Below are 576,716 nucleotides of genomic sequence, written 5' to 3'. Positions count from 1 at the left end.
GGGCACATTCTTCTGAGGCATGGGGAGGGGGGCAGTGGCGTCGGGGAAAGTCAGGACTGGCGCAGAAGCTGGGTGAGGACCGAGGCAGGCCAGCGGGGAGCCGGGATGGGTGGAAGGTGCTGGCACGTGGACAGGCCCAGCTTGTTCTGGGAGTGCAGAGAGGTGCAGGGCGGCGGGGGGAGCGAGGGGGGAGCTGCTGAGGCCCGGGTGCCAGCTCGACAAGTGTCTGGAGTTCTCTGCCCTGGGCTTTGAACTTTACCCCGTAGGGCATTTACTTGCCTTCAAACAGATGAGTGACACTGACGTGAAGACTCCGAAACGTCTAGTCTTTCAGAAGCTTGGAGGTTGCCCAACCAGGGCGAGGTGGACCCCTTTCCAGACTCTGAATGGCCCCGGGCACGGAGGGCACGTGGCCACCTGGAAGAAGGGGCGGGAAGTGGACAGTCGGCCCCTGGTTGGGAAACTCTGAGCCTGAGGTCTTTTCTCCCGCCATCGAGGTCGCCTTGGTCCTATTCTGATTTCGAGGGGGTCGGTGCTGACCCCGGGATCTGTATTTGGGACTTGGCTGCACCCCCTGCTGACACCTCAGAAAACGCGGTTGCTTCGCTGTGTGTTCCCCATGTGGCCAACCGCCTCCCCCAGGGAACCCAGAAGGAGGCTGGCCTCTGGCTTGGGGGTGGCGGCAACGCTCGGCGGCCCGCCCTGGACGCGCCACCACGTCCGCGGCCGCAGCCCATCTGCTCCCGGCTCCGGGCACGCCTGCCACGACACAGAGCTGTGGCCGTCTCGCCGTGGATGCTTCAGCCCCAAATCCACGCACAGGGACCAGCTCGAGATGGAGGCCGAGCGTCCAGTCGAGAGGAGCCGCGCGGAGGACCCCAGGGCCTCCCCGAGCCCTGTCCTCACCCTCGAAGTTCATCCACGTGCTCTCCAGGGACCCAGAACTAACCGGCCGCGGCTGCTGCGATAACACGATGAAAAGTGTGCATCTTTCTGTAGAATGGAGGGTTCGTGCCAATGTCGCTAAGGCCCAGCCTCGGATCGAGAGAGAGAGAGAGAGAGAGCGGGATTTATGGTGTTTTTTTCAAACGCAAGATTTGGGAAGCAGGTGCCAATGTGGGGAGGGAAGATTAGAATTCATAACTGTGGAAGATTTTCTCCTCCTTCGATCATTGCTTTCGTCTTTCCTTGGCGCCCCTCACCACAAGACCCAACCTCTTGGTCTCCGGCCTTCCAGCAGATGCGGAGGCTGCCTCCCCCCCTTTGCCCGACAGTCCCTGGCTGGATGACAGAGCAGCGCACAGAACAAACGAGGAGAGGCGGCCCAGGGCTGCACTCAAGTCCTGTCTGACTGGAGACTTCGCATTCCCGCGAGGACTCTCACATTTACTAAATCTGCCAGAGGAATACCTGAGCTTGGCCGTCAAATCTGATGACAAGGCGCCTTTGCAGACGCCCTTTCTTGAAATGAAGTGTCATGAGGAAGGCACGCAAGGCCAGGTTCCAAGTGACGCCTCTGTGGAGAATGTCTTCCTCTTTCAGCTTATAAGCCAGTCAACTACCCACGACTGAAGATCCCAGGTCATTCTCTGAGCAGATCCCAATTAGACGCTGTGTCGGGGAGTGTGGTGGCTAATTTTACGCGTCGACTTGGCTGGATCCTGAGACCCAGATGTTTTGGTCCAACATCAGTCCAGATGTGGCCGGGAAGGTGTTTAGATGAGATTGGAATCAGTAGACTGTGAGTAAAACAGTTTACTCCCCATGCTGTGGTGGGCCTCATCCAATCAGGTAAGGTTTTAAGAGAATAAACTGAGGCTCCCTGAGGCAGGGGGAACGCTGCCTCCTCTCTGCCTTCAGACCTGGGTCTCCCGCCTGCTGGCCTGCCCTGTGAATTTCACACTTGTCAGCCCCCACAGTCTCTTGAGCTAATTCCTTAAAACAAATCTTTTTACACACACACACACACACACACACACACACACACACACACACACTGACACTGGCACCCTATTGGTTCTGTTTCTCTGAAAAGCCCAGATTAATGCAAGAACTAACCAATCACTCCATCCCCCCAGCTAAATAGACACCGGTGACCAAACATAGCAAAGTGTTCTCTGTTGGGCAGACCGGTAGAATCTCAGGGGACTCAAGGCTTTCTGAAAAGTCAGAGGGGGCGCCTGGGGGGCTCAGACGGTTGAGCATCCGACTTGGGCTCAGGTCATGATCTCACAGTTCATGGGTTCGAGCCCCGCGTCAGGCTCTGTGCTGACAGCTCGGAGCCTGGAGCATGCTTCGGATTCTCTCTCTCTCTCTCTCTCTCTCTCTCTCCCAAAAATAAATAAATATATTTTTTTTAAAGCCACAGAACCCAGAAGTCATTGGTCTCTCAGACAGAAAATACAGAAAATACTGCGACTTCTCGACTTTGTCTTCAGACACATGTGCTCCTCCTTCCCTTCCGTTCCACCAGTAGCGCAGGCTGAGGTCCCCACCCCGCACCCTCCACTCCTCTCTACTCTGCCTCTCACCGCAGCGGACATCCCACCTTGAGGGAAAGGCCTGGCCCCCGGCTGGTTCGAATGCGATGACTACATCTTAGTTCCGGGAGCGCAGGGGAAACAAAGGCCACGGTCCCATTCTAGAAGAATGGCCAGATCGATTCTCTCTGAGGGGAGCCTCTGCATGAAAGCCCCCGGCTGGCCTGTATTATTAGACATGCAAAAAGGTCTACAGTGTGTGATCTCAACCGGCCGAGAGCCACGGGGTCCTGTGAATTCGCCTGTCTCCTTGGCAGCCGGGCAGTGGGAAGTACTTGAGTGCAAGAGGGTGACGCACAGAAAGAGCCCGAGGTCCTCGGTGACTCAGAGACAGCGTCCGAGCAAGAGCCTCGTCTTCTATGCTTCTCAAGTATCGTTTCGGTGACTCCAGTAGAAACTTGTTCCCCAAGACCCAAAGCAAGAAGTCCCTGCAGGCCAAACTTCTTCCAAAGAGCCGACCCCACCTATATAACCGTCTGAGTCCCTCCCGAGGGAGCTCTCTGTTTTCATTCTGAACACAGGCTCTGCATTGCTCTCGGACTTGGGGACTTGGGGTCCTAGGAATGGCATCTCCAGGACGTTTCTCTCACTGACTTAAAGGTGCAGCATGCCATTTCTTAGGTCAACAAATTCAGTTGCTGATTTCCAACGCTTCTCGAAACAAATGATTGATTTTGTTAGTGGAGACCGTGAGGCTGAATTTTCGAAAAATCATACAGGAAAAAGTACAGTGGAGAGGCATCTGGGTGGCTCAGTTGGCTAAGCGTCCGGCTTCGGCTCAGGTCATGATCTCACGGCTTGTGGGTTCGAGCCCCGTGCCGGGCTCTGCACTCATAGCTCAGAGCCTAGATTCTCTCTCTTCAGTTTCTCTCTCTCTCTCTGCCCCTCTCCTGTTCATACTTTGTCTTTCTCTCTGTCTCTCTCAAAATAAATAAACACAATAAAAAAATTTTGTAAGTAGAGTGGAATCTGTCACACAAAACAAGCTCATAGCACGTCCAAGGTATTCCTCACTTTTTTGAGACAGAGTGGGCCGTGGGTGCACATGAGCAGGGGAGGGGCAGAGACAGAGAAAGAGACAGGAAATCTTAAGCAGACTCCCCACCCAGTGAGGAAATGGACTCAGGGCTTGATCTCAAGACTGAGATCATGACCTGAGCTGAACTCAAGAGTTGGACCTTTAGCCGACCGAGCCACCCAGGCATCCCCAAGGTATTTCTCATTTTTAAACGTATTTATCTAGCTTGCTGTGCCCCTATATTCACAATCTATAGCTTTCTGGGTATAATTACTAGTTTTTCACCAAAATTCAATCCAAGGAATAAAGAGTTACCACAACAAAGGATATGCCAACTTTGGAGACAGCTTCAAAAGATACATTTCAAAGAAGTCTTAAGTAACAGTAACATTATCAGAATAACAAGTTGCCCAGCCAAGGGACCTCTTTGAAGTTAATAATACTTATCTGGATATTCAAGGCTTGTTTGTTCGTTTGTTTAAATCCTAATACTTGACAGCTAGACCTTGTACATTGGATGTTTCTGTCAGGGTGATGAATAAACTCAAAACCAGATTCCTCACTTGGAGATCCGCTGACGATAGTGTGTAACATTTGAAAACAACTCGTCTCTTACTGAGCACTTTGACACCATTATTCCATTGGATTTTCACATCTTCCCATGAGTACTGTCATTAGCTTCATCTTCCAGATGAACAAATGAAGATTCAAGGAGATAAATAACCAGGCTTCAAGTCAGGAAACAGTAGAAATTGGTAGAAAACACGTTTAAAAAAAAAAAGAGTTTTCAGCCAGCAAGTGGTAGGGCTGGGATTTGAACCCTGGACTTCTGACTCTGTAAGCCATGATCTTTCTGCCATACAATGCTTAACAAGCAACTTTCCACACTCAAGTGCAATGAGAAGAGATTCCATGTTTCATGAGCATGCTTGTGCAGAATGAAGGCATAAGATTGAAACAGCAGAGCCCAAGCGAGGCTCCTTGCTTTGCCTTATAGCCCTAACATAGAGCCGGAAGGAACCTTAGCAACTGTCTGGACTAGCGGTTCGGCATGGTGGTCTGTGGGTCCCCAGATCCAGAGCTCTGAGGAGGCTGCCCAGGGAGGGAGAGAGAGCGAGCGACACCTGGGCTGGGAAACTGGCGCTGCTCTAAACACAAGACGATTCACCTCTTCGGTGTACACATGGAGATACACGGACCCAGAGAATCTCAACTTCATCCTTGGTCTCCTGGCTCCAAATTCACCGATCTTCCTCCTCGTCCAAGCTGGACTCCACCCTAACTTCTCTCTTTTCGGGCAGGAGACCGAACTGGAGAACCACACCACCGCTGCCCATGGCTTGCTAACGACTATGCTATGATTACATCCCTCCTTCCCCGACCCTCCCGTGCCTCCCCAGCCTCACAATGCCAAGTCCTGACTCCTCAGCAGGACAGCCAAGGCTCTTCAGGACCTGGCCTCAGGTCACCAGCTCAGCTTCATGTCCCTCAGTCTCCTGTGCATCTCAGTCTCTCCCTCCACCCCACGCCCCAGGTCTCAGCTCTGGGCTCACTGAGGCGGCCGAGCTCCCAACACGCCGGGTCTGCTCTCGGACCTTCGCACGGCACTCCAGCAAGGTCGTGCCTCCTGGTCTCCTGGGGAGTTCAGACTTCAGTCTCAAACCATTAGCGCATCCCTGGTAATGTCCCTAAGCTCCTTGCACACTTTAAAATATTTTCCCCTAAGGATTCCGTTGTTCTGCCCTGATTTTAGCAATTGTTATATTACTTCATGATCGCTTGCGTGAATTATCTTTCTTCTCACTAGGCTGCCAGCAAGGAATTTTGTCTTTCCAGTTCTACAGTTCTAGCCTAGAATAGTGTTTGGCACAAGATGGGTGTTTATGTACCCATTTACTATGATGCATATTTATTTTTAATTTTTGTCAATTTAAATAATTATTAATAAAATAATAAATAGTATAATAAATATTACACCAATAGTTACGGATAGACAGTAATTGATGGATTACTTCTTAATTACAAAATTAACTATAAATGTTAATTAAGTACAATTTTAATATCTTTTTCATAAATATGCATTTATTGTATATGGATTAAATAAATAAGTACATTTACTTCACAAATGAATGACTCTCAGATGCCTGAAAGCCCTACAGCCCTTAGAATAAATTACAAATGCTTTATCCTGGCCTTCAAGGCCCTTTCTGATCCAATCCTTGCCCACCCCTCAATCATCTCACACTACTCTCCCACTGGCTCCCTTCTTTTCTACACCTGGGCATTTGCACGGTTCTTCCCTTGAATTTTGATGGCTGATTTAGACTTATCCGAGGACTCAGCTCAGGTGCACTCCCCCGCAAGAACTTTTCCCTGATCACTCTCATCTAAAATGCATATACCCTCATTACACACACATACACACACACACACACACACACACACACACACACACACCTAATTTACTTCCCTCCTGATGCTCAGCGTTTATTAATGTACAACATTTACTGATTTTTTTCATCATCTGCTTCCCAATATAATGATCAAGTCCCAAATAGGGAAGGACATTGTCTTTCTCATTCATCATTAAATCCCAAGTCTGGAGTATCATGGGCACATAGTAAATGCTTAAATGTTTGTTGAACAAATGATAAATGGGGTCAAGCATCTGTGTGTTTTATACAGTTGCTGGTTTCCTGCGACGTCCCCCTGACTTCTGACGTATTTACTCTGACCTTCGGTTCAGCATCAGACTAGACAACATGTCGCGGCTCATATTTGGGGACGAGGCAGTGACCTAACAGACTCATGGGGCTTTTTCCCCGGAAGAAGGGATAGATTTACAGAGGCAATACAATGTAGTGGTTAAAAGCCTGGGCTCTGAAGTCAGACTGAAAAGAATCCTACCCCCACACTCAACAGCTGTTGAGTGTTACCTGGTCCCCAAGCACCAGGTTCCTCCATTACCAAAAGGAGACAATAATTGTCCCTACCTCACCGTAGAGTCAGGAGAATTAACTACGAGCTTAATGCACAAAAGCCCAGAGTTAATATTCATCTATTATTATTATTATTTTCCAGGTCCCCCAAAGGCTGTATAGTCCAAATGTCCAAGAACAGAGTCAGTGGCTTGATGAAACTTGACACAAAGACAAAAACAAAGAGACCAGATCCTGGGTTTCGCCACCCTGGGCACATCCCTTCTCTGGACCTCATTTGTCTTATCCTGTAAATAAATGGATCTGATTTCATAAGCTCCTCCAGGCCCTCGGGTTCTGCGATCTGAGATCTTGGCTTACGGAGACTCTAACGTGCCACACGTGCGCCGGGGTGGGGAGAGCTGTGACGTCACCCAGCTGTCCCTGCCGTCTCCCCCCCGAGCTCACTTCCATACCCGTCATGTCCCCATGGGTGGCAAGTGTCCAGTTCAAGCCCCAGCATCCCCTCCTCCCTCCACGTCATCTCAGGGAAGTAGCAGGACCTGGCTGTGACCACCCCCACGGCCTCCCGCTGCCACATTACTTCTGGCTGCTGTTGGAGCGGACACACCCCCCAGAAAAAGTTTGTAGACCACAGAATGCAGGAGCTGCCACGGGTCTCTGGGAGGTCATCTAGCCCCCTTTTCCTCTCTCAAAAATATCTATCCATCCACAGATAAATGGGCAAGCAAGATGTGGCAAATATATCCCGTGGAATATCGTTCAGTCATGTACAATACGGATGAAGCTGGAAGACCCCATGCTCAGTGAGATAAAGGATAAATATCGTATGGTTCCATCGATATGAAGTAGACCCAGACTGGGCAAATCCACAGAGACACAAGTAAAGTAGAGCGCGGAGTTTCTGCTGGAGAAGACAGGAGAGTTTCGGGCATAGACGGTGCTGATGGGTATATGACATCGTGGATGTATTTAATGCCGCTAATTGTACACTCACGAATGGATAAGATGGTCAGTTTTATTTTATAAATTTTGTACCACAGCAATTTTTTTAAGTTTTTATTTATTTAGTGTGTGTGGGGGAGAGAGAGAGAGAGAGAGAGAGATTGAGAGAGGACAAGCTGCGGAGGGAAAGGGAGAGAGAGACAGGATTGCAAGCACAGTTTTTTAAAATTTTGTTAATTTTTTAACCCCTAAGGGTTTAAACCCCTAAAGGGTTTATTTATTTTTGAGAGAGGGAGAGATACAGAGCATGAGCAGGGGAGGGGCAGAAAAGGGGGGGGGGCACAGAATCCGAAGCAGGCGCCGGGCTCTGAACTGTCAGCACAGAGCCCGAAACAGGGCTCGAACTCACAAACGGGGAGATCTTGACCTGAGCCGAAGTCAGATGCTTAATCAATTGAGCCGCCCAGGCACCCCACGAGCACAATTTGTAAAACCTTAGTCTATTGCCAATATCAGGACTCCCAGGGGCTCAGCCCAAACCGTCTGAGACTCCCAAAATGGGTCCCAAGAAGCTGGGACAAGCCTCCAGGTGATTCTAACAAAACAGGAGTCCGAGGACTTCTCATCCAATCTGCTCATTTTACAGCTGGGAAGACTGAGGCCTAAAGCCCCCCCCCCTTCTAAAACCACATAGCTGGTAGGAGAGGAAGCACCCACTCAGCCACAGGATGTTGTCCCCAAAGACCCTTGTCACAACATGAGTGGCCTTGGGGACACTCTCCAGGAAGGGGCAGGAACAGTGGGAGGTGGAGTGGAGCCACGTTAGGCGTGGCAGTTAGACTTCAGCTCAGGCCGCGATCTCGTGGTTCGTGAGTTCGAGCCCCACATCGGGCTCTGTGCCGACAGCTCGGAGCCTGGAGCCTGCTTCGGATTCTGTGTCTCCCTTTCTCTCTGCCCCTCTCTCACTCACACTCTGTCTCTTTCTCTCAAAAAATAAATAAACATTAAAAAATTAAAAGAAAAGAAAAGAAAATTAGGGGACTGGAAAGTAGATGTGAGGAAATGGAAGAGACCTACGATAGAATGCATGAAAAATAAAATCAGAAAGCCTCCCATATAGCTAATTAGGAGTTCCAGAAAGAGCGAACATAGAGGGGGAGGGAAAGAAAATGTTCAGAGACCATTTTCCAGAACCACCTGTTATATCTACAGTTCCAGCCTTAGACCCAGGCGAGCAGGTGCCCGGCCGTGGGTCCTGCACCTCAGGGAGCATCCGTGCTGTGAAGTGCCTTCCTTGAGGTTTTCTATGTTCCCCTCCAAAGGCAAGGTCTGAGCAGGGCTGGCGGTGTTCACACAGGAGCCCAGAGCCTGGAACAAGGCCATCCGTACCCTGTGAGGCACTCTCTGACTATCTGGTTTAGGGGGTCAACCAGATGTTCCAACAGACCTCAGGTCTTGTCCCTGTGGATTGTCCTGGGGTCCCCAGGGCCAGATCCTGGAGCCACGGTGGCAGCCTCATGAGTGGGATCCCTCCCATTTGTCAAAGCAGGTGTATCTTTCTGAGGATCACACGTGACTCAGCTGCCAGAATGACGCTGACATACGATTTTGTTGACACAAATGGTTTCTAGGGACTAGGACCCACAAAAGTTATTTGCTCCGGGCCCTACGCATCTTATCATTTATCAGCAATGAAAATTGCTGTGAGTAAAACCGTGAGTGTGAGTCTGTATACTGCAAAAGACAGAGAACATCTTTAAAGCCACCAGAGAGGAAAGACGGCTGGCCACAAAGGCACGGCAGCAGCCTGAGCCTGGAGCACAGAGGTCATGGGCTTTGGAAAGGTATTTTCAAAATGCTGAGGAAAACCCTCAATTCCGCATGCAGATTAAAATCTTGTTTAAATGCAAAGCTAAAATAATGACATCTTAAGACAAAACAGAGAATTTACCCACTAATGGAGCCTCACTGAGGAGCCAAAATTTTTTATTCAAGAAGAAAAAAGGGGTGCCTGGCTGGCTCAGTCAGTAGACCATGAGGCTCTTGATCTCAGGATCGTGAGTTCAAGCCCCACATTGGGTATAGAGGTTACTTTAAAAGGAGAAGGGAAGGGGAGGGGAGGGGAGGGGAGGGGAGGGAAGGGAAGGGAAGGGAAGGGAGAAAAGGAAAGAAAAAAAAGAAAAGAGAAAAGGAAAGAAAAAGAAAAGAGAAAAGAAAAAAAGAAAAGAGAAAAGAAAAAAAAGGAAAGAAAAAGAAAGAAAAATGGTGGCCAAACAAAAAAATAATAAAAATAAATATCTGGATAAATCTGTTATAAGATAAAACTGATAACTATGGTTGAGAAGGGGGATTGAAAACAAAATGGATGTTTTTTTCCTCTTCATTTTGGGAAGTGTGTAAATGTATTAAAATATAGAAAATTTTATACTTTATATGTCAATATCATTCTTGTCAATTATACCCCAGTAAAGCTTTTGAATAAAGAAAGAGAAGTAGAACTAAAATTCACAATGGTAATAACATGAAGGATGGGAAAAGGAATCAGGGTTAAAGCTGTTTGTTTTCAGAAGATCTCCATGTTTTTAGAAGGTTAAAGATATTCACACTAGACTCTAAGGCAAATATGTATTTTTAAAATGTAAGTGTAACCCACTTAAAAAAAAAAAAGGAACAGATTACATAACTTCCAAACCACTAGTGGGAAAAAAATTGGCATGAAGAAGACTGCAAAAATTTTTCTTTTGAAAAACCCAAGAGAAGGCAGGAAGGAGAGAAAAGAAAAAAGACGGTAAGTAGAAAGCACAAAATAACACTGTTAATATCTCAGTGACCACAATTAACATAAATTGTCTAAACTCGACGGTAAAATGCGTAGACTAGCAGACTGAACAAATAACAAAATCCAGCTATGGGTTTTTTCGTTAAAAGAAACATGCCTGTAACGAAAGAAGGAAGAATAAGCAGAAGGAAAAAATACCCAGGTACGTACTGCTCAAAGAAAGCTAGGATAAGCGATATCAATACAAGAACAAATGAACTTTAACGTGAAAATAAATGTATTAGAGTTACAAAAGAGGACCATTGTATAATCGGAAAAAAACAACAGGAAATATAGCAACATATAAACCTAATGGGATAGGCTCAAATATAGAAGTGGACAAATAAAATACGGACAAGATATAGAATATGGACAGAATTACACAGTGAAATTATTTTTTAATAGTTTTTTTTGGGGGGGGGGGCGCCTGGGTGGCTCAGTTGGTTAAGCATCCAACCTCAGCTCAGGTCATGATCTCGCGGTTCGTGAGTTCAAGCCCCGCATCGGGATCTGTGCTGATGGCTCAGAGCCTGGAGCCAGCTTTGGATCCTGTGTCTCCCTCTCTCTCGGCCCCTCCCCCACTCATGCTCTGTCTCTGTCTCTCAAAAACAAAGAAACATTAAAAAAATTTTTTTTAAATAAAATAAAATAGTTTTGTTTTATTTTTAATTTGAGAGACAGAAAAAGAGAGAGAGTGCAGTGGAGGAGCAGTGAGAGAGAATCTTAAGCAGGCTCCACTCTCAGCACAGAGCAGGACGCAGGACTCAATCTCATGACCCTGGGATCATGACCTGAGCTGAGGTCAAGAGTCAGACGCTTAACCAACTGAGCCACCCAGACGCCCCAACAGTGAAATTATTGAATTGACCTTTCCAGTGGGAGATTTCAACACATTTCCCACAATAAATTCAGTGATGGTCCCATCAAAATCCTGACAGTTTTTTAATTGAACTTCATTGTGCTGATTCTAAACTTTTTCTGGAAGAGCTAAGGGTCAACAATAGCCAAACATTTCTGGAGACGAATAAAGCGAAGACACTGTAAAGAGAAGGGAATCATGCCAGTGCAGTGGGCACAGCAGAAACCAGAAAGAAGTGTAAACCAGACGTGAGAATATGACACAAGACAGGCAGCACTGAGGGTCACGGGGGGTGGGGGAGCGCCCAGGACCATCCGTTATCTGTAGGAGAATTTTAAATAAAGTCGGAGACCTAGCTCGTGCCACGCACAAAAATAAATCCCATGTAAATTAAAGATCTAAACGTTCAAAGCAAAACTCGAAACTTTTAGGTTAAAATCTATTCTGGTCTCGGGTGGGGAAAGATTTCTTTAATGAGACATAAAAAAGAAAACCCACAAACCATAAGGGAGAAGACTGATAAATTTGACTGTAATAGACCCTTGAAAAACTCGGGGTTGGGGGCACCAGCCTCCCAGCCCTGAGCAGTCGAAAACCCACGTATAACTTTGACCACACCCCAAAACTTAGCCTACCATTGACCAGAAGCCTTACTGATATATACTGTATTCTTAAAATAAAGTAACCTAGAGCAGAACAAAACCCCAAAAACCAAAAACGATGTTATGAAGAAAACCATAAGGGAGAGAAAGTACATCTACAGTCCTGTACCTATATTTCTTGAAAGAAATCCTTGTAGGAGTAGATCTGTGCCGTTCAAACCCATGTTGCTAAGGGTCAGCTGGACATTCAAATTCAAAACTATTCTATCAGGGAAGTCACCAAACACAAGTTGATAAACCAAATCACAGGCAGGGAGAGAGTACCAATCAAGGATTGACTGGTAGCCTGATTGATGAGAAAAAGAAAAACTAAGCTCCTACGCGATGGGACCCGCGCTCAGAAGGGCCCCCGTCCGGTTTCGCGGTCTGCTTGCAGTCGCCCTCTTAAAACCATCAGTCACTTTTTAACAAGGGCCCCCATGTTCCCATGTTGAATTGAGTTCCCCCACCCTGGACCTGAATTGCAGTGTTTTCATCGCATGGCAAGGTGAGGGGCATGACGAGACAACGGGAGGCAGAAGGGATACAGGTGAAGTACAGGGGTCCTGGGAGCAGCCGAAACATGGCTTCCCCCCCTGGCCTCTCCTTCCCCTGCGTCAACCCTGTCTGCAGCTCTCATTACAAGATCCCCACCCAGCCTACTAGGACCCGCTGTCTGAAAGCCCCGTCCTGTGAGCTGAGTAACCCCCTGTTCAGGGTGCCAGGTAGTGGACACCTCTGCCTCTGTTTTCACGGGGTTAGAAGCATCTTGAATCACTGTAACTTGAAGAGGAAAATGAAGAGGAAACCTTCAGAAACCCTGCTGTAACTGATCAGAGAAAACCAAACGCCTTCCTAAGTACAGCAAAAGCATCTGACGATGGCTTTAAGTGAAGAACCGGGTGGCATTTGTCATGCCCTGGGGTCTGGGGTCCAGGTTCTCTTGAGAAAGCCCAACTGGTGACTTCCTTTCCCTGGTTGCGGATCTATGGTTATGTCCATTTGTGGAGAAGAGTCGGCTCGTCTTTACTTCCTGTGCTTGACAAAGGGGCTCCGACGATCTGTGCTGTGGGGAGCTGTGGTGGTTCTAGAAGGGAGGTATGGAAACTGGGGGAACCTCCAAAAAATAGCCAAGGGAACACTAGATTCTGAGCTCTTTCTCAGCCCTTGTGATGCCTTAGTTCATTCTTCCTCAAACTTTTTCTATAAAAAGGCTGGAAAAGTAGCACTTTAAAGAAAGTATAGAATTTTGACCAATCGACCCCATTCTATGAAAATCCACCCAATTCTATGAGCCTTGGTTGGGCAGGGGTGAGGTGTTCTGCCTCACCATCGCAGGCCTGGAGAGTCACTGAGAGCTGAAAAGAACCTTATATGTAACGAAGTCCTGAATATAAATATATCAATATGGGAAAAGTGTGACTCAGGGAAAACCACTGACTCGGGCTCATTTCTGCCATCACGTTTTCATCCCCAGAAACCGCCACCACGTTGCTCCCCCACTCAGTCTCTTTCAAGCACTGCTTTTCCAATTTTCCCACCACGACCGGTAGCAGGCCACTGGGCATCACGGTTAAGAAGCGTCAGCAGCGTAGGACCCAGTTCACGTGGTCCCACAGCCGAGCCCCCTCCCAGAGTTACTGACTGCCAACATGATGGATTCTGAAGCCATCAGTTCGAGGTGGGGTATGAGATCCGAGTTGAGCAGCACATGTAGGCCCTTTACGTGTAAACCATTTTCAAAGTGTGAGATGAGGTTCATGGAGATCAAATGAGTCAAGATCATGGAGTCAAATAGGGTCAAGAACGCCTATTGTGAACCTGCTCGTTTGCAGGTTATAGCATGCTCCTACACCCACAGATAACGGAGAAAAATGGTTCGCATAGAACAGAAGGAAAGAACATCACTGAGAACCACGTCCAAAGGACTGGAATCAAAGCCGGGAGATGTTGATAGAGTTTAATGTACTAAGAATCCGCTTTTACAAGGGCCAGGCTGGAGCCCTTCTGGGTAGAACAATCCCCGTTTTATTTTCAAAGATCACGCAGGAGGAGACTCTTACCACCCCCGGCTCCTGCCCTTGAGAGCTCTTTCTTGGCCCTTCTCCGCCCCATGCCTCACGATTAGCTACGCAAAGCGTTTTCTCGAATCTAAATGCAACCCGTTCTTCTAGCACTAACCCACTGACATCATGTAAAAGAGACGGAAAATAGAGCTGATCTCTGTCCTTAATAGAGTAATGCCTCCCCCACAAGAACCCTTTGGTCGTTGGGTCTAGTTCCCCGTGAAGAAGTCCCAGTTATTTTATGCTTTCATCACAGGTCGTATCTCTGGAGTCTTTCCATCAACTGCCATGATGGGCCCTGGTCGGCCAGAGGAGTCACTGAGTAAGTGACAGTCTGTGAGGCGGGAGAAGGCGGAGCGCCTTCGGCTACGTGAGAAAGTTAATTCTCTTTGCCGTCGCCTCCCTGGTGAGAAGACCAGGGGAGGGGGTGGCCCATCAACTGAAACTAAATAAGCCTCCCACTCAAGGATGAGAATAGGATACCAGTAGCAAGAGGTGATAATTAAGGGCAGCAAATAAAAGGCGGTCCAATGTGGAAAAAATGCAAGCTCTTGCACTAAGGGGGACGGGAATCCCACATGTAGTTATTAATGGCAAAGAGATAAAGTATTTGGAAAATACAAACACTGAAGGAGACCTCAGGGGAGTGAGAAAAGGCCAAGAAATTATATGTGAGCTGGTAACGTGATACAGCCGAAACAACCACGCAAAACACAAGTCATTCTGAGCCGCATAGTTGAGGTATGAAGTCATGGACCGAGGAAGGGAGAGACTGCTCCTTGAGCCCTCGGAGACCACATCCAGGGCCCTCAGACAGTAGAGAGATTTAGATGAGAGGGAGGGGATTGGAAGGCGAGCAACCACAAAGGGCGACGAGTGGGAGGGACTGGTTTCGGAGGGACAAACCCACAGCCTGTGCAAGGGGCCACTGGGAACAGTGAGGGCCAAGCACCGGGGCCATGGACGGCCCTGCTGAGGGCGGGAAGGCCAACTAACTGAGGCATGCAGGCTGCTGGGAGCCAGACAGCTGTGGAGACAGCCGTGGGGCAGCAGAAGGCCACGGACCGTTGGCCAAAGCGGTTCTTCTGAGCGTGCAGAGGCCAAGCGTATCACAAGCCACCAGAGCGTCTGCGTGGCCGCGTGGCACGGGTCCCCAAGAGCCTTGGGTGTACTCAGTGGGAAAGGCCCTGGGCGTTTCCTACCAGCCTTTCCAGAGAACCAAAGGGTTTACACCGTCAAAGGGCAAACTTCTCAAGGACGAGCCTGCCTGCTCCACCTCCACTCGCCAAGACCCTGACTTCTGTGAGAGGCCGCACGATAGAGATCACCTCTCACTGGGTCGCCCTCCTGCCATGCCTGGCCTTTCCCTGACTTCTGGTGACCTATTTCCTGCCTGCGTTTTCACAAAAAGCCAAGGGAAGAGCGAAAAGCAGAGGGGGACAGAAAGGACCAAAGCGTGTGGCAGAGAGGGCGGGGAGGCTCCTGGGGCGGCCGCGGGCCCGCGACGGCACAGGAAGCCGAGGGGGAGAGCCACGTGGGAGGGCAGCCCTGCCTTCCAGCGCCCACGGGTCAGCGGCCTACCGGCCTGGGGGGCCCTGGCAGAAGAGCCAGCTCCCCAGCGGCCTCCAAGGGCACCGGACTGCAGGCCGCAGGCAGGTAACCGTGACCGGGGGCCTTCGTCAGCTGTATGACTCACATCAGCCTGTCACGCTTTCGGCGGACCTTTCCCGAGCCTCACGGGCCCAGCGCTTGGCTAGACCCGTACATGCAGAACGAATGGCGCAAACTTCAGCGGGACGAGGACACGGGGGAACTGGAAGTTGAGTCGCCGCTCCCCGATGTCATATGGTTTCAAATCTGTAAATTAGAGGGGCCCCCGCGTGGCTCAGCCGGTGAAGTGTCCAACTCTTGATTTGGGCTCAAGTCGTGATCTCACAGTTCATGAGTTCGAGCCCGGCGTTGGGCTCTGTGCTGATAATGCAGAGCCTGCTTGGGATTCCCCCTTCCCCCTTCTCTCTGCCCCTCCCCACTCGCATGTGTGTATATACGTGTTCTCTGTCTCTCAAAATAAAAACACAAACTTAAAAAAATCTATAAATCAGAAGTCATTTCTCCTCTGATTCTCTGAAAGTCCCAGGGGCTTGTACCTCTCTGGTGGCGCCTTCAAAGGCCTTGGCCTTCCTGTTAGAACCCCTCTTCCAGCCCTTCTGCCACTGGGCTCACTGTCTGTCTGTCTCACTCCGACGTACTGAATTTTCCCAAGTGCTTTGAACCCATGATGGAAAAGACAATCACTCATACTTAGGAAGTACTAACTCTGTGCCGTCCAGGGTTCTAAGGCTTTACTCACATTAACACGTTTAATCCTCAGAATGACTCTGGGAGGCAGGTACTCTCTTTCATCCTTATTTCATGGATGAGGGCACTGGGGCACAGAGAAGTTAGGTAGCTTCCCAGAGGTCACACGGAGCAAATCAGCACCCGCGCTATTCGTGCCGTGGGACGCTCTCTCTCAAAAATAAAGATTAAGAAACACTTTTTTGAAAATGCAATACATCTTTTTCCATCGTATGTGAAACCATGCTCCCATCACATGACCTACGAAACTAAATTTAAAACGCTTTGGTGTTTTTCTATTGCGTAATTCAAGAGCTATCGCTTAAACATGAATGTACTTGTGGCTAAAAGACCAAACAAACAAAAAATGTCAGAGACTAATTATTTGGCTCAAGAAAATACATAACGCTGGGGCAGCTTGGGAGGAAAGAAATGATTCCACAAAAACTGGTTTTACCAAAAATCATAAAATTAGTGATCGAAATAAAAATAGTTAGCATTTGATGCTTATGGGGTGCTGCCCCTGAATGAAATGCTCCAGTGGCCGGCCAGCCTCTCGGGCTCTCGGTCTGGAAATTTACAGCTCCCTTTGAGGCCCCGGGAGAAGAGTGACCGGGTTCCTACACTCAGGGGATCTCAGTAAATCTTTTAGGTGATGAGAGAGCCACTGATTTTTAAATGAATTTATAATGCCATCACCTGTGTTTCTTAATCTTTTTACAATGTTTATTATTGAGAGACAGAGAGAGACAGAGCATGAGTGGGGGAGGAGCAGAGAGAGAGGGAGACACAGAATGTGAAGCAGGCTCCAGGCTCTGAGCTGCCAGCATGGAGCCCGACGCGGGGCTCGAACTCACGGACCGGGAGATCATGACCTGAGCTGGAGTCGGACGCCCCAACAGACGGAGCCACCCAAGCACCCCAGTCACCTGTGTTTCTTAAAAGACTATATATCCCTTGGGGCACCCGGGTGGCTCAGTCAGTTAAGTGTGTGACTTCAGCTCAAATCACGATCTCACGGTTCATGGGTTCAAGCCCCACATGGGGCTCGCACTGAGCACTGACAGGAGCCTGCTTGGGATTCTCTGTCTCTCTGTCTCTCTGTGTCTCTGCTCCTACCCCCCTTGCAAGTGCTCTCTCTCCCAAAAATAAATAAATAAACTTAAAGAAACACACACACCTCCCCTCCCCAGAAGCTACATTTCTACAAGCGAGGGATCAAAGGGCAGGCCTGGGCCTCCCCAGGTCTTGCATGAAGGAGCAGGACGGCAGGTGGGGCCAGGTCTCTGTCGGCCCACAGGTCCTGGGGAGCAGGGTGTTGCTGTCCGAAGTCCTCCACCTTCCTCCCGGGCCCTGTCCTGTCCTCATCCCTTTCATTTATCCCACTGGCTACGATTTGGGGTAAGGCTTGGACAAAGGAAGCCCCATCTGGCCCGAGGCCTCAGCCGTGTGCTTTAGCCCGGTTTCCAGAGTCTTTCGAAGCCTAGCATGCAATGGCGTGCCACTTTGGCTTACTTGGCCGCTGTAGTTTGGGTCGAGGCCTCCATGTCAGAGTCCCTGGAGCCCGGACAGGGCTCCGTATTCCTCTGGCCATGACAGCCTAGAAACCACCAGAACCATTCGAGCTGAAGGACACCTAGGTCCCCAGTCACAACTGGACACTCCGGCACTGGACAGGGTCCCTCTCCCATCACCTGAATGCTCACGATGGGGACGCGGAAGGGACATGGTGACTGGGGACCCAGACTCGAGCACCACCCGGCACCCTCTCTCCCCCGCCCCAAACCAAGTGCTTCCGGGACTGACCCAGAAAACTCAGCCCTGCCCTCTGACAACCTTCTAAAACTTGGAGCCAAAGCACTTTCTAACGGGCCAGGAGTATCACGAGGCATCACGAAGACGAGTAAAGGGTTCTGAACACAGGAAGAGTGAGACAACGGACGTTCTCAAGGCCTGAGGAAGGACGGTTCTCACCAGGGGCCCAGGGCGGCTTCAGCCCGGACCCCGCGGAGTCTCCAGCTGGTGCGTCCGTGAGAAGCGGGCCCCAGGCCTCCAGTATAAGCAACGTGAGCTCCCTCGGGCCTCTCCTGTACCACTTTCCACACAGGCTCGGGCCTCATAAAAGTTATAAGCTACTTTCCCAGGGGTTGCTGGGAAATTCTTGAGGCCTCTTAAAATGCCGAGGTTGGGAGCCGGGACTCCAGAAGAGCGGGAGGTGTCTGCGGGAGTAATTATCAAACCGGTGACCTCCAGGCAACGATGCTGGCCGTCCTGACCACCTGCCGGGTAGGGGGACAACTGAGGAGCGTCCCTCCTTTGACCGCAGCAGCCGAGATGTAAAGAGTTAAGAAGAAAAGGCTCAAAGGTCAGGAAATCTGACACTCGATGGCAACAGTGGGAGGACTGGAGACACTCTTCAGCACACACACACACACACACACACACACGCACGCAGCCGGCACGGTGACCCGTTGCCGTGTGCCCAGCTCTCTGCTGAAGGCCTGCTGCCTGCTGCCCGCGCAAGCGCTGGGGATACAGCGAGAGAGAAAACAGCGCTTTTCCACCGGAGGGCTCGTGTTGCAAGTGAGGGGGGTGGGCACCCGGGGAAAACCGGGCTCATCCGTGCCCGACGGGGTCGAGTCAGGGGAAGCGTCACGGGGGGATCGAAACCCGGCGCGGGGCCAGTCACGTGCCGGGAGGCGTGTGACAACCGGTCCCTCGCGATGAGGCCCCGGTCTGTGGCGCGGCTGACCCCCGGGGCGCGGACGCTCCCTCCGTGGCGGATCCCACGTTACCAAAGCGAGGCCACCGAAGGTGGGGCTGGGAAGAGGGGCACACAGTTGGCTCCCCGGACTTGGTCTGAGCCGACTCAGGCTCCCCACTGGGAGGGGAGGTGTCCCCGCGGGAGGCTGCACAGGGCGCAGCCAAAGGGGATGAGCCCCAAAGCTGGACAGCTGGGCTCAGATCGCGGCTCTGAGGTTTACAGGCTCTGTGATCTTAGACTCCCTGTCCCTCGGTCTATCCCCCTGTTAAATGGGCACAACAAAAGTATCTCAGGATGGTGATGGGAATGAAGTGAGTTTTATTTATTTACTTAATTTTTTTTAAGTGTATTTACTTATTTTGAGAGAGAAAGAGCGTGAGCGGGGGAGGGGAGGAGAGAGAGAAGGAGAGAGAGGATCCCAAGCAGGCTCGGCACTGTCAGCACGGAGCCCGATGGTGGGGCTCGAACTCACGAACCTCGAGATCATGACCTGAGCCAAAAGCAAGAGTCGGATGCTTCACCAACTGAGCCACCCAGGAGCTCCTTATTTACTTATTCTAGAGAGACAGAGAGAGAGAATGAGCAGGGGAGAGGGGTGGAGGGAGAGAAAGAGAGTCTTAAGCAGGCTCCTCGGTGCAGAGCTCGACATGGGGCTTGATCCCATGACCCTGGGATCATGACCTGAGCCGAAATCAAGAGTCAGGGGCCCAACCCCCTGAGCCACCCAGGCGTCCATGGGTTTATATATTTAAAGTGTTTAGAAAACATCTAGCATGCGGTAAGCGATAGGTAAATATTTTCCAAATAAAACCCAGAAGGAACAGGAGGACAGGGGTCCGAGTTCGCGTCGTGGTACCTTTCTGAGTCCCAGAACCAATCACAAACAGGGGGTGTGTCCTAGGAACAGCAAGATGTCAGACAACAGTGTGAAGGAAACTTTCGGGTTTTGAAAACTGTACTGTTAGTCTTTAGCGGAGCTCAGTGCTTCGAGATAGACATCTACAGCCTTCAAAGGGTCAGGCTCCTTTCCAGCGTGTGAAAACACGCTGTTTCCTCTGCTCTTCTCGTGACAACTGCGGCTCTTTCACTGTCCTCTTAGAAGTCATTTTCCCAGGGCGCCTGGGTGGCGCAGTCGGTTAAGCGTCCGACTTCAGCCAGGTCACGATCTCGCGGTCCGTGAGTTCGAGCCCCGCGTCGGGCTCTGGGCTGATGGCTCAGAGCCTGGAGCCTGTTTCCGATTCTGTGTCTCCCTCTCTCTCTGCCCCTCCCCCGTTCATGCTCTGTCTCTCTCTGTCTCAAAAATAAGTAAACGTTGAAAAAGAAAAAAAAAAATTAAAAAAAAAAAAAAAAAAAGAAGTCATTTTCCCGATGGGCCTGCCTGTGACCAACCCGATTTCAAATTGCATGCTTCCCCAGATCCCGCCTTCCTTTCCCTATTTTCCCATAGAAGTTGTTGCCCTTGAACCTATTGGCTGCTTATTTTATTTTCTGTCACGTCCTACCAGAACGTAAGAGCCACGAGCGTAGAAAGCGTGGACAGTTCTGTTCGCTGTTGCCTCCCTAGTACCTAAAAAGTACCAAAGCAGGGGCTTAATAGGTATTTGGGAAATGAACGGAGGGCCAAGTCTTGTTTGGGCTCAAGCTAAACTTTCAGGGTTATTAACTTCATAATATTCATGCCAAACTGTGCCAAAGTCTCGGCTGTAAATTTTAGCAGTGTCAGTCTCAACCCAAGTGTCAAGGTAGCTCAGTGAGACTCAGCAGTAGGCGTCCCCTCGTATGATGCACTCATTGCTTCGACTCGTGACCCTCCATCTGTGTCACACGTTCGAACATTTATCTCACAGACTTTTCTTCATGCCTCCCCCTCCCCGCTGGACCCAGACAGGAGGTACTGAGAACTGATATACCAGGCAGGTGCTGAGTAAATAGACTTTCTCTACCTGTGAAGGTGGGCATCACAACCCCAGTGTTCTAGACAAGGAGCCTGAATCCAGCAAGGGTGGCACAGCTATTAAATGGCCGATCCAGGAATTTGCTCGGACTATCGAGCTTCCAAACCCGTGCTTCGGCTGATGCGTCATGTGGCCTCCGAGTGAGTTCTCGCTTTCTGGCTTATTGGCTACGCGTCCTTCTCTTCCACAATCACGCTGAGTTGATATACTCAGAGCCCAATGTAGATCTAGTCCTGGAGAGGATGCATTTTAGGCACTGATATCAATTAATTGGGGAGATGTCATGCTCTTTTCTCCCATTTTTCATAGAGCTCGTGGTCTTTCGGTCTTCATATTTTAAAAGTTTTCTATTTTTCTCGATCACTAGTTTATCTGTCCCCATCACTCACCCGAGTATAAGTGCGTGCAAGGCATTGTTCTAGGAAGGAGGCTGGCGATAACGAGCGACACAGCCAAGTTCTTACGGCGCTTTCGTCGGAAGGTAAACAAAAATTTCCCTAACATTCATTCAACAAAGTTTCGCTGAATGCTCTTGGTGGGTAAGCCGCTGTTAGGTAGAGGAGCGACAGAGATATTCTCTTTATCCTCAGAAGAGTGAGTGCCCCACCCAGCAGGAGACGTATGTGCGAAGATTTTAACAGCGTATTGTAAAAAAAAATTCTGCAGATGCCCCAAATCATCACGTTGATAACAAGTGTTAGGTCATTACTTACCACTTCGGTAATGTTTTTTCTGCAGCAGAGTTCTCGGGCAGTCAGAGCCCCTGGCTTTGAGCTAACAGGAACACTTACACATACACGCACACACGCGAGCATCCCAAATTAAATCAGCATTTCATTGAATCAAATGAACCATGTGCACGTTACACGTCTGCGCATATGCTTTCTGCTAACACTTTCTGAAGACATTTACAGTGCCCATAAAACACTGTGGCTGTTACCCTAAGATGTACGTGAGCACGATGAACTCTTTCCGTAATAACCGTGGTTAATTCACAGTCATCATAACTCATTCACGACTTCCAAGAAAGTCAGGCTCACACTCTCCACGGTACGTTTCAGGATGCTTTGGCAAGATTCGCATAACCTAACACGACAGCCACACGTAAAAACCAGGACCTGAACGGAAAGCATACCTGACGGCTTAAAATGATGGAAAACTCTCACCCCGACATCTCTGTCCTGGGTGCGTTCGGGCATTAAGAGATCCCTATCTTTGCACTGGCGCCCCTCAAATGCAAGAGTTCCAGGAATCCCTAACACATGGCTGGGTGGTCCTTTTTTTTTTTTTTTTTTTTTTTCAAGGTTTAGGCAGGGACAGGCCACCCCCCTCCCTCGTCCTCCCACCAGGTCACCTAAGGGCTGCTGTCACCGCCACAGCCTTGCTTGGCTGTAAAGGCGCCCTGAACCACTCCTTCGAGAGACTTTTAATGGCAAGAGCCACCTCTTTTGTTCTTGACAAGCCAATAGGGTTTTTTCTAAGAGTTATCCAGAAACTAAGGTTAATTAAACGTTGATAGAATTGCCATTGTGTCCATAACACGTATGGAGGGGGAAAATTTCAGGACAGCAGCGTTTGGCAAGGAGATGGAATGATGCTTCGCAAATAACTCCTGGCCCGAAACTGTCCTACTATGTTCAGAGCTGGTGGAAATTTCCAGTCCAATTCTAGGTATGAGGCACTCGACTGCGCGCCACTGTCCCCCCGGGGATCTTGCCTTGCCCAGGACCTGTCACCCACCCCGGGACTTGGGCGTCCTGTCTGTCCGTGTCTATAACCTGGCTTCTCTGTCATCCAGTCCTCTCCAATCTGACTGGTGTGTCAGAAACCCAGTCAGGCTGGTGTCAGGACGGTTCAGCCCCTCCGTGGTAGCTCACGTCTAGTCTACAAACCTCAGCAACATTGGAAGCATCAGTGCCTTCGGCTTCCAGAGGCCAACTCAGGCCCTCACCTTAAACCAGATCTCTCAGTCCTCTGGTCCACCCCTAAGTCAGGACTTACGACTCTCTCATCATCTGCAGGGGACAGGAAGGCACGTGCCTTGTCCTGAGCTCGGCGAAGGACCTGTCCTCCGGCTCTGACCAGCGGCCCCCATCCCCTGCCTTGGTTCGTTCTGATGTCTCATCCCACAGGGAAAGCAACCACCTCTCCTTCAGTACCTTGATGCACATTCTCACACTTGATGAGTGTTAAACACACAACAGAATAGCAGCCACACGTGTGTTTGTCCCACCACGAGAAAGAGTGCGAGCACTTTGCACAGGAAGGTCTCCGAAAGGGCTAGCTCACAAGTGGCTTTATTTTTTAAATTTTTTAATGTTTATTTTTGAAGGGGAGAGAGAGGGCGGGTGAGAGTGAGCGAGGGAGCTTGAGCGGGGGAGGGGCAGAGACAGAGGGAGACACAGAATCCGAAGCAGGCACCAGAGCCCGACGCGGGGCTCAAACCCACAAGCCTCGAGATCATGACCCGAGCCAACGTCAGCCGTTTCACTGGCTGACCACCCAGGCGCCCCTCAAATGGCTTTATTTAAAATGAATGTACAGGGGAGCACCTGGGGGGCTCGGTCGGTTAAGCATCCGACTTCGGCTCAGGTCATGATCTCACGTTCCCTGAGTTTGAGCCCCGTGTGGGGCTCCGTGCTGACATCTCAGAGCCTGGAGCCTGCTTCGGATTCTGTGTCTCCCTCTTTCTACCCCTCCCCTGCTTGCACTCTGTCTCTCTCTCTCAAAAAAAATAACCATTAAAAAAAATTTTTTTATAAATAAAATGACTGTATAGGGGCACCTGGGTGGCTCCATCGGTTAAGCATCAGGCTCCTGATTTGGGCTCAGATCACAATCTCATGGTTCGTGGGAATGAGCCTCACGAGGGGCTTGGTGCTGACAGTGCAGAGCCTGCTTGGGGTTTTCTCTCTCTCCCCTTCTGCCCCTCCCCTGCTTGTGCTCTCTCTCTGTCTCTCCAAATGAGTGAACATTCAAGTAAAATAAAACGAACGTCTGAAAAGGTCTGCGAATGATCTAGTAGCAAGATACAAAAGTTCTTACAGGACGCATAACGTGAAAGCGAGACAATAAAGAGGAATGCAAGCTTGTGGTCGTGATTTCATACTCTTTGCGCTATGGCGTCACAAATCCTTGTTAGGTAGGGCGCAAAACTAGGCGGTATCTTAACCCCGTCGCCCTCGGAAACGCACTGCCCGTTTGTTGTGCCCCGTCCCTCCTCCCCAAGCGGAGACTGAGGAGCCGCCAAAGTGAGTTAGAGGCGCAAAAGGATGAATTCTACACGCTTCTACTTATAGGGGCGAGACTCACGCCAGGCGGATCCAGAGACAGCAGACCGGTGGCCTCCGGGGCCCGGGAGGGGCTGGGGGTAGTCAGCCAGCTTCGCTGGGCAAGAGGCAAAGTTCCGGGGGTGGGGGGTGGGGGCGGGAATGTCCTTAAAGCTACAGAACCTTACACCGAGAAATGGTGACAACGGTACATTTTCACGTTATGTATATTTTCCCGCAATTTGTCAAGTACGAGAAAATCGCGCTCAGAACTCAGAAGGGTTCTCTTCCAATGGACCAAGCCATTTATGTCATTGATTTTACTTCAGCTTAAGAAACAACTGAGGCTTGTTTGGATGAGGCGCATCCTCACCGGATGCAGAGCTTGGTGAGGGTGGCCAGGTGCGTGGTGTTGAACCAGGTGCGTGGCGTTGAACCCCACTGGGTCCCCGGAGGGTGATGTTCCCCGGGTATTGTCGCCTGCGTGGCCCAGGCACCACTGCTCACCCTGACCCCCTGCACCCATCTCTACTCCCTCCCCTCCCCGCCCCCACCCCTAACCACACCTCCACCCCACCTTTCCCTCTTACCCCCCCGCACCCTGGCTTGCGTGGGCCTCTGAGCGGGCCCGTGACTTAGTGGGCGGCAGAGGGAGGCCCGAACCCCACACACCCCAGACAGCCCCCCACCCTGACGGCGTCTGTTTGCAAACGTGTGGTTCACCTTTGCGTTTCCTTTTTCTCGTATCCCCCAACATTCATCTTAAGGTAAGGAGTGTTGGGCCAACTTTATTCTTTAAAAAGGACTGACTACCTTAAGTGGAGAATATTTTACTTAATTTCATCCCCAATCTCTTTGAGGGAAGAAAGAAAGTTGGTACATTTTTATTATGGGGTTTATATTGGAATTATCTAAAGACCTGCTAACATAGCAAATGGTTATGGCTAATAAATTTGCTTTTGGAGTGCTGATTGTGTTCATGGGAAATGCCCAATATGGGGAAAATCTGTTTATATTCGAACATTCACCATTTTGTACGCAAAGTCCTTTGAATTTTACCACGAAAAGCCTCCCCACTTTTTAAATGAGTAAATAATTCAAATCGGAATGTTATCACCTTGGAAAGAAAGAGTTCTTTCTGAGTTCTACGAGGCAGTGTCTTTGACACAATTATTAACGTTCCTGGAAAGGACATCTTATACGTAAAAATGTGGTTGTGACTGTGTCTGCGGAAATAAAAAAAACCTGCTTGAAATCGATTAAGACGGGTCCAATTTAGGAGCTCGTGGACCCCGTGAGGCCCATGCACCAGAGTCCCTGCAAAATGGTCTCCTTTGATGGAGCACGTTCATCCTGGGATGCATGTGAGACACGTTCGAAATCAGTCCTCTGAGCAAATATCTTCTGGGCAATCGCCATGAGTCAGGTTCTCTTCCAAATGCTGGGGATTCGACAGGGACTTCGAGAAGTCCACGCCATTAGAGACCTTCCATCTTAGAGGGGAAGAGACCACGGAAACAAAGAAATGGCACGGTAATTTCATTCTGATAAATGAATGAAAAGGCGATTCTGTGAGTGAGACCATGTCAGAGCCCCCACGGGCACAGGCGGAGAGGACCTCTCCAGGAGATGCCATTTGCGCTGATACCTCGGGGAGAGAAGAGCTGACTCCTGGCAGAGGAAGCCGCAAGAGTGGAAACAGGTGGAGGGAGCTGGTTAACGAGGAGAAAGCGAGAAAGCGACTGTACCCGGGGGGCCGTGCTAGAAGGCACGCTGGAGGGGGTGTGGTTTATTCCTAGTTTAGAGGGTATGTCTGGGTCTCGGTGGGGAAGGACAGGAGCACCCTGCCCCCAGGCACCCACATAACCAGCCCGGTGCCGGCCTGTCCCTGCCGCCCTATTCGGATTTGCTCCTCCCAGGGGGCACCTCCCAGAACTGGCCTCATTCTGGTCCGCGTCTTCCCTCCTTGGAGGGGAGGCCACACCTCACCTGTCTGTGTGTTTCCCATGGGGCTGCACACAGGGAACCCGTCCATTGCTGGTCCCCAGCACTGTTCGAAAGAAAGCAGCCCGCATCCATGCGGCCCAGGCCTTTGGCCGTGTCAGGGCTGGAGTGACTTCTGACCGGCTGAGGTTGACCTCAGCTTACTTTACCTTAAGACGAATACCAAGCAAAGAGCCCCGCTCTCTATGTGGGCCCCCGAAGGCCTGGCTCTTTAGTAGGTGATTTATTTACAGCTGTAGGGGACGGGGGTTTTAAACACATGCTTGTGCCGGGTGGTGAATTTCATAAGCCAAACTTACTAACTATGCAAACCATTAAATGCGTAAGAAAATAAACATTTGGGGCTGCTTGTGGCAGAGATTCGTCATTTTGAGAGATGAAAACTTTGCTCCTGGCATTTATGAAGATCCTACCTGCGGCCAGGACATTTCTCTCCATTTTTCTGTTTCTACCTCTGTCTGTCTCTCACACACACCCCTGTTGTTGATGGAGAGAGCACTGACCAGAGGACATCAAATGACATGGAACAACTCAGTGAGTCCCTGTCCCAGAGACCAAGGCTGGTTAATTCTCTGGCTTGGCACCCTTTGCTTTCAGAGGGTGGCCCGACACCTTAGCTGCTTTGATCTGCCACCTGTCTTGGTACTGGTCTTCCAAAGGGACAGTTGTATGCTGGTTTCCTATCTTGTTTTCCTAACTTCCGGAAAGAAACAGAAAGGATTCTAAAACTCTGAGCCAAGCAGCTCCCAGAAAGAGGTGTGCCCAGAATAACGGACAAGGTGCCCGAGGCTGGCTCTGGGCCTAGGCCTGCCTCCTGCCGCGGGGACGCCCATGGGCCACTGGCGGTGGAATCCAAGACCTCTTCTAGGGTGCCTGTCTGAGGACAAAGGTGAGTTGTAGGTGGGGAGTCAACGTCGAACAGAGGGCAGCAAGATGGCTGGGCACTCCCTTCCCTGGCTTGGCCTTTACTGGTGCGGGTGGGGATGAGGAAGAGTTCACTTGGCAAGAGTTCACACGGGTATGGGAGCACACCCTGAAAGAGCCTGAGAACATCTCTGTCAGCTCCAGGTGTGAGGGATACAGGGCGTGGAGAGGCATGGGACAGGCTGATGGGCCGACCACCAGCTGCTAGAAACCCTGGTGGCTCAGGAGAGTTACCAGAATTCAGAATACCCGAATGCGGTATTCTGGTCAGAAGTCCTGGGCGTGCCCAAATCGTTGGGTCCATCACCCCTCTTCCCTGCGGTTCAGCTGAGCCAGATATATATACGGACGAGAGGCAGAAGGGGCGTTGCTATCAGATCGATTCACCTTCCACCCTCACCCCAGATGCTGTAAGATGATTCCAGAAAGATTACAATTCATTCATTGCCTACCATGGGCCAAGCAGCGTCCATGTGACTGTCATTCAGAAAGCAGGTGCTATTTCGTCCCATATTACGTTGAAAACACTTAGGCTTCTCCTGCCCCAAGCCCCAGAACTATTAAGGAATTGTATTTTCCCAGAATCATCCTCTTGTGACTTCACTACGATGTCCCCAGGGTTGGAAAATACGATCTATGTACAGGATAGGTGTAAGGATCAATTTCAGGGGTCTGTGCCTCTGGAAACATTGTCCAGTCTATTCAAGAAGTTTCTCTCACTTTCTATCCCCTTGTCCACCAGGAAAATTCCTCTATTAAGATGGCTCAAAGTTGAAATAGCACTGAAACTACAGATATGTTACCCAACAAATTCTCCAAGATCAACACAAAAGGACTAATCCAGAATGGGTACACGTTAAGGAAATATGCTCTCACATGCAGTTGACCCTTGAACTATGCAGGGGGTGAGGGGTGCTGACCCCTCCCCCTTGCAGTTGAAAGTCTATGAATAACTTAAAAAAATTTTTTTAATGTTTTTATTTATTTTTGAGAGCGAGAGAGAAGGGGAGATGGGCAGAAAGAGAGGGAGACAGGATCTGAAGCAGGCTCCAGGCTCTGAGCCATCAGCACAGAGCCTGATGCGGGGCTCGAACCCATGAACTGCGAGACTATGACCTGAGCTGAAGTCAGATGCTCAACCGAGACACCCAGGCGCCCCAGTCCATGTATAACTTTGACTCCCCAAAGCTTAACTACTAATAGCCTACTGTTGACTGATAACATAGTCCATGAACACATATTTGATATGTGTATTGGATACCATATTATGATAAAGTGAGCCAGAAAAAAGAAAATGTCAAGAAAATCACAAGAAAGCGAAAATATATTTGCAGGCATATTTGTTGAAAACAGTGTGCATGTAAGTGGACCCACACGGGACAATGTGTACTGATACAAACTTTCTAGAAGGAAATGGGGCAAAATGCACCACGAGCTTCAATCACGCTGATACTGTTGGGCCTGGGAATTTCATTTCTAGAACTTTGAATGAAATCACCGTAAGTGGTCACAGATTAATTAGCAAGGTATTTAACTTCAGTGTTGTCTAGCAACAACCTAAATGCACAATAAGGGTACTTGGTTCAATGAGCCAGGCCCTTCTCTTGTCAGCAGGGAATGCGTCTTCATACTTATAGAGTTGTGGGCTTTCCCCCAGTCCTACCCACTGCTTTCCCAGAGAGTCCTACTGGTTGGTGAGTTACAGGCGCTGGGGGGTTGTGGGGGGCATCAGAGACCCCGTGCTTGGAGCCATCGTTTCCTTTCTTCCTCACTGTCCACCTGGGCCAACGCAGGAGCTGGGGATCTGGCCGGTTGTCTCCTTTAAACTCTCCCTGAGGTGGGTTCTTCCAGTGTGTGAACAGAGCGATAGAGTTGGCCAGCCCAGTGTGTCTCTTATGGTGAATTACGCTTCCCAATTTAGCTTTAATTAGGAATGGGGGAGGGGGGTGGTGAGATCTCCACAGCAGGTGGAGAACCAATCTCAATTGATTGGGGTGGGAAAGATGGGCGATGCTTACTGACTTCTCTCAAAAAGCCTCAAACACATTCATTACAACTATATAGCCATTAAACTGGTATAGAAAAATACGTGGGACTCAAATGGTTGGATTTTAAAGCAAAAAAAGCAGCTTACAAAACAATAGGTAATATGTTGCTGAGAAAACTGAGGGGACACCAACATCCTGTGGTTATTTTCTTCTTATTCTGTGTTCTCTAGGTTTTTTTGTTTTTGTTTGTTTTTTCACAAAGTGGTGTCGATTTAAAAAATAAGAATAAAATCTGGGGCCGCCTGAGCGGCTCAGTCGGTCAAGCGTCCGACTCGATTTTGGCTCAGGTCGTGATCTCACGATTTGTGAGATCAAGCCCCACATCAGGCTCTGCGCTGACAACCCGGAGCCTGCTTGGGATTCTCTCTCTCTCTCTCTCTCTCTCTCTCTCTCTGCCCCTCCCCCACTCACGTGTCCACCCACACTCTTTCTCTCAAAGTAAATCAATTAAAAATATTTAAAACTAAAAATAAGAATAACATCTATATGTAACAATTTACTCTGCGAATCATGATCTCTGAAGCCCTCCTCATGCCCCTCCAGGCTCCCTGGCATCACTGCGCCCCTCACTGTCCTCCCAGCCCTCATACATCCTGTACCAGGGCAGTTCTGGTACCTCACTGTGTATGATAATCACTTATTTACGGATCTCTTTTCCACTCGATTTCGAGCTCCTTCGGCCAGGGAGCACGTCTTTCCATCTCTGTGGCCACAGCAACCAGCAGGACGCTCGGCTCATAATGGACGCTCAACAGATGTTTGACCAACGTATTGCTGAATGGAAGGATAAGTGACATTTTAATAAGGTTCCCGGTACCTCAAGGGCAGTGACGGGGGAAACAGTGAGCAGCTAGGTGTTCTTTCAAGACTGAAGAAACGGAGGTGGGTTGGATGAACTCGGGAAGGCCCTCTCTATCCTAGGATGCCAAGGTTAGGCAAGTGAGACCTCACTGCTCTATCGTGGAGCAGCCCCTGCCTGCAGCCTGCACCACCTCTCACACGATGGCGAGCACCTGAGCCCGGGGAACTAGCGATCTTGCAGGTAAATTGGACAGATGTGTGTGGAATCTTGCACCTCCACTCTCCTCCTCTGCCAGGCTCTAGGGGGGCTCACCACCTTTGCCTCAAGGGTACAGAAGAGCAGCTACAGTTGGACAGCTGTCCATTCTGGTGGACTCTGGCTTCCGGCCATAGCTCTTAGCACCTCACTCTGCCCCACAAAGCACCATAATCCCTCCTCGGTGGTGGTTCTTCTATTGTTTTCATCTGTCCAGGATCCTCTTCTGCTGACAGTCGACCTCCTGTGACCATTTCCCTCTGTGTAGCTGCCCTCCTTCTTGCTCAAACCATGCTTCCAATTGAGTGGCCCTCTTCTATGTCCCGGGTTGAGTAATGACCCAGACTTCATGTGATCCTCACATGACCCATGCATCAGAGCTCCCCTGTAGCTACAGTGCCTAGCTCAGGGCTGAGCATGTGACCAAGATGGGTCCAATCAGAATCAACCCAGGGATGTGCTAGGGCCATCGTGAAACAGGTGTCCTTTCCCCATTGGGGTTACTAAGCTGTAGCTGATTCTCGCTGCTGCCGTGTGGGACGGGGGTGACCACCAGGGAGTGAAAACCACGGAACGTAGACAGCTCTTTGGGAAAGAATAGAATTTGGACGTTGGTAACTTCTTTTCACTGGCGTTTTGGTCTTGGACAAATTTAAATTCTGTAAGCGTATCCTTGGTTGATAATAATTATGATGGGGCATCTGGGTGGCTCAGTCGGTTAAGCGTCCACTTCGGCTCAGGTCATGATCTCGCGATCTGTGAGTCCGAGCCCCGTTGTGAGCAGATTTTCCCCAGTCCCCAGCACGGCATCTGATTCACAGCGGGACACAGAGAATTGATGTCTGTTAAACGAGATGCCAGGCAGAAGGACTCATTGCAATAGCACAATGCTTTCTCTGAAAATAACTTCATGCAAATTTGATGGGACTGTCCGCGGTTTCTGTGGGCGCTGTGGAAATGTACTGTTTAGATCTTCCTCAAGAGAGCCTGCGCTGGGGATTACAGTTGACTGACAGCACCAGTGGCTAAGCCTTGGGGTCCAGCACAGCAGGGTTGGTGGGCTGGGCTTCCCCTGGGCAGGGGACTCCACTCAGTGACGGACCGTGGCGAGGGTACTGGTGCTGGACCGTTTCTGGCGCTATTTTTAACAGCCTAACTGAAGTGTGATTCATATGCCACAAAATTCACTTATTTAAAGCATATACTTCAATGGTTTTCAGTATAGTCACAGAGTGGTGCGGCCATCACCACTAATTCTAGATCATTTCCATCATCCCCAAGTGAAACCCCACACCCGTGATCACTCACTCCCCATTGCCTCCAGCTTCCATTTCCGAGGTAATCACTAATCTACTTTCTACCTCTCTGTATTTGTCTACTCTGGCGATTTTATATAATTAGGATCATACAATTCTTGGTCTTTCGCTTAGCATCATGTTTTCAGGGTTCATCCACGGTGTAGTATGTAACAATGCTTTGTTTCTTTTTACTGCCGAGTAACATTCCACTCTGTGGCTATACCACTTTTGTTTCTCTGTGTATCACTTGATGAACTGCGGGTAGTTTCTACTTTTTGCGTATTATGAATAAAGTTTCTATGAACATTCATGTATGCATTTTGGGATTTATGAAGATTTTACATTTACATATGAATGTGTTATACGAATATATATTCAGATAAATATCCAATAGATCTAATATATTTAATATATTCCTATTTCATTTCACGGGTATATACCCGGGGGTAGAATTGCTGAGTCATATGACAACTGTATGCTTAACTTTTTGAGTCATTACCAAACTGTTTTCCAAAGAAGCTGCACCATTTTATATTCCCATCAGCAATGGGAGAGTTCCAGTGTCTCCACATCCCCACAGGGCTTGTTACTGTCTTTTTGATTTGCATTTCCCCAATGGTTAATGACGGGAAGCATCTTTTCATGTGCTTCCTGGCTGTATGTGTATCTTCTTTGGAGAAATATCTGTTCAGCTCCTTTGCCCATTTTTTAATTGGGTTATGTTGCCCTTTTATTGTTGAGTCATAAAAGTTCCCTATATTCAAGTCCCCTATCAAAGATAGGATTTGCAAATATTTCCTCCCATTCTGTGGGTTGTCTTTTTGCTTTCTTGTTAGTGTAATTTGCAGCAAAATGGAAAAGTTTTACATTTTGACACAGTCCTATTTATCTGTTTTTTATTTTTGTCTCTGGTACTTTTGGTGTCCTATCTAGGAACCCATTACTTAGCCCAAGGTCATAAAAATGTACACCTATGTTTACAGTTTTAGCTCTTATACTCAAGCCTATAATTCATTTGTAGGTATATGGGGTGAAGAAGTAGAGGTCTAATTTCATTCTTTTGTATGTGAATAGCTATTCCTGAACCGTTTGTTGGAAAGAGTATTCCTTCCCCATTGGAAGGAAATCAGCATTCTTGTCAAGTCAATTGACCATAAATGTAAAGCTTTATCTCTGGACTCTCAATTTTATTCCAGTGGCCTGTATGTCTATCCTCATGCCAGTACCACACTGTCTGGATTACAGTAGCTTTGTGGTATGTGTTGAAATTGGGGAGTGTGAGTCCTCCGATTTTGTTCTTTTTCAAGATGGCCTGGGGTATTGTGTCGTTTACATTTCCATATGAATGCTGGATAGTTTCTGTGGGGGGCAGGACCCCTCTGGTGAGCAACTTTGACTTGCAGACTCCCCACTGGCCTGCCCAAAACCTTCTCAGAGTTCTGAGTTGCTTCTTCTTGCCTGATATTCCTTCCCCACCGCTCTCCTTTCATGGCTGTCTGACCTTCATCAGTGTCTAAGGGCTCTCCCTGCAAACTTTTCCTACCTCCTCTTTATCCTTCACATGCATTTCCCCCAATTAATCTCCTGTGCATCTAAGCCTGTCTCACCATCTGCTTCTCAAAGGACCTGAACTGGCTCTGTTTCCCTGGCTTGGATTTTCTAAATCCCCTTTCAAACCTTTCTGATACACTTGGAGCTGTATCAATCCCCAAGCAGGACTTCCTTCTGAAGCATCCCTGCTAGGCGCTTATCAGCTTCTGCTCAAACATTTCCAGTAATGGAAGGGCCCTGTGTCATTGTTAGCAGCTCAAGTTATTAGCAAGATATCCTTTATACTGAGTCAAAACTAGACGGCCTCTGTGGCTTTAGGTCACTGATAGTTTTGCCTTTCTGGGGACTGTAAAGGCTGTCCCTCCTCCCACATAGCAGTTTTTAAAAATGTCTGCAGTCAGCCAGCATGTCTTTCCTCCAGGCTCTGTCCAGTTCTTTTCCTTATGCCTCACTTACCATGACTAATAGGCCTTCCATTTGACTGTCTCCCTTGGATGAGACCTGCCTTGTTAAAATCTGAAATAGGGTTCTCTAGGGAAATAGAATAAAAATACACTGGGGGTCAGGAAGAGAGAGAGAGAGAAGGAGATTGATTGATCGTAAGGAATTGGTTCACATGATAATGGAGGTTGGCAAGTCCAGATCTGCAGGGTGGGTGGGCAGGCTGGAGACCCAGGAGAGCTGATGTTGCAGATGAAGTCCAAAGGTAGTCTGCAGCAGAATTCATCCTGGCTTGTAGAAGGGTAGTCTCTTGTTCTATTCAAGGCTTTGACTGATTGGGTGAGGACCACCCAGATTATTGATTAACCTAGACATTAATCTCATTGAAAAACATCCCCACAGAAACATCCAGAATGATGTTAGGCCACCTATCTGAGGGGGCCCGGCCAAGCTGACACATAAAATTAGCCATCATGATGTCTATCTGGAGAATGTGACGCATAAGCCAGCCACAACACTGCAAAGCCCTGTGATTGGTGACGGGGGTGTAATACATCATTTCACACTCTTCACACACCTCTGGGGACAATGTGGACTCATCCAACGCTACGCTCCTCAGAGGCATGTGATCGTGAGATCTGATGCCATCCCATCGCCCTTGCCATTATCCTGACCAGGTTTCTTGACAGAATGACCTACACTCGTTGCTTCTGGTTTCATTTTTCATCTGGTTTCTCTCTCCGCTCACATTCTCTTAGTCCCCAGGTGTAATAGGAGCTATGGCCCGCCCTGCCCCTGCCCCTCTGCGGCCCTGGACGCTATCACTATCCCCACTCTGGCAACCCTTCCCTGCCTTAGCCAACATGATCCACACTCTCCTCCCATTTTGTTCAGTTCAACAACTGGTAATGGCTGTGTGTCACCCACTGCTGGGTGCCGGGGACACAGAAACTGCTCAGACCTCCTTTCCCCTCAGTTCTCTTGACTCTCTCTTCAGGCTCCTCCCATTCACGGTATGGAAGAAAAAGCACAATAATATATGGATTGCGCAGAACTCCATAAAACACGCAATATCCATTAGGTAAATACTGAGCTACTACAACGTGCAAGACGTCGTGAGGGACCCACCCCAAAACAACAAAAGATGTAGCCTTTCCCCTTGGGGAATTAACAATCTAGCAGCAGGGGTGATAAACATGTTCACAAACACATACATTATCAAGTAGAAAGCACAAAAGCTCTTTAAAAGGTTTAATTATATGCCATAAGTTAAGATCAAAAAAGGGAAACCAGGTCTCAGGCAAGTGGCCTCTGAGTTGCAACCTGATGTGCGTGTAGGATTTGGGCGTGTGGAACAGAAGGAAGGACGTTCCAGGCAGAAGCAGCTGCCTTAGGAAGGCACAGGTGAGGCGGAAGGCACACAGGGCCCGGGATGCCACCAGCTATCAGTTTGCCCAACAGTTTGCTTGGCATTTTTTTCAAACGTTCAACAGGGACTCCGTGCAAGGTTCTTTGGTAGCAACACGGTGTGGTAAGCAACACGCTTTAGAAGTGTCTTCTAGGGGCACCTGGGTGGCTCATTCGGTTGAGTGTCTGACTCTTGATTTCAGCTCAGGTCACGATCCCAGGGTCGTGGGACCGAGCCCCGAATTCTGTGTGGAGCGTGGAGCCTGCTTAGGATTTGTTCTCTTTCTCCCTCTGCCCCTCTCCCCCACTAGCACTCTCTAAAATATAAAATAAAAATCCCCTTAAAATCAGCATCTTGTATTTTGTGGGGGGAATGGATATAAAATAATCTGTCTAGGTTTCAGTCTCTCTGGTTCTTTTGGGGCGGCGGTCACCTCTTTGCTCTGGAATCCTTTGCTCATCTGTTTCACGGAGGCGTCCTTCACTTCAGTCCCTTTTCTCATTTCGGTCCCTTTTCTCGTTCCTCCCTGTCACTTCCCTCAAGACCTCCCTGAAGACGTACTTGCTCTTACATTCTGGTCTAACCTGTAACCACACACTAGAAGTCCCTTCATTCTTCGGCACCTGTTAACTACACAGGTGCTACACCTGCTAACTACACAGTTAGCAGTGTTGAGGGCAGAATTCAGATTTTAATCATCCTTGTTATTTAGAGCACCCATCACAGGGCTTAGAAAGCTGTAAGTGATTCAGTCTGAACAAATACCAACCGTGCTGACAATTCCCACACGGATAGGCGTGAGAGAGACAAACATACTACACGTCACACTTCCTATCGTGCGTGTTTTTGTGTGTTCCAAGTGGTTCTCAGGACCTCGGCTACTGTATGTACCCGAGTGACTGCATAGTTGTGTCCCTCACCCCCAACAGGGTGCTGATGTTGCTCTCACGTAAGGAGACCAACTCATGTTGTCATGATTAAATTCCCCTGGCCTTTGACCTCTCAGGAGCTCTAGGACTTGCTAAGTGTTCTAACCGTGATGTATCCCAATCTTCCTTAATGCAAGTCCTTGGCTTTCCCGGTCTGATGTTGTAACATTATATCATATTCTGCTGTGTCTTCTATCTGTCCATGGGCCCCTTGGCCTCCTCAATGGGTCATGTGACCATACAACACTGCATCCGTGTCTACGTGTACACTTGAGAGCCTGCAGAAAACACGCATGTTCCCCTGAAGACGTGTATCAAGTGGGAAGGGTAGTGAAGTTGGCAAGGAACCCAAGAAGCTGGCTCTGGTCCTGCGTCTGCCAGTGACCAGCGCTGTGCCACCAGACAGGTCACCAAGCCTGCCTGCCTCAAAGGTGAGGAGCATCCCATGAGATAACTACACGACAAAGTTTTCCGTAAACTGAAAAAGGGCACACGAATGTCGAGCACTGTCGTTGTTTAGTGTTTTATCTCAATCACTTTTACCAACCAGACTAGACCTTGGGTGTGAATACAACGTCTGTCTGCACAAATTGTTGCGCGAACGTCCCAGAGACGTTTTCTGAATTTGCTTCCAGCAGCCAAGCATTTCTTCAGCATTGGAAAAATTCTTTAAATTTGGCTCTCTCATGATTATTAAACTTTTTGTAAATGTTCAATGATTAACATATCGCCTACTTTTTTCAAAGTTTGGGAATAGAAGAAGAAGAATGGAGAAAAATAAAAGGCCAATCTCCAAACACTAAAGATAACCACATTAACATTTTATTCATTTTCCTACAGTTCTTTTTCTACGTGATTTTTTTCGTGCTTATATATTCATAAGTACTTCGAATTGGATTTTTGGAAGCTGGTGGTATATCGTGATTACAGGACAGAATTTTTCCCCTGAGGAATTGCTGTGCGCTTACGGGTTTATTCCCATCATAAGGAAAAGCATTCATAATAAAATAATTTGCTTTTATGATTTATCCAGCTGTTATTTTGAAAGAGGCAGTGACCCCTCTGCATTCTTAGAAGCTCCGTAGGGATTTCCTTTCCTTTGATGCTTGGCCTAAAGTACTTTTTCTTTTAGCAATTTTTAAAGAAAGGTACAAAGCTTAGATGTTTCCTGAGCCCTTATATATCTGAGAATGCTATTTTGCATCTCAGACTTTACCTCTCAAAACTTTTTTTCGTTGTCCTTTGGCATTTAATGAAGATGAACAACTGCATTCTGGGGTCACCATAATTTTTTGTTCCTTTATGCGTAAGCCTGTTATTTCCAGCTGAATGTTTTTAGTAGTTACTTCCCAGCTTTGTGCAAAATGTCATCCATAGGTACTCCAAAAAAGGGGGTGAGGGTCCTATGATCAAATGTGTTTGGGAAATACTGGTTCCTATATGCAATGCTAGAGATGTTCTGTAATTGCAGGATTGCTAACTTCCCACACTTAGTTAGCATTTCCCAAATGTATTTCACCACAGGACCCTTTTGAGTTCACAAGTAACAGCTACTGGGAAGTGTTCTGCAAAGCCCAATTTGGGATACACTGGCTTAGAATTTTAATTATATTCGTAATTAACCTCTCAAAGGACAGGCAGATTGCGTCTATGCAAGGGTCTCTTTTCACTATTTTATTTGTTTTGGTCTGGAATGCAGGATTCTTTTCTTTTCTTTTTTAATTAACAAAACCTAAAATACACTAAGGTATGATTTACTGTTTTAACCACTTTTAAGTGTACAGTTCAGTGGCATTAAGTACGTTCACATTTACTGGGCAAACCATCAAAATCCCCTTGTTAAACTGCACACTTATTTTTTTCTTCCCGTCTCAAAAAAGTTTCCTTAAATCCCCTGAATGGCATGTATCCACCAGAGCAACTCCAACATGCTGGAGGCTGTTTTGAGCCGTGGGAATGCAGAAGAATTGATCTTTTGCTCTTGCCTTTGTTCCTCAGAATTCTGTCACCCAGAGGAGGTTGGCTCCCCTCTCGGCCACCTGGCCGTCGGTCTCACCACATCTCTCTGAGCTGCGTCCGGAGATGCTTCTCAAGGTTGACCTTGACAGTCTTGCTCTTTTCTGCTTGGATCACGTTTTAAATCACTGTACTCACGTCTCAGTTTCTCTGCCTTTTTTTTTTTTTTTTTTTTTTTTTAGCTTATCCTATTACCTTATTTTTGCTCAGCTTTTCTTTTATGGCTTCATTTAATAGTGTGTTTTCTCAAATCTCATTGAGAATACCAGAGAGGTTTCCTACAATGTGCTTTATTTACTTCCTTTAAAACATAATTTTCAGGGGCGCCTGGGTGGCTCAGTCGGTTGGGCATCCGACTTCGGCTCAGGTCATGATCTCACAGCTCGTGCGTTCGAGCCTCGCGTCGGGCTCCGGGCCGACAGCTCAGAGCCTGGAGCCTGCTTCGGATTCTGTGTCTCCCTCTCTCTCTGCTCCTGCCCTGCTTGCTCTCTCTGTCTCAAAAATATATAAACATTAAAAAAAGTTTAAAAAATAATTTTCCAAGTTATTACCTTCCAAGTAGTCTTTCCCTTTCCTTTTTCTTCTGTTTGTACAGAGGCTCCACACAGAGTCTCCTCCTCCCTCGCCTTCGGTGAGGAAAAGACCCGGAGGCTTCGTTTCTGACCGGCGGGTTGATGTCAGTGTCTTCGAGTCCATTCCCAGAATGGAGTTAGCGTTTGTGTACTGCGAGTTTGTCCGGTAAGATCTTTCCTTTCCTTGGCTCAGAGACTGAATAAACGGGGTGGAGCTTGGACACAGTTGCATTCCTCCCTGGGCACCAGGATCGGGGCTCTTCCTGTGGCCATCACCCCGCCAAGCCTAGCCCGCCCTTCCCCAGTGTTGTTCTGGGTATAGAGACGGCTCCCCTGGCAGGCTTGCCCTATTCCCTGCTTCCTGCCCAAGTATTCGCTGTGAGATGCAGTTTCCAAGTGTTTGCAGACGGAGAGATTGAAATGCGGAGGAGGTGGAAACGCGATAAATGGCAGCACCCTGGCCAATGTAAGCGTCCCGCCCTGGTGGTAGGCCAGCGGCTCTGCCTTCTGGCAGGTGCACACTTCGGGTTTCTCAGCGCGAGCAGGAGGTGGGGGCAGAAGGGAAGGTCTGTCAGCCTCGCGCCCAGGGGGATCCGGGACGCGTGGGCCACTGACATTTCTTCATCCGGTCTCATCTGTTTCCGAGCTTGTAGAAATTCCTCCAGATCCTACGAATAGGCTGGACATGTGTTCTAGCTGTGGGAATTTTAAATTTTGCCGTTCGCATCATCTTTGGTCATTTAGTGAGAAGCAGAAGAGGGTGTTAGCGGATGCCATTTTAAGCTCAAGTCTATAATTAAATTCTCGACTTTGATGGTAGGAAAAACCTGCTGAAGAATTTCTCTCCTACTAGTAACAGGCAGTGATACAATATGCAAGGATGCAAAGCAGATGGGTTCAGGATGAAGGCAGACGTGGCCTGAATCCCACTTTCCTTGTTTACCAGTTGCTGGATCTTGGCACATTGCTGGTTGATTGCCCTTCCCTTTGTACCTTCATAATCAAGCCCGAAAAGCATGGGTTCAAGTCCTCTCTGTCCTGAGTCCACCTGTGCAGTGCCCAAGCACTCAGATGAACCCAGCGCAGTCAACTACAAGTACTTTGGAAACCATAATTACTCCACGTGCATTTTCAAGTGGCAATCATTCAAAAGAACTACATGTATAACTCTTCTCAAGACTGTTTCAAACTAAATAAGTTTGCTTTTAATTAAGTCTCTAATTGAACCAATTAGAGATCAATGCAAGGGGAAAAGTTCAACAGGAGACTGGTTGGATTAAGGAAATGCCCATACTTTGCATTTAACAACGCTAGGCTCTAGTTTTTATTAGCTCATTGAGTAGATTTCCATATGTTCAAAAATCTGCCAAACAGGCTAAAAGCCAGAATAATTAAAACAAATTATTTATTCCCAGTTCCATCCATTTAAGCTTTCTCAGAAGTTATTACAGAAGTGAATACTGAAAGCAGAAACGAGAGTTCACAGCTGTAACATTCACAGCAAAGTTCATCTCTACAATGGCCTTGATTTACAAGATCCAAGGTGCTTCCATCACTCAGAATCCATGAGGAAAGTTTCGAAGTCCGGATCCAAGTCAGAAACAAGGGCACTTACAAAGTCATCAATGGAAGGACATTTCTGAAGCATACCTGCAAACAAAGAAAAGATCAGCCAGCACACCCACCTGCAGACAGTAAAGAGGAACAAAGACACTCTACACTAGGGGAACATTCTGGCTTTCTGAAATGAGAGCTTGGCTCTATGACCTATGTGAACATTACAGAAAGTCATGAGTAAAAAAAAATTCATTGTCAGTATGTGGGCCCTGAAGCTATTTATGATTTTAATATATTTTTACTATCTAATAGCAGTTAGAATAGAGATTTAGGACCAAATAGGTTTCCCCAGAGTTAAAAAAAAATTTTTTTTAACATTATTTATTTTTGAGAGACAGAGAGCGGCAGAGCATGAGCAGGGGAGGGGGAGAGAGAGACACACACACACACAGAATCCGAAGGAGGCTCCAGGCTCTGAGCTGTTTGTTAGCACAGAGCCCGATGCGGGGCCCACACTCACGAACCGCGAGACCATGATCTGAGCCGAAGTCGGACACTCAACCGACTGAGCCACCCAGGCGCCCCTCCCAAGAGTTTTTATATTGCAGATATTACTATATACTTAGAGTGATGTTAGAAGACTGAATTGTTAGTTATCTTTGAGTGCATTGGTTCAGAACTTAATACGTTTATTTGCTTATCAAGTTTTACTGTGAGGTTCTATACACTTTAAAATCAATCAAGTGTAACTCTTTCGTAGAAATCTCATATCAGAGTCAATTTATTGGCTTCCCTCCAGATTTTCCCATTTTGGAGAACTCCTAGATTTGCAACTTTCTAATTGTATAATGAGGAATCACTTAAAATATCTGGTACTCAGATTTCATCATTTAACATTTGAGGTGGCTATAAATATAAAACAAGAAGATGTAATAGAAAACAAGGAGGCATCGTGTCTAGCATGTCTTAACAATTCGGTAAAAAGCTAAATTTATCACCACTCTTCACTCTCAAAGAAGCCAAGATTCAAGCAATCAACGTTGTTGTTTTGACCATTATTCTTGGCAGATAATTCTTGGCTAACTCAAGGGTTGCGCAGGGCTCTATACACTGGCCTTTAATTTGGGGGTGGATCCCATAAAACTCATTCCAAAACAGAGACATTAAAAGATTGACAGAGACCTCTATTATCATCTCAGTCTTTAATGCAATTCAATTAAGATGTCTTGAGTATTTACTGTGTGTAAAGGATGAGGCCAGGTCACAAGCATTCAAAGACAAGCAGGCTAAGTCACAATATGACTAACTGTGAAAGCTAAAATTATGAAGGGTGTAGAAGAAAAAAATACCTTTGTGACTTTGAGGTAGGCAAAAGTTTCTTAGACAAGAAAGTAACAATAACCATAGAAGAAAAAAAACGATATGCTAGATCTCATCAAAAACAACAACAACAACAACAACAACAAGATCTTAACTTCTTTTTTTTAAAAGAAACCATTAAGGAAATGAATAGGTAAATGACAGAATAGGGGAAAACACTCAACATAATATATACCTCATAATGGATTGGTATCCAGAATATATAAAGGACTCCTTCAACTTATAGAAAGTATTTTTAAAAGGCACCTGGGTGGCTCAGTCAGTTGGGTGTCTATTGATTTTGGCTTAGGTCATGATCTCCTGGTTCATGATATGGAGCCCCATGTCAGACTCATGGTGACAGCAGGGAGCCTGCTTAGGACTCTCTCTCTCCACTCTCTCTACCTCTCCCCTGACTCGTGGGCACTCTGTCTCTCAAAGAAATAAACATTTAGGGGCGGCTGGGTGGCTCCGTCGGTTAAAATTCCTCCAGATTCTCCTATTTTGGAGAACTCCTAAATAGAGCTTTGCCTCAGGCCATGATCTTGCAATTCATGGGTTTGAGCCCCACATCAGACTCTCTACTGTCAGTGCAAAGCCCACTTCGAATCCTCTGTCTCCCCCTTTCTTTGTCCCTCCCCTCCCATGCGCACATGCGCTCTCTCACAAAAATAAACATTAAATAAACATTCTTAAAAATTTTTTTTAAAAGGGACAACAGGTTTGAGTAGACCTTTCACAAAAGAAGACAAGCAAATAAACACAACAGGCACTGAGAAGACACGTCATCATTGTCATCTGGGGAAAGAAAACTAAAGAACACAACCACCAGAAGGGCTAAAATTCCAAAGACCAAACGTAGGCAAGACTCTGGGCCAGCCTGCATTGTCACATATCAGTGATGGAGGGGTGAAGTGGTACAACCACTTTAGAAAAAGATCTGGAAGTTTCTTCTAAGATTCGCACACACGTACCCCACGACCCAGCCATTTCCTCCCAGGTATTTACCCGAGGGAAATGAAGGCATGTCAAAAAAAAAGGATTTTACAACCCCCAACTGGAAACGACACAAGTTTCCACCGATAGGACGTGGATAAAGAAACACGGTATATTTGGAAAGTGGAATACCACTCAGCAACAAGAACAACCACCTACTGATGAGTGAAACAACAACATGGCTGAATGTCAAAAGCCTTCCACGAAGGAGTGCATCCTGTTGGATTTTATTCACAGGAAGTTCAAAGGTGGGCCAAAGGAGTCTCTGGTGAAAAAACATCAGAAGGGCTGTTGCTTATGGGCGTGGAGAGGACAACTGACTGAGAAGGGACACAAGCCAGCTCTCTGGTGTGATGGTCATGTTCTATAGATGGGCAGTGATCGGCGTTATTAAGCGTATATATGCCTCAGAATTCATTAAACGGTACATTAAAGATGTATGCATTTCACTGTCTATAAATATTACCTAAAAAAGAGAAATAGGCATATAATAGTGTCTAGGGCAAAATGTACTGCTGTCTGACACTTGCTTTTAAAAATTATATATATTATATACACATGACGTCTTGAGGGGTGGATAGAGGAATGGATGGTTGGATGTGTGACAGAGACAATAAAATGTTCATTGTAGAATCTAAGTGGCAAGTGCGTGAGTGTTTACTGTTCTTTTCATTCAACTTTTCTGAATGTCTGAAAAGTTTCAACACAAAACGTTTGGGAAAAAGTCAACTGTGGGTGTTAACAGCATGCAAAGTGCAGTTGGTGGGAGAAGAGAGGGAGGAAGATGAATTCTGATGGAGAGATTCAGATGGCTTTGTGGAGGGATGGGATCTGAGTGGAAACTTGAAGGACAGGGAAGGGTCAGGGTCAAATTAGGCCCTTCTCGGTGGAGAGGACGATGTAGGAAGGCACGAAGGTGGGAAAAGGAAAAGAATGTATACTGACCACTAAGTGGTCTGCTGGGGTCTTGGAGGAAGGGTGGAGGCTCCGGGAGACATGTTTTATGAAGACTCTAGGGCTTGGGACGACAGTGACCAGGATGAGAAGGTAACTGGGCCAGAATGTGAGAGGAAAGCCAACACATTTAGGTGCCGGGCTGGGGGGCGGGGGAGCCATCAGGCCTCAGTTGGCCGTGAGACCAGAGAGTTTGGGGGCGGGTCCAGGACGGGACACATGGCCACGGTCATTCCCATCAGGGGGAGCGGCCACGTGGGAAACTGTCCAAGGACTGGCTTGCGTGGCGGACATAAAAACAGTCGTGCCAAACACATACTTGTAAGCCACGGACTAGACCTGCAGTAGTTAAGAAAATAAGACTGTTGTAATATTTTCAACTGCAGATCAAAATATTCTCATCCTCATCCAAGTTCAATTCTACTATCTTCACCCAGGAAATATCTGAGAAATAAGGAGAAGCTACTGAGGGGGGAAGTTCATTGCTTTGTCTTTATTTACAAAACTAAAGTTCAAAACATAATTTTCCTTTCCCAGTCAAATAATCTCTACGGTGAAAGAAGGCCTTTCCTCTGACCCAGCCGCATCACTAAGGATGGAAATGGTTGAGTCTTTGATGGTTGCTAAAGTAGCCCATTTCACATTAGATTTTTAGATGTAGGTCGTTGCTTAAGTAGAAGCAATCTGATTAATAAATCAGGTTTCGGGCACTTCCTACGCGCCAAGTTTCTTAATGCAGAGAACAGCTGTAGGGAAAACATCTAAACGTGGCTCTCAATCAAACGTGTTAACCTATTACACCCTTTTCTTCCCTTTAGTATGTGAAACATTCTATAATTAAATGACTGGTCATTTATAATTAAATGCCTGGGCCTGTCAGAAGGTAAAACCCAGTTATTCAGAGCCAACCTGTTCAGTTAAGCATAGCCTCCTGTCCCTTTGAAGTGGTTCACTTTACTCAACAAACTGCCAATATAAATATGACCTTGCTCTGTCCTTCGCGGGACATGGACCTAGCTAGGCCATGTCCTTCTCCAGTCTCCCATCCTCCACCATGCCTGCGTCTCAGGGAATGGCAATTCTAGCGACAGCACAACAAAAACATACACGCTCATGGCATTTTTAAATAAAATCTGGTCAGAAGTGGTTTGGTCATTTTTGTATGTCATGTGACTGCTAGAGACGAAGGTCCCCAGAAGAGGAAATCAGGACTCACTGGGATAAAGAATAGTCCTGAGGCAAGAATTCCCTTGGCATATCGTGATGGTATCCTTGCTTTAATTAGATTTAAATGTTTGGCAAGTGTCGACACGAACTAGCTTCTACACAGAGAATTAAAAGAAAAACACGACGTTTGCAGGCAGTTCCTTAAATAAGAAAAATTGAAATTAGCTTTTATATGTGTGTATGGCCCAAAAAGTTCCAGGAACTCTTTGATTTTTTAAAAAGCTGACAAAGACGTCCCCCTTGTCTTCAAGTCGTAATCTTAAAGGGTGATGATTAGACCCGCGGTCTCTTGGGAGCCCCTGGGAGCCAGGTTGGAGCTGTTCAGTCCCTGAGTGGAATTTCCAAACGTGTTTCACCGTGGAAGTTACCTAACTGGGGGCGGTGGGGGGGGGGGGGGCGGGGAGGGACAGACGGATTTTGCCAAAAGAAGACTGAAACCTCACAACTAAAAAGAGGGAAGTGTTGACAGCCATGTGAGAAAGACAAAGTTGCATTAGGACAGACTCCGCACATATCAGTTCATAAAAAGGAAACGAGGGAGTTGACTTTCATCTGTCCTAGAGGAAGAGACAATACATAATGAGTAGTTGAAGAATGATGATTTAATTTATTTTTCTCCTCATTTTACCTGAGGGGCAAATGGGCTAATAAAAGCCGGTGCAAGCCAGGACGTTTTCGTCTCGACCGCTCCGCTCCAACTAGCATGTTTCATAACCTTGCAATTATTCTGGGCCCGACTAAAATAAATTATGATATCAAAAGGATTCCAAGACTGACTCTTGAGGCAGGGGGGTTTCCAAATTGTACTCTGTGCTATTCTTTCCAGTGCCTGTTGGCGTAGAGCTGGGAATAAGTGAGGGTGAGGACAGCAGGCATGAGGACCTGACCCCACACACGGCTGGTCGAGAAGGGGTTCATCAGAAAACAAAGTGCCTATAGCAGGTATCTGCCGATCATATACTATGGGCCAGGCACCTCGCTAAGAGTATCAACTCATTTGAACCTTAAAGCACATCTGTGAGGAACCTACCTTGCTAATAAAGCAGAGCAAAGAGAGATCGCACGATTCTTACTTTGTTGTTGTTGTTGTTGAACCCTGGAAACCTGGTGCCAGAGCCCATGCTCTCGGAGCGCAGGGACATACTGTCTCGTGCCTTGGAATTTTGTAAAACAACACATTCTCAAAAGCTCCACATTTAAAAACCGGCATCCCGGATACGACAAAACCCGTATGTGTGGGGACATTCTGGACGGGTCGGGGGAGTCTGATAGCTGCCTGATGCCACCGCGGCTATACGGACCCAACCTATTAACTGTCCCCTCGCTGCCTTGAAGACGGAGCCAAAATGTCCATTGTCTTTTGGGCAGCTCGGTTTTGGCGCCACAGTTTACCCTTTGCAAACGGTCACAGCTACTTAACTATCCGTGGCGGTGGAGTGCAGAGGACCCTGGGAGCAGGCTCTACTGAAAAGGCCGTACGGGGAACGTGGCTTTGCCCGGCCGTGACCGGGACCCGAAGCTCGGCCGTGCTTGGCCGCTGCTACTGCAGTTCGAGGCATGACACTGGCAGAAGGAAGTGCCTAGGAGCTCTGCGCTTAAGGACGTCTTCTGGGTGGCCTCCAAGTATCTGTGGTAACTCCTTGCAAACAGAAGCCCTTACATGTTTAAGGGGCTCCCAGCTCTGCATATTTCTACGCTTTTACTGAGAACAAATTCTGTCAGTTCCAAGATGAGTTCAGTGCGTGTATGAAGCTGCCAGTTTACGCCCTGTTAGTTTGTAATGTATAATACATAATCTAACCAGGCCATTATTTAAATATCAACATATTCTTGGCAGGAACTCTTTAACCTCTTGAGTGCCCATCTGGATGTCCAAGTAATACAATTATTTGAAAAAAATGACAGGGCAACTGGTTGGCATGTCGATTATGCCTCTAAGACAACCTGGCAAAGAGGGAATCTTGTTATGGTCCCCTTTACTAAGTGCCCCGGGAACACGGGAAATGACTGGGGCACTTGAAACCACTGTATATGTACATTGAGCTCCCAACACGGAGCTCGAGCCCATGACCCTGAGATCATGCCCTGAGGCAAAATAAAGAGCCAGATGCTTAAATGACTGAGCCACCCAGGCACCCCTAGAATTATTCTGAACCTTGGAAGGGAAGAGTTAACGCCTCCTCTTTGGGTCTATTTCACATCTTGCTTAACACCAACCAAGGGTGCCCAAATAAAGCTGTGGCTGAGTATGACCAAAGTTTAGTGAACGCAAAGCAGGGTGACTGAAGTAACTATAAATAAAATCTTTGTAGGGGCGGCTGGGTGGCTCAGTCAGTTGGGCGTCCGACTTCAGCTCAGGTCATGATCTCGCGGTTCTTGAGTTCGAGCCCCGCGTCGGGCTCTGTGCTGACAGCTCAGAGCTTGGAGCCTGTTTCAGGTTCTGTGTCTCCCTCTCTCTCTGCCTCTTCCCCACTCGTGCTCTGTCTCTCTCAGAAATAAATAAATACTACAAAAAAAAAAAAATCTTTGTGAAGTTTTTTTTCTTTCAGTCATTCACTTATTCACTCACTCACTGTGTATCTGAGTGCCTAAAGTCAACTGAAGGCAGGCAAAAAGATCACACAGTTATTAGGAAGGTATAGTATATACACTATGTATAAAAATGATTAAGAATCTGTTTTATAGGAATATAAAACGGCGTAGTTCTCAGACAAACATCATGGGTATTACCTGGGAACCTGCTAGAAATACAAATGTTTGGTCCCAACCCCAGACCTACTGAATCGGGAACCGGGAGGGAGCTTGGCAGGCAGTGATTCTGATGAAGTGTGAGTGCCGCAACCCAGATGGACACGTGGAAGCTGAGGAAAGTGGAAAATGCGATCGGGCTTCTCTCCGTTGGCACCTCTAACTCACACAGGACGGGGCAAGGGAGATGTATTCCTGTTCTATTCAGCTAACCTAGAAAAAAATATTTGTTTCTCAAGTGACATAGGAAACAAAAGCAGGATTGGCTTGGGACACCGTTCGAAGTTATGACTGCCAGGCCTCAAGAGAGAGGACACAGCTGGCTGGACAGGCCCCTGAAAGGATCCAGTGGACTTGGCATGAAAACAGTCTGAAAATCTGGGGGCGGAGGAGGCGGGAAGGAAGCCGAGGGGAGCGTGGCGCAGTGGGAGGGGGGTGCACCGGACTGGCCTGGCTGAGAGGGGTCCCAGACGGCAGGCGAGCTTCGGAGGCGGGAGGCAGGGTTTTTGCTTTAGGAAAGGAAGCAGAGTGTACTTTGATCCCTAGCAACTCCCCGGGAGACAGCGCTTGGTGTTTCTCGATGACTGACTCTCTGGTGAGGACGGCTCAGAACACATCTCAGAGGCTTCCTTCACGTAGCGATTCTGACCGTTCGGAGCTTGAGAACTGCAATCAGTTCTGTCCTTGAGAACTGTCCTCCGTGGACAGGAGCCCAGAGGGCCCGGCAGGGGCGCCTTCTCCAGGGAAAAGACAGGGAGGTCCATACAGGAGCCCGTGGTTGGCAGGAATGTCGCGAATTCTGTCAAAATGGGGTCCTCCTAGGGTGACTCAGAGAAGGGGGGAGGCGGGGGGAGCTGGACGTTGGTGAGGTCGACTCCCCATAGACTTGACAAGCTCCCTCCTTGAAGGGGTTCGGAAAGGACACCCCGGCCTGGATGTTCCACGCCCCACGGCAGGGAGCAGGCGTCCTACTCGAGACGGAAAGTCTGTGCAAACATTTATAAAAAATTAAATGCTCCGAGTACCTGCGTGCTAGAGACACTAGGCACATGGATATGGGTGGGACACGATTTCTGCTCTTGACAAGTTCATTATCTGGGGAGAAAACCACGGAGATACGTAATAGTGAACATAGAACAAACGTGTATATGAGGTAAGACAGGGTCGGCGCAAAGGCGGGAGTGATTGAGTCACGAGCTCATCGTGGCGAAAGCCCCCTGGGACCATGTCGTTCTTTCTCCCGAGACCCCGGAAACTGCACCTTCTGAGCTCTGCTGTGACTTCCCCCTTTGATTCTGTGGCCACCTGCACAGTATCCCAAAAAAATTCTGCTTTGGTAAGCCAGAGTGGGTTCTATTTTTTCAAGAAGATTCCTACTTGATAAGAAGATCAGTTCACAAGTTATTAAAAGGAATTTAAGGACACCTGGGGGACACTGATATTTTTGTTTGATTAAGGATCAACTTTCCAGACCCAGGGCTTGGACTAGAGGCAGGTAATTTTTTTTTTTTTTTTTTGCGCATTTAAATAAGTCTGTCTTTCCTCAGATTCAGAAAGCCTGAGTGATACACAGCAAGCTTTATGTCGGATTTCCTCTCTCCAAGTTCACCAGGGAGGAAGGGAGAGTCTTCCTGGCCAAAGAGGAGAGACAAGCATCCCACTGTCTCACAGTCCTGGCCAGGTGTGCTGGGAGGCGTAAAGGGGGTCTAAGAAGCAGGTAGGATTGTCTCAGGAGTGTTTGGGTCCTCCTGAAGTGGGTTCTCTCCCTGTACAATCAAGGGAAAAAATCGCCTTTACGTTTTGGGTTTCAAAGGTGCAACAAAAGTTCGAGGATTGGCTGTTGTCCGAGGCTGGCCAGGAGAGATGAGGCCTGGGTGGTCCATATTCGGGGGCCAGGTGGAGGTAAGCCCGACACCTATCGGACTGGCCACGTGTTCAGAGCCCAAGATAGCCAGGGAAAAAGAACTCCTCAGTTCTTTGAAAATCAAAGCTAAAGGGCAATCATATTCTGACCTTTCAGACACTGGTATTTGGCTTAAATTATATCAGTCAAGTTTACAGTTAGGGCCTACAGGTACCATTTATTTAGGGGTCAGGCTGGTGGACCAAGACAAGCCGTAGGCCCCCAAAAGGGAATGTGCTGGGGAACCCCTTCTGGGAACACAGCCCACTCTGTAAAAACCAGCCAGGTAACTACCATGTGGTCTGATAAACAACCTCGCGGGCAATGTGCAGGTGCAGGTGAGGATTTTAGGCTGAATGGACCATTATCTGGCTTGGCATAGCGTTCTATAACTTAACATTTCAGTGTAATTCTCCTCTTCTGACTATACCAAGGTTCTCCTTTGCAGGGATGCCCAGGGGAGATAGAGAGGAAAGATAAATTCTTCCTTTTCTAAACAAAGCTTCAGAAGCCTCTAAACAAGGTACTATATCCTGATGGTTAAAGCGAGGGTTTGGTGAGCGACCACCTGAATTAACCAACTGGGTAAGGGACCTTAGAGCAGTCCCTTAACTTTCCATACCTCGTTTCTGCTCAGAGCAATCGGAAGTAAAGGTAAAATGTTAGAGTGGAATATAATGTTTGAAAATCATAAACCTGACAGAATGTCACCTTCTCTGCTAGACTGTTGCAAGAATTAAATAAGATAGTGCGTTTCCGACAGAAAATGCTCCGTAATTGGTAACAATAACAACCAGATCCAAAGGTTTATAAAGACCTACTTCCCAGTTCAGTGAATTGAAGAATGAGGTAGGTTGCTTACTTATTTATTTGCACAAGGTGAATTCCAAAACATTGGTCTGTGATTAAGAATTTAGGATAAGCTCATCAAACTCACAGTCCCAAGCGAGTTACCCAACTTGGTGTACTTTTTTCTACTTTTTGCCGTATCTGCTTTTTAGGAGATAACTGTTTCTCAGCTAAATGAAGAAAACTAAAATGAGGGAAACAAAAGATGCAACGAAAACCCTTATTAGGAGCTGTGAGAAAAGGTTTGTCAAGAAGAGATCACCGGTAGGGGTGCCTGGGTGGTTCAGTTGGTTAAGAAGAGATCACCGGGATGATGGGAAAGTTCTGGAAATGGACAGGGGTGATGGTTACAGGATCGGGAATATAGGACATTGTGAATGCCCACTGAAATGCATATTTAAAAATGGCTAAAATGGTAAATTTTATATTGTATATACTTTACCCTAATTTAAAAAACAGTGAGGACGAGGGCCCAACGTACTAAGATAGAGCCTTTGATTCCCCCAGATGGTCAGGTGGCCCTGCCACCTCGGGGCTCTGCTGGCAAACACAACAATAACCAGGACGTGCCGACAGGCAGCTGAGCCCTCCAGATCTGAGAATGAGGGAAAAGGCCGGTCTGCGTCCGTTCTAAAAAACCCATCGTAACAGTAAATGGCTGTCTTTCGTGAAATCATCACATGTGCCAAACGCAGCTCCGTCTGATGAAGAATTACAGTACAAAGGCTGGCCTGGCAGTTTGAAAAGCCTGAAGTGAATTTTATGAGATCAGAACTCTAATTCCAGATCTGGCTCTCCCAAGCCTAGGGCAACCGCACTGCTCACCTTGTGCACTTTGAAGTTTTTCTCTGCTACAAGGCTGTGGTTACCCACACCTTTCTCTAAAGGTGGATTCCCACTATCTCCGATCAGTTCCTGGGAAAATCAGAACATCAGCCAGAAAGTGAAATTCCTTTCTTCCTTTGAACTGAGAAAACCCGATGCCCCCCCACCCCCACCCCCAGCTCGGTTAATGTCTGTCTCTGGTCAAACGGGAGGTTCTGTCTACGGGGCTGCTGACTGGACGGGTGCAGAGGGCCTGAGCTTCCTGCCGGACAGACGCCGATCCAGCCGGAGCCCCACATACGCGCTGTGTTTACAAACTGGTTTCTTTTCACTTTATCGTCAGACGGAATAATTCCATTTGCAATTACACTTCTGGGTCACAAAACATTTTGCCTTTTGAAGCTCCACGTCTTCCTTAAACAAACACACCCACATATTAAACGTACACACACCCTCTTCAAAAATCAGTGCGTTTACAAAAGGGAGGTCTTAGCCTTGAGAACGCAGGTGCTCTCTTCTCTTCCAGCTCTTTCTTCCAAAAAGCTCTCAGCTATTTCAGAGGCCACGTTGAGTAAACAGCCAAACAAGCCAGAGATTAGGGATTCTGTTTCCTTGGCTCTCATTCCAGGCTTGCCATTTACCTCTATTACTGCAACTATGTCATAATCCTGGAGCCACTAAATTCTAAGTCTGCTTCCAGGACATGCTTCCCTCCTTTATCCCTGTTACGCTGTGCAAGGAGACAGGGTTGCTGCCAATGAGTGTGTGGTGAAGTGCCAAAACCTGCTGGGCGTTCTCACTCGACAAATCTTATTTGGCTACGCGCAAGCCAGTTGATATCTCACCGACTCTGGTTAGCACACGTCACCTTTTGCCACTGTCCCTGGGGGGGGGGGGGGGTGAATCTCACTCCGAGACCTCAACGGTACCTTCCTTGAGCATCAGTGTATTTGTGCCCAACATTACAAAAGAACGAACGGGAAAACACAGTGGAAGGGGCACACAGGCACTTCTCAAGCCGAAGCTTCCTGGTAGGACCTGAAAAATCAGTGGAAGAGACTACCGGTCCTTCCGAGATGCGTCCGGGTGCCCGAACCGGAGTCGCACCCCCACCAGGTGCTACGCTGTGACCTTGGGCAGTAAACTTGGGAAGCACCACAGGACTGCTCAGTGCGTGAAGCGGGGGCGGGGGGAGACACAGGACAGCGTGCTCAGCACAGCACCTGGCACATCAAAATCTCCCCACCGATGTTTCTAGCAAGTAGTTACAGGTATAGTTACGGTTTTCGCTCTCATTCCTGTGGTTGCTGCCACTGCTACTCTCTCCAGTCCACTCAACTCCAACAGGTGTAAAAGCAGGAGAAATTAGTCTGAACTGGTTAATGTTCAACATAAAGCACTACTTATCTTAGGAAAATCAGCATGTGAGGCTCCTGCAGCCTTTTAATGACATTCCTATCCTAACGTGAAAAAGCACGTGCATCAGAAGGAAGACCCAGGGGAATGGCGTGCTAGAATTCCAATTATTTTGAGGGTGTGATTTAAGACTTCAAGGATTTTTTTTAAAGCTCTTTTAAAATTTTTTTAAGGTTTATTTATTTTTCAGAGAGAGAGAGAGAGAGAGAGAGAGAGAGAGAGAGAGAGAGAGGGAATGAGAGGGGGAGGGGCAGAGAGACAGGGAGACACAGAATCCAAAGCAGCTCCAGGCTCCGAGCTGTCGGCACAGAGCCCGACGCGGGGCACCAACTCACAAACTGTGAGATCATGACCTGAGCCGAAGTCGGACGCTCAACCGACTGAGCCACTAGAATTCCAATTATTTTGAGGGTGTGATTTCAGATTTCAAGAATTTTTTAAAGCTCTGTTTTCTTAAACTGCTTGAAGGGAAAACATAAGTGGAGTTTAGCTGTCCTCCTGACCCTACAGCTTATTCAAACTGAACATACCTTTAGTTGTGTACGGAAAAAGACTGAAAGTGAGACACGTGTTACTTGACATTCCCTACCTTGTATGATGAGGTAGAAAAAGAACTCGATAATCTTATTCAAATATTTGCGATGTGAACTCTGGGATGAAAAGGGATCGATCATTCCATATTTAAAAAAACAAAAAAAAAAAAACAAAAAAACTTTAATCTCAACATAAACCAGTAAGTAAAAGAGAAAATTAGGTTTTGGCTTGATCGTTCCTTGATCTAAGTTTCGTCATTAGTAGTGTTCCATAATCATCAAAAGGAAAAAGTTTCTCTTAGAGATAGTCGAAAACACTCAAGTAAACACTGGAAGATATCTCGTAAAACGATCTTGCAGGAAACGAGCCAATTAAACCAAGAGACATCTTCCTGTCTCTGCGCTCGCTGGCAGCATTTCAAACAAGAGTTGGTTAGCAAATGCCAGTTTCAACTGCCCCCCTAAAACCTGCTCTAAATCTGTGCCACTGCTATCATTATTTACCTTTTATCGGTATTCCTGCTAGATGGAAACGCAGCAGCGCACCCCGATATCAGTCCCACCTGAGGTTAACTGAGGGCTCCTAACTTGCTCAGCCCTTGGTGCTTGAGGCCTCCGGGTGTCACGCTAAGAATCTAGATCAAGAGCTTTGGGGCGACGACACCTGCTTTGCTAGCCTGTCTTTAGCCCACTGCTAACAGCGCACGTTTGTAACCGCATGTTAAGAACACCATCCGTAATGACTATCTTTAAAGAAGCCTTTATAACATTTCCATTAAGCAATCAAAAAGAGCTGAAAGAGCAATATCTACATTCTGTTTAGAAGGTAGTGCGGTTGATAGCATCTAAAAGTGGAATTGCTGGTGTACTTCCTGGGAGGAGTCTACCACAAGTTATTTACTTGGGAACAAAGAGACGCTCACGTCTCAAGTAAAGCCGACCTCCAGGGGCACTGTCTCAGACGGCGACACAAATGGCGGGGGCTCCGTCACATTTACACGGCAAGGGGAAGTTACGTGAACGCAACTCGCCGAAAGTAAAAGGCCACAAAATGTGTATCAAGACCTACACCTTCAAGAGCGCAGGGGTGGAGTGTTGTGAGCCGGCAATGGGCCCCTCAAAGGCTTTCAAGACACAACGGCCTGGGTCAAATCCTGACAATGCCATTTAATAGCTTTGCAACACTGAGTTAGTTCCTCAGGGTCTAGGCTTCATGTCCCATATATGCGAAGTGCGGATAACACCACATAACAAATTAATGTTATGTGGATTACAGACACTGTGTCCGCACCTAACACACTTCCGTTATGTCACTGTCCCTTGTACTTCTGCAAAACAAATCACCTTCCTGCGTGCTGGCTATCTGAAATCATTGAGTAGGAACTTGGGATGCCCAGGGTTTAAGAAGAGGTGCTCTACACCCTGAACGCCAGTGAACACGCAGGGGCCATGGTCTTTTGTCTAAAGGGATTCTCCACCCATCCCTTCTATCCAGCTGTCGGATTATCAATACTCATTCGCCCCGTAGGTAGAAGCAAGGAAGTGTATTGAAATGAAAAGTGCCACAGAGATATATGCAAATAAAACCATGGATTACGAGTAACTTGTTCTGTGAGTGTTCTACCAGACAAGCAAACGTTTCTAATAAATTCTAACTTGATACACGAGCGATGTCTTGCAATACAAGTAACATATGACTCCGAACAACACATGATCACAGCGGAGCCAATGGTTCCTCTCTCTCTCTCTCGCTGTGGGATGGTGGGCGATCACCTCCCACGCTCGGATGTAGGTCTCAGGTGTCGGTGTTTGGCAGAAATCAGTGATTTTTCAGAACGCTTGGAAGGCGCCCACAACTGGCACTAGTCTATTTTTTGTCACTTCAAAGCACCTATAAACAGTCCTTTGCTTTTCCAGACAAGAGAAAGCTTAGGAATGCTTTGCTTCATTCTAGGTCAAGCGCCTGCAGATATAGACCCTTTCCTCTGCTGCCTTATTGCCAGTTACATTATATACAGTGTATGACAAGAGTTTATGAATACTGCACTGTAGTCAACATCTGTTGGGCATATACAATGGCCCCCATGCAGGAAAAGATTCCATTGGGCCAACAGATAGCGTTGATTCCATTAGTGATAGTGAAAGTTGTCCCACACAATAACCCTCCTGTCTCTTGTCTCCCTCGTACCAACCATGAAGGTTTTCAAACGTAAGTGCGGGTTAACTTATTTTTCTTTACATTTTGTATTTTCTTTATTATTTTGTATTATATTACAGTATTCTAATCGTTACAACATTGTAATCAACATGAATATCTTTGGGTTGTGGAACGAATCATCTGACTTTCCATTATTTTTTATGGACAAATTCACTTTGATATACAAGTGCTCTGGATTACAAACATGTTTCTGGAATGAATTATGCTCGCCAACCAAGGTTTTACTGTATGTATGTGTATGTATGTACACACACACACACACACACACACACACACACACACACACAGTATACACTGATAGGTTAAAAGTTAACATCCTGAAAAAAGTTAAAATTCTATTTAAAAGTTACCTCCCCAGAGGCTTTTCATCCTCTTTGCTAGCAAAAAATTATGTTACTGAATTCAGTCATTGGAACACTGACAATAAAATAGGGGGGAAAAATCCAAGGATAGGAGATGCTTCTGGGTTAAGTTTTACAGAAGAAAAGATCTGTCATTTCCTGGTAAAGGCTGATTTCTTTTTATCGGTGCAAAGAGATCGATAAGTCATGTGGTTTCTATTACCCTACACTGTAAAAGTTATACAAAATGCTCATCAGTTTCTAGTATGATAGTATGCAGTTCTCTGCCTGATATGTTAACAAAACACTGTAACCCACAGGAATGACTTATTCCTGGTGCTCCAAAGTCAATTTATTTAGAAAGTAAAAAAAAAAAAAAAAAAAAAAAAGGAAAAAAACCCACTCTTTCCATGAAGGCATTCCATTTACAACACCTACATATTTTCTCTTTTAACTTTCACTGGAACGCTGACCTTGTCTTTTTACACGCAAAGAGCATCCGAGTGGCTATTCCAAGGGTGGGTGCCTCTGATCGTTATAAAACGCTCCAGGAATAGACTCAGTATATTTTGCATGAGAGCATCTGGTGAAATCAGGCTGCGGATCCCCAGACGTGCTGCCCATTAATACGACAGGTGTGGAGAGAGCGGAGGGTCAGCATCGTGTCACATTTACTTATGTTTACACCTTCAGCCTATCCCCTCCCGGGCCACCTCACCTGGCTGGCCAGTCGGTGCCCGGTATGCAGGTAACCAGCCGGTGGGAGCGTGGGGGGCAGGAGTGGCTGAAGCCCAGGAACCCTGCAGGCCCCCAGCCTTGTGTCCCAGGGTGGGCTGCACAGCCCCAGCGTGGGCGCCTGTCTACAACTCCACCTCCCAGAGGGCGCCTTCCTGTAAATCTGACAGGATGCTCCAGGGTCTGCAGTTAGCTTACTGGTTTATTTCTGTGTCCCTCAAGTGCCTGCTTAGCAATATTCAGTAAATACTCACTGAGCTTGAGTGAATTAACATCATCAACAACGAACAACACTTTCCTTCATTCTGTCAGATTGCTTACTGGTCACTGCCCTAAGGATATTAAAATAATACATTTTCACGAAAGACTGTACAGGGACAGCTCCTCAGTCTTACGCTACGGAGGTTGGGTGGCTAAAAGCAAAGGGGCCTGGCTGCCAACACACACAAGGTGGCTGTCAGGAGGGAGAGACGTCGGAGGGAGGTGGCGGCGAAGGCCAAGGCCTCTGGGACCCCCTGTTCCCAGGGAGAGTTTTACTTCGAGTTGGCCCTACTTTAATGAAGCCCCAAGAGTTGACTCACCTCGTATAACAAAGCCCGCTATGTACTGCCGTAAATCAAGTTGCGGAATTTATCTCTGACCTCCCACGGCAGTGGAAACACATTCCACTTTAATGCCTGTTTCTTCAATCACTGCTAATTCACCAGACTGACTTGGTCGTGCATTGTGGGAATTATAAAGCACAAGGTGGGATCTATGTTCTTCTAACCTTGTAGAACACCGGTTATGTGGCGTAATAAGTATACGTAGTGCATAGCGGAAAAGCTCTACGAAGAACACAGATATGACGAGGAGCCAAATGGATGGCAGTCTCTTAGGAGCCACGGGTCCCTTCTCCCTCCCGACGAAGGCTCTTTGATCAAAAAGGGATTGAGGCCAGCGAAGCTAGGGTCCCGGTGTGGGTACGGCCGGTGGGGCAGGTGGAAGCCAGAAAGAGTGGCAGGACTGACAAAGCAAACCTGATATCCGGACAGCTGGGCAGACACGGTGACACGAAATCAGAGAGGGAGACGCTGAACAAGCAGGGGATGAAACTTTCACTGCCCGTCTTTCTCTTTTATGTTAGAAAAGAGCTTTCACAAAAATATTTGGGCCCATAAAACCCTTAGAAATATCTCTGTGATATAAAACTTCGCAGACAAGGCGAATAAAAACCTGTCCCCTTTCTAACAGTCCCCACTTTTTTATGGCACAAGAAATAGTTCACCTTTTCAGCATATTTCAAAATTGATGTATTTGCTCATTTAACGTATCCTTACCGAGTGCCTGTTGCAGGCACTGGAGACATGGCAGGTGCAAACATCAGTCCCTCTCCTCTGACGGGGCTTAGAGTTTATGCGAGAGCGCAGATGACAAACCGAGAAATGAAATAATACATTACACGTTATGTCAGGAAGTAAATACGTGCTATGGAAAGAAAAAAAAAAGACACAACAAAGCACAAAAAGGAGGTACCGAGAGACAGGGAAGGCCTTCCTGACAGCGAGAGGGAAATAAAGATCTGTATTTTTAAACATCTGAGCAACCCATGCAAATTCATCTGGTTTACTTCAAACAGCATAGTTTTGCCTGGCATGCCGGTAGTTTTAAATCGTCTTACCTTCCGATATTTCATATATCTGAGGGCTTTCCTCACAAGCCACAAATGGAAAACACACTCTGGGGTGGGCACTCGTCGGCCACAGCGCACGTCTTGCGAGCACGTCCTGGCATTTCTTTACCCTGAGCCCCTACACGCCCAGGGGACACGGGCATCAGCTAAGTCAGGCAGCACCTGGCACGTGTGAATCTCTCCCTTGAAAATCCCACTTAATTAGAAACAGAGAAAGCAAAGAGGCACATTTACAACGACGACGACGACGACAACAACTCAGGGGTAAGCATCCAACGTGACCGTACATCCGTTCATTCTCCCACAGCGTCCAGCCTGCCAGCTTTGTGCCAGGCACGGCCACGTTCAGGGATTAACTGGACGGCACGATTAGAACGGCAAGTGACAACCACAACTGGTTGTTAGTTCCACGAAACGATGCAAAATGCCTCCTCTCGCGAAGTCAGCGTGGATGCGTTTGGACAACAGGGGAAGGCAGTCAAGCGAGCGGCAGACAATGAGTGCCTCTGTAGCCTCCTGGCTTTTGTGTGTCAGCTCTACTTCGGCCGACAGACAGCGCTTACCGCTCCCGGCGGCCGTCGTGTTCGTATCGCACAAACAGCCAACGGGAAAGCCTCCCGCTAAGCGAGAGGGGCTTCTGGACACCGGGTCCCCGCGGTAACCCCGGAATTAAATCCCCTGGACTTGGGAGCTTCTAGCGCCAAATTCCACACGTGCGCTGAGCTGTTCAGGGCAGCGGGGCTGCTTGTCGGGCCTGTGTTTCTCTCGTTACCTTTCTTTAAAGTTTATGGACGTGTTTTGGGAGAGACAGAGAGACAGCGCAAGTGGGATAGGGGCGGAGAGAGAGGGAGAGAGGCAGAATCCCAAGCAGGCTCTGTGCTGTCAGTGCAGAGCCCGACGTGGGGCTCGAACCCCCGAAACCGCGAGGTCACGACCAGAGCCGATCGATTCCAAGAGCTGGACGCTTAACTGACTGGGCCCCCCAGGTGCCATCCCGTAGGCCTCCTGATGCCTTACACTGCAGTCAGCCACGGCTCCACCGCTCCCCTCAGTGGGTCCCCTGGGCTCTCGAGAGCACGGCCACCTCTCCTGCGGCCAAAGTTGGGAACTTGGGAGTCATCTCTGGCATCCCGCCCACTGACTCACTTCCACACAGAATCGATTCCACGGCCAGCGGCTCTTACTTCATAAATGGTCTTAAATCAGAAAACCTCTTCTCATCCCGACTGCCGACTCTCCCAGGCTGGTCGCCCTCGGCTCTCACCAGGATTACTGCCAGCAAGGGGCCTCTTCGAACAGGGCGGCCCCTCGTCAGCAGGCGGCGGATACCGGAAACCATAAACCTGATCTTGTCACTACCTGCCTTGCAAACACTGTCGGTGCTTTCTCTGGTCCTTAGAGTAAATGCCAGAAGTCCTTCACAGCATCTACAATGCCTGCGTGATGCCCACTTCCCCTGACCGCACGCTGCGCCAAGCAGCCCCTCCTCCAATGGTCCCCAAGGGCTCCCCCCGCACCTCCCCCCCAGGTGACAGTGGCAGGAGAGCAGAAAAATACGACAAATGGAGTTGGGGAGCAGGGAGGGGGACACTGCGAGCAGCAGCGTCATTACCAGAAAGCTTTCCAAAGAGGCTTGTTCGTGTACTGGTAATTTTAGGATAGTTTTACATTTACTGAAGAATTGTGAGGATAGAGAGTTCCCACACACCTGCCCCAGTTGGTCGGTGCGTGTCGTCCACTGTTAACGTCTTCCCTTGGTTGGGCACGGGCGTCACAACTAGTTAACCGATATTCCTTCACGGCTGCTCACTAAAGTCGGCATTTACTCACATTCCCTTCGTTTCTACCTAATGTCCTAGTTCTGCCCCAAGGTCCCATCCAGGACACCACACCGCACGTAGCCCGTCACCCCTGCTTAGCTTCCCCTGCACACCTTGAAAGTCTCTTCAATTCCCTGACCTTGACACTTCTGAGGTGGGCCGTTTGGGTATTTTGTACTCTGTCCCTCAGTTTGGGTGATGGGTTTGGGAAGGAAGCCCACAGAGGTGAAGAGCCTTTCTCGAACATCATCTCAAGGGCACATCCTATCAACATGGCTTCGCTGTCGATGCTGACCTTGAACACCCGACGGGGGGAGTGTTTCTCAGCTTCTCCTCTAGAAAGTTCCTGTAATTTCTCCCGCCCCTTTCCACACTGTATTCCCTTGGAAGGAAACCACCCTGCACATTCACACTTAAGTTACGATCCGTTTCCTGGAGAGCGGAGCATCTGTCTGCATACATGGTTGAAATGCTTCTGCATGGGAGGTTTGTTTATTCTCCCCGTTTATTTATTCAATCATTTACATCACTGCGAACTCAAAGGCAGAAATTCTATACTTTCTGTTATATTCTAGTAACTGCCTCATTTACTCGGTTGCTCAAATTGCCACAACTTTGGCCACTGGGACCTCTTTTCAGTTCGCCTCCCTTTGACATACACACCCCTCCTTGGATGTGTTTCTGGGCACTTTCTTATTTCCTGGAGCTTCTGGCTCGTACTTTACACTCAGCCCTGGAATCAACCGTCTCTCCGAGGAGCCTTGCTGTGAGTTGGCGTGAAACCGAGATCTGAAAGCCGGCTGTGTGCACAGCTACTACGACCGAGATGGTTTTTAAAGAAAAGAGGAGTCATCACTATAGATGGTTTGCATGAATCTCCTCGGGGCACAGGGATGACCTTTTGGAATAGAGACCACAATTCTCTGGGTTTTTTTCTTGGACAAAAATGATACATAGCAAGTTAGAATAGATGACACAGGATAATTATGGCAAAAACGATTGTGCCTGGAAAACCATAAAGCTCGGCAGAAATGTAAGGTATTATGATTTTCATCAGCTTCAAGTGAGGCCCTGTGGGCTCCTAGACTCTGGTTCCAGGAGTCAGTTTGGCAACACACACTGAAGGGAGGGCCACTGAGAGTAGACTCATGTACCTAGTAATTCTTTCAGTCTTCTCTGATGTTTGGTCCTTTTAAAAACTCTGCCAGGTTAATACTTTGTGTCTCTACTGACATGACTGACGGCTTTTGACCACAGAGACATAAAAATGAAGCTAAGGGTTTCTCCTCTGGCAACAAGCACAGAAGTAAAGTGGTTGAGTGTTCGCAACAGCCTCCTGGAATGCGAAAGTCTTGGACTTTAACCTTTCCTTCCCCCCGCAAAATTCTTGGTGCAAAGGTTGAAGGGTAGAGCACAGGGAATGCTCTAACCAGAGGCAGAAACACGACACTTACTGGGCATCGAGCTCACTGGGCTGCGGCGGGGACCTTTTCTCTCGGAACCACCATGACTCAGAATGATTATAAACTAAGTTGATAGCTTTACCACAAAAGTCTAAAGGAGCTCCTACAAAAACAGATGAAGGGAAACCTTATTGCTGATGGCTGGATGGCAGGCAGGCCTCTCCGATGTCAAGGGGAACAGTTAGGATGTGAGGTTAGAAACAACAAACCGCAGACTCCTGGGGATCGTGCAGGCCTCAGGGCTCGCTCCACTGACATCTCCCGTGTTCTAAGGAGCAGCTCGATCTCAAGTCAGGATTTAGAGGTCAACCGAGGAAGACGCGGGAGTCGGGAAGAGAGGCGGCACAGAGAGAGAATGAACTCCTGACGGTTTCGTTATCTGTGCAAATGGGGACCGTCTGACCTGAGCTTTGGGGACTAAATCGGGCAGCGCAGCGGAAGGTATCGGCACGTAGCAGTGTCTGCAAATGTTAGGTGCTGCTGTCGTTGTCTTTCCTGATCATCGGAATGATAAATCTGAACCTAAAAACAGGGGCCATTCACCCAAGCTCGTAGAGGACATAATACGTAGAGGACAGAAATACAGAGGAAGCTATGCGTGAGGACTCCCTCCGTCATCCACAAACTGCTGAAATCACGCAACTTCTATCCCGCGGGGCCGAATCATTCCACCCTCGTGTCTGGTGTGGTACGACACGATCGCGCTGCCCAGTGGGTACAAAACGGTGCTCCCTTGCTACGCACAAGCCTTCCTGCATGTTTGCGTTCTAGCAACCCGTACATTTTCTGGAACGGTTGTGATGGACACTGAACCCACGGCACCCTTAGAAGCATTCTAGTCTAGGCTTTGAAAAATAAGAAAACGAATGAAAATATCACGTTATCATCGTTTCTTTCCGGCAAAACCTTGACGTGCTCTTATTACTCAGAAATGGGGTACTTAACATAAACCAAAAAAACACTGGCGGGTAGGGGTAGCGTATGGCAAGAAGGGGAGAAAAACTCACCACCGGCAACTGAATACAAAGAGTTCAAGCTCAGCCCGGAATTCTTGGCAATTAAGAAAGTTGGTTTCCATCAGGTGTTGCCAAACGGTTGAGTGGCGGGGGGCGGGAGGGGGGGTGTTAAGAAAACAAATGCTGTGCTTATAACCTGTATCTTTGCACGTGCCATGGATGTGTCTAAAGGCAGGTAAGGACATACGGAGGGAGGGGAAGTGACTTTCTCCTGGAAGCCAGAGCCAGCAAGGGCACATCCTAGTACAGTAGGCTGTGGTACCATGTGACCTCTTTTTTTCCCCGAGGGGGGACATGCCGTTTTAACTACTATTTAACCACTACGTTGTTTTCAAATGGCATTTGGAGTGTTGAGAGGAAACAACTATGGGCTCTGACTCTACCAAAGCCTCCTGTTGCCACGGTTGCACGACTTGGGATTTATTTCCCCCCGGGGCTCCCTCAGTCAGGGATAGAGAGTCCCTGACTCTATCGGGCGACACAGCCACTCCCTCGGGCTAGAGTCAGCACCGGGACAGGGCTGCGTGGCAGCACCCTTTAGCTGATGAATGGGGGGGGCGACCAGTGGGAGACAAGAAAGAGGAATGCTGTGTTCTCTGGGACTTCCTTCAGACCGGGCTCTGGCCACAAGGAGGCTCATCCGTCAGTGGGCCCAGAAAAGGTCAAGGGATTCAGAGCCGATGACGACTCATTCTAAACACAGCTCACCTGTGTGGTTTTTATTATTCAAAGGTCAAAAGCATGATGTATTTGATTTCTGTGACTAGGTATCATTCGGAGAGCATCAGTATGAGGCAGAGGTATTCTGACTCTAAGGAATGGCCTGAAGTTCATCCGCCATAGAAGTCTTAAAGTAAGGAGGTTAACAAAGTTGTCATTTGGCCAGGGAGGAACGTCATTTGAAGGGAGGTGTTCTCCTCATCTTTTGCTACTTAATATAACTCTTTACGCTGACCTAGTAAGTAGTTAAATAACATATTTAATAAACACCTGGTAAAAATTACACTTCCAAACAGGAATAATGCCTCCCAGATCATTTACGCTTTTACATCACAACTCTTTTTTTAATTTTTTTTTTTTTTCAACGTTTATTTATTTTGGGGACAGAGAGAGACAGAGCATGAACGGGTGAGGAGCAGAGAGAGAGGGAGACACAGAATCGGAAACAGGCTCCAGGCTCTGAGCCATCAGCCCAGAGCCTGACGCGGGGCTCGAACTCCCGGACCGCGAGATCGTGACCTGGCTGAAGTCGGACGCTTAACCGACTGCGCCACCCAGGCGCCCCTACATCACAACTCTTAACAATTTCACCAATCGCTACTCCTAGGGGTACCCTAGTGTTCGGCTATGAGCCGTCCCCTAAGACATTCTGTTTTGGGGTACAGGCTGGCTGCATACAAGAAAATGAGAAGCCACTGCTGGTCTTGTCTTACAAATCCAGCCCTATAAAGCGACGACAGGCGTAACTTCTCCGCACGTCCCCCATTCGTCTTTGACATGTAACAAACCATGTGAATTAATGAGATCAGACAGAACCACATTAAGAAAAATACTGAGGTTTAAAAGCAGAACCATTCTATTGTTAACTGGAATCCGAACACTTTCTCATCCCTGGTTTGAACCACAATCTTGTTTTTCTCTCCCAAGTGTGCGAATTCCAGTGTGGAAAATATTAGGTTTCTTAACACAATGACGTTTCATATAAAGAGCAGAATTTTTAGAGAGGTTTCTTACAACATTCCTGGAGGCAGGGTAGACCAACACACCGGCCAAAAGACAAACACAGAAAAGGATTTACTTTTTTTCCCCCTTTGATGGAACCATATGGAAGCTAATACTTATGTGCAGACACCATTTAGACCTTGGTCTCAAAAAGGAGAAGCTGAGCACGGCTACTGGGAGAGTATACAGAAGAGAAAATCTACGGGAGAAAGCCATCCTGCAGCATCTCTTCTTGGAGCACAGTGGGCTTTTCGTGCAGGACCACAAACCACTGGCTACAAGCACACAATTTAACCTCTTGGTGGCTTACTATCATGAGCCAAGCAATCTGCCTTTCACGCGGGTCCGTAGGAGACCCCTACCCCAGTGTCGTGTTCCGCAAACACGTGAAACAGCACAGACTGCCGACGACCTCGGTCTCTGCAGCCAGAAGTCACAGGTTCAAATCCTGACTGTTCTACTCACTGCCTCTAACATGGACCAAGGACTGACCTGTTTCAGCCTCGGTAAAATGGGAATAACCATCATTCCCACCTCCTAGGGTTGCTAGAAGATTGCATCAACCAACGCGTGCAAACCATTTTAAACCATTCCCTGGATGTGGCACAGTTCACGAAGGGCCAGTAAGGCTCAAGTGGGAACTGAGGCGCCATCAGCGTGCCCTCTGCACCGCAGGACGGCTCCGAGGGCAGTGCACTGATGGAAGAGCAAAGCGTGGCTGTGGCGGACTTTTGTCATCTCTGGTTCGGCGGGGCCCCATGAGACTGCAGGCTTTGCAGGCGGGCAGATTTGTTTTCTAAACCCGCGGCGGCATCGGGCGGATTGTGCCCACGAGAGCGCCCCCTCCCGGCAGAGCTGAAGGAGCGCGAGCCGCACAAGGACCCTATGTTCGTCTTCGCCTCTTCCGCTCCTGCCCTCCGCACAGGGCAACACAACACACAAGCACAGCGGTGCCCCGGGCAGAGTGAGCGCTCAGCAAGTACCCGCTGAACACACAGCTAAAGGGAAGGACCTGGGGCTCCGCGAACACCCGCAACAGGTGTTAGACCGAACAGATCTAGGCAAGGAAACCTTGACGTCAGACCCGCTGTGACCATATTTCTCCAATGCTGGATGGGATTTCCTAAAAGCAATTTTTATCAGCTAGTTAGGGAGATCAGCTGCAAATAAAATTGTCAATACATTGAGATCCAATAACATTCACATGTTCCTTAAAATATTTGTGAGAACATTTTATGAAAACCCATGATGGTCACTTCCATTTACAACTAAATTTTCAGTGCAAATACTTAAATGAAAAAACGAACCTCCCAAATTACATAAGACAACAAGCACTGTAGTACCTCAAAGAGATTTACTTAGGTTCTAATTTTTCAATGGGTAAAAAAAAATGCCTTGGAATTTGTAGCAAAGGCATAGCTAAGCTTTCAGAAAAAGCTTACAGGACTTCTTTAAGCTAAAGAAATACACTGGGACCTATTAAAACCAATTTTTTTTTTGATAATTTATGACAAATTTATAAATTTCCTACATTTTAAAAGTTAAACCCTGAAATTTTTATCCTGGCATCTAAATACATCACAGTAACTAAAAATTAATTTGTTTGGGATACAATGAACTAGATACATGCTCAGAACAAAGGACACAGCTGACGCATCATCTCTAAAGGCAAAAAAAAAAAAAAAATGTATGGAGGAAATATGAAACAGCTTTCACTATAGACGGCGCAAAAACATAACTCCAAGAGCTTAATATTAAAACCTAACCCATAAAACGGGAGGGTGGTGAGGGGATGGGCGAAATCGATGAAGGGGACTGAGGTACCAACTGCCAGTTATCAAATAAATAAGTCACAGAGATGGAAAGTACAGCATAGGGAGTACAGTCAATGACACTGTAATAATAGTGTTCGGTGACCCATGGCAGCGACAATATGCTGGTGACCCTGGCGTAATGTACAGACCTGCCCGATCACCGTGCTGTGCACCTGAAACTAATATAACGTTGTATGGCAACGTTAAATTATATTATAATTTAAAATATCGGGGCGCCTGGGTGGCGCAGTCGGTTAAGCGTCCGACTTCAGCCAGGTCACGATCTCGCGGTCCGTGAGTTCGAGCCCCGCGTCGGGCTCTGGGCTGATGGCTCGGAGCCTGGAGCCTGTTTCCGATTCTGTGTCTCCCTCTCTCTCTGCCCCTCCCCCGTTCATGCTCTGTCTCTCTCTGTCCCAAAAATAAATAAACGTTGAAAAAAAAAATTAAAAAAAAATATATAAAATATATTTGAAAGAAAGAAGGTCGCACAGCAAAGTTCCCAATCCTCGTTTTGTTTTACCTTGCACCATGAGCATCGGTTCCTTGCCCCCGCCGTGTGCCAGCATCTCCCTGCGATAGCGCTCCCCTGCCGTCCTGGTGGGGGGAGAAGAAGAGACCGTTACAGGCACTGACACGGGCAGCCCGCCCAGCCCCCGGTCACCCGTGTCTTAGTTTCTTTCTCCAAATGAAGCCACGCTGACAGAAAAGCCGCCACCATGAGATAGCTCAGCCCTCGATTTTCCTGCTTCTAAACATCGAATTCCAATTTCTGAATTACTCTAATAAAGTCAAACTAGGTGTGAAATATTTACTGTAAAAGGAGAAGTGTATTTTTAGCTTTGTTTCACAGCAAGCAATCTCTCTTCAAAGAAAGGATTATTTCGTTTATGGATCATATACTAAGTGGAAGCTATCCTATTCTCCATCGTCTTTGGGATGATCTTAAAGTGAGGTGTTGGAATTATTTACGCTGAGATGAAACAGAGAGAGAAAAAATAAGACTGTGAAATAAAAGCGAAGGAGAACAAGCTGGCAGGAGAGGGTTAATTACACCCGGAGACCTTGGCTTAGGGTAACAGCTAATGGAACAGGAAACTGACTCTTGAGTATACAGGTGGAAAGGGCAAAGTTCAGAACGGCCCGTCTGTATCTTCTGATGCTCTTTGTCTGCTGGATTCTGCAGGGAACACCGTCTGTGATGATACTCGCAGGCAGATTTTGGAGAACTTTTATAGATAGAAATTCTCCAACTTAATGGCACCCGGACACAAGGCTATTTAGAGCTACTTTTGTGTATTATGGAAAACGCAATTCCTTTAATGCCAGATGACTGACACCCATGATGACATAAGTTACATAAATCATGATGTTTTCACTGCGCTATTTCTGGAGCATCTTTGCATACGGGCAATTTTGCAAACGTGGTTTCTAATCAGAATTTCTGATAGTGTCACAGTATCCAACATAGGTTGATGTCAAACACGAAGTGGGTGCTAAGCCAAAGCGTGTCCTGAATTAGGAAACATGGACAGAAGGCTGGGCCCACCCAGGGAGGGGACAGGGTGGCTGAGAGGCCCTGCCTGACCTCTGGCCTGGGGGAGGGGTGTACCTCCTCCTGGCCCCTGGCTTTCTGGTGAGGCATCCAGTCTGGTGATTTTTTTTAGGAGTGGGATCAAAAAGGATCTTTTGACATAGGCAAGAAATTTTCTAGCCTTATGAGTATTTTTACTAGCTTACTTTTACATGTCTATAAAAGTGTGGCAAACTACATGTCTAGGCAAGAATGCACACATAAACAAGATATAAATGCAAGAAATATATGTACTTAATAGTATGTGGTCTTCTAGTAAAGTGCAGTTCCTTTAAACAAGGTAATATTTTGCCTGTTTATAGAAATCTCCAGTGAAGAATCGTAATTCCCCGAAATGATTTATTATAGTCAATTTTGGCTTTCGGTCTTTTGAAAATAACAAATTCTGAAGAGCAGACCGAATGTCTGCAGCATGCAAAGGGCAGGAGACAAAAGAACATGTGGCTACGAAGCTGCAAAACATTTCAACATTCTATGACATCAGACTCAAGTTCCAAAGACTTTGGAACTGAATGTGATTATTAGATGCTACGAAAATCCCAACCTGCATCAAGCTGCATGAAAAGCTGGAGTTGTGCAGGAGACGGGGAGGGGGAGGGGGCTGGGAATCAGCAGACCTGTTTAATCATCTCAGTCCAGTCTGAACTGTGAGGCCTCGGACAAACCACTTGCCCTCTCCGAGCCTCAGTTTCCTCTCGTAAGAAGTACGTGCTCTGCCAGGACAACCGTGAATGCAAACTAATGCGCCGTACGGAAAATTTCAGGGCACTCCGAAAATCCAAGGTGCCATTCATCTTCAACCACATGAAAGCGGTGAAGACACCAGTCATCATCCACGGCTGCCTGACAGGTGTTTGGAGATGCGTCTGTGTGGTGAGGAGACAAGATGTTTTAAACGCGTATGAGACCAGATCATCATTCGTGGTTTGCTTTCAAGGAAGCACCTTCCAAGGACTCTGAGACCAGAACTCAACTTCCCCAAGGCTGCGGTCGAGAAGCATCCTGTGGAGGCCCACTGGGGGCACGACAGGATACTCCTGTGCTTCTGATCCTGGGGATGCGGGGCTGCCCAGCCCAGACCCCGCTCTCCGTCCTCTTCCAGCCCACCGCCACCTCGCACGGCCTGTCTCCACGGCGGGGAAGGGGTTGGGCATCGTACGTCCCTACCTGAAATCCACCTACCGGGATTCCCTCACTGAATCACTACAGGCTCCCGCGGTCACCAGCTAGCCCGAGGCCCGAGACTCAGCCCACAGTCATGTTCGTGAGCCTTCCGCTGAGTCGGCCGCGGATTCTCCCGTCTGAACCACTGCCCATCCCGATGGTGGAAATGGTGAGCAAGGCTACTCGAGAGGGCACCCAGGAGGCAGGCCGCGGGAAGCGATGTGGGGCAGGGGTTCTGCAGCTCCCGGTACTAAGTGGCGGTCAGCGGCCCCCATGAAGGGGAGCTGTGGAGGAGCCGTCAGGGGAGCGGGTCCCCTTCTTCAGACCGCCACCGTCTTCCACGGGGAGAAAGCGTTCCAAAGTCGGGCAAAGGGGGAACCTTCCGGAGCAAAGTGGACCCTGGCGTCGAGAGTCAACGCTTCCAATGGTGCTGCTCCCAAATGGCTGAGAGTAGCGAGTCCTTCGTTGGGCAACAAAGAGGAAATCAGGTGTTCCGTGTGACTGACTCCTCGGAAGCTTGTGCCGAAAACAAGGAAGGCCGTCTCAAGTAACGGGAAGCACAGAGCAGTGGGGAACAGACAACAAGACAGGCTGGAACAGCCACACAAACCCACAGGGGACGCACGGGAACACAGCAGTCTAGGCCCACTTTGGAGGCGCAAAGAGCCCTCACGCAGAGGTCCCTGCGGGCGTGACAGGAGGGTGCCACACCATCGCCGGTGTGTGACGGCCGTGAGTGCTGCGGGGCGAGGTGGAGGCTCGGGGCCCGGCCCCGTCTCGGGCAGTCGGTCGGAAGGGCCTGGCAGTGGCCTGCACCGCGGGGCAAGCGGCTGAGGTTCCTGGCCTGGCTTCAGACGCAGGGGCGTGGCAGATTACTGGTGTCAGAGAAGAATTCCTCCCCCTCGTTACCTGTTAAAAGGGTCTCGTCGAAAACACTCCTTCCAGACCATGGAAGCTACCGCCCTGGACATGAGGTAAGAGTAATACTTGGCACCGTAGCCCACGAGGTGGCTGAATCGAAGCTGCCAGGCCTGCCAACACGGAAACAGCACAGGAAATAATTACGTCTTTGTATCTCCAGGTATCATGCACCAGAACGCAATGGGAGCACAGGAGGAAATCCGCAAATGTCTGCATTTAAATTTAACCCTCGAGGGCCACGTCGCTCACCATAGTAACATTTTTCCATATTTTATACACTGTTATGGACTGAAGGGTGTCCCCCCGCCCCAAAATTCGTATGTCGAAGCCCCCACCCCGATGCCGCAGAATGTGACTGTATTTGGAGATAGAGCCTTTCTTTTAAAAGGGTGGCCAAGCTAAAATGGGGCTAATGCAGGGGGACCAGAGTCCTTCTAAGAAGGGAGAGACACCAGGGTGGGCTCAGAGGAAAGACCACGTGAGGACATGGCCAGAAGGCGGTCGTCTGCAAGCCGAGGGGAGGAGCCTTGAGGAAAGCAAACCTGACACGCTGAACCGTTTTGTACAAGTTCGTCACTGCTGGGGCTCAGCTCTGTGACAGACGTGGAAAGCGGGCAGCCCGAGCTCAGCAGGACAAGTGAGGATCGCGGAGGGGCTGGGCTTTCACACCTGTCGTGGCCTGCGGATGCCTGGTCATCCACGCCAGAGGGAACCATGGGTCTGGCTCTGAGTGCCTCCGTGCTTTTTGAGGACAATCGTGTAGCTCTTATAAGAAAGGCCGTGTGAGTTTTCATGGAAGAGTGCTCTCCCACTGGAAAATTCTCTTCCTGCCAATACCGTTCTTTCTTGGGACCTAAAAGCTAAAACACCTACCTCCTGATCGGTCAGTAGGAGGAAGGGTATCCAAGTGCCAACGCATAAACTTACCAGGCCATACTCACGGTGACATCACGACGACAAAAGCTAGAACTCTAAAAACTGTCCTCAAAAGACGGATTTGTGACTTAAACATGACATCCACTGTCTTCTAATGTATGCTTTAGTTGAACATTAAAACTTTTTGAGGAAAAAAAAAAACTGCAGCCCACGTATTTTTTAAAGATGTAACCAAAAAACTAAGCCTTATTCATGACTGACAGATGGATATGTTATACTTTCATTTGTAATTTTTCAACAAAGGCATAATTGATATATTACAGAAGTTTTAGGTATACAACATAATGATTTGCTATTTGTATATATTGTGAAATGATCACCACAGTAAAGCCTAGAAGCCTGTTTTTTTTTTTTTTTAAATTAAGATAGTCATTAACAAATCTTTTAATTCCCTGGAAAATAAAGTATAAACTGTAATCCTTACCGCAAACCTGTAAGCTAGATAAGCAAATTCTACCTGATTGAGAACAAACATTGAGAACACAGACAGTTCCTTGATCACAGTGTGTGGCAAATTTTCGAACATCGTCTAAGTCCTGTATCTACTCCACAGGGGCTTATGATGAGGTCCCAGTGCTAGTTATTCTCTGGGCGTGTCCGACACTTTCAGACAAATAGTTTGCCTGGATTGGGCAAAGGAGCTGTTACAAAAGAGGGTGTGCTAACGTGACGTTGTCAGCTATGCTTCGATGTTTTAGCAGCACTTAAAAAAAGGAAGAGCACAAATATGGAAAATGGCCAATGGGAAAAAAAAAGGAAGGTATGCTGAGGCGTCCCAACTAATTTTGAACGTGAGGCTATCATGGCAGAGAGAAACAACTACCCTCCGTATCCACTCTCCCCATTTTTCAAAATGGCTACGCTGGGAAGTAAAGTGAGCACCTTGTGAGTCACGTTCTTAAAGGAAACAGATGTGCCCCTTGCTCCTGAGGTCTGTCACGTCGGGCCATCTGGGAAGGTGAGCCCCCCGCGAGGGGGAGCTGGAAGCCGGGAGCATGGTTTCGGACTCCGCGTGGCCACCACCAGCACCGGGTGGGTGCGTTCACGAGGCTGCCGTCTGGGGTCTGTTACAGTCACCGGACCTGGATCCTGCCTAACTTGCCCCAGGCACAGGTGCCAGCACCGTAACAACATGAAGGGCAGCTGGACTGAGGCCCAAAGGCTCAACTGTGGCCTCGCCCCGGATGGGAGAGAGTGACTGCACACTGTCCAGTCAACAGGTACCCTCAGGGGGACGTGGGGGACATGGAAAATTCAGACAGGCTACCTTTCGCATCCCGTTTCTGTGCAAGGGGTGTTGAAATTGAAGGCAAATTGTCAAGGACCATCTATGGGTCAAAATCCATTACGATAAACTTTGAGTGACTAAAGTTTGAGTCAAAGGGTTAGGTCTTTCAGAGTTCAATTATAACCCATACAGTTCTGGATACTCTGTCTTATTAAAAAAAGGGGAGGGTCTATGCCAATTTTTGTGGTATGCTGGCATCTTAATGGGCCACTGGTAATCTTTCTCACATGAAGCCGCTGGGATGCGATGATATCTTTCGTAACGGAGTACGGCCTGCTGTTTTAATCTGGCTCTTATGCGATGGATTATATAAGCCTTTCTCAAGGTGGAAGTCTCGAGATCAGAAGCACACAATTTAAGGTGCCCCGTCTGAAGCTTCTTCTCGGTGATCTGCCGTAACTAGTTCGGTAGCCTTTGTAATGCAGAGCCAAGTTTAATTTTGTTTCGATTCCAGCTGGATACGCTTTCGTGTTGCCTTGAATGCAGGCCTACTTCCATAAAGGCATCTGATTTGAGCCAAGGGATTTCTAAGTTCGTTCACGTTATCAGCTCATAACTGAGTCCTCACATAAACAGAGTAATAAAAATCAGACCTTTCGGAAGCGTAGAAAGAGACATCGGGATGTGTGCAATCCCGATGCGTGCAATTCCTGAGCTGTCACGGTGTCTGCTGAACAGCAACATGCCCGCCGGGATGCAGATGCTCTGGCACAACACACACCTCGTCGCGTCTTGTCCTTTAATTACAGGCTTGAGTCCGGTACTACACCCTTCTCATACCCAAACATTTCACACGCCAAAGAAATTGCACCCACCTGCCACCTTTCATCAGAGGCCTGCACGTTTATGGTAGACTAAGACCTAGGGTTCCACTGCTGTTTGACCACAAATAGTGAATTCCTGCTGATTCAACCTCATATTAAGACCTTATTATAATTTCACTCATTCATCAGGAAAAGGAAAAGGCAGCATTTCATTTTAAGCTCAGGAGTTAACGATATGACTCTTCCTTTGAAGTCGAATGTTTCATGTCCTAAGGGACAAGGTCAGATGGACAGAAGTTTCTACCCTTCCTTTGAAGTGTAATGTGCGGATCTGGTCTTAAAAACCAAGGGCTCCAACCCCTTCGCTGCTTCTCTTTTATTCTGTGCAGACCTTCTTCTAACCCTGCCCCTGTCCCACGGCTTGGTTATGACAAACCTCTTGGTCAGACACGCCCAGGGATCCCACATAAAAGACAGGAACGTGGAGCAGGTGAAGAGTGAGTGTTCCAGGAACTCTGTGGAAACCGTCACTTGCTTTAGAACTCAGGGAAGCGGGGCCCTTTGAGGCTTCTCATTCGCTGTAGCTCCTTCCTAACAGCGCAACTTTCCTCCGTCCGAGTTAGAGACCGGACCGGGAGGCCAGGAACGGAAACAACAAAGCATCTGGTGACCTACTATCTCAGTTTCGAACCCAGAAGAGGGGCTAGTGCAGAGTAAGCACTCATCAACTACACGTTAAATGTTCAATGACTGAACTAATCACCTCTTAAAAAAATTTTTTTTTAATATTTATTTTTGAGAGACAGAGTGTGAGCGGGGGAGGGGCAGAGAGCGAGGGAGACACAGAATCCCAAGCAGGCTCCAGGCTCCGAGCTGTCAGCACAGAGCCGACGTGGGGCTCGAACTCACAAACCTCGAGATCATGACCTGACTGGAAGTTGGACGCTTAACCAACAGAGCCCCCCCCACCGGCACCCCTCATTTCTCTTAATTATACTCTCAGCACACCATTTCTTCATTTCTAGCTATATGTGGATAAACGTATTTAGCTAAAATTTATTTTAAAACAATCTTTATCGGTGACACTCGAAGTTGCATGAGCACAGGGAGCGACACCCATCGCCTCCTTGGTGTGTGCCGTACGAACCGAGATTTCCTTCAGAGCAAAGACCACAGTGCTGTGTCTACGTCTGAGTTCAGCACGGCATGGGGACCATGAAAGGAAATCAACAGCTGTCTGCTGGCTGGCTGAATGGATGGACAGATGGACAGATACTAAAGGCTTCGTTTAGGATGATGCTCAATGTTCCTGAAAAATTAGCCTTTGATTGCAAGGAGGAGGCGAGGAACAACATTTATATCACAAACAAGAGGATATCACAGAGCTAAAAGCAAATGTTGGATCTCATGCTGACTATTAATAGTAGGTTTTTTTTACCTACATTTTTTTTTTACTATTATCTGAAAAATGACATAAGATTTTTGAGGCTAATTTCGACACCAGATCTCCAGGTCTGGACTCTGTGTAGTGTTTTGTCTTCACGGACAGACCATTCTGACTTTTCACATGAGGCACAATCTTGCTGGTTTGTGGAGGACTCTTAGGGTATCAAATCTGTGCCATCCCAAAGTGTTTATTTGGCCGCCACGGAAAGCAGAAGGACATATTTTCCCATCTGCCTTCTCATGTTTATATTCTCTCGTAAGGTATGCATACGTATACATTTTCCATGAATCAATGTAGACTAGTTTTTCTAGTTTGATAAAAACTCCCTATGGACACTTTACCAGAACCTGAGAAATGACAGTGCCAAACAAACTAGAATTCTCCATTTGAAATACAAAGGAATTTAAATTTTTTTAAATCTTTATCTTAGAGAGAGAGAGAGAGAGAGAGAGCGCGAGCAGGGAGGGGGCAGAGAAACAGGGAGACACGGGATCCGAAGCAGGCTCCAGGCTCTAAGGTATCAGCATGGAGCCCGACGCGGGCTCAGACCCACGAACCGTGAGATCATGACCTGAGCTGAAGTCAGACGCTTAACTGACTGAGCCACCCAGGAGCCCCAATACGAGGTGATTTTATTTTTATTTTTTTAATTTTTAATTTTTTTTTTTACTTTTTAGGTATTTCAGCTATACGAGGTGATTTTAAATGAAACACAGCTATCGTGCTTGACACACCCCCAGGTAGTCCCTATGTTCCCATTCATGCCTTAGGGAAACATCCTCCCCTTGAGTGTGGGCAGGACGTGTGCCTTGCTTCTAACCAACAGACTATGGCAACGGCAATGGGATGTCACCCTCATCGTGAGTTGTGTTAGACACAATGTCTCGTCTGATGAGCAGACTCTCCGTGGTGGCCTGAGGAACTCAGCGGCTATGTTGGGGAAGCCCATCCGGCAGGAAGCCAGGTGAAGCCTCTAGGATCTGGGAGGAAGGATTTCAGACACAGGGGCGGCCTCTCGGGCAGCACGGTGTCCTACAGTTGACGGCAAGAAGTTGGGGCCCTGGGTCCCACCACTGCAAAGACACGAACGCTGCCACTGACCTGGACCAAGTGGTCAGGCCCCAGCTAAGCCTGCAGCCAGCCGACCCCTTGGCTGTGGGCTTGTGAAGACCCCGGGCACAGGACGCAGCCACGCTGTGCTCTGCCTCCTGATGCACAGAAACTGCGAGTGCACTGGTTTGAGCCAGCAAGCCTGCGGTAATCTGGTCCACAGCAACAGAAAGCGTGCGTCACTATTTATTTTTTTTTTTTATTTTTTTTTTCAACATTTATTTATTTTTGGGACAGAGAGAGACAGAGCATGAACGGGGGAGGGGCAGAGAGAGAGGGAGACACAGAATCGGAAACAGGCTCCAGGCTCCGAGCCATCAGCCCAGAGCCCGACGCGGGGCTCGAACTCACGGACCGCGAGATCGTGACCTGGCTGAAGTCGCTTTTTTTTTTTTTTTTAATTTTTTAAATTTATTTTATTTATTTTATTTATTTATTTATTTATTTATTTATTTATTTATTTATTTTTTTGCGTGCGTCACTATTTATACCAGAAAGTGAGAGCTGTACTCAGAAACGCCGCTGAGAGGAACTAAGAAAACATGGAAGGGATACCTATATTTATCAAGTGTCTCTTCAACAAAATGTTGTGAGAGTGACGTCTTCAGAGTGATTTCATTAATTTTCATGAATAGTTATGTTTTACAAGTAGGATCAAGCAAGAGTGATTTGGTGGAGGCCATGGGCGCAGATGGTTGAAGAGCCCCTCCTCATTCCCCTCTTCCTCCTAGGAACAGAACCGCACCCCTTCCTTAACGTGTCTGAGCAAGGCTGCGGTCGCGGCGGCCGAGACGCCATCTCCCAGGCTTACATCCGAGCAAGCACAGGTGACTGGAAGAAATGTGTACACCCATGGCCTTCGAAACAAAGTGGTTCATTCTCCTCCTCCTCTTTCCCCCAGCCTTGAGAAGTGAACACCAGCCACCGCATCAGACCCTGACTGAAGCCGTGTGTTGAGGGGCCACCAGCCCAACAGCCCTATCTGCCCATCCTTGCCTTGTCAGGCGGGAGGAAACGAACTCTACTGTGTTGAGGTCACTGTATTTTGTATTTCCAGCTGATGACCACCGAATCCAAAGCCAGGGGTCTTTCTAAATTCAAAGCACATGCTCTCGGGCTGTTCCATACCACACATCCTAAAGTATCAGATTATGGGACCTACTTGCTTTCCACAAATGGGATAATTATAATCACCCTGATTTCAAACTCTGGACCCTTAAATCATATTCCTATGCATGATCTGTGTGTATTTGACACCTATGACTTAGAACTTAATTTCTATCGTACTAGCTTAAACACATCAAAACATACCAGACAGCTACTTTTATAGCTAAAAAGGAAAGACCTTTACAAGTGATAGTAAGTGCTACAATTAAGTTACAATGTTAACACTGCTGGACTTGGGGAGGCCTCTGGGACCTACGAGTCGCTTGACAGCCAGGGGAAAGCCGTCTCATGTATATTAATACTAAACCTAAGTATAATAATAAGAGTAAGTTAAAACGTTAACACTGCTCTCCGATACGTAAAAATATTTATCCACATTACATAAGTCCTTCTCCATACGACCGTTCAAACCTGAATAATCTCCCAAAGTGCCATTATGAGAATTTTCTAACCCCAAAAAGACTCCTATGCCATATGTGTGTGTTTATGACACAAATCCTAATGACAACTAGAAGAAATTTTTTGTGCTCATGGCAGAATTCTGGCGTATTTTAAGGAGACAAGACCGTGTCAGAAGAAAAAAAAAGTCATTCCTAACAAACGGACCAAAGGTCTTCAGGCAGTGAACACTAACATCAGGCAGACCATTACGGATGCACCAAATATTAACTAGGAGTGCGTCTCTTCAGTATGCCAACCTCAATTATCAGTTTTATTTATAGGTGGACATTGCGGGGGATAAAGCTTTCACCAAACAAAAACAACATCCCTGGAAATGCTGGACTGTGCCTATCGAAGTCAGTCTATTGGCGGAGAAAAGGTGTAACTGATTCAAATGTTTAAGTTGTTAAAGTGTTCGTTAGATGAAATACGGGTGGTGACGTTAATCTAAGTAAATGAGATAATAAATGAAAAACAACAAGCATGGAACTGGAACCAAGACAGGCTAGCTTTCTTCTTCTTCTTTTTTTAAATTTTTTTAAATGTTTATTCATTTTTGAGAAAGAGAAACAGAGTGCAAGTGGGGGAGGGGCAGAGAGGGAGACACAGAATCTGAAGCAGGCTCCAGGCTCCGAGCTGTCAGCACAGAGCCCGACGCGGGGCTCGAACTCATGAACTGAGAGATCATGACCTGAGCTGAAGTCGGATGCTTAACTGACTGAGCCACCCAGCCACCCCTAGCTTTTTTCTTCTGAATGAAAGCTCTTTAACACTGCTTCTCCCCTTGCCTCTGCCGTCTCAAGAGAAAAAGTAGGTTCCTCTCCACTCTAAAGGAACCCAGGGTCAAGTAATGAGGACTGCCATGAAATAGGAGGGCTTCTGTGATCAGGAGGGCACCCAGGAGAGCAAGAGGGACCCCTGTAGGAACAAGACACCATCTCTGGTGTTAATACAGCCACCAAAAGAAGAGGGATGTTAAAACACCAAAACGAAAACCAGAAACCTGACAAAAATGGCAATAGTAATTCCATACCTATCGATAATTCCTTTAAATGCAAATGGACTGAATTCTTCAGTTAAAAGACACAGAGGGGCACCCGGGTGGCTCAGTTGGTTAAGCATCTGACTTCGGCTCAGGTCATGATCTCACGGTTCATGACTTTGAGCCCTTCATTGGGACCTCTGCTGTCAGTACAGAGCCCACTTCAGATCCTCTGTCCTGCTCTCTCTCTCTGCCCCTCCCCTGCTTGCACTTTCTGCGTCTCTCTCAAAATAAATAAGTAAACTTAAAAAATAAAAATAAAAACAAAAAAGACACAAGGTGGCTGGCTGGATTTTTTTTTTTTTTTTTTTTTTTGAGAGAGACCCAACTATATGCTGCTGACTAAAAACTCACTTCAGCTTTAAAAACACACAAAGGCCTAACGCGAAGGGATGGGAAAAGATATTCCATGTAAATGGGAAGCACAAGAGAACAGGGATAGCTACACTCACATCAGAAAAAATAAACTTAAGACAAAACAGTAACAGGGACAAAGAAGGTGATTACTTAACGTCAACAGAGTCAATTCATCAAGAAGACAGAACAGTTGTAAATATACATGTACCCAACATGAAAGCACCTCAATACGTTAAGCAAATACTAATAACCATTCGGAAGACTAAAACACACAACCATACAATAAGAGCAGGGAACTTCAATACCTGACTTTCAATAATAGACAGATCACCCGGACAGAAAATCCACAGAGAAACTTTAGACTTGAACCATACCTTAGATCAAATGGTCCTAACAGACATATATATACAGAACATTCCAGGAAAGCCTAGGGGGCTCAGTCAGTTAAGTGTCCAACTTTTTGATTTCGGCTTGGTCGTGATCTCACGGCTGGTGAGTTCAGGCCCCACGCTGGGCTCTGTGCTGACAGCAGGGAGCCTGCTTGGGATTCTCTCTCTCTCTCCCCTTCTCTCTCTGCCCCTCCCCCACTCACGCTGTCTCAGTCTCCCTGAAAATACATAAACTTAAAAAAACCATTTAGAACATTCCATCCAACAACAGCGGAATACATATTCTTCTCAAGCACACACAAAACATTCTCTAGCATCGATTGCACGATAGGCCACAAAACAAGTTGTACTAAATTTAGGAAGACTGAAATCATACCAAATATCTGTTCTGACCACAATGGCATGAAATTAGATGTCAATAACAAGAAGAAAGATTGAAAAGTCATAAAGATGTGGAAATTAAACAACACACTTCTCAACAACTACCAGGTCAAAGAAGAAACCAAAAGGAAAAATCAAAAACTCTCTTCAGACACAAGAAACTAAAACTCTACCAAATGTAAATCTATGGGATACTGCAAAAGCAGGTTGAAGATGGAGAACCTCAAAAAAGAAAGAAAAAAAAATCAACCAAATTTATACCTTAAGGAACTAGAAAAAGAGGAACAAACTAAGCCCAAAGGTAGCAGAAGGAAGGAAATAACAAAGATCGGAGTGGAAACAGATGAAATAGTGACTAAAAAGACCATAGAAAACATCAGTGAAACTAAGAGCTGTTTTTTTTTTTTAATTTTTTTTTTGTTAACGTTTATTTATTTTTGAGACAGAGAGAGACAGAGCATGAGCAGGGGAGGGGCAGAGAGAGAGGGAGACACAGAATCCGAAACAGGCTCCAGGCTCCGAGCCGTCAGCACAGAGCCCGACGCGGGGCTCGAACTCACGAACTGTGAGATCATGACCTGAGCCGAAGTCGGACGCTTAACCGACTGAGCCACCCAGGCGCCCCGAGCTGTTTTTTTTTTTAATAAACAAAATAGATGAACCATTATCCAGATGTACCAAGAAAGAAAGTGAAAAGATAAAAATTAGTAATATTAGAAATGAAAGAAGACATTACAACTGATACCACAGAAATATAAAGGATCATAAGAGACAACGAATAATTACACACCAACAAATCGGATAACCTTGAAGAAATGGAACATAGATCAATGGAACAGAATAGAGAGCCCAGAAATAAAACCACTTGGAGAAAAGTGGTATATCCCCACTTCTCGGGATATACCCAAAGGCAATGAAAACATCATCCTGAACAGATGTCTGTACTCCCACGTTAACTGCAGCATGATTCACAAGAGCCTAGGTATGGAAATGACCTAAGTGTCCATTAACGGATCGATAGATAAAGAAAATCTGGTATGTATATGGAATATCTGGCCTTCAAAATCAGGAAATATTTGTTCGTGACAACATGAACGAACCCAGAGGGCATTGTGCTGAGTGAAACAAGCCAGACGGAGAAAGACATACAGGATGGTATCATTTATATGTGGACTATTAAAAAAAAAAAAAAAGCCAAACTCACAGAAACAGAGAATAGAAAGTGGTTACTCAGGGGTAGCAGACACAAGGGATTATACTTTGCATAATACAAGAGTACAAACTTTTATTATAGGATTGATAAGATCTGAGGATCGAATGCATAATACGATGACTATAGTCATACTCGACTCTGTAATTGAAATTTGCTGAGAGTAGATCTTAAATATTCTCATCAAAAAAAAAAAAAAGACAAAGGTAAATATGTGAGGTGATGAATGTGTTAATTAACTCGGGGGAAAGGGATCCTCTCACAGTGTATACGTGTATCACATTACCATGGTTTTATACTTTAAACGTCTTACAGTTTTGTTAATTATACCTCAATAAACAGAGAAAAAAAGAGCACACACATATTTTGAAGGAAAAAAAAAAGAAGGGATACTGCTTCTGTCTTCATCGTGGTTGTGAACAGTTCGAGAAAAGAAGTCGGTGTCTGTACAGCGAGACAAAAACCATGAAAGCAAACACGGAAAACATGAGTGCTCCTTGTAGACAGTGGGGTTTTCTGCTCACGCGTAAAGAAGTGATGCAGAACGGACGGCAGCTTCTCTACGTGGGAGAAAATCCAAGAGCAGGTGCATCACCCACGGATTCCACATAGGAACTCAGAGGAGTGAACGCACACAGTCGGGCCGTGTGGGCAACCGCCTGACTCTCACTTCCCTCCTCCGAGGGACCGGCTGGTCTACAGGTTTAGAACCAACACGTCCAACCTACCTTCGAGCAGGCAGACAAGATCCCCAGCCTGGGACGTAAAGGTCAAACACGGGCTTGTCTACCTCTGGCATTAAACAGACAAGCAGAACCCTGGAATCTCTTCCTCAGAGCCCTTACCTGTTAGATTTCAGGCCAATCACTCTTCCCTCCTCGCTCTGCTGCTTGGCCCACCAGAGAACACAACAGGGAATTCCTGCTCCTGCAAGTCTTTGCCCTGGCTCTTCCGCTTGCCTCAGATACTTTCCCCAGAGATATGCGTACGGCTCAAGGCCCGCACTTCTCTTCAGTTTCTGTGCAAATGATCTTTCACTGCCCAGGGCTTTTCTGAGGTTGAAAAAGGGACATTTGTCACTCAGTGCTGATCGTGGGCACAATCAGGAGGCTGGCAACGAAGGCCACTCCTCAGTTGTACTGCTGCCCTCCTGCCCCTGGTAGCTCTGGGCCCTCATGGCCAGAGGGGCCCGCTCGCCCCCTGGGTCCCTGCTCATCCTAACGCCCAACATGGAGGTCTTTGCTTGACCTTCCACGACACGCCCTCGCACGTGGTCGGGGCCCGGTTCCCCGCTGCCTGACGCCTCAGCCTCACCCCGGTGCCTTCTGGGGCGGCGGATCTCCGTGAGGTTGGACCCAAGGGCTCGGCCACAGGGCCACTTTACCCCGCACCACAACCACACCTGGCCCTGTCCTCCTTCACTTCACTGGTCAGCACCTGGGAGGACTGCCACTGACACCAGGAACTGCAAAGGGGAGGACGGTTTATGGAGGTGAAAGGTGAAAACACACGTGTTTAATATTTTCAAAGTATGATCCCAGGTACAAAAGAGTTTTTATTGTGCTTTTAAAGTCTTCATAGAGAAACCTGGAGAGGCTGTGTGTGTTTCCCTCCCTGAATCCCCAGAGCCCTTGGGATCTGTGCTAGGAGCAAGGGTCCGCATCACTCCTTACAGACGCCCACATTCCTCTCCTCCTCACCTAGGGCACAACACCCAACAGTTAAGCACACAGGCTGGAAAATCACCTATCTTTTCAAGGTTCCCCGAACGCTCACGGTATGCCAGGGACTGCTATGAAGGGGAGCATTCGTGGACACGGCTCCCCTGGCCACACAGCCTACTGGAGAGACAGACGCTAAATAGTGTCACGGGAATGATTACAATGTGACAAGGGCCATGTGACTCCAGGCCAGGCACCGACCAGCCGTATGGTTATCGCCAGATGCTATGACCTCCCTAAAGCTGCATCTTGAGCACATGACCGTGATCACATCTGCCTCATGGGATTGCTGTGTGGGTTAGATGAGAGAAAGTAAGGACAAAGTCTGGTGCTGGCCTTCATGGATGACTCCGTCTGTCAGCGACTAATACAGGCCTTCGCAAGCAGGGAGAATACCATGGACCTCTTTGCATCTTGTGCCTAGCACAGTGTCCTCGAAAAATATTCACAAAAAGACGAGAAAAAGAGTAGGGAAACTAGAATCAAGCTACTGTAATTTAGACACAATAAACATCAGTAAGTCTAAATTCTCTTTCTATAATTAACTAGTTTCAATAAACACCAAAGTCATAACAATGTCAACAAACAGGTAAAAAATCATTTACTGATTACACACACACCCTTCTGAATTTCTGGAGTGATAAAACACAATTAAGATTGCCACCAAAAAAAAAAAAAAAAAAAAAAAAAAAAAAAAGACTGTCACTAGCCTTTATTAACTTCTCATAGGATTGAACCAATGGATATAGTTCACACTGAAGAATTCAGGACCCTTATGCAGGTAATGCGCCCCAAGACCTAATACTTCATCCCTGAAATCTGTGAAGTCTTCCGTCCGCACAATATCATCTTCATTTCACTGGCGTTTACCTATTAGCCCTTACCTAAGAACTTCAAGTGATATTTACTCGTCTTCCTTGATTTGAGTACCTGTGGCCTTCCAAACATATCTTCTAATTCACATGGCGGAAGATCCCTACAGATCACATGAGAAAGGGCATCCTATGAACTTTATGTTGCCTAAGATGCACACAGCTAGACACGTTCAATGAGGAAATGTGTCTTACTGAGGGCCATGCTCCCGGTAAGGTGAAAGTGAGTTAACACAGTTGGTGAACACCTGCACCTCCAGGAACACACGGTGGCCACCTCCCGCACCCCCTGTGCAGATACCGTGAAGGCACCCCAGCAGTTCACGAAGTGACGGCATGTTCGGAAGTGTAGCCCAGGGCCTGGGATAGTAGGTCTATGGCAGGGTCGTGTTACTACCTGTGTTTTGTTCAGAATAACTGACAGAAATAAAACGTGGCGGATCCGCTGAAATTGCGAGGGCTGCCTGCTTTCTGTCGACACGCCGTCAATCCTCTCTGATGATCTCGTCTCAGGAATTTCCAAAATTCCTGGCGTAACAGCTTTTAGCAATTTCTTACAAAAAAGGAACTGCCAGAGTTATGGCTGAAACATATGGAAAACTTGGGTAATGACAAACAGTACATATCACTGTAGTTCAGAAAAAGGGTTCGATACAAAGAATCGGGTAGCCGTTAATTAAAAGTTGTAGTCACTATAAAAAAGCAGCACCTAAGTATTATTATAACTTCGTATAAAAATAGCATGAACTAGCATTATCTTATAATGCTATAATAACAGGAGTTATGTACTGACTTTCCTCTTCTCACGTCTCCCAAGGTTGAAAGTTCAAGGTGTAATCTTCAAAAGGGCCGGCCCGAAGTGACAGCTTAAGGCTGAAGTGAACTGATGGCCTTCTATTTCCTTCTAAATCTACACGTTACTAAGTTAAGCCTTACTCCATATAACAATAGCCAGAACACGTGTTGGAGGCAAGCTGGCCAGTTCAGTCTCCTCCTTCCCTGAAAGGACTAGAACCCATCTGGTATGACCTTCGCAGCCCTTCCCTGTTCCAAGGCTGCATGATGCCAACACCCGCTCTTCTCTTAAAAATTCAGGTAAAATTTGGGGCGCCTGGGTGGCTCAGTCGGTTGGGCGTCCGACTTCGGCTCGGGTCATGATCTCACACTCCATGAGTTCGAGCCCCGCGTCAGGCTCTGTGCTGACAGCTCGGAGCCTGGAGCTTGTTTCAGATTCTGTGTCTCCCTCTCTCTCCGCCCCTCCCCCGTTCATGCTGTCTCAAAAATAAATAAAAACATTTTTAAAAAAAACAAACAAAAACAAACATATAGGTTAAAACATACAAATAACTTGAGTGACTGATTTATTTCTATCTACCCTCTAATTCAGATGCTAAAAGACTCCAGGGCTATTGCTTAGAAATATGTAAACTGGGTTAAAACTATTAAAAATATATTGGGGCACCCGAGTGGCTCAGTCGATTGAGCCTCCGACTTCAGCTCAGGTCATGATCTCACAGCCTGTGAGTTCGAGCCCCACGTTGGGCTGTGTGCTGACAGCTCGGAGCCTGGAGCCTGCTTCGGATTCTGTGTCTCCCTCTCTCTGACCCTCCCCCGTTCATGCTCTGTCTCTCTCTGTCTCAAAAATGAATAAACGTGAAAAAAATTTTTTTTTTAAATTCAGGTAAAATTCACACACCATAAAATTCATCCTTTTGAAGTGTACAGTCCAGTGATCTTGAGTATATTCAAAGCTGTGCAACTATCACCACTAATTCCAGAATATTTTTATCATCCCCAAGAGAAACCCCTTACCCCTCAGCAGTCACTCTGCATTTCTCTCCTCCCCCCGAGCCCCTGATGACCACCAATCTATTTTTTTTTTAAGATTTTATTTTAAGTAATCTCTACACCCAACATGGGGCTCGAACTTACAACCCTGAGATCCAAAGCTACTCCACCAACTGAGCCAGCCATGCGCCCCTCCAGCTTACTTTCCGTACCTATGGACGAGGCTGTTCTGGACACTTCATATATATGGAATCACACAATAGATAGTGTTTGTGCTTGGCTTCTTCACGTGGCATAATGTTTTCAAGAGTTATTCATGTTGGGGAGCGCCTGGGTGGCTGTCGGTTGAGCCTCCGACTCTTGACTGTGGCTCACGTCATGATCTCACGGTTCATAAGGCCGAGCCCCGCGTCAGGCTCTGGAGCTGCTTGGGATTCTCTCTCTCCCTGTCTCTCTGCCCCTCACCTGCGCGTGTTCTCTGTCTCTCTCAAAATAAATAAATAAACTTTTTTTTTTTTTTTTAAGTTATTCATGTTGTAGCATGCGTCAGTGCTTAATTCCTTTTTATGGCCGGATATTTCATGGTATGGATATTCAATTCTTGTTTATCCATTCACGCAAATGTCAACTAAAGGACACCTGGGTTGTTTCCACTTGTAGCTATCATGAATAATGCTGCTGTTAATATCTGCCTACCAATTTTTGTGTGGACGTGTTTCCAGTACTATTGAGTGTCTAACTAAGAGTGGCATTGCTCAGTTACATGGTAACTCTGTTTAACTCTTTCGGGAACGGCCAAACTGTTTTTCAAAGTGTCGTACCATTTTATATTCCCACCAGAAGTGTGCAAAGTCCCAGTGTCTCTACATCCTTGGTAATACTTATCATTGCCTATCTCCTTTATTATATCCATCACAGTGTGAGTAAAGAGTATCTCATTGTGGTTTTGATTTGCATTTTCCTAAGGACCAATGATGTTGGGCATTTGTTGTCTCTTGTCTTTTGGTTGATAGCCACTCTGACAGGTGTGAGGCGATATCTCCTTGTGGTTTTGATTTGCGTTTCCCTGATAATTACTGATACCAAACAACTTTTCGTGTACCTGTGGGCCATTTATATGTCTTCTTTGAAAAAAGTTTATTCAGATCCTCTGCCCATCTTTTATTTATGAAAAAAAAATTTTTTTTTTAATGTTTATTTATTTTTGAGAGACAGAGAGAGAGACAGAGTGCGAGCTGGGAAGGGGCAGAGAGAGAGGGAGACAGAATCTGAAGTGGGCTCCAGGCTCTGAGCCTTCAGCACAGAGCCCAATGCAGGGCTCGAAGCCATGAACTGTGAGATCATGACCCGAGCCGAAGTCGGACACCCAACCGACTGAGCCACCCCGGCACCCCAAGATCCTCTGCCCATCTTTTAATAACATGGTCTTTCTATTGAGTTATAGGAGTTCTTTATATATTTTGGATATTAACCCCTTATCAGATATATGATTTACAAATATTTTCTCCCATTCTGTAGGTTACCTTTTCATTTTGTTGATGGTCTCCTCACGGTGCAGAAGCTTTTTAGATTAATGTATCCTCACTTACTACTTTTTGCTTTTGTCGTTTGTGCTTTTGGTGTCAAATAAAAAAACTGTTGCCAAGACCAGTGTCAAGGAGCTTTATCCTGTTTTCTTCTAGGAGTTTTATGATTTCAGTTCCGATGTTTACGTCTTTAATCCATTTCAGGTTAATTTCTGTGAGTGCTCTAAGAGGACGGTCCAATTTAACTCTTCTGCATGTGGCTATCCAGCCTTTCCAATATCACTTATTCTTTCCTCATTATTGACTCCCTTGTCAAATATTTGTTGACCATATATGTGGAGGTTTATTTCTGGGATCAATTCTGTTCCGTTGGTCTATGTGTTTGCTGTTATGCCTGTACCATACTGTTCTGATTACTACAGCTTTTTTGTTTGTTTGTTTGTTTGTTTGTTTGTTTAGAGAAAGAGAAAGAGCGACTGTGAGCAGAGGAGAGGCAGAGGGAGAGAGAGAAACTTAAACATCGTCCATGCTCAGCATGAAGCCCGACACGGGGCTTGTTCTCACCGTGAGATCAAGACCTGAGCCAAAATCAAGAGTTGGACACTCAATCAACTGAGCCACACAGGTGCCCTGATTACTACAGCTTTGTAGTATAGTTTGAAACCAAGACATGTGATGCCTCTGGCTTTGTTCTTTCTCAGGAAGAACTTTTGACTATTTGGGCCCTTGGAATTTTCACAGGAATTACATTAAATCTGTACATGGCCTTGGGTATTTATAGACATTTTAATGACATTAATTCTTCTAATCCATTCATATGGTGTATCTTTTCCATTTTTTTTTTTGTGCCTTCTTCAATTCCGTTCATCAAGGTTTTGTAGTTTTCAGTATATAGATCTTTCACCTCCTTGGCTAAACTTATTCCTAGGTATTTTATTCTTTTTGATGCAACTGGAAATGGGATTATTTTATTAATTTCTTTTAGTTCACTATTAGTATATAGAAATGTAATAGATTTTTGTATATTGATTTTGTATCCTGCAACGTTACTGAAGTCATTGATCAGTCTAACTTTTCGTAGTCTAAAGACCGGCGAGGACTTCTAGTATGTTGAATAAATGTGGTGGGAGTGGGGTATCTTATCTTGCTCCTGAGCTTAGAGAAAAAGCTTTCAGTTTTTCATCAAGTATGACATTAGCTGTGGGTTTGTCATACATGGCTTTTATTATGTTGAGCTGCATTCCCTCTATACTCCTTTATACTCAATTTATTGAGAGTTCTTACCATCAAAGGATATTGAATTTCGTGAAATACTTTTTCTGCATCTGTTGAAATAATCACATGATTTTTATCCTTCCTCTTGTTAATGTGATTTGTTACACTACTTGATTTGGGGATGTCAAACCATGCTTGCATCCTGGAATAAATCCCATTTGACTATGGTGTTATGATCCTTTGAATGTACTGTTGAATTCAGTTTGCTGAATTATTATTATTCTTAATGTTATTTTACTGAGGACTTTTGCATCAATGTTCATCAGGCATAATGGCGTGTAATCTTCTTTCCTTGTGGTGTCCTTGTCTGGCTCTGTTGTCAGGGTAATGCTGGCCTTAAAGAGTCTGGAGTTTGGAAGTGTTCCCTCCTCTTCTGTTTCTTTGAAGAGTGAGAAGGATTGATATTCTTTATTTTTAATTGAACTAAAGTTGACATGCAATATCATATTAATCTCAGGTTTGCAATATAGGGATTCAACTACAGAATCCTCGCCAAGCTACGTATAGTTATCATCTGTCACCATAAAATATTATAACATTATTGCCTATATTCCCTGTGCTGTATTTTTCATCCCCTTGACTTACTTTATGACTGGAAGTTTGTATCATCTATTTCACTCATTCCTCCCGTCCCTCACCCTTCTGGCAACCACCGGCTTTGATCTCTGTATTTATGAGTCTGTTTCCTTTTGTTTGTTTGTTTGCTTGGTTGGTTGTTTTCCACAGAGGCTGTACCAACTTATGTTCCCACCAGAAATGCATGAGAGCTCCCTCTTCTCCACATCCTCCCCAACACTTGTTACTGTTTTTTTGACACTAGCCATTCTGACTGGTAGGAGGTGGTATCTTCTTGTGGGTTCGATTTGCATTTTCCCTGATGATGAGCGATAGTGAGCACCTTTTCATGTGTTTGTTGGCATTCGCATGTCTTCTTTGGAACAATGTCTATTCAGGTCCTCCTCTGCCCATTTTTCATTGGATTATTTGCTTTTTGGTGTTGACATATATATAAATTCTTTATATATTCTGGAGATTGACCGCTTATCAGATACATCATTTGCGAATGTCTTCTCCCATTCAGCAGGTTGACTTCATTCTGTTGATGGTCTCCTTTGCGGTGCAAAAACTTTCCAATTTGATGTGGTCCCGATTGTTTATTCTTATATTTGTTTCCCTTGCTGGAGGAAACAAATCCAGACAAATATTGCTAAGGGCGATGTCCAAGAGCTTCGGGTATATGTTTTCTTTAGGAGTTTTAGGTCTTACATTTAGGCCTTCGATCCATTTTCAGTTCATTTGTGTGTATAAGAAAGTGGTCCAGGGGCGCCTGGGTGGCTCTGGGTTAAGCAGCCGACTCTTCATTTCAGCTCAGGTCATGATCTCTTGCTTCGTGAGATCGAGCCGCATGTAGGGTTCTGCACTGACAGCACAAAGCCTACTTGGGATTCTCTCTCTCCTGCTCTCTCTGCCCCATGAACACTCCCTCACTCTCTCTCTCTCTCTCTCTCTCAAAATAAATAAATAAACTTAAAAAAAAAGTGCTCCAGTTTTTCCAACACCATTTACTGAAGATTGTCTTTTTCCCATCGTGTATTCTTTTTTCATCATAGGTTACATGGCCATATATTCTATGTGTTCTGATCCATTGATCTTTGTGTCTTTTTTTGGGACCAGTACCAACCATTTGATCGCCATGGTTTTGTAGCTTGAAATCTGGAAGCTGATACCTCTAGCTCTGTTCTTCTTTCTCAAGACTGCTCTGGCCGTCCAGGGTCTTTTGTGGTTTCATACAAATTAATAGGATTATTTGTTCCGGTTCTACCCCAGCCCATCTGTTGGCAACGACAGGCCATGGTTACGGAAGGAGCACTGGTGGGCTGGGCTGGCCCCCAGCAAGGCTGGCTCAGAGCCCCGGCCACAGCCGCTGCTGGCAAGAGGGGCCAGCCCCTGGTGCAGCCGGCTGAGAGGCCCGGCCGCAACGGCTGTGGCTGTGCCGGTGGGCAGGCTGGGGGGAGGGCTCCCCCTCCCCAGGGCGGAGGTCACTTTGGAGAGGTGCCAGTCCTGACTGAGGCGGTCCACCAGGTGTGGCAGGGTGGGAGGCGGGAGGGTCTGAGGTGGCTGTGGGGGCCCTCAGTGGTGCTTCCAGATCCACACTGGCTAGGCAGTGGTGGCCCGACCCAAGCCAGCGGCAGCAGTGGCCCGACCCGGTGGCGTGAACTCCAGGTCACAGGGAGCAGCCGCAGGTGCCAGTGTGGTCACGAGGGCCGGACGCGGACACGCGCAGCAGCAGGCGGCAGGGCAGGCAGAAGGGTCGGGGCCGGCTCTGGGCTCACGGGCAGCTGTGGGGGCCCTGGCCGCTGGCATGCCGCCCCCGGCCGGCCGGTCTCTCCGCGGGCACGTGCACCGCAGTGGAGACTGGTCACGGGGGCCCGGGGCACGCAGCTGGCGGCCCTGCAGGGGCGGCGACCTGCAGGTGAGCACGATCGCGAGGCCGGTGACAAAAGACAGGGCCCGGTCTAGGCCTGCGGTAACTGCGGAGGCCTGGATGTCTCACCCCAGGCAGGTGCGCACAGCGGAGGCTGGCGACGAGTGCCGCACACAGCCGTGGAGGTCGGCGGCGAGGGTCGGGGCTGGCGTGCTGCCCTCACGTAGCCTCCGAGGCCCAGGCTGGTGGAGTTCTAGGGCTCCAGTCGGAGAGGGAAGGGAGCGGGGAGATTCGGGCGGCTGGTGTCCACAGACACGAACACCCGTGGGGCAAACGCTGGGGACACCTGCAGGGGGCCCACGTCTGGGCCCTGTCTTGGTGGCAGAATATGCTGGATCTGTCTGCAGGGAAGGTCACGGTTACCCACCATCGCTCCGACCGCCTGGCTGCTGTCGGTAGCCCGTTGTCCTTCCTCGGGCCTTGCTGTTTCTACACGCCTCGGTTTTGCCAGCGCAGGTGGGGCACACCTGACACGTGGCCTTCGTGTGGTGCCCCGCGAGGCGCAGGAAGCGGGCCGTTCACGCAGCTCTTGCTTCTCGGGTGTGGCTGGGGAGCTCCCTGCGGGCGCTGAGCGATGCCCGCAAAGCCAAGCCGTTTTCCTTCTCTTCGGAGGCGATTCTTCTCAGGGCTCTTTTGTTCCACTGCGTTGCCAAACATTCTGAGGTGGACTCCAAGCCTTTCCCAGGTCCGTTTGTGTTTGTGGGCAGCTATCTAATTGCTGAGATTTGTCTCTTACGTGGCTGGTCGGGCGAGGTCACTCCTGGAATTCTACAGCCTTGATAACTGTAGATTTTGTAGCAAGTTTGGAAACTGGGGAGGGTGAGCCCTCTGACTTTTCTCTTCTTTTTCAAGATCGTTTTGGCTCTTCTGGATCCTCTGCATTTCAGTATGATTTTTTTTTTTTTTTTTTACCAGCTTTCAGTCTTGGTGCACCCCCCCCCCTCAAAAAAAGAGGCAGTTGAGATTTCATGATTGTTTTGAATCTGTAGATCAATTTGGGGATTACCACGTTCATGACGAGTCTTTCAGTCCATGAATGGGAGACGTCTTTCCATTTCTTTTGGGCTTCTTTAACTTCTTTCAATAATGTTTTATGGTTTACAGTACACAAATGTTGAACATTTTTGTTAAGTTCACTCCTGAGTTCTTTATTCTTTTTGATGCTATTACAAATGGAATTCTTTTCTTCATTTAATTTTGGACTGTCTGTTGCTAGAGTATAGAAATACAGTTGAGTTTCATTATTACTCTTCTATCCTGCAACCTTGTTGAACCTGTTTATTCGCTCGAATAGTTTTTTATGGATTCCTTGGGATTTTCTATATACAAGCTCATGTCATTTGCAACAGAAGTAATTTTATTTCCTCCTTTCCAGCCTGAATGCCTTTCTTTTATTCCTTCTTCTTGCCTAACTGCTCTGGCCAAAACCTCTAGAATAATATTCAATAGACGTGGTGATGGCAGCCAATACTGTCCTGTTCCTGTCTTAGGAGAAAGCTTTCAGACTTTTAGCACTGACTGTGAACTGTGGGTTTTTCCTAGATGCTTTTGTTCTGGTTGAGGATCAGCTCTGCCTCGTGATTCCTCATCTCCAGTTATCTTCGATATACCCTCAGGTCCTGAAAATTTGTATCCCAATAGATTTCTTGTATTTCTTCCCTTATGCAGATGCCTAACATCAATGCCTGGATTTAGACCTTTATCATCTTCTGCCTAGACTGTAAGACCTTTAAGGCAGGAGCTATGTGCGTGTGTGTGTATATACACATATACACACACTGACGAAAAGAATCAGATTCGTTAAACAAGATCAAGGTGCTATGAAAAAGCAGCAGCAGCTACTGGGAATAAAACCCTAATTGTGAAAAGCAAAAAACAAAGCTAACACTAAAATAACAGTAGTGAAAAAGGTAGCAAGGAAAAAAAACTGCAAAGTAATCTCCCAGAATGGAACACAGAGCAAACACTGAATAGGAATAACTGAAGGAAGGAAGGAAGGAAGGGAGAAGCCGGACAGAGGGGCTTCAGTTTGATACTTCAAGTAACGGTCCCAAATGAAACAACTAAGATGCTGGGTAAAAGATATTAATGAAAAGATCTGTGAATGCACTGCTGAAGCAGGAGAGAGTGAAATGTTAGCAAAATGATCAAGGAGATCATTTTTACAAATAAAAATGCATGTTTTTCAGTATCTTCTCTGGTAAAATCCACGATATTTTTTGTATTTGTTCACATCTATTATTACCCCTGCCTTCAATGTTTCTGCCCTCCAACCCATGCTCGATACTGAAACCTTCACTCTCCCCTATAGCTGATCCCTGCCTGTGTCACTACTCTGCTTACAAACTTCAAACCTCCAGGATCTCCCCTTTCCCTCCAGGATCATGTATAAGCCTCTGTGCAGACACATAGGACTCCTTAGTTGTTTGATCCTAGTTTCATTTTCAACACCCAGCCCCCAGCCCCTGCTCCCATACCTCCCATGCCTGTCGTCAGGCAACCCGAGACAAGCATATTCCCTCACCATCCTCTGTCCCCATCATACTTCCCCTGTCCCCCTCTCCCTCCCCGCTACACTGCCTGAACCTGAGGTAAAACCTGACTTGGAGTGAACTAAGCAGAGATAAAATGCCATTTCTGACGCCAGGAGGCACGATTAAACACCTCTGTGTCTGTAACAGAGTTCTCACAGCATCACAATGCATCGTTTTTCACACTAGCTTATTTATACACACCCTTCTTCCCCAAAGACGATGTCTGTCAAATGAATTAACCCCCGTGAGGAGAGATGATACTGTTGGGCTTAAATAGGAGCTGTAGTTTTATTTCTCAGTAATTTAGTTGCAAAATCTCTGTTTCTAAGAAAGGTTTTATGGTTGATTTGGAAAAGGAGGGTAGAAGAGGCAAAAAAGGGGAGGGGGCAAGATAAATGAACGTGGTGTTTCTCAAACTGTGGGGCCCTTATCTACTAGTGGTTTGTGAAACCAACAGAGTAGGTTGTGACCAGTATTTAAAAAGTGAAAATGCAGAACAGAAAATACTGGACCACCATGCACATAGTTAGGATAACTTTTAGTCTGTGGTACTTTGCTTCACTTTTACACACACACACCCCTAAACGTACATACGTATATTTGTATCATCATCATAATACAACGCATTCCTTCCTGTGGGCTTGGTCAAAATGATTGAAAGTCAATACGTTAATGGTTCAAGGACGCAGGTAAGGAAACCAGCACTACTCTAAGTAGAGAGAGAAGCCAAGGATACGCCAGCAGATGAGAAAGCTTAACATGGGTGCTTTCACAGCCTGTGCTAGATTTTACCTGCAGGGAAGTAGTTTGTGAAGAGATAAATCACCTCTGTGCCTCTCTGCACTTAGCACTTTGATGTGTTTTCTAGCATTATGTATAATCAGGACGCAGGCTCTCAAATGATGTGCCAGTCTCTACTGACTCTGCTTCTGCCGGTCCTGTGTTCACGGAGCTCGTGAACTCTGCTTATCATCTACACAGAACAAAAGGAGTCGTAGGCTGTAGATTAGAATTATGAACTGCTTTTAGCTAACCACTCTGAGATGTCCCCCCCCCGAGAAAGAAAAGACAATAAGCTTCAGAGGTACTCATCATGAGCAAATACAGGATGTCGAAGTAACTCACGACACGGAATAAACAGCACGGTGTCTGTACTCGTTTCTTGGATGCAACCGTGTGCTCTCTGGTTATGGGGGATACCGTCCCTGGGGAAGCTGGCTGGAGGGCACATGAGAACTCTGTTTGCCACTCACGAATATGTGCAATGAGTATTATGAAGCTTTAATTCAAAATAAGAGGTTATTGGGGCGCCTGGGTGGCGCAGTCGGTTAAGCGTCCGACTTCAGCCAGGTCACGATCTCGCGGTCCGTGAGTTCGAGCCCCGCGTCGGGCTCTGGGCTGATGGCTCGGAGCCTGGAGCCTGTTTCCGATTCTGTGTCTCCCTCTCTCTCTGCCCCTCCCCCGTTCATGCTCTGTCTCTCTCTGTCCTAAAAATAAATAAACGTTGAAAAAAAAAATTAAAAAAAACAAAACAAAATAAGAGGTTATTAAACATAATTAGGATTAAAGTGCCCTGTGGATTCTTAGGATCGGTGCCAGCAGACTAATCTGAGATAACTCCATCACGGTGACTGTGCTGATTCCTCACGATGGAGACAAACCCGCTCACGGCTGAATTCTCTTATTTAAAACGAGCCAGCTCGGCAGCGTCTAGCATTACTCTACTCATTTTCAATACTGTGCCTTTCTAAAACTGTGGCCATCTATTATTCTCCAAAATCTTTTTGTACATTTCTTTGTTCACTTTAATTTAATCTCAATATTGGACTGGCTGAACATTTTGGAGAATATACTAAGTTTTAAGAGGGAAAGCAGGTTGCAAAAAGTGGTTGTGAAACAAATGTAAACTACCGTTTGATTTATAGACCTCCACTGCTCTCGTTTAAAGGACTTAGCAGTGGGGAAGGGTTGTTTAGACTGTACTTGGGCTTAAGTGGAAAAAAGTTATTGCTGAAATTGTATAAATCATCTCAAATATTGTTTGATTTTAGCTTTTAAGAGTCTGAGTTTTCCTAAGTGTGCCGAGAAAGTTTGGTTGAGTTTTCACTCTCCATAAATCAGCAAGTATTTCAAAGCCTCCCCGAGACACATAAAAATATACACGTGTAAAAAGAATGACTACACCATCAGTAAGTTAAGGATCTGAAAATAATGCATATTAAAGCGAGCAACGAGCTGGGTCCTCGCTTCTGTCATTATTAAATACATAAAGAGGTGGAAAAGACACCAAGATAAGCTATTCTCACACGTCAATAACCACATGTGGGCATGGAGAGCAGCTAGAAGGGCACAAAGCCACCAGAGCGCTACTCAAGCAGCCAGCCGCGCCTTACCTCGGGGGGCCTCCGGCTGTCTTTCGGGAACAGGGATCACCCTCAAAAGTCACCGACAAAAGAAGGTGGCCCACACACGAGATTCCCATCTATTTTCATGGGTTCATTTGCCTTTCCTATTACCCATCCTACATGCAAGTGATGTGATTTTCTTCCTCAAATGCCATTTTTGACCATTTAAATCCCTCCTTTTGAATAAAAAAGCCAACGAAGGAACGCAGTCGATGGTACGCTCGTAGTGTCGTATGGTGACAGGAGCTACACTTGTGATGAGGACAGGGTCACGTACAAACGCGTCGAATCACTGTGTTGTCGTACACCCGAAACTAACGTAACATTCTGTGTCAACTACATCCTAATTTTTAAAAAAAACGTCCCGTTTCAGTGATCACTTACTACACTCACAATACTAATAACGTTTAACATCTGTTTTGCATTTACTATGTGCCGGGCATTGGGCTAAGCGCTTTTGACAAATATTCTCTCACTCTTATGATAACCATAGTGGGTTCGATATCACCATCTTACAGATGAAGATCTGATGCTTAAGACTGGCTCTAGGCCATCTGATCCTGAAGCCTCGCACCCACCTTATTCCTGCATCGTCTCCCAGGCAGAGTCAACCTGGCCCTCCACGGGGGAGACGCCTTCACTCAGACTCCTTCCCTACACAGAACCTCAGCTGCGGACTTCCTACTTCCTCACGGAAACTTCTCACTCCTACCTTTGTAATCTGAAGATGTGACTATCCTGGAGTATTCTTTTCTCTGGCCCTCACATGCTCTGGCCCTCTTTCAAATCACAGGTGAAACCTAAAACGTTTCGTTAAAACCATAAACCAAACAAGTGTGCTCAACTCCCCTATTATTATTTAGCATTATTTTGAAAGTTCAGCCACCGCACCAGTCAAGGACACACGGACGCATAAAAATTGGAAAGGGGCGGCAAAAATATTACTTACATGTGCTGTGGGATATGTATCTATATAAATATGTATCTATATGTATATCTGTCTATGGCTATATAGATGTAGATAGATAAACATATATAGAAACATATCTGGAAAATCCCTGAAACCTGGTAAATAAGTATTGAAAACAGTCAGTTGTTCATCAAGACTGTCAGCCACAAAAGTAAAAAACGAAAATAAATAACTTCTCTGTACCAATGGAGACTAGCTGGAAAAAGGTGCTGGGGGATATATAATATCCATTCACAACAGAAAAAAAATCTTAAAACAGGAATTCATGTAGTAAGATACAGGAGGGACTTCCAGTAAGAATGTTCTAAATGTGCAACGTGGTGACGGGAATAGGTAGATGACGTAAATAGAGGAACAAAGGCATCTCTATTAATAAGCAACCAACAACAAACACCCAAACTTCCACAAATGATTACCCAGTCTGGGCAAGAACCCCTGAAATGGAAAGCCTAGAAACAAACCTTGTCGTGCAGGAAAACTTCGCGTCTCACAGAGGGCATCTTTTCAAGTCAGTAGGGAAAAACGGGTTATTCAAAAACCAACTAGAGAAACGAAAGCCGGTTCCAATCTCATCCCTTAACACTGCCACAAACTTAAACAGTCAAAGATTGACACATGAAAAATAAAACCACAAGAGTACGAGAAGAAAATGTGGACAGAAAGTTGAATGCAGTTAGGCCAGAAGGCTCTCTTGAAGGCTGACAAAAAACTGAAAGAAAAGTCTAAAAGATTTAACTCAAAACAACATTTATTGCCATCAAGCTAAGTAACAAACATAAAACCTTCTAAGTGTTAAAAAAAAAAAATCATAAAAGAAGCTGAAAGATAAATAACAAAATGGGAGGACAAAATTATGACAAAAAGACTAAAAGGCTGACGACCCTATGAAAACGACGAACAAAAAGATGAATGTAAAGACGGGAAAATGACAAAAATAGACAAAATTCAATTCCTACTGGATGGTAAGACACCACAGGGGAAGCTGTTGGTTTCACCAGTAATAAAAGAATTGCAAGCAAAAATAAATTAAAGTATGTGTGGTCTATCAGATTGGCAAAAATTAAAATCAAATCCATAACTGGGGTCATCAAGGAAAAGCCATCTGGATTTTAACTTTGCGACGTGCACCAGAACATAAACTCTACACGTATCTTCTAGCTACGCAATTTCACCCTTAGGGATTTATTTTAAGGCTACAATAGTCAAATGGACAAGACATATGCATCCATAGTTAACTGTAGTTCTTCTACGATATTGAAAACTGGGTTCAGAACCTTGAACAAGAGCTAGGGATAGGAGTTAGGGTTCTGGGGCACAGTCTCAGAGCAAGAGGAGAAAGGGCGAATACCAGACGGAGCCTGGGAAAACACAAGGGGCGGGCGCGGGGGAGGCCTCAGTTTGGCACGTAGATAGGAGTCCAGCCTACTGTCTGCTCTGCACGTAGGATCGACACATTGTGCCTGGCACACAGCAAGAAAGGCCCTTGGAAGATGATGAACAAGAATGAGCCAAGTCTAAACTACATTTTATCAAGGATTGAATTTAATCCTAGTAAAGACACCTGGGACTTCAAGGTGATCTGGGAAAGTAAGAGAATCACATTACGGACTCGGTTGCAAAGAAATCCATTCATTTCCATTTATTAACGTCCGTGTAACTTTTGTCCAGGTGAAGAACACACTTTCTCTCTCTTTTACGTTCTCTGCCATGGTACTTTCGCACAGTACCCTGCAGTGAAAAACTACTCGGTGCTGTGAAGACGCTGGGCATCACCTCGAAAGTCATCTCTTTTAGAATGTACCTTTTCCGGGACAAGAGAGTCTGCATTCCCAACCTCCAACATCTCTCGAAGAAGGGAGGGAAAGTATTCAGGCTCAGGTGTGGTGAATTTTATATCCAGAACTCAAGCCATGGGGAGAAGGAGCTTCTCTTCTGAACCTAATCCAGGCTCAGCCCTGCTCCTTCATCTCAGCTGGGCTCTGAGGAAAGGAAGGGCCATATGGTCACTGACATTTCAATGGCCTTTATGTCTTCAATGGCACAGAAAGAACTGAATGAATGCCTGTGTCACTGGAAGCCAACTGAAGCTATGTGTGTCTGTGTGTGTGCATGTCTGCCCTTCCAACTTTACAAGGAGTCTGTGCTCCCTAAAGAAAAATCGGAATGAAAAATACAAAAAGGAAATTGACACTCACTTGTAATCCGTGACTGTGATAAACAGTTGTTAATGTGAAAGCTCCCTTTGGTTTTCAAAAGACAAAAATCACACTATCTATGATTTTATTAGATGCTTTTCACTAACCTGATATTAAGAATTCTTTGTGAACGTTAACGGCTGTATATTATTTCATCGTGTGGCCTCTGAGTCAGGATATACTAAGTGACGATGACAGTAACATGAATCCTACTGTCTCAGTGGCTTCCAACAGCAAAGATCTGTTCCTTGAGCAGATGACACATCTCTCTCGGGTGAGCGGACTCCTCTCACGTCAGCAGCACTTAGGCACCCAGGCTTTCTGAGTCTCCACCACCCAGAAGGTCATTGGTTGCTGGGCCAACAGGGAGGAAATGTGGACAAGTGCGCAGTGGCTCTTAACTGCTGCAGCCCAGCAATGAGCCCCATCACTTCTGCCCGATTTCTTTGGCCAGATCAAGTCACGTGGCCACAACTAACTGCACAGAGCAAAAAGATGTGCAATTCTACCGCATGTCAGAGATAGCGCAGTGCTAAGTGGGCAGGCCTAATGACAAGCACAGCGTACAATACGGTCTGCTTAACCTTTCCTCCAATGTTGGACTCCAATTTCTTGTAGATGTGCTAATTATCAGGTGTTCCAGCTTTATTGGGTTTTCTATGTATATCTTCAGAATAAATTCCTCAGTGCTACATTAATGGCTTTTGTAGACTTCCATGTTCTTGATCCCTCCTGCCAAACCCATTCCTCCTCCTAGAAACAAAAATAAAAATACCTACATCGGCGTATCAATACAATCACTAGTGTTGTCTTTTAACAGAATGTGGAGTCATATGATAAGTGAACGTGTCATTTTGCTGTTATTTCCATTTGCATACTTTTGCGCGCCAAGGAAGTCAAACAATTTTTTGCAGATCTATGTTAACTATTTGCGTTGTCTTCTTTTGTGACTGACTTCTATCCCTATTTTCCTTTGGGGGGGAGTGTCGGGATTTTGTTGTTGTTCTGCCCGTTTTTTATCTGTATCTGTATGCGCTCTTTATGCAGCAACAATATAAACCACTTGTCATTAAGTGTTGCAATTTTTGAAAACCAGTATGCTTGTCTGTGAATTTTATTCATATTTCCTGAGAGAAATTAAAATTTTTGCGGTCAAATCCATTCATCTGTATTTTCATTTGTAATTTCTTCCATCTCTTTTTAACCTACTATCCTTCTCTAAACGGAAGAGAAGATAAGAGGAGCTAAAAGGAGGCAGATGATGGCTTATTTTTTTCTATTTAAGTGTTGGCTCCATCTGGTATTTATTTCATGACAGTAAATATGCGTAGAGTGACGCAACATGTACACCACTCTTGCTTGGAACATCTTGGGTAAATTACTTAATCTTCCCTCTTCTGTCCCTATAACGCAACTCCAAGGTTTGGAAAGCTTCTTAGCTTCAGTACGAAAGTGAATGGGCGTCCCGGCCCCGCCCCCACGCAGAGTCCCAGGAACAAATAAACAAACAGAGACGCTGCCCGTCCATTTCCGAACTAATGTGAACCCGTGTCACATTTCCTACTCCCCCCGTTCATCAACTCCCAGGTTCTTCAGTACCACTGGTTTGGAGCTTACCCCATCCAACTGCCATACGTTCCAAATGAGACCACTGGTTTCCAGGACAGCGTGCTCTTACATTTCCCTCCTAACTCATTGGTTTCTCTCTCTCCTTCTTTGTTGGTCCTTCCTCATTTTCCAGCCCTTTAAACGATGGCCCAGGGCTCATCACTCCTAAGGGTGATCTCACCCAGCCCGTTGGCTTTGATATAATCTATATGTGGATTACTGCAAATCCCTATCTCCAGCACAGACTGCTCCTCTGAACTTTGGACTTGTATATCCACCAGCCTACGTGACAACTTCTCTTGCTTGACTAGTGGCATCTCATACTTAGTACTCCCAAAACTGGTTTCCCGATTGCCCCAAGGACCTAGCCTTCCCACAGTCTCCTCTCCACGTTAAAGGCAACGCTTTCCTTTTGGCCACTTGGGCCAAAACCCTCGCAATCACTCTTGACTCTTCTCCCTCTCTTATGCTCCAAATTCTATCTGACCTCTACCTGAAACCTTCGGATGGCTTCCTACTCATCCACATCCGAGCCAAAATCCTTACACAAAGAGGACATTCAAGCGGCCCGTAAACATACGAAGAAGTGCCCGGAGTTCTTAGTCATGAGAAGAAAACACATTAAAACCACAATGTGATATGGCTCCATCCTCCCAAAGTGGCTAAAATTAAAAGGACTGACAATATCAAGTATTGGACAGGACGTGGAACAAACGGTGCATCCGAACATTGCCTGTTGGTGTGCAAACCCCGGAGCATTATTTTGAAAAACTGTTTGGCGAGAGCTGCAGTAAAGCTAAAGTATACCCCAAACTACTCCTAGCTACATACTCAACAGACATGAATGCTTGCATCTATCAAAAGATATATACGTGACTATTCGCAGGAACTTTATTCACAATAACCCCAGAAGGGAAATAACTCAAATGTCAGTCAATAGTGGAACACATTAGTACACTGTGGCATATTAAAAATGGAATACTTCGGGGCACCTGGGTGGCTCAGTCGGTTAAGCGTCCGACTTCAGCTCAGGTCACGATCTCGCAGTCCGTGAGTTCGAGCCCCGCGTCGGGCTCTGTGCTGACAGCTCAGAGCCTGGAGCCTGTTTCAGATTCTGTGTCTCCCTCTCTCTGCCCCTCCCCCGTTCATGCTCTGTCTCTGTCTCAAAAATACACGTTTAAAAAAAAAAATGGAATACTTCAAAGCAATGGAAAAGAATAGGTCACTAAACCCCGCAACAAGATGCATGGATCTCACAGACACGATGCCGTATAGAAGACGCTACGCTCAAAAGAGTACCTAACACACGGTGGTACTTAGCTCAGGTTCGAAACAGGCAAAGCTGGTGGTTACCTTGTGGGGAAGGTATATCGAAGGAATACTGACTGGCAGGTTGCAGGGGCCTCCTAAAAGCAGATGCTGAAAACGGTGTATATCTTGACCTGGGTAGCAATTAGACAGGTATACACCGATGTAAAATTTCCTGGAGCTGTGTACTAAGATTTGTGTATCTCATGTAAGTTCCGCCTCAATAAGACGCTAACAAAACAAAACACCTTCTATTAACATTTGTTGGGCACTACCATGCACAAGTGACCTGAAGGAATAATGAATGGATCAGAAATGGGCCCTGCTGCTATGTGAATGTCACTCCCCTCGGGAAGACAGAAAGTAATCAAATGACCTCGAGAAATCAGGAACCGGGATGATCGACACGCAGGGAAAGAACTGGGTTCTGTGAGGGTGTGCGACAGAGGAACCGGCGAGCTCTGGGGGAGTGACATTCCCAGCGGAGCAGAGCGAGAAGACAGGAGAACGTGCTCCAGGCAGAGGGAAGTGAGTGCCAAGAACCTGGAGCCAAAGAAAAGGAGGCTGTGTTCAGCTGGACAAGGCTGGGCTGACCAGGCCCCGCGGGAACCCGTGGGCGGCCAAGGTCTTCGGCCTTTGGCTCAAGAGCAGTGGAAGGCACTGAGGGGTTTTAAGGGAAGGGGGGTTATAAGCGAATGTGCATTTAGAAAAGATCTCCCAGATAGCTGTGTGGATTTGAGAGAGGGAAAGTCGGTCAGGGGACACTCGTTAAGAGAACTGTAACTGCCCAGGCTAGCATCCACCCATCTGGGAGACAGGGCAGGAGACGCGGTGAGGGAAGGTCGTCACCGAGACTGCGGATTCGATGTATCTTTATATCTCACAGAAGCGACTTCCACTCCAGGTCAGTATGTGAGAGACAACAGGAACACCAGGGACCCCTATGGACAGAGGCGGAGGGCCAGGGGGACGGGAGCACAGGAGGGTCGTTACACATGGACCCTTTCACGTTTTTACATCTTACGGTTTTCAGGCATGTGCATATACTCCTACTCAAAATATAATTAAAACGTAAAATTAATATCACTCAAGGGGAGCCTTCCTTACCTTACTAATGTTGCCCTTGGCTTCTCTGTTGGTCACAAGGCACAGAGGTAAAGAGACATTGTAGCAAGCCCCTCTGGGTACTGTCATTTCATGAATAATAGTGAGGTCCCCGCGTCCTGCTCACAGCTCATATTTGCCATGGAGGAGAACATAATTTACTTAGAGAATCACCAGAGAAGCCACTTCCTGAAACGTAAACTGCCTAAAATCTAAAAGACACATGTGCATCATTTAAAATATACAGTTTACTTGCTATAGGAAAAGATCCTAATATCCTGGATTTTCATTTCATTATATCTAACGCATGTAAATTTGCAGGGGGTTAAAAAAAACAAAAAAAGTATAGCTCTATTCGTGAAAACCAAGACAAAAATGAAAGCCGGTGACTTGGCCCAAAGAGCTCTATTATAAAAACAACCCGGGTAGTCCTATAATTTCCCCGTGTTTTAAATCAGTGAAATCTAGAGTTGCAGCTGTCCCACAGACTGAAACCTTATAAATTTTTAGAAAATGAGTCAATCATGAGATTAAAGTTTCAATTTATAACACTTCTGTGTTTTAGTTACAAAGCCGTAAATAAATCTAGCATGACAGAGAAGGTAAATATTTTCTCAGTTGTTTATGCAGCCAAAGAGGAAAGGAATTTAACATGCAATTAACTACTTAGGTTTTTTTTTAGATACGCACCACATGGTCTTTGTATTCCAGATAAGCAAAAAATAAATATTGTTTTGTTTAATCTAACATTTGCTTAGCAACAACAAATACTCCAAACTAGTGTGATACCTGGCTAATACCTTCGCTTTCTGGAACTGTTTTTCCACTTGCAAAAGAGCTAGTGCGTAAGAAAAGGGAGGAAATAGAACTGCTTCCCCAGGAAGAAGAAGAAAAAAAAACTAAATAGGAGGAATGAAGATTTTTATTAAATAAATGAGGTTGAAGTCTCTGGAGAGAGAATGATGGACTTTCAACCACTCAGGGGCTCTACTTCTATTGTTTTCAGGTAGTATTTTTTTCCCCCCACATTAAAAAGAGAGACCTTTATGCCATTCTTTTTTTTTTTTTTTTTTAATTTTTTTTTTCAACGTTTATTTATTTTTGGGACAGAGAGAGACAGACCATGCACGGGGGAGGGGCAGAGAGAGAGGGAGACACAGAATCGGAAACAGGCTCCAGGCTCTGAGCCATCAGCCCAGAGCCCGACGCGGGGCTCGAACTCACGGACCGCGAGATCGTGACCTGGCTGAAGTCGGACGCTTAACCGACTGCGCCACCCAGGCGCCCCCTTTATGCCATTCTTTAAACCAACCTCTGAACAGGTGTGAGGTTAAGAACAGGTTGAAAGCAGACCTCAGATTTCTAAATAAAGCCTCCCATATGATCAGTTTCTCTTTTCGGCCTTACTTTAAAAGTAACTGGAAAAAAATGTGACTGCCATTTTAATCGAGATGGTAGAAATCACTTACGAGCGCTATTATTTCTTACCGTCATGATTTACCAGTTTTTCTAAAAATTAAAGCTTTTAAAATAAAATCATGAACACTTGAGTCTATGTGAGGTCACTAAGCTGTAATATAATTTTAAATTAAAATTATGTAATCTCCTCTGGAAACTTCTGAAGTAACTTCTGAAGGTTAAAAATTGGACATTTTTAAACATGATTTTTAATCTGGATGCACAAGTGTCAGCTATCCTCAGGGATTTCTACACAAATATACCGACTCACTCACTTACTTATTTTGAAGAAAGAAGCCCTTCGAGACTGCCTATCAAGTAAACAGGAAAGAGAATGAACTCTAATGGCAATAAATCAGTCTTCACACCCAAACCGTGTGTAGCAAGGCCGTTTTCTCATTGTGTTTCTGCTTATTTTTCTTCTTTTTGAGACTTAAAAAAAAAAAAAACTCCATACAGTAAAATAAACACGTAAAAGTACTCTCAAAATCTCTCTGTACTCTCCCACTATGTTGATTTCATGTCCTTCCACATGGTTAAGAGGTCAGTTTGAAAGTTCGTCTGGGATGAGCCCGTTGTGCGAACAAGTGGGTTTACCACTGGTTGGTTGCACACCATCTCCCAACTGATAAATTACAGGTTACTTTTCTTTGCACGAATTGTCATGACATCAGCAATGTCAGGGTAAGAATCTGCTCTAGAAATTGAGCAATTTCAGGAAGGGAAGCCCTCAAGTTACACATAAACTGTATGCTAAAAGTTCATTTATTAGCCTGTTTATTTGGGAATGCAGAACACACACCCAAAATAGATGTTCTATAAAGCATGTTCTAAGCTACTACAGTCAACGTAACCCTAAAATAATAGAAAAGAGCAGAGCATTATACTGTTTTAATAGTAGCAGAAACGGAATATAGTACGTTTAAAATTTTGGTTTTTGCTGGTACTTGAAAAAAAACTGTTCGGGGTGGGGGGGGGTCTGGGTGGCTCAGCCGGTTAAGCGTACGACTTCAGCTCAGGGCATTGTCCCACAGGTCGTGAGTTCCAGCCCCGCATCAGGCTCTGTGCTGACAACTCAGAGCCTGGAGCCTGCTTTGGATTCTGTGTCTCCCTCTCTCTCTGGCCCTCCTCCACTTGTGCTCTGTCTCTCTCCCTCTCTCAAAAATAAACAAACATTAGAAAAAAAAAAAAAGCTGTTCCAATTAGAAGATCTTCTCCAACCACACTGGCTGATCCACTGTGTGCCCACTGCTTAAATATTCCCCTCAGTTGTCTTCTAAATTTCCCTTCATCTTACTCAGCAAATTCTCCCTGCTCAGTGCAGTCTGTGATTACGGCTTATAGTTCCATCTGTATCTGTATTTTAACTAAAAATTAATTTTAACTAAAACTAATTAACTGAATTTTCTTTTTTTATTTTAGAAAGAGAGAGTGCAAGCAGGGGAGGGGCAGAGAGAAACGGAGCATTTCAAGCAGGCTCTGTGCTGTCAGTGCAGAGCCCGACATGGGACTAGAACTCATGAAACTATGAGAAAATGACCTGAGCCCAAATCAAGAGTCGGATGCTTAACTGAGCGACCCAGGCACCCCCCTAAAATTTTTTTTTAGAGAGAGAGAGAGAGAGAGCATGAGCAGAGGAGAGGGGCAGAGGGAGGGGGAGGGAGACGGAGAGGGAGGGGGGGAGGGAGGGAGAGAGGCAGGAGGGGAGGGGGGAGAGAGACAGAGAGAGAGAGAGAGAGAGAGAGAGGGAGAGAGGGAGGGAGGGAGGGAGGGAGGGAGGGAGGGAGGGAGGGAGGGAGGGAGGGAATATCTTAGGCTCCACGGTCAGCATGGAGCCTGATATGGGACTCGATCCCTCGACCCTGGGATCACGACCTGAGCCAAAATCAAGAGTTGGATGCTCAACCGACTGAGCCACCCAGGAGTCCTTTCTTTTCACATTCTTTGTTGGTGTTTGTTCTAACAAGAATAATGAGCGGATATCAACATGTCATTCAATCCCAGTAAGTGCTTTCCTAGAATAAGTCTTGTATATTTTAGCTTTATTCAAGATAGCAAACTTTAAATTATGAATGGACAAGAAAGACAATCTCCTCAGATATACTTATTGTGACGTTTTCAGGTGCTCAGGACTTTCTTATTCTGTACTCATCACTGTTTTCAACATGAGGTGGTAAAGGACAAAGAAGGCCTCACTGGCGGCAAGAGTTATTCAGAGAATTCTTTTATTCCCAGGATAGCTGCGTGTGAGACACAGCTTCACCGACAAAGTCCACAAAGGTAGTTCAACCGAGCGAGATACAAACGAGTCGTTAACAAATCTTGGAAAACTGCGGTCTGTCAGCAGAGTCAGTTGTTCATGCTTTGAACTTGAAAAGTACTCACAAGGACAGAACTGAACGGTCACAAGGCTAGAGATAGGTTTTGACCCAGACGCTCCCAGACATGACTGCCTCTCAACTGCTTCAGAGGGATGAGCGACAGTGTAAAAACATAAACTTGGAATCCTATAAAAATAAAAATGCAGCATCTTCCACTCTCTGAGTAAATAATGGAGGTGATACACAATCATCTAGGAACAGAATGTTCTGAGAAGAGATGGTCATTAATATCAAAACCAAACATCAGGCTCCGAATAGTACAAGACTAGCCCGTTGGATACGCTGTAAAACTGCTCTCTGTTTACAACCAGCTTTTGGGCCCCTAACTACTGTAACTACTGTTACAATAGCAAGAAAATTACAAATCACATTTGTCTATACATTATATACAGCACTAGAGCTAGGTCGTAAGTATCAATAAATTGCTGACGTAATAAGTCTGTTCACTCGAAAAATAAGCACCCGTTATTTATTGCGGGATACGGCTGGAGCTGCCCGTGTTCAATAATCGCGTATCAGAAGAGCAGAGTTTGCCAAAACATGATCCTCACGGGGCTAATGTCTAGGAATGAGCCAGGCAGAGTTCTGTGGTCATTAGTAAGCTTTCAAACAAAGCACGAGAGACTCAATGTTCATTAGCACATCACAGATCCTGAGAAGCCCGCTCAACATTATTTAAACAAGTATTCCTCAAACGTAGCTGATGGGACACTTTATTCTCAAGGTATTAATGCGCCTGGAGAGACACTAATACAGACACATACATAATCACCGTCTAAAAGTTTAGACCACATTACATGCATATAATCCGTGCAGTTCTATCAACATTATGAATACTCTGTAGGTTGGTGTTCAAATTATATTCTCCTGTTCTCATGGTTTCATTGGAGGGAATAAAAGGATTCACTGCAGTGAAACATCCCTAGAGATAAGTCTGTAGGGAAACCATCCCTCTTCCAGCCTGCATGGCGGGATGCTCTCAATCCCCCTCCCGGGTCAATGCTCGTGACGAACTCACACTCATTCTCCACCCCCTGACCTCCGCGTCCAGCCGACCACTGCGCCTCATGGAGCCTGCCTTCTACACTGTTCTCACACCCATTTCAATCTTTCCATCTCCACAGCCACTTCCCTGGTTCGAGCTACCCACTCTACCCCAGCACCTGAATAATTTCCCAACTGTTCCCCCTAAATCCATTCTTTACCACATGTGGCACAGCCAAAATAACCTCTTAACGTAGAGAAATCTCTTCCACATACCAATTTTCTACTATTTCTATAAACTACTAAGATAAGGAGAATGACAAAACTATCAAGGTTATATGCACTATCAGTTTAAGAAACAAGACACTTCCAGGACGTGTATAATCCCATTCCTTGTTCCAGAGGTTAGCACCCTCTGAATTTTGTGTTTATTGTTCCTTCACTTTTCGTTAGAGTTTTACTGCTTATGTGTTTACCTGTGAGAAGTCCATTATCTGTGCCCCTCAGTTTCAGCTGCATGAATTCCAGACAATGAATATGGCACAAATTATTTATACATTTTTTTCCACTGACAGTCACTTGGGTTCTTTCCCGAATCCCACCTCTTCCTTTTTTTCCACTTTTACAAACAGTGCTGTTATAAACCTTCCAGTTATTATTATTTTTTTATGTTTCGAGGTTTTTGGTTTTTTTTAACGATTATTTATTTTTGAGAGAGAGACAGAGTGTGAATGGGGGAAGGGCAGAGAGAGAGAGACACACAGAATCTGAAGCAGGCTCCAGGCCCCGAGCTGTCAGCACAGAGCCCGACGCGGGGCTCGAACCCACAAGCCGTGAGATCATGACCTGAGCCGAAGTCAGATGCCCAACCGACTGAGCCACCCAGGCACCCTTAATGTTCCAAGTTTTTATTAAATTGTAGTTAGTTAACAGGAGTAGAATTTAGTGATTCATCACTTACATATAACACCCAGTGCTCATCATAAGTGCCCTCCTTAATGTCCATCACCCATTTAGCCCCTCCTCCTTCCACCTCACCTCCAGCAACTCTCAGTTTGTTCTCTATAGTTAAGAGTATCTTTGGGGCGCCTGGGTGGCTCAGTCAGTTGAGTGTCTGACTCTTGGTATCGGCTCAGATCATGACCTCATGGTTTGTCGGATTCTCTCTCTCTCCTTCTGTCCCTTTCCCCTGTTCATGTTCTCTCCCTGTCTAAAATAAAATTTAAAAACAAAACAAAACACAAACAAACAAACAAAAAAATACAATTTACTCAAAGAGCCATAGCTACTGCCAATGAACAAGGGAGACAATCCCAGTGAAGAGATAAGTCTCTGTATTTTCTCAAAAGGAAGTAGGACAAGGATAGTGGGCTTAATAACATCATCCTTTCTTTTAAATTCAAACAATTCACTGATAGTTGATTCAGAACTTGTTTGCCACTGTTACTTCATCTTTGTATATTTCATCATTGCGCAGAGGAATCTGGATGGTAGGGAAGTTTGGGTTCTCTTCTAAGGACAGGTACAGCTACGTCACCATACAACTGGAGATAAAGAAAGGCAGAGGAAGCAGCTCGGCCAAGCTCAAGTTCTGCAGCTTTAGAAAGCTTCCCGCTTCCTCCTAATTTTTGCCTTCCTATGATTTAATCACCTACTGATCACGTTATAACTACATGGAATTCACATCACGTCCATCTGTAAACTAAGCAAAGAATAGGGCGCCTGGGTGGCTCAGTCGGTTAAGCATCTGACTCTTGGTTTCAGCTCAGGTCATGATCTCACGGTTCGTGAGTTCAAGACCAGTGTTGGGCTCCGAGCTGCTGACAGTGCAAAGCGTGCTTAGGATTCTCTCTCCCTCTCTCTCCCTCTCTCTCTCTCTCTCTCTCTCTCCCTCCCTCCCTCCCTCCCTCTCTCCCTCTCTTCCTCTCACCCCCACCGTCTCTGCCCCTCCCCTGCTTGTGCACACTCTGTTTCAAAATAAACAAACTATAAAAAATAAATAAAACTAAGCAAAGACTAAAAAATGAGCACAAAAAACACACGAGCACAACAGCACATGAATCAGGCAGTGTTCTGCAAACTGGAAAAACCTATCAAATCTAGGCAACTGTTATGGTTTGTTCCACTGATGAATATTCTCATTGCCACAAATTTTCACTAACACAGACAATCCAGGGCTCAATAATACACAGCATTAGAACAGTAAATTACACATAAAGTCAAAAACAGGTACGTAGTATGTCTAGCATTATATACTGGAGCAGATGATTAAGTGTCCAGACGACCAAAACTATTGATAACAAGTATTATGATGATAAAATACACTATTATTTTACTTGTGTGGTAAATGTGAACTATTCCAATGTATGTTTGAGTGTCAGGACCTGAACATCCCCTGGACAATTACGGTTCACTGACGAGCCTCTTAGCACAGGTGCTGGCACCCAATACTGTAACAACATGTGTTCGGCATTGTTCAGATCACAGAGCGCCTCCAAATGTGCTATCAGACTGGCTAAGCCGGACGACCTAAACCAGGCCCTCCCGGCAGCCACCGCCCCACCTAGTCAGGGCAGCCCGCCTGAGGACGAAATGAACCCCAAGAAGGACAAGCCTGAGAAATGGAAAGAAAGAGAAACTTTTCGAACGGTATTTTGTAAGCACTAACCAGATCCAACTTACCTGAAACCAGATATACCCTTGCATCTTTCAGTGATGAGATTCCATAAAGCCTCTTTTCTGCCTAAGCGCTATGAGAGTGAAATCAGAGGTTCTCTTGCAAAGCAGCCAGCTGGAGTCTGGCACCGCGTTCTCGATAAATGGTAACAATACCCCTGCCTTCTATGCTGACAGACCACACTAAATGAGAGAAGATACGCAAAACTTCTATCATAATCCCTGATGCAAACAAGGTACTCAATAAATGTCAATTCCCTTTGCAGTGAAAATGATCAGGGGCTGATAATCACATTCATCTCGCATCGTTAACCATTGTTCTCATTGTAGGAAAATGACAAAAAAGAACTATAGACTAACTCCAATGACCTTTTTCACCGCTTACCTTCCCAGGCATCCAGAAACACATTGCTAGCAGGAAGAAAATAAGCATTATAAATGGATGGCGAGAGATGTTAAATGAGCCAGGCAATTGCTAGCATTTGCCCCATACAAAACCTCGGCATAAATGTAGCGATTTCAGGTTCTGCAAGGGGTAAGGGACCACAACCTACTCCCTCTGACGGAGACACTTGCTGAACCATTCGATGGCACACGGCAGGATCAAAATGCGAGACTCACGGTATTTGGAACATATGGTAAGCCATAAAATTTCTCCTGGGTTTCCCTGAGAATGTCTGTGGTCGATGCCGTCAGGGGGTGCTTCCCATGGTAGATCTGATCCAGGGCGGCATAAAAGACCTAAGAAAGATGAAAACGTCCACTTAGTTCTGGCAGTCCAGCCTTACATCTAAGACGCAATGGGCCAAAGGTGTTAGAAGTGTACCAGAATAAGAAGTACATGTAAGTTACGTATACGTAACATTCACAAATATAAACGTATATGGCTTGAAATGTAATTTGAACCACAATTCAGACCATGCTAATGATGAAAAGGAAAGCTGTCAACCTTTTTGTGATGAAGGATATTAAAATTTTTTGAACCGTATCTATAAGGTACTCTTTACGTACAACGTAGTAAATTAAATTTGTGACCACAAAACTGGAGGTTGGCCCATTGCTATCTATAGATATATGCAAAGTATATAGTTGGAAATAGGAGAAAAATAATAAAGTTCCAACTTGTGACCCTCTGGATCTAATACATCCTGCGTGGTTTCTTCCTGGAATCCTGATATATCTTAAATGAGAGAAATGAAATGGTCCGAATCCACGTTTTGTGACGAGAAGGGACGGAACGTGAAACAGATGGGGCGAGGTGAAGGAAGAACGACTCTCTTGCGACGGGTGAGTAGGGACGGTACAAAGAATTCTGGCGCAGCTGTTGGGGAGTCTGGAGCCCGGGTCCAGCCAGCTCCCACACCTGGTGTCAGCAGATACCAAGAAAACAGCTGCTGTGCACGGGCAGTTCTGGGCCACGAGGTGACCGGGAGAGAAGGCTCCCTCACCTCTGAGTGGAGGACACAGGCCATCGAAACACGACAGGAGAAGAAAGCGTTAGTTTGCACGTGAAATCGGCAGCTCACAAAGTTCCGAAAAACTAAACTTCACGTAGAAAACCTAACGTAAAGATAAAAGTGCTTTCTCCCCGGGACATCTGGCTCGAATACTAGTGTTTGCGTGGAGTTCACCTGAAGCAAGAAAGTAGAAAAGGCTTGATTTTAAAGGAAAAATTCTGACACGCAATTATGTTTCTGATATGTATCTTTCTGACTTGAAAACGGAATTTGCAGAGAATGTGCAGCTGTTGACTTAAAAGAACTGAGGATTAGTTTGGATAAAAGAAAAAATTTAAATGACCTCCAGCTTTTGGCTTCCTCTAGATATAGAATTATGGTTCCAAATTATAAGTCAAGCTTAAACCTCCCCTAGAAAAATATAGACATCTCCTAAATATAAATATTGCTTCACTCTAAGTGGTAATCTAAGCATATAGCTAACTACAGCTCTTTCAATTCCATATTCTATAATGAGTAATCATGCAGAGAGAAATCAGAGGAGCCTAAATTACTCACCCACGTCTTGTCCATATTCCAACAGAATAAATTATCAGGAATCGAAAGTTAAATTCTAACCTCCACTAAGGTGTGAGGGGTTTTTTTGGCCTCAATCTACAAACAAATCTGAATTCAGAAGGTTCATTCCTACAGCCATGCCTTCCATACGCGAGTACGAAACGACTTTTTTTAATGACAAAAGCAGAGCAAAATAAACGCAATGCGCGTGTGTCTCACCCTCACCTGCTGCTCACCAAACAATTTGAGAGTGATGAGTCTATCTGCCTACCCAGCGAGTCATGCTCTCCTGGGACCAAGAACCTCAGAGCCACAGAAAAAACAGGAGCCCATTTTTAAAACAATGCGTAACACACAAAAAAAAAAAAAAAAAGAAAAGAAAGAAAATTGCAATTTTCAGAACACTTTGTATGCCTCCCTAGACACCAGACCCAGTTCATTTCCTTTCCAGCCTCGTGTGTCTGCAGCGTGCAAGGGGACTGCTGCGGGACAGGAAAGCCTGCAGGGGCAGCTGTCTGGCAAGCACTTGCCTCCCTCTCTTTCTCTCTTCCTCTGCGTCTCTCGGTGGGTGTTACTCTCTTTGGAGGGTGGAAGGAGGGAAAGGTTGGTTTTCCTTTTGAAAGAAATCCCTTGGAACAATTACTCAGAAAGAAAGCCACAAGGGCAGAGCTTCCACTATAGATATCGGCAAATCAAAAGACTTGAAGTTGAGTAACGCAGAAATTTTCAAATAACTTGAAAATGTTTCGAATAACACAGAAATCCTTTTAAAATTATACTGATAGGCATGGGCATTAAATAACGTAAGTTCAAGTGTAAGGCCATGGCTTTCTCGATAGCATGCATTTTCTTCGAATGTATATTTGAAAGTGCAACATAAACAGAGTTCGTAAAGGCTGAATTCTACAAAGCCATAAAGCAATTAAATGGTGCCCGCACTTTGAAATAGGTAGCTGGACCATTATAAAAGCGAACACTGCCTGACATGAAAGACGGGTGTTTGGGTTGTGTTTATAGAATTCTCCAGATCTGATGAAGAGCAAGAATGCGATAAACAATCTGAGCAATTAAAGTAACCTGAACATCTGGTATCGTGTAGACCTGACATCCAGATGGTTCATAAAATTTTTCTAGTCTCTATCTGGAAACCGAGAAGACTGCCTTTGAATATTATCTAAAACTAACAATCCTCACTGTTTAAACTTCACGTCAAAACCACCAATTTTTAAAAAGACAAAGTGACTAAAAACGTAACTTGCAGGCTGAAATGTAGGAGTTAGAAGAAGTCACGTGACTCCTCCGCGCTTGGACTTTCCCAGCTGAAACTGGGAAATAAACTTATTCAACGTCCATTTCCCAAGGACAGTGCGAGGCCTGAATGAGTCGGGTTTGGTCAAGTTCTTCGAACTCGGGTGAAAGATGTGTTAGAAGCATAATTATTATAATCAAGGTGGCGCGCTGGCAAGAATTTAAAGTTACATATTTATTTTGAATAACTGCTCTGGAAAACGTGAGAACAAAGGGACATACATACCTGAAGTTGCATATCGGCTGCAGCACCCACCTTTTTGGACTCACAAAGCCGAGACACCATATTTTTGGGCAGTGACTTGAAAAACAAAAGAACACATGTGTGAGTCAATTGCTTCCTACGTCACCGCACTGGCTGCTTATCAGGCAAGAGAGTTAAAAATGACATCAGACGCAAAAATTCCTAGAATTTAATCGCAGTGGCTGTCAAATCAAGGTCTGTACACGCAAAGATAGCGCTGTAGGCAAAGAGCGTGATAGCGTCGACCTCTAAACGTCTATTTAAAGCCTTAGTAAAAGTTGATGCTTTTTCTGTACCGCTGTTACCAGTGGAAGCCTGTCCAAGTGCTCTGTTGGCTAAGTGCACACAATAATGGATGACAGGAATAAAAGAGTGAAGTGTCAAAAACAGATGACAATTCTCGGGTGTCAGCCTGCACTGAAGCTGACTGGCTGTCCCAACAAATGACCATGACAGTGAATTGCACATTCTCTTATTTTCCAGCCTGAGAGAGGTGCAGAACTTGGAAGCTCAGTGTCATGGCCCTGTCTGCTTTGGGGCTTCCTGCCTGAGACCGATTAGGCCTCATCACACAGCAGCACATACTCACGTAGAAATAAAATAACAATCTGGTCGAGGAAGCACGTCGGTCAACTGGCTCTACTTGAAAGTCACTAATACTGACGTTTCCTGAAAAAGGTGACCACTCTGTGCAACTCTACTTATAATCTAAATGACGTGAGAAGCCTCCCTGCAGAGAAACACATCAGGGAGGCACAAGGCGGGTTACCAGCACTCCAGCGGTGCACACGAACCACCGAAGGAGGACAACGGAAACGGTCTGCTGGCAGGGGCACCGGGCACGGCGATTCAGGGGTGTGTATCTCCTCGGAGTGCCCGCCCCACAGCAGATGCTCAGTAAATCTTTCCGGAAGAAATGAACGAACACGAGAACAATCATTTAAAAGGGCTCCTTGAGTGAAAGACTACACCGGGATGTGACGGAGGCTCAGACAACAAAGCCTGTTCTCTCCTCTTTCTGTCTGGCCGTAAGAAAGGCAAACAAGGCAAAAGAAAGAAAAGAAAAAAAAGGAAAGTTTAAGGCTGTAGAGTACACATTCCAGTGCAGGTGAAAGGCCTGGGGCTTTCTCACACCAGGGGCGGCCATCCTGAGTGAAACAAAAATTTCCTCAGACGGGATTTTAAAAGGTCAAGACTCAGTTAAGTCACGTATGCCAAGAACTCGTACCAGAACGTTCAGGTTTCCCTACACCCTTACTTTACGTGATACCTTCCGCTGACGGGACTCGCGCTACACTTGGGTTTTTTATGAGTCACAAAGCTTTAAGAGTTTCGTTTCCATTCTCGAAAAGTCTATGTGGCGGGATGGCATTTTCTCATTTACCCAAAAACGAAGAGTACTGTGGACGAGCACTGTACCGGGCATCGGGGACACAAAAGGGCCACCAGACAGGGCCCCGGCCCCGCAAGCTTCACAAGCTGGCATTACCCACGTAGGCACGATTTTTAGGAGTCACCGACTGGTGCGAGTGCTGAGATGGAAAAGCATGCAGGTCGGTATGAGAAAACAGCGCAGACAGGCTTAGGTGAGGAACTCACGTAGAAGTGCAATGTGCAAAACGAACGGGCGGTAACGAGACAAGGGATGGGCGGCCGGGAGCAAGGAGCATCCCAGGCAGAGAAGAGGGGGCTGCCGGCAGGAGGTGAAAGAGCCGTGGTCAGGAAAAGCGGGTCCCACCGGGCTGGAGAGGCAGGCAGCAGCCAAGCGGGGACACTGGTCTCCACCCTCGGGAGTCCTCGGGGTAAGCCGCTGGGGAGTTTAAAGCAAAGGAGTCACAAGGTCAGGTCTGTGTTTCTGAAAGATCCCTTTGGCTGCAGTGGAGACACTGGATAGGAGGGCGGAAGTGGATCAGGAAAAAACAGGAGGCTATAGTTAGTGCCCCAGTGACGCACGTCAGCAACCTAAGCAACTGCCGGAATGACAGGGGCGGGGGCACCGCTCTAGACGGCTTGAGCTGAGTGGGAGGTGAGACCCAGAGACGGTGAATACACATGACCCAGCACTGTTTCCAGAAGTGTGCGGAGAGGAGCAGGGTGAGGGCAGTAGGGGCAGAGGGGAGGAAGCTTTTGTTTGAGGTTGGGAAATGCACAAGCAGGCTCAAGACAGGCTGATGGTAATGAGGCCTCGAGGGACACAAACTGGAGAAGAGGCCACGGGAGCCTGAGGTTCTTGAAAAAGAAGGGGACACAGGCGAGAGGCCGCTCGGGTGTAGGGCTCCCTGGACGGGCGTCTCATAGGCGACGAGGTGGATTCTGAGGCTTAAGGAAGTGAGAGAAAGTTGGGGAGAGTGGTCCATTGAATCATCAGCCCTGGGGGAGCTCTGGGATCACAATGGGGCCTGGGATGCGGCAGCACCGGGGATGGGGGAGTGGACGGTGGATGAGAAGGAGCATCCAGTCAGCAGTGGGAGACGCAGGGGTGGCAAGGCCCATGGCGGGGTGCCCCCGCTGGAGGGGGTGTGGGGAAACGAGGAGCCGGGGGCCCCACAGCAGGCCAGGCAACTTTGAAAGGTTTACTCCTTCTGCTCTCTAGACAACGATATGGAAATGCCAAGTTCTGGATCCCAGACCCAAACCCAACATACCCCTTTCCGTTCGGAAGTCTTGACAGGCCAACCCCTCGGGGACAAACCCACATAGAAATGGCACACGTTAAAGGAACAAATTTAATGAGGCTTCATTCTTTCCTCGTCGGGTTTACAATAAAACAAAAGATGCGAAGAAAGACACCATGTAAGAACAAGGACAGCTAAAAACAGTTAAACTACATCAAAACTCATGTAGTAAAAAGGAGACACGTGGGCTGCTGTAGTGACACAAAAAGTCACCGCTTGAGGAAGTGAGTACCACTGCTGGTGAAGGTGACATGGGACCTGCGGGTCACTTTTTGCCGCTTCCCGTGAATCTGTGATTCTTTCAAAATCCAGGGATAGGTCCAAACAAACCTCCCAAAATTATGTCTTCAAGGCCCACTCTACATTCCGTAGTAAATTCAAGGAACGTTTTACCAAAAATGTGAGTAGAAGTTACGTACGATGGGGGTAGACGATGGGGGTAGAAAAGAATCATAAATCCACCAAGTCGCAAATTAAATAGGATGTTTATAGCACGTGAGGTGTAAAGAGATTTTTTAAAAACCTAGTTTGGGGGACTAGGGATTCCCTCGTGAGGACCACTGGGCACTGGACGGGAGTGCTGGATCACTGTTTCGTACACCTGAAACTCATACTGCACTGTACCCCAGCCAAGTGGAATTTGAATAGAAACTTAAAAATGAATGAAAATCTAGTGTGGCTCTTGATCAACGGATTTTGGCTCTTCGTCTATTGAAATTAATCAGCGCATTTCAGCGGCTGGAACGGACGTAAGCTTGTCACCGCTGCTGTATCTCCCGCAGTTTTCGTTCAGACCTCCACACCAAAGTGAGTATCACAATAAAGCCAGTTAAATGAATTCTGGGGTTTCCCGGTGCATACAAAAGTTACATTTACACTATGCTGTAGCCTATTGAGTGGGCAATACCATTATGCCTAAAAAAAAAAAAAAAACAAAATATATATACCTTAATTAAAAAATACTTCATTACTAAAATATGCTAACCGTCCTCTAAGCTTTCGGTGAGTTGTAATCACCGATCACAGCTCACTGTGACAAATTCAATAAGAACGAAAGTTTGAAACACCGCAAGAATTACCAAAATGTGACACAGAAACACAAAGGGGGCAAACCCTGTTGGAAATGCGGCACCCGCACACCTGCTTGGTGCAAAGTTGCCACAAAACATCAATTTGTAAAAAATGTAACATTTGAAAAGCACAATAAAGCGAAGCACAAGAAAATGAAGCATGCCTATGTTTATGTTATTCTCTTAGAAAGTACTTCCTTTTTTTCTTACAAGAACAAAAATAGGACAAAACTTTAAATACCATACAAATTGATTTTCAAGTTATATGAGAATCTTTTTAATAAAAATATTTAGAAGTTAAATCTTAAATGTCAAATTAGAAAAATGTTTCCTGGCGGCGCGTGGGTGGCTCAGTCGGTTGAGCGTCCGACTTCGGCTCAGGTCATAATCTCAGGGTTCCTGAGTTCGAGCCCCACGTCAGGCTCTGTGCTGATGCCTTGGAGCCCGGAGCCTGCTTCCGATTCTGTGTCTCCTTCTCCCTCTGCCCCAGAGTCATGATAATCAACACTGAAATCAACCAAATTTTGCTGTCCTTCTGGAAGTGGTTGTATCTACCGAGTAGCACAGATATTTCAACGGTCTCCTAATGTGAAGACACTCACATTTGATATACTGAAGAAACAGAATTCAAATGCATCCAAGCTTCAGGTAAATGCATTTAAGACACCCGAGCCTCAAACAGTACTGCAATTAGTTTTCATTATATTAAATTAAAAATTTATAAAAGCCCATAGCATCAGAAATAACTGTTTCACCATATCATCAACTGCATTTTTTTTTTAATTTTTAAGTTTATTTATTTTGAGATGACATTGACAGCACAAGTGGGGGAGGGACAGAGAAAGAGAGGGAGAGAGAGAATCTCGGGCAGGCTCTACACTGTCAGCACAGAGCCCGACACGGGGCCCGAACCCACGAACCATGAGTTCACGACCTGAGCGGAAACCAAGGGTCAGACAGACACTCAACCGACTGAGCCACCTGGGCACCCCTCATCCCTTGCATTTTTTAGCAGATTCTACTTCAATCTTCATAATTTCCAAGGTAGGAAGTACGTTCATGGACCACTAAGCCTCCGATCCCAACGATGACATGTTATTCCCAGTTCTCCTTGGGATCTGGACGCTGCCATCAGCATTCAAGATTGAAAGGAATCCTACTAGCATACGAAGAATGCTATAAATCAAGAATAAAGTTCAGATCGACTAATTCGGGTAAGCAATGATGTCATGAGACACCTGGGTGGCTCAGGTGGCTAAGCACCCAATTTCGGCTCCGGTCATGATCTCATGGTCTGTGGGTTCAAGCCCCACATCAGGCTGTGCACTCACAGCTTAGAGCCTGGAGCCCGCTTTGGATTCTGTGTCTCGTTCTCTCTCTGCCCCTCCCTGCTTGTGCTCTCTAAAAAATAAACAAACATTAAGAAAAAAAATTTTTTTTTAAAGAATGATGTAAGAAATGGCACAACGGGACGGCTGTCTTGGGTCTTTCAGGCTATTTCCAGCATCTTTTTTTTTTTTTTTTAACATTCAAGTTAGTTACACAGTGCAGTCTTAGCTTCAGGAGTAGAGCCCAGTGATTCATCTCTTACCTATGACACCCAGTGCCCATCACCCATTTAGCCTATCCCCTCACCCTTCCCCCATCCAGCAACCCTCAGTTTGTTCTCTGTATTGAAGAGTCTCTTATGATTTGCGTCCCTCTTTTTTCCTTCCCTTCCCCTTCGTTTATCTGTTGAGTTTCTCAAATTCCACATATAAGTGACATCATGCGATATCTGTCTTTCTCTGACTGATTTATTCTGCTAAGCATAATACCCTCTAGTTCCATCCACATTGTTGCAAACGGGAAGATTTCATTCTTTTTCACTGCCAAGTAGTATTCCATTGTATATATACACCACATCTTCTTAATCCATTCGTCAGTTGACGGACATTTGGGCTCTTTCCATAATTTGGCTATTGTTGATAGTGCTGCTGTAAACACTGGGGTGCATGTGTCCCTTCGAATCAGCATTTTTATGACCTTTGGATAAACTCCCAGTAGTGCAATTGCTGGGTCGTAGGGCAGTTCCATTTTTAATTTTTTGAAGAACCCCCATACTGTTTTCCAGAGTGGTATTTCCAGCATCCTTAACTTCTGCCTGCTAAAATGGCTACTCCACATCATCCCATATCCAGAAATACCATTCCTTCCAGGAACCTTCTTCTTAGACTCGTTAGAGGAGAGCTGAGAGCATGGTCTGCCTTAAACCAACACCTGCCTCTGAACTCCCATTATTATGATTCACTGGAGCGTAAAGGAAAGAGAACAGGTTTCGGAGCCAGATGAAACCAGGTGTGAATCCTAACTGCACCATTTACCAGCACAGCGGCAGAATGTTGGACGATGTACTGAACTTCTCTAAGACACGCTTTCCTCACTGGCAAGATGTTAATATTATCTTTTGGCGGAATTAGACGAGGACTGAACAACATAATGTAACTTAAAACCATACTATGTTCGACTAGATGCTGAATAAGTGGTAGGTAGTATTATTCCCTATTACACTAGCCCTGGGTAATACAATCATCATGGATTTCGACAAATTTTATTTACGTGTTACTGTTTTGTCTACGTATCCTGTAAACACGGTCTGTTTTAGAGTCGTAAACTCTTTGGAGACAGGAATTTTGGCTGAACAGTCCTCTTCCTGTGGCACCCAGTGATCAAGTTCTTCATAAGGAAATGTAGTCTCATAGTTTCCTATCTATATTTCTCTTCATTTGTGAACTAGTCCAAACACGTGTGATAAAACACACGTGCCTCCTCAGATTGCCCGGCTTGAGAAGAGGATACTTTCTCCACCGTGGTGATTATTTTAAGGTTTTTAGGACCCTGAAGTCCACCAACATGTCATCAGCCTATCTTCCGGATCTCAAGGTCTGCCGCAAAACGTGGTCATCAACGCTCATTCGGAAAATCACTTTAGGTAGAACCGGTTATCAGACACGGAGTTCTTCATCTGTAGGGTTCAGCTCTCACTTAGAAAACACTGCTACTAAACAGAAAATATTCCCTTGTCTGGTGACATTTTAACCAGATGTATCTCATGCTACGGATCTTGATAGTTCAAACTTCCATAGTTTCTGGTGAGGAGTCTGCCGTAATTTCTATCTGTTGCTGTCCTTATTTTTTCCTGTGGCTGCCTTCAGAGTTCTCTCTTTATTTTTGACTATGGAGTCTCTAAGTGTGTTCTCTTTGTTACCCGTCCCGCTTGGGGTTCTCAAAGCGTCCTGGATCTCTGGCTCGGTTTTCGTTATTTTGGGCAAATCCTCAGCCGTTATCCCTTCGAACAGTTCTTCTGCCTTATCAGCGCTCTCTTCTCCTTTGTGGAGCTGCATTTGCCCTGAAGTTCTCGGATGCTCTGTTCTGTCCCTGTCCCTACTCCTTCCTCCCCCTTGTATTTCAGCTTGGGTAACTTCTACTGACCTCCCGTTGAGTTCACGGAGCTCACATTCTTCCCTCGGCTGTGTCAAGCGTACGGATGAGCCCCTCAAAGGAATTCTTCTCATATGACCTCATGGCTTTACTTCCTGCATTTCCATCTGGGCGGGTCGCACACTCACCACCTCCTGTTTCGTCTGTTCATACAGGTTGCCCACCTTTTCCTTCAACAGACTGATTGAAATCCCTGTCTTCTGACAGTTCCTTTACAGCTGTGCTAGTTCTTAGTTATTCTCAAGTCCCTGAGTCTGATTCTGTTGCTTTCTTGATCTTTGCCCAAGGAGGCAGGGTTCTGTGCTGTTTCTGCACAGCCGCCAGTCACCTCCTGTAGGCCTGCAACACTGAGGGTGGCCCCATGTGGTCTCCCACCCCGCACCCACAGGTTCTCAGCACACCTGGTGACGGCCGATGGAAAAGAGCCTACAGGGGGGTGCGAACTCCCTCTATATCGGGGCCCTCAGCTCTTCCGGACTGACAGGCCAGCCCACACTTGGCCCCCAACAACCTGTGAAGATGTTCTCTGGTTTTTCCTTACCCCTCTGCAAGGCAGCCTAGCCTTCCGCCATGCTTCGCCACAGGTGAACCAGTCTGCATCTCCGGGATTCAGGCCACCTCACGGGCCTGTGACCTCAACTCTCGTAAGAGCTCAAGAAAAGTTAGGGTTTTATCTTTTGCCTGTGGTTAGCTTGGAAGCGGTGCCCTGTGTACCTTCGACATGCCCAACCGTTCAGACTTTCATCACTAATACCACTTAGGCTTTTAGCTCCCAAAGGAAAAAGAAAGGCAGCACAGCTTTGTAAAGGGTGAACTACTCTCCACTAAGTCAGGCACAGACACCGTTAAAGATTATTATGAAGAAACTTGCAATGCAGGCATCTACGAGTATCAGTTAGTAGGTTTTAGCCGAAAGACAGTTCACTCAACAAGTATTTATTCATTGCCCATCATGTGACAGGCAAAGTTGATATATCAGTGACTAAGATTGATAAAAATCTCAGTTCTCAAGGAATTTATATTCTAGGAGACCCTGGTAGTATTATTTTTACATTTTTTAAATGTTTTTTTAATTTATTTTTGAGACAGAGAGAGAGCATGAGCAGGGGAGGGGCAGAGAGGGGGGGGGGGGGAAACAGAATCCGAAGCAGGCTCCAGGCTCTGAGCTGTCAGCACAGAGCCCAACGCAGAGCTCGAACCCATGAACCGTGAGATCATGACCTGAGCCGAAGTTGGACGCCCAACCCACTGAGCCACCCAGGTGCCCCCTGTTAGTATTTTTTTTTTTTAGTATTATTTTTAAATTACCAATGAGGGGATGGTACCTAGAATGGCACCTTATACTAAGAATTTGTTGAGTGAATGGATGCTTTTAATATATATTGAGTGATCATTATATATATTGGTGCTTTTAGTATATACTGAGATCATGTATTTGTGTATTTTACCATTTCATTTCCTTTGGAAGTCTATGAATGTGAATCACATGCAGTATCTAACCCTCATTGACTATCTGTTGACTACTGCTGTTATTTAAATATAAGGTAAGCAAACTCACAAAGGAACTTAAAGTGTATAAAGACCGCACCCGTAAACAGCATGGGAATCCACGCAGTTTGACCCTTTTGGTCAACCTAAAGGAGATGGTGCTTTAAATCTCTGTCATTTTATTCTTTAAGCCACAGGATTTAAATTTATTTTCAGTTCACTTAGGTATCTTTCCTCATTCAACACCGTAATTCAGGTATAATGCCGCTTGGCGGTAAAACTAACCCTTTGCAAAATTTTATTAACACTCCAACAAGTTCCTCCCAAAAAAGGATGAGCAGTGATAATAAAAATTTCAGTGAATATTAATTAGCGTTTAATTAACAGATGATGAAGTTAAGATGGGGAAGGAAAGACAGGAAGATAAAATGAGGTCAGCATGGAGGTTAGGCCTGCAATCCCACAGTTTTAGATAGAAAAACGATGAATCTCCGTGTGGTGTATACTTTGCCTGAGGTACACAGTGAACTTTCCACTGAAGAGAGAACAGACGAAAAAACAGACAAATAAAGCTTTTCATTCAAACTGTCCCACAGACAGCACCATGCACATCTCTTCCTGAAGGGAATTATAGATGTGTCCTTAAAAATGAGTCAAATAGGGGCACCTGGGAGGCTCAGTCGGTTGAGCGTCCGACTTCGGCTCAGGTCACGATCTCACGGTTTGTGAGTTCGAGCCCCACGTCGGGCTCTGGGCTGACAGCTCGGGGCCTGGAGCCTGCTTCGGATTCTGTGTCTCCCTTTCTCTCTCTGCCCCTCCCCAGCTTGCACTCTGTCTCTCCCTCTCTCAAAAATTAATAAACATTAAAAAATTTTTCAAAAAATGAGTTAAATAACCAAACAAGTGAGAGACTCTTCCTACAGTCGTCATTTCGTATCTAGGGAATCCAACTGCGTGTGAAGTTCCTCGACCTTCGCTGGGCACTGGCCGAGTCCCAGGCCCGTGTTCACTGAGGGGAGGCCCTGCTTTGTGGCGAAAGACACAGTGATAAAAGCAGGTCAGACTGGTCCATGAGATTCCCCCCAAATACATCTCTTTCCTGCAGATTCCCAATTCAAATCAGCATATTAAAAGTTATGAGCAGTCCTCGCTTCTGAGGATAGAAATCTTAATTAATTTCTACATTCATTTCCCCAAGTTATTTGAGCACAGAACATGTTTCCACTCCCTAATACATCTTTACAGAAGCAAGAGATTTAATATACCGGACACCAGTTGGGAAATAGTTTGCTACGGAAATTAAACGTAAACCGTATGTAAAAGAAAAGTCATTACAAATAAAGCTTCTTTAAAAATGCACAAATGCAGCTGTTATCATGCTCATTAATCTTTACATTTCCTGCCGATCCTAACTTTATACACACTTTCTTCGGAAAGCTTCTTTTCAGTTCTTTAAATCCCGTCTTGGCACTCTCCTCTCCAGAGGCCAGCAGGCCCCCCAGGTTTTCTGGACACTGGTCTCCAGCAGCCCCCGGCTGCTTCCTCGGCCCCACCGGTTGAGTGCCGTGGTCCGAGCGGTGGTTTCGAACTCATGCAAGCTGATGGAGCTCACGAGCGCGAACACACTACTGATGTGCCAGGAAACAAACGGGCCGAGTTCCAGAGGGACACTTTTCTCTAGCGTCCTCCCTGCATTAGCACATCCTGAAGCCCCTCTGCCTTCTCGGCTGCTAACCACCTGCCGTTCTCCGCCAAGCCGCAGACGGAAGACGGGCCAGCCTCGCACAAGAGTCCACACTGGAAATGCCAAACAATCCCGGCCCGAACCCCACGCTGCTCCCCTGCAAAACTCTTTTCCTACAGCAAAAAGAGGCAAATTTCTACTTTGCTCCTTTTCAGGTATGTCCTGCTCTCGGTACTGTTTTCACAGAGCCATTTTCATTAAACACAACAGTACATCTAGTCGTACCCTTAACAAAGCTTAGCCGTCTGCAGCCTTTCGAGCGATCTTAGTGTAGAGCTGTTCAGACATGGTGTTCTAAAGCCATCGATATCTCGATATCTCAAGGGCAGACTGTTTTGAACAAGGTTACAAAACACCAATGCAGATTGATTTCAAAATGACATTTACTGGATGAATGTTATATGTCAGATAATTTAAGCCCTAGCCTGGGTTTCTTTTACAGACACACCTGCAGGGGTTTTGTCTCGTATCAAGGGTTGCCAGGTCTGAAGCAGCCCTGGCTTGACGCTGGCTGATTTCCGCGTGTACAGAGCAGAGCTCTGCCCAGGGAAGCGGACAAAGCCGTGAAGGCAAGTCAGGTTTGGGAGGGAGACCGACCCACTGGGCTCATCTTCGCCGAGCATCCCGCTGTGCACGAGGGACCCTACTAAGCAGCTGGGGACCCTTCCGGCTCCCGCTACCAGGAACAGGAAAAGGGATGTATGCGGACACCAACCATGCAAGGGGAAACGCCCCAAGAACCACAGAAGAGGTACAGACAGAACAAGGGAGGAATGAATTGAGAAGACGGTCGTTAATAAAAGTGTCCAAGAGGGGGCGCCTGGGCGGCTCAGTCAGTTAAGCATCTGACTTCAGCTCAGGTCCTGATCTCCTGGTCTGCGGTCCATGGGTTCGAGCCCCATGTCAGGTTCTGTGCTGACAGCTCGGAGCCTGGAGCCTGCTTCAGATGCTGTGTCTCCCTCTCTCTGCTCCTCCCCGCTACTCTCTCCCTCTCAAAATAATAAATAAACGTTAAAAATTTTTTAAAAAGTGTCCAAGAAGCAATTACTCTAATTATTATTCTAATTATGCCTCCTATACTATTAGTGTGGTGGTATTTCTATTTCAAAGATTCACCCTCGCTCTAAAATACACAAAGACACTGTGGGTATTTATCCCCGCTGGTAAAGAGGAAAACGGTAGAAATGTTGTTTCTACAATGGGAGCCTAAGATGCCAATAATTAGCTATGGTGACCTAATGCATCTGAATAATTCATTATGAGTTTTTCCACAACTATCTTTGATCTTTATTTAAAAATAAGAATCCTTGTGTTATTTCTAAAGAAATAAGATCTGGCTTGGCAGGACTACAACAAAGACAAAGCAGTCGGTCTCATGACCAATGCCAAGCCCCCTGTAAAGTACAAAACCGTGGCCCAAGTCTCAGAGTCTGGGAGGCTACCCTGTCCCACCCGAGGGTTCAGCTATGTATAGAGTTCCTATTTCTCGACATTAGTTCATTCACTCATCCTTTATCCATTGATGCATCCGGTGGTTTAAATTGAAATTTCTGGAGCCCCAACCAGACTCTGAGGCACAGCCACCACGGTGTGAAAGTTCCCTTGAAAGCACCCTAGGGACCAGAGGGCCCATCCTTCTCGGTGCACCCAAAGCACACGGCTAGCCTAGAGCCTGGTCCCACATGCATCTGTTCTTTTTAATTTTTTGTTAATGCCAGAACAGAACTATGGCCAGGAAGAGAAGACCATAAAATTGATCCTTCCTTCCGTCAAGAAGGTGAAGTCTGGTCTCCTGCTTATAATTAAAATATGAATAATAAGAACAATAATTACCCAGCTACATGAAGCCCAAAGCAAGTAAAGACCAGCAGTCTCAGCATGAATCGGGAGCTTCTCGGAAATACAAATTCTTGGGCGTTCCACACCCACTGAATCAGAATCTACATTTCAACCGGATCTGCAGGTGATTTTATGCATGTTAAAGTCTGAGATGTTCTGACTTCAAAAAACATCATCACAATTAGCCGCGTGACAAAGGTGGGTAGAATTCAATCCTCCTGGTTTTACAAGCGGAACTGTCTACAGGGAGGTAGCACCACGAGAAAGAGGACACCTCTGAGGTCGGGCACCTTGCATTTGCCATCGCAATTAGTAAGAAGACTCAACGCGGTAGGAGTTATTCGGTCCACCTGAGCACAGGATTAACTAACTGGATGAAATTCAAGTCCCGGCACCAAATGCATCTGTCTTGCTGAGCGCGGTCATCGCGACGGTGACCACGCACGCAGCGCGTGGCCCTGACCGTCCCAGGTTAGGCTGTCTGTTTGGGTGTGATTACGAAGGGCGCCCCTCTTCCCTCCCAGCAGTGGCTTGGCTCGGACAACAGGTTACATCATTGTCCCGGTAACAACTGAGTTCCTTGAGAGCTTCAAACACCATCAATTGTGCAGTGAGCCTTACCTACACCGCCTCCCCAGAGGAAGGAAGGCGCTTACTGTGTTCTCGGGATAGACACGAGCCGCACTGACGGCTGACCATACGCGGAACAAAACTGTTAAAATAACAATAGCTTTTCTGTTATATTAAGAAAGCACAGGGGCACCTGGGTGGCTCAGTCGGTTCAGCCTCCGACCCTTGATTTTGGCTCAGGTCATGATCCCACGGTTTGTGGGTTTGAGGCCCGCATCGGGCTCCGCACGGTCAGTGCTTAGGGTTCCCTCTCTCCCTCCCTCTCCCTCTCCCTCTCCCTCTCCCTCTCTCTCTCTCTCTCTCTCTCTCAGCCCCTCCCCCACTGGCTCATGTGTGCTCTCCCTCTTCCTGAAAAATAAATAAACTTTGAAAAAAAAAAAAGCACAACATTTTTGGAAGGTTTCAGACTATCATCAAAAAATGCAAATGTCTTAGGGAACTTGGCATTACTTGAATTCTCTGGATGCTTCTCCATGAACTCAACTTGTAAGCATGTAACCTCATCAATTTGCCAGACATTTTCTATCACTTCACAATCTCGCCAGTCCAATTTAAATAACATCTTGCTAAAAGTTTTGGCATCAAATTCTTCCAGGGCCACATCACCATGATAAAATATCTTGTTTTATTTATGACCACTTACAAAATTTATTATGGTAAAAGCTGCATAAATATTAAAAGTTCAGACATCCTCTGGTACAAATCCTCGTTATGGTAATAATTCAACTCTTCCCGAAGCAAAGAACTCCGGCCATTGATATCCTTTGGGAACATGCTAGATCTAATGACATAAACTTGTTGAGACATGGCCATCCAGAGCAAGAAAAGCCTTCGGAGGCAGAAAGCCAAGCGTCAAAGCGGCTTGAGTTCTACAGCTTGAGCCCATACCAAGCGCTAAATCTCTGCGCGTGTCTGTGGTGGGAAAACAACTAGATTCGGCACGCAGCGACTAGTCTGTTTTGCTATTGACCCGTAATCCAGATGGCATATAATCGATGTAACGAAAAAGCTGCCTCGTCCCAAAGAGACAAAATCTCAGATCTAAATCCACAGGAAGTAACATTGCTATCAACTTACATGAGTTTTAGTGTTGTTTTCTGACAAATTGAGATGTAATGAGAAGAAAGAACCTTTAGAAATACTTACATGTTATCACAGACTCGCTGATGGTTCAGAGAAAAAAGCAGAAGTATTGTGACATTTTAATGTGTGACAGAGGTCTCAATTCCATTTTTTTCTTTAAACAATTCCGATAATATTGGTCTGCCTACATTACTAAATTTGACAGAATAGAGTTCTTGAGGTAAGTATGGAGGCACAGTTTTTAACTTCTAAATTTTTAGTTTTTATTTTATATAAAAGAGCAGAAGCCTCAGACAAGTTCAGCAACTGACCAGAGGTCAACTGTGTGTGGGGGGCACGGCGGGGGAGTGGGGGACAGGCAGGGTCAGACCCGCCTCTGCCTCCCAGTTCCATGTTCCTGTCTAGACATAACTGAAAGGCATTAACGCTGAAAATAAGAAAAGTTTCAAAACAACTGAAACCTGCCAAAACTAATCTAGTTCCAGTTGCACTATAATTTTTACCTTCAATCCTTGTTCGTATCTCCCGAAAGAGAAAGACAGAAGAAGATTTATGACGAGCCTATCTGTCTCCTTGGAAATAGATCTTAAGCAATTTTGGCTTTGGGCTGACTTTCACAAAGTAAGGGAACAGAGTAATCTTACGGTGACGCAGCACAGAACGGTTCCAAAACGAAAGCACTGGATTTCTACGTTCTAAAAATAACACCTACAATGGAAACGGGTCTGTTATTTTCTGAGACAGATTGTGTAAGAAGTAGAAACCATTTTCTACCACAGCAAAACTGGGGAAAGAAAACACCCACATTGTAATACAGATTTTAGCAACTCTGACAGAACTTTGAGGAAGTTCTGATGTGAACCTAACAGACCTACTAATAGATCACAAATGGAAACTAAGAGACCAACCCCGATGTTACTATTGTGTGACCTTTGGCAAGTGACTTAACCTAAGTCAGTTTCCATAAAGTGTGGACAGCCACGTGGCTACTTCATACATTGCTAGATAGGATTAAATATGATAGAACTTAATAGTAAATGCTCATTCCCATTACTTACTGTCTGATAAATATTTTGTGACAAAGATGACTCAAGCAACAAGCGTTTTAGTGGTTAATGGGCAAAACTGTATAAAAATTGTGGCTTCTCTCAAAAATCAAAAGACTATACATTTTTTACTTTTAAGTAATCTCTACACCCAGCACCCAAGGCGGGGCTCAAACACACAACCCCAAGATTGAGGGCCGCATGCTCCACTGACTACTAAGCCAGCCAGGTGCCCCTCATATGACTATATTTAATGCTTAGTGACATAGCTGGGTTGAAAAATGATCAGAATAGACTTTAAGATGAAGCATTATGAAAATTAAGAAGACAACACACGAGGAAGAAAGAAGGAGCTCCTCAGAAAAATATAACAATTCTGTATGTTTATGATCTAATAAAATATGCTCTAAGGGCGCCTGGGTGGCTCAGTCGGTCAAGCGTCCGACTTCGGCTCAGGTCATCATCTCAGGGCTCACGAGTTCGAGCCCTGCATCGGGCTCTGTGCTGACAGCTCGTAGCCTGGAGCCTGCTTTGGATTCTGTGTCTCCCTGTTTCTCTGTCCCTCCCCCACTCTCGCTCTCTCTCTCTCTCAAAAATAAACAAACATTAAAAAAATTTTTTAAATATATGCTCAAAGTACATAGAGTAAAAAGAAACAGAAAAATTTCCAAGGCAGTGAAAATACTGGGTATGAGGCCATAATGACACATACCTGTTATTATACACTTGTCCAAACTCACAGGATGTACACAACCAAGAGTGAACCATACCGTAAACTGTGGACTTGGGGTGATTACCATGTGTCCGTGTAGGTCCATCAATTGTAACAAACGTACCACTCTGTTGGGTGATGCTGATGACGGGGGAAGCTGTATACCTGTGTGGGGCGCGGGGTATATGGGAAACCTCTGTACTGTCCCCTCAAGGTTGCTGGAAACCTAAACTGCCCTAAATAAATCAAGTCCTAATTTTAAAAAATAGGTAAAAGTAAGGTGAAAAGGTGATCTACACATCATCCTGGAAGATTTCCACCTCTCAATTTTTGTTAGTTCAAAAAAACTAGTTACATATAAAAAATCTAAACAACACAATTAAAAGACTGACTTAATAGACTTAATATGAAAGCCCAGATCCAATAATTAGAAAATATACAACGTGCTCAAGCACACACAAAACATTTCCAAAAAACCGATGATCCACTAAGATGTAAACTACCAACAACTGCAAACAATCAAAACTGGTTAGACTAACTAGTTACATATTGGTAAACAACAACAAAACAAAAAAATCATAACTCCTCTGCAAAGGTTTAAAAATTTTAAACTTTACTTCGAACAACTTGTTGCTCGAAGAGGAAATTACAATGGAAATCAGCAACATTAGAAATATTTTGTATTGAAAGCATGGCATGCAGCTAGAACACCGTATCCGCACAATTTATAATTATAGCACTGGGAGCCTGGGTGGCTCAGCTGGTTAAGTGTCCAATTCTTGATTTCGACTCACGTCATGATCTCACAGGTTCATGGGACTGAGCTCAGATGGGGCTCTGCAGCTGACAGCCAGAGCCTGCGTCGGATCTATCTCTCCTCTCTTTTTGCCCCTTCCCCCAGCTTGCGTATGTTGCACGCACTCTCTCTCAAAATAAATAAATAAACTTAAAATAAAATAAAATTATGGCGTCAAAATTTAAACAGGTATGTTAGATGTACTGAAATTTAATTAGGTCAGTGTGTACCTTGATTGAGAGATATAAACAAAGAAGGAGGAAGGAGAGAATAATAAAACAGAAACTAATTAATGTTAAAACAAACAAAATAAAAAGTATAAACAGAGTGTGCATTAGTTCTTTGAAAACAGTAAAAAGACCAACTTCTGCCAAAATTAATAGAGAAAAAAACAAGAGAACAATATGAGGAATGAAAAGGATATAACTTAACTACACATTGAGCAGGGTTTGAAAGATGAAAGAATGCCATAAATAACTTTATCCCAATAAACTTGAAAACTTGGATTAAATGGGTGAATTTCCAGAAAATTACAACTTAGCAAAGCTTACTTAAGAAGAAAAGAAGGCCCAAAGACTCTTAGGACTATTAAGGAATCAGTCATTTAAAATATCTTCCCACAGAGAAAATAACAGACCCCGAGTGGCTTTATAGATGAATTCTGACAAAGTTTCAAGAAACAGATTATTACAATTTTATAAAAGCACTTCTAAGGAACAGGAAAAAAAAAAAAAGGAGCATCTGGAAACTCATTTCGTGAAATGGTATATTCTTATTACCAACACACAGCAAAGAGCAAGGGGACAAAGCGAAATCACAAGTCAGTCTCTCATAAGTACAGATGCAAAAATCCTCTGTATTAAAAACATCAGCGGGGCACCTGGGTGGTTCAGTCGGTTGGGCATCCGACTTCAGCTCAGGTCATGATCTCACAGTTCGTGAGTTCGAGCCCCATGTCGGGCTCTGTGCTGACAGCTCAGAGCCTGGAGCCTGCTTTGGATTCTGTGTCTCCCTCTTCCTCTGTTCCTCTCTCACTCACACTGTCTCGCTCTATCTCTCAAAAAAGGAATAAATGTTAAAAAAAAAAAATTAAAAAACATTAGCAAACTGAAGCCAGCACTGTGTTAAAAACAGTAAGACAAAGCCTATCTAATCCTGCCATACAAAAATAGCTTAACATTCACTATATGAACGGCTCAAAGAAAAAGTACAGCCCGATTACCTGAAAAGATGGAACGTGCACACGTGCGCGCACACACACACACACACACACACACACACACACATCTGATAACATGCAATACCTATTGATAATTTTTAAAAAGTAACTAGAAATAGGAAGGAATCTCCTTTTCCTGCTATCTCCACCAAATCTACAGCAAACATCTTCCTTTATGCTAAAACACTGAAAACATTTCCTTTAGAAATCAGGACAAAGGCAAACCATGCCCATATCACAGCTTCTATTCAACATTGTACTGGAGGTTCTAGTAAGTCAAACAGGGCAAGAAAGAGAAATAAAAAGATGTAGGAGTTGAAAAGGGAAAGTAAAATTACCATTTTTGCAGAATTAACTGGTTGAAAAAGTAACAAAGTCTACACGTAAGTTATCTGAATTAAAAAGAAAGTTTGCCAAAGTGTCTGGAAATATGATCTATATATAAAAGAAGGATAAATAACACCTTTAAGTACCAGCAACAATTAGACAATATAATTTTTAAAAATATACTATTTATAATAGTATCAAAAAGGTCGGGCATCTAAGACTAAGCATAACAAAAGTTGAGCCTTAGGGAAAAAATTTAAACTTTATTAAAAGGGGCGTCTGAGTGGCTCAGTCGTTGAGCGTCCCACTTTGCCTCAGGTCATGATCTCGTGGTTTGGGAGTTCGAGGCCCACGTCGGGCTCCCTGCTGTCAGCATATAGTCTGCTTCAGATCCTCTGTCCCTCCCTCTCTGCCCCACCCCCACCCCGCCGCTTGCACAGGCTCTCGCTCTCTCTCTCTCTCAAAAATAAATAAACATTTAACAAAGACTTAACAAATGGAAGAATATATCACATTCATGCATCTGAATGTCAATATGGAGAGATATCAGTTCTCCCCAAATTGATCTTCACATTTAATATAATGTCAACCAAATTCTTCTCACAGTTTTTTTTTTTAAAAATAGGCAAGTTAATTCGAAATCTATATGAAAGAACACAAAAGCCCAAAACCGGACAAGAAATCTTTTAAGAATAAAGAAAGCCTTAATAAAGTTTACTACAATAAAGACAGCATGGGTACTGGTTATCAGGGCAGACGATGTAAACAATGGAATAAAAGAAAAATCCCGTAAACAGATTATTGCATATAACGGGTACGTGCTTTATGACGGGTCCCTGGAGAAAGAATAAATGGTGCTGGGATGATGGTTACTATAGGGAAGAAAGGATGTTAAACTCTACCTTATACTAAACCAAGGAGAATTTCCAACTTGATTATAGAGACCTAAAAATAAAGAAAAAACATGAAACATTTCTTCTGTTTTCAGAAGAAAACAATATTGTATGGCTTTTAAGGAAACAAACGTTTCTCAAATAAGATCTAAAAAGCACGAACTGGGGCGCCTGAGTGGCTCAGTCAGTTGAGCATCCAACTATTGATTTTGGCTCAGGTCACGAACTCTTGGTTCGTGGGTTTGAGTCCCTGCATCGGGCTGGGCACTGACAGTGCAGAACCTACCTGTGATTCTCTGTCTCCCTTTCTTTCTGCCTCTCTCTCTCTCTCTCTCTCTCGAAAATAAATAAACTCAAAAAAAATTTTTTAATTAAAAAATAAAAAGCACTAAGTATACAGAAAAGATTGCTAAATTCAACAACATTAAAATGAAGGAATTAAATCCTTCCTTTAATACCATAAAGAAAGTGAACAGACAAGCCATAAACTGAGGGAAGGCATATGCCTAACACAGGGTTATTCTAACATATCAAGAAAGGGGAGAAATCAGTAAGAAAAAAGTAAACCGCCATAAAGAAAAACGCTCGTAAGACAGACAGACACATGACAGAAAACAAAAGCGAGCAATAAAAACATACGGGGTGTGGAGCACCTGGGTAGCTCAGTTGGCTAAGCACCCGACTTCGGCCTAGGTCATGATCTCTGTTTCTGTGTTTGAGCCCTGTTTCAGGCTCTGTGCTGACGGCTCAGAGCCTGGAGCCTGCTTCAGATTCTGTGATTCCCTCTCTCTGCCCCTCTCTGCCCCCCTCTCAAAAATAAATAAAAATTAAAAAAAAAACAACATACAGGGTGCTTGGGTGGCTCAGTCGGTTAAGCGTCCGACTTTGGCTCAGGTCATGATCTCACGGTTCATGGGTTTGAGCCCCATGTCGGGCTCTGTGCTGGCAGCTCAGAGCCTGGAGCCTGCTTCGGATTCTCTCTGCCCCTCCCCCACTCATGCTCTGTCTCTACCAAAACTAAGCATTAAACACACACACACACACAAAAGATGTTCAACCTTAAAAAGTAGCCAGGGAACGTTGCTGCCAATCAAGGCCACAACAGCATTCCATTGCTTAACTACAAAACTGGCAAAATTCAGACTCTGACAATATCAAATGTTGATGAGGATGTGGTGTGATGGGAACCGTCGCTGAGAGGAGGGAGAATAAGCAGAAATATTTTGAAAAGCAATCTGGCATTGTTGCGTAAACTTAAAAACACGCATCCCCTCCCAAACCCAGCAATTCCGGTCCTGCACACAAATATAAAACGCAGAATTGTGTGGACTAGCACGAACCCGGAAGGAGCCGTGTGTCCACTGACAGGAGAAGAGCTTCGTGAGTTATGGGACGTCACCACGGACCGAAAGCGAAGACACTGCAGCTATGTGCACACCTGACGAGTTCAGGCACACAGCTGGCAAAAGCTGGTCACAGATTACAAACAGTAGAATACCACTTCTGTACGGCTCAAAAACAAAACGAAATAGCACATGGCTTACGAACAAATAACTTGGGTGGCAAAAACTATTTCTAAGCAAAAATTAGTGAGAATTCAGGACTCCGAGAGGAGCCTATGGTAATGTTTTGCTTCTTAAGTTGGATGGTGGGTTCACAGCTGTGCCTTCTAGAAATGTTATTCTGCAACATTAAATATTAAATGAAAGGTTTATTACTTTCTGAGTAATAAACTGATCAGAGGCACTGCCTTTCTGATCAGTCATGAAAAGAATCTACTGAACTGAAATCAGCTGCAGCATAATCCCCAACCACTGTTACCAGTAACATCGTTTTTTTTTTTTTTTTGCCGGAGTGATGTCGAACGAATACACTTTCTACCTTTACATGGCATCCTTCAGATATTCTGCAACAGACTGCAGTTTATTTTTTCTAGTCTTACACCATGTCTAACATGAGGCGGTTTCCAATTTTATACAAATGTTGCAGGCCACTCTTCAGAATGCTTTCTTGCTTATCAATGTCACCTGCAGAACATAGCGTCCCACGCTGAACAAAATACTCGAGTACGCTGAAATACACTGGGGTCTGCCACCTGCTCCACGCAACAGGCAGACGGGATATCGTGGGAAAAGTGGGAGCAAGGCAGGTGTGTGTGGGAGAGGAAGAAGGGGTCAGAGATTATTGGTTGGAAATGGGACAAAAGGAGAAAGAGGCAGATACTGCTGAAGGGAAATAGGGTGGTGTGATGTTGTGGTATAAAATATATATTTGGTCTTCATCCCTGCCTGCATAATAAAAAAAATGAGAAAAACTCCGCATACTCTAAATAATCTGAGAGTCAGGGACAGCCTAACCTCCTCATAGGGATATATAGGGACGAGGGTCAAGGGTCAGGCTTTTAGACGACATTATGGAAGTGCTTAACATTTTCAACTTTGGTGTAGGGGCTAAGACTATCTTATTTTCTTGAATCTAAGAGTACGCTAATTGTTAAAAAAGAAAAAAAATATATACCTGTGAGTTTATAATAGCTAGGAAGGGGGCACAGTTACATCATTAAACAGATAGCAAGAGATATGTTTCAGAATTATTAAAATAAGAAAAAAAAAAAACCGCTGCATCATCTACTAAAATTAACCCAAAATGAATCAATGATCTAAACCTAAGACTTAGGGGCGCCTGGGTGGCTCGGTCGGTTGAGCGTCCGACTTCAGCTCGGGTCATGATCTCATAGTCCATGAGTTCGAGCCCCGCATTGGGCTCTGTGCTGACAGCTCACAGCCTGGAGCCTGTTTCAGATTCTGTGTCACCCTCTCTCTGCCCCTTCCCCGCTCATGCTCTGTCTCTCTCTGTCTCTCAGAAATGAATAAACATTAAAAAAAAATTGTTTAAAAAAATAAATAAATAAGCATAAGACTTAAAACTATAAAACTCTTAGAAAAAAACATAGGGAAAAAGCTTCGTAACATCAAATTTGGCAATGATTTCTTAGATCTGACACCAAAAGCACTGCCAACAAAAGAAAAAATAGATTAACTGGACTATATCAAAATTAAAAACTGTGTATCAAAGGTCATAATCAATAGACTGAAAAGGCAAACCACACAATGGGAGAAAATACTTGCAAATCATATGTCTGACAAGGGATTAATATTAAGAATACATAAAGAACTCCTATAACACCACAACGAAAAAACCAGACAAGCCAATTAAAATATGAACAAAGGACTTGAACTGATATTTCTTTGAAGATATACAAATGGTCAAAAAGCACATTAAAAAATGTTCAACATCAATATGGAGGTTCCTCAAAAAATTAAAAATAGAACTAACCTATGACCCAGCAATTGCTCTACTAGGTATTCATCCAAAGGATACAGGAGTGATGATTCAAAGGGGCACGTGCACCCCAATGTTTACAGCAGTGCTTTCAACAATAGCCAAAGTATGGAAAGAGCCCAAATGTCCATTGACTGATGAATGGATAAAGAAGATGTGGTGTTTATAGACAGATAGATACATACATACATATATACATATAATGGAATATTACCTGCCAATCAAAAAGAATGAAATCTTGCCATCTGTAAAAATATGGATGGAATTAGAGTGTATTATGCTAAGCAAAATAAGTCAGAGAAAGACATGTATATGATTTCACTCATATACTTGAGTATATCATTCAGAAAACAGATGAACATAAGGGAAGGGAAGCAAAAATGATATAAAAACAGGGTGGGGGACAAACCATAAAAGCCTCTTAAATACAGAGAAGACACCGAGGGTTCCTGGAGGGGTGTTGGGTGGGCAGATGGGCTAACAGGGTGATGGGCATTTAGCAGGGCACTTGTTGGGGTGAGCACTGGGTGTTACAGGTAAGTGATGACTCACTAAATTCTATTCCTGAAATCATTATTACACTGTATGTTAACTAACTTGGATTTCAATTTTAAAAAAATGTTCAACATCATTAATCATTAGGCAAATGAAAATCAAAACCACAGTGAGACACCACCTCACACCCAGGAGGATGGCTACTATCAAAAAATCAGAAAAGAACAAGTGTTGGCAAGGATGCGGAGAAAAGTGGAACTTTATGCTCAACAGTCCGCAAGGTAGGAAGGTAAGATGATGCAGCCACTGTGGAGAACTGAATGGCGGTTCCTCATGAAATTTAAAATGGAATTTCTATACAATCCAGCAATCCCACTTCTGTGTATATATGCGAAGGAACTGAAAACAGAGACTCAGGCAGGAATTTGTAGACCCAGAGCAGCATTATTCACAACAGTCGAAAGGTGGAAGCAACCCAAATATCCATCAGCGGACGAAGGGACAGACGAATGTGGTATACACATACAATGGAATATTATTCAGCCTTTAAACAGAAGGCGACTCTGACATTGGCTACATGATGCGCCTTAAAAACATTGTGCTGGGGCGCCTGGGTGGCGCAGTCGGTTAAGCGTCCGACTTCAGCCAGGTCATGATCTCGCGGTCCGTGAGTTCGAGCCCTGCGTCGGGCTCTGGGCTGATGGCTCAGAGCCTGAAGCCTGTTTCCGATTCTGTGTCTCCCTCTCTCTCTGCCCCTCCCCTGTTCATGCTCTGTCTCTCTCTGTCCCAAAAATAAATAAACGTTGAAAAAAAAAATTAAAAAAAAAAAAAAAAACATTGTGCTAACTTACAACAGGGCGAATACTGCAGGATTCCACTAATATGAGGTACTTGGAGGAGTCAAATTCATCGAGACAGAAAGCAGAAAGGGGGCCAGGGGCCCGGGTGGGAGAAGAAGCAGGGAGCTGTTTACTGGGGACAGAGTTTCGGTTTTGCAAGAGGAAGAGTGTTCTAGAGACGGATGGTAGGGATGGCAGCAAACAATAAGAATGTACTTCATACCATTGACTGGCACACTTAAGCACGGTTAAGATGGTAACTTTTTTTTTTTTTTTTAATTAGAGAGAGAGAGCGTGTGCATGCACACGCATCCAAGGGCAGAGGGAAGAGAAAGAACGAGAGGGAGAGAATCTCAAACAGGCTCCCTGCCCAGCACGGAGCCCAACATGAGACTCGATTCCACGATGCTGGAATCGTGACCTGAGCCAAAATCAAGAGTTGGACGCTTCACCGACTGAGCCACCCGGGCGCCCCAAGATGGTAACTTTTATGCTGTTCTTACTACAACGAAAAATAAACCGCATCTTACAATGTTTAACGGAGAACGAGGATCATGCCTCCAGAAGCGCGGGGCCACCTGCAGATAATTTTCCACTTACTGGGAACAACTGGAAAGGGGGCAGGCTCAAGGCGGGAACCAATAAGCACCGAGGAGAGCGACAGTACCCTTCAATTCCTTGGACGGCACGGGTCCGAAACGCCGCCTGAGCCGGAACGAGGTCTATGGGGAAACTCCATCAGACAGTTGATTCACGTTCAGTTTACCACGGCTAAAAACCCGGGAGTTTTTCCCACGACCTGCCACCAAGTCTGTACTCCTTCTCTACGTGTGCTATCAACTCGAAGACCTATCGACAAGAAATTCCGCGTCAGCTTTGATGTTGTAGCTTGTCAAGGCAGTTCTGAATCTCAAATGATCACCTCTGGCCCTGCTTACCTCTGACAGCCGTATGGCCCCTGCAAATCTAATACGCATGCTTCTCATTCCTCAACCGCAAGGAATTCATTGGCCACGCCATGCTCTGGTTCAGATAAAATTCTCGTAGGTGTTAATAAGTCACTGATATATTATCCTTACTCTGCGAGTTCTCTCGGATACACCCCACGGTGTTCCAAGAAAAAACAATCCTTTCCGAACATGTAGCAGAATAAGAAATGGAGCATAAAGATGCAACCCTGTCATTCTTCTTATGGGCTTTAATGCCATTTTTTTACAAAGCCTTGGGCTTTAGGGAATTAACTCCTTGTCCTTAAGGCTAGAAGTGCCCTTAAAATGAAATCATCTAGCCACTTGGTATCTTAATTAGTGGCAAGAAGAGGCAAGCCCTTTGTGAAAGTCAAGGCATTCTCCCGTTTCTTGCCTTCTGGCACTCCTTCTGTTCTCTATACGACTTGCAAAATTATTTTAAATTCTTTCGAGACTGCGTCTGCAAGTCCCCTTAGCTCAATGCACATGTCTGCTTGTGTCTGAAACTTGAATTAATTCAAAGCAGTTTTGGACTCAATATTGTTTTCTTGCAACTCTCTTGTTCAAAATGGCTCTTACAGAAGAACGCCATATTAAAATAAGAATTGTCCTGTTTGGGGACATTACACTATCCTCCAAGCAGTGGCTCTTTGCTCTTCTTTTTGGCCCTTCTTTGCTCTTCCGATTGTCCTGTAAACAGGTAATAGTTTAAAAACCAACTTCATAATTGTGGTACATTTTAGCCTGAGATTTAGCTTTTTGCTTTAAGTATTGCTCTGAGAGGATCCTGGCGCTCTCTTGCGCTAACCCTTACCTCAGGGTTCAGATCCCCTGAGCAATCTAAGCTCAGCTCCTTTCCTGGGGATGCTGCTTCATCAGATACCTCCCGCTTTTCCCTCACGGGTCATGCCTAACCTCCCTATACGTTAGGTGCCAGCTCTATGCCAATTACCCCTCACCCCGCAGGGTCTATTTGATTCTGTATTTCAGAGTTGTGTCACTCACGGCCCCATGGACGCAGCCAAAAAAGAGCTGTCTTCCTTCCTCATATTTGGACCTCTTCCAGAATTCTCTGTTCATGGAGCCTCCGTCTTTGATTTCCCTCTCTCACCCCTGTTATCCAACTGGCTTCAAATCCTTCCAGTTAAGTCTCCAATAGCTTCTGGAGTCTGCTTCTCCGAGCCCCCTAGGGCCAGGACCTTTGTTCTGGCTCTCACTATCACTTGACTACATATTTTCGGGGCTGAGCAAGGACACAAGTTCGAAGATGGAACCCAGAGAAGCTGTCTGCCAAAGGCTAATGAGGAAATGGGTTGGGGCAGAGCTGCCTGAGAGCCAGGAGGACTAGACTCAACTCCTGAGAGGAAGTGTGGCAGCAAAGCCCAGTGTAAACACCGCCAGTTAGGGGCGCCTGGGTGGCTCAGTCGGTTGAGCGTCCGACTTCAGCTCGGGTCATGATCTCACAGTCTGTGAGTTCGAGCCCCGCGTCGGGCTCTGTGCTGACAGCTCAGAGCCCGGGGCCTGTTTCAGATTCTGTGTCTCCCTCTCTCTCTGCCCCTCCCCCATTCATGCTCTGTCTCTGTCTCAAAAATAAATAAACGTTAAAAAATTAAAAAACAAAAACACCGCCAGTTAAAACTACTCAAGTCACAAACGGTGGTCTAGCAAATGAGCTGGGATCAAAAAGTGTGTGTCGGCAAGAGGACTGCAGAAACTGGGAGCGAATTCTAGAAACAAAAACGTTCCAGACTCTTTTTCTCGCTCCCCTTCCTCCTCCTCCCGTACTTACCACTGCCAGCACCTTGCCACGGTCTCAGACTTTTCCGAGACTCTACAGGCTTTTCCTTCTGGCTGGAATAACCTCGTCTTTAGTTTTGCCTTAGTTCCCCTGGGATTTGAAGGCCTTGAGGGCTAGAATGTTGTCTCACTCACTCCCGGCTGTTTCTCAGATGCTGAGGACAGTTCCTGGTACTTGATAAAAACTCAATAACTACTTCTGACTGAAGGACCTGTGAGCGTCCTTAGCGTTCTCGACAAATATATTAAACGAGATGGAAAAGGGCTGCCGAAAGCTGACAGGCAAACTGCCCCTTTTATGTATTTTTTCAAACCTGGCTCCTCCGGGACTCCCTGCACGAAGCCTCTCCCAGCGTCCCCAGCCAAGGTCCAGGGGCTCTCCCTCATGGGCCCCCGCTGGGCGTGTGGCTCTGCCCCAATATGCCTTGTGCCCTACCTCCCTACGAGATGGGCAGGGCACAAGTTCCGAAGGAGGGATTTAGTCAGGTCTTCCCGGTCATTCCCAAACCCCAAAATGTGGAAATGTGGACCCGCAGACCCATGCTCTCCTTCCGTGGCTTACGCGTTTCCACGTTACTGGCTGGGTCTAACTTCTCTGAAGGTTAATGGAAAGACAGCTAATTGATCGCCAATATCTCAATTCTGTCATCTTAATAACCGAGACAGATTATGATGAAGGCCCAGTCAGACTGGTTATCCAGAAACTCCTCCGTTATTCTGCAGCTGACAATAACGGTGAGATGAAATCAAGTCCAAAAACCAGAAATGACCAAATCACGTTAGAAAAAGAGTCACAAATAAAGGTGGGTTTGGAGCCTTTTCTCATTCCATTCATTCCTTCTAGTGCTTCTCAGGTGCTAGGCAAGATTCTAAGTGCCAAGGATACAAAGATGACTGTAATTTGACACCTGCACTCAGGGAGGCACAGTCTCAGGGAGAAAGAAATCGGTGACTGACGTGGTATTTATAATCAAAGTTCTCAGAGAAGGAAAAGAAGATATTTCGCAAAGTATGTGTGGACAGTTCACTGCACAACATCGACAGTCACGCTTACGGCTAACTCATTACAGAGATCTCTCATTGTCCTCCTACTTCACCGATTTTCTTAATCTTGAAACTCATGCTTCGAATCCAACTATTGAAATCGAAACCTTTTCAGACCTACAGTGCAGGGCACGATGGGAAAGATGGGCAACGCGGTTCGGCTTTGACAAAACAAAGGAACAAACAGAGGCATAAATGAAAGACGAAAGGAAGAGCGACAGCTTTTCTGAAGCGAGACAGGTTGGAAGGCCTGTTGTACAGTAATCTTGTTTCCTCCTCCAGAAAACAGGGACCAGGCACTTTCCTCAAGGGATGGTTGTGAAGGCAGGATAGGCTCTCACTTAGCTGATAAGAGAGAGCTTGTCGACACTGTGGTCCTAGTGGCTGGCAAAAATAAAAAAATAAAACGAAGACTAAAAATAAAGTGGAAGGACTCCGGTACTGAGAGGGTGACAGTCCTGAGAGGTCCACGCGATGCAGGTCAGGAAAGCCACCTCCCCCCTCCCCGCCCCCCCACCCCCCCCCACCCCCCCAAGGACACGACGTAGCACTGTGCTCCCCTACCTGCCCCGTCTGATAATGTCTGGCAAACTGGCTAACCACTCGGTGGTCATTTGCAAAGTACTCCATCAGAATAGAAGGAACTTCAGCGAAGTCAGTGGGGCACCTGGTCCCTAAAATGGGGGGGAAAAGAAAAAAAAAAGTTGGCATGAATCAAATCAACATATTTATCTTTCTTTTTATGTACTCTTTTAAAACTTTTATGTGTACTTCTGATGAAGGTATGATAAGATTTAATTCATTAAATCAATATTTTACTTCTATAAAATTATTGTACATATTTGCAGAAAAGTTTATTATAATCCCATATATTTTCCTATATATCAAAAGTAAAACAAAATATTTGCACAGCTGGATAAAACACCTTGTAAAGCCATGGCTCACACCCTCTACAAACAAATCTGTCTTCAGCTCTGCTTGGCGATACAGGAGACAAAAATTAAAACATTCTTACAATTAATGTACCATTTGTATTTAATTTGCTGAATTCCACCACCAAATGATTTTATCCTTCACTTATTTGTTTGTTGGCTGGTTCTATTCCCTATGCTGTAATTTTCATCTCCATGATTTATTTATTTTCTAAAATTTTTTTTCATGTTTATTTTTGACAGAGAGACAGAGAGAGAGAGAGAGAGAGAGAGAGACAGAGTATGAGCGGGGGAGGGGCAGAGAGAGAGGGAGACACAGAATCCGAAGCAGGCTCCAGGCCCCGAGCTGTCAGCACAGAGCCCGACGCCAGGCTCGAACTCATGGACCGCGAGATCATGACCTGAGCCGAAGTCGGACGCTCAACCGACTGAGCCACCCAGGCGCCCCAATGATTTATTTATTTTCTAACTGGAAGCTAATACCTCTAATCGTTTCTCCTATTTCGCCCATCCCCCCACGCCTTCCCCTCTGGCAACCACCAGTTTGTTCTCTATGTTGAAAAGTCTATTTGTTTTGGGGCGCCTGCGTGGCTCAGTTGGCTGAGCGTCCGACTTCGGCTCAGGTCATGATCTCACGATTCGTGGGTTCAAGCCCCGCATCGGGCTCTGTGCTGACAGCCCGGAGCCTGGAGCCTACTTCGGATTCTGTGTCTCCTTCTCTCTCTGCCCCTCCCCTGTTCACGCTTTGTCTCTGTTTCTCAAAAACAAATAAAGGTAAACAAATTGAAAAAGAAAAGTCTATTTGTTTTTTAGATTCCACATATAAGTGAAATCATCTGGTATCTGTCTTTCTGTGTCTGACTTATTTCACTTAGCACAACACTCTCTAGTTCCAACCATGTCGTTGCAAATGGCGAGTTCTCCTTCTTTATGTCTCAGTAATACTTCATTGTACACATATGTATATACCACTTTTTCTTTATCTATATGCTTCATTTGTTTTAGAAGTATTTTTTTAAACCACTGTTTGCTCCTTGTAACAAAGTCAATCCTCAGTGAGAAAAGCAATGTTTTAAACTTAAAATTACTTAAAGCAACAAATCCCGTAAGAACTTTGTGGTGACATTTTATGATGCCGTCCAGCTCAACTACAGTTTTTTCAAATATCCTCTCCTTCCCCCAAATACTGTATTTACAAAGTTAGTTAATAAACACTGAATGACAGGGGCGCCTGGGTGGCGCAGTCGGTTAAGCGTCCGACTTCAGCCAGGTCACGATCTCGCAGTCCGTGAGTTCGAGCCCCGCGTCAGGCTCTGGGCTGATGGCTCAGAGCCTGGAGCCTGTTTCCGATTCTGTGTCTCCCTCTCTCTCTGCCCCTCCCCTGTTCATGTTCTGTCTCTCTCTGTCCCAAAAATAAATAAACGTTGAAAAAAAAAATTTTTTTTTAAATAAATAAATAAATAAACACTGAATGACAGCAATTTAGTAGGTGACCTATAGCTGACCATACAGGATAGTGAGCTTCTTAGAGATGAGACAACAGAGAGGAAAGTCTACACAGCATATCATCAAATATGGCCACGTTACCAGCATGAAAGGCTGTCATTTTATATAGGGGGAAAGCATAGGAAAAATGAAAAGTACCTTATCATACTTTTTAAACAGGCTATAATGTGTTTTCTAACTGATTTTGGAGACAAAGAGGCAACATTCTTCCACTTACTCACTAACTCTGTGCTCGGTACTGAAGACACATGTATTTATTCACACAGCCAAAAACTTAAATTCCAGGGGCGCCTGGATGGCTCCGTCAGTTGAGGGTCCAACTCTTGATTTCAGCTCAGGTCATGATCCCAGGGTTGTGGGATCAAGCCCCAAGTCAGGCTCTGTGCTGAGCGTGAGCCTGCTTAAGAGTCTCTCTCACTCCCTCCTTCTGCCCTCTCCCCGACCACCCATACTCTCTCTCAAAAAAAAAGAGTGTCCAAAAACTTCAATTCCACATAGAACATGATAAAATGAAAAAGGTGCAAACTCAGAAGACATTGGCATAAACCTCGGTCAGAACTGTTAGCAAGGGAGGAGAAAAATGTACGATGATCAGGTTGTGTAACAACTGGAAGGGCCAGGTGAGGTGACCTGCAGTAAATGACCAGCGGACAACATTAAACGACCGGATTTTGTGAATGAGGAGCCTTTTTCCCCCCAATCTAAATAAACAACATGCTTTTTTATTTAAAAAAAAAAAATTTTTTTTTTTTAACGTTCTATTTATTTTTGAGACAGAGAGAGACAGAGCATGAACGGGGGAGGGGCAGAGAGAGGGGGAGACACAGAATGGAAGCAGGCTCCAGGCTCCGAGCCATCAGCCCAGAGCCCGACGCGGGGCTCGAACTCACGGACCGCGAGATCGTGACCTGAGCTGAAGTCGGACGCCCAACCAACTGAGCCACCCAGGCGCCCCACAACATGCTTTTTTAAAGGATCGTTGTTGAACAGAAGTCCCCCCTTCATGGCTCACCAGTGACGTGTTGGTAACGAGTACGTCCCAGCATAGAATGCATGGCATGTCCCATTTCATGGAAAAGATTTTCCATCATTCCAGGAGTTAATAAAGTTGGTAAATTCCTTGAGGGATGGGGAAGATTCAGCATAAGAACTACGACTGGGAGCTGGTAGTCTCCGTCTTCCTTTAATCTGCCTCCACGGATTGTAAAATGGCAGTCCTTAATGAGATAGAAAACATAATTAGACGAGAAAGTATTAGGTAATCTGAATATAAAATCACACCAAGGTGTGTGAGTTCCAATCTTAACTTAATTCTGTTCTCTTTAGTTAGACACTTTTCCGAATGCTTCTTATTTTGCTAAAATTTTAAGTTTTCTAAAACACCAGTAATACCTTGAGCTTGTGTTGATTACTTCATTCATTCGCTCCAAACAGATCTATCGAGGCGACGCTATACCAGATGTTGGAAACACAGTCATCAGAGTTTAGATCCACACCCTCAACTGTCCACGGGCAGGTGGGAAGGGACGGACATTGAGCTACTATTTGGGGTGGGTGGTGCCATTAATGTTTACTGAGCTCCTTCCACGCGCGTCAGGCGGTGAACTAGGAGACACTTCTCACACCTGTTGTCTGTGTCACTCAGAAGTGATGAACTCTAAACCGTAACCGTCACAAAGCAAGGAATTTGGAGTAACTTCCTCCAACGGGCTGAGAGTCACAGGCACTGTATCACTTATTCTTCACAATAACCCCATGAGGCAGGCATCTCATTTTTCAGAGGAGGAAAAGGAAAGCGAAGTCACGTGCCCAAGGACACACAGCCAGGACTGCTGGGATCTGAATCTGTGTCACCTGGACTCTGGCCCCACCTTTGACACCTACATCAGATTTGCCTCCGTGAGCTTCTCTCCCCCCTGTCAAATCCCAGAGCAGCCCCCCCCCCATTTCATATGCGCATAGCTATTCAAATGCACTAGAAAGTGTGAACCGCTATTCAAATATAGGGCACCACGATCTCTGTTATAACTTAAAACCTCAACTCTTGACATTTCCCACCAAATTACCCGAAACTGCTGAGGCTAATTAACCAGCAAACCTGGAACGCGGCGAAAGGAAATGAACCTCACGTTTTCTTTACAAGGCGTGAACTGGTGGCTGATAAGGTTTCCATGTGGGCATATCTTCTATAATTCTAAACTAAGACCCTTATCAAGTATGAAAAGTAGAAAAGAGCTAAGGCTCTAGTCAGGATGTCTGGGTTCAGGGGTGCCTGGGTCGCTCAGTCAGTTAAGCATCCGACTTTGGCTCAGGTCATGATCTCACAGTTTGTGAGTCTGAGCCCCTCGTCGGGCTCTGTGCTGATGGCTCAGAGCCTGGAGCCTGCCTCGGATTCTGTGTCCCCCCCCCCCCTCCCCCCCCCCCCGTCTACCCCGCCCCCACCCATGCTCTGAGACTCTCAAAAATAAAATAAACATTAAAAAAAAAAAGAAAGAAAAGACTATCTAGGTTCAAATCCTAGCACTTCTAGTTGTGTGGCTCTAAGCAAGTAACTTAACCTCTCTGGCCTGTTTCCTCATAATGTCAGAGCTTAGTTCAAAAGGTTGAGATGAACATTCAAAGACACCATGGCTGGGATACAGAAGGGCTCCTAAAATATCCGCTGTCATTACCACTGTCGTTATAACTGTAACCCAGATAAAAATGGCAGACGCAGGCGTATGTAATTATTTCCATAACCTTTATTACCTTTAAATTCCTCCCTAATTTCAAATTTATATACTCAGTAGCAGGGCACCTGGGTGGCTCAGTCGGTTAAGCGTCTGACTTCAGCTCGGGTCACGATCTCATGGTCCATGAGTTCGAGCCCCGCATCGGGCTCTGTGCTGACGGCTCAGAGCCTGGAGCCTGCTTCCGATTCTGTGTCTCCCTCTCTCTCTGCCCCTCCCCCGTTCATGCTCTGTCTGTGTCTCAAAAATAAATAAAAACGTTAAAAAAAAATTTTTATATACTCAGTAGCTACCGTTAATGTCTTCTAAATGCTAGGGAAGTACAACACTGAAATGTGTTCTAAATGTTAGGGAAGGAGAAAGGTGAGATGCGGAGCGCACAGTGACACAAAAGAACTGTCAGTCCCTTCCAGAGAAATGAGTTTATAAAAAAAGCATCACCTGATGTGGCTTGCCCGCTCGCTGAAAAAAATCACAGTAAATGTACCCCAACAATCCTTCGGATTCATGAACCACAGCCTGGAAAAAAAGTACATTTAGGGGTGAATCAGAAACTAACAGTGGAAAAACATCCCTAATAAGAATCCATATATAAAACCCCCATCGCTGTGACCACGTCCACTCGGTTACATCGCACATCCCGCATCATCTCAAACCAGATTCCGTTTTCTCCTCCTCTCTCAGAGGATTTTGATCTGGGGATTCTGTCAGGAGAGGACACCTCCTTGTTCGAGCCCTTCATCCAGACCGCCAGCACCCTACGCCACGGCCACCAAACCCCGCTCTTCAGACTGTCCACAACCTCCCCATACACTTGGGGGTAAGCTCTGGCTGGACAGCGTTAGACCTCCATCTCACGATGAGCATTTATGCCCCCAAATGTTAACCCCTGAATCCAGACACAACAAAAGCTGGCTCCTGGCTTCAGCTGAAGACCAGTCATGTCCTTTATGCCCCTCCCTCCAACTGGGCCTGTAAAAGACGCACGGCCTGTGGAGAACTCGACAGCTGGCCTCCAGCTCGCCTCGTCCGCCTTGTCACAACTTGAGGGTTCTGCCACGGGGAACCTCAGCTTTACGCCTCCCAACCTTCTCCTTGCATTTTGTCCTTTCACTCCTGTTACCAGTTTTTCTTTTACTCTATCTCCGCACTTGACCGGCCTCCGCCACTCTGTGAAGGACGCACTCCACAAACAGGTAGTTCGGGCGGTGATGAAGCGTGCTCCTACCCGACCCTTTCGCTTCCGTCACCGCGCCTATCTCCCGGAAGGCAGCCGGGAGCCCCTGAGGTGGCGTCCTTCTCTCCACATACAGGGAAGGGAGCAAGTGTGGGACGCACACAGGCAGGAAGTCAAACGGCCTAACAACACAGAGCCTTTCTGACAGACAGATAAGTCAATACCGCCTCATAATCTTAAAAAGAGGAAAAAATAAACATATTCACGTCTCAAATACAGGGGGCCCTAACTGGAGAAGGGTGGACACCAGGCTCGAAGTTATTATCAAAGAAGTCAAACCAGAGCACGGGAGAAAAATCAATATATTATGCAAATTATATATATATATATATATATATATATATATTGCTCCCACAAGATGGGAAGGGGGTTGGGGAAAAAAGTACAAGTGACAGAGGCCGTGGATTCTGGAATTAACCGAAAGCGACACCGAGCAGTGCAGGAACGTGGCAAGTAATGACAAATGTCCCTTGAACCAGAATCGGTCAACGTAAGAAGGCTCAACGTTCCAACAAGTCCCTACGCTTCGCAGCTCTGTGTCTATCGATCCGAGGCAACAACCGATTTTAGAGAAAACTGGTGCTTTGTGCAGTGTCCCAAGTCGGAAGTGGTGATCTGGATTTTCTGGTGAAACGGAAATAAGGGGAGACAGGCTCTGCGAGGGCAAGGCTCACTTGAACGTGGAACTGCCAGAGGCTCCCTACCAGGCCCGAGAGACACGCGGGGCGACCCCGCACGCTTACCAGTTTGCGGACGCCCTCGCACCACACCTCTCCTTTCGCGGGCTGCTCGGCATACAACGTAATCCCTAACAGTCTGCCAAACAAAGTGTTGAGGCCTTCCATGCACGCTCCAAGGGAGAAAAATGGACAATACAAACTGGGCTCGATATTGTACCTGAAAGAAAGAAAAGAGGTTCAATGGTATTTTTGTTTACTGCAGTTTCTTTACGACCACAGCTGGAAAGAATGGTCCAGAATAAGAAGAGGTGCTTGTTCTGTGTCCCCTCCGTGGAGTTAACAAAATATGTACTTATGGTGACAGAAGGTAGCTGGAGTTGTGATGAGCATAGCATAACTTGTCAAATCACTATGCTGTGCCCCGAAACTACCCGAGCTCTTGCGTGTCAACTGCACTTCAATAAAAAATAATTAAAATAAAAACATATATATACACAAACTTACATGGAAAACAGACGCAAACTTACGCTTACTACTAAATGGGGGCTTGGATTTAGTGAGCAAGTGTAAATTATACCACAAGGGAGATTTTGGCTTCAGAAATCCACAAATATACAACGTAGTTCCTGACCGATTTTTCATAAAAATAGACTCTCGCTGGTGCAAGGTACGTCGGCAGCCTAGTGCCCCCGCTCACTGATTCACACGCTTGTGCAGGCTGCCGAGACAGCTGCTGGATGCTGGAGGTAAGGAATGGGGGGCGGGGGGGTGCCTGTAAGGAGCTCACTGTGAAGGAGGCAGACAGGTGGAGGGACCACCCTGGTCTTCCCGGCCTGGGGCAGCACAGAGTAGGTGCTAGAGGTACTGCGGGAGGGCTGAGTGAACGACCCAGACAGCGGGACAGCAAGAGGGGTGATGACTTCACTTGGGGAGGGCAGCGTAGAGACAGGAAGGGGTCACAGAAAGGAATTCAGAAACGGGAGTCCGCTGGCTGGGGTGCGGATGGGGATTAAGGGCAGGGTCGAGTAATAAAGAAATTCCAGGGAGAAGCCACAGTATGAAGTCATGAGACAACCTGGTAACTTCTACACCAGGTGGCTAATCAGGAGCGAGTTCAGGACGCCGGGGATAAACGGGAAGGGAGAGGGAGGCACACGTGGGCAGCGTCCAGAGAACTGAGGGCCTCACGCGTAAACCTGAGCGGTTGGGATCTCACGCTGTACGCACAGCGTCCCTCAACCTTTTATCACGTACCCCAATCGCTAAAAGAAGTCCTGAGTATTCAACCTTGATATATGTATATTTGTAAATCACATGTGCGTGCTGTTGTTCTACTACATTCCAAGACAAAAAAAGATCCATTCTTACAAGCTGAAATAAAGAAAAATAAACCTAAACAGAATTTCTAGTGCTGTATGTCCATACTCTCAGTGAACTGCTTACAGAATGGGAAACAGGAGACTGCCTCTGCAGGCAACAGAGAGGCAATGCGATGCTTTCTGGAACACTGCCAGGTGGACACCGTGGCGGGAGGAATGCAGGAGCGGCAGAGAGAAAAGACGGTAAACTAGGGTCCGAATATAAGCAAAAGCGGTGGGGCAAGGATGAAGAGGCAGTTTTCAATTTGTTTTTGCTGGGCGATGAAAACGTTCGGGGCTGTGTGAGCGAGAAAGGAAGGTCTAGAATAACACACAGGGTGCCGGCGTGAGGAAATGCATGGATGGGATGGCAGGGTCACGAATCAGAGCGCCAGGCACAAAGAAAGAAAGAAGGGAGTGTGGGTAGGTTTGTGGGAGAAGAAAGGAGGGTGGGGTGCAGTCGGGGGAGAAGGACGATGGATTCGCAGAGAGCAAATTCAATTCTGGAGACACTGATTGTGAAGTGCCCATAAGGTGTCAGATGCTCAGGATGTTGAAACTGAGACTTGCTCGGGTGTCAGAGCTGTGGGAGAAGAGCAGTCACTGGGGAAGGGGCCCAGCAGCGGATCTTCCAGATGAAGAGATGCAAAGGAAGACAGAGAAGAAAAGTCAGAGCTGTCAGGGCACTGAAAGAAGGGACATCATGGAAACAGGGGAGAAAATGTGTTGTAAAAGCAGGAAATAATGGAGGTTTCCGGTGTCTGGTCCGGCACGTAAGGAGCCCGGAAGGCATCGCTCCATCCGGAAGACAAGAAAAATGCTCAACCAACTAAACATCAACAACTCTTCTTGTGTCCAGCAGAGAATTGAGGTCACAGAACAAACTGCTGCCCCCCAAATTATAAAGATGCTTGTCTGCTACAGAGAATCACAGTTCAGAGAACTCTCCAGTATATATAGACTAGCACCAAGGAGGAAAATTTAGACTATAATTGACAAATTGCTGGAGGCTCAGTGTGGACAAATCGGAGAATTCAAAACTCTAGGGAGGCTCAGTTTAAGGGAGGATCCCCACACTTTTATGAGTTTTTACCTCTGGGAGCCCTACCAGGTTCTCACAAGATGGAGAAAAATTCTCCCAATGCTTCCAGCGGGGGGGGGGGGGGGGGGGGGGGGGGAGTAAAAAATTGGCATTTTGAAATACACCAGGGCACTGTGTTATTCTTAATAAGGCTGGCCTCAAAAGAAACGATCTTACCAGAGCCTAACTTACCTAGAAGAAAAGAGATATGCAGCCCAATCCCCCTGTCTCATGAAAGCAGAAAAGGGGAACTGAAAAGCACTTGTGAAAGTCAGAGCCCAGGGGCACAGGCTCCATAACAGACTGAGACCCGATCACAGGACTACAGAAGGCATCCCTCCCCTACACCCTCACCACCAGGGCAAGTGGGGATCCCGCAAAATAACAGGAGAAGACAACTGAAAAACTGCACATCTCACACCTTATTAAGTAGAAGTCTCCAGGGAAACCCAAACACAACATGGGAGACAGAAAAGGAAAAAAAGAAAAGAAAAAGTTTGGCCTCTGCTACCGCAGCCACTATAAAAGCAAACAAAGCCTCACTAACTCGTAGCCAGTGAGTAAATCATACCCAACTTTCTGCAAACAATTTCAAGTCACGATCAAAGACGAAGGCTTCAGCCTGAAGAAACAGAACAAACCTTCAGGTACATTGGAGACGTTAGAATAACCAGATTGAGAATTCAGAACGGCGATGATTGACATGCCAAGGAGTCGAGGGAAATACACAAGATTCATGGGTCGTGTAAACAGCCAGAGGGAAGTCCTAAAAAAGAATCAAGAGGAGGGGCGCCTGGGTGGCTCAGTTGGTTGGGCGGCCGACTTCAGCTCAGGTCACGATCTCACGGTACGTGAGTTCGAGCCCCGCGTCGGGCTCTGTGCTGACAGCTCGGAGCCTGGAGCCTGTTTCAGATTCTGTGTCTCCCTCTCTCTCTGACCCTCCCCTGTTCATACTCTGTCTCTCTCTGTCTCAAAAAGAAATAAACGTTAAAAAAAATTTAAAAAAAAAAAGAATCAAGAGGAGACGCTAGAGACACATAACAACGTAACACAGAAGAAGGCAGCTTCTGTCCTGCTCGTCGGGAGACTGGGCATGGCCGAGGAAGCCATCCGTGAGCTTGGAGAAAGGTCAATAAAAACCTCCAAGGGTATGACACAGAGAGAAAAAGGATGAAGAAGACGAGAAGACCCAAAGAGTTGTGGGACAGTTACAAAAGAGGTAATGTACGTGTAATAGGAACTAGAGAAGAGCCTGCTTTCAAGCCTTAGAAGGGAGCAGAGCCAGGATAAGGGCAGGCCTACGTCTGCTGCGCTAATGAGCCAGGGCCCTTCCTGCCATTCCACAGGTTGTCGGCTTTTCCTGCTCCGGCCCACGGGACCGTGAAGAACCCATGGCTGTGTGTGGGCTGCCGCGACGGGTGTCTGGCTCCTTTCATATGGTTCTGTCCTCGCTGTCCACAAAGCGCTCCCCTCTCTGTGATTCTGTCCTCTGGACTGAAGGGCCTTGGCCTCCATGGCCTCCCAGCTCTAATTAGGGGCTCTGCCAGGGAGACCAGCACGACCCTTGCCGACCCCGCAGCTCGTCTTTGGAACGATTTGGAAGTTCCTCCAAAAAGGGAGCTGAGGCCCCTGCAGGGGTCACCTGTTTGTCTTCCCTCTTTCAGGGAACACGGGCTGACATCCGAGCATCACTGCCTCATACTTTTGATCAGACTGTGTTTAGTCGTGCAGGCAGGAGGTAAATTTGGCTCCTGTTACTCAAGGTAGGGCAGAAGTCTCCTTGTATTTGAGGGCGCCTGGGTGGCTCAGGGGGTTGAACGTCTGACTCTTGATCTTGGCTCACAGTTCGTGAGATCGAGCCCCGTGTCAGGCTCCAAGCTGTCGGTGCGGATTCTCTCTCTCTCCCCTCTCTGCCCCTGAAAAAGACTGAATGGCAGATATACTAGACAAAGACTTTAAAGCAACTGTCTTAAAGATGCTCAAAAGCTAAAGAAAGATGTGAAGAAAGTCAAGAAAACTGTGTGAACAAAATTAAAATATCAATAAAGAGACAGGAAAACCTAAAATGAAACCAAAAAGAAATTCTAAAGCTGAAAGGCACAATAACTGAACTGAAGAATTCACTGAAGGGAAGCAAAGGCAGATTTGAGCAGGCAGAAGAAAGAAACAGTGACATGAAGACAGGAGAATGAAAATTATAGAGGCTGATGAACAAAAAGAAAAAGGATTGAAGTAAAGAGAGCCTAGAGACCAACGGAAAATCATAAAAAGGACCAGCATACAAATCATGGGAGTCCCAGTAGGAGAAGATAGAAAAGGGCAGAGAAAACATTTGAAGAAATAATGGCTGATAAGTTCCCAAATTTTAAGAAAGACAGGAATATAAATATCCAAGAAGCTCGAAAAACTCCAAGAAAAATGAATTCAGACACCCAAACCAAAACAAATAATAATCAGACTTTCAAAAGCCAAAGATGAAGGATGAATCTTAAAAGCAGCAACAAAAGCAAATCATCACATACAAGGTATATTCAATAAGATTTTCTGCATATTTCTCATCAGACACTTTGGGAGGCCAGCCAATATATTCAAAATGCTAAAATAAAAATACTCAATCAAGAGTCTATATCTGGCAAAACTATCTTTTAAAAGTGAGGGAGAAATCAAGACATTCCCAGATAAACAAAAGCTGAGGAAGTTCAAGACTACTAGACCTGCCCAGCAAAAAAATGACCAAGGTGAAATTTAAGGACACTAGACAGTAACTGAAACCATATGAAGACATAAAGATCTCAATTAAGGTAAATGCATGAGAAGTTACAAAAGCTAGTATTATTGTAACAATGGTTTGTAACTGTATTTTCTGTTTTCTACAGGACCTAAGAGACCAACCAATACGTTTAAATTAAAAAAAAATCATTAATGTAAAATCTAATATTACTGTAACTTTGGTTTGTAACTCTAAATCTTTGAGTTTCTACATAAATGAGGAGACTAATGCAGTTGAAAGAATTGTTGGTTTATGTTGTTGGGCACACATGTGTAAAGATGTAATTCTGTGACATCAACCACTGAAGGGAGTAGGGACAGAGCTGTGCAGGACACTTTTCATATGTTATTGAAGTTAAACTGCTGTAAGTTAAAATTAAAATGTTATAATTTTAGGATGTTAAATATAATCCTCATGGCAACCATAAGGAAAATAACTATAGTTATTATGGTTTGGGTGTCTGAATTCATTTTTCTTGGAGTTTTTCGAGCTTCTTGGATATTTATATTCCAAGAAAATTACAAAGGAATATAGACATTTCATTATAAAAAAAAATCAACTGAACACAAAAAAAGACAGAAATGAGGAAAATGAAGAAATAAAAGTCTATAAGCGACAGAGAAAACAAATAGCACAATGACAGAAATAAGTCCTTTCTGATCAGTGTTTGAAATGCAAATTGATTAAACTCTCCAATCAGAAGACAGAGATTGGCAGAATGGATAAAAACACATGATCCAACTAAATGCTGTCTATAAGAGACGCACTTGAGATTCAAAGACGAATGGGTTGAAAGTAAACGGACAGAAACACATAGTCCATGGAAATAGTAACCAAAAGGAAACAGAAGTGGTTATGCTAATATGAGACTAAATAGACTTTAGATCCAAAGATATTAGAAGAGAAAGGAAGGCACAATGCATCAAAGGTTCAATAGAGCAAGAAGATACAACAATTAAAAACATGTACACAATGACAGGCCATCAAAATATATGAAGCAGAAATGGAGAGAGCTGCAGGGAGAAACAGACAGTTCTACAATAACAGAGACTTCAAAACCCTACTTACAATAATGGATATAACAAGACAGAAGACAAATAAGGAAACAGAAGACTTAACACCATAAACCAACAAGATCTAATAGTTATATACAGAACACTCCATCCAATAACAGCAGCACATTCTTCCTACATGCACATGGGACATTTTTACAGGACGGACCATATGTTAGGCCACAAATTAAATCACAATAGATTTTAAAAGACAGATATACACAGCATCTTCTCAGGTCACAACAAGATGACGTGAGAAAACATGAAAAACTAAAACAATCACAAACTGTGGAAATTAAACAACAAACTTTTAAACAATCAATGGAGAAAGAAGAAATAGCAAAGGAAATTAGAAAATACCTAGAGATAAATGAAAATAAAAACACAACATACCAAAACTTATGTGAGGTGTCAAAAGTGGTGCTAAGGGGGAGATTTATAGCTATAAATGCTTACATTTAAAAGAGAGAGGTGGGGCGCCTGGGTGGCACAGTCGGTTAAGCGTCCGACTTCAGCCAGGTCACGATCTCGCGGTCCGTGAGTTCGAGCCCCGCGTCGGGCTCTGGGCTGATGGCTCAGAGCCTGGAGCCTGTTTCCGATTCTGTGTCTGCCTCTCTCTCTGCCCCTCCCCCGTTCATGCTCTGTCTCTCTCTGTCCCAAAAATAAATAAACGTTGAAAAAAAAAATTTTTTTTTTAAAGAGAGAGAGATCTCAAATCAGCAACATAAATTTACAACTTAAGGAATTAGAAAAAAGAAAAACTAATCCCAAAGCTAGCAGAAGGAAAGAAATAAAGATTAGAGATAAATGAAATAGAGAACAGAAAAACAGAAAAAAAAATCAATGAAACCAAAAGCTGTTCTTTGAAAAGATCAACAAAATTGATAGCCTTTAGCTAGGTGGACTAAGGAAAAAAGAGAGAAGACTCAAATTACTAAAATCAGATACAAAAGTGGGGGCATTCCTGCCAATTCTACAGAAATAAAATTATGAGAGCACTATGGACAATTATACACCAAAAAAACTGGATATTCCTAGAAACACAAAAGTTACCAGACTAAATCATGAAGAAATCAATAAACTGAACAGACCTATAAACAGTAAGGAGATTGAATCAGAAAGCACAAATCTTTTAATAAAGAACCCTGGACCAGATGGTTTCACTAATGAGTTTTCAAGAACTAACACCAGGGGCACCTGGGTGGCTCAGTTGGTTAAGCATCCAGCTTCAGCTCAGGTCATGATCTTGTAGTTGTGCGTTTGAGCCCCACGTTGGGCTCTGTGCTGACAGCTCAGAGCCTCGAGTCTGCTTCAGATCCTGCGTCTCCCTGTCTCTTCGTACCCCTCCCCCTCCCATGCTCTCTCAAAAACGAATAAACATTAAAATTTTTTTTAAATAAATAATAAAGAACTAACAATCCTCTAAACTTTTTCCAAAAATTAAAAAAGGAGTACTACCTAACATTCTATGTTAGAGAGCATTACCTTGATACTAAAGCCAAAGACATTATAAGAAAAGAAAATTATAGGACAATATCCTTGATGATCATCAATGCAAAAATCCTCAACAAAATATCAGCAAACCAGATTCAACAGTAAACTAAAAGGACCATACACCCATATACCACAACCCAGTGGGATTAATCCTGGAATGCAAGGATAGTTCAACATATGAAAATCAATTGATGTAATATGCCACATCAATAAAATGGAGGGAAAAACCTGCGTGATCATCCCAATTGATGCAGAAATTGATGTTGACAAAATTCAACACCCTTTCATGATAAAAACACTAAACATATTAGGAATACAAGAAAACTAACTCCATGTAATAAAAGCCAAATATAAAAAAGCCCACAGCAAACATCATACTCGATGGCAAAAACCTGAAAGCTTTTCCTCTAAAATCAGGAACAAGACAAGGTTGCCTGCTTTCATCACTTCTATTCAATGCAGTACTGGAAATTCTAGACAGAGTAATTATCTTTTTGCAGATGATACAATCCTATATGTAGGAACTAACTAGTAGTATTATTTATAAGAAGTAATAAGTTCAGCAAAGTAGCAAGAAAACAAAGTCAATACAAAAAGAATCAGCTACATTTCTATACATGATGAACAATGTGAGGAGGAAATTATAAAACAATTCCATTTACAACAGCATCAAAAAGAATAAAATACTTAGGAATTAATCAAGGAAATGAAAGACTTGTACAATGAAAACTACAAAATACTGCTGAAAAAAAATTAAGGAAGACATAAATAAATGGAAATACATCCCATGTTCATGGATTATAAGACTTAATACTGTGAAAGTGTCAGTATTACCCAAAGCAATCTACAGATTCAGTGGGATCCCTATCAACATCCCAATGGCTTTTTTTGTGGAAATGGAAAATCTCATCCTAAAATTCACATGAAATCCAAGAGATTCCCAAACAGCCAAAACAATCTTAAAAAAGAACAGAACTAGAGAACTCACACTTCCTGGTTTTAAACCTACTACAAAAGTAACACAATGGACACAGTGTAGCACTGGCCTAATGGCAAACATACACCCTTGCATATACAGTCAAATGATTTTCAACAAGGGGTCCAAGACCATTCGGTCTTTTCAACAAACCGTGATGGGAAAACAGGATATCCACATACAAAAGAAGGAAGGTGGACTGTTACCTAACACCATATACAAAAATTAACTCAAAATGGATCAAGGACCCAAATGTAAGACCTAAAACAAAACTCTCAGGAGAAAACATAAGATAAAAGCCTCGTGATGCTGGATATGGCAATGGTTTCTTTTTTTTTTTTTTTTTTTCTTTTTTTTTTTGAGAGAGAGACAGAGCGTGAGCAGGGGAGGGGCAGAGAGAGAGAGGGAGACACAGAATCCGAAGCAGGCTCCAGGCTCTGAGCAAGCTGTCAGCACAGAGCCCAATGTGGGGCTCAAACCCATGAACTGTGAGATCATGACCTGAGCTGAAGTCAGACACTCAACTGACTGAGCCACCCAGGCACCCCTGGCAATGGTTTCTTAGATATGAAACTAAAGTCAAAGGCAACAAAGGAAAAAATAGACAAACTGGGCTTCACCAAAATTTTAACAATCTCTACATCAAGAGACACTATCCACAGAGGAAAAAGGCAACCCACAGAATGTGAGAAAATATTTGCCAATATTTGCGAATAAAGGATTAATATCCAGAATATAGAGAACTAAAACTCAACCCAATTCAAAAATGGGCAAAGGACTTGAACTGAAATTTCTCCAAAGACATACAAATGACTCATAAGCACATGAAAAGACACTTAACATCAACATCTGCCTCAACATTTGCAACAAATGCAAATCAAAACTGCAGTGAGAAACTACCTCACACTCATTAAAACAGTCAGTATGCAAAAAAAAACAAAAAACAAAAGCAAACAAAAACCAGAAAACAGTGATGTTGGTGCGGATGTGTTAAAACTGCAACACTTGCACACGGTTGGTGAGAATGTAAAATGGCACAGCCACTGTGGAAAACAGTATGGCTCCTCAAAAAATTAAAAATAAAATTACCGTATGATCCAACAATTTCATCTCTTGACATGCAACCAAAAGGAACGGAAAGCAGGGTCTCTAAGAGATATTTGTACATGCGTGTTCACAATATTACTCATAAAAACTAAAACATGGAAGCAATCCAAGTGTCTGTCTACCACTGAGATAAGTCAAATGTGATGCGCGCGCGCGCGCACACACACACACACACACACACACACACAGGAATATTACTTGGCCTGAAAAAAGAAAAGTATTCTGCAGTGTGCCATAACATGGGATGAACCTGGAGAACTGAAATAAGCCAGTCACAAAAAGACAAACGTTGTCTGATTCCACTTGTATAAGGTACTTAGGGTCATCAAAATCATAGAGACAGAAAGGAGGATGGCCATTGCCAGGGGCTGGAGGAAGAGGAGAATGCGGAGTCAGTGTTTAATAGGCACAGGGTTCCCGAGGTACCACAGGAAAAGAGTGAGGGGATGGATGGTGTTGTGCAACAGTATGAATGTGCTTAATACCTCTGAACTGTACACGTAAATATGGCCACGACAGTGAGTTTTCTATTACGTGCACTTTAACTTCATAAAAAAAGTGAAAAGGGAATAAAGTAAATAAAAGAGAATAAAAGAATCTATACCTGAAAATTAAACCTTGTTAGCTTATAATAAACATGTACATTATCCGATTAGGTTTGTAGAAAAGAAACACAGCAAAGCTAACAACAACACAGGCTGTCAATAACCTGAAAATACTTCCTGACTTACCCATAAGTGGTATTCAGGTAAAATTCAGGAAGACAATTTAGCTTGGAGAGAAAAATCTCAGTATAGATTATGTTTATATAATACTCTACAGACAACTCTACTTCTGTATAAATTATTATGAATGCTAAAAAGCGAATGGTTTTAATCTGAAATGAGTCAGAAAAAAATGTATCACAAAGTCATAGAAACTCCCTGTTTAAAAAGAAAAATCTCAAATAATATCCCCTGGCTCACTGTGCCCATCATCCAGGGGGCATAGTAACCATTTCTTGTGTATCCTGATTTTATTCGTGTAGAAATGTTTACACGCGTATGAGAGTACACACGTATACAGGACAACAGGTATACATACAAACACGAAGCACATACGTATATAATGCAAATAGACTCATACCATTCATGCTATTCCGCAATGGACTTGTTTAACAAAAACAGGATGTGAGACACTGTCACTTTCGGTACACAAGGCTCCGTCTGGGTCTCTCTCAGGGGCCATCCATGACAAGCGTCTGCCGGGCCTCCTCTGGGCCGCCACCTGCTCTGATGTGCGCGGATGGGGAGGCAAGGCCAATGCTGCACCTTTTAAAGGGAGCGTCCTTTCCCTGACGTTGTTTGGAATGGCTCACACATGCTGATGATACAAGAAGCCAGACTGAACCCTGTTTTAATCGATTTTGACTTCCCTATGGGAAACACACCCACGTGACCCTCCCTGCACTGCTGTGTCTCTGCTTCTCCCGAGCGAGTTGGCCTGCTGTTGGTTCATCTCTGCTACGGATGGTCCTTCGGCGAACAGCCTTGTCACATCGGGCAGGCCTACCTGCGGGACCCATCACGGAAGTGACCTTGTTGCGAAGAGCATGAGATGCTGGAAAAAGGTTCTTCAGGAATTTAATTTTATTTATTTTATTTCAGTTTGAGATTTTAAGTCTTTACACGGGATTACAAATCATCCTCCAAAACACAGTCTGTATTAATTTACATTCCTATCAATTGTGTATAAGAATGGGCAGTGTCCTCCCTCTTGCTAATGTAACTGTTGTGTTCATTTTAATACTTTCTTTGGCTCGTGGGCAGCATCTTCTTTTTCTTTCTGGTCACTTGGTGTTAACAATCTATGTTTCCTCCTCTGGTGGTTATCTCTCTCACTTTTATTTATTTATTTATTCATTTATTTATTTATTTATTTATTTATTTATTTTATTATTTTTTTTTTAAATTTTTTTTTCAACGTTTATTTATTTTTTGGGGGACAGAGAGAGACAGAGCATGAACGGGGGAGGGGCAGAGAGAGAGGGAGACACAGAATCGGAAACAGGCTCCAGGCTCCAAGCCGTCAGCCCAGAGCCCGACGTGGGGCTCGAACTCACGGACCGCGAGATCGTGACCTGGCTGAAGTCGGACGCTTAACCGACTGCGCCACCCAGGCGCCCCTCTCTCTCACTTTTAAAAACACTTAAGCATCGGGCGCCTGAGTGGCTCAGTCGGTTAAGCATCTGACTTCAGCTCAGGTCAAGATCTCCCAGTTGGTGGGTTCAAGCCCCGCGTCGGGCTCTGTGCTGACGGCTCGGAGCCCGGAGCCTGCTTCGGCTTCTGTGTCTCCCTCTCTCTCTGCCCCTCCCCCACTCACGCTCTGTCTCTGTCTCTCAAAAATAAACAAATCTTAAAAAAAAAAGTTTTTTTAAACACGTAAGCATTTATTTGTTCGTTCATCAACTGGAAATAATACCTATTAGCACCCATGATTCCTGCTATCACATCATCCCATTTCCTATTTCACCCTCCCGATCTGTTCTCTTACTGTATACAAATGTAGGTGTAGCTATATTGATGGTCTTTTTGTTAATTTTACCGGGTGCCAAAAAGGGGGGGTGGAGCTAAAGGCCTTTATTTTGCACCACGTACTGGGGTGTCTCTAAGAATGCATGCAGTGTGGGAGGAGCCACGGTTAGCAGCCCGGAGGAGGAGAGAAATAAGCAACGCTGTGCTGTAGGAACACTATTCTGGCAGGAATAAACAGGACGGAGTCTAGAATGCAAAGATTCATTATGATGAGAGAACAGAGGAGATTCAATACGGCGAGTAAGTCCATTTCCCCCTCGATGTAATCTACAAAACCAAAACTTATCCCTAAGTCACAACGATGATGATGATGGTGATGATGATGATGGTGATGATGATGATGGTGATGATGATGATGGTGATAGCGACTGTCACTGTGTCACTGGACTAATAAGCCCATCAGAGTATATGTACCTCATTTAAGAGCAAAAACAATCCTGCAGGTGATATGATTACCCCCACGTGACATGATTTACATGAAGCCTTACGGGAAGGGAAGTCATCTCCCCGAAGTTCCATGCAGTAAGGAGAAGGGCTGAGGGTTTCTTTCTAACGGGATGACGATGCTATGGGAGTCGAGAGAAAACGGTTCTGGTTGGCACCTTGGTACTGAAGTCCTTTCCCCAAGGACTTGTTACAAGTTCAAGTAGTAAAGGGAGACTGCGCGTTCACTCTTAGCCACAGCTCCCAAACCGCCGTGACAGGAAAGGAGCTCCCGATCACAGCCGGGGTGTCGGAGCCCTGAGTGCACTCCTAAAGCTGCCGATTTAGAGAAGAGAAATAAAAGGGGAAAATGAGAGGGGGATGACAAAGGTAAGAGGGAGTCGGGGGCATGTACTGAAGAGAGAATTTTAGGAAACAGGAAATGGCCAGCAATGTCGCAAAGTGCAGAGGCTGTGGGGTTTTGAGGGCTAAAGTGAGTTACTGAACTGTATGACTGGCCGGAGGCCGGGCCCTCGGGAAGACCAGCCGGACGGATTATCAGGCCTAGACTCAGACTCTGGCCATTAGAAGAGGAAGCATCCAGTGTGGACCACCGCTGGGGGAGGTCTGGCAAGAAAAAACAAGGGCTACAGTCTCTCCAAGGGTCAGGGGAGGGGAGGGCAAGTATTTGTTGTTGTTTTTTATTTTTTTTTTAACGTTTATTTCTTTTTGAGAGAGAGACATAAGAGACAGAGTGCAAGCAGGGGAAGGACACAGAGAGAGAGGGAGACACAGAATCCGAAGCAGGCTCCAGACCCTGAGCTGTCAGCACAGAGCCTGACGCGGGGCTCGAACTCACGGACCGCTAGATCATGACCTGAGCCGAAGTCGGGCGCATCACCGACTGAGCCAGCCAGGCGCCCTGGAAGTATTTGTATTTTAAGATGGGGATATCTTAGCACCTCAGCAAGCACAGGGAAAGAAGTTAAGAGAAAGAAAGAGACTGATGATATACAAAAAGTTAGGGTAAGCGATCCGTTTTTCTTTTTATATATGACAACACGTAATTACTATCATATCAATCCCTGAGATGCTTTACGATTTGCAGAGCACTTTCGCATCAAGAGTCTCCCACACTCCTTACATAATTCTGTGAGCCAGGCAGCGCGAGAATTTCCGCTTCGTTTTACTTGAGGAAACGGAGGCCCAGAGAGGCTTGTCACGGCACCAGGCGGTCTAGGAGAGAGAGCCCTGAAGTTGCAATCCTGGCTGTCTCTCTCCCTGGTGCTGTGCTTCGAGCAAGGTACTTGGCTTCTGGAGGGGTCTCGATTTGCTAACGAGGGAAACGGAGACGACGCTTCCCGGCTCCCCTGATGGCCAGACCAGGCCTGCGAAGACGCTGGCACGGTGCCCGCCGCACGGACTACAGCAGCACTGGCGGGAAGGTGGAGGCGGTGCAGCGAGCACTCACGAGTCACCTACCACGTGCCTGGTAACTCCTCGAGGTGGGAAGAGCCTGGCACCGTCGGTTCACAGAGCAGGATCCCCGGGTGAGAAGGGGCGTGAGAGCGGTGCTCAAAGGGCCGGGAACAAAGACAGGCCGTGGCTGATTCTGCCCGCCACGGGGGACAGGATGCCGCCGTGAGGGTCAGGGAGAAGTTCCAAAAGGAGGTGGCCTCCGGGGCAGGGGTCGAAGGACGAGCTCCCCGGTGAGGGCAAAGGGCATTCCTGGAGAAGGCGGAGCACCAGCCAAGGCTCACGGGTACCGAGCGCCCACGAGCAGAGGCTGCCCACGGCCGACCCGGGCACCTGCCACAGCCGGAGGTCCTGCCACCTGCATGCTGCCCCCGCCCTCCGTGACTCCCACAAGCGAGAGGAGATTCCTGCCCGAAGAGCAGCCACGATGGGAAAAGGTCCAGCGAGGCAGGGAGAGACTCGAAAGGCCCAAAGGGACGTCCAGCGGCCATGAGCCGGGCCTGACGCACCGGCCCTACGACACACCGGTCCCGGGGCAGCAGGCTGACCCCGCAGGCCCCCGCCTTTTCTGCTGGCACCTGCCACACGGCGTGAAATGACACCTAGGCCACTGAACCCCTCGAGGACGTGGGGCCAGAGGCCGGCCGAGCCACGGCCTGCGGCCACAGCACCGGGGCGGCCACTTTGCTTCCGAACACCTGTTCAGGGCACCGCCGGGCACAACTTTCCTATCCGCACGGACACTACGTGTCAGAAACGCCTCCTCCACCATCTAGAGACCGCAAAACGGCAGAGAGGTACTGCGGGGACAGGGAAAACCTATGGCCTCTCAGAGCCACAGCCCAGCTGTGACACGGTGTGAAACGGGTGTGCTCTGGGGACTTATTTAGTGTGTTATTGCCATCTGTGTCGCCTGTCACTCACTTAGTCACTGCCATCCCTCTCGTCACCTCAAACTCTCTTACGGCTTCATAGGAGAGTTTTACTACTATTTGCTGTCAAGAGGGTCCCACCGGTTTGAATCCGGACACGAGACCTGTCTGCAATCCGTGTATACTTCTTCCCCAGCCGGAAATTGGAGGAGAATCACTGTTAAGCCACCGTGGCGGCCAAATGAAGCGGAAGACATGCTCTGCTAGTCGTTCTGGTGAGAAATAGAGGAGACCCAGGGGTTTACAAGTTCTCGATTTGCAGAGATTTAGAACATATTATAATCAGCAGGGTACTGGTATAAAATGAAATCTTTCTGATTAGGAGCCCTAGGATTTAGCCATATCTCAAAATCCCCATCAGGAACACTAATTATCACTGAAATAAGTACAGAAGTATTAGAGACTTTCAACTGAAGAATTTTTTGTTGTTGAGGGCTTTTTTAAAAAAAAAAAATGTATTTATTTTTGACAGAGAGAGAGAGAGCGCGCGCGCATGAGTAGGGGTGGGCGGAGAGAGGGAGACACAGAATCCGAAGCGGGCTCCAGGCTCTGAGCTGTCAGCACTGAGCCCGATGAGGGGCTCGAACTCATGAACAGTGAGATCACGACCTGAGCCAAAGTTGGATGCTCAACCGACTGAGCCACCCAGGCGTCCCTGAGGGCTTTTTTTTTTAAAAAAAGAAAAGGTCAATGTATCACTGTACTTAGGAAGTACAATCTATGAGTCAGATTTATATATTTCAACCTGTGATGCACCTGGGATTACAGAAAGAACTTGGATGTTATTTCTAAACACATCTTGGCATCGAGCGTCGTGAAAACACAGAAACACAATTAAGTGCCGCCAGCGGATCCTGGTTGAAACTGCAGGTAAACAGAGGCTTCGGTCTTCCCCGGTGCTACTCAGGAGGTTGAGCGAACGTCAGAGAAGCTTTGCACTGCATGGCAAACACTTAGAGACTCACCACAGCAGAAACGAGACAGCCGGCCGGAGGGCGCAAGTGGGCGAGGGAGAACGCACACAGGGTAAGAGCAGGGTATGTGACGACGCCATCAGGGCAACTACTGACTTCAGCAAGAGAAAATGAAATAGGGTGTTTCTGGCATCAGGAATGACTGCCTAAGCATGATTTTAATGTGATAGTTGGATGGTGTTTTAAAATGTTTAGTCCTGAGAGCCGTAAGGGAGAGCTACCGTTCCATCCGGTTAAACCAAGGTGAGGCAGTAAAGGGTGTCCGACGCCGAAACCCGTTTATCCTTCAGGCAATTCGAACGTACTGAAAATAAAGAACAGAGAATAAAAACGCTCTGTTTTATAAAGAACCGGCCATTGCCAGTTGTTTCTATCTTGCCTTCTGAGGCTACAGCCAAGAAAACTTCTCCAGCCAAACTTCCTGGTAATCGGAGAAGAAGGTTCCTTAATGGTACAGACGGGCTGCTTAGTTCACCGGAGATTGTAGTTAACATAAATCAAAACTGAAGTTCACAAATACAGTACAATCCCATCATCACCCCAGAGAAGTGGGAAAGTAAACGGGCGGGCCTGGCGTCCGGGAGAGAGGATGTCCACGTGACACTGCTGTGACTGACTCTGGTGACAGAACCGCCACCTCAGAGGTCGGAGCCACATCTTAGGACAGCAGTGGGACCTCTCTCACGCAGCTTGTTTGTTACATTTATACGCAGAATTAGTCATCCCTGAACTGCAACGGTAAGACGAGACAGAACACCCAAAAATGACGGGGGTCCCGTCACATCCAGATCGGAGGAAGCAGCAAAATGACGCTACAAGAAAGCGATCGCATAGACCCAGAAGTCTGGGACATCTGTGAGACAAGCAACCTGGTGTCTGCCACAAGGTAATAATACGAAAGAGATGGGGGTGCTGGGCTGGGGCAAGGCATGTGCTCACCTGCCGCAGAGTCAGAGATTTGGGGGACAGAAAAAACAGAACATGTAGGTCTTGGGTGGACCCTGGTTCCAACAAGCTGCCTGGGAGAAAACGGACCCAATACTATCAAGGAAACATGAATACAGACTGAGTATCAGGTGGTGCCAGTGCACTGCTGTGAACCTTCCTGGGCAATGACGGTGCTGGAGTGATGTACGAAAATATCCATATTCTTTAGAGGTACACAAGAAACACGTTGAAGTGAAATGACATGAGGTCTAAGGTTTAGTAACAAGGAAGAAAGGACGGGAGGGAGGAAGGGAGGGAGGGAGAGAAAGAGAGAAAGAAACAGAAAGAAAAAAGGTAAATGAAGCAAATATGGCACAGTTTGGATAGTTACTAAATTTGGGAGATGAAAACATGGGGTTACCTACGTTATTCTTTTTTTTTTTTATTTTTTTTAATTTTATTTTTGAGAGAGAGAGAGAGAGAGAGAGAGAGAGAGGCTGAGACACACACAGAATCCGAAGCAGACTCCAGGCTCTAAGCCATCAGCACAGAGCCTGACGCGGGGCTCAAACTCACTGACTTGTGAGATCATGACCCAAGCCGAAGTCGGACGCCCAACCGACTGAGCCACCCAGGTGCCCCTACCTACGTTATTCTTTATACTTGTGTTTATTTTGAAAGTTTTCATAATAAATGTTACTGGTTTTCAACACTGACAGCACCAAGTTCACTGCACATACACTAGCCAATAAACTATACAATTTCACACATCAAACAAATCTTTATTATCTTGAAATACCACAGAGTCATCTGTCTGTGAAAGTTCAGGGTTTCCTGAAGAGTTTAAAACAGAAAACATTCCTATTTCATTATGTGAATGAATGCTCTTGAACTTTTGAGAATACCCCTTAGCAAAGAATAGACAATACTGAATTCCACTTCCCAATAATATCTACAAAATATCACCAAAATTAATGAAGTAATACTCACTGAAACTCACTGTTGGCAGAAGAGAAATAAAGTTGACCAGCATTGAAAACAGACATCAAACACTGCCAGGACACTTGAAACAACTTTAAAATGATTACCTCTAGGGGCGCCTGGGTGGCGCAGTCGGTTAAGTGTCCGGCTTCAGCCAGGTCACGATCTCGCGGACCGTGAGTTCGAGCCCCGCATCGGGCTCTGGGCTGATGGCTCAGAGCCTGGAGCCTGTTTCTGATTCTGTGTCTCCCTCTCTCTCTGCCCCTCCCCCGTTCATGCTCTGTCTCTCTCTGTCCCAAAAATAAATAAACGTTGAAAAAAAAAAAAAATGATTACCTCTAGGGGACAGGGGCAAGGGGGAGTGCTGTGAGCAGGGACAGGTATGACACCAAAATTTCTCAGTGAGTACTTTTTAAAGTTGTGGTGACTTTTTGAACCATACGAATGTACAGCCTGTTCAAAAATCCCATGTAAATTTTAAATAAAATAACTGTATATATACTTCTCATAATTTAAAGAGTGACTTTTCAGGGCGCCTGGATGGCTCAGTGGGTTGTGCGTCTGACGGGTTCAGGTCATGATCTTGCGGTTCACGGGTTCGAGACTCGTGTCAGGCTCTGTGCTAACAGCTCGGAGCCTGGAGCCTGCTTCGGATTCTGTGTCTCCCTCTCTCTCTGCTCCTTCCCTGCTTACCCTGTCTCTCTCTGCCTCAAAAATAAATAAATGTTTCAAAAAGTATTGTAAAGAATGACTTTTCCTGTGCCATGAAGACTCCAACACTAAAACTTGAAAAAGAAAATTAAGATTTTTCTGTGCTCTTTAAGATTTCCATCGGTCACTCATGCCTCTATTTCCCAGGACCAACCCTGGGTGGTTTGAAAACACGTTAATTTCTCACCTCACTTGTAATAGGTTCTTTCTTTAGGCCAACATTTAAGAAACTTGAAAGGAATCTGAACATAAAAGCAAAAAAAGAAAGGTCCCAGGGGTTAACTTGAAGAAAAACTCAAACCAAGGAAAGCCTTCTATTTTTTGTTTCGTGTCAAACCACACATTTATTTAAGTCTTTACTTGAAAGCAGAGGAATTTAACAAGGATTTAGCAGTCCTCACGTCATTCCATCCTTCCAACCTCCAATCCAAACTATTCTGTTTTCGCTTTCTTTTCTCGTCCATTACCTGTGTCTCCCAGCCTACTCTTGTCAATCAAGATTACTGAAATCTCAAGCCAAAACTCAATCATTTGTCTTTTAAGCTACTGAAAATCGATGTTTAAATCCCTCGATTCTTACGATCCCATCTGAAGCATTTCGGCATCCCTTTTCTTGCTTCTTTGAACGGAGTTAAGAGCCCAACACATGACCTAGTATGGACACTTGAAGTAAATTCAGTAAAGCCCCTGGTGGAGACCAGGTAGGTTATACTGTGTTCCTGGAAGAGCTGGCGATTTCTTAACTCTAAGAACCAATAAGCCCGGTGGAAACTTCTGCCAACAAATGAGCACTATGAAGACCTCCCAGAGGGTTACCCACTTCCAACCAATCTGCTGGATGAAAAAAGCCATTCACGAATATACGATATGATATTCTCTTTACAACTGGATTGCTTTTAATAAGGATTGCCGAGTACCGCTTTGGACACAGTCTTGAACAGTGGCTATTCGCCAATAATGCATTTGTCAAGAGTCCAGAGTGTTTATTTCACACGTAACCACAAATGGAAAAAATAAGACAAACTTTGTTCTTAAGAGCGTTAAGGTATGGTTGACAAGACGTGTTGAACACAGGGGACCAAAGGAACACATCGTTAAAGGTCAAGGGTGCCGCGTGGAGGCTGGGAAGTATGGTGGTGACGGGAGGCACAGAGGCTGTGGCAGACCCGGAGGTGTCGTGGACTCTTGGCGAAATTTCACAAGTGAGACAGCAAAGGAAGGCAAAGGGAACACTATTAGCTGCCAGACACAGGCTCTGTCTGAGACACAAAGGGATCTAAGTGCGAGACGCAGGGTTTCGTCTGGCTGAGGAAAACTGTGAAGGAAGAGAATGGTGGGAAAGACCAGAAGGGCAGGCCATACCCAGCAAATAACCGTGGGTGTGCACGTATTCATTGTTAAAGAAAAGCGGGCTGTGACCGGACGGATCCTAGAGGCCATGAATGACAGCTGCAATTCTATTTTGAAGGCAGTAGGCTTCAAGAGGCTGTGGCCTTCAAGAGGAAAGCGACCCGAGGTGAGCTGCCCTGCCCGCCAGACACAGGGTTTCCTCCTCCTTGGACAGAATGATGCTCTGGGAAGCAGGGGCGAGGTGCGCTTCCCTGTCCCTGTGTCCCTTCTCTATCCTTAAAAGCTTGTCTGATGAGCATTCTACAACTAATTCGACATATTCATTACACTTGAGACGAGTGTTTTCTTAGAGGAGACTTCGGAGGGAAGGGACCACTCCTTCGAAAGATTTTAAAGAACACGTAAAAAGCATCTCTTAGAGCAGATCATCCTCTAGAAGAGTGTCCCCAGAAGGCCAATTCCATATAATCAGGTTATTTTAGTACTCATAATAGCAACATTATCTCATTTCATCCTGACCTACAAAGTAGGGACTGTCATAACCCCCATTTTATAGATACCCTTGCTGAGAGGCTTAGAGAGGACGAGGAACTTTCTTTCCAAAGCTCACGGATACCTCATTAGCGGTGGAGCCAGGACTCACACAGGCCCCCCAGACGTCAGGGAACATACTCCAGACCACACTGCCATGCTGCCTGGGGTGTTACCACTCAACAACTGCCCCGTGTGGACGGTAACCCCCGTCTCTGTGGCCAGTCCAGAGGACAGAGAACTCCCAATCTATCTGCGGGCTCAGAGATCCCTAAGGACTGACTCCAGAGTCAGTCAGCAACACAAAGACTTCGCAATATTGTACTTTCGGTAAAAACGGAGAAGAGAAAGTCACCACCTTTTATTCAGTATCTTTTATTTAAGATTACTATCAAACTTCTCAGGGATCTCCTACTCCTAATTAATGCTTATACTTTATAATTGATGATGTCTTTCCAAGTCTTTAAATAGTCACAAGTAATTTCCACAGAACCACCATCTGGGCATCCTACACTTAAAGAGTAAAGCTAAATGACAAATAAAAATCACAGAGCAAAACTCGGGAAGAAACAAACACATCTAATTTACGTCACTTTCCACAAACAAAAAATTTTAAAAATCTTATATAGATATGGAAAGCATTAATAAAAAAAAATTAGTGTTCCCTTACAAATAACCAAACCAAATCTCTCTTTGAAAAAGTTTTAGAAGAGAAATGATATGTTTTCTGTAACGATAAGGAGCAAGGTCTGAAGTTCCACAGCCATAAAACGCACCTGTGAAATGACTACATTAAGCTATAATATATTCTGGGCACCCACTGTGTATCATAATCAAATGATTACAGATTTTGAATGACAACTTATGTGCTTCCACAGAGAAGGAGGCCTGTGCTGAGTCTGAAATATATGTATAAAAAATAGTAGCTGACGAAGTATTAGGAGACAATCTGCTTTGTAAGTAAGACTTGAATAATGCAGAGGAACAGAAAGACTTTAGAGCTAAATACCAATGAAACTTAAGTATACTATTATCATGATGTATGCCAACATGCTTTAATGGAGAAAAAGGCACAAAACTTATTTTCGTCCACTACCTAAATCAATCTTAACTCTCGTGGTTAAAGCTGAGCAGCTCAAGAAGGAGCTGTAAGAGAAAAATGTTAAAAATCTGTTGAAGGGTAGGATTTGGAGGTTTTCAAAAATTCCTATTGCATATACAAAGTTGCTTGGGACATAAACATTTCTAAACGTGCTCACTTTGTTTTTTGGGTTTTCTCGTTTTGTTTTGTTTTTAGATGTGTTCACTTTGAACAGCCCTCCATATTTCTTGGGTTTACATGCAAATATAAAAATGACAGAAATAGGGTGTATTTAGGGGGGAAAACAAACATACCCACTAGTTTGCCATTATATAATCAAAGAGGAGACTACGGAACCAGAGGGGGACTTAAATCAAGTTAACTGTCCTAAATCTTAATTTCACATGTATCCTTCCAGATGTGCCAATAATATGTTGACAATATGTTCAAATAAAAATGAGGAAACCTAAGAAAACCATATGTCACCATCCCCAGTACCACTCTATTCCTTCCTTAGTTCAACATATATTTGCCAAGCACCCATCCCGGGCCAGAAACGAGCGACAACCAAACTTCCAGCCCCCGAAACACTCCATTTACTAAGAAAACCTGGAAGCTACTCCCAGGAAGAAGCCAGATTCTAGACACCACACAGAGATATTTAAAAGTTTTAAACCAGGAAGTGACCCGAGCCATACAAGTATAGGCTTTGGGGGAGGGGTAGACAATACTAAGGCTGAGAGCACAGGTGTTAAACCAGACGAAGAATGTGTGGGCAAATGTTGGCAAAGGCCAGGGCAGGGCGCGGACTTGAGCATATACGGGCTTCTAATGCGGGCAACTGAGTGAGGAGATTACTCACGTTGCACGATTACTGTACAAAGTGCTCAATAAACAGTTTCTTTCTTCCTTCTCATTTACAAGGATTTCTCAAAACAAAACAAAACAAAACAACTTACCTCTCTGCACGAATCACACCGCTGTAGTAGGGGGGATCCCAAGGCATTAATTCCTACAATGGAAAAATCCACTGCTATGAAAATTATTGACTACTTCGCAATTTTTACCAAGAATTTAGCCAGCTTATAAGATGTAAACCATTATATCAGGTAAGTTTTTTAAAGACCCTAAAAATGCCCACCTCTTTATTTTGACTTCCCTATAATCAATGAGTACAAAGGCATAAAAAAAACAATGTCCCAGAATTTGGGGGGGAAAGTAAATAATGTACAATGTCAACTTATAAAAGTCAACATTAATAGATTAAATTAGCCATGTTGAAATTTTTCCCACCATGTAACCCACGTATTTATCCATAAAACACACTGCAGGTAAGATTAGGGCTCTAAAGGTAAGATTAGAGTTCTTTCTAAATCTAAGCAGGAAGCTTAGGGTGGATCCCCAAAATGAAAGCAACAATTTCAAGTGTAACGAAGGGAGAATTAACTCTAATCGTGGCAAAGAAAATATGTCATAAAGAAGCATTGTCCTAATAGTTGGTTTTGACAACTGGTACAGAATACTGACAGGGAAAAAAGCCTGAATCCCTGGAAGATCATCCTCCCCACAAACTGTCCAGGTGACAGGAGTGACTAACGGCCCAGGCTGTGAAGTCAGACTGCCTGGGCTCAAGTGTTCAATCCACATTACTGCACAATGTTGGAAGAGTCATTTCTTAAATGTTTATTTATTTTTGAGAGAGAGAGAGAGACAGCGCGCAAGCAGGGGAGGGGCAGAGAGAGAGAGGGAGACACAGAATCCGAAGCAGGCTCCAGGCTCCGAGCTGTCAGCACAGAGCCCGACGCGGGGCTCGAACTCACGGACCGCGAGATCATGACCTGAGCCGAAGTCGGACGCTCAACCGACTAAGCCACCCAAGGTGCCCCTGGAAGAGTTATTTCTGCTCCCCAATGCTTTCCCATCTCCCTTCTACATGACCTGATTGCACCGCCCTGAACCCTGAGCCTGCCTCCTGCGACTCTTGCCCTCCCTCACTGCACTGGTCTCCTCCCCGTTTTCCAAGCACAACGGGCAGCTGCTCTCTCTGCTGAGAAGGCTCTGCCCTACGTGACATGTGCGGGGTACTGCCTCGTTTCTCCCAAGGCTCTGCTCAAGTGTCTTCTTACACGAGAAGTCTTCCCGGAGTCAGCTAAGCATCTGACTCTTGATTTCAGCTAAGGTCATGATCCTGTGATTCGTGATTTCAAGCTCTGCGCTGACGGTGTGGAACCTACTGGAGATTCCCCCCACCCTCTCTTCCCCACCCTCCTCACTGTCTCTCTCTCTCTCTCTCTCTCGAAAGTAAATAAACATTAAAAAAAGGAATAGGAGGGGCGTCTGGGTGGCTCAGTCGGTGCTGACAGCTCAGAGCCTGGAGCCTGTTTCAGATTCATTCTCTCTCTCTCTCTCTCTCTCTCTGCTTCTCCCTGGCTCTGTCTCTCTCTCAAAAATAAATAAACATTCAAAAAAATTAAAAAAAAAAAAAAGGAATAGGAAGGTGAATCTGAGAATTACAGAAAACTACAGAAAAATCTTAAACAAGAGAGTGATGAGGTCAGATCTGCTTTTTGGCAAAATCCCTCTAATGGCAAGTCATTCATTCATTCATTCATATTTCAAATAAGTGTTGAGTACCTACCCTATGTCTCACACTTAGCACATTGCTAAGCAGTCCAAATCAGGAGCCAGAACCAAAGGCTAGAAAAGTAGTTCAGCAACTACAACTATGGTCTGGGTGAGAAGTAAGAATGACCTCAACCAGAACTGTGGCAATGGGCGTGGAGAGGAGAGAACAGAGTTCTGTGGAAGGTAGAATCCACAGGATTTTGTAAATGATTATATGTGGGCAGAGAGGGGAAAGAGATAAATAACCCGAAGGGCTTGTTGGAACAGGAGTGTAGGGCTAGAGATACAGCATGTCTCATGTGGGACTGGAGAGTTTGTATTTCTAACAAGTTCCAGATGCTGCTGCTGCTTCTGGTCCAGGGAACACACTTTGGGAACTACTGGCCTGGAGCAAATCCAGGTTCTGGCCAGGGTTGCAGGGTGAAGCATGGTACTGTTCACAATGAGGATCAGGCATTTCACAAATATCTAGAGAATCACCTGTATACCAAATGTCTAGAGAGGATAGTTTCATATTAGCTTATAATAAAGGAGCTTCTGACAACGTATTTTATCTTTTCTATTTCTATATTCACCAAAATAAATTCTGGCCTATACCTAGCTTCCTAAGTGGATCTACCTACCAAGCCAAAGTTGCAGATGACTGACCTTAGTTACTTTGCTAGACAGCTCCTACCATAAATTAACAAACTGAGACGCTACTCTTGAAACTGGTGAATTTGGTAGGATTAATCTATTTCTTAGTGGCTGTATCTGAGAAACTGGAAAATAGTTTCTAAATCTGCAAGGCTCATTTCCCCTAGATGTTCTCTAGGACTTTGGCTCTAGCGGCCAGCACCAAAATCAAGAACTGCCAACGACAGGACCTATAAGAGAATAAGGCAGACAACCAGAAACCCAGTAAACGCCCTTGAACCAAATGAGAGCGAGGGTCCTAACACCTGGAATCCCATCACTTTTGGGGGCACACACCACTTGGGCATCCTTCTGGACATAAAGACACTTAAGTCTGTACTATAAGATCATGCAATCGTTTAATCTTATGATTGAAAACACCACCTAAGTGTTTTAAGATGGGGTATCCTTTGAAGTCCGCATCGATCTATTTAATTGAGCTCCATAAATTAGCAAATAAAAAAGTAAACTGTAATGTTAACACTGATGGTTAAATTGCCACCTGCCAGATCAGTCCTCCACTGAGCTTCCTTAAAGGCTGCTTCAAACGGAGAAGCCCACTTTCCGTAGAATAGAAGCAGCCTTCACACGAGTATATATGAACATACATAGTTAATATACGTTTATAGGTGTGTGTACATGTATGAGTGTGTGTGTGTGTGTGTGTGTCTTCTATCAACTAACCAACAAAAATACTGGATTGCCGAGAAATGTCAGATTCAGACGTATGGATCAAGTATTTCAATACTTTTATTCACCAAACCCAAGAATCAGAACCAAGTCCAGGGATAACAAACAAGACTATATGTACCTTCAGCATATAACAAGAAAGTTCTAGAGTCAAAAGATAAGGACCCCAGCTGATAGATTGTTTACATTATAATAAAAATATTCCGCGGTGCCTGGGTTGATCAGTCAGTTAAGCGTCCGACTGGACCTTAGGTCACGATCTCACGGTTCGTGAGTTTGAGCACTGCATCAGGCTCCGTGCTGACAGCTCGGAGCCTGGAGCCTGCTTCGGATTCTGTGTCTCCCTCTCTGCCCCTTCCCTGCTCATGCTCTGTCTCTCTCTCTCCCTCAAAAAATAAACATTAAAAAAAATATATAAAAGTGTCACTTACAGAATTTTGAGGATTTAGTTTCATTTTCATCCCTCGTATCATCTCAAAGTCTCTTATAGTTCTGTAAAACAAGTTTATTAGGACAAAATTTTAATAATTACATTAATAATTTTGTTTATGTACCTTTCCGATATTCATGATAAAATCAGAAGTCATTTGTAGTGCAAATGTAAGTGTAAAATTAATCCACATTTTACCTGTGTTAAAAGGGATGTCAATATATCATTAGTAAATTACTGCCATTTCTACCTTAAAAACATCCTAGCAGACAGATAAAGGTTTTGATAGTATTAAAGCCTGGGAAAATGAGCAATGTTACACAAACATGCAACGTATTCACCAGAAAACTTAAAATAACTGCTTTTTGCTACACATTAAGAAGGTAACAGGGGCGCCTGGGTGGCGCAGTCGGTTAAGCGTCCGGCTTCAGCCAGGTCACGATCTCGCGGTCCGTGAGTTCGAGCCCCGCGTCAGGCTCTGGGCTGATGGCTCAGAGCCTGGAGCCTGTTTCCGATTCTGTGTCTCCCTCTCTCTCTGCCCCTCCCCCGTTCATGCTCTGTCTCTCTCTGTCCCAAAAATAAATAAACGTTGAAAAAAAAAAAAATTAAGAAGGTAAGAGACTAACAAATAACTTTCTACAAGAAAAAACATGAACAGAGATTATATTTAAGATTTCCATTCATATTTTTTCCCCAAAGAAAACTCTAGCTGGGCAATAATCAAATATGTGCTTAAAATTATAGAATATGAAGTTTCTGTTAGAATTAACACCTACATATATATCCATAAAAATCTGAAGATATGTTTGCTCAAAATACAATCTATAGCTACAGAGAAGGGAAGAAAGAATACTAACACTTTCCTAATAAAGCAGAGTATATTCTCAACTAACCGCATAATTAATACTTCCTTTTCATTCTATCAAAGCCACAGTGATTCACTAGATTAAAAGAAAATTTTAGAATTTAAAATATAATCCAAGTTAGAGAGGACTGGGTGCTAAGGAGTGAATTTATAATAATAGAAAATGGAAATCTGAGATAAATTCAACGTGCTGGTGGTCAAAAGGCAAAGGAAATTCCAGGCAGCATAATAAGGCAGCCGTGACATGCCTCCTTCTGGAACCGTCGGTCTCTGAAGGCTGCCGGAGTGTGGCCTCTCAACAAAGCACGAGAGAAGCACCGGCAAAGGACAAGTGACACGATCAAGAATGGAAGGCAGGGCCACAACAAAGGAACTCAAATGGGGAGGCAGATCATTCTTAAGACCAAAAACACAGCTCAATCTACCACATCCATGAGCCATGTACATTTAGGCCAAAAGAAGAGAAACACGACTTTATGAGCTTGTAAAATTGGTGGCAGGAGTCGAAAATATCTAGTTCCAAAAAGGTTTGGGAAACATTTTTTAATTGCACATCAATGATGGGTTCCTAAGACAATGAACTGGTTAATCAGAGGGGACAGCCTAAGTTTTCAAGACTGTCACCTTGGGAAGACAGCTATGTGCTTTCAAAGTATTCCTCATCGTTAATCCAATCTCCCGACTCGGGCCATAGATCTGACTCGATATTCCCACACTTACATTCTTAATAGGTCACCTTCAAATTTTTTATAAATTTATATAAAGGCGCCTGGGTGGCTCAGTCAGTTAAGCGTCTGACTTTGGCGCAGGTCACGATCTCACAGTTCATGGGTTCGAGCCCCACATCAGGCTCTCTGCCGACAGCTCAGAGCCTGGAGCCTGCTTCAGATTCTGTCTGTGTCTCTCTCTCTCTGCCCCTCTCCTGCGTACGCCCTGTCTCTCTCTGTCTCTCAAAAATGAATAAAATGAATTTTAAAAAAATGAAAAAGAAAAACCTACATGATACACATCTGAAGAGTAGTACAAAAACTAACCTTTCAGAAAGTTTTTCTGATAGCTTCTCAAGGAACTGCATGACCGTCTCTAAAATGAAATCCAAAAGAAAATGTCTTTAATTACATAAAATATAATGAACATACCTGTTAAAATTAGAATGTAATAGTCATAATCTATACACTGTAATGCCCTTAAAGAGATCATTTTCAAATGCCCTCAAAGAGATATGTCGGGGTTGCTAACATATCCTAGGCATAAGTATTTCCAAATGATGATGATCAGTTTATCAGAAAACAAATTTAACGAACATAGTAGTAATCCAAACCCTTCGATTATACCCCAGAGGAAGGAGTGAAGGGGGAGGTTAAAAAAAAGAATCCAAATTTTCAACGTGTTTCTATCTACTCATATGTGTAAGAGAAAAAATACGTTTCTTAGACCTGCTTAATTTTGCCCGAGTTTCAAAAAAAATAGCCAGACTCTGATTTGTTCATAAAAATCAGTGTAATTTTGAAGCATGAGTCACTAAAAATTAGATTTTAAAAATCAATGCTTTTCCGGAGAGCTATATTTCTTTTTTATATATAGCTGCAGAATAATCTATTCAGGATCAACACCAAAAGAAAATAAACAAAATTAGAACCTTAGAAATATAAGCTCCGCTAGGATTTTTTTTTTTAATCACTTAAAGACTTCAGCCACAGTCATTATATACTACAAACTCATAAAGGCAATATGGTACAACTATCATTATTTCCCATGACGGGGAATTTTTCATGTGTACTTTTGAATTTGCCACTTTCCGCCACTGATTTATGTGTAGAGTTTTCACATGCGTTTTAGAGTTTGCCACAAACACTGTTTTTATATTTTCCAGATGATCTTGTATATGGTTTTAAGTTTCTCGCCGTCTCCAATTTATCTCCTTTCTGAGTAAAATAAAAGCCTGAGAAAAGAACGGAGGTTAACCTAAACCAAGAAGCTCTGGGGTTTCTTGCCACTATCGATATTTAACAGGCCTTGTGAACAGTAATCTTGGAAACACTGCCCCATGTGCCATATTAAATGGTATTAGGCCTTTTAGGAAAAAAACATTATTTCATTAAAAATGAAAGCTTATTTTAGGATATCATACCAGCTGCCATAGAGAAGTATGTTCAAGTAAGTCTGTGCATGCTTTTATTTCTAAGTGAGATTTTTACTCACTTTCACCCATTTTTGTTTTTCTAGCTATCTTACATGTGAAAGATCTACCTCAATCTACCTGGAAAACTGTCATATTGAAAAGGATGAGGGGCACCCGGGGGGCTCGGATAAGCATCTGACTTCAGCTCAGGTCATGATCTCACGGTTCGTGGGTTCGAGCCCCGTGTCAGGCTCTGTGCTGACAGCTCAGGACCTGCAGCCTGCTTTGGATTCTATGTCTCCCTCTCTCTCTGCCCCTACCCCACTCATGCTCTGTCTCTCTCTGTCTCAAAAATAAATAAACATTAAGAAATAAAAACAATAAAAACAATAAAAATAGAATAGAATAAAATAAAATAAAATAAAGTAAAATAAAATAAAATAAAATAAAATAAAATAAAATAAAATAAAATAAAATAAAATAAAATAAAATAAAAGAATGGGTTTGAAAGCCCCTGAAAACAAATAAACGCCTCACTGGAAAATTATTTCCTAATTCACCTGCCATATGAGTGCCTACCTTAGCCTTGGTTTATATCCCTTCCCACCTCCTTCTCTCTGCTGAAAGTTCACCATTTCTTCACCACCGATTTCCAGTTTCACCTCCCTCATAAAACCCTCAACAACTACATAAGCATCTGACAAACTTCCCGAACTCCTAAAATCCTCTAGCATTGTTCTGTCTATACTTACCACTCGTTTGGCACTGAAAAGACACTGACCCGCGTTACTGTTTATATTTAGATCACTGAGCTCCCCAACTAAATTTTAAATTCCTTAAGGACACAAACTCATATCCTCTGTGGCTCTGTGCACAACAGCCCAACTCTAACATACGACCATGCTAACCACCTGGCGAGCAGTGGATTTGCTCGTAATGATACCTGGCATTAGCAGCTGCAAGTCCGGTGGGTTGGAGAATCCACACTGCTCACCCCAGCAGTCAATCCTCGACCTTCTTTAGATTTCACGTGTCCTCAGCATTTGAGTCAGCTGATCACTGTCCTCCCCTTAAGTCACTTCCTGGCGTGGCCTCCAGGACCACCCACTCTGTTCACTTTCCTCCTCTTTCATTGATGCTCCTTCTTCGCGGCCATGACTGGCTTTTCCTCATATCCCTGACATCTTAAACTTGGGAGAGCCCAGAGCTCAGTCCCTGGAATTCCGTTCTTCTTCAAATGCACTCACTCCCCTGGACACCTCAGACAAACTCATGCCCTAAAATACAGACCCTAATTTATCTCTCTGGCTCAGAGCCCTCTCCTCAACTCCTGCCTACTCAACATCACCATGTGAACACCAATTGGCACCTCAACTTAACTTGAACCAAACCAAGCCTCCAGGCCCCTCCCTCTTAGTTGACAGCAACTCACTATGTCTTTTCAGTTGATCAGCTTAAAAATCTTGGTTCCCCTTCAAAATGCTGTGTCTCTAGAATCTGACACCTCCTATGACTCCACTGCCACCACTTTGGTCAAGCCGCCATCTTTCTCATCACGATTACTGCAAAACCCCTTCTGACAGGCCTCTCCTCCACCCTTGCCTCTCTGCAGCCTATCTCGGTGTCAGCAGGACATGACCTGCCATCAAAATGTAAGACAGATCACCCTACTTCTCTGCTCAAACCCCCAAATGACTTCCCATCTCACTCGAGGAAAAGCCCTGAACACAGCTCCTCCTTGCGTCTGCCTCCACCTCTTCCCGCTCCCCTCGCTCACCCCACTCGCCACTTTGCCCTTTTTGCTTCTCAGATGTGTCCAGCTACCTAGGGTCCTCTGCCCTTGCCGTGCCTCCATCTGGAACTTTCTTCCCCTAAGAGCCACAGGCTTATTCCTGCACCTCCTTCAAGTCTATGCTCATTTGCCCCGCCCCCAGCCCCATCAACTCTGTTTAAAATCCACACACGTTCACATTCCTTAACCCCTTCCCCATCCAGTTTTCTCTACAGCTTGTATTAACTAATAAAATACTGTGTTCTTTACCTATTTATGTCGGTCTTATCTCCCTTACAGAAATATAAACCGCTCCAGAGCAGGAATTTCCATCTGTGTTACACACTGATTTATTTCTAGGGCCTACAATAATATCTGACACATCGTGGGCACTCGGTAAATACTTGTCAAATCAATGGCTGATGACAGAGAACGAAGATGATGCCTTTTATACATCTGTTTGGTCTCAAACAGCCTACAAAGACCACACACTTAGAGCATGGGTTTAGGGTTCAGCCCTGACACTTTTTGGCACAATAACTAACCCTGGGTTCCTATCCTATAAAGTGGATACGAACATCTACCTCACAGGGCTGTGGAGGCACTGAATAATGGCCCAGAGTAAGCATCATACTATTATCACAGCGGACCCTTGAACAACACGGGTTTGAACTGTGTGGGTGCACTTACACATGGATATTTTTCAACAGATACAGTATAGTACTATAAACGTACTTTCTCTTACGATGTTCTTACTAACATTTTTCCTCCAGTTTACTTTATTATAATACAGTACATAATACATATAATGTACCAAATACAGATGACAAACCGTTTGTCATTGGTAAGGCTTCCAGTTGACAGTGGGCTGTCAGTAGTTAAGTTTTGGGGAGTCAAAAGTTACATGTGGATTTTCAACTATGCGGGGGGGGGGGGGGGGCGGTGTCAGCACCCCTGCACTGTTCAAGGGTCAACCGTACATAAAATAATAATAAGAAAACATCCTAACAATCTGGTGACCACAATGACCACAGAAAAACATACAAATTGTCGTATGATCTATTTAGGAGCTAAATGGGGTGTAACAAATTGTTCAGAGACAAGGGCATCTAAGGGAAGTGAAAAGTGAAAAGGCTTTGTGAAAGACGTGGGTTTGGGGCTGAACGCTGAAAACCGTATAGGATTTGAACAGACAGACTGGGACGGGGGAGCTGTTCCCCATGCAGGGAACGACATGAGCAAAGTGGGGAGTGAGATGTGCCTATGGCTTCGCAGAGAGCCTCGAAGGGTCAAGGGAGACGGCTGCTTGCAAAAGAAATGGCCATTTTTAAGAACACTTTGAAGAAGACAGGAACATACTAGAGAGAGAAGGGATACGCACGGAAGGAATAAAGACAGAACAGAATCAACGATGTGATCTTCCGCCCACACAGAGTTCATTTCCAGCATTCCCTCTCAACCCGTGAAGGGCACGTCCGCCCAGATGCTCAACCGGAAACCGAGGGCAGCCAGCACACCGTGTCCTCCTCCCTCTCAACCCACCACCAAGTCTTGGAGGTTCCAGCTCCGACAGGTATCTTGAACTGAACAGTTCCAGCATCACAACTACCCTGCTCCTGACCCTGTGTGAACTATCACGGCAATTTAATATGCCTTTGAACAAACCTACTATATACGCTTATATTTGTACTACCGTGTAACGTTTCCTTTATATACCATAAATCATAAAGAGCTCAGCAGAGCACAAGGCAAGACTTTCACAAACCCCAGGATGCTTCTTCCCACCTTCCCATCCAGCACTCTTCTCTCTGAAAAGGAGGTTCATATACCCACATGCTTTTATAGTCCTAGCCTATATTCAACCTTGTCTTCAGCAGACACATTGATCTTTCCCCTCCTCTCATCCTAATCCTAACCGACGTGGTTGGGTTGAACACAGAAACCGGCTGACTTAAAATGAACAGAATTTAAATTAGCATCAATGAAAATTTAAGTATGACTTCACTCTCGACGTGCACAAGAAATAAACTACCTCAGTTGGAGAGAATATATTTCCAATTACTGGCTCTATTTAAAGGTCAGGTCTATCTAAACAGGCAGAAAATCTCAATAAGTGGGGCTCTGAGGATATTAAAAGAGAATGCTGGGGCGCCTGGGTGGCGCAGTCGGTTGGGCGTCCGACTTCAGCCAGGTCACGATCTCGCGGTCCGTGAGTTCGAGCCCCGCGTCGGGCTCTGGGCGGATGGCTCAGAGCCTGGAGCCTGTTTCCGATTCTGTGTCTCCCTCTCTCTCTGCCCCTCCCCCGTTCATGCTCTGTCTCTCTCTGTCCCAAAAATAAATAAACGTTGAAAAAAAAAAATTAAAAAAAAAAAAAAAAAAAAAAAAAAAAAAAGAGAGAATGCTAATTTAGAGCCACGTAAAATAGAAGCTGAGTTTTGTGAAAATCCTGTTTTAACAAGCTGGGTAAACGAGCTTACCTGGACTTTGGGCTATTGTTCCTTGGAGGGCTCTGTGGGAGTGCGTGGAGTACCCCACTAACTTTGCCAGCAGGTCTCTGTTGCTGAGCAATTCCTCCAAACATCTCAGCTGACCAGCATTGGGATAAAGAAAAATTTTATAAGCGGCTTCTCGCACCTACATTTAAAATGTAAACGGTACAAGGTATAAGAAGTAGCGTGACACGGAGGCCCACGCAGCAAAAATACAGGCTGACTCTCACCCCCTCTGTTCTCCAGGTGATCGCTACTTTAAAATGAAAGTAAGGGATGGGCCACCTGGGTGGCGCAGTCGGTTAAGCGTCCGACTTCGGCTCAGGTCAGGATCTCATGGCTCGTGAGTTCGAGCCCCGAGCCGGGCTCTGTGCTGACGGCTCGGAGGCCGGAGCCTGCTTCGGATTCTGTGTCTCCCTCTCTCTCTCTCTGCCCCTCCCCAACTTGTACTCACATGAGCTCTCTCTCTCTCTCTCTCTCTCGCTCAAAAATAAACATTAAAAAAAATCATAAAGGGTTTACACAGAGTGAATAAAGCTTTTAGATTCAGAAACTAGCATGGGGTATAAACACACACGTGACTGGAGTTCTCGGTCATGGGTTCTGGGGGGACATACCCAACCATACCCAATTTTACCCAACACACGTGCTATTAAAGCACCTTTAACCAGGTAAAGACTACAGGCAGTAAGAATCTGGGTAGTCTAGAATGTAACTGTTATATATTTCTTTATCGTACTTCAAAAATGAGGAGTTCTGGGGGCCCCTGGGTGGCTCAGTCGGTTGAGCGTCTGACTTCGGCTCAGGTCGTGATCTCACAGCTCGTGAGTTCGAGCCCCACGTCAGGCTCTGTGCTGACAGCTCAGAGCCTGGAGCCTGCTTCTGCTTCTGTGTCTCCCTCTCTCTCTGCCCCCAACCCACTTGTATTCTGTCTCTGTCTCTCTCAAAAATAAATAAACATTTAGGAAAAAAAAATTTTTTAATAAAAAAAAATTTAAACGAGGAGTTCTTTATGAGATGAATAATTAAACCATTTTCATATTCAAAGCATTTACAGAATTAATAATCCCACAGTCCAATTTTAGGGCTTAGTAACACTCAGGCATTTTTAAAGGTATAATTACATTATCACTGAATTTTGGGTTCAAACGGTAGCAAACACAGATGACACCTAGACTATAAAGCGAGGGGAATACACATACCAAGTCATCTGGAGATTCTGCGTGTAGACCATCAACTATCACGTGATTTCCAGCGACTACAAAGTTTTGATGAATGTGTTCTGGCAAGAGATGCTTCTCAATCTTGTTGGGAAAGTTAGTTCCCGTGAGAAATGTATTACTCAAATCCAAGATTTTAACATTCAGGTCCACTGCTCTCTTACGCTACATGCGGAGGGAGTAAAAGTTAAAGGCATTTAAAGTAGTATTTCACAACTGACTTAACAGACCATCTATTAAGACAGTAAAGCAACATATTGAATAAGATACTAAATATATTAAATGAAATGAATATTGAGTATATTGCTTGTGCCATAAATATATAATATACTACGAACTATGTGAATTCTATTTTTGATATGTACTTAATATCTTAACAAAATGATTATCCTATGGTTTTTATAGTGTTTCTATGCTTAATATTTACGTACGTTCTAGAGCTCTGTTATGCCTAGGTTATATAATCTTTGCAATTCACAACATTAGGAGGTACACAATCCTTCCCTATCCCCCCCAAAACCTCTTAGTTAAGCGAATCAGAGAATAGCAGGAAGTTGAATCTAATCAATATGATACTTATAAGTGTTTGTGGGCTAAAAAGAGTAAGTATTTGAAGGACACATTTGGAAACATCCTCGATCCTAAAAGATTAGACAGAAAGGTCAAAGGGAAGGAAAGGAATTACTGTAAGTCTTCACAAGAGCGTAACGAGCATGCAGAGGGGGACACACGTTAGCAGTTCTGCCTCTGCACACACTTGATTAGCTAGAGAAGGCCAGCAGGGGTGGGGGGGGCAGAGCCAGACGGAGCCTGCAGGGCCGACTGTATCTTCCGGCTCCATGCCTGGCACCCGTCAGCCCGCCGAGCCCCTGACCATGATATTGGATGGTGTTGGCACACCTATGTGGGGTTTTTTCTTGCAGTCACGCCTTGAGGACATACAATCCCCTAAGAAAGCATGTATTAGCCGAGGGGTGACACAGATGTTTTGAATGAAACCTAACTACAGTGCACATAATCAGCCAGCTCTACTGGAGGACGAGGATGAATTTGCAGTTATTGTTCCTAGGAAACTAGACGGGCATGTGGACCTGTGAAAGGCTTCGGGTGAAATCAGATACACATCTTTCTGGGAAGGGGGTCAGTAGCTCTCAGCACATTCTGAACTGTACTATGACCCAAAAACATGGTTAAGCAGCACTAATTTTTTTTTTTAAAGGTATTTAAGAGGGGCGCCTGGGTGGCTCAATTGGTCGGGCTTCCAACTTCGGCTCAGGTCGTGATCTCGCGGCTTGTGAGTTCGAGCTCCACGTCGGGCTCTGTGCTGACAGCTCAGGGCCTGGAGCCTGCTTCGGATTCTGTGTCTCCCTCTTTCTCTCTACCCCTCTCCCACTCATGCTCTGTCTCTCTCTTCTCAAAAATAAATAAAAACATTTAAAAAAAATTTTTTTAAAAGGTATTTTAGATGGTGATGTACACTTGATAAGATGCTGGGGAAAAAGTTAAGTATATGTTAATAACCAAAAATTCTACAATATAGAAAATTCAAACTTCGTGGGAAAACTGAGTTTTCAGATACTTCAAGGTCTTTATTAGTCCCGATTTCCTGTTGCCTATTTTGTTTCTACTATGACCGTTTATCACCACCTAATGGTAATCATTGGAATAACCCAAAAAGGCAAAAGATGGGGAATAGCACTACAGTTCCAAAATGTTCCACAAAACCTTGACTATGAAAAAATAAAGCGATGAGATTATTTCAAAGAATTTACCACCTGTCAAAGTCCCCCTGGAATTAAAAACTGGGTTTCCTTCCTGCCCTCACCAATTTTCCAGGCATAGCATTTCATCATTCTGGGATAAAGATGCAGTATTCGCACTTCTAAGAATTCTAGGAGATTGTTGTGCTAAGTTATCAAATGATTGCTAAAAAATATATACATCCATTAATTTTAAACTTTTCAATTATATTCATGCGAGACCTTTACAATAAAATAAGAAATAATGTGGGAAGAATACAGAAAAAAATATACAGGCCTTTATAATCTGTACATTATATTGGTGGGTTTCTTTCAAGATCTCTCTTTTAAAAAGGGTAACGTGTCTCCTCTTACCTGTCTTAGTGACGCACCTTTGAGAACAGACAGAAATTATAAGAGAGGAGTTCAGCAGGTTTACGTGACTTGCATGTTTAATGCTCATGAGTTCCCAGGGAGTTACGTGCCGGGCGGGGGGCAGCTACCCTTGTGAGAACACTCAAGACGTAAAAGCAACAAGTTCAATGCCGGCAAAACTGACCTTGACCTGACACCCAACGCTTCTGGGTAAAGTTTCAAAAACATGGTTCCTGAAGATTACATAAAATAATAAGCCTGTTCACCTACTTTCTCTACTAGGAACGACAGTATTCTCCACTATCTTCCTTCTGAATATCAGACCTGATTAGTATTAGCTAGTATTATTATGATTCCCATACAGTCGTTCAATATTTGCTGAGGCCAAAACTGGAAAAAAACATGACCCGTGTTCTTGGTCCTTGAGAAGCCTGTAATTTAGACAAGTAATGCACAGGAACCGCTTCGAGAAAAGGCAGGAAGAGGTAAATGCCATGTGCATGAAATACATAAAATGGGAGTTCAGATGAATACAAACTTTCACCTGGGGAACTGGTAAGAGCTTCGCAGACACGGTGGTCTGAGGATGAAGCCTGGGCGGGGGCTTGAGGCAGGCGGGCCGGGTGAGCAGACAGCAGGAGGAGGATGGGGACCACGCACGAAAGTGGTCCAACGGTGTCACGAGTTACCGAGTTACGGGGGAGCACAGGGAAGGCTGGGAAAGCACCGCCACGGACACTCTTCGTTACGTATTAGCTGCCACTGATACTTTTTCAATAGGCAATGGAGAGTGACTGAAAGGTTCTGGGCAGGACAGTAAGGATCACACCAAGACTTTAAGGAAATCACTTCAACGTTCACAGACAAGTCAGACTGACCAGCAGACAACCCGAGCCGGATTGGCGAGCAGCCTCTGGAGTCCGAGCCTCCTGCAGCTACTGGCCCTGTGACCCTGGGTAGATCACAGAAACTCGAGGTGCCCCCGTCCCTCATCTACAAAACGGGAGCGACAGCAAGCGCCTCAGAGAGGCTATAAAGATGTGATGAAACACACATGCTTCAAACAGCAAATGCTTAATTATCAATTGCTTAACCATCAATTATAATGAGCGTCAGCAAGACCAGGACCTTTAGGACAGCCCAGTGTGGCGATAAGGTTCAAGGTGAGCTGTCGGGGGGGGGGGGGGGGGGGGGGGGGCGGGGACAGATGCAGAGGCTCTACAGAACGATCCGAGGATTCTGTCACGAATTGCAGCATAAAAGTACTGGGAATAAAAAAACGCAAACTAACCCCCAATTTTTATTTGAGTGACTCAGAGAACAGCGGACTCATTATACCGAGAAGTGGTAATAAAGATCTGGCTTGAAGAGAGGCCGATTTTAAGCAACATGAATTTACAGTAGGGCCTGTCAGCCTCTCAAGACTGCTGGGAGGCATGTGTGGACTCAGGGTTCGGTCAGGAGTCTCGTGCTGAGCCCTTAAAGCCACATAAACACATCCACGTGTTTACAAGCGGCCCCAGCATTACTCAAACCCAGCACCAATCAAAATGATGTTACCTGTTGTAGATGACACATACCCTCAAAACTGTGACCTCTACTTTCTAGAATACTCTGACGAACTAACCTCTATTAACAGGTAAGTGGATTTGTGTTCTATTTATTAGGAGAAACATACCTACAAAAAAAAAAAAAAAAAAAGCATAACCATAATAGACTGCAGGCAAGTAGGGAGATAACTGTGGAGCAGGCAGATTTTCAGGGGTGGTCAACTCACCCCCATTCTCCCAGCCCTCATACTGAAATGAGGCATTCAAGTTTCATAGGATACTGCATTCTAGAAGGAGAAGTGGCCAGGGCTAGAAAATCTGGATACTAAGGATGAAAACTTGAGCAGATCAGTTTGTCCTATTTCCAGATCTGTGAAAGGAGGGGTGTGAACAATGCATAAGGTCGCTCCTGTCCCAGGGTAGACACTGCAGACCCCCTGCTTCCTGTTTCCGGAACAAAACCGTGTGGATCTGTCAAAGACGTGTGTAATGTGAACACGCGCACCTCTGTCAAGTTCTTAACAATGTTCCCTGTGCGTCCACTTCCAACCTCGACCTTCACAACTCTCAGCCTTCCTGCTCACGTGCCTCTTTCCCGATATTGCCCATCTAAATGCACATCTAAAACACCCCCAGTGTCTCAAGCAAGGTCTTAATTCCGAATCGTCACGGGTGGCAGACTTGCAGGGTCTGAGCACTACATTCAGACACAACTAATCGAAGTATCTCGCGACACAAACAGTCTAAGAGTTTTTATGACAAACGAATTTAAGCAACACACAAGGGCGACAGCAACAAAGAAACCAACTGGACGTTAGCAAAACAAGAGGAAAAACCAGAGAGGAAATATTCACCTTCTCTTTGTCTAGGTGGATTCCGCTGATTTCAAAATCAAACATAAACAGTTCAGCCACTCGCCTATAAACAAAACGAACCCAGGTTACAATGGGTAACAATAATTATTCACATAATCACTTTCTTGGTAAATAAATTGTACTTTTCAACCATACTCTGCAAAAGTCAGATGTATCAACACACACACACACACACACACACACACACACACACACGCATGCACTTTAAAACCAGGAGCTTAACATCTTAGAAGTCGGTCCAAACATCTAGCTGATGGACTGGGCTTTTAAGCTCTCCGATGGGTGATTTAGTATCATATACGTCATGCTAACTGTACGATAAGTCTTAAACTGACAATTTAACTGACAAAGGAATGACAATTTCTCCAATGAGGCCAATTTATCTGCCGTGGTTTTTTTTGTTTGTTTGTTTGTTTTTTCTGGAAAAGATGGCCATCTTTTTGACTGTCCACCATCTTTCCTTCAAAAAAAAACTTGCTGCATACTTTATGCAACTTTATGCGGGCTGTACACGTGCTAAGTGCAAGTAGGTAAAACTCGATAATCCAGCATGTATATTTAACGGAACTACAGAGTATCCTAGACTGCTTGTGGGTAAAGACGTGTGTGTTCCACAAGGCCCGGGTCCCAGAAGGAAACCGATACTTTTTGAATGAATGAACACAAGGTTAAAGATACAAATGTCCTAACAAGGATACAAATGAAGAATTTGGGAACTTCAAAGAGAGACCATCAGAAACATCCTTCCACAGGTCAGCACTATGTGAACCATCACCCTTTATTCCTGCATCGCTGTTAAAAGGCAGGTTCCTTACTTAGGCGCTCCCATCCACCTAGCGCTATATCTGCTAAGACTTGTGACGGAAGGTTCCCTCACCATTTCCAGAATTTATACTAGCATGCACCGTAGAAAGCAACATCTTTTTTCTTCGCATTTTTTTTAATATAATTCATCATCAAGTTGGCTAACATACAGCGCATACAGCGTGCTTTTGGTTTTGGGGGTGGATTCCCATGATTCATCGCTTACATACAACACCCAGTGAGAGTAAGATGATTATTAAAAATCATCAAATGCATCTGCAGACTTAAAAACATGCCCTAATTTTCCCCACCTTTCCTTGATGTAACAATTTCATCAGGACACTAAAAAGAACCGGAAACAATGGAGCAGAAAGTGTCTTGAACAACATCTAAAGGAAGGGGTACCTTTTCATTAATTTTCTCCTGTAATATTTTACGCTTAGAAGTCCATCTCTCCCTTTTTAGTTCTCAGCTAACTTGATGTTGTTTACTTTCCCGTTAGATACCGAAGGAACCCAAATACTGAATTCATACATGTGCTAATTGAGAGAAAATTTGGCGAGCTATGGAAACAGGACGACTACACACAGCTCTTCAAATCTACTTCAGTGGAAAACACGGTCCCTGATGTCCGGGAGATAAGGATCTAGTACCACTCGTAAGTAAATCTGACCGGTAGACACGTGATCAGGGGATCAAGAAACGAGAGCGTATCTGAAAGCACTTCTGCCAGTATCAGTAACCTGTAAGTAACAAATAATGCACGTCACTTCTCTATTAGCATGGGAAAATTACTCCTTAAGTGGCAGCTATTTATTTGGGTGGTGACGGGGAGGAGGACCAGAAGTGAGGCAATCACCCGAATTAACCCCTTCTTCCCTACACCACCAGCCTAGGCCAGGCTGCTGTAACCCTTGCCAGCCCTCCGGCCCTCCAGGACGACCTCTGTCAAGGTCAGCAGTCATTAGTGTGATTAAACCGGCATCCCATGAATCACCCTATCCTCTGCTGCGAGGCCTCTGCAGGCTGTCCCCCACTACCAAGCAAATCAGGTTCCTCTGCTGTAGGCTCCGGAGGCATTTGTGATTTCCACTCAACAACCTTAATCCAAAAAAAAAAAAAAAAAAAAAATCGTTGGGAGAACACAGAATCTTTGCAAAAGGTTATGTTGGAGCCACGTGAGGGAGTCATGGATGCTTAAATATAATAAGCAGAGAGAACGAAACACAGCGGCAACCAGTGTTTTAAGAAGTCAATACATGTATTACAGAGCGTGAAAAATAGTTACGATTAGCTTTACATGTAGAAGCCTGTTCCTTATTCATAGACTACAAACCTGTGAACGCCACCATGATAATTACTTATTTATTTCAACTCCTTCCAAACCCCAATAATTAAAAACATGAAACAGAGTACACTTGGACAATTTTTCAAAGGCCTTGTGCACGAGGTTTTCAGTTTTTCTTCCAACTGGTAGCAGCCACTTGAACATTAAATTCTTTGATGCTGTGCCGGAAGCGGGGTTTCTTGGCTGATGGGACTTGTTTTCTTTTCTCTTTAATGCTGCTGCACGCTTGGAACCAATTTCAAGTGTAACACCTCTTTCTGTCAATAGTAATTTTTTTAACTATTTTTTTTCGGGAATTAAGTTATCCAAATATTTGATCTACTCTCCTGGCTTTCCCTGACTCTTTAGAAAGGGTCTACTTATCTTCCTGATTATTGCCCACTATACTTTGAATGGACAGAATTAACGTTCTTCTAAAAATTCTGAAAATTCAACAGACCACATTAATAATTTAGTCACTCACCTTCTTTCTTAAATAATGTTAAGGGCTTCACTCGAGCCCCTAAAATATCCCCATTATCTCTATCTCACGGTGATCTCCCTTCCTGAACAGTCAACCTGAAAAACATTCCACTTTATCTTTTCTAGCAAAGGTATTTTCTGTTTGTTTTTATAAGACAAAAAAAGCAAAAAAAAAGATAACGGGGGTTGGTAAATAGGGATGGAAATTTATTGTATAATGTAAGTTTATTACATTATATAATGTAGGTTTATTGTATAACAGCTTTACTGTAGAAATGTAGGAAAAAATTAAAATCGCTAATCTCAGCAAAGACAACCACTATTAAAGTTCTTATATTTCCCTCCAATCTATTTATGTTTTTAAGACGACGTGAAACTAACTACGATAAGGTTAGAGAAATTAGCACATAGTAGGTACTGGAAAAATGTTTGCTGAGTTTCCGAACGGACGTAAAGGGCACCGAATTCCTCACACTGGAACATCGCTCGCCCTGGCTGTTGGGCTGGGTGAGCCAGTGGGGGACACCCAACGGGATGTCCGTCCCGAAATGCACAGGCAGAGGCAGTATCTTTGGTCTCGTGAAGACACTGTCTCAGTGACAACGAACGTGTGGCTAACACCAACAAGAGAAGACCTTCCCTTGGCTTCTATCCAGTTTACTCTCGGTTTATTACACTCCTTGTTTTGAGTAAGTGGGGGCCAACTAACATGGACGTTTGTATCCTGCTTTTTCTTGTGAAATTGTACCACACACACTGAACATTTCTTTAAATGCCATCAAAACCATGGCTTTTAACGTTCGTAACATTTGGTCCCACAAACTAAAAATATTTTCATTTTTCCCACTCTGCAATCTATGCTATGATAAAATTCCTTGCCACATAAATCTCTTTATCCTTTTCTTTATGATACCTTCCAAGAAACTGAGCAAAAAGGGATCCTCCATAACTATTTATCAACTGACACCTAACTAGAGGGGACCCATTATCCCAAACCATTAAAACACTATTCTTACTCTGTTTCTATTCTGTTAAGTGACGGGCTCTCTATCTTTCTTTAAGGATGGAAGGGTCTCATTCTTTGAATGGCTACTATGGGCAAGACACTGGCAAAGCATTTTACTTTCATTATTTCATTTAAACTTCATATGGGGCGCCTGGGTGGCTCAGTCGGTTGAGCGTCCGACTTCGGCTCAGGTCACGATCTCACAGTTCTTGAGTTCGAGCCCCGCGTCGGGCTCTGCGCTGACAGCTCAGAGCCTGGAGCCTGTTTCGGATACTCTCTCTCTCTCTCTCTCTCTCTGCCCCTCCCCCCAACATGCTCGCTCTCTCTCTCTCAAAAATAAAGTATTAAAAAATTTAAAAGTAGAAACATAAAAAATAACATAAAAATCCCGTTGGCATTTTTAGGAACATCTAGAAATGCGGTATGCATCCTGTCGGAACAAGTCCTTTGTACCTAAAATGGTCCGCTATTCCGCTACAATTTTTATACATTAAATACAGAAAAGTCGATCTTTAGCAAAATCAGATAATAACCTGTGGTCGCTACTCACTCAACACCAGCTGAGTATAAATGCAGCACAATGAGCAGGCATTCAGCCTCTCCTCGTTTTGCTAATGAAGACAGTATCAGGCTCAAGCCTAAAATCAGAGTGAAGACAAACCAGTCTGATGACACCACCAGCTTTCCCAGTATCCTCAGCACAAGAATTGACGAAGTGAAATAAGGTCAAACAAGTATCTGCATACTAGGAATTCGGGGGAAATTAATGCCCCAAAGACAGCCTCATTGTGCAATTCGTATGGCACGGTACTCATACATCAGATAAATAACAAAACCCCATTATCGACGGATCCCTGCAGAGCAGGGCTTCGTGGGGGCTCAGAAGCCCTGTGTGGAGACAGAAAGGAGAGAAGGAAGCAGCAGGAGGAGAGAGAATCGGAGAGTGAAAAGAAGTAAACAACACAAACAGGTAAGAAAACGTATACCCTCTGAGCCACGAGATGAGTAATATATAGATGGCTTAATGACAAAGTTATAAAATTATTAATACGTACATAAATGTGCACAAAGAAACATGGTATCCAAGATCCTGTATCAAATATTTTGGAGGACTGACCTAGAAATGTAGCTTTTTCAGTTCGGAATAATGAAGGTCATCTAAGGAACCAAAGGAAATCATTTCAAGGATCTTGACATCCCACCAGTCAATAAAATCAACTGGTTTCTATCTTCCGGTGGTATCGATGATGGAACTTCACGCATGAAGCAAAGTGTAATTCCCAACTGTTTAGAGGAATTCATTCCTTTGGTAAGCACCTACTACAGGCCAGGAACTGCTCTAGGAGCCGGGATTCAGCTCTGAACAAAACAGACCAGTTCCCTGCCCTCCCGGAGTTCCCCATCTAGGGTGGCGGAGAGACGTAAACAAATGAGCAAACAGAAATGCTGGAAAAGGTCAGGACTAAGAAGAGAACACAAGCAGGGTAAGAGGACAGGGCATGACCTGGTACAGAGGAGGAGGAGTGAAGGCCTAAAGAAAGTGCAGGAGTCGTGCAGACTCCGGGAAGAAATGTTCCAGACAGAGGGGGCTGCGAGTGCGGGGACGCGGTGGGGGTGGGGGAGCCATCCGCTGGCCTCTGTGGTCACAACCATAAGGAACGCAAAGCAGTCAGTACCTGGTTTCTGGATCAAGGGAATCCACAAGTTTTTTGTCAGCCAGCAATTTTTGCAGACTTCGATATAATTCCACATTTGTGTTCAACCTAGAAAAATTACAGATGGAAAAAAAACCAATTAAATGACTTTCTCATACCTTGTTTTTAGCGTTACGTTAAGAGAACTGTGTGACATCCGAGCATGCACGCGCCCAGAGACCAACGTTCTGGGGGTTGGTTTTGTCTCTTCGTTTGGAAGAGAGAGAGCGTCACCGCAGTTAGAACAGAAACGGGGAGTCCGTCAGGCGGGGATGTCAGGGTACTGAGGGTTCTGAAAGGTAAGAGGATACATCTGAAGCCACAACCAGCAGCTGGAAGCAGAAGAGCAGTCGGGAGGGAGGGGACGGGAGGAACGTAGCTGGCCATCTGAGCCCGCTGCCATTGAGAACTCATTCCGTTAGCAATAGGCCAATGGCCACTTCTGTTTTGGTCCTTTTAGTGAGAAAGGAGCGAGGATGGGAGGAAGGATGGGCACAAAGATTTTGCGGTTCCCGAGCGAAGAGCCTAGAACCCGGGTAACCTTTGCCCTCCTGGGCCAGAGTGGCAGGCCCACACCGCCAGGAGAGTTCAAGGACACGGGCTTCAGGGACACGCCCTCGAGCTGCAACACCAACCCCACCGCTACTCTGTGACCTCGGGCAAGTTATTTGAATTCCCCCCAGCTTGTCCGGCTTCAGGTCACCCTAAGGGTTAAATGACATGCTACGTGTAGAGCACACACTCCCCACCCTAGTGGACAAACACTAGCCTTGCCAGCCTGCCCTTGCCCCCCACCCCCAACCCCACCCCCAAGAGCAGTTTTGCCCTCAGCCCGGGTCGCCATCCCACAGTCAGGTCCTCAGTCCTTCTTTCCCGGACGCCAAAAAGTCCTGGCACTCTCGGGGCTAAACAGTGAACTGGTTTGGGATACGATGTGCTCCCTGCCTGGTAGGTCCTCTGGGAAGGACAAGGCGGTAAGAACCATCAGCCAGTCCATACTCAGGCACCCGAGGTCCCCAGTCAGTGCGTAATCAAACACCTGCAGCTTTGTAGAAATTGAAGGGCTTCTGTTGCTGTGGTTCTCACTGGCCACCGCAGAGACCGAGGGGACTGAGGCACTCACCGCCACTGGGAGGATGCTCGCCCAGAAGGGCAGGCATACCACGGCTCCTGCACCCGGGCATCACTCCCAGGAAACCGGGAGAAAACCAACGTGGGCGCCTATCTCCCCCAGGCCCGCTCACCCTACGGGCCACCGCGTGTCACAAGGACAGGTTTAGAGGCAGCCCGCAGTGTCCTCCCTTCAGAGGTTTGAGCCAACGTCCCATGTGACGTTTTGTGTCCTAAGATCCTGAGATAAGGTCTCTAGCCTACAGGTGCCATCGACTCTAAACAAACACACCTCATCTCAGGCTTCTATTTCCGCTACTGGAAATAGATTCCTCAAGGATCAACAGAAGCAGTTACGATAGGACTCGGTTAAGGGCGCCTGGGTGGCTCAGTCGGTTACTAGTGACTCTTGATTTGGGCTCAGGTCGTGACCTCACGTTGGTGAGTTTGAGTCCCACATCGGGGGGATTCACTTTCTCGCACTCTCTCTCTCCGGCAAAATAAATATATGTTGAAAATATATGTTGGGGCGCCTGGGTGGCGCAGTCGGTTAGGCGTCCGGCTTCAGCCAGGTCACGATCTCGTGGTCCGGGAGTTCCAGCCCCGCGTCAGGCTCTGGGCTGATGGCTCAGAGCCTGGAGTCTGTTTCCGATTCTGTGTCTCCCTCTCTCTCTGCCCCTCCCCCGTTCATGCTCTCTCTCTGTCCCAAAAATAAATAAACGTCGGAAAAAAAAAAAATTTAAAAAAAAATAAAAAAAAGAAAATATATGTTGAAAAACAAAAAAATACATGTTGAAAATATATGTTGAAATACACACATATATATATATATATATATGTATGTCTATGTTGAAATATATGTTGAAAAACAAAGAAAAAGATACAGCTCAGCTAGCCCAAAGAAGAAAAGCAGCCCTGGTGCTGAGAATGGAGAGCAGGGCGGGGAATGGAGTGAAGGCTGCGAGTTCTGCCTCCTGACCCTCCCTTCAGGCCCTCGGCAGGCCTCGGGCGGTGGCCAGAGGGTGGCACCGAAGGAAAGACTGGCGCACGTCTCCAGGATGAAGGGAGGACCTTGCCCGGATGCTCAGGACAACACCCGGCTCTCGGTCATGGCTCCCTCGTCGTCCCCCCGCAAAACTCGGAACCCACATCCATGAGACCGGAACCGCATCTAGACTCAGGCCCGATGCAGCGTTCAATCAAGGTGGCTCAGGCGGGCACCCGGGCAGCTCTGACTCGTTTCTTGGGACTTTTCCCTGGACGGGGCGTGCTCCCTCCCAAGGAGCCCCCCCCCCCACCCCCCGCCCCGTGCCGGGTGTCTGGGGTCGGCAGGGACCGGCTTCGTCTCTTTCAACTTGCCACGGTGAGCAGCAGTGGCGACAGGAGATCACAGGCACTGTCCCCAGCAGAGCGGGTGACGCTCCGCGGGGCACGAGCAGCAGGTCCCCGTCCAAGCCGGGAGGCCACCGCGTCCACGCCGGGCCGGGCGAGCCGCGGTGCTCTCTCGCGGGGGACGCTGTGCGGCGGCGGCGGCGCGTCGGGCGCCGAAGAGCTTTCGGTACCGCGCGGCCCCCCGGGGGTGGTTTTCGCCAGCGCTGCGGAGCTCTCGTGGGCGGCGCAAGGCCCTTCGAGGCCCTTCGGGGTCACCCGAGCCCGCTGCGTCACAGCCCCGGCCCGCCTGGGCCCTCCGGGCTGGCTTTCTGACCGCCGACCCCGAGCTGGGGGGCCTGCAGGGCTGCCGGCGTCGAGACTCGGAGAGGCTCTGACTTAACGTGGCGACGACGGTCACCAGGGCAGCGGGGCTTCGCTCGGTGCCTCACGCGACCGCGGTGTGAGCCCGCCTTCCGCGCAGCAAACGCGAGGCAAAGCACGTGACCGCCTCGCTGGCGGGGAAGCCAAGCGACCGACCGACCGAACGAACGCGGGGGGGGGGGGGGGGGGAACGGACAGACAGACACGGGGCCACGCCGCCCCCGTCCCAGTCCCCTACCCTGCGGGCGGGGGACAAGCCCGGCGGACAAACGCCCGAAAGCGCAAATCCACAAAGCCGCGTCGCCCGAGACGCAACGGAGGGGGCGGGGACAGAACATACTTTTCCACCGCGGTGCCGATGCTTGTACAGGCTTCCTCCGCCGCCTCTCGGAACGCGGGCTCGGGGTGGGCGATTTTCACAAAATCGGCCTAATGAGGAAGAAAGACAAAACTGAGAGGGGGGTGTGATGGAAGGCTCTCCTCCGAGATCAGAGGGCAGAAGGGAAACCCTCCGCCGTCGAGTCAGCCCCTTGGCTCCGACCTCGGCGTTTCCATAACTGAGCTGTTCCTACACGAGTCGGGCGAAGCGGCCTCTTTCTCAACGTGTTGGGAGTCCCCGGGATCCAGTGGGGATCGTTCCAGAGAAAATACGTTCACTGGCCTCGTCTTAGGAAAGCCGTTCTCCTTCAAACGTAAACGCCAAGTCAATTCTCCCTAATTCTAGTTCAAAAGAAGCAGAATTTTATTTCAAATACTCTACAACTTTCTGGCTAAGATCGTTTACGGTGCGCTTCTCACATGTTAACCTGGCTGCAGAGAACAGCTCTTACAGGGTTCTCTTTTGTTGTTTCAATTGACACACAGCACAGTTTCAAGACTGATTTAACTACTCTAGCCTTTGTGCAGAAAACAAAGGCACATTCTCTCTTTACAGGCCTTTTAATAAAAATGGATTCCTACTCTTAGCTCCCATGACTCACAATCACCAGGGCCTGCAGCAGCTGCTACGCTGACCTCAGCATTTAACTGAGCTACACTTCTTTCTACTTTTTTAATGAAATCATGTAAAGTTAGACTTTAGTTTTCATGTTAATTGCCGTATACTTCAAAAGAAAAACGCAAGGGAACTACAAAATATCACGGATGTTCCTCGTTCTCTGAGAAAACAACATGTATGACTAGAATACGAAATAAAACCACCACAAGGTAAAAGTTCCTAATTTTATTATTAGTTTTCAATGTGAAAACATTTAAATCCATAGTTTTATACATCTGATGTAACAATGAGATAACAGTACCTGAAAAATTAGCTATGTAGAATTTACAATTTGTACAAATTACTAATCTACGCGTTGCAGAATTTACAATCAATATTAATTTCAAGATACTGGCATACATTTTAAAATTCATCTGTAGTACTGATGAGGAAAACAATACTGTTACATAGGAAATGTATTAAAAAAAGAAAAAGAAAGCAAATGTCCGTTTGGTGGCAAATCATAGTTTATAAAATCCTTGCCCTATTATGGTACTGATCCTACTGGCAGATAAAACCTTAAAACTTCAAAAGGAAGAAGGTTCGAGGCACCTGGGTGGCTCAGTCTGTTAAGCGTCCGACTTGCTTTCGGCTCAGGTTATGATCTCACGGTTCGTAAGTTTGAGCCCCACATCAGGCTCTGGGCTGACAGTACGGAGCCTGCTTGGGATTCCCTCTCTCTCCCTCTCTCTACCCCTTCTTCACGCTCTCTCTCTCAAAAATAAACAAACATTTAAAAAAGAAAAGGCAGAAGGTTCTTTGACTTTTTTACTCAAAGATTTCCACATACAAGTCATATTTAAATCTTTAAATGCGATACTACTATACCTCATAATCATAAAAAACTTTAAAAATAGGACAAGCTACGGGGCAGAGAGTTAAGATCTCTCAGCGAGGGGCAAAAGCAAAACTGTGGAGGGGCGCCTGGGTGGCACAGTCGGTTAAGCGTCTGACTTCAGCCAGGTCACGATCTCGCGGTCCGGGAGTTCGAGCCCCGCGTCAGGCTCTGGGCTGATGGCTCGGAGCCTGGAGCCTGTTTCCGATTCTGTGTCTCCCTCTCTCTCTGCCCCTCCCCCGTTCATGCTCTGTCTCTCTCTGTCCCAAAAATAAATAAACGTTGAAAAAAAAGAATTTAAAAAAAAAAAAAAAAAAAGCAAAACTGTGGGGAAAAAAAATCCTAGACCACCACTTAATTAAAATGCAGGCTAAGACAACAAATAAACCACCAACGAAGACATAAAGCCAGTACTTGATGGCACATAAGTGAAATTCCCTGACAACTATGTCCCTTTGCAGATTCCATCGGCACAATTACATGGAGGAAGTGTGAGGGGTCCTTGGGCAGTGAGTGCCTCTCCCTTCTCCTCCTCCACCCAAAGCATTTGCAGGGCAAACCGAGACCCTATAAAACCGAGAAGTGACTTCCAAACATGCAAAAAACAAGGATGGGGAGGTGTTACGCTGGGTGAAAGAGGTCATTTTCAAAGGGCAAGTGATTCCACTTATCTGACATTTTTTTTTTTTTTAACAATTTTTTTTAACGTTTATTTATTTTTGAGACAGGGAGAGACAGCATGAACGGGGGAGGGTCAGAGAGAGAGGGAGGGAGACACAGAATTTGAAACAGGCTCCAGGCTCTGAGCTGTCAGCACAGAGCCCGATGCGGGGCTTGAACTCACGGACCGCAAGATCATGACCTGAGCCGAAGTCGGCCACTTAACTGACTGAGCCACCCAGGCGCCCCATTATCTGACATTTTAAAAGAGGCCAACTGCGGGAGGGAGAACAGGTGGGTAGTTGCCAGAGGTAAGAGGGGAGGCCTGGGCAGGACTATACAGGGGCCTTTGGGGAGTGATGAGATGGTTATGTACCCAAACTGTGGCGGTGGCTACGTGAATACGTGAGTTAAAATTCACAGAACTACGCCAGCTCCAGAAAGAAGCCAATTTTGCCAAATGATAATTTTAAAAATAAATCCTTTTTAAAAAGCTAAGTGACACTCCAACCTCTCCAGGTAAGGGAGACCTATTCATCTGACCTAAGCAGCCAGCCAGCCAGGAGGAGGTTCAGAGCAGCGGGTTAAGGGCGTGAGTCCTACAGCCAGAACGCCTGGACTCTGAGCCCAGCCCCACCCCCTACTGGAGAGTGACCTTGGGCACATCACTTAACCTGTTACTGCCTTTCTTTCCACAACTGAAACTGCTAAGAAGGTTAGTTCAGTTAATCCAGGTAAACCTCTTACCAGGGCCTGGTGCCTCATAAGATCTAAAAAAAAAGCTGACATCGGAACATAAGCTCCCTGAGGCCAGAGACCGTGAGCGTCATAAGCCGCATTCCCAGTGCCTAGAACAGAGCCTGGCACGTGGTGGGGGCTCGACATTGAACGAATGCGAAGGGAAGGCAATATATAGTCTAATACGAAGTAGACAGGCTCAGGAGGGTTCAGTTTTGGATCACGTGCGCCACTCTAACGACATGACTACTGAAGACGTGGCTCTTTAGGGCAGATACACGTGTGCCTTCTATCTCAGCAACAGGCTTCTCAGCGAAGAGACGGAGGTATATGTCTGTTTCAACTTCAAAATGTGAAAAAAGGAAGCCACTAATACAATCAGTTTCGTATCCAAATCTTAGTTTTCACCGGAAAAGACATTTCTGAAAAGGTTATAAAAACTGGCTTTTCATAGGATTAATTTTACTGTCATGTGCAGGTAAATGTCCTCTTAAAACTCTCGTAGAAGTTTTTACGAGGAATCTTTCCCATACGAGTAATCATTGTTTGATTATACATCACGTGCTATTTTCGTAACTACACGTATTAAGGCACAAGTTCTACATGTCACCCTTTCCTCTACATTTTTCCCTTCCTAATGACTTTCTCCCACGAGAACAAGTCAGCTCTCACGTGGTTCAGATGCTGTCAGCATACGTGTTGCCAAAGCGAGGACCAGATGCTTTTAACTTTATAGTCTAGCATTAAACCTAATAAACTTAGCTTAAACGTTAACAGCTCGACACCCAGGTAGTTTCGAGGCTCACACCAAGCGTCTTACCAAGTCGGCCACCCTGCACAAGGAATCAGAGAGCTCGTCGAAAATGAGCACGGTCTGGGGCCCAGGTGCCACGGAACACACACGCTCCACAAGCAAGTCTGCCTTCCTCAAGGCATTTTCTTGGGCGACCCGAAATCCTTCTGGGGCGCTGAGCTCAGGAACTCCAAAAAGACCCTGCAATCCAGAGAACAGTTCCCATTTGTCACTAAAAACACGATTTTTCGGTGTTAAGTGTAAGTCCTTTTCTCGGAGAGGAAATCTCGGTTTTCACTGGTGTATCACATAATGCCATGTTCACATTTCCCACGTCATTCCATAGATTAAACGACACCTGTTTTAAGAATGTGAATGTGGGGCGCCTGGGTGGCGCAGTTGGTTAAGCATCCGACTTCAGCCAGGTCACGATCTCGCGGTCTGTGAGTTCGAGCCCCGCGTCAGGCTCTGGGCTGATGGCTCAGAGCCTGGAGCCTGTTTCCGATTCTGTGCCTCCCTCTCTCTCTGCCCCTCCCCCGTTCATGCTCTGTGTCTCTCTGTCCCAAAAATAAATAAACGTTGAAAAAAAAAAAAAAAAAAAAAAAAAAAAAAAAAAAAAAAAAAAAAAAGAATGTGAATGTTTTTTCATTTTTAATTATTTCATACAAAACAAAAATAGAACGATACAGGTTCAACACCCAGCTCAGCCACTACTACAGACCCTACCTCATAAAGTAGTTACAAGGATTAAATGAGATGATACGTGTTTTTAAAGCATTTCAACACTGCCTGGCACGCAGAAAGCCATTTAATAGATATTAGCTGTAATCACCATTAGCCGTATGACCCCGGTTGGCCTAGTTCTCTCTCCTCCTGGGTCTAAGTTGTCTCATTAAGCACGATGGGGATGACAGTACACATCTGACAGCATGGATACAGATATACTATATTAGAAAGTATATGTAAAGTCTTCTGGGGACGCTGCTGGCCATTGGGTCCAGTCCAGTACCTAGAACCAAGTATTCCACAACTCAAGATAGAGGGGATGAGTTGAGCACATAGATACTTCAGGAAGATTTAATAAGCATGTTAAGACCAACTCATTGGCTGAAAGCAGCAAATTTTATACTTTCCGAAAGCATGTCAGCATCTTGATAAGGACAAAGATCACTAATCCAATGGGAATGAGCATCCTTTTCTACCAGTTCAAACACTCTCGTTCAGCACCCAGGAAGGCAGGATAGAAAACACAAAGCATTTACTATGCATTTACTGCAAGCCAAGAGGAGAATTCTGTACCTAATACAGGTTCCCCCATTTAAATCACATAATCCTAGTGCAGGAACCATCATTCTTCTTTCACACATAAGGAAACACACTTTAAGAAGCCAAAAAAAAAAAAAAAAAAAAAGTCTGAGGTCATTAATTGTGGGAAAGACAGAACTTGAGCCCGCTTCGTCCATCTCCAAAGCCCACACTTTTTCCATACTTCTGTATTGCAATTTATCTGTTTGAAAGTCTCTCCTGAGAAGGCAAAATCCTAGAGGGAGGAACCGCTTTCATCATTTGAACCAGCTGCCCAGCATAGTGCCTACCACATGGGCAAACTCGTGGACGAGACAAATTAACGGACCAGCGCTTAGCTCTGTAGTTCAACTTTGCAGATGACTAATAGGTTGATTTTGGAAAACAGCAAGAGGTAAAATTTTCAGGACCGATAAGGCCTGCCTTTTCTGCAAGAAGGGATGCGTGAAATTAACCTCTCTCCAAACTGATTAAATAATGAAAAAAAAAAAAAAAAGACAGTTGCGGGCAGAGCAGAATCAGGACCAAAACCAAATCAGATTCTCTACACTGATTTAATTTGATTCAAGTACAGACTATTTTTCATTTCCCAGCACACCTCTCCACACTGCTCTTGGGAATTCTAAACCTCAGACTACTAGTTATGGAAATGACAAAAAAAAAAAAAAAAAACTACATTAACCTTTGTGGTTTTGTGTTGTTCTCTTGTTTAATGAAAAACCAATTCAGGTACCTGAAAATCCAATGTCAGTATCTAAACTCGTGATCTTCCAAAAAAAAAAAAAAAAAAAAAAGCTAAAATTAGTTTTGTTTCATCCACCCCAAACCAAACACTTTTTTCATCTTTCTACTCAATACCTATACGTGGTTGTTCTCCTCTCACCAAGTATGTTAAGACCTTATTCTGGTATTTACCCCTATGGAAGTTGGCCAATTTCATACAAAAATATTTTTAAAACAGTCAAAGCTAATGGCAGAGATCAAATAAGAAAACACTCAAATCAGTAAGCTCACTGTTAATGGTATCCTAGGCTCTTCTAAGAAAGGCAATGGTACAGATAACGAAGAAATTTAAAAGGCAAACATAAAAGTAACAACCTGAGGAGGGTAAAATCCACAAATGTAAAGTACAACAGGAATAGAAGGGTAAATCCCTTTCAAGCGTGCCTTCCTTTCACCTTTAACTCAGGCACTCGGTAAATACTGACTGCCTATGTAACGCCAGACACCTGCTGCGTGTATGGACGTAGCAATAAACAGGAACCAGAGAATTCAGTCAGTGACTTCCCGGGGGAAGAAATCAACGTGATCAACGCCATCGCATTATAGGAAATTAGACGGTTCTCAACAGTTTTTGTGTTTTATAACAAGAAGAGCCCAAAGCTTTGGAAAAAATTTAAACCGGCATTTCGAGCATCGCCGGCATTAGTAATTACACGGAAACTTGACGCCGCCCGTGAACTGTAGGGCGAGGCGCCAAGGCACTAGGGTTGGGTTGGGGCAGAAGCGCACTTCAGCTGGGGTTGGTCCCAGTGTGAGGCGAGGGCGGGACCCGGCAGGCGGGATTTACCGCCACCGCCAAAATGAACTATTTTAAGTGCACGTGGAGCGAGGGCTCACACGAGCCAGGTCCCAGGACCCACATTCTGGGGGGCAGGACCCCTAAAGACCGCCCCGCCCCCCTTACACCAGCCCCTCAAAGAGGAGGTGACGGGCAAGGTCACCGAGAGCGCACACGACACCCTACTGTACAAAGCGGGTTCGCTGCCCGGCTCCTCCCAGACCCAAAACACGCGGCCCGGATCCCTGCTGGGCCACGCGGGGGGGGTACGAGGGGAGCCCCCTCCCGCGCCGCTCACCCGGCGCTCGCCGAACAGGTCCAGGCGGCGGCCCTGGGGCTTGACATTGAAGGCGGCGCCCACCGGGAACCAGCTGGTGCTGACCCCTCGGGCGCGGATCCTGGCTCCGAGGACCCTCGAGCCCGCTCGCCCGGGCCATACAGGCGCTGCCCGGGTTCCGAGCCCGCCCAGCCTCCCGGCGCACAGCATCTGGAGCCCAGAGCAGCCCCTTCCCCCGCCGCGAGACCCCGCCCCTGCACCGCAGCTCCCGCCGGGAGCACGCGCACCGCGTTTCCAAGGCAGCGGGCCACGCCGCACCACGTGACGCCAGCGCTTCCGGGTCGGGGCTCGAGGCCCTCAGAACGTGAGCACGCCGCAGTCCCGCGAGCAAGAGCGTCGCTCCGCCGCCTTCACGGCGGACGCCGCGGTCTTGCGCCCCCGTGTGTCTGGAGTAAAGAACGGCCCAGGTTTACGCTTCCCTCCCACGTGACTCGAGCGAGGCGGGCAAAGTCTCGCCGCAGGGTGAATTCTTCCAGGAGGGGCAGCGAACGCTGGGCGACCGCCGCCTGAGTGCCTTCCCCGACGTGACAGCACCGGTGACGCTCGTCGACTCTATCGGCCTCCACCCTAAACGATGGTCGAAATTAAATCTACGGTATGACTGCACCGCATGGTTGTGTGGAACCGAGTAAATTTACTGCCAGTGAGTCTCCACTCAGAGTTTGGCTGGTAAAATTGTTACGATAATTAATCTACAGTGTACATTTGCAGAGGGAGGATTTCGCCGCACTTCACTCAGCCATAGGGGAATGAGAAGATTTGGGGGCAGGAGGCAGAAAGGAAACTGCGACTTGGGGCTTAGGATGGGGAGTGTGGGAAAGGGCTGGGGGCCCTGGACAGCCTTGGCCTCCCCTAAATGAACGGAAATCACACGGACAGGCGGAGTCGGGCCGGGTTCTTGTCCAGGACGGGAAGCTTACCCTTGCTAAACTTCAACGCCCTCGTCTGCAGAAAGGGAATCGTGCCAGGTGCCTGCCTCCTCCTGTACCTTCCAGAAGTGCGTGCAGATTACGTGAACGAGTTCACAGCGAGGTGTCTTTCTTTCGAGAGGCTTCTGTAGGTGGAGGGAGAAAAATGCCACGGTTGGGGAAGGGACCGAGGGGAGGGGAGGCTGCTCACGGCACCCTCACATTTTGCCTGGCTTCCTCCCTGCAGACACCTGCCGGTCCCTGGTCTGTTTCAGGGTCGAGCCCGGCTGCAGAGTGGCGGATGCACGTGGGACGGCCCCTTGACAACTGACGCTTCTGCAGAAGTGAAGCCGGGGGGTGCGGGTGTGAGAAGAGGCCCACCTAGGAAAGCGAGCAAGAGGGGAGGGCTGGCTACCGCCGCTTCCCGCCAGCGCCTCGAAATACGAAACACACAGCCTCAATTTTATGCAGGAACTGAACGCCGCCTGATTCGTTAAATCGGTGAGCGCACAGGGCATCGAGGGCGGTGGCGAGCTAGAAGGAGGATTCCTGTGACTTGTGCAGAGGAACAAGAGCCCGAGTGGACCTTTTGGTTCCGGGACAACCCACAGGCACATTCTTCTGAAACCGCTTTATTTGAAGTCGTTCCAGAGCTTTATCTCCCCTGAATGTTTGGGCTTGGAGTAAAACTGTTCACCTGAGCATTGCCTGTTGGGTTTGATCAGTCCTAAGAGCCTTCTGGAAAGGCCCAGAAAGCCAGAAGGTGAAGCCAGGAGTGAGTGGTACGTGCGTCCTATAGATCGCTTCTAATCCGCCTTCCTCCCTTCGCCGGGGGGAGGGGGGGGGGGGGGTAAAAAAAAAAAATTAGTTTCAAATGGAGTTTGTTTTCAGTTTAGCCTGGCAGGGAGAAAAGGCCCAGTTAATCGTGGTACATAACAATTAAAATTTAGCTAAGACAAGCAGTGTAGCGAACCTATACGATTCTTTACAACTTAACTATAAACTGTTTCATTATGCATGTACGGTAAGTTGTGATTTCATTTTCTCCTGACTTTTAATCAAAGACTTCAAATGATTTAAAATCCCCAAATTCCTAACTCTGTGTTAATATCTCATTATTGGCAACCGGTGGCTCATAGGGCAGCCTACCCCATGTGGCCGACCTAATGGCCATATAGCAGACCCTTACAAAGATGTCAAATGTGTCGTGTAAAAAAGAAAATTCATCAGTATATTACCAACATATTTGACCAAAAAAAAAATAAATAAATAATATATATATATATATATATTTGACAAAAATGCTTTTTCATTTTTTTCTTAAAAAGGTGCTTCAAACCTGAGAGACTTCCTTTAGCCCAGAATGATTTTCCTACAAGGATCCCTAACCATCGTAATGCAACATTTAAGCCTAAGAGTGTCCTGGGGTGGGGGTGGGGGTGGGGGGTGGGGGGTGGTGACAGCTTGTCCCAAATTAACCAAGTGTCTTGTGTCTCAGAGAGCCTGGCATCGTTAGACTGTTCAGGCCTGCAGCCCAGATTCACAGACAGCCAATGAAAAATCATCACAAATGGCGGATTACATGCGCCCCACCCCTGCCAGTCCAGCTTTATCTTTTGAAATCCTTTAAACTATGTTTTACATCCCATCTTCCATATTTCATCAAAAAAAAAAAAAGAAGAATTTTATAAAAGCTTGTATCCCCTGTGTGGTCATAAATGTATTTTTTTCCTTATGTCTATCTCAGCGTATAAAGTTGGGTTCCTGAATAACTCAGCACAGGTCGCCTCCCGATTCAACCCTAACAAAACCAGACTTCGGGGAGAAACCGCTTAGATTACTACAATCGAAAAAAGCCAGAGAGGGGATCCTGGGCTCAGTCAGTTGAGTGTCCGATTTCAGCTCAGGTCATGATCTGACGGTTCGTGAGTTTGAGCCCCACATTGGGCTCACGGCTGTCAGCCCAGAGCTCGCTTGGGATCCCCTGTCCTCCCGTCTCTCTGCCCCTCCCCTGCTTGCTCTCTCTCTCTCTCTCACTCTCAAAAATAAACATTAAAAAAAGCCAAAGAATAAGGACACTCTGGCTCAATAAATAAAGTGATCAGTCCCGCGGTAGCTGAGGGGAAGGAGGACAGCAAAGGTGGGTACAGGGGCCACAGTGCAAAACTGAAGGAGACACTCACACTCAGGGTCAAGTGCATCCAGCGGCAGCACCTGAAGGTGAGCCCCTCCTTCGATTCTGTACCCAGGGCCCCTCACTTGCTTCACCCCAGTCCTGGCTCTGTTCTAGAAGAAATAAGGAAGGCCAATCAAATACCTATAAACAGAAGTTATTTCTGTACATTTCCCAGATTTTCCATAAGCACCGAGCAGTCTTTCAATTCTTCATTTTTACAGACTGCTGCCTGCTTGTAATGATCATTTAGAAAAAAGCCCCACTTTCCCCAGGGAATGAAGACGTCGTCCCAAGTGTCTTGACTTGGAGCATGGATAGAATGGCCCCAAGTCCCAATTTCTAGTGGCCCATCCTGTCAGATAAACTGGTCCCAGGCTGCGATTTGGGAAATAGCGTGGCTTGAATGTGCACTGGACTTCCATCCTTTTGCTCCTTTATCAGTTGCTCTCAAACTCATGGAAAAGTATACGAGGGGCGCCTGGGTGGCTCAAGTCGGTCAAGCGTCCGACCTCGGCTCAGGTCATGATCTCAGGGTTCGTGAGTTGGAGCCCCGTGCCGGGCTCTCTGCCGTCAGCGTGGACCGTGCTTCAGATCCTCTGTCTCCCTGTCTCTGCCCCTCCCCTGCTCGCACTTTCTCTCTCAAAATAAACAAATAAACTTAAAAAAAAAAAAAAGTATATGGAGTTAACTGAGGGCTATGTAATACTTGCAGAATATTAGAGGCTCGGGACCGTGTAAAATGATTTCAGTCAACCACTGCTGTACCCATAGGAGACTGGAGCACAGAAGAGCTGAATGACGTACCCACTGCAGGTTCCTTGGCCAAGGCTGGAACGACAGCCCGTACGTCTCGATTCTTCGTCTTGGGCTTTTTCCGCTATAATCACGCTGCCCCCCTCCTTAGGTCATAGACTCCTCAACGTTCTTTTAGACACAAGCCGTGGTAACAATGGCACTAACAACAAAAGACCTGCGTCGCACTGGCTGAAACCGAGAATCCGGTGGCTCACGCAACAACCTAGTCCAGAGGTATCTCTGCCTTCAGGGACAGCTGGCTTTAGGGGTCTTAACAATGTCATCAGAACTGGCTCATCTCCAGCCCTGTTTGGCTTTGTTTTCAGGCTCTACAGATGAACTAAATGGCTGCCAAGTAAAGTCCTGACGTCACCTGAAGATCTTGCCCTTCCCCACCCCCCCAACAGGCCTTCCAAAGTTGCAGATTGCATGCCATTGGGTCTGATGGGATCGGGCACCATTTTGGAAATAGTCACCGTGGCCCGAAGGTACTATTCTTACTAAATAGGCCTGAATCCCATGTCTACCCAGAGTGTAGAGTCTACACCCTTTGAAAGACTTGTCTGAGGGTACACATCAGGACCAGACAAGAGGGAGGCAGAGGTGCCCATCTGAACAAGAATAGCCACTGTGGCCTAAAACGCAAGTTTCTCCTTACCTCGTTTTCTTAGTAAATTCACCTGCATCCTCCGCTTTCCACTGTAGCTGTTTAGCGTCTCTGTCCAGGAACCTTTTCCTTTTGCATAGCTCCTTTAAAGTTTTTATAAGGTAATGGGGCGCCTGGGTGGCTTCGTTGGTTAAGCGTCCAATTTCGGCTCGGGTCATGATCTCACGGTTTGTGAGTTCGAGCCACGCATCGGGCTCTGTGCTGACAGCTCCGAGCCTGGAGCCTGCTTCGGATTCTGTGTCTCCCTCTGTCTCTGCCCCTCCCCCACTCATGCTCTGTGTCTCTCAAAAATAAATGTTAAAACAATTTTATAAGGTAAATAGTGAAAAAAATCAAAAGGAATTCACCCTGCTGTGTTTTGAACTTGTTTGAGACCTGTGATCTCTTTTTTTCTCCCTTTTGGAATGGGACTGTCTATCCTGTGCCTTTCCCACCATTGTATTTTGGAAGCAAATGATGTGTCTGGTTTCACAGGTTCACAGAGGCAGAGGGATTTTGCCCCAGGATGATCCACGCATTAGCTCTTACTTATAACTGACTTAAAGGAGTAAGATGATGCGATTGGGGACTTTGAGCTGGCGATTTTTAGATGAGATTTAGAGTTAGCATGGATGCTGACACTGTTAAGACTTTGGGGGATGTTGGGATGCGGTGAGTGTATTTGGCATTGGGGAAGGTCAGGAATTTTGGAGGACCAGAGCAGCCTATAATACGTTGGATCGTGTCTCCCAAACAGATACGCTGAAGTCCTAACCCTTGGTATCTGTGAACGTGACCTTACTTGGAAACAGGGTCTCTGTGGGTGTACTCAGGTTAAGAGGAGGTCATATTAGATTAGGGTGGCCCCTAATCCAAATGACTGGTGTCCTTATCAGAAAAGGGAGGTTTGCGCACAGGCAGACATAGAGGAAGGCCGGCCAGGTGAGGATGGGGGCAGAGCTTGGAGGCTTCCACAAGTCGGGGAAAGTCTGGGTCTGCCAGAAGCTGGAAGGAGCCAGGTAGAACCTTCCTCAGGGGCTTCAGGGATACTGGCTCTGCTGATACCTTGATTTAGACTCCTAGCCTCCAGCATCGTGAGACAGTTACTTTCTGTGGTTTTCAGCTCCCCCGTTTGTGGTGCGTTGTGACAATAATCCCAGGAAACCAGTACAAATTCGAGCCTGGCAACTGGTTTCATAAACAACTATTTGTTGACCTAAATGGCGATTAAAACCCAAGCTACCAAATGAGCAAAGTGTTCCACAGCTTTCTGGAATGACCCGTCACCAGCTTACGCCCTGTGTTAGCTACGACATGGAATGACTGCTTGGACGCTTCCCGGTGTCCCCAGAAATTCAGATGAGGGGTAAGTCCTGATGCGGCTCCTTCAAGAACTAACTCGCGTTATCAGAACACTGGTCCCATGAGAAACACGCGTGCAAAGGATTCTCCAGATAAGGGGAACGATGAAAACTCATAAATGAATTATAATAGATGATGCAGGCATCTTTTGAAGATTTTATTCTTAAGTAATCCCTACACCCAACACGGGGCTTGAACTCACAACCCCAAGATCGAGAGCTGCAAGGCCCCCCCCCCAGCTGAGCCAGCCGGGCGCCCCGACACGAGCACCTGGGTGCCGCTCTGTGATGATTACAGTAATGAGGGTGCTTCGTAGAGTAGAATCATCGGACAGCATTTTCACGAAGCCGTCTCCAATGGGTGGTGAGCAGAGTCTAACCGCCTCCCCGTCACTGGCTGAACAGAAGGAAGCCCGTGAAAGTTGTGTCATCGTCCTCATCCGCAAACAAGCCGTTAAACCTCTCCCCTCCTGCCACCTGCATCCACACCTCGTCCCCCAGCTTCAGGGGCAGCACGATGCCTCCGGACGCCTGGTCCTCCGAGCTCATGTAGCCGTCCTTGGTGTGCAGGATTTTTACCCCATTTTTGACCAAAGCTACCTGAACGTTCCTGGAGAAGACAGTGATGTGGTAGGTGAAGTAATAGACCCCGGCAACGTGGCAAGTGAATTTCCCTGTGGCTACATCGTAGTGATTGAATTCGTTGTACAGGATCTTATCAAATTTAATGGGCGCATCTGAAGCCGGAAACTTGCTCAGTACCGTGAGGCCCACCGTGAAAGCGCTTTTGGGCAAGACGGGAGTCTCGCCGATTTTCCCTTTTTCGCCTCGGTCCCCTTTCCAGCCTCTCATCCCCCGGACTCCCGGCTCCCCCTGGGGCCCGAGGGGCCCAGCATCTCCTTTGGGGCCAGGCTTTCCGACGGGGCCCATGGGGCCAGGTAGACCAGTTGGCCCCGAAGGCCCAGTGTGGCCCTGTAGCCCCTGAGGACCAGTGGGCCCCACGTCGCCTTTCTCCCCCTTTGGCCCTTGAGGGCCAGTCTCCCCCTGGAGGCCTTTCTCTCCCATGGGACCAACAAATCCCTTGGGCCCGTGTTTTCCTGGGGGTCCCTGGGAGCCTTGATCGCCTTTGATGCCTTTGGCTTCGACTTTTCCGTCTGCTCCTAGGCGGAGAAAGAGAGAATAAAGGAAAAGATGACTTGCGACACGTCACCTTGCAAAGCCAGCTTTGGCTTTTCTCGAGCACACGGAGGAGATAAAGCAGTGCAAGTACAGTAGATGCTCCGGGTCCGAACGTTACTTTACTCCTAAAGCGCGTGCGTGGCATCCACACCCGCTCACACGCGCGTGCGTGCACACAAAACCCCTTCGTACTCCTGTCCGCTATGGTGGCGTCGGGGTCCACGTTAGAAGTTCCAGCTCCTTACCCGCCACAGAGTCGACTCTGGCCACTACACGTGGCCGACCCTTGGGCACAGGTCTTCGGAAAGGCAGACGAACTCAAGCTGCCTCCAGTGACCCGCCACTCAGCTCTCGTTCTGTGACATCTTCTAAAAAAACCCCTCACGGGACCGAACAGGCCCCTCAGGGCCCCCCGGCTCCTCCAGCCCGACTGGAGAGCCGTGGTGAGGAGCACGGGTTCTGGAGCCAAATGCCAAGACTCCTTCCTGTCTCCTCCACGCAGGCACAGCGGGACAAGCCAGTCAGCCACCTATACCTCTGATGCCTCATCCGTAAAACTGAGACAATAATACCACCTCATTTATAGGCTGTTGTATCGAGTCGATATGTGGAAATCGGGGCACCTGGGTGGCTCAGTCGGTGAAGCGTTAGACTCCTGGTTTTGGCTCAGGCGATGATCTCACGGCTCAGGAGTTCGAGCCCCGCACTAGGCTGTGCGCTGACAGTGCGGGGGCCCGCTTGGATTCTTGCACTCTCCCTCTCTCTTTGCCCCTTGTGCACGCGTGCTCTCTCTCCCTCTCTTTCTCTCAAAATAAATAAACTTAAAGATACGTGAAAAGATGGGGCGCCTGGGTGGCTCAGTCGGTTGAGCGTCCGACTTCGGCTCAGGTCACGATCTCACAGTCCGTGAGTTCGAGCCCGCGTCGGGCTCTGTGCTGACAGCTCAGAGCCTGGAGCCTGCTTTGGATTCTGTCTCCCTCTCTCTCTGCCCCTCCCCACCTCATGCTCTGTCTCTCTCTGTCTCAGAAATAAACATTAAAAAAAAATTGTATTTTAAATAAAAAAAAAAAAAAAAGATACGTGAAAAGCACTCAGAGCAACCTGGCACAAAGTGTTTGCCCTTGAGACCATTCTCTCTCCCCCCATCAGTCACAACTGGCAGAGCCCTCTTCACCCTCCCAGGCCCAATTCCAGTGCCACCTTCTCATGCACTGTTGCCAGAAGCCCGGAGTCAAACTTTAGTGTCATTCCCCAGCGTCCACCCACTAAAACAGGCTTCAGCAAACTACGGCCCGTGAGCCAAATCCAGCCTCACGCCTGTTTTTATCCGGCCCACAGGCAACGAATGGTTTGCATTTTTAAGTGGTCACAAATAAAATTCTGCCCTAGAAATAATGCTTAAAAATTATGTAAAATCCAGCTTTTAGTTTTCATGGAGTTTCGCCGGAACACAGCCCCACTTACGTCGCATCTATGGCTGCTTTTCGCTACGGCTGTGACCATATGGCCCGGGAAGCTGAAATTATTCACTATCTGACCCTTGACAGAAAAAGAATCATGAACTTCTAGAGATCAAGGGCCGTGCTGTCCTTATTGCTGGATCATCCTCAGAGGCTACAACGGCTACTTGTCCTTGGTGAGCGCCAAATGCCTAAGTCACTGACGGCTCAGAATTAGAGGGTGGTGAAACGGAACACGATTTCTGACCTCGTTCTCCTTTCTCTCCATTCATTCCATCTTTCCCTGGACCACCAGGATGTCCTGGTTCTCCTAGGTGAAAGAGAAGGAAATAGACAAGGGTTAGAATCCTAATTCCGCGTTTCCTGAACATCGGTCTCAATCGGGGGTATAGACCGAAGAGTCCTGGGAGTGTGCCCCCACCCCAGCCATGCACACACTGTCTTTGGCAGAAGTGCCGGTGGAGAGAGGCAGATGTGAGTCGTGTAAAAGAAGTGAATTATGAAATGAATTGAGTGGACGTCCCAAGCACCCAGCTCCAGGAAGACAAGACAGGAAGGTAATATGTGCACAGATGATCACAATTACGTTTTCCCCTCGTGAATTGAACTTGGGTAGCGACTGACTGTTGGAGGCACTGGGTGCCTCACTTCCGCTCTTTTTCTATCTTGTGTAGAGTGGGGTGGAAGGTTCACTAGCCTCCCGTGAAAACACAGATGACTGTGGTTACCTGGCGCTATTGGGGACGGAAGAAAGGGTTCTGGAAGGATCTCTCCAGCACCTTAGAGTGGTGGTAGATGTCACCCATTAAGGTGGCATGGCCGGCCCCACTGGGAACATCAGGGGAGTGAGGTTTTGCCGACCACACATGAATTTTGAGCTCAGAACAGGCAACCCTGAGCTCCAACTTCCCATGTTGTAAGTCAACATCTCTGGTATCAAAGGCGGTTCTTGCTGTAAGGAAGGACAGTAGGAGCAAAAGTTGAAGGAATCACGAAGACACGAGTGTATCCCGTGTATGTGTATGCACACACACAGCACACACACTGTGGTCCCAGTGGGAGGGGAAGGTAGAGGAACGGAGTTCATCAAGGTTGAGGTTTGGCCATTTACTTGCACTGGGCTGTTGACTGCCCAGAAATGAGACTGGTCCAATGCCAAGAAGGGACATGGGCTCTACTAGAGATGTCACCCATCGGAGACCCCGCAGAGCCCGTCTGCAGGGCAGTGGCAGGAGAGATGGCAGGTGGCCCTCTGCTTCATCCAGCCCACCCAACAGATCCCCTGGATTAGCAAATGCCGTGAGCACAGAAACACCTAAAAACACCAAGACTTTCATTCAGCTCTACAGCTGACTCCCCATACGAAGTAATTTGTTCTAATATTCATTTCTCCAAAACTTAACAAAGGCTTTTTAAAAACCCATATTCCAGGGGCGCCCGGGTGGCTCAGTCGGTTAAGCGACCCACTCTCGATTTCAGCTCAGGTCACGATCGTGAGATCGAGCCACCCACCCATGCCAGCACGGAGCCTGCTTGGGATTCTCTCGCCCTCTCTCTCTGCCCCTCCCCCCACCCTCTAAAATACAACAATCGTTGAAAAAATCCATATTCCAACAGCATTTGCTGGCAAAGCACCTTTTAGTTCATCCTGAAGTTACTTTCTGTGTATCATTTCAACCGTTTTTAAAATAGCCAGAGGAATATCTAATCTTCTGACAGGATTCTGAAATAGCAAGAGGGAGGAAAAATGACCGTGGTTTGTGCTCAGGTTCCCCACAGAGTCCTGAAATGTCTAATTTAATTGGGGTGTTTCTATCAATGACTGATATCTCATGGTACAGTTTATAATTGGGATGAGATTCATTCTAATGAATGTAAATGTATATCCCTATGTCCCAAGTCTTAAAAATCTCTAGGTTTTTGTCAGACATCTTGTCAGATGTCTGACTAGTCCATCATTGTTTTCTCCCACTCACACGCACTGGAAAAGGTCACGCTAAGAAGAGAAATGACAGCGCTATTTTTGTGTGATTCTTGAACGTCTGCCTCATCAAGTCGACCTTCAATCTTCGATTTCTTTGCAGAAGTATTTCGGACGCCCACCCGTTCGTGAGAGTTCGACAGTACAATTTGAAAGTCCCTCGGGCTGGGCACACGTAACCACAACACGCCACAGTACACGGACGGACGATGAACGTGTGAGGGCTCTCGCTCCTCCCACAGCACATGCTTCCGGCTTCACGTGACCTGTCCAAAGGGACCACGCAAAGCCACCCAAGTCAATTCATATAGGAAATATTTTCAAAGCTCAATTTTTTTCATCAAAATTTACCTTTTATTTTTTTAATTTTGTTTAGTGTTTTATATTTGAGAAAGAGAGAGAGACTGAGCGTGAGCAGGGGAAGGGCAGAGAGAGACGGAGACACAGAATCCGAAGCAGGCTCCAGGCTCCGAGCTGTCAGCACAGAGCCCGACGCGGGGCTTGAACCCACAAACCGTGAGATCATGACCTGAGCCCAAGTCGGACGCTCAACTGACTGAGCCACCCAGGCGCCCTCTAAATTTATCTTTTAGAATGTCAATCGGAGTTTTGATGTTTTCCCCCTGTACCCAGATAGACCAATCCGCTTACGTTTCAGGTATGTGACCCTACGGTCAGACCCAGGCTCAAGAACCAAGCCTGTCAGTTGGTGTCATGGAATCCACTCACGTATCCTGGCTTTTGCAGATCTCCTTCCCAGAGGCTGCATCCTGACCCCAGATCCCCAGACCCTGGGGCAGGTCCCAACACCTGAGTCCCGCCGTGTGGCTTCAGTGGCCATCTGCTGTGGTATTCTCTGTCACGCCACGTCACCTGCCTCACCGTGTGGCAAGGCCCTAGCTCTCCCGTGCAGCGCAGCCAGGTGCTCTCTGCTAAATATTTAGCGATCAGATTTCTCTATATGCTCCAAGGGCCAAAGACCCACCATACCTGCCATCTGAGGCAGAAAGATCTACACCATGTGCTTCTGAAGACGGCCTGTAGTATCAGAGGTGATGGCCCAAAAGCAGTTGTCCCCACTAGATGAGAACGTCCGGTGGAGGGGGGAGCCGTGTTGGTCTTGTCCTGCATGGTACCCCAGAATCTGGCCTGGAGCGGGCTCTCGGTCACTGCTTTCTGAGCAAGGGGTGCATGAATGAAGGAGGGGGAGCGGGCAGGTGATGACTACACTGGTGATGAATGAATGAATGAATGAATGAATGAATAAGAGGAACGGACGGGTACATGGAAGGGTAGCTGGAGGCCACCAAATGGTGAGTACCTGCCTCTCCCTTGTCGCCCTTTGCTCCGTCTCGTCCATCTCTCCCGGGCAAACCATTGTGACCGGGATTCCCAGGGATGCCAGGGTGCCCCTGCCTGCACGTGTCCTGTGCGTTCACGTTTCCCATGCAGATCCCGCCGGCGAGCAGAAGCAACCAGGTCCTCATGTTTCAGATGATGGAGCTGAGCTGAGAGAAGGAAACACAGACCAGAAGGAAAGGCCTTTGTTTCTGGGGCCACAGACACAGCCTCTGCTCCTTGCCGTGGGGCACGGGCCCACTCCCGATCGACCTCGGACAGGATGGCCAAGACCGGTAAGGGCAGAAGCCGCTAGCGGACGAAGCTTCTCACATGGCCTCAGAAGGCCATCGTTCTTGAAAGGAACTCACGTGACTGGGACCACTCTGAATGGCGAATGGTCAAGGGGAAAGCCGAGTTCCAAGTCAAATACTCGCATTTACCATTCCGCTCCACTTGGGGCAAACCGCTTTTTGGAGCCAGAGAAGGGAATGATACTCGCTTCTCGGCGCTGCTGTAACAACCAAGGTTGACTACAAAGTGCATGAAAAGCACATGTTCAACAGTAAAGCAAACACAGAATTAGCATTTGATCCGGCAACCCCAGTTCGGGGTGGACACACACAAGAGCTCGAAGCAGAGACTCCGACATACTTGGACACGCATGTTCACACCAGCTTTAGTCACAGGAGCCCGAAGGTGGGAACAACCCACACGGCCGCCGACATGTGAATGAACAAGATGTGTTTACACACACGATGGGATGCTCCTCAGCCTTGAAAAGGAGGGACATTCTGACGCATATACTACAACACGGACGAACCTTAAAGACATTGTGCGACGTGAAATAAGCCGGACGGGACCAATACTCTCCGATTCCACTCGTATGAGGGCCCTAGAGTAGTCGAATTCACAGGGACACAAAGCAGAAGAGTGGGAGCCAACGGCTGGGGGAAGGGGAGGGGAAGCTAACGGGGACAGAGTTTCGGGTTGGGAAGATGGAAAAGCTCTGAAAGCGGACCGCTGAGACAGTCGAACAACGTGAACGTACTTCATGCCACTGAACTGGACGCTTAAAAGCAGGTAAAGTGGTAAGTTTTATGCAATGTTTACTTTACAATAAAAAATAAACAGAATGAAAAACAGTAAAGCATTCCACGCTGTCCTACTGTGATGAGACCTATGCTTTGAGTTAGATTTTTGACTCTACGGGAAACCACCGTGAAGGGCACGCGCACACACACACACACACACACACACACACACACCAAGGAACAGGCAGTTTGCGAATAACACCTTCAGGCCCCACTGCGAGTTTTTGATTTGCTTTCCAACCCCATCAGGAGCGAAGGCCACGCCAGGTGGTGAGGTTTGCGATGAGATCTAAAGGAGCAGAGCAGCGAATCAGGCCAAGTGTTCTAGGCAGAGAGAACACACAGGCAAGACCCTACGGCAGTGTGCACACAGGATTCGTGGGACGCCCTTGACTACATCAGATCTCCCCGGGAAGGGGGCACCACACCGATGCCTCTCTTTCACGGCACCGTAGTACAGGGCTACCCTTACTTACGTCACCGTATGACTGAAGTCTGACTGCATTTTTCTCCTTACTGTACTCCTAGTGCTCAGTATTAAGCCTGCAGCACTGTGTTGAATAAATATGCGTTGAATGAAATGCATGTGCCATGGCAGACACTTCAGGACATAAAAATAATAATAACCTGAGAATCGTGTCACACAGAGGATGGGTTAAGACGGCAGCGGAGTAGCCTGAGCTCGCTTCATCCCTCGAACATTCGAACACAGCTAGATGAATATCAAATCATTTGAACACACGAGAAGCCGATCTGAACTGAGAGGGCCGGGCTGCACAGCTAGAGCTAGAAAAGCAACCCCAGTGTGGACGGTGGGAGCCACGGAGAGTTGACCTCGGGGGAGAAAAGAACGTGTGTGCTGTGGAGGGGAGGGAGCCCTGATCACGGAGAGAGGAGTGAGAGAGAGAGAGGGAGAGGGAGAGAGAAAGAGTGAAGGTGCACCTAAGGGATCTCAGAGGAATAAACCTTCCCCAAAACCACTGGGAAAAGAAGAGGGGCTAACCACCACAAGCTTTTACGAGCCGCAGAGCGCAAAGTCTGAAGTTACCCAGGTCAGCGCCATCACCAGCTTTGCGCCGGTGGGCCTGGCGGTGCTCCAGTGGGGAAGGAGTGTGGAGTGTGGCAGCCCGAAGCGGGCAGCATGGTCTGAGGATCTCTCAGGTTGCACAAGGAGAGACAGTTCCCTGGCTTGAAGTGCATTTGGGAGAGGTGGACTGGCCTCTCCTGGGACAGAAAGACCCCGTGGGCACCAGCCTGCCGCTCTATTCACTGGCATAAGAACAGAGATGCCAGCTGAGGGCGGCAAACCTTGGGTGCCGGGTTTTGGCTGTGCTTTAACACCAACTCCAAAAAATTGCTAGAACTAATACATGAGTTCAGCAACGTCACAGGATATAAGATCAATGTCGAGAAATCTGTTGCATTTCTATACACCAATAAAGAAGCAGAGGAAAAGAAACCGAGGCATCGATTGTGTTTATAATTGCACCAAAACTCATAAGAGACCTAGGAATAAACCTAACCAAAGATGTAAAAGATCTGTATGCTGAAAACTATAGAAAACTTATGAAGGAAATTGAAGAAGATGCAAAGAAATGGAAAAACATTCTGTGCTCATGGATTGGAAGAAAAAACATTGTTAAAATGTCAATGCTACCCAAAGCAATCTACACATTCAATGCAATCCCTATCAAAATACCACCAGCATTTTTCACAGAGCTAGAACACATAATCCTAAAATCTGTATGGAACCACAAAAGACCCCGAATTGCCAAAGCAATCCTGAAAAAGAACACCAAAGCCAGAGGCATCACAACTCCAGACTTCAAACCATATTACAAAGCTGTAGTGATCAAGCCAGTAATGGTAATGGCATGAAAGCAGACATACATCAATGGGACAGAATAAAAAGCCCAGAAATGGACTCACAACGATACGGTTAACTAATCTTTGGCAAAGCAGGAAAGAATATCCAATGGAAAAAAGACAGTCTTTTCAACAGATGGTGCTGGGAAAACGGGACAGCGACACGCAGAAGAATGAAACCGTACCACTTTCCCACACCACACACAAAAATAAATTCACAATGTACGCAAGACCTAAATGTGAGACAAGAAACCATCAAACTCCTAGAGGAGAACACAGGCAGCAACCTCTATGACCTCTTACTAGACGTGTCGCCAGAGGCAAGGGAAACAAAAGCAAACATGAACTATTGGGACTTTATCAAGACAAAAAGCTTCTGCACAGTGAAGGAAACAATCAGCAAAACTAAAAGACAGCCTACGAAACGGGAGAAGATATCTGCAAGTGACATATCAGATAAAGGGTTAGTATCCAAAATCTATAAAGAAATCATCCAACTCAACACCCAAAAAACAAATAATCTAGTGAAGAACTGGGCAGAAGACACGAATAGACATTTTTCCAAAGAAGATATTCAGATGGTAACAGACACATGAAAAGATGCTCAACATCGCTCATCGTCACATGAATACAAATCAAAATCCTGATGAGACGTCACCTCACACCTGTCAGAATGGCTAAAATTAACAACACAGGAAACAACAAATGTTGGCAAGGATGTGGAGAAGGGGTGTAACCCTCTTACACCATTGGTGGGAATACAAACTGGTGCAGCCACGCTGGAAAACAGTATGGAGTTTCCTGAAAAAGTTACAAATAGAACTACCCTACGATCCAGCAACTGGACTACTAGGTATTTACCCGAAGGATAAAAAAATACAGATTCAAGGGGGCACACGCACCCGGATGTTTATAGCAGCACTATCAACAATAGTCAAATTAATGGAAAGAACCCAAGTGTCCCTCGACTGATGAACAGGTAAAGAAGATGTGGTATAGGGGCACCTGGGTGGCTCAGTCGGTTAAGTGTCCGACTTCAGCTCAGACCATGATCGCATGGTTCGTGGGTTCAATCCCCACGCTGGGCTCAGTGCTGACGGCTCAGAGCCTGGAGCCCGCTTAGGATTCTGTGTCTCCCTCTCTCTCTGCCCCTCTCCTACTCACGTTCTGTGTCTTTCTCTCAAAAGTAAACATAAACAATTTTTTTAATTAAAAAAGATGCGAGATACACACACACACACACACACACACACACACACACACACACACACACAATGGAATATTACTCAGCCATCAAAAAATGAAATCTTGCTGTTTGCAATGACATGGATGGAGGTAGAAGATATTATGCTAAGCCAAATAAGTCAGAGAAAGATAAAAACCATACGGTTTCACTCATTGGAATTAGGAAACAAACCAGATGAACATATAGGAAGGGGGAGAAAGAAAAGAGAGGGAAGCAAACCGTAAGAGACACTTAATGATAGAGAACAAACTGAGCGTTGCTGGAGGGAGGAAGGAGGGAGATAGGCTAGGTGGGCGATGGGTATTGGGGGGCACTTGTGATGATGAGCACTGGGTGTTGTATGTAAGTGTTGAATCGCCACTATGACACCATATGTTAACTAACATAATTTAAATTAAAATCTGGAGAAGAAAATAATAACATGAGGCTAGTGAAGCAAGTCAGAACCCAGACCCTTATACAGCACTGAAGGCGACGTCCATCCGCACAACCTTTCAGATAAAGAGAAAAGACGTTCATATCTTAAACTTAGTGATCTCGTGCCGAAAATTCTTAATAATCCAACATTTGTTTGCCAAACATATTAGCCATGACATTATCTGTCATAGTGCAAAAGTGTGTACTGCATAATGTGCTTCCATCCGTGCTGCTTGGGTATAATATTATGTAGCCCCTGAAATAATTATGTAGGTCATGTAGAAATAAAATATGTGAGGGGCACCTGGGTGGCGCAGTCGGTTAAGCATCTGACTTCAGCCAGGTCACGATCTCGCGGTCCGTGAGTTCGAGCCCCGCGTCAGGCTCTGGGCTGATGGCTCAGAGCCTGGAGCCTGTTTCTGATTCTGTGTCTCCCTCTCTCTCTGCCCCTCCCCTGTTCATGTTCTGTCTCTCTCTGTTCCAAAAATAAATAAATGTTGAAAAATAAATAAATAAAAAAAAAGAAATAAAATATGTGAAAGATATATGTTGTGTTTAATTAAAAAAATTTTTTTAAATTTATTTTTCAGAGAGAGAGAGAGAGAGAGAGAGAGAGAGAGAGAGCACGCGCGCGAGCATGAGCAGGGCAGGGGCAGAGAGGGAGGGAGACACAGAGTCTGAAGCTGGCTCCAGGCTCCGAGCTGTCAGCACAGAGCCCGACGCGGGGCTCGAACTCACAAAATGCGAGATTGTGACCTGAGCTGAAGTCGGATACTTAACCGACTGAGCCACCCAGGCACCCTGATGTTGAATTTTTAAAAAGTAGAATAAAATGGCATGTGCATTATGAATTACATAGGTACCCATGTAATTCTATATGCATATCGACAAAAACTAGGACCAAATATATCCAAATGAATATGGCTGCTTTAGAATAGCAGGGTTATGAGGGTTTTTCCTTTTTAAAAAATGCTTTTTTACAGTGTCTATTAAAATATTTCTAGATAAATAGTAAAACCAGCTAGACTTGTCTAGGATTATATCGCCATCTTATGGAAACTTCTAAATATCACAGCGTCCAGTTTGATGGCAAAGTATTTTTAGACAAGAAAATACAGATGTTTCCTTTTGAAGTCACAAACTTACACCATTTCAGGAAATTGAATTGTTTTCTTAGAGCCAAATTCCATAAATAACCTACACCATCCTCTCTTGTTTAACTCAGAAGTGACTGGTCATAGTTGAATGGAAATGGCACAGACCAACCTCTGCTAAAGGGTCTATATTTTTCCTTTTAAATTTTTTCAAAATGTATTACAATTATTTCAATAATAAAAAGATCTCAAGATCATAAAGGTATCAAATTGGGTTAAACTCCATTTTGTCCTCCAGCTAGGGAAGAGCTAACATCTATCCTTCCGTAATTTTTTTTTTAATGTTTATTTATTTTCGAGAGAGACAGAGCTCGAGTGGGGGAGGGGCAGAGAGGGGGGAGACACAGAACCCGAAGCAGGCTCCAGGTTCCGAGCTGTCAGCACAGAGCCCGACGCGGGGCTCGAACTCACAAGCCATGAGATCATGACCTGAGCCGAAATCGGACGCTTAACCGACTGGGCCACCCAGGCCCCCCTGTCATTTATTTCTCTGGTTTTGAGCACTTGCTTAGACCTCAAGCCTAGCACACAGACAACCTTCAACAGATGACTGTGAATAACCAAATATGCTCTGCTCCCAAATAAGCAGGGAAATAAGCTATGGCACTATCTTTAATACGAAAATTGAGAAGAGGGACGTGAGGGTTTGCACAAGGAATACAGTAGACGTTATATTAATACGTCATTTGTAAAAATAAAAAGTTGTGTTTGTGCTTCTTACCAAGCCATAAATTGGAGGGGCGCCTGGGTGGCACAGTCGGTTAAGCGTCCGACTTCAGCCAGGTCACGATCTCGCGGTCCGTGAGTTCGAGCCCCGCGTCGGGCTCTGGGCTGATGGCTCGGAGCCCGGAGCCTGTTTCCGATTCTGTGTCTCCCTCTCTCTCTGCCCCTCCCCCGTTCATGCTCTGTCTCTCTCTGTCCCAAAAATGAATAAACGTTGAAAAAAAAATTAAAAAAAAAACAAAGCCATAAATTGGATCCTCAGTTTCGTTAGTTCAGCCCACAATTGATGCACTCAATTTAATTGCACTATGTGTCGTGGAATTGATGCACCTTTTAATTCCTCTACGTGTTTCTCCAGAATGCGCGAGAGCTAGGAACGCTTCTCTCCCGTCCTTCCCTCCCTCTTTCCCCTCCCTTCTCTCACCTGGATCACTGCCACCCCCACCCCATCTCCACACTGCACCTAGACTAGGGAGCACTTATTAGGCGCCACCCTAGGTTATAAGGACAGCCACTGCATCTTTCTGCTTGCTTATTTTCAGTACATCACCAACAATTATTTGTTGAATGATTTAAAAAGAGAGAGAGGGGCGCCTGGGTGGCGCAGTCGGTTAAGCGTCCGACTTCAGCCAGGTCACGATCTCGCGGTCCGTGGGTTCAAGCCCCGCGTCGGGCTCTGGGCTGATGGCTCAGAGCCTGGAGCCTGTTTCCGATTCTGTGTCTCCCTCTCTCTCTGCCCCTCCCCCGTTCATGCTATGTCTCTCTCTGTCCCAAAAATAAAATAAACGTTGAAAAAAAATTAAAAAATAAATAAATAAAAAGAGAGAGAAAAAAAGAACTTTCGAAAGAAATATCCTGGCTCCAAATGTGTGCGACGCAGCCTTTGGGGGTGTGGCTCGGTATTAAATCTAATCCGTGTCGATGCCTTCGGTGGAGATCACTAGTTTCTCCAACCCCCCCCCCTCCTCCCCTTGCTCCCCGTAATAGAAATTTGAGGCGGCATGTGGCTGCCCGCAGTGGACATTTCCCAGCCTCCCTTGCAGAGGCCTGGAAAATACGAGGAAACTGGATTCTGGCCGGTGGGAACGAACAAGAGGGATCTGTGCAAGGACCACAGGCTTCACGGGGAGGAGGGCTCCACCCTCCCCGGGCCCCTTGCCCCTCCCTGCGGCTGGGGTGTGCGTGGGTGGGTAGGGGGGGTGGTGAGACGTCTTGGGACTCCTTGAAGGAGAGCCACACTTCGGGGATAGAAAATCTCTGGTCCCTGACGGCCACCCAGACCAGACCCGCCCCACCGGCCCATCTCTGACACGAGAGAGAAGTACATCGCAAGCCTGCTGGAGCCCCTGTTATTTGGGGTCTCCCTCCCTACTGCTAAGCCCACGTCTTGACTAACGCGAGGCACCTGCTGCCACAGGGTTGAGCATTCATCCCAGCGAGGAAGGTCGGTGGCCATGTGTCCTCAGAGTTGCTGAGCACTCGCTGGATATGCAGCCCTCCAGGCGATAGATTAAACAAGCGACCACGGTCCTGCCTGAGCCGGATCCATGTGAATCACAGGGAACAGACGCGACCCTCCCACCGAACGCCCAACCCGCGGGGCCGAGGACCCTGGGATTCTGCTGTGATCTCCTAGACCTGACACACTGCCCCGGGGGTGGGCGGTGGGCAGAGGGACACAGACCGCAAAGGACTTTGGAACTACGGTTTTTTAGACCCCCCCCCCCCCCCCCCCCCGCAACAGGTCCTGACTGGGTTTCTGGGTTGTTTCTCCTTTGCCTGACCGACACGGTGCCTTCACTACTGAACTTCTGGTTAAGGTCACTCGGTTTAATAAAAGACCTGCCAGAATCGAGCTGAGCGGCGCACAGTGGGTCTCCCAGCCTCCGAGCTTCTGCTCTGCTTCTTGCGTGTAACACGCGAGAGAAGAAACAACCCCGAACACCCCTCCCCGACTTGACACTTCATGAACCTAAAAATCAAAAGACTGTCGCTCATCGAGTACCTTTTCTTCCACATGCCCTGCACATTGTATTTCTTCTTTAACGTATGTCGAGGGGCTTGTTTTCAAGCCACGCCGTGTAAGTGATGAAGCACGGCCATCCGTATAAACATGCACACGCTCAAATTTGTGCCAAATAATCTACGAGCTCCTCTAGAAAGCTCTCGGGGAGGGTCTACTCTTACGCCTTCTCCTGTAGCTTCATCCCTCCCCCCGGCCAGTCTGCAGGGTTCTGGAAGAACCTCAAGATCTGCTTTTGTCTCCTGTTCACCTCTTCCGCAAGAATGAATTCTGAAACCAGCGTGCTCCTTTCCTACCCAAAACTCGGCAGACAGCTGCCTACCTCGCCAATAACTAAGCACGATCGTCACACACGGATTAAGAGCTGCTTTAGGACTCCCATGCCTTAAATCAAAACCAAAGCAGCGGTTTCCTAAAGCACTTACCTGAACCCCGGGGCCACGGGCTGCATGCAGGTGCTGCACAGACCAGGAATCAAGGGCTCGCTAAATAAAATCACGCCTTCCTGCCACATAATTCCCTAGTGGATGTATCTGCAAAACAGCAGGAAGGGGAGGGAACCGAGTAAGGCACAAGATGTTTTGGAAGAGCTTCAAAACTTGCAGCCAGACTGGAGTCAGGTAGCATCTTCTAGCACTATCTGTTCAGAAGACTCGGCTCTTTACCCCCCTGTCCTTTTTAATCAAGGGAGAGAAAGCGAGGTACACTTCCGAGTCTGGAAGAAGGAATCCCCACAGCCGGTGTCTTTCCTTAAAGTGACGTTTATGCCTTTGCTTCGGCCGCCTCCCCGCCGACCTTGGGCCGATTGCGGGCCAACAGGACGACAGATTACTGAGGTTCAAGATCCCTGGAAGGGACTTCATTTAACGAGATCTCTCAGACTTCTGCGTGGGTCCTGTGATTGTAGACACCGTGTGTACTTTGGTATTTAACGCGCGTTCTCTTCACACACACGCCACCTGCCACTGAAAGAGGCACGGTGCGACTATTTTTTGGACGCCACGTAATCATTAACGTTTCATTTTGCCCCATCAGAGTTCATTAACATGGATCTCTAACTGAAAAATAGCCTCAGGAGGACAAACGTACACAATGCTGTTTTTCAGAGGCTGTTGAGAACCAACTCGGACAACCTAGCTGGATGGCAGAGGCCACACAGAGAACGGGGGATGCGGGCTGGGCAAGTCCCGTCGGACAGAAGTAACACCCTCTCCACTCGCCAGGCGTCCGTTCCTCGTCTGTACCGCAGGGACAGCAACACCGGCCTCACAGGGCAGGGCGGGATTTCGTTTGGCGACCGAAGCTAATCTGCTTTCTCTTCCGTCGTCCCGTAGCCTGAACTCCTGACCCGTAAACGCACCCAGACACCTCCGGTCACTTCTTAGTGGGAGGGGGGCAGCCCGAGCGTTGACCCCGGGGACAACTCCTCCCTCCTGCTGTGGCTGCCCCTCCCCCACCCGGTGTCACCCTTGTCTTCCCCTTCTCCATCCCCGTCTCCTCCCCCGTCCTCTTCCTCTGCCGGTTCATGCTCCGGGGGTGATCCAGGGCCGACCCCCTCCTTGGGCCGTCCGCTCTCGGCTTCCCTCCCACCCGCACCTCCCGCTCTCACCTCTCTCTGGAGCCGCAGCGTCCGGTGGGCAGACCAGAAAGTCACACGGGCCCCCCGCCAACCTGGCCTCTCTTCTCTGCGTCCGTCGGTGGCACCAGCACCCGGCCATCACCCCGGGGCAGGACCCGGAAACCGCATCTCGTCTCCACAGCTGCGTGACAGGCTCACGGCTGAGCATCCTTCACCTGTGTCCAGCCTCGCCCTCTTCTCCAGCGTCTCCGCTGCTGGACACGGTCTCCCAGGTCACCCCTGGCCTGGTGCGAAATCCACCCTTTTCCCCGACCCCGGGACGAGCTGAGCAAATCCCACACGAGCCGAAATCCCACACAATTTCCTCGCCTTCCATTCTTCGGCCATGAAACGAAATCCCAGGACCTCATGCCGGTTGGCAGGTCCTTTGGGAGCCGGCTTCGACCCCTTCGGTTTCTCGAGCGGCCCGTCAGTTGGATTCAAGCCACACACCCAGGCTCTTCGGGGTTGGGGGGGGCCCTCTGGGATGCCGCCTGGGCCTTGCCTCCCGGGCCCCCTTCCCGCCCGGCCACTCGCCAGAGGGAAGGACTCCGTTACCCGAAGGCCGCGACTTGAACACCCCCCCCCCACCGTCGCTGCACACTGCACTTCACCGTGAGCTTTCATCACAACTCCATGTGCCTGTCTCCCCGCTTCGACCAGACGCTCCCTGGGAGGGTTACCCAGTTCAGCTCGCCTCTCCGCTGCACAAGGCAGGCTGTGTGCTCCACCGAGGTCGGCTACCCCTCAGCCCTTCTAGCAAAGCCCCCACCGCCCTCTTTTTACCAGTTCCTACATATGGCACCGGCTGGGTCCCTGGGAGCCTCCCCGGGGAGGCCTTTCAGATTCCCAGTGTTCACCTTCCCCCGTCCCCTGCCCCTAAGCTACCCCCTCTTCCAGGGCAGCCCAAGGGAAGGGAGAGAGCAGTCTGGGAAGGAGGTGGAGGTTAGGAGTAAACAGTGGGGACGGGCGCCTGGCAACCCTCACGGGGGATACTTTTCACTGCAAACAATGCGCTATTTACTTCACTTCTCTGAGTGTTAATTAGAGAAGGAAATTCAGGCATGTTCCCCGCCCCCAGAGGGTAAGCAGCGGATCTCCTGGTGAAGCGGCTCGATCTCCACCCGGAACGAAAGGCAAAAGGCTTGTAAAGGCCTGTGCGGCTCATCTACCGTCCATCCAAGAGCTGCTCCTACAGAGAAGGCCTTTTCACTCTGGGTGTGGCTTTACCAGGCTTATTCCAACATGTGCGGACTTTCTTCAGTCGAGCGGCTCCTCCCTGTTCCCCTGGGGACCCCTTCTCTCACTTGTCTAGTGGTTTAAGCCTGATCATTCAGGGATGAATTTTTACTGACAGGAAGTCTATCACTGTCCAGTCACGAAATGAGCTGTAGATCCAGAAACCCTCCTAGCACTCACTTTCTATTAAAAAAATAAATTTAAACACCACACACACACACACAAACACACACACACAGTCTTATTTTACTACTCAAATGCATTACTGGAACCAGTTTGGCAAATTAACTTTAATATACAGATACAAAACAACAAATATAGATTCACAGCATTTACAAGAAATCATTCAAATAACATTGTAAATAATATCTTTTTTTTTTTCTTTTTACAAAAACTTCATTCAACAGAAATACGTATCAAGTTATAGCAGTCTGGTACAACATAGTTGAGCTGTCAACAGCTAATTCATCAGTTTCGAAGCGGTCACTTGGCTTAACAACATTGTCTTGATGTTGATGAGTTAAAAATCAAGGAAAGGGTTACTAAAAGTTTGCAAAATGGGTAAACATGACTGATGCTAATATTTACAAAAGAGACCAATTATTAAATTACAGAATCAGTTAAAGGACTTTCTAAATATAAAGGTTGATGCCTATGACATAACTAATAAGACAATAAAGTTAAGCGTGTTGTAGCTAAGTATATTTGCATCAAATATCTAAGCTCTGGGTTTCTCTTTTCAAGATCAGACAGTTGGCTGCTTATTCTATTCAAAACCGTTTGAACTCTACTTCCACTGCGCGCATCCTGAGATGACAGCATCAGCCGAGTGGAATTCTGACAAGGACATTTGTAGGGTAAGCTTATTACAGGGACACCTGCTTTTGAGCGGTTTGACCTCGCCGATCTGTGTCCAGCATCCCTGGCCTGTCAGCCACCAAAGGGACATTTACCCACACTTGTCACCGCTGGCCTGTGAGGGACACATGTGTTTCTGCTCTCTTCCATAAAACGACCACACAGCACGCTTCTTCCTGACTCCAGGTACTCGGGCTGCTCTATTCGGGGAAATAAGTGGACTTATCTGTGTTGAGAAAGACCAGCAATTGGGGCACGTAGAGATTTATTTCCAACTTACAGATGCTGGATTGTGGCTTTTACGAAAAGATTTCCACCGTGAAACAAAGTCTGAATTAAATGCACTTTTGTTTTGTGTCTAGACAACAGCAACGTAGGATCGAGGGGATTTTCTGAACAGGCTTGGAGTTGGTCTTTGTCTGGACTAGGTATAAAAAGGCACAACAATATTCAGAAACAGCACGGAGCCCGGGGGTGAAATGTTTTCAACAACAACCTCAGATCTACCGGGGAAAAGAGGAGATCTACTGAAAATCACACTATGAAGAAGGGACCCCGCAAAAGCTCTAGCACATTGCTGGCATCCTTTTTCTTATCTGTGGGCCAAAGATCCAGAATGGTGTTTCTCTAGGATTTTACAAATGTCCCATTTTATGATGGTTTACGATTTACTGCAAGGTTGTTGTGCGTTTTTGGAAGGATTAAAACTGAGAAGGCTGCTTTTGACTCACGGTCATTTGAGTGGTCTTCCAAAAGAGTTGGCAAATTCTGAAATATAAATAATAGAATAAGCGAAATTTGTCAAAGTGTTGTGCCATCTTTGTGATTGTGTGTGAGTGTGTGTGGGGGGGGGAGGTTGGGGGCATCCAGAGTATGCAAGGGGGGGGTTAACATGAGACAAACAGGGAAAAGCGAGACTCCCAAACATACAGAATCCACACAGGAGGCTCTTGGCTTCTCTTTTTCTTCTCAAGAGGAACACGTGGCTTAAATTAAGGAGGAAAGTTTGGCAAACCTACGATTACAATACTTGAGCCACGTATTCTTTATAGAACTCAGGCGTTTGGTAAGGAAAAAAAAAAAAAAGAACTCAAGCTAGACAAACAGATTTAAAGATGTCAAAGGCATTCTACCTTAAAAAAAAAAAGTCTCAGTTTTCAAAATCGCCTAAGATTTCAAGCAGTATCCACTCAGGGTGGAGATTTGATTGTGTGACTCTCCACACTGTCCCAAGTTCACGGGGCAGCCTCGTAAAGGCCCTGGGGCCCGAGCTTCCTTCTTGTTAGAGAATCCACGGAGGGACAGGTGGCACCCAGAAGCTGGGGCTGGGCCGGGAAATCAACCCTGGTCACAGAATTTAAGCCCCTCCTCAACTGCGCATTAATATCAGTAAATGGGAGGCCTGAAGTGGCTCTTCCGTTGAATTCAATCCTCATCGAAAATGTGACATAAGCAAACGTTTCTCTTTTCTTCCCTAAAGCAATTTTCTTAGATTAAAAAAAAAAAACAAAAAACTGTCCAAAACTGTCGTATAGACTAACGACTCCGTTGAGCACAGAGACTCCCACGGCTATTACTAAGGGGCCCACAAAAAGCACGTTAAGTGTGGTTTTCGAAATCTATCATTGCATTTTGTTAGTAGAAGGGTCAGTTACACAAACGCAACTAAAAGGGGGCGTTCTCCTCAGACCCGAAACGGCGCACGCACGCACTCGCCCGGCCGCAGAGCCACGGCGCCTCCCGAGCAGCGCCCCCTCACGGCCGCGCCGTCCTCCCGGGACCCGGGGCGTGAAGGGCCCCGGAAGCCGCCCCGGGCGGCCGGCCACAGGGCAGTCCCGGCTCGCGGCGACACGACACGCGGGCGAGCACCTCGACGCGGCGGAGCGGGGTCGGGACGGGTCCGACTTCCAGACGGTGCTCCGAGGCCCGCTCCACGTGCAGGGTCTTGTCTTCTCGACGCGTGACGTCACCGCCTCTGGGGCCGGCCCCGGGTGGAGGGGAGGTGGACCGGGCCCTCGGAGGCACGGCTTCCCCTCTGGCTACGGCGCTCCGGGTTTCTCGTCAAGCACGGCCGCCGGGGAGCACACGGCAAGGGCTTCTCAAGCAGAAGCCACGGGCGTCTCCCGCGCTGCCCCGTCCGGCGCCCCGGGTGCGTTTCGACGGCGTCGCCCTCGCGAAGCCCGTCTGTCCGAGTTCTTTCCATCCGGGTTTACAACGCGGGCGAAGACAAGGAGATCGCGACCGACAGGCATCGGCCCACGTGGCCCCCGGGACAGAGGACGGCCGTGTCTGGGGCGACGGGTACTTTTCGTTCATTCTTACCGAGCGGATCTCCGGAACCCTCCTGACAGCACAGTAAGGCCAGGGCTGGCCCCGCTGTGTGTGGAGTTTATGCAGGAGAAGTCGGCTTCGGGTCCTGAGGGGGGCTGCGGGGAACCGCGTGCTTTCTCGGCGGACCGTTCGGGTCGCCGTCACAGGATTGGCGGGGACGCCACAACAACTGACGGGAAAACCTCGGATGTTCTAAGAACGCCTTGCAACGGCTGCAGGTGCGTTATTTAATTTATCGTAAAATTAGAGCAGGTGGGGGGTTTCATATCGCAAACAGGTGCGTCCGATTAGTCTGTTAGGTCACAGCGTGTGAGTGCGTGTGACTTCCGCCGCGCTCCGGCAGGAGGCTGCCCGCGGGGGGGGGGGGGGGGGGGGGAGGGGAGGGCGAGGATGACACCAGCCCGCGGCGGGACGCGGCACTCTCTCCCGTAAGCAGCGGCAGCTTCAGGAGGTTTCAGTGACCCCGACTGCCCTCCGCGTGAGGGATTCACGGCGCTCGCCCCTCCAGCCTGTGGGGGACGCATCTGGCAAGAGGCAGCCTGCGCTACTATTTGGCAACAATTCAGCGGACACCAGGGGACACGATGGCCACGTGCGCTGTGGCGGGAAGTCCCCTAACACTGGAAGAGAGGCAGAGCTTACCGGTGCTGGCGAGACACCTTCGCACCAACCCCATCGCTACCGTCCCCCTGGAACCCACGTGCAACGGCGACAGTGCGATCCGGTCGGTCCTCAGGAAGGGCAGCACGGTGCGTGCCCGTCATGGCGATGCCCGCTGGGGTCGCCGCTCGGCTTCCCTGAGGTCGTCGCTGGTCCCCACGGCCCGGCTGGCTCGGCACGGATCACGGAGGGGTCTCGTGGACATCGGGGCCGCGGCTCACGACCTTCGCCTCCCTCCCAGGGGGGAGCCGGGCCTCTGAACGCTGAGGTACGTCTGCGCCCTTCTGTTCTCCACGGATCCCCCGAAACAAGTTTTCAGCACTGGGGTCAGCACGCGAGAAACAAAACTGGTTCTCCTCTTTGCGGACACCTCAGCAGAGGCGCAGCCTTCCGTTTTCACTTCTTGAAAGGGGTGAGTTTGTTGAACGTGTGCCAGAAGAGCGAGGGCTTCCTCTTGGGTTCTGCCAGGGCAAACACCTGCTGCTGGGGGACGCTGGTGGGCACGGTCACGTGGCGCTGGTGAAGGGGGTGCAAGCTCTGGTGCGGCAGGGCCACCGGGCACGCGCTGTAGCCTAACCCGAGGGGGGGGGGGGACGGAACAGGGACCCAGCGTCACTCGTCAGCCGAAAAGGAAAAACAGCACCAACACTCGAATCCTCAGCTGATTCTTAATCCACATGCACCCGGAGGACATCTAAGAGCCATCACGACGCTGCTTATGTGCAGACACTGCGTGCGCGGCCACGGATTAGGTGGCGTCACAAAAACCCTCTGGGGAGGGGACCTGAAACCCAGAGAGGTTGTGACCGTCACCTGCGCTCACGCAGCGGGAGTGGCGGGAGTGGCAGGATCAGGGCTGCTCGCGATGAGAAGCAGTGAAATGCTCCGAGAGCCTGCGGCCCAGCCTGCCCTGGCCCAAATCCTACTCTGCCGCTTACTGGCTGTAATTATTCAGGATAATTATTTGGGAAATTATTTGATTTCTCTGCACCCCCACTCCCTAAATCTGTAGTGGGGATAACAGCACCTCCTGGTTGCTATGACAGCTAAGTGAGCTAATATAAGGAATGTGCTTAGAACAGGGACCCCGAACTGAATTGCTAAATCGAAAGTGTCTTAGTGGGATAGGGGTTTTCAATCTGCGCAGAGGTAATGAAAAAGGCTTATTAAAATTAGCTACGAGATCACAAGCTAACTGTGAAAGTCTGCGTGGCAGGAGGAAATAGCGTGGGTTCCCGAAGGAGCCAGGACTCAGGGCAGAAGGCATCCTTGCCCTGGTCTGGACTGGCAGGAGGCTCTCTCGGCCTTCCCACATAAGAGGTGCCTTCCTTTCGGGGGGTGCCCGGGTGCCCAGCTGCTGAGCCAGCGCTCCTGAAAGACAGCAACTAACAGATTCTAACAGGTGATATTTACTAGTCACCTGCCACTCAAGTGAAGAGGCTCACAAACAATAGGTGTTTCTGCCTTCAAGGTATTTAAGTCAGTGGGAGGTGGGGGGGGGGGGCGTGTGTGTCTGCATTTGAGGGGAGGGAGCAGCAGGGCAATGGCAAGGTTAAGTGCTGTTTTGGTAATGAAATCTTCCAGTCCCCTGGCCCGTCCTGGGCTCAACTGGGTCTTGTTTTCCCGTTTTCAGTTACAAACATACTGAATGGGACACAAGTCAGAGGACACATCGTTCTTAGAAAAGTTGACCTGAATAAAAGTTTCTAAGAACATGACAAATATTTTTGGAATAAAAATCCTTATTATTTCATTCCTGTTGGATGAGATCATGTGTATCACACGCACTGTAAAAATAAATCTTTGTTTGCACATCGGGACCCCCGGGCGTGACCTGAGCACGGCTAATTTCACAGCACGTGCAGGGCAGGGGGGCTCTGCTCGAAACAGGCTGGTGTGCCTTCCTAACTCATCTCTTCACATCCTGCACTTTTAGGCCCGTTTTTCTTCTCTAAACTCGAATGCAGCCTGCACTGACGAGCAGTTTGGGGCCGGAGACTGCCTCCGGCCGTGCCCAGACCACGCAGGAGCTGTTGGTTTGCCTCAGACTGGCAAACTGGCCGGGCCTGGGGAAGAATGCCGGCACCTCCTCAGGACAGAGGTCTAGAAGCTCTTGGTACCGATTCAGAACACATCTTACAGGCTCATATTCAAATGTAGGCAAATACTGAAACACACTCACACTCAGAAGCAAATGCAGGTTGACAGACCCGTACCATCACCTGTACGCCTCCCCCTCACTGAAGGCTGGTCGTCAGCGGGCTGACCACCGCGGCGCTCGCCTTGATCTGAGTTCCGATACCGATTCCCACGAAGGAGATGGGGAGACGAAGCGTCCTTCAAAACTTACCCTTTGACTTCCCATGTCCTGCCTTTTGAGCATTTAGCATGGCGAGTTTCTTTTGATTTTCTGAAATTTCCATTCCTGGATTTAGAAACAGACATGATACACATTCAAAACAAGTAAAACCACTGCAGAGTAAAACCAGAACCATAACCTGGAGCAAAAAAACCTCATTCCTTGAGGAACCAAGGGACACTGAAAAGCTTACAAATGGAGAAGTAGCAAGGACTGTCCCCAGGACGGACACTCGGATAACCTGCTCCCTACAAGGACATGTTAAAGGGTGACACGGGGTGCTGTTAATAACGACACACAGACCACTTGCGCAGACCCAGACGCACGTCCACGAAGGGTCACCCAAATCACAACCATAAAGGGTGAGGCCCTAGGAGGAGAGGGCAAATCGAAGGAGTCCCAGGGTCGACTCTCCCACCTGCTGTGAAAGCCGAGTGAGCGATTCCACCTTGAACATCTGCGTAATGGGAACTGGATTTTGTACCCCAACTGTCGAGAGCACGTGCCTTGAACTTCCCCTGTAAAGTTTGCTGTCTGCACGGAGTGGGTGAGGTGGGGGAGGAACAGCAGGCCCCTGCACGCAGGACGTGGAGGGAGAGCAAAGGCCAGAGACGGAGGAGGGCCAAGTCTGTCAGGCTGGCTCCTAGGCCGGCAAGAAAGCTTCTTCCCAGAGGCAGGCTCTACACCCAGCAGAAGGACATCAGGGCTCAGCCTCCGCCGTCACACTCAGCTCCCGGCTGCTCCCTGGGCCGTGGCTCCCTGACCGAGCTGACGTCTGACAGGTCCTGACCCCTCCCTCAGGTGCCACACACTGGCTTCTGCTGCTCCTGGCCCCGCACGGGCCTTCTGCCCCACTCCAGCCCTCCATGCCCAGCCTGCGTTATGGCGGACCTCCCCGATCTCTCCACACATGAGGTGACAGGCACTGGACTAACATAACATGCCTGGCGAGGACCTGGGGCCACCCTCGTTCATTCCACATTCACCCAGTCCAGAGACTCCCAGAGTGCCCCATTCATTCATTCATTCACTCATTCATTCACGTCTTCTGAGGACCAGCCACAAGGGAAGCAGTGTACTAGAGAAAGGTATAAAATCAAGGCTCGTCTTTCTTTCTGTCAAGGGACAGAGTTGAGACATGTTTAGGATGCCCCCTGCAATACTGGTTCTACAACATTGCAGGGGAAACTGCAATATTCCAACTTACAAATGATGTCAGGGCCTACACTAGATGACCTTACAAGGCAGGTAAAATTGGGATCTTTGCAAATATTTGAGGAGTTCTCAGCATGACAGAGTGAAGAGTCTTACTCCAGTGAGACCCCAGTCAAAAGCACCGATCTATGGCAGCTGCTGGGAAGCAGCTTTCCTCTTGGTAAAAGGGGGACGTGCACTTAGCGGAAGGGGTCCCCTATGAGCAATGAGTGCTACAGGTGTCACTAGGGGTTGAGGTTCAGTGTTTCAGAGGAGATTCCTGCTTGATGGTGAGCGAGCCAGACTGACTCCTAAACCCCTTCCTGCCGTAACACAGGATCCCACAGACCCTCCTGTGGGTGAGATTCAGATCCGTGGCGAAGCCTAGGATCGGTACAACACGGATCCGTAGAACACGGACAGGGCGGGGGTAGGCCCAGGTTTCCACTCTAGCTTTCGTCGCGGCAGTGGGTGGCTTTTCTGTCCTGCACTACGTAACCTTTACGGTCTGGGCTTACGTGGGCTGCAGAGATGAATATCCTCATTCCACCTCACCTTTAAGGCCCCCGGTCCCTGTGGCATCCTGACATCTGTCCGACAGTTGGTGCTCAAAACCCTAATGTGCTCGGAAGGCCCTGCACCTTGGGCTTACAGACCGGGCCTGACAGTTTCCGGCTTTTAGGGCTAATCAGTACCTGGAGGCGAGCAGACCCTGGGACGGTAAGGGCGACAGGAGGAACCAGTGCCTGAACCGTAGGACAGGGTGCACGGTCCTCAGCTTCATGCACGAAAGAGATGGGGAAACAGGTGGGCCAAGGTCTTGGGTCTGAATGGACTAGGGCAGCAAGGTAAATTTAAAGTGCTTTAAAGGTACACCTGAAGAGGCGGCCTCGAGGATCATCCGGTATTTCTCATGGCCTGGATGACAGTCACCAGAGTGTGGCCCAGTCTCGGGGTGACACCGAGCTGGCTTTAAATGCTAAGTGGTCACGCTAGAAGAGTGGGCAAGTGCCTTGAGCCTCAATTTCCTCACCTATAGTAATGGGTATAGCAACAGTATCCACATCTTGGGATTAAACGGCACAACCTCCGTACGTGTGTTAATCGACTACGTTAGCCGTAAGGCTCTGCGGTCAGCAGCAGGCTATCAGTCGTCAAGAGTTAACACGCGGGCTTCTGACTGTGTGTGGGGTCAACCGTATTCGGGATGTGCACATCCCGCTTCTTTTCTGCAAGGGGGCTACTTGACCCCGGGGGGGGGGGGCGGGGAAGAGCTGACCGCTGGGCGGGGGGGTGGGGGGGAGGGGGATGCGGCTGGGGCGGGAGGGCAGAGGCGCCGCTCACCCATCTCGCGGTCCTCCCGCACGCGCCTCCTCTCGTCGCAGCAGGCCTGCAGCCACCTCGCCTTGTCTTCCTGCTTCTTGGCACAGAACAGGTAAACCTCGTCGGTGGTTTTGCTGACGAGCTTGAACGCGTTCTTCACGCTGAGGTTCCAGTCCTTGTCCCGCCCGTCCTCCAGGTCCACAAGCCGCACCTCGTCCATGTCCGTGCGGCCTCGGTAGTAGAGCACGTCCCTGCGCAGCAGGTCCTTCTTGCACGACACCAGCTGGTGGTCAAACAGGAAGAACGTCCGCTGCTGGCTCTTGCCGTGCCTGCTGACCTGGGTCAGTTCCCCGGAGTGGATCAGTTCCGAGCTCCGCTCGAGGATATCCAGCCCCTGGAGGGAGGAAAACACAGTTCACGGTCTCCCCATCCCGATTCCTTCATGCGTCACGGAGACAGGAAGAGGTCCTGACACGGTCTGTTCTCGGACCTTCCAGTCACAGGAGACCCGTCTGCAGGTCAGCGTGGCTCAAGAGGCCACGTGAATCGCGGGCTGTTCGTCTCCCTGTGTGTGAAATTTCCTTTCTTTACCTCCCACTCAGCGGGAAAGGTTACAGCGTCTCTGTGTTGTGAGGTGTATTCCCGGTGGCAAACGTGCCGGGTCACTACACTCCACCCCGTCTGAAATGGCTGCTCCTGGGAGAAGAAGGGCACCACAGAGGCTTCCTACGGGTGGGAGCTCCGTGCTATCGACCCTGGGGCTCGGGCTTTCCCGTCTGGTATACACAGCGGCTCCCAGAATAAAAACTAGCTTCGGATCTTGGAAACAAAAGGCCACGTGGCAAACTGCCAACCAGAGATCGGTGAACTTCTGACAATAAATTATCCCCTCAATGCCACAGTCCAAGAACACAAGGAAAAATACACCTTTACAGTATTAGGTTGGGTCTAACCCAATGTACCTTTATGGTATTGGGTACGACACGGGCCTTTGGTCTCTAAGATTTTTATTCTCCTTCAGTCCCGGTCACACACAACATTTTGTGGAGGCAGAAAATCTTGACTCCAAAACAGTTCCACTTACTTGCCTATAGCAATTCTGTGCCCCAGATTCTGCACTTCCAAAGTAAGGGAGTTAAACACAGTGATGTCTGGGGGCCCATCCAAGCTCCACAAGTCTCTACGGCCCCTGATATAGAAGTATTTCTTTCCAACGTTCACGGCCATCACCTACTTTAGTTAAAAACCTAAGTTCTCCATCCAAACTTTCTTAATCCTTCGGGACAGTGTGTTCTGACCAATCAATTTGATGTAGGACGAATCTCACTTGGTCTAAACACAATCGGAACAGCACCAGCTGATCGTTCTTAATGACTGCCATAGGGTCTAGGGGTCACCAGCACGCGCTCTGAAGCCGGGCTGCCTGACTAGATTGGAATCCGGGTCTGCCACTCTCCGGCTGTGTGGCCTTGAGCCAGCTCCCTACCCGTGCGTGTCTCCGTTCCCTATCAGTTCAGTGGAGGCCACAGCAGTCCCTACCTCATAGGGTCACTGAGAGGATGAAATGAGTTCGCATATAAAAACGGCTCAGAGCAGGGCCAGACGCTGCTGTGGTTGTTGTGTTTATAAATAAATACGCACGCTAGACCATTCTTACAGGGTGTGCCAAGGACTGCGTTTACCACCGTCTTAGACGATCCTCACAACGGCCCTGTGAGGCAGGTAGTGTTTTCAAGCCCACCTTGTGGATGAAAATATTGATCTTGCCCAGATCAGACCAGTTCAGACGCACGCAGTGTGAGTCCGGAGTCCGTACTCCTACCACGCTATATTGTGTATTTTAAGGGTTCTCCGTTTGCTTTCATGGAGCGTACTTCCTAGCAGGAGAGACAGTGTAAACAATAAATGAATTACAGACACTCTTCAGAGTTGATTTCTTGGTGCAGGTGAGGCGTCAAGTAGCTGACTGTTAAGGTCAAGCACGTGCCTCAAAATACAGACACCATTAAAGCCAAGAATATGAAGAGTCAATCACAGGATGCTCAAGTATGGCATCAAACTAGACCAGAGTGAGGGAGGGGGTGCACAGTGCTGGGCGGCGTAGCGGGTGCGGGAAGGGGTTCGCACTCACCTCCCAGCCCACGATGGACACCTGCCACCGTGCTATCTTGTCTATGCTTTCCAGCCTGCGCTTGCGCTCGTTGATCAAACAGGCCACGTTCTTCATGGCTTCGTAGGCTGCCTTTATATTGTTGTAATCACTGTAAAGCAGGAGGTTCATTTTAGCCACATAACCTGAAACCTGCAAAGGCAGACTGACAAAGTCGTGCCCCCCATCCCCGATTTGTATACCAATAGTCCAGACGATGTGGCATCTAAATAACGGCCACTGTTCCCTTTTCCTTTTTCCTCTATGAATAGACTACAGTCTCCATAGGTTAAGGGAGCTGACCGAATGCAATCCAGAATTCTTTGGAACAAGAATGTTTTCATTCATTTCCCAGAAATCGCAATGAATGAAAGTGAATGCCACAAGAAGTAAGTTTTAGTCACAGTGACAATAGATTATTTTCATCAATAAAGAAAGGACAGTCTTTATTATTGCTTTGCTTCTCTTACAGCCAGTTTTGCTACATAAAGTACTTTAACAATCAGTAACCATTCTCGAGACTAATTATCCGCTCTGAGCCTCATCTGTGATGATATTCAGGAAAGGACACAAAGGGGACATGAGCCACAGAAGCCGGACGTGGTGTTATGTAAACGCTAACACCATATTCACCTCACCGAACGACCTTCATTTCTGGTGCTTCCGTATCCTGCAGTCAGATCAAACTAAATGTTCCCTGGAGCAGGCTCCTGTTCCCCAGGTTTCTAAAACTGGAGGTACTGGAAAAATAAATTATAGCTATACTCTACACACAGACTCGGGCAGGGCACGTCTAGTATCGGGAAGTTTTACATTCCAGTTTGCTCGGCATTAATAATCTGGGGACATGTAAACCAATCATCCAGCTAATGAGCTGAATTCTTCACTTTCTGGCACGTTCCTGTGTCTCACGGGATAGACGGAGCCTCTGGATCTCAGTTGCACCGAATTCAGATCCTCCTGCACAGTCAGGACAAGAAAGCCTTGGAAGCAGACTCTTGTTTATTTAGCAAACACAATTAAGCTCCGCTCCTGGGAAGTCCCTGGGCACTCCCCCACAAGGCAGACCTCGCTGTCTTTAAACAGGCCCGTTCACACTCAGAAGCGGGGCACGATGGGAGACCCAGACAGATACAAGGGGGCTGCCAAAATACTGGGAGCCACCACTCACCCCAGGCCTCAGGCAATGAAGAAGAGTGCACAAAATTATCGTATATTTTTTCCTACAAGATTTTCTGTCAATCCTAGGAAAGAGGCAGAACGCAATGGTTTTTTTTTTTTTAATTGTTTTTTTTTATTGAATGAAGACAGGGAAACGGGCTTCCTGTCATTTCCTTTAAAAGGATTGGCGGGGGGGGGGGGGGGGGTAGTAGCCAAAATACACAAATGCCTCACAGTGAGAAATGCCCTTAGAAGAGAAAGACCAACTGTTGAAGGATGATGTACAGACTTCCGGACATACACTTCCCACCTGAGAACGTGCCAATCTGCTTGCCCATGTCTGTCAAGATGTCTCTTTTTACTCGTATCTATTTTCTCTGGTTCCTCAGCATGGTGTGTGTTCATTCTTGAACATTTTCTTTAAATGTGTGGCTCTCTTAACTTTGCTATTTTGCTTCCACTCAAGTTTTCTGATTTTCCCATCAGAAACAGAAACAGAAATAGAAACAGAAATATATATAGCTCTCTTCTCTCTTTCAATGAATGCCTTTCTCTTATTGCTTTAATCTTAATTCTTTAACATCCATGTCTGTAGGGTCTATTGTTTGGCAACCCAGCTCTTTTTCTCTTTCCACCTTCCAATCTAATTGTAAAAAGATTCCTTCTGCAAGCCCCATGTCTCCACAGGAGTCCGGCAACAGACAGGACAAAAGATGGCTCCATCCTGCACACCCTGCAGGGCCAGGCACTGCCGGGGAGAATGTGATTGCTCTCCGGGCAGCAGTTAGCTGTGAAAAGCCAGCACTGTGTGGTCTGGCAAGGCAGATTTCCTCTGGGTACAATCCTGTCCCCCTCTCTGCATCCTAGAACCTTTCCAGATCATCCTTTCAAGGGCTACAGGTAGGTACACTGAAAGCTTTGTACCAGTGACACGGATGTCAGGAATGAGGTTTGAGTCTTACCTAAAATAGCAAGCTTTATCCCAAAACCTTGGTATCCAGCTGGCATTCCGGTTGTGGCCTGGTGAAAACACAGCAATAGCCCAACCGGTGCCACTTAAAGGCACCACGCACAGCTGGGTCCTGCACATCTTGGGGAGTGGCACAGAACGGCATGCCCATTCCAACACCCAGTGGGTGAGATCTCACAAATAATCACAGCACGGTTATGCGTTATTCTGTACATGCAGGAAAACAGTGAGTTGCTGTTAAATAGCAACTTAATAGCTCCCCCAGAAGAACTTAGGGACAAACTTAGGGACAAGGAAATGGAGCATTCGGGTGACCATGATGAGAAGTCCCGTGCTCCAAAGCGCAAGGTGTACGGGGTGGAACGGATTATGGAGACGGAGTGAACACCCAGGCTGGGCAAGAAAGGGCTTAGAGCCAGACGGGACCTCGGGGGGATGCTTCTCCAACCTGACCCTACACACTACCCTGCACCCTCGAGATTCCCCACTCTTTCAGGGTTTAAACTCTGGCAGTCCTCACCCTTCCGTAAAGTAACTTCTCTTTGCAGTACATGATAGCGCTCTGGGGGTGAGTTGCTATAGGACGGGAAGCAGACTGTTTCCGAAACTGAAGTTACGCCGGTGTATGTCTTTATTTAAAATAAACTACTGAGTAGCTACAAAAGAGCATTTGTAGGATATACGTGAGTTATAAGGACCAACAGATAACACAAACCCCCGTGTGCTCATGACACAGTTTAAGAATTATTCTTAATAATGATGTTGAGCATCTCTAGGAACAGATATTCCGGAGCCTCTTCGATGACCCTAGTTCAGACTTCAGAGTAATCTTGAACGTTCAAAGCGACATGACAGCTTCTTCCCCAACGCTCAGCGAGAGCGTCAAGAGGACACGTGAGCCAGCCCGTCACCGCCACTCCGCGAAGCCCCGAGTGCCCCCCTGGGGGCGGGGTGCGCAGGCCCCGGTGCGCATCCCCCGGTGGCACCTGCTCCTCACCTGTGCTCCTGCGTGGTGTACTTGAGCAGCTCGGCCAGCTGCAGAGGGTACTTGCAGATCTTCTGCACCGGCGTCAGCAGGAACCCATCGATGGCGATGTCGATCATCTGCTGCAGCAGGCGGCAGGCTTCGAAGAAGTGTCGGTAGCGGCCCTGCTTCATCAGGCGGGACAGCTCCGCGCAGGCGCCTGGGTGGTTGTTACAGTACTCGGAGTAGATGGCGAAGCCCTCTTGCTGGGAAGGGGAAGCACAGCCGCGTCAGGCTATGGGCTGGCGATGGGCGCGGCCCCGTCCGAGGGGGCGTCCCGGAGAGCACCCCGATTCTGCCCTGTTCTCATGCAGCAAGCCCGCGTCTTCTCTGCAGGCAGGGGCCGCTTACAGAGCAGGGGGCCCGAGGGGGGGGGGGCTGCTCTAAGACTCGGTGCCCTGGCCCCACCCGAAGCCCCCCTCGTCGAACCCTGACGGGGTGTCTCACGGTGGCCCGGGGCTTCCGCAGGGGAGCGGCACTCACTGCCACCGTCATCTCCGCCCCAGCTCTGCTCCAAGGAAAAGGCAGGCGCTGTTCCCAAGTCCCGTCGGTCTCCCCCTCGTCCTCTTTACTTTCACTGACACACAGGCTTGTGACCGTGACCACAAGGGGGGGATTCAAAGCCACCACCCGCTCCCCCCACAGCACGTCCTCCCCCTAACGCCCCACCGCCTGGTCCCCACACACGTGAGCCCCCCGGCTCCCTTCCTTTCTCCCGGACTTCTCCCTTGGAGGCTGCTTGCCACCAAGGTCTCAGGACGCCGGCGCTTCTCTCCCGGATCCCAGAGCGGCACCCTGTCAGTCCCCCATCCGTGCTCGAGGGCTTGCCCGCTTCCACATTCCCAGGGCCTCCGCACCCCACCTCCGCACAGCCCCCCCGCCGCAGCCACTGCGGCCAGGCTGCCCGCTCGCCGTCGTCCGCCCTGCCCACGGCTGTGTGGTGTCCCACCCCGCACTTCCTACTTGTCTGTGCCCAGCACGACACGCCTCAACTCCCGTGTCCCAGAAGTCTAGAAGGTTTTCCCCACCCACCTGTTGATTCTTGGACACTCAACGCCCTGCAGGCAGTTCTGACGCCCCAAGACCAGTTCCGTCAGCTGGTTCTCAGAAATCCCCACGCCCACTGCAGTCACCCCTCCCCAGTGCCACCTCGTCCCTTGTGCGGCTTCTCCCGTTCTCCCGGCAAGGCCGCGCCCAGAGGCTTCGCCTTCATCAGGCCCTGCCCCCTGCAGCCTGACCTTCACCGACCTCTGAAGCTTCTCTCTTGGAACCTTCTGCTCTGGCCAAACAGGCCTTTCACCAAGTCCCCAACAGACCCAGTGCACTCGTGGGGCGGATGCTCCCCACTGCGTGGCCACCACGGCATGATCTTCAGCCACTTAAAATCAACCTACCCGAGGACCAGCTTCCGTTCTGCTGCCTCTGTATAGCCACCGGGGTCAGTACCCAGCAAGTGCTACCTGAGGAGCTGGCTTTGTCACTGCTATTATTGTTACGATAATTGTGTCCGTTTGGGCTGGGAATAAAGTCTCCTTCCTCTGAAATCTGTTAGTATTAATCAGGGGCACTGAATCCTCAGTTATTAAGCTCACGCCATCATCACAAGACTGTTCTGAGGTACTTACAGCGTTCCACGCAGGGGTCTGAGAACTGCACACCTCGGTCTGAACCTACACCTGCTCCTTACTAACGTGTGACCTTGAGGGGCGCCTGGGTGGCTCAGTCGGTCGAGCGTCCGACTTCCGCTCAGGTCGTGATCTCATGGTTTGGGAGTTCAAGCCCCGCGTTGCGCTCTGTGCTGACCGCTCGGAGCCGCTTCAGATTCTGTGTCTCCCTCTCTCTCTGCCCTCTCCCCTGCTCATGCTTTCTCTCTCTTTCAAAAATAAACAAACATCAAAAAAAAAAACTAACGTGTGACCTTGGGTCACTTGCTCTCTGGGCTAGTTTCTGCATCTGGAAAATGGGTAAAATAATCAATCCTACCACATCATAGCAGTACAGAAGCTAACACAAGAAAACCCTGAAAAGAGTGATTAACATAAAATAGTTACTATGAGAGGGACTATATAGGAGAAATTACTCCAAATACAACCCCCTAACTCCAAACTGCATAAAAGTGGGAAGATTCTAAAATCTTGAGGTATGTAGGTAAAGATTAACCATATAAACCAAGCAACTTAATTTACAACTGACATCTCCATTCCATAGGCAATTAATCCAGCAAACAAAGCAAGAAACAAAACAGAACAAAAAAGGACTCCTTTCTAGATTGGAGAAACATTTCAAAATTATTTGACCGGATGTGATTAATAAGACGTAACAGGTGACATACATGTTGCAGAAAGCAGGATCCTATTTCACTTAAATGAGGTTCCTCTTTATTGTACTGTTTCTCAAGGTCTTTCAGGAACTTTCTTTGGAATTTGTAAATATCTTCAATGTTTCCAAAAATGGTGGCTAGTTGCGCAACAGTGAACATTCCCGTGTGTTTGCGACACTGTCGGATATAGCCCTGCGAAACAGAGAGGTAAACTTTTAAAAATTAATTTGGAGATTCACAGAAATTATTTGAATAATACAGTGTTTTGGGCCCAAAGCCATTATCTTAGAGTAGATTTTAATTAGAGAAAATTATTTTACCCTATGGGTCCCTGATGGGGTAATCACACTTCCACGACTGCAGTGTGCTACGAATATTTTTAAAAGAAAAGAGAACAACAGGTGCATGTGGTTGGATTTAGGACGCAAGAAACTATATAAAGTTTTCAGATTATACTCATAAAGCAAAGTTGCAGGGTTTCAAACATGAGGGCTCAAACATTGGGACTGTCATACTTTTTCTAAACTCTTAAGATAATCATTCTCCCATCCCTAATTTCATTTCACAGCTGAGAAGACCTGTCAAATACAGAATGCCACAGCTTGCTGAACGGCTCATGCAGCCGGCTCACTGTCATGGCCAAGAGCCAAGGACATCTTACCCAAGGATTCCACCATTTCCTACTTTCTATATAGAGCACAGATCTGCAGATCTTTAATCCGAGGCCTGGCCCGATTACAGCCCTACTCATTCTCTACGTACAACACCCTAGTTGTACCATGGCTTGGGTAGAAGTTAGTGTGGAAGGAATGAAAGGCCATAAATGTGTGTAATAATTATCCCCAAATCAGCATCATGTAATAACATAGCCTAAGCGGACTACATGATAAAATACATACCGCTGCCCACTTGGTCTGAACTTTAACACAAAGACAATGTAAAGGTTCAAGATACAGGCGGTAGGGCAGACCCGTCTGATTTAAATCCTAACCCCACCACTTTACTTTCTCTGTGCCTCAGTTTCCTCATCTGTAATAGGAGGGGTAGTAGGACCTGCCCGGTGAGTGTTTGTAGGAATTCATCCAGGTCAAAGGAAGGCACAAAGTCAAAGCTCGACAATTATTAAGCCATGACTGATTTTCCTAAAATGGCACTTTAAAAAAACTCCCTTGGGGCGCCTGGGTGGCGCAGTCGGTTAAGCGTCCGACTTCAGCCAGGTCACGATCTCGCAGTCCGTGAGTTCGAGCCCCGCGTCAGGCTCTGGGCTGATGGCTCAGAGCCTGGAGCCTGTTTCCGATTCTGTGTCTCCCTCTCGCTCTGCCCCTCCCCCGTTCATGCTCTGTCTCTCTCTGTCCCAAAAATAAATAAACGTTGAAAAAAAAAAAAAAAAAAAAAAAAACAAAAAAAAACTCCCTTAACTTCTAGGGAACAGATGGTTAAAGCTAAACATCGCTCAGTCTTTCTCTGGCCAGCTAATCCAATCACTGGGCACTTGTCTCCCTTGTGTTTGTCTTTAGTGCTAAATGTTCACAGCTGAACTGAGAGTGCAGCACTCAGCATTCAGGGCCAGGCCAGCGGGAACGAGGAGATGGGGCCAACACCAGTGGAGCGTAATGCTCGTACAAAATCCACAAAAACACAGAGGATCGTGAGAGACACAGAATTTATCACACAGTAGTTACCATGACACTGCAGAATATAGCTTTGAAAATCACTAGATAAAACCAATTTTTTCTTTTTTTTTTTGGTCTGCATCTAACTGATTGAGAACCTAATCTGTGAGACAGCGATTAGATGTAGTGGGATTGTAAATAGTGACGCACATTTGTGGAATCGTGTGGGTTTCACCCGACGGCTGTTGCCCCCTCTGAAAGTCATTCACTCTGGGAGCGCCTGGGTGGCTCAGTCGGTTGAGCGTCCTACTCTGATTTCAGCCCAGGTCCCGATCCCAGGGTTGTGAGATCGAGCCCCGCGTCGGGCTCCGTGCTGAGCACAGAGCCTGCTTAAGATATTCTCTGTGCCCCTCTCCCTGCTTGCTCTCTCTCTCTTTCTCTCAAATAAATAAGTAAATAGATAGATAAGTAAATAAAATTAAAAGGCAGAAAGTCATTCGCTCTGAATAACTTCAGGATGTCAGTCCTGAGAGTGTAGGAAAGAAAGCTGACTACAGCAGGGGGCCACTGATGCTCAACAAGGCAGACAGGTATTTAATGAGGGTGCAGTCCGTGCAGGGGCCGCACGGACAGACAGGAGAGGAAAAGGGAGGGCTACAGAGAAGTGTGTCTGACTGGGAACAGAAGAAAACCACACGGGCATATCCCACAGACAACCTGGGGGAGGCCGCGGGGTCCGGGGTCTTACCTCACAGATGTCCTTGAGGTGCTTGATGTACACCCGCTCAGTGTTCATGATCTCCTGGATGACATTGGTCCTCATCTGGTGCTTGCTCTCCAAGTGTCTGTGGCGGTTCTTGCCGACATCCTCCTCCTGCTCCTCACCCTGGGTGCTGCTGGAATTCTCCGACAGCTCTTCCTGATTGACACGTAACTGCGGGCCACACACAGGTGACAGGTGACTCGGGGGGAGGCGGCGCCAGAAGCAGGCAGAAGGTCCCCCCCACCCCAGGTTTCCACTTCTCCACGGCTGGTTAGGAAGGCAGCCTGGCCCTAGGCTACGTCTTCATGTACTTGGCAGGGCCACGGCTGGGCCGGCGGCTCAGACCATGGCAGCAATGCCACAGTTAGTTGACCATGGTTGAAATTTTTCCTTCAACCCATCTAATTTCTGAAAGGTTTCATTAAAATGATTACAAAGAGGGGCGCCTGGGTGGCTCAGTCAGTTAAGTGTCCAGCTGCAGCTCAGGTCATGATCTTCGTGGTCCGTGAGTTCGGGCCCCACACCAGGCTCTGTGCTGACAGCTCGGAGCCTGGAGCCTGCTTCGGATTCTGTCTCCCTCTCTCTCTGCCCCTCCCCCACTCACGCTTGCTCGCTCACTCTCAAAAATAAATAAACATTTAAAAAATTAAAAAATAAGAGGGGCGCCTGGGTGGCGCAGTCGGTTAAGCGTCCGACTTCAGCCAGGTCACGATCTCGCGGTCCGTGAGTTCGAGCCCCGCGTCGGGCTCTGGGCTGATGGCTCGGAGCCTGGAGCCTGTTTCTGATTCTGTGTCTCCCTCTCTCTCTGCCCCTCCCCCGTTCATGCTCTGTCTCTCTCTGTCCCAAAAAAAATAAATAAACGTTAAAAAAAATTAAAAAAAAAAAAAATAAGTAAAATAACGTCACGACAAAGAACTGAGCCTGTAGAGAGCGGGCTTGAGCTGGACGCAGCTCTGCCGCCCCCCACAGGCAGCTGTGGGAAGGGGAAAGCGCCACACTTACTCTGACAAAGCTTGCGGGGAACCAGGCTTCCTTGTCTTCACTCCGGCCCCACCACCAGTCCTTGTTAGAGGCTTCCAGAACCTGGATGACATCTCCTGCCTTGAAGCCCAGTTCCTGGTCGTCCATGGTCACGTGGTCCCATAGGGCCTCTGCGCAGACCACACTGCCATCGCTGATCAGCTGCAATGGGGACACGTGCTTAGCGCAAACTGCGGCGGGCAGATGAGGGGACACAGACATCTTCCGCTGCTTCTCTGTACATACTGCTGGCTCCAGGTCAGTCCTTAGTGCTTGAGTGTTGTACAAAATCAGGTGGGTGTCTCTCATATGTTCCTAAAGGAAACCCCGTATCTATTTTTTTTTTCCCAAGGAAGTATTAAAACGGCTCACTTATCGGGGCGCCCGGGTGGCGCAGTCGGTTAAGCGTCCGACTTCAGCCAGGTCACGATCTCGCGGTCCGTGAGTTCGAGCCCCGCGCCGGGCTCTGGGCTGATGGCTCAGAGCCTGGAGCCTGTTTCCGATTCTGTGTCTCCCTCTCTCTCTGCCCCTCCCCCGTTCATGCTCTGTCTCTCTCTGTCCCAAAAATAAATAAACGTTGAAAAAAAAAAAAAGTTAAAAAAACGGCTCACTTATCTGTACATCAGTTATCTAACAAATATGAATTATGGAATTTTCAGCCCCCAAGCAATTGTCTTTCTGAGCAAACTAGATAACACAGAACCAAGCCTCCAATGGTTATGTATATACATTATAGTAAGACACTCACAGGTTCACCTAGAGATTACTCTCCATACTTCATTCACGGTCTGAATAAACTCTTAATCTAACTTGATAGTCTACTACAATTAAAGAGGACACAGCGTGGTCTCCAGATATTTAACAGCTAATTTAAAAAGCCAGGAACAGACACAGCTCATCTGTTAGTCGGCCATAGGGGCAGGTGGCTGTGGGTCCTCTCAGCTCCCAGGGACACTGTCATCTTCTACAGCAACAACCGGTATTACTAATGGAGACGCTAACTCATTGAGAAGTGACATTCCATGCACTCTGGTCAACAACTCCAAACGCCAGGGGTGTCTTCTAGAAAGAGTTCCATAAAAGGGGCTGCAGATGCCCAGTGGTGGAAAGAACACCAAATGTGTAGTAAGAAATACGTGGCTAATTTCAGGTCTGCCATTTGCTAGCAAGTGTTGCGGCCTCTTAGTCTCTGAGTGTGTATTAAAATATGGGTAGTAATTATAACATCTACCTCTGCGATCGGCTGTGAAATCTTTCTGGGATAATGTAAGGAAGAGCATTTCTGAACAGCACTATCCAAACACTAACGACTGCTGCCCTTATGACTTAGAGCAACGTGAGAGCTTTGGTTATCTAGAAAACTTAATCACATACACTGTCTTTGAAAATGCCACGAGATCAGAGTTCTAGGTTTGGGAATAGGTTTAGCGAGAAAGAATCAAGGGGGCCAAGTCTAAAGTGACCGTGTACCCTGAGAGTCGGGTCTCCAAGACCCGCCACTGTTGTGTGTGATTCCGGTACCTCGTTGATGGCCAGCTGTTCCCCGCCCGGCTGGAGGTATCTGGGGTTAGCCTGACAGATGTCTTCATAGGTGTAATCCTCCTCGCTGCCGTTGTCATCCACTAAGGCAGAGGACTCGGTACCTCCATCTGAAGAGACTGAGAAAGAAATGGCATGGTTTACGGTTTAAAAAACACGGCGAAGGCAAACTAAATGACCTCTGAGAACAGTACTCCCAAGGGGAAGTAATCGTTTGTGTCTTCCCCAGAAAGAGAAATCATGAGAAGACGTGTATAGATCTATTAATCCCCAAGTAGACGCCGTGCTAAGAGCGAGCTGCGGTCGAGGGTTACGGGAAGTGGGGATGAGAACGGCTCAGCGGGCACCGCCAACGCTGACACACGGCATTACTTTGCGGGTGAGGATGGTGGGTGAACTGTGTGTCATCTGGCTGGCAACTCGTGCTCCAAAGGAGACATAAAAAATATCAGTAAAGTGTTCCGCCTCCGTCTTTCACCTGCAAGGCAGTGGTGCTGCTAAAATCAAAAGGTGTTGATGGTGTCCTAAGTGGAGACCCGCAGTCGTTCTCTCCAAGTGCCTACAACGTGAAAGGGCTCGAACTCGTAATATCGGACTGAGGAATTAGGTACCACACCTTTGCCAAAAAAGAGAGAAAGACCTTTTAAGGACGGGTATAGCGCTTGGGACCGCCCACCTTGGCATTCAGGCCCCCCCCCCCCCCCCCCAGGGCAGTGACGTAGTCTCCTGGTGGCTAATTAATCTGTCATCCAGCAGAGGGAATCGTAGAGAGAGAACGTTCCTTGTGAAGAGAACGGAAAAGACCTTGCGCAAGCAGCAGCCGGCTCTTCAAGGTGGCTCTTGACAGAGCAAAACGTGGCTCGATCTGAAGCGCTGAAGCACGTGGTACACGGACGCCAGTCCCTCTGACAGAAGAGACTGGAGAAGTAAGGGAGGGGGAGCTTCGAGTGCTACGGTAGGCAGGGGGGTGGCTCCTTCAGGATTCTGAGAAAGGAAGGGACAGGGGTCGAAGGGAGGCCCCGACACCACAGGCAGAGAACAGGTTTCCGAGTCCTACGGTCCGGTCCGAATCGCAGCCCAGCCCCTCCACGGGCACGGGAGCCGGCAACTTACTCCTTGAGCTTCACCTCCCCCAGCTGTACAAAGCGTTTTCTTTCTTTCTGGAGAATGAGGTGAGGGGATGCGTGTCAAGTGCCCGGCGTCCTTGATTCCCGGTCGGGCCTCACCAGGGGAGGGTTTCGCCTTGACGGCGGCGCGCGAGGCGGGAGCCGGGGCGACGGAGGACGACGCTTGGCGACACTGGCGGAGGGAGGGGCGGGGCGGAGGCGGGGCCGGGAAACCCGCGGGGAGACGGTGGGCGGGCTGGAGACAGCGGGGCGGAGCGGCCGCACCAGGGAACGGCGCGCGATGATCTGGAGGATCCCCCGTTACCGTTACCGGCGGAAGTACCAAGAAGGCAGAGTCCGAGAAGCCAGCGTGGTGCGAAGGACGAAGGCCGGTTCGGGACGGCGGTGGGAGCGCGCCGTCGGCTCTGGCCTCGTCCAGGGACTCGCGAGTCTGGATTTCCGGTAAGTACCCTCCGGGGGCAGGTCTTCTCTCTAAGCAACTGTTTGTCTGTCTGTTTTTTAATGAGATAGCTCCTGTTCCGTGCTTTGTGCTAAGTCTGCCGACTGGCGTCGCCTCCCACCGCCCAGCGGCATTTCCGGGGCTCCACAGACCACCCGGCCGAGGCCACGGCCCGAGCGCGGCACACCAGGCCCCACGCTTCCCTCCCGCCACCTCGGCCACGCTGTCGCGGTGAACGACTTTTTGGCGGAAACACACCTTGGGAACAGAGCCTCGAATTCTTACCCTAAACCCACGATAACTATGGAGAACGACTGGCAACGACGGGCGCCGAGCCACACTGCGGAAGTTGGCCCCGGGGCACACCTCGCGCGCTGGGGTCTGAAGCTCTCCTCTCAGGGCACACACGGGCCCGCGATCAGGACGACGGATTCAGGCCAAGTGAAGGACACTGGGGAGGCTCAGGGAGCACGGGAGCAGATGGGGGCACGACGGAGGGCGAGCGGCCCCTCCTCCCTCGACGCCCACCCCCTCGCCCGCGTGCGGGACGCCGCGCCTCTCCACGACGCCCGACAGGCCGGGTCTCCACGGGGGCCCGTGCTTTACGGCTGCCTTCTCATGGCCTGGGGTGCCCCCTCGGAACGCGGCAGCCCCCACGGCCCAGCTGCAGTCACCCCTTCTTCGAGCCCCGCTCGGCTTACTTTTACGGCAGCGGGTGCCTGGTGACTCGCGGCCACGGGGCGGCCTCTCTCTGTCCCGCCAGGACAGAGGGCGGGACGTGGCCTCCCCACGGAACGAGAGGGCGACTCTGCGGCGAGTCGGGGCTCTGAGGCCGGGGGTGCCGGGCGCCGACCACCCTCTCCCACTCCGCTCCCCTCCCTGTCCCCATGCTCAGCCCGGTTCGGGCGACGCGGCGGCCTGTATCCGAGAGGGGGACGTGCGAGTGAGCGGCCTCGAGGGCGAACGGGTGCAGGGGCGGAGCGTCCCTGGACCCGCCCACCAAGTCCAGAAGCCCGGCGGACCCCTAGCTGGCCGCCCGGCTGGCCCAGGTGAGGGGCGTGCGGGGCGGCGGCCGGCGGCCCTGCGAGCGTGCATCCGTCCCAGCGGGCGGCCACGCCACACAGCAGGACCTTCTGTCCCCGGCGCTTCTCTCTGGAGTGCAATGCTGGTGGTGCCGGGGTGAGGGTGGGGATCTGGATGCCGCGTGGTGACTTCTGCGTCCCAGGCGGTGGTCAGAGGGCTTGTGGGCAGAGGACCTGGGGTCACCGGGTCTAGGGCACTTTCCCGGTGTGTGTATTTGGGGGGGTGGGTGGAGGGAGAAAGTCTTAAGGAAGCAAATATAAACTTTCTGCACACGCGTGAGTCTTTCAGAAAACCACACTAAAGCTCCAAGCCGTCTCTACCCGGAGTCCTGGGAGCAGCCTCCAGACCATGACGCCCAACAACTACCTTCAGCAACGGCTGAAATGCTCTAATGCCCCTGGTAAGGAAGGAAGGTACGTGCGAGCCCTCGGTCTTCAAGGGGGCCAAAGTGGCAGGAGCTGCAGACTTCAGCGAACACTGACCCGCCACAGCCTGGCATCAATGGCATTTCTCCCGATCACATTTCGGCCGTGGCTCCTGAGCCAAAAGGAGTGAAATACAGTAAAATAGAGGTGCCTGGGCCTCCTGCCCATGGCAAAGCCCTGAAAACGACACTCTTCCCCTCAAAGACCCACTGAAGAAGGTTTACCGGGGAGAATTCTTACCGTCTGATCTGGCTATTGCCATGAAAATCAGTAAGAGGGGAAAAAAGCAACAACAAAGGCCAATCAATGGTGGTTATGTACAAATGCACAATTTACAGGAGTCTAGTGAGAAAGGGATCCCGTCGAAAGAATGCTAAACTTCCCCAAGAGGTAGCGGGATAAAGTGGTCTGGACACAGGTTAGGACCTTCATCCACTGAATGATCTCTGCGTTGCCATCGTAAACACTCGGAACACCATCCTGACTGAGGGGCACCATGAGAAAGATTTCAACAGTGACAGTGTCACCAGCATGGATTGGTGTTTACTAATCACTGTGGAAACAAGATGGTGCTAGGCACTGGGGTCAGCTGACTCAGACTTCCAGGGGTAAGTGGGGTATGCCAGGAGGCCTGTGGCAGGAGGGAAAGCCTAAGGGGTGTGGAGCGAAAATATCTGGGCGAATGAAGGTCCTAGCTTTACTAACCGTCGAGCTCCATGACCTTTGAGCCACTTGTTTACCCTCTTCCAACCTCAGTTTTCTCATCCGTACAATGGGAGTAAGTTTTTACATGTGATGTCTCCAGAGGCGTTCTTGCTCTTCTGCCTCACACATCCCCTGTCCAGCTCCTCAGCAAACCCCGACGCTCACTTCGGAAAGCATCCAGAACCTGCTCAGTTCCCACTGCTCTCCCGTGAGCTCAGTCCAGCCCCTCGCCAAGTGCTAGGATTCTCACCAAAGAAGCCACAACCATCCTGTCACTCCACTGCTCCAAGCCATCGGGGGAAAGCCCAAGTCCCCGAAGACGGCCTCCTACCCCAAACGCACTCTGCGCCTCCCAGCCCTGTCACCGGCTGTGGTTCTGCTGGCTGCCCGCTTCGTAGCCCGGGTCTCCCTCCTCGGGGTTTGCTGCTCCTGCACCTGGCATCCTCACGCAAGCACTCAGGCAAGTCCTTCCCTGACCGGCGCACTCAAAACCTCCACTCTCTCCAGCCCCGATCTGCTTTCCCGATTCATTTTTCTGCACAGCATTTCTCACCATCTAACACGCTTTGTCTGCTGTCTGTGTCTCCAACTAAAACATAAGCTACGTGAAGGCAGTGATTTCGTCTGCTTTGTTCTTAACTGTATTTCTAGTACCTGGACCACTGCCTGGCACACACAGGCACTCACTAAGTATTCGCTGGATGGACGGATGGACAGACGGACGGATGGATGGATGGAAATACACCAACATACAGTCTAAGAGCAGGCCTTTGGGTCAGACAGACTAGGCTTCAAGTAACAGTGCTGCATAAAAATGATTTGGTTTCTTTTTTAATAGTTTCGAGTCCTTGGTAAAGTTTCTTTCTCATTTTTTCCACCCACCCAAACGGTCAGAGAAAGACAGTAATACCCATCTCACAGGGTCGTTTGTCAATCCTCAACAAGTTGCTGTTACTACCTTGCTGTGAGCCTCAAGTGAAATGGTGATGTAGGAAAGCCTTCTGTAAACTGAAAAGTATTACAGAAGTACCAGGTTCTTCGCCTCGGCCTCACTACGTGAGACCAGGCACAGGGTTATTGCTTGGCGGGACTCAGCTCATACAATCCTCATGGCCATGCTGTGTGGCAGGTACTAATCTCCCCAACTTCCAGACAAGCGAACTCAAGTCCCAATACGACATGGCGTGTGCAGTGGGGACCAAGCCAACGTCATCAGCTCCCACTCACTGGTGTTACCACCCCTGCCAGGACTACCTCTGTTATCAGTGACGAGACAAAAATACTGGACAGATAGTAAAAATGGCTTCCCACCCCAATTTCAGTACTTCTAAATCATTCTGGAGCATGGCAAGGTTCACCCAGCCCCTGCTCCTCGTGACTACCTTTTCTTCCCACTCCTGATCCCAGTCCCCACCTGGGTCTGCAATGATCTGATTTTGTTTTATCCTTTTCCTTTCCTGATCCGCAAGTCCCTTCTAAGTCGATGACTCCTGTTTCTGTCCTATAATTTACACACATCTTATGGAGTTGGATTTTTCAATGTCTGCTGTCCAGATGGGAGGGGTTTTAGTCCTACAGTTCGATGCTGTATCTGTGCACACGTACCGTATTTACATGTGTATTTCCCTTTGGAGACCCTAACTTCCTTTAGGGAAGGGACAGAGTCTATTTTTGAATCCCTGGCACCTAGCATAATACCTGGCAGAGAAAAGGCACTCAAAAAATTTTTAACCGAACTGCAAATTGCTGACGAGTAAACTAAGGTTCCAAGAACTTTTAACTATTTAACTGGGCTACCCGGAGTCGGGTCTGAAGCAGGGTACACACGCTGGGCTTCCTGATTTCCATCCCCACCAGCCATCCTATGTATCACTTCCAAGAACAACTTCTTTTTTTGTTGGTACCTTTTCTTTTTTTCCTTCCTTCCTTCCTTTTTCTTTCTCTCTTTCTTTCTTTAATGTTTTATTTATTTTTTGAGAGACAGAGCATGACCACAGGAGGAGCAGACAGAGAGGGAGGCACAGAATCCACGGGAGGCTCCAGGCTCTGAGCTGTCTGCACAGAGCCCAATGTGGGGCTCGAACTCACAAACTGTGAGATCGTGACCCGAGCCGAAGTTGGATGCTTAACCGACTGAGCCACCAAGGCGCCCCTCTTTCTTTAAGTATAGTCGACACACGATGTTACTTAAGTTCGAGGTGTGCAACAGCCATTCGACAACACTGTGCTGTGCTCGCACGTGTAGCTACCATCTGCTCCCACACAGCACTATCACAGCATCACGATATTCCTTATGCTGTACCTTTTATTCCCATGACTCACCCAAGGTAAACTTCTGGAAGCACTGGTTTCATCACGTTCACTAGAAACCACACAGGACTTAACAACTGCATCCTGACAAAACTCTCCCGTGATCTGGCCCCACTCTGCATAAGCCACCTCGTCTCTCACTGTGCACCAAAGCCCACAGCCACCTCACCGGGCGGGCCTGTGCACAGACAGGTCTGCACACCGCCCAAGTGGACCGCAGGTTTCTTCATGCTGCGGGAGCACCTCCTCACACCAAGTGAACGTGGTCTCATTTAACTTACCGCCTTCAAAATCTTCAACTACAGATGAAAGTTAGTCATCATGGCTGTCTATTTAGGGGAATTTTGCATGATGTGGAGCTGCTATAAATTCTCAACATGTACCTCAGCACCACTAGGAGAAATAAATATGTTCTAGTAATAAGAGTACATTCAGTGTCTTCCTTTCTCCCTTTCTATTGTGGTAAGAAACCACGTACCATTAAATTAGCCATCTTGGCCATTTTAAGGGTACAGTTCAATATTATTAAGTGTATTCACATTGTTGTAAACAGATCTCCAGAACTTTTTCATCTTGCAAAACCGCAACCTTATACCCACTAATAACGGATTCTCCCCCCTTCCTTGGCAGCCACCTTCCCACTTTCTGTTTCTTTGATTTGGACTACTTTAGATACTTCATTGTAAGTGGAGTCACACACTATTGGCCCTTTTGTAACTTGCTTAATTTCACTTAGCACAATGTCCACAGGGTTCATCCGTGTAGCGGAACGTATCAGAACTTCCTTCCTTTTGAAGGTGGAACAATGTTCCGTTGTACACATACACTGTGTTTTCTACACCCGTGCACCTACTGAGGGACACTTGGGTTGCTCCCAGCTCTTGGCTCTTGTGAGTAACGCTGCAATGGGCGTGGGTATGCAAATGTCTCTTTGAGATGCTGCTTTGACTTCTTCTGGATATATGCCCAGAAGTGGGATTGCTGGGTTAGGCGGTAATTCCATTTTAACCTTTTTCGGAACTTCCATCCTGTTTTCCACAGTGGCTGTACCACTGTATATTCTCAACAACAGTGCACAGGGTTCCAGTTTCCCCACATCCTTGCCAAATGTATCTATTCTGTTGAATATATAGGTGTGGAAAAGCCATTTTTTGAAAACAATCTTGTAAGCACACAGCAAAGACTGTTGAGAATGAAAATCGCTTTTAAAACCCCAAAGCCCACGGGGCGCCTGGGTGGCTCCATCGCTTCAGTGTCCGGCTCTGGGTTTCCGCTCAGGTATGATCTCACGGTTTGTGGGTTCGAGCCCTGTGTTGGGTTCTGCGCTGACAGCAAGGAGCCTGCTTGGGATTCTCTGTCTCTCTCTCTCTCTCTCTGCCCCGCCCTGCTCAGGTTCTCTCTCCTTCTCAAAATAAATAAACATTTAAAAAATCATTTAAAACCCCAAAGCCCTAGATATAATACGAGAGCAGAGACGGGGTATTCTCATTCCATAGCACTTCTTACAGGTGTGGTCAAACCGAAGGAGAACCTCCTTTATCACCTAAAAGCTCTGCATACAGAGTTTTGGCACATACCTCTGGCCAGGGCCAATTCTGAAACAGCCACACGCCTCTTTCCGTAGAGTAAATATATGTAAATATTCTAAACCTGTATAAAATGATTTTTTAACGTTCTTGCTGAATCATCAGCATCCTTCTGGAAAGGCTGCTGTTATCTGGGGTCACCGAGGCACTGCACGTGGGCCCCCTCCTTCCCGTGGCCCCGCTTATACAGTCAGATCTTCGGATTCAGCTCTGAATTCTCTCCCCTCCAAACGCCTGCTTACTTCCTGAAGGAACTGGTCACCTCTCCAGGCTGTAGCAGCTGCCTGAGGAAAAATCCCCGGGCCACATTTGCAGCCTGGCCAGAGGGAGCTTCAGGAACAACCGGACGGAGCCACATAGTCATAGAGCACAGAGTATTTTTAAGTCAGCAGGACCGTTGCAAATACAATTAGAGACGATACAATTAGGGATGACATAAGATTTTTTTGAAAAAAGGCCAACAATAAACAGCTTCCACATTCCTCAGGAAAACACTCCTCTGTCTGAACTCAGACTTTACGCTGGTGAAGGGACGAAACCTGGCCACCGACTCCAAAGGTGAATTTGTTATGACGGGAAATATCAAACATCACCAACAATGGAAAACTTTACTTTGTAACATGTACCAAAAGATAAGGATTTCCCACAGGAGTCTGATTTACACACACAGAAAACAGGCCTGTGTCCTGGTAGGAGCCTTTGTCGGGACCCGCAACATGTCTGCTCCCACTTGGCTTACTTTTACGTGTTTAAGGGCTTTTGAGCAGAGTGATGAATTGCAAATTGGTCTGGGAGTCCAAAGACCTTGGTTCGGGTCCAGCAAGACCACACAGAAAAAGGCCCTGAGCTCTCTGAGTCTTCGCTTTCTCTTCTGCAACTGAGAAAAATGGCACCCCTCTTGTGTCTCACGGGTTCGTGGGGAGGGCAGATGGCGGGGAGCAGGTGAAGGGTTTTGTCAAATAAAAGGAAGGGAAGAACGAACACAGCGGGCTTCACAGTGAGGCACGTGGCATGGAGTCATTCGCACGTTAGCTGTCGTCACGATGTCCTGACTCCCAACACGGAGTACCTACCGGGCGTCCCTCTTCCTGCCCGTGCGGCTGCTCCGTGAGGATTTCCCCTCACCAAACCGGACTGACTGCAGGGAAATTCCTGCACTTAGAATCATCTGTTACAAACATATATTTTAGCAAACCTCCTGCTGGTCACTCAGACTTCCTCAGGTTTGAGATAAGCCAGTCTCACTTCCCATGTTAGAAACGGAAACGGCCAACACAAGGGAGGCAGCCAGGCAGGCAGCTTGCGCTCAGCTCGGGGCTGTGAGCAGCTCTTACAAAGCCACTGCTGTTTGGGCCAAAAGCCTGAGCACCCGGAGTGACTCTCGAGCCACAGAGATGCACATAGAGGAAATGACCTAGGCCCCGGGGGCCCTGGCCCTTCAACGCCAAAACATGGCACACCACTTCCAGGGCCATTCGTCTTCAGTGGCCCCCACACACCCAGCGTGGATGGCACCCAATCACATGGGGAATGCGTATTAGAATAAAGATTCCCGTCCTACGCTGGACCACGGAACCAAGTTCTCAAGGAGAGTGGAGATGTTTGCCAAGAATCCATTTCGAAAAGCACACTGAGTGATTCTGACGTCTGGCTAAATGTGGGACCCACGGGAATTAAGGCCAGACTTACTTAAACCCGCACACAGAGATTTGCTCTAGGACATATGTGTTCTGTTGCCTATCCACACAGCAAGACACGATTTGGAGGGCAACGGGCTCGGATCTCACCGGTTGTGAAAACCTCTGCTTTGGCTACTTTGTACCCCTGAATGTTCCCTGTATTGACAAAAAAGGACAAAATCCCTTTGTCCGTGCTGACCTCTCCACCCGGAACAGCATTCCCACCCAAAGAGCCGATAGAATTTGGACTCATCCTTTGAGGCTGCTCGGCTCCCACTTCTTGGTGATGGGTTCCGAGACTTTTTTCCTATTATCCCCTGACCCCCGCAGTAAGTCTCTGCCTGTGATACTCCAGAAGCACGGTAGCTCACCTCTTAAAATATTCATCACGTTTACACAGTTGTATTTTAGCTGTTTAGCTACAATACTCTAGTTTGCTGTTCATGTGTCTATCCCTGCCCAACCCCTATCCCAGGGAACTAACTTTCTTTAGGGAAAAGAAACATGCATACTAGTCAGTGTCACTTGACTGGATGAAAGCCTCGAAATATCTTTCATATCTAGAATTCAGAATGTTATTGTCATGAAAGTCACTTTTGTGCCTAATCTAGACCTGGAACCCATTTTCCATAAATAGTATTTTTGAGCCTTTTAAACATATCGACAGGAAGATCAAGCAGGATCCCAGAAACGGACATGCTGGCCTTCACTGCAAACCTTTTATAAGGTCTATGGGTCTTTTGAAAATAATTCTCCCAACATACAGCTCTCTGTGTGGATTCAACTTGGGACCACTGCTGACTTCTGCTGCCCAGGACGGTGACGGGAATAAGTTACACCACAACGGAGCTTCATTTACACCAAACCCCCGACAGTGGATTTTGTTTCTACCAACGGTTTCGTGAATTTTGCTTCAAACTACCCGTGAATCCTCTTGCCGCTTCTCAATCTAAAGTCAAAACTTGCCCTAGAGTTGTGTCACATATGCCCTATCTCATTAAGAAAAAAGTCCGCCTGTGCTCATCCGTAAAGTGGGTATTTAGAGCCCTCAGATACGAGGGTCTGGGCCAAGACGACGCCCCCGACGTCTCCCCTCCACTCTCTCCTGAGAACACAGTGGCTGGAGAGTCCTCAGCTTCCGCCTGTTCTGGAAGCTCGCCCTCTGTCCTGTCTCCAATTCAGATGTGGGATTCAGGCTCTGCGTTTCTCACCGTCTCACCGCGACCCCTCAGCTTTTACTTCTGGCTTGTCCCCGGGAGTCCTCTTAGCAAGCTGCCGCTTCTCCTGGGGTCCCCACGCTGCCACCTGTGGATCTGTCCCGGGCTCCTCTCCCCCACTTGGCTACCTACCCCCCCAACAGCTCTCTGGGCTAGGTCTCACCACCCCTGCCAGCTGCTGCTTGGCTGGCTGCACAAATCCTGAGCAGGAACCTGCCTGGTTTCACCACATCCTTGGAATGAACTCTTAGCGTGTACCAGGCACTGCGCTAAACACTTACTATGAATCATCTCAGTCAAGCCTGGTAAGCATCTTGGAATTATTACTGTTCATTTATAGAGCAGGAAATTGTGGCTTAAAGAGGTTAAGTAACTGCTCCCAAATGGTGGGGCTGGAATTCAAACCCAGGTCTGTCTGGCTCTCAAACAATCCTGCTACACACCTGCCACAGTCCTGGCCTCACTTAGCTCACGTGGACAGGACCACGACCTGGTGGCCCATCCTCCCCGGCACCCACCTTCCCCTGACTGTCCCCGGCAGGAGCTTCCTCCAGACAGGAGAGTCATCAGGCTGTCCCTCAGGGTCCCCCCGCCCCTCCCCTGGCCCCTGCCCAATCAGGGTGCTCAAATAAAATAGAACCCACAATTTAGCAAACTCCATACTTTATCTTATGCTGGCATATCATTTAAAGTTGACTAAATACTGTGTTCGCTATCATTTCCTGCACACACACACACACACACACACACACACACACACGCATAGTATTCTGAGTATATGAAGAAGTCTTTGGAACACTGAACCAGTAAACATTCAGAGCAGGAAAAGAGACAATTTCTACAGAACTGGCCTTCCCAGTTAGAGAGAGTTCCTTCCTTTTCTTTGCAGTCAGGCTCGTCAAAGGAACAGAGCCACCTGTGGAGGTAGGGCAGGAGCGAGGGAGCCCCAACGGAACATAGGCGGGGGGCAGGGTGCAGAGCCTTGCACAGAAGATTCTGCCCCGCTGCCTCTCTTCAGCTACATCGAGAGCATTCCACCCAAAGCGAGAGGCTGGGTCAGGCCTTCCCTTGGCCTTTGCATGAGTGTGGGAAGAAGGGCTGGGAATCTTGCCCGGGGAGTGGAGGAATGCTGGGAGGAGGAGCAGGGGACAGCAGGGGCTCCCATCACTGACCGCCCGGCCGCCTCTGCTCTCCCACGCGATGGCTTGGCTGGCTTGGCTGGAACAAACACACACATGCACCCACTGGTGCTCAGGACGAGGGGGGGCGGCCAGCTCCCCTCTGGTCTCTACTCCAGCCTCCTTTGGGCCATGTCAAGCATGGGACCGTGGTGCCCGGCTGCTCAAGCTGACAAGCACAGCCGACGGGTAGGCAGGTCTGTGCTCTGAATGCAGTGATCAGTTGGCAGCTTTTTGGTGAAATGGAGTACACGGTTGGTCTTGTTTTTTTTTTTAATCTCCAGACATAGAAGCCATAACCACATCCCTGTCTGCTCTGAGCCAACACAGAAAACCCATCACAACGAGATGAAGGACAAACTCCAATGGTCCTGCCCCAGCGAGGCCCGAGGCTGCCTTCGAGCTGTCAACCACAATTCTTCCATTCCATGCTGAGTTACTGGCATTGATTTCAGGCAAAAACAGAGGCAAGACTTTCAAAAGCATCCTATTGTATCCACATTGTAGCAGATGGCTAAAATTCTTGGTTTTTTCTTACTCCTTTTAAAGACTACAATCTGTAACTTTCTAGTGTGAGAGTACCACAGTTCCTTCACATTTAAGTAGGAACTGCTTTAGTTGACAACATTCACAAAAATACCAAAAAGAGGGAGAACAGTGCAGTCACAGAACATGGGGCATTATCACTTTTGAAAACAGTAAACAGTCTTTCTCAGAAATCAATTCATAGCCTTACACGCCCCAAGTTAGCAAGGAACATTTTTACAGACAGCCCAACAATAAGCTCCCAATTTCACATAATACGAGCAAAAACCAGAACGATAAAAACCAGAGCCATAACTCATACAGGACGCTTGCTTCTTTTTGTCTATTTCACACTAACTGCTATACCATAAACAAAGCCACTTTCTTTGATTTACTACATCCACAATTAAGAGTGCCCTCAGACGCTGCACTAGGACGAATGAGCTTTCACAGACACACTCACACCGACAAGCAGCAGCAGAGAGAAAGCACTGTAACTTGGACAGAAACAGACTGGGATCAGCAACACTGGCACGATATAATAATTCATTCTGCGCACACATACCCATGTGAAGGCTTTCCAGACTCCAGAATCTTGCTATTTCCCCTCTAGCTACCATCCTTCTCTTTGAAAAACAGCCACATTCAGAGCGGGACTGGGGTGTGACTGAGCATCACGGAGAATCACACAGGCTCTCGGCTACGGAAACCGCAGAAATCGCTTATTCACTGCTTTGACGCTGTGCACACTCCCGGCTGGAGCCTGCCTAGAAGCGGACAGCTCGCTCACTGCTCAGGGCTGCTAAGGTCAGCGGCACCAGGCGGCCCGCGGACGTCAGGGAGGAAGTTCTAAACTCAAGCAAAGCCTCCACATACCAAACCCACACACACACTCACAAGCCTAGCAGGTGTGGTCAAGGGCCGTCAATGAAGGTGGGAGAAGTGTGTTTGCTGCTTTTAATCACAATCCCAAAGCCCAAGTTGGACTTTCAGAGAGCTTTTATTTTTTTTTCATTTTTTTTAACGTTTATTTATTTTTGAGACAGAGAGAGACAGAGCATGAATGGGGGAGGGGCAGAGAGAGGGAGACACAGAATCGGAAACAGGCTCCAGGCTCTGAGCTGTCAGCACAGAGCCCGACACGGGGCTCGAACTCACGGACCGTGAGATCATGACCTGAGCCGAAGTCGGCTGCTTAACCGACTGAGACACCCAGGCGCCCCTCAGAGAGCTTTTAAAAAGGTATCCATTTCACAGGGAAAAAAGCAGGGAGGTTGCTAAGTTAAAAAATGTAGTTAGCATTTTATAACAAAAATTTGAGTCATGATGTTAACTGTAATTGATGAAATCACATTAAAGGAAGAATTTTGCTCAAAAAATATATAGGTAAATATGTGTACACCCTACTATGTGAGAGTAATATGTACATCTTTCACTACATAAGATGTATGTCCTAAATAATGAAGAGAACTGCTTTTCTTGAAGCATCTCTCTAGATGACATACAGCTCATTTATTTCCCCGTACTCTTCACCATTTTCCAAGTTATGTACAATGAGCAAGTCTTTCTTTAATTGTGAAACAATGATCGTTAACAAACAGTACATACACTTCCTTCAATTTCTTCATGACAGGAAGACACTGCTTTTTTAACTTGATGAACAATGAGATATAATATATGCAAAGTAGTGATCACATGGTCATCCCTCAATAAATGGTGGTTAAAAAAAATAACAGTGCTTGTTAGTAAATGCATGTTTTACACTGATGGGGGTCAGAGCAGCTGGGCTTAAAATCTGCTCTACCAAACTACATGAGGAAAAGTTTCTAAGTCTCTAAAGAGTTCAGTTTCTGGTCTGTAGAATGGGTATGACTGGGGCGCCAATAATCCCCTTAGGGTTACCGAGAACATCTTATAGAGTGCTGAGAACATGGCTGGCACTGCACTAGGAATTAGCAAATGTCACCAGTCATGCTGCCACAACTCCAAAAGCCCGAGGTCCACCAAAAGGTGCTAGTCCCCACAGAATCCACAGCATGAACTCACCAGGCAAATAATGTGATTAGTTACATTATCCGTGTTGACTATGTGCCATATTGTAGACTGTTCTTAAGTATTTGTGGCTATTTATACTGACTCGATGCATCCCACCCTTAAATCCAGCTAAAGAAAATTTTCTGGGGAACTCACAGCTTCAATAATCCACAACAAAGGTGAAATGCATGAAACACACACACACACACACACACACACACACACACACACACACACACACTCATAACACCATAACACCAGATTGGCTTCAAATCTTCCCATTGCAAATATTTTTAGAAAATGATTTATGAGTGGGGCGCCTGGATGGCTCAATAGGTTGAGCGTCCCACTCTTGATTTTGGCTGAGGTCATGATCTCATGGTTTGTGGGTTTGAGCCCCATGTCTGTCAGCGTGGAGCCTCCTTGGGAATCTCTGTCTCCCTCTTGCTCTCTGCCCTTCCCCCACTCATACTCTCTCTCTCTCAAAATAAACAAATAAACATTTTTAAAAAATGATTTAAGAGAGTCAAATTTTTTAAAGGATTAATAAAGTAGCTCATGCAAAAGGGGCCTCTCCATTCTTTAAAAAGAAGGCACTAAATTAAATTACGAACCCAAGAGACTCTTTGCAATTGTTTTCCAGAACAGACCCTCTCTATAAGTAAATTTCCTATATGCCACAAGGAATACTAGTTGCATAGTATGGTTCACGAAAAAAAAAGTCTACCTCTCAGAAATGTACGAGGATACCTTAGGAGCCACAGGCTCCCAGAAGTCCAAATAATGACATCGGTGTTACTTTAACATAGACTTTCCTCATCTTATTTGGTCACAAAATTCTCTTTTTATAGTAACACATATTATTAACCCTCCCAAAAAATGTGCCAGGGCCTGGCTACTCGCATGTGGTCCATGGACCCATAGCACTGGCATGACCTGGCAGCTGGTTAGAAGGGAAGACTCTTGGGCCCCAGCCCTATCTGTGGAATCAGAATCTGCATTTTAACAAGGTCCGGGCCATTCCAATAAACATTCAGGTTTGAGAAGTGTTGTTTCGGGCAATTCAAGAAACTCTTTCCTCTGTGGCAACATCTTGAATGCTACTGTGCTTTTTAAAAAATCTATTCAGAAACTAATGACGCCCATGGAATGAATGGGTAGATGTGGTTTTAGTTAGAACAAAGAGGCAAAATGCTGAATAAGGAGATAGCGAGCGGTGAAAAGTTGGAATTAATTCTGATGGGTATCCCTTCTAACAAAGTTTAAATTCCAGCAGGAGGCAAATAAAATCCAGAGTGTTTTTGTTTCCTTAAATTTGGGGTTCATTTGTCTCGTTGGTTGGTTAAAATTACAAGCTGTCAAAAAGAAAAAGATCTCTTGGCTGTATTTCCTTGGTATTGTCCTAAGGGACTGTGTGCCCACTGTCACTTTTCACTGTACAGAGGACAGCTCTTATATCCCAAGGACTCTTTCCAAATCCAGAAATGGGGTCAAGGCACTACACTAAGATCCCTGGGAGTTTTCAGACCTTAAATTAAAGGCATTTATACTAAGTAAACTTACTTTACTGCACATTCAAAACAAAATAAAGACAAAAAGAAGGGAAAAAGTAAACAAACAAAAAGTGTATTTAAATGAGGCATCTCATCAAGGACACTGACCCAACAACCCTTCTAAGATATTTTTGGAAGAAGAAATACATAGGTTTGACTTTTAGCCTAACATTTTTTTTTTTTAGTGATTAAAGCCTATATTTACAAGATCAATAAGAATACTACAACAAAGACCTTAAATATAGTTGAAAAAAATCTTAAACTCCACCCCTGTCCCAACACACCCATTAATCTATTCTCTTTGGATATGATTCCACTACATCACGTGATCAGGACTGAGACATTACCAACATTGATTACTGGCAACCCTCAAAGAATTAAGCAAGGGATCAGTCCCACAAGGCAGTAGAGAAATTTAAATTATATATTAATATCAAATATTTAGAAATCAATGAAGATAAAACAAAAGTTGAAAACAGAAGTAATGTTCCAATGATTTTTGTTGTATGGATGTAGAAATAAAGGTGATTTTTGGCAAAGCGGTCTTAAGACCCATAGATATTCACACACACATACATGTGTGAAAAGGAAATGCCATAAAACTGTCGGGGTAAATTAGTAGTGAGACCTCAAACTCACACCAGTGGTCTCCTCTTTGCTTCTCCAGGACTCTTTTCCAAGATTGACTTGATGGCTGTTAAGGTTCCATTTAGCTCTGAGTTTCTGGTGTCTTTTTATTTTCAGTACTAGATGGTACAGATTTTCTTATGTGGCCACCTTCTGACTTGTACAGAAAGATGACCAGCATTGGTTTCGACTCAGAGGTTCCCAGCCGTTGCTTCACCAAGGCAGCTGCCGTCCTGCAGGTGCAGAGGTATTCTGAAACTAGGGATATCCCAGCAACTTTATGTCCCCCCAAGGTTTAGATACGGCCCTATTACCAAGAGCTACAGGACAGGCACAAAATAGTAGGAGGCCCCAGAGGACAGAGTAACACTACCCTTCGGCACGACAATACTGTCAATTTTAGAAATGGGCTCAAGGACGGCTGCCACATCAGCCAAGAACCAAGAAAGTTCCTACGTCTGGCTGGACCGAGCTACAGTCCAAACTCCCGTATGAGCAACGACTACCCAGAATCAAGAATAATGCAGCATGTGTTCTATGTACACACTCACTCGCTCTCCTCCACTGCTGATATGGGGCTGCAGTTCCTAACGCTGGAAGGCGGGATTCCTTTACAGGAAATAATTTGCCCATTTGCTATCAGTTATTGAAACCAATGCTCCCTTGTCCACTAGCATATATAACCGAGTATCCAGAATGATCCCTTTATTCTGAATGGATTAAAAACAAGAAATATTATTAATTTACAGAAGTTATGCTATTTTCCAGAGAAATATAAAACAATATAACAGACATCCAGCATAACATACGACATTTTCTAGAACATACTGATGTACAGCTCCAAACAGTTTCAGTATGCTGTTTGCTCATGCACGGCTAAGGCAGGCTCAATTTAGATCTCATCGAAACATCATTCAGCAGCCAGACTCCTCACCACAGAAGGGGAGGACCCAGTCACACAGAGCACACAGGAAATGGAGCCTGAGTTACAAGAACATGCTGGGTGAGAACCATTCAGTGCACACTTGAAAATACAGAGGAAGAAAACGTGCCTCTTTGTGTCTTCAAAGCTAATGCTTTTTAATCTGGGGTAACGTAGACTTGAACGCACAAGATGATGGAAAATTTGTTCTCAGTGGCTTAAATAAACCCTCCCATTTGCCTCTACTCCATGCCCCAACCTCTCCAAAAAAGACGCTGTTCCCAGCGTAAATGTTTATTACAACATTTGGACTCACTGAGAAACAAATAAAATATTGCCCTTTCTTTTTTTCTTTTCTTAAGTTTATTTATTTGAGAAAGAGAGAACCCACGCACGTGAGAGTGAGCAGGGGAGAGGCAGAAAGAGAGAGAGATAATCCCAAGCAGGCTCTGTGCTCTCACACGGGCTCGATCTCACAAGCCAAGAGATCATGACCTCAGCCGAAATCAAGAGTCAGATGCTTAACTAACCGAGCCATCCAGATGTCCCTAACAAATTGCCCTTTAAAAGTAAAGGTAACGTCTTAATTTTAAGACCTCTGCTTCTCCTGTCTTCTGGAAGCAGCATGTGGATTTTTCATCCTTCAGGACCTAGCACACATTTCAGGTCTTTTCTGTATTTACGTGTTTGTCTTCACATCCTTAAGACTGAGCATGTTTCAAACATTATAAGAGCAAAATAGATACTAGAGGAATTTCACTTTCTTCTTTTGTTTCAGTAAAAGGCAATTATTAGGGCATGGTCTTAATTAAGTATCAACACACAGGTATAATATGCAGATAAAAAAAATCATTTGTTTTGTTTTGTTTTGTGATGGAAAAGCACAGCACCAGGAGACAGGAAGTAGAATGGCAGGAATCTGGGCTTTCAAGACAACCTGATCTGGTCTGAGTGCCAGCTACCCTACTTACAACTGAAATCCTGCTTAGCTGAGTGAGGGAAAAAGTCCTGAATGGTTTTAAGCCTTGGATTCGTCTGGAAGAACAGGAACACGAACAGAGTACGGACACGGTGTGGTTGTCTGCTAGATGTTTAGATTTCTTGGCTCTCCTTCCGTGACTTTTAATATTCTTTCTTTTACTTTTAAAATCCAATTTCTGAAACCTGTATTAGACACATGCTATTTTGAGACATTTTACTTTTTCTTCATTCTAGAGACATTTAAACAAATCTAAGTTTTAGAACTGAGAATTTTTTTTAACTGTTAAGATCATAACAATTTCAAGGGTTTGCTGGAAAAATGTTTAACACTTGATGTTTCTGAGACAGAGACTAGAACGCTATGTTCCTTAAAAAAAAGTCTTGGGGCGCCTGGGTGGCGCAGTCGGTTAAGCGTCCGACTTCAGCCAGGTCACGATCTCGCTGTCCGTGAGTTCGAGCCCCGCATCAGGCTCTGGGCTGATGGCTCGGAGCCTGGAGCCTGTTTCCGATTCTGTGTCTCCCTCTCTCTCTGCCCCTCCCCCGTTCATGCTCTGCCTCTCTCTGTCCCAAAAATAAATAAAAAACGTTGAAAAAAAAAATTAAAAAAAAAAAAAAAAAGTCTTGATTATGGGCAATGATAAGGCATGAAATGCCAGCTCAGATAACTGCCACTGGAGCTAACGGCATCTCTAAAAACACGCAGGCACTACGGTTCAAGGCACCGCTGTCCGTGTCTGTCCTACTTGTTCCTGGATACGGAATAATTTCTAAATTCCTCTGACTGCGGAATCCACACTGTCTCACAGCATGGTCCGAAGAGAGTGATTTCAATGTGCTCAGTGTTAGCAGGCAGGAAAACATTTTTACTGTAAGTACGTGCCTATAGACAAGTGAGCTGAGTCATCTGGTTTCACAAATAAATACAAGCAGAGCCTAGTGTCCCCGGGTAGTAGAGTATAAAAGCAGGACGGGGAAGGGAAAAGAGGCCTGGACCAGACTCAGGACGTCCGCACCTGACAACCAAACTCGACATCACCAATACTCCAGCCTGCACTCCCAAGAACTGTTCAAATTACTCTCAACAGGTGCTAAGCAAGCAAGATCTGATGCTGTATTTTCTCTCTGATTCATTATTGAAAGAAAACTTCTGAAAAGCAGATGCATAAAGAGATAATCCAAACAAGAAGAGATCAGACAAAAAAGGGTAATGGTGTGGTTATGATAATTTCAAGGCATCACACGCATCTTAACGCCGGCTTATTTTCTTTTTTTCTTCTGCTTTAACGAAAAGCTCAGTGGAGTCTCTGAGTGATACTTTGGGACGTCTTCAGATAATGCGTGAAATCTTGGGTCAAGAGAATCAACAGAAAAAAACTCAGCAGAGCTTTCTCTTTTGCTAATAACCGGAGTGTATGCCTTTGAAATTTGCTTAACCCACATTTGGATCATAATTAAACAGAATACGGTTCCATAAAGACTCCCAGTACTCTAGGGCTTTACTCTTGGACGAAGTGAGCTGTCTAAGATTAAGCTGCTGCCTAGTGCAGGTAAGTAAGTGACTCAGAAGTCTGGCTCTAGACATGGCCCGACAGTCCTCACTGCCATTGTCCTGTGTAAGGTCCTCTATTTCTTTGCACGAATGCTAGCTAAGATTCGCTGCATGTCTACTGTGCGCGGAGTCACTCTCACGCATCTGTGGGGCACAGGACATTAATATTTCCTTTTACAAACGAGGACATTAAGACTTTGAGGTTAAGGTCACATAGCTAGTCAACAGAGGACTGGGCTTCAAATCTGTTTTTGGACCTAAAGATCTGTCAATGAGAAAATGAACTTTCATAACAATTATTAGAATAACAAATTAGAAGTAGGATCAACAACAACAAACTAAGGCAAAGGAAAAAAATATATTTTCTTTGTTTTGACCAAGTAAAAGAATAAATCAAAGGGTTTTAGTAAGTTTACTAACTTCATCGCAGACTTTTCTAAAAAATTGCTTATTTTCCTACAACTTATTTAATTAAAAAAATCAAGAGTTAAAATGGCATAAACCCTTATGCTTAAACTTCCTCTACCTCCTTAATGTTGGGATATTACCCTCATAACCCTAAGTCAAGGGATGGAACTCGTGGTGCATATTTAATATTACTATTTCTTTCAGAAACATTTAGTAAAAATAAACACGGACACATCTGTATCAATGAGCTTTCAGATGCTGCAATGTAAAGCCAAAATAATCTTTTAATAAGGTAGCAAGACAAAAGTTCTTTTCATTAGCCCCGGCATTTAGGAGAAATGAGAAAGACAACAGATAAAATGCCTCTGCGCTAAAACTTAAAGTCTTGACGTCCCCCATAGCCTTGCAGGCACCCTCTCGCAGCATTCTGGCTCTGCCCTCCTGGTGAACTCAAGCTGCCTTTTTCAATCAAGGTCAACTCGGTCCTCCTTACCGCTAATCCAAGGGGTATTTTTCAGGGTATGCAACTTCACTCTGGATACATGTGACAGTGTTAACCACTCTGTCCCTGATGCCAGTCTTCCTCTGACATCTGGGACACCACTGACCTGTCCGGCCATTCCTTTCCTATCTTCTTTGTGGATTTTTTTTCCTTTACTGGTCCCCAAATGTTGCTGATCGTCTCCTCATTTTTCACATGCCCATCTCGGATGATAACATTGCCTCCCACAGCTTGAAGAACAGCCATTCATTTACTGCCGACTTTCGCGTCTTTACTTCCCTCCTGGCTCCCCCTCCTCAGTATCAGACCTTCACGATGAAGGGCATGGTGAGGACATCACTTAGCTGTCCCACCTGTGCCTCCAACTCAACGTGTCCAGGACGGAACCCGGCCCCCCACGCATGTGCCCTTCTCCTATACTCCCCATCACCCTATATTCCTCAGCACCCAAAACATCCAACTGGCCTGACCTCCAGGTTTTCATTTCTCCAAGACTACGTTCATGTTCTGAGATCAGGGCTCAGGCCACTTGACCTAGCAACACACTCCCCCGGTCTCCAGAGAGGACACAGTCTAGCCAGCCCCTGCCTCTAAAATGCCAATCTGATCACCTCACTCCACTTAAAACCCCAGTGGCTCCTACTTGCCCTTGGGCTAGTCTAATCCCCTCACCTGGAGGCCCTAATGGGCAGGTCCTTACCTCTGATCTCTAGTCTAGACTCCTCTCTCAACACTTCAATCCTTCCCTCACCTTTTGCCATAGCTGGGACACCTACTGAAGAGGTCCCCCCTCGCGAATGGTCGGACTGCACGAAAGCCCTAAGTCAAAAACACTACACATGCACTCATGCCATGAACTTGACTTAAAACACCTAAAAGTGCAATTGAATTCATCTTTGTTATCACAAAGGACCAGAGGTCTTGGTGTGTGATCATCTGACCGGAACTCCGCATTCTTTCTTGCATAAGTCACAACGGAATGTGTCGACTGTGATTCCCAGTTTTGGTTTCTTCAAAGTACAGTAATAACCAGAGATGCCCGTGAAGACTTTTGAGTACAGATGTCTTGATTTTTCATGTTTTACAGCTATCAATTCTCATCTAATTCAGACAGGAAATAATTTTTTGGCAATTCACCTTTACTGAATCTCTACAAAGCATTCAATTTAGCTTTCATACGTGTCTCTTCAGTCTTACATTTCATTTGTTTACATACCTAAGTTAGATCTAGAATTAAAATAATAAACACAGCTGCCTTAAGTGGGTTTGGAGGCACGCCCTTGACTCCTGGTAGCGAAATAACTCAAACAGTAGGCAGGAGTAGCCTAACAAAGCAAGCCCTCAGGGTCCTGCAGGCATCAGTCTGAATCTGAAGAACACCCGGAGTCTGAGAAGCCTGTGGATGGGGTGAGAAAGTTTCTGTTGGGCAACCCCAACCTCAGTTTCTCAAATGTGCTCTCCCTTCTCTGGCTTCCACCCCTCGCAAACGCTGTTCCCTCTGCCTGGAATATACCTTCCCCGACAACAAACCTAATCTAACTCCCATTCACCCTTCACACGTTGTTACCTGCAGGGCTCCCAGAACCCGGGCAAGTCCTAGAAGCCCCTGCCTAACTATCAGTTTTCTCTTTTAGAGACTAGCTAGCTACTTGCTGGAACAGAAAAAGAAACATTCTGAGTATGACCCCCACCCCACCAGGACTGCGGCTGCGCACATGAGTCCTAAAGTGCCCCACAGTTACCTCAGCTTCGTTACGTTAAAATCCCTGCCCTGGGAGGGGCATAAGCTTCCTTAGCATAACATACAACGCACGTACCGGCACGTTTTCTGAGCGCGCACGTGCACCTTTAGGCCTGTCCCTTTATGCTGAGGCCACCCCCTTTCAATATTCGTCCCCAAGCCCAACAGAAGGAGCCTGCTTACCCCTGTTTGGGGAGTCGTGGCTTTGGAAGTGATCCTGTGTTCTCCTCAACGAAGTTACCTCGTGAGGCAACTCCACCTGGTGTATTCGGTCTCTTACTCCCCAAGGAGCCGACCCGCTGGTTCAGTAACAACATCTCAACGTTGGTATCATTTCCTCCAGGAAGTCCCGGGCTCCCCACATCTGATATGCATGCTCTCTCTTCACACTTGCCTCCCTGATCCTTGCAGCGGCTTGACAAGTCCCCACGCCCTAGTGGAGTTTCCGTGAGAACGGTCTCTGGCTTCCTCCGGACCACCCAGCCCCCGGCACGGTGCTTCACTCATAACAGGGCGTAGATACGGATACACAGATGGAGAAAGACGTATCTCACATCATTACACACGTTTGCTAAATGTGTACAAAGGAGGTATCTCCTAAACCAAGGGCCTATTAACAGCTCAGCTCTGAAAGCAGAGCACCCTGGGCACTTCCTGAAATAGCACCGTGCGATCATGTCTCAACGGCACGCCCTGTATCACTTCTAATACTAGTGTCAACGTCAGAATAAGGCTGAATAAACTTGCTTTTACAACTCAAACTAGTTCAATGGGGAAAATAAATACACCTAAGGAAATCTTTTCCGTTTCTGAGAAAATACATTTCAGTACAAAACCAAACTGAAGAAATAGGTGTCGAAGACAGGAAAAGAACGTCACCCCTAACCCCCAACTGGGCATTAAAGACAGCAGACAACGTCTCAGTGTACTTTTCCTTTCCTTTGGACAAACCGACCTTAACCGTGTAGGTAACACGTGCCGGATGACACCGAACAAGGCGGGGGGCCGTCCCGGGGCCGCCGTTGCAGGGCGGGCGCTGCGGGGGCAGGACACGGGGCGGGCAACCGCACGGGGGCCACGCGGGTGGGGGTGCCTCTCCAGCCCCCGGGCCCCCGGGGTGGCCCCGCCCGGTGCTGGCGCAGCTGCACGCCGGCCTCGCCTTAAGGAGAGTCCCCACCAGGCTTCCCAAGAGGCGGCCGACCCCATCGTCTCTGCCTGGGCCTTTCGCATTACCGTTGATTCAGCAAGGAGAACTCCCGGTGTCGCCGCGGGGTTCCCCGAGGCAATCGCCTACCGGGCACCCCAAGCCTCCTGGGACTACTCGCGGAGGACCAGCACCCACCTCTGCAAGAAGTCACGGAGGGGAACGAACCAAGCTTGAAGGCACTGGGCAGAAGCCAGTGCCTATGGACAGTTAGCGGATGTTCGACCAACTGGCCAATGGGGGCCCCCCAAAGATAGTAAGTGAGCTCTCTTCACCTCCTGACCTGGCAGATGGTCCTGCCGAGTGTTTCCACACGGATACGCACAGTGCAAGCGATGTTAAGTGTAAGGGAAGCCGGAGGCCATGCGGGGGTAGGCACACCACTGCCATCACGCTTTTCTCTAAAATAGTCCTCAATTTATGCTGCAGCAAAATGAAAAACACAATAGGTTGAACTTCTTATCGCGAAATAATTTATTTGGGAAATTTCTACGCTGCCTTATTTCTCACACTTGGCTTTGTATTCTAGTGGTAGGCCGTGGTAAGACCAACGATCAGTTTGCCGTCCGTGGTATCTTTTACTTGCTTTTCTTATTGGCGCTAGAACCAGGAGTTTTTAAACACTCAGAGCAGGTTTTCAAAATACAGTTGACTCGAACAACATGGGTTTTGAGATGTGTGGGTCCACATATATGCAGATTTTTTTCAATAAATTTAGTGCAATACTGTAAATGTATTAGTCTCTTTCTAATTTTTGGAGTTTTAAAAGTCAGCAGTCTTGTCTTATGACTTTCTTAACATTTTCTTTAGCTTACTTTATTATAAGAATACAGTATATAATATATATAACATACAAATATGTGTTAATCAACTGCATATGTTACCAGTAAGGCTTCTGAGCAACAGGAGGCTGTTAGTAGTTAAGTTCTGGAGGAACCAAAAGTTACACCCTGATTTTGGATTACATAGGGTGGGGATGGAGCAGGTCCCTAACCCCCATATTATTCAAGGGCCAACTATATTCCCTCCACCAATCATGAGCTAGCTCTAATGTACTCACAGACAGGTTGGCCAGTGTACAATTTGGGTCGTTCTGTCCTTTGTAGACCAAGATGTTTTTTATATCCAAGTGTTGGCGAAGATGTGGAGAAAAAAGAACCCTCATGCACTGTTGGTGAGAATACAAACTGGTGCAGCCACTGTGGAAAGCAGTATGGAGGGCCCCCCCTCCCCCACCCCGCCAAATTAAAAATAGACCTACCATATGATCCAGTAATCACACTACTGGTTATTTATACAAAGAATATGAAAACACTAATTTGAAAGGATATATGTACCCCTATGTTTACTGAAGCATTATTTACAACAGTCAAATTATAGAAGCAGACCAAGTGTCTATCGACTGATGGATACACACACACACACACACACACACACACACACGCACACGCACAACACGAAATATTACTTAGCCATCAAAAAGGATGAAATCTTACCATTTACGACAATATGGATGGAGCTAGAGAGTATAATGCTAAGTAAAATAAGTCAGAGAAAGAAAAATGCCACATGATTTCACTCATATATGGAATTTAAGAAACAAAACAAAGGGGGGGAAAAAGAGGAAACAGACTCTTTACTATAGAGAACTGATGGTTACCAGAGGGAAGGAGTGGGGAGAAGGGGTAAAATAGGTGAAGGGGATTAAGAGTACTCTTACCATGTTAAGAACTGAGTAATTCATAAAAACGCTGAATCACTATATTCTACACCTGAAACTAATCTAACGTTGTATATTAACTACGCTGGGAATTTAAACATATATATATTCTTTACATACGTCTTGCCTTTAAGGACTGGACTTTTTGGTTGGTTTCCTAAGGAAAGGTTGTAGATGGGGCTTCTGATTTAGAGTTTTGCAATGCCACCGTTAGCAACTATTACATCATTTTGCTGAAGACTGAGTGATTCTGGCCTAGGTCGTTATAGGGCTACAATGGCTTAATCTGATTCTCTTTCCTAGCTTGCAAAAAATGACTATATTCATAGGAAAGTACGATGTAAAATTTTTTAAAAATCAAACCAAGCAATAATTTGAGTAATTTAGAAATATTTGTAAAAGCCATAAAAAGCCTAATATAGTCAGGGCACCTGGCTGCCTCAGTCGGTACAGCATATGCATTTGAGCCCATTGTGTGGTGTAGAGTGTACTTTAAAAAAAAAAAAAGTCTAATCAAATCAACTTGTCAGTGTATCTCCTCAGAAAACCATTTTCTTAGTTTTTATATTTAATCATTACCGTACCTAATCTTGTTTCTCTGTTGTGTGGCATTATTACATAATAATATAGTATTTATTGGTTAATGAGAAGCCTTTTAAAAATATAACAAACAGGGGCGCCTGGGTGGCGCAGTCGGTTAAGCGTCCGACTTCAGCCAGGTCACGATCTCGCGGTCCGTGAGTTCGAGCCCCGCATCAGGCTCTGGGCTGATGGCTCAGACCTGGAGCCTGTTTCCGATTCTGTGTCTCCCTCTCTCTCTGCCCCTCCCCCGTTCATGCTCTGTCTCTCTCTGTCCCAAAAATAAATAAACGTTGAAAAAAAAAATTAAAAAAAAAATATATATAACAAACAGATATTTTTAAAAATGGCATCCCCAGATCTCCGGATCTCCAATGTCATGTTTTAGCTCCTTGCTTGTGACCCATAAAGATTCCACAGAAATTTAATAGCTGAAGAAACTGAATGTTTTCCTTTCTGAGAAATGTTTCCTTTCTGGTTAAGATCATCGCTTGCCTTATGTCACACGAGCAAGCTAACCTAAACTCAATGTGTGAGATGAGAAGAAAGAGAAGGATGAGCAGACACGAGCAGTAAGAATTTTGAAAAGTGATCGAATTTGGCTTCTGATCAATACAGATCAGTTGAGGGAAGACGTGTGGCAGAAACCCAAAGCAAATTTGGGAAAAGCAGGAGCACAGGTAGGTTGTGACATAATAAATTGCCTTGGATGTAAGACAGAAGCTTCATAAAAGAAAGCAAAAGGCAGCAAAGATAATCAATCGCCTACGAGAAAGTTACCACAGCAGAGGCATGCTTGGGGAGACCCAGGGAGAAAGAAGGGCCACAGACACCATCAGCAGCAAAGCGGTAAGGTTGTATCGGCTGGCAGCTCCCCCTTCGCGAACTTTATAAAAGCACTTACAAGTGCTTTCTGATTCCTGATTCGATTGTATGATTTCAATACGTCACCCATCTGATCATTACTGAGGACTGTTCCATGTGACCTTCCTCCACAGACTATAAGGGGCTAGTAAGGAGGTAAGACCGTACTTTACGGTGCCAGGAAGTGCCCAGAAGGGAGAGAGAGCTCACCTCCACCTGAAGGAGTAGGTCTTTATTTCTTAACAAAAATTAATTTGCTAATACCCAAATATCTACATTTTGAGAAAAATTTAGTTGCGGCCATTTCTTGATTTGCAGATTTGGGGAGCAAATCCAGGGAAGAGGAAGCATACTTTCATTATTTTTTTAAACGTTCATGACACATTTCAAACAAACGCAAGAGCAGAGAAATTAAACGATGAACCCACAATTGTCAGTTTTTTCCCAACTTTTCTCAGCAACTTTTCGGAGTGTTTTAAAGCAAACCTCACATATGCTGTTTCGTGCAAAAACTATTTGACTATGTACCCATAACAAACAAGGGCTTCAAAATAACTACACTATCGTTATCCCTACTAACAAAACGAACAACAATTCCTTCACTGAATTCTCAGTCCATGTGAAAATCTCCCCGCCTGTCTCCTAACGATCTTTTTATACTGGTTTGCCGGTATCAGGATCCAAACAAGGTGTTCGCGCTGCGTTTACTGAACGTGAATTTAGATTCAACCCAGTCTATCCATTTGGGTGATATCTACCAGAGATCATGCGTTCAACACACGGGCTCATGGAGCTGGCTGTCGTCCCAGCACTTAGAAGGGCCACAGACCTGGACCCAGCACTGGCCCACTCTTAAGGCAGTGGAGGGGCCAGCATCTGGCACAGAGGAAGAAAGAAGTACAGAGGCCAGAAAGGCAGAGATGCGGTACCTGGTCTATCACGGACTCCCCACCCCCCAGGCCGGGTCTCCCAAACCAGGTGATGGGAGTGGCAGCAACTTTTCTAAGCACTGTACTGCTCATCTGCCTAGGCGAGGGAAGTCGGCGAGAGAGGCCTCTGTTGCACGGAAGCCCGGGACCCCCATGGAGGTAGGACAGCTGTCACAGGAAAAGAGGACACGGCTGCTAAACGGGGCAGCACGTCCAGTTTACTCACCGGAATAGCTGGCCCACGCGATTTCTGGCTGTCCCCAACCTATTACAGGGTCTGCAGGAACAAAAGTGGTAACTCCACTACAGTACGACCTGATCTGTATAGCAGGGCATTTCCAAATCTGGTGACAGGAACCTGACTTGAACCACCATGGCAGAGAATCAAGGACCCTTACACGGCTCCCAGATCGGGTGGTTTCCAAACTCAGGGCCTCTTTATGAAGCAGAAGCCAGGTAACTTGGGGGTCAGTATCCCACAGTTAACAACTCTTCCTTCCAGCCTTCCCAAAAGGGATCTTCCAACATTCACCCTCCACCCAGAAAGGGAAACCCCCAGTAGTAAAATCTAGGCGAGAACTCTTCCTAATCCTTTCTGAGTGGGAGGAGAAAGGGCCTCAGCAGGGACTTAGCTTGTGTGGATACATGGTTAGGACGATGGCTTGGCTGAATAGCTTGGAGGAATTTGGGAAGAACAGGGTAGGTAATGGACTGGTTTCGGGAAGGAGTATAATTAAATATGTCAGAATTCACTGAAAGCATGAGAAATCGTCTGTCCCATATGAATGTCCAGTCGCATCCCATGTGAATCCTACTGCAAAAGAGGCTGTTTAATAATTGTGTGAACATTATGTCCCATTCTATAAACGCCAATCTTTGTTTCTAGTCATCTTGATGCTTACTCAGTGGGTTGGGGGTAAAAAAAAAAAAAAAAAGAAAAAAAAAAAGGCCATGGTGGCAGAAATGGATGCCAAGCCTGGGCTAAACCACAGGGTGTCCCTCTCAACAAAGTTAATGACATGGTTCCTTGAAGGAACCAGACAGCTCCTTGTGGAAAGCTGATTACAATGGACCCTTTCATAATAGAGGGGTGGATGATCTGTCCTTAGTGGCAAAGAGATTTATTCTAGGTTTGGATTTGTTTTCCTTACCTGTCAGACCTCTGCTAGAATCGCACTGAAGGCCTCACACAATGTCGTGGCACCTCACATGACCATGCTTCTACCCGAGGGCCCCAGTGAGGGAAGCACGGTGATAGGCCAGTGTCCACGAGTGTCGCGAGCTTTATTCTTGTTTACCATTGTCCACAAGCATGGAATCACGGCCTAATGAAAATGATGTTATGGAGACAGCTTGGGGACACATCTTGAAATTGCGATGCTGCCTTGGATAGGGTCTGTATAGCACTGAATCGGCGGCTGGTACGGTGCTGTGCAGCCATGGCCAGAGTACATGGGTCCAGAAACAGAGGACAAGCACAGGGACTGCTTCTCATGACTACTGAATGATACATTTGCAAAATATTTTCTTCCTGTTCAACAGCTTCGCCTGTCAAAACTGAATTTATTCCCCCAAGAGAGAAGTCCTTCCACCAGAACTCGCAGGCCTGGCCCCACTGGATTAGAACCAAGGCCGGCCATCTTTGCCGCCCTGTGCACTGGGGAAACTGAGCACCCAAGATAGACATGGACGTCTTTTGTGGTCACTGCCACCACCGTTTCCCAACTGGACTTATGCAACAGTGTCCAAACCAGTCTCCCCTCCTCTGCCTTTTCTCCCCCACACTGTCCTTCCTCTCTAAAGCTTAAATCAGTGCCTTTCACTCCCCGGCTGGCAACGGCTTCCGGTCTCACTTCGAATAATGCCAAGTCCTACCCAAGACCTGCAGTGCCCTTTCTGTCCGGCCGCAGCCTCCCCACCAGACTGCAACGCCCTCTTCTGCCCTTGTGTCTTGAACTCCGGTCACGCTGGCCCTCTCGCGGAACCTCAGACACATCAAGTTCCAGTCTAACGTTGGGCCCCTGATGTTCCTTCCACTGGGACTTCTCCTCCCTCAGATCTTTGGCTCTCACTCACCTTTAAAGCCTCCACTCCAGTGTCACCTCCTTAGGGACACTAGGTCACCCTCTGCTGTGCCCGTTGCCACACTCTCTACTGTATCACCCACGTTCTTCTCTCGGGAGCCATCATTACGGCCTGAGATCATGCTCTTTACTGACTTACTGAATTGGTTTCAATACTGGAATGTGAAGTTTGTGATGCTTTATCCTCTGCTGTATTTCCAAATGGTAAAACCAGTGCCTGGAAGGCTCAGGTTGGTGCTCCACACATTTTTTTTTCTTTATAGATGGGCTGCTTTTTTGACTAAGGGAGGCAAAGAAGTAAGACTACTGCGACTCTAAGCGAGCAGAACCACTAAGAGCCCCACACGACCGAGTGAAGGTCTGGGCCACCTCAGCTGGCAAAGAACACTACCAGGTAAGGTACTGGGCAGGGGCCAGGGGAGCATGCAACAGCAATGAGATGAGCAAAGTCAAAAACAGCAGGTATGACCTTGCAACCAGAAGCAGGAGGGATTTCCTTTTGTGGTACCATGTATATATACATAATATTTATTTTCTATTTCCGTTCTTCCCTGCCCCCACCTCTTTCCATTACGATTATGGTATGTTGCTTAAATTTACCTCTGGGTTTACGGAGTGGAAAAGGCATTGCAGAACTGCAGAAGAAATGGATATGACTTGGGGAGGGGGGCCTAGACTTGGACATGTTTGCAGTAACTGACAAGCTTTTGAGTTGTCTCCCTCTAGGGAAAGACTCAGCGGGGGTTGAATTATGCATCATGTTAGAATGACATTTTTTTTAGACATGACTACCCTCCACGTGTCTTCAGTTTTCTTTATAATACTGCCTGCCGTATTACAGAGTCATTTGTTAACTCATTATCCCCTCACCAGAGTGTAAGTGATTTAAGGGCTTTTGCTCACTCCTGTCATCTGGCACATGGGAAGCACTCAACAGCTACTGAATATATGAATGAATGAATGAATGAATGAATGAATGAATGAATGAATGAATGAAGAGAGAACCTGTTCAGGATCTATTTCTATTTGTTTTTTTTTTTAATGTTTGTTTATTTATTTTGAGAGAGAGAGAATCCCACACAAGTGACATGGAGATCCATCTCACAAACAGTGAGATCATGAGCTGGGCTGAAATCAAGAGTCGGATGCTTCCCCGACTGAGCAACCCAGACACCCCTATTTCTAACACTACTTGGACTTCCTCTAAGGGAATGACCTCCCTTCCATTGTGTTCAGCTTCGGTGACAGGGACCCAGGTACCTGCCTCCTAATATGGAAGGCAAAGGGTCTCTGGAGGCACCCAGACCTTGTGCTTGTCCCAGCGGCACCAGGTGGCAGACACATCACCTAAGCTTCAAGAATCGATTTCTCGGGGCACCTGGGTGGCTCAGTCGGTCAAGCGTCCAACTTTAGCTCAGGTCATGATCTCGCGGTTCATGGTTTTGAATCCCACATCAGGCTCTGTGCTGACAGCTCAGAGCCTGGAGCCTGCTTTGGATTCTGTGTCTCCCTCTCTCTCTGTCCCTCAAAAATAAATAATAACCATTAAAAAATTTTTTAAAAAAGAAAGAAAGAAAAAATAATTGATTTCTCTATCCTGGGACTTTGACTCTTGAGTGACTAAAGGGCAGGAGGAATGGTTCTTCACTCATTCCCAGGGGTGGCATTATACCTTCCTACTACACGCCTTTCTTGGCTTCTTGCATGTTGTTCCTTGCTTCCCAGGAACAACCCTGACTGCCATCCATTTCCCAGACTGGTCCTCTAGCCATTTTCAACTCTGGGTACACCTAACATCCTTCCAATAAATTCTCTTTTTGCTGAAGCGGGTCAGTCAGTTTCTGTTGCTTCTCAACAAAAATCAAAACAAAACACTGTTACAGAAAGCACAGAAATAAGCTGGTTGTATGTACAGGGTTGCATAGGGTTGTACAGGGTTGGAGGAGACCTCACCTACCTTCCTTCCAACTGAACCACACTGCTTTTTTTTTTTTTGCAGATTCTTGTTAAATCTTTGACCACGTGTGTACATGTTGCAAACTGTTGCAATCACGGTCTATGTTCTAGGTTGGATTATGTACCCTGTACAGGTACCAAAATCCTAACCCCCAGGAGTGTCAAAGTAACCTTATTTGGAAATAAGGTCTTAGTAGACGATCATGTCAGGAGGAGATTATTAGGGTGGGCCCTAATTCAATGGCATGGAGAAAGCCATAGTGGCATAAAGACTGAAACAAAGACAATACATCTACATGCCAAGGCACAAGGTACCCAAGACAAGAAGCTAGGATGGGCCGGCAGGGATTCCCGGGCCCTGCCCTCGGAAGGAACCAGCGTGCCAACGCTTTCATCTGACTTTCACCTCTAGTACTGAGACAAAAGATTTCTGCTATTGAAGGCACCCAGTCCAGGGTACTTTGTTACAGCAGCCTTAGCAAACTGATACAACATACATGATTTTATTTTCTATTTTTTTCTCACTTTAAAATTGCGGTTGTCGCTTCTCACGTTGTTTGTTTTCCTACTTACGATGTGAAGTGTGTTGAGGTCGTGGCCTAAGCAGCACCCCGACCCACGATCCCAGCGTAACGGCACATTCCCGTGGCTTCCACTTCAGGGCCATCACGGTGCTGTAAACGCTGTGTGCATGTAGCTTTCTCGCTCCTTTTGGAAAACTTTCCCAAAACACATCACCAGATGTGGATGACCGGATCAGAGGGAACGAACACGAGGCCTGGGGCTGAGCGGCTTCGCAGAAGGAGGACAATGGATGCACTTTGTCTCCAAGGGCACACAAGGGAATGCGTTTTGAATTCTGAATGGGAAGAATGCTGACACAAGGAAAAGGAAAAGAAGGGAATTCGAGGCAAAGGGGGCACCGTGAGTAGCGCGAAGGGAGTGTGAAAGCCCAGAGCGGATGCAGGCACGCTGGATGGCAAACGCTGGCAGGAGAAGGGACAGAAACAGACGGAAGGAGAGACGCGGGTTTACAAAAGCCAACACGCTTGTTTAAGGAACCGGGACTTGATTCCAATGGTGGGAAAGAGCCGAAAGCGAACAGTGACTCTGACTAGAGAGTGTATGAGAGCCTGGCCTGAGGAGGTGACGGGGTGGCCGTGAGGGCTGAAGAGGCGACGGGGTGGCCATGAGGGGAAGGGTTAAGGAGCCTGAGGAGCAAGGTGACCCTGAGAACCAGCGGACAGGACCTAGTGACTCCACAAGGAGGGGAGCAAAGACTCCCGGGTGTCCAGACCACGGAGCTGAGAGGTTGACCCAGGCACGAGATGTTCACCAATTTCTACAACCTCCACCTGCAAACCCCCCTGGACCCCTCCCGGTATATGTGACACGAGTTCGAAACCATGGCAACACAATCAGGGCAGGAGCACTTCCTCACCATTCACCGACCCTCTGACCTCTCACCACCCGGCGTGGCCCTCCTGGGACGCGGTCCTCGACAACTTCTGTGTCGGAATCCATCAGCGAACTTCCCGTCACATTTCTGGTCGCTAGCCATCGTCCTCTTCGACCTGTCCTCAGAAACGACTCCCTCGCCCAGGGAGTTCACGCCTCCTTGGTCTCTCTCCCTTCGCCCACCCACCCGTGTTTCCTCTCCTCGTCTCCCTGGGATTTCAGTTCTTCAGGTGACGCCCTCAGCCTTCTCCAAGTCCGTTCAAACCCGTCCTCTTTGTACGGCTTCGGGGGTGTGCCGTCGCGCGGAGGACTTGGCTGCGGCGGGGCGGTGGCCCCGCTCGGCTTCCCACCACCCGGCTTCCGCTCTCCTGCCCTCCACACGACACTCACTCCTAACGGTGAGACAGGAAGCCCTGCCGCTGGGGCCGTCATCCTCGGTGTCTGCTGCACTTGTTTAAGGGGTCAGCACAGTTCAGTGGTTTTTAAAAAGGAACCTCTTGGCATTGCAAGTTCTATCTGTAGATTCAAATCCCAACCCCGCCCCTTCCTGGTGAGCAACTCAGGGCGGTTTACCCAAGGATACGCGGGCTTTTTTATCTGGAAAACGAGGACAGTAAGAGCAGCTGGCGAGGCAGGTAATTGCGCAGAGCAATGAGCCGCTACAGCTCAGCACACGGCCAGGCTGCCCCCCGGTGAGTCTCCGCTGAACGTGAGCTCTAGTCACACTGGTCCAGGGCACAGCAGGCCACGCCACCATGCGACCGGCTGGCCGCACGGACACAAGTATCAGTGTGGGGGAGGATTTCCTTTCTTAAGAACATAAACATCATTCTGAGGACACGTCGGACCAGTTCAAGTCGCCAAGTACTGACTGGGTAAGTCCTGAGAGCATATTAACTACTACATTAGGTGGGCTTTTCTCTGCTGTTCAGAGGGGCGTCAGTGGATCTCAGACATCCAGAAAGAGCTTCGGAAGGGTTGCGACACACGCCCGGGACTCCATGCTTAGCTCTCCACCCGCAGGCACTCACGCACACAGACACGACAGGAGCAAACTTGTAGCACGGGGTCGCCTGATGGCACGGCACGCCCGGCCTGGATGGCTGACGACGCCCCCGGGCCCACGTGGGTGGCTGCAGACGAGCCCTCCTCACTCCCAGGCGCACGCCACCCCGGCCCAGAGGGACAGCGGAGAGGGGCGCCATCCGGCGGGCACCTCGGAGTCCCGGGGAGCGGTCCAACCGAGGACGCCACCCCGGTTTCTGAGAGGGGGGCCCCCGAACAGGGCGGGCCCGGGAGACTCACCGTTGGACGCTCGCATCTGCCGCCGGCGCCCCACACGGTCCAGTCCGATGGGGGTGCTCTGGGAGAAGGTGAAGGGCCGGAACCGGGCCGAAACCGCCTTGTAGGGCAGCACCTGGTGAGCTGGCACGGGAGGCCTGGCTGCCGGCTGCAAAAGGAAAGCAGAGGGCTGTGAGGAGGTGCCAGGAAGTGGCACCTTTCGCAGGCTCTTCACACACACGGCTGTGAGCAGCTCGGCGTCGTCACTGGGAGCCGCTCACAGAGGGGAGGGGAAGCGCCTTCTCCAAGTCGTGTCACGAGCCTCAGGCCGCACCGCGGGGTTCGGCTGCCACGACTTACCCCAAGATTTTCAAAACCCGGTATCGACTCACGCGCTGCCTCTCACGCCAGCGACACACCGAGGGGTGACACTCAGGAAGAGCAAAGCGTCCAAGAGGACAAGCAGATTTAGGAAGGGGTGGCCTCTCGCACAGAGGCGGGGTCACAAGGAAGACGTCTTCCCGGCAGAGCCGCCAGGGGCGGCCGGTGCCCAAGACCAAGTCTGGACGACACGCTCGGACTGGCGAGCCCGTCAGACGCTGCCACCACAGGCGCCAGGTCTCGTGGAACCCGAGTCTTCCTCACCTGAGCTGTCGTGACAGTTGAGCTTTGTTTAAAAGAGAGCTGGTTCTCCACAAATCGACCCGGTCTCTTTAGAAGGGCCTATGTCCCCTGTTGATCTTCCACAGGCACCATCCCTATAACTAAATCGGAGGCCAAGTCGGTTTAGGCCTTCCTGAGGTCATCTTAGGACTTTCCCACCCAACTCCCCAAATGAGCCTACAGCGCGTAAAGTTATCTCACCGCGTTCCTTCGTGATGCTCCAAAGTGAGATAATCTCTAAGCGCTTTGGATTTTCCCCACACTGCGTTTCGAGCTGAGAGAGATTATAGTTTGCTTTGGTTCAGAATTACTTCCTAGCGCGGGACACGTCTTCCCACAAGAAGTTCACGGTATTCTTCCACTTCATTTTTTTACCTTACGAATTCAATTCAGTTTAACGCAATTAAACAAGAGGTATTTGAGCGCTTGCTAGAAACAAGGCATTGGGATGGGCTTTATAGGGAGAAGTTCAACATAAAATCCAATACCAACACAGGCTTTCCCTTTTAAGAGAATTTCGAGTTTTTTACAGTATCAGCTAGCAAGCTCAAAAAGTGAAACCGGGCACACACTCATATACTGTTCTGGGAATCCGTGACCACATCTCAGCAAATACGTTTGCTGAATGTTATCCTGAACAGGCCTTTATTTAAATGTTTTGTAGCCGCAAAGTGCTCTTTGGGTAACTGATAAATACTTCTAATCTATTGGTAAAGAGCACAAAATTGGTGGAAAAAAGTATTTCCTTAGCTCCTAAAAAACCGACTCCTTATCTTCTTCTTATCCTTACATTTTAACACTGGAGGACACTTCCCCTTTCGACAACTTCTTCCATGAAGCTCACTAAATGTGCAATGCTACCATTCCCCTTATTAAAGTCTCGGGTCATTTAGAACCAACAGCAAACCAGTTTCACATATTGTTGGAGACTCCAGGAGAGACAGGAGATTAGTAAAAGCCATCCACATGCCAGATTGTTAGTTTAATTCACGCGTGTTTGCAAAGTCAGGAAGAAAGGCTGGGAGTCTATCCTCCTTGAGCAGAGAGGAGAAAGAAAAGCAGCAGCCTGGTTAGTTAGTCTGCAGCAGAGAACAAAGGCCAGGAAGCTGGAGGCCTCTGCTAGCTTTGGCAGAAGCACACCAGATCTTACTTGGGTCAGAAGACTCTCTATTTCCTCTGTCTGGCTGTTCCCATAGAAGCTGACCCCGCCTATCACAGAGATGGGGCGTCTTCTCCGGCTGCCTTTGGGACAGCCCACGGCAGGGTTCTGGTCTGCAGGGTCCATGGAGGCCGTGTTTGGCTGCTGGTCCCCATCCACAGTGTCCTCTTTCTGGGGGTCCACAGCAATGGAGTCTTCAGGAATAGAGAGACTTCGGTTGGCCAACTGGCCATAGTCGGAGAGCGGTCGGGGCCTTGACCTTCTGCCAGAACCCCACTTCCTCCTGGTGATCCTCTGAGCCTCTGTCCTTTCTTCATCCCGTGATGAGCCCCGCCTCCAGGATTCCTCAGCCACAACCTTTTCAAATGCGAACAAGTTAGGTGAGCACCAATGTCCAGGAAGGTGTTGGAAAAGAACAAGCTATGGGCTCCCTCCCATCCTCTTTAGCCTTGCCTCAAGGCTTTCTTGATCTATTTGTTTATTTTAAGGAGTTATTTGTGTAACAGAAAGACGTAACTGAGACAGACGTGCCTTAAAATGAGCACGACTTTCACCTTTCACTGCAGGCTGAGCTAAGACCGTAATTCAAATAGTGATGTATGGTGACCAATGAGCTACTGCAAAAGATATTAAGAAACTAAGTACCACTGTGAGTTACTAGAAAGAACTTTCAACTGTGGTGTCACCCAAAATACACATACCAATGGCACAGGGAAGTGCAGGAGCCCAGAAGGAGAAAGGAATGCGGAACACGTTAGGTGCTACTCTAAGGTATTTTCCTGCAATAATCTTTAAAAACAGAAGGTGCTTTAATAAGATTAAGTCTGGGCTGTTAAGGCCTGACATTCAGTAAGTTAAGTCTGATGGAGAGAGCAATGACCCGGGATTCAAAGAACCAGATCAGGCTACTAACTAGCTGTGTGATCTGGGACAAACAAGGAATGACTAACCTTTCAGGACTAGACAGTCCCACAGCTGGAGAGTCTGTGGTCCTAAATTAGCCACTACTTTCAAATTGTTCCAATACCTTTTTCAGAGGCAATGCAATGTACCAGAAGAGGAACTATGAGCTTGGAAATGGGCAGCCTTCTGTGTGAGTCAGGCGGGGCCACTTGCTACCTTTGTGACCTCAGGCCAGTTACTTAAGGTCTGGGGATTTGGTTCGGCAACGGTTCACTGGGGAACAATGGGTCCTTGTGTGGGGGAAATGCTGTGACAGCCCTTATCAGCCACAGTTAATTATTGCTGTTAAAAAAGCAGTGTGTGGAGTAACCATCCCCAGGCTGAGCCCTGCCAGGGGATAACCTCTGTCTCAGCAGACCCCTCAAAGCCGGGTCAGAGGAGAGTTGCTGCACAGCCCATGGGAGGGAGAGTGCAGCCGACTCTGGTCACACGCCTGTGAGCCTAGACACCTTCAGTTCTCCTACCCCTGGTCATTATGTAAAAAAGATATAAACAATACAGACAGACAAGGGCACGTGGCAGAGATGTCACTCAAGGGCAGGCAGAAAAGGCCTCCCTGGCCTAGAGACCTCCAGCAGAACTGTCCCGGCGCAGCCCGGCCCTGCCCTGAGGACCAGCCCAGGAGGTCAGCTGCTGCCCAATCAGTGGCAACTAAGGCCTTAAATATAGACGTTCCCTAAGATCATACACAGTTGACTTTTGGGCAACACAGGGGTTACAAGTAACGACCCCCACCCCAGCACCACCACCTACCGTGCAAGTCAAAAATCGGCTTGTAACTTTCGGCTTCCCTAAAACTTAACTACCAATAGCCCACTGTTGGCTGGAAGTCTTACTGATAACAGTTGATTAACACATATTTGGTATGTGTATTATATACTATGTTTTTATAATAATGTAACCTAAAGAAAAAGATACGAAGAAAATCATAAAGAAAATATTTATGGTATTACACTGTATTCATAAAAAAGAAAAAACAAGGCACACATAAGTGGTCCTGCACAGTTCACACCTGTGTTGTTCAAGGGGCCGCTGTACTATGAAAAATCTGATAGGGCGCCTGGGTGGCTCAGTCGTTAAGCATCTGACTCTTGGTTTCCGCCCACGTCATGATCTCACGGTTTGGTTCCCGAGTTCAAGCCCTGCATTGGGCTCTGCGCTGACAGCGCGGAGCCTGCTTGGGATCCTCTGTCTCCCTCTCTCTGCTCCTCTCCCCCAACATAAATAAATGTTACAAAAAATTTAAAGAAAAATCTGATGAAAAGCAAAGAGAGCAGAAAGAGATTTATGGACACTCTACTCCACCACCATCATTTTTCAGATCAGGAAAACCAAAACCCAGGGAAGTTAAGTGACTTGCCCAGGGCCACACGGCCAATCAGCAGCAACAGAGACACTGAAATGTGGGCCTCATAATTTGTGTAATAATTTGCGTAATTGTGCAAATTTGCATAAGTGTGCATAATTGTGCAAAATTTTCCCACTGTACCAAGTTACCTCTGCTCAAAAGCTAATGAGTACTAGCAATCACTGCTTACCTTGCTACCTGCTGATTCTGACTACCTGAACTTCATGTTTAAATCAAGTCACCGCAGAGGGGTCCAGAGTGCACCACTGTGGCATGAAAACTGTTCTGAGCTGAAGGCATTTAAGAATAGGCTTCCCCCCCCGCCCCCCGAACTCTCTTATCTCCCTGAAAGCAGAGGTCCCAAAAGAACTCAGCAGTCGGGGCACGTGGGTGGCTCAGTGAGTTAAGCGTCCGACTTCAGCTCAGGTCATGAATTCGTAGTTCATGGGGTTGGAGCCCCGCATCAGGCTCTGGGCTGACAGCCCGGAGCCTGGAGCCCGCTTCAGAGTCTGTGTCTCCCTCTCTCTCTGCCCCTCCCCAGCTCATGCTCTGTCTCTCTCTCCCTCAAAAAATAAATAAACATTAAAAAAAAAAAAAAAAAAAGAAAAGAACTCAGTAGTCATAAATCCATTGTCTTGGGATAGGATTTTCTTTCTTCTAACCAGGGAAGATGTGACTCTTACCAGCTGAGAGGAAAAGTCTCAGCAGACGTTGCCACAAAAGTATCAGACCTCCCGTTTGCTCTCCCACAGGCCCCTTTATCTTTCCTAAATCACTGGGTTTCCCATAAGTGCCCTCTCCAGCTCCCCTGGCCCTCATAAGAGGGGATATATACCTCCATCTCTAACCACTTGCTGGAGTCACTTTTTCCTGTGAACTCCCACTGGTTCACATGAAGAAAAACCCGTCTTTTCTCTTGCTACTGTCTTTTGTCAGTCAGTTTAATTCCACGCTCCCCACGTAGTAAGCCTAAGGGGGCGGGGGGGCGGGTCTTTCCTCTCTGACACTACACCAAGGGAAAATATGAGAAATCATGAAACACTATTATTTTTTTCACTGCATATGAAAAACAGGATTATTATGGAGAGTTTAACTACACTATTAAACCAAATGGCACAATTTAAGCACACAAGAATTAAAAGGTTCAGAAACAAGGTGTTAGAAAGGTCCAGAAGCAAAACAAAATTACAGGCAATGAGTAGTCTGGCTGGTGACAAGTCTACATGTGGTTTTTTGGTTTGTTTGTTTTGGGGGGATTTTTTTTGTTGGGTTGGTTTTTTTTGTTGTTGTTTTTTTTTTTTTTGCACTTATGCAACATGTGACATGCCTCACTGAAGCTTTGCTAATGCAGACAGGAAAACAAGGAAATGGGCGTAGGAAAACAAGAGGTTGTCTTAGTTGTTCAGGTAAGAAATCCTTCTGAGACCAAAACACACTCCAGGAAGTGAGGAGGCTGGATAAAAGCAGGTATGCTCAAAGCAGGAAATGACAGAGCAGGAGACGTGCCAGGGATGATCCCTTTAACACGTACCGCCTCAAGTGTCAGCTACTGCTCCCACGGGGGTGGGGGGTGGGGGGGTGGGGGGCGGGGCACAGGATATACCTAAGAACAGCGATTCTACTAGAACTATTTCTGCAGTCCCACCGAAGAGATAAAAGGAGAAACCAGCCTTTCTACATGGCATTGCAAAAATTAGTTAACAGGACAATATATACAATTGAAACGTCCCCTTTACTCCTAGCAAGAGGGAGAGACAGTGATCTTTAGCCAGAAGAGACTTACATCCCTTGTAAAAACAAATTTGAGCTTTGATGCATGTTTTAAAACTGAATCTCCTTTTGGCAAAGTCTGTGTACTTCCGAAATAGACCGAGGTGCATTCCAGGGAACACGGTTTGACTGTGATCACAGGATCATACCTGCAACTACAAACCCCCGCCACCGCCACCACCGCCAACATTCCCCGACAAGTTACAACCTACCCCAGACTCCGCCACAGCTGGTGGTGGCCTACAGACACACTGAAGGAACAAGCAGTTGACCATATCCGTGCTGTCTCAGATTCTTTCTGGCCTTTAAGACGTGACAGTGACGGTGCTGAGCGGCCATGCCAGAGGTATGCCCACCGCGGCTTCTCACAGTCCAGCAGCCCAGCAGCCGGAGCTTCAGATCAATCCAGGGCTCCAAGCTTGATTGGCCAATTCACACCCAAGTCATAAGCCTTTGTAAACAAACTCTGCAGTGGAGTGGCTGACCTTTTAACTCTTGCTTCTCTGGACAGTTGTAAAGTACTTTCCCTACTCAGGAGCCCTGCATTTTTTTCTTCCCACACAAGGTTCCTTCCTTTGCTTCCCAAAAGTAAAAAGCCAAGGTAGATCTTAATACCTCCAGTGAGATACTTCAAAACATTTTTTGAAACTACAGTGAGAGTAAATGATTAACACAGGAAAAAGACTGGCACAAAAAACCCTGATGTCACATATATATCCATTTAGAAGCTTGGTCTAAAGGGAGTATATAGGATTAAATAGCAAGAGTTGTGGGTTGAATTCTGCCCTCCCCTCTCATAACAGGTATGTTGAAGCCCCAACCCCCAGTACCTGTGAATATGATCTCTTTTTTAAAAAAATTTTTAAGGGGGCGCCTGGGTGGCTCAGTTAAGCGTCTGACTTCGGCTCAGGTCACGATCTCACGGTCCATGAGTTCGAGCCCTGCATCGGGCTCTGTGCTAATGGTCACAGCCTGGACCCTGCTTCGGATTCTGTGTCTCCCTCTCTCTCTGCCCCTCCCCTGCTCATGCTCTGTCTCTCTCTGTCTCAAAAATAAATAAAACATTAAAAAGAATTTTTAAGTTTATTTTGAGAGAGAGTGCAAGCGGGGAGTGAGGCAGAGAGAGAAGGAGAAAGAAAATCCCAAGCAGGCTCCGTGCTGTCAGCACAGAGCCCGATGTGGGGCTCGATCCCATAAAACGTGAGATGATGACCTGAGCCGAAATCAAGGGTGGGACACTCAACCAACTGAGCCACGCAGTCTTCGGAGATGTGATCGACTTAAAATGAAGAAGTACTGGATTAGGCGAGCGCTAAGCCAACGGCTGCTGTCCTTAGAAAAGAGGGAAATTTAGACACAAAGCAGAAAGGAAAGAAAGTTCTAGGAGGACAGAAGCCGAGATCAGAGTGGTGCATCTATAAGCCAAGAAACTCCAAGCACTGCCAGCAAACACCTGAGCTGGAAGAGGCCAGAACGGAACCCAGACCTCTGGCCTGTCTGACAATGAGAATAAAAGCCTACTGTTTTGAGCCATCTAGTTGCTGGAAATTTGTTACAGTCGCCTTAGGAAACTAATACGGCAAACTGATTCAGAAGAAAATACTACAAGCAGGGAAATTTAGATGCTTTGAGAAGATGGAAAAAAAACTAAAGCAGAGCTTTCACACTGGACGAGCCAAAAGTGTTCTCAAGACGCATACTAATACAATCAGCAAGCCTCCCACGTTTTCACAGGTTCTCAGTGCCCCGAACACCACGGGGAATTCAGGTACAGCTACGGAGCTGGAGGTGGGACGAGAACACATCTCGACAACTCGTGCTGCAAGGCAGTAACGACAGATGTGGCTCTTGACCACCAAGATGTGCCAGAACTACACCCGGCATGTGTTCCCTTACTTAATCCCCACCGCCACACCGCGAGTTAGAACTACTCATGACATCCTACCGATTCAGACGTTGGAGCGATGACGTGCTCTGGTTGACAGAGCCAAGGGAGAGCGGCCCCGTTTAACAACCAGTCTGTCTGACTTCAAAATCTCCGTCCGTTCCACTCTGTATCTCTGCGTCCCTGGCATATGCTTGTACGGAAGGAAAATAGAACTTGGTAGGTCTTCCTACCCTCAGCTGTAGGGCTTCTTGGAATGCAGGGGTGGGAGCTGGGGGGAATGACAGGAAGGGAAGCTCTGTAAGTGCCCCTGCCATCTGGGGAAAGCTGGAGACCCCTTCCCCAATGACATGCATAAAATAAAAATATAAAGTAAGCTCATTACTTTGAAATATAATTATCAAAATATTAAAAGGATTGATATAATAGTATAGACAAAACACAGGGATTAAGAGTACTGAATAGGGGTGCCTGGGTGGCTCAGTTGTTTGAGCGTCCAACTCCTGATTTCAGCTCACGTCATGATCTCACGAGTTTGTGGGACCAAGCCCGGCATCGGGCTCTGCACTGACAGCACGGAGCCTGCTTGGGAATCTCCCTTTTTCCGCACCTCCCCCACGTGCACTCTCTCTCTTTCTCTAACCGTCTCTCTGTGCACCTTCCCTGCTTTCACTCACTCTCTCTCAAAAAATAAGTTGATAAACTTAAGAAAGAAAGAGTCTTAGCAATAGGTCTAATAACTGCCACCCTTTGGAAATACTGTTGAATAAGCGAAGAGATTTAAAGACATCAGCGATATGAAAAAGATCTGTGGTTTCTAGGAGTGACAAAATCACAGGTGTTGATAAAATCGCTCTGGTTTGATGCCTACATTCATAATTTAAGGAAATGCTACACTTCACCTACAGGGGAGTGAAATTAAAGCCCCTACTCCCAAATTTCTGCTGACAGAGCCCTGGGATGAACTGAGGTTCAAAACTCTCCGTTTACATAGTCTCACTTAAGACTAGTCTATAGCACCAGCTCTGGGCTCCAACTCCACAGAAGCATAACTTTGGGCCTTATATATTACAAATTTAAAAAGTGTTCTCTCAGGGGTGCCTGGGTGGCTCAGTCCATTGAGCAACCGACTCTTGATTTCAGCTCAGGTCATGATCTCACAATCGTGAGATGGATCCTTGCGCTGGGTGTGGATCCTGCTTGGGATTCATTCTCATTCTCTCTTTCTCTCTCTGCCCCTCCCCCACTCACATGTGTGTGCGCATGTACGCACACGATCTCTTTGATAAATAAATAAATAAATGGCATCTCACCATTTAAAGCTATATGTCACTAATTTCCCTTAAATGATGTCACTTAATTTCCCTTAAATTAATGTATCATAATAAAAAGGATTTTCCATAGGCTTTTTTTTTTCCTTTTTTTCTAGTATGGGTGTTTTATCTGGATTATAGAGTGCTTGGAATGGGATGGGTTATAAGTATATGTCCTACGATTCTAAGTGAGGGCGGGAACTCATAGGATCCCAGATCAGCTACAACTTTTTAAGGAGCTCAAAGTAAGAACAAGAAAATCTTTACATATTTAGAAAGAAGTCTGAGCACTAATGACATTCTTCTCTTTTTGTTAAAACACTAAAAAGACAATGTTTTAGTTACTTAGAAATCGTAAATTTGTATTTCTAATCTACCTAAAATTCTATTTTCAGGTTAGTAAAGAAGGCATTGTTATACCCATTTTGGAGACGAGAACCCAGTTCACAGAGAAGGCACCAGATTTAATGAAAGACAGGGAATGTGAGAGATCAGGCACTTCGTTCAATTTCATCTTTGCAAGGCCAGCACTAGACATGACGTGCCCCCCGTTTACGGATATAAGGAAAACGCAGTACGGTTTATTGCAAAAACTCTCAGCAGCAACTTGCACAAACACCGGACCTCAGTAACATTGCTCCATAAAAAGCCTCGGTGTGCTTATCACCTTTACATCTCTCCACTTCCGGATGCTGCTTCCCCTCGCACTTCCTCTCTGGGCTGCTGGTGGGTCCTCATCAGTGTGTGCACATGCCCGTTTCCCCAGACTCTTCCTGTCTGCCGCTTCCTCCCGCTTCCCGTATCACATCTCACCTTTACTCTTGTTCTCAGCTCCACTCCCTTCTCTCTCCTCGTTGCCCACACTTGTCCCTTAAACTGATCACATACGGAACGCAAACACTGTGGTTTTGTTTGACTTCCTGAATCATGTTTGGTTTCTTCTCCTGAATTTTTAGAACGAGTGGGTGGAATAATCTTTCTTTCTCCAAAGCTTCCTTTTCTTTTACAGACCTTGCTGGTGGTGGCGGTGTGTGTGTGTGTGGGGGGGGGCAGGGGCTGTACTAGCTTTAAGGGGATGGCGGGGACCGTACCAGCCGTACAGGGATGGCGGGGACTGTTTTAGCATTACGGAGGTGGCAGGGACTGTTCTAGCGTTACAGGGATGGCAGGGACTGGACCAGCATTGTAGGGGTGCACGTTAAAAATGGCCCTCCCACCACCTGGGTGTTCTAATTCTGTCTCCCTAACTTTCTAGGGTGCACACGTCTTTTCCTACCACACTTAGCCTAGTTCAGGAATAAACAGTAAGGCTGAGGGACTTCTACGGTGGCCCGAGCAAGGAGAGGAAAGAGGCAGCCTCTGACTTGGTATGAAATAAGTAACTGGCCAAACACTCATCACTCACCTAACGACCACCTTAAAAATCATGCATGGTCAGGCTGGCTCCGCTCCACCTTTCAAAGTTTCCTCTAGTTCAGGGACCATGCCGGGAAGGGACAGACAGCATCATAAACTTGTCCCTTCCCGTCTTAGACCCCAGATTTGGACTTAGCCTGGAGGTGGACGGGGCCTGGGCAAGAAACAGAAGGAAAGTGGGAACGTATTTACTGGGTTTGTCCTTCTGTGGCTCAGGGGCACAAATACATGTTAATGCTGGGTGACATTCTTACTAACAAGCTATATCTTTAAGACACAAGGTTCCAAACTGTAGGAAGACAGTAGTTGTTAGAATTCTGACAGCAAATGAAACACAAATGATTAACCAAAAACTGTTCTGATTGTTAGCAAATGAGATTACACACACATAGAGAATTTTGACACACCTCTTAAAAACTAAAGAAAAAGAAGAAAAGAAACAAATGCAATCTGGAAAACTGTGGCCTTGTCCCTTGGGTTCAGGGGATAGATAGGTCATTTGCTAAGAAAAATATTATACAGTATTAAAAACATTTAAAAATATATTAATGCTTCTTAACGCCCTTGAAGTAAAAGGGGAGTGCAGTGGACTTCAACTGTCCTTGCCTGGTGAAACTGATGATAAAAATGCTAAAACAGAGCTGGTGAATCTACAACTTGTTTTATAGGCAGAATCGCTCATTCACTAGAAATGCAAATATTGAGATTCATGAGGGAACACAATTTAATACGCTTAGCCCGATTCTGTACGCATTAAGAAGGCACTTAAGTATGAACATTTTATTTTTTTTTTATTTTTAAAATTTTTTATTTATTTTTGAGACAGAGAGAGACAGAGCATGAACGGGGGAGGGGCAGAGAGAGAGGGAGACACAGAATCGGAAGCAGGCTCCAGGCTCTGAGCCATCAGCCCAGAGCCTGACGCGGGGCTCGAACTCACGGACCGCGAGATCGTGACCTGAGCTGAAGTCGGACGCTTAACCGACTGCGCCACCCAGGCACCCCAAGTATGAACATTTTAGACACCACTGACGACTTAGAATACCAGACTGAGAAAGCAGTGTAGCTGAGGTCATCCTCATTTTATGCAAAATCAAGAAATGAAGTCTGCGTGACTGTGGTGAGTCCCATCCTGACCATGCCCCATGCCCCTGACATCGTGGGAGGGCGGTCACCACTGACCCTGTGTGAGCACAGGGCTGATGAGGAATTTCCCCCCCCCCCCCAGGCCTGTGTAATAATCACCTAAGGCAATTCCATTTTCTGGGCTTATCTAAAAACTCAGACCATACTACTAAGTCAACAGTGGCAAGACGGTGGTGAGTTTGACACCCAAGCAGAGAAAATAATAGAACTGTAAACTGTACTTTATGCCTGGACTCATTAAGAGTGAAGACACATTTTTCAGAGAGAGAGACAGAGTGCGAGTGGGGGAGGGGCAGAGAAAGGGAGACACAGAATCCGAAGCAGGCTCCAGGCTCTGAGCCGTCAGCCCAGAGCCCGACGCGGGGCTCGAACTCACGGACCGCGAGATCGTGACCTGAGCTGAAGTCGGACGCTTAACCAACTGAGCCACCCAGGCACCCCCAGAGTGAAGACATATTTTAAAACCATCATATTATAAAATTAACATATACAATGATCCCATCTTAACATCTTGAAATGTATCTCTGAAATGCATGCTGAGGAATACAGAGGTCTACTCAAACTTTCTTTTTTCAAACTTATAAAAAGCATGATTTTATAAAAACTAACTTACTTTCCTCTTTTCCAAGTACTTACTGAGCACAACTAAATATTCCAAAATCATGAACCATGTTTTAGATTTGAATATGTTAGAAATCCACTGTTTTTCTAAACCCTTTTGAACATTATAGATTTTTTTCCTAATCTGTTTTGACTTTTCTTGTACAGAGAAGGCAAAAGGACCCAGGACAAGAGGGTAAAGAAAAGTGGGCAGCAGACGACGAGGTCCCGGCTGATTCTCTAGTGGAAGAAGATGGAGAGAAATGTCTGTTCCCAGCATTGCTGGCATGTCCAGCCATGAATGACAGCAAACAAACACTCAAATCAATGGCCCCACGTGACTTCAGAATCACGAAAACTAAGGGTTTCTAGATTAAAATGCAGAATAGCAACTTCACAAACCATGAGTAATTAAAAATGCTTCATGCATGTATAAAGGGGGGAATGGCTGAGTTGATGGACAGATAAATGAGCGAATTAACGGACAGGTCTGGGTGGCAAAGAAGCTGTTCCCTCTCTACATTCAGGTGTGATTTTATAAAAATGAGCCTGATTTAAGTTATTGCTTAGTTATTATCACTACGTATTTCAAAACCCATAACCATGTTTCAGATCAGGAAACAAGCATCCGTTCCTGTCTCCTTCATAGCTATTTGAATTGGGCCACCCTGAAAACAAAGTGACTACAGGTTTCCTCCCCTTCTTGTCAACAACCCAGTTCTGAAGGCGCCCTACTTAGTTTCAGATACGTGAACTACAAGGTAATGGGATCTTTTCCAAAAGTAAGTGTCCTCTGCTGGCAACAGAATGTAAAAAGAAAGATTTGGGACTTTGAAGAAAACCTCTCTTCTGTATTTCAGTTTAGGCTTGCAGCATTACTGTGCTGGAAGGAGAAAGAGAGAGGGCGAACAGGAGGCAATGAACGAAGAGCACACAGTGACGGCGAGTTGGACGAAGGAACCCAGAAGAGGCAGAGGAAGTAATGGCATCACGTGGATTCTCTCTTCCAGCAACACTCACTGATGGCGGATTGCGTCGCTTGCCTTGAAACTTGCAAGGGTCCAGGGGCACCTGGGTGGCTCAGTCGGTTGAGCATCCGACTCTTGATTCAGGCTCTGGTCATGATCTTACCGTTTCATTAGTTCAAGCCCCGCATCAGGCCCGGCTTGCGCTCTCTCTGTGTCTCTCAAAATAAATAAACTTTAAAAACAAATAAATGAGTAAACTTGCAAGGGTCCAGCCAATGAACCTAATCAAGAAAACACTGACCCTAAATTGGATATGTTGTTCACCAAGAACGCTTCTGCTGTGAGTGCCTGGCCTGTCTGTACAGGGACAGTCGCAAAGGTAAGGCGAGACCTACAGACAGCACCAGCGGCATTTCTCTTTATTTCTACTGAGGGATCTGAGAACGTGTCCTGGTGCAAACAAAACATCTTGAAAAAGTTTAATTCAAAACTTGCCAGTGGGAGAATTATAGATGAATAATTTATAACACAAAAAGAGTAAAAATATAACACCAAGTATACAACAGAAGTTTGTTATAAGCAAATGTGTAATAATGTATATTACATATTGGAGAACGGGGCTGGAACACCTGACCTCAGTCACAAACTGTATTTAAGGCTCCAGGCCTCCTGTCTCCCCACCTGTGGGGCTGACCTACAAGAAATGGCGGTACACAGACCTAGGGTCGCACCACTGTCCACTGTCCAAGGTGGCGTGCTTCAACCCTGTGTCAAGTCAACTACCAAAAGAAGCTGCCGGAAGCTAAGCTGAGCTGCTGAGCCCATCCTCAGTAGCCAAAAAAACCTCACCTAGAAGAAAACGAAGAGGAAAGGCTCTGACTTGGGCAAGACTAACTGTGGCAGGAACTGGCCCACGCTCAGTGGGAAGAACGCCAATCATGGGAGTCAAAAGAGAAAATGGAATGGAAATGTATCAAATATACCAGTGTTGGAAACAGGGCCTTTACGAATCCCATCTCATTTAATTAAAACAACCTACGCAGTAGATACTTACAGGCTTCTGTTTTACAAATAAGAGACATGATGAGATTCCACCAAAGATCTGGAAACTAGCAAATGGCTAGAATTTAATTCTATGTGCCAGCTGCCAAGCAGATGGTGTTTTTTGGGCTTTCCTCCCCATTCTGAGACCTGGTTCTAGGCCCAGCTGCCACTCAGCGGCTGTGTGACTCTGGCAGAAGGGTCTTATAACCTTTCTAAGCCTCAGTTTACCCATCTCTTAAGGCAAATACAAAAATGCTGGCCTACTTCGCAGGGTGGCTATGAAAACCAAATGCAACAATGTTATGTGACTTTTATTAGCTTTAAAACTGTTATATAAATGCAAGAGGTTACTACTGATACTTGTATTTCTAATCTATTTTTTTACTGATACTTTTATTTTTAAGAGACAATTACATTTTTTTTTTCAGAGAGAGAGAGAGAGAGAGACACAGAGGCAGAGAGAGAAGGAGACACAGAATCCAAAGCAGGCTCCAGGCTCTGAGCTGTCAGCACAGAGCCCGACTCAGGGCTCACACTCACAAACCATGAGATCATGATGTGGGCCAAAGTTGGACACTTAACTTGACTGGGCCAGCCAGGTGCCCCAAGAGACAATTACATTTTTAGACTTCCAAATGAGTTGGTAAAATTCCGGTTTCCAGCAGTGGGTGGAGCAACTGCTCAACATATTTTTTTTTTTAGATTCTTAAAATTGATTTTTTGCGGGGGCGCCTGGGTAGTGCAGTCGGTTAAGGGTCCAACTTCAGCCAGGTCACGATCTCGCGGTCCGTGAGTTCGAGCCCCGCATCAGGCTCTGGGCTGATGGCTCGGAGCCTGGAGCCTGCTTCCGATTCTGTGTCTCCCTCTCTCTCTGCCCCTCCCCCGTTCATGCTCTGTCTCTCTCTGTCTCAAAAATAAATAAACGTTAAAAAACAATTTTTTTTAATTGTTTTTTTTTTTTTTTTTTTTTTTTTAAGTAATCTCTACACCCAACGTGGGGCTCAAACTCACAACCTTAGGATCAAGAGTTGCATGCCCCATCGACGGAGCCAGCCAGGAGCACCTTCTCAACACGCATCAGAGCAAATTCTTTATACCACCATTTCTTCATTAAAAAGTTTTAACTTCACTCTTTTGCCAAAAGGAAATGTTTGTATTCTGTATGAATTCATATCCATTTGGTAATATAAATTCACATCCAACTGATTAATACAGTTCAATGAGAGAAATAGGATTGTAGGCTACCTTTTAACTTTTTCAGGAACAACTCTTTCCTAAAGCAAGAGTTAACTGGGGTACATCTGCGAAGAGAAAAGCCCAAACCTAAAATACAGGACACTTAAAACCTAGAGCCTCAGCCTGGACAGCAGATCTCAAACTTCAGTGGGGCAAAAATAATTCCCCCGGGTAGCATGTTAAGAGTCCTGATTACCGGATCTGGACTCCAGTGATTCGAATTCAGTAGCTCCAGGTGGCCTCAAGAATCTGTACTGTTAGCTTGTATCTTCATTCCAAACTTTAAGAAACTCCAGTTAGACAATCAGAAGTAATTTGCAAAGTTTAACTGGTCTGTGTTGAAGTATCTGACCAAAAGCACCAATCTTAACAATAACAAAGATTGTGATTATGATAAAGCCAGCTTTATTGAGTTTAATGTGTTCCAGGCATTGTGGTGTCTCCTAAGCACTATTTCATTTAATCCCGGTAAGTACTATTGACTCCATTTTTAAGGAAACTGAGGCTTATGTAGGTCAAGGATACAGCTGGTTAGTAGGGAAACCAGGATTTGAACTTAGCCCGACTACAAAGCCCACCTATTTTTTATCCCAGAGTTCCTCCACCACTCAGAAATGCTGGCATTGGTGGCTGGCAACCGCATCAGTGCTGGTTTCCTAGGAATTTACCATCTGGGAGTGTTCTTTCCTCTGCAACTTATCCGAGCGTCCCCACCCCCTCCCCAGCTTTACTGCTATTATTCTAAATGAAGGCAACGTTCCCAATGGTCATTTGTTCCTGGACTGTGAGTGGTGGGAGAAACACAGGTAACATTTAGTTTATATAGCAACACGTGGCAATTTGCCGTTAGGCATTTCTGCCAATTAAATCTACGGTATGCCTTCCAGTTGCCATGGCAACTGTGTGTCACAGGAACGTGTGGAAAAGTGATTCCCAACCTTGGATGCTCTTTGATCTTAATTATTACAGGGAAGTTAAGATGAGGAAAATGAACCAGGAGAAAAAGATATACTGGCATCGTAATCATCAAGCTAAAATTTCCCCCCCAAAATACTGACACTCCTTTTCTGTATTTTATAGCTTTATTAAGGTCTTATTATGCATTAGTTATGCACAAATTAAAACGAGGCACCAAATAAAAGTAAATAGTAAAACCTTAACAGATACACTATAATACCGTTTCATATCATTTAAGTATTTCATTTGTTTAGGAAGTTTAACAGGAATAGCATTAATATGGTACAATTATGAATATGATACATTCCTATAACTAATACCTGACTACATATGGTTATTATGGTAATTCTATAAAAACTAGACTCCTGCTCAGTATATATAGGGATGTAATTCTATCTCCTTCTTCCTCCCTTGTTTTTTCATTTTTAATTTTTTTTTTTTTCCAAACGTTTTTTATTTATTTTTGGGACAGAGAGAGACAGAGCATGAACGGGGGAGGGGCAGAGAGAGAGGGAGACACAGAATCGGAAACAGGCTCCAGGCTCTGAGCCATCAGCCCAGAGCCCGACGCGGGGCTCGAACTCACAGACCGCGAGATCGTGACCTGGCTGAAGTCGGACGCTTAACCGACTGCGCCACCCAGGCGCCCCAGTTTTTTCATTTTTAAAGCAATCTTTTTTTAAGCTAAGTTCTAAACCCAAGATGGGGCACAAAGAGTTGCATGCTCTACCAAATGAACCAGCCAGGTGCCCATTACCCCCTTGTTTCTAATGGAAAAATCCTACTTGATGACATTTCACCAAACAAAAACTGTTCTAGAAACAAGCCACTTTAAAGTTCAAGAATGACATGATTATGTGTATAGACTGTTCTTTAGATTCTCCATTTTTAGAAATAATTTTATTTATTTATTTATTTATTTTTTTTTTTCAACGTTTATTTATTTTTTTGGGACAGAGAGAGACAGAGCATGAACGGGGGAGGGGCAGAGAGAGAGGGAGACACAGAATCGGAAACAGGCTCCAGGCTCTGAGCCATTAGCCCAGAGCCCGACGCGGGGCTCGAACTCACGGACCGCGAGATCGTGACCTGGCTGAAGTTGGACGCTTAACCGACTGCGCCACCCAGGCGCCCCTAGAAATAATTTTAGAAGTAGCTTCTTAAATATATAAAGTTCAGTAGCCTGTCAAACACTGAGCACCCATTCAGAAATACTTTGAAACCTTCACTGCAAAAGATATACCCCTGTTTATGTAATGATGAACATAAATCTGTTTTAGAGTAAGTGGAAACTTCTTTTTAAAAAGACCGAAAATGATGACTTAATTGTTAAAAGGCTACCTTCACATTTAGGCTCATGACCTGTATTTTATGATTTCATAATATTTCTGCAAGAGCTCTTTTTCTCTTTCGTTCTTCTGCAAAAAGGAAAATAAACCAACACAAAACACCTTAGGAGAAACTACACACAAACTAGCACAAGGATGACTAACAGAAAGCACACCGATTCCCTTTACGACATCCCACGGGGTGATGCTGAACAAATACCCACCCCAGGGTTGCCCACTTAGGGAATACAGTATAGCAGGTGTCCTCGTAACGAAATGTTAACTTCACTAGAAAAATATTTTTAAAAGCACAAATAGGGGCCACCTGGGTGGCTCAGTCAGTTGAGCATCCAACTCTTGATTTCAGCTCAGGTCATGATCCCAGGGTTATGGGACCGAGCCCTGCATTGGGCTCCACATTGAGCGTGGAGCCTGCTTAAGATTCTTTCTGTCCCTCTGCCCTTCTCCTCCAGCTTGTGTCCTCTCTCCCTCTTTCTAAAAAAAAAAAAAAAAAAAAAAAAAAAAAAAATTAATTAAAAAGTAAATAAACAAATAAGCACAAAAAATATCATATTTTCAAATGATCTTTCCAATTTTAATTGCAATTTCCGTGATTCAAGTTCTAGAGCATCTATGTCAGAGAAAACTGAGAACCCAGTGGAGTATGGAAACTTATATTCTCTGTAACGTGAAAACTGTGGACCGTTCAACAAATTGTTGAAGGTGGGATATGAATGGAGGTGGGATAACTCAATGTCCACATGACAAAAAAAAATGAACCTAGGCCTTTACCTCACATTGTACACAAAAATTAACTAAAAATGGACCATTTGCCATTTAAGAAACAAAACAAATGAACAAAAGGAAAAAGAGAGAGAGAGAGGGGCAAACCAAGAAACAGATTCTCAACTAAAGAGAACAAATGGTTACCAGAGGGGAAGTGGGTACGGGGATGGGGCAAATAGGGGGTTAAGAACACTGAGAAATGTACAGAATTGCTAAATCACTTTATTATGCATCTGGAACTAATATAACACTGTATGTTAACTATACTGGAATTATAATCAAAAACGAAATAAAAAAAAACACAGCACAGATGTAAATGTAAAAGCTAAAACTGTAACACTTCCAGAAGACAGGAGAAAATCTTTGTGATTTCCGTCAATATAGACATTTTTGCTCTTCAAAGGAAATAATCAAGAAAAGAGGCAGGGGCGCCTGGGTGGCTCAGTCGGTTAAGCATCCGACTTCGGCTCAGGTCATGATCTCATGGTTCATGGGTTCAATCCCCACATCGGGCTCTGTGCTGACAGCTCAGAGCCTGGAGCCTGCTTCAGATTCTGTGTCTCCCTCTCTCTCTGCCCCTCCCCTGCTCACGCTCTGTTTCTCTCTCTCTCTCTCTCTCTCAAAATAAATAAATATTTAAAAAACTTGGAAAAAAAAAAAAAAAAGAAAAGAAAAGACAACCCAGGGATGGTGAGAACACATTTGCAAGACATGTATCTGGTAAAAAACTTGTATCCAGAATATATAAAGAAATTTTACTGCTCAGTGAAACCAAAAATGCAGTGAACTTACGAGCAAAAGATCTGAAAAGACACTTCACCAAATAAGATAAATGAATGGCTAATAAAGAAGATGCTCGTCATTACAGATGCATTAGTCACTAGGGAAACACTAACTAAAATCAAAGTCAGATGTCACTACATACCCATGTAAAGGGCTAGAATCCAAACTACTGATGATACCAAGTACTGGCAAGGACGTAGAGAAACTGGAACCTGACACATTGCCGGTGGGAATCTACAACGGGACAACTGTTTTAGAAAACAACGTGGCAGTTCCTGAAATGGTTAAACACAGAAGCACCGAACAACCCAGAAACTCACCTCCTACCTATCTACCCAAGAGGATGGAAAAATATGTCCATACAAGTTGTGCACAAGTATTCATAGCAGCCCCAAAGTGGCAAGAACTCAAACGTCTAACAACTGGTGAGAGGATGAACAAAGTGTGGGATTATCCACACAACCGATTATCAGTCAGCCTTAGAAGAGAAATGAAGTGCTGATGTGTGCTGCGACGTGAATGAGCTTTGAAAGCAATATACTGGGTGAAAGTAGCCAAGTCTCCTTCAGGGGTGACGGAAATGTTCTAAAACTACAGTGGTGATGCGATGCATGGCTCCAACAAATTTACGACAAACCGCCGAACTGCTCACTTAAAAAAAATATCGAGACAAGAGTGCAGATCAGTAGTTGCCTAGGTCTTTACTGGGAGCAGGAAATGACAGCAGAGGACATGGGGGACCTTTCTGGGGGGACGGAAGGGTCCTATAACCTGACTGTGGCAGGGCCTGCACAACTCTATCAATTTCCTAAGAATCGTTAAGCTGTATACTCACAATTGGGGAGTTTCATGTTATGTAAATTATACCTCAATAAAACTCCTAAAAAGCCTTGGGCAGACTTTCTAGGGTCATTACGTTCACTTCTATATGTGCGACCTCATCTTTCTGATTCTAGGGATGGTTCTGTGACATAGCTGTGGATAACTCCTAACCTCCAGAAGAATTGTTTAAATCTCTCAACTAGCTGCGTGAGTAACCCAAACAGTCATGCCTGAGAAATTTGCAGAGAGTCAAAATGATGTGAGGTATCTGTATCTCTGAATAAGTCACATGAAAAACAGATCTTTGCCGCTATCATTATGCGTTAAGTACCCATCGTCATCATCATCATCATAAAACCCCACAATTTGTAATGCACATTGCAACCAGGCCTGATGTTAGCCCCTGCTCACCTACTGGATTATTCCAGTACTGTAAGTCGGAAGGAAGTTTTACTTTAGTGACACTGTACCTTGTGGTGCCACAAAATACCCTCCTTTTTCTGAGGCAGGAACAAAAACGCAAGTAGTGCTTCTGGGGTGGGGGCCACCCCAGTGGGTGGTGGGCAAGCTAAAACCCCACGTGGTAACAACACGTATACTACAAAATCCCCCAGTCAGGCGCTCAATCGCTTTAACTGTAGAAGATCGGATTCTATGATGGCTTCCAACAATTTTGAAGCTACAAATCCCTGAGGAAGAAAATGATAAAATCCTAAAACACTGGAGTGTTTGAGTAAACGGAGGCTTAGAAAAGGAAAGGGATTTTCCACCAGGAGCCAGAATGTTTGTGGAAGGGCTAGGATAATAACCTAAATTCAGCTCTGGTTTTTTTGTTTTCATGGCTTGACTACTGATTCCAACACAAAAGCATCCTCTGAATCACTCATCACCTTTGACTTCGCTCTCCCCCAAAACATTCAAATGCTGGTTAAAAATATAAACTGTGAGGGGCGCCTGGGTGGCTCAGTCGGTTAAGCGTCCGACTTCGGCTCAGGTCATGATCTCACGGTCCATGAGTTCGAGCCCCGCGTCGGGCTCTGTGCTAACGACTCAGAGCCTGGAGCCTATTTCGGATTCTGTGTCTCCCTCTCTCTCTGCCCCTCCCCCGTTCATGCTCTGTCTCTCTCTGTCTCAAAAATAAATAAACATTAAATAAAAAAAAATTTTTTTTTAAATAAAAAAAAATAATAAAAGAGGTATCAAGGGGCGCCTGGGTGGCTCAGTCGGTTAAGCGTTAAGCATCCAACTCGGGCTCATGATCTCGCGGCTTGTGAGTTCGAGCCTCATGTCGGGCTCTGTGCTAACGACTCAGAGCCTGGAGCCTGCTTCGGATTCTGGGTCTCCCTCTCTCTCTGCCCCTCCCCCACTCATGCTCGCTCTCTCTCTTTCTCTCTGTCAAAAGTAAATAAAACGCTAAAAAAGTTATCTTTTAATAAATAAACTGTGAGATCATTTTGAGACGCAAACCCTCCTCTCCCTTACCATGGTTTTAGCACAGATCTCATCTCCTCTGGACTAGACTACTGAGGACTGTTCTGTCCCAGGACTGCCCCCACACCAATCCTCTCTACGGAGCTCGTCCCCTTCTGTGGTTCCTGGTAAACACCTCCATGGCTTCCTACTGCTTGCAGGGTAAAGTCCAAACTCCAAGCAAGGGCTTTCCTAACTTCGCAAGACCTATTTTTACAATCTTATCTCCCACTTCTCCACCCAACCAACCACCCTGTACAAAAGTTAACCAACCACCCTGTACAAAGAGAACGTGCAGTTCCCTTCGCACCACAGATTATCATCTTTGGGGACACTTACTATATGCAAAGCTCAGTGTGGAGTTCTCCACCTGCATCACCTCATTTTATCTTCACAACAACCCCATGTGACGGGCAGGTACCCTCGCCACCCCCAGTTTACAGGGGAGGAAAAGAAGGCTTAGATAACTCCTCTGGCTGACTTTCTCCCTACGCCTATAGTACGTGTCCCTCCCGCACACTCTTCCACTTGGCCGAAAAACCCTGCAGCCCCTCAAGTGCTGCCCCCTGCATCTTTTTTCAAGACCCCACTCAACTGTCTTCCTCCAGTTATACAACTCTTTATCCAGAGTTAATAATTCTGTCTTTGGTGCTTTCGTGGTACTTTGTATGTTCCTCACTGGAAACGTCACACTACATCATAATATCTGTATCCATTCCAGTCTATCAATTAGAATATGAATCTATCGGAACAAGAATAGCTATTCTCTTTAACTCTTTCTTTTCTCTATGTTTGGCCTACAAAGCAGGTAGGTAAATACTGAAAGACAAGGTACATTAGTCTTTATAATGTGTTGTTTCATTCACTCCTCTTCCTTCCTTATATATTCTATTTCCATCTCCACATTTTTAGAGCCTTATTACCTCTGAGCTCTCTTTGGCAATAAATTCCTGCTAGCTTTCTCCCTGGTCACTTTTCTTTCCAATTCTCTCCTTTACCGATGGTGGATTAACTTCCTCAAAACACAGTTCTGCTTGGCTCTTCTCTATTCAAAAATATCCTTGACTCTGTGGTGCTTACCAAGGAACGTATAGATTCTTTACCCTAAATTCAAAAGTGTCCATGACCCAGGCTTAATGATTTCACTTTAACTTGGTCCTTCTCCTACACTAAACAGAATTATGTTCCTTCCTGTTCTCTCAAATCACATAAAAGCCCTACCCATGTGACCACTGAAACTATATGTATAGACACTGCACTTTCTTCAAATGAGATTCAGTCACCCTTATTCAGCATTCCTTGATTTGATACATGCGTAAAAACTACAACTCTTCTGAAATCCCACAGCAAATGGTTTTTGCCTCTTTCGTGGGATTTAATCTACATAGTTCCGATATGATTTACATACATCTTAGCTCATTTATAATGTCCTCGACATCCTTACAGAGCTATATCTGAGCGTCTCACGCCTGGTGGGTGCTCAGCAAGTTCGCTTTGTGCAATACTGAATGAACGCGTAAATGTTAAGTCATCCTGCAACCTAACTAAACTAAACTAAACCTAACCACACTCTCATGCTTTAAAAAAAAAATTAATGTGCAGTCAAACTACCTGACTGAACATCTTCACAGTCCTCCCTAAGACTATAACACAGTGGCATGTCAAAAACCATTTCTGGAAAAATCTGACCTTAACTGGCCCATGTCTCAAGAAGTCAGGTCAATCTAGGATGGAAACACCATCTAAGTGGATAGTAATCATCACACAGTGACAGCCAGTGTTCAACACTGGGCCAAGTGTTTGCTAGACCTAATGCCCCTGGTTCCTACAAACATCCAAGGCAGATGGAGCTGTCCCACATTCTACGCTGGGGAGACTGAGGCCAAGGGAAAGCTCAGCAGTTTGCTCCACTGGTGGCTCTCTCTGGAACAGCAGAGCCGGGATTCACACCAAATTAAAAACATCTACTAAAAGACTAAAGCTCCCCATTGAGGAGTTACAACAGACTTTCATCATTTAAAAGAGCTTCATCTATGGCATATTTCAACACTACCACACACTTCTGAATCTATACTGCATGACTGACAGGGTCCCTTTCCTATTCGCTATTTCAGGCGATGGAATTATCCTGTGACTTGGTAGGAAAACCAGCGAAAACATTCTAAATTCCTGTGCCTGTGCATTTATCAGGGAACAGGTAGCACTGTCCACAAGCATCCATGCTAAACTGCATTTCCGGACCAAGTAACAATTCTAGGGCATCCTTCCAAAGTTATTCTTACAAGGAAGTTTACCACTAGGTGGCAGAAGTATAAAGTTAACGCGGTGATTTCTCTATAGTGAGTAGCGGGACATGTTCCCACCCTTTTCACAGTAACAAAATCCTGTGAAACTGCTAATGGTTTTCCAAAGATTATTTTGTCACCTTGAGAGTGGCATTTTATACGTAAATGGTTCTACATTAAACTATTCTCCCTTATTGAAAACTGCATTATAATATTTATTTTAAATATAATATACAGATTTCAACCTTTAAAAAAATTTTTTTAACGTTTATTTATTGTTGAGAGAAAGAGAGAGAAAGATACAGCATGAACGGGGGAGGGACAGAGAGAGAGGGAGACACAGAATCTGAAACAGGCTCCAGGCTCTAAGCTGTCAGCACAGAGCCCTGGCGGGGGAGGGGGGGCACTCAAACCCACAAATCTCAAGATCATGACCCGAGTCGAAGTCGGTCACTTAACCTACTGAGCCACCCAGGCGCCCCTCGACCTCTATTACATTCAACACTAACCACAGCTTCAACTAGCTCTAAGCACGTAAGTAGAACCATACTATCACTGAATTAAATAACCCACTGTATGTTCAAGTACATTGAAACTGAAATTTAATTTTGTGTGATGTTATACAAGATGGCCAACAAGTGCTTTTAAATTACAACGGTTGAGGGGCGCCTGGGTGGCTCAGTCAGTTGGGCGTCCAACTTCAGCTCAGGTCATAATCTCGTGGTCTGTGAGATCAAGCCCAGCATCAGGCTTTGTGCTGACAGCTCGGAGCCTGGAGCCTGCTTTGGATTCTGTGTCTCCCTCTCCCTCTGCCCCTACCCTTGCTTGTGCTCTCTCTCCCAAAAATAAACATTAAAACATATATACACACACACACACGAGGAAGCTTAAGTTTGAGAAAATAAATCCAACTTAAAAAGTGATAAACATCTGGGGCACCTGGGTGGCTCAGTTGGTTAAGATGTGACTTTGGCTCAGGTCACAATCTCACAGTCTGTGGGTTCGAGCCCCATGTCAGGCTCTGTGCTGACTCAGAGTCGGGAGACTGCTTCAGATTCTGTGTCTCCCTCTCTCTCTGCCCTTCCCCCACTTGTGCTCTGTCTCCCTCTGTCTCTCTCTCTCTCTCCCTCTCTCTCTCTCAAAAATAAATATTAAAAAAAAGTTTTTTAACGTGATAAACATCTGGAGACAAATTTATAGAATTATCTATCCACACATGTGCACTTTTGATAACTTGTGCCCTGCTTTGTAACTTTGGTACAATTTCTTTGTGGGTAGAAATTAAATTATATATATTATTAAATTATTAACTGTGTATAATTAAATTATATTTAGCAAATATATGGGTAAACTATATAATGATCAAAATAATTCTGAAAACAATATGCATGTGTTCACTTAATATGCACTCAGGAAGAAAATATTTTAATGATGATTTTCACTAATTTCATTAAGTAGAAAATAAAATCCCCACCTTTCACATAAAGAAGCCTCTAGAACTATGCAAATCTTCTATTTTGGAGCAGGGGATGAGAGTTTGGGCTCCTCCAGGAGCGATGAAGGGGGGCTCTAAACCATCTGTGGGACAGGTTGGATGTGTGGTGGAAGGAATTACACTTCATCTTATCATCCATCAAAGGAGTCAAGGAAGCCCAGCCCGCTTCAGGCTTTGGCCAATGACGTACAGCAGAGCTAGCAGAACTGGAGCTCCTTCAAAGGCTGGCAACTAGTCTGGTGTCCTTACAACTGTTCCACAAGGCTTCTTTGGAAATATGCAAATGAGCAAATGGCCGTCAATATCTAAGACCTCTAAAGACACACTGGTCCTGAGGTCTCCATACAAACTCACATCTACAAAGCCTCACTCCTCTGGCTGCCTCGGGAATGCTTCAGGCTAATTGATATCTCCCCAAAGTGACCTGCGATAGGCTTTCTCCTTCTGAAGACTCTCTGAAAAGCAAAAGTGAAAACATACGGTCCAGAGGCTACCCTGGCTCCCAAGTTTGCAAAAGCGGCTGTGTAATCCCTCATCTACAGACATTAAGATAAAACTGAGGTCCTCTCCAAGGATCAGTGGGAAGGAACAGTTGCCAGGGGATTATTTTCCATGGCAAGCACCAATTTATACCTATAAAACAGTCTAGAAATATACTTGGAGAATAATTTGCCGCATACACACATGGATGCATTTCCTCATCCTTTAGCTCTGTACTGTACTGAATGCATTTATAAATAAGTGAAAATTACAGAGTCAGGCAAAGTTGTCTGGATACCTGACAGGCTATGAAAAGAACACTGCTCCTGTCGCCTTGACAGTTATTAGTTGATTCAATTCATGAGATGCTTACGTTCTCTAAAAATAAGTCAAGTAACCATCATAAAAATTTCTTTGAACCATCATCACTCGGAGGTTGACAGGTATCAAACTGCACGTTTCTAATTCATTCCTAGGAAATAAAAGAGACTTCGAACGGGGTCTTAACGTGAAGAATCTCATTTACATGTACTCTGTTGGGAAGGATACAGAGACAATTGAAAACACAAAGAGAAGAGAGCTATGGGAATACAAAATGTTGCAAAAATCAAATTTCTGAGAGCCCCTACTAGCTGCATAGAGTGGACAGAGGTCTCTATCAACTACCCCCCACCTCCGCCCCCCAGAATCTAGGATGGGGTTGGTGCTCAATGGAATCTGCTTTTGAATGAATGGTGTGGTGCCGTCTCAAGGAATTGCACTGGGTGGCAATTTATTACGAGAGGCGGAGATGATTGTGAACTTGGTTAACAGGAATTTGATGGCAGTGCAATTAGCACGGGGCCGCCTGCTTCTACCGCAGGTGAAGGCAAGAGGGTGAATGCCAGCGGAAAACACCCCAGCGCACCGGCAACCCCCGGGAGACATGAAGGGTGACGCTGTGACAGGTACCCCGTGTGCAGCCGGTCACCTCCAAGGGGCCCCCGCCCGGCCCTTACCTCCTCCCTCCTTTCTTCGGGACCCGACACCAGGTGGGGGCTCAGCTGAGGGTGGCTGCTGACGCTGCTGTCGTCACTGCCCTTGTCACACGTGGCTTGCGCCGAATCCTGGGAGGACGTGGGCCCCTCTGCCCTCTCTTCACTGTCCACTGAACTCAGGGACAGCGCGCTGAGACTGCTGGGACACGTGGCGTTTCCTGCGCCCAGGCTCTGAGGGCTGGGGGGCTTGGGCGTGGTTGGCCTTTGGGGGGTGAGCGGCTGCTCCGGCTCGAAGGTAAACCGGCTGCCAGCTTGGCGTCCGCCCGGGTCCTCGGCAGCCGGACTCGCCGAGCCGCTGCCGGCGCCAGGCCCCGCGCTCGCCGCCGCCCGGGAGCCTGCGGCTTCGAGGGGACACGCGGCCGCGTCCACCGGGGGGCTCCCCGCCCCCGCCGGGCCACAGCCGGGGGCGGCGTGCGCGCCTGCGCCTGCGCCTGCGCACCTCCTCCACTCGCGCTCGGCGCTGGTGGACACGCGGCGGGAGTAGGCGTCGTGCAGCCTGCTGTGCACCTGCAGCCTCTGGCTTGCCTCGCCCGGCGGGGGCGCCCCGCTCCGGGGGCTCTCTCTCCGCCAGGCCGCGTCCGCGGCGCTGCTCACAAACCTCAGGACCCTGTCGAAGTCCCTGGCCCGCAGCGGGCTCTTCCAGCGTTTCGTCCTCCTCTCGGCCCCACCGAACTTTTCCGAGTCGGCGGACGAACTGCTCAGCGTCCTCCGGGGCGCGGGCTTTTCGGGCGCCCCGTTGAGGTCCATGAGATTCGAGGTGGACTTCCGTTTGAAGGAGCTCTTCTTCAGAAAGTTCAAGTTGTCGGTGCTCTTGCTTTTCCGGTAGACGATGCTGTTGTTCTCAGAGTCTTTCACTAGAATCTCACACAGCGCGGGCTCCTGGGAGACGGGGGCCAGGGGCCCGACGTGGTTCTGGGACCCCTGATGCTTCTCGCCATCCAGGAAGCTGATGCGGCCCAGGCCGTAGGCGCGGCGGATGCTGCGGGACCGGTGGGTGCTCCTCTGGAAGGCGTCGTCGGCCTCCTCGGGGTCGGAGCAGTCCGACGCGCCCCCGGGAGCCGCCTTGGCAGCGGGGTCGCTCGCCGGCCCCGAGGAGGGGCACCTGCCGGTGTGCGTTCCGGCGGCAGCACCGTTCGGGATGGGTTTCCCCGGGTCGCGTTCCGGGGCGTCTTCCTTTGCCGCATCTGACCCCTCTCGGTTCTGAATTCCCTGAAGGACGGAGGACTTCAGTTTCTTAAAAGACCCCATTTTCCGGAAGGAGGCAAGGGCGTTCCAGGTGGAGGAATTTCCCATCAGGACCATGGAGCGGGGCCTTTCCGGGTTGGCGCTGGCCCTCTTCCTGCTCACGGAGAAGAGGCGGATGAGCCTGGCGGGGCTGAGTCTGGCCTCCGCGGCGCCTTCCGCATCCCCGCAGGGGTTGCTGCCGCAGCCTCCATTCTGACACGCTGGGTAGGTCACCATTTTGGGGTCTTTGGAATCAGAGACGGAACAGGGGATCGCGGCGAGTCGGCCATGGCCGTTCCGGGCCGTTGTCATGTTCTCGGGGCGGCGAGCCCGTGGCCACAGGGCAGCGGGGTTCAAACCCACATGCACGTCTGTGTCCACAGGCCCCAGGCGCAGACCTTCATCTCCGAGGCTGCTGCCGGCCGGGCTTTCGCACCTGCTGTGCACATCAGGCTCCTCAGTTGTGGTCACAGCCTGGAGCGGAAAACAAAGCCGGGATTTAGTCATTTTCCTCCCACGGAAGAACCTCTACGAACAGCGGCTTCTCATTTTGGCTAATAATTGCCGGGATAAAAGAAGCATGCCTCATGACAGGGTTGATCTGACCAAAACTGTCTTAAATTAGGGGCCCCCGGCTGGCTCCGTTGGTCAAGTGTCCAACTCTGGCTCAGGTCATGATCTCAGGATTGAGGAGTTCGAGTCCGGCATGGGCTCCCTGCTGGCAGCGTGGAGCCAGCTTGGGATTCTCTCTCCCTCTCTCTCTGCCCCTCCCCCACCTCTCAAAATAAAACGTTCTAAAAATTTTTTTAAAAACTTTTAAATTAAGTTAAAGTTGTACCTTTCCTAATTGATTTCACAATGAATTAAAAGGAAGAATGCAAACATACATTCCTTAAAAAAAAAAAAAAAGATAATTATGGGTTGTGCATTCAATGCAAAGGTAAATCCTTGAATCCATTGAAACTTGTTTAAAACTTTTGAAAAACTGCTGGAATGCCAAGGCCAAGGCGTTATTCCACACTGGGCCTTGTCTTTATTTGAAATGGAAGAAATTCTTAATTATTAAATAAAAAAACCCACCAACAACTATTTCAAAACGTGTTACGGTAAAATACCAACCTATGTTAAATTTCACGCAGCTGATAGGCAGACTGGCTGCAAGAACCAACAGCAAAGACCAAGATGCTGTCAGCTGCCCACTTGTCTACAAAAATACCCAAAGTGCTACAGAGACACACAAGCAGAAGGGACAAGCTGAGGCTGCATGTATGAGGTCGGGCTTTGTAAAGGGAACAGCATTAGTGAAGGGCCTCTGTCAACAGGATTCGTATTGGCTGGGGGATGGAGGGAGATAAGGATATTACTTAAATATTAGAAAGTCAGACACAAAACTTCAAATTAAACCAACGTTGCACCTTCGTCTTTCTTTCCCCATGCCCTTAATTAAGGCCACCACACACCTGCAGTCCATGCTGTCTCCCCCAAGTGAACATGTTGCTCTCCTTCCTCTCTGCCCATTAGGCCACGGCCTGCTCAGCCTTGGTGGGCCAGCTTAAATGTCACAGCCACCCCCTTCTCAATTAGTGATTAGCCAGTGAAGACGTGTAGGAAAGATTGCGATGTTCACCGTAAAAGACCACCACTCGCTAAGCGTTTACTACATGTCAGGCCCCTGTGCTAAGTGCTTTTGAAACGACCTGCCACTGGGTCTCCTACTAACCTGTAAGATCAACAGGATAATTTCCATTTTACAGATAACCAAATGCACACTTGGGCAGGGGTGCTGGGGGTTCCTGCAGCTGCCTCTTCCGAAGCCTATGCTCCTCTCCGCTACTTTAAACTAATGAAGAAAGAGAGAGGCAGTGCTGGGATAGGAACCCATATCTTGGTGTCTGACACCAAGTTCAGTGCCTCGTGACATAACCCCAACTCAAGTCAAATCCCAGAAGTCCTTATGCCAGTCAAGGCCACTCTTCCGAAGGCAATATTAAAGGCAGAAGAAGAAAAGGAGCAGACATTTGCATAAAAACCTTAAGGTTAAGTCCCAATTTAGCTTAGTCCTCTCAAGTGCAGAAAAAAATGTGACCTCATGCAAAGAGGTCTCATCTGATTCTACTCTGTAAATTCTCTCATGGGCTCATTTTGATTTGCCCTTACATGGAGCTCCCTGAGGGATTCCCAGGGAGATTCCCAGTTCAAGGGCTGATTCCATCTGGGACCAGGGAGGCTACATAGGCTTATGTAGCCTGGAGCCTTTCTGATGTCCATTTACTCAATTCCATTACTCAGAAGCCTAATGGGACTACCACATGCCTCTGCAGTTTAATGTTCTAATGGAGAAATTAGGGATCCTGAAGAGCTGTGGGCTGCATTTGAATGAGCCATTCGAGAAGCAGAAACTTGAATCATCCTAGCGTTGAGGCTGGATGTGAAATCTACAAACAATTGCAAAATGAGTCTCCCACTGAGTATCCCATCCACCCTCACCCATTCTGAGAGGGACAGGGGACTGTGGTTGTTTCGGCTTCTCACAATCTCGAAACGAAGCAGACAGTTTATGCAAACATCGAGTCCAGTCACAGGCACCGACTGATGGCATATTACACAGCACTAATGGCCTTGTTGCGACTTGCACTGGATGCAGAGGAGCAGACATGCTCCTTCTCTTGTAATCTGGCTGGACGGAGACAACCTGAGGGCATTGTGAGACCTTTTATAACGAAGGATGAAAATGTGTCAGGCTGCCCCTGGAGTCTCCAGGGGTGCAGGCAGTGCTCGATTTTAATGTTGCGTCGGTTTGGGAATGTTCTAGGACAGGCATGGGGGCAGGCCCAGGTTTTAAGCTCAGTGCTGTCACATGAATCTTGAGTACCGTCATCTGAGTAATCTGTGCTTCAGTGCCATCTATCCAAGAGCAGGTGCCAACATTTATGTCTACAGTAGATCAACCAACCAATTAATTCATGAACCTCTGCTGGGTACAAGGATATGTGTAGGCCCCATGATAAACTCAAAACAGTGACAAGGTGATAACCGGTTCTAGGTGGGAACTTGGCATGAGCAAAAGGAAGATCCAAGAACCCAAATTCTGACTGAGAGGAAATAAACTCGGGTGACCAGTTGGCCCAGTTGGCCCAGGGATAAGGTGTTTTCCAGGACATGGGACTCTCGGGGCTGAAACCGGAGAAGTTCTTGGCAGACTGGGATGTCTGGTCACCCTATTGTTCTATTAAGTAGAACAATGTAATTGGAAGGATGGCTCAGTGTCATGAAGTAGTAGAAATTAAGGCAAAAACAGGTTTAGAAAAAACCACATCCCTTTAAGTCTAACACTTTGAGACTGTCTACAGGGGTCATCATCTTTGGGAATCCCTTCCTGATGCTCCTAAAATTAATGCCCCCTTACTCAGTGGGTTATGGGCATCTCACCAAATTGCTTTACCAAGACATATTTATAATGATAGGTTTTGATGGCTGCCTTCAGAACAAGACTTCTATGAACTCTTTGAGAATAAGAACGGTGTGCCACATGTAAATTATTTAAGTTTATCTTGACGTAATATTGTTATCTATTATCCTGCCTTGTCAATGTCTATGCCAACGTAACAATTCGCCATATCCCCACATATCTTTCCAATGTGAAGATGTTTAAATTTTTACAACACTGAAAAGTCTAAGTATTTACTTAAACCTTAAGTTACAGATCTAGTAAAATACACACAATGCCGAGTTTCTGATGGGGGCAACATGCTTTTTAAAAGACCAGTGACTTACTATTTCGTTCATGCAGCTGAACAATGTGATTGTTGTGTGCTGCTTGGAATGAAACTGAAAATCACGGAAAAAGGCTTTTCCTGGAATTTCCGAGAAACATACCAAGTAGCATTATTTAGAACTAATACTTTGACCTCTATTAACTAACAAGGATTGTGATTCAATCACTGGTTTTGTAGTGAGTCTTGCAAATTGTGGGAGCTCTGCCAGAGCTAGATTTATGAACAGAATACAAGCAGAATTTTAGATGGGAATATTGTGAAATCCATTGTCTACAAGCTGGATTCTGGGGTGTATGAACTTTAGAATAGAACATTTCCTTTCACTCGTAATGAGAATTCTCTGAAAACAACTATGACCAGTAATTTTTAAATGTGAATTTAGAATACTTGAATTTGAAACCCAGAACTATATACCAGGTTGAATGTACGTACAATTTGTAAGGTGTTCACGTAAATTACAGAAAACGTGCCACTGGAGGAAAATACATTGAAATCTGAAAGTCTAAACCTTTCGATCGCAGCGCAGTAGAAGATGGCCTTTGGGAACATCTAACACCTAGCTGTAAAGATTAGGACCCTGGGACCCAGTGGTTCTGAGACACATACTCCTCGTCAGGCCACCACGGGTGGAAAGCACAGTGGAGCGGGAATCAGAGGGACCAGGTTCGGGCCCAGCACTGCCTCATGGTGGCCATGCCTGGGCCCACACTGCCCATACCTGGGGGTGATCCTACAGCACTTCCTTTCCCTCCAGATCTTCCTCGGTCACCAAGTTTAGAGATTCTAGTCCAGTCTCAACAATCCACGCTCAGTGTGGCTGCCGCAGCCTTATTTCCAGCCTTTTTAGGCCAGTGCCTGCCCCTTGGACACCTGCATTAGCCTCCTGAAAAATCTCCTGCCTTCCTTCGCATCTGACTCACCTCCAAGCTGGCCGGCGTCCTTCCCAAAACACTGCAAACGGAGTCCTGCCACTTCATCTAGTATCCCCAGCTGCCACCTCTGAACCTTGAGAAGATGTCAGATCTCAGCCGAGTACACGATCCCTTTCACTCTAGCCATGCTGAATTATTTACAGTGAGGCTTTCTCATGCTGCTGTGCTTTGGGTTATTTCCTTGTTTGCTCTGATTTTCTCCAGCCATTTCTGTCTCATTGTATTACACGGAAGCACAATTCCCAGGCTCCTCTGACAAAGGGCTTCTGGCCAAGTTGGCCAAGGGTGGGGATGATGTGCGTGGGAGGAAGGTAGACACCAGGGTATTTCTCTCTGCGTGGACTACAGCAGGGGCATTTCCAGCAGCCGCTGGTCTCCTCTTTTGCTCCAACTTCTGCTGGCCAGCTCCTCCCTCCTAGGTCCCAGCTCCCACCAGGGGGCACCAGTGCCCCACTCAACTAGAACCACCTCCCCCTGATCCCCCCCCCCCCCCCCGCCTCTGGGTCAGTAGCATTTTCCTGCCATTATTGTTCACCTGAGTTCCTTTCTCCTCTTTTGTTTCTCGGCTGTGTAAGAATAATCCTATTTTAGATTCTCTTTGTGTGAAACACCTAGAGATGTTTCTCTTTTCCTGATTAATATGTGCTCTGCCTAATTAACTTTCATTAATTCAAATCGACCTTTCCCTCGAGAAACGCTCTTCTTCCTGTCCAATTCAGATGCCATTTCTCTGTGGTTTAAAAAAAAATTTTTTTTTTTTTTTAACATTTACTTATTACTGAGAGACAGAGGGAGACAGAGCATGAGCATGGGAGGGGCAGAGAGAGAGGGAGACACAGAATCCGAAGCAGGCTCCAGGCTCTGAGCTGTCAGCACAGAACTGGACGTGGGGCTCGAACTCACAAACCGCTAGATCACGACCTCAGTCGAAGTCGGAGACTTAACTGACTGAGCCACCCAGGCGCCCCTCTGTGGTCTGTTTTATACATTGGCCCTTCTCAGCATTTACCATACTGCTCTATAATTCTGGTTTCTCAGTCTCCCTTCTCTGCTAAACCCTAAAAAGGTTGAAAAGTCAGAAACGAGGTCTTATTTAACTCTGTGTTCTCAGCATTCAGTGGGTTATTGAATACCTTAGGTGTGTTAACATAACATGCGGGGCGGGGTAACTCTTAGCCATGAGGGCTGTCCTCTGCACTGCAGAATGTTAGCAGCCTCCCCGGCCAGCGCCTTAAAATGATGCCATTAGGAAAAAGAACTATGAGAAAGTTGTGAACACCACAGAAGTGCTATTAATTAGCTTCAGAATGGTGTCTCTGAAACTATTGGAATTTATCAGTTTCAATCACAACACAGAGTGTTCTGCATACTGTGAGGGTACTGATAAGCCAATTTTTAAAATACTAATACTGTTAGCAGCTAGTTTCCTGTGGTAGAAAGCTCAACTTAATGTTTATCTTCCATTATCTTAATAGTTACATCTAACTTTGTGGATGTTTTTTATACATTCAGTGAAAAGGAACATTTAATACACTGTCTACAGTAAATACTGACATGTTAATAGTTACCCAACTGATCACTTTTTAACTATCAATACAGGTACTTCATTTCAGTAGGTAATCAAATTTATCCAAAGTTTACTCATTTGAACGCTCACATTACACAAAATATGTATCTGAGTTAGTAGGACAATTAAGAATTTTATAAACATTTCATAACACACTTAAAGTGTTTTCTAATGTTGGGGCTCCTGGGTGGCCCAGTCGGTCATCTGACTTCAGCTCAGGTCATGATTTCACGGTTTGTGAGTTCGAGCCCTGCATCAGGCTCTAGGCTCAGAGCCTGGAGCCTGCTTTGGATTCTGTGTCTCCTTCTCTCTCTGCCCCTCCACTGCTTGTGCTCTGTCTCTTTCTCTCTCAAAAATAAACATAAAAAAAAAAAATCAGATGCTTTGGGGCACGTGGGTGGCTCAGTCGGTTGAACGTCCGACTTCGGCTCAGGTCATGATCTCACAGTTCGTGAGTTCGAGCCCCGCGTCAGGCTCTGTGCTGACAGCTCAGGGTCTGGAGCCTGCTTCAGAGTCTGTGTCTCCCTCTCTCTCTGCTCCTCCCCTGCTCACACGCTGTCTCTCTCTCAAAAATAAATAAAGATTTAAAAAAATTTTTTTAAATGTTTTCTAATACTAATGTTGAAATGCATATATTGATAACATCTACTTCCATCTATCTGTCTCAATACTAATCAGCAAAATGTGAATTAAAAAATGTTCAAAGAGGGTCCAAAGGCACTGTGATTATTAGGAAAGTGACTTTCTTCTGTAAAATTATACTTTCTTTTTTAAGTATAAAAGATTTATTCCATAAAGTAGGTCTTGGAAATATGTGATACAACCCATACTCTAACACTTTCCCTACTCTTAGTTCAATGAAACTATTTTAATTTATTAAATGTGAAACAAAAGTGAGGTGGCATATATATTAAGCTGGTGCAGGCCTTTATAAATCTCTTTATCCAGGGACTTAAAGTTAAATGCATTCATACTTGGGTAGAGAATAAGATGCTCTATTTCACACCAGATATTATCATTTTAGCCTAAATCAGGTCTAGCTATACTGTAATCTGAGTACCCGAATCATGAACTTCTATCATGTCAACCAAGATGGCTATGAAAAAAGACACAGGTATGTAGCGAAGACCTTCTGATCAATATTAATTTCTAAATATTTGACAACGATAAACGCTTTACTTTATTGCCATTACGTGGAATTGTATTTCCAGTAAGTTACAGCTTAGGGATTGCTAAAAAGAAAGCCCCCTGGTAGTAAGTCTTTCTCAGATGCTGAACTTGCCCATTTTATTCTCCGTCTTTCTCTTCCTGCCAGGTCTCTTCCTTCTTATTATTCATTCCACTATCTTTCCCAGAACCTCGCTGAAACCAAGCCTCGGAGCAGAAGCTGGAAATTCTAGCACCCCGCATTATATGAACAGGCTCTACTCTAACGGTACAATAGGCAATGTGCTTCCCTACAGACTCTGCCCCCCAAACCATACTTAACTAATAATAGTTAATGGTTAACCATAAGTTACAACATTTCCATAGCAAAATATATCTAAGACTCAACTGTGGGTTCTAGTTCCAGGGAGGAATCTGCTTCCCACCCCAAACCCTCACAGTCCTTAATATAAGATACTCTCCCTCTCTTCAACCTCTCACGTCCCCTCGGACAGCTCGACCCCCGTGTGTACATGTCTGTCAAAGGAAGAATGTCCCTCACCCGTGGATCTGGTATCCTTAGAGCCTCTTCTGTTGAAGAACTGGGGGAGGATGCCTCAAAAAAGCCAGAGCTCTGGCTTCGTTTAAATATCCAATCACTGAAGTGTTTAAAAATGGGAAGTGTACTCGAAAAGGGAACTCTGGATGAGACTGCACCGCTGTGTCTATGGGAAAGGTGTCAATTCCATACAAGCCGTGTGATTGTCTTGGCTTGTCTTTATCTGGGTTACTAGGCTAAACCACATTCCTGTGGGTGAGACGGGGTTTCCCAGTGGGGATAGGTGCTTGCTCTGTCAGTCCCGTGGGGCGGAAGGGGTGGAGAAAATGAGGATTTGCCAAGGCGAGGAAAACCTTCCTTTGATCTCTGAAACTGGGGGTCAGGCAGGGATAGCAAGACACGCTAGAGTGGGTCTGGATGTGGGGGACAGCTGACGCAAGCTTCCCTTCCCTCCAGCACCCAGCAGGGTCCCAGCCTCCGAGCCTCTCCTTCCCCTCCCTCCGCTCCCACGTTAAACCTCAGAGCTGAAAGGCCCCGGAACACTTCAGGAGAGTCACTGCCAAATTAAAGGTCTGAAGATGGCTTGTCTTGACTCCCTGTACTTCGTCCCCTATCTGCCATCGGCAGTAACCACCAGGGTTCACGATTAGGACTACCTAATGCGTGTAGCCAATGCCAAAACTGATGTCACCACGGAAACTGTATCTCCCTTGCACTTCCTGTTCAGAGCAGAGAAAGTTTTCCAGATGGATGGCCCTCATCTTGAAGGCACTTTGAAGGTCACTGGAGCAAAAACAATGTTTCTACTTGCTAGAGGCGGGTTTGCAGAATCTGGGGCCACGCGTCATCAGACTCACAGTCCAAAACACCGGGTGCGGGCTGCAGAGACCCCTTCCAAGGATCAATGCAGCGTGTAAATAGTGTTTGGTAAGATACACTCAATAACTGTTTATGAGAGGGCATATCTGTGGGGCGCCTGGGGGGCTCAGTCGGTTCAGCATCCGGCTTCGGCTCAGGTCATGATCTCGTGTTTGTGGGTTCGAGGCCCACGTGGGGCTCTGTGCTGACAGCTCGGAGCCTGGAGCCGGCTTCAGATGCTGCGTCTCCCTCCCTCTCTGCCCCTCCCCGACTTGCACGCACACGCCCATGCTCTCTCTCTCAAAAATAAACATTCAAAAAAAAAAAATTTAAGGAGTGTGTATTTGCATTGTATTTTCCCTGAATTTTTTTTTTTTCTGCTCAAGGTTTTTGTTTTGTGTTTTGCATAAAATGAGTCTCTAAGCATAGAACCACAGTTTATAACACCGCACGTGGGGGAAATCAGATCAACTTTCAACTGTTTTTTTTTTTTTTTAATTTTTTTTTTTTAACGTTTATTTATTTTTGAGACAGAGAGAGACAGAGCATGAACGGGGGAGGGTCAGAGAGAGGGAGACACAGAATCTGAGACAGGCTCCAGGCTCTGAGCTGTCAGCACAGAGCCCGACGCGGGGCTCGAACTCACGGACCGCGAGATCATGACCTGAGCCGAAGTTGGCCACTCAACTGACTGAGCCACCCAGGTGCCCCTCAACTCTGTTTCTACCCAGCAGCCAAACAAGTTTTAACTTGGGGGTCGTCACAGCAGCCCATTGTGCCATCACTGAGGACAGAGGTCCAGAAAACACTTTTTCCCTGCTCTGTTCAGCCAGGTATCCCATAGTCTCCTATTGTTTTCCATATTGATGCAGTTGCTAAAATGCCTTATATTGTCTAATTTAAATTGTCTTCTAATTGAACTGACATTTGGATATTGTCCCTGTAAGCCCTTCACGCCTCCTGGCGGACATCCTCCTCCGGGAGACATGCTGGGCAGCAACGTGGATGACGCCACCGAGGAACAGAGCCAGTGGTTAGCGGACGACTGTTCCCGAACACAGGCCCCCTACGTCACACCTCTGCCCGTGGGACGGCACAGCCCAGGCCGGGCAGGAGCTGGTCTGTGGCCACTCTGTTCGAGGAGGAGGCTATTCTGGTGGGTCCATCCCTGGGAGACGTCCTTCATACCGCCGGGGCATGAAGAAGTGATGCTGGGGACTTCAGACATTGTTCTGGAACATAAAGAAAACTTCTTGCTGCTGCTGACGAAACCATATTCTCACACTCTCCCGTGGCTTGGAAATGCAAACTGGCCTCAACTGCAAGGAAAACCTCACAGAGGGACAGAGGAGCAGAACCCTGGCAAGGAAGGCTCGTGGTGGTAAACAACAAAAACCAAAAAAACAAAAAACACAGCATGTTTCTCAGGCTTTCACTGTTGGTGCCAATTTCTCTGCAAATATTTGTCCTCTGAAAAGGGGCTCACGGGCAACTCAGAGGGCTCCCCAGTGGCTTCTTTGGAGTCTGCCATTCTTTCTACACACCAAGATTTGTGGCCAGAAGCTTCCATGGGATCGCATAACCTGCTGCCTCATCACTTGGTTTCCTTGTTCAGGGCACGGTTCTGGGTGCTCGCTGAGATACATCCTGTGGATACAGCCTGTCACGGTGGCTGTCCTTACCATCGACCCTCCCCACTAATGCACTACATACAAGGAGGCAGTGAATGTAAGACACAAACCATGCTTTATCCCTTAGAATCTCCACCCCTCCGCACACCCGCCCCGGGAGCATTTTCCTTTCCTTCCATTTTCGCTTCTGACTTTCTTTCCAGTCAGGTCTGTTGTGTCAACCTGTGGGGCCTCACAGCCCGTCAAATACACCCAAGCCTCCAACACCGGGCCTGTGGGGAGACGTGGCCGTCACTGTGGCCGTGCCATTCTTCCTCAGCTTCACTCACCCGACGTGACGTTCTGGCTCTCGCTAGCCAGAGGCTTCTGGGGGCCTAACGTGACAGGAGCGCGTATCAGACTCGGGAATACTCTGGCACCACATGCTACTGACACGGTTTCTCTGACACAGGGCTTAATAATGTTCGAAATACATCAGATGCAGGGCATGGGTGGCCCAGTCGGGTAACCATCTGAGTCTTGGTCTCGGCTCAGTTCATGCTCTCGCGGTTCGTGGGATTGAGCCCCATGTCGGGCTCCACGATGACAGCACGGAGCCTGCATGGGATTCTCTCTCTCCCTCTCTCTCTGCCCCTCTCCCCCCCCCCTTTCTCAAAGTAAAATAACTTCAAAATACATGCATCAGAGGCTTGGCAGAGCCCAAAATGGAATGAATACTATGTTCTGTCTTTTGTGGAAAGTTTAAAACCACTTTACGTGCTAAAACCAAAATAAAACAAAACAAAAAAACTAAAGAGCGAGAAAGACTTAAGTGTCTGGAACCTAAGAAAGGCAAAGTGGAGTAGTGTACAAGGTGAAACCCGGTTGCTCTCCTGAGTCCAGGCAGCTGGGAAAGGAACCAGATTTGCCTTCTGGGAGCACCTGGAAGGAGCCAGGGCTGAGCAGGCCCCAGAGAGTGTCCCTCTCAGTAGGTCCACACCTCAAACAGTCACAGCTGAAGGCAGGCTAGGTGAGAAGGGGCACTGCGCCGAGGCTCGGAGTTGCTGGGCGCGGGCTCTCTGCCCTTTCGCTCCCTCTGGGAACCCGGGCCGTCTGCCGCCCATCCCGACCCCAGGTCTCCCAACGTGATGCTAACATTTCATTGAGAGTATTTCACAGGGTTGTTATGAGACGCAAATTCACCGTGAGCAGAACATCCTCGTAGAAATATTAACCGTGCTTACAGCACGACGCCTTTCTTTTGCGAAGCACACGTTGTAATGTTATAGGTCAGTACAAAAAACGTGACTAGGAAATGAAATTCCAGCTCAAAACTTCTAGATCAAAAAGAAGTGAAATACTCTGATGTAAATTCAACGGACTGAAGCCTATTATACACACGTCTGGACTTGGGCAAAAGTAAGAGAGCTCACGCGGTCCACGCGGGTGCAGAAAAGGTGCCCACGTGCGTAGGTCAGTGCTTTGGGACTCACAAATGGAAGCACGTCCCGCTCCCTACAGCCATCCTGCCAATGCAAAGGTCAGTGTCAGACGGGCGTGTAAGGACCAGCCATGGAGTACCTAAACGAGGGTAATTCCCAAAGGACGGATCTGGAGCCAAATATATATTAAATTCCATTATTTCCTCGTGACGTCAGCTCTAACGTTTCTTCACACACGTGCATGATCTATACCTTAGGACTCTTCCTTACCCTGACGTGGAGGTATGAATAACAGAAGTCTCCAAATTTTGACAAGTAGTATTCTAAACGTCAAGTTAGAAGTCAGCCGTTCAGAATTTAAAACACATTTTCCTCTAAGATTTGTCTATTATCTGCCCGATCCCCTTAATTTGTAATGTAAACTGTTTCCAATAGTAATGGGACTGCTGTATTAATAACTGAAATTATGAGTACATTCAATTTCATTAATGGGAGCAATTAATAAAAAGGATGAACCTGATTTCTTTGGCTTAGGGTCATATGGTAGGAGTGGAAAAAGCATAAAGAAGAGCTTTGCACCCTCCTTCCTATACAAGAAAGACCCCGGTGATATTTGGAAGGAGAGCGTCTGTCTTCGGAATTCTCTGACCTTCCTCTCTTTACACCCATCCTCTGTGAGCTGCTCCCACCCCCCACCCTTGACATGTTCCATTAGGTAAGAGGTTCCTTCTGCCTCTTGGCCACCTTCCTCTGATTTCTCAGTCCAGAAATGTCCTCGATGCTACGGAGACGGGGCAAAGCCAGGCAGGCCGGCGCGCGGAGATAAAACCTGCCGTCGTGTCCTTGGCCGTAACTCACTACTGCGCTAAGGTCGGGCCTGCCCTGGAGTCGGCAACCCTACCCTAGCCTGCCAGCCACATCTCGTGCTCGTGGCATCTCGACATCCCAAGCCTGTCCCGTTCGGCTGCTGTTTCCCCGGTGGCGGTGATGTCAGAGCTCGGGGCTCCGCAGTGGTCCAGCCGGGCGGTGACCTCTAAGGAAAAAGGTCTGCGAGTCTAAGCGTGCCTGGCCACAAAACAAAGCCTGCCCTTTCATTCTGTCAGGATCTGCCAAGGTAGCTGTGCAAGCGCGTGCTTCAGTGTGGCCAACAGAACTGTATTCGATTTCATTTCAAAACAACCGTGCTTCGCGTCTCCCCCACCAAAAAACCACCTGCCAGAAGTCTGCTGGTTCGTGTCTTCTCTAATTATAATTTCAGAACTGTAACGATACAGCAATCGACTTTAGAGGCCCAATAGTCTCACCTGGACCAACTGTTCTGACGCAAGAGTTAGGGGGCGGGGGGGGGGGGGGCGCGTGGCAAGTCAGGGACCACGTAAGTGGCACGGGGCCACGTGCAGGTAAGAACACCAGCAAAGTCTGTCATCCCTGGAGCGGGTGTAAATTAGAGAGAAACACGGATGGCCTCAATGGAAACGAAATTCCTGTGGTCTGTTTCAAAACTTTGTCTTTTAACGAGAAAGAACCTCTTGTGAGGCATCATTCATTCATTCATTCATTCAGTGCTTCCTCGGTTCGTCCCAGCTGGCTGGTGTTGGGGGAGACACAGGGGTAGAGGCACACGGCCTCGGCCATCGCGGACCGTTCTCCGGCCGAGGACAGAGACACAGCTGAAGCTTGGCCAACCCGCCTTTAAACTGCGCCGGGCCACTCACGCGCGGGCTTTTTTCGAACAATACAACAGCATAAATGTATTTTCTTTTTCTCACGATTCACTTGATAACGTTTCCTTTTCTCTAGCTTACTTCCTTGTAAGAATACGGGACATGATACATACAACATACCAAACACGTGTTGGTCAACTGTGTAGTTGGCAGTCAGGCTTCTGGTCAAGGCTTACTTCCTTGTAAGAATACGGGACATGATACATGCAACATACCAAACACGTGTTGGTCAACCGTGTAGTTGGCAGTCAGGCTTCTGGTCAAGAGCAGGCTGGTAGTGGGGCGCCTAGGCGACTCAGTCGGCTAAGCATCCGGCTGCAGCGAGGTCACGATCTCATGGTTCGTGGGTTTGAGCCCCGCGTCGGGCTGTCTGCTATCAGCACAGAGTCCGCTTCAGATCCTCTATCCACCCCTCCCTGCTCCTTCACCGCTCACCCTCTCAACAATAATAAATACAAAAAAATTTTTTTAAAGAATAGCCTATTAAGTAGTTAAGTTTACGGAAATTCAAAGTTATACGCAGATTTTTGAATGTGTTAGGGGTTTGTGGCCCCTAAACCCCATGTTATTCAAGGGTCGGCTGTATAATTAAATAAGCAGTTGTGGGGTGCCTGGGTGGCTCAGTCAGCTGGGCGTCCAACTCTTGGTTTCGGCTCAGATCACGATCCTTTGGTTTCATGAGTTTGAGCTGGGTATCAGGCTCTGCACTGACAGCGTGGAGCCTGCTCGGGATTCTCTCTCCTTCTCTCTCTGCCCCTCCCCCATTCACGCTGTCTCTGTCTCTCAAAATAAATAAATAAACTTAAAAAAAAAGAAGCAATTGCAAGAAACTCTGCATTGCTATGGCACCTGAACTGGCCTCCTTCAGGAAGTGACACGACACTAGGACCTGACACATGATTGAAGGGGAAGGGTAGCGACCTGGCTGGAGGACGGTGGGCAAGGAGAGGCTAGGGCCTTGTCAGCCACGCTGAGGTTCCAGGCTTTATTCTGAGCGTCAGGGGAACCGTCAGCAGCAGGCGACCTCCAAGGACCTGGAGGCAGCAAGACTAGAGGCTGAGGAGGCAGTTACGAGGCCGACAGAGCCGCCAACATGGGACAACCGTGGCCTCGGCTCACGATGGGGGCTGTGAGACGGGGACGGTGCCGGACACAGAACGCTATGGCCTGGTGACTGGCTGGGTGTGTGCCGTGAGGGGGAGGGAGTCGGGTGTGACTCCAGGTGACAAGCCGGACAAACGGTCGTACGGTTTACCGAACCTCTGAAGCCTGGAGGGGAGCGGATGGGGAGGGACGACGAGGACTTTCCGATCAAGAGACGCTGCCTTTGCTTCACGCTAGTGGACACGCTCAGGCGGCCGCTGCAGATCACCCTGAGCCCGGAGTGGGCAGCAGGTCTGGGCTCGAGGCGCAGACCCCAGGTTAGCCTGTCACTTTGGAGGCAGAGCCCCACAAGAGGGGGCCGGAGAGGCACCCCTAAGTGACAGCTGGAGACAAGCGGTCTGGAAGAGGGAACTGAAAAGGAAATAGCAAACAGGGTGGATGGGGCATGCGGCCTAGAGAGTCGAGTCTTTCCTTCCCGTTACACAGGTCAGCGCCTGGAGCTCCAAGAACACGGGGGCCGGTGGTATCACCTCGTGACAAAGGTCCTCACTTGCTTTTTACCGGTTAGCCTTTGGCAAGAACTATCTTCTCACCTTCAATTTGCTCACCGCGCAATTAAAACGCTCATCTTTTGATCACAAAAAATTGCGTGGAGTTACAAGTCTCATCTCTCGGTCCCCTTGAGACCATCCGACTGTCTGCCTGTCCAACTGAAAGTGTAACTGGGGCCTAACAGAGAAACAGGAACGGGTCCTTCAACGTGCTTACTGGTGATACGACTGTGATTACTATGCATTTTCAGGTTGAACCCCTAAAATCCGCTTGATCCTAAGCATAGCTCTCGTTCCCCTAAGTTGACAATTAGCACCATTTCTCACTGCATCCCTGTGATGAGGGATCCGCACACAGGAACTGGGGGTTTACCGATACTGCGCGAGGCTCAAGAAACCACGTTCTACGTGGGCCCGCTCTGCGGAATTACAATGTTGCCCAGGAAACAACACAAACATAATTAGAGGGTCCTGTTTTCTAGGAATTTTGTGAACGTTAGTTAAAAAAGAAAAAATCAGAACAACCTATATCCAACCTTCAACGGCGGAGTGACTGTTCGTCTCTTGAGACGTCCGTGTGACTTCAAATTGCACCAAGCATAATAATTTTGGAAGAAGTTGAAGCTTTTCTTAACTTTCTTCTTTCTCTCTACACTTAAAAACATCCTTTTTCAGGCAGCTAATTAAAACTATTTAGGCACGTGGAATTGTTAGGTATTTCTTGTGGTCTGGGGGGGTTCTATAAAAGACTCACTTAAGACACGGGGATCAGGGACTGAGAAAGCTTGGGGACCCTCTGAACCACAGAGTTAAACCTATTTGCAGCTAAAGATCAATCTGGAAAGCGCTCCACCCCCACCAGGCCTTTCATGACCTAATCACTGAGAGCAGCCAGTGTGAACCACCATCCGGATAGGAAGGCAAAACGGCTAAGAACTCGGGCTCTACTGATACTCCCCGGCTGGAATTCTAGCAGCACTGGGAGATTGTGAAATTATGCTATTCAACTTCAGTCCTCCTCAGGCACATTCTCTTTTATTCCACAGAACAGTCTGGGGTCGAAACCACCACGCATCTAACCAACAGGAATACGGAGGATGTGTTATTCATCCTGATCGGCCGCCGAACCTATCACAAGCCATCACTGGAATCGAGCTGCTTCCTCCCCAGAACCCCTCGCTATTCTGAGAGGCCGCGGGGTCCTCGATTCTAAACACGCTCAGCAACTCTGAGCCTCACTTGACATTAACTGCCTTCCTCCGGCTTGCTGACAAAGAAATTCCAGTCTCAAGATTATTGGCAGACCGTAAGCACAAGGCTCGCCCCAACCCAGCTGAAAGCTTTCAACAGCTCCCCATCAGGCAGTGCCGCTCAAACTTTGCCTCTAAACTACCCCTGATAATGACAATCAATGAGAAAGTCTACGTGCCAGGCGTCCTCAACGCTCATGACCACCTTGTACTATCCCACCCATGGCGCAGATGCAAATCTGACTTTGGGCCGTAAGATCACACAGGAGCGAGTGACGGAGCCAGCATCGGTATCAAGTAATCTGGTCACACCGCGTGAGCCCTTAGCCCACTGCAAGCGCCCATCAGCTAGTTCGCACCTTGGGGGAGGCTGTGGAAGCAAGTGAGTGAAAGCAGAAAATGTAAAGCTTCATGGCTTGTCTTTACGAGTCATGTAAATTTTGCATCCTTTTTAGGAGACATGTTTTTACTTAAAATTTGTTAATGTTTATTTATTTTTGAGAGAGAGAGAGAGAAACAACATCCGAAGCGGGCTCCAGGCTCCGAGCCGTCAGCACAGAGTCCGACGCGGGGCTCGAACTCACAAACCATGACATCATGACCTGAGCTGAAGTCGGACGCTCTAACTGAGCCACCCAGGTGCCCCAGGAGGTATGTTTTTATTTTAAAAAACCAATGCTTCCGGGGCGCCTGGGTGGCGCAGTCGGTTAAGCGTCCGACTTCAGCCAGGTCACGATCTCGCGGTCCGTGAGTTCGAGCCCCGCGTCAGGCTCTGGGCTGATGGCTCAGAGCCTGGAGCCTGTTTCCAATTCTGTGTCTCCCTCTCTCTCTGCCCCTCCCCCGTTCATGCTCTGTCTCTCTCTGTCCCAAAAATAAAAAAAAATAAAAAAAAATAAAACGTTAAAAAACCAATGCTTCCTAGCTTATACCCATTAAGGATGGCTTTATCCAAAATACAGAACATAGCAAGTGTTGGCAAGGATGTGGAAAAATTCGAACCGCTGTGCACTTGCTGGTTGGGAATGTAAAAGGGAACAGCTGCTATGGAAAACAGGATGGAGGTTCCTCAAAAAGTTAAACACAGGATTCCCATAGGATCCAGGAACTCCACACCTAGGGATACACCCGAAAGAACTGAACGCAAGGTCTTGAAGAGACTATTTGCACACCTGTGTTCGTGGCATCATTATTCACAGTAGCCAAAAGGTGAAGCAACCCAGAGACCATCAACGCATAAACAGATCCACAAAGTGTGGACTCTACACAACGGAATTATCATCAGCCTTAAAAGGGGAGGTGGTTCTGCACTGTGCTGCAACACGGAGGAACCTTGAGGACATTATGCTCAGTGAAAAGGGCCAGTCAGAAAAGGTCAAATACTGTATGATTCCAATTACACTGAGGTACTCACAGCAGCCAAGTTCATCGAGACAGAAAACAGAATGGTGGTTACCAGGGATTTTGCGGGGGTGGAGGAGGAACGGGGAGTTAGTGTTTACAGGATAGAGAGTCTAAATTTGGGACGATGGAAAGGTTCTGGGAAAATAAAAATGCTCTGGCTTAAAAAAAAAAAAAGGCAAGGAGCAAGAAGCCAATTTCAAATTTACCGCTGAGCACATTAAAATTTTCCACAATATATCTGATTCAGGAAAATTCATAATTATCCTATACAGTTTCCAATCTCCCTGAGCACAAAGCTTCCTCAGACGTCTAGTGGGGATAACAGTCCCAGATACCTCGCAGGGTTGGGGCAAGGATTAAACAATAGTATTCACGCAGCAGGGTCTCGCACACAACAGGTGCTCGGGAGCAGCTCCTGGTTAAAATTCCATGCAAGGCCCTCGGTGACCTAGCTCCCGCCACCGTCAGCTGTGAGAGTCAGTTCAGGAAGTGAAACTTCCCCAATGGCTTCCTGAAAGCGACAGGTCCCGCGGCGGGCTGCATCTAACACACACCATGACATAAAGTTAGGTTTGCGTGTGACTCACGCACCCCACCGGACACTCAAGCCCTCTGAAGACGGGGCCTGTCTTAGTCACCCCCAGCCACAGCATGTACAGGGTTTGGGACCTAATAACAGCTCGATAAATATTTGATGAGATATTCAGGGTCTCCTTGTAAACATTCGGTCTGGATGCCTACAAGGTAAACTTATCCATCTATGAGAGAGACTACCAAATTCTTCCCGTGATTTACCTGTACGTTATAATATCAAAAAAGAGGCTTTCCAGCTTCTTGTCCATACATCTACCAAGAAAAAGAGAAGTCAGTCTGAAAATTGATGGGCCCGTTAAATTGAAGCCAGAGAAGTTAATCCCAGTTCTTGCCTTCAGGAATCAGCCATGAAATGAAGTTTCTACGTTACTGGAGTCCTACCCTCCCAATACACACGTGTGACTGTCTATCTTCATGTAACACCCGGAGACCCGAATACCACGTCTAATCCTCAGAAGCGATGTTTACGGAAACATGTGAAGGGCCACAGGAGTTTGATCCCGTGTCTTGATCCGACATCTGACTAGGCAGTTACTGAAACAGCCTTTATGAAATGAAGGCTTCTTTGTGCGAAATTCAGAGGAAAGATGGAAAAAGGTGAAATGCTGTAGTATCGGCAGTTTTTCCTCTTCTCTTAAAATTTTTTTTAATGTTTACTTATTTTTGAGAGAGAGAGAGAGCGCGCGTGAGTGGGGGTGGGTCAAAGAGAGAGGGAGACACAGAATCCGAAGCAGGCTTCAGGCTCCGAGCTGTCAGCACAGAGCCCCACGCGGGACTTGAACCCACGAACTGTGAGATCATGACCTGAGCCGAAGTCGGACGCTTAACCCACTGAGCCGCCCAGGTGCCCCTCTTCCTTTTCTCTTAAGTGATTACCCAGGCACCGATTTGTATCCTCCATGGAATGGTCCTTGGGGGGGAAGGGCGTGGTGTGTGAAAAAGTGGCAACTCCAAATATCTGTTCCTCTGAAACCCTGACATAACAAAATCACAGCATAATTCTAAGAGCTATTTATTACTTCGTAAGTTAGGGTTTACTATTTCCTCATCAACCCCCACCACACTGGACAAACACGTGGAATGCTTCAGCTTGAGACCATTCTTTAGTTCGCAAAATAAATGGCGTCACAACGTTATTCTGGCCTCTCGTGAGTGCTGTGCTACCTTTGCTGATATTTTTTTTAATCCCCAAAAGTAGGAAATGTAAAAAGAGAAGAACAAAAGAAAAAAGAAACCCTGCCTAATGAGAGACCTGTCACCGTCTTCTGCCTACGTCTTCTGAAGAAGAATATTGGACCTATTATCTATTATTTTCCAAGATTCTTCCTCCTACTCCCTTCAAGTATAAAACCTTGATTTCAAATTTCTTCCCCAATTGCACACACACAAAAAGTCACAGGCGTTCCAACACTGTTCCTGAAAGAACAGGTAAAGATAAAAATTAGGAACTTCGGCCTTTCACCAAGGCCAGTACTGGGTCCCAGGGACTGCACTGGCAGGATGCCCTGCCCAGCTCTGGTGCAGATGAGAAAGCGCTCAAGCAGACATTTGTCCCCAGGCTCGTCTCAAGAATGTGCTGTTCTCTGTGGGACCAAGTGCCCTTTATGGTCATGGGCAAAATATTTACAGCCGCCTAGTTAGTGCGGCCGTACAGCTTTAGAGTCAAAAGAGGGCTTGGGGGCCCGGTCACAAGGGAGATCAAACTCTTCTGGACAATGAGATTATTAACGTCCTTCTGAAATGAATCCTAGGAGAGTTCAAAAACAAACTCAACCACCACAGAACAAAATGATCCTTACGTGTTATCTTCTAAAAGCAAGAGTAAACGCCGACGTATGGGAGACGGGAGTCACGTATTACAAGGCCATTTATTTTAACTGTATAAAAATAAACACTGCTACAGGATGGGTAAACCTCGGAAGCTACGTAAAACCTCAAAGGGCTCAGGAGAAGACGACGGACACGAAGCCCACGTACTCTTTGGTTCTGGGGACACGCTGCGATGCCCAGAGAGCAAACCCATAGGGACGAAAAGCAGATTAGTGGCTGCCGGGGGCCAGGGGAAGAAGCAAGTACTGCCCCGAAATGGCCCTGAGGTTTCTTTTTGGGATGCTAGAAGCGTTTCAAAATTAGATTGTTGTGATGGCTGCATGGCTCTTTGAGTTTACTAAAAATTACTGAAGCTTCCAAATTAAAATGAGCCAATTAAAAATGGCAACTGGGGGGACTCTTGATTTCGGCTCAGGTCGCGATCTCACGGTCCGTGGGTTCGAGCCCTGCGTCGGGCTCTGTGCCGACAGCTCGGAGCCTGGAACCTGCTTTGGAGTCTGTGTCTCCCTCTCTCTCTGCCCCTCCCCCGCTCACACTCTGTCCCTCTCTGCCTCTCAAAAATAAACATTAAAAAAAATGTTTTTAATAGTGATCAAGCTGTTAAACGTAACAAGTAAAAAGCATTAACCATAATTGCCTTGTGATTGATTAGTCTAATAAACATTTGAGGAGGATTCAGACAACAGGTCACATAACTCACGGTAAAGTGTGTATTTACTCTAAGTATTCAGGTCATGAATTTCCGTCGAAAGAGCCCCAATTTATTTCCCAAATCCCCACCTCAGAAAAGTCTGTAATATGCCTCACGATTTTTCCATCCTTATCGCCAACGAGCTCCCAAAAGTCTTCCTTCTTGATGGTTTTCCTGTCACTTTTTAAAAAAAATTTTTTTAATGTTTATTATTTAATTTTGAGAGAGACAGACAGCCACAGAGCGTGAGTGGGGAAGAGTTAGAGAGAGAAGGAGACACGGACTCCAAAGCAGGCTCCAGGCTCCGAGCCGTCAGCACAGAGCCCGATGAAGGGCTCGAACCCATGAACCGTGAAATCATGACCTGAGCTGAAGTCAGACGCTTAACCAACCGAGCCCCCCAGGCGCCCCTCTGTCACTCTTTTTAAGGGACTTTAAAACAGACATCTTGATTTCTTAGTACCTGCCTATTTGGACTTGAGCTTTTCTCCAGGGCACGACCCTAAATTACAGAGGAGAGAAAACCTTGTTCCTGTGACTCGTAACCCTCAGAGCCACGGAGAGAAGCCTTGCACAACAGGGCAATCAGGAGCTCCCTGAAGGAATTATCTTTGGGACATACCGTGGGTGTGATCCAGAAGGTAGAGGGGTTCCCCATCTAGAAGCCGCGCTGTCGGGGCTGGTGAGTTCTCTGTGCACAGCCCCCCGGGTCAGATTCAGGATATGAAGACACGGTTTACCTCGGTGGGAGGAACTGGCCGGTGTGAGCTACCGACAGAGCACCGGGGCCAGGACAGGTGCTGTGGGGCGAGGGCTGCCCCCGAAAAGGGATCTCTGCTGTCCCTAGAGTTTCAAGTCGATGTCGCTGTCCAGCCGGCTAAGCAGATAATGTTCCTGCACGCTTTGCCCGCCGTCTGTCCTTCCTTAATGGCTCCCCAGGCAAGACTGGCCATACCTTCCAAAACGAGTCACATAAATGGAGCAGCAGGTGCCCTGGGTGCCACCACCAGCTTCTACGGAAAATTCCTCCTTTCTCGCAGCCTGACTGCAGCCCCCCGGTGGCACCTTCACCTCCAGCTACACTTTTGGCTGCTCGTTTTTGCTTTACACTTTGAAATTAATGACTTATTTAAAACAAGATTTGAAGCTCCTATCTCTGTCCAGTCCTTCTCACTTGGAAGACTCTTCCTCACCTCACGGCCACCCTTTCTCTTTCTTCCTCGCGCATGTCTTCCCCTCAGGGAACTATTTATGTCTGACCTTAAAACGTCACCCAAATTAATCTTCCTGTTCCTGGTAGTCAGATTTCTTCGCAGATGGAATTTTTGACTGTTAGGAATGATAAAGACTTTTGTTCGGTGTCTCATTTTACAAAAGAGGAACTGAGAGATCAAAACTAAATAGCTAAGATATTTATAGGAGCTTAATTCACGGGTGCCCAACCTTGGAAGCAGTCAAGGTGTCCTTCCAGAGGTGAACGGATGAAAAAACGTGCTGCAACCAGACAATGGGACATCACTACAGACAATGGTTTTTATGTCTATGAAAAGGAGTGAACTATTTAGCCATGAAAAATCTCAAAAGCATAATGCTAAGTGAAAGAAGCCAATCTGAAAAGGCTATGTTCTATACGATCACAACCATATGACATTCTGGAAAAGGCAAAACTATGGAAGCAGTAAAAATACCAGTGGGTACCAGGGGCTAAGGGGAAAGGACGTATGAATAGAAGGAGCACAGGGAATGTTTAGAACAGTGAGACACTATAATGGTGGCTACACGTCATTATACATTAGTCAAAACCCACAGCCTGCACAACACCAAGGTGAACCGTCACATAAACTATGGACTTGAGTTAATACTAAGATTTAATACCATTGGCTCATTGTTTCAAATGTGCCACACTGATGTAAGACGTTCCTAACAGGAAACTGTGTGCAGGGGATACGAGTATTTGGAAACGCTGTACTTCCCAATTAATTCTTCTGTGAACTTAAAACATAAAGATCTAAAAAATAAAATGTATTCATTCAAAACATAAATAAAGAGCTGCTGACTGAGTGGGACAGTCAGGCCAGTGACACAGGGCTTCTACTACTTGAGAGCTTTGTACACAGCACAGAGGGTCCTTGTTCACCTAGAGAGGTGCCCAGAAACCACCCTTATGTTAATAGTTCTGCTAACCTACGGTAAAGGGAGAACCACTACTATTAACAGCATCAAAATTCAAAAATACATCCCTCCAATCAAAACCCAAACTCTGTATGTGCATAACCTTGACCGGCTGGTTTTCAAAACCACATGAAAGAACAACAGCTTGGGGATGGCCTGCGATACTCCTGGGGATCTGGGGACAGGGAACGGGGAGGGGAGGCATGCCTCGCCAATGTCAGGAGCCTCAATTCCAAAGCAAGATTAAAGTTCGATTATTACATGAAGTTGAGTGTTTTCACTGAAGAAATAAGTACTCTGTTTGTTTGGCTTTTTTTCCCTACTTGAAGTGAGATTTTTATGACCCAAAAGGAACTAGATGAGTCACGGGAACTGCCTGAGTCTTCATGGAGGGCATGGCAAGAACTAATCACAGAGCTAATTTAAAGGGACTACAGGGGGCGCCTGGGTGGCGCAGTCGGTTAAGCGTCCGACTTCAGCCAGGTCACGATCTCGCGGTCCGTGAGTTCGAGCCCCGCGTCGGGCTCTGGGCTGATGGCTCAGAGCCTGGAGCCTGTTTCCGATTCTGTGTCTGCCTCTCTCTCTGCCCCTCCCCCGTTCATGCTCTGTCTCTCTCTGTCCCAAAAATAAATAAACGTTGAAAAAAAAAAATTTAAAAAAAAAATAAATAAATAAAGGGACTACAGGAAGCAAAAAAATAAAGTTACCTCATGGCCACGTCTCATGTGTTATGCTTATTCGACTCGCTGGCTATATGAAAACATATTGTTTGGGAATATATTTATACGTGGAGAACCAACTTAAAAAGTTAACAAGTGGTAATCCCCAAATTCAGAATAATGGTTACCCCCTTGGTAGGGGTTGGAAGCATTTGAGGACAAGGAGGGAATATTTACAGATGGTGGTGGTATTTTATATTTCAGGTTGGGCAATTCATGTGTGTTATTTGTCAATCTTTGAATTTACACATGTTACAAATATCCTTTGTGTAAGTTAAATATTTAATAAAAGTTTTTTAAGAGATAGACAAGGGTTAAAAGGATGGGTCCGAAAAGATTAATACAGGGGCACCTGGATGGCTCAGTCAATTGAGCGTCCGACTTTGGCTCAGGTCATGATCTCACGGTTCGTGAGTTCAAGCCCCACGTCAGGCTCTGTGCTGACAACTCAGAGCCTGGAGCCTGCTTCAGATTCTGTGTCTCCTTCCCTCTCTCTCAGAAAATAAACAACATTTAAAAAAAAAAAAAAAGAAAATACTAATACAAAGAACAGATAATATAATAGAGCTAAGTAGGTGTGCCAATCGCTTGGCATCAGACAGGCCTATGTTCAAATTCCCAACATACCACTCAGCAGCCATATGACCCTGAACAAGTTACATAAGTATTCTGAGCTTCAGTTCCTGGATCCACACAAAGAAGGAATAATAGTGTCCTTCGAGTTGTAGCTGGGTTAAATAGGGTACTGCCTGTTGAAGAGGAGTCTGACAAAGTGGATAAAAAGAGCTCCTCTTTGTTGGTCATTGACCACACGCCAAGAGCCCTGGGAGGTACCTTATAGGCACGATCACAGTGAATCATCTCAAGGTCATATAGTAATAAGCAACAGAGATAGGATTTGAACCTGTAGGGAGTCTGATTCCAGAGCTAGGCTGTTAACCACCATGTGACTCTCTCCGATGAAAGTCATGTATCATTATTAATGGTGCTGTTTATGTCGTGCAACTATGGGAAATTCCAATACCCCTGGTCTACACAAATGGTAGATGTTTTGATCTGAGCAGTCTTTCCATCCCTCCCCTAAACCCATACACTGGCCTGTTAATTTGGGGTAATCTATCCAGTTCTAAGCACCACATCTTAAGCAAACAAACTGCAGATCGGTTTGAACAGTGGTCTGCCACCCACATCATTCCAGAACAGTAGAAGAATTCTGGGATCCTAAGCTTTAAAAAGACAACTATTAGGGAAGATATCACAGTGATTCTCTTATGCAAGGAGTAGAGATTCGAATGTACATCCTTGGGTAGAATCAGTGCACAGAATGAGGTTGCTTTCATTGTGGGACAGAGAATTCACGAACAATCAAGGAAACAGAACCTGCCATCTCGTAAGGTTCATGCTTCCCACAAAGGAGGGCTCAGTAGCTGAAGGCACAGACCACAAATGCTGTGCGTACTGGATTCATAAACTCTAAGGTTTCCTCCACCTTTATGCTTTTCTGATCCTGAAATATCCAGCATCTATCCTAAAAATGCAATCCTTACATAAACAGTGGAAAAACCCTGAATGAAGGAAGGGGCACCAGCCGTCTTGGATGCCCACTGGTTATCCCTTGGGAACTTGCCTTTGCTGGGACTCTTCTAACTTTGCTGAGCCAGTTTCCATGTGCTAAAGATCACACGTGGGACAGGCTCACACAATACCTGGGCTTTTAAAACAAGGACAAAGAGATTATAACACAACAGTCACCTGTTTACCTGCAAAAGCCTACGTCCAGTTGTCCAGTTTTAAATTCCAAACAACGGTTACTTAGGAAGCTGGTGAAGACTGCCACAAGAATGACCCAGTGGCACCCCTACAGTAATCCCAAGCCCAACTTAATAACTCAGTGGGAGCCCCCTGTGGGTTTTGTTGCCGGAGTCTAAAGGATTTAGTGGCAAAGCTTTTCGGAGACCTCTAGACTTTTTTTTTCTTGTTTCTGGAACCTACGGCAAAGCAATTTGTATCTGACGTAGGCTTGGGGCTTTCTTACAAAGTGACTTTCTGTGGGTCTATCTGGGGGTGGGGAAGGGAAGCTGTGAGGACCTGACATTTTAATAAGTCAGTTTAGAAACAAAATGAGGTAACAAGAGAGGAAAAACGGGAAGGTAAGTTGTTGGAAGAGCTCTGCTTTAAAGAAACCAAACATGTTACGATAGGACTTGAGCTCAGGACAAAAATCTGCCTCCAGAAGGCCCTGTGCTCATTGAGAGACACAGGGAACGCGATGGAATTTGGGCGATATTAATGGTCCTCTCCAATGCTTATACGCATTTTTAAAAATTGTCCAGGGGCGCCTGGGTGGCTCAGTTGGTTGAGCGCCCACCTCTCGATTTTGGCTCAAGTCATGATCTCAAAGATCAAGCCCTATGTCAGGCTCCATGCTGGGTGTAGAGCCTGCTTGGGATTCTCTTTCTCTCTCCCTCTCTGGACGCACATGCATACGCTCTGTCTCTAAAAAAAAAAAAAAAAAAAAAAAAAAACAAAAAGTAAACAAAAACCAAAAAGACACACACACACAAAAAACAATTACCCAGAAATGAAAATAAAGCGAAGGACGCCCACCTTTCAGTACCCACCCAGAGCAGGTCTAACGAGCCCACCCAAGGTTACTCCATTCTCTAGGAGAATACACCTTATTCTGATTTGCTGTTTGCTACTGACTAGGTAAGTTACAGGTTAAACGTGTAGATCCGTTTTGTCCAGGAGCGATAAAAATAATTTCCGCCCTGCAAAGAACATACTGCAAAGGTTACTGCCCTGTAGGACTTGCACGAGTTTTGCCTCTAACTTAGCAAACATTTCAGCAGGCCTTTCCTGGCAGAGTTGACAAATCTCTGCTCCTCTTGAAAACTGCTTGATACATTTAATCTATATTTAACCGCCAATGTGCCATTTACTCTTTCCCTCTTTATAACTTCTATTTTGTCTATGTCACAATTTTTGTCACAACTATCGGATGTTTAACTACTTTATCATACGCACGTTAGTTAACGTAGCCGTCAGTTATGGGGGGTTCGGAGAATAGAATGGAAGACTTGTTTCCCTCTAAACACGAGTCGTTTCTAAAGACCGGAAAATTAACTAAAACTTAAAAAAAAAAAGTTTGATCACAAAATAAATATTTCCAAATAATTTAGTCCTACTTTCCAACATATTTGATCGCTACTCACCCACACCTGGCAGCTGGTTGCTCATTTCAAACTCCTTCGCAAATCAGTTCTCGTCTTCCAGTCAATCCAACATGCTAGTCTAATTTAGAAATCATGCCTGTTGTTGTCTCTTGAAATATACTCCCCTCTACTAATCTGCCAGTTTCTTCAGGAAGCAAACAATATTTAATGAACATTAAGTACCAGACATCGTAATAGGCAGTTCATGTGTATAAACAAAGAAGAAACCAGAATTGTTTCTAAAACGAACTGCAATCTTGACTTTCTAAACACATCCGAGCCCATCTAAGTGCTTATAATCTTTTTTACCTCTATCCTTGTCCTATAAGTTGGTAGTATAGATGTTATATTTATTACATGGTCCTACTTAGTTTCGATGGCACTTAAACAGGTTTTCTTTGCTCTACTCCTTCTCCAGATGCTATATCAAGTGCCCAGACATGTAAAAAGATCTAGAACAGTCTAATTACTCCGGTCTCTGCCCTCCAATGTAATTCCAATTACCTTCATTTCACACACAAGGACACGGAGTCCTAGAGATTTATAGGGAGGTCCAAAGCCTCACAGTAGAAGGCCTAAGGTGAACCCTGACAGAGTAACAGAATCTGACCTCTTCTCTACCACACTCCACTGCCTCTCAAACCTGAGCTAGTTCCAGAAATTTCCCACATGAATTTAACCATGCATGATCCCTTGGGGGAAGCAGAGTGATGCTTAGAAAGAGTAAGTCGCTTGACCAAAGTCATAAAGCAAGTTTAAGCACTGGGACAAAAACTCAGGTCCTTCCCGCTGTAAACTGTCATCTTCAACTCTTTATTCATACATATTTAAACACCCTGCCCCCAAATCTCTTTCCACAGTATCCTTGTCTCTTTTTCCTTTTATGTTGCCTTGTAGTTGATTTCTGGTATCACATCTTGATGCTGTTTGCTCAAGTACCCTGCAGGATCTTAAAGAGAACGGATAACATCTTTTATGTTTATGTCCCTTGTGCGGGGACCAATCGACACTTACTAAACGTACGGATATCACGAAAAGGACAGTAAAAAATCTGTTCTATGTAAGTTGGACGTTTTTCTAGTGTGCTGGAGGAAGGTGCAGCTATTTTCATTTGATGTTATGTCATTTAAGACTTCATTCTATGTTATGACAAACTTTAGTTATTGATTATGTAAATATTATGAAACAGAATATAAATTCATGTAAAGGTTAAAGATCATAGTGTAACGCTCCAAAGTCAAGTTCGCTTGCAACAGCCCTCTTTCGGTGAAGCCTTCGAACCCTTTGGGGGATGCCTTCATTCTCGCTGTCGTCACAAGGACCTCACTGAAGACACCAGAGGAGCACTGATGGTGACACGCCTCACCACATTTGAAGACCATAGGAAACTCTTAGGAAATTCACCCCAGACCTCCTGACATGTCCCAAAAACTCTGCATGAAGTGCTGCCACTTGTGCTGAACTTCATGACACCAAACCCTTTACTCAAACACAAACAAAGGCACGAAAATTAAGTTTCAGTTTTCCCTATACGGCGGCCATCGAAATCATACGGAACGGGCTTAGTTTTCAGTTATTTTCACAAATGAACACCTCAAATTTACAAATTATCATAGTACCCGAGAATATATCCCCAGTCCTATGGGGAGCACTTTTCATTAATCCAAAACCTCACTTCAGTTAATACACTCAGCCTTTCCCCCCCCCTTACACCTTTCTAGCCAACTCGTTAACAGGTGTCGATATGAACCTACATTAACCCACGGAACTTCTTCCCACGTTCTCCTCACCCGCCTGTCCCCAGGGAAGTGAAACTGGGTTTTATGAGAGTGAAACCAACAAATCAATTACTTGGGAGACAGAGAAAGAGAAACCAAAATTCTAGAAAATCCACCTGATAGCTCATCAAGGCCTGAATGATTAGGAGTTTGCAGTATCACAGTAATACTCTGTTGTTCCAGACCACAAGTGTGCACAAAGGTGTGAAGAAATCAGAACCCCCTTCCGTGGCTGGTGGGGATGTAAATGGTGCAGCTACTTCAGACAACAGTTTAGGAGCTGTGCAAAATATTAAATTTAGGGTTATCAGATGCCCCAGCGATTTCACGCCTAGGTGTATTCCCAAGAGACTAGACAACATAAGTCCACACAAAACCTTGTACGTGAATGTTTATAACAACATTAGACCTAACAGTTAACATGTGGAAGCAAACTAAATATCCATCAACTGATGCAGGAAGCAACCGAATAGAACGCATCCAGAGATTTGAATATTATGTGGCCATATAAAGTACCGACACATGCCACACGGGGATGAGCCTTGAAAATACCGTCCTAAGTGAAAGAAGCCAGTCACAACAGGCCACGTATTGTAGGATGCCACATATGTGAAATGTCAAGAACAGGCAAATCCACGGAGTCTAGCAGACTGGGGGCTGGGAGAGGCTAGAAGAGGGAGAAAGGGGGAAATGGTTTTAAAAAGCTATATCAGGGGGCGCCTGGGTGGCGCAGTCGGTTAAGCGTCCGACTTCAGCCAGGTCACGATCTCGCGGTCCGTGAGTTCGAGCCCCGCGCCAGGCTCTGGGCTGATGGCTTGGAGCCTGTTTCCGATTCTGTGTCTCCCTCTCTCTCTGCCCCTCCCCCGTTCATGCTCTGTCTCTCTCTGTCCCAACAATAAATAAAAAAAAAAAAAAAGTTTAAAAAAAAAAAAAAAAAAAAAAAAAAAAAAAAAAAGCTATATCGTCCGCTTCTTATGAATTCAGTCGTAATTCACCCTTACAAGATGTATCGTTTTACCTCCTGTTCCAATAAACATTTTGCAGCTGTTCTCCAGATAAGAAAACCATTGTGAGCTCCTTGCACAGATGAGATCCCTGATTTATGTCTTGCAGGTGAAGCCAAGATTCCACACACCTTTGAGCAGATAGTCTACAAGTGACTCAGCCACAGTATAAACAATAGTGTTAGAAGAGGAAATCCTTGCTCCTTCCGACCTAACAGAGTAGACCAAATCAGTTCGTGGTAAAACGCTGACTATGTGGTCGAAGGACCATCGTTCTAACACTGTTACAAGTTTAGATGTAAAACAATCATCCTTTAAAAGGTCACTTGAGGGGGAGAGGTTGGATGAAGAGTCAGTAGGTCCGTTTCCATGGTCCGTGAATGACTCAAACGTCCGCAGGAATCAACTAGAGCAAGTCTCTAGAGCACTGGTCCCACGTCCCCACCTACACTTCTCATCTTTCATAGGCTTGCTCTTCCAGTGGTTCTCCAATGTCCCAACCACGTGTACCCCCTCCCGCAGAGCACCTGGGAGCTCTCCCCCTCCGGTTCCTTCTCTGCTCTTGCAGGCCGTCGGAAAAAGAAAAGTGCCAAGGTGATCTTAGCTGCATGGACTTGACTTTTCTTCTCTCCCTTCCTTTTTTCTTCTTTCTTTCCTTCCTTCCTTCCTCTCTTTCTTTCTTTTTTTGAAAAACCGTATGTTTTAGGGCACCTGGGTGGTTCAGTCAGTTGAGCCACCGACTTTGGCTCAGGTCACGGTCTCGCGGTTCAGGAGCTTGAGCCCCACATCGGGCTCACTGCTGTCAGCCCGCTTCGGATCCTCTGTCCCCCACCCCTCGCTCTCTGCCCCTCCCCCATTCACGCTCTCTCTCAAAAACTAAAACAATAAACCTTAGAGAAAAAAAAAAAACCCACGGTTTTGAATGGTGCGAAGTTCAGGGCACCCGTAAGCACAATGACGTCACTGCCCGGGTTGGCACCCATCTGGCGCCATCCGCATCTCGGACCCCGCCTTGTACACCCGCAGTGTCACCGTCTTAGAATCTCCGGCCCACGAGGCCCGGCGGTGCGGCCGGCGACGCTGCTGGAGCTCGCGTAACCGGAAGGCGGCGACGATCAACGAGGCCCCGTCACGGCTCTGCTAGGGAACCTGGAGCCCCGGACGGGAAGACGGGCCTGGAGCTCGAACAGCCGACAGCGTGCGTCTCCCCCGCCGCCTCCTCTCCGATCTCTGCTCCCGGTGCTTGCATAGCCTCCTAGACCCTCCTCGAGGCCTTCCGATTCTCCGATAGCTTGTCCTCCGGTCCGACCCGGAAACGGTGAGGGATGAGACCACCTTGACCTTCTTCATCCCTGGGCCTGCATCACCGAGCACGCCGTGGGCGTGGACAGCCACGTTCTGCATCAGGTTGCTGCCTCCCTCGGCTCCTGGAACCACTCTCCTGCTCTCCCCGTCCTCCACTCGGGGAGCCCCCTCCCCGGGGGTCACCTCTCGCGTGGAGATGCAGCCAAGCTCAGCAGCCGCCCGGTGCCAGCAAAACCACCTGCCACCTTCTGTTGGCACGACCTCGGGTCGCCCGGGGCCCCACACCCACCGCCCAGAGCGGGGGGCTGCTCCGTCTCCCTGTCTCCAGCCCCACTAGCCTTTCCTCCCCACGCGTTTCCTCCTGGCTGCTTCCTCCCAGGTCTCCCACTCGGAGCTTTACCGCCTCGCACCAACGTGGACCTCTCGTCCACCTGCCACGTCTCTGCTCTCCAATCCCTCCAGGGCCCAGGTGCCAGACGAAGCTTCCTGAAGTGCATCCCCCCTCACAGGCCACCTCCCGCTCGACAACTTCCGACGGCTCCCTGGCTTAAATCGTAATCTCCTCAGTCTAGCCTTTGGGGCTCTCGTCGTTCCTACCCACTCTGACCTTCACCTAGTTTCAAAAACCCTAAGGAGCTCCTATGACGTGGCAAGACACGGTCGGTGGTGTTTTGAGAACAGCAGAAGAGTAAGAACGGCTCCGATCTCGTGTTACTCCCATGTAAATAAAGACGCCCTTGGCCTCCGTCCCCCTGGACCACGTGGCAGTTTCTGCGGCTGCCTTGTGTTCCTTGCTGTCTACACGGTTCCGCCCACGCAGAAGGTCTCCTTTGCCACGTTAACCTCTCCAAATCCTGCGAGGTCCTCAAAACCTGCCTCACGGGACACCTTCTTCCACAACCTTAATCCTCCCTTGGCTTCGCCACCACCCTAACTCCAATCACACCCTGGGGGACAAGCGCAGATGAGCTCGGTCCCTCGGAGCCCGTGGCGGGTGTGCCATTGCTAGGGGACTCGGTCCTGGGACAGGAGGGGAGCCGTGCATCCGCACCCAAGTGCCCGCCACACCGAACACGCACTAACGCCAGAGCTTCGGGTCTTGCCTCAGGAGACACAGGTGTTGACGAGCACGTGGGGTGAGTGGGGACAAGGTCAGAGGTAGGGCCAGAGCTGAGAAGGAAGAGGGGGCTGGAAACCAACATCCTGGAAAACACGTGCGGTTAGCGCAGGAAGGAGGAAGAGCTGGCACAGAGACCTACAGGACAGAAACAGAGCGAGGAGAGCAGGGCAGCGGAGTCAGCAAGCAGAGCTTCGAGAAGGAGGGTCGGGGTGGCCGAGAATCAAGAGGTACCATGCAAAGGCCGTGGACTTGAAGATGATGAGATCGCTGGTTAAGCCGGAAAGTGCTTTCATTACTCGGGGAGAGCACATCAAGCGCAAAGGCTCTAGAAACAAACTCACGGTGAAGAAGAGGGGCAGGCATGTCCCGTGCCCTTGCCAAGCTACCGGAAGAGGAGGGTGGAGGGATACGGGGCGAGGACCGTTGACGGAGCCGGCTGGGAGCCAGAGCCAGCCAGGGCTGCTCAGAAAAGCATTCACCCGCCAGCTGAGAGCTCTGACTTCTTCACCCGAGTCCAGGAGGGACTCACGCACCACTGAGGCAGGGATGATCCTGCGGCGGAAAGAGGTCTGCTTTTGCCTCTTACTGCCCCCTGTCTTTGGACAGTGAAGGAACTAACGGGCTCTGGAAGCCTGGAAGTGCGTGCCCAGTGACAGTACAGGTGACAGCGCTGGGAAAAGAGGAGGCTCCGGCCGGGGTGTCATAGCACAGAACTCGGTGTTTGCTGGAGCAGCCTCCTACAGGAAAGGGAGTAACAAAAGGCTCCTTGTGGATTCTGCTTCGTTTGTGGAAACCCGCACCTACACATCGGACCCCCGCGAAGGCTCTTTCCACTCAACAGCATATGAAGTATGACTCTGCAGGAATGAAATCGCTTGCTTGATAAATTCGCCAGAGAGAACTTCCTCAGGACATACAAAGGCCATATGCCCCACTATTTCCTATCCTAGCTCTTGGTAATGCTTTCTTTTCCTCCAGTTCCCACTGGTTCTGGTGCCCGTCTCGGACACGCTGCTTTGTGGAGGACTCCTCTCCAAAACCTGTATTTTCCATGCGGCGGATTAACGTGCCCGCTACGTCGCTCACCTTTCCATCCACCTTCTGCAACTTCAGGCTGAGAAATCCCGGAAGGTGACATCTCTCCGGCTGTTGGGGCTGGCACTGTGGCATGACTTAGTACCTGATGACAACCTAAAATCATTTCTGCTGGAATCTTCTATCAGAGTGCACTGCTGAAGTTCTATTTGTGTTTTCTGAGACTTTGGGGGGGAGCCCGTCACTGGTTTGGCAGGGTTGTTGTTGTTACCCCTCCCGCACCTGCTTCTGTTTGAAGACTTCCCAGCTCCGGCAACCATATGACATGAAGCTTGGTATAGCCTTGTCATACCTTGAATTTCTATCATTAATCACACTATTAATTTCTGATTGCTGGTGTGGCATCTAATTTCCGTGTGGTTACTCCCCCACTTTCTAATTTTCCACTCTTAGCTTGTAGTTAATTCTATGTTATGAGAGCAGATGGGTAGAGGAAGAGGACTTCCTCTCCATGCCCACCGGTAAATTTTTTTCAATGCTTATTTAATTTTGAGAGAAAGCGCGTGCGTGCGCGCAGGGAGAGAGGGAGACACAGAATCCAAAGCGGGCTCCAGGCTCCAAGCTGTCAGCACAGAGTCCGACGCGGGGCTCGAACTCACAAGCTGCAAGATCATGACCTGAGCTGAAGTCAGACGCTTTAACTGACTGAGCCACCCAGGTGCCCCGCCCACCGGTGAGTTTTAACATCCACATTTCCCCATGCGGTGGTAGTGATGGTTAATTTTATGTGTCCACTTGGCTGGGCCATGGTGGCCAACTGTTTGGTCAAGCACTAGTCTAGATGTTGCTGTGAGGTATTTTTTCGATGTAATTAACAGTTAAATCAGTAGACTTTGCATAAAGCAGATTACCCTCCATGAGGCAGGTGGGCCTTATCCAATCAGTAGATGGCCTTAAAAGACCAAGGTCCCTACAAAGGAAGGAATCTGGCTTCACAATTGCCTTGATTGAAGACCACGACGTCAACTCCTGCTGGAATCCCCATGCTGCTGAGCTAACCTACAGATTTTGGACCCACCAGGGCCCACAACTGCATGAACGGATTCCTTAAAACCAATCATTCATTCATTCTTCCATTCATTTTCTCTCTACACATACATACATACATACACACATACGTACGTACAATTGGTTGTGTTTCTCTAAAAAGCCTTGATAAATCCAGGTTATTAGATACTTTGAATAAAATTCATCCTACGATCTTTTAAATACCATGCCTATTAAGTTAAAACCAATGATCTGCTTAAGGTTTCTGAAGTGAGACCATGTTAAAAGACTTGATATACAGAACTACCAATAATCATGATGCCAAGAAGTACAGAAGTCTGCTAATGGATTTTAAATTATAGGAGCAATTATTTCTAGAGGTAATAACAAAGTTGTAACTTCATTTCAAGTCTCAGTCTCTTAATCCTCTATACTGGTTTATTTCTTACTGAATGGATCTCCAGGTAGCTTCAGAAAAAGTATAGCCTTGAATTAGGAAAATCTAAATTACAGGCCCCTAAAAATCACGCTCATGGCAGAACGTCACCAATAAATAAAATCCCTCGTGAAAGAAAATCTTTGCTAAAGCAATAGAATTTTACTGAGTGCCCACCACATGCATTGGGAACTATTATAAACAAAAGCATTTATTGTATAGTCTTTTGTAATAGAAACGAACATCCACTCAGTGCCACAAACACATGTCACAGTGAGGTACACTGGTCGCCACTATTAGGAAAGGCTTATATTGAGTTACATAAAGAGGGTAAATGCGCACATTGGTAGTAAGTACAATTATAGAATAGGTCTCCCGGAGAATCAAAACATAATGCTACATGAATGCACTTCTCCGAAGACTGATTCCCACTGTCTGCCCTTAAAGGCATTCGCAATTCCATGAGGTAACAACTAACGTTATCTTCTCCAATCCTGTAATAGCAGAGCACTGGCCACTTTCTGTGGATTCCGCGACTTGACCTTAAACTCAGAACCCTAACCAAACAATGGATTCTCCTTTAACTCTGATCTTCGTGAAGATAACTAAAGAATATTTCATTTTAAAAACAACAGACTGGACCCACTGCACCTTTCCAAGTCTGCAAAAGGACACTAAACAGGTCACACCACAGAAGATACGATTTTGTTTTAGGCCCCGGTGCTCCGCAGAAGAGCTCAGACGGTGACATTATCAGCGCTTTGAACTTTGTCCCTACACAGAAGGCAAAAACCCACCAGTATGACTTGAAAGTCCGTGCTGTTGCCTGGCATTAAGTTAATATATAACAACAATCACACATCAGAGAGAAAAACAACTCGGCAAGTTAAATATACACTCTAGGAAAACCAAAAGCGGCAACAAGAAGAAAGTGACAACCTGTGCAATCCGGTCGGCCCTATTTGTAGGCCTTTTTTCTGCACTTTCCCATATACGTGAGGACTTCTGCTTGTGACCAGGCAGTTCTGAGTGCGGACAGCGGGGCTCACCTCTGATCCACCCCACAGGCGGGTTCTGTTGAACTCAGTGGTGGTGATTTCAAGAGAAAAGCTCTCCGGCCACCCAGGTTCAGGTGGAACAGAAGATTCCTCCCGGAGAGAACGTTCTGCGTGGAATTTCAACATCCAGATGACCTGAACGCTAGTTTCTCAAAACGAGTCATTCTCTCTACTCAAAATCAGCCATTCAAACATCTCTGTCAGCGCATATCACAAATACAGAAATCCACAGAGCTCCAGCCACTCGTCATTTAACACTCAATTGTTAAATTGAGTGTTACTTCTCACCACAATCCTGCAAAAAAAAAAAAAAAAAAAAAAAAAAAAAAAAAGCGCTTCTGGGTGACTTTTAGCAAGTTATCTTATCTCACTCAGCTTCAGGCTTATTTGCATGCTGGGAGGAATGATGCCTGCCTGGTGCGCTGTGTACAAGGTGAACCAATACACAAAAGCCTAGGTAGCACCATTTCATGAGAAGCTTCCGTGATTTAAAACACAGACACACACAGACACACACACACACACACACACACACACAGAGCAAAATCAGGACTAGAATGAACTCTCCAAAATTCTGACTCCAGCATACAAAGGAACACAGGTCACCGCTCTCCCTCTCTCGGCCCAGGTGTGCTGACAGGTAAAGCCACTCTTACTAGCCAGTGGAGAACATTAGAAGGTAATGAGAGCCTTGCCTTGCAGCTCTTTGACAACTTTCCACGCAGAAAGAGTTCCAACGTCTGGATCTTATGCTCTTTCGTGTCCTAAGTTTAAGGAGTGATGAACCCTGGTCAAGTGTTTCTAATTCTACCATCAATCTGGTTTTGTTTTGATGGCAGGTTTCCATATCCTGAAGGAACTTTATATCCATTATCTTTGACCAATTGATGCTCAGTTTATGTGATTTTATATCTGAAACATTCAGCCCTCTGCTCAAACAACCTCCACAGGCAAATGAAAAAAAAAACTAGACGAAAAAATTTAGACTCCGTAAGACAGTACCTGAGAGAGCACTAGAAATAATAGTAATAACTCCAAAAAAGGCTTTATTTATTACCCTTACAGCTTTAAAGTCATGCATGTGCATAGCAATCTTTATCTTTTCCGGTGAGTTATCACCAGTAAGGAATACACGTGAGTATGTCTTTCTTCAGAAGCTTCACACGCTCCGATCCCAAACGTGGCAATAAAAATAACAGTTCCTGCTGTGTGCCTCTAATCCTCTTTAAGTACCAAGCCCACCACAGACAACAATACCATGATGGTCACTGCGGTAATTCTTTTGGGTTTCACTGGGTTTGGTTGAATGGACTAGGCTTTGTTTAACGGGCCTGATTAATGAAGTAGAACAACACAGGGAGTTTTCTAATGCTGATAAAATCTGCACAGCTTAATGTTTAACTCTATTAGAAACACAAAAAATCACCAGACATGAAGGTATAAAAATAAATTCAGAGAGAGAGCTACAGTGGGATAAATACGTAACTACAAAGTCACAGCATTACAGCCCTGCCCATCTCATCTTAAAAAAAATTTTTTTTAATGTTCATTTATTTTTGAGAGAGAGAAACACAGCGTGAGTGGGGAAGGGGCAGAGAAAGGAAGACAGAATCCCAAGCAGGCTCCGGGCTCTGAGCCGTCAGCACAGAGCCCAACGCGGGGCTCGAACTCACCAACTGCGAGATCATGATCTAAGCGGAAGTCGGATGCTCAACCGACTGAGCCACCCAGGCGCCCCACTAATCTCATCCTTAAAGTACAGGTGGTGGAAAGGACCCTTCTCAGCTCAGACTCTCTGCCTATCTAGAAATAGATTTGCATCTCACCTAACCAGGCCCCCTTCCCAATGTAAGATTCTTGTTACCAAAAAAAAAAAAAAAAAAAAACCCAAAAACCCCTAAGAGGAATTTTCCACAGGGGTGTTAATAATTTCAACAAAACCGTCCACCCAAACATTTGCTAAGTGCCAGACATCATACAAGATGCGGATGATGATAAATACGAAGAATACAATTACTTAGCATTCAGCACTTAACCAAATGCCAGGTCCTGTGCTGAGAGTTTCTCACTGAGTATCTCTCTGAATCCTCAAAGGGACCTAAGAAGCAGGTACTCATTCCTGTGTGACCGGGGAGGAAGTGGGAGACTAACATGGCTGGTGAGTGCCTGAACTTGAATCCCTGTTGTCTGACTCAGGAGCCTGTGCTTTTCGGCACTTCCGCAAGCACTTCAGTCAAGGAAAAGTTACGGTCTTTAGCAACAGCTTCCAAAGACATTCCAAAGAAATAACGGAAAAAAAGAACACTCTTTTGTCAAAGTATTTAGTACGGAAAAAATTTAGCCAATCAGCTATTAAGCAAAATTTTAAGGCTTTTAACCAAATCATCTATTGTTTTAAATAAATATCAGAACATTAATACCAGATAAATATGAAATACAAATATTAAACTATGGCTCAAACCAGATTCATTCTTTAAAACGAGCTTAAGCCAGTAGTTATAATAGTCATTATGTCCTGAGTGCCTACCAGCCCAAAGTATTGCGCTAATTAATATTTTACTGTAACCCTCACACCAGTTTCCATATTACGTATGAGAGCACAGACTGAGACCCAGGAGTGCTGCCCCCCAAGTTCTCTTTTAACCACACTTCGGTCTGTGTTTGAAATAATGTACATAGTCCTACGAAACTATGTATACCAAAAAAATAATAAAATAAAACGTGTATACCAATACGAAGAACACACACACAGAGACACTCATAAATACTAGGAAACCTTGAAAAAGATTATTTTCCAGAGCCTTTACCGCCCTCAAAAAGCTCACAATCAGTAGACAAATGGAGGTGTGAAACACTGGAGACTATAACAACCTAGTACATAATTAAGGACACTAATGGGCCTTAAACATTAATGACTGAAGTCCAGGAATGAAACCAGCTTCACAGGCAAGAGGAATCAGAGAGACCATCAGGAAGCAGCTGGGATCCAACCATACAAGCCATGAATGATGAAAAAGAGTGACTGGAAGGAAGGACAATGTGAAGGGGGTCCTTTCTTTTAGGAATTAAAAAAAAAGGTAAGGAAAATTACTTCTGCACAAAGTCTCCCCAGAAAACAGAATAGGAGGGAACATTACCAAACTCCTTCTATAAGGCCAGCATCACCCTGGCAAGAGAACCAGAAAAAAAATACCACAAGAGTAGAAAAGCACAAACTAATATCTCTTACGAACACAGATTTAAAAAAAATCCTGAACATGGGGCGCCTGGGTGGCTCAGTCGGTTGAGCGTCCGACTTCGGCTCAGGTCATGATCTCGCGGTCTGTGGGTTCGAGCCCCGCGTTGGGCTCTGTGCTGACAGCTCAGAGCCTGGAGCCTGCTTCCAATTCTGTGTCTCCCTCTCTCTCTCTGCCCCTCCCCCGCTCATGCTCTGTCTCTCTCTGTCTCAAAAATAAATAAAAACATTTTTTAAAAAATTTAAATAGGGGTGCCTGGGTGGCGCAGTCGGTTAAGCGTCCGACTTCAGCCAGGTCACGATCTCGCGGTCCGGGAGTTCGAGCCCCGCGTCGGGCTCTGGGCTGATGGCTCAGAGCCTGGAGCCTGTTTCCGATTCTGTGTCTCCCTCTCTCTCTGCCCCTCCCCCCGTTCATGCTCTGTCTCTCTCTGTTCCAAAAATAAATAAACGTTGAAAAAAAAAAAATTTAAAGTTACCAACCTTTAAAAAAAAATTTTTTTTTAATAAATAAATAAATAAATCCTGAACAAAATACTAACAAACCAAATCCAGCAACATATAAAAATGATTATAGGGGCGCCTGGGTGGCTCAGTCAGTTAAGCATCCGACTTCGGCTCGGGTCATGATCTCGCGGTTCGTGAGTTCGAGCCCCACGTTGGGCTCTGTGCTGACAGCTCGGAGCCTGGAGCCTGTTTCGGATTCTGTGTCTCCCTCTCTCTCTGACCCTCCCCCGTTCATGCTGTCTCTCCCTGTCTCAAAAATAAATAAACGTTAAAAAATTAAAAAAAAAATGATTATAAACCATGACCAAGTAGAATTTCTCCCAGAAATTCAAGGTTGGTTTAGCATTCAAAAATTAGTTAATGTACTACACCATATCAACAGAGGACAAAAAACACATTAAAAAAAAATGTTTTAATGTTTATTTTTGAGAGAGAGAGAAAGAGCACGAGTGTGAGAGGGCAGAGAGAGAGAGAGAGAGGGAGACACCGAATTCCTAACAGTCCAGGCTCTGAGCTGTCAGCACAGAGCCCAACACAGGCTCCAACTCACAAACCATGACTTCATAACCTGAGCTTCACCAACTGAGCCACCCGGGCGCCCCAAAAAACACATGATTATCTCAACCGAGAAAAAACATTTGAAAAATTAAACTTCCCTTCACGATAAAAGCACTCAGCAAACGAGAAGAGAACTTCCCCAGCTTGACAAAGCACATCGCCTGGAAACCCACAAGCTAATCACCATACTTCATGGTGAAAGGCTGGATGCTTTCCCCGCAAGACCAGGCACCAGGCAGGATGCCCGCTGTCACCACTTGTACTCAACACTGTACTGGAGGTTCTAGCCAGGGCAATCAGACGAGAAAGTAAAATAAAAGACATCTAGATTGGCAAGGAAAAAGTAAAACTAACTCTATTTGCAAAAAAAAAAAACAAAAAAACAAAAAACCATGATCTTATATGTACAAAGTCCTAACGATAATACTAAAAAACTATGGGACTAATAAACATTTCAGGAAGGCTGTAGGATAAAAGGTAAATATTTTTAAAAAATCAATTGCATTCTTATACATTTGCAATGAATAATCCAAAATGGAAATAAAGAAAGCAATTCTATTTGCAGTGGCATTAAAAAAAATAAAATACTTAGGGATTAATTTAACAAAAAAAGTGTAAAGCTTATCCTCTGAAAACTACAAAATGTTATTAAAGGAAATTAAAGATCTCAATTAGTGGATTTATGGATTGGAAACTTAATATTGTTAAAAGAGCAACGTTCTCCATATTAATCTATAGATTTAACGCAATTCCTGTCAAAACTCAGCTGACTGCTTGAATAAATTGGCAAGCAGATCCTAAAATTCATATTAAAATCAAGGGACACAGAATAGCCAATACAATCTTGAAAAAGAACAAAGTTAGTCAGCTTACACTTTATAGTTTCAAAACTTACTATAAAGCTATGCTAATCAATGTAGTGTAGTCCTGGCATAAGGACAGACCCATACATCAGTGGAACGGAGATTCCAGAAATAAACTTTCACATTCATGGTCAGTTCATTTTCAACAAAGGTGCCGAGACCATTGACTGGGGAAGGAATTGTCTTTTCGATACATGCAAAAAAACGCAACTGGATCCTTCTTTCATACATATACAAACTTAAGTAAAAATGAAGCATAGGTCTAAATTTAATAGCTAAAGCTATAAAACTCTTAAGATGAAAATATACGAATACATTTCATAACCTTGAATTAGGCAGTCTTTTTTTTTTTTCCAGTTTATTCACCTAGTTTTGAGAGAGAGAGAGAGAGAGAGAGGGAGAGAGGGAGGGAGCATGTGAGCAGAGGAGGGGCAGAAAATCCCGTGTCAACAAGGAGCCCAACACAGGACTCAATCCCACAAACTGTGAGACCATGACCTGAGCTTGACCATGATCAAGAGTCAGACGCTTAACCCACTGAGCCACCCAGGTGCCCCTGACAATCACTTTTTTAGATATAACACTCAAAGCACAAACAAGAGAAAAATATAGGTAAGTTGGATTTCATCAAAGTTAAAAACTTTGATGCAAAAGACACTACTAAATGAAAACACAACCTACAGATTGGGAGGAGGTATTTGCAAATCACATAGCTGATAAAAGTCTAGTATCCAGAATATGAAAAAACTCTTACAACAAAACAGCACACAACCCAATTTAAAAAATGGGCAAAGAGCCTGAATATATATTTTTCCAAAGTTATACAAATAGCCAACAACCACATGAAAAGGTGTTTAACATCATTATACATCAGGAAAATGCAAATGAAAACCAAATGAGGAAGAGGATTCTGGGAATATGGTGGAATAGGAAGCAGCAGAAATCTGTCTCCCCACAAGCGCGCGGGTGGAATGTGTCTGATATAGCCATTTTGGAATTCTGGATACCACTGAAAGCATGCAACTTCCAGGGGAAGACTTGGATGGTAAATTGCCATGGTGAATTTTGGTCAGTTTCAGCGGTTAGCACAACAGCAGCTATCCGTCCCTACTCCCAGCCATGTAGCAGGCAAGTGTGTTTGGATTCCTTCAGCAGCTTGCACACAGCTTGCAGGAGTCAGGATGGGCAAAAAGGACTCTGTCCTCCAAATATCAGGGATCTGTGCTCTGATTGCTGGTTGCCGTTTCTGATCAAGAGGTGCAAAGAGGCAGGCGGCCATTGTGACCGCACCTCACCCACACTGTTGCAAGCCCTTCCCCCTCTGCCGGAAGTGATTTTCAGGTTTAAAAGAACCCGTATTCCGTTCTCCCCTAGCTTCTTTTTTCCTTTTGGGGAGCCAGACATTAAACACTAAGACATTCAAAAACAACAGCGTAAACAGGGAAAATTAGAAAATAACCATGTGTGCCCACAGAAAGGCTCAGAAAAGACCTAAGAAGTTGTTAAGTTTACACCTCGGGCCTGTCCTCGGCGATAAGCAAAACAATAACCAAAGAAAAGCCAACTCTGAGGAAGGGACAGGATCTGATTTCCAGAGTTACCACATTATTCCATGCAAATGTCCAATGTTCATTAAAAAAACAAACAACAACAACAACAACAAAAACCCAAGGCATACAAAGAAGCAGTAAAGTATGGCCCATTCAAAGGAAAAAAAATAAATCAACAGAAAACGCCCCCTAAAAAGACCTGATGGCAGGTCTATCAGACAAAGACTTTAAAGTAACTGTCTTAAGGATGCTCCAAGTAAAGGGAAGATACGGAAAAAGTAAAGAAAATAATATGAACAAAATGGAAATATCACTAAGGAGAGACAAAACAAAAAAGACACCAAAGAGAAATTCGGCAGCTGAAAATTAAAAGAACTGAAATGAAAAATTCACTAGAGGGATTTAAAGGCAGAGATATGAGCAAGCAGAAGAAGAAACAGCAAACTTGAAGACAGGACAAGGGAAATTATAGTCTGAGGAAGAGAAAGTGAAAAGACTGAGGAAAAGCAACCAGAACCTGAGAAACTTATGGGACACCATCAAATGGACCAACATATGCCTCATGGGAGTCTCAGAAGAAGAGAAAGATAAAGGGGAAAGAATACTGGGAGAAAAAATGGCTCAAAAGTTCCCTAATTGGATGAATATAAATATCCATGAAGAATAGCAAACTCCAAGTAAGAGGAACTCAAAGACTGACACTGAGACACATTATAATCAAAAAGCAAGAGAGAAGCAAATCGTCATACAGAATGCACCCTTAACAAAATCATCAGATTTCTCCACAGAAGCTCTGCAGGCCAGAGGACAATGACCAATATATATCAGTGTGCTAAAAGAAACCTGTCAACCAAGAATCCCATATCCAGCAAACTGGCCCTTCAAAAGTATGGGAGAAAATAAGACATTTCCAGGTGAACATAAACCGAGGGAGTTCGTGACCCCCTACCCCTGCCCCGCAAGAAATGCTCAAGGGATCCCAGCAAGATGAAATGGGACACTAGGCAGTGATTCAAAACCACATGGAGAAATGCAGATCTCAATAAAGGTAAATACACGGGCAATTACGGAAGAGAGTATTACTACCTATATAACTTTGGTTTGTAACTCCAAATCTTGTCTGTATATAATTTAAGAGGCTAATGCATTTAAAAGAATTATTAGTTTATATTTTGGGGTTCGCAGTATATAATGATGTAATTTTGTAGTAACGACCAAAAGGGGTGGGGACAGACCTATGAAGGAGCAGAGATTTTATGTTATTAAGATGGTATAAATTCAAACCAGAGGGTTGCCTGAGTGACTCAGTCGGTTAAGCATTTGACTTCAGCTCATGATCTCATGGCTCATGAGTCTGAGCCCCATGTTGGGCTCTGTGCTGACAGCTCAGAGCCTGGAGCCTGTTTCGGATTCTGTGTCTCCCATTCTCTCTGCCCCTCCCCCACTCATGCGCGCACGCGCACTCTCTCTCTCAAAAATAAATAAAAACATTTTTAAAAATTTTAAATTCAAATTAGAGTGTTATCACTTCATGATGTTAAATGTAATCCCTATGGTAACCACACACACACACAAAATAGCTACAGAATATACACAAAAGGAAATGTGAAAAGCATTTAAACATTTCACTCCAAAAATTCAACTATATTCAAAAGAAGACAATAATCAAGGAAGTGAGGGACAAAAAAACGCTATAAGGCATATAGAAAACAAACAGCTCAATGCTTAGGTTCTTACTTAGTAATTATTTTAAACGTAAATGTGCTAAATTCTCCAATCCAAAGACTGAGATCAGGGATGCCTGGATGACTCAGTGGGTTAAGCCTCCGACTTTGGCTCAGGTCATGATCTCATGGTTCATGGGTTTGAGCCCCGCATCAGGCTCTCTGCTGTCAGCACAGGGCCCACTTTGGTTCCTCTGTCCCCCTCTCTCTCTGCTCCTCTCCCACTCACGCGGTCTCACACACTCTCTCTCTCGAAAATAAAACATTAAAGAAAAAAGACTGAGATTGGCACAAAAGATAAAAACACATAATCAACTAACTATATGCTATCTACAAGAGACTCACTTTATATCCAAAGACACAGACTGAAAGTGAAAGAATGGGAAAAGATATTCCATGCAAATAGTAACTAAGAGAACAGGGTTGGTTATACTAATGTCAGACATAATAGACTTGAAATATGTGAATGTTAGGGGCACCTGGGTGGCTCAGTTGGCTAACCATTCAACTCGATTTCAGCTCAGGTCATTATCTCACAGTTTGTGAGTTCAAGCCCTACATCAGGGTCCACACTGACAATGTGAAGCCTGCCTGAGATTCTCTCTCTCTCTCTCTCTCTCTCTCTCTGCCCAACCCTCACTCAGGAACTTGCTCTCACACACACTCTCTCTCTCTCTTAAAATAAATTTACTCAAAACATATAAATATGTGAAGGTTACAAGAAACAAAGGACATCATATATTAATAAAACATTCAATACAGCAAGAAGATACAATTATAAACATTTACCCACTTAATGACAGACCATCAAAACATATGAAGGAAGCAAACATAAACTATTGAGACTTCATCAAAGCAAAACACTTCTGCACAGCAAAGAAAACTATCAAAACTAAAAGACAACTTACTGAATGGGAGAAGATATTTGCAAATGATATATCTGATAGAGTTAGTATCCAAAATATATAAAGAACTTATACAACTCAACACCAAAAGCACAAATGATCCAATAAAAAAAAAAAAAAAAGGGCAGAAGACAGAAACAGACATTTCTCCAAAGAAGACAGGCAGGTGGCCATCAGACACATAAAAACATGCTCAATATCACTCATCAGCAGAGAAATGACATCAACAGCACAATGACATAACACCTCACACCTGTCAGAATAGCTAAAATCTAAAACTCAAGACACAGTAAGTGTTGGCAAGGAAGTGGAGAAAAATGAACCCTTGTGCACTGTTGGTGGGAATGCAAACTGGTGCAGCCGCTGTGCAGAACAGTATGGAGGTTCCTGAAAAAATTAAAAATAGAATTACCACATGATCCAGCAATTCCACTACTGGATATTTACCCAAAGAATACGAAAATACTAACATAAAAGGTATGTGGACCCCTAGGTTTATTGCAGCACTATTTACAACAGCCAAATGATGGAAGCGGCCCAAGTGTCCGTAGATAGATGAATGGATAAAGAAGAAGTGGTATATATGTATATATATATATACACAATGGAATATTATTCAGCAGGAAAAAAAAAAAAGAATGAAACCCTGCCATTTGCAACAGCACAGATAGATCTAGAGAGTATAATGCTAAGAGAACTAAGTCAGAGGAAGACAAATTCCATATGATTTCACTCATGGGTAATTTAAGAGACAACACAAACAAAGGAAAAAAGAAGAGACAAATCAAAAAACAGACTCTTACCTATAGAGAACGAATTGACGATTACCAGAGGGGAGGTGCAGGGGGAGGAGGGTGAAATACGTGATGGGGCTTAAGAGCTCACTTATCATGATGAGCACTGAGTAATACACAGAGTTGTTGAATCATTATATTGTACACCTGAAACTAATATCACACTGTATGTTAATCACTCTGGACTGAGAAAAGTAATTTTGGCAATTTGAAATCACAAAACAAACATATACATATATAGACACACACACATGTATACACCCATATACACATATAATATACATATGAAAGAGAAACTGCCAGAATTGGAGAGAGAGACACAGTTTCACAATAATAGTCGAAGACTTCAATACACCACTCATTGCAATGCGCAGAACAACCAGAAGCGAGGAAACAGAATTTAAACACCACAGTAAACCAACTGGATATGACAGACATAAAACACTTCCTCTAACAACAGCACACACATTCTTCTCAAGGGCACACGGGACATTTTCCAGGACAGACTGAATGGTAGGTCATAAATTAAGTCTCAACGGATTTAAAAAGATAGCTTTCATACAAAATATCTTCTCTGAACACAACCAGACGAAGTTAGAAATTATTCAGCAATTCCACTCATACACCCGAAAGAATTGAAAGCAAGGTTTCAAAGGGACATTTGTACACCCACGCTAGTAGCGGCATTATTCACAGTAGTCAAAGGTGGACGTAACCCAAATGTCCATCGGTAGAAAAATGCATGAAAAAAATGTGGCAGGGGCACCTGGGTGGCTCAGTTAAGCTTCCGACTTCGGCTTGGGTCGTGATCTCGCAGTTGGTGGTTCGAGCCCCGCGTCGGGTTCCGTGCTGATAGCTCAGAGCCTGGAGCCTGCTTGGGATTCTGGGTCTCCTCCTCTCTCTGCCCCTCCCCTGCTCATTCTCTCTCTCTGTCTCTCTCTCTCCCCTTCTCAAAAATGAATAAACATTTAAAAAATTAAAAAAGAAAATGTGGCCTATACATACCATGGCATAGTAGTCTTAAAAAGGAAGGAAATTCCAGGGGTGCCTGGGTGGCTCAGTCGGTTAAGCGCCCAACCTCAGCTCAGGTCATGATGTCACAGTTATTGAGTTCGAGCCCCGCGTAGGGCTCTGTGCTGACAGCCTGGAGCCTGTTTCAGATTCTGTGTCTTCCTCTCTCTCTGACCCTCCCCCGTTCATGCTCTGTCTCTCTCTGTCTCAAAAATAAATAAACTTTTTATAAAATAAAAATTTTTCAAACAAATAAAATAAATAAAAATAAAACGGCTAAGATGGAACATTTTGATATGTGAACTTCATCACAACTTTTAACAATACACACAGGTGCTGGTGAGGAAGGGGAGAGGCTGGAATCCTCCTACGTTGCTGGGAAGAAATGGTGCCGCCTCCGTGCAACGGTCTGACGGTTCCTCAAGAGGTGGCACAGGGTTGCCACACATCCAAGCAACGTCAGGTGCAGGTGTACACGCACGGGAAAGAAAAACCTAGGTCCACGCAGACACGTGGACACAGATGTTCAGAGCAGCGCCACCCACAAGAGCCAAGACGTATAGACCCCAATCGGGCATAAGCTAGTGAGTAAATGCAACGTGGTTTATACGTGCGACGGAATCTCGTTCGCCACCGAAGAGAAACGAATCAGCTACACGCGAACACAAACAAACCCTGAGATGCGATGCAGGGTGAAAAAAGCTAACACAAAAGGCCACATAGTGTAGGATTCCTTTTATGTGAAGTGTCTAGAAAAGGCAAATCTGTAGTGACAGAGTTTACAGGAGTCACTGCCCAGTCCTGGGAGTCTGAGGGGAAATGGGGTACAGCCCTCCTTTCTGGGGTGATGACAAGATTCTGAAATGGACCGTCTGCAATATTCGGAAATGTGACTCTGTGACTATATTGAAAAGAAGTGAATTTTAAACTTTGAATGAACTGCACGGGATGCCAATCATATTTCAATAAAACTGTTTTACATGACTTCACTCACCCGAGGACGTTAAGAGACAAAGCAGATGAACATAAGGGAAACAAAAATAATATCAAAACAGGAGGGGGGACAAAAGAGAAGAGACTCTTAAATATGGAGAACAAACAGAGGGTTGCTGGAGGGGTTGTGCGGGGGGGGGGGGGGGGGCTGGGCTAAATGGGGAAGGGGCGCTAAGGAATCTACTCCTGAAATCATTGTGGCACCATATGCTAACTAATTTGGATGTAAATTTTTTTAAAAAAATTTGTAGTAAAATAAAGTAAAAATAAAACTTTTTAAAGAGGCTAGTTGCTCTGCTGTGGTGTCAGTTCATTCTTCATCTGGACAAAGGTAGTAACACAGGAATGGTACAGTCATCTCAGCTCAGCCATCAGGCAGAACGCATCTGCTTGGGTCATAAGTGAAACTTTCGGGTCCTCAATATGCGCATATTATTTATATGGATAATAATGCCTCCCTAGCAATGCCTGGCACACAGTAAGCTCATTTATTATGGCACTTATTATTAGCAGTACTTTTAATAATTGTGTGATAGTAACATCATAATCGTATAGGAAAAACAGCTCTTACTATAAGAAGACACATGTATGTTTCTCACAAGTATCAAAGTGATCTCTAGTTCAGGGTGCCTGGGTGGCTCAGTGGCTTAAGCGCTGGACTTTGGCTCAGGTCATGATCTCACAGTTCGTGGGTTCGAGCCCTGCATTGGGCACTGTGCGGCCAGCTCAGAGCTTGGAGCCTGCTTCAGATTCTGTCTCCTTCTCTCTCTGCCCCTCCCCCGCTCGCGCTCTGTCTCTGTCTCTGTGTCTCTCAAAAATAAACACAAAAAACATTTTTAAAAAAAGATCTCTAGGGGCGCCTGGGTGGCTCACTCTGTTGAGCGTCCTACTTCGGCTCAGGTCATGATCTCGCAGTCCATGAGTTTGAGCCCCACGTCGGGCCCTGTGCCGACAGCTCGGAGCCTGGAGCCTGTTTCAGATTCTGTGTCTCCCTCTCTCTCTGCCCCTCCCCGGCTCATGCTCTGTCTCTCTCACTCTCAAAAACGAATAAATGTTAAAAAAAAAAATTAAAAAAAAAAAAGATCTCTATTCGTGGCGCCCATAAAGCAGTTCAATAATTCAATAAACATGATTGTTCACTGCTGTTAATTCAATTTTTTAAGAGCATGTTCGGGTGGCAAAGCACTGGCTTTGGGTTGAATTTTATAGTGCCCGTACCCTGTTTGGCCTACACAGGGAATTTTTTAAAATGTGAATTCATTTGCAATATTTAAGAAGAGAGAGATTTCACTCAAAAATGCAGATTTCTAGATTCTCTCAGGAAAAGGCGGGTTTGCTAACACTGGGCCATGTTCCTTTCTGGACCCTATCATTTGGACCTAGGAGGTCTCCATCCAAACTGCATAGCTCCTCTGCTACCTGCCTGGCCCAAACAGCACAAGCATTTGCAACATCTGGGCTGTCGCAAACTGGAGACTTGGAGAAAAATCAGCCATAGCTGTCAATCTTCCGGAGCTCACAGACTAGCATGTTATGATGAAAACAGCCATAATAAATAGCTGGGGTCACTTAATATCAGCCAGATCCATTTTACAGAAAGGGAAACAATTTTATAGAAAGGGAAACAAGCCTCAAAGAAGTGACATGATTTACCTAAGGCAAACCGTATCAGCCAGACTAATACGTCCAAATTATTATGAAAGTATCTGAACCCTTATGTAAATATCTCTAAGCATTTAATGTAACAGTTAAGGCCATTATCTTCCTGAAAATGAAGAGGCAAAAGCCCCTTTAACTTCTGTGGATTGTCTTCGAAAATTAATGTAACAGGGGCGCCTGGGTGGCGCAGTCGGTTAAGCGTCCGACTTCACCCAGGTCACGATCTCGCGCTCCGTGAGTTCGAGCCCCGCGTTGGGCTCTGGGCTGCTGTCTCAGAGCCTGGAGCCTGTTTCCGATTCTGTGTCTCCCTCTCTCTCTGCCCCTCCCCCGTTCATGCTCTGTCTCTCTCTGTCCCCAAAAAATAAATAAACATTAAAAAAAAAAAAAAAAAAAATTAATGTAACAGTTAAAAGTAAGGGTGAATCGGGGAAGTTATGTTCATGACCACCATACTTTGATTAACTAAGAAATAACAAAGACGTTAAATGGACAAATACCACGTTCAACTTTTTTTTATACAAGGAGGAAAGGAGGCACGTTAATAAAATGATACAAAATGAAGCACGAGTGGGGCGCCTGGGGGGCTCAGTCGGTTAAAGCGTCTGACCGGCTCGGGTCATGATCTCGCAGTTTGTGAGTTCAAGCCCCGCGTCGGGCTCCGTGCCGACAGCTCAGAGCCTGGAGCCTGCTTCAGATTCTGTCTCTCTCTCTCTCTCTCTGTTCCTCCCCCACTCACACTCTGCCTCTCTCTCCTTCAAAAATGAATAAACATTAAAAAACGTTAAAAAAAAAAAACCAAAAAAAATGAAGAAGCACGAGCTTGTTATGTTACCAATTAATAGCTTACCAACCAAACACCTATCATTTATTCTGATACATGGAGCTTCTTTAGAAAATTACCAGACTCTATTTTCACAGAAAACACAGTAATTAAAGAGCCCCAAGGTGAGAGAGGGAAGACTGAGGATCATTTCTAGGAATCACGCCAGGTTCCTGTGTGCTTAATCTGTCCTTGGACTGACCTGGCCCCATTAATCAAAGCAACTGGTTTTCTGGGAAAATAACATGTTTTCGTGATCTGAAAACCAAATATTAAAGGGAAACTATGATGTCATGGGGGGAAAAAAAAGCAAAGACTACGAATAAATTTAGCTGTATTTTCTCATTTTCTGTGGTGTTCCATGAAAAGTAAGAGACCAAGGTCTTTGTTGCCTTCTGTAATCGTACCTGGTTAAACAGGTTGAACTAATAGGTGTTTACAAAATGACAGGAAGTCACTTCAGTACTGACACCGATACTAGATGTTTGCATTTAAGTTTAACACGACTTACACAGACATTCTTCATAAAGTTGAGTTATTAAAAAAAAAAAAAAAACGATGTAAATAAATTTTTTCCAGTACACATGGAAACTTCTATTTTTTTTTAAGTTTATTCATTTATTTGGCAGGGGATGGGGACAAGGAGGGGCAGAGAGAGGAAGAGAGAGTGAATCCCACGCAGGCTCCGCACGGTCAACGCAGAGCCTGACGCGGGGCTCCAGCCCACAAACCTGGAGATCATGACCGGAGCCGAAGTCAAGAGTTGGAGGCTCAACCAACTGAGCCACCCTGGGGGCCCTGGAAGCTTCTGTTTCTTAAGAAATAAAGCACAAAGATAAATATGAAGTTCAAGAAATTTATATCTGGTCTCTATCTTTACATCAGGCTTAAGAGAAAAGTACACCAGGGGCTCAGCAAACCCTGCCCCCTTGCACCCACCTCAGTGCCTGGCACACAGGTAACATGCAAGAAATACCAGGTTTTCAATTAAAGTGACTATGTAACCATGTACTAAAACATACTTTTCCTGCAAAGCATCTTTAATATTATTTTTCAAGTTTAGGTTGTAGCATGTGAAACCAAAATAATCAAGGCTGAATTTACTCTTACATTCCCTAGAAATCGGTCTTAGCCATTGGGATTTCTGGGTTTTCCTTCCGTGGGAGAATAAAGGATACTTAAGTCCATGCTTTTCTAATTTATTTTTATATCCTCAGGGACTAGCACCATCTCCGGAATAGAGGAATTACTCAGCAAATGTCTTAGAATAAATTAGTAATCTAGCTTTTTATAGCAATGATCCTTTCTCTGCTCTGGATCTAATGAAAGTAGTGATTAAGTAAGCACTCTAAACAATAAGTTAGTTAACTCATAAATACTCCTCAACAAGAAGCAATCCAAGCAAACTTGAAATAAACCCTTTTCTTTCAGTCCTGGGTGACAGCTTTAGCTGCCTTACCTCCGATTTTCAGATCAAGCTTGGTTTTCGTTAAGACTTTCTAATTCTAAACAATGGTTGGATGAAATGGCCCTCTGGTAACTTACATTTGCAACAGCGAAGAGAAACCCTCCTCTCTCCTTGAATGGTAGTCAGGGTTACCTTAAATCGGCAGTATAGACTTGGTCTCCTTATTTTTGCCCGACCACATGACTTCAAACCCTCTGCTGTCTAGCTCTCATTCCCCTTCCGTTACCAGGGAAAAAAAGAAAGAAGGAAAGAAAACAGAAACAAAAAACAACCACTACCAATGCCACCACAACACTTCATTTCAGGAGTAACAGCATCAAATCAACAGGATGAGACATTTAGAGCGTCCTCCACCTACAACAGCAGAGTATATATTCTGTCCAAGACTACCTGGAATGTATATGAAGACGGACAATATTCTGGGGGCTCGAGCCCCAGAGGATTGCAGTAAAGCAATCCTCAAAACAACTGTAAAAACTAGAATCATATAGAATGTAGCCTCCAAACAAAACGGAATGAAGTACGAATCACTAACAGAAAGATGCCAGGAACATCTCCAACCATTTGTAAAGTAAACAATATGCAGGTAAATAATCCACAGGTCAAGGAGGAAGTCAAAGGGAAATTTTAAGAAATACATTTAACTGAATGAAAATGAAAATGAAACATATCATTGTAGGACACACCTAAAGCAGTGCTCTGAGGGAAATCTGTAGCATGAAATGAACACATTAAAAAAAGAAGAAACTTCTAAAGTCAGTAATGTAAACTCCCATCTCAAGTTAAGCCCGATAAAAGCAGAAGAAAGAAAATAACGAAGGTAAGACAGGTAAAAAGAAATTGAAAACAGAAAAACAAGAGCTGGTTCTTTTTAGAATATTACTAAAATTTACAAATCTCTAACAAGACTGACAAAACAAAAAAAAGATGGTGACACAATATACCAACATTAGTAATGAAACAAGATATGACTATAGACCCACCCCCAGACATCAAAAGGACAATAATGGAATATTACAAAAAAACTCTGTACCCATAAATTTGGCAATTTAGACAAAATGGACCATTTGTTCAAAAAATACAAACCAAAATTCACACAATATGAAATAAGTAACTTCAATAGCCCTTACCCATAAAGGAAACTGAATTTGCAATTTCAAAATTACCAAAAAAGAAATCTCCAGGCTCAGACAGTCTCACTGACTCTACCAAATGTTTAAGAAAGAATTAACCCCAATTCTACACAATTTCTTCCAGGAAATAGAAGAGGAGGAAACACTTCTCTACTCTACAGGAAACAGAAGAGAAGGAAATACTGTTTCATGAAGTTATTACCCTGAAACCAACACCAGATAAAGACAGTACCCCTCCCCACAAAAAAACACAACTACAGACCAATATCCCTCATGAATACGGACACAAGAATGATTAAAAAAATAGAACTCAGCAATATATAAAAATAATTATGCACATGAACAAGCGGGGCTTATATGCATTTGGGTTTATTCCAGGAATCCAGGAGTTTTTCAATATTTGCAAATTAAGCAACATACTTCATCATATCAGCGAGCTAAAAAAAAAAAAAAAATCACATGATTACATCAACTGACACAGAAAAAGCATACGGTAAAATTCAACACCCATTATCATTTAAAAAAATCCCAAAACACAGGAATAGAGGGAAACTTCTTCAAGTTGATAAAGAGCATCAAACAGAAACCTACAGCTAACGGTGAAAGACAGAATGCTTTTCTCCTGGGATCAGAAACAAGAGGCTAGGGCTCTGACCACTCTTGTTCAACACAGGGCGAGAAGTTCTACCTGGCGCAGTAAGGCAAGAAAAGGAAATAAATGGCATGTACGTAGACTGGAAAAGCAGATATTACACCATCTGTGTTTGCAGATGACACAACGGTCTTCATAGACATATTCCCAACAGTTCCTTGGGATCCCAAGGAATCTACCAAAAAATTCCTAGAACTAATGGATGAGCTCTGTAAGGTTGCAGGATACCATACACCAGAGGTTGCAGGATAAATATACCAACACACCAAACCTATATACTAGCAATGAACACATGGACATCGAAAGAAAAAATACAATACCATTATGGACCTTGAAGGTATTAGGCTAGGTGAAATAAGTCAGAGAAAGGCAAACACCATATGATTTCCCTCACATGTGAAGTCTAGCAACAACAAAATGAACAAACAAAACACACACATAGAAACGCAGAACAGTTTGTTGCTTACCACAAGGAAAGGGGGTTGGGGGGGGTGCGCAAAATGGGTGAAGGAGGTCAAATGTATGGTGATGGATGGTACTAGACTTTTAGCAGCGATCACTTGGTAGTGCATACAGATGTCCAATTATAATGTCGTACACTTGAAACTTACGGAATATTATACGCTAATTTTATCTCAATAAAAAACACAATACTATTTACAATCACTCAAAAAGCGAAGTACTTGGGGCGCCTGGGTGGCGCAGTCGGTTAAGCGTCCGACTTCAGCCAGGTCACGATCTCGCGGTCCGTGAGTTCGAGCCCCGCGTCGGGCTCTGGGCTGACGGCTCGGAGCCTGGAGCCTGCTTCCGATTCTGTGTCTCCCTCTCTCTCTGCCCCTCCCCCGTTCATGCTCTGTCTCTCTCTGTCCCAAAAATAAATAAAAAAAAAAAGTTGAAAAAAAAAAAAGCAAAGTACTTAGGTATAAATCTAAATCATGAATAGGAATTACACGCTGAAGACTACATATGATGATGAAATTAATGGAAAGACACACTGTGATTACTGATTGAAAGACTCAACACTAAAGATGCTGATTCTCCCAAAATTGCAGCAAGATTTTTTGTAGATATGAGATTATTCTAAAATTTATACAGAAAGGAAAAGGAGCTAGGATAGCTAAGACAATTCTGAAAAAGAATACAGCGAGAGGAATCAGACCATCCAATTTCGAAACTCATAGCTATATGAATCAAGACTGATACCAGCTGAGGTATAGACAACAGCTCAGTGGGATGGAAAAGAGAACTCAGAGAAGGACCTACACAAATATGCCCAGTGATTTTTGATAAAGGTGCAAAGCAACTGAATGGAAGAGAGGGAGTCTTTTCAACAAAAAAGTGCTGAACCAATTAGACATCCACAGACAGGGGGAAAGAAACAGAAAAGGAACAAACAAAAAAACACCAAAATCATGATGTAAATCTCATACCCTACAGAAAAACTCAAAAGCAGCACAAACTTAAATTTAAAATGTAAAACCATAAAACTAAAAAAAAAAAAAAAAAGAAGAAGAAGACAAAGAAGAAGAAGAAAATCTTTAGGCTCTAGGGCCAAGCAAAGAGTTGTTATTCTTAGGCTTGACAGGAAAAGCATGACCCGTAAAAGGGAAAACAAATCAAGAAATTAGACCTCATCAAAATAAAAACTTTTGCTCTGCAAAGGACCTGGTCAAAAGCTAAAAGGGCAAACAAGTCAGAGAACATATTTGCAAGCCACGTGTCTAAAGGACTGATATCTTCAGAGAATTATGCTGAGTGAGAAAAGCAAACCCAAACATACTATGTCCCAATTTTATAATATTTTTTAAATGACAGAATTATATGGGGGATAAATTAGTGGTTGCTGGGGGTAATGGAAGGAGTGGGGACACGAGGGAAGTGGGTGTGGCCATAGAAGGACTTGAGGGATCCTTGTGGCGTCGGGAATGTCTCTAGCTTGACTGTACCAATGTCAACATCCTAGTTGTGATGTTGTACGATGATATGTAAATATCACTGCACTACACCATGCATGTGAATCTACAATTATCTCAGGATGGAAAGTGCAATTTAAAAAGTTAATAAACAAGAATTTAAAACTTCACGAACACAATTACACGTTGCCTTAGCTCTCAAATCCCCACTCTTCTTCAGCAAACTCCTGCCTCTTCTGTGTCGATGTTCACTTTGAGGAACCTTACTCCAGCTAATGACAATCATCTATGCGCCTCTGTCTTCCACACAACAAATCACCAGGATTTCGGTCTGCCTTTTTCTTGAATATTCCCAAGTGGATGTTCAGCAGGCGAGTCTAGGACCAATACCACAGGTGTGTGCGAATTCCGGGACAGACGACCCGGTCATGCACCGGCAAGCAGGTGTGGTGGCCACTTGCCTGTTAGGCCATCGGTAATCACCAGCCTTCTCTACATCACTTCCTTTGAAACCATTCACCCAACCCTTGTAACATTTCCACTCTTACCTGCATCACGCTGTGGAAGAAGTAAGAGGCACCGAGGTCACAGGAGCACACATCAGACACCTCAGTGAGAGGGCCTTCCCGGCACCGATCCTTCTTGCTCTGTCCTCCGCATGGACGCGGCAGATGCCATCAGATGGCTCTGAGGGTCCTGACATGGGGGTCGGTAACTACTTCACCATCTTCCTTCCACCTCTCGCCAAACGGCAGCACTGAATGCACGAGGCGGCCAACAGGCAAGGTTTCCCAAGCGCCTTTGCACTCAGGTAGCACAAGAGTCTCCTTTTTGGGAATCTGGAACCGTCCAGATCTCCTAGTGACCAGTTAGTGAGTGGGTGGTCCCAACACAAATCTGAATTTCTCGCTCCTCTGAGGAGATAGCTACAGGATTCTCCCGATGAGGAAACAGCTTCCCAACTAAAAATCCATGCGAAGTGTGTTCCACAACTAATTCTTTCTGAATCCTGCAGGGATGAGGTTAGACAAGGAAGAGAAAGATTCATAGCCAGGCACGTGTAATAACTGGTCACTGCATGATCCAGCTCTGTTTTCTTTTTTTAAAGTTTATTTATTTTGAGAGAGAGAGCATGTGCATGCATCCCCCCCCTCCACGCGGAGGAGGGGCAGAGGGAGGGAGAGAGAGAATCCCAAGCAGGCGCTACGCTTTGTGGGGACCCTGACGACATGAGGGGACATCTACAGTCCCACGCTTACCTGACCAAGCCCCCCAGGCACCCCGGTCCAGGTCTCTTTAAACAATCACATGAAAAAACACCCTTCTGTTTGGAGAAAACAGTAATAAAGACACATGCTTTCAAGAGTCTTGTGGGTTTTTTAAATCTTCACTCACTACCGACTAAAGGGCTCACCGGGTCTTTCCAGGTGACCTGGAAGTACACACAGAAGGTGGCTGTCCCAGTTCAGTCTGACAAGGGGCCGGGAACCGTCCTGCTGAACCAGGTCCCCTTTCACAAGGATCTTTATCCCGGACTGATCTGCACAGATACCCTCTATCTTCGTCTCAGAGGAAAAGTGTTCCAAGTGACACAAAGTGTTCTTAAAACTCCGCAGCCCGCACTGTGTAGAGGGTAAGACCTGGCCTCTACAGAGACAACCTTCCAGGAAAGCCTAGAAAACAGTACCGTCCTACTGACAGTAGGCCACTTCTGTCTTCCCCTACAGATTCTTCATCCCAGCAGGAAAGAAAAACTAAGAGATTGCTGGTATCTGCCCATAAAAACGAAAAAAGGGTATTAAACTCCTATAGCACGGAAACCACAATCATCTCCTTGAACAATTCCAATTCAGTGGTCCAGCATGCACCGAAATTTAATAAACCGCCCTGCCTTAGGATAATTGTCACATGGGGTTTGATTTAATTAATCTCAGCAGGCTTGAAGACAGCCCCCAGGAAGTCAATGGGATAAACTCCCTTCAGACGTGCTAGAATGAAAATGTGAGTTAGCTAAGCTACCAAGTCAATATTTTAGGTAGTGGTGGGGATTTCAGTTACATGCTTTGACCTACCCACCTGACTGTAAGCGCTGACCTTGTAAAGCTAGATCGTTCTTGCTTCTGGGTACCCCTTGACGGCTTCTGGGTCAGCACCCATTCAGGGTGAGCACCATGGATGAGGGGTCAGATTAGAAATGAAGATTAGGAGAGGTGCCTGGGCAGCTCAGTCCGTTGAGCGTCCAAGTCTTGATCTGGGCTCAGGTCATGACCTCACGGTTCGCGGGTTTGAGCCCCACGTTGGGCTCTGTGCTAAGCCTGCTTGGGATTCTCTCTCCGCCTCTCTCTCAAAATATATAAACTTGGGGCGCCTGGGTGGCTCAGTCGGTTGAGCGTCCGACTTCAGCCAGGTCACGATCTCGCGGTCCGTGAGTTCGAGCCCCGCATCGGGCTGTGGGCTGATGGCTCAGAGCCTGGAGCCTGCTTCCATTCTGTGTCTCCCCCTCTCTCTGCCCCTCCCCCGTTCATGCTCTGTCTCTCTCTGTCTCAAAAATAAATAAAACGTTAAAAAAAAAAAAAAAATTAAAATATATAAACTTAAAAATAAATAAAGATTAGGAAGGGCAGAAAGAGTTCTTGCTTCCTCCTATGAGATTCTGCTATGTTGGAAGGAAGGCAGACAGCATTCTCTGAGCCCTGGGTATTTTTCCTCCTTTCGAGTGGAGTTAAGAGAAGCATGGATGATGTTCCTCGCGGAAACCCAGAGAGCGGAAGCAAGCACGCATACCCTCTCACTCCTCCTGAGCCCCACTGCCCTGGAAGAAGATTCTAGCTCAGAAAGGAAAGCCTGGAGGAAGGTGACCTTCATCATTCTCCTCCCATCCAAGAGTGAGGTCTACTGAGAAAAGGAGAGACTGGCAGGGGGAGGGAGGGGTGAGCCCCGCCCATGCTACAATTAACACTTGACAGACGCTGTGAGCCTGCACTTGGCCCCAGTGCCTCACCCTGGCCTCCGCTGCCACCTGCATTTATGAATGAATGGTCCCTATGTCTCAAGGAGCAGGACACCGTCATTATCCGTGAGCCACGCAGAAGCACAAGACACTCTGCCCGGCGCACGGCATTTCCAAAGCCGGGTCTGGAGCCGGTGTCGGCCTCCACCCGGCTCAACGTTGGACAGGGCTGTTTATACCCACGCCGGGGGGTAAGGACAGCAGGTGACAGACAGTATGAAGCTAACCCAGTCAGCCTGATCCCCCAAGCTGCAAGTTTATAAATCACTCCTCACCTACACCTTGCCATGACTTGTGACTTGTCATGAAAAAAAAACTAAATGAAGCTGCCATTCTTCCTTGTTCAGAATGCCACTGTTTCATTTGCTTCGTGAGGCCGGGCGTCGAAGACTGGAACTTGACGTAATTAGAAGCTCGCTCCGGGTCACACTGGTACGAGAGAGCACAGCACTGTGGTTCCATCACACACAGCGCTCTACGCTCACACAAACACACACGTACGTAACGCACCTGCGCATCACACATGGCGATCAGGGACCGATGGGGCGGGCACATTCGTTGGTGAAACGAATAGGCTTGGCAAGATGAGCCAAGCGATCACTGGGGAGTTTAGGTTTGTGTCGGAAAAGTCAAAGGTAGCAAAAGCAGAGAAAACAGGTCTCGCAGATTTTAAGAGCATACCATGTCGAAGACCATTCTGCGTACCCTTCCTGGTGTTTCTCGGATCGTTAGCCTCAAACGTCTGAAACCTAAATGTACTTCTCACCGTCCTCATTTTAAACTATACAATTCTGGTGAATATAACTAAAGCCGCAGATATTAATATATCCCCGCCTTCTTTGCTGTTTTCGATGAGGGCTCGGGGGATGTTATTTCAGAAGGATCCATGGAACATTTAAGCAAGGGCAAGTCTTTTGAAGGCCTGTATTTCTAAAGCCTATTCAGTCCGTGGGTAACTGGAGTGATAATGGGAAGACCACACAATGGAGCCTAGTCTTTACCATAATACTGAGCTGCTTGTGTGCTCGCTATACAAAAGTTTCCCCAGTGGTAGATTTTCACTCGGTAATCGGGCAGCAGAACAAATATAGCGAATCAATTATTTCCATTTGAAACACACACTTAAATGTCCCGGGGCCGACCTAACAGTAAACACCAATTACTTGCATATCCTGCTCAGAAAACAAAACCAAACACATAATCTAACTTTTCCACAGAAAGAGAACAAATATCTACACTCGAGATTAGGAATTCACCTACTTCTCCTTTCCTTATTTAGTTTGGCCATCCTCCTAGGACTGACTCTGGACTAAAAGATACTACAAACCCACAGAGTTCAAGCCGCATCGCAGATTTCATTCGGAGGGTACTACCTGTGGACCACTCACTCAAGCCCCCTGGTCCCCGGCAAACTACATTTAAAAAAAATTTTTTTTAATGTTTATTTTATTTTTGAGAGAGACAGAGACAGAATATGAGTGGGTTAGGGGCAGAGAGAGAGAGAGAGACACACAGAATCCGAAGCAGGCTCCAGGCTCTGAGCTGTCAGCACAGAGCCTGATGTGGGGCTCGAACTTATGAACTGCAAGATGATGACCTGAGCCGAAGTCAGACGCTTAACTAACTGACTGAGCCACCCAGGCACCCTGCGGGTGAACTACATTTTAATAACTTGTCAGGATATATTAGAATAATTGTTGCATGGGGTTTGGTTTAATTAATCTCAGCAGGGTTCAAGGAAGGCCCATGAAGTCAACATGAAAAATGTCCTTCAGATGTTCTATTATTGAAAGTTGAGGAACTATGTCACCAAAAAAGACAGTGACAGGGAAGGCTGCAGATATAAATCAAAACCCAAATACTTTACACGTGCTGATAGAGATGTTTGTCCCACCACGGTAGGAAAAGAAGGGATAGACAGACTTGCTAGGTTGGGGGGTGTGGTGCAAAGCAGATGTTCATCAATAGCTGTAGAATTACTAAAACAACCAACGAAGGTTGAATGAACATGCGTGACGAGACAGGGAATGCGAAAGACTCTACATCCTTTCAAGCGATGGTCAGAAATACATAATTTATAACATGATGGCATTTAGATCCTACAAAACAGATCGGCTATCAAAAAGAGACCAAGTCTGAAGATTTATTCCAGGTCTGAAAACTGGGCATTTAGGTACAAGTGATATATTAGAGTGGATACAGAATAAACTGGATTCAGATCCCAACCCAGCGGCTTGCCACCTGCATCAACCTCGGGAAGGCATTACCCTGTGTGTTTCAGCTGCCATATCTGAAACACGTAGACAGTAACGGTACCCAACTCTCAAGTCATTCCCGTCCATGTTGCAAAGCATTGCTACTTCATGACCGTAGAGTCTGGATCGATTCCAAAAACTCACATTTTTCCAGACAGAGATGGGAAAACGGTGCCAGGTGCTGGGAAGCCTGGGGTGGGGAGGGCATGCTGTGTTTACAGCGCGACCCTTATATCCTTACAAAGAGGGGGCTTAGAGAATCAGATGTGGAGATCCACAGCATTGGGCTACGGCGCCTCTCAACTCTGAGAACAAAAGACAGGACGGCCAGGAGCTCTCCCAACCAATATGCATTCAACAATCAACGAGTGCTCGTCATCGAACAGCTGAAACGACTGCCTTTCTCCTCCTGCCATAAAACCATCACTGCTGACCATCAGTCAGCAGATGTATACCAAGCACTTACCACACGCCAGGCCCTCTGCTAAGCAAGAACGGACTAATTTTACCCTCACAACAGCCAGTCACAGTGGTTCCCACACTCCGCTGCGCACGGGCAGCTTCTAAGAATGCCCATACCTAGGCCACACCCAAAACCAATCGCGATATTTGGGAGTGGGAGTAGGCATCAGCTTTTTTCAAAGACCCCTGGGTAATTCCAACGTGCAGCAAAGTTTGAAATGCCTAAGGGCTGGCCTACCTATTGCCTACATTTTTCAGATAAGGCAACTGAGGCACAGACAGGTGTTACAGAAATAATACGAATTACTGGCATGCAATGCAATGACGCAGGGGGGCCGAAGAAATTGTGAGGATGTACATACGCTGGGCGAAGAAATGCAGGACATGAGGGCGGCTGTCGACCTGACAAAAAATCTACGCAATCCAACCAGGCAGACACAGAGCTACCTTTTGTTGAAACAGTTATCACGGAACCATGAAGGCTAACTGTTTAGGACCGTCTAGAAAGCACGTGTTCTAGAATAATCGTTCTCAAACTCTGGCCTTCTGAAACTCTCAGCACGTCTGACTGAGAGCCCTAGAATTTGCTCTTCTAACAGATCCCCGAGTGAGGGAGAACCCCTGTTTTAGACACCACCGTAACAGGCATAAATGAGACGCCGGGAGCCACAACTAAGCAGAAGTGTTTGAGAGTTCCTAGGGGCACCGAGCCGCAGTCTGTTTCCCCGCCTCTGCTTATTCAAACCGGCCGAGTCTGTCTTTATGCCTCCCTCTGCCAGCTCCTTCCCTAAGCTGTTCACCCCATTCAGCCCAGGCTGTAGTTAACTCTTAAAACAGAGGCTTCCTCCAGGAAGCCTTCCTGGATCCTAGACCTCTCATGTGCTCCCCAAAAACCCTGCCCCTAAACTGATCGCTACACCTGCTATACGTTTCAAGACTTTCCTTTCACACATCTACCCTCTCCCGCTGGACAGGAAGGTGAGCCTCCTCGAGGACAGGAGCGGTTTCCGAGGACTCTTTCCACCTGCGGCATCCAGCACGAGGCCCGGCACATAAAAGGTGCCAAGTGTGCGCCTGCGGGCCCGCCATCCCGCCGGGAAGGCTGGAAACGGAGCAAAGCTGTGAAGTAGAAGCTGGTTTTCTCATAGCTGCAGACGGTCCCAATGTATACACTGGATGTGTTTCAAAGTCCACGTGTAAGTTGTCTTTAGGACTCAGGGCTCATTCACTTCTGCAGCATATGCGGTGGTTAAGCACTAGAGCCTGACCTCGGAAATCTGTTTAACGTGACCGAACTGTAAGTTTAACACTCAAGTACAAGCCTGCTCACTGTTTAGATTATATAGAATGATAATCTCTATGAAAGACTGTGATCAAAGTTCCGGTACCAGGAGCACATCTCACTCCTGGCCTCCTGCCCCTCTGTTTTAAGACAATAAAATCTTGGACTCCCTCCCCTTGCACCTGTCCTATGGGATAAGGAAAGTTCCCAGTTTCCCACTTGCCTCCCTCCTCCAACAGTTTCCAGTCTGATCATTTCAGCCCTATATTCTCCTCTTCTCCAAAGACAGCTTGCCAACCTTAGAAGCAAACTCCGTCACGATGGGATGATAACGGGGGCTGGGGGGAAAGGCTGGCTGTCCCCTTCTTCCAGATAAGCCATGCAGAGTCCTCTCGGGACTCCCCAGTCTGGCTGATTCCAGACAGCGAGGACAGGAGGCAGGGGAACGTTCCAGTCCAGAGCTGGCAGGCGAGCGTGGAAGATATTTTCAGTCAGGCACATGGTCCCTGAAATTACAAGGCTGAGTTCTCATTTCTTCCACAATGACACAGAGTGGTCCTACTGCAGGGAAACGGTGGAGGCTGTACCTGACCAAGAAATCAGGTCCTTTGAGGTCCTGATTAGATGAGGTAACAGTCCTACGTCTGGGCCATTTGAACATGAAGACCACAGGATGGGGCATCCTGTGTCCACAAGTGTGGACGTCCGACCACGGCAAACTGCCACCGCCCTGTATTAGAAACATACACGATTGTCTTTTCATTCCGGACACTGCCACAGCTCCCCGGTGCCCTCTCAGGCGGTGAGAAAGCACCGCGTGCTTCACCCGACGTGAAAGAGAAGTTCCGGAAGGCCCTGGAACTTCTGTGAGCCCCGGCCCCCCACCCTCGTGCCGCACCTGCACTCAGCAAGCAGGAACCATCACTTTGTAGAAGCCTCCGCGAAACAGTGCTGCCTGAGGGAGTCACAAGCCACAGGCAGACAGACAAAGGGAAGCGGACGCCCAGATTTCCTGGGCCAGGCAGCCCTGTGCTCCGGTCTCACTCTGGTCACTTACTATGGGGCTCTGGCCATGACAACGTCCCTGACCTCCATCCTCTCAACTGTGAAAGGGGACCAGGAAAACCTCACTTGCTGTTCAGCTGTGACGATCCTCACCTGAACCACAGAACACAGACAACAATTTGAGTGACCATTCCCTGGATTCTCCCAAGGAGGGACCTAACCACCCTTCTCATTCTAGAAGCCTCAGAGGGAAGTTAATTACATACAGCGTATACCTTAGGGCATTAGGGTTTAATTCTGTCAAGAGGGACGGATACAGAATGAGCTGAGTTGAGCATTATGGGTAAAGAATACCCTCCAGGTTTCCTGAGGGTTCCTGGGGGAAGGGATTAAAGGGACAGGAAGGACCCGGAATCAGGAGGGCATGGGTGTAAGTCCTGGTCCAAGAGAAGGGGGGGTGGGCTTGTCAGAGGCAATACAAAAACAGAAACTAACCCGACAGGCTCTCCCCCTTCGCTTCTGTTTCATTTGAGATGCAGGATGGAGGAAATCATGTGAGCACTTTGTGCCTAATGCATTTCTCTCTGCAAATGGAAAATACAATTAAACATTACAGTTACTGATCTTTAAACTGCCGTGTATAATATGACTCGCCTCTAGGAAGCAGTGTACGTTTGGTGTTCGCTCTTGGTGTTTTGAAAATAACAAAATTACTTCTTTCTAAGACATCTGAATTGATAACTTCCGTTGATTTTATGACCCCACGTATGCCATCACGTATCTCAAAAGCAAACATTTTTAAGGGTTTAGCTTTCAGACAAAACACACACACACACACACACACACACACACACACACACACAGAGAGAGAGAGAGAGAGAGAGAGAGAGAGAGAGAGAGAGAGAGAGAACCCCTGACAATTTCCATTCTAAATGAATCTTTCCAAAGCCTCTTAGCTCAGGAAAGGAAGAGGAAAGACGGTTCATTGTTTTCAGCAGCAAGCAGAGAGGTCAACCCACCAAGCCGCAGGGCCAGGCATGGAGAGCCTTGGACCCGAAGTCAACTGATCTGGGATCTAAAGCCAGTTCTACCGTCTTGCTGCTTTCCCTTGGACGCGTCACTTTCTCTCTGGGTCCCAGTTTCCTCACCTGTGGAATGTCAGATCCCTTCCTGCCATCAGAGGATAAAACTTTACCTACAACTCTGCTTCAGTATCACCAAAAAAATATTTGCCTCCAACTTTCAGGAAGGTGAAGACCAACAAGACAGTATTTGAACAAGGCTTTAAGGTTATATAATGAACTAGAAATAAACAAGACTCCTAAAATCACTGGGTTATCAGGGACTCTAGAGGCCTGGCCAGCTAGCTCAAAGTGGAATTGAACTCTCAATGCACAGGAGACAGTTGGCAATGGTCTTTTCTTTCTCCTCGAGTTCCTGTAGCTAAGGGGGCCAGGGTGTTCTCTTAAGGAAGCAGGCTGAAAGTGAGCTTGAAATGACAGTCAGCCTGGTCAGTGTCCCCAGTCTTGCTGAAGGGCATTAGGCATCAGGTTTTCCCCATATACTGTTCTACAGGTAGAGATAGTTTGCCCTCAACTGTTATCAATTGCAGACTAAATAAAGCATGCAAATGATGACCTGGTTTCCAAAGCCAAATTCCAGCCCATGTCTGAGTTCAAAAGTTCCTACCACACGGAAGCTCAGCGCCTGGTGAGGAGGGGTCCACCACTACGTAGCCATGAGAAACTGGGCCTGTTACTTCTCTCAGCCTCTCTGGTCTCATCTGTAAAATGGGGACAGTAATAATACCTATATTCCAAGGAGGAGAGGAGGATTTGTGAGTTATTATTGCATGTAAATCCCTCAAAAGGGTGCCTGGCCCATGGTAAGTGTTTTGGTAAGTGCTACCTAACATTCGTATTGATATCAATGGTAACATAATTCTAGAACTATGTATACGATACTAGAGCAGACAGGAAGATCCTGAAATCCAGAGCACTCCTGGGGAGATACAGCTGTCCCCTACCTCCACCTCCTGACCCCTTCAGGGGTCTGAAATAAAGAAGTCTGCAAGGTAACGGATGACTGATTGGAAAAGAGGAAAAGGAACCGATGGATGGTGATGGCATAGAAGAATCACAACCAAAGACAGTGAACCGAGGGGTGCTGTGAGGGCAACAGCAGGCTGTGCTGGCAAAAAGCACCTGTCAAGGAGAAAGAAGTAGTTTGTAAAAAGCAAGAAAGCACCATGTGGGAGAAACTCACGATACAGAATCAGGATGCCCACGCCTGCGTAGCACAAATGAAAAAGTGGATAATCAAACTGGGTGGACAGATGATGGCAAATGTGGGGGCCGAAGGAGGTAGATGAAAATTACAATATGTATAAGAAACAGTCACATAAAACTCTAAAGGATGTGGGGGCAGAGAACAAGGTTCAGCAGCGGGAGGAGTGCATAATTAACAGACACCAGGAGAACAATGGAGTGAGGAGGTTTGCAAATTGGGGGACGTGAAGGAAAAAGGTGCATTTGTTAAGAAAGGTGGAAATACAAAACGGGAGTGAGATTTCTGTGCCTGTTGGCAAAGGAGAGCAAAGAACTGGGACTCTTGGAGGGGGGTTATGGGGAAGAAAACAGGCAACACAGAAAACGAGGTGGGGTGCAGAGAAAACGGGGGGGGGAGGGGTTGATTTTGATTTTGGATAGCCCTGGTCATAAATGCTAAGTAAATTCAAATTACTGTTCTAACATTATCATCCAACGCTGGGAAGCAACTAACCCGGAGAGTTCTTGTTTGCTTTGGTTTGGTTTGCTTTGCTTTTTCGCACTTGGAGGGAGGGGAGATTTGCTCAGGCTCTGTAACTTTGCACAGTCAGATGGGTGGCCCGCCAGCACAGGTCACCTGAGTTCCCCCTGACGCGGGCAGCAGTGGCGGCTCCTACCTTCCCGGGGCTGGTATGCAAATTCCCTCACCACGTCAACCAACGAACGGAACCAAACCGACGCCAGCAACTCCCTCCGATCCACAGACGACAGACGCCGGGTCCCACCGCTCTTTCCCCTGAAATGAGCCCCAGCTGGGACCCAGGGAGAAACTCGCTTCCAAAACCAAGTTCTCCGACCGCATCCCTTCCAGGGCCGCCGGCCGCAGCAGCCCCGGGCGGGCGCTCGCCGCACCGGTCACCCTGCCGGAGGGAGCCGAGCCGGGGAGGGAACACCGGCCGCACCAGGCTCCCCGAACCTTTGTCCGCGCGCCCCGCGCAACCTCGCAGGCCAGGCCCAGCGAGTCGGGAGGGCGAGGTAAAGTTTCAGGGTAATCCCCGAAAGGGTCGTGCAGGAGCCGGCCTCTTCCACGAGCACCGCCGGCACGCGCTTCCCCCGGGCCACGCCGCTGGCGAGCCCGGGGAGCGCCGAGCAACCGCCGCAGGGCACCAACAGGTGGGCAGCGCGGGCGGCCCGACGAGCGGCCAGGAGGACTGAGCGGGGCGTCCCCGGACTACGAAAGCCATCGCCTGGGGCTAATTCCTCTCCCGGGGCTCCCAGCTAACAGCCCTGGACGCCGGCCCCGCGCCCACCCCGCAGAGCCGCACGCCCGGGTGCAGCCTCACCTCGCGTGGGCCCCGCTCGGCGGAGCCTCCAAAGCCAGCGGATCCAACACGTCCCTGCGAACACGGGGCCGGTCCCGGTCCCGGTCCCGCCGAGCTCCGAGCACGCCGGGCTCCCCGGGAGCCTCTGCACCCGTGCGCTGACTCCGGGCTGGCGGCGGGCGGGGCTGCCCCGGGAGAAAGCGCGCTGCTGAATCCCGCCGGCGCCGCAGCCTCCAGGCTCCCCGGGCCACGCCCCCAGCCCAGCTCTCCCTCGACGCCCGCGGACGGGCCAGCCCTCCAACCCAAGCCACGCCCCCGACCGGCCCTGACCACGCCCCCAGCGCGGGTCTCTGTCCACTCAGGCCACGGCCCCGACCAGGCTCTCCCTCCGCCACCCTCTCAGGCCACGCCCCCCGCCCAGCGACCCCCCCCCCAAGGCCGCAGTTGCCTACAGCCCGGCTGTCCCCACCATCCTCCCGGCCATTCCCAACCCCCCAACAGCATCCCCCATCCCCCATCAGGATCACCCCCTACCCCTGCTTCGGCCCTCCTACACTTCTCCCCCACCCCAGCTTTTCTTCCTCTCAGCTACACCCCCAGCCCGGCTCCTTTCCTACCACCCCCAGCGACGCCCCCATATCACTACCCCAGCCCCCCCAGCCTCGCCCAGGGCGGGAGGAGCCGCCGCGTCGCCGGGGCAACCGCCCCCCCCCCTCCCGTCCACTCGCCCCACCTCTGCCTGGGCGTGGAGCGAAGGCACCGTGGCTGCGCGCATTTCCGAGCAAGGGAAACACTAGGTGAGGATTTTTAAACCTACCCTTTTCCCCAGGAACTACAAGTCTTATGTGTGCCGTTCAGTGAACCCACTCAAAGCACGACCACCTTTTTCTGTGTGGCTCACGGGCTAATCATTAATTCGCATGAAAACCACAGAGGCGAAGCAAACCCTCCTGTGCTAGGATGAGGACCCCAAATAGTCTGTGAATGTTTACATGCAACTGATGAAACTTATAAAGTAAACATACCCTTTCGAAAGCTGCCAGTTTTTAGGTGATTCATTTGAATGGTTACTATGCGCCAGCACTACTGTAAACATGGATTACTTCTGTCATCAAGGAACAATAACAACTACTTTTAAACTAAGGACATAAAATGGGGGCACCCAGGTGGCTCAGTCATGAGACTTCGGCTCAGGTCATGATCTCAGAGCTCCTGAGTTCCAGCCCCGCCTAGGGCTCTGTGCTGATGGCTCGGAGCCTGGAGCCTGCTTCGGATTCTGTGTCTCCCTCTCTCTCTCTGCCCCTAACCCGCTCACATTCTGTCTCTGTCTCTCTCAAGGATAAATAAACATTAATTTAAAAAAAAAAAAAAAAACATAAAATGATGAAATTACCGAATGAAGAGTCAAAATTAACTTTATACTCTTTTAAATAGTGAAAAAAATTGTAATATCAAATGGTGGATACATGTCATATACATTTGTCAAAACCCACACCAAGAGTGAACTCAAATGTAAACTCGTTCCTCGTAACGTATAAATATCGACTCATCAGTTGTAAGAGATGTACCACACTGATGTAAGATGTCAATGGTAGGAGAAGTTGGGGGGGAGTATATGAGAACTTTCCACTCAAACTGCTCTAAAAAAGTCTATTAATTAAAGCACACACACCAAAATATTAATGGCAATTAACTCTGAGTGGTGGAAATGTGGACAAATTTTAAATTTTTTGTTTGAAACTTTATTGAAATCCCCAAATTTTCAGCAATGAGCACATATTTTTAAGGCAGAAAAAAATATTACATAAATAAACTGTGGAAAATTTTAGAGACAGCATGAGAGGCTAATATCAAATATCCCACTTATTTCTCTTTTGCATAACTTTAAAAAATCTGCCTGAAGCCCTTACGAGTGTTAAAAATTACATCTATTTTAGTATTAAAAAAAAAAAGAATCTCAAGGGTGAACTTTTTTTAATGATCTCTTTAGAATTAGCACAAACCTGGGGAGAACATTTTTATTTTTCTTTATAAAAAATCTGGGTCTCAAACAATCACTTCTGCCTGCTTGGAAATCACTATTAATATTTACACGCGACACTTTTTCTAGTGGAGAAAAACATTATACTCGAAACCACGTTCTTGGGGGAAATAGTCCCTGGCCCCCGGATACTTGGATCTCTGCAGAGTTCGAGGTATCTGCTGTCCTGATACCTGGGATCGTAGGCAAGCCTTTTGCCTGAGTTTCAGTTTCCTTCTCAGGGAAAAGGGAAGAAAGCTCACTCTCTGGATTGGTTGGAAAATACCCAACTTTAGCCCATAGAAGAATCCTGGTATCTTAGCACGTACAGGTGCTTGATATTTATGAGTTCCTGTCCTTTAAAACATACATTTTTTAGTGTTTTAATGAGAGTCTTGAGCTCCTGGATGTAAAAGATACTAACCTATTGGAGCAAGGCAGGATGTTTCAAGAGAAACCTCATCCATGTGACATGGAGTGGGGATTGGGCCCTTGACCATCACTAGCTAGAAGCATTAAGTGGATAAATCACCAAACTTCTCTCTGCATCTCATTTTTCTAACTGGTTAAATGAGAGATTTGGACCAGCGATCTCTCAGCTTCCTTCAGCTTCCATCACTGCACGGGGAATGTCAGTGTGGCTTCTGAGTAAAAAGGTTTAAATCTCCTCCAGTGACCTTTCTCTCGGCCTGCAGGACCAGCCATCACTCACCACCCTGCAAACAAAGCTGACATCTGCCTTCTACCCTCCCCACAAAAGACCAAGTCCCAAGGTTTCTTTGAATTGTTTTCCTCTCTGTGATCTCCTTGGACCAGACTAGCCGCTTAAATTCTAACAGTAGCCAATCCATAGCTTTGACCAAAGATTCATGGTAACGTCACTGGTGCGTTCTGCAGGATAATGTCCAGGGACAGAAAGTACCATTTTCCACCAAGTTTAAGGTGCACTTTTTTCCCCCACATAATTACATCTCTAAGAGTATAATGTGTGTTTCTGTTAATATTTCTTGAGCGCTCAATATGCTGTGTCGTTTACATTCAATATCTCCTTAAAGCCTCAAAGCAGCCCCCAAGGTGCTATTATCATTCTTGTTTTATAGATGGGAAAACAAAGTTCAGAGAAGGCGAATGCAGTGCTTATGGTAGGTCCCCCAGCCAGTAAAAAATGATGGGGCCAGGTTTGGTTTCATGCTGCTGCTTTTAAACTCTGTGAAGGTGGCTGTATTGAGGCTTCGTCCAGGGTTCTGAAGAAGAATTACTGTCTTCGGTCCCCTGACAGTCCCCGCTCCTCAGGGGGTTTTTCAGGAGAAGGGATAAGGGAGGAAAGTGTTCCAGACTGAATGTTTATCCCCTGTCCATCTCCCCCACGCCTCCCCCTGTAGTCTCATATGTTGGAGCCCCCATTCCCAGTAAGATGGGTTGAGGAGGTAGGACCTTTGGCAGGAGAGAGGGTTTAGACGAAGTTATGAAGGAGGGGCCCCATGATGGGGTTAGTGCCTTAATAAGAAGAGAATTCTGGGTCTTACCTTCTCCTTCTGCCTCTCCCTTGGGAGGACACAGCAAGAAGGTGGCCAGCTGCAAGCCAGGAAGTGGGGGCTCAGCAGACACCAAATCTGGTGGCTTATCTTGGACCTCCCAGCCTCCAGAAACGTAAAACATAAATTCCTGTTGTTTAAGCCGCCCAGTGTGGTCTTTTGTCATGGCGGCCAAGCTGACTAATACAGAAAGGAAACTCCTTTCTCCTTGTTTTAGATACTTTTTCTTTAAGGTTCTTCCAAAAAGTAACCCTCTGGCCTCGGGCCCCACCCTCTACTGCCCAAGAGGTGGGAGAAATCCATTGGTCCACCTAATTTATTAATAATTTATTAAAAGCACAGGATTCACTCTTTTCGAACCTCTCCACCCAGACTACTCCAGAGCCAGACTGTCACCTGGACAGGATACCTGATGGTTGTCATCTGACTTCAAGGCGGTGGGGGCGGGGGGGGGGGGGCAGGAAGAACATGCAGATAATATTAGTAAGGACTCTTCGCACAGACCCAAAGTCACAGTCTCTACCAGACTTTATCAGGAACATCACTGACATTTTTGTCCTCATCTGTCAGTCTCCTGCATCTTGTTTCTTAATTGGTTGTGAAGGCAGAAAGGGAAGGAAAGGGGCTCGGCTGGCCCACAGTTGTCCCTGGGGTGGAAGATAAAGCCTGAAAGAGCATTGGCCTCTTCTACCCCAGCGCTGCAGCTTTGAGAAAATTGTCTAACCTCTCTGTGACCTTCTCCTTCTCTGTGGCACACTCTGGTAAAGATCAAGTGTGATAATATATGTAAAGTCCTAGCTTACTTTCTGGCACATGGTAAAATGCAAATAAAATGGTGGCTGTCATCATTGGTCAGAATGGATAAGAAAGATTTGCTGTCGTTAATTTTACAGTTTATCAGAGCAGACGTCTCTCTAATTTAAGCTTTCTGGGATGACAGAATAATCTTTGGTAGGGGCGCCTGGGTGGCTTAGTTAAGCGTCTGACTTTGGCTCGGGCCATGATCTCGTGGTTCGTGAGTTCGAGTCCCACGTCGGGCTCTGTGCTGACAGCTCAGAGCCTGGAACCTGCTTTGGATTCTGTGTCTCCCTCTCTCTCTGCCCCTTCTCCACTCATGCTCTGTCTCTCTGTCTCTCTGTCTCTCTCTCTCAAAAATAAATAAACCTTAATAAAAAATTAAAGAAAAAAAGAATGATGTTTGGTATTTGTCACATTATTTGGGCACATAAGTACCTATTTGGGGGAGGGTAAGGAGTGCCCAACTGATTCGGACAGAGAAAGAAAGGCATTTTCCCTATTCTTTGCCCAGGGGCCGGCTCCAGCATCGGTCTAGGGTGCCCTCTCTGTGTGCTCAGCCAAAAGGATGCTGGAGGAAATCCGAAGGATCTGGAGAAAATATGATGGGCCAGGTGGCCTTAAGGAAGAGAGGAGGGGCAGTAAAGAGGAGGGCAGTAAAACCATGTCCCCATCTTCCTTATTGGCCAACCAGAATCTGCACAAAGCCATTAGCGTGAGGGGTGAGTGGCTGTCTGCAACAGCCCGACTCCCACGTGGTTCTGAAAGCTCTTCAAGACCCCTCTGCCCCTCTCCCAACCGTGAATCTGGATTTCCGGGGTGTATGTTGACTCGACTGAGGAGGACAGTTTCCAAGAGCAGTTCTCCACAAACGCAGCCTCTCTCTCCGCCTCAGTCAAGCAACTCCTGAAATCCCGTCTTATTACATTGCCATGATTGAGCCCCTCCTCTGTCAATGTTTGCTTCATCGCTCTGGCCCCTTCATTGTGTCACAGCGCGCCCTTGATCTTCTACGCGATGCGATCTCTACCTTGGCGATGGGACCCTGGCTGCGGAGGCAGGCAGCTGCCATTGCGCCCCCTTTCACCTTTCACTAGCTGGGTGGCCTTGGGTAAGCTCTCCTGAACCTCAGTTTCTTCATCCGTAATGTAGAAATAATAATGCGTGCCCTGTCATGGTAGGGATCACATGAGACAGATCTCTGCGAAGACTTTAGAACCACCAGACCTACAGAGAGTATGTAATATGAACGGCTGCTAAGAGTACACACAGAGGCAAACCCAGACCTGCCTGGTGACCTCCAGAGTCTTGCTCAAGGCTCACCTCAAGTTCACGTCTTTGAAGTCTTCCCTGACTTCCCTAGGTGGGGTTTGTTACTTTCCATTCTGTGGGACCCTAAGACCTTAGACACACTTCTGTTTTAGTGCTAACCAAAGACATTATGAGCGCCCTGAGGCAGTGTGTGTGTGTGTGTGTGTGTGTGTGTGTGTGTATTTATATATATAATTTTTTAATTAATAGTCTTTTTTAGAGCAGGTTTTGGTGTATAGAAAAATTAAACAGAAAGTTCAGAGAGTCCCCACATACCTCCTTATTCTAACCGGGAACGGTTTCTCTCCTTGTTAATAAACATGTGGTATCAGTGTGCTACGTTTCTTACAATTGATGAGCCCATATTGACACATTGTTATTAACTGAAGTCCATAGTTAATGGCAGGGTTCACTCTTCCAATTCAACACTTCTGTGGGTTTTAATAAGGCAGAACCACAGTTTCACCCAGAATAGTTTCACAGCCCTAAACATCCCCTGTGTTCCACATGTTCATTCCTCCCTTCTAACTGCTCTCTCCACCATCTCCACAGTTTCGCCTCTTCTAAAATGTCATATAGTTGGAGTCATACAGTATTTAGCCTTGGCGAACATTAATTACCCTAAGACTTCAGACACAAATGTGTTTCAGCACTGATCAAAGACATTATGACCTCCTTAAGGGCAGACATTTTTTTTCTTTTACTTTATTTATTTCCTTTGGGATCTCCCACATTACTAGGTACATAGTAAGTACTCGGTCTTCAACAGTGTAATAATAATAATAATAATAATAATAATAATACACTTTAGATGTTAGTATATGCTTTAAAGCATATTAGAAACATAAAGAATGAAAATTTTTTTAAAAAACTAGTTTCTAAATTCAGGGTTCTGACAGTCTAGGCAGGCATCCAATTCTTTTTGGCTCATTTTTATAAGTCCTATTAAAACAATAATTCTTTTCAACTCCAAAATTCTAAGCAAACTCCTAATAACCACCATAGCCCACAACTATAATTTTGAGATGAATCATGTGACCAGTTTTGAATTTCAGCTCTGACCAAACACTTCCAGCTTAAAACCCAAGTTAATTCTTTTTTCTTCCCCCCACCAACTTCAAAAGTAAAGGAGAACAAATGAGAGAGAACAAGATGATTCACTGTTCACTTAGAAGTAGACTGTGAATAATGAGGAGCAGGTTAAGGAGACAGTTATAGTAAATGTTAACAGAGGGCTGCTTTCCAGACCAGAATATTAACTGAGGAATATTCACAGTAAGTCTCTAGATCTGGGTAGTGAGGGAAAATGAATAAATGGATGTGCCAGGGAAAGGAACTATGATAAGAGAATCATACTCCTAGAGTTTAAGAAAATGGCAGTAAAGGCATCCACTGACCAAAGTCAATTAGACTCCAGGGTTCCGGCACCTGCTTGGACTTACTGTATTGCTGGAGACATACAAACTGCCCCCTGAACACTTTGCAGAATTAAACTGGAAATGTTTACAAGTAATAAAATGGAAATGTCTCACCATCACTGTGAGAGCCGCCGGTCTCTGCATCAGAGTAGACTTCGATCTCTACCTACGTCTTTTCATTCAGTCTTCAGGGTGAGAGCACAGGTTTGGTAGAAGACAACTGAATTTGGACCCCACCCCTGCCACTTAGTAACCAAGTGACTTAGAGCAAGTTACTTTATATCTCTTAGCCTTAAATATTTAAAAATCGAGGTATAACTTAGATATGGTACAGTACATAAATCTTACATGTATAGCTGGGTGTGTGTGTGTGTGTGTGTGTGTGTGTTGGACAGACCCCAAGATGACCCACCATGATGCCTGGCCTCTTGATGTTTCTGTCTTTATGTAAGTCACTCTACCGCTACAGACAGAATCTGCGATTTCCACCCAACCAATGGAATATATGGCACGAGTGATAGGATATTTTATTATATAAAGACCCCATTCTAACAGACACTCATTGTTGGCTTGGTGAAGCAAAGTGGCCCCGTTGGAGAGGCCCATGTGGCAAGGAACTGTGAGCAACCTCTAGGACCTGGGTGGGGGCAGGCATTCTCCGGCTGATCGCCATACAAAAGCTGGGGCTGTCTGTCATACTGTTGCATGGAAGTTAAGTTCTGCCAACAACTTGAACGAGCTTGGGAGCAAGTTCTTCCCCACTCAAGCTTCTAGATCACAACACAGCCCAGCCACACCTTGATTGCAACTCAGAGCCAAGGACCCATCTGAGCTGTGCCCAGACTTTTGATCCATGGAAACTGAGAGAAAATACCTATGTGTTGTTTTAACCCACTTAAGTTGGTGGTGATTTGTTTTCATATCACAGAAAACGATTGCAGTATCAGTGTAACCACAAGGCTGATCAAAAGACAGTATATCTCTAGCACCTCATGTGCCCTCCCCGTTAGCAATGCCCACTACCCCAAGGACAGAGATGATTCTAACCACCATCACCATAAGTTACTTCTGTTTGTTTTTGAACGTCATATAAGTGGGATCATGCAGTATGTATTCTTTTGTGTCTGATTTCTTTTCTTAACACTGTGCCTGTGAGCTTCATCCACGGTCCATGTAACAGTAGTTCATTCTTTTCTATTGCTGTGTAGTATCCCACTGTTTGAACATACGAAGTCCTGTTCGTGGTGAACAATTAGGTTGTTGCTGTTGTTGGTTAGTACGCTTCCAGGAACATTGTTGAATGTGCCTGTACTAGAAAAAAAAAATTATACCCAGGAGTGGAATTGCTAGGTCACAGAGTTTACATGTGTTTACCTTGTTTCATACTGCCAAATATTTTTAAAGGTTTACGTATTTATTTTCTTTAATGTTTTTATTTTATTTTTGAGAGAGAGAGAGACAGAGCATGAGTGGGGGAGGTGCAGAGAGAGAGAGGGAGACACAGAATGGGAAGCAGGCTCCAGGCTCCGAGCTGTCAGCACAGAGCCCGATACGGGGCTCGAACTCACAGACAGTGAGATCATGACCTGAGCTGAAGTCGGACACTCAACCGACTGGGCCACCCAGGCAACCCTACATATTTATTTATTTATTAAAAAAAATTTTTTGACATTTATTTATTTTTGAGGGAGACAGAGACAGAGATGCAGACAATCTGCAGCAGGCTCCAGGCTCTGAGCTGTCAGCACAGAGCCTGATGCGGGGCTCAAACCCACAAGCCGCCAAGATCATGATCTGAGCTGAAGTTGGACCCCCAACCGACGGAGCCACCCAAGTGCCCCAGGTTTAATTACTTTTTAGAGAGCATAAACAGGGGAGGGACAGAGAGAGAGGGGGGGAGAATATCCAAGATTGGCTCCATGCTGGCAGCAGTGAGCTCAATGTGGGGGTGGAACTCATGAACCGTGAGATCGTGACCTGAACTGAAGCGGGACGCTCAACTGACCGAACCACCCAGGTGCCCCCAAACATTTTTTCAAAGTGGTTGTATCAGTTTACATTCCCACGAGTGACAGAACAGACTTCTGGGTGCTCCGCCGCCCTCATTAACACTTGGTATCGTGTTAGCCTCAGAAGAATAGGGATAACAAGAGGATCCACCACCTAGCGTTGTGAACATCAAGTGAGAACATATGCAAATGTCCTCATAAAATTGAACTTGCTTGATTAATAGCAGACATTTATTTCCTTATTGGCTTCCAGATCACACAGGTAGAAGTGGCTGGGCCGGGATTCAAACCCCAAGGGAGAAATTCCAAACACCACCCTCTTTCCACCACACCTTCTTCCACTAGGCCACTTCCCAGACATGTTTAGTGGGCATCAATCCCCACAAATAGTTCAAAATGATCTCTTTTTCTTAGACCCCATTCTCCTCCACAGATCCCCAGGAAGTATGTGTTCTTTCTACGTGACATAAAACACAAATAGAATTGCAGACCCACAATGTGGAGGGTGTCTGCGATTTCTTTTACAGAAAATGCCCACGCTCTTTTTTGCCACTTTCTGTGGCGCGTTCCCTCCACCAAAAACCTTCTGTTGAAAGTGGTCTTGGCTGCCTTTGTGGGTTTCTTCGTCTAAAGAGCTTACTTTATGGTTGGTCCTAAACTGTCAGCTTCTTCACTTTCCTGCCCCACACTAACAGACTACTTGCTCTATGATTTCCTCCTTGCCTACACGACAAGAACAAGTTGCATCCATAAATGAAGGCAATGAAATGGAAGGTGAGGATTGTGCGGGTGGCAGCGAGGGAGAAGCTGGTGAGGCGGGCCATGCAGCCCAAAGACAGGACAGTAGGTGGACGGTGTGGCTCCCACATCAGAGGCTCCAGGACCACACAAGAGCCTGTCTGGAAATCCACACGGCTGGTCTAGCATCCAGGCTCATTTGCCAACGGGCTGACGTGTTTGTAACGCACTGGAATGTTTCTTCTATTGTTGATTTCATGCTTGTGGAGGAAACAATGCAGATGGAATAAAATCAGATTGAGGACAATGTCTAGGGAGGATGCCCCAGTCTCAACTCAGAGAACATGATTAGACATGAGAACAGATGTAATACAGATTTTTCTTCTCACACACATATTCAGGATGGTCCTTTGATTTGCACATCGCCTTTATCACATTCAACTACAGCGTGTGTGGAAATTCGGAAAAGTTAGCAATGAAAATATTACAATTTAAGATGTAAAAGTGAGAAGGAACGCAGAGAACCGACACTAGGCCCTGAACCCGGGGGAAGAGACAAAACTGTTTCAAGACCTGTAACTTTCTCCAGGACAGGGGCAGGGAGAGGCTCAGAGGCAGCGGAGTCCTAACCGCATCCTCCGCAGAGTCCCGCAGCGTCACCTGCGCCTTTGGATGGCAGGCTCTGCTCTCCGCCTGTGCTGGCTGTTTCTGACAGGTTCACCAACCTTTCAAAACTAGGTCTTCCCCAAGAGCTGAATCATGACTCTCCAGCAACACACCCTTCTCTTCTCTCTGCTGCCCTCACGCCGGGCCACGTATAGCAACTGAGTTAGTCAAGCATTGCATATGTAATGCTTAGTACTATTAAAAACTATAAGGGTAGAAAAAACAGTGACGTCTGGTAATGTCCATTTAATACTTACTATGTGCCAGGTTCTGTTTTAAGCATTTTACATGTTTTTACTCCTTTGATTCTCGGCATAAACCCTATGGGGTGGGAACTGCTGATGTTCCCACTTTACAGATGAGGAAACCAAGGCCTCACCAGGGAGGTTGGAAACTTACCCAGGAAGACACATAGCTGGAATGTGAAATCAGACAGTTGACCTCCAGACCCCACCCTCTTACAACAATGTGCCTCAGTAATGGACATTAACTTCTAGGAAGTTAAACAGAACAAAACACCACAGAATCAGAGACTAAATATGAAAAATCCGTCAAAGGAAATTAGATGTTCAGACTACCAGAACACAAAGGTTTGGTGCTCACTAAGGAAGCACCTACTAAAGAAACAATAAGTACAGGGGCACCTGGGTGGCTCAGTCGGTTAAGTGTCGACTCTTGATTTCAGCCCAGGTCATAATCTCCTGGTTGTGGGATCGAGCCTGCCTCGGGCTCAGTGCTGGCAACACGGAGCCTGCTTGGGATTCTCTTTCTCCCTCTCTTTCTGCCCCTCCCCTGCTAGTGTCCACGCACGCGGGCTCTCTCTCTCAAAAAAAAAAAAAAATAGTAATAAAATAAACAACTAGAAACGTACGTGGAATAAGTGAAGGCATATTAGGAATGGTAAGAAATAATAAACAGACACGTGATGTCATTTATTAAAATTATGGAATAATCCGGGATTCACTGTATATGCATGCACAATTTGAAACATTTTTTATGCAAAGGAAAAGATAAAACAAGCTTTGTTTATACATAACATGATCTCTTATTTAGAGAATCTGGTGTATTCTACAAAACTAAAGACTATTAGAACTAATCAGTAAGTTTAGGAAGGTTGAGTACCCTGGATCAATATACAATTAACAGTTTCATTGCCATACACTATCAACAAATCAGATTAAAATTAAAATTTAAAACATCTATATGATTTTTTTTTTTTTAATTCCAGGGTAGTTAACACACAGTGTTATATTAGTTTCAGGGGTACAATACACGGATTCAACAATTCTATACATTACTCAGTGCTCATCATAAGTGTGCTCTTATCATGTATTTCCCATGAATACATGCCCATCACGTATTTCACCCCCCTCCCCCCGCACCTCCCCTCTGGCAACCATTAGTTTGTCCTCTATAGTTAAAAGTCTGTTTTTTGGTTTCTCTTTTTTTTCCCCCTTGTTCATTTGTTTTGCTTCGTAAATTCCACATGCATGAAATCAAGTGATATTTGTCTTTCTCTAACTTGTTTCACTCAGCACTCTGCTCTAGATCCATCCATGTTGTTGCAAATGGCAAGATTTCATTCTTTTTTATGGCTAAGTAATATTCCTTTTATATACATCACATCTTCTTTATCCATTCATCTAACAATGGGCACTTGGGCTGCTTCCAAAATTTGGCTACTGTAAATAATGCTGCAATAAGCATAGGGGTGTATATATCCTTCCAAATTAATGTTTTTGTATTCCATGGGTAAATATCCAGTAGTGTGATTACTGGATCATATGGGAGTTCTATTTTCAATTTTTTGAGGAACCTTGTAGTGTTTTCCACAGTGGCTGCACCAGTTTGCATTCCCACCAACAATGCACAAGCATTCCTTTTCCTCCACATCCTCACAAATACTTGTTTCTTATGTTTTTTTTATTTTTGCCATTCTGACAGGTGTGAGGTGATATCTCATTGTGGTTTCGATTTGCATTTCTCTGATGATGGGTCATACTGAGTGTCTTTTCATGTATCTGTTGGCCATCTGTCTGTCTTCTTTGGAGAAATGTCTGTTCCTGTTCTCTCCCCATTTCTTTCTTTCTTTCTTTCTTTTTTATTAAGGGAGCCTGTTTTATTGTTTCATAAACTGATGTGTGACAAAATTCTTTGGTCATTAATTTATTCAGCAATTGTTAAGTGAGCATTTACTCTGTAGTAAGTACTGAAATCTACTAATTTGATTATGATTTTTTTTCCCACATAAATTTATTTTATTTTTTGTGTGTTTTACTTATTTTTTTGTTTTATTTTTTTAAAATTTACACCCAACTTAGTTAGTATATAGTGCAACAATGATTTCAGGAGTAGATTCCTTAGTGCCCCTTACCCATTTAGCCCACCCCCCCACACACACACACAACCCCTCCAGTAACCCTCAGTTTGTTCTCCAGATTTATGAGTCTCTTCTGTTTTGTCCCCCTCCCTGTTTTTATATTATTTTTGTTTCCCTTCCATTATGTTCATCTGTTTTGTCTCTTGAAGTGCTCATATGAGTGAAGGCATATGATTTTTGTCTTTCTCTAATTTCACTTAGCATAATACCCTCCAGTTCCATCCACGTAGTTGCAAATGGCAAGATTTTGTTCTTCTTGACTGCCGAGTAAAACTCCATTGTATATATATATATATACCACATTTTCTTTATCCATTCATCCATCAGTGGACATTTGGGCTCTTTCCATACTCTGGCTATTGTTGATAGTGCTGCTATAAACATGGGGGTGCAAGTGTCCCTTCGAAACAGCACACCTGTATCCCTTCAATAAATGCCTAGTAGTGCAATCGCTGGGTCGTAGGGTAGTTCTATTTTTGAGGAACCTCCATACTGTTTTCCAGAGTGGCTGCACCAGCTTGCATTCCCATCCCCATTTCTAATTGCATTGTTTGGGTTTTTTCTGGTGTTGAAATGTATGAGTTCTTTATATATTTTGGATACTAATACTTTATTAGATATGTCATCTTCTGTCGTTCAGTAGGTTATCTTTTACTTTTGTTGATAGTTTCCTTTGTTGTGCAGAAGCTTTTTATTTTGATGTAGTCCCAATAATTTATTTTTGACTTTGTTTCCCTTCCCTCAGGAGACATATTTAAAAAGATGTCATTATGGCTGATATCAGAGAAATTACTGCCTGTGTTCTCTTCTAGGATTTTTATGGTTTCAGTTCTCCCATTTAGATCCTTAATCCATTTTGAGTTTATTCTTGTGTGTTTCTTACAGAAAGTCATCCGGTTTCATTCTTTTGCATGTAGCGATCCAGTTTTCCCAACACCATTTATTGTTGAAGAGACTGTCTTTTCCCATTCCATATTCTTGCCTCCCTTGTGGAAGATTAATTGACCACATAATTGTGAGTTTATTTCTGGGCATTTTATGCTGCTCCATTGATTTATGTGTTTATTTTTTGTGCCAGTACCATTCTATTTTGATTACTACATTTCGTAATATAACTTGAAATCCCTCCGACTTTTCTTTTTCAAAATTGTTTTGGCTATTCAGGGTCTTTTGTGGTTCCATACAAATTTTAGGATTGTTTGTTCTAGTTCTGTGACAAATGCTATTTGTATTTTGATAGGGATTGCATTAAATGTATACATTGCTTTGGGTAGTATGGACATTTTTTACAATATCCATTCTCCCCATCCATGAGCATGGAATATCTTTCCATCTGTTCATGTCATCTTGAATTTCTTTCACCCGCATTTTATAGTTTTCAGAGTACAGGTCTTTCATCTCCTTGGTTAAGTTTATTCCTGGGTATTTTATTCTTTTTTGGTGCAATTGTAAATGGGATTGTTTTAATTTCTCTTTCTGCTGCTTAAAATTATTAGTGTATAGGAATGAAGAGGATTTCTGTACAGTGATTTTTGTATCCTGCAACCTTACTAAATTCATTTATCAGTTCTAGTAGTTTCTTGGTGGAGTCTAGAGTTTTCTATACATAGTATCATGTCACCGCAAACAGTGAAGGTTTTACTTCTTCCTTACCAGCTTGAATGCCTTTTGTTCATTTTCCTTTTCTGATTGCTGTGGCTGGGACTTCTAGTATGATACTAAATAAAAGTAGTGACAGTGGACATCCTTGTCTTCTTCCTTACCTTACGGGAAAAGCTCTCGGTTTTTCACCACTATGATGTTAGCTGTACATTTTTCATATATGGCCTTTATTATGTTGAGAAATGTTCCCTCTAAACCTACTTTGTTGAAGGTTTTTTACCATGCATGGATGTTGTACTTTGTCAAATACTTTTTTCTAAATCTATTGAAATGGTCATCTATTTTTTATCCTCTTACTGATGTGATGTATCATGTTGAGTGATTTGCAAATACTGAACCATCCTTGCATAAATCCCACTTGATCATGGTGAATGATTTTTTTAATGTATTGTTAGATTTGGTTTGGTAATATTAGGTTGAAGATTTATGCATCTATGTTCATCAGAGATACTGGCCTGTAGTTTTCTTTTTTTGTAGTGTCTTTATCTGGTTTCGGTATCAGGATAATGCAGGCCTCATAGAATAAATTTGGAAACTTACCATCCTCTTCTTTTTCTTGGAATAGTTTGAGAAGAATAGGTATTAACTCCTCTTTAAATGGGAGAATTCAACCATCTGGTCCTAGAGTTTTGTTTGTCGGGAATTTTTTTTTATTATTACTGAGTCAATTTCATTGCTGGTAATTGGTTTCTCCATCCCCTCGCTTTCAACCTGCACGTGTCTTTAAGTCTGAAATGAGTCTCTGGCATGCAGCATGTAGATGGGTCTTGGGTTTTTTTTTTTTATCCATTTCCATCACCCTATGTGTTTTCATTGGAGAGTTTAGTCCATTTACATTCAATGTAATTATCAATAGGTATGTATTTGTTGCTATAGTTACTTGTTTTATGGTGGTTTTTGTAGTTCTTCTCTATTCTTTTCTTTCTTTGAGCTCTTCTCACAATACATTGGCTTTCCTTAATGACATATTTTGATTCCTTTCTCTATTTTTTGCAGATTACTGGTTTTTGATTTGTTGTTATCATTAGGTTTATGTGTAATACTTTCTGCTTATAGTAGTCTATATTAAGTTGATAGTGGCTTATGTTTGAACCCGTTCTTTATTCCTCTGCCCACCATGATTTAGGTATATGGTATCATACTGCATGTCCTTTTATCTTGTGAGTCTCTTGATTGATTTCTACAGATATGTATATTTTTACAGGTTTTGTGCTTCTTACTTTTCTTACTCTTACTTAGGTCTTTCCTTTCCACTCAGAGAGTCCCCTTTAACATTTCTTGTAGGGCTGGTTTCATAGCCATCAATTCTTTTTTTTGTTTGTTTGTCTGAGAAGCTCTTTATCTCTCTTTCAATTCTGAATAGTACCCTTGCTGGATAGAGTATTCTTGGCTGCAGATTTTTTCCTTTCATCATTTTGAATATATCATGCTACTCCCTCTGTCCTGCAAAGTTTCGCTGAAAAATCAGCTAATAGCCTTATGGGGTTTCCCTTGTATGTAACTGTTTTCTTTCTCTTGCTGCTTTTAAAATTCTTTATCACTACTTTTTGCCATTTTAATTACTATGTGTCTTGGTATGGACCTCCGTGAGTTAATTTTGTTGGGGGAATCTCTGTGCCTCCTAGATAGACCTGAATTTGTTTCCTTCCCCAGATTCAGGAAATTTTCAGCCATTATTTCTTCAGATGAAGTTTTGCCCCCTGTTCTCTCTCTTCTCCTTTTGGGATCCCTATAATGGGAATGTAATTATGCTTGATGGTGTTGCTGAGTTCCCTAAGTCTATTCTCATTTTGCATAATGTTTTTCTCTCTCAGCTGCTCAGCTTGATTACTTTCCACTACTCTGTCCACCAGGTTGCTTCCTCTAGTCTATTTGTTCTTCTGCTTCCTCTAGCCTGCTATTTATTCCATCAAGTGTATTTTCAATTTCATTTAATGTGTTTTTTTGTCTACTTATTAAGGGTCTCCCTGATGTTCTCCACTCTTTTCTCAAGTCCAGTGAGTATCTTTCTGATCATTACTTTAAATTCTCCATCAGGCATATTACTTATCTCTGTTTTGCTTAGGTCTCTTGCTATGATTTTGTCCCATTCTTTTATTTGGGACATATCCCTCTGTCTCCTCATTTTGTCTAACTCTCTGTGTCTGTCTCTGTGCATTAGGAAAGTCAGCTACATCTTCTGCTCTGGAAAGTAATGGCCTTATGGAAGAAGAGGTCCTGTAGTGCCCTGCATGCAGTATCCCCCGTTTACCAGAACCTGGCACTTCAGCGATGTCTCCTATGCATGTTGCTTCTGTGCACTCTGGTACTGTGGCTGCTTTTTCCTTTAGTCCAGCATCTGAAGTTGCTTTCTTTCCCTGTTCTGGACAGTGTTTGGTCCCTGTGGTGTAGTGGACCAGTCTGGGGTCATCTTGAGCTTGAGTTAAGTCAAACCAGGCATTTGTCAGAGATGTAGTAGCACCAAACTGTAGGGCGCTTTCCCTCTGTTGGTGGGTGGGTCTGGTAATCAGACCTGCCCCCAGCCCACTGCTGAGCCTCCATCTGACTCTGGTGTCTGGTAATCTTCTCCTCTCCCTGAGGCAGGAGTCACTTTGGAGGGGTCCTGGCCCGTATCAGGGCTGCTTGCAAACTGCCAGGCTTGTGGCCCTGGTTTCGATGGGCTCCAGCCAAGAGTATATTGGAGGCAGCAGATTCACAACATGTGCAGGGGCAGGACAAGCAGTTTTAGCAGGACAGGGACTGAGGCCAGCCTGGCTGGAGGGAGCAAATCCAGGAAGTGCAGTGTTGGTTTCAGCAGGTGACTATAGTGTGTTTTGCTGGACGGTTGGGGAGGGAAATGGTGCCTGCCAGCTTTTTTGCTCCTGGAGAAGTCCCTGAGCTACTCTGAGATTAGTAAATAACTCTTCCTCCTGTGAGCTGTAGGTGTTTTTCTAACTGCTGCTTCTACGCTGTATCTCTGGAGGCTGTTTCTTGTGCAGTCTCTGTAATGGTGGGAACTCAGTTTCCTCTTGCCCTCCCAGGTCTCCCAGAGCCTGGCCCTGTGAGTTTTAAAATTCCGGGTTTTAAGTCCCATTCGTTCTAAGAACTCACAAAATTTGGCCCACCTGGTTTTCAAAGCCAAATGCTAAGGGGATTCGTCTTCCCTCTGCAGGCTGCACAGTATGAGGGTCTATTTCTGTTCCCTCTCTGTGCCCACTGCTCCGTCCCTCCTATGGATGGTCCCGCAAGTCTGTTTTGTGCCCACTGTGTCTCTGCCCTTCCTACCCTCTTCGATGTGACCTTTTCTTTACCTTTAGTTATGGAGCCTGTTCCGCCAGGCTTCAGGTCCTTTCTGGGTTATTTACATCTGTGTGCGTGTCTAGTTTATATGTGAGCTCACCGTCTTCCTTTTCCACCAGCCTCCCACAACTCAAAATGTTTTTTATGAAACCCTGGCAGAGACAGAACTTTCAGGTATACAAATAAATATTTACATTCTCTCCAAATGTATTGGTTGTGAATGATTAAATGTTCTTGTTATTCCTGCCATCATTATTGTCTGCTGCCTGATCACTTCACGCCAGGCACTGTGTTGTGTATGTCACCATTAAAACCACACTAGGTAAACTTTACTATTATCTTCATTTTATGAATGGGGAAACTAAGGCACAGAGAGGACCCCCCCACACCCCCCAGGTCCTCAGCTGCATGTGTTTGGCAGAGCGAGGGTTCAAGTCAAGGTGTTTCACTTTCAGAGCCCCAGCATATCCAGTATGAACATCCTGCAACTCCCCTCTGCTGAAGGACCCCTCACCACATCCACAGCATAGACACTGCCTACCACAGCAGGAGGCACCCAGAATCTGGGGGCCATGACCCGGCTTCCGTTTCCAGAACTTTGGGACTTGAGGTGAGTCTCTTAACCTGTGTGAACTGCAATGTCAACATCTGTGAAACAGTGAGAATTCTCTCTCTTCCCAGGATTACTGACAGAATAGATTAAAATATGTGAAAGCCCAGACAAGAGCTTGTCAGTTCTTTAGTGTGTACATGGGAGCGGGCAGGGGGTGAGGTCAAGATGGTTAATTTCATGTGTCAGAGTGGCTGGGCCATGGTGTCCAGCTATTTGGTTAGACACCAGTCTCCATATGGCCTTGATGGTCTTTTTAAGATTAAATCAGGAGACTTTGAATAAAGCGGATTATTCTCCATAATGTGGGTGGGCCTCATCCAATCAAAAGTATTAAGAGCAAAGATTGAAGTTTCTGAAGGAAGAAGGAATTGGGTCTCAAGACTGCAACACAGAAGCCTTGCCTTAGTTCCCAGCCTGCCGGCCTGCCCCACACACTTTGGACCAGCCAGTCCCCATTACCACATGAGTGGTTCCTTCTCTCTGTCTCTGTCTGCCTGTCTCTATTTCTATTTCTATATCTATATCTTATTCTGTTTCTCTGGAGAATCCCAATGAATACAGGGGTGGAAGGCAAGTCTGGAAAGTCTTCAAAAAGGAAATCCTGCCCGAACCGAGTCCCACGGAAGGGTAAAAATGTACCAGTCAGAGACACCGGATAGGATTTGAATGCTCCGGATGCTAAATGAAGACAGCTAAAATGTAACCAAGGCAATAATCTTCTCTCTAGCTGACGGGCAGGAAGTGAGTTCTGTAGCATACCAACCAAGGGATGTGCGGGAGCCAGGGGGTGTGCCTGGAGCTGGGGCTGGAGAGGGGAGGGAATGTGGGCTGTTCAGGGAGGCTGAAGCTGTGGTAGAAGAGAGAGGAGGAGATGGAAAGCCTCGTAGAGCTGAGGCAGCTCAGCAAAGGAAGGGCCTGGAACTTCTCAAAGCCTATGCTTCTATTCACTGGCCTTTTTCTGACACGACCTCCTGACCATTCGTCTAACCTGAAATCTCAGCCTTACCTGGGGCCATACTCCTCTTCGGGAGTGCTCCCCATGCCTGTGACCTACTTCTGGCGGTCCCTCTGCCTGGAAAGCCAGCTCTGCAGTTCTCCACGCGGCAATTTAAAGCTAGTCTTTCTTCATGGCTCAGTTCACACGCTACATCCCACCCTTCCACATACTTAATTCCTACAGGACTAAGTATCCCCTCATCTCTCTCCCACGGTTATTTTATTTTTTAGTTTTTAAAGTTTTTATTTATTTAGTTTGAGAGAGAGAGGGAGAGAGCACACGTGCAAGTGCATGTGCATAAGTGGGGGAGAGAGAGGAGAGGGAGAATCCCAAGCAGGCTCCACGACCAGCAAGGAGCCCGACCTGGGGCTTGATCCCATGACCGTAAGATCGCAAAACCAAGTGTCAGAGGCTTAACCAACTGAGCCACCCAGGCGCCCCTCCATAGTTCTTTTAGGATTATGTGTTCATCTTCATCATCAGCCTGCAAGCTTCTTCAGTTCCTGGTGCCTAGTATCATGGTCTGTATTCAGTAGGTATTCAGTAAGCATTCATTGAATTAAAGATTGCCTTGGATTGGGGAGATTTTGAAGCAACAATATCCATCTTCACATGGCTGATAAATGGCTGAATTGAGATTCAAATCCAAGTTTTTAGCTTTATTTCAGGAGGCTTCCTTATACCACAGCTGACAGACATACCAGCAGTGTGGGGCACCCACGGGACTATCCCCGATCCCTGTGTAGTGACAGCGGTAGAACATTCACCACCATCTGAGACAAACAGGGACCATCTATTTCAAGTGCAACAGTAGCCAAATTTAGACCCCAAACTTTCACTGACTGAGAAAGAAGGTCCAGGAGCAGAAGACAGGCAAAATGTCAGAATGTTTCTCAAACTCTTCCCACAACCCAGAGCGAGAAAAGTACTTTACATTATAATCCAGTGAACACCTTCAGGAGCACAGACACCCGGAGAAGACATTTACAAACAATGCTGACCCTTAGCTCGAGCAACCACTCTGACATTCTTTATTCTGTCTGCTGTTGTCTTCTTGGGTTCTGGTAGACTCACTAAGGGGTGACTCCTCTAGTCGGATACACTCTGGCGATCTGATCCGATCCGATCTGTAATGTGAAAACCGCAACAGGGCAAGGATGTGACATCCCGTCCCTCTGGTGCTTTTCTTCCTTCTCCCTTTTCAGCCCACTCTCTTCCTCCTCGGTGCAGAGACGGTCGGTTTCGGCTAGCGGTCCTCTTCGTCTGCCTTCCTAACAATTAGGTATTGTTCCCCTTTCTCTGGCAAGTTCTACTTGTAACTTTAAGTTACAGGACATATTATTTATATGATAACACTGACATTATATGTTCTATGTCATATAATTAAAAAACCAAAAAGGAGGCTCTTTTTCTCTTCTGTTTTAATATTTCCATAAAGCAGAAAGCCCAAGAACTCAATTTTGGTGATTGTTCAGGCCTAACTGTGCAGAGGACTGGACTGATAGTCTTGGGCCCTCGGGATTGTGAGCTTTAACCAAAATCCTGGACTCCTTTGTGGGTCTCTGAGCCCCTTACTTCCTGAGTCACAAATGATTTTACCAAGTGGTCAAATACGGCATTCAAGCGTTCATCCTCCTTCATCTTTGTAGACGGAGTTTACATTCCCGCAAGACTAGTCAGCACCACTGAATCACACAGTCCTCTGCGGTGCACCGAGAGCCTTTCTTTATGGTAGAGACACTCCTGGAAACCATGAATACTAAACCAGCAGCTCTACCCAAACTGACAGCAACTGCTGTGACCCTCCTTCCTGCCATCCACCCCTCCCTGGCCTCCACGAACTTTCCAGATCTCTCCGTATGCACACTCACGTTAGAACAGAGCATCACGTTCTCGTTTTTCACTTATCTAATTTGTTCGGTCGGTCAAGCCCTCGTACGAAGTAGACAGGTGTGGGCACAGGAGAAGGGCTGAGCCAACCGCCTACAGAGCTCAACTCTGCAACCGCGTTCCCTCTCTGGTTTGCAGCCTCTGCTGGGTCTTGTGACAGATGATGGCGTTTTGAACCCCTGTGAGGTAAGGACCAGGTGCTTGGATTCGGTGGCTCATGTCAGCGACTCCTCCAGGAGCACTGGCGGCCGGCGTTACGGAGGAGAAAGCCGGGCTTGGTTACATTTCTAAGGTTGCCAGGTAGTTAATAAGCGGCATAGCACACAGCTGCACCCCAGCTTATTTCCTTTCGCCTCTATAAGCCTTTCGGCTCTGGCGTGACACAGACGTGCATTTCTGAACGAACACCTCCCTTGCTCTCTTCAACTGTGCACAAAAGATGGCAGGGTTCGAAGGAGAAGCAGGGCTGAGGCAGACCACTCAGACCCTTGCAACTTTCTCACCAGAGCCCTAAGGAAATAGTAACGACCCTAGTAAAAGGACTGATACAGTGAAAACGGCAAGGTAGGTTCCTAGTAAAAAAAACAGAGGACTTCATCTTTACACATGGGGGAGAATGAAAACATATCTTACCCCCAGGTTCACAGCAGCGTCATTCACAGTAGCCAAGAGGTGGAGGCAACCCAAGTGTCCCCTGTGATATATTCATACAATGGAGTATCCTTCCGCCTTAAAATGTAAGAACATGCTGACACGGGCTACGACACGGAGGGGCGTTGAGGACATCTTGCTAAGTGAAACAGATGGTCACAGAAGGTCAAATACTGTACTATTCCCACTTACATGAGCTACAGTAGTCAAAGTCATTTTTTTATTATTAAAAAAATTTTTTTATGTTTATTTATTTTTGAGAGAGAGAGAGACAGAGTGTGAGCAGGGGAGGGGCAGAGAGAGAGGGAGACACAGAATCCAAAGCAGGCTCCAGGCTCTGAGCTGCCAGCAAAGAGCCCGACGCAGGGCTTGAACCCACAAACCACAAGATCATGACCTGAGCCGAAGTCAGACGCTCAACCGATTGAGCCCCCCAGGCGCCCCCTACCGTAGTCAAAACCATAGAGACACAAAGGAGAATGGTATTTTCCAGGGACTGGACACAGGAGCAAAGGGGAATTATTGTCTAATGAATATGGGGTTTCGGTTTTGCAGGATGAAAGGGTTCTGGTGAGGTGGGTGGCGGTGAGGGCTGGACAACAATGTGAATGTACTTGAAGCCACTGAACTGTTCGCTTGAAAATGATCAAGATGGTAAACTTTATCTTTCGGGTATTTTACTCCAATTTAAAGAAATGGGTAGCTCCACGGAAGGGGCGGAAGGGTCGATACCGATGAGTTACGGGGACAAGGGCAAAAGGCACACAGATTGAAAGAACCGAGCACAGAAGAAGTCGACGAAGGAGGCTGTGGAGCAGGCATGTGGCCCTCGTGGGGCTGCTGCTCTCGGAGGCACCAGACCCTAGCCTTCTGGAATCTCCATGAACTGGGACAACTTCTGCATCATATTAACATTCTTTCCCTGTTTGCCGGTCGCACTGAGCTACACCACTTTACAGAAACACAGCACCTTCCAGAGCAGACCATACTACGCCGTCATGACCAAGTTGCGCAATCAAGCCATGGTTCCACCTCCATCGGGCTGCCTCGGGCTCAGTCTAAATTACTAGAAATGCCACACATCAAGGCATCGACCCCCATGCCCATTAAGCAGACTAGTCTTCCTGAAGCACACTTTTTACTTTACATGGGAAAACATTACACTCTTCGTGGTAAAAACATCATCTTATGCATCAGGAACTACCAACCCCCAAAATGTGTGGTATTACAGCCTCTAGAAAATAACACACTCACCCAGAGGCCTCTAGGGAAAAGAGTCTATTGAGAGCGATCAAGAACCACCAAAGTTTCCCTCCCTTTATTTCCATGTAGAACACATAGTTTTTCTAGGAAGAAACCATTTTATGTCCGAACAAGGTCTCTTTTTTTTTTTTGTTGTTAAAAATTTTTTTTTCACCATTTATTTATTTTTGGGACAGAGAGAGACAGAGTATGAACGGGCAAGGGGCAGAGAGAGAGGGAGACACAGAATTGGAAACAGGCTCCAGGCTCTGAGCCATCAGCCCAGAGCCCGACGCGGGGCTCGAACTCACAGACCGTGAGATCATGACCTGGCTGAAGTCGGACGCTTAACCGACTGCGCCACCCAGGCGCCCCCGAACAAGGTCTCTTAAAGGAGGAACTAGCACAGGGGCGCCTGGGTGGCTCAGTCGGTTGAGCATCCGACTTCAGCTCAGGTCATGATCTTGTGGTTTGTGAGTTCGAGCCCTGCGACAGGCTCTGTGCTGACAGCTCAGAGCCTGGAGTCTGCTTCAGGTTCTGTGTCTCCCTCTCTCTCCGCCCCTCCCCCGCTCATGCTGGGTCTGTGTCTCTCAAAAATAAATAAATGTAAAAAAATAATGATAAAAAAGGGAGGAAATAGCACAAACAGTCAAAATTAGGGGGAATGTTAAACAAATACCAGCCCATTGGTGGGATGGCTACGCTACGGTGTTGTAGAGGGCACGGGGACCGTTAGCACACTGCCAACCACAGTGGAAAAGGCTCTAGATACAAGGGGATATGCTAACTGAATGTATAACATAACCACGGCGTTTTAAAAATGCCCAGGGGCATTTAAAGAAAATTACTGGCAACTGAAAGAAAATTCTTGGCAATTTAAAAAATTTCTGTACTTTCTATAATGACATCTAGGAGAACATTTTTTATAGCCTACATTCCTCTATGTCCACTCACACCAGTTTACGTGTTATTTCTTCTCTTATTAAGGCTATAGAGATAAAACTACGGACTACTTGGTTACGTATCTCCTTAGCAATTTTAGTTATCAGTGCCCATCTTTAAACTAAAAGCGACACTAACGAGCACAGGGATGCGTGGTTGGCAGGAAGACGAGGGGCGTTGGTGGAATCGGATGATTCACTGTGTCGGGTTTAAAGGACCTGATGCTGCTGCCCACAATAGGAACGGCCTTGCTGCTGGGGCTGGAATGCTCATACTTAATTGGCTGGAATCCCTAGCCGTCATTTCTGAATTAGGACAGGCTTTGTCAGTGGGATCCGGGTAAACGAAGTCTGCTGCCTGAGGTTCCCCCTATCCTGAACCTCGTGTGGATAGTTACTGCCTAAAATACCATTAACCCACATGCTGCTCTCCTGCCCAATCTGCCAAGACTTCCAGATCCACTCTTCCCCCCTCGCCTCCAAGGCTCTCCAGAAAGCGACCCCTCGCCGCCCGTCCAGTCTCCTTCCTCCCATCCGCAATATCCTCTTCCTCAGCTCCGCCAGCATAAGACCTTCTCTCCTCCAGGACCACATAGCGTTCTCTCTCTTCCGTGAGGCCTTGGCCAATGCCGTCCACGAGGATTTTCCCTTAGTCCCGCTCACACCTTCCTGGCCAGCGGCACCAAGTTGACATCTAGTGGCTCTCTAGTTTTTGTTCACGCACACTTTTCTCCACCTGTGAGTGGAGCATCTTCCAGAAATATGGGTTGAGTCATCTTAGATACATTAAGTATCTACTCTCACTGCGTTAAGCATTTTCCTTTCTGTATTCTTGACTACGTCACATAACAGGCAAAGCCACATTCTACTGGTCTTTAAAAGCACACAGTACTCTGGGGTTCCCGGGGTGACTCAGTCAGTTAGGCGTCCGACTTCGGCTCAGCTCATGATCTCAGTTTGTGAGTTTGAGCCCCACGTCAGGCTCTGTGCTGACAGCTCAGAGCCTGGAGCCTGCTTCAGATTCTGTGTCTCCTCCTCTCTCTGCCCCTCCCCTACCTGTGGTCTGTCTCTGTCTCTCAAAAGTAAATGTTAAAAAAAAAAAAAAAAAATTAAAGCACACAGTACTTTAACACCCTTTTCTTCAGTATGCACTGGCTTTCTTTTCACTTTCACTAGGCAACTCCTCCCCAGAGTGTAACAAATCCCATCGAGGCTATTAATACCTTTCTTCTCCGACCTGTAAATTAAGGATTATAGGAAGTATCTACCTCCCAGTCTTTCTCTGTTCCTAGCACAAATCTAGCTATACAAATGCTGTTTTTCAGGTGCTGGCCTCTACCCTCTGACTCTTCTTCCTGGGCCCTGGCATTGCTTTCTCTACATCTCTTAACATTTCACTGGGCTTATGTCCTCTGTGTACTCAAATTAACCAAGAACACCGTAAGAGGAATGCTATAGTCAGCTTCTTGGGACTACATTAGTCTTTGCCTCTGAAGGGACATGCTTTAAACATTGTCCAAAGACTGCAAAGTCCGTGTTGGGCTGGAATCCTCAAGCTATTTTACAATGCCATGGCTGTTACAGAGACAGCCCTACCTAATACCATTAAGAGAAGAAAAGAAATCTGATCACCACCTATTGTCTAGTTAGTCGGGATTTTGTGGCCATTCTAGCAGATCAAATTCCTCCAAGGCAGTAGGATTTATACATTTTAATCAAGTAACCTATCCATGCCTTTCTACACTCTCTCTTCACGGGCATCACCAATACCCAAACTGGAGTCATGTCAGCATTGCCGCGAGCTGAGAAGAAGGTGACTGGCACAGGTCTCCTTTGACTTGCCTGGTTTTGAATAGTGGCCCATTGTGGCGAATGGCTGCACGCTTAACGCTGCCTATGTTTACACTGCCCCTTTCCTCTCCACTTTCTGCCACCTCATCCCAACCCAAAGGACACCCATCTCCTCATCTCCTGTGAGGTCACAGCTCTGTTAAAATGTCAGTCTATAAGTGGGCAGGAATGAAGGCTCTCAGGAGAGGGGTCAGCACCTTAAGTCTGAAAGCCAGCTCCGGCCAGGAACTGGGAGACAAGGGCAGGGAGGCCAAGAGCCAGAAATCAGCTTGTCATCCATGAGACGTCTAAACACTGCCGCCAAAGGAGCCTGGAAGCACGGTCTCTGTGCCTACACCCAGGGCCAGCCTGGGAACGGGGAACAGGATCTCAGCGGCAGCTGCAGCCAACCGGCGAGCCACATGCAGGTGCCAATGAGGGGCAGGACCACAGCCACCTGCAGGGACCGGGGGACCTCCACCAGCGACTCAGCCATGCTGGAATGAAGCCTTCCTGGGCTGGCCCGGCACAGCTGGTGCCGTAAAGCAGCTGAACAGGATGGTCATCCTGCTGTGCCCAACCCTTGTCAAACAAGATGCCTTCCATGCAGCACCCAGCAGCGTACCTGGGACTCGGTGCTGAGTCACATGGTTCACGTTCTGTGCCCTTGTCCTTTTGGCTTAGGAGGTAGAGCTTACAGGCATTCTTTATTTGTCCATCTCGATGCGGGAAGAGGTTGGAGGAAGGTGGGTATCTGCTCTCTTCACCTTGGTATGATGTTCCCAAAGGATGGGAAACACGTGGCAAAATGGATCACGGAATCAGACCGATGTGGGTTCAGATCCTAACTCGCCCACGGACAGTCATATGACCAGAAGCAGGAGGCTAAATGTCTCTGGGAACCGAGTTTCTACTCTGCAAAGTAAGGATAATAATAATGGCCTCACAAGGTTAGGATTAGGGTCCCCTGGGATAGAGCACTCACGGCTCATGGATGACACAAGTCTGAGATTCAGTGAGAAGCTGCCTCCCCACCCCCACCCACCGTGTGCTAAGAGCCTTTTCTGGCCGAGCCTGGACCAGACATGACCTTATCTAATTTCAGGGCCACCACACGAAATAGGTATGATTGGGATGCCTGGTGGCTCAGTCGGTTGAGCGTCCAACTCTTGATCTCAGGTTCATGAGATTGAGCCCCACATCAGGCTCTGTGCAGAGCCTGCTTGGGTCCTCTCTCCCTCTCTCTCTGCCCCTCCCCGCCTCAATAAATTAATAAACATTAAAAAAAAAAAAAAGAAATAGGTATGATTATTCCCATCTTACGGGTGAGGAAATCACATAAACAACTTACTTCAAGATATCTGGCCAGAGAGCAAAGCATTGAAGCTCCATGTTTCTGACCCCCATTTTAAGCCCTTCCTCCACTTTTGGGGGCCATTTCCGAACTTTTGGGACTGTCCCACTGCGAGATGTGGAATCGAGTTGCCAGAACATTTCTGAAAAGAGTAACCCCCCCGTGTTGGGTGTTCTATGCTTTCATCTGGTGGGGTGTTTTGAGCAAAGTGTGGGTGCCACTGGGACATCCCCACACTCAGGCAACACATCTCTCTTTATAATTGGCCTCACTGTTCGAAAGCCTGGGAAGAAGGACCACAACTTGGAAAACAACAGCTGTTTAAGTTTAGAAAACACGTTTTTTGTTTTTTTTTTTTTTTCTGCCTTGGGTCATTCGTCTTTTAAAAATAGAACCCAGCACCAACTGATTCATAAGTGTAAGAGTATATTAATGATAGATAGCACTGCCGGGTGCTGAGGATTGTTACCTACACAACACTTCCGTTCTGATGCCCTCCCCTCCTCTCCTCATTCCATCTACCACATTTGTTTTTTTGTCTTATTTTGCTTTTTAAATACTAGAGAACATGCGGAGAGGAAAAAGAGCAAGCAAGAAGGGGAAGGCAGAAAGGGCACCGTAGTATCCCTCCCAGATCTTTAGACACTTGCAACTGCCTTAAACATGAAGGACTTTCTAGACATTCTACTGCAGGTCCCAGTGACTCTCTACCTGGAGGTGTTCTCGGGTTTGGAATGGGCCAGAATACCAGAAAAAAAGTGCCCTGGGAGCAGCCCTCGTGCGATGACAGCTAGGGGCTGCAGATTAAACGCCCCAGTCTTCTTCCCTCTCCTGCTGCCCTGCCACCAGATAAGTGACCTAGACTCAAATCGTGGTCTCAGCGGCTTCTGGATGAGCCCAACCTAAGAAGCAGTTTGTAATCAGTCAAAGCCTGGGAACGGACTGCCAGCTGTCTCAGCAGCAAAAGGCCCCTGGTTGACGATGAATCTACTAACAGGGTAAAGAGAAAGCATGTCTGCTCCATCTTCTCCCCAATGTCCCCAGAGGCAGGGAAACGCACGGTCTTCAAAGGGGATCTTTCCATAGATCACGATTCCAAACTAAGTCGTTAAGGGATATATATACCAAATCCCTAAGAAATACAGAGGGGGAGAATATGTATATATATACATATACATATACATATACATATACATATACATATACATATACATATACATATACGTGTATATATATACATTTAGGGAGTAATTATCTTTTAAGGAGCAAATTCCCACACTCACACAAAACGTGAATGTGGAATTTTTTTTACAGATACTGAGAAGGGCGCAGTACCTTCTGTGGCATTTCTGCCCAAAATGCATACCCTCCGCCTAATGTGAGGAAACATCAGAGAAATCCAAATTGAGGGGATAACTGGCTGGTGCCCTTTGAAAGTGTCAAGGTCATGAAAGACACAGAAAGACTGAAGAAGGGGAATGGTTTGGAGCAAACATTTTAGTTTGACAACTGAATGTAATGCGGGGTGTTGGACTGGATCCTCGACCACAAAGAGGACATGAGTGGGAAAAATGGTAAATTCTGAATAAAGCCTGCAGGTTAGTAAAAATAGTGTTGAATCAATGTCAATATCCTGGTTTGGGTCATCGTGCTGTGGCTGTGTTAGACGTTAACATTAGGGAAGCTGTTGAAGGATACACAGGAACTCTGTACTATTTTTACCACGTCTTTGTCAGTGTAAAATTAGTTTAACATAAAGGTTAAAAAAAGCATCCCCTACAAATGATTAACACTGTCAAAATTGCTCTAAGACCAGGACTGTGAATCATAACTGGAAAAAACTTGCTGGATTTTTTTTGGTAAAAAGCGAAAAAAAAAAGGGGGGGGATTGGGAAACACTGCCTGGTCTACCTTTTATAATCACACACAAGCTGGAACATCCAGAGTAGAATTTCTAAGTCATAGTTAGCTCACTCTTGCAAACAGTGTTTTTAAGGGGTTGTTTCTACCAAGTTCATCTGAGGTGCTTGAGCCAGTTGGGTAAGTAGCTACGTGAAGTCCTAACACCCCATGTGCCAGCCCAAGTTAGAGGGCAGTTTTGAAGACAAGGAAAATACCAGACTTCCCCAAACTGGTGGTTAGTTGGGTCTGACACAACACATTATTGTCCCTGAAGCGACACAGGAATTAGAAAAAAAAAAAAAAAAATCGACGGTGTTCACTTTTTTCTTCTCCAACTGAGGCTCCACAGTTGGTGAGATAAAACTTTTATAGGTTGCCCTATTTGTAACCTGCTTAATGAACATCCATTAAATACCACCTGTATACAAGGCACTAAGGCTGCAAAAATAAAAAGAACTCAAACCATTTCCTCATGAAGTATTCATTTTTTTTTTTTAAGCAATCTCTATACCCAACATGGGGCTCAAACTCACAACCCCAAGATCGAGAGTCACAGGTTCTACCGACTGAGCCGGCCAGGCACCTCTGAAGTATTCATGTTCCAACAGAGGCTACCTTCATTATGTTATATTAACTCTTTAATAGCTTATCAGTAAAAAACTTAGAAAATTAGCCCGGATTTTGTGGGCCCACTGCCTCATTATATCATCATTTTTGGCTTTTTCACTTCAGTGAACTGCAGAGATCCACAAACAATACCTAGCTTAATTTTAGTCCTGAATGTTTAATAAACCACAGATAGTCGTTTCACAAGGACCTACACACAAACAGAAATACACATAAAACCAAAATTTTCAACAAGCACATCTGACCTCAGCAGAGAGAGGCTGACTCTGGATCTTTCTACATCTGACCCTATTTGTATTGGGTTCCGGAATCTCTCACCCCAGGTCCCACCAACTCTCTTGTTTAGAAAGTGCTTTGAAGATGAAAATTCTATAGTTGAATCACTAGTTTCACTTCCAACATCAATGAGTCCTTTATATTTGGAAAATATCCTCTCTTCCTGTGGAAAGAACAAAGTGTGGATTGATTATCTGAGCATCTCAGCATCTGACAGAGTTCTAGACCTTCCCCAAATCCAACACAGTATTCAAGGATAACAATGCTTTAAATATGAACTAACTTTAACCTAAACTATCAGGCTTGTGTTTAGTAACCATAAAGCTGGAGAGCCATTTACCCCTACAAACAAAGACGTGAAAACAGAAGCAAATGGACTTGACTTATTATGGCCTTTGCAATCATAGGTTATTAGTCTCAGATTAGAATTAAAAGCCCTCGGGGCACCTGGGTGGCTCGGTCGGTTAAGTGTCTGACTTCATCTCAGGTTACGATCTCAGTTTCTGAGTTCAAGCCCTTTATCAGGCTCGATGTTACCGACTTCGGAACAAGAATAGATGTCAATTCAGCAAATGATTCCAAGTCACATAGCTAAGCAGCCCAGAACCAGGAAGCCACCCAAGTGCTTGACTCTATGTAGCTATGTGCTTTCTACTTTACTAGACTGGCAGAGTTGATGTTTATAATTCCAGTGGTTAGTAAGCACTGAAATCTTGAGACCTACTTTATATGCTTTTCAAATTCAAATAGTTTAAAATTTCAAACACATAACTTTCTCCGTTACCTTGATGTAACAGATGGTAATAAACCTACACAGATTGTCCTCAGATTCTGTCACTCACTTGCCAGTTTTCTGCTCTTTCCCCATCAGAAGAGCCTTCCGCCCATATTTTCTTTTCCAGTATTGTTGTGAGCTGAAAGGTACCACCCCTCGAAAGAAAATAGGTTTAAGTCCTAATAATGCCTTAGACCTTATTTAAAAATAGGGTCCTTACACTATTATGCTGAGTGAAATAAGTCAGTCACAGAAAGACAAGTAACACGCGATTTCACTCTTGTGTGGAATTCGAGAATCTCAACAGATGAACACAGGGGAAGGGAAGCAAAAAGAGGATGAAAACAGAGAAGGAGGCAAACCATAAGAGACTCTTAAATAAGAACAAACTGAGGGTTGCTGGAGGGGTGGTGGGTGGGGGGAGGGGCTGAATGGATGACAGGCATGGAGGAGGGCACTTTTTGGCATGAGCACTGGGTGTCATATGTAAGAGATGAGTCACTGGGTTCTCCTGCTGAAGCCAAGACTACACTGTATGTTAACTAACTTGAATTTAAGTTAAAAAAAAAAATAGGAAAGAAAATAGGGTCCTTACAAATGTAGTAAAATTAAGATGAGGTCATGATGGATTAGGGTGGGTCCTAACATGGCCGGTGTCCTTCTAAGAAGAGAGGGATTTGTACACAGACACCAGGGAGAAGGCTGTGTCAAGATGGAAGCAGGGGTGGGAGCGATGTGTCTACAAGTCAAGGGGCAGCAAAGACTGCTAGCAACAAGCAGAAGCTGGAAGAGGCAGGTTAGGAAAGTCCACCAGGGCCCTCACAGACAGCGTGGCTCTGCCGATACCTTAATTCAGCCTTGCAGCCTCTGGAACTGGGAGAGAACAAATTGGTGTTGCGTTCAGGCACCCAGTTCATGGCAATTTATTATGACACCCCTAGGAAAGTAATCCAAGCATGTTATTAAATAAGATGCTGAAAGCCATTAACACCCCAATAGATACAGAATATAAAAAGATATTTTAGGACCAAAACAAACAACTGGTAAGCAACCATTGAAAAAAATATATTCAATGTATTGAAGCAAATGCCCATTAAAAGACCAGTGTGGTAGCTCTTTTATTCAAGTAGCAAAATTCAGCCTAATGTCAATAGTCAATGCCGGTCCAGTTGTAGGGAAATTAACAAGCTACAACCGTCTTGAGGAAGTGTAGAATTGGTACAACCCTCCCGAGAAACAGTTTGTTTCAGGGATACTGTCACTAGCACCTCTGGGCATCTGATGATCAGGTCCAAAAGGAAGAGAGTAAAATTTCAAGAACACACAGTAACAAGAGGTGGTTGGACACATCACCAAGTGTCAGACTTCATAAAATAGAATAGTTCAGCTGCCTGCCTCCAAGCCCTTTCTGGGTCTGATGACCCACTCTGTGATGAGGCACATAAGATGCTCAAATGAAAGTCTGAGAGTACAGGCACTTCTTGGTAGTGCGTAATATGGCCTCTTGAGAATATTATTCTCACTTACTATCCCTTCCTGATAACACTGAAGCTGAATTTTGGGGCATCTGGGTGGCTCAGTCGGTTGAGCATCCGACTTCGGCTCAGGTCATGATCTCATGGTTCGTGGGTTCGAGCCCCGCGTCGGGCTCTGTGCTGACAGCCCAGAGCCTGGAGCCTGCTTCTGTTTCTGTGTCTCCCTCTCTCTCTGCCCCTCCCCACTCATGCTCTGTCTCTCTCTCTCTCTCTCAAAAATAAGTAAACATTCCGAAAAAAAAAAAAAAATTACTTAAGCTGAATTTAAGGAGGCCTTATTCCAAAATCCCACTCGAGTCTTAAAACTGGTAATACAGATCCCATTCTACAAGCCTTCAGAGTAAAAGATTATTTCCTCTGTTACAGATGTAATTTCTCACAGAAGTCCTCCCCACTTTACTGAAGAGGAAACTGAGGCACCAAAACATTTTGCAGATTGAAGGGGGCCCCTGGGCTCCCTCACTGGTGGCAAAGCCGGGACTAGAACCCATGTCTGGTCATTTCAGTCTGTAGTGGTCCTGTGCTCCACCATGACACGAGGGAAGCCTTTGCCATGACCTTTTCAAGGTTCAAAGACACTTAGAAGCTACGTTACTCTGAGGAAACTGAAGCCCACGGAGGCTATATAACTTTGCCAGGTTCACACGCCAATGCCAAGGTGTTCCATCTTACATCTGTGCTGCGTGACCGTATCTCTCAAACGTAACGGGACGTACTTCATCCAATTTCCATCAGCTCACATGGCACCTAAATCCATCCAGCGTTTCTGGACCTACCGGGTGCCAGCCTTGCGCTGGAGGCTACTGTCTAAGCCCAGTGGGCCCAGAGGTCAACAACACTGGGGGACACTGTGGTCCCCAAAGCCGCGCCCGTCAATTTCGCTTTGGGAGGTCTAGAATTAGAATTTATCTAATGAATTTTCTGAATATTCTAGTTATTTCTGCCCATGATGATCATTTAAAAATAAGGAATTTTTGTGGCCTGGCGGTGAAAGACCATTTGGAACTTCAGACAAATAATTTCCTGTTAATAATCTGCTTAGGAAAACTTCTCTCCCACACACGGGCCCAGCTGAGCTTAACGCTCCCTGAACAGCTTCTGAGGCCCACTGCTGTTTAAAGGCAACCAAGAACTTCTTAATTTGGCTCAGGAAAGTGAACACATTGTTTTCCGGAGATCAAAAGATTGATCTAAAAAGAAGTATCCCTGTCCCCACTGTCTTTCAGATTGTGCTAGGTTTGCAAACTTTTGTGAGAGAAATAGGCTTGTCTCCGTCAGGCAAATGAATCATGCCAGAGGCTCCTAAGCTTGCCAGTGTTTACCCTCAGTAAATACCATTAGCATTTCATTATGTTCCCCTTTATCCTGCAGTAATTCTCAGGATCAAGCAAAAATCTCCCGGGTGGGGAAAATAAGTTCTAACTTTACTGGGAAGGTGGGAAGTGAAGCATCTTGAGTGATGGTCTTTTGTAAAAGGAACTAACTCCTAACTTAGGAGATGATTTTAACCTTGGACAAATACGATTTCATAGCACACACAGAATTTCAACCTCCAGTAAAAATACATATTTGTCTAAGTTTGATGTGCTGCTTCCTGGCCGATTGTTGCAAATCTGAGGGAAAGAAAGGAGAGAAAGAAAAGGAGCTGGTTTTGGTTTTCATTTTGGGGTTGGTTTTTTTTGTTATTTTTTGGGGTGTTTTTTTTGGTAGTAGTTTGCTAAGGCTGCCATAACAAAGCACCACAAACGGAGTGGCTAAAATTTTGAGCAGAATTTTGTTTTCTCACCGTCTGGAGGCCAGAAGTCTAAGATCAGGGTGTTGGCAGGGTCCCTTCTGTGGGCCACGAGTGGAGCATCTGTGCCCGGCCTCTGTCCTCGGCTCACAGATGGCCATCTTCTCCTTGTGTCTGTGTGCATCATCTTCCCTCTATATGTGTCTCTTTGTCCGGATTTTCCCTTTCTATAAGGACACCAGTCATACTGGACCTAGGCCCACCCTACTGACCTCATCTAAACTAACTATATCTGCAAGGACCCTATTTCCAAATAAGGTCACATTTTGAGGTACTGGAGGTTTTAGAGGACACAATTCAATCCAGAACAATGAGTGAAGCAATCCTGAGGCTCATAAACCCAGTGAACCGAGGCTTTGTATTTTATAGGCCCAGGAGGCAAGGCTGGTGCTACAAATGGCTAGGATGGTGAGTTTCAATTAGGAAACTGCAGGTTTTTCCTCCAGGCTCTCGGAGAAACAAGGGAGGTCTGAGGGCAACACTGCTGGGCTCAGAAGGGCCAAGTCTTGTCCTTGTGGGCCACAAGCTGGCAGGTGACTTGGTGACATAATTTACATTTCCCACAGAACATCATCTTTTGCCAAGAGTTCCGCTGTCGTCTGTATCATCTCAGTGAAACCTTACCAGGACCCCGTACATCAGAGAGCAGCCCCCTCTCGTGGATGAGAAAGTTGAGACCCAGAGAGGTGGAGTGACCAGCTCAGGTCTTAGTTGAACAAGTACCAGGGCCAAGACTATGACCCACAGCTTCAGACGCCCAAGGCCACATCCAGGGTTTACTTCTCCAGATCAAAGACCCAAGTTTCCCACAGATGGCAAAGGTCGCTTTCAGCTCTAAATATAATGTCACATCTAACCTCTCGTGAATCTCGGGTGAAATTTTGAGCTACTTTGCTGCCCCTTCTTATTCAATGGCTGAAAAGTTTGGACTCAGTAGCTGTCTTGCTGAAGAACAATGTCTCTTGGGGAGGGAAGATCCTTCAAAGAATGTTCCCGACCCCACTGAAATTCATGCATATGAGCAAGTGTGCTTGCTTTTCTGGGAAAAGGTCTTTAGTGTTTCACCATCTTCTTCTAGAGATCAGTGGTCCTTAAACCAGTAAGAACCTCGGTCTACCACAGTGACACATCCAGGGTCTCCACTGGTGTTCCCTGCTCTTCTCCCCCTAGCAACTGTCTTGTCTCCTCTCTCCTGGAAGCACGTCCCAAGGGGATCCCTTTGCACATCTATGCCTGCCTAAACCGCCACTCTGGCAATTGGTTCAACCTCCAATTAGCAGGTGTTTCTCCACCCGCCCCTTTGATAAACCACAGGCAGAAGTTAGTCCCAGGGCTTATCTGTCCCTGAGCTGCACACCAGATCCCCCGGGATCCCAGGGCAAGACTACTCACTGGGAAGACGGCTGGGCACTTGGGTATTCACGACTTGGACAGGCCCCTGAGACCAACATAACAACTCCAGCAGGTACTGTCGACCTGCTCACTCCTTGGAAAAAGGCCCACACATCCTAAGGTGTGTGGGGGGAATTCAGCGGGCCTGAAGCCACAACCAATCACACGGCTTCCGAAGATCCCTTCGCTTAGTTTGCCAGGCAGGGTCTCACCCAGGCACCACTCTACCTCTGTCTTCACTTTGGACCATTTGATACCTGTCCCTACCCACTCTCGACTTTCTGCCAGCAACCACAAATCCCACATGGCCCTGGAAAGTCTGTGCAGTCAGCCTTACACCAGGATCTGGAGCCAGCTGTCTCCCGGACCAGGAAAACTAAGAAGCTCTGGTGAAACTCCCAGGCGATGTGCTGTCTGTCTGGTCCAACACTGGGTTGCATCCTCTTCTGGAAGCCACATCCGCACCAGATGCAGTTCCAGTGCTGATGTCCCAGGCTTCATAACTTGTCCTGTTCCCTTGCCCCTTCGGGCCAAAACTCTGCTTTCGTTTGCCATCTTCCTTTGTGTGGCCCTGAACTATTGCCTGCCCTCGGCCCCGGTTCTGTGGGTGGGGCCAGTGCCCCAGTCCCCACCATCTGCTACAGTCTCCGGAGCTCTCTGCTCAGCCTCTCCACCTGCCCACCTGTTAGGGAACCCTAGGACACCTTTTGGTCTACCCACCACCTGTTGCTTATCCCTGGCTTATCCCCTGCTTATCCCATGACCTGCTTTTCTTCCCTGACCATCAGGTGTATCTAGCACCTGTCCCCCTTCAGTAGGAGGTTCCATTTCTGACTCTGTCAGTCTTCCCGGTACCCACTGAAATGAGCCCTTCTGAAGCTGTGGGTGCTGGTGTTGAAATTTACATACAATGTTGCAGACATACAGAAATGTAACTTTGTTTCCTAAAATTGATCTCAAATGTCCTGAGAGCACAATCTCCACTGAGGGAAAAAAAAAAAGTGTAGCACAGTTATTGTGGCTGTAATTGGCTCTACCACATTGACTCCGTCTCTCTGGGGTGAATCCTCAGTGTTTCAAGTTTCTCTTTCCCATTCCCTGTGCACCATCTGGGCATACGGCAGGTTTCGGGGGGGGGGGGGCAGGAGGGGAGAGTGGCTGACCTCTGTGTTACCACCTGGTCCACACAGGCCTCACAGTCTCATCCCCTTGGTCTCTGGGCACCCGTGTCTCTTGGCTACACCTGCTGCTGGACCACCCATCCACTGGGATGTGCGGGAGTCCATCAAGGATGCTGGCTTCCCCCCCTCCCCTCAGCGGTAACACCCATGTGTGCTGTGTCCTCTTGTCAAACACCAAGTCTTTCATGGGCCCACCAGCTCTCTTTGCTTATCTACACACCGTGATGTAGCAACTTCTGGATCCCCCACCCCCACCTCCATTTACAAGCCATGGGAACCTAGATTGGCAAGAGGGAAGCCACCACCTACCATCTCTGCCCTAAGACAGCCATACAAATGAGAACTGGGACCAGAGCCCTCTCTGCGTTTTAGATCCCCTTCCAACCTCCTTGGAGCTTCTAAATATCTGCTCCTCACACTGAGGGTGAAATAGTCACCCTAACAGTGCTTGGGCAGATGGACAACACACATAGACCCTGCGATGGGGCCTCTGGAGCTGAAAGCATTCTCAGATTCAGACGGGCAGCCAGGCAGTGAACCTCAGGGAACGTGGCCGGGCTAGCAGGGCACCTACCACCGGACTGGGGATCAGAGGCAAGGTTTCTGACTCCAGCGTTTGACGAATTAGCAAACGAGAGACCCAGGCACAGGGATTGTTTGAGAAAACTGGGGTCTAGTGGAAATCCTACACCTCGAGATGAAGACAGAGACCTGCTCCTAGAACTGAGGCCCAAGAATAGGGCCAGAAGAGGGGCGCCTGGGGGGCTCAGTCGGTTGAGCGTCCCACTTTAGCTCAGGTCATGATCTCAGGGTTCGTGAGTTCGAGCCCCGCGTCTGACTCTGCGCTGACAGCTCGGAGCCTGGAGCCTGCCTCCCATTCTGTGTCTCCCTCTCTTTCCGCCCCCGCCCCCACTCATGCTGTCTTTCTCTCTCTCAAAAATGAACAAACATTTAAAAAAAAAAAAAAAAAAAAAAAGAATAGGGCCAGAAGAACACAGAGCACGATGTGAGTCCATCCGTGATTTTTCTCTAGCTCTCAGCATCAAAATCAAGCTACCATATGTCCAACCATAAGCTTTTTTTTTTTCCGTGTACTAGTTTCCCGTTCATCTAACACAGTTTTGCAAGCTCTGAATCCACATGCAAATGCTAACTCCATTGTTTACCTTCCGTCTTCTCCCCCCTTCTCTGCTGTCTCTAGGAACCAGTTACCCTTTGCCAGATCGCAGGGCTAGGACATCGTTTCCTTTACGTCCCTCTTCCTGCTCAAGAACCTGCGGGGGTTCGGTCGTGAGTCCGCACCCCTCGGCCTGCGAGGGGAGGCGGCTTTTAGCAACTTCTTCCGCTGCCTCCCGCCTCCCTGCCTTCCCTTCCCTTCCCTTCCCGGGACCTCCTGCCCCGCAGCTTCAGTTCCCTCGGGCGCGTCCTAGGTTTGTCCTGCTTTCGACAGTGGCAAGTACCGACTTCCGCCTCGCTTTCAGATGAAACAATTATCAGGGCCTGCTCTGTGAGGCTGGCACATACTCACGACAGAGGGAATGAAAATGAAAGAATCTGGCCCCGACTTCTAAGAAGTTTCCCTTTATGGGACTCCCTTGAAGTCGCCTTTCCTAGACTTCGAATTCCAAGTACCGCATCTTCCTAATGTTTCCCCCTAAGCCCGTTCCCGTCATATTAACCCCTTTTCGTGCCTTAGTAGGAAAGGGATTGATAATACTTTATATACGACACTATGCTTCTGAAATGTGTTCAACTAACTTTTGGACTTTAAAACGGCCCGTGGGGGTGTCAGGACGACGATTTCTCCCCCCAGTTCCGCATTCGGGTACACGACGGACCGAGGTCGCACACTCACAGAAAGGTCCGGAAGCAGGGCTGGGACTCGGGCTCTGGGTCCTTTTCATCCAGCCCCGCGCACGTCAGGACTGCGTTCGGCCAGCCCTGCGGACCCGAAGCCTGCGTTGGGTGGCTGAGCCCAACAGCGGTCCATTCCTCTCCCGTTACATCCAGGGCCGACATGGCAGCTCCATGCCGTCCGCGGGTTCCAGGCTCTTTCTGTGTTTCTGCTCAGTCACACTTCGCACGTTGTCTTCCTCCTTGCGGTGGCAAAATGACTGCCACCGCCGAGGTACTAGCTCCGTGTTCCACAAAGGAGGGCAGGCGGCGAAAGCCAACATGGCGGCTATGTTACGTCTCCTTTCCGAAGCGTTCCTGGAAGCCCCGCCCAGTGACCCCTCTCGCACCTCATTGGCTGAAGCGTGTCAGCTGGTCAAGCCTAACCGCGAGGGCGTCTGGGAGGCTGGAGGTACTAGGCTGGGCACGTTGGCACCCAGCCGCAAACCTGAGCTGTCGTGAACGGGGGATGGTCGCCGTGTTTGCTGCGACGGCTTTCCTCCCTCCTCCACCTTCGCTTATTGTGGGTGGCCGCGTCGTCGCCCGGCCTCCTCGTCTCCTTGTCCTCTCTCACCCCGGTTCCCCACCCCCAAAAGTGTTACAATATCCCGGGAGAGCCAGGTTCTCTGATTGTTGCCCGTTTCTCAGCAAAACTATTTCAAGGAAGTGTTAGAGGGCCGACACTCCACCAAAGTAATTAATACGACTCCAACAAAGCTGTATCCACCCTGGATTTTGTTATAGTTCCCGTTTCAAATAGGTGGTCCTCCGTAAACCAAAATACACGTTCTCACGAACAATTGGAATGGCCTGTAAAAACCCCAACCTTTGTGCCTCCAGACTTTACCTCCTGGGTATCCGGAAGTACCTCAAAAGGCCTTTGTCGGACATGCCTTGATCTTGGGGTCTTTCTGGGAAACGGGGATGCCGAGGTGAATGAGACAAGACCCCATGGCTTCCAAGTGCTCTCTGTCTGGGTGGGGAGACAGTCCAGTGTCCTGGTCGGGTAAGTTGGGATGGTTCTGTGGTTTGAGTCCATGCCTCATGGGGCCCAGAGAGGAGGGACACTGGTGTGTGCACGAAGGAACAAGCACGAGGACTATTTGATGGGACACGGGCAAGGTTTGCCCAGAGCATGGTATGAATGCTCCTCTTTTTTGCTGTAAACAAATGCACGAAAACTTAAAAGCTCAAGCAAACGTTGGTTTTTCCAAAGCGGCCACTAAGTGGACGTTACTAATGCAGCCTTTGTTCCAAGCGTTCCTTTCCAAATGCAGTATGTTCAAGTGCAGTTCCTTTCCTGGATTACTTCCAAGTGTATAGGAAAATCTTTTGAATTTGCTCACTGAAAAATCCTTGTCCTTGGGGGCACCCGGGCGGGTCAGTCGATTAAGCATCTGACTTTTGATTTCAGCTCAGGTCACGATCCCAGGGTCATGGGATTGAGCCCCTCATCAGGCTCTCCACGGGGCATGAAGCCTACTTAAGAGTCTCCCTCTCTCCCTCTGCCCCTCCCTCACTCACACACCCATTGGCTCGCTCTCTAAGAAAAAAAAAAAATCATTGTCCTTTAGGATTTCTTTGTGAGCATACAGGGACGTCTATGAAGATAAACAGGTGAAGCAGGATGAAGCAGGATTGCTGCAGAGCTCCCCACAGCTTTCTTTCCAGCAAGTTCACCTGCTGAGAGTCCCAGCTCCTTAATTACATAAGTAAAGCCTATAGAGAAAAAAGTAAAGAATCTTAAAAGCCGTCAACATTTGAACAGACCTTTATTTATGTCCAGGACAACAGTGTGTTTACAGATTCTGTTGGTTTCTGTCCCCTCAGTTACGCGATAAGTGGTCACTTCTTCACATGTGGTCGGTTTTATCCTGAAAAACAGTTAAACCTTCAGCGTGCTATCAGCACAAAGAACTATCTACTTATCTGCTTAGGGAATGAGGATTTGGGACGATTAATCCTACAAAGCTGGCCACCTTTAAGCGTCTCGTCTTGTCTGAGAAACACCTTGCTCTCATGACACTCAAAGATGAGTTGAAATGTAGCCAATAAATCAGAAAAGTTACTCTTCCTTCCATGTGCCTCTAGAATTCTCAGCTTTGCTTTTGCCTTATTTCTGACCTTTTCTCATTTTCTCTCTTCTCTGTTCATGCTTTCTCTCCTCCCGGCTGGACCCTGGGACAGTGGCTCGACTCATGTTTGCTAAGCAGTCTCCTTTTCAATCCAGTTATAGGTCGGTGTCCATATTGGCTCATACTGAGTACTGGCAGGATTTTTCCTTCTGACCGCGAAGGTCTGGGCTCTGTTCACTTAGTCACCAGAACCATTAGCCTCTTTGTGCAAAGCCACTCTCTATTGCATCAGCCGGTGGCTCTCCGGTGTGGACTCCTGGGCACTTACGGGCACTTATTTCCCTGGCACGATTTGCTCACACAAGCCGCTGGGCACACATAGAGCTCGGTGCAAACATGCCTCCAGCAAAGACAGGCCCTAAAACTGGGGATGAGGTCAGCCTGAGGGTTCACTGCCAGCACTGGGCAGAAAGAAAACATCCTGAAGGAAAGGGTGGGGTGGGGCAGCCTCCAGGCCACCTCACCCACCTCTTTGAACTTTCCCCAAATGCTGGGGAGCGGGAGGTGATTTTCTGCTTCAGGAAAAGACAACAGATCATCAGGAAGCAGTACAGGGCTAGGACTCTAGGGCCCTCTCGGGTCCTGACCTTTTGGCCAGGTTCACGGGATTTTTAATCCACCACTTTGGTCCCAGAGCCATTGATGGGCTTTGGTCCCCAGGACGGGGGAATGATCGGTATCACTCCCCAGACAGGAGCTGGGTGCGACTGGCTCAATTCTTAGGAGGAAGCATGCCTGACAAAAATTTGCCGTAAGTCCTGAGTGATAAATAAATGATACATAAATTGGGCACACTGAGTATATAGGCAGAAATAGCCAGAAATCCTTGCAGGGATCAGAAGCTGCTCGCTCTTCCTTCTGCCCCAGACACAGAGCACCATCCATCTCATCCAACGTCAGCGTCAGCAGGTACCATCAGGGGAATCAGGTGACTGTTTAGCAGAACAAACCACTTTCTAATTAAAATTTCCAATTTGCTTAGGCCTCCAGCGAGTGTCTGGTCTTTAGTGCTAGCTCTGAGGGCTGCAAAGAACCTTGGGCTCTTCTGACAGCCTTAACATCTCTCCAGACAGGCCCCAATTTGTGTGTGTGCGTGTGTGTGTGTGTGTGTGTGTGTGTGTGTGTGTGTGTGTGTGTGTGTATTTTAACATTAAATCCTGAAACACAAAAGTTAACTTTAAAAGGATAGACCGTGGGAATTTAAGGATTAAAGTCAGGCTGGATTCTTGCTCCCTCCCTCCCACGCAGGACAGATTTCCCACTAAAAATTCTTTGATCACTGGATGTTCTTCTGACCCTCAATATTTTAGCGTGGGCTGTGCAAAGTGGACATTGCCACCAAAGTTCAGATGGTCTCTCTTTTCAGTGGATACCACCAGGACTTCGGATGTAAGGCCTGCCTTGCAGAAGTCACCTTTTAAAGTAACATAAATGGTCATTAGAGGGTCTCAGTAGATTGATGGCCGGGAGCCTCAGGGTGACACAAAGGAGGGTTGCTCCTCTGGTGTTGAGTTAGCCCAGCGTCTGCTGTGGTCACATTAGATCGTTGCTCTCCTGAAACTTTAGTGTAATCATTTATTTATCATCCTAAATAAAGAACATAATTTAATTTTGAATGGCAGAAAAAATAAAAAGGTTTTTAGATCACTTGTTTTCTTACCGGGTTTAAAGATCCATGTGTAGTAAAAATGTCATTGTATTGGAAAGGTAAGCACAAAATTCATCATTCCAGAAATAAGATACACTAAAGGCTGACCTTTACTTCATATTTTTAGTGGAAAGTAAGCACTTTCTTATAAGGTAGGAAATTTTGATGCTAAAATCCTCCTTGAATATATTTTTTGCTTCTCTCACTCCAAGGAATCCTGTTTCCAACAAACAAGGCTGTATGTCCATATCAATGGGGAGCTTTAAAAATGCAGATTCCTGGGCCTGGGACCAGCTAGGTTGTAAAACTGTAATTTAGGACAAGGAAGGACAGGCTAATTGCTAGTAAGCTACATGAGGCCTGGGCAGCATCCAACGGACCCTCCTGCTTGCTCTGCCCTGCTACTCAGTTACCTCTCAGCTTTGTCCCGCTCTTCAAACAGCTAACCAGAAGCCAGAAGAATCTGACCGAGCACTGGGCTTAGAATAAATTTAAGTTGGTGCTTTAAAATGTTTTGAAATCTTTACAGAGCAGGTTAGGTAAGTTCCCAACAGAACCGGCAGAGGCAGAGGTCAGAGCAGGCCCCGGATGTCATCTCCTCTCCAGGGCTTGACAAGTGCACATATGCAGACGGCCCCACAGAGCATGGGAAGATGCCTGATTGGCCATCGAGGAGTCCAGGTTATGGGCAAGGGTACCGGTCTGGACTGCTGGAATGGACCCCTACCGTATTGCCTGTTGGAGGGCGCTTTATTCTCCTGACACCGCAGGACCCTAGGGTTTACAACTGATATGTTAGAGGTTCCTTCCATCCAGAGTCTCCCCCTCCAACTTCAAAGGGACTCGCAGACACCAGAGACAGTGTGCGGCAGGGGTTGGCCCTCTGATTACAAAGCAATTTACAGTCATTTATCTGTGAGTGCTGTTAGTTAATTACACTGTCATTTTGCCAACAGAGGAAGAAGTGCTTGGATGCAAACTCAACTCAGAGCGAAAAGTAAGGAACGAATAAAGCCGTAACAGACTTGATGCTTTTTTTTCCCATCTGTGATGTGCAATTTAAATGTATATCATCATACTTTAACGTTACATTCAATGCAAATGTTATGCTTGCTCACAAGTCAATATTTTATGCCCTTTCCGGAACCTCATTACTGTTCAGCAAACACTGGCACATCCTATATGCGCGGGGATGGACTAACGCTTGGTGGGAAAAAAGGTTTAGAGGGATCTAAACTGAACTTGAAGTGACTTGTCACAACGTTCATTTCTTGAACGCTTCCTGTGCTGGATGTCTTCTGTTTCCTTCCTAGGGTTACCCTTCTCCAGACTGCTGTGTCCCCAGTGGCTGCCTTTGTGCCCTCAGGCTTCTGGTTGGGTTTGCACGATGGGGAGCACAGCCCAGCCTGGAAGGAGGGAGGGAGGGAGGGAGGAAGGGAGGGAGGGATGAGGTCAGGCTGGAGGCACTGTGGGCTGGCTGTCCTTGACTAAAGGTCACGGCACCTACAAGGCAGCTGTCTCTGCCTCCGGGTTTCTGGCAATGACCTCTCAGGTTCCTCCTCTAGCCCGGAGGTGGTGTCCCTACACCTTTGTAAATAATTCCTTTATGAAACATTCTTCAAGTGTCCCCCTTTCCTGCCATGACCGACTGGCATTTCTGCTGCCACTTTTGGTGTTATTTAATTAAATCCTCAAACAACACGATGAGGTGAACGTTAGTAACTTTACAGACCCTGGAACCGAGTCTCAGGTGAGTTGGGGATTTCCCCAAGGCCACAGGTAAGATCATGGAAGTGCTGGCATTCCAACCCATTTCTGTTTGGCTTCATAACCTCTGGTCCTCCTATTACAATCAGAGAGAGAGACAGAGAGAGACAGAGAAAGAGAGAGGGAGGGAGGGGGAGGGAGAGAGAAGCTTCGTGGTACAGATTAGCAAAGAGCTGCCAAGTTAATAATGAAAGTAATGTGCCTATTTTTGCCCTCTTTCCCCTGTTCCTGTCTAGGGAAACTCCAGAAGGAACACTGACTGTCACCAGCTTTAGAAAATGACTCAAGTCCAACATTTACTGAGGAGTCATCTGTTAGTTACTCCAGCTGGTTAGAGCATGGCGGTAATGAGACCAAGATCTGACCCCAGGCCCCTCTGTGTCTAGTTAATTGGATGCCGTGACAAAGTGTTCCAGAGGCCCCGGGCCACATCCACCTCCAGATGCCTCTCCCAGACTCACATCACAGCAGAGAAGGCTCCAGACAGCCCTGCCTCCACCCCTCCAGGCTGCCTCTGCAGCGCAAGAGGGCTGAGAAGGGAACAGAATTGCAGCAGGATCTTACAACAGACCTGGAGGTGGGGGGAGGAAGCCTCCGGTCATGCTAGGCTGGGTCAGCGGGGAGGGTGCAAGACTCCCACCTGCCTCCCCTGCTCTATCCCCATCCCTCCAGGAACCACAGAGGGGGCCTGAAGGCGAACCAGACACTTGCTCCCAGCTGCAGGGACAGTCGTCTCTGGGAAAAGGGAGGCTCTGAAATCCACATTCCAGAGTGGGCTCCCTTTCACCTCTTTTCATCCTTTATTGACTTGCCAACTAATTGACCAGATGTTTCTGGAGCATCTATTATTTTTCGAGAAGAGTGCTGGGCTTCCTGTGTCCTTTTCTCCTGCCTTCTGGCACCTTTCCCTTGGGTTGCCCAAAGCACTTCTGCCTTCTTCCTTGTTCCTCACCTCCAAAATGACCTCTCTCCTCCTTCCTACTCCCAGCAAGAGAAACTTCCATCCCTTGAATCATGAAGATCCTAGCCACGTATGAAGAAGAAATTCCCTGGTTATTAATTCAGCTGGGAGGACTGACAACTCTCCCTAACCCTCCCTGGGTCCTTAAACCTACTGGATCTCTAACTGGGAACTATTACAGAGTGTGGAGGAAAGCCAGCTGCTCCACGGACTGCTCCATGGGCTCCCGGCAAGGGGTCATTTGCATTCTCTATCTGTGCTGAAGGAGAAACTCAAAGTGCACCCCCTCTCCCCCTTTCCCAACCTGATCACTCACCAGCTTCTGTTAAAGAGGCAAACACTCTTCCTCTCACCCGTGTCTCCCCTCTGCCCCTTGCCCGCACCCTCAGGCTCCAAACGTCCCTTCCAATTTTCTTTTCCCAGTGCAATTAGGAGACTCTCGTTAGGAACGAGAGGATGCTTCAAGGGTCCTCTCCCCCCGCTTCTGTTAGAAGCAGCAGCTCCCTCATGGGGAGCCCACAGACTGCATTCTTGAAGAATGCAGAAGAGGTGGGTTCTGACCGTCACACGCCAGCCCCAGAGTCAGTGTGGCCACCTCTACGTGCTGTGCAGGCTGAAGTTATGGGGGAGCAGGAAATGAGAGCCTTACAGTGGACGCTGGAAGGGAAGAGGGGGGAGGAGACAATGGAGCCACTCGGGGGCAGAGGAGAGAGATCCCGCTTTGCCACTGCCTTCTCTACCACCTCTCCCTTTGCCTCTACCCTTTATTCCCCTGTGAATTTCATCCCTTTTCGGATCCTTGACCCCAATGAGGGACTTGCTCTTACAAATTTGGCTCGGATGAGAAAGGGGAAAAAAAAAAACAAAGCTGATAACATTCTAGTAACATCTGGTCCCACTGCAGACATTTGGACAAGTCTGTACAGAACATTAGAAATGAGCAAAATGGACCAACCAGTGATTATATAAAGATGCATATAAAGAGGGCAAAAATTGGAGTACAGCCCTCTTGTTTGTTTCAGGGGACAAAAGTAGGATCTATACAATATAAAACATGCAACTGAAACGGGCAAAGTTTAGTCAGATGGCTCATTTAGCTTTTCAGGAGGTTGAGTGCCCGACACTCAGACTTGTTTGATGACCTTTGAATAAATCCACTCCCAGGATTTCCATTTTCACCAACGTCTCTAAAAGAGCACAGCCTTCTGAGCGGATACCTTTGTTTGAGAAGATGGGATATTCTGCTGCACTGGAAAAGCAGACCAACATCCCCCACCCACCGCATCTCTGTTATTTCAGAACTAAATAGGGGCTTCGGGTCTAGACAGGGTCTACCCTCAGAGGGCTCTCCACAGCCTCCCTCCTGGTCATCTGTAACAGGGAAAAAAAAAGGGGTCGGTCATGGTTCTTCTAAGCTTCTAGATAGAGAATGAGATTGTGCCATAGTGTAGATAAAATACCCAAAACAAATAAAACAAAAACGTAACCTCTCCCGCCAATTTCTTAAAAACCAAAGACCAGTTTATCATTGACTATTTCCTAAGAACTGAGATAACTGCTTTCTTTGGTGAATTTACGTGTGACAGTGATGCTTAGAAGACTCTGCCTCAACCGGGTGTGCTTGGCAAAGGAGGCGGGCCGTAGTCGGTTATAACCTGGACGAATGCCAGGGCTCCGTGCTGGCACACTGGTGTGGACCCACCCGCCCGCCCAGAGCCCCGGCAGGCCGCCGGGGGAAGTAGCTCAGCCGGACAGGCATTCGAGCCTTCCTTTCCCATAACCAGTTTGCCCCGGTGATCTCAAAAACCTGAAACAGGACATTTGTTGAGGAATTAACAATGGCCATCCCTGGGTGGGGGACTCTTAAGTGACTAATCTTCTGTTTTAAACACTCCCCAGGGGGCTCTCACTGCTTTCGTGATTTTTTAAAAATAAAAAACAAAATAAATCTAAAAAGCAGAGCAGTGGGGGACAACTCCCACTTCCTCTTCTTCGTTTGTTACCGTGCAGTTTTCTGCCCTGGGAGGGTTCCCACAGTCAGGGTCATTTCCTTCACGGCCGTGCAGTACCTAATTCCCATCCATAAGTGGAACTCAGTGGACTCTTCTCTCAGTCCACGTTTGGTCCTGTCTCTCCTGTTCGTTCGTTCGTTTGTTCATTCATTCATTCAGAGAGTGCAAGTGGGGGAGGAGCAGAGAGAGCGAGGAAGACAGAATCCCAAGAGAATCCCAAGCAGGCTCTGCATTGCCAGCACGGAGCCCGACATGGGGCTCAAACCCAAGAAACCGTGAGATCAGGACCTGAGCCAAAACCAAGAATCAGATGCTTACCCGACTGCGCCCCCAAGGACTCCCCACCCCCTGCCCGCCCCGTCTCTCCTATTAACCTCCAAGTGCCTGATGGGCAAGGATTCCAAAACACTGGGCAGTCCCTTCAGCTCCTAAACACACATACAATTTTTCTTTCTGGCTGATACTTTGACTTTGCCTTTAAGCATTTATAGTAATAATGGCAACAAGCGCTTATGGAGTATTTATGCCAGAATCTGTCTAAGCACTTCACAAGCATTAACACTTAATTCTCATGAAACCCTAGGAACTGGGTACTACCACCATCCTCACTTTACGGGTGAGAAAACCGAGGCAGAGGACGATATAGTAACCAATGAGTGGCAGAGCCAGAGTCTGAATCCAACCTGACTGTGCTCTGCTTGTAGAAAACGCACATAAACTTCATTTACTTTCCTTGAGGCTCCCATCGCTGCTGTGCATGGTAGGGACAAAGGCAAGGGAAGACCACTTACACCATAAATCTTCCTAGAGTCCAACCACAGGACCAAAGGGAGTAACCTAGGCGACTCACCCAGAGAGTCTCACTTGCAAAGGCAAAGAGCCTTTTGCATTCTGCAACATTTCCTTGCAGTCACACGCCAGCTTCTTGACAATCATTAACTAGGAAATTAAACAGTGGAAGCAGAATCCTGACTTTTACAAAGGAGGAACAGACAGAATCCCAGGAGTTTGCGGGCTGGGAGGAACAGTCGGAGGCTGGCATCTAGGATTGCCTTAGTGCCAGATACAGATCACAGCAGGGTGGGATCTGATCAGTTTCCCACTAAAGACAGCTGGAATAAACAAATCAACAGAACAAGGACCATTTGGTGATTGTTTCTCCTTGCTGTTTTGGGGGAGGGAGGGGGAGGGGAGTAAGAGACTACAAGCTGTTTGAAGAGAACTTCGGCATTTGATTCTCACTGTAATGCTAATGGCCACCCTGTCTAAAACACCACGGTATTTCCCAGCAGGACATCTTCTCAAACCCTTCTTCCGGTGACACAGAGAGGGCATTTATCTGCCCGGCAAGCCTCTCCAGTTGTCTTGTTCTTCTAAGGTCGCCATCCCCAGCTCTGACCAGTTGGTTGCTGGTTCAGCTCTCAGGAGGACTGTTTATAATGAAGACAGGAGATAAGACCCCGCACAGCGACAAGTTCAGACTTTTGGCCGATTTAGAAGGCACAGACCGGGAAAACCTTGCAAAGGGGTTCTGTTTTTCTGAGTGACTCATCGGCCGCTTTTGAGGACCTTTTTTCTAGTGACAGCTGCTCACACCAAGCAAAGGTTATCATGATGTTCACCTCAGTTGGAGCAAAAGGAGTCTTTACAAGAGGTTCTGATAAATGCCCCACGTCTGATTTCCTAGACGTCTGGGTCCATGGGAAAATGTCTAGCAACCGCAAAGAAAAAAAAAAAGTAGTATTTGCAAAGGCAAGTTTGGTCAATATTTTTTTTTCTCTCTCAATATCGGGTTCAAAGTTTTTCTGTTGAATTTGTGTAGAATTTTCTCCTTTTAAAATAGTTCTGGGTTTATCCTTGGCAAGGATTGGGTAAGAACTTGAACATGATCACACACAAAAAAAGAGATCGTTGTCCAAGGATCTTAGTGTTTCAGTTCAACCCCCAAAACATCTTTCCTGGCCCCACTACATACTGGCCATGTGACTGTGGGTTAGTTAGCCTCTCCAAGGCTCCACAGTTCTCTGTGTAAAATGGGGACATAGGTTGGTATCTCCCCGATAGAGATGTGAGAATTAGAGGAGAATCTTCGTAATGTTCTTAACACGGGGACTAGCACACAGTAAGTCCCAAATAAGTTCTTTGTACTCTTGCTCTTGTCAGCTATTGAGAGGTAAGTATGTGCTGGGCACTGGGGGCGGGGGGCGGGGGGGTGAGGGGTGGCAGGGGGTGGTGGCCAGAGATGGTTCTTCCTCTCAAGAGACAGGCAGATGCACTGCTTCTCAAGGTCTGGTCCTCGAGGCGGCTGCAGCATCGACAGAGACTTGCTGAAAATGCAAATCCCCACCCCAGACCCACTGACTTTGAACCCCTGGGGGCCGGGCCCAGCAATCTGCCATTTACAAGTCCCCAGGTGACCCTGGTGCCCGCTGAAGGCTGAGAGGCACGGCAGAACCAATGGGACACATCTGATACATCTTTGGTGATGATTCTAAATTTCAGGGAATTTAGTCTGCTGTCCCCACTGCCATGATCGTTACTATGAGAGGTACTGGAGAGACCCAACTAATATTTGAAATCAAGCTGGTTGCTCCAGGGAACTCTCCTAATGAGGAAAACGCCCAAGTGTCTTTTAAAAATGTATTTGTTGGGGCGCCTGGGTGGCGCAGTCGGTTAAGCGTCCGACTTCAGCCAGGTCACGATCTCGCGGTCCGTGAGTTCGAGCCCCGCGTCGGGCTCTGGGCTGATGGCTCAGAGCCTGGAGCCTGTTTCCGATTCTGTGTCTCCCTCTCTCTCTGCCCCTCCCCCGTTCGTGCTCTGTCTCTCTCTGTCCCAAAAATAAATAAACGTTGAAAAAAAAAATTTAAAAAAAAAAAATGTATTTGTTGATGTTGACCATATCAAAAGTGCAGACCAAGAGAACCTTTCGTGATCCTTTCCTTTCCGTGGCCCCGCATGGCATAATTCCATATCTTCTCTGCTGATGGACAGTCTCTGGAAACTTCTCAGTTGGTCTCCAGAACCCAGTCTGGGCTGGGTTCAAAAGCAAACCAAGAAAGTTTGACTGATCTTGAGCTGCTCCCCCAAAAGCAAAAATGGGAGAAATTGTGTGAATCTGAGAAATAAAAATGCGACTGATGGAGAGGTGTTCTTGAAGGGATGTCGCAGCAAGTCCAGAGCCTGCTGAACCAGGAGGGGCACTGGAGGGAGGCCCCAGCCCCCAGTGTGCGCTGTTCTTTCTTTTCTGTTCACTAAATGGTCTCCCGAGGTAAAAGCGCTCCCTTCTTTTACTTGAGGTAAAGCACTGACTTCCTACACGTGCGCGCGCGCACACACACACACACACACACACACACTCTGAATTGCCTTCCATATCCTCAAGTATTGGTTTCTAGTCAATTCCAACACTCAGGGAGCAACGAGGAAAATCCACAAGCAGATATGACAGACCAGCAGAAAGAGGAACAACAATCGTCCTTGTGTAGTCTTTCAAGAAACTGACTAGCAAGCAGTTCAAAAGCTATTCCAGGCCCAAAGCTATTTCTGGAGAGCCATGGTAAATCCTACAACACATCTGAATCCAGAAACCTAACCAAAGTCTACATTTGCTGCATACAAACCGTGCACTTCTCAAGGAAGCACTACGAGAAGTTGTTATTCTTCCACATTCAGACTTGTAGAAAACATTTTCATGACTCAAGCAACCTGCATGCAAGTCAAACCCATAAACGCAGAGAGTGCTTTGCAAACTTAACAACACGTTCTCCATCCTTGAGCTGGTGTTTATACAACTCGCTTTATTTTCTGGTTTTATTGAAAAAGATAACAGAGCCATTTTACAGAAGTAACTTACTAGACACCCATTCAAAAAAAAAAAAGAGAGAGAGTTGACGTCACCATTAACAATGGTTTGAACCAAAATAACTTGCTTAAGATATTAAATAACTGAGGGAAAATGTTTTGGTGTATGCACACATTGGCTTGCAGAACTAACACTTCAGATGGCTGTTGTCCAGATGACCTCCGCAGTAGCATTCCAGGAACACGTTAGGGAAGAGAAGCAGGAAGGACCTCAGCGACAGCATCTGTCCTGCTTCCTGGGAGATGCTGTCCTGGGCACCCAGGCCTCCAGGAAGTCAGACTTCCTTGTCCATATGTCATCACAGTAGGTAGCCCATCCTGTTAAGTGGCGTCTCTCAGAATGAACTCTACAAGAGCAGAAGTCTAGAAAGCATCCAAGAATATAGCGACAGAGCAACCCAACCAGGAACAGCATAAGAGAGTAAATGCATGGGTGAGAAGCTTCAGCAAGAGCAGGGAAGATGAAACACCAGAGCCACACACTGAAGAACTTGGGGAGAGAGACTGAGCCCCCAGCCCAATGAGACAGGAAACAGGGAGAGACTGCGGATCAAGAGTGAGAAAACAGAGGGGTGCCTGGGTGGCTCAGTTAGGTTAAGCGTCTGACTGCAGCTCAGGTCATAATCTCACGATTAAGTACTCAAGCCCCGCGTCGGGCTCTGTGCTGACAGCTCACAGCCTGGAGCCTGCTTCGAGTTCTGTGTCTCTGTCTCTCTCTGCCCCTCCCCTACTCATGCTCTGTCTCTGTCTCTCTCTCTCTCTCTGTCTCTCTCTCACCCTCAAAAATGAGTAAAACATTAAAAAAAAAAAGAGTGGGAAAACAGAGTGTAGGACTGAGGTTATAATAAAGCCACAGTGATTAAAACAGTATGGGAACAAAAATAGAGACAATCAGACCAACGGGATAAATGAGGAAACCAAAATGGACCCTTGTTTATGTGACAAACTAGGACATGGCAAGGTGCAGTGTTAGAAGCTGGTGGGACAACAGACCACGTGTTGGCTCTGTAATGAGCTGTGTGTGTTTAACTGATCAGAACATTTAGTTCATTTATTCAACACACATTGGCTGTCTTTTATTTTTGGTGCCTGGCACTACACCGGGCATGGAGATTGCAAAGGTGGATAAGGCACCAGAGGAGAGGCCGGCCTGTCCTCACTGGTGTCCCGCCATGGAGGTGGCCACAGGTCTATAGGAAAGCACGGTGGGAGGGAATGCAGAAAGGTAGGCGTGCTGCTGTCTTAAATGAGAGCATCCTGGAGGCCAAGGAGAGAAGTATAACCCACCATATGAACTGCTGCTTCCAAGGAATGTTAGAGGAGACCCAAGAACTACCACTTACCAAGCCTTCAAGGACCAGAAATAATTCAAAACGATCTAGAGAATGGAAAAAGTGACAATGCTCCTTGACTAACTGGATATAAATCTTGTAAAACCTTAATAACAATTTCAAACAAGGACAGCATAAATGATAAAATCATGAGTCAGTCTGGATTAGGAACATGGAGGCAACATAGCTGAAATAAGATATTAGCAAATAAATGTCAAAAATGTATTTTGAAAGCTATCATTATTGTGATAATGTTGTATGGTGACAGATGGGAACTACGTTTGTGGTGAAGGTGGCTTAACGCATAAGCTCGTAGAACCATGATGCTGTGCATGTGAAATTAACATAACTGTGTGTGTCAACAGTGGTTTGGTAAAAAAAAAATAATGATAATAATAACAATCTATAACCAAGTAGGAGTTGTAATAATAGCTGCAAATTATAAAACGTAAATGCAATTTACCTCATTAAAAGATAAAGGGCAGGGGCACCTGGGTGGCTCAGTCGGTTGAGCGTCCGACTTGGGCTCAGGTCATGATCTCGTGGTTTGTGAGCTCAAGCCCCGCATTGGGCTCTGTGCTGACAGCTTGGAGCCTGGAGTCTGCTCTGGATTCTGTGTCTCCCTCTCTCTCTCTGCCCCTCCCCACTCATGCTCCGTATCTCTCTCCTTCAGATATAAATAAACATGAAAAACATTAAAAAAAAAAAAAAAAAGATAAAGGGGGAAAAAACGTTTTGTTCATTAAATGCAGCCAAAGTTTTGGAACATTGATTTCACCGTAAAAACTGTTAGCAAACTAGGAACACAAACACTGTTTAATATATATACACATATATTAAATATTAATATATTTATATAGTATGTTAATATATATTAAATATTAATATATTTATATATTATGTTAATATATATTAATATATTTTTTTAAAGATAAAATATTAGGGAATGCCTGGGTGACTCAGCTGGTTGAGCATCCAACTCTTGATTTTGGCTCAGGTCGTGATCTCACAGATCATGAGATCGAGCCCTGCCTCAGGGTCCATGCTGGGTATGGAGCCTGCCTGGGATTTTCTCTCTCTCCCTCTGCTCCTCCCCTGCTCACTCTTGCCCTCTTTCTCCCTCAAAAACTAAATTAAATTAAATTAAATTAAATTAAATTAAATTAAATTAAATTAAATGATAAAATTCTAGGAATTTTCCCTTTAAAGAAAATAGAGAACCAAGATACCTTATTGCCACTTGTTTTCAAAATTATACAAGTGATCTAGCCAGCGGAATAAGACAAGAAGAGGAAAAAAGAGACAATAAAAATTGAAAAGGAAGAGAAAGCTGCCATTACAGAAAATGATCGTCTAAACCAAAAACACCAATAAAACAGTGAGATTAACAATGTTCCTGGATAGCAAGACTTGATATCACACAGAGGGCAATTTTCTCCCAAATAATCTAAAATTCAGCACAATTTCAATCAAAAGGCCAACAGGACATTTTGAGGAAGTTTCTAGGCTCTGAAAATGTATGTAGAAAGTAAAGGACAGAAGACAATTTTGAAAAACCGGTGAGTATGACTTGGCTTATTTGAAATGAAGGCTTAGAATAAAGCCATGGTAATAAAACAGCATGGAATCGAAACAGAGACAACTAGACTGATGGAATACATAGACAATCCAAACGGACCCATGCTTATTAAATTAGTACCCGGCAAGGTGGCAGTAGGACTTTGTAGAAATGATGGACCATCCAATAGCCAATGCTGAGACACTCAGCTGTCATACGGGCAAACGGTATCCCTATTTCATACCATAAACAAAAACGATTCTAGCCAAATGACACAACTAAATGTTCAAAACTGAAAGTTCTGGATTTTGAATAAGACAAAGAAAGAAAGCACAAACAATAAAGGAAAAAAATGATAAATTTGAGCACATAAAAAATAAAGCGGCAATAAAGTCCCCAGGTAAGGACGGATTCCCGGGGTCAAGATCCATGTTGGAGAGAGAAAATAATGAGTACCTGAATTAAGATACTAGCAATCAAGGTGGGAAAGGATAAAAGATATTATAGTTGATTTTGTTAGAATTAGAAATGTTTTTTTCCCTTGTCTCTTTTCCTATTTTTAATAATAAATAAGGAGTTGAGAATGTGTTGGGGCACCTCAGTGGCTCAGTTGGTTAAGCGTCCTAATCTTGATCTCGGCTCAGGTCATGATCTCTGGGTTTGTGAGACTGAGCCTCATGTCAGGCTCTTCACTGACAGCATGGAGCCAGCTTGGGATTCTCTCCCTCCCTCTCTCTCTCTGCCCCCCACCCCACTCGTGCACACACTCTCTCTCAAAATAAATAAATAAACTAAAAAAAAAAAAAGAATAGGCTACAATCACAGATAATACAAACGTATTCCAGTCTTCAGCAGAGGTCCAAAAGTCTTGGTGTTAACCTTCCTCGATTCTTCATACCCTTACCTGAAGTTGCTTATTGACTGGAAAGATCTGCCTTCCTTTGTGTAAACTGCTTTATGGGCTATAAATTATCACTGATTTATCATACATTAAATATTTATTCCTCAAATAGCGTTTAAGCTCTTCACCAGCAAGGACATCTTTATTTCATTTCTATGTCCTCAGGATCTAGCAAAGTGCTTGGCACAGGGTAGGAGCTCAGTAAAGCCTCGATAAGTGAATAATAAACAGTCATTTATCCCCAAGCCCTACTTCTCCCCCACCACCCTCTAGGTCTAAGCAAAGTTTAGGCCCAGATCAGGGGGTACCAAATCCTCAGGGCTGATGCATTTCAACAGAAGCAATTAGTCTCTACAGAAGCTCAGGAAAGTCAAGGAGTGTGGAGCTGACCCACAGACTTATTTCAATATTAAGTGAATTTGGATCTAGTTCCATCAATCCTGGTCCTAACATGCAGTTCACTCCTCGGGTTTGGTCTCACTTTTCCCTTATTCCTATAGATACCACGGGATAAAGGGGAATGAAGTCTGATCTAGAACCAGCTTCCTCCTTTCCTTTCCCTCTCCTTGATCAATGCTCTCCAGCCTGGCCCAACTGAGAAGGTTCTGGGAGAGGTAGGCTTAGCCAGCAGAAGAACATGGCTATGTTGATTCTACATGCTCCCTACCTTTGACTGCTCCCTACTTCCGCTGTGGGAACCCAGGACAGGCCAAGAAACCAGTGCCATTGTTCTCCGATAGCTGGAATGACAGAGTTGACAATAAAGTCAGCAAACGAATAAAATAAGAAGGCATCTGTGCCTATCAAATTAGCAAGTTTAAAAGTACAATAACATCCAGAGTTGGAAGAAACTTAGAACTAGCATCAAACGGGAGTGATATTTGATCCACATTTTCTGTAAAGCAATTCGGCAAGGTGTAGCAAAAGCCTTACAAATGTGCAACCCTTGGACTCGGTGATTTCACTTCCAGACGTGCATTTCCAAGGAAATGGCCAGTGATGTTCACAAATGATTCTAACAAAGACATTCACTGCAGATTAATTTACTGGAATGAAATTTACAAACAACATGAATGCCCAGTGATGGGATGCTGATTAAGTAAATTACAGTCTATCCATATAATGGAATACTATGCAGACGTTTAAAAACACAATAACGACGTAGGAAGTACTTCAAAACACGTGGGGAAGTGGGGGGAAAGAGGCTCTAAAAGGGCAAGGATAGTGTGAGCTCTCGTTTTGTAAGTTTCCATAGCTCCCAGCTCCGATCCAGTATGGCTGACTGAGGACAGTACCTCAAGTACGCGAACGAAAGTGGGGGCTCTCATCGGCGGGAGAGGGATTTTAAACATTTCTGGAAGGCAAAGCAAATGCAGGCGTGTTGCTGGTTAAAACTGAGTGGAGTCCACTGCAGCCCGGAATACTCACAGGAGGGAGTGAGGGAGTGGAGGAGGAGCCATCCTTTCTGGCAAAAGCCCAGGGCAGCTCTGGGCCTGGGGCCAATAGACTTACAGAGTGAGGACAAGGAAAGGTGCTGAAAACCAGGAACAGACCGGAAGTCGGCCTGCAGAGCCACAGCATGTCTCCCCCAGCCCTGAGTGCTACTGGAAAGTAGCCAGTATTTACTCCCCGGCTCCAACAGGAGGGTTCTTCTAAAGAGAAATTAGTGAACCATCGAGGGAGACTTCCTGCTCTAAGGGTGCGTGTCTGCACAAACCCACCAGAAAACGAGTCCCTAGATTCACCAGGCCTGACCCCAAAGGCAGGCTCCCTGTTGAGGGCTGTGCCTAACAGAGAGGCAGCGCCCCACACCCCAAGCATCTAGAATGATTAACTGAGGCCTTCAGGCTTCATCTTACTGAAGGGTCAAGTCCAATGTCGAAGGAACAAGAAATAGAGACTTCGGTCGGGGCACAAAGCTGTGAAGGTAACCAATGGAAGGACTGAACACAGAAATGGTTAAAATTGTGAGAAGAGCTAAGGAGAATGCAAATGAATGTCTTTCATACCAAAACTCAAAATATATCACTTGAATCGATATATTAATGGATCAGGAAATGAATGACAGCAAACAGCATCCTGTGTAGAGTTATGAGGGTTATCCCCGAAAGTGCTAACACAGAAATGATTACAAGAGTTTCCTCTTCTCTACTCATGGATATATCTTTTTTTTTTTTTTTTTTTACCATGGACATATACAGCTTCAATAAAATTTTTAAACTAGATGGAAGAAAGCGTATATAGAGATTATCACTGTGCTTTTGTATTTCTCATGTGAAATTCAGAGACTGGTTAATCTAAAAATGTCAGAGTCCACATCGAGGTACCTTGGGTGAGAGGGTGATTTCTCTCTATGAATTTCCACAAAGACAGCATTGACACCACTTGTTTTTAGTATTTTCCGAGAAAGCCGGCTTATTTAAATCAAAGGCTAGGGGCCCCTGGGTGGCTCAGCCAGTTAAGCATCTGACTTCGGCTCAGGGCATGATCTCACAGTTTGTGAGTTCGAGCCCCGCGTCGGGCTCTGTGCTGACCGCTCGGAGCCTGGAGCCTGCTTCAGATTCTGTGTCTCCCTCTCTCTGCCCCTCTTCCGCTCACACCCTGTCTCTCTCTCAAAAATAAATTAAAAAATTAAAAAAATCAAAAGCTAGTGCATTCACCTTTGCTTTGTTTCCTTCCTAGGGCCTTAGGTTAGTTGGCTAGTTTTTTTCACTTTGGCAAACCACTTTCTTGGGACTACACGGTCACAGTTTTGACGGTGAACGTTCCTCTCTCTGCCTACAGCTTTCACTGTCACTACACATATAGGACATTTTCACCGGCATTACCCAGGTAAGTGGGACTGAACAGAGAGCCAGGGCCTTACAATGTTTCGTTGTGAAAGGGACACTTCAAAGGAGCATCTGAGCGCCAGGTCATTTTGTAATCTCCTATTTCATTCTCCTCCCTTACTTACTATATCTGCTTTAATTTCTAGTATTTCCTTCCCCTGATATAGCTGTAAAAGCTTTACTTATTCTCCCCACCACTCTGGCAAGTGTAAATTTCCCTCCTTCCCCCCTTTTTTTCTGCTTTTATCTTCCCTTCGCGTTTGTGCCTAATCTGAAGGTTCCCAGAAATATAGTTTTCAGAGAGGAAGTGCAACTAAAATCCTATCAGTCAATTCCTCAAGTGTTCAGGAGGGTCCACGGACATTAGCATGTGGTTACCTTTTGGGTTTTTTTTTTTTGTTGTTTTGTTTTTTTTAATTTTTTTTTCAACGTTTTTATTTATTTTTGGGACAGAGAGAGACAGAGCATGAACGGGGCAGGGGCAGAGAGAGAGGGAGACACAGAATCGGAAGCAGGCTCCAGGCTCCGAGCCGTCAGCCCAGAGCCCGACGCGGGGCTCGAACTCACGGACCGCGAGATCGTGACCTGGCTGAAGTCGGACGCTTAACCGACTGCGCCACCCAGGCGCCCCTAGCACGTGGTTACCTTTTGAATTCATGGTCCGCTTTATCTGGCATCTGTAATGAATTTAGGAACAAGATTTTGCTTTTGTTGTCTCTTTCTCGACAAGATTACCTATCGTCCCCATTTCTTTTAGCAGGTTTTGGGTTTGATACCTGCAATGTGGTAGTTCTGCAAGGTGGACATGGCCCTCACCTTGAACTTGTTTTTTAAGTCTGCTCTGGAGTGACAGCCAACTCTGTGGGCCCCAGCACCAGGGGACTCCATGTTGGAAACAAACAATTATTGAATTGTTGGTACTTAGACCCGGTGAAACACAATGCGGGTGTTGTTCTGTGAATGCCACTGGCCGACCGGCTGCGAAATGATCCCCGAACAGGGCTAGTCTCTGCCGTACGAGTGCTCGACTGAAGTGAGAGGAAGCACAGGAAACCAAAAAGGTCTGTCACGATTCCCACCAAACTTCAATGGTGCGACAGTCCACGTTTTCATACACAAAGAAAAGTTGAGTGTCAGGAAAAAATAACTCTCGGTTTCTAGCAGATGAAAGGCACAAGGCAGGAAAGATTTCTATTAGTTGGTATTGACCACAGCCTGGGTGGCTTAAACAACAGAAATCTATTTTCTCACAGTTCTGGAGGCTAGAAGTTCACGATCAAGGGGTCAGCAGGGTTGGTTTCTCCTGAGGTCTCTGTCCTTGGGCCACCTTCTCTTTATGCCTGAAGATCACGTGCCTTCCTTCCGTGTGTGCCTGTGTCCCAATCTCCTCTTATAAGGACACCAGCCATATTGGATTAGGGCCCATCCTAAATGACCTCACCTTAATTTAATTACCTCTTTACAGACCTTATTCCAAATGCGGTCACATTCTGAGGTACTGGGGATTAGGACTTCAACATATGAATGGGGGGGGGGCCTAATCCAGCCTGTAACAGAGAGCTTTCACGTTCTTTCCATTTCTACCTTTCCATTTCTATTCTCCTAAAACACATTCTCTATCGGCTTATTTTCAGCTCTTATTTCATATGTCACCTGTTGCTTTTTCCATTCCTCAACATATACAGTTTCTACCACGTTCCTTTACCCGGTGCTTAGGGCTGGAGATCCTGCCACTGGGAGGAACCTGACATGTAAAAAAATTGTAACAGGCCAATAAATACCATCCTGGAGGTTTAAATGACATCTTGTGGGGGCGCCTGGGTGGCGCAGTCGGTTAAGCCTCTGACTCTTGATTTTGGCTCAGGTCATGATCTCATGGTTTGTGAGTTCAAGGCCCGCATCCAGCTGAGGGTGCAGCGCCTGCTTGGGATTCCGTCTCTCCTTCTCTCTGCCCCTCCCCTGCTTGTACGTTCGGTCCCGCGCTCTCTCTCTAAATAAATAAATATTTTTAAAAATTAAAAAAAATAAATAAATGACATCTTGTGGGCGTTCAGACCAGTGGTTTCCACCTGGGGGGAAGCAAGTTTAGGCAGAGAAGAAGACAATTAAGAAGCTCTTAAAATAATGAATACGAGTTCATCGGGAAGAAAAAAATGGAGATAACATTGTTCTAGAAGAGAGGACCAGAGAGTACAGAGTATAGAGCATGGGAAGTATGGCACAATCTCGGGTCGTGAGCTGGGGGGTTGAGGATAGGGGGTAAAAAGAAATGAAGCCAGAGAGCCAGGCTAAGAAATGAGGACTTCAGGCAAAGAAAACCAACTAATATTTTAAAACATTAATTAATAAATTAATATTAAAATACAGGTTTCTGAACACCCATGTGCAAAGGACTGTTTTTATGTTACCTAGACATATGCTCAACTGGTGTTGCCCTGCCAGCTGGACTTTGAGCTCATCAACGACAGGACCTTTACCTAAGACTTTGTCTGTATTCCATATGCCCCTATCGTCATCACTATGAGTGAATGAATGAGTGAAACAAAAAAAGGAATCCTTTTCCTTCTCAAAAACCATTGTCTCTATGCCCAGTATCTGTCCATAAAGATCAAGATACTTGCATATGTATGCACCCATGAAACACTTTCCCTTGCCTGTATATTTGAGGAAGAGTTTTGTAAGGACAGGTAGATTTATGCCTGCTTTAAGAATTTTCATCGAAACCTATTTAAAAATCGGGTAGACTAAATCACGTCTTCATCGTACAGACGGAGGGAATGAGGATCTCTTGAAATTAACAGCAAGTGAAATCAACTGCTCATTTTTGTGTCACATGAAACACTCTCCCTTCAAAGGTTCCATTCGGTCTTCACACCACACAACAAAACAAAGCCATCCACCCTCCAGGGGCCTTACCCTCCTGGAATTTTCTCAGCATTTACAGGGACCGTGGACACTCTCTAACAGTTTCACATAAGTAATTTCCTTTACAAAATCATTAAAAGTACATGTGTATCCCCCCTTGTCACCCACAGGGCCTGGCATACAGAAAATAATGATGGAAAACACAGTATATATGGTGTCAAATATTTTATGTATAATTGACTCTTTTAATTCTTACAATAATCTGTGAGGTATGTACCATTATTATCTTTTTTTTAAAGATATAAAAACTGAGGGGCACCTGGGTGGCTCAGCTGGTTAAGCATCTGGCTCTTGATCTCAGCTCAGGTTGTGATCTCACGGGTTTGTGAGTTCGAGCCCCACATCCAGGCTACGTACTGCCAGTGCAGAGCCGGCTTGGGATTCTCTCTCTCCCTCTCTCTTTGTCCCTCCTCTGCTCATGCTCTCTCTCTCTCTTTCCCAGAATAAATAAACCTTAAAAAAAAAAAAAAAAAAAAAGATGTAAAAACTAAGGCACAAAAACGTCAAGGAACTTGCCCCGAGAGCTATGATGCATAAGAGGCAGGTGGAATTTGAGCTGGGTCTGTCTGCGGAGTCTGAGTCTTGGTTACTGTTATACTAGTCAAGAAGCTCTCATAAAATTGGTTTATTAATCAATACGTCATCTGAGCTCCTGGATTATTGATTGGACTGATTCCTCACTCAACTTATTCGGCTGCTGGGTAAGAAGGCAGCAAAGTGCAGGCCTCGTAAGACAGTGCCTGCCAATGCATTCCACTGCCTTGCGCCCCAGGGCTCTGTCTCTCCGGCCCAGCTGGACAAGGTCAATAGACCTGTGTGTGTCGCTTGGGGAGGGAAGGGAAGAGACAATGTCCTGCTTTCTTCTCCTTACGCAGCAGCAGACACATCGCCAAAAAGCTTTTGTTTTTATAAACATGGCTCAAAGAGAATATAAATTGAGCATGGTGGTTATGATCATGTTTTAATTTTTTTCTAAAACTGTGAAGGATCAATATAGTTCATAATAATAGCTGCCATTAAATGAAACCCTAAGGCAGGTACTGGGCCAAGTGCTATGTTGCATGGTCTCATTTTTTTATATGTTTCTTTATTTATTTTGGAAGAGAGAGAGTGCGCACGTGTGCGGTGCATGGGGGAGGGGGAGACAGAGAGGGAGAGTCACAAGCAGGGTCCTGCTCAGCACGGAGCCCCCACATGGGGCCTGATCCCACTACCAGGAGATCACGACCTGAGCCAATATCAAGAGTCAGATGCTCAACTCACTGAACCACCCAGGTGCCCCTGCGTGTTCTCAGTTAGTCTCCCAGGCAACCCTAAGCAGTAGGAACTCATCTCCCACTTAGACAGGAAAGCAAGACTCAGAGGTCAAGGCCGACCAGCTGCACACGGCAGAGTTCTCCTCTTCCCCATCCCCCTCTTCCTCTTCCCTCCCATTCCCTTTCTGTCCCCTCCTCTCCCACCCTCTTACTTCAGCCCATTTATCCGGTTTTCTCTCTTTCCTTATAAATTGAACTATAAGTGACACAGAGTAAAGACATTTTTTTCCATTCTTAATTTTTTTCTAAAATAAAAATTGTCTTTTAAATCTCTATTTCTTAGAGCTGGACAATAAACTGTTCACCGTGAAATAAAAAGATGGCAGCCTTAAAATATTCCAGCAAAAATAAATTTTAAATGTTAAATGAGAGTACAGATAAAACAAAAACAAACAAAAAAGGGACACACTTTTATAGTTCATCTCTGTGCCCAGATCTAGATGGGGACACTTCCAGCACCTGAAGGAGTCCAGCTCTTTGTGTGTACATTTACTGTCTAATGGAAAGGCCATTAAAGTCTTGGCGACACTCACATCAAAGCAAGGGCTTCTAGGGGTAAAGATTCTTCTGGAGCATTATTAGATTTTATCAGCAACGCTTTCTGTGACCGAGATGCAACTGAAATCAGAAAAGTGGTTGACCCAGCCAGGTCGTATTTAATTTGGACCTCAGCAGCTAATTTAAATTTAAATTCAATTCACCAAAAGTGATTTGCATGAAATCCTTCATAGGAGAACATGGGTTCATAAAGGAAGTTGCCAGTGAAGGCCCACTCAATCTGTGCTTGGTGGGACCTGTGACACAAGACAGGAGCCCTTTCTCCAGTCCCTGCCTATGTCTATGTGTAGAGGTGACCTAGGGAGGTCACATGGATGGTGACAGTCACATGGTCACTACTATCCGTGGTGCGCTTTATGTGCTGTAACCACAAAGGTGTACCCAAAACCTGGGGCGATCTTTGCAGTCTTTTTAATGTCCTAAAGCTTCCTGAAAGTGCTGGGTAGAATATTAGATCTGCTTAAAACTGTATGGATGCCCTTTTTGGGGGGTGGGGTGGGGATTGAACGTATAAATTCCATCCGAGTCGTTAAATTAATCGAATTTGATTCTATCACCTCTTGTGGTACTCTCGAATAAAGGTTTTTTTTAAGTGATTGGCTGGGACGTAGGTAAGGAAGGTGGCATGTTGATGTTGCAGAATAAAAATGTCAGTGGCAAGCGGTGGACATGCTGATGCAGAATTTAGCTGAGAAGGAGTTTCGTTTCCAGTGTGTTCTTTTTTAATATAGCAGGATTACTTAAGGTCACTAAGATTAGAAAGGCTGCAAGAAACAGACCGAGTAATCACTGAAAAGTGCTGAAAACAGCCCTACTTAGAGTAACTCCTACTCACTTAATAATCAGAAGTGACAAAACAGACATGCCAAATAACCTTTGTTATTTTTTCTCTACAAAAAGAATGAAATGGCACTTCTGGATGTTACAACTATGAACAAGGATGAAAATTCTCCATAACGGAATAGATATGCTTAAGTGTGGGCTCTTCTACGGGAAGATCTTGTCTCATTCCTCCTCTTATCCTTCCTCCCTTCCCCCTACACACAACACTCAAATCTCACCGGAGAACAGATGAACCCATTTCTCTGAGATGGTCACTACAGAGTGTCTCTGCAGAATACACGATCTCATATATAGCAAACCCTAACGACTCCACCAAAAGACTGTTAGAACTGATACACAAATTCAGTAAAGTAGCAGGGTACAAAATCAACATATATAAATTGTGTTTTTATATACTAACAACAAACTGTCTAAAAATAAAGAAAATAATCCCCATTCACAATAGCATCGAAAACAATAAAACACATAGGAATCCATTTAACCAAAGAGGTGAAAGACGTGTGGCCTGAAAACTGTAAAACATTGATAAAAGAAATTGACGAAGACACAAATGAATGGAAAGATACCCCATGTTTGTGGATCATTAGAATTGATATTGTTAAAACGTCCACAGTACCCAAGCCAATTCAATGCAATCCCTATCAAATTCTGACATATTTTACAGAAACAGAAAAAACAATCCTAAAATTAGTGTGGAGCCACACACGATGCATCCTGATTTCCAACAAATTTATGATAATCAAAACAGAATGGTACTGGCATAAAAACACACCAGTAGAACAGAATCAAGAGCCCAGAAATAAACCCATGCATATACAGTCAATGTTCGACAAGGGAGCCAAGAATACTCCATGGGGAAGAGGTAATCTTCGACAAATACTGTTGGGAACACTGGATATCCATGGGCAAAAAAGAATGAAACTGGACCCCTATCGTATCTCACTCACAGAAACTAAATTGTAATTGGTGAAAGACTCAACTGTAAGAGCTGAGCCATAAAATTCCTCGAAGAAAACAGAGGGAAAAAGCTCCTTGACGTTGGTCTTCACGAGGATTTTCCAGATGGAACAGCTGTAGTGCAAGCAACAGAAGCAAAAATCCACAGGCGGTACTGGATCAAACTCAAAGGCCTCTGCACAGTGTAAGGAATAGTCAACAAGACCAAGAGGCTGCCTGTGGGATGGGGAAAATATTTGCAAACCCTGTATCTGATAAGGGGTTAATATCCAAATCATATAATAGAAAAAACCACAAATAATCTGATAACAAAATGAGCAAGGGGCAACAATAGACATTTTCCCAAAGATATATGCATGGCCAACAGTTTCATGAAAAGGGGCCCAACAGCCCTTTTTGAAACCACAAGGAGATACCATCTCACACCTATTTGGATGGCTATTACAAAAAACATGAGAGATTACAAATGCTGGTGAGGATGTGGAGAAAACGAAAGCCTTGTGCGCTGTAAATGACAGCGTGAACTGGTGTAGCCACTATGGAAAACAGTACGGACATCCTTCAAAAAATGAGAAATAGAACCACCGTATGACCTTCTAATACCACTTGGGTATATCTCCGAAGGAAAAGAAGTCACTGTTTCAGGGAGAGATCTGCAGCCCCAGGTTCACAGCAGCATTATTTACAATAGCCAAGGCAGAGAAATAACCTGTGTCCATTAACAGATAAACAGATAAACGGACACAGAAACTGTGAGATTATTCATTTTTTTTTGATCGTGGCCATACTAACAGGTGTGAGGTGATACCTCACTGTGGTTTTGATTTGCACTTCCCTGATGATTAGTGATGATGAACCAAAGAAAAAGAAGCCACAAAAAGAAGAAAAACCTGCCATTTGTGACAACATAGATGGACCTTGAGGACATCACGGTAAGTGAAAGAAGTCAGACAGAGAAAGACAAATACTGTATGCTCTCACTTACAGGTGGATAAAAACAACTCATGGAAACAGAGAACAGATTGGAGGTTGCCAGTGGCAGGGAAGGGGGTGGGGGAATGGATAAAAATGTCAGAGTACAAACTCCTATTTAGAAGCTGAATAAGGTCTGAAGATCTAAAGTACAGCATGGTGACCATAGGCGATAATTCTGTATGGTATACTCGAAGATTACTATGACAGCAGATTTTAAAAGTTCTCAGCACACAAAAATGGTAACTATATGGTGAGGAATATGTCAACTAACCTTACTGCAGTAAGTGTTTTGCAATACATACCTATATCAAGCCACCACACTGTGCATCGTAAACTTGCACAAAATTGTATGTCAGTTATAGCTCAGTAAAGCTGGGGGTGGGGAGGAAATTTCTGTGCAGCAACGGAAACAATATATAGAGAGAAAAAGGGTTAATGTCCAGAATATATATGGGACTCCTAACAATTCAACGCTAAAAACCAAATAGCCCAACTAAAATATGGGCAGAGGACTTGAATAGATCTTTCTCTAAAGAAGACCAACGAATGGCCAACAAACATACGAAAAGATGTTCCACATCACTAATCATCAGGGAAATGCAAATCAAAACCACAGTGAGATAGCACCTCACACCTGTTAGTATGGCCACTATAGAAAAAAATAATAATAAAACTCTGAAAATAACAAGTGCTAGGAAGTTGTGAAGAACCCAGAACCCTTGTATGCTCCCGGTGGGAATGCAAAATGGCACAGCCACCATGGAAAGCAGGGATTCCTCAACATATTCAAAATAGAATGGCCATATGATGTAGAATTCCCATTTCTGGGTATATATCTGAGGGGCCAAACAGGATCTCCACTCAAGTGTGCATTGTGGCATTATCCACAACAGCCCCAAGAGGTGGAAGCAGCCTGAATGCCCATCAACAGATGACCGGATCGATAAAATGTGTGCACACATACAACGGAATACGGGTCAGCCGTAAAAAAAAAAAAACCTCAGGAAATCCTGTTTATGCTACAACATGGATATTATCTTGGGGACATTATACTAAATGGAATAAGTTAGTTGCAAAAAGACAAATAGAGTATGAGTCCACTTCACTGAGTTATCTAAAGTAGTCAGTTACAGAAACAAAATGGATGGAATGTGGTTACCAGGAGCTAAGGGTACAATGAAGGGAAATGAGGGTTGTTCAATGGACATAGTGTTTCAGTTTTACGAGACCAAAAAAATCCGAGGGGCGCCCGGGTGGCTCAGTCAGTTAAGCGACCAACTTCGGCTCAGGTCCTGATCTCATGGTTCGTAGGTTCCAGCTCCACATCGGCCTCTGTGCTGACAGCTTGGAGCCTGGAGCCTGCTTCGGATTCTGCGTCTCCCTCTCTCTCTGCCCCTCTCCCAGGTGCACCCTGTCTCTCTCTGGCTCTCAAAAATGAATAATTGTTAAAAAAAATTTTTTTTTAAAGCAAGACAAAAAATTCTAGAGATCTGTTGCAAGGCACTGTGGATATAGCTAGCACTACTGTGCTGTGCACTTGAAAATGGTTAAGATGGTAAATTTCATATTGCATGTCAAATAGATTACCTGAACACATAGCAGTATTAAACAAGATTAAGCAAATAAACAAAAACCCAAGTTTAGCAAACCCCGGGTTAGCATTAAAACATGAAAAAATCAAGTATAGCAATGGTCACAGTACTCTCAAATTGAGAATAAACTACCTATCCAAGTGTACAGAATGTTCCAGGCACATCTGTATTAAGAAATGATATGTGTAAGGAAGACCCCGATTCCTTCCCTACGCTCTACTACTATCATACATATGTCTTCCCTTTGGCCACCAGATGCCAGGGCTTTTTCCTCCACACTGACCAATTCTCCAACACCAGCGGGGTGTCTAATGATTCGATTCTATCCCGAAGACTATCTATCTGGAGTTAGCACAGACCCTACAGATTAAGGGCTCTGTGCTAAGACTGAGTACCACAAGACTGCCCACCCCCACCCTGACTTCAAATGCCATGACCTGCACTTCTGACCAGCTACGTAGAAATGAGAGGTTCCTACAGCTTCTTTCTCAGGTTTGATAATCTGCCAGAATGACTCACAGAACTCAGGAAAGGTTCATTTACGGCACAACCAGTTTGTTTATAAAAAAACAAAACAAAACAAAAAAGAACTCAGAAAGAGCCAAATGGAAGAGTGGGGAAGGAGCAGAGTTTCCAAGGCTTCTCTGGGTGTGCCACCCTCCAGCACCCCCACCAGCTTGGATGTTCTCCAACCCCCATGCTCTCAGAGATTTTTTTACGGAGGCTTTATTATTCAGGCATGGTTGATACAATCAACAGCCATTGGTGATGAGCTCAACCTCTATTCCTTCTCTCCTCCCAGTTGTGGGGCTGAAAGCTCCAACCGTCTCATCACAGGGTTGATTCCCCTGGCTACCAGCCTCTATCTCAAGGTGAGGTCCTTGAGGAGACCAGTCTCCAGTCATATTTCATTAGCATGCAAAAAGACAGTTAACCTTTGGGAGATTTCAAGGGTTTTAGGAGCTGTGTAATGGGAAAGGAGGGTGGGTCGAGACTAAACGCATATGTATCATGTCAGAGTATTAAACTCAAGAGCGTTTTTGAAAATTATCTTTGAGTGTGTGTGTGTGTGTGTGTGTGTGTGTGTGTGTGTGTGTGTGGAGAGAGAGAGGAGGGGAGAAAAGGGGAATAGGTGACAAAAGGAAAAAGCAGAGTGGAGTCAAGACTGGAAGGAAAGCAATGGTAAGCATCAATAAGCAAAATCGTGTTGGATATTAATCGTGGGTCTTGACATTTTTCAAGACTTTATAATAGGGAAGTAATTTGACAGCCAAAAAAACCAAGGCATTTTAAATTAAGGATTACACCAGATTAAACCTTCAGGGAATAGAAGGAAGCACTGGGAGGGGAAGTCCCTGTCACTGTCGGGCACCGGCCCATGGGCACAGCAACTGCGCAGTGTGGGCACAGGAGCTCAGGACCCCAACCTGAGGGAGAGGAGCCAAAGGGGCCAAGGCCACCGAAAGGACTGGAGGTGCCGAAAGTTACACTTAACCTGTTGCACAGTTTCACCTGGATCCCCATATGTATGTGAATTTCCCTTTAAGAGTATTCAGCAAGTTTTTACTGCACATGCCTTCTCATGATGGTCATATTTCCCATTAATGATGCTGTAATACTGTCGGTCACATAACGAGCCGTCTTCTCCTTCTCAACGCTGTAAAATCCAATGAAAATTGATGTCAAAAGAATGCATGAATGCATCACTGAAATTACTATCAAAACACTTGCTCAAAGAGGGAGGGAGGCTGGGATGAAAGCGTGTGGTAGACGTGAATCTTAACAACGAAGCTGGAAATTATGGGCAGCCCGGTAAAGAGGACCTCAGGTGAAAAGAAAATCTGCCCTAATTTTGATACAGGTTTTTTTTTGAAGAGAAACAGAACTGGGGGACTAGAAAAATCAAAGATCTGGCCCCAACCTTGCTCCACATTAGTTCTGCGACTTTTGGCAAATAGTTTCGTCCCAGTTCTCAAAAGTGAGTATTAAGGAGGGTTGACTGGGATCAGTCATCTTAATGCGTCTTCAGCAGAACATTCTATCATTATGAGACGGAGAAATGTACAAAGTGACATGCTCCCTTGGAAAGAGTCGGGAGAGAGGGTTGAGAACAAGGTCTCGGCGAGCACATTTCAAGACGCGTGAGCTATACAGAAGTAAATTAGTCTGAAAACTAAATGCACAAGCTGACAGCAGGAGAAAATGGAGAGTAATTTTTTTTTCTCCTTTCTAGAGCTCCTTGGTACCTTGGAGCGAACATAGCGTAATCTTCTTAACTGTTAATGCAGTGGGGAATACGGGTGTCACTTAGTGAAGAGGTTCAGTAAGGAAATTTAAAGATCATAAATCATAAGGAATTATCTTGTCAGAGGCATAGTGCTCCGATCAGACACTCCTAGCTTCCTTTTTTTAAAGAAAACTTTTAAATTCTAAAATAAAACAGTGATAGAGAAAAGCATTACAAAATATGGCTTTATGAAGTGTTATAAGGTGAACACTTGTGATCAGCACCCAGCTCAACAAACAGAACTTTGCTGGCCTGCTGACCACACCAGAAACCCCTCACTGGGTCCTGTGCCCGTCACCCTCGGTTACCCTGATCTTTACAGGAATCATTTATTTGCATTTCTTTGTGACTTTTTCTTGCACGTGTCCACTCACAGACACGATACTTTCATCTTGACAATTAAAAAATTTTTGAATCTGCAGGTTACTCCCCACCCCATTCTTTTCTTCTAATTTATTTGTTAAAAAACTTGAGTCAGTTGAGGGGCGCCTGGGTGGTTCAGTCGGTTAAGCACGTGACTTCGGGTCAGGTCATGATCTCGCAGTCCGTGGGTTCAAGCCCCGCGTGGGGTTCTGTGCTGACAGCTCAGAGTCTGGAGCCTGCTTCGGATTCTGTGTCCCCTCTCTCTCTGCCCCTCCCCTGCTCACGCTCTGTCTCTCTGTCTCTCAAAAATAATAAACGTTAAAAAAAAAAAAAACTTGGGTCATTTGACCTATAGAAATCCCCCGAATCTGGATTTTTCTGATTGCACATTCATGATGCTGGCAGCATACTACTCCATACTTTTTTTTTTTTAACTTAAAATGTTATTTAATGTAACGCAACTTAATTGAGTGTGGGAGACAAATGCACAGCAGGCCACATAAGGTATATCCAAGAGGCAGCCTTTAAAATGCCACGCGGTAGAAAAGGTAAGGAAGGTGACAATACAGCATGCACACGGTTTAATCAAAAGGCTTTTATGACATTTCATTCTAAACCATATGTGACTCGTCATCTCTGGAGGATCTGGCAAAGATTTAGTTCTTTCCATCGCCAGTCATTTAAAGCAGACACGGGTTTGCTTAGAATGAAGCTGATTCTAAGAGCACACCAAAACTGAACACAAGGAGTAAGACTAAAGTCAGCAATCTAGAGTGATCAAAGAGTAAGCTACGTAGCAGGTGCCCTGGACAGAAGACTGACTGTCCCAAGTGGTTACTAACAGAGATGAAAGTCGCCATCCTTGCAAAAGCAAGCCGTTTAGTGTCTGAACGGTAGAGCCTATTTTCACTCCTTGGACTCTGCTGCGTAACAAAGAACAACTAGCAGACTTAAATGTAGAATTTAGCGGACAGCCTGCAACCACTTAAAAACACTTGCCTAGGGGCACCTGGGTGGCTCCACTGGCTGGGCAACCGACTTCGGGTCATGATCTCACTGTTTGTGAGTTCAAGCCCCACGTCGGGGTCCCTCGCTGTCAGCACACAGCCCACTTGGGATCCTGTCTCCCTATCTCTCTGCCCCTGCCCCCACTTGTGCGCTCTGTCTCTCTCTCTCTCTTTTTCTCTCAAAAATAAGTAAACAAGGGGCCCCTGGGTGGCGCAGTCGGTTAAGCGTCCGACTTCAGCCAGGTCACGATCTCGCGGTCTGGGAGTTCGAGCCCCGCGTCGGGCTCTGGGCTGATGGCTCAGAGCCTGGAGCCTGTTTCCGATTCTGTGTCTCCCTCTCTCTCTGCCCCTCCCCCGTTCATGCTCTGTCTCTCTCCCAAAAATAAATAAACGTTGAAAAAAAAAAATAAGTAAACATTTAAATAAATATACATTAAAAAATAAAAAAGTAGTATTGCCTATAATAGTGTGAATATAGGGTCACAATATTTATTTGGGATAAACTTCTTATGTACGTCCTTTTAATAAACATTATTCATTCTTTTGAAATAGAAAGTATTTTAACTGAATAACTGGTTACAGGTAATTTCTGTTAACACACTATATATATCATTTCTAGTATGTTAAAAAATTAATTTTTTAATGTTTTTTCTCCCAAGAGAGTGTGAGTGTGGGAGGGACGGGGGGGGGGGGCGGACAGAGGATCCGAAGCGGGCCCCACACTGCAAACACGCCTGATGTGGGGCTGCAACTCAGGACCTGCGAGAACATGACCCGAGCCCGAGTCCCACGCTCGACCGACTGCGCCACCAAGGCGCCCCTCTAGTATGTTGAAATTACTTTAACCTCCTGGTTTAATTGTTTTAAACTCCTGGTCTCTCAGGAGGCTGTGATGTCTGCTTCCCACTCTGACGCTAGCCGAGGTTGACGCTGAATGTCTACAGTGCTAACAAAACTTACAATGAAGGAAATGGTCACAGTGATCCACTGTCCACAACGGAAGCCAGGAGCACCTGTAGCTGTTGAACACATGAAACGTGGCTAGTGTGACCGAGGAGCTAAAATTTTAATTTTACTTAATTTTACTTAATTAAAATTTAGATTTAAATAGCCACAGGTGGTTAGTAACTACCCTATAGGACTGCACAGGATACTGAAATTTCACTGGAATTTGTACAACGGTGATTGGCTTATCTTCATTTATTATACGAAGTGGTACAGTGTGATCTCTAGATCAAAGCAAGACAAATGTTTGTTTTTCTCCACTCTTCACAGACTTTTCAGGAAAATGAATTGGTTCCCCATTCTCCTCTATCGGTGACCATTTAGTTTTTTTTAAAGTATCATTGTGAGCTCATGGATTTAAATATGAGTTTCAACCAACTGCAATTAACATTCATTGTAAAATTCAAATTGTCCCATCTTTGTTCAGTGGGAACGTCCTCAAGCTGGCTCCAGAGTCCTTTTGACGTTGCCCTGGTAATCTGGGACAGCTTCGGGGCCACCCGAAATGAGAAGCTGTTCAGGGTCATCTTTTTACATTTCTTAACTCACACCTGGAGCAACCGTTCTTCCCAGAAGCTCCGATTTCTTTAAGAGGGAAAAGATATTTCAAGACCTCAGTGTGGATCCTAAGGATACTCTGTAATGGGCTTGGCCATTATTTCTAGGCCACATCAGTGAACAGAATTAGGAACTGTTTTATCTTTAAAGATGAGGTATCGGGGCGTCTGGGTGGCTCAGTTGGTTAAGCGTCTGACTTCAGCTCAGGTCACGATCTCACGGTTCGTGGGTTTGAGCCCTTCATTGGGCTCTGTGCTGACAGCTCGGAGCCTGGAGCCTGCTTCGGATTCTGTGTCTCCCTCTCTCTCTGCCCCTCCCCTGCTCATGTTCTGTCTCGCTCTGTCTCAAAAATAAATAAAACATTAAAAAAAAAATTTTTTTTAAAGATGAGGTATCTCATGAGTTTGTACGAGTATTTCCAATTCAAATTTAAGACAAATTAAAAACACATGGTTTTTGTTTTGTTTTTCAAACGAATACTCATAGTCTCATAGATTTATGGCCAGTTAATTTTCAACAACAATGACAAGTCTATCTAATCAGGAAAGAATAATCTTTTCAACAGATGGTGCTGGGAAAACTGGATAACCACATGCAAAGGAATGAAGTTGGATACCTATCTCATACTATCTACAAAAATTATCTCAAATCGTAGACCTAAACATACAAGCCTAAGCTATAAAACTCCTAGAAGAAAACGTAGGTGTAAATCTTTGTAACCTTGGATTAATTAGGCAATGGTTTCTTAGATATGGCACCTAAAGTACAATCAACAAAAGACAAACATAGATAAATTGGACTTCATCAAAATTAAAAACTCTTGTGCTTCAAGTAACACATCAAGAAAGTAAAAACAGAGCCCATGGAATGGGAGAAAATACTTGCAAATTATATATATTGGATAAGGGACTAGTAATCAGAATACACAAAGAAGATCTACAACTCAATCATAAAAAGACAAATAACCCAATTAAAAAATCGGCAAAGTTTTTGAATAGGTATTTGTCCAAAGAAGATATACAAATGTCCGATAAGCCTGTGAAAAGTCACTCAGTGGCATTACTCACTAGGGAACTGCAAATCAAGACCACAGCCAGATGTCACTTCACACCTGCTAGCGTGACTATAATCAAAATGATGACAGAGCAAGTGTCTGCAAGGATGCTAAGAAGTTGGAATCCTCATACATTGCTAGTAGGAATGGAAAAGGGTACAACTGACTTGGGAAACAGTTTGCCAGCTCCTCAAAAAGTTACACAGGGAGTTAACATACCATCCAGCAATTCCACTCCTAGGTATATACCCAATAGAACTGAAAATATATGCCTACCGAAAACTGGCAAACAAATGTTCATAGCATCATTACTAATAATTGCCCCAAAGTAGAAATAACCCAGATATCCACTAACAGATGCATGGATAAGCACAGTGTGATATACAATACAATAATATTATTTGGCCATAAAAAGGAATAAAGTGATATGGGTGAACCCTGAAAATATTATTCTAAGTGAAAGACGCTAGTCACAAAAGGCCACATGTTGTAGGAGTCCATCTATATAAAATGCCCAGGATAGGCAAATCCAGAGAGACAAAACATATTAATGATTGCCAGGGCCTGGGCTGAGAAGGAGTGCGGAGTTACCGATGACAGGTTTGGGTTTCCATTTGGGGTGATGAAATGTCATGGGGTCAGACCTTGCGAATCTGCTAAAACCACTGAATTGTACACTTAAAAAAGGATAGGATGGGAAGTAACCCACACAGCTTCTCAGGCATAGTTATCACGTTATATTTCTTCTGGAATAAAGAGCTCTGGCTTGAGCCCTGATATCGAGGCTCTTGTCTCGAGAGCATGGTTGATAAAGAGGGTCTGGAGACATACAGTGTTGTGGGTCTGGTACCACCAGACAAGACCCATTTCAAAGATAGGAATGAGAACTTCGACACTGAACTGATCAAAAGCACTTCTCTAGGAAGGGAAGACTCATTTGGGAATGAGAACATATGGGAACATAACCGGGAATGTTGACCTTGGGAGCCAAATTTTTATGTAGAGAAAGGAGGATATGTTCCCAGTCCATTGTTTTGAGCTATGTATCCCCAGAGGAGAAGAGTTTGTGGATTCATCCAATACCCAGGATAATTTTGTTGATTATCTAAGGTGGGCTTAAAATTTTGTTTAATGATTAATTGCGATGAAATACACATAACGTTTACCATCTTAAACACGTTTAAGCACACAGCTCTCAGTTGTGATATGTACATTCACATTGTCGTGCAAGCAATCTCCAGAACTCCTTTCATCTTGCAAAAATGAAACTCACTAAGCAACAATTCCCCACTCCCCCTCACCCCAGGCCTTGGCAACCGCCATTCTACCTTCTGTCTCTAGGAGTTTGATTACTGTAGCTACTTTATACGTAAGTGGAATCACGCAGTATCTCTTCCTTTGTGACTGGCTTAGTTCTCGTTTCTTCCTATTGTAGCATGTGACAGGACTTCTTTCTCCTTTGGGCTGAAGAATATTCCGCTGTATGTTTGGTCCGTTCATCCACTGACGGACACTCAGCTTGCTTCCATATTTTAGCCATGGTGAATAATGCTACTATTAACATGAGTGTAAAGATATTTTTTCAAGACCCCGCTTTCAAATTCTTTTGGGTAAATACCCAGAAGTAGAATCGCTGGATCATATGGTAATCCTGTTTTTAATTTTTTGAGGAACCTCCATACTGTTTTCCATAGCAACCGCGCCATCTTACTTTCCCACCGGCAGTGCACAAGGGCTCCGATTTCTCCACATCTTCGCTGACCCTTGTTATTTTCCGTTTTTTGGTAATTCGAACGTATATGGGGTGGTAAGGTGGCTGCATGATCAGTTTGAAAAGGCTCTCCCAAATGCGAGCCTTACTTACTTCTTCTGGATATTCAAAGCATACTGAAAAAGCAGGGACCATAGTAGCAAACATCTGTGCGCCCTCCTTGTAACTTTGTCACATCACATTACTTTGCCGTATCCTATTCTACCCTTCCCCACCCCCACCCCCATCCCCGTTTTGAGATATCGCGTGCTGGGAGAGTTTGCAAGTTACCCAGCTCTCTCCAAAAATGTTCATGTGCTTTTCACGACTATTTGAGCAAGCAGAACTACGCAGGCAGAATCATTAAATGTACCCAAACCTGCATTTTCTGTGCTAACTTCAGGTTCCCACTAGTAGACGCCATGCACTCGCAAAGTCCTCATGATCATGCTACCTAGAAATACACAGACGTTTCTATGACTGAAGTCACAGAACACAATAGATACAATGCAATAGTGTTTGTGTTATTCTCCGAAATCCTATGTCCTAGGTCTGTTCCAGAATGTTCCTGGAACCTAGGAGTCCGGCCTATGCTGACATCCACCATTCGATCGGCACCTCTGAAGAGTGAACCTGTACCACTAGAGCAACATCCGGGATGCAGAGAGGCCATCTGAGTGCGACTGGGGCCATATGTCTCCCCTAAGGCCTGCGTATATACCTCATCAAGAGTGGGGCCCCCAAATGCTGGGAATGTCAGACAGACATGCACACTCCAGAGGGCAGCATCCCTGGGCCCAGGAGAGCGTGGTGTGGAAGAGGTCTAATACCTCCAGAGGATGTCAGATTCTCTCAGGGACCCCAGGTGTATGAGTGAGCGATTGGCTAAGAGAAGAAAACAACACAGCTCCTCATATTTCATCTTTCAAGAAAATAGCTACAACTACTTATTTTTTATATTTCTATTAAAATCTCGGGGCGCCTGGGTGGCTCAGTCGGTTAAGCGTCCGACTTCGGCTCAGGTCACGATCTCGCGGTCCGGGAGTTCGAGCCCCGCATCGGGCTCTGTGCTGACGGCTCGGAGCCTGGAGCCTGTTTCAGATTCTGTGTCTCCCTCTCTCTGACCCTCCCCCATTCATGCTCTGTCTCTCTCTGTCTCAAAAATAAATAAACATTAAAAAAAAATTTAAAATCTCAATGCAGACAAGAAATCTTCCCTTTTTTTTTTTTTTTTGGCATTTTACTTAAAGCCAATGTTTCTTCAGCCTTCACTGATTGACAAAAAATGCTTTTGCGATATCAATGATTATGCATTCTGGCCCGTTTCTTACAACCATTAGAAACATTTACTGAGAAGCCATATGCTTGAATTCAGAGTTGTTAACAATATCTGTAAGTTTTACATCTAGAACTATAAGATGCCAAAGTGCACCTGAGGGTATCACGGATGTGAGTGTGTCTGGGGGTGGGGAATGGAAGACTGTAAGGGGTAGAGGGGAGAACTACTTGTGTCAAAAATCCCCCTCAAAAAAAAAGTAAGCACACATTTTTATTAAGGTCCCAATAAATTCATATTGTCAAGTACATCTTTCTTTGTCACACATATAAATCAACATTATACAAGCCTCACTGATTCCCACTTAAACTCACTCGAACTGTGATTCTCAACTCAGACTTGTCCTGAGAGGTTCACACGTTGTGATTCACGGGGGCCTGAGTGTGCCTCCCAGGCCTGCTCTCAGATGGCTGTTAGGTGTATGAAGGAGGTTCTCTTTACTCCACTGCAATTTTCCCCAGTGCGAAATTTGGTAGGAACTGCAAAGCTACCCTTGAATACAGGAGTTAAATTTCTCTATGAAAGTTTGCCCAAAGGTTGACCCTAGATTCTAGAGTCACCTAGGGTGGGAAGTGTGCTTGAAAAAGACAGGTACCTGGCTCCCATTCCACATTCAGCAATCAGAAGCTGGGCGGTTGGAGCCCAGGAATGTCTCTTTTGATCCTGTGCCGGTGGATGTTTGCGATCGAGTGACCTGTGCTCTACTCTTCAGTCACCATGGCTGCCATGAGGGGAAAGATGTCGCAGTTTAGATGCAGTGACTCAGCTCAGCTCCTATGTGGGTAATTGAGAGACACGGGCACCCGTACTTAGTCACTTGTCCTTTTAATATTAGCATAGACAGAAATGTTCCCAGCTCTAGTTCTAGGTGATTCTAGAACTGCCCTTAACTTTTGCCACGCGGCAAGCACAGCATGAATAGCAAGGTTGGTTTTTTTTTGAGTTTGAGAAGACAAATGGACACGAAGAAAGTGCGAAAAAATTATGGAGAAGTGAACATCTTTACAGAGAAGACCAACCAAGTTAGGAAGATACTTTAGAAGAGCCTAAGTGAGAGCTGCATAAAGAAAAAATCCGGGTTATGATAGTTAAGAAAGGAGAGACGTACTTAGTGTTTAGTTTGTGCTAGAAGCTGGCTTTATTTTTTTTATTTTTATTTTTAAAGTTTATAGATTTATTTTGAGACGGGGGGGGGGGGGGGAGAGAGAATCCCAAGCAGGTTCTGCACTGTCAGTGCCTGATGTGGGGCTCAAACTCACAAGCCGGGAGATCATGACCTGAGCCAAAAATCAAGATGCTTACCCGACTGAGCCACCCAGTCTCCCTAAGCTAGTTTTATTTTTAACTCTTGGGTTAACTGGAATACTAAAGTGCTTATAAGCAGAAAATAGGACTTCTTCGTGGTTCTCAAACTTTAGACTGTATAAAATTCCGACTTAAAATTCAAATCCCGAGTCCTAGAGTTCCCTAAAGTTTACGAGGGCAGGAAAAGACCCAGGAAGCTGTGTTTTTAACAAGCATCCGGGCTGATTCATACGGTTCTGTGAGAAAGTGTTCGAAGTATGATTAGCAGAGCCTGGCTTTTTCCTTATGTATTTGTCCTTCATTTTAATGTTAGAATCTTGATTCTCTGCTCTGAAAGCAGCCAGGCTTCTCTTAAAATTGTAACATTACAAAACATTCAAAGTGCTTAAAACAAACCTGCTTAGCAGTTTTCTCAAAGCCAAAGATTTCACTTCTTCTGTGTGGTTCTGTCTTTTCCCACAGCTGCTCCGTTTAGCAGCAAAGAGACAAGTCAGTGAGACGTCAGAGGAGCGTCTGGGCCAGACCTTCTGGCTGTTCTTTGGGATATATCTGAAATGTGCCTGAGCTTTGCATTTTTGTCGGAGCCACTTAGTAGACTGTTGTATCCTAGGGTCCGTCTCAACTTTCAGGTGGTCATTTACCTCCAGAAAATCTGGATCACCAACTATGGGGTCTCTTCTAAAAGCTGGCAAATTGCTGAAGAGTATTGGCATTCGTAACGGCACAGAACAGTGAGACGCTGGTGAGTGGAAAGTGAATTTCCTCATTTCCTGACTTTTTATTCAATTCAGGAAGAATGACCAGCTTGAGTGAACCCAAAGATGATTATTTTCACCCTTTACATAATAGATTTGAAAAAAATCAGGCTCAGTCACAAAGAGAAACAGCAGATCCCATTGGTGTTTCTCAGTGAGGCTGACCTTTTAACCCCATGAAATATAGGGCTTTTTTTTGTTGGTTTTGGGTTTTTAGGGTCTGGTGGGAAGATGGATGGATTGTTTATTGCTTTGGAGAGTAATGCAAGTAAAATGTGACCTTGCTAAAAAAATGTGATCACTTACTGTTTTAGCAGGATGCTCTAGAAAAATAAGACAAATTGCCTGAATCTGCTATTGTGCTCTCAGAGTCTATCTGAAAGGAAATGGTCATCTTTATTGTTAGTGAGCCGATACCACACGTTTAAAAATTCAACTTAATGTCAGCACTCCAAGCTTACTCAAGCAGTCTTTTCGTTCTTTTTTTAATTTTATTTTTTTTTTAATATTTATTAATTTTTGAGAGACAGACAGAGCGTGAGCAGGGGAGGGGCAGAGAGAGACGGAGACACAGAATCCGAGGCAGGCTCCAGGTGCTGAGCTGTCAGCACAGAGCCCGATGTGGGGCTCAAACCCACAAACCGGGAGATCATGACCTGAGTCGAAGTCAGATGCTCAACCGACTGAGCCACCCAGGCGCCCCTGAAGCAATCATTTTGTTCTTACTAGCTTTTTCAGTAAGCCCACATAGGAGAGTCTATGGAGTATAAAAACTCCACATAAAAACACCTCAATATGGTTACTAAAAATGGCTGCTTCTTTATAAACTACAACTAAAACATGTAGACCCATTAGGCTTCCAAACGTGGCATTTCGAAGGGGAATAACTAGTATATTAATAGAACAATACGTATTCAGGAGTCAGAGGTCAACAGAGAACATTCTCTGGTGTAGAGTTTTTCTACATTTTGCTCTATTAGCCTATTTCTAACAGATTCTATGGTTGGGCTCTGTAATTAATTATCTTTGAATAATCTTATACTTAAATTATTCTTGGGGATGCCTGGGTGGCTCAGTCGGTTAGGCGTCCAACTCTTGGTTTCGGCTCAGGTCATGATCTCATGGTGCGTAGGTTCAAGCCCCACGTTGGGCTCTGCACTAGCAGTGTTGAGCCTTCTGGGGATTCTCCGTCTCTTCCTCTCTCTCTCTGCCCCTTCCCCACTTGCGTGCTCTCTCTCTCTCTCTCTCTCAAAAATAAATAAACATTTTTTAAAAATAAAAATAAAAAATAAATTACTCTCATAAATTCTATCACTCTTAATAGCTTCCCGTTGTACTTCATTATCACGACTGTTTTCAAAACTCTGCCTCTTACTGACACCTATTTGGAAATGTAAAACATTATCTTTTCTTATTATTCATGTAATACCAATTATAACCGTTTAGTGACTATACGCAGCAGCAAGGAAGTAATAAAAGCCTACTGGGGGTGTGAAAAATAAGTGCAATAAATATCTAATGCTTTTTTCTTTAATGCTATCGTTTCATTTTGTTTTGAATGCTATTATTTATTTATTTAAGTAAGCTCTACACCCAACGTGGGGCTTTTGAACTCATGACCCTGGGATCAAGAGTCACCTGCTCTACCAACTGAGCCAGGCAGGCACCCAAGTATCTAATGCTTTTAACTGATCCCAGAAGCACGAAGCATCCCCTTCCTAAAATTGCTGTCCTCAGAGAACTGTCAGGATGCCTGAAAATATCATATGGCTATGATTCCTTCTGGGAGTGAAGGTACGATCTCTAAAAAGCCCCTTAAAAAGGTCAGTATTGGATGGGGCTCCTCGGTGGCTCAGTCGGTTGAGCATCCGACTTCGGCTCAGGTCATGATTTTGCAGTCTGTGAGTTCAAGCCCCGCATCGGGCTCTGTGCTGACAGCTCAGGGTCTGGAGCCTGCTTCGGACTCTGTGTCTCCCTCTCTCTCTGTCCCTCCCCTGCTCCCGCTCTGTCCCTCTCTCTCAAAAATAAATAAACATTAAAAAAAAAGAAGAGATTGAAAAGAGTAAGGGGGGGGGCGCCTGGGTGGCTCAGTCGGTTAAGCCTCTGACTTCAGCTCAAGTCATGATCTCACTGTTTGTGGGTTTGAGCCCCATGTTGGGCTCTGTGCTGACAGCTCGGAGCCTGGAATCTGCTTCGGATTCTGTGTCTCCCTCTCTCTCTGCCCCTCCCCTGCTTGTGCTTGCTCATTTGCTCTCTCTCTCAAAAATAAAGAATAAAAGAAATAGAAAGAAGAAAGAAAGAAAGAAAGGAAGGAAGGAAGGAAGGAAGGAAGGAAGGAAGGAAGGAAGGAAGAAAGAAAGAAAGAAAGAAAGAAAGAAAGAAAGAAAGAAAGAAAGAAAGAAAGAAAGAAAGAAAGAGTCAGTTTTGGAGAAGCACTTCCAGAATGGTGGAGTAAGGCCTTCCAAAAACCTCCACAAAGAAAATGAGAAATTGGCAACATTTGTGAAAAACAAGTTTTTCAGAACTCTATAAACTAATCAAAGCATTGCAACGGTTCGTGCAGTATTTCCTCAAGGACTATGACTGAGTCTCAGTAAGAACAGTGAGCTTTGTGACATTTCAACTTGCTCTGTTCCTATTCACTGCTCTTCCCAGCGCCACAGTAGCCTTGGAAAACAACAGCTTTATACATTGATACATGTGAAAAACAGCAACCTAGCAGCCACAAAAAGGGGCAGAATGAGTCTGAAGCCCCCCTGAAGCCCCCCTCAAGACAACTGTCATTTTTAAGGCTGTCTGGAGTCTCTCTGAAAACCTGCATTCTCAAGATCTGTCTCTATTCGACCTGATTTAGAGTAAGTTCTGTGCAAAGAGCTGTGTCCCTAGGGCATCTGTAAACACAGTCAGGGGCAACTGTTTGCCATTACAGCTGCGTGTGGTAGTGATACCAGTTAAGACTAACAAGATGCCGAACAAAAAACGTAAAAGGAGATGCTGGGGAATGAGATGTCTTCGGGGGCCTTTGTAAAGCTGTGACCTATTACTGAGAATCCAGAAGGCCACATGCACGTGCAGGGTGGTGGGTACGTCTAGGCAAGAGCTTAGAAGGCTTAATCGCTCACCTCTGGCTGACACTGAGGCGACATACGAGCAGGGAGAGAAAGCGAAGGCAGAGATGGAAACGGAATATGGCAGGTGTGGCTCAACACACACAGAGGGCCTTACGAAAGCCTGGGGGACTTATTATTTCACTGCGTTTGAGGACATATCTCTCCAACCATTTGGCAACCGCTAGCTAACTGAGCAGAGACTTCCGTAGGTGCAAGTGACAAAGAATGCATGGTTTGTGGAATTAATTCGGAAAGTCACTAAACGAGCACATAGCAAGAACAGCAACAATAACGAATCCCAAGGAGAAGAAAATCTGGATACTTCGTATTTATTTATTTATTTAGTTTTCTGGATACTTAATATTTAAAACATTTAGTTTCCATAAAAAAATTTGTGAGACAATTATATATATATATATATATATATTTATTCCATGCACAGGAAAAAAGTAACTAACACAGAACCATCCTAAAGGAAGTCCAGATGTTGGATTTACTAAACAAGGACCTTAAATCGTCTTTTAAAAATATGTTCAAATCACTAAAGGAAACCATACCTAAAGAATTAAAACAAAGTGGGGTGCCTGAGTGGCTCAGGTCATTAAATGTCCGACTCTTCAGCTCAGGTCGTGATATCACAGTTGTGAGACTAAGCCCCACGTCAGGCTCAGGACGGGCACAGAGTGCAGAGACTGCTTAAGATTCTCTCTCTCTCTCTCTCTCTCTCTCTCTCTCTGCCCTTCCCCCACTCATGTTCTCTCTCTCTCTCTCTCTCTCTCTCTCTCTCTACCTCAAATAAGTAAAGTTAAAAATGTTTAAAAGAAAGTAAGAAAATGATGTCTCATCAGGTACAGAATATCAATAATGAGACAGAAACTATTAAAAAGAACCAAATATAAATTTGGGTTGAAAAGTGTATACTGAAATGAAAAATTCACTAGAGGGGCTCCATAGCAGATTTGAACTGGCAGAAGAAAGAGGGAATTTGGATACCGGTCAATCAATTGGGATTATCCACCCTGGTGAACAGAAAGAGAACAGCATGAAGAGAAATAAACAAAGCTTTAGAAACCTGTGTGACACCATTAGGGGTAGCAACATACACATCATGGTAGTCCCAGAAGGAAGGCAGAGTCAGTGAAAGGGCCAGGAAGAATATTTGAAGAAATAATGACCAAAAACTTCCCAAACTTTTGAAAACACTATTTTACATATACATGCTCAATGAACTCTCAGTAGGATAAACTCAAAGATATCTATATCTATGTATATGTATATGTATATGTATATGTATATGTATATGTATATGTATATGTATCTCTATCCCTATCTCTATCTCTATATCTCGACAAATCAGTGGATGACATATTCAGACTGTTGAAAGAAAAAGATTACCAATCAAGAACTTTACAGCCACTGCCACTGTCTTTAAAAACAAAAACAAAAAACAAAGACAAACTGAAGATAATCACAGATAAACAAAAAAAAAAAAATGAAAGAACTCATCGCTAGCATACCTACCCTACCAGAAACACTAAACGCAGTCACTCAGATTAAACTGAGAGGAAAGTAGACAGTAACTTAGTTCCATCAGAGAAATAAAGAGCCCTGGTAAAAGATAACTATGGAGGTAAATGTGAAAGGTACTATGAATATATTTTTGCTCGTAACTATTTTATTTTGCTATCTGATTTAAAAGACAACTGCATAAGGCAAGAATTATAAAACTATGTTGATGAGTTCAGAATGTCTAAAGATGTAAGTTGTATGATATTAATAGAAGGAGGGAGGTGAACAGAGCTAAAATGGAGCAAAGTTTTTGTATACTATTACAATTAAGGTCATATTAATTCGTCAGATTGTGTTAAGATGTTAATTATAATTACTAGGGAAAATACTATGAAAATAACTTTTTTAAAAGTACAGTAAAATAAATAACAAGGGAACTTAAGTGGTATTAGAGAATATCTATTTGACACACACACAAAAGGTAGTAATGAAGAAACAGAAGAATAAATAAGATATAAGACACATAGAAAAGAAATATCAAAGTGGCAGATGTAAATCCTACCTAAGTAGTGATTACATTAACGATAAATGCACTTCAGTCAAAAGGTAGAGATTGGCAATATGGATTTCCAAAAAAGAAAACACATGACCCAACTACCATGAAAACACATGATGCATAATGCCATCTCCAAGAGACACGTTTTAGATTCAAAGATCCAAAATAAATTGAAAATTGAAGGACGGAAAGAGATACCCTCTGCAAAGAGTATCCAAAACAGAGCTGGAGGAGGTAAAGTAATATTAGACAAGATAATCTTGAAGATAAAAATTGTTACTGGAGATTAAAAATTGTAAAGGGTCGCACCATCAGAGAACATAATAATTATAAATATATGCACCTAATGATAAACCCTTAAATTACATGAAGGGAAAACTCAGAGAAGTGAAGGGAGAAGTAGACAATTAAACTCTAACAGTTGGAAACTTCATTATCCTGTTATCAATAATGGATAGAATAACTAGACAGAAGATCCACAAGGAAATGGAAGATTTAAACGACGTTATAAGCCAATTAGACCTAACAGACACCCATAAAACACTCAACAGTAGCAGGATGTACATTTTCTCAATGTCCATGAAATATTCTTTAGGATAGACCATATGCCAGGCCACAAAACAATCAAAAAGTTAAAAAGGAGTACAATCATACAAAATGACTGACTACAGTGAAATTAGAAATCAGTAACAAAAAAAAAAAATGGGGGAAATTTACAAAGATGTGGAAATTTTAATAATACATTCCTGAATAACCAATGATCAAAGAAGAAACCACAAGAAAAAAATAGAAAGCACTTTGAGATAAACCAAATGAAGACAAAAAAGATTAAAAAGACTAAAAAAGATGCAAATCCATATAGGGATATAGAAATATATACAACTGGGTGGGGATCTGACTGATGTCATAAGAATTAGAGTGGCCAGGTTTAGGAAAAAAAAATAAAGGATATCAAGTTAAATTTGAGATAAAAAACAAATACTTTTGGGGGCCCCAGGTGGTTCAGTTGGTTAAGCGTCCAACTCTTGATTTTGGCTCAGGTCACGATCTCATGGTAGTGAGAGCCCTGTGTCGAACTCTGTCCTGGGCACTGGGTGTGGAGCCTGCTTGACATTCTCTCGCTCTCCGTCTTCCCAACTTGAGCTCTGTTGCTCTCCACACACACACACACACACACACACACACACACACACACACACACTTTTTAAAGTATTAAGCAGGTCTCAAGGGGCGCCTGGGTGGCGCAGTCGGTTAAGCGTCCGACTTCAGCCAGGTCACGATCTCGCGGTCCGTGAGTTCGAGCCCCGCGTCGGGCTCTGGGCTGATGGCTCAGAGCCTGGAGCCTGTTTCCGATTCTGTGTCTCCCTCTCTCTCTGCCCCTCCCCCGTTCATGCTGTGTCTCTCTCTGTCCCAAAAATAAACGTTGAAAAAAAAAATTAAAAAAAAAAAAATTTAAAGTATTAAGCAGGTCTCAAATATTGCATCGGCCCTAATTACACTAAAAATTATTTGGATCTCTGATGATTTGTGGTTATTTCATGAAAGGTACATTCATGTGATACAAATTAGACAAGACAAAAATTATCACCCTAGCCATAAGGGGTTTTATAATGATGGTTATTTTGTGGAAAGCCCACCAGACTTTGAACCTGGAGACCTGTCTTTGAGTATGAACTCTTTGACTTACTAAATATATGACAATAAGAAACTCCTTTGCCTCTCTAGCCCTTCATGTCCATAACAATGAAAATGGAAATACCTCCACGCTTTTCTTATCACACCAAGTTGCTGTGAGAATCAAGTCTAAGTAAAATATGCGGACATCCTATGCAAATGTGAAAACCATCTAAGCAAATAGGAATGATTGTTTCTACCCATTTAATGAGCTGTTACTGTAAAAACAGCAAATGGTTTTGGGGAAGTCAGTGTCATTTAATAGATATTGAGCCAGGATATCCAAAAGTAACAAGAAATATAAAGTGAGAGAAACGTGATAGGTGTTAGAACCCCCTTAGATGTGTACCTTAGTTATCTTTCCTTGTGAGGTGTTTACAAGTTAGTTAAAAGGTTGTGCCCCTTTGGGGCGCCTGGGTGGCTCAGTCGGTTAAGCGTCCGACTTCAGCTCAGGTCATGATCTCGTGGTTCATGAGTTCAAGACCTGAGTCAGGCTCTGTGCTGACAGCTCAGAGCCTGGAGCCTGCTGTGGATTCTGTGTCTCCTTCTCTCTCTGCCCCTCCCCCACTCGCACTCTGTCTCCCTCTCTCTCTCTCTCTCTCCCAAAAATAAATAAACATTAAAAAAAAAAAAAGGTGGTGTCCCTTTGACTCATGGTCGGCCTCACCCATAAAAAGGATCAGCTGTCTTGAGACGGCTTCCAAAATGCTCCGTATTTCCCACTCTCATCAGTATTTGTTTAGGTTTCTATTTGCCAAAAACCCAGCAAGTGGTCCATGACCACACCTTGTCTTAGGATATGTACTCTTCATCCTTTTTCACTCATCTTTGTAGACATCGAGGAACTCAGGACAACTGCTAGTATTTTGCCTGTTGCCACCTTCCTCATATGCTCCTTGGCCGGCACAGCAAGAACCCCGGGGAGAACTGCAGAGAGACGGGGGCGGGGGGGGGGGGGGGGGGGGGGGCGGGGGGACCCGGAAATACAGCACTAAGTGAGAAGCAGACCACACAGGCCATTCCATCTCTAGAACAGATCATCCGGAAGTAAGAGATGTAAAGCTTTGATTTTTCGTTCCATTTTGGAAAGGAAAAAAATGATATTAAAAAAGAAGATGTATTATATTATTTTAGAAATACAACTTAGTGCAGGCAAAAACTCACAGAGATACAATGTAGAGTGGTGGTTTCCAGAGGCTGGGGCTGGGGTGGGGGAAAGTGCAGGTTGTTTAATGGGGACAGAGTTTCAGTCTCCTAAGATGAAGAGTTCTGGAGACTGGTTGCACAACCATGTGAATATGCTTAACACTCCTGAACGCTTAAATGGTTACGATGGTACAGCTTAGGTCAATATGCCACAATTAAAAAATAAACTTAAAAAAACTCAACAATTAGAAAATGAACTTGATTAAAAAATGGGGAAAATATCTGCACAAACCCCTTACCAAAGTCGAGGTACAGATGGCAAATCAGCATATGAAGAGATGCTCAACATCACGTGTCATTGAGGAAGTGCAAATTAAAACAAGATATCACTACGCACCTATGGGAAGGGCCCAAATCTAAGATACTGACAACACGAAATGCTGGGTGAGGGTGGGGAGTAACAGGAACTCTCATTCATCGCTGGTGGGAATGAACAATGGGGCAGCCACTTTGGAAGACAGTTCAGCAGTTTCTTACAAAACTAAACATATGATCCAGCCAGTGCAATCCTTGGTATTTACCCAAAGGAGCTGAAAACATGTGCACACAAAAACCTACCCATGGAAATTTATAGCGGCTTTATTCATAATGGTCGAAGCTTGGAGGCCACCAAGATGTCCCTCACTAGGTGATGGATAAACTGTGGTCCCTCCAGACAATGGAAGATTATTCGGTGCCAAAAAGGAATGAGCTATCAGGCCATGAAAAGACATGCAGGAACCCCAACTGCTTATCAATAAGTGAAAGAAGCCAATCGGAAAAGGCTACATACTGTATGGGTCCAACTATGTGACGTTCTAGAAAAGGCAAAACTATGGAGACGGTAAAACGATCTGTGGTTGCCAAGGGTTAGGGGGAGAGAGGGATGAATAGGCAGGTCACAGAAGAATCTTAGGGCAGTGAAACTACAAATGACCCTCAAGCAACACGAGGTTCAACCGGGCGGGGGGCCCATTTATATGTGAATTTTTCCCAGTAAGTATGGTACGGTAAAGTAAATGCATTTCCTCCTTCTTATGATTTTCTTAAAATCATTTTCTTTTCTGTAGCTTACTTTATTGTAGGAATACAGTATATAACACAGATAATGTACAAAATATGGGTTAATTGACTATGTTATTGGTAAGACTTCTCGTCAACGGTAGGTTATTAGTAGTTAAGTTTTCGTGGAGTCAAGAGTTGTATGCTGATCTTCCACTGCACGGGGGGTTGGCACCCCTAACCCCCACCTTGTTCAAGTATCAACTGTACTCTTAGGACACCACAATGATCGATACACGTCACACGTTTTCCCAAACCCATCGAATATACACCACGAAGAGTGAGCCCTAATGCAAACCATGGACCCTGGATGATTATAATGTGTACACGTGTACCAGTCTGATGGGGGACGTTGGTAATGGGGGAGGCTCCGCATGTGGGGACAGGGGAGTATGTGGGAAATCTCTTTACTTCCCGTTCAACTTTTCTGTGGACCGAGGACTGCTCTAAAAATTAAAGCCTATTAAAAAAATAAGTAAGTGCAGTTGCTATCTGCTAAGAAGGTACTAAAATTTTGTCTTCCGGGCTGTTGATCGAGCAATCGGTATTTGTTACCGAATGTATCAGACAGAAGAGGAAACAGTAAACACACAGAGCTGCACGCTCGGTTTCATGTACATTTTTATCCCCAGGGGAAGAAGAAGGAGACACAGAGCTGCACACTCGGTTTCATATACATTTTTATCCCCAGGGGAAGAAGAACGAGACCGGAGCTCCACGCTGCAGCACAGAGTATAAACAGAGTTCCGAATCCCAAGTCAGCTGGCTTTAGGCTCTTATCCCAATTTAGACACTTAGTAGTTACGTGGCCTTGGGTACATTCGGGAGGCTCTGAGCCTCAGGTGTGTAAAATGAAAACAAAACCTACCTGAAAAATTGTTTGGGGGCCTAGTGTCACCCCAAGCAGCACTCAGCACACGCTAATTCTCGGTCTCCTGGGACCATGGCTCGGCATAAGCCTTCAGGTGACAATCTGCCCTCGCCCAGACAGTTAAAATCGCAAAACCAGAAACGTGTGATCCCAGGTCGCTTCATTCACAGATTAGAGGGTCAAACCCAGCTCTGGGGACGTTAGAGAGTTACTACTAAATGCGGTTCAGTAAAGGGGACCCAGGCGGCCTCCCGGAGTGCCAGGCTCAGTCACAGGTCCAGCAAGGGGATCAAAGCGGTTTCCAGGGTGACCTAGAGCAGCGTGTGGGGGAGGGTGGAAGGTGACGGACAGGGGTATTTCAACCAGGCCTCGCCTCACGCGAGACTGCCTCACTGTGCCCTGCCTGCTGCGCGTGGACGTTCGCTTAAAATATTCAGCATTCAGTCGGAATGTCTAAAACGCAAAAGATTTTCACCTGAACAGGAGCCGGAAACTTTTAGAATCTCATTAAGATGCCAACAAGTTGACCTACTCTCAGTCCCCGGATGTCATCCGCGGCTAAGGGTCACGGTCACATTGCTCCCGGTGTCCCTGACCGAGGGACAACCAGAGCGTGTGATTCGTCGAGTGTGCGTCCAAGTCCTGTCCCTTGGGGTGGGGCCGGGGCGCAATGAGCTGGTCACCACTTGGCTGTGACTGAGACACGTGGCAGAGGTGCTGGGGGCAGGACGCCGGCCACTGAGCCAGCCGCTCTGGTGCAGGATTCGTGCCAGGCCTGCGAGGACCCCAGGCCCCTGCACCTCAGGCCTCCCAGCCGCACCCCTTCACTCCAGATCCGGGCTGACACGTGTGGGAGCCGGTGGTATTGTCAGGTTTTGTCTGTGATCCTTGGAGCATCGGCATGATGCTCGGAGGGAAGTCTTGCTGGGCCTTTGGAGATTTGAGAGCACATCCCTCAACTGTGTTCATAGGAGGGGGCCTGTTGCAGCAACTATGGCTCTTTCTCTGTGTTTGCTCTCCGCCTTCATTGAAAATGAAAGCAAACGAAAAAACGGATTAAGCCACAGGGAAATGGAACTCACCTGCCGGCCCAGAGTGGAGACGCGACTCGATCAGGCAGTGGACTTTGCTTTCTTCGCCCCACCCCCCACCCCAGGCCACTACTCCCCCCTACTTTTCTCCCTCCCGGGAGGGGCTCATCTGCCGTTTCACCTGCTTCGGCTGCTGCCACTATCCAGAGACTTGCAAAAAACAGGTCCTAGCCACTCTCCCGTCCGCAATTCGCTTGTGCGTCTCCGGCTTCCTGGAGCTTCCGTTTGGTGCCTACCATGAGAAGGTCTCCGGGAGGACTCAGAATTCCGCCTTCTTTCCTCTATGTCGTTCTTTCTCTGAACTGTTTCTTCCATGATTCATCCCAGCTGGTCCTCAACCTCGAACCCACCCTTGTCACCTCCACCCTCCCCTGCCTCCTTCCCTGAACTGCATCCGGCCAGTCCCCAAGTCCTACTGACCGCGCCGTGCAGTGACCTCCTGAATCCACCCTTCGCTTTCATATAGGGAACCCGGGACACTTTCAAGCATTTTCCAAGTAATGGCCTGTGCTGCTGCGATTTATATTCACGTGCGCTGTCGTGCGTATTGTTAGCTTCATCCATGGCCGTGGTTCCGCATGCACACACATAGCACACGTCTCCCGAAAACTCTGTAATCTCCTAAGCGATAAGCGGAATGGGAGAATTTTTGTTTCCGGATCTGGTCTTTTGTCCCGAGCTCCTGAAAGAACTCCTGAGCAAGCAGGAGAAAGGAGTGTCTTGCGTTCATAACGAGCCCTTCCGATCCGCGTTTCCGTTGATCAGGCGGTTCTTGGAAAGCCTCTAGGTAACCACCCAGCCCTTCGCCCATACCTTGTCCCGGGCGTCCCTGCCATCTGGCTCTTTCTGAGTTGTATCCTTTTATCACAAACTGGTACTCTAGTGAGCAAGCTATTTTCCTGAGTTCTGAAAACTGTTGCAGCAAATTAATGAACTGAGGCGGGGGCAGGGGGTTGTGGGAACTTCTGATACACGGGTAACCCGGACTTGAGAGTGACATCTGGGGGGGAGGGGCAGTCTCGTGGCATCTGAACCCTCAGCCTGTGGGAGCTGATGCTGTCCAGGTGGGTAACGTCAGAACTGGGTTGAATTACAGGACGCTCACCTGGTGTCGCACAACTGCTTGGTGTGGGAAACTGCCCCCAACATCTGGTATCAGACGTGAAGTACTGAGGGGAGCCTGGGTGGCTCAGTCGGCTGAGCGTCTCACTCTTGATTTCGGCTCAGGTCGTGATCTCATGGTCCATGGATTCGAGCCCCGTATCAGGCTCTGTGCTGACAGGGTGGGGCCTGCTTGGGACTCTCTCCCTCTCTCTGCCCCTCCCTTACCCGCACGCGCACGCTCTCTCTCTCTCTCTCTCCCTCAAAGGAAATCAATAAAAAACTTTAAAAAAGAAAGGGGAGTGAAGCATTGAGCGTAGAGGAGGAGTCTGGTTTTTCCCTTCCCTAACCCCGATTCTGCGTCTTCCTCCTCTAATTCAGCTGCTAAACAGCAACCAGACGACTCCTTCCAAACTTGACACAGAGGACTCCCTTGTTATAAAACGTCAGTGACTTCCCCTTGCGTGAGTTGCCAGATAAAAGTACGGGGTGCCCAGTTCAGTCTGAATTTCAAAGAAAACAACAAATACGTTTTTTGAATATGACTATACCCCATGGGATATTTAGGACATAATTACACCGAAAGTTGTTATCTACTTGAAATTCAAATATAACCGGGCATCGTATTTTATTTGCCAAATCTGACAACCCTCCCATTTGCCTACAAGACAGAAGCCAAACTGTGCACGTGGCATTTAAGGCTTTCCACCATTTGAACTTTCCCCATGGGTCTTCCCCCTTATAGTCAGACTTGTCCACTCCCCACTTGGCAATAATATTTCTCCAGCCCAGGGCTTCCCCCTCCTTCTCTTTGCTTGTTTAAATCTGACCCTCTTTTTTTGCTTTTTTAAAAATTTTTTAAAGTTCATTTATTTTGAGAGAGCGAGTGGGGGAGGGGCAGAGAGAGAGGGAGAGAGAGAGAGAGAGAGAGAGAGAGAATGCCAAGCAGGCCCTGCACTGAATGTGCATCTCGATGTGTGGCTCGAACCCACAAACCATGAGATCACGACCTGAGCGGAAACCAAGAGTCCAATGCTTAACTGACTGAGCCACCCAGGTGCCCCAAATGTGACCCTCTTTTTAAGTCCCTTTCTTCCGTGAAACCTTCCCTGGGTTCTGAGAACTGGCACTCTGAGCCTGTAGACTTTATTGACTACATAGCTCTGATCTGGTTAAGATGCCTTGGAATATTGGATCGCCTGGGTGGCTCAGTCGGCTAAGCATCTGACTCTCGGATTCTGCTCAGGTCATGATCTCGTGGTTCATGGATTCAAGCCCCATATGAGGCTCTGCCCTGACAGTGCAGAGCCTGCTTGGGATTCTCTCTCTCTCTCTCTCTCTCTCTCTCTCTCTCTCTCTCTCTCTGCCCCTCCCTCATTTGGGCTGTCTCTTTATCTTTCAAAATAAATGAATAAACTTAAAAAAAAGAAAAGATGCTTTGGCATATTGACAGTGCCCTGGGACTCGGTAACACCAGAGCTAGCCAACGCAATGGGCATTTTGCTCGTCGCCTGGGCAGAAGCAAGAAGGCTCCAACCCCACAGACAGGCCAGCTCCAGCCGTGCCAAGCAGCTCACTGGTAACTGCCTGGCACAGACCTGCAGGGTGTAGGAGCAAAGCTCTCCCTGCAAAGAAAGCTGGTCCACGCAGAAGTGAAGGAATAGCCAGGTAGGGGCAAATTCAACACCTAGCAAAGGCACCTTGCTACGGACGAGGGAACCTCCCTCTCGGACCTAGGGTCCCTCGGGCTTCCTGTTTGGGACCAAACACCCCCAATTCCTCCAGCCCACATAACAGGGCTTCCCACACCCAGCACTCTTTCCTTGGACATTCTCAAGTCAATGTTGCTCGTTGAAAAGCAGACCCAGAGCCGATCGCACACTCTGCATTTGAGGCTCCATGACCAACGGTAACAAGAAAAAACACAACGGTCTCCCGTCGACCCCTTGCTTCTGAGCAGACACATGATGTTGAGCTAGGTGTTTATCACCCCTGTCGCTCTCAGGTTTTACGCCTCGTTCCTAAGTCGGCAATATGGCCAAATCCTCTTCTCATACACTATGATCGAGCTAGGCTTCCTCTGACCTACACTTGAATTTTCGGATGAATTGCTCAGTGCACTGGAGCCACTTGTTCCCCGGCCCACGACCGCACACCGTTAGAAGGAAACAGCGAGGACGCAGATGTCCTTCCCCGGGCATTGTACCAATCTTCAAGTAGCAATGCGAGCAACTTCTCCGCCTCTCGTGGGCTCAGCTCCTCCTCCCTCCCCTGTTCCTCTAAAAAGAAGCTGAACTGAACGCTCACACCCTTTCCCCACCTAGCAAATGCCGCCTCATACTGTACCCGGAGCCCCGGGGTGCCCGATTTCCCTACTTACACCCACATCTTACCAATGAATTTAAATCACTCCGCTCCTTTCTGCGCTCACCCAGGATGTTGCTAAGTTACGGAAGATAATTAGGAACAGGTTTGAGAGCTCATTATAATTCCAGTCACGGTGCTCTCTCTCTCTCTCTCTCTCTCTCTCTCTCTCTCTGCCCCCCCCCCCTTTTGAAGGAGCAGGAGGCACAGGAGGAAAATGCTCGTTAAGTCCACATCAAGAAAAACCTTCATTTTTAGAGCGGGTAGCACCGGGCTCTTGCAAACTGCACAAATGAGTCCTCGTGGCGGAAATCCATGAAACACTTAATCGGACCCCCGCCTGCTTCAAGGAAAATGTCAGGAAAGCACCTGGCCTCTAGTTGGGGATTGTTTGCGCCCGCTGACAATGGATGGGGCCGCCAGGCAATGAGCAGTTAAAACTTTATAAATTCTCAAGTAGCAGGTGGAATCAGTCTAATCGCCATCTGGCCGAATGTGGTGTTTCAGGCCAGTAAGTGCCGCCTCCGTGTCTGAAAAGTGACTCCCTTTGATTTCCCAAGCGACCTTCGCAGGAGAGGTCCGAAGAGAGTGGAGTTTTATTTATTTATTTATTTTTTTAATTTTTTTTTTCAACATTTATTTTTGGGACAGAGAGAGAGAGAGAGCATGAACGGGGGAGGGGCAGAGAGAGAGGGAGACACAGAATCGGAAACAGGCTCCAGGCTCCGAGCCATCAGCCCAGAGCCTGACACGGGGCTCGAACTCACAGACCGCGAGATCGTGACCTGGCCGAAGTCGGACGCTCAACCGACTGCGCCACCCAGGCGCCCCTATTTTTTTTTTTTAATTTTTTTTTTAATGTTTGTTTATTTTTGAGACAGGGAGAGACAGCATGAACGGGGGAGGGGCAGAGAGAGGGGGAGACACAGAATCCGAAACAGGCTCCAGGCTCTGAGCCCTCAGCCCAGAGCCCGATGCGGGGCTTGAACCCACGGACCACGGGATCGTGACCCGAGCCGAAGTCGGACGCTGAACCGACTGAGCCACCCAGGCGCCCCGAGAGCGGAGTTTTAACCCACTGCGATTCATGTTACAAAATGAGTTCGCCTGGAAATATTGTTCCGTGTGCCAATGGCGGGGGAGGACAGGTCAGAAATTTGGGGAACCTTCAAAACTCCAACCACCTGCAAGCAGAGAGATATCACCGTTCTGTCTCCGGGGCTGGAGTCCCTGGTCACTCCCCGATGACCTAGCGCCCTCTGGCCCAAGCCAGCCCCATCCTCCTCTGACCCCGCCGGCTTGTTTGCCATCTGTGGTCCTCGTTTTCTCACCCTCCCTGAGAAGGCAGAGCTGAAGCTGACACGGGGGCAAGGCACCGTCTGTTAGATGGCAGGAGCCAAACCCCCCTGCATTTGCCACTGGGCACCTGTCTCTATTCCATTTTCCTGGGAGACCTCCATTTGCCGGTGGAGAACCGACGTGGCCCCCAAATTATTCTCTGATGCTTTTCTCTCCTTAGGTTGTAAGCACCTGGAGGCCGGAGAGTGCCTCGCTCCTCTCTGCACCCAGAAAAGCTTTTTATTAAACAAATGAGTTTTCCTTAAGTGGAAGCTTTCCAGTCTGCCTTAGAAAGCATGGGCTATTCCCGGGGCACCTGGGGGGCTCAGTCAGTTAGGCGTCCAACTTCAGCCCAGGTCACGATCTCACGGTTTGCGGGTTCGAGCCCCGCATCGAGCTCTGTGCTCACAGCTCAGAGCCTGGAGCCTGCTTCAGAATCTGTGTCCCCCTCTCTATCTGCCCCTCTGCCCATCGTGGTCTGTCTGTCTCTCTTTCTCAAAAATAAATAAATATTAAAAAAAAAATTTTTTAAATGCTTGGGCTATTCCAACCATTAACCGTTTAGATGTATGCCTGAAGCACGGAGAAAAAACTGTACAAAAATACTCTTCTAATACATTAAGACATCTCCAGAAGAGAGAGCCCTTCCATACTGACACTACTCAGCCGTTTTCGTTTTTGTTGTCATCGTACTGATGTGGGAATAGTGTGAGGATCTCGTTTTTATTTCAGCTCTGGTCGCAGACAAGAATTTCTGTGGCTCTCTGAGCACTGCACTCTGATGGGGAAAACACTGCACAGGGCACCCCCAACCCCAGGTGAGCTCCCAACCCATGTCACCCTCCCCTGTCGCAGCTAGTTACGTGATTTTAATCCAACGAACCAAGCACGTTTGCGGGCACGTATTTTTCAAGGCATACCAGTGACTGACGTCAGCTCAAACCCTGCCTCCGTCCCAGGAGAGGTGTGTGCCCCTGGGTGAGGAACTTACTTTCCTCAACCTCGGGACCCTCAGCTGTCAACAAGATACTGACTGACACCTCGCAAAGACATAAGCGTTCCGCACTCTGCACATGAGGCAACGGGCATGGCACTTGGCAGGTGGCAGATATTTAATAAATGGCAGCGGACCTTATCATCGTTATTCTTCTAGGTACCAAGCTGGTAAGATGAGGAGAGTGAGTGGCCATGGGAGTGGACATGGTGCAGCCATCTGAGGGAACGTGGCAGTCAAACTGTGAAAGCAGGTGAAGACATGACCTATGACCTGTACGCCCCGCTTTTAGGAGATTCCCGGGGAGCACAGCACCGGGGAACAGGTGCGGGTGGTGGACTGCAGTGTTCTCTGAAAGTGGGGGGCAGCCTGGGGCCAACCCGCATGCAAATGGATAAGAAACACAGCGGCTACCCCTGATAGAAGACTGTGAAGCAGACAGAGGCATAAGCCAGAGGAACCGTCAGAAACATCCATTGGTTTTTACGTATTTGTTTCAGAAAGGTTTCTATTTTCTTAAGTGATGTCTACACCCAACATGGGGCTCAAACACACAACCCCGAGGTCAACAGTAGCACGCTCCCGTGACTGAGCCAGCCAGGCGCCCCCACCCCCTGGTGTTTAAAACATAGTCTGCCATTGGTTAAACATTAGGAAACGTGCGTCCTAAAGCACAATATCATTCTGTAAATTTAAAAAACTTAACATTCGAGGGCATCAAGTGGCTCAGTCGGTTGAGCGCCCGACTTCGGCTCAGGTCATGACCTTGCGGTTCGTGAGTTCGAGCCCCGCGTCGGGCTCTGTGCCGACAGCTCGGAGCCTGGAGCCTGCTTCAGATTCTGCGTCTCCCTCTCTCTCTGTCCCTCCCCTGCTCGCTCTCTCTTCTTCTCTCAGAAATAAATAAACACTAAAAAAATAAAATAAAGTGCTTACATTCACGTAACCACGCTCTGTACTGTTCAGAGATCTGTACAGATCCAGGGACACATGCCAAACGTACCACAGCAGGCGCTTGTAGGCCCGGGGGAGAAGGGTTAATGAGAGTGGGGCGTGGGGATGAAGTGGGAAAAAAAGAATAAAATAAAACGAGAGGGGCACCTGGTGGCTCAGCCAGTTGCGCAACCAACTCTTGATTTTGCCTCCGGTCATGATCTCACGGTTCCTGGGTTCGAGCCCCGCATCAGGCTCCATGCTGACAGTGTGGATTCTGCTTGGATTCTCTCTCTGTCTGTGCCCCTCCCCTGCTTGCACTCTCTCTGTCTCTTTGAAAATAAACTAAAAGAAAAAAACAAAACAAAACGCGAACAACAACAAAACACACACAGAAAAAACGAAAGACGGCCTTTCCAGACTATCGGTGAATTTAAATGCTGAACACATCCCTTGGCTTTATGTTAAAAAAAAAAAAAAAGTATGTTGGTCTCTACTGTGTGACTTGGCTGGCTTTACTTGAAACGAAATGACAAGGACAAAATGGAGTCCTGGGGGACTCCTGTTTATATCCACAGTACTTAGCACAGCACCTAGAAGGTAAAGGGCAGAAAACAAATGCTTGAATGAATGGACAAAACAACACATACTTACACTCACTTAGAACTCTGCCTCCTTAATGTCCGGAGGCTGACAGAACCCTTGGAATGGCAGAAGCTATTCCTGAGAGCTCGCTGGAGGTGCGGATGCCTCTAAGAGATGAGGAGGAAGGAAAAGACGCCCCTTGGAGCTGGTTTTCCAACCCTCAAGGAGGTGGGTTTAACCTCTGGAGGGAGATTAAGGAGGAAACAGGAACAGGAAGAATAACCCACCAGAGCACATGGTGAAGCGCAAAATTAGCAAGCGTGTTGAACTCTACAGAACCCGAAGGAAGGTGACTCTGTTACGGGGTACGGCACACAGGATGCCAAGCAGTAGGACCGATTCTCCGTGACATCCGGGTGGAGGGTCGAATCCCAGACCTAACTGCAGATTCCAGGGGACGTTGCCTTCTGAATTGCCGTATGGCAAGCCAAGGCCAACGATCCCAGGGTCTGACAGGGCTCAAATTGCCAACTGCAAATGCGCACAATGACTCCGATCTTCCCTCCCTACCCCATTCTGTATTTACGGGGGGGAGAACGTGCCTTTTGAGCGTTTTATTCATCTTGAAGCGATGAGGCACGTGATGGTGCTAAGTGACCAGGATCAAGCAGCCTGTCCAATTCCTGGGTTTAATTTCTGACAGTCCTTGGTACCTAATTCATCTCTTCACAGCCCATTCATTCCATACTGCCCGTTTGCTGCGTTGTCCCCAGTCGTCTGTTTACAGCAGTAACACTTCTGGGAAATGTTTTAAGAATCTTACTCTGGGCATCTCTATTCTGACAGGCAGAGAGCTGAAGGAGAAAACTGCCATAGGCGAAGACGAACGTTGGGGTTAGAAGGGTTCGAGGTCTAGACTGGCCTGTGTTAGGGAAGGAACCCAAGAAGCCAGATTTTTCAGAATCCTCAGTGTTCTCCTTCGGTTTTAACGTGAAATTGCTTCTCATTTCTGGTGTCATTTCTTTTCTGAGACCTTGGTGTTTACGAGTCAAGCAAGAAACACGGTCAGACCTTAATCTGAAAGTCGTAGCATCTTTAGACAGGCGCCGGCCAGGGTTCCAGACTGACTTTGTGACTTGGTGAAGGAATACGCCCAAGAATCACCATCACCACCTGACAGTCAGAAGTAGGAACTAGAAAAGTATTGGGTACCCCACCTGGTAGGAAGGGCCTTCCCCTCAAACCCTCAGGACTTGCCCAGGATCAGAATCATTAGACATCCGCACATTTTTGTTCAGGTCAGGATTCCCAGCTAAACCTTCTAGAAAGACTCCCTGGGAGCAATGAGCAACCAGGTCAGCAAAGAAAGTTCAACCAGAGTCTTTCAGGTGGAAAAGTCCAGATCGGAACCCTCTACTCTCCTCCTTCTCTGGCTTCTCTCCAATTCGTTCTGCATCATGAAGCCAGAGCGATCTTTTCCAAGAGTATCCTGCCATCCCCGCCCCAACCTTAACTGTGTTTAAACAGTACCTCAGTATAAAGGGAAAACCCCACTGTGGCTTCCAAGGCCTTGGATGGTCTGACCCCTATTTATATCTCCAGACTCACTTAACGTCGTACAATTTCTGCTGTGGCCACACTGGCCTTCTACACATTGTGCTCCCTTATATTGCAGGGCCTTTGCACATGCTCTGCTCACTGACGGGGATATTCTCTCTCTCTCATCTTCCACTGCCTCCTACTCATTCTTCAGTTCTCAAGGCAATATCACTTCCTCCAAGAAACCCTCCCTGAGTCTCTGGTTAGACCCGATGTAATGGTAGGCTTATAGCACTCTACGCCTCTTGCCAGTTGTAATGTTAGATTCATCGGGTGATGCCTTGACGGGTTTTCCTACTAAATCATAAATACCGAGAGGAGAGGACAAGAGGCCATGTCCCCTTTGCAAACTGTTGTGTTTACGGTATCCAGGCAGTACTTTCTTCAATAATCGCCTAAATGGGTAAAGGGATGCATGAAGCAACCAGGGCTGAAACCCACTCACACAGTTGGGACCGCAGACACGGGGCAGAGGTGGGAAGGCTGTGCGTACAGACCACAGGACTATGGAGTAAGCAACGTGACCTCAGATCGGGGCAACAAGTATTTCCCGAGCGTGCCTGCTGGGACATGGAGACGTGGACAGGCAGGAACAGCGAGTAGCAGCGGCTGTGACCCCTGAGGCCCCTGCCTGCTGGACACTGGGCTGGGCTTCACATGGGGCCGCTAGAGGCTGAGGGTGCAGGTCCGAAGTCATGCTGGGGTACAGTCTTGGCTCCCTCCCTTACTAAAGAGTTTCTGTAGGCAAAGCACTCGAGTGCTGGGGGGCCCCCCTTCCTCATTTGTAAGATGGGACAAGAAGAGCATTTGCTTCAGACCGTTATTGTGAGGCTTAAATGAACTAACACACGCAGGGCCCTTCCAGTAGTATTTGGCACACGGTAAACACTGCGGGGATCACAGGGGCTATCATCATCCTCATTTCAAGCAGAAGGAAACTGGCACTCAGAAAGGTGTGATTAATTTGTTGAGAGACTCACAGCAAGGAAATGGCTAAGTTAGAACTCAACTGGGGTGAGTCTGTCCTCAGGGTCTTTCCTCTCTTGACCCTGTTTGGATTAGGGGCGAGGTAGCACCGAGCCTCTAGGCCGAAGGTCTTTGGTGCCTGCAAATAAGCTAGACCAGGTCAGCTGTGGGAACAGAGCAGGCAACAAGCAGAGGAACAGGGTGGGCGGGCAGGCAGCCAGCTGTACGGAGTTCTGGCCACAGGTGCCCAGACAGAGTCGAAGTTTCCGGGACTGGAGTAGAGCAAGGACCAAATGATGGGACCAGGAAGCTCCATCAAAATTCACAGTGGCTGGGACCAGTTTGCAAAGTCGGTGTGGGATGAGCGAGATAGTGGGTGATGCTAGGCCAGGCCTTGGAAGTCCGTGAATCAAGATTGGAATTATTCCCAAAGCTTGGGATGTCACTAGGCCTGCAGGAGGGAGGAATGAGGGACCAGCCGTGGGGACAGAGTTGTGGGGCCAGCCAGGCATCACAGCAGTGGTGGGGCCTCTTCCTGAGGCTTCAAGCCAGGGGCGCGGGGCGTGGGGGTTCAGACCACACAGGAGGCATGTGAGCCTGATGCCCCACATTGAAGCCGGAAACGCATTTTCCCGTAGATGCATAGTTATGCATGGTGTTGGGGTCGACAGGGGTCTGCTAAGGATAGCAGCATTTGAAGCACGACAGTGTAGTGCTCCCTGGATCTCCCAGTACAAACCCAATTTCAATACTCTGTCCTGTTCTTTTGTTGTGGTGAGAACATACGTACTTGCCAAATCATGGATCTCAATTTGGGGTTCAGAAAATATGGCCCCTATAACTATACTTCAGCTCTATTGTGAATTAAACCAGCTCTTGTGGACTGGATCTGGGACTCTAATTCCTATTTCTATTTCCTGTGGGAAAATCCAGCCCAAGTTCCAAAGAACTTTTGGAACGGAACCCACTCATAGGTTGGGCACTGCCTACCCAGTGGAAAAACCCATTTGCTTATTATTAAGTTCAACGATAATGACATCGTGCTCCTCCCCAACGTTATTCCACATTCTCTTCATCCACAAGAGATGGTATTTTAACAAAAACCAGAAATACTGAAAACTGTGGCTTGACAAAGAACCCAGGGTCCCTTCAACAACATGTGAATTAAAGGGAGAGAGTTTGCCATTTTCTGACTGAAAGCTAGCTGTTCTTGAAAACACAGCAAGGTTAATGGGGGTCATCCTCTGTAGGGATGTGTCAGCCCACCAGGCCACTTAATGCACGAGGACCAGAGGAATCTTGCCTGCACTTTGGGAGGACCTCACTTGAACTCTGCTTTCTCAACCTGCCTTCTTTCCTGGGGGGGAAAGCAACTTCCTTTGGATTCAGCATGACACGCTGGACTTTTTTGTTTCCTGTGAACGAAATCCTTCCTCTCTCTCCGTCTCCCCTTCCATCTCACCGTATTAACCAGGGCCTTAGTTCCTGCGTCTACCAAAGCATGGATGACCGGAGCCACAAGAACCTATATGGCCTTGAGTTTGAATGTCCCAGATTCTGCTGGTTTGTTGACAGTCCTTTTTCCCCATTAACAAAGAGCTCTGTTTCATTTTTTTTGCACAAGTGATATCAAAACAAGAATACAGAAACAAAACAACCACCACAACCATCCGTAAATCTTACCATCCCTTGGAACATCTGTTTCCTCAGTCCGTGCCCAATGGCAGGCCTGCTGACCCACTTAGTTTCTCAACTGTCACTCAGTGATGGAGTCACCAGATACAAGGCACACGAAGATGAGTCAGGTTGATCCCATAAGGAAGTCAACCTGCAAAGTTTATAATCAGTATGGACACTATTTCATTCAACTTTATTGAATAGATTACTTCCCAATGGAACATACTTCTTGTCCATGAAGTAGGCAAGTGGATAGCAGTCGTATTCTGTGCCAGTTCCTGAAGGACACTGAAAAGAATATTTCAATTCTAGAAGGGATATAAAACAGATTTCCTTTTTTTTTTTAACGTTTATTTCTTTTGGGGAGAGGGCAAGTGGTGTAGGGGCAGAGGAAGGGAGGCAGAGGATCCAAAGTGGGCTCTGTGCTGATAGGCTGTCAGCGGTGAGCCCAATGGGGGGCTCAAACTCACAAACCGAGAGATCATGACCTGAGCCGAAGTCGGATGCTCAACCGACTGAGCCACCCCAGCTCCCGGACATAAAACAGATTTCAGCTAAATATCTCCCAACTGGATTCCCGGCCCTGAGTTACAAAAGTAAAATCTTCATTTCTAATATGATGGGACCCGACCTTTCCACCTTCCTGTATTAGTTGACATGCCAGAGTTTAGTCACAGTATAGACCGCATAAAGAGCAGGTCTACAATGGTTAATACCCATAAAATGCTATGTTTCTGGTTTTTGTTTTTGCTTTTTTTTTACTTGAGGATTTCTGAGAACCTTCCAATCAACAATGTACATCAATGGTGTTTATTACATTTTTCTTAAGTTTACTCTGAGGGAGAAAGAGAGAGAGCGCGCAAGCAAACACAAGAGCACAAGCAGGGGAGGGGCAGACAGAGAGGGAGAGACAGAGAATCCTAAGCAGGCTCCAAGTGGTCAGCACAGAGCCCAGCTTGGGGCTCGAACTCACGAACTGTGAGATCGTGACCTGAGCCAAAGTCAATCACTCAACCGACTGAGCCACCCAGGCGCCCCAATGGTGTTTATTATCTTAATGAAATCCAAAGTAAATGCTTTATTTTACAGGTGGAGAAACATATTTATAGGAGAGAGAGAAAGAGATTGTCAGCTTAGTATGGGCAGCACATTCCAAAGATATTGATGGGAACAGAAGGCCTTATGGAAAACTGAAAATTTTCTGCCACGTGATTTCTTTGTTTTAGGTATTTTTTTTTTCTCTTCTAGACTATTTTTGTTCCTAATTCTGCTATAGAAAATTTTCCTTCTATGGGCATTTCTCTTCCACAGGGAGAAAAATATCAATGAAGGGAGAGAAAGAAAAGAGGCAGATGATTCTTAGAACTTTGCTTTCCATCCAGAAGGGTCTCTGAGACATAGATGACCCTGTGACTAGCCTCAGAGTGACAAGGGCTTCCTGTCCAGGTATCTTTTGCTCTCTTGATTTGGAGGGCAAGATGAAAAACTTTCACTCACTTTAACTTCAGCTGAAATTACAGACAATCTTCAAGTTTCTTGGAACTAAATACTTAACCTTCACTAAGCTGGATAAGCAACTTTGTCATAACTTTTCCAATTCCATAAAGTAGAAACAATGCCAGCATTATAGCTAATCTAATCAGCAAGCACAGCTAGAAGGTATCAGAATAGCGTGTGGTCCTTAGAAATAAGAGAACATTTTAGCAATTCTGCTTAACTCTTGAGTTTATTTGAACCCTCGGCTCCATGGAGAGAATTTCCCTATATCGACCTCTGCTTTATTTTGAATTTTATTCATGTAAGATTCTAAATTGGCCGGGCTTATTCCTTTACCCATTCATTTGCTGTTTCAGCCAACAACTATTGGTCGAGCACCTACAATTTGCTACTCGGGATATAACAGGGTAAAGTCAACTCAGGCCTGTGTTTTCACGGAGCTTACATGTTAGTGGGAGACTGGCAGTGAACAAAAAGTTAATGAATATTAAGATGTTAGAGAGTAATAAGGGCTTTGTACTGATTTGAAACAGGCACCATCATCAACTAAACTCGGTAGTCAAAAAAGATCTTTCTGGGGCATCCCAGAAGTATCCGACTTCGGCTCAGGCCATGATCTCATGGTTCATGAGTTCGAGCCCCGCGTCAGGCTCGCCGTGGTCACCGAGGCAGCACAGTGGAACACCTACACTCGAGAGCTAGACTCGGGCATCTGAACACAGTTCTACCGCCAGGATTCGAGCATCCAGGAGCAAGTTCCCTAACTCTTATGAAGGTTTTGTAACCCTTTGTTTCCTTGTTGGTAAAATATGGATAATGATGGTTTCCCACTCATAGAGATGTTGCAAAGCTTAAAGGGATTCATGTATGTTAGAATAATGCCCAATACATAATAAGTGTGATAATAAGGGATGGTCACTATTATTAGTATCAAAAGTGCTAAGTATATACAATTACGTTCATACCTGCATTATTCCCATTAGCTAAAATGTGTAAGCAGACCAGATGTTTACTGATGGAAAAATAGATACACAAAATAGGGTCTATACATACAATGGAATGTCACTCAACCTTAAAAAGGAAGCACATTCTGACACAAGCTACCACATGGATGAACCATGAGGACATTATGCTATATGAAGCAATCCAGTCACAAAAAGACAAATACTGTATGATTTCACCTAAGATGGGGTCATGAGATTCATAAATCTGGAAATTCTACAAAATAGGAAAGGTGAAAGGTCCAGGGCAGCCATAATCTTCATAAATGTCCACTACAGTCCACCCCTAGCCTTCCGGGATCAACATACGCTCTTCCTCCACAGTGAAACTTAACAACCATACATGGCCTAGAAAACGGACCAAAAAGCTCCCATCATTGTCTTGGATGGAAACACCTGATGTCATCAAAATATCAATGATCCTTAAATCAATCTGCAAACTTAAGGAGATAAGAACCAATGGGGGTCAACGTTGGGCAGGTTCAGTTGGAAAAGCTAAAGTGAAGGTCAAATCTAGAATCCAGGAGATGGTCTGGCTTGGACACATGAAGGTTGGAATCATTTGTGCATTCGGCTTAGTGTTGGACATGATGGCCAAGGATGAAAGCTTGGGCAACACTTAATGGAGGTGGGAAAAGAAAAGCAGCCAACAGAAGATCCTGAGGAGGCGATTAGGAGAACAGCCAGGAGAGATGAGATGCTAACAGAGCCGCTAGGAGCAACCCAGGCACAGGGGGGTGCAGAGACTGGGAAAGAGAAGAATCTCTAGTCTTCAGACTAGCTTCCCAAACCATGAGTGCAAGCCAGAACTCCGAATGAGTGGTGCGTGAGTAGGAGGCACCGAGGGGAGGCAACCAAGGCCACACAACCCTGTTATGAAGTTCAACTCCAAAGGGAAGGGGAGGGATGTGGCAGAAACCCTTACATAACAGAATGGCTATGTTCAGCCCCCACATGAGCACACACTGTGGAGATCAACTGTCTAGGGCTCAGCATGAACATTAATCATCTGCGGGCGCAGTTCGTACACAGGCTTGGTTTTTCATTTATGTCTCTGCAAAGGCCCCATTAGTTTATTCAGGCACAAAGATTCTAGAGACTTTCCATTTAGAATAGTTCTGCAAATGGGCACTTAAATAGAGACAATGGCTTTGGCAGTGATTTGGGGGCTTTAAAAAATAAATTTGCACCGGTAACTCTACATGTTTTTATTTTGTTTTTCTAGGGTGAGTTACAAGCCATTTCTAAGAAAACATTTATCCTGTGACAGAGAATAACTTTTTTCCTCCCATACTTGTGTGTTCGATTTTGTAGTTTCGCCGGTTCGCTCTTACTTAATACCCTTGGTTGGATATGTACCCTTCTCTATTTTCTATAAAAATTGGGCAAAGGACATATGAATTCAATTATTAATATAGCAAGCACATGTCACGTAGTGATGCCAACAGAACCAGCAATGGCATGCGGTCACCAGCTGCAGAGCCTGATTTCTTTAAGTCCCCCAGCTACCGGAGCACCCAGAGACAGCGGCCGTAAAGTGCACGTGGAGAGAAGCCCTTTACTCAAACACTCTTTAAAGTCTCGCAACGTTAAAACTTTTGCCAGCATAAAAACAGAGCTGGCGGGCTTCCAGAAAGACAGCGAAGTAGGTGACAATGCCAACAGCCTCCTCCGCACTGAATGCTATGACATATGGAACAACACAAAGTTTTAGCAGCGAAATGCCGGCAGCGAACATTCAATCCGACTCGACCCAGGGCAGGGTAGGCGTGTTTCAATTCGCAGCGCAGGGGCGCCTGGGTGGCTCAGTCAGAGCACCCCACTTTCGATTTGGGCTCAGGTCAGGATCCCAGGGTTGTGAGGTCAAGCCCCGTGTCGGGCTCCATGCTGAGCGTGGAGTCGGCTTGGCTCCCCCTCCACCCCTCTCCCCTGCCCGCATGCTCTCTCTCTCTCTCTCTCTCTCAACTAAAATTTAAACATTTAAAATGAGTTAATGAATGAATGAATTCGCACTGCAGACTTGACAAGACCAAGGTCCAGATCACAGAGCGCTGAATCAATCCAAAGGCACGTCTCTGAGGGCCTGTGTTCCCCGGTTCCGCCTCAGAGAAACAAGGGTAAGGTACTTAATTCCCTCGCCTCTGCCTCCTCATCTGTAAATTATGGGTAATCAGACCCACTTCCCAGGTTTCTCATGAGGACTGAATATGTCAACGCAGACAGAGGCTCACTTATGTGACTTGCACCAACAATGGTAATGGCATCATTATTATTTTTTCTTAATTTTCATTTTTGAGAGAGAGAGAGAGAGAAAGAGAGAGAGAGAGAGAGAGAGGGAGGGAGAGGGAGATCGCACACACGGGGAGGGGCCGAGATGGGGGACAGGACAGAGGATCTGAAGCGGGCCCTGTGGTGACAGCAGCCAGCCTGATGCGGGGCTCGAACTCACAAACCACTAGATCAAGACCGGAGCCAAAGTGGGACGCTCAACCGACTGAGCCGCCCAGGCGCCCCGGCAGTGGCATCATTATTATTCCATGTTAGTTACATCCACTGAGGTTCACTGATGCAGGCTGAGCTCCAACTTGCTTCTGTGCCAGTTCTGACAATATCTGGCTTCCTGCCCTCTTGCTGTTCTCCATTCCAATGCGTCTAGAATCAGTTCTAGGCTCCTCTGAGTCTCCTGGGATGTAGACTTGCCTTCTATACAGGAATGACACTGCCATGTTAGATCAGTTTATAACTGAGCTAAGGCATTCGTTTTCTGAGCACCTAGTTTCCCTGACTAACCTCAAGCCTTTCCCTGAGCCACAAGTGTATCGGTCAGGCCCCTCGGAGAAACAGGACCAACGGGCTGTATAGATAGATATAAATGTAAAGAAAATGTGTACAGGAAAGGGCACATGTGACTACAGAGGCTGGCAAGTCCCAAGGTCTGCAGGGTGAGTCGGCAAGCTGGGGACCCAGGAGAGCCGACAGGTTAGTTCCAGTCCAAGTCCAAAGGTCTGAGAACCAGGAGAGGTAATGATGTAGTTCTAGTTTGAAGGCTGGTGAGTTTGAGACCCAGGAAGAGCCAATGTTTCAGTGTGAGTTCAAAGACAGAAAAAAAAAAGCTGGTGTCCCAATTCAAAGGCTGTTATGCAGGAGGAATTCTCTTACTCTGGGGAATGTCTGTCTTTTTATTCTGCTCAGGCCTTCACCTGGTTAGTTGAGGCCCACCCACCTGAGGAAAGACAATCTGCCTTGCTCTGTCTACCAACTGAAATATTCATCTCTTTCAGAAAAACTTTCACAGACACGCCCAGAATAACGTTTGAGCAAATATCTAAGCACCCTGTGGCCCAGTCAAATGGACATATAAAATTTACCATCACAATAAGTATATAGTCCCATAGCTCAGACTGAAACTAACCAGTAAGATTCCACTGGCTAAAGGTGGACACACAACAAACCTCTAGTGAAGCAGACCAGATAAGTCATACGCTATGGAGGGGCGCCTGGGTGGCTCAGTCCGTTAAGCATCTGACTTCAGCTCAGGTCATGATCTCATGGTCTGTGAGTTTGAGCCCCACGTTGGGCTCTGTGCGGACAGCTCAGAGCCAAGAGCCTCCTTCAGATTCTGTGTCTCCCTCTCTTTCTGACCCTACCCCACTCACTCTATCTCTCTCTGTCTCTCACAAATGAATAAATGTTAAAAAAAAATTTTTTTTAAAGAAGTCATATACTGTGGACTTCTAGGAAAGAATATCCTCTCTTCTCTTCCTTTCAATGGGATACCTAGAGCTGGTGTAGGAGTTCACCATCCTCAGGGAAGTCAATGTAAGGAGCACAGAGCAGACCAGGAGACTCCCAGAGGAATGCTGTGGCTCTGATTTAGCCACATATAAAGTCTGATTATGTCAGGACATTTGCATTACCCAAGCAGATATATCCTCTATTGTGTGACCCAATTTGGTTGGATTTCCTGGAACTTGCAACATGAAGTCTAAATGGTCTATTTACTCCAACACTAGGACCATTCTTGTCATCGCTCTGGCCCCCACTTCTGAGCTCTGTCCCTATATAGGCAGTCAGTATCTGGGACACTGTCCAAGCTAGATTAAAATATACTGGATCTGGAAAGTCTCCCTCAAACATCACCTCTGCCTAACAGAATGACCCCTCTACCCTTCCCCCCAAAATCTCAAGCAGATATGAATGTTGTCCCAGAGCAACCCCATTTGGAACATTTCTTTGACACCTGAGATTGAACTGTGGGTCACCTTTTGGGGGGGGGGGCAGTCCCTCCACCCCACCCATACCCAACATTCTCCCTTTCACAACAGCCAGTGCCATCTGGTCATGGATCATGATCAAATGTCAGAAAGAATTACTGCATTAGTAATATGACAAGAAAAACAAAATAAATGATTAAATAGAGAACATAGTTGTTGCTGGCAAGTATATTTGTTGAAGCAAAAACAGTATTTGATCAAATCAGCAGCTTTTTCTATCCCCAAATTCTTTCCCTGAAAAAAGAAACGAGTGGTTGCCTTCCCTGATGCTAATTTCAAAAGAAAAATTAGCCTTAACCTCCCATACTAGTGAATTTTTAATTTTATATTTATTACAGATGTTACCTGTGAATTTATTTATGTAACCTTCCCCAATCTACTTATATTTTTTGACCTACACAAAGATTCAGGCTTAATATTGGGTAGGTGTTTCTTTATATCTTTTTTATTGAGCCACCTAGTTTTGACGCTCTTTAAGTTTGATGAATAAAGCCTTATTCACCCTAATCATAACCCCTCTCAATTTACAGACAGTATTTATAACTCAAAAATAATAAGCATGAAGCAAGAGTGAGAGATCTAGGATCGGTGGGATTTCCAAGCGTTTGCTGCCTGGATTCTGGTGTTTACTCATGAATGTCATAATGGAGTTATATTCCGACCAGAGATGAGAAAAGCATTAAGACTTAAGAGGTTTGGTCCGAGAAGGACAGCAGTGTCTGGGAGGGGAGGGGGGGGGGAGTGGGGAGAAAGAAGTACAACCAATCCCATCTGCTTCCAATGTAGCCCTGGAAGGCTGGCATGGGAGAGACCCACTGCGCACCAGGTTTGGGAGGTTAATGGGGGCCGCTTTACCTAGGATCTTGAAAATGGCAACCCCAGGCCTCTTCCTGGTTTGGTGTGTTCCTCCCCAGGCCACAGTTCCATGGCTGCTGACCAGGTCTGGCCTGAGTTTCTGACTCTGGCTGCTGCAGAGGTAGGGTACAACGCTTCTTCCTGACCCTAGGGTACAGAGGATGTGGGGGGAGGAGGCAACCCTACTTGAGTGGGCTTCAGGGAAGCTGTGTTCTTGACTGACAGCCAGGGTTCCGTTCAGGCAAGGAGACAGAGGAACATGTAGTGATGAGGTAGGGGAGCGTGTTTTCCCACAAGGAGATTTCCAGAGGGTAGGGCAGAAATGTTTGAGCTGTAGTCGGCTGAGGCCCTTGGCGCAGGGGAGGGGAAGCCCAGATCAGCTTAGGGTTAAAAGGAGGGGCTGGCGTTTGGCCCGAGGGCCTTATAACGTGGGCATGGGTCAAGAATTACAATAACTCGCTCACCCATCCGATGTATTTATTCAGCGTGCTCTCTGTGCCAGACGGTGGCTTGGCAATGACAATACAGACGTGAATGCCACACAGTCCCTGCCGTGTGGAGCGCACCTTCAAGTGGCCTCGACATAGGGCTGTGGGGACATGCTGTGAGAAGAATTGGGCAGGTGAGGGAATTGAGAGGGGCAGGGGCCGCTCTCTTAGGTCAGGTGGTCAGGAGAGGCCGGTGTGAAGAATGGCACCGGGCAGACAGCTGAAGGGGGCAGGGGGTGCCAGGATGAGGAGGCTTCCTGCAGAGGCCATGACAGCCACATGGCATGTGGAGGGAGGCCTCCAGGACAGAGGGGCCAGAGGACAGCGGGAGGGGAGGGAAGGGGGAGGCAGGGGGGAAGGCTAGCGCGGGCAGGGCCTGAGAGGTCCCGGCCTGGTCTTTGCACTTGATTCCAAGTGCAACACCAGGCCAGGGGCACCCTGAGTGTGCAGAAGTGCCACGATCTGATGTGACACGACAGACCCGCCGTGTGATGTGCGTGGATGGCCGCAGGCTGCCTGGAACGTCAGTTCCATCAGCAGCCACGAAGACAAGTGTGGCCCCGACCTCTCGGCAGCAGCTGTATGAGGGACGGGGTTGTTTTTGGTTTTTTTGCCTTAAAAGTGAATTGGCAGACGCCAAAGTCGGTCTTTGGATTCCGAGACTTACAAAATAGAAGACACAAAAGCCACTGCTGGTGAGGGGACTGCGGTCTCTGGAAACGGGCAGCTGGACAGGTCTGGCCCCTCTGGAAGAAGCACGCAGAGCCTACTGAACTGCTCACAGTGGCTGCAAAGACCTACTGGTTCAAGGCTGCTGGCGTGGAGCCCCCAGGTGGGGGCCGGAGGGGTCGCCCGGCCTGCGGGGCTCGGGGCGCAGAGCTAACGAAGCGAGAGGGCCCTGGGCCATCAGATGGCAGGGCCATGCCTGGGGTCAGAACGGCGTCAACACCTACCGCGCAGTGCGCAACAGCCTCCATTGTAACATGCATCCAGAATCAAAGCGTAGACGCTCTGATTCTGCCTTTACATCATCCTGACCAGGGACTCTGAGACGGACGGCGGGACAGCAACGACACATGCAAACATGTGCACGCGCCCACGCGTGCACGTGCACCCTCCCATACTGCGCACGTCCCGTCCCGGTTCCGCCCCGGATCCCCTTACTGCACTCGGGCCTAACATCTAGAAGGAGGTGGGAACTTAAGAGTTGGAGCTCTTTAGCCACCTGCCCCAATGCCCTCCGACTGGCAAATCAGAAAGGAGGCCTCCAGAAAGTGAGGTGACCTGACCAGGACGTGGGCCTCTGGGAGGGGAGGGGAGGGTGGAGGCGGCGGGAAGGCAGGGCCCCTCTGCCCACCGCAGCCCCGCACCCCTACCCTTACTGTCCAGGTGAGGGTCAGCCCGTCAGAGGGAGAATTCCATCACGATCGCCTGTTCCACGTGTCCCCTCCCTGATCAACCCCTCCCTCGCCCTGCCCTGCCCTTCAGCCTTCTCGCAGAAGATGGCAATCTCGCCCAGACCCACAACCACCAGGGTAGCGGTCAGGACCCAGAACTTTGGGGCCACAGGAAGTGGGTGTGGGGCTAGAAGTCCTGATAGCTGTTCCTAGAAGAACATCAGCACGAAGCAGAGTCACAAGAAACCGTCTGAGATGTAACCAGACCGGTTAGCGTCTGCACAGAAATGAGTGTGCTGTCCTTCCCGGCATTCCCGTTGGTTATGTGTCTCTTCACTGATGTCTCTACTGCTTATAACATCTCCCGACCTCCTCCTCAAGGCCGCAACGGCGGTGCAAAGTAGGCTTCTGAGTCAAAGCCACCCAAGTTAAATCTTGGTTCTAAAGCATAACCAGCTGAGCTGTGTGACTTCGGGTGAGTTACTTCATCTCTCTGAACCTCAAGCTCCTCCAATTATAAAAGAGCCATAAAACGTCACAAAACTGATGAGAAGATTAAATGAGACGACAGAGAGGAACGTACCTGTGCTCCGCATGTAATAGAGTCTCAGAAACAGTTTCTTTCTTCCTCCTTTGGGAATTAACCCTCAGAGAGTGAAGCGTGAGTTTAAGTCACTTAGCAGCGCTAAATCCTTATCTTCTGAAGGTGAATTCTACCTTTGGAAAGGGCCAAAAGCTATTAGGATCCAAGTGTGATGAAGAAGGCCAGCAATCAAGCGGACAAGGCAAGGTACAGCCGCTGTGTTCGTGGAGAGAATGGTTTTCTGTACGGATCAAAGACAGACTTCTCTTGACGCCCATGTTCCCAGCGAGCGCGGTGCTGCGGGGTGTGGCTACAACAGCAAACAGATCGGAGTCCTTGTCCTGAAGAGCTCCCGGGTCTCTATGAGCTGCAGTGGCATCACTAGTGGAGGTCTCGAAAATAATGTACAAGGGGTTGGAGATATCCTAGGCACTTTGTTTAAAAGGAAGCTTTGCTGCCTCATACCTTAACCAAAAACACCTATAAAGCCTCTATATAAATCATTAGAGAAGGAACAATTCGACCCTTTCCCCGAATAATTAGCTATTTTTCACTGATCTGGCTTCGTTTCATCAAACGAAAATAAGGAACAAATAAATTATTTGAGTTTCACAATTGGGGAGGCATTTTCCAGGCCTGGGGTTTCAAAGCAAGAAAGTTACTCAATAATTTTCTTTTCTAGAGTCTCTACTCAGGTCATTAATTATTACTTTAAACAACACGTAGCCCTTATGACACGGAGGCAGATCAGCAGCTTGTGAACTGGTTTTTCATACCGTATACAACAAAAGCCACCTAGGTGGGAAGTTCAACGCCCTTCTCTTGTGCCTTGTTTTCCTCAACCGCGACATGGAGACGTTAGAATTGCCTACCCATTGCACTGTGGGGAGGGTTAAATGGGCTCCTACGATTTAAAAGGTTTCAACGGTGCCAGGAGCCCAGTGAGTTTGCTATTGCTGGCGTTATCTGATATTCAAACGATAATAGCAAGTGGTGGGCTATAGACCGTTTTCTACACTTGGATTCCTGCCTTCCCCTTAAGATGGAAAGATATCATCCAAAGCGAGCTTTCTGGGTTTTGTTTCATGGCCGGCAAAAACCCAACTTATGTGGCATCACGATTATGCAAAGAGAAACAAATATAAAGATTCAACCCTCTGATGTGGCATGGGGTGTGGAGGCCACTGAGTGTGGTGAAACGGGAGTGCGTCCAGGATCGGGCACAGGAGGCACTCACATTGCTATGTGGGTAGCAGCTCGCCAAGTTTGAATCTGACCTTGAACATTCCTTCCTGCATTCTACGGCCCTTGGCCACAGCACCCACAGAATGAAGATACGACAAGGTGGGGTTTGGCAGTCACCCCAGGGGCTGGGATCACAGGAAGACAGAGGAAGGTGGTCTGGGGCAGCAAACCTCAGTCTGACTTCCTCTCAGTCCTCTTGGACCCCCAAGGCGGGGGATGCGGGGCGGGCTGTGAACCTTCTCTCCCACCCCAACTGCAGCCTCGGTTTAGGGTCACTGCAGGGGGAGAAGGGAAAAGAAAGCAGTGACACGTGTGGCGTGGTGAATCCAAAAGGCTGCGACTGTCCAGCTCTGGGACTCTGCGTCTCTAGTGCCCCGAGGGGTGGAGGTTGGGGAGAAGGTGGTGGGGATGGGGTCGGCCGCGAGAACGAAGAAATAGAGTTTGTGGCCCATTATGGCCATTCCTTGCCCCGAAGCACAGTCAGACAGACCTGTGACCCGAGCGGGTTGGACATCGTGTCACAAACACAGAGCAGCTTGCTCATTCACGTCTTCACTCCTCTCCCGAAGCAAAGCCCCCAGGGCACCCAGAACCTGGGACCGGGCTTCCGGGTAGGCACAGGGCAGAGACGAGGCTGCTGAAATTCACACGCTAGCCTTTCCGTTCCCTGGGGACACAAACACGGACGCGTGTTCTCCTCCTGTGCGCTGGACACTGGGCTGGGCGCTGAGAGCACAGCAACGAGCCCTGGGATAGCACCTCGGCATCCACGGAGCGGAAATTCTGGAGGCAGACACCGCATCGAGCTGCAAGTTAAGGGTGCCATTTTGGCTGAAGAGTGCGGTGCCACGGGAGTGTGGAGGAGGGTTCCAGTCGCCCCGCGTCTTGTACGGAGAACGGATAACGGATCTAGGGTTATGTTTATTCTGCCACTACTCTGCAAGTCCAAACACGAGTCTACCGGGTTCACCAGATGCTTAAGCTTTGCCTGCCTGCCTGCCCCGCTCCGGAACTCCCAAAGCATCTCTCCATGGATCCTAGACACGGAATCGGAAGCAGGCTCCAGGCTCTGAGCCGTCAGCACAGAGCCCGACGCGGGGCTCGAACCCGTGAGGTCATGACCTGAGCCGAAGTCGGACGCTCAACCCACTGAGCCCCCCAGGCGCCCCTAGTCCTTCATCACTCCTAGGTTTCACTTGCTCTGTTTACTCGTTTGGTTAAAAAGTGACTGATTTCCTCTATTCGGCTGCTTCAGCATCCATGAAATGTTGAGGAGCTCTCCTTATCCCATCATCCCCCTGCAAAGACTCGCTAAGGTGCCCGAGGGCGCTTCTCTTTGGCAACCACTGCTGGTTCCTCACACCAGTGCAACCTGTTGTTAATATGCTCCCTAAATTGTCCAAACCACGGATGTTAATGTGTGGTATCTTTGTGTCTCCCTTCATTCCAAACATCAAAATAACCCCACTTCCCATAATAAGATATGGTGCCGCCAAGGTCATTCCTCTCACACCTCGCAGTCGCTGTGTTCTGGATCCGTAGGTGCGGACAGACGAACCTCCTCCGCCAACTGAAATGAATTTCCACACAAGCCTACTTGGCTCAATGTTACAACATCCAAGAATATGTAGAGTTGGAAAGTAATTTTGAGATGGCTGACTTTCTTACTTGACCAAAGAGAAATCCAAGGCCCCACGAGGTTGAGTGACTTAGCCAGAACCGCCTGGCTAGTAAGGGTTAGTGGCACCTGAGGACAGGTGTGGGGGCCCTTGTTCTCAGGCATCCTTCCTACCACTACCACTGGCTCCCCGCTGCTCAGCACGGCGCCTGAGATATCACGCCATAAAGACACTTTAGACGGACAAACGGTGATTGCCGAAGGTGCAATTAGAACCCATTAGTTCTAATTAGTTCATTAGTGCATTAGTTCATTTATTCCCCACAACAACCCATCGAGGTGGGTACTATGAATGCCCTTGATATACCAAGGCATGCAGAAGTTAAGGAATCTGCCCAACGGGGGCGCGTGGGAGCTCAGTCAGTTAAGCGTCTGACTTTGGTGCAAGTCACGGTTTTGAGTTTGAGTCCCGCGTCGGGCTCTCTGCCGTCAGCACCGAGTCTGCTTCGGACCCTCTGTGTACCCCCTCTCTCTACCCCTCCCCTGCTGGTTCTTGCTTTCTCTCCAAATTGCCTACGATAATAGAAAAGGTCAGAGCCAGGTTTTGAACCCAGGCCCTCGGACTGAGTCTGTGGTCTTGAAGACGATGCTGTACCAACAGTGAAGGGAAGGCTACATCACAACACATGTAACCCTGAAGGAGGAGGAGAGGGCTGGGGTGGGGGGGAGAGTTTAAGAACTATGAAACCGAAATTGACTATCATACAAACGTACAGAATTATCACGAATACATATGCTTCATACTATATACACGTAAACCACAGTCTGATACCCTTTCAGACTGCTAGACACTGTGGGGTCGCTGATCTGAACCTCAAAGACTATGTACAGTAAGACAGGGCACAATATTCGCTTTCTCGCCATATAGATTTTGAATTACAGTAACTGGTGTTATGTTGTTCGTAAAAAAAGATTGAATAGGGGAGCCTGGGTGGCGCAGTCGGTTAAGCGTCCGACTTCAGCCAGGTCACGATCTCACGGTCCGGGAGTTCGAGCCCCGCGTCGGGCTCTGGGCTGATGGCTCAGAGCCTGGAGCCTGTTTCCGATTCTGTGTCTCCCTCTCTCTCTGCCCCTCCCCCGTTCATGCTCTGTCTCTCTCTGTCCCAAAAATAAATAAACGTTGAAAAAAAAAATTTATAAAAAAAAAAAAAGATTGAATAATAAATGTAAAATGGTAGTCATAATAACCGCCTTCTTAAAGAAACCTAGCTAAACCCACTTTTTTTTTTTTTTTTAAATGCCAGAGAACAGGAGTGCCTGGGTGGCTCCGTTGGGTAGGCGTCTGACTCTTGATTTCGGCTCAGGTCGGGATCTCACGGTTTGTGAGTTCAAGGCCCATGTTGGGCTCTGCACTCACAGTGTGGAGCCTGCTTGGGATTCTCTCTCTCCCCCTCCTCTTTGCCCCTCCCCTGCTCTCTCTCGCTGTCTCTCTCAAAACCCATTTAAAAAATAAATAAAATAAAAAAATAAATGCCCGAGAACATATTCCCGCCAGAAGTTGATGCCATTACTGGGTGACTTATCAGTACTCAGGTCCTCACATTATCATGCAGTTTCCCCCAACACTAAATTGGAACATGACGTCTGGGTGTGCTGATCTTCCTAATGCCATACCATCGACATTTCCACTTGGTGGTTACTTCTTAGAACGCCCCCTACTTAAAAACGTACTCGAACGGAGCTCATTTTGCTTGAAACTCCCCTGAATGATTCCCCTCCTTTCCTGGCTAAATGAACCAGTGGTCTACCCCACGGGGGCTGCTGTGACCAGCTGTGGTGGGGACCACGGACTTTCCCACACTGGAAGGGGCGTAGGAGGGACCTGCTGTGTTGTCCTTGAAGTCATTATTCTTTGTGGGCGTCTTCACATCCTCCTCCACGTCCCCCCACCTTCCGCCTCCCCTTTGCAAGGTTGCCCACAAGCACAGGGCACCGATTATCCAGAGTGACCCAGCACAGGCAAAGCTACACAGGAGCCTCAGGCAGGTGCTGGCCACGGAGGGTAAGCCTGTGACTGCTCTGCCATTTTCAAAGATGTCTACACCTCGAGCATATAAATAATCCAGAATAAGTCTTCCTCTGTTGATTCATTTATGTTTGGAAAATCCTTGTAAATTCCTATTCCATGGCACACACAATAATCCATCCCTGGAAGTGTTTCAGTTTCCAGTCAGGATTCAAACAGACATCGGGAAAACTCGGGGACTGTTCTGGTGTCTCTTAAAATCCTCATCTGAGTGTCAACGGCTGAGTCACCAGCCCCTAAATCTTACAAACATGAAACCAAAGCATCGCGGCGCTCCCATCAGCAGGATTCAGGAGCTCCGAGGGACACCCCAGGTCTCTCAGAAACATCGACATCTAGTGGCCGTAGACAGAAGTGCCATCCTGAACTCGCCACCCCCACTCCAGACAGGTCTAGAAGGGTGCTCAGGTTGCAAGCTAGTTCACCCTCCTAATTTCCAGGTAAGAAAGTTGAAGCCTGGGGTTAGAACGGCTCACCCATTTCACACCTCTGATCGGTGGTGTTAGTACTTATTTCCCACAGGTCACTGCTACCTGAGTATTAACATGCAGGAAGGAACTCGGGGCAAATCACCCACGCAACGGTGAGTGGGTAAGAGGAGTTTCAGTGGTTTATGGTTCACTAGGTATCTGCATCCAAATGCGGTGATTTTCCAAATGCTATCATTCATCCTTTATCAATCACGGCACTGCTTTATGAAAGGGAAAAAGAAGTTAAAATTCACATCCCAGTCTAAATGAAAACCAGGTCAAAGCAAGCTCAGAGGAAGTACATCAGGCAGCACTCTGGTTCTGAAACTCTACGCAAACTTAACTCACACAAGCCATTTTCTGCAGTTCATGATCATAAAATGCGAGCAAACAAAATACCCTTGCTTCTTGAACACTGGATACTTTATATCTAAAATTTTTAAAAATCACAGAGGTAAATAACTTTGCACAGTAGGTACAGATAGGTCCTATAAACCTAAAACGGGATGCCAAAGGAGACTTCTTTTCATAGACTAATAAACAGCAGGGGAGAGAGAAAATTCGAGAGTTAGGAATCAGAGCTGTTACGCAAGGTAGAGGGGAAAAAAGAAAAAAACGAAGTCAAGGTTCTTAGTCCCAAAATATCCCTGCAGGAAGCTCAGGGGAACGATTTTCCATGGAAAACAGGAGACACGTGTCAGCAATGACAGGCTGGGCAGGGCGGTGAGCAATACAGGAACCTATGGCGGAAGGAGGGCAAAGCTTACGGAACAGACACTGGCCGGCCCTCCCCAAGGAAGGCTGTGGGCTCCAAGGCCAGGACCCTGAAGGTTTATACTCTTCGTATAAAATGTGTCTTTTATGGAGAAATTCCATCACACGCTACTGTGTCCAAGGAGTTCCTCAGAGCAAAATCCTTTTACCCTTCCCGTCTCCCCTTGTCATCAGCCCAGCGGACACAGAAACCGGTCTTCATCTGGAGAGTCGGGCAGAGATGCTGTCTGTGGTTGGAGGCTCCCAGTAATCTGCCTGGAACATTTATTTATTTCTCCTCTAACAGATTAAAAACAAAAGTAGGGGCGCCTGGGTGGCTCAGTCGGTTGAGCGTCTGACTCCGGCTCAGGTCATGATCTCACGGTTCGTGGGTTCGAGCCCCGTGTTGGGCTTTCCGCTGACAATGCAGAGCCTGCTTGGGATTTTCTCTCTCCCTCTCTCTCTGTCCCTCCCCCACTTTTTTCTTCCTCTCTTTCTCAAAACTAAACGTTAAAAAAATTTTTTTTAATAAAAGTAACAACAAAACCAAGACCCAAGACAACTGTGTGTGTGTGTGTGTGTGTGTGTGTGTGTGTGTGTGTGTATTATGTATATTATATATCAAGTCTGTATGCCCGAATGTAGACAAACCCGAATGAACCTGGTCCGTTCTGAATTTAAATTTAAGATCAATTCTTCATGACGATCAAGAAACAAACACTTTAAGATCAAACTATGCCACTGAGACCCCCAGATCCTTTACAGCCAGGCTTTCCCCTCCCGTTCTTCCATGTGTAATTGCATGAAGAACAGAAACCCGAGGGGCCCTGAGGGCCCAGAATGAGAGACTCCTGTGAAAACGCCAAGCCATACTTACTCCCCAGCAACGAGGAAGGTTTTAGTTCCTCCACGAGAAACGACACAACTGATGATGAGCAGGGATGGCATGAAAAAGCTGGAGACAGGCGATCTGGACACGGCAGAAGACCCACACGGGCGGCCGCTGCAGTGGGGGAGGGGAAGTGACCCATGCAGGTGACTGCTGCAGGGGTGGACTAACTGGGGGGTGAGGGGCAGCAAGGGCGCCTGTGCACAGAAGGTCAAGGGAACTCCTGGGGCCCCGTGCCTCTGCTGCCTTGTCTGTCCACTGCAGCACTCCCCCCGTGCCCTTCCTTCTGGTCCTAGCCTACCCAACTATGGGCAGGCTCTTTCGCCCATGATCTTTTTTTTTATTATTATTATTATTATTGTTTTAAGTTTATTTATTTTGAGAGAGACAGAGAGAAAGAGCACAAGTAGGGGAGGGGCAGAGAGAGGGGGGAGGACAGAGGATCGGAAGCAGGTTCCATGTGGACAGCAGAGAGCCCTATGTGGGGCTCGAACTCATGAACCCCAAGATCACGACCCGAGCCGAGACGGCCCGCTTCTCTTAGGATTCACCTCAGAATGTTTCCTCTATGGAGTCTCTTCCTCGCTTCCCTTGTCCCAGAAGCACCTCCAAAAGGGACCATTCTCTCCCTTGGGCTCCAATGGACCCAACCAATGGACACACAGCATTTATTCATCCGCTTCCCTCTACCGACCATCCCACTGGGGCTAACCTCCCCCCACCTTCCATGTTGCACATGTGTGTGCCCCTGATGCCTCCCCCAGAATCCCATGCCCGGCATCCTCCAAGAGCCCCTGGGCAGGAGGGGAGGGGCCTGCGAGCCTGAGGCACCACGCGGTCAGTTGCACCTGACGGAGCTGGACGGAACCTGCACAGGAAGGTCGCCAGGGTATGGCTGGAATGTGACAGGCCTGGAAACCCTGAGGGAGTCCGTACGGGGTGTCTCGTGTGGTCCGTGGGGTGGGGGAGGGGGGTCGTGACAGGTGTCAGCGAGGCTACTGGACAGAGCTAGGGCGGGGGTAGGGGACTGGGCAGGAACAGGAGGACAGAAAATATCAGGCTTCTGAGGAAGCTCTACCTCCAGCCCCAGGCGTAATGTCGTTCACCTAAAATGTCAAGACAAAGACGGGTGACTCAGATGACCACAGGCACAATCCGTCCACAGGGATTGGAAATCACTTGCTGCCATTCACAACCTCATGGCAGATCACAAGGACCCTGCAACAAGGCACGTGCTGTGTGGAGAGACAGGACGGCGAGCTGAGGTCTCCGAGAATCTAAGGAAGTTAGCACCGGGAGGGCTCACTTAGAGGTCACATACTCTATCCCTTCCATGTATGTTCAGGGCACCCAGAGGGGAGGGGAGGGGAGGGGAGGGGAGGGGAGGGGAGGGGAGGGGAGGGGAGGGGAGGGGAGGGGAGGGGAGGGGAGGGGAGGGGAGGGGAGGGAAGGGAAGGGAAGGGAAGGGAAGGGAAGGGAAGAGAAGAGGCCTCCCACAGCTTCCCACCTAACCAACGACAGATCCGGGTCTAGAACACAGCTTAACTCACAGCACACATGCCCGTAAGCACGTGACGGACAAAACCCTCAAGTAACACAACTTAGATGTTTTAGGACAACAGTGCAAACGGCACGTTTCTGAGAAGTGGGGAGACCTCCCAGGACATCACGGCAGCACCAGTTCAGGCTTCCCCTTTGATTTCGTTTCTGAGTGTTGTGCAAACTAACACAGATGTGGGCAATACACGTGTCCGTCCATGTGTCCGTAGAACCCCGCTGTGCAGCCCGGTACTTTACAGACGGTGGTCGTCAACATCGCGAGGAGTCCTAACTTTGAAGCAGGAGGACAGAGGCGAGTTTCACGTAACATTAGAAAAACACATCACCGTCTCAGCCAGTCTGCTGGCAGAGACACAGCACGAAAAACGATTTCACCTCGTGTGGACTATTGCCCGAGGCTGAGACCCAGCCCGGGGGCCCTCCTGTGGCCCGGGAGCTGCTCTGGCTGGACGCCACCACCGGCTCCCCTTCCCCCTTGGCTGGCTGTCGCCAGACTTGGGGACAGTGGCCCCTGAGCAACGACGGTATATGGTCTGAGCCAGCCTCAGATCCTGGGAAAAATAAGGCACATCAACTGTTCTGTGTGTGTTTTGTTCTATGTATGTGTTGTTTGTTTGTTTGTTTGTTTGTTTGTTTGAACATTCTTTCCTTGGAACAAGGATGTTTGGTTTCCTGGGAGGACCAGTCGAGCAGGTTAATTTGGCTCTGGGAAACTGACCGGTCAGCGTTATCAGATTTCAAGGAGCTAGGAGTACAGGGAAGATTGAAATCTTCTCCTACCCGCTAAGATCAACTTTCTACCTGTTTTCTAGTATCTTCTATACACAAGTAACGTTATAACAATTTCTCACAAACCCATGGTTAATATCAGTCTATGACGTATACAGGTGGCTCAAAGAATCTGAAACCGTCCGCAAATGAAAATAATCAGACTTGTCTTTTCTTGGCTTGCAGAGGGCTGTGGTGGCCCCACGGTAAAGGTACTTTAGGCGTTTTCTTCAGAGTATTTAACACGTGGCACAGAGGCCTCCTTGGACTTTGGCTCTCCCTGCGACATCAGTTTTGAGTCTTTGGTATACAGAACTTAGCACCATACCAGATATGTGGAGGAAATCTATACTGCCTAAATCGCACTGTGACAATAGGACATTTTTAATACCTACTATGACCATTTACGCTGCCTTAGGAATTATTATTATCACTGGTGCTATTATTATGTTATAGTGAAGGAAACTAAGTAACCAGAGAAGTGATAGGTTTGTTTTTAGCCCCTCATCTGGTCCAGGTTAGAATTCAGACATTTCTGACCCCTAATACTGAATTCACATAGCCAAAGATTTAATAGTCCTCGGGTCTACACATTACTCTCAACTTATTATTATTATTATTATTATTATTATTATTATTATTATCATCTTGATTTCCTTTTGCTAGGTCCCTTGGGGATTTTTGGGTTATTTTTTCTTCCAGTTTCTTAAGATGAATTCTAACCTGTATGTTAAAAATTCCTTCTCTAGGGGTACCTGGGTGGCTCGGCCGGTTGAGCGTCTGACGTCGGCTCAGGTCATGATCTCATGGCTCACGAGTTCAAGCCCCGCATCGGGCTCACTGCTGTCAGCTCAGAGCCCGCTTCGGATCTTCTGTCCCCCTCTCTCTGTGCCCCTGCCCGGCTTGTGCTCTCTCTCTCTCAAAAACAAATAAACCTTTAAAAAAATAAAAGTTAAAAAATTCCTTCTCTAGAGAAAAGGTATTAAAGACTATTTCCTCTAAATACAACAATTCCTGGACCCCACAGGCTTGGCATAAGGTCTCCTTTTTTTTTTTTTTTTAAGTTTAAGTAGTCTCTACACCCAATGTGGGGCTCAAACTCACAACCCTGAGATCGAGAGCTGCATGTTCTTCCGACTGAACCAACCAGGCGCCCCTAAGACCTCCTGGTTTTAAACTTGCTAGATAACCTGAAATTGATGCTAAAATCTCTACTTTCTTGAATCACTTGAAATGCCCTTCATCATCAAGTACCAAACTGAATTTTGTAAGTGTTAAAGGACGAAGAGGAAGGAAAAACTATGTGTTCTCTACTTGTAGGATGCGAATTTCGTCATGGACAGGAGATTAAGAATGCATACAGATCCTACTTCTCCCTGGTTATTTCAAGTGTACTTGATCTGCTGAACTGTGAAATAAAAATATTTAAAATCAGAGGCCCCTGGGTGGCTCAGTCTGTTAAGCGTCCGGCTTTGGTTCAGGTCATAATCTCACGGTTGGTGAGTTTGAGCCCCAGGAAGAGCTCTCTTCTCTCAGGGGGAGCCCCTCTTTGGATCCTCTTTCCCCCTCGCTCTGCCCCTCCCCTGCTCACTCTCTCGCTCAAAAACAAATAAGCATTTAAAAAAGTAGTTAAAAGCATTCATTATATTTGTACTTATCAAGTCGTTTATAGCTCTAATGGCTTTTGCTTTATGTTTCGATCCACGTTACTTCTCATATCAGTATCTTATCTCAAAAATAGAAGGTATTGTTAACAAGGCAACGGAAGCATGAGTCACCTGGGAACTACAAAGGCAGAGCAGAATGAGCTATTACTACGCTGCCCATGGAGTGGGAGCACCAAAATGAAACAGACGGACAATGCCAAGTGTTGATCAGGATGAAGAGGAACTGGCAGGGGATAGACATCAGCACCACCACTCTGGACATCTGATGGGACTCCTTGAAGCTGGTCCGTGTTCACAGCCTCCAATCGGAAGGGCATCCCCAGGTACACATCCCACAGCGGTATCTGCAAACCTCACTACTGTAAGACTATGCTCATGGCAGCTTTATCCGTAATGCCCTCAAACTGGAGGCCCCAAATTCCATCAACAGTAAAATTACTAAGCAAATTCTGGCATCACGTCATAGACTTCCAAACAGCCACAAAAGTAAACAAACGATACAGCTTCACGCAGGTCATGGAGGAATCTTGCCAACGTTGTGCTGAATGAAAGAAGCCAGACAGAGAAGAGTCAACACTGGAGAACTCCATTTGTATAAAGCTCCAAGATAATCAACACGCACCTACAGTATCGGAAGTACAGACAGCGGAGGAATACCATCTTAGGGAAGAGCAGTGATAAGAGGGGACGGGAGGAGGGTATCTGGGGGCTGTTTCCTAATCTAAGTGCTAGTACGTGAGTGTGTTCACTTTGTGAAAATCCCAGCAGCTGCCTGTACCCTTAAGTGCCTGTGAACCTCTCTGTGGGAGACACAAACATTTTTTGAAGGAATCTAATACAGGGCTCTACACAGGATTTATTATGAAAGCATCACACTTTGCCTTTTTTTACAGGGTAAAATTCAAATTTCAAGGAGAAGCACTGTAGGAATTTCTTCTCGTGAGTCACTTTGCCAAATCGTCAGCACTGCCCGACGAGGTGGGTATTATGATATGTTCTCATTTTGCAGATTAGCAAAGGGAGGCTCTGAGAAGGATCAGTTTGTCCCCAGCACCACACACCTGCTAAGTGGCTGATCTGCTAAGATCCTCCGGGCTGTCGGATCCAGAGGGCAGCCCCCTGAAACTCACGGCCTGGAGCCAGCACAGATCACGGAGCCCTGGGTGCAGATTTCTTTTCCTTCCTTCAAGATATTTCATATGGATTGCTTGGAGATAATTCAAACTGAAATTAAACTTTAGCATTCCTCCCTCTAACCTCTCGGCTTCCCTTGCACATTGGTTTTCTTTCAGTACCCTTTGTCACTTGCCGCGGTAGTGTTCATAGTGCCGTTTTGGACACTAAATGTCTTCCACTGCAAGATCTGTCCTTAAAGTATTTGTCCTGATTTAAAAAAATGTATTATATGACCCACCCAATTCCATTTAATAGTATTGCAAGTTTATTCAGGGCATTCGATGTTTTTTACTTTATAGCAAATTAAACTCAGACCAAGAAGTGTTTATTCAAAACGTATACACACACCCTGCCTATTTCCAAGAAGCTTTGGCTCATAATAAAAGGTGCATAGAAAATAAAGCTGAAATACACAACTTACAACCTCAAAAAAGGGGAAGAAGCTAATTTAGGATAATACAAAGGCCATCACTGAACATTAAAATCAAATCACTGAACTCTAAGCGTTCTGGAAAACAAGTATATAAACCTCCTAATCTGATCGATAGAAAGAAAGAAATCAGTTATACAAAGAAGACAATGTTCCAGATGCGGATTTCCAAGAGGCATGCCTAAGAAACTTACACAAAAGGTTTGATAATGAGTGATACAAATCATATGTAGAAATAAAGTGACATTAAGAAGTGTCATTTTAGGGGCACCTGGCTAGCTCAGTCAGTGGAGCGTGAGGCTCTTAATCGCAGGGCTGTGAGTTGGAGTCCTGCGTTGGGTGCACAGATTACTTAAAAATAAAATATATGTTTAAGTTTACTTATTTATTTTGACAGAGAGAGAGAGAGCAGAGTGTGAGCGGGGAAGGGGCAGAAAGAGAGATAGGGAGGGAGAATCCCAAACAGGGTCTGCCGTGCTGTCAGAACCAGGAGGCCAAGGCAGGGCTCGAACTCACGAACTGTGAGATCATGCCCTGAGCCAAAATCCAGAGTTGGACGCTTAACTGACTGAGCCACCCGGATGCCTCCAAAATAAAATCTTTTTTTAAAAAGAGTGTCATTTGAGGAGGGACATTTTTACAAACAAAACAGCCTTGGATTTTATTTCTTGAGAACAAGTTCCAAGAAAAACAAAAAACAACAGAAAACAGAAAGAAAGAGAGATTCTGGTGTTTTTCCTTTTTAAACTTTTATTTATTTTAGAGAGAGAGGCAGAGTGCCAGTGGGGGAGGGGCAGAGAGAGAGACACAGAATCCGAAGCGGGCTCCAGGCTCCGAGCTGTCGGCACAGACCCCAACGTGGGGCTCGAACCCATGAACCGTGAGATCATGACCTGAGCCGAAGTCGAACGCTTAACCGACTGAGCCACCCAGGCGTCCCGAGATTCTGGCTTGTAAAAGGCAGCAGAGACCCACCAGGCTGGTCAGGCGGTGCCTCTGGGACAGCGGGTCAGCCCAGGATCCCCCAACAGTCACAAGGCCAGGCCTGCCTTAGTTTTGCTACAAGACAAAACATAGAAATAGCAATACTCACCCTGCCTACCTCACACCAAAGCACTCTGTGCGACGTAAAATGCTCTACCAGCATAAACCTATATTCGCCATCAAGATGGAGGGAAGAACAACCACGTTTTCAAGGTTGAGAAATTTGTCATTCTCATAACCTTTGTCTTGAGGGTGATTTCATCTGTTCCACTTACTGTCCTTTCCATTTTTGTCAGGAAGGGCATTTATTAGAAGATCTCAATGTGTGATGAATCAGCACAGAATTACAAAAATGTGACCTTTCGCTACGAGTTGTTCTTGCCCAGTGTTCTGTCCTTTCCCTCTGGCAGAAGTCTATAAACAAAAAAATTCCCCCACTTAAAGTTACAAGAGACATAATTCGCAGAGGGCTTTATCCTCCAGGGAAGCGTGCTCTTTTTCTCCAAGCTAACCACCATGGATTCCAGTCTGGAAATTGCCAGTGAACCCGACGCTCTTGTGTGCACACATGTGTGGTGTGAACTCAGGTAAACGTGTGTTCATGTACATGGATGTATTTTTGTAGGCATCGCACAACCAAGGCCCAGAATCTGGGAGCTGGAGCGTTCTTTTCTCCCTGAGTAGAGAAGTGATGGCCCAAATCTCTCAAACTTCAAGGGCCCCTCCTCCTGAAATGGGAGAAGTTGTCGTAGTGTTTGATTTCTTAAAAAAAAAACAACATTATTTGACAGCTGCTAAGATAGTGGATCTTAAAAGTTCTGATCACAAGAAAAAAATTGTAATTAGGTGTTAACGATAAGTTAATTCAACTGGTAGTCATTATTTCATAAGTTACCAAGTCATTATGTGGTCTGCCTGAAACATGCAAAATGTTCTACGTCAATTACATCTCGGTAAAACTGGAAGGGGGGAGAGGGTAAGGCGTCATCACGTAAGCACCCGCTCTCTTGTGCCCCACACGTGTCATTGCCAAAGCAAATGTCCACGGTGAGGCAGCTCAGGTCGAGCAGAGGAATACCATGCCACTGGGCAAAAGGGCACGTGGAAAAAGTTCAGCTAGGCTCTTGGCATCTATCTATGAACGTAAAGCTGAAGAAGAGAAAGGACCTTGCCAACCCCAAAAATAGGTACATGGGATCTAATGAGTTTGTTTGTTCCATTCAGCTGAACCATGACTGGCATGGTTAACCCAGGCACACAACGCAAAAAGTCTTCACTACGAACTCACCCGAGTTGAAGACATATTTATGTGTATCTTTTAATACCACATTTGCATCACCCTACCCAACCGTCAAACTGTTAAAGCTTTGAACTTGTGATCTAAACAAACAGTAGATGGGGCGCCTGGGTGGCTCAGTTCAGACAGCCTGCGACTCTTGACATTGGGGTCATGAGTTCAAGCCCTACATTGGCTGTAGAGATTACTTAAATAAAAACTTGAAACAATATTTTTTTAGTAAATGTTTATTTTTGAGCAAGAGAGAGAGAGAGACAGAGCGTGAGCAGGGGAGGGGCAGAGAAAGAGGGAGACACAGAATCGGAAGCAGGCTCCAGGCTCACAGCACAGAGCCCAATGCAGGGCTCAAACCGTGAGATCACGACCTGAGCAGGAGTGGGACACTTAACCAACTGAACCACCTAGGCGCCCCTAATGTATTTTTTTTAAATAAACAAACAGTAGACCTCTGAAGAACTATTATTTTACTGTACATTCCCAGACTCTAACTGGGGTTCTCCGAGCGCTTGGGTCAGAAGCGATGGGGAAGGCTTGGTAAAATGCAGATTCCTGGGCTCCACCGCTGGCTCATGGGGCAGCTGCTCTGGGGTTGATGCTGGAGAAGTCCCACGTCGGTCAAGCTGCCCGGATTATATCCAGGCACAAGACATCTTGAGAAGGTTCATCCTAGAGTGAATGCAGGAAGGCTGACCCAACGGCCAGCACACAAACGACGACTCACGAGCTGCTTTTGTGAAAGAAGTTCGAGCAGGTGTGCGGATGTGCCCTCGTACCTCGCATCTACGTGACTCGCGGGAAGAGTGGCCAGTGGTCTCATGTGGCAGCCTCGCGTGCTCTGAAAACCACGGTGCTAGAAACATGTGGCATTTAAGAATATGCAGCCCCGCGCTTACTCATTACCCAGCCCCCCGACGTGTGCTTTTCAGTTCTAGGTTATTTTCCGCTTCTTCTTCCGTTCAGTTAGAGTGTAACATTCCCACGGAGACCAGCGTTGCCACTCCATGACCCTCAGGGTGAGTGACTGCGTCCCTACAACTAAGGAGTAACAAGAGAAGTCACAGAACTGCCTTCTCTCTCACCGTCTACACAAGCCACCTACAGCCTCGGCTCAGGCAGCCAACGTCCCTGAGGGAAGATTTGCACCATTACCAAGGATGGGCCACAGACCTCAAAACCGCCGTGTCCCGCACCTGACCCCAGAGCAAGGAATTACCGCTACATTTCTAATAAAATGAAGAGGTGAAGGCTGTGTATCAACGTGTTAACATTGACCTTGACGACCCACTCCGATTCCAGCTAGGCTTTGCAGCACTGCCATTGGTTGCCAAGTCCCCTCTGCCCTGTTCTCAGCGGACGGCAGCCTTCCTTTACCTACTTCCCTCTGCCCCTCCTTCCTTTTAGGCACAGGGTGTGTGTGACCACCTCTCGGATGCATGAGACCAAGCCGGCATCCCGGATCACCATCTATGCTAATGCCTGCCCTCCCCCAGGCCCCCCTGCACTTTGCAGTTTTCTACTGTCTGACAAGGCATTTCCCCCCAAGTCTGGATGCGTGCAAATATGAGTCGGGTGCAAAAGACTAAAAAGAAAGCGTTTTCTTAACACCACCATGATCCCCTAACCCAACTCCAGGCTTGTTTGTGTTTCTATTCTCTTTAAAGCTTCAACCTATGAGCTATTTGACAAAAATGATACTGACTTTTTTGTCTGGTTTCACAGAACATATAATATCTTTTGTACCAGAGCTATTTACATGTGAGATTCTGATTCTGAGACATTTAACTTTGACATAAGCATCACGGACTATGCTAATCTGAACCTGGTCAAAAATTTCCAGTTAGGCAAATGAGTGTTGTTGTTGTTGTTGTTGTTTACTTTTTTAAATGTTTATTTATTCTTGAGAGACAGAGAGAGACAGAGCACAAGCAAGGGAGGGGTGGAGAGAGAGGGAGACACAGAATCCGGAAGTAGGCTCCAGGCTCTGAGCTGTCAGCACAGAACCTGATGCAGGGCTGGAACCCAGGAACCTCAAGATCATGACCTGAGCCGAAGTCAGACATGTAAACGACTGAACCACCCAGGCGCCCCAGCAAATGAGATTTTTGTTTTTTGTTTTTAATTAAGTCATTAATTTATTTTTTTAATTTACATCCAAGTTAGCATACAGTGCAACAATGATTTCAGGAGTAGATTCCTTGGTGCCCCTTACCCACTTAGCCCATCCCTCCTCCCACAACCCTCTGTCGGTTCTCCATATTTAAGAGTCTCTTCTGTTTTGTCCCCTCCCTGTTTTTATATTATTTTTGCTTCCCTTCCCTTATGCTTATCTGTTCTGTGTCTTAAAGTCCTCGTATGAGTGAAGTCCTATGATATCTGTCTTTCTCTGACTAATTTCACTTAGCATAATACCCTCTAGTTTCATCCATGTAGTTACAAACGGCAAGATGTCATTCTTTTTGATTGCTGAGTAATACTCCATTGTGTGTGTGTGTGTGTGTGTGTGTGTGTGTGTGTGTGTGTGTACCACATCTTCTTTACCCATTCATCCATCGATGGACATTTGGGCTCTTTACATACTTTGGCTATCGTCGATAGTGCTGCTATAAACATTGGGGTGCATGTGCCCCTTCGAAAAAGTATACCTGTATCCCTCGGATAAATACCTAGTAGTGCAATTGCTGGGTCATAGGGTGGTTCTCTTTTTAATTTTTTGAGGACGCTCCATACTGTTTTCCAGAGTGGCTGCACCAGTTTGCATTCCCACCAGTAGCGCAAGAGAGAGCCTCTTTCTCCACATCCTCGCCAACATCTGCTGTTGCCTGAGTTGTTAGTCATTCTGACTGGTGTGAGGTGATATCTCATCGTGGTTTTGACTTGAATTTCCCTGATGATGAGTGATGTTGAGCATTTTTTTCATGTGTCTGTTAGCCATCTGGATGTCTTCTTTGGAGAAGTGTCTATTCCTGTCTTTTGCCCATTTCTTCACTGGATTATTTGGTTTTTGAGTGTTGAGTTTGATAAGTTCTTTATAGATTTTGGATACTAACCCTTTATCTGATATGTCACTTGCAAATATCTTCTCCCATTCCATCAGTTGCCTTTTAGTTTTTCTGACTGTTTCCTTTGCTGTGCAGAAGCTTTTTATCTTGATGAGGTCCCAATAGTTCAATTTTGCTTTTGTTTCCCTTGCCTCCGGAGACGTGTTGAGGAAGAAGTTTCTGTGGCCGAGGTCAAAGAGGTTTTTACCTGCTTTCTCCTCTAGGATTTTGTTGGCTTCCTGTCTTATGTTTAGGTCTTTCATCCATTTTGAGTTTATTTTGTGTATGGTGTAAGAAAGTGGTCCAGGTTCATTCTTCTGCCCATCGCTGTCCAGTTTTCCCAGCACCACTTGCTGAAGAGACTGTCTTTATTCCATTGGATATTCTTTCCTGCTTTGTCAAAGATTAGTTGGCCATACGTTTGTGGGTCCATTTCTGGGTTCTCTATTCTGTTCCACTGATCTGAGTGTCTGCTTTTGTGCCAATACCATACTGTCTTGATGATTATAGCTTTGTAATACAGCTTGAAGTCCAAGATTGTGATGCTTCCAGGTTTGGTTTTCTTTTCAAGATCGCTTTGGCTATTCAGGGTCTTTTCTAGTTCCATGCAAATTTTAGGATTGTTTGTTCTAGCTCTGTGAAAAATGCTGGTGTTATTTTGATAGGGATGGCACTGAATATGTAGATTGCTTTGGGTAGTATCGACATTTTAACAATGTTCGTTCTTCCTATCCGGGAGCATGGAATCTTTTTCCATTTTTTTGTGTCTTCTTCAATTTCTTTCATAAGCTGTCTATAGTTTTCAGTGTATAGATTTTTCACCTCTTTGGTTAGGTTTATTCCTAGATATTTTATGGATTTTGGTGCAGTTGTAAATGGGATCGATTCCTTGATTTCCCTTTCTGTTGCTTCACTGTTGGTGTATAGGAATGCAACCAATTTCTGTGCATTGATTTTATATCCTGCTACTTTGCTGAATTCATGGATCAGTTCTAGCAGTTTTTTGGTGGAATCTTTAGGGTTTTCCATATAGAGTTTCATGTCATCTGCAAAGAGTGAAAGTTTGACCTCCTCCTGGACGATTTGGATGCTTTTTATTTCTTTGTGTTGTCTGACCACAGAGGCTAAGACTTCCAATACTATGTTGAATAAGAGTGGCCAGAGTGGACATCCCTGTCTTGTTCCTGACCTTAGGGGGAAAGCTCTCAGTTTTTCCCCACTGAAGTGTGGGGAAGTATTAGTGTTGGTTCTTTCATAGATGGCTTTTATGATCTTGAGGTATGATCCTTCTAGCCCTACTTTCTTGAGGGTTTTTATCAAGAAAAGATGCTATATTTTGTCAACTGCTTTCTCTGCATCTATTGAGAGGATCATGTGGTTCTTGTCCTTTCTTTTATTGATGTGATGAATCACGTTAATTGTTTTGCGGATATTGAACCGGCCCTGCATCCCAGGTATAAATCCCACTTGGTCGTGGTGAATAATTTTTTAATATTGTTGGATCTAGTTGGCTAATATCGTGTTGAGGATTTTTGCATCCATGTTCATCAGGGAAATCAGTCTATAGTTCTCCTTTTTAGTTGGGTCTCTGCTTTTGGAATCAAGGTAATGCTGGCTTCATAGAATGAGTCTGGAAGTTTTCCTTCCATTTTTATTTTTTGGAACAGCTTCAAAAGAATAGGTGTTAACTCTTCTTTATATGTTTGGTAGAATTCCCCTGGAAAGCCATCTGGCCCTGGACTCTTGTGTTTTGGGAGATTTTTTATTACTAATTTGATTTCTTCGCTGGTTATGGGTCTGTTCAAATTTTCTATTTCTTCCTGTTTCAGTTTTGGTAGTGTATATGTTTCTAGGAATGTGTTTATTTTTTCCAGATTGCCCATTTTATTGGTGTATAATTACTCATAATATTCTCTTATTATTGTTTGTATTTCTGCTGTGTTGGTTGTGATCTCTCCTCTTTCATTCTTGATTTTATTTATTTGGGTCTTTTCTTCCTTTTTTTTTTTTTTTTTTTTTTTTTTTTTTTTTTTTTTTTAATCAAACTGGCTAGGAGTTTATCAATTTTGTTAATTCTTTCAAAGAACCAGTTCCTAGTTTCATTGATCTGTTGTACTGGTTTTTTTTGTTTGTTTGTTTTGTTTTGCTTTTGGTTTCAATAGCATTGATTTCTGCTCTAGTCTTTATTATTCCCTGTCTTCTGCTGGTTTGGGGTGTTATTTGCTGTTCTTTTTCCAGCTCTTTAAGGTGTAAGGTTAGATTGTGTATCTGAAACCTTTCTTCCTTCTTTAGGAAGGCCTGGATTGCTATATACTTCTCTCTTATGACTGCCTTTGCTACGTCCCAGAGGTTTTGGGCTGTGGTGTTATCATTTTCATTGGATTCAATGTACTTTTTAATTTCCTCTTTAACTTCTTGGTTAGCCCATTCATTCTTTAGTAGGATGTTCTTTAGTCTCCAAGTATTTGTTGTCCTTCTGTGGTTGATTTTGAGTTTCATAGCGTTGTGGTCTGAAAATATGCACAGTATGATCTCAATCTTTTTGTACTTGCTGAGGGCTGATTTGTGTCCCAGTATGTGATCTGTTCTGGAGAATGTTCCATGTGCAAATGAGGGGTTTTTTTAATGAGGGTTTAATTTATTTTGAGAGAGAGATAGAAAGTGAGCAGGGGAGGGGCGGGGGGAGAGAGAGAGAGAGAGAGAGAGAGAGAGAGAGAATCCCAAGTAGGCTCCACATTGTCAGCGCAGAGCCTGATGGAGGGCTTGAACTCACGAACCATGAGATCATGACCTAAGCTGAAACTAAGAGTCAGACGCTTAACAGACTGAGACACCTGGCAGCCCTAATTAGGCAAATGAGCCTTAAAAGAATATTTTTAGGGGCTCCTGGGTGGCTCAATTGGTTGAGCGTCTGACTCTTCATCTCGGCTCAGGTCATGATCCCAGGGTCATGGCATTGAGCCTTGCATCAGGCTCTGTGCTGAGCCTGGAGCCTGCTTGGGATTCTCTCTCTCTCCCTCTGCTCTGCTCCCTTTCTCACTCTCTCTCTCTCTCCCTAAAATTAAAACCAATTTTTTGAAAGATTATTTTTATCAGAAAGAAAGGGGGGGAAGAGAGAGAGAGGAAGGAAGGAAGGAAAGGAAGAAACCAAAAAGCAAAAAAAACTTTATATCCAAAATTCAGGTTGAAAACCCATGATTTTAAAACTCCAAGTAACATATATAACACCGAAACTACCAGGTGATTCTACAAAGAGAAGATGTCACTTTTATTACAAGAAAACAAGCTTTCCAACATTTCCTGTGTGTTTTGAGCACACTGTCGGTTGAATCAAGCCAAGTGGCAGATGTGGACTATTTCAGCTTCATCCAAGCCCCACCCCACAGCGTTGCCATAGATAAAAGCACGGGTTGGTATTTATATTTTCTTCTATTTGTTGTTTCATAATAAAATTGCTTTCGCCGCTCACGTCTGAATGCGGCTTCAACTGTACGATGTACCAGCATGGGCCCGAGCCCCCTGCTCTCTGCTCGCTCCCACCACGAGGCTGGGGTCCCCTGGTGGACCACAACTACAGTATTTTACTTCACATTGTGATCTGATCTGATCAGACCAGCGAAACTTGCCGCAAAGGTTATTGTATTGGCCAAGCATGGTCTCTGATCTCAGAAAACCGGGAAGAGCTTTATAAAAGGAAATATAATAAACAATTAGCGAGGGCCAGAGAGAAGAGATTCAAACTATTAAAGGGTTTCAAACTGAAGTGCCTTGAAGCCCTTGCACCCCTTTCAGTTGGAAAAATGTGCAGCCATAATGGAGAAATCCTACTTGGAATTTCTGCTCATTAAAACTGAGTTTACACACTTGGTCTTTGTTTCGCCATCCCTGGGGCCCCATGGCTACAAGTGTCCTGGTCCCCCGGTGTCAGTGTGCCATAGCCATCTCCCTCTCCAATCCATTTTACCTTAGAACTCACAAGTAGAGTCCGGCCTGGCTTCTCTTCTCGGGGGTTCTATCAGTTTCCGCCCCATTCTCTAATTACCATTTGGTAAAAAAACAAAAACACAAAACTATTTGTTGAAAAGAATATGGACAGGGGCGCCTGGGTGGCGCAGTCGGTTAAGCGTCCGACTTCAGCCAGGTCACGATCTCGCGGTCCGTGAGTTCGAGCCCCGCGTCGGGCTCTGGGCTGATGGCTCAGAGCCTGGAGCCTGTTTCCGATTCTGTGTCTCCCTCTCTCTCTGCCCCTCCCCGTTCATGCTCGGTCTCTCTCTGTCCCAAAAAAATAAATAAACGTTGAAAAAAAAAAAATTTAAAAAAAAAAAAAAGAATATGGACAGACAGCCTCCGATAGACTTTGTTTCAAATCTTGGCTCAGTCACTTCCCACCTGCAAGGCCTTGAAATGTCACTGCTCAAAGGTCTGTGGTGCTTTAAGTAAGACGTGTGCCTTGTTCTCTTCTGACACACGGTGAGCACCCAGCAAAGATTAGTTCCTTCCTCTCTGCTGGGCCCAGAGTCCCAGCTCACACCGTCCATCCAGCTTAGCTGGAGTAGTGGGCCCTTGCCATTTCGTTTGGCCACCCGGCATCTCGACCCTGTCTGTGTTTGGGGAATTTCTGCTGACTGGGTTTTGGTGGCAATTCCGGGGAGTTGATACTGAGGGTGCTGGTGGGTGGCTGCACATCGTCTGGTCTTCAGTCTTCCTTGCTTCTAGGGCAGTGGCATGCAGCCTGGGCTCCATGATCACAAAGGCTCTCACCGTACTATGACACAGGATGGCAACACAAAAGAGACGGGTCAGGGTTCCGCCCCTCCTGGGTGAGGACAGCACCACAGGAGGCTGGAAGGGGGCCCTCTTGGGGCAAATGTGGCATCGACGCTGACAGCATTAGCAGTCGCCAGAAACCCACGTTCTGGTAGAAAAGACACAAGACCAGAGCCAGCCACAGAATTCCCGCACTCCCAATCCACGCGCGATCGGGAGCACGCATGGCGACTTACTAAAGACAAAAAAATAAATAAATAAATAAATGTATATCACTCATCGATCCCTCTCGCTGATAGAGCAGCAAAAGACCAAGGACTAAGAACCAAAGCAAAACCCTGATTGCCTTTGCGATCCAACGCTCCCTACTGAGAGTAAAAAAGTGCCCTTTTATGAAACCTGATAATAGAAAGGAATCTAAATAAGTCTAAGCATTTGACAGGATTTTAGATTCTGATTTGCAAGTTGAACCGTTTAAACCTCTTCGGTGTTTTCAGATCAGCGAGCTTATAAGAAGCTGTGAATCAGCTTCCACTATTTGTGCTCTCTTAGGAATGACGCTATCGAGTTGCCGCCTACAATTTCTGTTCCCACCAGGCTCTCCTCCCGCCGGGCAAGGCTGTGATGGGGAAGCTGACAGAGCCAGTTGGGTAAATGAGCTGGTCGAGAAATGACTAGCAGCTGCAGCCACAGCCGGGTGCAAATGCACAACTTCACACGGAACAATCAAGAGATTGTTTTCAGAACGCGGCTGACATCATACACCGGGAGCCTTTTATACATCATCTGCACGGAACAGAGACAGAAAGGGGCACTAATTACAGAGAGACTGCTCAGGGAGCAATCCGGATTTTATAGCAGGAGCCTGCCCTCTCCTTGTTCGTGATGGTGTGAACAATAACCTTGTCTCTCGTCTCTGATAAAGGGTGCATGAGAACTGGAATGGTGATGACAATATCACCCCTATTTCCTTACCTATGTCACCGGGCTGCCTGTCTGGACCATCACCTGGGATGTGCTCGTTCCTTCGGATTCGTATGCTCATTTTTAAGCCAAGATTAGAATTACACACCAGTGGTGAAACGGCGAGTTTTGAAAGGCGTGCCTAATTATTCAGTGTTGTGCCTTCTGGCACTAACTGGGATTTCCTAGGTCCCAGTGAGCCCTGGATTAGATCGAGGTTGGCAAACTCTGGCCCACGGGCCGAAAGTAGCCACTGCCCGATTTTGTAAATAGAGTTGTACTCAGACCCAGCCACGCCTATCGTTTGGCTACCTTCGTGACTATCTTCCATGGCTGTGTTCATGCAACGGGAGTTGAGCTGAGAAGTTGCAACAGAGACCATCTGACCTGCAAAGCCTAAAATATTTACTCTTTACCCTTGACCGAAAAAGCTTGCTGACCCCTGAGATAGATGCTTGTCTCGTTTCTCAGCACTACAGAGGTGATATGCTAACTACTGCAGTCATATGAACTGTTTCCTCAGTGCTAACCACATGTTTGCCTGAGACAAGGCAGAATCAAGAGGGCAAATCAGAGGTTCTCTTCCAAACATGGACTTCCTTGGAATTTCAAATGTGACCAAATGATTGGAATTCTTTTTTTTTTAATTTTTAACATTTTTAAATTTATTTTTGAGAGACAGAGCATGAGCGGGGAAGGGGCAGAAAGACAGGGAGACACAGAATCTGAAGGAGGCTCCGGGCTCTGAGCTGTCCACACAGAGCCCAATGTAGAGCTCAAACCCACAAGCCGTGAGATCATGACCTGAGCTGAAGTCAGACGCTTCACCAACTGAGCCACCCAGATGCCCCGATGATTGGAATTCTAATGTAAACACACAACAGAGAGAACTAAAATAAAAGCCCACTGGCCTAATCCAGGAAGGATTTGCTTTTATAGTTGAGGGTCTGAAGGATGAGACTGTGTGACCTTTCCTGACCACATAATAGATCTTTGGTTTAAAATCCCCTAAAAAACCAAGGTGCCTGGCTGGCTCAGTCAGTAGAGCATGTGACTCTTGATCTCAGGGTTGTGAGTTCAAGCCACACATTGAGGATAGAGTGCACAAAGAAAGAAAGAAAGAAAGAAAGAAAGAAAGAAAGAAAGAAAGAAAATCCCCTAATGAACCAGTTAGAATATACCTGTTGAGAATCTAGCTTAGTTGTTATTAACCCTTTTGAAGGGTGGGGGCAGGGGGTTAATACTTCTGAAAAAATGACATATACACAGACATCCACAATTTCATTTATAATTTCTATGGGTTCTTGGGCTCCCAAGAAGATGATCCATGAGCCCCAGATTAAGAAACTGTGATCATTTTTTTTTTTTTTTTTTTTGCTAGTTGTGGGAAAACAAATTTTACAAAGCACTAGTCAAAAGAACCGGTTTTCAATTAACTTAATTAGCAATTAGCAAGTACATACTTGGCAATTAATTTAAAATTAGCAGCATCTACTAAATGCCCAATAAGTGAGTACATACAGTAACACTGACATTGAAAGAAGAAAGATATGATTGTTGTTTAATAAGGTGAGAGAAGGCTTCATGGAAGAAATGTGATTTACCTAAGCTCTGAAAGAATATCGAAGTGTGAGATGTGCACAAGGGAGAAGGAGGGGCTGGCCCAAAACTGTCTTCAAGGTTCAGAGAATTCTCAGTCTTGGGTTTCTTCCCTGTTGGCCCCAGGCAGAGGAGCATCTAAAATGTCCCTAAAGGAACCTCCAGATTCTGAGGCTTCAGAAGAAATCTCTACACTTTGTCTATTAGCGCCATTGTGACTTGCATTCAGGACAACACTGGATCCTGGCCAAAGTGGGTTTCGTGGGTGCTTGGCCTAACGCTCTTTTGCCTTCTTAAAATGTGTCATAATTTAACAAATAGGCAGTGGTATTTTCATTTTGAACTGAGCCCCCCAAATTTTGTAGCCAGTCCTGATCCCGGGGGAAGAATGGATCCAACAGTAATACGATCAAACATGGGTAAGAAGGCAGTGAACCATGTGGCTTCCTCCCCCAGCTGGGACACCAGTCTAAAGGGTGAGGGAGCTCCAGTTCTTATGTGCCATATGGAGGGCTTGTCAGCAGTTCTTATGGGTCAATTTAAACTCCTTCGAATGATCAGATGAAGCTAATTATAATCTTCTAATTTCGCTCATAGCAAGGGATCCCCAATCTTTCACTTGGGCAATTAAAACCTGCTTTCCTACATTTTAGGTTTTCTATCACATTTTTTTTAAAGAAGAAAACCAATCCATAAATGCTATGACTAAATGAGGGGAGAAAGATTGTAAGATTTATTTATTTTTTTAAATATTTATTTTGGGGGGAGGGCATAAGCAGTGTAGCAGCAGAGAGAGGGGGACAGAGGATCCGAAGCAGGCTCTGCACTGACAGGACAGAGCCCAATGTGGCGCTCGAACTCTCGAATGGGAGATCATGACCTGAGCCGAAGTCACACGCTCAACTGAGTGAGCCATCCAGGTGCCCCAAGATTTATTTTCAATGTCATTATTTATGTCTTTTATTTTAAAGCTCACTCTGGGGGCGCCTGGGTGGCGCAGTCGGTTAAGCGTCCGACTTCAGCCAGGTCACGATCTCGCGGTCCGTGAGTTCGAGCCCCGCGTCAGGCTCTGGGCTGATGGCTCAGAGCCTGGAGCCTGTTTCCGATTCTGTGTCTCCCTCTCTCTCTGCCCCTCCCCCATTCATGCTCTGTCTCTCTCTGTCCCAAAAATAAATAAATGTTGAAAAAAAAAATTAAAAAAAAAAAAAAGCTCACTCTGTATTCTCATTTCTCCAAAGTGCTGTAACAATTCAGGTTGGTCTCTTTTACCTACCCTGAGTCTTTGGTTCAGGAGGCTCCAATCCTCTGACCTGCAATGAAGGACCAGCCTTTCCCCCTCTTTAAGCTTTACGATGTTCCTTGCACAGTTAATTCAAAGCCATTTCCCTCAGGACTTTGGTTGCCATTAGAGATTTTGCTTTTCTTCTGAGAATGGAGAAGTCTACGTTTGAACAGAGTGAAAGAAAGCTTGCTACTTACTGCTGGAACAGCCAAGGTTCCAACTTGGTTTAGAGAACTCAGTACTGGGGCACCTGGCTGGCTGTTGGTAGAGCGTGTGACTCTTGATCTTGGGGCCATTGAGTTTGAGCCCATGTATGGCTTTTTACTTAAAAAAAAAAAAAAAAAAAAAAAGAATGCAGAACTCAGTATTTATCCGACAGATGACCACAGCAATTCCATTACTTTGAGAACAAATTTGAACTCTTCCTCGGGGCATAAATGCAAAATGGAAAACAAATGAGGCAGAAGGAAAATGACATTAATGGACCACATGCTTTAATAACGCTTCATTCAGGAGAGCCAACCATTTTCTATAAAAAGAATAATATCTGAACGTGATGATTAAGAAACCAGAGCTTGGCTAAGCTAAACACAGACAGGACGTTCTACAGTCAAGTTCAGGGTGCTTTGATGGGAATGATCAGCCACGTAATTTAAGTCTTTTGTGACTAGACAGAAGAGGGAAGTTTGTGTGGTTCTACAAGATCAAGAAGGGAGATGCCTTTAATCAGTGGTATTCAAGTGGGGTCTCTAGGTCCTAGAGGAGTCGCAGAGATCAAAATTATTTCTGTAATAAAATATGAAGGTGTCATTTGGTTTTTACCGTGTTGACATTTGTACCAATGCTGCTAAAGCAACGGTAGGTAGAGATACAGGGTCCTTGGCCTGAGTCAAGGCCCTCAACTATACTGGGGGTCCCATTAAATCTGTCATGGCCCTATGCTTGTAGTTACAAAAAACGAACAAACAAACATGTCCGTTTCACTGAAGAATGCCCATGATGAGGTAGTAAAACTTTAAATCTCAACCTTTTTAATAGTCTTAAAAAAGGAAACTTTTAATGTCAACCCTTGGAACAGTCCGCATAACAAAATGGAAAGTACCCATAGAGCACTCCTGTTGCACATGGAAGTACAGTAAATGTCTCGAGAAGTCCTTAAGCAATAGTTCGAGTTGCAAGCCTTTGGTTGCCATGGTGCACTATCTGTACTTGAAAGAATGACTGACGGACTGTGGTTGCTCAGACTCGAGTTTGTTGGACACATTTTCAAAAATCCTGTCACTGAAAGGAAAACAACAGAAGGTATTTGTTGCCAATAGTAAGATTCAGGTTTCGAGCAGAAATGAGGTTATTGAAAACCTGTCAGTCACCATGGACTTGACAGCTTTCCAATATCCCAAGAATTTTCTGACAAGATTGGTGTTGATATGAACAGGAATGCTTTTTTGATACATATACCAACATTTGGAAGACCCGCAGAATTCAGACAACCAATATTTTTCAAGAGATCAATGCATGCCGTGACCAAACTATGCATGGGTAAAGCACCCACTGAGAGTGCGAACGAGAACAATAGAGTTTAACGTAACAGCATGAATCTGAAACTACACTGTGACTCACCTTTAAGAAATGACGCTGGTTGAGAAACTCAAACCCACCATTATTTTTTTTTAATTTTTTTTTTTTTTACATTTATTTTTGAGAAACAGAGTGAGACAAAGCGTGAACAGGGGAGGGGCAGAGAGAGTAGGAGACACGGAATCTGAGGCAGGCTCCAGGCTCTGAGCAAGCGGTCAGCACAGAGCCTGATGCGGGGCTCGAACCCACGAACTGTGAGATCATGACCTGAGCCGAAGTCGGACGCTCAACCGACCGAGCCACCCAGGCGCCCCAAACCCACCATTATTTGAAAGGGCTGTTGAAATAACTTCTTCTTCCACAGAAATATCTGAGTGAGGCCGGATTTCCTTATACACTTCGACTAAGAAAACATATTGGGACAGATTCAAATGAAATGCCAAACCAGAGAGAGGACTCCTGTCTTCTATTAAGCTAGACATTAAGGAGATTTGCAAAACTCCCAAACAGCACCACTCGTCCTAGTCTTTTTTTTGGTTTGCTTTGGAAAATACTTTCATAAGAAAGTGTTATTTACGTGATGGAGTTATTACTGTGCTTTTACATAAATCAGTAAGCATTTTTACAATTTCTCAATCTTATTTTTTAATATCAGTAATTTAGCCCGTTGTAAACAAAAGCTCTCGAGGCTCGTCAGCTTTTCTAACTAGGCTCCCAATGGGGGGCTTGAACTCATGACCTTGATATCGAGAGTCACGCGCTTCACCAACTGAGCAGGCCCGGCGTCCCAGGCTCTTCAATGTTTAAGAGCCTAAAGGGGTCCTGAGACCAACAAGTTTGAGAACCCTTGCCTTATATGAACTAAATACAATTGGAGGACACACAACCAACAATGAGTGCTACAGATTCTAAAGGAAGCCTCCAGCATGAGATGACTGAATCCAACCAACTTCATGGCGAATTTGGCCTCTTGCCATTATATTTGATCCAGAACAGAAAGGATATTAACCTTTTATTTTTTTTTCTCATTAAATTCCGCCACTTGGCAGTAACTACGTTAAGAGGAGCAGATTAGTAGATTATGTAAGGAAGGTTCCCCTGGGTTTGGATTTAGATTGTTATACTACTTGATTTTCCCACTCTTGAGTTCCCCTCTTGCCCAAGACCATAAATGCAACAATTTCCCAGCATCATTCCAGGAGTCTAAACAGTCTTTGGAACAGCTGCAGAATGTTGATGGTCTCAGGATTCCTTAAAGGAATCTTTAAGGAATTTTTCTGTGGGTGGGGGAAGCCACCGCCCATGACTCTTCATTAAATGTTGAAAGCTCGCCCGCCCCGCCCACAACAATGAAAGAAACTGTGGATTCCTCAGAATCTCAGTGCAGATAAACTGTCCCCTCTTCCATAAATAAGGACTTGCTCCAGAGAACTCTCTATCGCCTTCTTCCTTTCTGTTTAGTGAAAAGGCTATGCTTGATAAATGGGAAAAGCAAACGGTGGCTTCCGTGACTGCATTCACTTGAACACATTCCTCCTGGCACTGACTTCCTTCCTAAGGCTCACAGCTGGTTGAACTGTAGGGCCTACCTGCCATGGGAGGGACGGAAATGCAGCCAGGGCCAAGGCGATTTTCTCCAGGGACACGCTGAGCAATATCCCAAACACAGATTCACTTTACTGGGGATGAGACCAGAGGGTACACACAGCACCCACAGCTCCTCAGCACTGCACTGGGTCCCGCTGCAGGAAGGGACGGGGACCCAGAGCATAACGGGCCCCATGAAACTGAAGCCGGAAACATCTGGCCGGTTGGTGGCCGGTTTCTCCTTAGTTCCTTCTTCTGTGTCAGGGTTCATTACAATTGTCAATTTACCATTCTGAGTTGAAACCAGTAAGTTAGCAGAACATTTTGGGATGGGGAAGATCCCAGAAAGATTTCTACACGCAGATCAAATGAGCATACTCACGAATGGTAATGAGTTTATACCTCTGATACTGGGGAGGATCTGGACATCAGTAATGAAAGGGAAACCTCAGGCACCCTTCCGGCCCCGTCAAATCACAAAGCTGCTTCTTACATGCCTCTCAATTTGACTGTTTTTGACTTTCATTTTTATCAGATTTTTGAAGTTCTGTTTTCTTTTTAATTTTTTTAAAAAATATTTATTTTTACAGAGAAAGAGAGAGAGAGAGAGACAGAGCATGAGTGGGGGAGGGGCAGAGAGAGAGGGAGACACAGAATCGGAAGCAGGCTGCAGGCTCCGAGCTGTCAGCACAGAGCCCAACCTGGGGCTTGAACTCACAGACTGCGAGATCATGACCTGAGCCGAAGTCGGACGCTCAACCGACTGAGCCACCCAGGCGCCCCAAGTTTTTAAAAAATGTTTATTTATTTTTGAGAGAGTGCGGGCAGGGGAGGCGTGGGGGGGGGGCACAGAGGATCCAAAGGGGGCTCTGTGTTGACAGCAGCCAATGGTGGGGCTTGAACCTATGAATCACGAGATCATGACCCAAACCGAAGTCAGACGCTCAACCAACTGAGCCACCCAGGTGCCCCTTGAAGTTCTATTTTCTGAGAAGTTTTGTAAAATTTGGTGGCTTCGCACACTGTATGGATGTTAGGTGAGTGGTCTCAGTCGGGTCCTGCAGGCCCAGGGTAATTTCATCAGTCATCTAACACGAGAGGCCTCGCTACAGGTCCCTAATAGTTAAATACCTTTAAAAAGTTAAACTGATATTTATCTAGATAAAATGTGTATCTCTTCTTTCTCCCCATTAAGTCGATTGTATTAAGGTAACCTTTCCAATCTGCCCCAAACTGAATCAAACAAATAAATGAGTCAAACAACACTCTCCAGCCAAGACTATATCAAAGGCCCCAGTATTTCCAGTTTTAGTGACTCAGGAAACAAAGACTAAGTCTCAGACCTACTGACTCAACTAAATTGAATTATAAGGATGAAAACCAGACTCTGAACTATGGCAACCCTCTAGGGCAAGGCCGCCCTGAGCCGTGAAGGCATTTAGGTTCACTCCTTTTTAAAAGTGTGGTTACATCTTGGAGCAAACTTCACTCTCAGTGTAAAGTTAATTTCAAGTTCTTCTGCTCAGGAACTAGATTTTCCCACGTTCCCAAATCGGTAATGTCTTCTTTGCAACCCAAAGCCTCCATACTCTCTGTTACTACAGAAAAGAAATAAGCACACAGCCTTTCCACACAGTCAGCCACCTCAGTGAACAAACACAAAGGAAACTCAAGATATTTGTAATCACTCCCTGTGAAATCTCTAGCAGAAGCATAGGTGGGTTGATTCCAACGGCATTCACTTCCTGCTCTTGCCATATGAGTAAATGTCAGGAAACAACAGTGCCCTGAGTACTCAGCCCACAGAGGACAACTGTGGGTGAAGAATTACCCAAAGATGGAGAAGAGAGACCCAGAGAAGCAACTTGCCTAAAGAGGTAATTTGTAAATACACTACCGAGGACACCTTGGAGACCCAGATCTCTAACGAGGTATCTGAAGTCCACTTCCTCAGGTCTGGAATGAACCGAAGAACGTTGCATGCAGCTATAAAAAAGAGAATTCTCCGGTGTTGATCGAGCATTATTTAAGGGAGAGAGAAGATATGGGGCACCTGGCTGGCTCAGTTGGTACAGCATGGAACTCTTGATCTCGGAGTTGTGAGTTTGAGCCCCATGCTGGGTGTAGAGACTACTTAAAAATAAAATCTTTAAAAACAGAAAGGGAGAAGGAGAAGGATATGAGATTATAAGATCCTCAAGGGTAGGTTACTATCACTGATCTCTGCATCCACAGTGCCTGGCATGGTAACCAATATGTGGTAAATACTCAGTACATGCTCACTGATCTGTTTTATGGTAGAAATCTTGGCTATTAGAAACATTTTACCAGACATCCTTGATAAGCCTGAGGCCATTTAATTTTCTTAGGTCATCTAATTTTCCGTTTCCTAATTCAAAGTTTGCCAAGCACACCGCTGGTCACAGATGTGTTTTCCCCACTGTCCTGCTCTTCGGAACATCCCTGGAGAGTGGGTACAAGTATTCTGGTCGCTGAAAAGGACTTTCTCCCACTATAAATTGATAAATTGGAATCCTGGCCTATGAAATGTGAGCATGGGTCAGTATACTAGAGTCTGACTCGCTCCAGGTAAACTGATAATAACCGAGTTACCAAACCGGTAAAGCTCAGGACAAGACTTCCGCCTGCGCTAAGCCCTAAAGAGAGGGCCACAGATGGGAGGTCCTGCCTACACTGTAGGCCACCAGTCCTGACACCAGTATGAAGCCTACCCACCACCGGCAGCAGTCTAATAGTGGCATAAATAAATGAGATGCAACTACGTAAATAAATAAAGATAAGCTTTAACACGTTTGCTGCTTTGAATGGTAAAAGGTAATGAGAAATGGAAGAGAATGGAGCAAACTAGGTGAACATACAGGTTTTGGAGGTTAGGAAAGCTAGGATTGCATTTGGTGGTTACTTTGTGAATTTAAGCAAATTATTTAACCTTCCTCAATCTCTCAGTTTTCTTTGTGAAACTGAGACAATAATCATATCCATTGCATTAGGTTGGGAGGAATGAGAGAATCTACAAAAAGATTTAAAATTTTCCATTGCTAGCAAAATAGCGGACTAGAGAAAACCCTCCCACTACAGAATGCTTAAGGATGCTGAGTTCAAAATTATTTTTTTTTAATCTTTAAAAATGTATGGACTAGGTCTCAAGAGAGTAAAACATTCCTCTGAAATCAGGAATGAAGCTGTAGGATCAATCCAAGGAAATGAGAAATTATCGGACATTCAGCTAGCCTGGAGGCACCTTCCAGTCCCAGATGGTCCAAGCTTTCATCTTAATGGAAACATGGGTGGGCAAGGGATTAGGGGGAAGGAGAACCAAAGACCACTACAGAAAGACAAGGCATATAAAAGGCTATGCCTTTAGAGAAATGTTAAATAAGGGAAAAACATGAACACCCCACCCAGGCAGCAGACAAGGAAAGTCATCTGTCTCAGTCTTGACTTTTAGTGGAAGAAGAAAAAGTCTTCCCGAGTCAGGTTGTCAGATTTAGAAATAAAAATACAGAGTGCCAGGGTTTTCTAGAGCAGGGAAACTATTCTACACTTGTCAAAATCAATAGAATGTACACCACCAACAAACCCTAATGTAAACTATGGACTTTGGGTGTTAATACTGTGTCAATGTTGGTTCATTGATTGTAATAAACATACCATTCTGGTGGGAGATGTTGGAAGGGAGGCTGTGTGGGTGTGGGGAGGAGGGGTATGTGAGAACCTAGAACTAAATGCTCAGTTTTGCTGTGAACCCAAAGCTACTCTAAAAAATAAAATCTATTTATTTTATATAAATAACATGCTTATACTAAAAATGTATTCATTGTCGATTTGAAATTCAAATTTAACAAGGCACCCCGTATTTTTTATGGCAACACTGCCCTTCATAATCCATGGCTATCAGCCAGACCTAATATGGATTTGGGTCATGAACTCACATTACCTGTCTAAAAACTGTAAACTAAAATATTTATATTAAATAGATCAAAATTTGTATTGTTCCTAGGTGCCTGGTAAAAGCAAACAAAAAACTTCTTCCTATAAAAAAATGCATCTTTATCCCAGGCCTCAAAATATTCCCGCAGTAGGGGTGCCTGGGTAGCTTAGTCAGTTAAGTGCGATTCTGGCTCAAGTCGCGATCTCATTGATCTCACTGTGCTGATGGCATGCAGCCTGCTTGGGATTCTCTCTCTCCATCTCTCTCTGCCCCTCCCCTGCTCTCTCTCTTTCTCTCTCTCAAAATAAATCAATAAACATTAAAAAAAAATTCCCACAAATAGATTTCAAACAAATGTAACATTACAATAGAAAAATACAAGGAAACAAAAGGACCACAGAAAAAAATACATGGACCAGACTCACCAGGACATTAGATATTGGACTAATCAGATATAGAAAATAAACCATTTAAATAAATAAATCAGAAGTTGAAACCATAAGCGAGAAGAATTTTTATATGACCAGAAACATTAAAAAACTAACCTCTAAAATAGATAAATATAATTATTGAAATGAAAAACTCAAAGAAACCATTAAAAAGCAGATTATACATGACTGAATAAAAAATCAATGATCTAGAAGCCAGAATCCAGCACCAAGAAAAAGAAAGAAAAATATGAAGGGAAAGTAGAATACGAAAGCTTGAGTAAGAAGAACTAAAAAACATTCAGTGAAATTCCAAAAGGAGAGGAAATTAGAATTTTCCAAAACCGATAGTAGTTTTAAGGACTGATAAACCCTCAGAATTAAGAAGCGTAAAGAATATCAAGAAAGATCACTTTATTATTCATCAGTGGATGAATCGATAACAGAATATGTGGTTTATACATACACGATGGAATACTACTCAGCCATAAAAAAAACCCACAAAATTTTGCCATTTGCAACAACATGGATGGATCTAGAAGGCAGAATGCTAAGTGAAACAATTCAGTCAGAGAAAGACAACTACCATCTGATCTCACTCATGTGGAATTTAAGAAACAAAACAAACACAAAAGAGACAAATGTAAAAACAGACTCAAATATAAAGAACAAATTGATGGTTATCAGAGGTGAGGTGAATGGGGAGATGAGTGAAATAGGTGAAGGGGATTAAGAGGACGCTTATCCCGGAAAGTGCAGAGTAATGTACAGAATTGTTGAATTGCTATGTTGTACATTATGTGTATAGTAATACAACACTGTATGTTAATTATGCTAGAATTAAAAAAAATAAGGAATGAATAAAATTTTTAAAAAACCAAAATTCAGACTATTGACTACCTTTTGAGAGAAAACAGCATGCACAATCGTGGACTAACATGCAGGGAACTCCAGATATTTATAATGTTCTATTTCTTTTCTTCTTTAATGTTTATTTTTGAGAGACAGAGCATGAGTGAGGGAGGGGCAGAGAGAAAGGGAGACACAGAATCAAAAGCAGGCTCCAGGTTCCACACTGTCAGCGCAGAGCCCGACGTGGGGCTCGAACTCGCAAGCCATGAGATGATGGCCTGAGCCCAAGTTGGATGCTTAACCACTGAGTCCCCCAGGCGCCCCTATAATGTTCTATTTCTTTTTTTTTTTTTAATTTTTTTTTCAACGTTTTTTATTTATTTTTGGGACAGAGAGAGACAGAGCATGAATGGGGGAGGGGCAGAGAGAGAGGGAGACAGAATCGGAAACAGGCTCCAGGCTCTGAGCCATCAGCCCAGAGCCCGACGCGGGGCTCGAACTCCCGGACCGCGAGATCGTGACCTGGCTGAAGTCGGACGCTTAACCGACTGCGCCACCCAGGCGCCCCTATAATGTTCTATTTCTTAAGATGTATGGTGGGGGGGGGGTCCAGAGGTTCACTTTATTATTATGCATCCTAATACACATGCACATCAATATTCCTTTTCATTACCAAATATTTATAAAAACATGAAAAATGTTTAAAAAGACCTTATTGTGTAGTGCACATAGTCAGCATTCAGTATCTAATGATAACACAACAGCTGCCGTGCAGTCACCAGAAGATCTCTAGTGGCATGGGCCTCAGGGGCACTGGGTTGCTAATACTTTCCAGCTAGGATCCCCTATTCATGTATGTGGCTGGTCTTGTCATGGTGACAACTCAGGAGAATGAAGTCCTTCTTCTTTAGCCAGCAGCCTGATTCATCTTTACCCCTTCATCCTCCTCATCCATCCATCCATCCATCCATCCATCCAATAAATACTTAAGTACCTCCCAAGGTCTGGGAACCTCCAGACTTCAGCTTTCATCCAAAGTCCTACAGTTTGAAGAATCTCAGGGCAACAATCGGTTAGCCAGTTATAGATACATGACTGGAGTCTAGTCCAAGGTGTATCTGATCCCTCTCCCTTGACCACCCCTCTACCAGTGTGTTTTGAAATGGATTGTTGTGATTCATAAACTTGCATAATACATGATTTACAAGCTTCTCCCACACATTCGTGATTTTCATCCCCTCAATTCTGGTAACTGAAGCTCCCAACTCACATGCACCGACGTGAAATGCCTTCATGACAGGTAACCAGGAGATTTTATCATGAACTGACTGCGATATTAGAGAGGATCTGTGTGTAGGTTTCCTACTGCTGCTGTGCCAAACTATCACAAAGTTGAAATGAGATTTGTCACCTACAGCTCTGTAGGTGGAACGCCCAACAGGGGTCTTACCGGGCTAAAATGAAGGGCTCAGCAGGGCTGCGTTCTTTCCTAGAGAATCTTTTTCATTGCCTTTCGCAGCCCCTGGATGTAGCCCATGTTCCTGGGCCGCTGGCCCCTCGTCCGCCTTCAAAACCAGCAATGTCAGACCCAGTCCGCACACAGAACTCCCCACACCCGCTCTTCTGCTTCCCCTCTCCCCACTTTTAAGGACCCTTGTGATTTCACTGGGTCCACCGGATAATCCAGGATCATTCTCTAGTCTAGGCATCAGCCGATGAGCACCCCTAATGCCTCTTTGCCATATAAAGGAATATGTTTAGGTTCCGGGGATTAGGACGTGGACATCTTTGCAGGTAGGGGTGGAACTACTCCACCAATCGTACTATAAGACATCACTCATTATTCCCGAATTTTCTCTCTAAATTAGATGATCAAAAAGTAAGCCATCGGGATCATGGTATCTCTACCTTCCAGAGAAATGATTTACTTAAGCCATGCCTTAATGTCTACCTTTAGAGAAAATCCAAGTGTGACTGAACAACCTCTGTTTTTCAGAAACGATTGAAGTTACTGTTCAGCACGTTATTCAATGTTCTTTTAATGTAAGAGCCTACCTTATAATTTTTTGCTAGAGTTTAATACCAGGAAAACGTCTGATTCAGCGGATGGATTCGCCAAATGAAAACAACGTGGACCACAGTCTTGTCTACCTTGCGCTGGTGGCCAGAAAATTTCAGAATGAAATTCACCCCACTTCCTGTAGTTTCTGTTTTGTTTTAGCTCTAAAAAAAATTTCTCATTTTGGGTTTTTAAAGTTACTGCAAGTACTCTAAAAAGTAGTCACTTCAGGGACGCCTGGGTGGCTCAGTCAGTTGAGCGTCTGCCTCTTGATTTCGGCTCAGGTCACAATCCCAGGGTCATGGGATTGAGCCCCCACGTTGGGCTCCACACGAAGCGTGGAGCCTGCTTAAGATTCTCTCTCTCTCCCTCTACCCCTCTCCCCCATTCATGTTCTCTCTCTAAAATTTAAAAAAAAAAATCTTCTAAAAAAAAGAAGTAGTCATTTCTGTCTTAATAAATATAATGAAGGGGCGCCTGGGTGGCTCAGTCGGTTAAGCGTCCGACTTCAGCTCAGGTCACGATCTCGCGGTCCGCGAGTTCGAGCCCCGCGTCGGGCTCTGGGCTGATGGCTCGGAGCCTGGAGTTTGCTTCCGATTCTGTGTCTCCCTCTCTCTCTGCCCCTCCCGCGTTCATGCTGTGTCTCTCTCTGTCTCAAAAATAAATAAACGTTAAACAAATTTTTAAAAAATAAATAAATAAATAAATATAATGAAAACATCTATTAACCTTTTTTAAAAAAAGAGATTACTTTCACCTACTTTTGAAAAACTTACAAATGCTTTAGCAGCCTCAGAATACTGTAATTAAGAAATATTAAGATTTTCTAAGAATTTATGCCTAATATGTACTCAAAAGATATTTGGTGAATAACGCCTAATAACCAGTGAGCACTATAGCATTTTATTAAATCTAGCTCCACGGACCTAAATGCTGCTAGGATATTCTATGGTTTCAAGGCCCTGAACCACCACAGTTAATAGGGGAAAGCATAGATAGCAGGGGATATGCCTCCCACTCTCACTTCTAGAAGTGCCAGCTACAGGTTCCTTTGGCCACACTTTCACACGCAGAGCAATTAGGTACAAATAAGCCCCCCAGCATTTATGTGGGACCACAGTGCAGCCTGACCTGCCTTTTCTGCTTGGTATTCCTTTAATCACCTTTATGCAACCTGTGCCTCCAGCAAATGGGACCCTTTGGGGTTCCCCAAAATTCATTAATTTACGCTGTGCTCTGTACTTAGCATATTGCCCCATCTTCTCACACTCCGGGAGTCCTCCCGTGTGCATCCTTTTTAAAAATAATAATTTCCTAAGTTTATTTATTTACTATCGAGAGAGAGGGCAAGCTGGGGAGGGCAGGGAGAGAGAGGGAGACACAGAATCCGTAGCAGGCTCCAGGCTCTGAGCCGTCAGCACAGAGACCGTGAGATCATGACCTGAGCAGAAGTCAGATGCTCAACCCACTGGGCCACCGGGCGCCCCTCCCCCATGTGCATCCTTAAAGGCCACCTTCTCCATCCTGCCTCCTGCCATGCAGGCTCTCTCTTGTGAAACCCCACGGTACTTTGTTTCTTATGGTTCTTACATTTTATGTTCTTCTTTGTAATGCAACTGTACGTGCACAGATACACATGCTTACGAACCATTTGCATTACTTATCTTTATAATCCCTTTTAGAAGAAAGTGCCTTGTAAATGACATGCGCTCAAAAGTATCCGTTGAATTTAACTGCATATAAATTCCCACATATCATTTAATTATATGCATAACTTTTGTGCTAATAGGAATAAAAACCATGCTACCACTTATTACACTGCATTACATTTTGCGGACCAGTTTTTATCTGGATAGTTCGCCCAAAGGTTTGTTGAAATTCGAATATATTTAATTTAAGATTCAACAGCTCCCTCTCATGGCCTCTGTGAGCAACTGAGCTTGCTGGACTCCAGAGTTAAAACAATTTCATTTTATTTTTGGTACTTAAATTTGAAGTGGTTCTCAATAATTTCAGTTTTAATGTTAAAAACTGATTGCCACTGAATGGTAAATTTCATTTGGCATAAAAGTGTCATTTTTATGCCAAGAATAAATATAGGCAGTTATTGGTCAATGGTTTCCATCTCAAATGACTATAAACCTGTTGTTAAAAATATGAATATAGGGGCGCCTGGGTGGTTCAGTCGGTTAAGCAGCCGACTTCGGTCAGGTCATGATCTCGCGGTCTGTGAGTTCAAGCCCCGCGTCGGGCTCTGTGCTGATAGCTCAGAGCCTGGAGCCTGTTTCAGATTCTGTGTCTCCCTCTCTCTGACCCTCCCCCATTCATGCTCTGTCTCTCTCTGTCTCAAAAGTAAATAAACGTTAAAAAAAAATATATGAATATATTTTAATTCAAATGTTAATAAATATTTGATTAAGGTTACAAAGCAAGTTTTCAGAAGGTCACGTCTACTTTACCAGTACATGAGAATGACTATATCTTGGAACTCAGTGACAATACACAACACTCTATTTTTGCTTTTTCCAAATTCTGGAACAGTATCAGTTACAAATAACTTAAAAGCTCAAGCATTTTAACTATACAATCAAATGTTCAAGTTGAAATGGAACAACGTAAAACAAGGAACCAAGTAAAACTGCAAAACGTTAAACCCCAAAGTATAGCTCTTAATGAGGCCCAAATCTCTTAAGACACCATGCCCATGGCCTGGGGGTTTCCGCCGTGAAGGGAAAAGCTAAGGAGGTCAAGGTCTGGCTGTTGGTGGGTCTCCACACTCCGTGGCGGGCTTCCCAAGGAAGCAGCCCAAGCCAGAGCATCACACAGTGAGAGGCTAAGCTCCAATAAAGCTAACTGTCTGAATTCTGGAAGAGCACAAAATGCTGCAGCTGGCCAGAGGCTCTCCAAAGTACTCCAGGGAGAAAGTGATGGGGATCCCAAACTCCCCCGTCTTCACTGGCTCCAGAGAGGACGAGAAGAAACAGAAGGGCAACACTGAAATCTACAGCTATCATTGCTCATGTGACCTCCTTTGAGAAGATAAAACATCTATTTAATAGAAGCTTTTCTTGTATCCAGAATGTCTCTTTCCCTTTGGAGTCCCACTGTTGCCTAGGATTCCAAGAATTATTTACAAGCATTATAATTTTTGTGAATACTTTGATAGTTTCCCCTCTGGAGTTGTGTTTTTATATAAAATCTGACTTCAGAGAAGCGTTTTCATTAGTGATATTTATTCTAATTGGGAAGGATGCACAAGAGGAAAAAAAAAGAGAATACACACACACACACACACACACATACACACAGTAAGTTACGTAATCGTTTAGTGTGTGACATAAAAAAATGTTTTAAAATACACAAAAATTATTGCTGGATATTTTTTTTCATCCTAAGTTTACCAAAAAGCAAAACAGAACAAAAAACATATAGAAATTGGAACTAATTCTACTGCTATTAAATTGGTAGTTATTCTATAGTATGTTATAAAAATGCATAGTGTTTTTCGCTTTCATTGATAAAAATCATATAAACTTGGGGCTCCTTCTTCTTTAGAAACACATTCACTTTCCCTGAGTATCACCCAAATTATAATAATATGCCCACTGAAATCCACCCAGTCAGGGATGTTTCACTACTCTCCTTCATATACTAAATATTAAAAACAGGCTCAGTAAATTTTTAAGAGTTTCTCATAATTTCTTTTCACCAAATGATTGTGAAGATATAAAGGAATATAATCCACTTACACAACATACAAAAATTTGGAACCCAAATGCCATCATGTAATTTGTCCACAAACAAATACAAATAGTTAAAAATTGAAAAAAAATGCATCAAAGAAGCAAAATATTTTTCACTTCAGGTCAACGGTAAATGGCAAATGAATGGCGACATCAGGTAAGGTTGATGGTACACGAAATCAGTGAACTTCAACAAAGCCATCCAATCACCTAGCTAAGAACCTGCACCTTCTTGTCATCAATGGCTTCTAGTGAATAGACACCTCTGAGTTTCTGACATGTAATGTAATCTCAGATTGGATTTTCTAAATTTCTCATTGCTAACTCAGTCAAAGCTTCCCATATGCCGTTACCCACTTTAGTTGGAGAATAAGGAATACAAAGATATTTCATTCAATACTTAAATGGACTTCCTTAGACTCTTTACTTGTCTGTCTTTAGCCCCAATGTGGAAATCACGTCTATAAATAATGCTGAGACAAACATGATCTTTTGCAACACTTCTATCTGTCCATCAGAAAAGATACTTTGGCCTCACAACCATGAAGTGATTATTAATATAACAATTTATAAGAAGACATAAATACGTCATATACATGTATATGTATACTAAAATGTGTTAAACCCTAAAGTTATATCCATCCAATAAAAAGCAAAAGGCCCCAGAACACTCCCAGGTTTTTATCACAACAAAATATCTTAAGAATGTAACAGCCTCATGTTTGATTTTCCATTGGGGTGAGGTAACTAATTCGCATTTGCTTACAAAATAAAATCATCCCCAAGTTCGCCCGCCAGTGGATTGGCCAAAACAGCAGAATAGTTGGTGGCAGTACTGAACATTAATAACGTTCGCTTATGACCCAGAATTATAGTAAGAGGAGGCCTTAACTTCAAAAAGGAAGACGTCACCCAAAGGGCCTGACGGGGAGTATATGTTGAAAGTCAAGAAAAACGTGAAGCCGTCAGTCTGAGACTCCACAAGAAACGGAAGAGACGGTGGGGTGGGGGAGGGGATGGAGGTCTGGAGGCCATTCTTACCAGGTTTGGAGCACTGGCGACTCTTAAGGACAAGTCCTGGAAAGGAAGGAAAAGATGTGCTGTTAGTGCGCAGATGTGTGAGAGATCATTGGAAGTTAAATTAGAATGTCAGCTCTCGATTTGATCTGAAAAAAATATATTGAGAAAAAATCAATTCTGTGTGCGCACACACACACACACGCGCGCGTAAATGCATGCGTATACATTTACACACCCTTAATAGCAGATTTTAAGCGCACTGAGAAAATGATGCATTCTACCTAACGTATCTGGATCGCACTGCAACCCCACGGTTCTGGCTGTGTTATTCCGTAACGATGAGCCCTGGGTTTCAAATCCACTGATCTCTGGTTAAGTGCACAGGCTCTGAAGCCACACTGCATAGGGTCAAATCCCAGACCGCGGTTTCTTGCTGCGTGACCCGGGGCAGTGATTTCATTTCTCTGCCAGGCTAACGGCAGAGAATGGAGTGAGGACTAAGTGAATTAATATCCACAAAGGGCTTGGAGCACTGCCTGGCACATTGTAAGCACATGCAAATGCATGTTGCCGTCTTGGGGATTTGCTCTCTGTGGCGAAAAACTGGGCAGCTTCTCGGGAATCCTTGCTCCTTTGCAGACATTTATTAGCTCCCTCCATTGGCCCCCCACTTGGTCCCCCACATGTAGAGAACTTCTGCTCCCCAGTCCCTACAGCCTCATCCCATCCTTCCGGAGCCCATCACCAGCCCTTGCCTTCCAGAAGCACCCTTCGTGGAAGCTGCCTGCCCCTTCCTAGTTAGGATCATGCTAATTTATGCTCATCATACCATCTGGATGGGCAGCTACCTATTCACTCTTTTATTCACCAACCCAACACGTGTTTATTGAATGCTGGCAGTGGGCCTGGGTGGGAACGACGGAGGCCCGCCGTCTCTGCACCCATGTGATTTATCGTGTCTTTAATCCCATCGGGGGGGGGGGGGGCAGGCCAGGCGGGGACAGAACTGTCACCCTATTGCTGGAACTGTGTGTCATACCACACATCCTGGAGTGTCCTGTGGGGCTTCTCTCTAAACAAGGACACAGTAAAACTTCTGGGAGAGAAAACGCTAGAGACACAATAGCTCATGAGGGTAACGGCAAGGGAGGAGGGGATCGGATGCAGGGTGCTCAGGCTCTGGGGCTCTGCGCGGGTCCCTGGGGCGCGGAGCCCGCCTGGGTAGAGTCAGTAATGTCAAGTGCAGCCCAATGACCTTGCTTGGTGGTGGGCACAGAGAGGCAATTTTAAGCCAATGTTATGGGTGTAGTTTGTATCACTTTCCCACCCAGCTGCTGAGGAAGGATGCTCCAAGTCCTTTCAGCGAGACCTCAAGGAAGTTGGAAGTCAGCTAAATAACATTAGTGCAACGGCCAGGGTGCTGTCAGAAATGGGAAGAATTCCCCTTTGGACACCGCTGAGGGTATAACTCTGCTGGGAAATGGCCATCCCGGCTACAGGCAGCGCAGCCACTGCCCATCAGAGTGACCACGTCATAGGAGGAGAGCCACCGTGTGACAGAACAGTCACGCTGGTCTCAGCCTGCCTGCCCAACCAGGAGGAATGGCCCAGAAGCAGAGCAGAAGGACAAAGCCACACACCAAGACCAAGGGCTGACGGACCGTAAGAACATCTGAGGAAAAGGCACAGAGCATCCCGAAACCTGCCAGGGGACGGAGGGGCTTGGATGGGGGTTCCTGCCATTTTACTGTGGGGCTCGGAACCCGGACACTTGTCACCGTGGCTACCACCCCCCGACACACACTGCCCGTGCCGTCCACATCACGGTAGGGCTGGGGTGCAGGTCACCGCAGAAAACAGAGCAACATTCACTTCGTGTCCACACAGGAAGCGTGAGGCCAGCACTCAGGGGGGTTCGGGAAAACGAAACTTGCTTTGGGGTTATGGTGAAGTCTCACTAAGTGAAGAAAGTATCCAGGTCATTTAGAAATGACAGGCCTTGGGGGCGCCTGGGTGGCTCAGTCAGTTAAGCGTCCAGCTTCGGCTCAGGTCATGATCTCATGGTCCACGAGTTCAAGCCACACAGAGGGCTCTGTGCTGACAGCTCGGAGCCTGGAGCCTGCTTCAGATTCTCTCTCTCTCTCTCTCTCTCTCTCTCTCCCTCTCTCTCTGCCCCTCCCCTGCTCATGCTCTGTCTTTCTCTCTCTCAAAAATAAAATAAACATTAAAAAATATATATATTTTTTTTAAAAAAAAGGAAATGACAGGCCTTGCTCTGTTGAGAAATTACTGCTCTTACCATAAAAATCTAGAAAGTGCCACAAAAGCAACCAGAAAGGGAGGATGGCATGAGGCTGACACAGTGTGTGTGGATTACAATGTCAGCAATTAGGGCAATTCCTTTCCTCCGTCCCACGCTAAACCAAGCAATCTTTTTTTTCTCTTTAATGTTTATTTATTTTTGAGAGAGACAGAGACAGAGTGTGAGGGGGGAGGGGCAGAGAGAGAGAGGGAGACACCGGATCTGAAGTGGGTTCCAGGCTCCGAGCTGTCAGCACAGAGATGCGGGGCTCAAAGTCCCAAAGGCCAGATCACGAGGACGCGTCACCACGGGAGCCACCCGGGCGCCCCCAGCAATCTCTCCCTTCAAAGGAGCCCAGTAAGTAACAACGACCAACGTGGGCAGAAGACGTGCCCAACTTTGTTACAAACTAAGAAATGGAGGAAACAGGTGAATCGACTATTTAACACGGTTTGACTGTAAAACAACTGAGAAGACATGGCCAAAAGAACATCTGAGGGAAAATTTTTGTTTTATACTTTACATGATTGTATTTTTAAACTTTATTTTTTTAGTAAAAGTTGTCAAGTAGCCTCAAAAACGGAGCTGAAAATACCTCTATGAATCCATCGCCTAGATTCAACAGCCATCATTTCACTCCGCTTATGCCATGAATTTTCATTTTGCTGGGTTTTTAAACAGCAAATCCCAGTCTTCATGGTACTTCACCCCTCGATCACTCAATATCCTCTTTAAAAGGGGACATTTTCTTACATAAGCATAATGCTTTCATCACACTAAACAAAACTATCATTCCGTAGTTAAGTCAGCCCTCTAGTTCCATGGTCGTTTTGCTATAACCCCTGAGTTTACAAATAGGTGTTTTTCCAGAAGTTTGGCTCTAGGTCAGTTTCAATTTCAGAAAATGTTTCCCACAAAAGCGTCTTTAACCCATATATCACCTGAAATAGAACAATTTTCCAGCTAAAAATGGTAGAAAGCCGTGCTTACCGTGTAAAAATGTTCTATTTCTACGGAATAACCTGGCATAAACATCTTGGTATACATTGTCTTTGTCCGTGTTTAAAATTATTTCTTTCCTAAGTGAAATTCAAGAATTAGGATCATCCTAAGAATCCTGTTTCATGCTGCCACACTTCTTTCCAGAAAGTGCTATAGACAAGTGCTTCTCACACCTTAATGTGCATTGGAATCACCTGGGCATCCTGTTAAAATGTAAATTCTCCTTCCGGACACCTGGGGAGGGGCTCCGCGGTGACATCATGCTAGCTGCTCATGGTTTGAATGGTATCCCCTGCCCTCAAATCCATACGTTGAAGTCCTCAGTACCTCAGAATGTGACTTTATTTGGAAAGAGGGTTGATACGGATATAATTAGCTTAAAAAAAAAATCTTTTAATGTTTATTTATTTTTGAGAGAGAGAGAGAGAGAGAGAGAGACAGAGTGTGAGTGGGGGAGGGGCAGAGAGAGAGAGAGGGAGACGCAGAGTCCCAAGCAGGCTCCAGGCTCCGAGCTGTCAGCACGGAGCTGGACGCGGGGTTTGAACTCACAGACCGTAAGACCCGAGCCGAAGTCGGTGCTTAACCAACTGAGCCACCCAGACACCCCCAGATATAATTAGTTTAGACGAGGTCATCAGGGTGGGCCTTCACCCACTCTGACCAATGTCCTCATTAAAAGGGGAATCTGGACACAGACACGCACACACGGAAAATGCCACGTGAAGCCTGGAGCCGTGAAGCCTGGAGCCATGACGCCGGAAGCCAGGAGAGAGAAGCCTGGAACAGATCTTCCCCTGGAGGCTTCAGAGGGAGCACAGCCCTCCCGACACCTCAGTTCGGACTCCCAGCCTCCAGAACTGTGAAAAGCTCAGTGTCTGTTGGTTAAGCCCTCAGTCTGGGGTCCTTTTATCAACAGCCCTAGCAAACTAATGCACAACCCTTTGCACAGCCCGGGTTAGGAGGATTCCTACTTGGACACACCCCGGCCCTGTGTTCGGGGTTAGGATAAGGACTCCAAGCTTAGACTCTGCGGTCAGACGGGCCTGTGTTCCATAACCTGTCCTGGGTAACTTCGTAAATTACCGAATCAGGCTGAGCTTTGATTTCGTCGCTTGTGACACGGCCATGCAGACCTGTCTTGTTAGGGTTTTGCAAGAGTTACATTACAAACACATGCGATATTCCAACTCTGCTGACCTTCAAGAGAGTACTTTTTAGGGCAAAAAAATAAAAAAAAGTGGAGAAAAACTCAGAAAAATTTGTAGGCAATCAGGGAACAGGTGGGTGGTAAGGAATGGAAACACAGGTGTGGATTACTCTTTCAAAGCTTTTTTTCTTTTTTGAAAAAGGGAAGTTAAAGAGAAATGGGACTTTGAAGGACTCACAAGGTCGAGGAAAATGTAAATTTTAGGATGAGCAGGACTTAATATCTTTTTTTATTATTTTTAAGGAAGTTTTTAAATGTTCGTTTATTTTTTGAGAGAGAGAGAGAGAGACAGATCATGAGTGGGGGAGAGGCAGAGAGAGGGAGACACAGAATCGGAAGCAGGCTCCGGGCTCCGAGCTGTCAGCACAGAGCTCGATGTGGGACTCGAACTCATGAACCGCAAGATCATGACCTGAGCTGAAGGTGAATGCTTAACCGACTGAGCCACCCAGGTATCCCTAGATATCTTTTTTTTTTTTTAATATTTTTGTGTTTCTTTTTTTTAAGTTTATTTATTTATTTTGAGAGAGCGAGCGAGCGGGGGAGGGGCAGAGAGAGGAAGGGAGAAAGAAAATCCCAAGTAGGCTCTGCACTGTCAGTGCAGAGTGAGACATGGGCTCGAACTCATGAACCGTGAGATCATGACCTGAGCCAAAATCGAGAGTAGGACACTTAACCGACTGAGCCCCCCGGGGCGCCCCCTTGATTGTAGACATCTTGTCCTCATCCTCGCCACAGGTAGAACCCAGGGCACTGTCCCCAAACCCTGCCCCAGGTGCTGGGGAAGGGGCAGGGGGCGGTGTGGCTGCCTGGGTCCTCCACAGCCTGGAGCTGAGAGGCCGAGAGGCAGCTGGAGGCGCAACTTGAGCAACGGTCGGCGTGAAGGGGTCAGAGGGGGAAGGCCGGGCAGAAGGAAGGGGATGCTATGAAACCCAGGGAACTCAAAGAAAAGCGAGAGTCCCACTCAAGGAGTGGGCAGTGGGGCGCTGAGGGGAGAGCACAGGGTAGGTGCAGCGTGCACGGGGAGGGAGTACTAAGTGCTCTGAGTGCTGCTCGGAAAACCCAGGCTCGGGCCACCGAGCAGGTGGATCGGGGGGGGGGGGGGGGGAGTTCCTCCGGGTGTGCCGACGTTTCCCACGTGACCTTGTGCCATCCTCCCACGCTGGCTCTGGGCTCAGACATGTGGGTGGTGCCCGGTGGGGCATTCACAAAGGGGACACAGCAAAGGCTTGGGAAGCCCCATTTGGACCTGCTCGCGGTTCCCCTCTGCCACCACACGAAGAACATGTCCGGGCGAGCCTGCCGTGTGACGAGAGACCCCTGGCTGAGCAGCCCCATCACCCCAGCTGGGTGCCAGCTAGGTGAGGGGGCCCCGTCAAGCCCAGGTACATCCCCAATCTGTAAACCCACGAACTACACAAATGCTCAGTGTCGTGAGCCACTAGGCTTCGGAGTGGCTCATTACGTGGCGTAACGATGGGAACAGACGACGGGTACGGTGCCCGCGGTTGCTCAGCAGCCACGGCAATGACTCCTCTGGAAGACGAGAGCCCCTACCACACACCCCAGTTGTGGGGCCAGTAATGAGAGACAGGTGGGGCACAGATGCCAGGAGCTCATCCTGGCAGAGAAAGAGGGACCACGGGAGCCACTGAAATTGGAGGGTCATGACCTCGACCATCTCGGCCAACTTGAAGGGTCCTAACGTGAAGTCCAAGTGGGCAGCCTGTCAGTCAGTATTTCCCGTAGGGTGTCTCTCTCGCCGCTCAGACCCAGTAGGTAAAATCTTTGTGCCCATCCTGGTTACACCGGAAGGCGCCCTCAAGCTATTAGGTGGCCAGCGGCTTGGCCAGATACTGACCGGCAGGGGGCATCCGAGGCCGACGGAGCAAGCTTGGGCAAGACGGATGAGAGTTTTGTCCACAAGCTGCCCTGCACCCCCCTCCCCAACTGCCCGGAGTCTAAAAGTGTTTTGGTCTGAAAGTGCAGGAGAGTTGCCCGCTCTGGGGTGGTTCACAGAATCCCTGTGTCTGTGACGGAGGGTCTGGCTGAGATGCAGGGTGGAGGCAGCAAGACCCCCGGGCAGGTCTGAAATCTGCACTGACCTGGCATCATCGACCACTTACCCGCTTGGCTTCTTGGCAGTGGTTTTCCAGTGACCGAGTCCCTCACGTTCCTGCTGGGCCCCACGGTCAGAGGCAGGGGCCACAGGCAATCCCTGCAGGACACCCAACGCCTCTACCCTCTCAGTGAGTCCGGCACCGAGTTTGCTTTATAGATACAACGGTAGGCAAGACTAGGTCCTGGCTCTGAGTCTCACAGTCCGAGGGGTAGGAGGAGGTGGACAGGACGGCCACCATGACAAGTGTATGAAGAAAAGGCAGAGAAGCCCGGGGATGTGACCCGGTCTGTGAGTTCTGGGTCTGTTAGTTCAAGAGAACGTCAGGGCTTCACAAGCCCTGGCCAGTTCATCCCTCGTGACCTCTCCGGGGCCTTCCAGACCTGCTTTTGCCGGAAGGGTCTGCAGGCGGCATCACTGGCCACCTCTTGCCTCTAAGATCGGGACCACCACGTGCCCGGATGCACAGGTCTTGGCCAGAGGAGGTGGCCACGGTCTCAGTACGTCCTTTGCCGGGCGCAATGTCAGAGCCTGGGATTCCGCTCCCCCAGTAAAGTTAGAGCCCGGTGTTTTCAGCCACACGTGGAGAAGAAAACAAGCCAGGGTCAGTCCCTTGTTGGCCAGTCTAAGGGTCCTGGTGCCACTGGGTGTGCTGCCCAGCCTGAGCACCGAGAGCAGTGGTAGGGTTCCAGAACTCTCCTGTGGCTCAGGGCTCCATCCTCATCAGCAGCGACACTCTCAGGCTCTGACGGCCTGGTCACCGTGGTCCCCAGGGGTGGGGCTGGAAGGCCAAGTTGCCTCCCAGGACTGTACTGGGGCCCAGACCAACTGTGGAGTGTGGTGACTAAGCAGAACAGCCAAGGTGGCATTGCCTCGGGGATGGGGAGAAGGAAAATTCCTAGAAGCAGGCGCTCAGGAGTCACGCCCACTTCTGGGTGCTGATTGAAGTGGGGGGCAGAAACCCCAAAGTGCGGGCCCAGCCTCCAGCCTCAGGCGAAAGCTGGCCTCACCCGCCTGCGGAGCACGGCCTTGCAGGGAGGAAGCATAGCTGATGGGTCAGGTCCAAGGGAAGAAGCCAGAGGCAACGTGTCACGGCGGTCAGCCAGCTGGAGGGTCCAGACACATCACAGCAGGATGGAAACAGGGGAAAAGGCAAGAAGAGGTCAAGGTGGAGACTGCCTCCCAGGCTCAGGGAATTTCTACGGGAAAAGCCAGGGTGCTGTCCCCTGAGAAGGCAGGCAGGTGCAGGGCACAGCATCCAGGCACCTGGCAGAGACGTCGGCCACGGTGAGGAAGAGTGGGTCTGATTCAGGCTGGAAGTAGAACAGGCAGAGGCAGAGGACAGGGACCAGGGGCAGCGGGGAAGAAGGTGGCCCCGCTGGGCCTGTGAGGGCGCGGAGAAGAAAGAGACCGGCAGGGAGCTCTTGCCTCCTTGTTGGTAGTGTCGTGCTGCATTTGTCAGCTCCTGACGGAACCAGAAGCAGAGTCTGGGGGGTGGAGCAAGCTGACTCAGACGGTCCTCCCCCACCTCCTCCTCCGGCAGGGCCTGGAAGGGTCCAGGGACCTGCAGCAAAGACAAAGCCCCGGGCACATTCCCGCTCTGCGTGCTCACTTGGGTGCATGTCCTAGCTGCCTGTTATGGTCCCGGTGCTCCCAGACGTCATACGACCACTGCGTTCTGTTTCTTGAGTAGCCTCCACCCCCTTGGGCCCATCACTGTATTTCTGCCACCTCGTGCCTCCTCAGCCAACTGGGTTCCTGGAGCCTCTAAGTCACTCTATCCATTGAAGGCAGAAGTCTTCTTCACAGACAGGCTGATAAAACTAGTTCTCTGGGAAGGGAGCACCGAGGGAAGGGGAGGAGGAAGGAACACAAGGTAGAGGTAGGGAGGGAGCATGAGGAAGGAATGGGGAGGGAGCACCCAGAGAGGGAGAGGGGAGGGGGCATGAGGAAGAGGTGAGGAGGAAGCTGGGGGGGGGGGGAAGGGCAGGGGGCAGCCAGGGAAGGGGCAGGGAGGGGGAAGGATGGGGAAGGGGTGGGGAGAGAGCACAGGGCCAAACTTTCTCGCATTCAGTGGACTGGGAAACTGAAAAGGAAAGAAGCCGGGAGCACTGGTCTCTCCTTGAACCTACCCATCTTAACCTTGATTTAAGAGTCGGGAACACACAGCCTGTACCGCAGCTCCCCGAGTGTGACCCCACCTGTAATCGCAGCAAACCCTACTTTGCAGCACAGGGCCCCCCAGCAGCCCTTGTGCTGCCACCATTCTCCCCAGGACCTTCCCAGTTAAGCTTCATGGCCTAACGTACAAGTAAAATGTGCACCTGCTGGGGTGGCATGTGCACAGACAAGAACGACAATAAATGAGATTTATGAAGTCTTACTGTGCGTCAAGCGCACACGAAGTTTCATTCGATCCTCATGATGACACTTGGGGTAACAGTACACTGCTCCTACTTGAAAATGGAGACAGGGGTGCCGGGGGGCTCTGTCAGTTGAGCGTCTGACTTCGGCTCAGGTCATGATCTCACGGTCCGTGAGTTCGAGCCCTGCGGCGGCCTCTGTGCTGACAGCTCAGAGCCTGGAGCCTGTTTCAGATTCTGTGTCTCCCTCTCTCTCTGCCCCAACCCACTCGCGCTCTGTCTCTGTCTCTCTCAAAAATAAATAAACAATAAAAAAAATTTTTTTAATAAAAAAAAGATAATGGAGACAAACGCGAGCCTCCGTAACTTCCCCAGATTGCACAGCTAGTCATTGGAGGAGCAGGGTTTCGAACCCACGGCCCCAGCTACTGACCACAGATATGATGCCACACGCAGAGTGGGCTCCGTCCCAGCAGGCCAGCCCCACCTGCCCCCGGGCAGACCTGAGAGGGTCGCCTGGCGGGTCCTAACCCTTCCCAGAGGCTCCTCAACAGAATTCGGCTCAGCACTGCACAGGTACTGTGCTCAGAGCTTCGGGGGACACTTGGGTGGCCGGGCACCGGCCCTGAGATGCTTTCCAGTCGGGCCAGCTGCCCCCAGAAGGACTGGAAGGTAGGAAGTGAGCCTCTTAGGGGGCACGGCTGGGGGCCAGGGCAGGACGGGTTCTCTGGGCCGAGGGGAGCCCGGAAGGCTCTGTGAAGGGGCTGGCATTTCCACGGGATCTGCGAGGCAGGGTGGGCTGGGGACAAGTAAGGGGACAGAAGGATGGGGCCAGGGACGCAAGGAGAGGCTGGTCCAAAACGATGGAACAGTAAGAGCGGCGGTGACCCTGCGCATCATCCGTTTAACAGGCCGCTTTACGTGTGTCGCAGGCGAGCGCATCCTTTCCCGGGCACCGTCCACACGGCTTCCCTCTGCGCTGTCGCTAGGAGCCTGTAACTCATGATGAGTAAGTGGGCGGGGCTGGGGGCACGTGTCTGGTGCTGTCCTGCCCCGACCTGTCTCAAGCCCACTGTCTGAGCTGCAGGCCTCCCTGACACTCAGTCCCGCAGCTCTAACCCAGGATCGTGACTGCCCATCATCACGGATTATTGTCACGATTCAATACTGGTGCACGTTGAGTGCTCAGACTGGCGCCACGCGTAGAAAGTGCTCAATAAAGCAGGGCTGCCCTGAGTACTAGCAGTAGGAGTAGCAGTAGTTACTACACGGACCTGCCTGGCCCAGCTCTGCCAGTCCTTCTGCACCACGTTGTGCCCCAACTCCCCTCCGTGGCTGGGCTCCACTCTGGCCTTCCTTCTGAAGGTTCCTTCGTGTATCACAGAACTCGCAACGAGAACACCATGGGAATGATTTTCTCATGTATCTGTCTAAAACTGTTGCTCACTAATACTATTTACAGATTTTTTTTTTTCGATCGCATTCTCAATGCACGGAAGGCTGTTGTGGTGCACTGCTCAAGGATGCTGTGCTGGCCTGTGTATTTACCTGCTAATGAATTAGTAGATCTCCTAGACTCGGGGTGACGGCCCATAGATACCCTCGGAGTAAGAAAATTTTTATACAAGGCAATAACTCCTAATGGATGCTAATATTTAAACTTACCCTCTATGAATACTATGTCCATTATTAACCTCTCACTTAATCGTAAAATCGTGGATGGTTACAAGATGGCTGTATTTTCTCTGTGGTTCGCCCCAAATACCAAAGGAATGTGGCAGGAACCTACAGTTGCTTCCAGCTCAACAGGTCTGAAGATCTTCTATCCAGAAGTGTGAGTCGCAAGCGTGGCAATTGTGGAGTGGAACAGGTGATGATTACGCAAGAAATGCTGTACTGTATTTCAGAAGGTCAATTCTGAAGGGCAAGGGAGTGAAAGTCTTTATTAAGGAGGGGAAAAAATGTCAGTTATGCTGCTGTGTGCACAGAAAGGAATCTACTCCTCCATTGACAAAAATGCCTCGGCTGCTTTCTTGCGCCTCATCTTAGGGTTTGTTGACAAATCTAAAAGAATGTGATGGGCATTCCTTGGAAAATGCCCTTTTATTTTTAAGTTTATTTATTTATTTTGAGAGAATGAAAGCATGCGCAGTGGGGAGGAGCAGAGAGAGAATTCCAAGCAGGCTCCCTGCTCTCAGCCCTGCCAAGGGCTCAAACTCCTGAACTATGAGATCATGACCTAAGCAGAAATCAAGAGTCAAATGCTCAACCGACTGGGCCACCCGGGTGCCCCTGAGAAACGCCCTTTTAAATTTTGTGTGTCCTCAGACCCTTTTACATGACATTTATCACGTCTTCTTCATAGCGATTATTTGAAAGACAGTTTCATGAACTACAATCTTTCCCATTTCCCCCTCGTCCCTACACCAAGAGGGGTCAAAACACATGAATTCATTCCTTCACCAGACAAGAAAGCACCTTTTCACCCATGAGACCATATTCCCCAAGCATCCATAAAAATATTATTTTATATCTGCATATACAGTTGGCCCTTGATCAACATAGGTTTGAACCACATGGGTCCACTTTACATGCAGATTTTTTCAGTAAATGTATCGGAAAATATTTTGAAGATCTGCGACAATTTGAAAAAACTCACAGACAAACCGTTCAGTCTAGAAATATTGAAAATTACGAAAAGGTCAGGTAGGTCATGAATGCATAAAGTATATGTAGATAGTCTATTTTATCATTTACTGCCATTAAATATGCATGAATCTATCACAAAGTTAAAATGTATCAAAACGTGCGCACACGCAGACTGCACGTGGTCCCGTTCCCAGTCAAGAAAAATATAAACAAATGCAAAGATGCAATATTAGATCATAACTGCATACAATTAACTACAGTGCATACTGTAGCCCCCTGCTGGAATTGCAGTGAGCTCAAAGTAGCTACTTAAAACCCCTGTGATGCTAATCATTTTCCAGTGAGCAGTTCACGTCTCCAGTAAATTGTATTTTGCAATAAAAAGTGATCTCTGGCAGTTCTCACTATTAGTAGTTAAATTTGGGGGGCGTCAACATTTATACACAGATTTTAAAGCATGTGTGGGGTTGGCACCCCTAACCCCCATGCTGTTCAAGGGTTAACTGTACTTTATCTTTCATACTTAAATCTGAACTCCTGCCCCTGGACCTCCCCTGCTAAGCCCCCAGGTAGCACCCTATTTGTGAGTTAATTCCATGATCTAAGAGACGAGGCAATTCTCCAATCCATCCAAGGTGGTCTTTGATTATTGCCACTAAACACACACACAGTATCTTTTAAGAAGAGGGTTTCAGGGGCGCCTGGGTGGCGCAGTCGGTTAAGCGTCCGACTTCAGCCAGGTCACGATCTCGCCGTCCGTGAGTTCGAGCCCCGCGTCGGGCTCTGGGCTGATGGCTCGGAGCCTGGAGCCTGTTTCCGATTCTGTGTCTCCCTCTCTCTCTGCCCCTCCCCCGTTCATGCTCTGTCTCTCTCTGTCCCAAAAATAAATAAACGTTGAAAAAAAAAATTTTTTTAAAAAATCAGGACCCTCAATATAGTATTTGCTTTGAGAAACTCTTAGACCTACTGAAGTGGAAAGCAAGTTGGCAAAGATAATTTATATGCTAGTGAAAGGTACTAATATAAAAGGGAATGCGGTGCATTTTCAAATGCCTATCAATTCCTTCCTTTGATTTATTCTCACCTAGGTTATAATAATAATAGAGAAGCAAAGTCAGGAGAAGAGCTAAGCTTTTGCTGGGAATCTGATGGTGGGAAGGGATTTATAGTCTGATGTGGAGGACTCTAGGCGGGAACATTTTGTTTTCTGTGTGCGCATTTTCGTTTTACCATTGGCTTTAGCTCACTGTCGAAGCTCTGGTAATTTACGTTGGATAATGTGACTGAACATCACTTGGGATGATAAATCATATGGAAAGTGAATTTTCAGCCTTGTGTAAGGGAATAATCTTAGAACAGAATTAACTGATGCAGTGTTGTGACCCATTCCAGAGTCTTCCCGGGGAATGTCTGTCTACATTGCCTACAACGAATTCCAGGAAGATGCCTGAAGAAACATATTCATGATGGGGAAAGTCCCTTCTTCACTGACTGTTCCTCTTCTTTCCCCAAAGGGGAGAATGGATGGCCAATGAGTTAAGAAAACCAAAACCTGGAGAACTAGATAGGCTGAAAGTAAATGATCCGTAGCACAGGCTTCCATATCGTGAATCTCAAATACACAAATATCAATCCAACCTAGATAAAATCAGTTCGGTAAGGAAGAAGTAAGCATATGGGCCGCATTAAAAACTCTGAGCACAATGGGGCGCCTGGGTGGCGCAGTCGGTTAAGCGTCTGACTTCAGCCAGGTCACGATCTCGCGGTCCGGGAGTTCGAGCCCCACGTCAGGCTCTGGACTGATGGCTCAGAGCCTGGAGCCTGCTTCCGATTCTGTGTCTCCCTCTCTCTCTGCCCCTCCCCCGTTCATGCTCTGTCTCTCTCTGTCCCAAAAAATAAAAAATAAACGTTAAAAAAAAAAAAAAAAAAAAAAAAAAAAACTCTGAGCACTGATATAAATGGTATCCATTCAAAATGCACATAGAGCCTGTCGGTATCAGGAGTCACGATTTCGCTCCTAATTATGTAGTTGACAGCACAGGGATATTTTATGTTTTTTATTTCATTTTTATAATAGTTGTTCCTTCTTTTTGTAATTTACAAATAGCGGTTCATGATACTTTGGGATTTTAAAAAACAATCCTTTACCTGGGTGCCTGGCTGGCTCAGTTGGTAGAGCACACAACTCTTTTTTTTTTTTTTTCAACGTTTTTATTTATTTTTGGGACAGAGAGAGACAGAGCATGAACGGGGGAGGGGCAGAGAGAGAGGGAGACACAGAATCGGAAGCAGGCTCCAGGCTCCGAGCCATCAGCCCAGAGCCTGACGCGGGGCTCGAACTCACGGACCGCGAGATCGTGACCTGGCTGAAGCTGGACGCTTAACCGACTGTGCCACCCAGGCGCCCCTAGAGCACACAACTCTTGATCTCAGGGTCATGATTCCAAGCCCCAAGCTTGGCACGGCGCGTACTTAAAAAAAAAACAACAAAAACAAAAACAGAAAAAGTAAAAAGCAGCAATCCTTTACCAAAGACGGAGAGGCCATGCCCTGGAGGGGACAATGCCATAGCGCACCTGGGAGGAACCTAGGTCCTTGAATGACCTTAAGAGGTAGACCAGTGGCTCAGTCGGTTAAGCATCCGACTTCGGCTCAGGTCATGATCTCACGGTTCATGAGTTCGAGCCCCACGTCGGGCTCTGTGCTGACAGCTCAGAGCCTGGAGCCTGCTTCACATTCTGTGTCTCCCTCTCTCTCTCTGCCCCTTCCCTGCTCATGCTGTGTCTCTCTCTGTCTGAAAAATAAATAAACATTAAAAAAAAAAATTTTTTTTTTTAAAAAGAGGTAGACCAGAATTCCAGACTGCTCACCAGGAACTGTGAAAGGGAACCAGAGTCAATTTCTATATTTAAAAAATACAACAGTAATACAGATTGTGGGTATACGTATATATGTATGTATATATGCAGTAAATGTACAAAACACTTTCTGGAGAGAATGGCCAGACAGGAGAGTGTAAATAGAAGGGGTTTCTACTCTATCCATTCTTTTTATGGGTACTGTGTACACAGATTTGTACTGTGTTTTTATTCATATATTTTAAAATGTCTCTAACATTGCATTATATTTATAAGTTAAAAATAGAACCAAAAATAAGCTGTCTTAAGATATCATTAATATAGTGAATAAAGGCTGATGTACAGTGGAAAATAAATTGTTTTGCAAATATTTTCCACTTGTAAAAAACAAACCCCACAGACGTTCTATGTCCTTATTATTAATAATTTATTTTTTGCTTTAATCCAAAGCTTTTGGAAATGCATTATATGCAATTAATTCTGTGTTAGGGTACTACCAATACAGCACATAAAGAAAGAGCTGATTATATAATGAAGATTCTAATCTTAACTCTATTATTTTTCTTAATTCTAGGTTTTCTCAAAAGCTACTTGTTATCATCAAAGTCCCTTCACGTCTCTCAAGACGACATTACTCGATATTTAGCACCGCAGCCTATTAATGCAGGTTTTTCAAAAGACACACACAACACTGTCTTTTCTGTGTGTGTCCCATTCATCATTTGAGCTGTCAATCTTTTTTAAAGTCTAATTTACCAAACCTTCTCCTGTAAACTTGCCATTATCTCAGGGCCCAGTAATGAAATTGTCACTGGTGTCCGAGAAGCGATGCTTAGTTTGAGATGTCTGTTACTGAAACACAAAAATGAATTCATCCAACCTTTTCCCTGAGTTATTTGATACAGGTATTCCCCCTCCTTATCTACATATGTACACCTACACACACACACACACACACACACACACACACACACACACACACACACGGGGTGGGGGGCAGGCAGGGGCAACGGTATAAACAGAATGATGTAGAACCAGACAAACAGGATTTTGAGTTTCTGCAAATGCTGCCCTTCTTAAGACTGAGTGATTGGCCTCAGGGAGCCAGACCTACCCACACACCCAGGCCCTGAGTGCACAGGGGAATCAACAGAAGAAATGAAGAGATATTCTCTGTTCACCCCTCTCCTTCCCTCCCCCATGGTCTTAAGTTTCTCAAGATCCACATATGAGTGAAAACATATGATATCTGTCTTGTTCTGGCTTATTTCACTCAACATAATACCCTCCAGTTCCATCCACGTTGCTGCAAATGGCTAGATTTCATTCTTTCTCATTGCCAAGTAGTATTCCATTGTATATATAAACCACATCTTCTTTATCCATTCACCAGTTGATGGACATTTAGGCTCTTTCCATGATGTGGCTATTGGTGAGAGTGCTGCTATAAACATTGGGGCACATGCTCCCTTATGAATCAGCACTCCTGTATCCCCTGGGTAAATTCCCAGCAGCACTATTGCTGGGTCATAGGGTAGGTCTATTTTTAATTTTTTGAAGAACCTCCACACTGTTTTCCAGAGCGGCTGCACCAGTTTGCATTCCCACCGACAGTGCAAGAGGGTTCCCGTTTCTTCACATCCTCACCAGCATCTGTTGTTTCCTGAGTTGTTCATTTTAGCCACTCTGACTGACGTGATCACCCGTCTTTGACAAAACTTCTCTTCCTTTGAATTCTGGGATGCCATGCTCTATTAGTTTTCCTCCCTGACAACGCCCCTCCCTCGCCTTTGCAGTTTCCTCTCCCCTACCTGGACATTACCTAATTGTGGTTCTTCAAGGCTTGGTCCTTGACCCTCTTCTGTTCTCACTTGACACTCTCTCCCTAGGTGAGTTCGCCCCTGCTCACAGCTGCATTACTGTCTGCTACAGGTTGAATTGCGTCCCCCACAAAAATGTGGAGTTCTAACCCCCAGCACCTGTGAATGTGGCCTTATTTGGAAACAGAATCTTTCAGATGATGAAGGTAAAATGATGTCACTAGGCTGGGCCTTAATCCAGTACGTCTGTCTAAAAATTGGACAGAGAGACAGACACATACAAGAAGGGTGCCTGGGTGGCAAAGTCGGTTAAGCGTCTGACTGTTGATTTCGACTCATGGTTCGCGAGATCATGACATTGAGCCCCGTGTGGGGCTCTACACTGAGAGCACGGAGCCTGCTTGGGATTCTCTCTCCCTCGCTCTCTGCCCCTCCCCCAACTTGCTCACTCTCCTTCTCTCTCTCTCTCAAAATAGATAAACATTGAAAAAGAAAAGGAAGATGGTATGAAGACACAGGCAGAAGACGGCCACTGACAAGCGAAGGAGACAGGCCTGGAACAGACCTCTCCCTCACATCCCCCAGGAGAACAGCCCTCGCCGACACCTGGACCTCAGACTACCAGGCTCCGGGACAGTGAGATCGTGAGTTTCTGTTGTTTCCTAAAGCCACTCCGTCTTCGTGCTCGGTTACAACGGCCACAGGAAGCTGACACACCATCTATTCCCACAGTTCTCTCTCCGCTCTACACCTTTCTCACAAGCTGGGTCCGTTATCTTCACTGGCTGCTTACTGACACCTTTGGGGGGATGTCCAAAAGACACTGCAAATCTAACATCTCCAAAACAGAACGCTGTTCTTTTACACCCTGTGCCACCAAATTTGACAAAACAAAATTTAAAAAGAAAGCAAGAAACCCAAGGTGCCCTATCTCAGTAGGTCTCGCCCCCGTGAAAGGCGGGGGTAATTCTCAAAACCTCTGACCCCGTTCCCCACCGCCTCACTTCCAACCAGGTCCGGGTGCTTGGGAATCCCTCTCGGGCATGCACAATACCCGATCTCTCCTGACCCCTCCGTGGCAAAAGAAGTCACCATTTCCTGGCTGGAAGAGAGGGCTCGAGATCACATGGAGAAAACTACTCAGAGATCACTCTGCTTCGAACCTGTCTCTCTCGTCTCATCCGGCTTCACTGTCCATTGGCACCACTGTCCAAGGCCTTTGATTTCCTTAAACACAGCCAGATCTTTCTCCCGCCCAGGGATGTGTCTTACACTAGCCTAGAATCCTCCTCCAGGGCCCCTCCCCCGCTGCCGTCCCACGGCTCCACGTGGCAGGTCCTCTGTATGATTTACCTCTCAGCTTAAATGGCCCGTTCCAGAAAGGCGCCCCCCGCCTGTGCTATCTGGAGTCGCTTCTCCTCAAGCAGCTCTCCATCTCAGCCCCATTTATTTCCTTCACAGATCTGATCACGTTGGCGGACTTCACACTTGGCTTGTGCTCCGTCTCCCCGCAAGAATTTGTTTCGAGAAGGCAGGGGTCATCGTCACACGCACGGGGTCTAGGGCTGTGCACACACACTCAAAGCCGGCCTGGCTGTGCAGCCTCGTCGCCCACCACATGGTCCCTCGTTGGGTTCCACACACCCAGCACGCTCTCCTCCAGGGCAAGGCTCCTGTTTCCCATCCATATTTGTCCAGCTGAACTCCTACTCATACCTCAGATGCCCCAACACCGGCCACTTCCTCAGGGAAGGCTTCTCAACTCCCAGACAAGGTCAGACTCCCTGCTGTACCTTCCGGCACGTTGTCCTCCTCCTTCATGGCACTACCCGGGCTGAAATTTTCTATTGGATCAGTGTCTACCTCTCCCATAAGACCATATGGCCATCGAGGCAAGAATCACAACCAGTTCTGGTCACCATTGTATTCTAGTATTCAGCACAACACTGGCACATAACTGCTTTAAAAAATTATTTGTTTGGGGCGCCCGGGGGGCTTAGTCGGTTGAACATCTGACTTCGGCTCGGGTCATGATCTCACGGTCTGGGGGTTTGAGCCCCGCGTCGGGCTCTGTGCCGACAGCTGGGAGCCTGGAGCCTGCTTCCGATTCTGTGTCTCCCTCTCTCTCTGCCCCTCCCCCACTCATGCTCTGTCTCTCCTCTCTCAAAAATAAATAAACATTAAAAAAATTTTGTAATTATTTGCTTGATAAACAAGAGAAGCAACTTACCCAGAGTTACATAGCTTATTAGAGACCAACCTGGGACTAGAACCCACATTTCCTAACTCACTGTCTTGTGGGTGTATGTATGCAAAATACACTGTATGTTAAAAATGTGTAAAATACATACGCAAAATTTAAAGAAAAAAGATAGGCTGCTTATGTCTGCTCAGGTTCAACAATAAAATACCTCTGTGACCTTAAAAGTTTCTTGTATGCCTCTCCCCAGTAACATCCCCTTAGTATTCCCAGGGGTGAATGCCACCCAAAATATCATTAACTGTGCTCTTGCGTTCGTTATAAAGATGTGTCTCGAAATAATATATAAATTAAAAATATGTTAACATATAAATTTATATTAACATATAAATCATATTAACATATAATTTATATACACATATAAATTATAAATAATATATTTAACAGAGCCCGTATACATCCTTTTGTGCATTTCATTTCCAAGATTCTTTCATGTTAATGTGTGTAGTTGGAGGTTATTTTCACTGTTGCACACTTATTCCATTTCATGACTATACCACAATTTCTCTGTTCTCTTGACTGTTTACTGACTTTCAGGGTGAGTCCAACTTGTGACCGTTATGAGCAATCCCCACGCTGTCGTGAACATCCCTGCACTTAGCTCGCGGGGCGCGCTGGTCCCTCTGGAATCGGTACCTAGGGCACCACTGCCTGTGGCAGGCGCGTGCCCACCTGTGCTGGCGTGCCAGCCAGAGGATGTGTGGACACTTCGGATCCTCTCAGCCTCACCCGTCTCCGGGACCACACACTGTGCCCTGCCTGTCGCTGCAGCAACCAACGTGGCGAGTTTTGCTCAGCTACCGGCAGAGACAGCTTTGTGCAGTTTCTGCCTCCACTGCTAGCGTCTAACTTCCTCCCGGCCTCAGACTCAGACAAAGCACCATGATGCTGGCCGTGGACTCTCTCTTTCCAGCTGTTGGCTCGGCCAGATGCAACCTGAAAGTACAGGGGAGTCAGCTCCCACCAGGGCAGCTGGGATCCATGGAGGGCTGGAGGCGGGAACCAGCAGGGCAGTTCACTGCCCTACCCATTCTAGAACAACTCAGAGGCCATTCAGATGCAACTGCCTTCGCTTCCCCTTCCTCCTCCTTCCTTTCTGCTCCTGGGACCGTGCTCCCCAGTAACATGTGAGCAGGGCTTTGCCCCACACTCTCTTTCCTACAGAATCTAGACTAAGGCTCTACATACTGCGAAGTCCTTTCTCACTGTGGTTGTACCTTTTTCTTACTGCCGCCAGCAGTTAATGAAAGTTCAGTGTTCTGCTTCGTCTTCAGCACTCGGTATTACCCAGCTTTCAAACTGTCTGCCAATCTGGGGAATGCGAAATGCCATCTTCCTGCGGGTTTAGTTTGCATTTTGGTACTTACCCATAAGGCCACGCATATTTTTTTATGTTTATAGACTGCTCGTTGTTGAATATATTCCACTACACTCTCTTTCGGGCTTGGCAAATGAACCACTTAGTATTGTTACAGGCCAACTATTCAGCCTACGAAACTTCACAACAAGACAGTGGCTTTGGATTCATTTCCCCTAAATATCTAAGCAGAAGAAAGTCTGATATGAAAAATTAAAAGATTTCTGATTCTGAAAAAAAAATGGAGTATTAAGAACCAGATTTACCGTCTCACCTAAAACAACAAAAATCAAAAAACTTGAATATATAAAACAACAGTTTTCAAACATTAGAAATCAGGCAACATGTGAGAGTGATCCCAGAGAGATAGGAAATGAATTAGGTGAACCCTTTGGGGCACCTGGCTAGCTCAGCATTCTACTCTTGATCTTGGGGTAAGTTCAAGCCCCATGCTGGGCATAGAGCTCACTTTAAAAAAAAAAATCAGCTGAGGGACACCTGGGTGGCTCAGTCAGTTGAGCTTCTGACTCTTGGCTTTGGCTCAGGTCATGATCTCACGGTTTCATGAGTTCAAGCCCCACCACAGGCTCTGTGCTGTCAGCAAGGAGCCTGCTTGGGATCCTCTCTCTCTCCCTCTCTCTCTGTCCCTCACCCACTCACGCTATCTCTGTCTCTCTCAACATAAATAAGTAAACTTAAAAAAAAAGAAAATCAGGTGAGCCTTTGATTGCCCCAATGCGTGACTGGAGAGAGCTTCTAAGCCATGAGACGAGGAGGAAGGATCCAGACTCAGTCTGGAGATCTCCCTGAATTAGGAAGGAGTTGTGCTTCGGGAAGAACACGGTCTGCATACTTAAAACCACAAAATGCTAAAAAAAATTTTGTCAAATAAAACTAGAAAATGCTGCTGAGACAAAATGAGATTCAATACTGTTAGCATACCAGAGCTCCCCAAATTGATCTAAATATTCTAAACAATTCCAATCAAAATCCTGACAGTCTTTTTTTTTTAGAAATTGAGAAGCTGTTTCTAAATTACGTGGAAATACAAAGTAACCAGAAGAGTCAAAACAACCTTGAAAGAAAAAGATGGAGGGACTGCAGTAGCTAAAAAATTGAGAGAGTACAGACTGACACATACCAGGCCAACTGGTTTTCTTTTATTATTTGTCAATATTTGTGCCTTTTTGAGAAAGAGACAGCGCATGAGTAGAGGAGGGGCAGAGAGAGAGACGGAATCCGAAGCAGGCTCCAGGCCCTAAGCTGTCAGCACAGAGCCTGACGCGGGGCTCGAACTGAAGGACCTCAAGATCATGATCTGAGCCGAAGTTGGAGTCTTAACCAACTGAGCCACCCAGCCACCCACGGTCAACCGATTTTGACAAAAAATGCAGACAATTCAATAATATATCTATATCGATATCTATATCGATATCGATAGGTATCGATATCGATGTAGATATCTCCCTTTCAACAAATGGTGCTGAAACAAATAGAAATACATATGTTAAAAAAAAAAACCTGGATTCATATCTCACATCATATATAAAAATTAATTCAAATTGGATCATAGGCCTAAATGTAAAATCTAGATAGATAAAACTTCAGTAAGAACACATAGGAGAAATCATTGTGATCTCGAGTAGGCAAAGGTTTCATCATACAACACTGGAAAAGCACAAGCCAGAAAAGAAAAAAAGTTGATAAACTGGGCTTCGTGAAAATTAAGAACTTCCGCTCTTTGAAAGACACTGTGGAGCTACAAGCTGGGAGATGACGTTTGCAAATCAGGTATCTGAGAAAGGACTTTTCCCCCAGAATATCTGAAGAATTCTCAAAGGCAGTAATTTGAAAACAATCCGATTTTTTTTTAATGGGCAAAAGATTTGGAAAGACATTTCACAAAAGATAAACAGATGATAAGTTAGCACGTGAAAAAAAAGCTCAGGGGCGCCTGGCTGGCTCAGTCGGTAGAGCACCCAACTCTTGATCTCAGGGTTGTGGGTTTGAGCCCCATGCTGGGTGTAGAGAGTAGTTAAAAAAATAAATAAAATTTTAAAAATGCTCAGCACCATTAGTCATGAAGGAAACGCAAATGGAAACCTCTCTAGATACCAGGATGCACCGATTAGAATGCTGGAATTTACACTCTCATCATACCTAGCATTGTTGAGAATGTACAGTAACTGCAACTCTCATTCACTGCTGGTGGGAATGTAAAATGGTGCAATGACTTTAGAAAAGTTTGTCAGTTAGGGGCACCTGAGCGGCTCAGTCGGCTGAGCATCTGACTTCAGCTCAGGTCACGGCTCAGGTCATGATCTCGTGGTTTGTGGGTTCGAGCCCCATGTCAGGCTCTGTGCTGACAGCTCGGAGCCTGGAGCCTGCTTCGGATTCTCTGTCTCCCTGTCTCTCTGCCCCTCCCCTGCTCACTCTCGGTCTTTCCCTCTCTCTCAAAAATAAATAAACATTAAAAAAAAAATTTAGAAAAAGAAAAGTTTGTCAGTTTCTTAAAAATTTAAATATATCTTCTAGATGGCCCAGTCATTCCATTAGCAAGTATTCCACAGGACAGAAGAAAGCATCTGTCCATGCAAAGACTTGTATATGATGCTTATAGCAGCTTTACTGGTAATAACCAAAAACTAAAAACAACACAAATAAACAACACAAATAAACAACACAAAACAACTAAAAACAACACTCATAGGTGACTAGATAAACAACAGAATACTATGAAGCAACATTTGATCTTCTAAAGGGGAAATTATTTTGGGGTCCCTGCCTGGCTCAGTCAGTGGAGCATGTGACTCTTGATCTCAGGGGTGTGGGTTCGAGCCCCACATTGGGTGTAGAGATTACATAAAAAAACAAAATCTTTAAAAAGGTGTGTGCGGGGGGGGCGCCTGGGTGGCTCAGTCGGTTAAGCAGCCGACTTCAGCTCAGGTCACGATTTCATGGTCTGTGAGTTCGAGCCCCGCGGCGGGCTCTGGGCTGATGGCTCAGAGCCTGGAGCCTGCTTCCGATTCTGTGTCTCCCTCTCTCTCTGCCCCTCCCCCGTTCATGCTCTGTCTCTCTCTGTCTCAAAAATAAATAAACGTTAAAAAAAATTTTTTTTAATAAATAAAATCTTTAAAAAGGTGTGCGGGGGAGTGCCTAGGTGGGTCAGTCCAACCTCAGCTCAGGTCATGATCTCACAGTTCGTGAGTGTGAGCCCCACATCGGGCTCTCTGCTTGCTGTCAACATAAAGCCTGCTTCAGATCCTCTGTCTCCCTCTTTCTCTGCCCCTCCCCCCGTCAAAAATAAACACTTACAAAAACAAATAAAATTTAAAAGGGGGAATCACTTTATAAACAATAAATCTGACTCTGATACACACACACACACAAAATACTACTAAACAATAAAAGGCATGACCAAGTGATACACTCAACATGGATGAATCTCAAAATAATGTTGAGTAAAAGGAGAAGGAGTCAGACAAAAACAAAGAGTTCATGCTGTTTAATCCCTTATATATATAATTATAAAAAATAGAGACTAATCTATAGTGACAGGAAGCAGACCAATGTTTGTCTGGGAATGGGGGTATGGAGGTGGGATAGATTACCAAGGGGCACGAGGATACTTCTGGCAGTAATGGATATGGTCATTATTTTTATTGTGGCCATGTCATGGGTGTGCACATAAGTCAAAACTTAGCAGACTGTACACTTTATACGTGCGCGACTCCTGTTGTATGTCCATTATACCTCAATGTCAAAAAAAAAACAAATAAAAAGCAGAGGTAAAACAAAAGTGGCGACAATCTCCATTCACAATATTTCCAGCTGACACTTAATGGATGTTTAAATAGACAAAAAAGAATTATTTCTAAGAGGTCAGATTTTTCTCTTAATCACAAATGCTCTTTATTTTTTTTTTTTTATTTTAATGTTTATTTGCTTATGAGACAGAGAGAGACAGAGCATGAAGGGGGGAGGGTCAGAGAGAGGGAGACACAGAATCCGAAACAGGCTCCAGGCTCTGAGTTATGAGCACAGAGCCCGACACGGGGCTCAAACTCACAGACCGTGAGATCATGACCTGAGCCAAAGTCGGACGCTTAACCGACTGAGCCACCCAGGCGCCCCACAAATGGTCTTTACAAGAGTAATTAGAAACCCAGAATTAATATGACTTAGTCCATTATTTACTGTCCTTAAAAGAAATAGCAAGGACTCCAGGCTGCATTTTCCCACCCATAAAATGGGAATAAGGACACCTACCTAAGGGGTTATCTGGATGGGCCCAATGTAACCACAAGGATCTGTAAAAGGGAAAGAGAGGGGCAGGAGAGCCAGAGGAGACATGACTATAGAAGCAGAGGTTGGAGTGACGTGATCACTCCCTGTGGAGGAAGGGGTCATGAGCCAAAGCATGCAGACCGCCTCCAGAGTGTGGAAGAGGCAAGGATATGGATTCTCACCTAGGGCCTCCAGAAGGAAAGCAATTCTGCTGACACCTCGATTTTAGCTTGGTGAAATCTCCCCCCAGAACTGTAAGATAATAAATCTGTGTTGTTTTAAGCCATTAAGTATGTGTTTTGTTACAGCAGCTAGAAGAAACTAATACATAACCTATCCATAAGACTTCATTTCCTCAAAGACCACCATCAAGGGTCTGTTCCCTTCTAGAGTGAAGATCTCAACTCCCATGCATCTCACAGGTACCACATCAACCTGTTCAGGTATCCTTGTAGCTCTGCACTTAACCTGCTCTCCAAACACTGCACATCCCTCTTTAAAAATGACGCTCGGATATGGATAGAACACATGTTATACAGTACATCCCAATCAGTACTGGGAATAATGGATCACCAATTCCCATCCAATTCAAGTCAGCCTCACTCTTCAGGAATTCTCATTGCCCGAGGGATGAACACGTCCATTCCTTCCCTCTTAGGAAGGCTGCCAATTTGAATTTGTGTCCTCTGTACCTTCCTATATTCTTTTCAAAGACTTAACTCCTTTGTTCTCGGCTGCAAATTCACACACTAATTAAGACCACCTTCTTCATTTCCCAGACTTTCACCATTATGTTGCTTTTTCAGCAGAGTTTGGTATGAAGAACCAGGACTATCTAGATCTCAGAATGTAGTTATTATAAATATCAGATATCATATAAAGACGGACATAGCATCACATACTTATTACAAAAGGAAGACCCCAGTCAGCCTCAGGATTGCATTTGTTTTGGGCTAAAACTGTCATCTTCTTTTAAGGCCACCTGCCAAAGCTGACTGATTTCTGTGGCTCTGCATCTGGGCATGATTCATTTCGAGTTATCAGTATAATCAATGTTCTAAAAATAAGATAGAAATAATAACAAGTCTAAAACCCAAGACCCAGTGGTGTTGATATTGATGTTAAACTGAGTCAAACAGAATTCATCAAAGGACAACACTGAACCCTCCTTGGATCTGATCAAAGCAAACTGGAAAAGCAAAATCATCTTTGACTTCTTTGTGCTCAAAGATCATATCTTTCTTTGTCTTTCTAGGGATCAGAAGATCGGTCATGCACGATAAACCATTTCAACACATGATTTTTTTGTAGTTTTCCAAAACTAATTCACTAAACTAATTCACCTGCATAGTAACGATTAAAGCAAATACTTTGTAGATTAAAGCAGTAATACTTTGTAACCTTCTCCCCATGCAAATTTAACTTTTAGTCTGCCTTACAGGCCTAACATGTAGGCCTTGGTTACAAGCTATTTTCTCCAGACACGGGAGAAGCTATAGGAGAAAATCTATTGCCTATTGCCTAATACAAGTCTACTTTTCTGTCTCCAAAAATTAGTACTATTTTCTTCCTTCACACTCAGAGACACCAGTTTTGCAAAGCCAATCGATCAACCTATAACAAACAAAAATATCAATTTTGTAAAAGTCACTCTACATTCACTTCTTCCGTCATGATGCACCGAAGAAAAGGAAATGCCAACATTTTCCACCTGAAGCCATGAAAGACAGGCTCCCAATTACCTGTGGGTGGGACCTTCCCACCACTTAAAAAGAGTCACAGAAGTCACTGCTAAAAGATGCCTTCAGAATAACACCGGCCAATCTTACATGTAAATCTCCTCGACCACATCTCTGTTTTTATTCTGATAGAATCACCCTCTAGCTTTCACTGAGTCTACTCTCTGGAGCCATGACAGGATCTGCCAAGGTCCTCCACTATACGTAGCTCTTAGAGAGTTAATGTCCATTCATTATGAATGGACAGTAAGATACGCTTCAAATTCTTTTTTATATTAAATGTAATTTACTGTCAAATTGGTTTCCATACAACACCCAGTGCCCATCCCAACAGGTGCCCTCCTCAATGCCCATCACCCACTTTCATGTTTCAAATTCTAACAACAAATTCTTAACAATGACATAAGCCCATATAGGACCTTTAAAAATATATTTTTTAACATTTATTCATTTTTGAGAGACAGAGTGAGCAGGGGAGAGGCAGAGAGAGAGGGAGACACAGAATCGGAAGCAGGCTCCAGGCCCTGAGCTGTCAGCACAGAGCCCGACACGGGGCTCGAACTCACGGACTGTGCAAGATCATGACCTGAGCCGAAGTCGGACGCTCAGCCAGCTGAGCCATGCAGGCACCCCTAGGACCTTTCAAATTATAGTTTTGCCAAAAGTTTGGTCAAAGATGATTTTGTGAATCAGTATTATGGTATGAAGCCCCTAATACCTTTCATAGTGAAATTAAAGAACGTTCCCGTTAGAAAAATTTTCCCAGTTGGAATTTAGAATGCCAGGAATACATCTCCTTTACCCCTAAACTGCAGCAGCCTGCCCCAAATCTGTAAGAATGGGCTCTGACACCAAAACTTGGCAATCACTTCGTAATTGAGAAGAAGGATGTTTCATTGCAACTCTTGTTACTTGTCAAAAAAAAAAAAAAAAACACAGATTGAAGAAGCGTGTAACACACGGCTCCCAGACTTCAGAGAAGCATCACTCACCTTCCAAATGGACAGTGCTTTGAGCACAGTACGTGGATTTCATTTCCTAAATCTGTTGTTCAAATGTTCAACGCTACTGACTGCTGTCAGTAGCAGGATGGCGGGGGGGAGGGGTAATCTCTGGGGAAGCACCCAGAGGCCCCACCAGGAAGTAATCCCAGCTGGTTCCTCTCCACCTTGCCAGAAGATGGGTTTTTCTAGGTAAATTCCTTCTTTATCTTAGCATTTGTGGGTTTGAATCTATGGCTCAAGAACGCAGCCCCGGTGGTGTGTGGGGCAGGGTGGGGGTGGGCACGATAAAGGCACATCTATCAGCTCCCTGGCTGAGAACGTCACGTGCAGGATCTGGGCACCAAGCACTCGGCATCCGTGAAACAAGGTCAGCCTTCTTGAGATGAGGCGTTACCTCTTATTTGCAGACAGGCCTTCTTGCTATAAACTCTGACAAGGGAAATGTGTTTATTTCTATGCATAACACAGTGTGGGACATCACAGCATTTTAACACCATTTACACCAGCCCCGGACTAGTTAGTAGTAGATCAACTAAAACCATTAATAAAAATGTAGTAGTCCAGGGGTGCCTGGGTGGCTCAGTCGGTTGAGCGTCCGACTTCGGCTCAGGTCATGATCTCACACTTGGTGGGTTCGAGCCCTGTGTCATGCTGACAGCTCAGAGCCTGGAAATGCTTCGGATCCTGTGTCTCCCTCTCTCTCCGCCCCTCCCCTGCTTGCACTCTGTCTCTCTGTCTCCCAAAAATAAATAAATATTTTTTTAAAACGCGGTACTCCATATAAAACCACTGCCTTCACCTACAAATGTCACCGACCCTGGGATGCTCTGTCCTTCCACGGAGGCACTAAGGTGTGTGTGAGTCTGCAGGTGCGAAGCGTGGGGCTTAGGATTCTGAGCTGCCACGGTGGGCCACGTGTGGGGAGTGTATGCTCACAACCTTCCATAGAGCTGGCCCATTTCGTCCTCTGCACAGCAACTCAGGTCGTTGACTTTTTAAAACTCCATCTTTTCCAGTGCCTTCCGCTCTTCTCTGAAGGCACAGGTGACTTCACCACATGTGGTCAGCAGATGACGTGGGTAAAAAGTGAGACATCCTACCAAGAAATATAACGAGACAAAGAGTCGCTTTGGGAAGTGCCTTTCAAAAATGAACACAGACAGGTTCAGAACAGGGAAACCCAGAGTCACTTTAAATACACAGCAGCCTTCCAGACCTGCAGAACTCGAGTTCACCTAAATGAAGACATTGATGACTACAGTCGATAAAGAACCAAAGAGAGGGGTATTGGTCAGCAATGGAAGCCTGGAGAGAATGCAAACTAGAAGAAGGAGTGTCTCTGCACATGGCGGGGGGGGGGGGGGGTAAGTTTATTTTGAGAGAGGGAGAGGGAGAGGGAGAGGGAGAGGGAGAGGGAGAGGGAGAGGGAGAGGGAGAGAGAGACAATGCCGGGGAGGGGCAGAGAGAGACAGGGAGAGAGAGTATCCCAAGCAGGCTCCGCACTGTCCATGCAGAGCCTGATGCGGGGCTCAATCCCAGGAACCGAGAGATCATGACCTGAGCCAGGACGAAGAGTCGGACGCTTAACTGACTGAGCCACCCAGGCAGCCCGAGATATTTTTCATGTGTTAACTCAGTTTTCTCAACAATTCTAGAAGGTAGGTTCTGTCACTAATCATCTCAGTTCTGAAGATGAGCAACCCGAGGCACAGATGGACTAAAGGAAGCTACGTGACGAGGTGACAAAGACAAGATGCCAGAACTCCCACCCGCTACACCATCCGGCCTCCTAGCCCCTTGCTCCTGTCTACACAGTCACGAGGCGATCTTCCAAGCACGGAACCGGGTTCCAGTCCTCACTTCGGTCGGCCGTCGGGTGGGACTGTGGGCTGCCTTCGAGTCCAGTCCTCTTGGTGACTGTCCCTCAGATGGCAGTCGGCCCTCCAGAACTCTGGGGTCTTCCTCAGCCCTGCGCTTAGCTAATGGGAGGCCACACCTGCAACTGGGAGTCGCCTTCCTGGTGTTGACCAGTCATGCTTCTGACACACCTACGATGCTCACATTTGTCCCGGTTCTCGGCCCCAACCACGGGGGGACCTTTAGAAATGCCTGGGGAGCTTTTAGAAAAATACCAATTATATCAGAATCTCTGACCGAGGGACCCACGGACTGGTATTGTTTTTTGCTTTTTGTTTTTTTTATATGAAATTTATTGTCAAATTGGTTTCCATACAACACCCAGTGCTCATCCCAAAAGGTGCCCTCCTCAATACCCATCACCCACCCTCTCCTCCCTCCCACCCCCCATCAACCCTTAGTTTGTTCTCAGTTCTCAACAGTCTCTTATGCTTTGGCTCTCTCCCACTCTAACCTCTTTTTTTTTTTTCCTTCCCCTCCCCCATGGGTTCCTGTTAAGTTTCTCAGGATCCACATAAGAGTGAAACCATATGGTATCTGTCTTTCTCTGTATGGCTTATTTCACTTAGCATCACACTCTCCAGTTCCATCCACGTTGCTACAAAAGGCCATATTTCATTTTTTCTCATTGCCACGTAGTATTCCATTGTGTATATAAACCACAATTTCTTTATCCATTCATCAGTTGATGGACATTTAGGCTCTTTCCGTAATTTGGCTATTGTTGAGAGTGCTGCTATGAACATTGGGGTACAAGTGCCCCTATGCATCAGTACTCCTGTGTCCCTTGGATAAATTCCTAGCAGTGCTATTGCTGGGTCATAGGGTAGGTCTATTTTTAATTTTCTGAGGAACCTCCACACTGCTTTCCAGAGCGGCTGCACCAATTTGCATTCCCACCAACAGTGCAAGAGGGTTCCCGTTTCTCCACATCCTCTCCAGCATCTATAGTCTCCTGATTTGTTCATTTTGGCCACTCTGACTGGCGTGAGGTGATACCTGAGTGTGGTTTTGATTTGTATTTCCCTGATAAGGAGCGACGCTGAACATCTTTTCATGTGCCTGTTGGCCATCCGGATGTCTTCTTTAGAGAAGTGTCTATTCATGTTTTCTGCCCATTTCTTCACTGGGTTATTTGCTTTTCGGGTGTGGAGTTTGGTGAGCTCTTTGGTATTGTTTTTAAAGCTCCCTACGTGGTTCAACAGGGAGCCAGACCGAGAACAACGCTAAGGCTCAGATGACTTTGCCCAGGGGCGTATCAGGGGCCTGAGCAGCTGTACTCATCAGGGTTCTCCACAGAAGCAGAAACAATAGATTTTAGATAGACAGATACATAGATAGATCGATCGATCGATCTCTGGATCCATATCTACCTATCCAGAGAAAAACTGTGTATTATAAGGAACTGGCCCACATGATCATGGAGGCTGACGAGTCCCGAGATCTGCCAGGTGAGTCAACACACTGGGAAGCTGACGGTGCAAGTCCCGGTCGGAATTCAAAGGGGAGAGAAGACCGATGTCCCAGCTCAAAGACAAGCCGAGAGGGCAAAGTTCCCCGTGCTCCAAGTTTTCATCTATCCGAGCCTTCGGTGGATGAAACGAGGACCACCGCGTGGAAAGACCATCCGTTATGCTCTGCCCACCAGCTCCGATGTTCATTTCTTCCAGAAACGCCCCCACAGCGCACCCAGGATACTTTCACCAAGTATCTGGGCACCCTGTGGCCTAGGCAAGTTGACACATGACATTGACCATCACACCCTGTCTCAGAGTGTTCTTCTTGTGCAAGGTCCGTCCTGTACCCACTAGGTGTCTGCACACTGAACCCCAAGTGGTTATGTTGTCATTTCACCCTGTAGGGCATCGGCTGTCAAGATAAATGGTTTCCACACCTTTCCAATTACACATCCCTATAAGGAAATTTTTTTACATTCTGTATGTCCCTAAACACATTTTTAATTCATTTGCAAATTACATTATTTCTACTGGACGTAGATACACGTATATTCTGATATACATACATATACACGTACCTACGTATACACGTGTATGTGCATGTATGTTGATGTATATGCGTGTGTGTATACACACATCCTGATGCCTCTGTCCACCCCAAAAGGAGTGCCACCCACCACTTTGGAGATTACAGGTATAGACACTACATTTGTCTCTTTGGTGACAGTGTTTTGTACTATTCATTCTCTCTCTCTTTTATGTTTATTTATTTTTCAGAGAGAGAGAAAGGCAGGGGGGGAGAGAGAGAGAGAGAGAGAGAGAGAGAGAGAGAGAGAGAATCCCAAGGAGGCTCCACACTGTCAGTGCAGAGCCAACTCGGGGCTCAAACTCACGAACCATGAGATCATGACCTCAGTCGCTTAACCGACCGAGCCACCCAGGTGCCCCTGAACCCCTCAGCTTTTTGTGGGGCCAGCGGCAACAGTGCCTGGAACATACTGGCAGAAACGGTAACAACCAGCAGCCCCAGCGTGGGGCACGCTTATGCAGCATCATGAACGAGTGGCCGACACTATTACTTAGCTTCTGCCGTGTGCTAGAAGCACTTTTCACACACGTAGCCGAGACTTCTAGCAGTCACCTCACACAGACACACGAGACGTGTTCCCCAGCACTCTGCAGCCCGAGGGTCTAGCCAATGAAGTGTGAGCTACCGAGGTTTGTGTGCCGTGAAACCACCTTGTGAGGGGCTGTCATAATCTGCTCACAGGCTGCTTTTTCTTTTTCTTTTTCTTCAGTTTATTTTGAGAGAGAGAGAGGGAAGGGCAGAGAGAGCAAGAGTGAGAATACCAAGTAGGCTCCATGCTGTCAGCACAGAGCCCAATGCAGGGTTGGATCCCGTGAACCGTGAGATCATGACCTGAGCCGAAATCGAGTTGGATGCTTAACCCACTGGGCCACCCAGGAGCCCCGACTTTTTATTTTTCTTAAAGAACTTCCCCCGAATGGTGTTCTTTCCGGGCCTCACCATACCTGCAGCCACCCCTACCAACACCCTTCCCTGGCCTGTGGGTGGGGCATCAAGGCCTCAGGGTCCCTGGAAATCACCTGTTGAAGGTGCCGGAAGCTCCAGGAGCCCAGATCCCTGCAGACTTTGTAGAAAGGAGCCCGCCCACCGCTGACCGGTAACATTTGCCTTTGGCCGTTAACAAAGCAATAAGCTTTTCCTGTGTCAAGACGCTGAAATATCGGGGGGGGGGGGGGGGGGCGCCTGGGTGGCTCAGTCGGTTAAGTGTCCGACTTCAGCTCAGCTCATGATCTCACAGTTCATGGGTTCGAGCCCCATGTCAGGCTCTGTGCTACCCTAAGTGGGGGGAGCAGAGCTGACTCACACCCGAGCCGTGGCTCCTGGACACTGCTGGGGGCCGTGGATCACCTGGGGTCAGGAGCACATAGGGGAGTGCCAGCTCTCTGCTTAATACCAAGTACCCAGACCCGGGAACGTCAGGGAGGGAGCGCCCTGAGCCTCAGTCATCTGTCCACCAGGGGCCCGATTATTTTACCAACTTTGTATCTTACTGTGGACGCTTATAACTCAAATAACCCGTGTAAAACACTCAGCAGAGCGGTTGGCTTCTGAATGTAAGCCGCTGTGGTTACAATAACCCTGTGGTCCTCATGATCCTTTCCTCCTCCTGTTTGGGCTAACTTTATATATTTATATATTTCACTACACTAAAATCTTCGTTCTGGGGGCGCCTGGGTGGCTCAGTCGGTTAAGTGCCCGACTTCGGCTCAGGTCATGATCTCGCGGTCTGTGAGTTCAAGCCCCACGTCGGGCTCTGTGCGGACAGCTCAGAGCCTGGAGCCTGTTTCAGATTCTGTGTCTCCCTCTCTCTGACCCTCCCCCGTTCATGCTCTGTCTCAAAAATAAATAAACGTTAAAAAAAAAAACTAAAAAAACTGAAATCTTCGTTCTGAATGAGGACTCACTCTCTTCGTGTAAGAGCTTTCTTCTCAGAATCAAACAAAAACAACACTCCTCCCACCCCCACCACTGAGCGCAAAGTCTCCCTAATCTGATCTTCCACAAACCGAGGGCACAATAGCTTGAATATTCAGTTCTCTGGGTACTATGGAATGAGAAGAATATTTACCTCTTAAACAACTGTTCTCAAAGAATGCTGCCTTCGCTCCCAGAGGCAACAGGAATCACGTCGTTGTAACCCTCGCTCTTTTTCCTCGTTGGCCTTGCCATGAAAACTAGTCCGATCGGCTTATAGAGGGAGAGAATAAAGTAACAGCACCAACACAGCGGGCCACTGGGAGGCTGGGACTCCCTAACTTCACAGGTGAATCCCCCCCGGAGGAGAAGTTTCTTACTGACAGTGAATTTCCAAGCAGACAAGGTGAGCAGCAGGCAAGTCATTTGAGAGTGTCTTAAGCTCACGACTGGCTTGCTTATTTTATTTTATTTTATTTTATTTTATTTTAATTTTTTTTAACGTTTTATTTATTTTTGAGACAGAGAGAGACAGAGCATGAACGGGGGAGGGGCAGAGAGAGAGGGAGACACAGAATCGGAAACAGGCTCCAGGCTCCGAGCCATCAGCCCAGAGCCCGACGCGGGGCTCAAACTCACGGACCGCGAGATCGTGACCCAAGCTGAAGTCGGCCGCTCAACCGACTGAGCCACCCAGGCGCCCCTGGCTCACTTATTTTAGACAGAGTCCACTGATGTATGACCTTTCCTATTTTTTACTGTTCCGCACGCTGGTCAGACCCAAAGTCCCAAATCAATGACTCTGTTTTGCAAACACAGGCTTCCTTGTCCGGAATCAGCCCCAAACCACACTTACGTGTCAAAGAGAGGATGTGACTGTATTAAAAAGATGGGACTTTTGCCCTCTAACAATTTGTGTGAGGGTGTACTCAAAACCAATCCCCTCCTCAGCTGACCACCGCTGGGATCTCTGCCCCAAGCCTGTCGGCCGCAACCGCCCCACACAGCTCACTCCCTGTCTGGGACCCTGCCCAGAGTATTGGCAGGTGGCCTTTGCTTCCCTGCTACCCAGTCTCCACCTTGAGCGACCCTCATCCTCAGTGTCGTGCTCATGACACCAGCAGGGCATTAAGCAGACAAGAGCGCAGCTAACCTCACCCTCTTTTCTTGCCACACGGATGTCAGAATTTGCCGGGAAGCCATTCAGCGTTTCACTACGTAACATTATCACAACCCACTCACACACAGCAGCACCCCGTGCCCAGAAGACACTCTCCTTCCGCTCTCCAGGCATCTTCCCACAACCACTCATCCGCGGATTTGACGGGCAATGCATGTGTTAAGTTGTGGAGGCCAAGGTGGGAAACAAGGGAGGCCTGGTCCTGCTCCTTGGGCACTTACGGCCTGGTGGGGAGTACCTGTTTGTACAAGGAACAGGCCCTTACAGTACAGGGGGATCATGTCAGATGAGGGACATTCAGGGACCCAGGAGAAGCCACGGACTCAGACTGAAAGAGTGTCAGGCAAGACTTGCCGGATGGGAGAAGCGTGAGTAGAAGTTTTCCAGGTGAAGGAGGTAGAGGGAATGGAACAGGGGAGAACATTCCAGAAAAGTCAATGTGCACCGAGTTTGAGGAACTGAAAGATCGCGAAGGGAAGTGGGAAGTGTGGAAAAGGGGGTGTGGTGAAGGAGGGAACTGAGACGTAAGTGGGACAGGCCAGGGCGCTGGCCTCGGAGGCCGAGTTAAGGTTTGAGTTTTATCCTAAGGGCAACAGGGGACCATCAAAGGGCTTTAAACAGAGATGTGCCGCTCTGATTTGCATTTCGTAAACCTTACCCTTGGCTCCAGATCGGAGAACTACAGAACAGGGACGAGTCTGCAGGCAAAGGCTCAGCCGCAGGTTGCTGCAGCAGCAACCCAGAAGAGCTCAGATGCTGAGGTCTGGACAAGGCAGCGGACACAGAGTCACAGGGTGGTGGATACATGGGAGGGATGTCGGTGATAAGCTGGCTGGATATGAAGGCGAGTGACCATCTGTCTTGGAAAATCCAGCCAGGAAATACAGGAACTTTGTGGATCAAGGGAGGAGTCCAGAGTGGGCTATGTTGAGTCAGAGGTATCCAATATTGACTTAGCTACATCGGGTTCACAAAATGAAATTTAACAACATGCTATCTTAGGTCGTTTTTTTCAATACATACCAAGTTGTTTATATACCCACCTTTCGAAAGAGGAGTAAATCCTAAACAACATTGAAACACATCGTAGGGGCACCTGGGTGGCTCGGTCGGTTAAGCATCTGACTCTCGATTTCGGCTCAGGTCACAATCTCACGGTGTGTGAGTTCGAGCTCCGTATCAGGCTCTGCGCTGACAGGGCGAAGCCTGCTTGGAATCCTTTCTTCCTCTCTCTCTCTCTGCCCCTACCCCATTCATGCTCTCTCTCACTCTCTCTCTCAAATAAATAAACTTAAAAAAAATGTTAAACACATTGTGAGAAGTATTTATGATGTTCTCACAGAGATATACTTTCTTCTGAATATGACCACTTCAATAAAGCCTCCTACAACATCAGATGGTCTCTCCCCTTAATAATATTTATTGTCATGGAGCCAGTATTTGGTCACTGGTGTTGAAAAGCAGGTTTCGCTATTCTTAGACAAAGCTCCTGTTTCATAGCACAGCTCCAAACGTCTCCCACAAGCTACATTAAGCATGCCAAACAAAAGCAAATTTTTCAACAACAGCCAATATAAAGCGGAGGGAAGAAAAAAACTCAATAGCCTAACTGAGAAATGAACAAAGGAAATGGAGATAGTCCCAGTAAAAAAATAAACAAACACGATGGCCCTAAATCTCGGAATTCACTCGAGACAAGAGAAATGCAAATTGCAACTATTCTGAGACGCGATTTTCCACCATAAGGTGAACAAAACTGAAGGAGTTTGGTAGTGCTCTGTGTTGGTACAGAGGTAGGGAAACAGTCTCTAAAGAGTATGTAAATTGCTATAATTTCCATAGAGGGCAATTGAGTAATGGCCCCCAATTTAATAAGCCTATAACATTATTTTGGTCCATACATACAATGGTTCAACCATTAAAAGGCAATGAAATTCTGATATACATGACACGGATGAAACTCTGGCATGTTATGCCGAGTGATATAAGCTGGACACAAAAGAATAACTACGCAGGATTCCATTGTATGAGGTAGCTAGAAGAGTCAAAGCTGGACGAGTCCAATTCATAGAGACAAGAAGTAGAACGGTGGTTACCGGGGACTTGGGGGGACGAGCAGTTGTTCAACGAGGACAGAGTTTCAGCTGGGGATGACAAAAACGTTCCGGAGATGGATGGTCGTGACACTTACACGCCAGTGTGAATGGACTTAATGCCACTGAACCGCACACTTTCAAACAGTAAGTTTCGTGGGTCGCCTGGGTGGCTCAGTTGGTTGAGCGGCAGCCACCTGATTCGGCTCGTGAGATCCAGCCTCATGTCAAGGTCCTGGCTGAGAGTAGTGCGGGCTTGGGATTCTCTCTCTCTCCTTTTCTCTCTCTCTCTCCCTCCCCTACTCATGCTCTCTCTCTCAAAATAAATAAACTTTTTTTTTTTTTAATTGTAAATTGCAGGGGCGCCTGGGTGGCTCAGTCGGTTGAGCGACCGACTTTGGCTCAGGTCATGATCTCACAGTTTGTGAGATCGAGCCCCACGTCGGGGTCTGCACTGAGTGTGGAGCCTGCTTAAGATTCTCTCTCTCCCTCTCTGCCCCTCTCCCCCACTCTCTCTCTCTCTCTTAAAAAAAAAAAAAGTATATATATATATATATATATATATATATATATATATATATATACAGTTTTTACAAGAAAGTCTTATCACTGGTCAACGTTCTTTGAAAATTCTTTCATTTTTCTTACATTTAACAGAAAGAGTATTTAGTCAGTTTCTAAAGGAATTTTCCCTTCTTTTTCTTTTCTCTCTCTCTTTAAAAAAAAAAACAAAAAACAGGTTCTCCCTGCTAGGGGCATTTTAATTTTTATTATTACCCTCAATACCTTAGTGTATGGCTTAGAGTGTGGCTTTGAAGACTGGCCAATTTGAAATTAAATTTTTTACATCTGTTATTCATTGTGGGGGGGGGAAGCTATTTATACTTTGGATCATCAAAATACCAAGCCTTTCAAATCCAGGGCGTTTCCCTCCTAATTGGTCAACATTTAATTGCATAACCAAATTCTTACTGGCCAAATCATGTCCTTTGTGTGGGGGGGGGGGGGGGGTAAGTGCCCAAGTTGGTTAAAGGCAAACATTGCTGGGCAAATGATTTGTTTGGGCAGATTGCCAGAGCTGATGGTGATTAATATAGTTAACTTTGAAAATGCGTATGCTTTTCTCCAGAGAACATATTCCCACAATCAGAGGAATTGTTGATTTTCACATTATTCCAACTTTCTTTCCTCCCACTAAAAATACGGGTACCTTATAAGTCGTGTGGCTCCTAGCTTCCAAATCACATATTTAAGAGCTAGACAGGAAAAAAACACTTTCTTTTTTTTTCCCCCTGAGGTTCGATTAGTTCATTTAAAATATAAATCTAAAATACCAACATTTAGGGGCGCCTGGGTGGCTCAGTCGGTTGAGCGTCCAACTTCGGCTCAGGTCATGATCTCACCACCTGTGAGTTCGAGCCCCGCGTCGGGCTCTGTGCTGACAGCTCAGAGCCCGGAGCCTGCTTCCCATTCTGTGTCTCCCTCTCTCTCTCTGCCCTTCCCCTGCTCATGCTCTCTGTCTCAAAAATAAAAACATTAAATAAATTAATTATTAAATAAAATACCAACACTTAAAACTTTTCAAATTTCATGTTATGTTTTCTATTTTACACTACTCATAAATGTGTAAATACTTACACGTATTTACACGAGTACAGGTTCTACCCTCAATGATCGTCGCACTTCACTTTGTATGGCTGCAGTTCACTGCACGGGGAGATCCTTCTATGTTCTCAATCAAAGGAAATTAATTACAAGAATCTGGGTTGAGGATGCATCCTGAGATGTCCTACTGGAGACGTACTCTAATGACAACCAAAATAGCCCACGACCTTGACATTTGTATAGCACTATGACTGCTGTTTGCCCTCAGGGCTTCTCAAAGCTGAGGTCTCCAGCCAAGACAGAAGCCAGGGGCATCTGAAGACAATTACATAGTTACAAAGCCATGAACTGAAAGAATCCCTTAAGAAAAGCTGCTAACTTTCACCTCTAAAGTTTTTGCTGTAAAGACTTTCCCAACGTTGTGTTTGAAAACAGATTGGTAACATTATCATCGACCAGTAGAGTCCCACAGGGTCACTGGAAAACTCATGTATAGAAGGCAAAAGGACTGATCATTGGCAAGCATGTGGAATTCTTCGAGAAGGCACATTCCACCTGAGGCTGTCTTTTAGAAAGAGCAGAAGAATTCCAGAACAGTAAGGAGCCTTAGATATTATCTAATCAAGTCCCTCCTCCCGCAGGTAACAAATGGTAACCTCTGAAAATTTGGCTCGCTGAACATTCTTTAATTGGTATTAGACACAAGACTTACATGCACATCTCCCAACCCTCCAGTAATGCTCTTTGCTCTTACACCTTGGCCGTCCAAATAAAATTCTCGTCGCACCAATCTTCGTGCCACAAACACTTTGTGCAATAACAATACATTTCACTTGTTTGGAATTTGGCACACAGTTTCCTTAGCAATAGATACACAATGAAGACATCCCCGAGCCAGCCCCAAATACCGAATAGATGCACACGAAGCAGTGGGATGCGTAAAAACCAAACAAAACCACCTGCAAATCTAACACCCTAGAACTGAAATTACTGTGCCACCTTGAAATGCGAGGAGCAGTGATGGCATCTACTCTCCCTGCTGGGGAGTCCTCCAATTCCAAATTCCTGCCCATCATCAGGAAGGGAGGAGCTGGCTTCCGGTGGGTGAGGAGTGCGGAGCCTGGGACTTCTGGAGGATAACCCCAGGGGGCACTTCCGGATCTGGAGCTGGCTTCCCAGTCGCCATGTTTATTTTCTTCCCAGTCTTCAGATGACGGCCAGTTGCTGCTGCCCCACATTCTGTCTAGGGTTCTGGACCAGTGTTTTTCTCCTCTCTGCCCTGCTGTTGCTTTCAACACAGTCTCATAGTCATATGTTGCCTACATATCCTTCTGTCCTTAAAATGCATACTCAGGCAGTCTTTTGATGGCTTCCCAAGGGTTTAGGACTCCTAGCAATGAGGAAAGAGATTGGAAATGGTTCTCTTTTCTGCTCCTTTAACCCAGCCCCTTCTTTCATTTCCTTCAAATGGTGAAGAGTTTCCTCCAGGAGTATGAAGGCTTAAAATGCTACGACCAGATTCACCCTGGTTTAAACACATTCAAAAAAAATAGGATTTCTTGAGCATCCTTACTGGATTGAAGCCAGACTCTGAAAAGCAGGAAAGGGCCTGGACTCAGAGGGTGGGGGAGGCGAGAACTTGAAGGAGATAGGCATCTGCAAAGCCGCAAAGAGGAAGAAAGATCTAGTTCTCTGGCCACTGAGCCCCACCTGAAGCAGTCGCTCCCGGGGCTGCTGTATGTCCAGGAGAGCCCCAGGCAGAGTCTTCAATCGTGCTTTCGCATTTTCACGTCTGTGGACCCAGAACTCGAGGGTCGGCTACTTGAGGAGAAAGATGACCTATCTTCTCATGCCCTCTCAGCACTGAGGACACAAGTGATTGATGCATATTTGTTGACTGCCTGGGAACTTCCAAGTCACTTCAAGGTCATGATTTTCTTCAGTAACGCAGGGGAATGAAACGTACTTCCCTGTACCAACATCCGGGGAAGTCGTAAGCAGCCATGGACAGTAGTGTTTCCTCACTCTTTCCACATGTGTGTTTGGCTCTTTTCTCCTCACTTGGGGCAGCGCCTCGGGGGCAACCTTTTCACGAAAAGGTGTTCCAAAAGCAGCTGTGGAGCAGGCCAAGTCACCTCCCGGACCTGTGTCAGCTGACTGGCACAACTGACCAGTTCGACCAATGTCTGGCTCGAGTCAGAGGAGGGAGAGAGAAGTTTTGCCCTTCAAAGCTGACTTTTCAAATTCCAGGTACTGGCATCGATCCCTTTACTAATTAAGTATGCACTGCTCTGGGAAACAGGCATTCTTTTTGGGGGCTGGGTAACAATAGCTACTCCACACAAGAACCTGTTTCTGAAACCGCCCATCATGGAAAGCTACTGGATCACACCCAAAGAGTACGTTTCGAAAACTTCTGGTATTTCTTGCAAAAACTCCACTGAGTGTATTGGATGCATATTCTTCAGTAGGGATATTTCAGAAGACGGTCCAGGGTCTCATACTTAGACATGACTAGGATGGTCCCCAAAGGGGAACAACTCAGGGAGATGCCATGAAGGCACAAATACCAGCCCCACTATTCTAGCTCTTGTGGGACCAACAGAAACAGATTCCTAAAACAGTGGACAGAGCCTCAGTTCAACTTACAAAAAAGGGCCAAGAAGTGACCCTATTAAAATTCTTTTAGGGGCGCCTGGGTGGCTCAGTCGGTTAAGCGTCCAACTCCAGCTCAGGTCATGCTCTCATGGTTCGTGGTTCATGGGTTTGAGCCCCGCGGCGGGCTCTGTGCTGACAGCTCAGAGCCTGGAGCCTGCTTCAGAGTCTGTGTCTCCCTCTCTCTCTGCCCCTTGTGCTCTCTCTTTCTCTCTCTCTCTCTCTCTCTCAAAAATAAATAAACATTTAAAAAAAACTCTTTTAACAACTCACAAAATAGTACATGAAGAAAAGTAGACAGGTATGTTTCACTTTTTCTGAAGGCAGAACATGAAGTAATGAAGGAAGTCAAGGAAACACAAGTACTTTGAGATTCTGATGATCGGTGAGATACAGAAACTCTTACAGAGGCAGAAGCCTCTGGAATTTTCTTTGGCCAGCTTGAAACACAGCACTGGCTCCCACCTTTGCAAAGCAGTTTCTGTGCTTTGGGCAAGGCACTGGCCGCAAGCCTTGCAGGCTTCCCACTCCTCCCTGCTATTCTATGACCACAGCGTTTTAATAATTTGAGTCTTTGCAACACATTCCAATTATAACCTTGTTAGCCGCTCAGTGCCTCGGGGAAAACTTTCCAATTCTTCCGGCTACCTTCCAGAGTCTGAAGTACAATGCTGAACATATCTTGCTGGAAATAAGCGTGGAAAATGCCATTCGGAGAGAAGGTCGACCTAGCTTATCTCCATAGCCGTGAGGGTTGTGAAATCTGTACTTCACGGTCCTTCCAGTATGGTGAGGCCATTCTTATGGGATTCAGCATGCCATAAAGGCAGTGCATAGGACTCAAATCACACGCACTCCACAGCTCAAAAAAGGCAGAGAGATCAGACCTAGCTGGCAACGGGATCATCATCAGTTTCGTCTGCCCTTGTCAAAACCTGACAAGGCTTGAGGCTGGCCCTCCAGGGGTGAAAGTGAAAATCAAGTAAGAAGCAAGCTAAATATAGAAGAATTCACTTCTGAATCTCTCGTTCTTACTTTATACATCCAGTGGAGTATGCTGATGTAGAAATATTTGCCGCAACTTGCTCAAACATTTATTTGTGCCAGGAGAGAATACTGCCGGGAATAGAGCAACTGAAAGAGGTCTTGTCTTCAGAGTTATAGACCAAGTTCACTCTTCAAAACTAATAGGTTGAAGTTCTAGCCCTCCAGGGCCTCAGAATGTGACTGTATATGGAGACACAGTCTTCAAAAGGCAGTTCGAGGTAAGAGGCAGTTAAGGTAAAATGAGGTCATATGGGTGGGCCCTCGTCCAAAATGACAGGTGTCAGAAGAAGAGATTAGGACACAGACATGCACACACACAGAGGAAGACCGTGTGAGGATACAGCAAAAAGACGGTCACACGCAAGCTAAGAAGACTGGTACCAGAAAAAAACAACCCCGTGGACACCACCGACCTTGGACTTACAGCCTCCAGAGCTACGAGACAATAAACATCTGTTGTTTCAATCAGCCAGTCTGTGGTCCTTTGTGATAACAAGCCTGGCTAATACACGTGGCTCTCCTAACCACCAATTCTGCACACCGGTTCCTTCTTTCATTGACTTCATTTCACTTTCTTTTGGTCCACTGAGCCCCTCTCCGTGTCTCCTTTTCTTCTGCCCTGCCTGTCTGTATTTGTCTTTTTTTTTTTTTTGAAATTCATTTATATATTTTGAGAGAGAGAGAGAGAGCATGAGCAGGGGAGGGGCAGAGAGGGGGAGAGAGGGAGAATCACAAGCAGGCTCCGCACCATCAACAGAGTCCGATGTGGGGCTCGAACCCGTGAACCACGAGATCATGACTTGAGCTGAAACCAAGCGTAGGACGCTTCACCGACGGAGCCCCCCAGGTGCCCCTGTATTTGTCTTTTAAAGGAGGGTCTCTCCCCTTCTTCCCAGACAGACGTGGAGCTTTGGAAGGCGAGAGGGAGAGAAGGCATCTTGTACTCTGAGAGGCTCAGGCCCCGCGAGCTCAGAGGTGCATCTGGTGGGCGAGGGTGTAGTGCAAAATCATTTGATTTGCATTGTAGTGCAAAATCAGCCTCTCTGGCTGACTCTGACCAAGTCTCAACTTCTCTGAGTTTCTATGTTTCCATATATTAAAAAAATTAGTGATGGGAATTACTGCATGGTGGCTGTGAGTTTCAATTAAGATAAAACATTGGAAAATACTTTATATACCAATCACCGTAGCTCAGTTTTTCTATTTGTAGAACACATACTACCTAGAAGTTAGTATCATATAATATAGTATCATTTTAAAAAATCAACAAATATTTAGAACTTCTGTGACTCTAAATATTATATATTTTAAAGGATTACTTCTACTCTATATCGGCCTAATAAAGTTTACTTTTGCTTCCCTTGCTACTTAATATTGAGAAAGCATGTTGTACTTGGTATTAAAAGATGAGTTCTAAAGACAGAAAAGACCTGGTTCTTGCCTTCACGGATCCTGTAAACCTATTTAGAAAAGTAATTTGTACAGTAAAAAAACACTTATAAAATCAGTTCACAGTGGTTCTCGGGGCTCTGATCAGGTCAAATCAAGTACATACCTGAACTTTCTCAGACAACATCCCAGAGAGCCATTTCCACCTATCGCCTACTAAATGGCCTGCCAGCAGCAGTTAACAAATCTGATGTAAAAGATTCAAAATTAAGAAAGGTAATAAAAACCTGAATGCTAAGTAGTGCATTTTGTTTGAAAAAAATTTAATTCCATACTCATTTGTCAAGTAGAACACCTTAATACACAAGTATCTCTACTATTCTTTTTTTTTCTAAGTTTATTTACTCTGAGACAGAGAGAGAGAGTGAGAGAGAGCCAGGGAGAGGCAGAGAGAAAGGGAGACAGAATCCCAAGCAGGCTCGGCACGAGGCTCGAACCCACGAACCATGAGATCATGACCCGGGCCAAACCAAGAGTCAGACACTTAACCAACGGAGCCACCCAGGTGCCCCAAGTATCTCTAATATTCTTAAAACTAGATTCAAATAATCAAATTCTTAGGTTTTCATTAGCTCCTCAGGAACCCCTGGAAAAACATGATTGACATTAGCAACACTCCAGTGGGAAAAACGTATATTCTTGAGAAACGTAATTGTTATTTAACTTTAGGAATATCTGACTGTGGGAGCGCCTGGGTGGCTAAGTCGGTTAAGCGTCAGACTCCTGATTCCAGCCGAGGCCATGATTCCAGGGTCGTGCCCCGCGTGGGGCTCCACACTCACTGTGGAGATTCTCTCTCTCTCCCTCTGCCCTTCTCTCCAGCTCATGCTTTCTCAAAAAAAAAAAAAAAAAACAAAAAACAACTGACTGAAAACATCTCAACCAACAAGAAAACCACGTATTTTTTTTTTTTTTTAGAAATCTACACTCACTATTAAGAATAATCAAAATATGGTAAGTTGGGTGTGTAGGAACATAGGGATAAAAGGGTTTAATGCTTCAGAAGCATGGCGTAGCGGTCAGATTTGGATTTCGATCCCGACTTTACCACTTAACGAACTGTAAGACCTGAGGCAAATTCTGCACTTTTCTAGTCTCACCACCCTCATGTCTTGAATTAGTGCATTATTACGTCTGCCTTGGATGAGCATAGCTGTGATTAGCGCACCCCTCCTGGCCGGCAGAAGGGGAGGTCTTGGGTGGAATTTCTAAACGAGAATGTGTCACCGTGGATTACGATTGCTTCCTAGCCTTTTCCTCTTCCTAAAATGTAAACTTTTCTTTATTACTATTATGTTTTTTAATGTTTATTCTTTTTGAGAGAGGGCACGCACATGCCCACATGAGGGGGCGAGGCAGAGAGAGAGGGACACAGAGGATCCAGAGCGGGCTCTGTGCGGAGGGCACAGAGCCTGACTGGGGGCTCAAACTCCTGAACCCCAAAATCATGACCCCTGGGCCCAAGTCGGACGCTTAACCAACTGAGCCACCCAGAGGGCCCTGGAAACTGGGAACTGTTTTAATTCAACTTTGTACGTCTCTCTCACCACTTAATCCTTCTCCTCCCAAGTCTGGTTCTGTATACAGCACATAGCAAAGCCTAATAAACATGTGACGAAATAAATACATGAATAAATAAATAACACACAGACCATTTTAAATTGGGGGCAGAGAAAGAAATAAAACAGCGTGTGAAACACAGCTTAAGAACTGTTAACGGGTCAGTGTCTTCGGCAAACAATTAAAATCTGAGAAACACACTAAAAACACCAAAAGTTACCCTTAGCTATGATAGGATAAATGGGCAAAGGGGTGAGGGAGTAAAAAATATTACTGTAACTGCCAATCACGGCTCTAGAAAAGATCATTCAAATTCCTTTCCAATATTTTTTTTTTTCTGTATGTATGGCTACAACAAATAATCTTTGAGATAATGAGCCAAAATTCCCTGGCACATTTATATGTAAGAAAATACCCAGTGAACCATTCTCTCCCCTGCTTTGTGAAATTCGTCTTTGTAAAACATTTTAAGATACAACTGTCTGAATATCTCACACTGTGCCTTCTACGTACTGCATATGCTTTCACTTTGCAAAGATTTTGGTTACTATGTTGGAAGGGTGAAGGTCAATTCATTTTCACGGGTCCAAACCAGGTTCTGTATTTTTTTTTATGATGATAATTAAGGAATATTGAACAGCAGACGCTACTCGGAAAACGAGGAAAGAGAATACTTTTTATGGCTACTGATTTGTTAAGGTGTACCTTGTAACTTTTTCACGTCTACCATCAGTCCACAATCCAGTATTTTCGAAAGCGGAGTATTATGGCATTAAGCAGGTGATAGGGCCTAGAGGCCTCATTCCCTTGCCCAAGGGCGAGTGGTGGCTAATAAGTACACTTGCCTTGAGGACCCGGTGAGACAAGCGTTGGCTCCTCTCGGAGAGATGCTCGCGAACATTCTGCGTCCCCCCCCCCCCCCCCCAGCGCCCCTCCGTCGCCCGGCAACTCAGGCACGCCGCGGCTCGGCCCCGCCCCCGCTGCCAAGGCAACGCGGCCGCGCCGGCGCGCGGGCTTTGTGCCCCGGGCGCCCCGGCGCAGCAACGCGCGCTTGCCCCCTGCACCTGCTTGCTGGGTCGCGGCAACTTTTCAAACCTTAACCTCTTCAACCGCTCTGCCGGGTCTCTCACCCGGAGCCGCCGACCCCCGCCCTCTCTCACCTTTGTTTCCGAAAAACTGTTCCACGGGCGCAGGATTCCAGCCACCTGCTGCGTGGCGGTGCCTCCTCCAAACGTGAGGGAGAGGTGACAACCGGCAAGGAAACCCCACTTACCTTCCTCAGCATTCCTCCGCGTCGGCAGGGGGGGGTGGGTGTCCCTGGAGGGATCCGACCGAGCCGCGCCGAGCTCAAAGTGTGACGGGAGTGTCGGAGACGCGGCAGGCGAACTTGGTCCCGGGCGAGCGCCGCCCCCGGGGCCCCCGCGCGCTCCTCATTTGCACCACAAAGGGCGGGGACCTTCTGGCCCCGCGGTCCGGAGACGGCTAATCCCGCCGGCGGTTGCCCTCCCGGCCGGGGTTCAGACGGGCTCCGAGGGGCTGCTCAGATGCCACAGCGCCCCGGCGAGGACCAAGTCCCCCAGTCCCCTCCCCGGGCGGCGGGTCGGACTCCCCAGGCCGGCGGCCGTGCTATTGTGCGCGGGGCCCCGGAGGCCGGGCGCGGGGCGGGGGCGGCCCAGGTTGAATTTCCGAAGAGCCGGGCTCTCCTCGCGCGCGCCCTCCCCGCCGCCCCTCGCTGTTGCATATTCATGAGAGGGCGGGGTCGCTCTCCTCCCCGGGCTCCTCCGGGCTGAAGGCGGCGGGAAGAGTTGATGCGAAAGGAAACGCCGAGAGGAGAAGAGCGTGGGGAAAAAGTGGCAACGTAAACAAACGGAGGATTCCTGTTTCACCAGTCGCCTGCGTTATACACGCACACACTCACACACACACACCATTTCCCAAAGCCTGAGCTGAGCAAAGAAAATTTCAAGAAGGTCCTGTCTAAAAGTCTTGATCCTAATGATCGTATTAGAACAATTGGGATGTGTATGTGTGTGTGCGCGCGCGCGCCAAGGATTTTTAACGATGATTTTAACTGTGTGCTTCTCAGAGAGAGCCATTGAAAATGTATACATGCAGACCTCACTAATTGCATTGATTCTATTGAATTGCATCATAATTGATCGTCTGTTTTTAACAGAGCCCTCCACCATTCCCTCAAACCCAGCTTTTCTGATTTATAAAGTCAGTTTGCTAATGGGAACCCATTTTAGGAGATAAAAATAGGGGAGGAAAAATGAGGCCTGAGGACCCTCCCTTAGGGATCGGGGGGCGGTCTGAGAAGCTGCAAAAGCCATTGGCACTGAGCTGTTACCCCACCCCCACCCCCACCCCCCCAACAAGCAGCCCTCCAGAAGGGTTTCTCTTTCCTTCCTGAAATGTCCACCATCAGAATCATCACTAAAGCACATCCTGGAATTCAGAACCAGTCTACCACTTGAGGTACAAGCGGCTGCAAAGGTGATCTGAACAGACCCAAAGGTTCTTCTGGCCCCAAACAGATGCTTTCACCACCAGATCTCTCCTCCGTGTTAAAGTGCTACAGAAAAATCCCCATTAAGATACAAACTTGTTAGCAGGAACAGGTGACCTGTAAGCATTACCCCTCAGCAATGGCAGGTGGTTAGACTTAGGGACTTCAGAAATCCACTCATCCCACAAATCCTCACTGGTGCCTATCTACTGGTGGATGGTGAGTGCTGGGGAGACCACCGACAAAGAAACAGCCCAGGCCCCTGCCCTGGGAGCCTAACTTTGACTACAGAACAGACTATAAACAAACGAATAAAAGTCAGGCAGTTATTCCTGCTATAGAGAAAAATAAAGCCATTTAGAAAGGCAGGTGTTAGAATCTCAGAGAGTATGGAAGTGCCGTGAATTCTCTGCTGGAACCAGCTGACACTACG

At 46.3% G+C, this 576,716-nt stretch overlaps 3 protein-coding genes and 4 long non-coding RNA genes across 18 annotated transcripts; 4 read left to right on the top strand and 3 right to left on the bottom strand.

Annotated features, from left to right (window-relative positions):
- Positions 1-39,787: 39,787 nt before the first annotated feature.
- Positions 39,788-202,120, bottom strand: MIPEP (mitochondrial intermediate peptidase). 4 transcript variants are annotated; one of them, XM_025924782.2, is made up of 19 exons: positions 201,829-202,118; positions 198,692-198,865; positions 194,943-195,031; positions 191,723-191,809; positions 186,406-186,469; positions 181,870-182,052; positions 180,656-180,812; positions 175,320-175,368; positions 173,422-173,482; positions 169,960-170,012; positions 147,267-147,420; positions 145,728-145,805; positions 143,570-143,774; positions 140,684-140,793; positions 112,615-112,689; positions 109,687-109,806; positions 69,232-69,353; positions 66,088-66,161; positions 39,788-40,049 (listed from the first exon to the last, which is right to left on the bottom strand). In XM_025924782.2, the coding sequence occupies exons 1-19, from the start codon at positions 202,015-202,017 to the stop codon at positions 39,952-39,954; spliced, it is 2,142 nt and encodes a 713-aa protein (XP_025780567.2). In that variant the 5' UTR covers positions 202,018-202,118; the 3' UTR covers positions 39,788-39,951. The 4 variants fall into 4 exon arrangements, 3 of the variants coding, with proteins under 3 accessions (XP_025780567.2, XP_086571281.1, XP_086571282.1); XM_086715155.1 differs by lacking the exon at positions 69,232-69,353 and having other exon boundaries at positions 201,829-202,119; XR_015254115.1 differs by lacking the exons at positions 39,788-40,049; positions 66,088-66,161 and adding an exon at positions 97,760-98,299 and having other exon boundaries at positions 69,231-69,353; positions 201,829-202,120.
- LOC147584893 (uncharacterized) lies at positions 201,954-203,611 on the top strand. Of its 2 annotated transcripts, XR_015254116.1 has the most exons (3): positions 201,954-202,462; positions 202,819-202,923; positions 203,023-203,611. It is a non-coding gene; the product is annotated as an uncharacterized LOC147584893 (long non-coding RNA). The 2 variants fall into 2 exon arrangements; XR_015254117.1 differs by lacking the exon at positions 202,819-202,923.
- Positions 203,612-205,417: 1,806 nt separating this feature from the next.
- Positions 205,418-206,719, top strand: LOC147584892 (uncharacterized). Its single transcript, XR_015254111.1, has 2 exons — positions 205,418-205,980; positions 206,073-206,719. It is a non-coding gene; the product is annotated as an uncharacterized LOC147584892 (long non-coding RNA).
- Positions 206,720-207,897: 1,178 nt separating this feature from the next.
- On the bottom strand, positions 207,898-223,206 carry C1QTNF9B (C1q and TNF related 9B). 2 transcript variants are annotated; one of them, XM_025924650.2, is made up of 4 exons: positions 222,660-223,195; positions 213,695-213,881; positions 210,640-210,702; positions 207,898-208,913 (listed from the first exon to the last, which is right to left on the bottom strand). In XM_025924650.2, the coding sequence occupies exons 2-4, from the start codon at positions 213,858-213,860 to the stop codon at positions 208,144-208,146; spliced, it is 999 nt and encodes a 332-aa protein (XP_025780435.2). In that variant the 5' UTR covers positions 213,861-213,881; positions 222,660-223,195; the 3' UTR covers positions 207,898-208,143. The 2 variants fall into 2 exon arrangements, with proteins under 2 accessions (XP_025780435.2, XP_086571279.1); XM_086715153.1 differs by lacking the exon at positions 213,695-213,881 and having other exon boundaries at positions 222,660-223,206.
- A 5,260-nt stretch (positions 223,207-228,466) lies between these two features.
- On the bottom strand, positions 228,467-575,345 carry SPATA13 (spermatogenesis associated 13). 7 transcript variants are annotated; one of them, XM_086715132.1, is made up of 14 exons: positions 575,048-575,345; positions 529,363-529,398; positions 307,957-309,693; positions 282,855-283,220; positions 281,066-281,210; positions 246,358-246,494; positions 244,819-244,998; positions 243,802-243,987; positions 241,453-241,632; positions 239,094-239,326; positions 235,948-236,077; positions 233,838-234,210; positions 231,291-231,365; positions 228,467-229,512 (listed from the first exon to the last, which is right to left on the bottom strand). In XM_086715132.1, exons 1-14 carry the CDS (start codon positions 575,057-575,059, stop codon positions 229,337-229,339), a joined length of 3,966 nt encoding a protein of 1,321 aa, XP_086571258.1. In that variant the 5' UTR covers positions 575,060-575,345; the 3' UTR covers positions 228,467-229,336. The 7 variants fall into 7 exon arrangements, with proteins under 7 accessions (XP_086571258.1, XP_086571262.1, XP_086571254.1 ...); XM_086715136.1 differs by lacking the exons at positions 529,363-529,398; positions 575,048-575,345 and adding an exon at positions 376,550-376,779; XM_086715128.1 differs by lacking the exons at positions 529,363-529,398; positions 575,048-575,345 and adding an exon at positions 313,916-314,670.
- LOC147584891 (uncharacterized) lies at positions 270,031-276,575 on the top strand. Its single transcript, XR_015254108.1, has 3 exons — positions 270,031-270,426; positions 272,953-273,149; positions 275,805-276,575. It is a non-coding gene; the product is annotated as an uncharacterized LOC147584891 (long non-coding RNA).
- LOC147584890 (uncharacterized) lies at positions 397,152-405,643 on the top strand. Its single transcript, XR_015254110.1, has 4 exons — positions 397,152-397,233; positions 397,980-398,027; positions 404,709-404,857; positions 405,174-405,643. It is a non-coding gene; the product is annotated as an uncharacterized LOC147584890 (long non-coding RNA).
- Positions 575,346-576,716: the final 1,371 nt, after the last annotated feature.

The sequence above is a fragment of the Puma concolor genome, chromosome A1 (assembly GCF_028749965.1).
Source record: "Puma concolor isolate L17-30 chromosome A1, mPumCon1.1.hap2, whole genome shotgun sequence".
Classification (NCBI taxonomy): Eukaryota; Metazoa; Chordata; class Mammalia; order Carnivora; family Felidae; genus Puma; species Puma concolor.
This window is presented reverse-complemented; position numbering and strand designations above follow the sequence as displayed.

Bases quoted from the DNA above. Each gene is read 5' to 3' on its own strand.
- C1QTNF9B (XM_025924650.2), bottom strand. From the start codon at position 213,860: ATGAGGACCTGGTTGCTTCTGCTCGCCGGCGGGATCTGCATGGGAAAC. The intron at 210,703-213,694 runs GTACTCACCATT...TCTTTCACCTAG, and splicing joins GGGCGACAAGGGAGAGGCAG to GAGAACCAGGACATCCTGGT. The intron at 208,914-210,639 runs GTCAGAAATCGT...TTCTCCGCCTAG, and splicing joins TGGAGAGAAAGGAGAACGAG to GAGCAGACGGAAAAGTCGAA.
- MIPEP (XM_025924782.2), bottom strand. From the start codon at position 202,017: ATGCTGTGCGCCGGGAGGCTGGGCGGGCTCGGAACCCGGGCAGCGCCT. The intron at 147,421-169,959 runs GTAAGTTGTTTT...TCTTTCTTTCAG, and splicing joins GGTGTGATTCGTGCAGAGAG to GTACAATATCGAGCCCAGTT. The intron at 40,050-66,087 runs GTAAAACAAAAC...CTTTGTTTGCAG, and splicing joins ACCGATGCTCATGGTGCAAG to GTATGCTTCAGAAATGTCCT.
- SPATA13 (XM_086715128.1), bottom strand. From the start codon at position 313,972: ATGAAGTGGCAGGACTCCGTTTGCAGTGTTTTGGGAAGGACGCCGGCC. The intron at 283,221-307,956 runs GTAAGGGCCGGG...GCATTTGAAAAG, and splicing joins CCGAAGAAAGGAGGGAGGAG to GTTGTGGCTGAGGAATCCTG. The intron at 241,633-243,801 runs GTAAGACCCCGG...TCTGTTTCGCAG, and splicing joins ACCTCAAGGACATCTGTGAG to GGCTATATCCGACAGTGTCG.